At 40.1% G+C, this 453,509-nt stretch overlaps 1 protein-coding gene and 1 non-coding gene across 2 annotated transcripts; one reads left to right on the top strand and one right to left on the bottom strand.

The window, feature by feature from the left end:
- Positions 1–55,261: 55,261 nt before the first annotated feature.
- Positions 55,262–281,751, bottom strand: CACHD1 (cache domain containing 1). The gene is made up of 27 exons (XM_012442790.3): positions 281,506–281,751; positions 200,063–200,125; positions 167,430–167,578; positions 144,805–144,911; positions 118,481–118,607; positions 115,160–115,304; positions 113,659–113,875; positions 106,651–106,800; positions 101,336–101,569; positions 96,739–96,888; positions 94,881–95,004; positions 93,965–94,082; positions 89,881–90,049; positions 84,838–84,980; positions 83,990–84,171; positions 82,491–82,601; positions 76,817–76,939; positions 75,282–75,381; positions 75,075–75,191; positions 72,573–72,733; positions 72,151–72,237; positions 71,158–71,274; positions 69,852–70,003; positions 68,408–68,569; positions 66,828–66,905; positions 66,067–66,168; positions 55,262–56,982 (listed from the first exon to the last, which is right to left on the bottom strand). The coding sequence occupies exons 1-27, from the start codon at positions 281,749–281,751 to the stop codon at positions 56,744–56,746; spliced, it is 3,873 nt and encodes a 1,290-aa protein (XP_012298213.2). The 3' UTR covers positions 55,262–56,743.
- An 85,373-nt stretch (positions 281,752–367,124) lies between these two features.
- Positions 367,125–367,185, top strand: LOC135273496 (U7 small nuclear RNA). Its single transcript, XR_010341286.1, has one exon. It is a non-coding gene; the product is annotated as a U7 small nuclear RNA (small nuclear RNA).
- Positions 367,186–453,509: the final 86,324 nt, after the last annotated feature.

Here is a 453,509-nt window from a genome sequence, read left to right as displayed (position 1 = left end):
ACCTGTGCAGGCGCGGACGGGCGGGCGAGCTCCCCCTCTCTGCGAGGCCTTCGCGAACGCCCAGGGTCAAGCTCTGGGGGATGCGGCCCCTTCGCTGGGGGACTCAGCCCCAGGCGTCTGTCCCCGCGTGGCCCCCCACGTGACGCCGCAGCTCTCCCCCTGCTCCCCTCGAAACTCCCGCGCTGGGGCGGCTCGGGGACTGCGGGCGCGAACTCGGGCTTCCCACACCCGGGGTGGGGCTGGAGGGGAGGCAGGAGGGTGCCTCCCCGCAGCCGGGCAGGCTCCCGACCGTAACCCTTCTGCTGCGCTCAAGATGAGCATATTTGGCAAACTTTGAGTTTACAGTGAAATTTTCTGGGGAGTAAAAAGAGGGACATTGTAGGGGAAATTTTATGTATTTGGTGAAACCTGCTCGTAATGTGTTTTTCTAGCTGTGTATGAGAAAGCCTGTGCCCTTCACCCGTCCCTCTGTCCCTGCCATGCAATTCCTAAAATGTAAAACCTGGGTAGTTGCGTCTAGCAACAAAGAAAGTTATGCTAAAAAAAAGACTAGAATGGAAAAGGAGCTGTGGCAGAGGGGCTGGAGAATACGCTGTTAGGAACATTATTTTAATTGAAACTTGGAACGGAGAGTTACAGTGTAGAACTATACTTAGTCAAACGGATGTCATCAGATCAAAAAATGGAGCAGCCTTTGGCACCAGCTCAAATGACCATCAGCGAAGGGGATCATGCATCTTAATTGTGTAGCATGCAAGTACACTAGCAAAAAACAAAAACAAAACTGTAAGACTAATTTAAAAAACAAGATTTTTTAAAGAAGATTTAAAATATATATACTACAAGTTAAGTTCTTACTATGCGTTTCCCCCAACCACACATTTCTAAATGCTTTAGATATACGTATTTATTTACTCTTCATGATAATTCAGTTACATAGGTTTTGTTTTCCTTACTTTACAAGTGAGGAAATGGGATCTGGTCTGATTAATTCCGAAGTTCAATGTTCTGAATAACATAAAATAATTCACCTGCAATCCGTCCACCCAAAAATAATGGCTGCTAATGTTCCTGAATGTTTTCTCTGCTAATACTTGTATCATTAAAATGATATTCTGCAGTACACCCATGTTTATACCATCACTATTCCTAATAACCACAGGGTGGAAACAACCCAAATGTCCATTTTATTGATGAACAGATAAGCAAATTGTGCTATAAATATATGCAATGAAATATTTTTAGCCATAAAAAGGAATTAAGGACACTTACAAGGTGGACAAACCTCCAAAGCATTAAATGAAAGAAGCCAGAGATAAAAGGTCATATATTGTATGATTCCATGCATATAGAATATCAGAATGGGTAGATCCATAGAGCAGAACACAGGTAGATGATTACCAGGGGCTGGTGGAGGAGGTAATGGGAAGCAGCTGCTTAATGGGTGCAAATATCCTTATTGAATGATGAAAATCTAGTTTTGGAACTAGACAGAGGTGGCAGTAGTCCAATAATGTGAATGTACTAAATAGTCACTGAACTGTTAACTTTTAAATGATTAATTTTATTTTTAGTCTATTACTGCATAAAATGTTTTTGAATAATATTCTGTAGTTTACAGCTCTGTTTCCTGCTTTTTACAGTATGTCTTCTGAATCCCTTTCTATGCCAATACACTTGAATACCATGGTTTTTATGGCTGCATATTATTCTATTGAATTAGAAAATTAGAAAATTCGCTTATCTCCTAGCATTAGACATTTTTATCTATTGTAAACAGCACTGAATTTAATAACCCTCTATACATATTTGAAGATTGTTATTTTTCCATAGAATGAAGAACTAGAAGCAAAATTTCTGTATCAAAGAGTAAGCATATTTAAAGATTTTTGATACGTATTTCCAAACTACCTCAGTTTTCCCTATCACAAGAATTGTATGAGAGCACTTCTCTGCTTGCATCCACGATATTCTAATATCAAAGGAATATATCATTTTGCTTTAAAATTATATTCCTTTGATTTTAAAAGGTATACATTTTAAACTCCAATAAAACCATATGTGGTAGAGTTGAGAGACTTTGAAAAGTACCTTCTTTGAAGTGAAGAAGAAGCATGAATAGCCTTAGCATAGGCTGTAACCTTGCATCATTCATTATGTTTCAGAACATATACTTATCCAAATGAATACCACCTCCTTAACAAACATTTATTAAATGTCTCTTTTGTGCTAGATTATATAAAAGCACTAAGAATACAGATAGTAAAATAATGCTCCTGTACAATAGGGGCTCAGTCTCATTGAGAGAAAATTATGCAATGATTATAATTAAATATAATAAATATGCAAACAGATAGTGATCTGAATCTAACTTTAGTGATTGCTTTTGCTCAAAACATTTTCCAAAGTGCCTTTTTTATTTTATTTTATTTTTCCTGAGATGGAGTCTTGCTCTGTCATCCAGGCTGGAGTGCAGTGGTATGATCTCGGCTCACTGCAACCTCCACCTCCTGGGTTCAAGCTATTCTCCTGCCTCAGCCTCCTGAGTAGCTGGGACTACAGATGCATGCCACCACACGCAGCTAATTTTTTGTATTTTTAATAGACATGGGGTTTCACCGTGTTAGCCAGAATGGTCTCTATCTCCTGACCTCATGATCCTCCTGCCTCGGCCTCCCAATGTGCTGGAATTACAGGTGTGAGCCACCATGTCCAGCCCCAAAGTGCTTTCTTGGTATTGACTTTATAATCTATGGCAAATTCGTCTGCTAGTTTTTGTGGTAGAAATACTCACCTCTTAGAGATGGGTTTAATTTTTGGAAATAATTAAATGTTATTTGAGGTTAAGTCTGGTGAATGAATCAGGTGTTGATTATGTTTTGGGGGTTATAATAATGTAATTACAACTTTGGCCCCAATGGGGACATGATTACAATATTATCAAGTTATTAAACCAATTTTATTAAGTGACTACTTGGAATTGATCCCACTCCTTGTGCAATATGGCTATGTTGTGTAGGGTAGTGACTTTCAACCTTTTTTGACCCAGTCTAGTGAGAAATATCTGCCACAGTGTGAAATGTATTTTGTCACAATTCAGTAAACACACACATAATCGAAATGAAGATTTCACAAAACATCATACCCCTACATCATGTAGCACATTCTAGTATTTCCTATTCTATTCTACCCCATTTTTAAATTGCTTGGATGACACAGTTGATTTTGTATGTCACTAATGAGTCCTTACTCACATTTTGATAAACACTGCCCTAGATTTTGAGTAAGAAGTATCTTGTTACATTTGCTCAACTGTTTTCAAGGAATTAGAGGAAATGACAGAATCTACTAGTTAAAAATAATTTTAAACAATTAATTGTTATTGCCACATAAAATAAATGGATGGAAACTGCAAAGACTTTGGAATGCTACTGGAATTCCAAAGAGTTCCTCTCATTCCAGGTTTAGCCTGACTTTAAATAGCTACTTCCATGACATACTAAAGGAACACTCTAATCTGAACTTGAAGTGGAGTACAATTATCAAGCTGCGATGTATTTACCAATACCCACAGGTAATTATCATGATCTATATAATGACTGCATTCTTAAAATATGAGCCCTATGCTAGCTTTGGCCTTTTAAAAAAATATTGGTGGGAATTTTTGTGTATTTTTAAAGATTTGCAATTGGGGAAAATGCTAGAAATGTTTACTAAGTCTCAGTTTAATAATAATAATACCTTCTTGTATCAAACTATCTTATGCTTATATGTTAGGATAATGTGATGAAAATAAGTTAAGTATGTGAAAAAACATTGTAAACTGTAAATAATGCACATTATTCATTTAGCAGTATTTATTGAATGTCTATAATGTACTAGACACTGTACAACACCACACCAGATTTGATTGATTTTTATTCACAAATGGACTGTTCCCTGGGGAAAGTAATTGCAATTCAATAATTGTAAATTCCATGTCACAAATGCTGTGAGTAAAGTACTCTTCATAGCACCGAGAGGCATTCAATTTTGACTTAGAGGAAGCCATCCCTAGGTCTTAAGGACAAGTAGGAATTTTCTAGATGAAATGGGGCAAGTACTGCAACTGAAGTTGCAGGTGATGCTGCAACTGAAAGAGGTAGCCATTTAGGAAGTAATGTTTCCAGACTTGATTAAGGCATCTGAGCTTCAAATACTTCAGGGCATATAGATTTAAAAGACCCAAAAGATTAGCCAGGCATGGTGGCCCATATGTATAGTCCCAGCTACTAAGAAGGCTGAGGCAGGAGGATTGAGCCTGGGAGGTTGATGCTGCAGTAAGCCATGATCACACCACTGCATTCCAGCCTGGGTGACAGAATGAGATGACCCTGTCTCACCAAATTATATTAAAATATAATTCTGACAATCAAGACAATGAATTTATTGGGTCTTATGTTAGGGAGACCAGTTAGAAATCTTTTAAAACACATTGAAAACACTTGAGGGCTTATACTGGCATAGAATAATAAGAGTAACAACAAAAATCTAAGCTTTTATTCATTCCCTTTTTCTTTATATTATTTCATTTAAAACCTGTGATGTGATTTCATAACCAACCTGTGATGTCGCTAGTATGTACCTATTTACCAATGAGGAATCAAAGGCGGAGAAGGTCAGGAGCCTTGTTCAAAGTCACACAGCAGACAGGAGCCCTAGGGTTCCAATGGAAATCCATCTGCTTTTGGAGCCCAGGTATGTAACATTGTGTAACTGTAGCTAGAGGAGGAGCTGGATCTGAGACTTTTCTGAGAGAAACACAGAAAGCAAAGAAACAGCAGACTGTGGTGGCAAGAGAGCAGGATCTAGAGTCAAACCACCTGAATCCCATTTTGTGTAACTAGAACAACCATTAGGTTGATGCACAAGTGATTGTGGTTTTTACCATTACTTTAAACGGCAAAAAACACAATCACTTGTGCACTAACCTAGTATTTAAAGCATGAAAGACTATTTTAAATATGCTGAGCCTTAGACTCTTTATCTCTTTGAAACAAAGATGATTACAAAACCTATAAGGCTAATCATTAAAGGCTGTTATGAAAATTAGATGAGGTACTATCTATTTATTTATTTTTGAGACAGAGTCTCACTTTGTCACTCAGGCTGGAGTGCATTAGCACTATCACAGCTCACTGCATCCTTGACCTCCTGGGCTCAAGCGATCCTCCTGCTTCAGCCCCCCAAGTAGCTGGGACTGCACACATGTGCCACTATGCCCAGCTGATTTTTTGTAGAGATGGGGTTTCACCATGTTACCTAGGCTGGCCTCAAACTCCTGAGCTCAAGCCATCTGCCTGCCTCAGTCTCCCAAAGTGCTAGGATTACAGGTGTGATCCACCACTCCCAGCCAAGATGAGGTACTGTATATAAAGGGATAGCAGAGTGCTTAGCTCAAGGGCTACACAAAAGACAGTCATGTTGAAGTATTAATAATTATAATAAATATTTTTAAAAACCTTAGGCCAGGCACAGTGGCTCATGCCTGTAATCCCAGCACTTTGGAATGCCAAGGTGGAAGGATTGCTTGAGGCCAGGTGTTTGAGACCAGCCTAGGCAACAAAGGGAGACTCTATCTCTACAAAAATTTTTTTTAAAATAAAACTCTTGGTGACGTATTGGATGTCAGCAAATAAAATGATATATTATGCTTTCTTATATAAAAGATTGCACAGGTGGTGATGCTGCAACTGAAAGAGGTAGCCATTTAGGAAGTAATGTTTCCAGACTTGATTAAGGCATCTGAGCTTCAAATACTGCAGGGCATATAGATTTAAAAGACCCAAAAGATTAGCCAGGCATGGTGGCCCATATGTGTAGTCCCAGCTACTAAGGAGGCTGAGGCAGGAGGACTGAGCCTGGGAGGTTGATGCTGCAGTAAGCCATGATCACACCACTGCATTCCAGCCTGGGTGACAGAATGAGATGACCCTGTCTCACCAAAACAACAAAATAAAACACAAAACCACAGACCCAGAAGATAGTTTAGAAACTGTAGGAGAACTTGGTAGTTTAAAAATGAGGCTGGAAGACAAAGTCCTTTAGATTGAAAGATAAGTCCAGGAAATAGGACTATAGGGACCAAGTTACAGGACAAAAGGGAAAGAAAGTGGAAAATATTTGGCACTTCTGTTAAGATTCTGCTTGTACTATTTATGTGCCCAGCCCACAAAATGAGAGCCAGGTAAAAACGAAAAATATGTCAGGCAAAACTAGCTGGGTTACGTTAGGTATTGTTCCCTGTATTCCTGTCTCCTCTTACCTTAGTGGTGTTCAGCTCCTAATCCTTGGCCCCAGCTTTCCACGATAGCTTCTGACACATCACCTCCTTGGCTTCTGTGTCTTCACAGTATTTACCTTGAATGTCTTTGACTTCCTTCTTGGATCACAAGCAGAACCAACTTACCACTCACTGCTTTCTGCTACTGACCTTGCATTCCGTGTCATACCTACTATTTTAAAATCCCAAAATTAAAGGGGAAAAAAGGAAATGAACAAAGAAAGAGTGGCTTCAAGAAGCCAAGGAAGCAAAAGGTTTCAAGGAGAGTGGTTAATACATCCATGCAGCAGAGAGGACAAATAGAATGAGGACTATAAAGGGGATGCAGTCATGCATATCTTCATGAGGGAGATATGTTCTTTGAAATGCATCATCAGGCAATTTCATTGCTGTGCAGACACCACAAAATGTACTTAAACAAACCTAGATGGTGCAGCCTACTCCACACCTAAGTACATGGCATGGCCTATTGCTCCTAAGCTACAAACTTGTACAGCATGTTACCGTACTGAATACTGTAAGCTATTATAACACAATGGTAAGTATTTGTGCATCTAAACACAGGGAAAAAAAGCAAGTATATGATATAAAGGATAAGAAAATGGTACCCCTGTATAGGATACTTGCCATGAATGGAACTTGCGAGACTGGAAGCTCTGGGTGAGTGAGTGGAGGGAGGTGAGTGAATGGGAAGACCTCGTATGTGACTGTACACATACACATGTAGACTTTATAACTACTGTACACCTGGGCTATGCTAAATTTATTTTTTTAAAATTTTATTTCTTTGATAATAAACAGCTTACTGTAACTATTTTACTTTATAAACTTTAAAAATTTTTAATTTTTACTCTTTTGTAGCTTAAAACACAAACACATTATACGGCTGTACAAAAATATTATTTCTTTATATCCTTATTCTTAAACTGTTTTCTATTTAAAATTTATTTATTTATTCTACTTCTCAAGTGTTTTTTAAAACACAAACACACACAACAGCCTAGGCCTCCTCAGGAGCAGGATCATGAGCATTGCTGTCTTCTGCCTCCACATCTTGTCCCATTGGAAGATCTTCAGGGCAATAACACGTGTAGAGTTTTCATCTCCTGCGACAGCAATGCCTTCTTCTGGAATGCCTCCTGAAGGACCTGCCTGGGGCTTTTCTTGAGGAGTATGTTTATTTACAACAGCATCACCACAAACACATATGTAAGGCATTGTGTTATGACTGTATGATGGCTAGGACAGCACTAGTGGTAGGAATTTTTCAGCTCCATTATAATCTTACGGGACCACCATCCTACACGTGGTTTATTGTTGACTGAAACATCATTAGGCAGCGCATGACTATAACTGGATTTGGCAGTTAGGAAGCTCCTGATGCCTTTGAATGAGAGCAACATCAACAAACAGGCCTGTTTCTAGAAAAGGAGAAAGTAGGAGAGAGCGACCTATTAAAAATAATAGTGGAATAAACTTTAAACCTTCTAATTTTCTCCAGAAGCAGAAGGAATCATCCTCTGATAGTGGGAGATTTTAGCAGGAAATTAAAATTTGTAGTCTTCATAGGTGATTTACATATGTTTAATTCTCACAACTACTGTTTGGAGTGGGTGTTATTATCCCCACATTATAAATAAGGCACCTGACATAATCAAGTTAAGAAAACTGCCTAAAGTCATACAACAAGTATGAGGCAAATTTAGTACTCAAATCCAGGTCTGTCCCCACATTCTCCACTTTTCTTAAAGCATTCAGATTTAAAGCCACCAAGGGGAATGTGAAAGCACAGATGTGATTACAGTAGTAGTAGTAGTAGTATAAACATTTTTACTTATATATAAGTATATAGTAGTAGTAACAGTGATGAGGAAGATGTATCGGTGGTACTGATGATAACAGAGGAATTAAATTTCTGCTGCTCAAAATTTAACTGCAATCATGGCCTCATATCTAACTTTATACCATAAAACACAGTGCCTCTGAGTACTTATAATGATCCTACTTAATACAAATGACTTTTCTTAGTTTAAATTTAGCCACAGAGTGTCACTCAAGACTATTCTTTTGTCATAATCTAAACATACCTTAAAAATATTTTAAGCCTTAACTCTGATATAGATTTATTTTTATTTGTACAGTTATGGAAGGTATTATGAAAATTATAAATATGCAAACCACAAACATTTCCTTTGAATCTTGAATTGTATTAAGTGACACAAAAAGAATTGTACTTTTGGACATTAAAGTTTAAATTCCTTTGGCACTTGCTTTCTGAATTGTGGAAGTCTAAGAGAGTAGTACACTTGTCTATCAGAAATGTAATTTATAAAACTGGCAGAATGGTAGCTATAAAATTATAGAAAAAGCCATGGAGTAGGCAGCATAAATGTTTGAAAGGTAATAAAGTATAACACAGCTATCAATCAGGGAAAAAAGTCTTTTTAAATTATAAAAATTTTGTATAGAATGGAGGGACTTACCATTTAAGCATGTGACATTAAAACTCATTTTGTTGAAACTCTTTTAAAATAACATATATTAAGATGTACATATTTATCTTCTAAAATACATGATATTCAACTTGAATTGCCCTTTAGTGATGATTCCAATAATAGAGAGTGATTATCCTCTGGGTATATTGAGGATTATCGGATGATCTCCCCTAATATTAAATGGCTCCATAAAGCTATGCCTTCTTTATTCTTGTGTCTGCTTTTTAGAGATTTTTTTTGTCTCCTTCCTTATCAACGCACATTTCTCATGGCTGTCCATGTACTCACATGAATTCATTCATGCCTGTTGTAACATTAAGCCTGTCCATACACTCATACACTAAAACCATCCACTGCACCCATGCACATGTAAATAAAGGTATAATTTGCACATGCCCTTGCTTATTACGTACAATGCTCCTTTGCAGGCTCCCATTCCATTTTCCACCTGGCCTCCTGGTCTTGGCTTCATGTCTTAATGCTCCTGCCACTTAAACTCCTGATTGTGTAGGTGTACCCTTCAAGAGCATGCTGTCTGAGTGTAGTTGGCCAGCAGCCTCCAGGTAGTGGCTACCCCTCCAGAGCTGCAGCATTCATACTCAGGCCTCCCTCCCTGTCCCCCACACTGCTCCCAGACAATGCCTGGGTAGAGTGGGGTACTATTGTTGAACCATTTCAGCCTGACACAAGCTTCTTCTAATGGACCATCTTTGCTAGAGGCCTTCCCAATCACCTAGTCAAGACTTCTCAGAGCTCCAGTGCAGCCTGGAGCTCTTCCTACCCCATTTTTTCTCCTTCCCTCTTTTCTTTCACAAGTGTCACACCTGCTTTGTGGTTTGAAATCTCTTCCCACCTACTCCTGCTCCTCTACCCTTAATTTTTCACAGATGTTTTCACCAAAACATTGTTTTCACATATTATTTTGGCTTGGTGTCTGCTAGAGGCTGTGAATTGACACACTTGGAAAAAAATGGCCTGAAAAAGTAGGCAGTAAAATTAGAGTTGGGGACTGCTCACTCATGTCTGGCTGGCAAGGAGGATCTGATCCCGAGTGGAATGTGAGAAATGAATACTGCTTGGGAATGCATCCTGGTGGAGGGGAACAGCTTTGCTAATGTAAATATTTAGGCACTTGGGAGATATAGGAAGAGTGATGTTTATAAGGATAGTGCTACTGACTGGTTATTTCAAAGTTCTATGGATTCCTGCAGAGGGATGAGAAACTGAGAAATAATAAAACAAAAAATGGCAAAGTATGAGAGACAGAGAGGTTGTTTAACCTGGAGCACTTTCTTGGGTCAAGGAGTTTAACATCATTGCAAGGAAAACCTCATCTCTACCCCCAAAGATGGGGCAAACTCACTGCATAATATCTCTCAGAAGCCTAGAGACAGTGATGGCCTACTCTGAGTGAACTGGAAATACTGGAGTTGTCACGGCAAATGGTAGAGGAAGAAAAATATAAAGGTTGCTGGAAGTGGATTCATAATGAAAGGCCAGAAAGCCACAGCATTGCACATTACGTTCCACAGCAAGGCTCAGAGAACACGTTATTCTCCAAGGCCATCAGGAATGCATTGGTGAGAGGGGCATTAGCATCAGTAAGAAGTTTAGTGGTGGCTGTCCTTGTGGGCCAGAGCTGAAGCTGACACAGAGTTGGGTTCATTAATAGCAATAGGGACAATAGCAAGAAGGTAGAGGTCAGGTAACAATGCTGAACTGCCAGAAGTCAGAGGGCTGCCATGACTGTAACTGCCAGCAATATTGGAATAGCTGTCAAGGGGCATGACCCACAAGAAGTTGTGGAAATGACTTACAGAATCTGGTGTCTCCAGGGGAAAAACAGAAGGGCAGCCAAAGAGATTGCCATTTGCCATCTATCATCAGAAACAGGCAAGAACAGAGATGCAGCAGGACAAAGGTGGTTGTGCCAATAAAATTCATAATTCACTCTTCAGTTCCTGCATCTGAGATGATTTTCAGACCCATAATGCAGTGATGGAGAGATGGCTGCTCCTAAGGAACCACTATGCAACACGTAAGTATAAACTGTAATGATTTCCACAGTCCTGCCCCAAAGGGACCTGTGCCCATTTACTTATGTGACTGTGCACTGGGAAAAGAAGAATAAACACATACAGAGGGCTTTGGACACACTGCCTGAGCTGACATTGATACTTGAAGACTTAAAGTGTCATCATGGGCCCCTATGGGGCTTACCATGTAGATCCTTAGCTAGTGGGGTAAGAACCATCATACCGTGGAAGACCAAGAGGAAGCCTCTAAAACAACTACTTTCCTGAGCCAAGATAGTGAATCAAAAATAATGTTGCATCCCAGAAATGATGACAGACATTAGTGCCACTGTGATAAATAACTTTATGTGTCAACTTGGCTGGGCCACAGTGCACAGATATTTGGTCAGATATTATTCCGGATGTTTTTGTGAGAATGTTCTTAGGTGAGATTTATATTTAAATCAGTGGACAATAAGTAAAACACATTGCCATCCATAATGTGAGTGGGCTTCATACAATCGGTTAAAGGCCCTAATGGAAGAAAAAACTGATCCCTTCAGAGCAAGAGCAAATTCTGACAACAGACTTTGTTCAGACTTCATCTGCAACATCTTCTCTTCCTAGCTTGCCAGCAGACTGCCTTCAGACTTGAACTGGGACTCTTTCCTGGATCTCCAGCCTGCCAGCCTCCCTCATCAGATTTTGGGTTTATCAAGCTTCTACAATCATATGGGTCAATTCCTTTAAACCTCTCTTTCTCTCTCTCTCTCTCTCTCTCCTCTCTCTCTCTCTTTCTCTCTCTCTCTTCCTCTCCACACATACACACACATACATCCTTTATTGGTTTTGTTGCTCTGGAGAACCCCGACTAATCCAACCACCATTAAATATTTAAAGGATGGGGTGGTCCCAATCATATCTCCATTAACTTCATTGAAATCTCCAATCTGACATCTATAGAAACCACATGGATTCTGGAGAATGACTATAGATTTCCACATGTTCAACCAAGTAGTAGCTCCAATCATAGTTGCTGTGTGACACATGATATTGATGGTAAATCTGTCAGGCCTCAGTTTTAGAGTGTGCTGCCACTGATTTGGCAATTGTATTTTTATCTATTCCAATCAGAAAAGAGGATCCAAAACAGTTCACACTGGCATGAAGTGGACAACAAGATTAATATACAGTTTTGCCCCCCGGACTATGTTCATGTTGCCCTCTGTCATCATCTAGTTTAAACAGTCTGTAGCATCACATTGATCCAATATATCCGTGATATAATGCTGATCTGGCAGGACTAGCAAGAAGTGTCTTGTATGCTGGAGGCCTTGGAAAGGTACATGAGCTCTAGAAGGCAGGAGATAAGACCGCTATAGAACCAGGGACCTGCCACTTCAGTAAAGTTTTTAAGAGTTCAGTGACCAGGGCCAGGCCCAGGACTTCTCCTCCAAAGTAAAAGACAAGTTGCTGCATCTTATGTCTCCTACTAAGAATAAGGAAACACAACACTTGTTGGACTTCTCTGGGTTCTGGAAGCAACCCTGTCCACACTTAATATTGGAACTAATACAGCTGCAGCCTGTAAACTGGGTGATATGGAAGGCAGCCAGCTTTGGGTAGAAGTTGGAGCAAAAAAGAGCTCTGAAGGCTCAGGCTGCAGTTCAAGCACTCCTACCACTGGAAGATGAGAAACGAGGAAGTCTGCCACAGAAGCATGTGGATAGACATAGGGAGTTGACATAAAGTGAGAAGATTATTTTGTGTTACATGTTAATGCCCCTAGAGAGCATCCATCTTGGAAAAGGCACTGAAAAACCAAACAGTCAAAATGACTCGGCCAGTTGACGTGAGCTAGCCATCATCGATGGCCATTCCAGAATTGCAGCAATGAGCATATGAATTGAATAGCTGTGGTAGCAAAGATGGACCCTGTAAACAAATCCTTCTTTACTTACGCTAGTCTAACTACTTCTGCCTCAGGATATGCAATCTATCAGCAACATAAACCAACACGAAAGCTGATATTGCACTATTCCTCAAGAAGAACCATAGCTATTTGGTGCTATGGAGCTCTTCTGTCCTAGAAAAGTCAGTAGTTCATGCTCAGAGTGATATACACTAGATCTGGGTTTGCCTTTTCTGCCTGAAGAGCCGCAGCCAGCATTACTATCCAATGGTGTATAGAATACATGATTCACAGGCACAGAATTCCACACAACATGACATTTGACCAGGGAAGCCGCTTTAAAGTGAAGAAGGTGCAAGTGTAAGCTCTTGTCCATGGAATCCACTGATCCTTCACCATCCCAAAGTAGCCAGCCGGATCAAGTGTTGGAAGAGTCCACTGAAGCCCAGCTGAAGGATAGTGCTATGGTTTGGATGTGGTTTGTCCCCATCAAAACCCACGTTGAAATTGGATCTCTAATGTGGCAGAGGTGGGGCCTCGTGGAAGGCATTTGGGTCATAGGGGCAGATAGCTTGTGAATAGATTAATGCCCTCCCTTAAAGGTGAGTGAGTTCTTGCTCTTGAGGGAATGGATTAGTTCCTGAGAGGGGGTTGTTAAAGGGGTCTTTCTTCCTTGGTTTCTGTCTCCTGCTTCCTCTCTTACCATGTGTTCTCTCTGAACATGCCCGCTCCCCTTCCATTTTCTGCCATGAGTTGCAGCAATCTGAGGCCCTCACCAGATGCAGCTGCCCAGTCTTCAACCTCCCAGCACCAGAACTATGAGTCAAATAAACCTCTTTTCTTTAAAAATTACCTAGGCTCAAGTATTCTGTTATAGCAACCCAAAACAGACTAAGACAGGTGGGGTGACATAATTCAGGGTGCAGTATTTGCATTAAATCAGAGACCTCCATCTGACACTGAGTCTCCAAGTGAAAGAATACATAAGTATAGGAACCGGAGAGTAGAAGCAGCTGTGACCCACTTATCATCACTCTCAATGACCTACTGAAGAACATTTTGCTTCCTGTCCCCACAACTCTGAGCTCAGAGGGAGTGAGGTTGTCATCCCCAAAGAAGCACACTCTTGCCAGTGGGATGGGACAGGTCCCACTTAGCCACAACTATGGCTGCTCCCAGAGAATTTTGGACTCTTTGTGTCCAGAGACAAGCAGGAAAGAGAAGAGACAATCTTCGTGAGGGTAATAGACTCGGGAGGCAGGAGGAAGTAGGGCTGCGTTTCCACAATACAATCTGCTTGGGCACCTCTTGGTGCTGCATTGCCCAGCTATAATTATGAATAGACACATGAACGGACATATTAGCCTGAGAAGGTGTGATGACCAAGGAATCAGATCCTTCAGGCATGGGAGTTTGGGTCATACCACCAGGTAAGCCACCAGGAAAGGCAGAGGTGATTGAGAGTGAGAGGGATTTAGAAAGAACAGTGGAGGAGGGAGACAATGAATACCAGTTACGGCTCTGAGATCAGCTGCAGCTTCTAGGGGTGTCGTTTGTGTTGCTAACCTCCCTGTTAGAACTTTCCTCTCAGGAAAAAGGCTCAAAGGAACCGTGGAGGACTGCCCTATGAACATGTGTGGGAACATGTATCTGTGTACATGTTAAGTCGTAGCAGCCATGTGGTATGTCAACAAGATGTCCCTTCCAAAAACCTGCTGTGAGGAACACAGCTGGCTGACGACATCTAACTGCTGCATGTTCTCACCTGGCACAGCATTTGTGCTAAAGCCACGCTGTCCCCAGCCTGCTCCTGGCTAATGACAGAGAACAGTGAGGACACTAGCACTGGGCCATTGCTCTCCAGTGCATGACTGCTATAATGAACGTTCCATGCTAGGGCATACTTGCTATTGGCCTGGTTACACTGCAGTCCAGAGATCTTTCCACAAGATCCTCCTTCCTTTCTTCTCTCTTTGCACAAGAGTCAAACTTGTATTTTGTGATACCTCCCCTACTCTTGCTCCCTCTCCCCTTTATTCTTCACAGACATTTCCCTCAAAAAATCTCCTACCCATCTCATTCTTTCTTGGTGTCTTGCTCCTTGGAGGACTTGAACCAAGACAAATTATCTTTTGATATTGAGAATCTCCTGCAAACTTTGATATATGTCTCAGTTCTTTTGTACTGCTATACTAAAATACCAGAGCCTGGGTAATTTATAAAAGACAGAAATTTATTGCTTACAGCTCTGGAGGCTGAGAAACCCAAGATCAAGGTGCTGCAAATTGTGTCTGGTGAGGACTGCTCTGTTTCTAAGATAGCACCTTCTTGCTGTGTCCTCACATGGCAGAAGGTAGAAGGGCAACAAAGGGCTAGCTAGTTCCCTCAAGCCCTTTTATGAGGGTACTAATCCCTTCGTGAGGGCACAGCCTTCATAACTTAATCACCTCCTAAAGGCTCATCTCTCTCTCTCTCTCTCTTTTTTTTTTTTTGAGATGGAGTTTTGCTCTTGTTGCCCAGGCTGGAGTGCAATGGCGCAATTCTCAGCTCACCACAATCTCTGCCTCCCATGTTTAAGTGATTCTCCTGCCTCAGCCTCCCTAGTAGCTGGGATGACAGGTGCACGCCACCACACCCAGCTAATTTTGTATTTTTTTTTTTTTTTTTTTTAGTAGAGACGGGGTTTCACCGTGTTGGTCAGGCTGGTCTTGAACTACCGACCTCAGGTGACCCGCCCGCCTCAGCAAGGGCTCATCTCTTGATACTATTGCATTGGGTCTCAGATTCCAATATTTGAATTTGGTGAGAACAAAACATTCAAAACATAGCAATATGTGTTAATTCTTGCTTTATTCTTCTGCCATCTTAGATAAATCCACTTCAGTTTTCCCCCTTTAGTTTCACCCCTTGAGTCCTCCACCCCTGGCACATTTCCAGGCTGTTTTTGTGAATCTATACTGGAATCTGGCATTCAGGCATACTTTTAAAGACCATATCCAATTAGATCAGCCCTGACAACAGTCTTATAGTTAATTTGTAATGAGATTACCATCCTTGGACCATTATTGCTTTTGAAATTAAGCTAACAGGTGCATAACATCATCAATGCATACATTATCTGATATCACTTAGCAGGCAGTTTTAAAAAACATATTCAACTCTTTTCACAGATTCTACATTCACACATCCCCTCTGAGCCAACTGAGGTGTGGGTTTTCAAGTTAATTTTCCCCACACCTTTCCAAATATATTGCTGGATCTAAATTCCTAGGATTCTCTAGTTAAAGCATGAATTTATTGTAGAATCATTAACATTTGAGCTGCCCACTCAAAAGGAGTGTTCCTACAATTGCCTCTATTTTCAGCTAATTTTATATTTCTCCATTTTGCTGTATCCCAGTTCTCTTGCCAGCTCTTCCGTTTCATTTTTTTGTTGTAATATTCCATTACTCCTTCTGCTTTTGCACTCAATTGTCCATTTACGGGCAGCATTTTGCTTTTATTCACCAAGTAAAAGAAACCCAACCTTTGAAGTCGTAATGTTCCAGAATAGTTTTCACATGAGTACAGATCTTTTTCTTAATATACTTTTCAGCTGGTGAATTCTTTCCTAACACAGAAAAAGATTCCCAGATAGGGTATAACAAAGAAAATCTCGGTAAACTAGGTTAGTGCTAATTCCATGTATACAGTTGAAAGTTTCCAGGTGCCTATGATTATAGAACCTATCTTTGATGCAACTGCACATTGATGCAATTGTATTTTACCTACAAAATGTTCATTCACAAAGCTCACCCAGGTTTCCACTGAATTGATTCTAACATAGTATATGCATATTTATAATTGCCTCAAAATAACCATCTTAGAGAATCATATCCCTGAAGGAGTTTCAGTTCCACTGTTTTCTCCCGTTTTCAGGCAGAATTGTACAGACACAAACCAGGTGGAACAAAATCTTCCCCAGAAAAATTAATCAATAATCTCACCCTAGAGTATAGACCGAAATTTCTTCTTTGATTATAAAAATTTCTCTGTTGTAGCTCAAATCCGTTTTTATTATGTCTGATGTAGAAATTTAAAATTCTTTTTTTGAGACTGAGTCTCACTTTGTAGCACAGGCTGGAGGGCAGTGGTGCAATCTTGGCTCACTGCAACCTCCGCCTCCTGAGTTCAAGTGATTCTCCCGCCTCAGCATCCCAAATAGCTGGGATTACAGCCACGCGCCACCACACCCAGATAATTTTTGTACTTTTTTAGTAGAGTTGGGGTTTCACCATGTTGGCCAGGCTGGTCTCGAACTCCTGACTTAAGGTAATCCGCCTGCCTTGGCCTCCCGAAGTGCTGGGATTACAGATGTGAGCCACCGTGCCCTACTAAAATTCTTTTTATGGATATTTTTACACAATGGGCAAATATATTCCCCCAAGTTGTAACTATTTATTTCATATACAATTTTGTGTAAACTACCATTTTTCCAAAATACAACTCATTCATTCATTCAATACATATTTATTAACCTCAAACCATCCTTTTAACAATTTTACACAAAATTATTCAAAAACTATACAACTTCTATCTTTTGAAAATTATAATGAACTCATAGCTTCTTTAACAAACTGAATATTGCTTGAGCCCAGGAGTTTGAGACCCACCTGGGCGACACAGCAAGATCCTGTCTCTATAAAAAATAAAAACAAAAACAGACTGAATATTTTCCAATTATTGTGATCATTTTTAATGCCAGCTTTGTCACCTTTTGCCCAGTGACTATTCTCTCTAGGCTGTATTGTCTTATTTTTAACACTTAATTAGGCATTTCCAAAAACATCTTTAGTGTCTGACAGCAATAAGATGTATTAGGCTCTTCTTGCTTTGTCCTCACCTAAGACCTGGTACCATATACCTTACAAGGAGCCTTAGTTCTTTACTGAAGAATTTTTTTAAGAAAAGAACTATGGGGACTAGGGGTTCAGTTTTCCTCATGACTATTGGAATTAATTTGAACTGACATCTAAGGGTAAGTCAAAGCCAGTTGAAGTACAAGAGCAAGAGTGTTTTAGGCAGAGTGGAGATAAACTAAGACAAGAACATAAACAAGCAGTAAAGTAACGCACACTAACTAATTTAGAAGCAGATGTAAAAGGACTAGGGAAGTACATCAAAGCAACGTCATACCTAGTCTGGAAACTGAGGAGTGTTGGTCAGGAAAGGCTCTCTAAACAAAGTGACTATTGGCTTAGGTAGTAGGTATTTCTGGTGCTCACCAATACCCAGTTCTCTTTCCCTTCCTGAACATATGGAAAGCTACACTTCCTGGCTCCTTTGTAATTAATTAGGCCATGTAGCTAGCTAGCTAATAAAATGTAAGCAGAAGTGATGTGTGTCACTTCCTGGCTGAGGCAGTGAAAGACCCTCTGTGGTTCTCCAATCCCTCACTCTTCCCATGACAAAGTGGCCAGCAACATTCCAGATGACAGACCTCTGACATGTAGGTCCTTGAATGACCAGAGGAAGCAGAGTACCTTGCTGTCAACCTACAACAGCCTTAGTATGAGTGGGAAATAATCTTTTATGTGCTGAGCTTCTGAAATCTGTAGATTGTTGATTGCTGTAGCAAATCCAGTCTATTATGACTAATGCAACCTCATATCTTCTTTATACCTTGGGTAAGCTTACCCTCTCTTGGGTTGGTATGGTAGGAGAGCAACCAGGCATCAAGTTACCAATTTGTAGCCCAACCTAATGACAAAAGCAAACAGGAAAGTTAGATTTTTCTGTCTCCTAATCCAAGGCTCCTTCCAGGAAGTGATGTGGCCAGGCAAAACAGACTTAAAATATCTGATCTGGGCCAGGTGTGATGGCTCATGCCTGTAATGTCAACACTTTGGAAGGCCAAAGTGGGAAGATTACTTGAGGCCACGAGTTCAAGACCAGCCTGGGCAACGTAGCAAGACCCTGTCTCTGCAAAAATACATTAGCCGGGTGTGATGGCACACACCTTTAGTTTCAGCTACTCAGGATGCTAAGGAGGGAGAATGACTTGAGCCCAGGAGCTTGAAGCTGCACCACTAGTGTGATTGCACCACTAGACTTCAGCCTGGGTGACAGAATGAGACCCTGTCTCAAAACAAAACAAAACCACAAACAAACAAAAAAACCCTCCATCTAGTGTGTTTACACTAGTTGTGATCAAATCTGTGGGAGCTATAACAGGTCTTGAATCCCTAGAAAATTCTGGAGATCATTCCTTCCCTTATGATAGTTGGCTTCACTTGCATGTGGCTCTTCTCCCTGTGTCATTATTCCCATGCAGGGAAGGGGATGTGAGCCTGTAGCAGAGGTAGCTGGGAATGTTGCTGGCACAATGGAGTCTTAGCAAGACCCTTGTTCTAGTTGTCAAATTCCCAAAGGCTTAGTTTATCTCAATTATGTGGTTGTAAAATGTAAACAATTTATATCTATTTATCTTGCCTATGTCTTTATTAGTCGAAACACATTCTTCTAAACTCACTAACTTAATACAGGTATTGCTGTTAATGTAACACAGACACACACATCATACACAGAAAAGTTCCAAGTATATTTAACTACATAATTACAGATTTTAAAATCCTTTGTTGACCCGTTACGGATCATTTTGCTCATTCAATATTTACCTTCTGCTCATTTTGCTGAACACAGGGTCTTTAAATAAATAAATAAATAAATAAAAATAAACCCCATGAGGACAAGGACTCTGTTTTGTGCTCTGCACCTATCCCCAAAGCTTAACACAGGACCTGGCACACAGTGGGCATGAAATACATATTCAATGAATGAAGGGCTCATTTTATAAGGATCACTGGTAGTTGCAATGAAAAGTATACATTGGAATTCAGTGGGACTAGAAGCAGAGTCCAGATGGAGAGCACTGCAGTTCTTCAAATGAGAGATGAAGATGACTCAGGCCAATGCAGTCACAGTGGGGATGTGGAGAAATGGACAGATTTGAGACATACTTAGAAGGGAGGGTAGTTAGGACTTGGTGATTGATTGAATATTAGGAGCCATGCAGGGGCAAAAAGTTAACATTTCCACCTTGGGTGATGGAAGGAGAAAGGGAACCCTGAGGGGGAACAGGTTTAGGAGACCACAGGTACATGATAATGAGTTCAGTTGGTATGAATTCCCATGAGCTATCCAATATCAATACCCTGTAGGCAAATGTATATCAGTTCAGTAACTCAGAATGCAGAACAGTGGACTGTGCCTGAAAAACAGGTTTGGGAAGGCATAGCCACAGAAATTTGCAGTCATGTAAATATATGAAAGTGGCCTGTGAGATGAGAGCCTAGGATAAAACCCTGAGGATTATCTACATTTAAGTTTCTGTTTTGTTTTTTTTTTCCCAAAGGAATTAGAGCTTGTTTATTGAATTTGTTGTATTTGGTAGGGTACACTTAGAAAATAGCTTTCTTTTTCTCCCATCATTGCATTAAAACCATTATACGTGGGACAATATCTTGAGCACAATGCATGAATTTTTGTTAATGTATTGGTATGCAAATAGTCCTATTTTCATACACTAAAACATTCAGATCAATCTAAGTTAAAACTTCCATCTCACATCCAGTCCAAACTTTCTTCCTTCCTCCCGCTTGAGCCTGATCAGGGATCCCAATCACGGAGTGGAAAGGGTTATGTTCTGTTCTTTCACTTTCTTTGGTCCGCATTTTCCCCCATTCCTCTCTTGCCCTTGGTTCCCTCCAGGTTAAGATAGGAAGGTGTGATATGGGAAAACGTGGAAAACACATGTCTTTTGCAGTTGGCTGTCAGATGCCCTCTGCCATGACCAATAATAAGATGACCTTCCTTGTGTGGGGGAGCTTGTGATCTCTCTAAGGATGCTTATTACTCATCTTCCCCTGCCCTCCAACTTTTGGGGACGTCTACTTTTCCTTGACTCAAACAATTCATTACCCAACTGGTTTCTTAACATTACCCACAATCTCCACCTTTTTATTTTTCTAGCTGGGGTCTGCTTCTTGGGTAGGATCCTTGCAAGATTACGCTGCCTTCCTTTATTAGTCAGGATAGGCTAGGTTATGCCACTTGCTCCTAAATTTCAGCAGATACTCACTCTCATTCATTCTACCTGACCATTTCAGGTTAGCAGTGAGGTTCTGCTTATTGTAGTCGTTTGTGGACCCAGGATGACAGAGAATGCCTCTTGACTCATGCTTCTATGATAACCATAGCAGGTGGAAAAAAACCACAGTGAATGCTACCCTGAGTCTTCAAGCTCCTACCCAGAAGTGATACCTCTCTTTCTGCCCACATTTCATGAGCTAAAGCTGGTCACATATACAAGACTAACTTGAAAGAGGGTAAGAAAGTACAATCCACAGGCCCAGATAGAGAGAAGTATTAGAATATTTTTTTTTTTTTTTTTTTTTTTTTTTTTGAGACGGAGTTTCGCTCTTGTTACCCATGCTGGAGTGCAATGGCGCGATCTCGGCTCACCGCAACCTCCGCCTCCCGGGTTCAGGCAATTCTCCTGCCTCAGCCTCCTGAGTAGCTGGGATTACAGGCACGCACCACCGTGCCCAGCTAATTTTTTGTATTTTAGTAGAGACGGGGTTTCACCATGTTGACCAAGATGGTCTCGATCTCTTGACCTCGTGATCCGCCCGCCTCGGCCTCCCAAAGTGCTGGGATTACAGGCGTGAGCCACCGCGCCCGGCCTAGAATATTTTTAAACGACCCTGATGACTACTGTATCTCCACATGGTCCAGGTGGAGCCTGGGAATTCTAAACCCTGGGAATATAGGCTGCTCCCATCGTCTCTCCCATCTTCCTGCTCACTCCACTGACAGAGCCTTTTCAGCCAGCTTCTGTCTTTATCACACAGACTCTTAAACTCTTTGAAGGCCATGCCAGGGTCTCCAAAATTTTATATTTGGCTCTAATAAGAGCCTGACGGTGGGCCAAGGAGTTTTTGCATTTCAGTGATCATCTAACTAAAAGGAAGAGGCCATTCATTTGTGGAAAAACAGCAACCCTAAACTTCTCTGAGCCTTCACTTTCTGCCTCTCTCATTTAGCTTCAAGTGGAGTAGCACACTCCTTACCTCCTCTGTGTGATCAGAAATAAGCCACAGCACTCCACACTTGGCCAGCAGCTCTCTTTCAAGAACTCTTCCAGTGAATTCCTAAGTGAGCAAAGACACACAGGACAAGATCTGTCCACTCTTAGGAAGTTATGCTTCTCTTTTGAAGAAGAAAGGAGTACATGTCATTTGTTTTCAGCTTAAATTTGAGACATCAGGGTGAGTTTCATTTAGCATTTTGTTATATCTCCAAACGGACTGACGATGAACTACCAAAGAAAATCAGGAGGGCATAGATTCTTGGGAGCCAAGGAGAGAGTTTCCAAAAGAAAGAAGGATTCCAACAGTTTGAAATCTGTTGAGAGGCCAAGAAAAATAACAGAAAAGTGTTCACTGGATCCGAGGGAAAATGTGATGACCTTGCCAAAGATGGTTTTAGTAGAACGGTGGGGAGTGAGTTATGTAACTGTGAGAGGGAGTGAGAGGGAGGTGAGGGGGTCCAGACAGCCATCACTGCAAGCACACATCAAGCAGTGTGGCTGTGATGGCGAGAGGTAAGGTGGGGCTCAAGGGGAACATGGGAGTGGGAGGAAGGTTTATTTTTTACAGTGAAAGACTTGATCATGTTTAAGTACTAATAAAAAAGGAACTAGCTGAGAATGAGAGTTTAAATGGATGATAAAATGGTTTTCAGCAGTAATTTTTCCAGCTCCAAAAGAAAACAAACTCACATAACTATGTTACAATTCAATGCAGAGCTGCTTGTAGGCTGTGGGATGCTAGTCCAGGTGTACAGGGGTAGGGGGGATGAGAAGAAGAACAGGAATATTGTCTCAGTGTGAAGAATAATGGTGCTTGGACAGCTGTGTTTTTTCATTCAACAAAGTAGATATGTTCATAGGGCTCTAAAATTTTATAAGCATTTTTGCATTCTCAAATGAATACTACTCTCGTCTTGGTGGTGAACAAGAGGCTTAACTTGCTCTCCTGGTGCTATTTATACAGCTAATTAAACTGAATTTTATGTATTTCATTGCTTATAATAGGAAAAACCCTAAAGGTACCAGTTAGCGTTTACAAGGAACTAATCTGCTAAGTGCTTTTTGTCTCCCAACTCCCACTCAAGTACTTTGCTGCAGCCACAACCATCACTCCCCTCTGGATATGTAAACCTTTGATTTATTTAATTTGGGGTGATTCTTTTTTAAAAAACAACCTCCTGTGGTATGTGTAAAAAAGATGTGTTTCCTCACCTTCATTTCAAACTTGTTTCCAAGTTTAGTTACATGGATTGCTAAATTTGATCTGGAAATGTTAGACATAATTTCAACGCAGGTCAGTATTTCTGTCTCTTTCTCTGACACGGCTCCTCACTGAGCATCCCACCCAACCATCTAGTACTGTGTCTAGAAACAGTAAGAGTTCATTCAGTATCAGATGAAAGAACAAATGAAAAGATGGATGAAATAATGTATGAAAGATAAGGAATACTGAATGTATGAAAAGTAACATGTATGTCTGTCTCCATTCCAGCCTCCTTGTACAAATGCCTTACTGAGCAATCAAGTCTGGAAAGCTCAAGGCTGCATGTTTCAGACTATCTTACATCTCATTTTCCATATGTAGCTTCACTTCTACCACGGAGATGTATTACACAAAAACTGGAAGATGAAAGTGGCTCTTGTAAACTGGAGAGCGTATGTCTGCCAATTTTCCCCAGAGGCCATTTTTTTTTCTGCAGCAGTGGTAGCCAATGTTCTAGTATCTGCTCCTTACCCTTGCAGGTATTTGGAGGCTGATGATGTGCCTTGAAATCCTAAGAAAAAGATTGTTTTAGAAACAATAAGCCTGAGGCTGTGTGGTAGTAGAATCAGCTGTCATGGCTGTAGCTTCCCAGTCTTAGCAGAGGCAGCCCTCAATGGGTCAGTTCTGCAGTGTTGTTCTGAGAGCTGTTTGTGGAAGCTCAACCTAGATGTCCCTCTTCCAGTCCTTCCAGTGCTTGAATAAGCAAAAAAGTCATTAGTGCTCTTGATCAAATATATTTCTGGTTTTCTATTGTCCAGGCAAAGAGTAGGATTGCTCCATCGGCCCCCTTGGAATTGATTTTGGCTATATGACTTGCTTGAGCCAATGAAATAAGAACAAAAGTGTGCCTTCTGGATGCAAGCTTCAAGAAACAGTGCACAATTCATCATCTCTCTCTTTCTACTATGGGTAACAGCAATTTACCAGAACTTGGTTGCTCCTTTAATTGGGAAGGAGGACGGTACAAATTGAAATCACCAATCAACCCACAATGTTCACAGATACGTGTGAGAAATAAAACTATTTCTTCTATAGAATGAGATTTGGAAGCTGTTGGTTGCCTCGGTACGCCCAGGTCATGCTGTTAATCCAGTAAGTCATTCCTTTCTTCTTAAACTATCCGGAGTGAATTTTGTTGTCTACAATTGAGCCCTAAGTGATTATTTTCAGGAATGTGACACTGACATACAGTTTAAAAACTAAACATGGTTAAATTTATAGGATCATACCCATCTTCTGCTTTTCAAATTTTTCCCATCATGCATGGAGCCTAGCAGCAGAGCTACTATATTGCACACTTCCAAGGGACACCATTGACATTGCAATGGTGCCCTGAGAATGCTACCTTGTGAATGGCATGCCTGGATTTTGACAATGCCACGGCCCAGCCAAGTAGGGAGTTAGAGGCATAGCATGAAAATTATCTTATCTGGTTTGTCTTATAACAAGGAAATTAGAAAGTAAGCAGAACCAGTAACTATAACATAAAGTTTTACTAACTTATTAACTAAGTTAATCTAGTTATAATGAAAATAAGACCCTGAGATGGAGGGCTGATTATTTGGAACCACAAAGGTTTTTATTAAAATGATCACTAAAAAAAAAAAAAGCTCAATTCAATTCTAATGTTTTCTTCTGAGGTTTTAAACCCCAAATTCCATAATCACCCTGTGGAAGAGAGTTTGGACTTAAAGAGTCAGACCTGGGTATAAGAATTGACTCTTGCCCTTGACTACTTGTAATACTTAACCTTTTTCATCCTGTTTCTTCATCTGTTAAATGGGTATAACACCAATCATATAAGATCATTGTAAGGATTAAGTGACAAAATGTATGTTAGATTCTTGCTACAAATAATGTGCTAAATATATGTAAACTGTCTACATTATGTCTTTATTTTCTTCCGTGTGGAGCTGAAAATCATGATTCTGTAATGAGAATAGAAGAACAGCCCTGGCAACATAGCAAGACCTTGCCTTTACACAATTTTATTTCAAAATTAGCTGGGTGTGCTGGCACATGCTTATAGTCCCAGCTACTTAGAAGGCTGACGTGGGAAGATTGCTTGAGCCTGGGAGGTTGAGGCTGCAGTAAGCTGTGGTCAAACCATTGCATTCCAATCTCTGATCATGCCATTGCACTCCAATCCGGGTGACAGAGTTGAGAACTTATATCATGATTGTGGGGGGTGATAACTGACTCACTCACCTACCTAACAGATCGCTTTATGCAAAGGGGATGAAGATTTCTGTTGGCAATGTGTTCATTTCCAGGCTTGACTTTCCCATGTCAAAGCAATGCACTTCAAATAAACTCGGCAAATCTTTATGTGCTGGGCATTAAGGGGGATAAAATGTATGTAAGACAATCTATCTCAAATTGCTTACCATCTTAGCCGTGGCTAGGGACTAAGAATCTATGATAGGACTATATGAAAGTCTTCAAACCTTGGCTCTTATACATGATTACACAAAATCAGCTTGGTGTACTTTTAGAAATCTAGATCCCTAGGCCCCACTGTAGCCAATTGAATGAGAATATTTGAGAATGTTCCCCAGTACTCTGCATTTTAAAAAAGCTCTCTAGGTAATTCTTACCTAGCTAATTCAGCCCCAGTTTAAATACTTTCCTTATATAAATATCTTCAACATTAGTGATTATTGAAAACAATAAATATGATACTAATGTTATGATTTTTCTTAATAGTAATTATACACTACTTATACCTGAGGAGCTCAGATATAGCAGCACTATTTTGACAATTCCTGTGTACACTTATAGTGCCCTTCTGCAGAAGGAATAGCACTTCTTATTCCTCTGATAAATATGACAATAGGCTAGGCGTGGTGGCTCACACCTGTAATCCCAGCACCTTGGAAGGCAAAGGCAGGTGGATCATCTGAGGTCAGGAGTTCAAGACCAGTCTGGCCAACATGGTGAAAAACACACACACACACACACACACACACACACACAATTAGGTAGCTGTGGTGGTGCGCACCTGTAATTCCAATTCCAACTACTTGGGAGGCTGAGGCAGGAGAATCGCTTGAATCTAGGAGGCAGAGGTTGCAGTGAGCCGAGACAGCACCACTGCACTCCAGCCTGGGCAACAAGAACAGGACTCAAGCAATAACTAGCTCTGTGATATCCAGATATTTCACATGGGCCAGGTATTGAGGTAATGGAGTTTTTCACTTTGAACCTGCTCTTGTTGAATTCAGAATTTCAGAGGTCACAAAGAAAGGTAGACACATCAACTGCTGTCTCAGTTAGATTCACCCCAACCAAAGAAGTTTGAATCACAAAGTTATAATTAGACCTGAGGTTCTTGACGATTACAGTGATATGCATTCACAACGAATCCATTGCATCTTAGCTATCACTTGAAGCATGTATAACTTCCTCACCCACCAGGAACTTAGGTTATTTTTCTCTAAAATCCTTTCCTTTTAGCAGTGAATGAAATGCTCTAAGGATGCACTCTATTTAATAGGCACGACAGCTGCCAAACAGACCTTCTGGCAAACTTATTTAAATTTTTAATCATCATGGAAGATGAACACAGAAGGAAAGAACTATATAAAATCTCTCACTAGTGTGGCAATAAAAATATCCAAACAGCACTGGAAAGACCAATTTAACCTATTTCCATTTTTTAGAAATAAGTTCTGCGGAGCACATTATACCACTTATTTCTCATAGCCAAAAAAATACTTCCAAGTCGTATATATTCAATTAGTTACTCTATAATATATATTCCATTTAGTATTATTATTAATATCAGGATTGGGATTTCCTTAAAAATGTATTTTCCCATTAATATGAAAATGATCTAAGCAAGAATTTTATTTGGAAAGTAATTTATTGACAGAAGCATATGAATATTTTCCAGGTGAATGCTGGGTAAGATAGTCTTTTTCTTTCTACCAATGAGAAAAAACTAAAGAAATGTTAAAATATTGAAATAAATCTTTACTAACTTGAGCTTTTAAAATTTCATGAATGGGAAATACTCTGAATAATCATTTAAGTCATCGGGGATGACGCCAAAAGAAGGCCATTTGCACCTTCAGCAAATACTGGTCATGATTTCCAGCATCTAGAGTCATATCAAGACTTTATTCCCTGAATGCCCCTGCTTCCAAGGGGTGTCGAGAGTAATGGGGAACATTACAGACTAGTTCCAGTCTCTCTGGGTTGATATATGGACTTTGCCTCTCCGAGGCTGTGTGACGTTGGACATAAACCTTAACCTTTCTGTGTCTCAGCTTCCTCCCCTATAATGAGGCAAATGATGGCACTCATCTCAGAGGGTTATTGCGAGAATTAAATGATATTCTTCCATGTGATGCCCTTAGAACAGTGTCTGGCACAGTGAGCACTCAATTAACTGTAGCTGTTACCATTTCTTTCCTAGTTTACTAGAGGAAGAACCGGGGTCAACGCTGAGTTGATGGGCTGCTAAAAGGCCCATAGAAAATGCACCCTATGGTAATGGGGCAATTCGACAGTAAATATTTACTATAAGCTGGTACTGTTCTAGGTACCTGGAATACAGCAGTGAACAAAAATAAAAATACAAATCTCTGCCCTCATGCTGCATGGGCAAGTGGAAAACAAATAATAAACATAAATAAGTTATAGAGTATGTTAGAAGATGATAACTGATTGGCTTTAAAAAGAGCAGGATATTGGCTTTAAAAAGAGAATTATGTGGTCAGGTGGAGGGTACAGGTTGCACCGAGGTGACATTTGAGCAATGACATGAAAGAGATAAGAGGAGTTGACCTTGCAGGCTAGAGGAAAGTGTTCTGCAGAGGTACCAGCAATCCTCTCCATTTGCAGTCATTCTCAACCCAGCTCATGACTTTAAATATCTATATGATGACAACTCCTAAATTTATATTACCAACATGGACCTTTCTCTCCTCTGCAGATTTCTATATTTAATTGTCTCTTCATCATGGTCATTTTCATCTTTGTTGATGGCAACTTCCTCCTTCCAGTTAGTTGTTCAGCCAGAACCTTGGCATTATTCTTGACTCTTTCACATTTTGCATCCAATGTGCCACAAAATTCTGTTGACTCAACCTTCAAAATTATCTAAATTCTGCTCACTTCTTGCCCTCTTCACTGCTACCATTCCAGTTTGAGAGCTCATCACCTCTTGCCTGGATTAGTTCAGTAGTTGTCTCAAAGGGCTTTCTTCCACCCTTGTACTCTATTTTACACTCTCAACATAGGATCCAAAATTGTCCTTCAAAAACCTCACTAAGATTAGGTCATTTCTCTGCTCAAAACCCTCCAATGAGTCTCCATCTCACTCACAGTGAAAACCAACATGCTTAAAATGAAACAAAAGGCCCAGCACAAACTTTCCTTCCCTCAAAACCAGTCTTACCTCTCTAACCTTGTCACTTTGCTAATCTGGTCAGCCCTCTCCACCTCCTTCACCTTGTTTGAGCCACAGTTTTCTAGCTCAATCACACACAATCACATCTTAGGGCCTTTTAAAAATTATTATCTTTTTATTTTTATTTATTTATTTATTTTTTGAGATGGAGTCTCACTCTGTTGCCCAGGCTGGAGTGCAGTGGCAAGATCTCAGATCACCACAACTTCCACCTCCCGGGTTCTATCGATTCTCCTGCTTCAGCCTCCTGAGTAGCTAGGATTAGAATTCACTGCGGTTTTATATTTGTATACTTTATGGGTTTTTGTTCCACCTATCTGCTTTCTTCCCCACTAGAATATAAGCTCCATAATATAAGCTTTGTTTTGTTCACTATTGCATCCAAGTACCTAGTTCAGTCCCTGGCACATAGCATGCTCAATAAATACATATTGAATGAATGAGTGCCACTCTTTCTTATGCATGGCATTTCTATAAGTACCTTTTTGCAGTTTTGTATTTAAAATCATTTTAGTAGTGTATTTACTAATATTTCTCTTGTTAGTGTTTATCCTGATAACATTTTTTCAATTATGATTATTCTATGAGAACATACGAGTTAGGTACTGCTTTAAAATGTATCCAGGATTTTGTTTTCATTCAGATATGGCAAGGCCAACAGATCAGGAGATGACTGCTGTTGAAAAGATAGTTTGTTATTCATAGTTCCCAAGAGGAGGGAGCATGCCATGCTATGCTAGGCCACATGGGAAAGTGCCAGGGTGGTCAGGAGGCAGGAGGCAGGGGAAAACATGGCACCAGCCTTTATTGTGGTTTTTGCAGGGAAAAAGGCAAGGAAGGGTACGTAAATTTAGGATTGGCCAGTTTGAATATTGTGGTAGGCTCTGGGCTATAGGGAGAGGTCCTTAGTTGTCCTATACCCGGCACTGATGTAATTTAGGTTAGAGGGCTAGGTGAACTCAGGATTGGTTGGGTTGCATATCAAAGGCATGCTCACAGGTAGGTTGTTGGCAGACTCTGGGAATTAGTTAACTTTGGGTGGAGCAGTACTTCACCAGGTCCCTTAAACTTGAGTTACAGTTTAAAACAGTTTAAAACTGTAACTCAGGAAACTCTGTTTCATTCAGGTCTTCTGATATGCTCTCCCCTGGCTTGGAACAGCTTTCCTTTCCTTTTTGGTATGATCATATTCATCCTTCTGATCCTAACCTGAAGGACGTTTATCAGGAAGGCCATGTGAGAGCAGAGCTTGCCCCTTTTGTTCTTTGTTATATTTCCAGTACTCAGTACTGCACTGGATATGTGGCGAAGGCTTAACGAATATCTTCATGATTCTAAAGAGAAATTTAACACAAATGTCAACTTTCAGCCTATAAAGACTGTGAATGAAAATTACACATCTATTTACCAAAGAGTTAAAACTGTGCACTTAAAATATTTGGATAGCTGTGATTCACACTCTTTCTGTTTTCTTGCTGTTGGTCCTATCAACTTCTCCCTTCAGAGTTATATGATTGTATAAGCCATAGGTGTGATAGAAGAGTTTTAAATTAGCCACAGAACCCATCAATTAACAGCCTGACATTGCAGTTTGAAGGTAGTCCATTATGCAATGTCCAGAGCCTTTTAAAACTCTTAATTAAATTTAGTAGGTCAGACAACTTCTTAAAGACTTCACACTGTTACAACATTCAGTCATGCTGTTAATGCAAGTGGTTTCTCAACTTTAAAACATATGTTCCCATTTCCAAAGCAAGATTTTGGAGTTGTTGGAAACTTGAGAAATTTGATTAGGTTTCATCATTTTAAAAACACTCAAAATGCTTACAAGTCACCCTATTTATGTAGCATTCATATTTTTTCCCATTGCCTTGGGAGAAAAGATTCAATTGATGTCCTCTGCACATTATCTTTCTAACTCACCATAATGTTTAACATAGAGATTGGTCTGGCAGCAAGGTGCACATTATGGCTGCTCTTGAAGGGATGAGCAAAGGAATAATAAATTATAGAAAGTATCGTTTGATTACCTTTCTATATCACTTTGCATTATTTTTCTTTAATGAGAAACTTTCCATGTTTTCCAAATGAAGACTTTTTGCTCCTAAGCAATTAAGGAGAGGTTTTCAGCTACACCTAACCTTTAATTACAAGTGAATTTGAGCATCAACCATATTACAGTGGAGTTAAATCAAAGATAACATTTCCCAGGCCACCTACATTGAGTGCTTTTCCTATAAGAGGGAACAGAGAGGGGCTCAGATATGTCCTTTTCATTAACCCTGATGTACTCTTACTAATTATTAAATAGGAATGCAGGGCAAGGGGGTAAAGGCACAGCAATACATCATTCATTCTTCCAGGCCATCAGTCAGCAGGCTTGTAACGGCATCAGCTCTATGCTTGAAATTGGGCTAGGTGACGGAAACCTGAGTTGAGAAAGGCAGTCATTGTCCTCATGGGTTAGTATTATTTGAAGCTCCTTTAGTGAGTGTGGCTTCTCTCCTTATGCTCCCAAAGATACTGCATTAATAGACTTCTTGATTTCAAGGAAAAAAAAGCTAAAATGATTCAGATTAAGTGAGAAAAGGAAAAATCTTATAAGGCATGTGAATATCTCACGGAATGTAAAGCCTCAGGAAGGATAAAAAGTGGGGTCACATCTGTCATGAAAATCTGGCAGCTCCTTGCTGCTATCTCTCCTCTGTGTTTCTCTCTATATATTGGTAACATTCTTTTTTTTTTCCTGAAAACTAGTTTTCTCTGCTAATTAGTCCATAAAGCAGAAAAAATGGTCACCCTCCGCTTCTCAAGTTTGTATCTCTTCCATTCAAAGGAACACTTGGTTTGGTAATTATTTTAATCTCCAAATTTTCAGAATATGTAATCTGATTGGCTTAGCTTTGGTCAGATGCCCACCTATGGACCAACTGGCTATAGCCAAGGGTGTAGCGTCATTTTTTACACTCATGGATCCTGGAGTTACCTCTGTGAACTTGTGGATTTAGGGTAGGAGTTTGGGGAACTTTACAGTAAAATTGTCTGTCTGGCTAACCACAATGTGTCCAAAATAACATCGTAAAATAACTTTTTTTTTGTTTACTAAAGAAATCATAATCATTGTTACAAGTTTGGAAAACAAAGACGTATAGAGGAAATTTTAAATATCTGTAACATTCATAACATTCAAAAAGCCACTGTTACCATTTGCATTTTACTTTTTTTACCTATGCAAATTGGTCTGTCTATATATTTTTAAATCTCGTTTTAAACATACAATTTTTTATCCTTTCAAAATTTACATTTTGTACATTTCCCCATGTAGTTATATATTCTTTAAAAACAATTTAAGTGGTTGCAAGGTATTCAATTGCATAATAATTTGTTTAATCAATTCTCCATGATTTTCTCATTTCCGAATTTTTACTATTGAAAACATTGAGATAATTTGATAGTGTATTAGTCCATTTTCAGACTGCTATAAAGCAATACCCAAGACTGGGTAATTTATAAGGAAAAGAGGTTTAATTGGCTCACAGTTCTGCAGGATCTGCAGGAAAAATAGCTGGGGAGGCCTCAAGAAACTTACAATCATGGCAAAGGCAAAGGGGAAGCAGGTACGTCTTACGTGGCTGGAGCAGGAGGAAGCAAGAAAGGGGGAGGTACTACACACTTTCAAACAACCAGATCTTGTGAGAACTCACTCACTATCACGAGAACAGCAAGAGGAAATCTTCCTCATGATCCTATCACTTCCCACCAGGTCCCTCCTCCAACACTGGAGATTATGACTTGACATGAGATGTGGAGGCAAGGGGCACACATCCAAACCATATCAGATAGTAAATATCCTTGTAAATAAATCTTGATGTACTTCTATAGGTATTACTTTTAGTCAATAAAAAGAGGACGAAAACCTAAGATATCAGTGGTATCTGTAGTTTCAGGGCATTATAGTAAGAGCTTAATTGAACAGCTGTTCTTACCACCATTTATGAGCAGCATTCCTGATACAGACAAGTGGAATGTAGAATTTTAGAGCAATAATCACTGTCTACCCAACCATCTCCTCTTTTTCATCTTCTATTTGCAATCTGTCACTGGTAGACCATTACTCATTTTTTCTGGCCCTCCCGCCTTTTTGTGAGCCCCTCAAATATACCCCTACTTGTACACTTCCATCACACCTGCATGGGGCACCATTTTTCTGGTAACATATATGGCACTATGTTATAATTCTTTATGTGAATTTGCAAGTTCCTGGAGGGCAAGGGCTGTGTATCCTTGTTCTTTACATATTCAATATCTAGCACTGTGCTTAGTACAGCATACAGTATATGATTAATACATCAGTGGGTCAACAAATGAATGAATAAATAAGTAAGTAACTTGACTGATCAATTATTTAACTTCCCACTGAAGACAAACATTTTTACTGTAGGCTTTTCTTGAATAGCTCCAGAGTTCTAGCCTGTGGCGAAAATGATAGAGTTTATCCATGATATAGTCATTTTGTTTTCCAAATAAACACCAAATGCCTATTCCATTGTCTATTCCAGTCCAGGCACTTTGATAGTTCCTGGGGATTCATACTCTTCAGTGATTCTCACACATCTAGATTGCTGGGGGTCCAGGGGCCTTAACATTGACTCAATCCTGTATTAGTCAGGATTGTACAGAGAAACAGAACCAATAGAGTATCTTTATGTATTATAAGGAATCGGCTCACATGATCATGGAGGCTGACAAGTCCCAAAATCTACAGGGTGATTTGACAAGCTGGAGACCCAGAAGAGCCAATGGTCTAGTTTCAGTCTAAGTTCAAAGACCTGAGAACTAAGATAGATAATGGTATAGTTCCAATCCAGACGCCAGAAAGCTCAACACCCAGAAAGAGTCTATATTTCAGTTTGAGTCAGAAGGCAGGAAGCCAGTATCACATTCTGAAGGCTGTCAGGCAGGAAGAATTTTCTGTTACTCAAGAGAGGACCAGGCCTTTTGTTCTATTCGGTCTTTCAACGAATCGGCTGAGGCCTACTCACTTTATGGAGGGTTGTCTGTTTCACTCAGCCTCCTCATTTAAATATTAATCTCATTCAAAGCACCCTGATAGAAACATCCAGAATAATATTTGACTAAATATCTGGGTGTCTTGTGGCCCAGTCAAGTTGACACATAAAATTAATGATTGCACCTTCTAAACATGTTTTCTCTCCCACACAATGTTTAATATTATTCATATTCAGATGTAAATGTTTTCTTTTTCTTTAAAAAATTGATACCATCTATGGTGATGATAAGTTAAAATTAGCCGTCCTTGTTTAGATGAGGGAATTTATTAACCTCTCCAGGTTGTTAGACATTAATTCACTATTCAAACTGCTCCCTTGTGGTTAAGAATCAAGAAACCTGCATTTGAGTTCCAGCCCTTGCCATCATCTAGATTTGTGGCCTTGAGTAAAACCTTTAAGAATGTCAATTTCCTTATTTGTATGAATGCAGTGATTGGAGATAATCTTCAATTTCCTTGTAGCTCTAACATTCAGTCATGAAATTATCATTCTGTAAATCAGAGGAAGTAAAAAGAACCCACATATTGGGATGATGAGAAAGTTTTGGAAATAGTGATAGTCACTGCATAACATTTTGGATGTATTTAATGCCACTGAATCGCACAGTTAAAAATGGTTAAAATAGGAAAAGTTATGTTGTATATGTTTTATAGTAATAAAAACATTTTAAAAAGTACCTACATAGGCTGGGTGCAGTGGTTTATACCTGTAATCCCAGCACTTTGGGAGGCCAAGGTGAGTGGATCACTTGAGGCCAGGAATTGGAGATGAGCCCGGCCAGCATGGCAAAACCCCATCTCTACTAAAAATACAAAAAATTAGCTGGGCATGGCGGCATGAACCTGTAATCCCAACTGCTTGGGAGGCTGAGGCAGGAGAATTGCTTGAACCCAGGAAACAAAAGGTTTCAGTGAGCTGAGATTGCACCATTGCACTTCAGCCTGGGTGACAGAGTGTAATTCTGTCTCAAAAAAAAAAAAAGAAAGAAAGTACCTGCCTAGATTCAAACATTGTCCTCCAACATTCAGGATCAGCTATTTAATCCATTAATGAATGAGGCTTATGGGACAGTGAGAAATGGAGAAAATAGCCCACAGTGCAGGTTATATGGATGGCTCTGGTTCAAAGGTACTCTGCCCCCATGGCCTCCCTCATACCCTTCTTGTCTGGATACGATTTCACTGTCTGCCCCAGCCTCCCCAGTGGCAAAGACTGCTTGAGTGTCCAGACTGTCCATGCCATCCATCTCTAACCCCAAAAAGGAAACTAGCAATTTCTAACTATTCTGTCAATCTGGATCAAATTGTAAAAGTATTCTATTTTCTCTTTGTCTTTTCTTCCAGCTGAGAAAGGTTAGAGTTCTTAATAAATGAAGTTAACTAAGAAGTGTTTGCAAAAAGCAAAAACAGTCTAAATTTAATTTTGCTTCATATTACTACTGCTATGACTGTTGGTCTAAGCAATATTTATTGATTGCTATTTAATGCCAGGTAATGTTCTTAATTTATGGATCCATTTAATCCTCATAACACCTCCCAAGTATTTTATATTTGAAACCTTATGACAAACTTGGGTGGAAGTTCTTATCCTTTGTTAGGAATTCTAGTCATCAGCTTAGGAGGAAAGGTATCTACCCTTCCCCTCTCCCCACCACCAGCATAGATGCTATCTCCTGAAATTCCACATTTGCATCCCAGTTCCTACAAAATATAAAAAGAGGACTCAATAAAAAGGCTATTGCACTTTGGAGGCCAACAGAGAACTGCAGCTCTGAGGCTGCCTCTTTTTCTCCTGCACATATATGCCCATCTGCTTTGTTTCTCTGCCCTTTCCAACTTTTCCATAATTAAAAGGCTGAATGGTATCCCTTTCCTATTAATCTATTCTGCTTCCCTTCTCTGTAAACCGATTCCTGACATACGCTGATCAGTTAGCACAGTAAGTGACTCACAATTCCTCTCCTGTGTCCCCTTGGTGGGGCTGGCCATTCACCACTCACAACTCATTCTCCACAAACAAAACCCCTGCCAACTGCTCATGTTTGACAGATTTAACATATTCCTCTCCTCAAACCCTGTTCCTGTGTGTGGCCATAGCTGCCCGACCATCCTCATATGGAGTCTTGGGTAACTGGTAATCAACAATAGGATGGCAGAGATGGGAATTACGGGATGACCATATTTGGTGAAGAACTGGTAGTTTAATTTCAGGTAAAATGGATTTTTTGTTTTGTTTTGACGGAGTCTCACTCTGTCACCAGGCTGGAGTGCAGTGGCACGATCTTGGCTCACTGCAATCTCCACTTCCCATGTTCAAGTGATTCTCCTGCCTCAGTCCCCTGAATAGCTGGGATTACAGGTGTACATCACCACACCCAGCTAATTTTTTGTATTATTAGTAGAGACAGGGTTTCACCATGTTGGCCAGGATGCTCTTGATCTCCTGACCTCGTGATCCGCCCGCCTCGGCCTCCCAAAGTGCTGGGGTTACAGGCTTGAGCCACCGGCCAGTAAAATGGATTTTTAAAACATTGTATCAAGATATACACAACACTAGACACTCAATTTTGTTAATTTTATTTTTTGAGGATGAATGTACATCCATCAAAATGCACCAATCACAACTATACAATTTTAACAAATGGATTCACTCAGATGACCTACATCTTTTCATAACCTCAGTGTCCTTCACCAGTCAGCCCCGCACCCTCAGAAGAAACCACAGCTTGGATTTTTTTTTTCACTATAGATTAATTTTACCTATAATTATTTCTATTATCTAAATATATTTCTTGAATTTCATGTCAAAGGATCTATCCCAAATGCATTCTTTGTGTTCTTCTGCTTAGTATAACATCCATAAGACTCAGTCGTGATGTTGTGTATATATCATGTTCATGCCTATTTATTGCTGAGTAGTATCTTATTTTTATATATTTAATTTTGAATTTCAAATTAATACAAATATACGTTTACATTTTATCTTGCAAAAATGTGAAACATGAGGGATCAGAAGTCTAATATCTTTTGCCCACTGCTGCCCCTTCTTATCCCTACCCAGAGATAATTACTGGGGTCTGCTTGTGCAGAGCCTAATAATTTTTTTCTTTCTATGTATTCACAAACATGTATCTGTTCTTTTAGAAAACATGTAATTTTACTGTGTTTTTTTAGACGGCGGACATCACAATGTGTGTGTATATACATATACATATACATATACATATACATATACATATATCTGCAATTTGCTTTTTTTTTTTTTTCTGAGACAGGGTCTTACTCTGTTGTCCAGGCTGGAGTGCAGTGGCACAATCTTGGCTCACTGCCATCTCTGCCTCCTGGGCTCAAGCAATCCTCCCATAATTACTGGGGTCTGCTTGTGCAGAGCCTAATAATTTTTTTCTTTCTATGTATTCACAAACATGTATCTGTTCTTTTAGAAAACATGTAATTTTACTGTGTTTTTTTAGACGGCGGACATCACAATGTGTGTGTATATACATATACATATACATATACATATACATATATCTGCAATTAGCTTTTTTTTTTTTCTGAGACAGGGTCTTACTCTGTTGTCCAGGCTGGAGTGCAGTGGCACAATCTTGGCTCACTGCCATCTCTGCCTCCTGGGCTCAAGCAATCCTCCCATCTCAGCCTCCTGAGTAGCTGGGACTACAGGCACATACTACCACACCTGGCTTTTATTTTTTTTTTTTGGTAGAGACAATCCCACTATGTTGTTCAGGCAGGTCTCCCATTCCTGGGCTCAAAAAGTCTGCCTGCCTTGGTTTCCCAAAGTGCTGGGATACAGGCATGAGTCACTGTGCCTGGCCCCATGTGTTTTTGCAGTATAGCTGTGGAGAAGCAGAATTTCTGAGTCAGAGAGTTGTGTACATTTAAATTTCAATAGATTTGTCAAAGTATCTACATAAATGTATATACTCCCACTAATCCTTAGAGTGTTATAAAACTTTGAAATTTTGGCTTATCTATGGTTGAAAAAATCTTACCCCATTTTAATTTGTATTTCGCTAATTCTAAAAAGGTTGAATTTTTATTCTTATGATTACTAGCTATTTGTGTTTTCACTGAAGAGAAACTCTCAGTTCAGTGTTTCTATTGGGTCATTTATCTTTTACTTGCTAGGTTTATAGGAGTTAGTTTTGTTATAAAACTAACTCCTATAGTATAGGGCGCTGCCACATATTTCAACCTTTATGTAGATACTTTGGCAAATCTATTGAAATTTAAATGTACATCACTCTCTGACTCAGAAATTCTGCTTCTCCACACCTGTACTACAATATACATTAGTATTCTAAGTGCCAAACCTTTCTTCTATTTTTTGCAATTTTTAAAACAACCCCATTTTTGGTGGGAAAGGCTATTTTTGTGGTACAAAACTTTTAAATTACCCCAATCTTTGGGGTATGAGTTTTCCATTTTCAGGCTTTGTTTAAGAAGGTCTTCACTTTAAGGTCATAAGCATAGGGTTTTATTTCCTTCTGATATTTTTATAGCTGTAGGTTGATTTTGATGTGCTCATGGGACATTTGGATAAATAAAGCAACCCAAATCTCTTCCAGTCTTTTAGCAAGTAAACATATTCCTACAACTTCAGGTATCTTGAATTTTCAGTTGTGTCTTTCACCCTATATCCAGTTTGGCAGTAAGAGGGGTTTCAGTGGGGAGGCCAAATAAACAATATAAAATTATCCTATTTTAGGGTCTTGTGTTCCTCTTTAAAATCTACTGTAACAATAGCCAAGATTTGGATGCAACCTAAATGTCCATCATCAACAGATTAATAGATAAAGAAAATGTGGTACATATACACAGTGGAGTACTATTCAGATATAAAAAAGAAGGATATCCTGTCATTTGCAACAGCATGGATGGAACTGGAGGTCATCACATTAAATGAAATAAGCCAGGCACAGAAAGACAAACATCACATGTTCCCACTTATCTGTGGGAGCTAAAATTTAAAACAATTGAACTTATGGAGATAGAGAGTAGAAGGATGGTTACCAGATGCTGGAAAGGGTAGTTAGGGTGAGGTGGGGAGGGAGGGAGCATAGTTATTAGGTACAGATGATAGAATAAATAAGACCTAGTATTTGTTGGCACAACTGGGTGACTACAGTAAAAAATAATTTAGTTGTTCATTTAAAAATAACTAAAAGACTATAATTGGATTGCTTGAAACAGAAAGGATAAATGATTGAGGTGATGCATACCCTATTTACCTTGATGTGATTATTATGTATTGCATGCTCGTATCAAAACATCTCATGTAACTCATAAGTATATATGTCATGTATCCACAAACATTAAAAATTAAATACAGTTTAAATTCTGTTCAGACAAAAAAACCGTATTCACTCAGTAAATATCTTTTTACATGCCTGCTTGAGATAGGCATCAGATGTAGCATGAAGCCCGATTCCCCCTGACCAGGCAGTGCTTACAGGCTGGCGAGAAGGCAGAAATAAAACCAGTAACAGTACGTGTGATGAGAGCCAAGAAGGAGACATCTAGCTTAGGGTGCTGCCACATATCCAGATGTCCACTGAGGTCACGCTGTCCTTGGAGACTTAAATAAAATTAGCTTGGACCTTTCATCCCATGTCTTGCAGGAAGTCCAATAACCTTTTCAAGATTCCCGTGAATTCCTTAGGGCTTTGCTATCCTTGGCTCTCAGCTTTTGTCCCACTCAATTCTGTTCACTTGTCTCCCATCCCTGCAGCTGTTCTCTTCTCTCTGCTCTGCCCTGGCCCATTTAAACTTGGTTCATTCTCCTTGATTTCCCCTCAAGTCACTTACTCAGGGCATGTGTTTATGAAACTTCAGTGAAACTTTGAGGAGCTTTACACTCAACACTCCTTCAGCCCTCTTCCACTGGTACCTGTCACGGTGTTCACTGGTCACCTTTCTCGATGGATGCCAGAGTCTTTGTGCTTGGGGTCCTGTTTCTGCCTCAAGACTTTCCATGTATCTCCCAGCTTCTTGATTCAGAAGCTCAGTTTACCCCAGTTTATGATGCAGACCCATGTCACGTAATAAAAAGGCTCCTCCGGCCGGATGCAGTGGCTCATACCTATAATTCCAGCACTTTGGGAGGTTAAGGTGGGTGGATCACTTGAGGTCAGGAGTTCGAGACCAAACTGGCCGACATGGCAAAAACCCGTCTCTACTAAAAGTGTAAAAATTAGCCAGGCGTGGTGGCACTTGCCTGTAATGCCAGCTACTTGGGAGGCAGAGGCAGGAGAATTGCTTGAACCTGGGCGGCGGAGGTTGCAGTGAGCCGAGATCACGCCACTGCACTCCAGCCTAGGCCACAAAGTGAGACTCTGTCTCAAAAAAAAAGAAGTGCCTCCTCCTTTAGTAGCACAGAAAAAATTGGCAGGTGAGTCAGAGTTTCAGCCTTTTTTTGTTTCCCTCTATAAGTGGAATGGGCCAGTATACAGATGGATTTTCCCTTTGATAAGAACTATGCTATCCTCTCTTGTTAGCAGGGAGGAGCAACCGAACTCAGTTTTGCGTTTAAGTAACTTATTTTGCACGCTAGTGGAGTGTGGGTAGTCACTGAGAAAGTAGCATGGAAGCAGAGATCTGAGGAGTGGTTGTTATCCAGGTGAGAGATGGGGTTGGGAGAGAGGAGCTTGGAGAGGAAGCCTGTAATTCCAGCTATTTGTGGGGTGGCTGAGAGATAAGAATCGCTTGAACCCAGGAGACGGAGGTTGCAGTGAGCCAAGATTGCACCACTGCACTCCTGCCTGGGTGATGGAGCAAGACTCTGCCAAAAAAGAAAGAAAAGAAAGAAGGAAAGAAAAAGAAAGAAAGAAAAAAAGAAAGAACTAATGAATGAACAGGGAGGCTGCTGCTGCAGTGTCCAGGTGAACAGCAACAGCAGCTGGGAGTAGGGAAGGGGCAATGGGATCTCTGAGGCTGTAATTGCTGGGGAGATACTCATGGGAGAACCACACAGACAACTGCAAAAGGGGTCAGGATTTTAGGAAACAGAGCGGGGCAGAGGTAGGGGTGCAGACCTGGGAGGAGGAAGCTACAGCTTCCAGGGGAAGTCATGGCCCAGGATGAACTCAGCAGGGGGAGCACATGCAGCAATGTGGCCACGGGAGGAGGCCGTTCATGAGTTCTTGAGCGAACACTACAATTTTAAAGTATGAGCCCAGAAAGACAGAGAAACATGAACACTAATGTGAGGGGAAAGCAAAGCTAAGGAAGTTTTGTATTTTTAGGCTAGAGGATAATTGAACGTGGATTAGGATCAAAAAGTAAGAACCATCGGTGGGAAAGTGGAGCTGAGGCTATGCGTTTTTGATGCAAGTAGATCAAAAGTGTACAGGCTGGCCTTGCAAGGGAGCAGGAACATTCCTTCCTCTAAGAGAGAACAGAGAGACAGGATGATGTCTGAGAGCAATTTTTATGTGGGAGGGATAAAAGTTATGAGATTTTTACTCAAATGTGAGGGTAGAACCCAAGGGCAGCTTTGGAGAAACTGTGGCAGGAAAGAGTATAGGGGCAAAGGATGTGGACATGTTTGGGAAGGTTTTTGTTTTGTTTTGTTTTGTTTTTTTTGAGACAGAGTCCCACTCATGTTGCCCAGGCTGGAGTGCAATGGGGTGATCTCAGCTCACTGCAACCTCTGCCTCCTGGGTTCTAGTGATTCTCCTGCCTCAGCCTCCCGAGTAGTTGGGATTACAGGTGCCTGCCAGCATGCCTGGCTAATTTTTGTAGTTTTAGTAGGGACGGGGTTTTGCCATGTTGGCCAGGCTGGTCTTGAACGCCTGACCTCAGGTGATCCACCTGCCTCGGCCTCCCAAAGTGCTGGGATTACAGGCATGCGCCACTGTGCCCTACCACGGGAAGGGATTTTAGAAGGAAGTGTAGGTAAGTAAACTGAGTCTGGATAAAGGATTGCCAAGGATCCCTGAAAGTCAAGAACATACCTTTGGACGGGAGCCAAGCATCTCATTATGTATTTTTTTCCCCCCAAAAGTACCGGGCCTAAGAACTAAGACAGTAATCCTGGTGGGTATAGTGTTACATAAAATACTTTAATCAAGCTGCACTGAAATAGAATGGGAATGGTGTGAAAGAAATACAAGAAGTATTATAAGAAATAGGATTTGAAAATCTAAAATATATAAGCTCCCTTTGCAAAAGAAATGTTATTTAAAACTATTTTGAATAGATAACTATACAAATAAATTAGCCATTAGGAATTATTTTTGCATTTAGGAGTGTATCTATGTCATATAAATTATTATAATAAAATATAGGCCACTTTTGAAAGGCCCATCTACCAAAACTATGTTTTAGGAAGTTGTTGAGGGTTTTCATACCAGAGATATCATTAAAAAAACTCAAACCTACAACATTATGTAAACTGTTAGTTTAATCTACTAAAAATTTTTTGTACTGATTAAGCATATGCTTTGAAGAAATTGGTTTCATTCACCGCTTTAAATATTATATATATTATTATAACTTGCAACTAATTATGACTGCAGTTGACACTCTAGAAATTTAATTATGTAAGTCCAGGGTGTGGTGCCATGAGCGCTACAAAGAGGAATAAGAAATAGTCCCTGCCCTGAGAAAGCTGATGTCTAGTTGAGGCTATAAGAGTTCACACGAAAAAGGAGGGCCGAGTGTGCTGGCTCATGCCTGAAATCTCAGAACTTTGGTTAAGAGTTTGAGACCAGCCTGGCCAACATAGCGAAACCCTGTCTCTGTTGAAGACACAAAAATTAGCCAAGTGTGGTAACTCGTGCCTGTGGTACCAGGTACTTGGGGGGGCTGGGGCATGAGAATTCCTTGAACCCGGGAGGCGGAGGTTGCAGTGAGCCGAGATGGTGCCACTGTACTACAGCCTGGGTGACAGAGCAAGACTCAGTCTCAAAAAAAAACCCAAACAAATTAAAAAAAAAACCAAAAACCCAGTTCATATGAAAAGGCAGCTAACATCCAAGCAAGACGAACTAGAAGCTCATGACTGGTGGAGAAGTAACAGCTTTGGAAGATTCAAAGGGTCAGAGCTCCCTTTAAAAATCAGATATAGGGTTGGGTAAGTGGGGTAGTTAAGAAACTTGACCATGGACTAAAGCGTAATTGAATTGAAACTTGCTGGGGTGAAGAGAGTGGTTATTTTTCTTAAGAGCAGAAGAGAACGCACAAGAAGATCAAAACACATAAAGACACATACCACATCAAGAAAGTCAGAAGGTGTCTGGTCAGTAGACCGGCTGGCTGGAGAATAGCAGAGATGTGCCAGGGGTAGTAGGATGAGGCTTTGAATTTAAGCAGGGTATGAACTGTGGAGCATTCCATTAGGAGAATTAGGTAGAGAAAGAGGCTAGACTGACAGCTCTTCTACAGTATGGACTAATCAGAGCTAAAGTATATTGAATGAACTAGCACACAGAAAGACCTGATCACATGCCTATTACAAAGCAAGAGTTCAATGAGCGACATCAGCATTACTGTTACTGGGCTGAGGTGTGCAGAATGAACTTGACACCTCTAGCACTTTATGCCAAACATCAAACATTGACTCTTCATCCCTTATCCTCCTCACCAAACCGTTTCTGCTCGTGTCCTTCAGCACAGCAAGTGATGTAATTGTTAAGCCAGGAACCCTTTTCTCACCGCTCTCTATATCCAGCCTATAACCAACCAGGCCCTATTCTTTCTGCTTGCAAAATATATTTTTCACCATTCCATTTTCCTTTGTCTTCACTGTCATCATCCTGCATTTACTTAGACTTCTGCAATGGTTTCTTGTCCACATTTCCATTTTTGCTACCCTACAATGTATTTTCAATTCAGAATGGTGTTTAAGAAAATATAGACAGCCGGGCATGGTGGTATGCAACTGTAGTCCCAGCTACTCAGGATTGCTTGAGCCCAAGAATTTGAGGCTGTAGTGTGCTATGATAGCACCTGTGAGTAGCCACTGCCTTCCAGCTTGGGCAACATACTGAGACCCCATTTCTAAATATATGTATTTAGAAACCTCACCCTCCCCTCCCTTATTAAAAGACTCTGCTAGCTTCCCATTTACTTCACCGTTTTTCTTGACATGGCTTGACTTTATTTTCCTGCCTTTTCATTCTCACTGCATTTTGCTTTCCCTTTGTTGACCAGTGTGCTAGACCTCATACTTTCCTAGTTCAGGCCCACTGATATTCTATTTCATCTGCCTGAAATATCTGCCTGCCCACTGTACCCTTGACTATCTGGATCTTTCTCATTCTTCAGGTGGCAGCTTCAACATCACCTTCTCAGAGGCTTCCCACGAGCATCAAATCTAAAGCAGGTTCCATCCCTCCCAACTCCCATTGTGGGCTAATTCACTCATTACTCTTCCAATGCCCTCACAGCAAATAGCCCTATGCAAACATGTACTTATATTTTTGTATTTGCTTGTTTAATACCTATACTGGATGATTTCAAGTAGATGTATTAAAAAGCCAATTCAACTGGTCTTAAACAATAGGACATTTTATTATCTCCCATTAGTGGAAATCCAGAGGTAGGATGGGATTCAGAGCTGGCTGAGTCAGCAGTTTAAGATATCCTATTCTTGCCAGGCACGATGGCCTACGCCTGTAATCCTAGCACTTTGGGAGGCTGAAGCGGATGGATCACCTGAGGTCGGGAGTTTGAGATCAGCTTGACCAACACAGAGAAACCCTATCTCTACTAAAAATACAAAATTAGCTGGATGTGGTTGCGCATGCCTGTAATCCCAGCTACTCTGGAGGTTGAGGCAGGAGAATCGCTTGAACCCGGGAGGTGGAGGTTGCAGTGACCTGAGATCGCGCCACTGCACTCCAGCCTGGGCAACAAGAGTGAAACGCCATCTCAAAAAAAAAAAAAAAAAAAAGTCCTATTCTTTCATTCTCTGCATTCTACTGTCCACAGCATCAGTGTCACCCTGAAGCTGCTGACACTGGTGAAAGATGGCAACAAGCTGGGATGGATGCTACCTGCTGGCTTCTTCATGTTTACTGGGAAACAGTTTTTCCTTGCAACCAAAGTCCTTTCAGTCAGATTGAACCAAATTAGGTCACATGTTCCCCCTAACTATCATCAGGAACAAACAATGCTTTATGCTGTTTGCAGTGTCTTAGTTTCTGACCAAATAAGTAGGATGGATTTATTATTCTTGTTACAGGACTAAGAAATCCAACCCTACGACTGAAGTCAAGGGAACTGAATCACTATTATACCATGGAGGTGTTATGGGATAAACAATCCTGGGAGTCCAATACTGCGGAGTCAACCCTGTTATCCACTTACATCTCCACATTCAGTATGGAAAGAGATCATGCCTGTTTCATTCATTACTATATACTCAATTTCAGACCTTCTTGTTTTTAATTCGGTGCTCTACCACTCCAAGCAATGAAAAGAAAGCATGTGTAGCTTAAAAAAGAGATGGAAGGCAACAAATAGTACTGAAAAAAGGGGCTGAGGTCAAAACTTTGGAGAATCCCTGTATTTAGGGCACACATTCTCAATGGAGGAGACGCTGCCCATGAAGGAGTGCAAACGAATTGTTGCAGAAGGAAAACAGAGATGACAATGATTTGTAGCTCTCCAAAGTGCAATCCAATCCAACAAAACCTTATCCTCTAGTATTTAATTTCCCTTGTTAGGGAGACTTTAAATTAAATTAAATTAAAATCTCTTCCTCAAGGACAAAGAGCAATAATTAATAAAAAATGAGAAACACTGAATTAAGGGACAAGAGAAGGAAGGGGCCCCAATGAGCAATTTAGGGCTGATGAGGGAGAATGGAGGAAAACCAGAAAAATATCAATCTCAATGTGTGTGTGTACTTAACTATTAAAAAAAATCTAATTATAGTTACTAAGTAATAGATACGGAAATATATCCTTCAACTTAAATTTTTTTTTTAACTAAAACATTAGAAAAAAATTTCTGAATATGGCATTCTATCTGAACCAGGAAAATCACTACTCCTCTCTTCTGAAACAGATCAAAAGGAACATAGATGAAACCTGGCTAGTATGGCTTTTTTTTTCCTTTTTTTCAGAAAGGGTCTCACTCTGTTGCCTAGGCTGGAGTGCAGTGGTGTGATCTCAGCTCACTGCAGCCTGGACCTCCTGGACTGGACTCAAGCAATCCTCCCTCCAGAGTAGCTGGGACTACAGGTATGTGCCATGATGCTTGGCTAATTTTTGTATTTTTAGTAGATACCAGGTTTCACCATGCTGGCCAGGCTGGTCTCAAACTCCTGACCTCAAGTGATCGACCCACCTCAGCCTCCCAAAATGCTGAGATTACAGGTGTGAGACATGGCACCTGGACCTGGCTGGCATGTTTTAAGACTATAATTATTCTGCCAGATATACATTTAAAAAATTGTAATTGTGGCCGGTGACACAGTGGCTCATGCTGGTAATCTCAGCACTTTGGGAGGCCAAGGCAGGCGGATCACAAGGTCAGGAGATTGAGACCACCCTGGCCAACATGGTGAAATCTTCTCTACTAAAAATACAAAATTGGCTGGGCGTAGTGGCATGGGCATGTAGTCTCAGCTACTCAGGAGTCTGAGACAGGAGAATTGCTTGAACCTGGGTGGGGCGGAGGCTGCAGTGAGCCGAGATTGAGCCATTGCACTCCAGCCTGGGTGACAAAGCAAGACTCTGTCTCAAAAAAAAGTAATTATTAGGGCAGTCTATTGCCATGGGAAAATGAACTGAAGTGGTATTTCAGGGCTTCTTTCCATATACCAGTCACTCTGATAGGCAAAGCAAGCTTATATTGCCTAAGTTTTTGAAATGTGTTATCAATGAGGTTTTGTTGCATATTCAAATTAAATTAAGTGGAGGAAAAAACATACCCTACAGTGTAGTTTACAAAATTTCTAAAATAAACCCATCTGAAAAGCAGATGAACCATATACCATGAGGACTACCATGAGCCTGAGCCCTTTTTTCCTTGGGCCACAATAGGGCATTTTTTTTTTTCCTAGCTGTATAAAGTGACCTGGAATCCCCTTAGCTTTGATACTTATCAACATTAATAAGGAATGTTGGTTACTGGCAGCAGGAGGCTTTGGTGAATGAAAAGATATTGGTAGGACCTCCTTCAGGATCTCAGGGAAGACCCATGTTTAAGAAACACTGGTAACCGGCCAAAGGTCTCCAAAAACATACTTTTCCTTTTAAACAATGACAACAAATGTTTAAATGACATTATATGTAATCCTTTGAGAAGATAAAAGATAATCATAGAAGATTAAAATTTCAAAATCAAATATATATGTCATGTTTTAAAGGATCTTTAAAACTCAGTTATGTTTTGGTTTAGTTATAAATGTTCAGTTACTTTCCCCTCAAGTTCAGAATAGGAAAAGCTCTTATCACAAAAGACACAAAATGGGCCGGACAGGGTGGCTCACATCTGTAATCTTGGAAGGCCAAGGCAGGTGCATCACTTGAGGTCAGGAGTTTGAGACTAGCCTGGCCAACATTAAAAATACAAAAATTAGGGGGTGGTTCCAAGATGGCTGAGTAGGAGCAGCTCTGGATTGCAGCTCCCAGTGAGAGTGCGGAGGGTGAGTGGTCGCCGCATTTCCAGATGGATTTTTATTGCCCACAGACCAGGAGATTCCCGGGTGAAGGAGTGCCATGGGTCTCCCACGTGGTTGTTTCGGCGGGTGCGGTGGGTCTCCGCACAAAACTCACATGGGTCCAGGCGCCATTTCAGCTGGCAACTGCAGCACCTGGGAGACAGAGTAGCCCGTTCAACTGATAAAAAGGGGACTGAAACAGGGAGCCAGGCCAGGAGATTCCTGGGTGAAGAAGCGCCACGAGGCTGCAGTGCAGCTGTTTCAGCCGGTGCAGCAGGTCTCCACACAAAATCTCACACAAATCTGGGAGCCTTCTCAACAGGCGACTTGAATGCTTGGGAGACATTGCCTATTCAACTGATAAAAAGGGGACTGAAACAGGGAGCCAGGCCAGGAGATTCCTGGGTGAAGAAGCGCCACGAGCCTGCAGTGCAGCTGTTTCAGCCGGTGCAGCAGGTCTCCACACAAAATCTCACACAAATCTGGGAGCCTTCTCAACAGGTGACTTGAATGCTTGGGAGACATTGCCTATTCAACTGATAAAAAGGGGACTGAAACAGGGAGCCAGGCCAGGAGATTCCTGGGTGAAGAAGCGCCACGAGGCTGCAGTGCAGCTGTTTCAGCCGGTGCAGCAGGTCTCCACACAAAATCTCACACAAATCCGGGAGCCTTCTCAACAGGCGACTTGAATGCTTGGGAGACATTGCCTATTCAACTGATAAAAAGGGGACTGAAACAGGGAGCCAGGCCAGGAGATTCCCAGGCGGAAAAGTGCCACGAGTCTTCAGTACAGCTGTTTCAGCTGGCGCAGCGGGTCTCCACACAAAAACTTACATAAATCTGGGCACCTTTTCAACAGGCGACTGAAACGCTTGGGAGACAGAGTCACCCGTTCAACTGATAAAAAGGGGACAGAAACAGGGAGCCAGGCCAGGAGATTCCTGGGTGGAAAAGTGCCACGAGTCTCCAGCATGGGTGTTTCAGCCGGTGCAGCAGGCCTCCGCACAAGTCACACAAATCCAGGCGCCATTTCAACCGGTGACTAGAACGCCTGGAAGACAGAGTTGCCCATTCATCTGAAAAAAAAGGGGTCTGAGGCAGGGAGCCAGGTGATCAGTCTTGGCCAGTCCCCCTCCGACAAAACCAGCAATTGGAAAAGCTCTGGATTGAGAGTTCCACAGCAAGCACAGCTGAACCCGGGATGGTCCAGTTCTATGGGAGAGGGCCATCTGCCATTACCGAGGCAGTCTACCACTACCAAGGCAGTCCATCACTACCAAGGTAGTCCGCCATTGCCAAAGGTGGCCCACCATTACCGAGGCAGTCCAACACTACTAAGGTAGTCTGCCATTGCTGAGGCGGTCTGCCATTGCTGAGGCAGCCTACCACTGCCAAGGCAGTCCTCCATTACAGAGACAGTCTGCCATTACAGAGGCAGGCCCTGCCATTGCCGAGGCAGTTCTAACTATACCCCTATCGACAGGACTGCAGGGAAGTTCACATGGCAGCTGGGCGGAGCCAATGGCAGCTCAGCAACACCTCTGTTGGCAGACCGTGACTAGGCTGCCTCCTCGCTGGGCAGGGCATTCCTGAAAAAAGGCAGCAGCATGACAGAAACTTATAAATAAAGCCCTACCTTCCTGGGACAGAGCACCTGGGGGTAAAAAAAAAAGGTGGCTATGAGTTCTGCTGCAACAGACTTAAATTTACCTGCCCAGCAGCTCTGAATGGAACAATGGCGCTCACAGCTCAGCACTTGAGCTCCTATAAAGGACAGACTGTCTCCTCAAGCAGCTCCCCGACCCTCGTATATCCAAAGAGTCACCTCATAAAGGAGAGCTCAGACTGACATCTGGTGGGTATCCTTCTGAAACAAAGATAGCAGCAAAAGAAACTGGCAGCAACACTTACTGTTCTGAAGCTGCTGCAGGTCATCCCCAGGTAAGCAGGGTGTGGAGTGGACCTCCAGCAGTCCTACAGCAGAGGGGCCAGACTGTTAGAAGGAAAACTAAGAAACAGAAATGAGTAACTTTATCACCAACAAACAGGATGTCCACTCAGAGACCCAATCAGAAAGTCACCAACTACAAAGACCACAGGTAAATAAATCCACAAAGATGGGAAGAAACCAGCACAAAAAGGATGAAAACACCCAAAACCAGAACACCTCTCCTCCTCCAGGGATCACAACTCCTCACCAGCAAGGGAACAAGGCTAGATGGAGAATGAATCTGATGATTGACAGAAACAGGCTTCCGAAGATGGGAAATAAGAAACTTCTCTGAGCTAAAAGAACATGTTCTAACCCAATGCAAAGAAAGTAATAACCTTGAAAAAAGATTTGACAAAATGCTAACAAGAATAAACAGCTTAGAGAGAAATATAAATGAATCGATGGAGCTGAAAAACAAAACATGAGAACTTTGCAAAGCATACACAAGCTTCAATAGCCGAATTGACCAAGCAGAAGAAAGGATGTGAAAGTTGAAGATCAACTCAATGAAATAAAATGAAAAGGCAAGATTAGAGAATAAAGAGTAAAAAGATATGAACAAAGCCTTCAAGAAAAATGGGATTATGTGAAAAGACCTAATCTATGTTTGATAGGTGTACCTGAATGTGATGGAGAGAATGAATCCAAGCTGGAAAACACTCTTCAAGATATTATCCAGGAAAACTTCCCCAACCTAGCAAGGCAGGCCAATATTCAAGTCCAGGAAATACAGAGAACACCACAAAGATATTCCTCAAGAAGAGCAACCCCAAGGCACATAATCATCAGATTCACCAGGGTTGAAATGAAGAAGAAAATACTAAGGGCAGTCAGAGAGAAAGGTTGAGTTACCCACAAAGGGAAGCCCATCAGACTCACAGTGGATCTCTCAGCAGAAACCCTACAAGCCAGAAGACAGTGGGGGCCAATATTCAACATCCTTAAAGAAAAGGACTTTCAACCTGGAATTTCATATCCAGCCAAACTAAGCTTCATAAGTGAAGGTGAAATAAAATCCTTTACGAACAAGCAATTACTCAGAGATTTCATCACCACCAGGCCTGCTTTACAGGAGCTCCTGAAAGAAGCACTAAACATAGAAAGGAACAACCAGTACCAGCCACGCCAAAAACATACCAAATGGTAAAGAGCATCAACACAATGAAGAAACTGCATCAACTAACGGGTAAAACAACCAGCTAGCATCAAAATGGCAGGATCAAATTCACACATAACAATATTAACCCTAAATGTAAATGGGCTAAATGCCCCAATCAAAAGACACAGACTGGCAATTAGATAAAAAGTCAAAACCCATCTGTGTGCGGTATCCAGGAAACCCATCTCACATGCAAGGATACACATAGGCTCAAAATAAATGGATGGAGGAAGATTTACCAAGCAAATGGAGAGCAAAAAAAAGCAGGAGTTGCAATCCTAGTCTCTGATAAAATAGACTTTAAACCAACAAAGATCAAAAGAGACAAAGAAGGACATTACATAATGGTAAAAGGATCAATGCCACAAGAAGAGCTAACAATCCTAAGTATATATGCACCCAATACAGGAGCACCCAGATACATAAAGCAAGTTCTTAATGACTTACAAAGACACTTAGACTCCCACACAATAATAGTGGGAGACTTTAACACTCCACTGTCAATATTAGACAGATCAACGAGACAGAAAATTAACAAGGATATCCAGGACTTGAACTCAGACCTGGACCAAGCAAACCTAATAGACATTTAGAAAACTCTCTGCCCCAAATCCACAGAATATACATTCTTCTCAGCATCACATTACACCTACTCTAAAATTGACCACATAATTGGAAGTAAATCACTCCTCAGCAAATGCAAAAGAACGGAAATCATAACAAACAGTCTCTCAGACCACAGTGCAATCTAATTAGAACTCAGAATTCAGAAACTAACTCAGAACCGCAGAGCTTCATGGAAACCGAACAACTGGCTCTTGAATGTTGACTGGATAAATAATGAAATGAAGGCAGAAATACAGATGTTCTTCAAAACCAACGAGAACGAAGACACCACATACCAGAATCTCTGGGACACATTTAAAGCAGTGTCTAGAGGAAAATATATAGCTATAAATGCCCACATGAGAAGCAAGGAAAGATCTAAAATCGACACCCTATCATGAAAATTGAAAGAGCTAGAGGAGCAAGATTAAAAAAACTCAAAACCTAGCAGAAGACAAGAAATAACTAAGATCAGAGCAGAACTGAAGGAGCTAGAGACACAAAAACTCTTCAAAAAATTAATAAATCCAGGAGCTGGTTTTTTGAAAACATCAACAAAATAGACCAGTAGTCAGATTAATAAAAAAGAAAAGAGAATAATCAAATAGATGCAATAAAAAATTGTAAAGGGGATATCACCACAGATTCCACAGAAATACAAACCACCATCAGAGATTACTACAAACAACTCTATGTACATAAACTAGTAAACCTGAAAGAAATGGATAAATTCCTGGACACTTGCATCCTCCCAAGCCTAAACCAGGAAGAAGTTGAAACCCTGAATGGATCAATAACAAGGGCTGAAGTTGAGGCAGCAATTAAGAGCCTACCAACCAAAAAAAGCCTAGGTGCAGATGGGTTCACAGCCGAATTCTACCAGACATAAAAAGAGGAGCTGGTACCACTCCTTCTGAAACTATTCCAAACAATCCAAAAAGAGAGAATCCTTCCCAAATCATTTTATGAGGCCAATATCATACTGATACCAAAACCCGGCAGAGACTCAACAAGAAAAGAAAACTTCAGGCCAATATCCATGATGAACATAGATGCAAAAATCTTCAATGAAATACTGGCAAACCGATCACAACAGAACATCAAAATGCTTATCCATCATGATCAAGTAGGCTTCATCCCAGAGATGCAAGACTGGTTCAACATACGGAAGTCTAAAAACGTAATTCACCACATAAATAGAACCATAGACCAAAACCACATGATTCTCTCAATAGATGCAGAGAAGGCCTTTGCCAAAATTCAACAGCCCTTTATGCTAAACACTCTCAATAAACTAGGTATCGACAGAAACTATCTCAAAATAATAAAAGGTATTTATGACAATCCCACAGCCATTATCATACTGAATGGGCAAAAACTGGAAGCATTCCGTTTGAAATCTGGCACTAGACAAGGATGCCCTCTTTCACCACTCCTATTCAATATAGTATTGGAAGTTCTAGCCAGAGAAGTCAGGCAAGAAAAAGAAATAAAGCATATTCAATTAGGAAAGTAGGAAGTCAAATTGTCTATTTGCAGACGACATGATTGTATATTTAGAAGACCCCATCGTCTCAGCCCAAAATCTCCTGAAACTGATAAGCAACTTCAACAAAGTCTCAGGATACAAAATCAATGTGCAAAAATCACAAGCATTCCTATACACCAATAACAGACTTAAAGTGAGCCAAATCAAGAAGGAACTGCCATTCACAATTGCTACAAAGAGAATACCTAAGAATACAACTAACAAAAAATGTAAAGGACCTCTTGAAGGACAACTACAAACCACTGCTCAAAGAAAGAAGAGAGGACACAAACAGATGGAGAAACATTCCATTTTCATGGTGAGGAAGAATCAATATTGTGAAAATGGCCATAGTGCCTAAAGTAATTTGTAGATTCAACACCATTCCCATCAAGCTACCAATGACCTTCTTCACAGAACTGGAAAAAACCACCTTAAACTTCACATAGAACCAAAAGAGAGCCCGCATAGCCAAGTCAATTCTAAGCAAAAAGAACAAAGCGGGAGGCATCACACTACCTAACTTCAAACTACACTACAAGGCTACAGTAATCAAAACAGCATGGTACTGGTACCAAAACAGAGATATAGACCAATGGAACAGAACAGAGGCCTTGGACGCAATGCCACACATCTACAAACATCTGATCTTTGACAAACCTGACAAAAACAAGTAATGGGGAAAGGATTCCCTGTTTAATAAATGGTGTTGGGAAAACTGGCTAGCCATGTGCAGAAAGCAGAAACTGGACTGCTTCCTGACACCTTACACTAAAATTAACTCCAGATGGATTAAAGACTTAAACATAAGACCTGACACCATAAAAACCCTAGAAGAAAATCTAGGCAAAACCATTCAGGACACAGGCATAGGCAAGGACTTCATGACTAAAACACCAAAAGCATTGGCAACAAAAGCCAAAATAGACAAATGGGACCTAATTAAACTTCAGAGTTTCTGCACAGCAAAAGAAACAATCATTAGAGTGAATCGGCATCCAACAGAATGGGAAAAAAATTTTGTAATCTACCCATCTGACAAAGGGTTAATATCCAGAATCTACAAAGAACTAAAATAGATTTACAAGAAAAAAACAAACAGGTCCATTCAAAAGTGGGCAAAGGATATGAACAGACACTTTACAACAGAAGACATATATGAGGCCAACAAACATAGGAAAAAATGCTCATCATCACTGGTCATTAGAGAAATGCAAATCAAAACTACATTGAGATACCATCTCATACCAGTTAGAATGGTGATCATTAAAAAATCTGGTGACAACAGATGCTGGAGAGGATGTGGAGAAATAGGAACACTTTTACACTGTTGGTGGGGGTGTAAATTAGTTCAACCATTGTGGAAGACAGTGTGGCAATTCCTCGAGGACCTAGAAATAGAAATTCCATTTGACCCAGCAATCCCATTACTGGGTATATATCCAAAGGATTATAAATCGTTCTATTTTAAGGGCACATGCACATGTATGTTCATTACTGTACTGTTTACAATAGCAAAGACCTGGAACCAACCCAAATGCCCATCGATGATAGACTGGACAAGGAAAATGTGGCACGTATACACCATGAAATACTATGCAGCCATCAAAAACGATGAGTTCGTGTCTTTTGTAGGGACATGGATGAACCTGGAAACCATCATTCTCAGCAAACTGACACAAGAACAGAAAATCAAATGCCGCATGTTCTCACTCATAGGTGGGAGTTGAACAATGAGAACACATGGACACAGGGAGGGGAGCATCACACACTGGGGTCTGTTGTGGGGGAAAAATAGGGAGGGACAGTGGGGGTTGGGGAGTTGGGGAGGGATAACATGGGGAGAAATGCCAGATGTAGGTGATGGGGTGGAAGGCAGCAAACCACATGGCTGTGTATGTACCTATGTAACAATCTTGAATGTTCTTCACATGTACCCCAAAACCTAAAAAGCAATTGTATATATATACATATAAACTAAAAAGAAAAAAAAATCACAAAAATTAGCCGAGTGTGGTGGCGAGTACCTATAATCCCAGCTACTCAGGAGGCTGAGGCAGGAGAATCACTTGAACCCAGGAGGCAGAGGTTGCAGTGAGCTGAGAGATCACACTGCTGCACTCCAGCTTGGGTGACAGAGCAAGACCCATCTCAAAAATGAAAACAAACAAAAAAAACCCTAAAAACAACAACAACAACAACAACAACAACAACAACAACAAAAGATACAAAATGCATTTCGTTATTGTGTTTGTATGTTGGTACCTATTTCCTATTTAAGCTCTAAGTTTTGTAATTCTTTTCTTGAAAACACCAAGTTTCCATTCCACTTCTCCCTCTTCAGTCAATTTCATAACACAGTTTCTCAATCTTAGCAAACAAACCAGTATCCCATGAAGAAGTTTAATTTTCTCAGAAGGCAGGAAACTCATTCAATCCTTCTAGCAGTTAGAGAAGAACCCCTTATTAGTGACATGAATTTAGATGCTCAGGAAGGGGGAGCTATGTTCTACACATATGTATTCCTTTATATTGTTAAGTTGTTTGCATGTTTGATCTAGATGGTCATGAAGCCCCCCGAAGCTGACTGCAGCATTGAAAGGAGGTCTACTTTCAGTTTGGCAACTGATCTGCTAGGTTACAAAGTGAAAGTAATTTGCCTTGAGGCACAAGGAGTGGTACTTAACAAATCACTGTAGCCACTAAAATGATCTGTTGCATACAGTTTATTTCATTAGATTGCAATTTTATACACAGTATGAAGGGGTTTCCTGATAGCACATATATAGTTTACTTTCTGTACTGCTGAAGAACCAATTGTTTTTTACATTGTATCATAATACCCTATTCATTAAAACATTATTCAGTGAATTTTTTCCAACTACATATAAACGGAGATTTACCACACACATTCTTTACCACGGTGCAAGAATGTCTTTATAACATATTTGAATCACAACATGTGAGTCTAAAATACATCACTGTAATTAAAACACTACTTTAAAATTACAATGCCCCATGTTATAGTAGCCAGATTTGATTAATTCCTGTATAAATCACAAAGCAGTTTGGTGGATAAAGTCTTGGATAACTGGTAGCAGCTTTTAACTGTGATATCAAAAAAATCTTTAATTAAGAACCAGACTTTCACAATTTAGAAAACTTCTTCCCTTATGTGTCAATATTCTCAGTCAAAATGGGACATTTAAAAATTTGTAGTCTCTAAAACAAGGAAAATAAATCCAACCCTCCCTTAGCTGAAAGGATGCGGTTGTAACATTAGGTTTCCTAGAAACCTAAGAATAGCATTGTACCAGGAGTGGAAACAAGTCATAAGAAACACATTTCTTTTAAAACCTCTTGGATTCCTGTGCCTCTCCCCATCTCTGTCAAACACAGAGAAAGAATACTGCATTACAAATAAAGATGTGTTTCCATGAAATGATGTAAACAAGTCAGAGAGAAAGATTTCTTCATTTTCCTATTTTGTGGAGTGGGGCAGTGGGATATCAGTTAAATAAGAAACAGAGCTCCTTAATCAAAGAACCACTTCATCACACACAAAACAGCTCGGGGTAACTGCTGAAAACTTCTCCTGTGTTTCCTTTCCTTTTCCCCAAAGTTTGAGAATGTTTGAAAGTTCAATAAATAGTAGAAAAATAATCCTTTACTTAGAAATTTTGAGATGCATCATTTAGAGCATAACATGAGTTCCATACAGCAATTGTGGTATCCAGGTACCGCTAAGAAACAAAGCGAAATCTTCAACGCACACATTTGTATCTGCGTGTGCCACATTCCAGTCTCTGGGTGAGCAGATTTTCCTCTCTTCCAGTTAAGGAGAGCTGAATGCTTCTGGCTCTTCGGAACATTCCTCTGGCTCAGCTTCACTTGCAGGGTTCGTCTGTGTTTGGAGGTTCACCTTCTGTTCCCTTCCATTAGCGTTATGGCAGGTTCGTTTATCAGGCTTATTTCCCCTCCATTTCAGAACCGGCCTCACGTCTTCACAAATGGGGTTTTGTTGTTGTTTCTCTCCTTTTTAACCATGTCAACAGGCAGGAAATGACTCAAACAACTCTGCACAAAGCACAAACACAAGGGAGGTCTCTTGCTGTGGGTTTTAAGCTGGCTTTTTCTTTCCAGAACATTCCATAGCTCCCAGATCTCGTCTTCGCGTAGAGGTGAGGAGATCGTTAGCATTCTGCATCAACAGTGTGTACTGTCACAGCCGCCTGTAAGTGGTGGCTATGATGAAGTGTGGGGTGGTGTGACCGGTAGTGGTGGAACTTGTGACTTAGGAGGGCAGCAGTCTGCGGGGGGGTATCCAGGTCTAAGTCCTCATCATGGTTTCCCACGTCGACCCCGGCTGACAAGGGGTCATTGTTGCATGGAGGATTTTCACTGTCCTCCTGTGGGCTCATGGTGCTGTAACCTAGAAAAAGAACAGAACAAACATGCAGCGGAGAGCCTCAAGACGCAGACAGAAGATTTCACTTACAATTTCTAGGGCACTGGTAGATATTCCTGTCTTTGCAATACATAGGTGCAAACATTGGCAGACTGTCAGTAGATGCTAAAGTAATTTTTTTTTTAAAGAGATTCAGTGATAACTCTTTTTTTTCCCTTTAAAACAGTGACACAATAAATACGTAATCAGACAGCTGAGAAAGTATGGCGGAGAAAAAAATAAACAAGAACCGTCACTCAAATCCCCAAAATGGCAACACAAAAATGAAAATCACCCTACATCCCATCATCCCTGGATAGCCACCACTGAGGACCTATCTGTCTACACTTCTACCTAAGATAAAGATGATCTTTTTTTATTAAAGAAATCTAAAAAATGGGCAGCTTCAAGAAGATCTGAACAGGACTCAGATCAGATGGGGCTGGTGGAGAAATCTGGGCTTCAAAATGCCTGAATGTGATGCTGTAATAGAACAAAAAGAACTATCACCATCACCTGTGCACTTGCTCAGTAGCAGGCACTTGTGTCAGGTAATTCTTGCACACCAATGATGATATATGTTAACATCCATTTTACGATTCAGGGAAATGAAGATCAGAGAGGTTAAGGAACTTGCCCAAAGTTCTAGTACCTAAAGAAACACTAACTCCACATATACCCACAGCAACTAGCTGTGGAATCAACTGTTCTCTGTGTTAGCTGGCTCACCGTATTTAAAGTTTAATTTCTTTTGGTATTCTAAGTAATACATGTTTCAAAGGCAAATGCCCTTGCTGATCAAAGGATTCCATTCCGAGATTCCTGGCATGTTTTTAAATATTGCAAAAATCTCCTTTAAACATTTTGAGAAGTGACAGCTCATTAATATTTCCACTGCATCTACAGTTAGCATCAATCAGCTCTTACTCGTGAGTAGTGCTAGTCACATTCATGGCTGCAAAACTGACGTTCTTGCATGCAGCCAAGCAGGAGTCATTTGTGGTTGAAACTGTATGCTCTGTGCAAAAATTCTGTCCTCAATGAAACATTATTCAAATGATAGCATTATTTAGCTGTCAGTCCAACTTAACAAATATTTACGGTGTACCTACAATGTACAAGTCACTGTGTGTTGGGCACTGGAAGACATACAAAGATGAAAGCCTGGTCCCTGCACAGGGAGCTCAAAAGCTAGTGTTTGAGAAGTGAAACAAATATAAGCATTGGTCATTCAATTATTCATTTATTGAAGGCCATTATGGGGCTGGAGTGGGAGACAAAGGAAAATGAATAAGAGACGTCATCTTTCCTTAATGACTTTATAGTCGAGTTTGAGACAGATGCTCCCAAAGCAAAGCTTCCTCGTCCACAGACAATGGTAAGGAACTTGCCCAGATAATGTTAAGTGCGATAACTGAGGTATAACTAAAATCTAGAAGAGGGAATATCTAACTCTGACTAGGGGAATAAGGAATCTTCAGAGAATGTATATTTTAGTTGGGCTTAAGTGGATGAGTAGGAATTTGGTAAGTGGCTATGAAGAAAGGAACAGGATAAGCACAGCCATAGAGGTGTGGATATAAAGGCCATCCCTGTTCCACATGGCTTGGATGAGTGCTAGCAGGTAGCTGGAGAGTAGGGCAGGTGGGAGGCAGAAAGTTAAGTCAGATCAGAAAGCCCATGCCAAAGAGTGGCAAACAGAGAGACCATACAAGATCTGGGCAGACCCAAAAATGGCATGATTGTTTGTTTAGAGGATGGAGGTTTGAGAGATGAAAGGAAAGACAGGGAGCAGTTAGGAGGTTATTTCAACAGCCCAGGTGAGGGATAGAGAATTAAAACTAAGGCAGTGGGATTGAACAGATTTAAAAGCTATCTCAGTGTCGGAGGCAAGAGAAGTTGGTAAGTCATTAGATGTGGGCGACTGTGGGAGTGGGGAGTGGTGAAAGGTGACTACAACTTCAAGTTATAATGATAAGAAAGGATAATTCACAGAGTGAGTCTCAGGAAAGAAGGCAAATTTTGTTTATGCACACCTTGATTTTGAGAGTCTGTGGGTCACTATGTGGAGATGTTGAGCCAGAATCACAGAAGTGTCATCTGCAAATTCAGGGCAGAAGAGGAAGTGTTCACTGACGTAAGTGTCCACCATGACTGGGTGCCTTCTTGGTGCCAGGTGCCAGTCTAGAGGCTGGACAGAAAAGGTTTAAGTTGAGGCCTCAGCTCCTGAGAGGCCCATGGGCAAGAAGGGAAAACACCCATGAGCTAAAACAGCACACAAAAGGAATTCCAAAACCAGTGAACTTGGTTTAGATCCTTGAGGAGGTGACAATTAGGCAGTTCTGATGAGAGAAAAGGGGCTCAGCAGGTAAAGACAGGGGTGTAAAGGCACTTCAAGCAGGGTGCAAGCACATGCAATGGCACAACAGCTGGAAGGGCTCTGGTGGCTTTTGGGAATGGCGAAAGCTGGGGGCGGTGGGAGATAGCACTGGTCAGACAGGCTAAGACCAGGTTAAGAAGGCTGGCTGAAGCTATGAGCTATGATCTAGTAGTGGACAGTGGGAGTGGGCAGGAGGCAAGGGAGAGGCTGGACAGATGGAAGGTAGGATCATAGGCTCAAAGGACACAGTGCTGGAGCATGGGCCTGGAGGAGATGGCAAGGACCTGAGGTAGGGCAGTCACAGTATGTAGACTGTTCAAGTGTAGAGTAGGCTGGATTTGGTGTCCAGATGGACTGGCCTGGTGAAGATGCCAGGGAGTTGACATCCTTGGAAAAGGTCGAGGTTTCCAGGTTCAGACGCTTGAGCAAACAGTGATGCCTTTACCCAGGATTGAAAGACCAGGAGCCAGAATCAGTTTCTCAGCTTTAGCAGTGCTAAGTCTGGAGTGTTAGATTGGATGCTAGGCTCCAAAACCTAAGTCACAAACTGCTGTGTATGTTGAAAACACCTTATGCTATACATGTAAAGGATTAAAGTAGAAAACATGATTTTAGCAAAATCTCAGTGATTATTCAAACGCTTCCTGGATAGCTTCCCGTCTCTGCTCATTTATAAGCACCCACACACGAACTGGTAATTCATGTTAGCATTCGAGGTGTTAGATTCATGGTGGCCCTTATGCTTGGCTCACCCTCCCACCTTCCCTCATTTTGTTATTATTCCTCATGTTTCAGTTGGAAAGTCTTCTCTGGGAAGCTTTCCCAACCTATTTCCCCCACCCACGTGCAGTCCCGCCAGCCCACATGGGGGCTGGTGCCCCTTCTGTGATTTTACATGCATTCTGCGCATATCTCTTAGATTTTGCCATATTATAATAAAAATATAAGGCTATCCATCTATTAGCAAATTCTTTCTTAAATAATGTTCTTGTTTATCTTTGTACCCCTAATATTTAACACAGTGACACACACAAAGCAGGCACTTAAAAACAACTGCTGTCCCCCCTCGTCCCCGCTGCCAACGTATACTATACTCCCAAGGCAATGACATCAATGAATTTTGTAGTTATCTGTGGCTTTGCCTGGTATGAAATTCACTAGTCTTATCTAATAATAAAGACATTCTACGATACACTGGGCTGTATCTAGGGGTTATGACAGAATCCACTGACATTCTAACCTGGCTGGTCACAGGTCCTAGGTTCATACCCAGGATGGTAGTGATGGTGCAGCTGTCTCCAAGGCAACTCAAAAGGGCACCTATCTCTTCATCTCAGGATGACACCCCCATCTCTTCTGCTACTGCTATCTATCTGCTAAGAACCTCAACAGAGGTGCTTTCAGAGTAAAAGTCTCATACTAGGGCCATTCCATTTAATTTCCTCACCGTGATACCATTGCTCAACCCTTCTGTAACTTCTTCTCATTTCAATAATTAATGGAAATCTGAAGGGGCCAGGGAAGAAGGGAACAGCAAGTTATGGAGAAGCAGGAGAAAGACAAACATTTTCTTATTCAACAAATTGTTTACTCAGTGCCAGGCAATTCTGTAGAGCACTGGGAAGGGTGATGAATTAAGACAGACATAGTCCCTGACTCATGAAGGAAGAAGCACTATACAAAACACAAAGGATATCTACAAACACTTTCAAGGAGAAACTTCCTTACTATCCAAAGGCTTATGCAGCAAAGTGTCTGCAAAGACAATCTCAAGTGAGAAATGAGCTTTAGAAAGGAGGTCAGGTGTCTTTAAAGAAGAGCCAAGATTAGGTTTTTGTTTTTTGCTTATATATTTGTCTGATGGTTGCTAAGAAACTTTGATTATAAAGGATGTGAGGTCCCTCTGGGGACTCACTCACCATCTCGTGGCCACAGTGAGTAACTGCAGGAGAATATTTGTGCACCTCTAGAAAATGGGCCTTATGTTCACCTACACAGTTTTTTGGCCAGATTTTTAAGGTTCAGCATTTGCTTTTTAAGTATTTTGGAATTTGCCACGAACTAGGGGGAAATCTTCCTCTACAAAGAAAAAAGTGTTGCCTAAAATACACTTACATAAAGTTTCTGATGAGATAGTAACCAAAATACAAGTTCACAAGGAACAAATAATATAATGGTGTTCTTTGACTTAAAAATAAGCCAATAGATAGATGATTAGACAGAACATGATATTTTTAAGAGAAACAGGCACAGCAGATAGATAATTAAAAACATACACAGGGAGTAATTGTGAGGGTAACACTGCTGAAAACCAATCATTCTAAGTGGTCTTAGCCTATTGACCAAAATGATTCTACTTCCAAAACACATTCTCAATTTGAGTAGTTTTTCTTAAGATACAACAATTAAAATTAGATTCTTTTGAAAAACAAAATTCTGCTGGCCACACAAAATATTTCTGAATAAAAATACACCCTAAAGTTTCTAAGTTTAGCTTGGTAACACTCAATTTTAATTCAATTCTAGGATCCCAACTCTGAACCATACCATGAGAGCCTAGGCCATTCGGCAGTCATGTATTTATATACTTAATTCTTTTGAGTTTCCTTTTGTGTAACACACTTGAGGATTCACACGGAAATATGCGTATCAGGGAGCACAGAATCATGGCACCACAATCCTACCATTCGAGGGCCAGTCAATACCACGTTCCTCCATGTTCATAATTTACTCGCAGATAAAAGTGAACTCTTGCCCCTTTCCTTCTTTGTTCCACTCTTTTAAAGGAAGCTGTCATATTCCACCTTTGATCAATCATATGAATACCTGCATTTATTTATAGCTTCCACCTAGACTGTAAATTCCTTCAGGACAGGGTGGGCACACAGGTAGGGAAGTCAACCCTGAGCACCGTGCCTATCATGTGTCATTGCATTTAATCCTCACTGCAACTTCACCCAGCAGGTTTTGTTTGTTTGTTTTTGCTTTTTTTTTTTGAAACAGCTCTGTCTCAAAGAGCTCTGGACTGGAGTGCAGTGGTGCAAACATGTCTCACTGCAACCTCGACCTCTGGGGCTCAAGTGATCTTCCCACCTCAGTCTCCTGAGTAGCTGGGACTACAGGCACGCACCACCATGCTGGGCTAATGTTTTTAGTTTGTAGAGACAGGGCCTCACCATATTGCCCAGACTGCAGTAAGAATTGTTAATCCTACCTTTAAGTATTAGGAAATTGAGGTCTAAGGTAGCTCACTAAGGTCTCAACAGCTTGTGGGGAAAAAAAGTGGAAGAAGTAGGCTTGAAAGTGAATTGGCTTGACCTTGTGTCCTAAGTTCTTCCCCTATACCAAGCTGTCTTGAGGAAACAACAACTTCCATCTGTAACGCCCTCCACAGTGTACTAGGGTATAGACATGCCTTGTTTAATGACAGAGATACATTCTGAGAAATTTAGGCAATTTCATCATTGCACAAATGTCAGAGTATACTTACACAAACCTGGATAGTATAGCCTACTACACACCTTGGCTATACAGTGTAACCTATTCTTCTGGGCTACAAACCTGTACTACATGTTACTGTACTGAATACTGCAGGCAACTGCAACACAATTGCACACAATACTGCAGGTAATACTATAGCTACTTATATATCTAAACACAGAAGAGGTACAAGAAAAATATGGTATAAAAGATTTTAAAAGATGGTACACCTGTATAGAGCACTTTTATAAATGGAGCTTGCAGGACTGGTAGTTGCTCTGTGTGAGCCAGCGAGTGGTCAGTGAATGTGAAGGCCTAGGGCATTAGTGTACACTACTGTAGACTTTAGAAACACTACACACTCTATTTATTAAACAGTTTTTTCTTCCTTCAATAATAAACATTTGTTTACTGTAATTTTTTTGCTTTATAAACTTTTAAACTTTTTGACTATTTTGTAATAACAGGTTAAAATACAGACACAAGGTACAGCTGTGCAAAAGTATTTTCTTTCGTTATATCCTTAGTCTATAAGCTTTTTTTCTACTTTAAAAATTTTTACATTTTACTTTTAAAACTTTTTGGTTAAAAACTAAGACACAGACAGGTGCAGTGGCTCATGCCTGTAATCCCAGCACTTTGGGAGGCTGAGATGGGTAGATCACCTGAGGTCAGGAGTTCGAGAGCAGCCTGGCCAATATGGTGAAATCCTGTCTCTACTAAAAATATAAAAATTAGCGGGGTGTGGTGGTGGGCACTTGTAATCCTAGCTACTCAGGAGGCTGAAGCAGGAGAATTGCTTGAACCTGGCAGGTGGAGGTTGCAGTGAGCCAAGATCATTTCATTGCACTCCAGCCTGGGGCGACATAGCAAGACTCTGTCTCCAAAAAAAACCAAAATCCACGAATATAACTAAATGACAGATAACACACCAAAAAAAAAAAATTTTTTACCACAAATGAGATCCTTAATATGTAAGAAATGATACAGTTTTGAAGTGCAGTGAGCCAAGATCACGCCTTTGCACTCCAGCCTGGGCGACAAGAGCAAGACTTCATCTCAAAAAAAAAATAATAAAGAAAGAAAAAGACAAAAAAAAAAAAACCAAAACTAACGCGCGCGCGCGCACACACACACACACACACACTACCCCCGGCCTACACAGGGTCAGGATCATTAAGATGTCACTAGGCAATAGCAATTTTTCAGCTCCATTATAATCTATGGGATCCCTGTAGTATATGTGAAGTGGTGTTATGCAGTGCATAGCTATGCATAGCAGATGCCACTACATTCACCAAATAGGAGAGCAGAGCATACGCAGACGAGCAAGAAGTGTGCTGACAATACAATTAGATTTCCTTCTTTAATGTATGTATATATCTTCGCCTCTAGGCATCACTGGGACATTAACTCAATGCCACCATTTTTAGTGACCCACGTACAGGTTCAAGGGGTGCCAACATGCACTTAAATTCTATTGATTTTATGATCCATTTGGAATATGGGGAGTGTCAATGCCTTCCCCCTCCTTTAGTGTTGTATTCTGTCTGCACGAGGAACTATTTTTCATTCCTTGGGGATAACAGGGATCCAATTACCATGAAAAATGAAAGGAACCAAGCCCTGAGCCAGATGCCTTGGTGTTCAGATGCTGACATCGAACCCCTCCTTTTATCTAAGCTGTTGCTTCATAGGCCATTTTACTAAGACAATGGGAGAGGATAGTAGAACATCATAAATATCACTCAGAATCCCAGTTTGGTATTGACGCAATTTCTACTGAGGGAGAAAGAGAAAAAGGATTCAGTATTTGAGAGAGAGGAAAAGGATTCAGTGTTTCTGTTGAATAAGAAATTATTTCTGTTGAACTTTAGTAGCCTCAAACCTGTTTTGTTATTCAAAGGAGAAGGCACAGAACTGCCTGGCAGCAGGAATTTATGCAGGTTCAAAGGTTTGTAGGGAAAAAAGCCCAAAGTCAAAGAAACTGAAAAATTTAAGTTCTGCTGTGGTTCTCCATAGAAACCCAAAGTTTGTATTTAGTTGGCGGGAATAATGTCATTCAAAGCCTGAATTAACAGTCCCCAATTTATAAAACAGAGCTTTAGCTGCTCTTGTTTGCCAAAGGGAGTTTCAGGACCTGGCTGTAGTGTAAAAGGTAACATGGATTGCTTTGAGGAATATCTATTTCTGCTTTTTTTTAGCATAGGTACAGGGAACATACTGTTTGAGGACTTTTATTCTGCCCCCTCCCCCACTCCAGGATAGGTGTGGAAACAGCTAAGTAAAGGCTTAAATAAATTATTTATGTATTAAAAAAAGGACCTGATTCTGGGAGGAAAATACAAATTTCTGGAAAATTAAACAGCTATCTTAAAAAAAATGAAAAGATTTTACAATGGCAGGAAAAACATCACCCATGCCTGTTATATTTTTGTGGAACTGTGGCAGTGATGCTTACAGACTGGGATACATCTGCTGCTCTTTGCAACAATGAGCAATATGGATGCTGAGAAGGAGAGAAGCCACGTGGGATGGCCGTCTTTGGCAGAGCACGTGGATTTTGTAAGTTGCCTAGCACTCGGCGCCTCTTCAGGATTCAGCCTTCCTGAGCATCTTATAGGCACTTATACCACCCCATGACTTTGTGCACACTGGTCCTTTGGCCTCTAATATTCTTTGCCCCTACCTTTTCTCTAATCACCCCTCAAGGCTCAGTGCAAATGTTGCTTCTTGCTTCTTTGGTGAAGCCTTCTCTGAGCTTCTCAGACCATGCCAGAGGTCAGGGCAAGAGAATGCTGGAGGACAGCACAGATTCTTGTCATGCCACAAGGGGACATGGCAGAAAAAGTCCTTAAAGATCCTGCTGTTTGCCAGCCAACACTGGAGAGCAGGACCTAAGAGGATGCTGATTTTATGGAAAAGCAAGTGGGGTGGCAAGCAGGCTCCATTTAAACAATATGAATCCTTCTGTATGGAGAAAAACTTGGAAGCAATCCGTGTGCCCAGAGGACTGCTGAGACATAAGCAAAACTGTCCTTGCACTCTTAGAAACCAGTGGCATGCTGGGGTGTGTGTCTTTTTGGAAAACCACGCCAAAATAATTTACTTAAGCATGGAACAAGAAGAGAGGGAGGTGGGTGTGAGCACCATCCCACAGGAGTACACAAGGTTTCTCAGGGCTTCAAATGCAGGAAGCTAGACCTTACCATGATCACTTTCTGTTCCGGATCGACCCCAGTAGCGACGCCTTCTTTCTGGACTGTGTGCATGTCGTTCGATGACCGCAGCTATAAATCGAGTGTTGCTGACTGTGGGAAGTCAAGGACAGTTAATGTCACTCTTATGCCAGTGTCTCCGTTGTTTCAGACACATTTGCTCTAAGAGGGCTCATTCACATCCTGGGAGAATTCTCCTTGGAAAGCCAGAATAAATAATTTTTTAACAATTCTGGGGACTGGGGTGCTGATTTTAGAACTGGTGCAGTAAGAGGTACTTAATTACGTATCTCCAAGATGCATCAGGAAGGTATGCTCTAATAGGTGAAGGCCAGGGTGTCTTAACACTAATGGAACTTTCTTTTGATAAAGAAAATGCTCTTTTTCCCTCCCTGAGTTATACATACTAGTTAAGGGAGTTTAAAAAAAAATGCATACCTGAAACTTCCTTTTCTAAATTACTACGGTTGGAAAACATGAGCATGAGAAAGAAAGTTAATGGTGAGCTGTTTTAGGCCAATACACTTAATGCAAAAAATAACAGCATAAATATTTCGAGATTCTCTAAAACAAAGCAAAGACCTACACACATTCCTAACAAAAAAAGATGGAAAAAAACAATTTAAAAAAACCCAGCCACTGTGCCAAAGCTTCTTAAATTTTAATACAAGCCAAAAGGATATAAGAAAGAATATTTATTCTGGATTAGCCTCCTGCTGACATGTTCTGCAGCAAGGCAGCTGAATACTCACTGATGCCTCTGTCTTCGTGGCTGTCGTCGTCTCTTTCATCTCTGTCATTCTCCAGGTTGGACATACGCACTGACATTTCTACCCATCATTAAAAAGAGAGAAACATGACTATTTAATCAAACAAAATCACCCACTTTAATACCCTGCCGAGCGCTCGTTTGATGGCTGGGTGACAGTATTCCATCAAGAATGAATCCCATCTTAGAAGGGAATGAACTGATGCCCCATTTTTTTTTAAAAGATGAGAGAGCAGGAATCCAAACAAGAACAAGTAATCAAGAGAGAAGATTTCTGAAAAAGGAAGAGAAAAGAAGTTGATGACTGAGGCCAAGAAATCTTTAATCCTCTACTAAAGTACTAAAACAGAAGGAAAGGGATAGAAAACATGACTGACTGGTGGTGAAATGGTGCAACAAAAGCCTCTAAAAGGCCAGGCATAAGCTAACACTAGATGACAGTCATCCTCAGTCTAGCTGAATCTCACCAAGGGGAAAGCACATGGTGATTATCCCTGTTACTAAATCAGGCAACATTACTCCATGATCCCCCTTCGGGCTTGCGGCCATAGTGAAATGTTTTAACATCAACCTGTCATTACAGCTGTTAGAGTGAGCTAAGTGGCCAGGAAGATGAGTTAACCTCATCTCCAAACAGGTCAGGTCAACACAACCCTGGGGGCTGGGGTTTTAGGATGATGGAGATGGCCATTAAATGGTTTTGTTCCCTGCAAACAGAGTATAGATACAGCACTTAAACAGAGTATAGATACTGCACATGGTATTGAGGCCATGATTATAGGTGAATCATTTTGTACTTGGCTTTGATGACTTCTCCTGGTTTTTTTTTTTTTTCAGATGGAGTCTCACTCTGTTGCTCAGCATGGAGTGCAGTGGTGTGATCTTGGCTCACTGCAGCCTCCACCTCCTGGGTTCAAGCTATTCTCCTGCCTCAGCCTTCCAAGTAGCTCAGAATACAGCTGTGTGCCAACACGCCTGGCTAATTTTTGTATTTTTAGTAGAGATGGGGTTTCACCATGTTGGCCAGGCTGGTCTTGAACTCCTGACCTCAAATGATCCACCCACCTCGGCCTCCCAAAGTGCTGGGATTACAGACAGGAGCCACTGTGCCCGGCTGACTTATCCTATTTTAAGAGATGCGATTATTCAAATGTTTGTTTATTCACACTACATAATGGCAGCTGCAATAGAACAGATTATATTCTTGCCATCAGTGATCTGGGGTATCTTTGATTTGCCTGTCTTTTTGAAATTACAAGGGCAGCACAAGTGATAAACAAAATTTCCCACTCAGCATCCCAGCTCCCCTGACGGACTTATTGCAGAGGCAGGCCACTGGAGGCTAATGCTGGTAAGGAGAAGATCCAGGGATTTTTCTGGGGATCAACATAGAGCTTGCAGGGTTTAGGCACTGAAGTAGAAAGCAGACTTTGGGGACTTCCAAAATAACTCCACAGAAGCTGAAAATGTAGCACTGTTCTGACAATTCCTCAGAGGCTGACACAACTGGCCACTGTCCTAGCCTGGCTGCTGCCTCTCCTGTGGGATTCATTTTGAACTCACCTTGGGCAGCAAGAGGAGACATATGCTGATGACTCCGGCGATGAATCTGGTGGCGGTAGGCGTACACTGCCAGGACCAAAACCATGATGCATCCCATGATCCCTCCAGCCACAGGACCCACAGGGGCGCTTTTAATCATGTTTAATGTGATCACCTCATCACCTTCAGTGAAATAGCAAGAAGATGTTCCTTGTTAAGATTTCCCAAGTGGGGAAGAAAGTGGGGGTGGTGAGATCGGAGGGAACAGAGTGGGAAGGGGGTTGGGGGAAGATAAACAGATGCTCAGTTAGGCTTTGAGTTCCTCAAAGACAAGGCATGGGAATGTGGGAGGAGAGGCTCTGTTTAATTCCTGGTTCTCCAGTATTGGTTGCTAGGCAGAGCAGGATCACAAATGGCAAGGACTGCCGCAAAGAGTGAGCAGACCAGAAGGACTGCTCACACAGGCAGCACCCAACACCAACAGAGTCCTAGCTCCCTGGGGTGTGAGTTACTCTTGGAAGAGAGGAAAAGTCACCTAGTACAGAGTAACCACTGAAATACAAGGCACCAAGTCCAATAAATATGTGCTAACCAGACCAAATTTCAAAGCTATGGGGTCCCTTTAAAAGGCCATTTGTGTTTTCCAGATAGGAAACTGCAGGTGGGCATATAAAGTCATTTCTTGGAGCCAAGTCACTTTCACTGTACCCTCACCTAGTTCAGTAGTAACATACAAGCTCGAAATCTCTCCTCACATATGAACTTTTCTTCTTCTAGGCAGGCTGATGGAAGTGATGTTAAAAATCAAGGTATTAACTAAGGATTTAAATATTTGACCCTACTGCCATCAAAGAATTAGGACTTGGTGCTAATTCTGCAAAGACACTAAAAAAAATCTCAGGTGAGTGATCTAATCTTGGCAGTATTTTTGAGGTCTTGGAGACTGATCCCAGGGGCTCTCCACCCTGTGGTGTCCCTATGCTTCATCCTAAGCTGTCCCAGCTGCACTGGGTAGCTCTGGCTTCTGTTGACTCCAAGGTACCAAATACTGATTTGTAGGCATAAGACTTCTACCTTGCAAAAGTTGTGAGTGAGGGTTTTAGCAGGAACTAGACATGCAGTGGTCACTCTGTACACGGCCCTGTGCTTCTGACAGCTGGCATGCATATCCAAACAGACTCCAGAGTTCGGCCATGCGGAAACCAGGCCTAATAGTTCTCAGAACAAGCTTTATGGGAATGAATTCCAGGCTTGCAAAATTTGGCAGGACAGATGGTCACTCATTCTCTCTGCACAGAATATTTAACCAGCTGTGAAGGTATTTATCTGCTTTGGTTTTGTAACTAAAGACTACCAGCAAATGAATCAGGGAAGTTGGGTAGAGGATTATTTTAAGATGTCCTAGTATATAGGCAGGAAATTGTATTTTCAAGAATCAAATTGTTGGGGCATCCAACGAACATACCTATTGCTCCCATGTCATCAACGTAGGGACTTTTGGCTCCCACAATCCCCCCAAAGCATTCTTTCTGGGGGGCACAGTAGGATTTGTCCAGGTGAGTCTTTCCATCACTGTCCACCATGCACCATTCACAATCCAGCACCCCAAAACAGTCCCTGCCAGAAAGACAATACTTAGCCTTCTACAGAGCACTGTGGGGCAGGGGATAGCACTTAAGCTTGGGCATCAGACCGTTCTCAGGATCTCCATTACTTACTAGTGCTGTGAATTTCTTGAGCTTTAGTTTCCTTTCCTTACAAAATGAGAACAGCAATAGACTGCCAGGGGATAACTGTTTTATGCCTCTTAACAACTTGGAAAGGAGAGAAATAAAACTGCTCTCTGTGAATTAAATTATGACATCCACACATCACGGATTAATGCAGGGCTATTCAAAATCATCTTAAAAGACCAAATAGAAATGACCCCAATGTTTGTCAGACTTTGGCCTAACATCCCTCAAGTGTGTGGTTATTCAGAAAAATAATTAGAAAGTCAAATACGTTTGGAAATACTTGGCCAGTTACCACAGATTTCCTCACTGCCAGTTTCTTGGAGCCTTTAGTATGTTACATGAATTGTGACTGTCTTAAGAGAATATATGCAGTGTCAGCATTTCCCAAACCTAATTGACTTGGGGCTACTGTATAACATTCCAATCAGTTTGATGCCACAATTCCTTTGCTAAAATACATACCCAAAATAGAGTAAGCTATTCCTTCTAAACGCTGTTTAATAAAATGGCAGCCTGCGGCTACAATGAACTTATCACCAATTTACCTTCACTTTGTCTACCACAGCCACTATTTACATAATGTCTAGTGCCAAATCCCCCTAATCCACCTGAGGAGTGGGGAAAGAGCAGGGAACATGTCGTTTTTAGTTCTCAAAACTCTCATGAAGCAGATGTGTTTCCTAAGAAAAGAAAATAAATGAGCTTCAAAATATCACACCTAGAGCCTTGACGACTGGGTTCTGCTTCTGGACCTCACAGGTTCTTCTTCCCTTGCCTTGCTGCTTTATGCCGTGGTCCCTCACACTTCTTTTATTTCAAGAAAAACTCCCACTCACAGATGGGGCTACTAACACATGGTACACACGCTAAATAGGAGTAATAAGTGGGAACAGGACAACATTGAATCTGGTGGATAAAAGGCTTATGTTTGAAATCAGTTTCAGATCTGAAAAACTGATATACATTTAAAACATGAAGAGTGGGAATAATAAATATTAGCTGGAAAAGCTTAATTCTTTACTAGGTTTTGCTTACCCGCTTTCCAGTCTCTGACTGCACCTGCTATTGACACACTGGTGAAGAGCATCTTGCAGGCCAGGGTCAATAGCTGTGTATGTCACCGGCTCCTGGTGCACCTCACAGCTCGGGTTTCTGTGCAGGAGACAAGTCTGGATGTTAAGACCATCACCACCACCCACATTGCAGACTCATGCTCCTGGTCCTTAATAGCAGTCAGACAGATTTGGGTTTGAATCCTGGCCTTGCCACTTAGTATAACCTTGGATTGATTACTTAACAACTCTGAGCTTCAATTTATTTATCTTTATGTACAAATAGCCTAGGCAATGTGATGAAACCTCGCCTCTACAAAAAGTACTATAACAACAAGAAATTTAGACAGGCTTGGGAATCACATGCCTGTAGTCCCAGCTACTAGGGAGGTGGAAAGGTGGGAGCATGGCTTAAGCCTTGGAGGCAGAGGATGCAGTGAGTCATGATCATGCCACTGTACTCCAGCCTGAGCAACAGAGCAAGACTCTATCTCAAGAAACAAACATACATACACAATACAAACACACATGACACTCTTAATTTCTAGAGAAGGGGTTTATCACAATTTATTTTTCTGGTGTTAAAACTTGTCGCTGATATAAATAAATAAAGCTGCATTATGTGTGAACACATAATATGTACGTGAAAACACTTGCATATTTATCACAGGGTTAATTAAAACACTAAGTGACTTAATGTGCATAAAGTACTGAACATACGGTAGACACTTAGTAAATGCTTGAAACGGTCTCACTTTTTTTGTATGTAGCACATACACTCTTAATACTTTTACAACATTTAAATTTAGATCTCGAAACAGACACCATTTTGTGGTACTACAGAGCTTGAATTCTGGCTCACTGAACAGTTCCATCATTAGACTGAATCATCTTTATACACCCTAACTCAAAACAAATCTGTAAGAGACCCACAGTAATATACATATATTATTATTATTAGTGTTAATTATCTTACCGATTCTCTGCATTGGTGAGGTTGCCAGTGCACTCATTGACCTCCAGAGGGCACTCACAAGGACATTCACATTCATTTTGTTCCATTCTGAAAGGCAAAAAGAAAGTTACTAGGCAGAAGGTCAATAGCAAACTGTATGTTGCACATGTACTAGAGAAGCAAAATAATGAAGCTCTGAGCTAGTTAAAAAGGATAGTAAAAAAGAAGTTACAGCCAAAGGTTAAATACATAATTGGCCTTAATCCATTGTTCTCTGGCCAAGGATGCTGCAAACAGCACAGCTCTAAATGCCTTTGTAACTGTGATTTTTCTTCAGGATGCACACCAGCACTTCCTGTTTATTTTGCACTTCAGAATGCCTGACATCAGTTGAAATATTAAACAGTGCGGTGAACATAGACTATGATCCATTGCATTTTTACCGGTGACAGTTGAGACAGAGCCGGTCCACCATGCTGCAGGCACAGAAGGCAAGGGAGTCACAGGTTTCATTGACAATGCCAACAAATGCGTTGGTTCCTGGGATCCTCGCTAGCCTGTATTTGGAACAGTGGCTGCCATGCACAAGGTTTGTCAAATCCCCCTACAGAACAATCAAGATATTAGAAACAACAGACAGCAATGCCAAGACTCAGCCCTACCTTGGTGAAAGCAACTCTTCAACTACCTGTGGAAAATAGCTTAATATAAAATGTTTCTAATTACAAAAGTCACTGTTAAAAAAATAGTCACTGTTTAAGATTTAGAAAAAATTACTCATAATCTTATCAGAGATAAATCCCATTGAACAGTTGTGCGTATATTATGTATTTTTATCTATGCTTACACAAATATAAATTTTATAGCTGTTTTTAGAATGTGTCTTTTCTGAACACAAACAATATATCAGGAAAACAAACACTTCAAGAAGCAATAAAAGATAATTTTCATGTAAGGAATAGTTTAAAATGTATTCACATGCAAATCTAATTAACCACAAATCATGCATTTCATTCTTTGGATGATGAATCTTTTTCCTTATAGAATAATAAAATTATTTAAAAATCAAACCTCTCTAAGAGGTAAGTTTCTGCTTCCAGAATATTTAAATAATCCAACTAAAGCAAGCATCTCTTTTCTTCATTCCATAACAAGAAAATGTCATAGCAAGTTTCTTGAATTGCCAATTTTATTTACTGTATTAGAAAATCAAAGATTCCAAAGTGGTATTGTAGAGTTGTGTGTAATCATTTTTCTGCATGTGTGTCAGATACACTAGGCAAATAATTTTACCCCAGGCTTGTTTCCATGCCATTCATCCTATATATATGCATGGTGGGGAGGAGCTTAGTTCTGAGAATCATAGCACTGAATGGGTTTTTAGAGGTCTACATGAATTTCTTACTGTCTGGAAGACATCCACTTCTGGAATGCAAGCAATAACACAGGCTTGGAGTCCTAATAGCGCCAATACCCAGGAATGCTCTAATTCCATTTGGGAATAACCTGGGCTGTTAAATTATTCAAATTAGCCTTTTGAACACTATCTACCTGAGTATCCCGGCTTTGTGTGCTGAAGACTCCAGAAACCATTGCATAAATGATAGAAGATATACAGAAGAAGTCAGACTTTCCTATGACACCTTTACTTGGCAGTCTCATTTGTCAATGATTCCTTTAAAGAGAGTGCTTTAAAATGGTATGGCGTCTGAACAGGGTAATAATGACTTCCTTTGCTTTGAACACACTATTCTATTAACATATTCATTTTTTAAACTCTTCTTTTCCACCAGATAATTGCTTTCTGCAACAGAGTTTTTGAGACTCAGTTTAGGATTTTTTTTCCATATTATATAATTTTCAATTTTTTTAAAAAAATTATACTTTAAGTTCTGAGGTACATGTACAGATCCTGCAGGATTGTTACATATGCCATGGTGGTTTGCTGCCTCCATCCACCATTCACTTACATGAGGTATTTCTCCTAATGTTAGCCCTCCCCAACCTCCCCGACCCCTGCTATTGCTTCCCTAGCCCTCCACCCAACAACAGACCCCAGAGTGTGATGTTTCCCTCCCTGTGTCCCTGTGTTCTCATTGTTCAACACCCACTTATGAGTAAGAACATGCAGTGTTTGGTTTTCTGTTCTTGTGTCAGTTTGCTGAGAATGATGGTTTCCAGATTCATCCATGTCCCTGCAAAGGACATGAACTCATCATTTTTTATGGCTGCATAATATTCTATGGTGTATATTGTGCCACATTTTCTTTCCCAGTACTTTTTAAAAATTACACACTTAATGACTGACATAAATGCCTATTCTAAATAAAAAACCTACTTCCTGTAAGTAGATTTTTGAATGTTCTATCATTCCCCATTTTTGCTTTCTCCCAACTAGGATTATTTATAAATTAATGAGAATAAGATCTTTAACTATAACCAGGTAAATTTGCAGCAACTCAAATTATACAGAGTACTCTAAGCTAAAAAAAAGACATTATGTTCAGATGATTTACATGAGAGTTCCCATCTCATAGGGCAAATGATCAAGAACTGACCTAACTTGGCCTTGGGAATTTAAGGAGCCTGAGTGATCTCTAGAAGACAGGAAGAGAGGAACACATGGTGCCACATATATTTACACAAGAGTGTGGGAACCAACTTCAGCAGATATTTCAAAGGGTTTAGATTGGGTAAGTCTTTAAACAAACAAAACCAAAACAAAATACCAACTGTGAGACCTTAAAACATTCACTTTTCGACTCTGAGCTTTGTATCTACTAATCACCAAACTGGAAACAAGAACGAAGGTCCTGTGTCTTCCCATCATTCTGTAATTCTAAGGCAATGAAACAGGTAAGGATAATATTTAGACATTAGCCATTATTCCAGTTCATGCTCCATAATGGGATGGAAAAATGAGAGTGTTAATCAGATCAACTTACCACAAGGCTGGTGTTGAATTTATAAAACCTCTGGACTGTTCTGTCACTGAAGCTATTGCACAGGTTTTTCTTTACAAAGTTGGGGTGGTTGAGGATATCATTTGCTACCAGGGGCTCCTACCAAGGCCAAAGAGAACAGAAGACATATGCCATGTAGTGAGCTGCAGGTGGTTGGAGAACTGAGCTGCTCAGCTTCATGACAAATACCTTGTGGGTGATGTGCTGCTGCTCCACAGGTGCATGTCCTTTGGGGTCGATGAGAGTTGGGTGTGCCACCAGATAACCCCTGTCCTCCATTATAAAGCACCTGTACCAAAACAAGTGATGCCCCTCATTCATATCAGCTATTTTTTGTTTTTTTAAACGTTTTCAGAGAGCATGTATCTTGCCAGCCCTAAAACAAACTGGATTTATCCCAGGTTCTCAGTAACTACTCATTGGAAAAATGAAGGGAAGCTTGCAGGCAGGTAGAGAGGTACATGATTTTTGAGGTTGTGGATCACCTAGGATACAGGTAAAGGTGAGAGTTACACCTGACTCTGTGGTCACCAGAATGTGCCCATAAAGAATGTGCCCACCCAGTCCAAGTAAGATGGACTCAGACCTTTCGCAAGGATGTATGAGTGGGAAGTTTGTTCTTTTTTCCAGGGAGGCAGATCCTGAAGGAAGTAGACTTAAGTACTTATACCAACAGATTTTAAGTAAACCATATAATTTCTTCTTCCAATGACAAATACACACAAAATAACAACATGCAGGGGATGTATAAAAATATATAGTAGTCCTTCTCCCTTGTCTGTGGAAGATATGTTCCAAGACCCCCAATGGATGCCTGAAAGTGCCGATAGTACTGAACCTTATAAATATGTTTTTTTTCCTATATATACTTACCTATGATAGTTTAATTTATAAACTAGGCCCAGTAAGAGATTAACAACATTAACTAATAATAAAATAGAACAATTATAACTAATAAAAGCTATGTGAATGCGGTCCTTCTCTCTCTATACTGTATTACGCTGTGGGTAACTGAACCTTCTCAAAGCGACACCAAAGATAAGAGGGGGACTACTATATTTGATAGAAACAATAAATGAAGCTAGAACTTCTTTAATCAAGACTACATTTTGCTTTATTTTACTTTACATTAGTGATATCAGTTTGCCAGGAATTCCGCATTTCCCCATCAGGACCAATGACACGAAGTGAACCATGAGATGGAACTAAGAAAGCTATTTTTAAAAGCGGCCTGCATTAAATCAAGGGAATGCCCTTGCTTTGATAAGACATGTTCTTTTGAAATTCAGAAGGCAGAGAGTTTTGGTTCCATGGTCTCTTTCTGAGGAAATGTAAAAGGAACAGTCTAAGCAGCTGAAAATGTCACAAAGACTTTGGTTTAATGACAAAGTGAACATCAAAAGTCCAACCCAAGAGTTCCCTCTGGTGTTTCTAGTACCAAAGATAGGGGAAGCCTCTAATTACTGACTTTCAGGGAAACAAGAGCTTTTGGTACATTCCATGCTGCAGTTATTTTTCTTGTTGTGTGTGGAGTCAGTCTGTCTAAATCCTAAAGAAAGTCTTAGAAAAATGAAAGAAGAGAAAAAGAACAAAAACCTTCTTAATAGGACACTCAGGCTATAAATGCAATTTCTAGTCTTGACCATTCAAATACAGATACCTGACATCTATTTTTAAATTTCTGCAGCAAGAAAAGAAATAGCATCCATCCCTAAAGGGCTTACCTTATTTTGTTGCCACCATCTTGGTTACACACTGGTAATAGGTCCATCAGAACTTTGTAGAAGTATCTGAGTGTGAAGTCAATGCCCATCACAGCCACAGTGTGCCCGGAAGATAGCTGTGTACTTTAGGTGAAAAAGATCAATGAGAACCATAGGCATGGCTTATTTAAAGATAAAAGCTATGTTCAATCGCAGGGACATTGTTTGGTATTAGAAATACCTTCCCACTCTTTCTCCCTACTTCTCCCACAATAAAAACGATCAACTAAGTGACTGATTTAACACAACATGGAAATTTTAAGAAAGAAAAAAATTTAAGACTGAATGCAGGACTGTCTAAATAAGACTGGCCCAAAACCTGCGCAGTTGTGAAATATGATGTTCAGAGAGTAGCTTGACTGACAAAAATATGGCTGCAGAGGCATCAGGTGGGAGGTTGGATGCATGACTACTACGGTTACTTCAACAGACCTCTAGATAAAGAACAATCCCCCTAAGCAACACCCTTATTATTTACTTCATTTTGTAGACAAGAAAACAGATCTCACAAAGGTTAACTGACTGGTGTAAAGTCTAAAAAACTGAGGAGGAACAACGTCTAGTCTAGTCTTCTTTCCACAACATTAAGGTTGACTCTGCTCAGAGCACAGCTCCTATTCTAGAATGAGACTCTCCTGGTCCATAGGCCAGTACTTGCTCCATTCCACCCTGCTACTCTCAACAGCCAAGGAAGAGAAAGTTGGGCAGTACAACACGGTGCTAACGTTTTTGGCTCTGGAATCAGCAGATCTGAAGTCAAACTTGACCATGTTGCTTATGGAATGCTGTTTAACCTTCCTAAGCTTCAGTTTTCTCATCTGAAAATGCAGTCAACAATAGTACCTACTTTATAAGGCTGTTATTGGGATTAAATGAGATGGTGTATTTACAGTGAATATCTAAAAAAAAGAATTTAAGGTAAAGAAAACTAAACAGTGAAGTTGAGCCCTCAGGCATGGGTTGACAATAAACTTATTACTCTTTCAGAGAAAATGCACTTCAAGACATTGCTAGGTGTGTCAGAAATGTGCACTTCTCACTTGGAACCTTGGCTCTTTTTAATCAATGCTCATGGGTAACTGGGAAGGCATGTGCTATTTGACCAATGAACTCCCATACTCTTGTGGCTGAGAATTTGCAGTTTACCCAACATAGGGACTTTCTAAGAGCCTTTCATTTCCCATCATCTACCTGCCTAATTTCTTTATTAAAAAAACTCAAAGAAAAATCACAAGAATCTTAATTATTTCTCACAGCAATCTTACATGGTATTATAATTTCCAGAAAACTGAAGCTTGGGGAAATTAGGTATTTGTCAAGGTCACATAGTGAATAACTAGTAGAAGCAGAAATTTATTTATTATTTTTGTAAGAGATGGGGTCTTGTTATGTTGCCCAGGCTAGATTCACGCTCCTGGGAGCTCAAGTGATCCTCCTGCCCCAGTCTCAAGTAGCTGAGACTATAGACACCCAACAATGGGCTGGTGGAATCAGGGATTTAAACTTAGTGTCTTCAACTCCAAAGCATATTCTCTTAACCATGAAGTTATACTGCCTTCGTAGATCTGCAGAGCATTCAAGAGTTTCCAAGCAACTTTACACGATTTAATTATCTGTGAAAAAGCCAGAATGGAATCACAGTTCCCATTTTATAAATAACAAGATTAGGCTTAGAATGGCAAAAACACAAAAGACAGATCAGATCACCTTTTATTTATGGTATAGAGAGACCAGTACCCACATCTAGCTCTTTCTACAATACTATAGCTACCTCAGGGAAAAATACCCCGTAGGTGTTTTGGTATAAGGCAATTTATTTCTAAACTTCCCTTGTATAACTGCTATCTGCTTCAAAATGATAAACATGCTCAAGCAACAGCATGTATATTGCCTATGTAAGTCTAGGATTCACATTTTCACCTGCATTTCAGATAGGTACACTGTTATCATAGCAACTCATAAAGAATGCCATTGGAAACAAAAAAAAAAAAAATCACCCCAAACCTACATTTCTAAGCACAACAGACCAGGTTGTTTACGATACTTCCGTGAGATTTTCATGGCCAAAGACACATCTAACCAGTCCTTTAATCAATGATTGTACTTCATCTCTAGCAGCATCACCATTCTCCAAAGAATGCAAACCCAGATTCTCAGGGTACTAAAAATGTGCATGAAAGAATCACAAGAGAGCTACTAGGAGTAACTGATAAGTGAGTGCTGAATTAGAAAATGCCTCTAATTCTCAGCCAAACCACTTCTGAAAACTGAGTGCATGGGACTGCTTCATGACAAGCTGAATATTAGCTTAAGCTTTCTCTTCTGACCTGTTAAAATACCAGAGGTTTAAAGCAAAAATAGCATGATAAAAATAACTGCCATCTATATGGGACTCAACCTTTGAAGTACAGTACTATGCACTTGACATGCATCATCTCTAATTCTCATCCTATCAGTTTAATGCAGGTATTACAGCCTCTGTTTCACATGACGTCAGAGAGGTCACAAAACGTTATTATAAAAGTGCTTAACATTTATTGAGCCCTTACCAGATACCAGGCACTGTTCTAAGAGATTGACATATATTATTTAATTTAATCCTTAAAAATAATCATTTGAGGTAGGCGCTAATATCTCACTTTCCTAAGTGGGGAATCAAAGGTAAAAAGGAATTTGTTTATAGTCATGCAAATAATAAATGGAAAATCTACTTTGTGGGAGTAGAACCACATGTTAGGAGGGATGAAGTTCTCAAGCTGGCACCGAAGGCCAAAATCACCAGTAATCATTTGAAAAAAATACCTTTGCAAAGCCTATCTATCCATACATCCATCAAAGCCACAGTTGCTCTGCTTGAGCACCATATGAAGTAGTTGACTTGCATTCTAAACTCTGTTGATTGAAAAATACTGACACAGAACAGAAAACCAAACACTGCATGTTCTCACTCATAAGTGGGTGTTGAACAATGAGAACACATGGACACAGGGAGGGGAACATCACACACCGGGGCCTGCTACTGGGTATAGAGGAGGGCTAACATTAAGAGAAACACCTAATGTAGATGATGGGGGTGATGGATGCAGCAAACCACCATGGCACGTGTATACCTATGTAACAAACTTGCACGTTCTGCACATGTACCCCAGAACTTAAAATATAATAATAATAATAAAAAAATTAAGAAAAAGAAAAATACACAGCTCCGAATAGTAAAATCACATTCTGGTAAGCAAAATATTCAAACGACCAGATGCATGGGATTGCATATTGTGCAGGGCAAGAGCAGACACTTATTCAGGGAATATACACTCATTGAGTGACTCAGGAGGCAGAATCTAGGATTTCAACTGCCATTTCTTGCTCTTGTTATATTCTAGCTAAACTTGTGTAGGTTCAACCCATGATGTAAAAGTAACCACATGAGGGATTTGAACCTGGGTTTTTCCTTTTTTATTGAGACAGAGTCTCACTCTATTGCCCAGGCTGGAGTGCAGTGGCACAATGTTGGCTCACTGCAACCTCTGCCTCCCAGGTTCAAGTGAGTCTAGTGCCTCAGCCTCTCAAGTAGCTGGGATTGCAGGCATGTGCCATCACATGGCTCATTTTTAATTTTTTTATTTTATTTTTGAGTAGAGACAGGCTTTTACCATGTCGGAGAGGCTAGTCTTAAACTCCTGACCTCAGGTGATCTGTCCACCTTGGCCTCCCAAAGTGCTGGGATTACAGGCGTGAGCCACTACACTCAGCTGAACCTGGGCTTTTCTAACTTGAAAATCCATCATATTTCCATCGTAATTCACTTGGACTGACACAATAAATATTTGTAAACAAACCAAATAAAAATTCTTCCACCCATTTGAATCCCAAGAAAAACATGTAAACATACATATACAAGCATAAACATCTGCCCCTACACTTCCCCTCCTGAACAAAAAAGAATACGTGTAGACAGAAAAGCGAATGGCTCTTGATAATAAGCTGCCAGGTGAGGAGAGCCACTTAGGTCACCTAAAGACTAAGACACACCTGGGTTTTGATTCCCTGCACTATAACAACATTTTCAAGAGCCCAGTTCTGGCAGTTCTGGCCCATTTCATTGTAAGCAAAGACCAAGGTGACTGCAGTCCCCTCAAAAGAAACAGCCTTTGTTTACTTTTCCTCAACTCATTAGAATATATGGGAGGGATGGTAAGTCACTTTATTTAGACATCAATAGGCATGTGCTTCACACATGGTCTGTTAATGAAAACACTGAAGGATCTGTTCTAAGTAACTGTTTACTTGTTTGCATGTGAAATATTATATGATGGGAGAAGCTGACAGAGTCAGACAGATACCATACCCTACAAAGGAGTCAACATTAGGCTGGCTGCAGGGCCCCGTTTCTCACAGAGACATAGGCCATGATATTGAAATTCCATACCTACGGCCTCCCAATTCTTGCTCCCAATGAACTTCCGTTAGAGGAATTCTACTGAATGTCAGTCATTTGACATATAATGAGCACCAGGAAAAAGCACAGACTTAAGCAAGAATATCTGTCTCCTATAAATGTTAAGGCATCATTACAGGTACCAGTCAAAATATGGTCTTTCTTGGTTGCTAGGAAAAAATAGCTATTTGTATAATGAAGGGATTAAAATAATGTGTGTGACTTGCTTCCCCACCCAACATTTTGCTGACATCTGTAGCTTAAACTGAAACCTTAAAAGCAGGAAATATAAAGCACTCTAAATACACGTACAGTGATATTGATATAGCATTCCAGGAAAATCAATTTTCAAAAAGTAATTTTTCAAGAGATAGTTTCAAGGACATATGTTCTTTTTTAAAAAAAGAAAACCAAATAAACAATTTATTTAATTCTAAAGAGTTAGACTCAACTACAAAAGGCAATAAATTTGATATCTTGGTACTTTTTCTTTCTCTCTCTTTTTTTGAGGGGTCGGGGGACAGGGTCTCACAATGTCACCCAGGCTAGAGTGCAGCCTTGAACTCCTGGGGCTCAAGCAAGCCTCCTGCCTCAGCCTCTGGAGTAACTAGGAATGCAAGTGTACACCAGCATGCCTGACTATTTTATTTTTTGTAGAGACAGGGTCTCACTATGTTGCCCAGGCTGGTCTGGAACTCCTGGTCTGAAGTGATCCACCCACCTCAGGCTCTCAAGGTGCTAGGATTACAAGTGTGAGCCAATGAACCCAGCCTGTTTTTCTTCATTAAAAATTCTCCTTTTCTTGGGAAACACTCTCTGGCAATCATAATTGCCAGGCTCCTATTGATACTTCTTTCATCAGTTTAAAGTGGATGTTTCTTCAAATGGCTCTTTAGACTCCAACATCTTTTTTCTTCTCCATAAAGGTCATCATGGCTGCCAAGAACAGGGCTAACAGCCTTTCACTGACTCAATTTACATGACTGCCTTGTGAGATAGATATCATTCCCATTTTATAGATGTCAGGAGAAAGCTAGGGAATTGAAGGTGACACAGAGAGAGATGTTCAAATCTCAGCCTGCTTCACTTCAAAGGTCATGCTTCTGCCTCTAAGCCTTGGTGCCAGTACTCTTCTATTCAGATTTCCAAAATATCCTTGATATATTTAAGAAATGGCTATAAAGTTAATTAAAGTATTACCTGGATGAATGAATTGTATGACTGATTGTCACGACATAACCAGCTCCTCCAACATCTAAGTAAGGACCAGTCAAAGAAATCAACCCTGGATTAGCAACTGCATGGAGATACCTAATAGGTAATTGAGACCAAAGAAAGTCATGTTATTTAGAGTACGCACCTCTATTCTGTAAATTTCAAAGAAAAGTGAGCTTATCACTCTAAAAATATTTATGATAAATTATGTTTGTGTTACACTGAAATGCAAAAGGATTCTCATCTTTTATATCTGACTGTAGCATCAATACAAGAAGCAAAAAAAAACTGATATTCCTTCTTACTTTAAAAAGAGACACTGCTCACGTCTGTAATCCCAGCACTTTGGGAGGCCGAGGTGGGTGGATCACGAGGTCAAGAGATCGAGACTATCCTGATCAACATGGTGAAACCCCATCTCTACTAAAAATACAAAAAATTAGCTGGGCATGGTGGTGCATGCCTGTAATCCCAGCTACTCAGGAGGCTGAGGCAAGAGAATTGCCTGAACCCAGGAGGCGCAGGTTGCGGTGAGGTGAGATCACGCCATTGCACTCCAGCCTGGGTAACAAGAGCGAAACTCCGTCTCAAAAAAAAAAAAAAAAAAAAAAAGAGACATTGAACTCAGTATATATGTGGGCATTTACTAAGATCTTAGTATAGTTTTTTTTTTTTTTTTTTTTTTTTAGACAGGGTCTCATTCTGTTGCCCAGGCTGGAGTGCAATGGCATGATCTTGGCACACTGAAATCTCAAACTCCTAGGCTTAAGCAATCCTCCCACCACAGCCTCCTGAGTAGCTGGGGCTACAGGTGTGTACCACCATGCCCAACTAATTTTTATATTTTTTTGAAGAGATGGGGTTTTGCTATGTTACCCAGGTTGGTCTCGAACTCCTAGGCTCGAGCAATCCACCTGCCTTGGCCTCCCAAAGTGCTAAGGTTACAGGTATAGATGTTTTAGAGACAAACTAGAATTTCTGTTCTTACATCCAATTGGCTCCCCTGCTATAGCATACCCTTAGCTTTTGCTTTTGAAAATTAAAGTCAAAATGAAGCCTAGAAGTAAAAGAATGTTTTTTAATTTATGTGTTCATTTTTCACAGGTCATACATAAGCTGTAACTTGATTCCATAATCATGTGTAGTAAAATGAAGTCTATCCACTAGGGACACATTTTGCGTAAGGTAGGAATCCAACAAACCACTAGGAATTAAAATGGCCAAGCATAAAGAATTTCAGGCTCAAAATTTCAAGGAAGAGATAAAAATACTGTAGATAGAAAAAAAAACCCCACACAGCTGTAAAAAAAACCCCACACAGCTGTTGTTAATGCTGCATTGAAAAAACTATTCAGAAACATTTTTCACCACCACGAAAGTATCTTCTTTAGTTTAATGGCCTGAAGTTGCTTTATTGTATGTATTTACCATGTCTCTCCAGGATTTGGGGGGAACCTTTGATAATGGAAGCCCCTAAAACTCACCATTGTCTCCTAGTAGGATCAAATGCTTTGTCCATGAGGGAACCAGGATAAATTCTGAGGACACCATTGGGCGTTGCTATGTAACGGCGGACAATGTAAGTGTTCAGGCTACTCATTTCCATTTGTGTCATCCATTCATCTGTGACGTGGCTGGTAGCCATTACTTCATTTCTGACAGAGAACTGGGAAACAAAGGAAGACATAGCAGGGATCCTTTAAAACTCATATGAAAAGAGAGTGGGCTGCTGGCAGGGCTTCCCAAAGCTCTGTTGCAAAGAAGCCAAGCCCAATTACTTTTTAAAAATCTTTTCACAGCAGATGGATGCAGCCAAACTTGGTGAAAACAAAAGCTTGCAAAAATACAGTCAGCAGATACATGATTACCCAATAGTTCACCCTAGCTAGGCTTTCTGAGTTTGCGAAGAAAAATCCTATAGCAAGTCATTAATATACACACAATATACATACCAACCCTAAAGCTTTGTTCTTTATACTTTCTATTTATATTTATCTCAAGAGACAGCAGAGGCACTTTACTTCTTCCCTCCGGGGTAAGACAGGGCTGGGAAAGTTTCACTAGTCTCTAAATCACATCCCCCCTAATATCACTGGAAACCACCGCTGCTTCTGAGGCCTGTAACAGATTCTCCATGTGGCCCACAGGGCTTCTTAATCCATCAGAAGGGTCACTGCTGACCAGCCTCCCCCTGGGCCACACACTCTGCAGTTCTCCAGCTGAGAGGCACAGATGCAGAGCTGGGATTCCTACTTCAAAGGTTCACTGCCAGCACCCCCTGCTGGGCCTGTGGAGAGGGACACTAGAAATGGGGCCCCACACCAGCACTTACTTTGAGGCCTGGGTTAGCAATGAGGCGGGTGTTGTCGCTGAGATAGGCGGTATAGTGCTCCACCATGCGCTTTGTCTCTGGCTGGCTAAGGTGCTCATAGGGGGAGGAAAAGCTGCCAGCAGACAGCATGACGGTTGGACTTTCTGAAAGAGAAGCAAACAAAGCAGGCCTGAGAATGCGGAGACTCCATGTCATTTCAAACAAAAGCATCACTCGGGCTCTGCCAATCTGTCAGCGATGGTGGCTTAATATCTTCCATCAGGAAACAAAGAGCCCAGCGCTGAGAGGAGCTAAAAAGGAAAAAGGCTACATTTTCTCCCTTCAGAGAGCTTACGGTCCTAAGAATGAACCGCTAAAGACATGCACCAATAAACACAAGTACTGGGAGTGAAGATTCTTCAAACTATCTGAGATCTACATATAATATCTTATGAGGAGTGAGGGGACAGCTTCTGACACGCATGAAGCCAGCCTGGATTAAATCTAGGCTTCACTATTTCCAGGCTGTGTGATGTTGGGCAGGTTGTGTTTCTCTCATTTGCATGGTGGGGAAGATAACAGCAGCAACCTTATAGAGATATAGTGAGAATTCAGTGAGTTAATATTTGTAAAGCAAATGAGTATTAACTATCATTATTCATAGTAGTAGCAATATTTAAGAAGGAAAGATGGAACAGTGAAATCAATGCAAAAATCAAATAAAAAATTATTCACTCAAACGGTGGCAGCAAAACTTGACATAAACAAAAGCTTCTAGAAATACAGTAGTTAATGTACACATTTTATTATTGGTCTGATCTAACAGGAAAACCTTAGTTCTCTATTTAAGATAAAAATCCTCACAATAAATCATAGTACAAAAGAAAAACATTAAATCTTTGTCTTTGAGATGTTCTATTGTTCAATCTTACCGTATTTTTAGAAGTTTTGGAAAGCATGATCATGTGTCCTATCTCATTTAAACACATAGGGCATTTTCTACTTCTTTTGTTAGTTCTCACACATCGTGTTTTGTCTCCTTATAGCCTAGTGATCTCTGATTGTGCTGAACATTGTACTTAAAAACTAACATGTAGAAATAGCTTGAGGCCCAAGAAGATGGGGGGATCTTTCTCCAGAGAGGATTGTTGCTTCATCCTGTCCGGTGCCACAATGTAAGATGTAGCAGGTGGGGTGCTGGAAACGGTTCCCAATTAGGAGGCAGGATACTGACCTAAGCACTGCGTGACTTCAACTAATCCATGACCATCCTCTTTCAAAGGCTAATGGCTGAAGTTCCCCAAACCACTCAGATGATAGGAATCCCAAGTGAAGGCTGGATTTAACTTCAGGCCTTCCCCTAAAGATGTAGTCTTTTAGAATCTCTGCTAAAAGCATGTATGTGTGTGGGGCTGAGAGTGAAAAGAGTAGTTTCATTTATTAGAGTCTCCATCTTTAGTGGACCCTGGATTTGATTTTTGTTTCTCTTTCTTGCCTGAAGTAGCTACTTAAAGCACTGTTTAATTTCACAGCTGTTTCTTCTGGATTGGGAGATATGTACATTGCAATAGTGGCTTTGAGTGTTGGCTCTCTTCTCTGGGTTCTTACTTTCTCTGAGATTTTTGCCCAGTAATTCCTCTCTATCATGTTAGCTCTGATGCTTTCCAGGATTTTAATTCAGGATTATGTTTCCATCCAGGAATTTTATTAAATAGTTGACCTCAGTAGGTTGGGTTAGAATCACCTAGTCTGCTATTCCCGGAAAACATTAAATAATGTTATGTTTCATTTAATTCCGATGATATCTTCATGGGCTACCTTTGAAGATTATTATTATATTAATTAACCAAAGCAAAGACAATCAGAGGCTGGAAAAGGTTAGGGTGCTTAGCAGCATGCTGTGGATTCATGCATATATTCTTGTGCAGCCCCTCCATGCAAGGATGTGCCAGAAAGAGAGGGTAGTTCCTGAACTCAAAGAAGTTAGGATCCAATTGGAGTGACAGGTGATAAGGAAAATAGAGAAAAATAACAACGTTAGAATAACACAATAATATAAGAAGTGTCAAAGGCATACATCCTCTTCAGAGACAAGAGAGTCGCCATGGGGCTGGAGAAAAGAGAAGGAGAGATGGCTTGGGGAGCGCGTCTCTTTTGTAGTGACAGAGACTGGCATTTTAGAAAAGGCTAGAGCAGTAAGATGGGTTGAGCACAAAGAGAGAGAAAGAATCAAGATACAGGACCCAAAGCTTTGTGTCTAGGAGGTAGACATGCTTATTTATACACACATATACATATTTGATTGCTTTAGATGATGTACTCTTAAAAATTACTCTTTGTCTCTCTGTACCAAGAAAGATGATGTGCTTCCATCAGCTCACTTGAACACAGGTGACATACATTTAAGATCTGGCCTTTAAACCCCCACATCAATGAAATTAAATGGAAACCACTTCTTTGCCATTGCTTCCCATATTTCCCACTCTCTTTTTATTGTATTTTAATTATCTTTGTTCATTTTCATTGCCAACTGATCCTAACTAAGATGCCCTTGATTACCTCTTCCCCTTGTCCTTGGGCCTTACCATCCAGGTAAGGAAGGGTGGCAAGAGCTCTCAGTGAAAGTCAGAGACTGGCTTATGGTCTGTTTGTTAATTGTATATAAAATAATTAAGTTCAGAGGCCAGGTGCATGGCTCACACCTATAATCCCAGGACTTTGGGAAACCGAGGCAGGAGGATCACCTGAGGTCGGGAGTTTGAGACCAGCCTGACCAATATGGAAAACCCTGTCTCTACTAAAAATAAAAAGTTAGCTGAGTATGGTGGCACATGCCTGTAATCCCAGCTACTTGGGAGGGTGAGACAGGAGAATCACTTGAACCCTGGAGGCGGAGGTTGTGGTGAGCTGAGATCGGGCCATTGCACTCAGGCCTGGGCAACAAGAGCAAAACTCTCTCAAAAAATAAATAAATAAATAAAAATTAAGTTCATAAACTACATTATCTGAATAATCTCTATGAGGCAGTGCTTGCTGTCCAACTGAAATGCAGTGCAATCCACAGATGTAATTTAAAATTTTCCAGTAGCCCAATTAAGAAAAGCAAAAAGTGGCCGGGCATGGTGGTGCTTATGATCCCAGCACTTTGGGAGGCCAAGGTGGGAGAATCACCTGAGGTCAGGAGTTTGAGACCAGCCTGGCCAACATGGTGAATCCCCATCTCTACCAAAAATACAAAAGTTAGCCAGGCGTGGTGGCACACACCTGTAATCCCAGCTTCTCGGAGTCTGAGGCAGGAGAATCACTTGAACCCAGGAGACAGAGGTTGCAGTGAGCCAATATCATATCACTGTACTCCAGCCTGGGTGACAACAGCCAAACTCTGTGTCAAAAAAAAAAAAAAAAAAAAAAAAAAAAGGGCAAAGCAAAAAGTAGGCTAAGTTAATTTTAATAATATGCTTATGGAATCCAGTATATCCACAATAGCATTATAATTTTAACATGTCATCAATATAAAAATTAAATATGAACTTCACAATTACCAAACATCTAAATTTGGACTAGTCATATTTAAAGTGCCCAATAGCTACATGTGGCTAGTGGCTGCCATACTGGAAACTGTAGCTATAGGAGATTATGCAAAGGAAATAAAAAATCTAGGCTTGAGCTTCTTTTTCATCAAGAAAAGGATTGTACTTTATTTTCTCAAATTTCAAAACAGTAACCTAATTTTCACCAGCAGTTGTATTTAGCTTGCTCACACAGAACTTAAAAGAGACATGTATACATTAGCGTTTCAGTGCAGCATTTTTTAAAAATATGAAATTTTTAACATACTTTTTTTGTATAAAAACAAAACCCCAAAGCCCATATATCAAAACAAAGAAATATAAAATTCTGCCTTCTTGGATCACTGGCTCTATCCAGATTGTCAACACTGCTGGGAGGAGTCCCAGAAGAGACCACTTAGTCCAGCCTGCTCTTCTCATCTCACGTCCAGGCAGAACTCTCTAGGATGGAATTTAAGGGAGGAACCCAATCTCCAGTGCTCTCATTTGGAATTAGAGACTGCAGACTTCTAGCCTTGATTCTATTCCCATCTGTTCCCCTTCTCAGTTTGCCAGTTGTGTGATAATTCTTAGTTATTCACTGTTTTGAACCCTAAGTCTGCTCAACAGTGAAAAAGTGAATACCCATTTTAGTGTACTGAGAGTAGTCTGTGGTATAGTGACAACAAAGACCACAAATGTCTAGTATGCGTCTGGCACATGGCAGACCAGAGGTGCATGAGTCAAATCGCAGCTTTGCTACATTTTATGTGATCTGGGGGAAAATTATTTATCTCTGGTAAACTCAAATTGATCACATGCCAACTCAGGTGAAAAATATAAAACATATGGTCCATAATAAATGTGAATTCCTTGTTGCTTCCTTTGAATTATATTCATATTCCTAAGCCCTTCAGAAGATAGGGATCTGTGGTAGATTTCCGTTCATAATGCTACATAGATTCCTTTGGAGGCATTTTACTGTTACTCTACCCCACCACACCTCAATATGCGCATGCTTATATATTTACCTTTAATGGTGCTGTATCTGTGCCTCCTTCTGTATGGACTTTGGGCTACTGAAAACTCTGTGCCTAGCATTAGAAGAAAGCTGAAAGTGACTAAGGAATGTGAAAGCTGAGTTCTCTTCATCGAGTCTGGGCAAACACTATTGGTGTAATTTATACTCCAGAGCCCCCCTAGAAGACCAGGCTGAAGTTAGAACTTCACTCAATATAAAACTTGTCTTTTTTACCTTCCTTGTCCTGTTTCCCTCACTTCCTCGATGGTTTCTCCAAGCCCATCCTGTATAAATAACCAGCACACAAACCTTTGTCTCAACGTCTACTGTGATTCTTGGCTAGGCTTCCAATCATTTTCACATTTGTATCCCCAAAGCAGCTGACTTTGAGGGCATTCAGTATCTTTTTTGTGGGTGTGGGGTGGATGGGATTCAAAAGGATATTTACAGTGAGCTGCTAAGAGTAAGAACGTGAAGGAGGTGTAAGGGCTTTACCTAGGGTTGCCAGCTGTTTGAAGTGGAGGCAAGCACTGGGCTGGCCCAGGAGATCCAGCCGGTGGTACAGCAGCTTGCTGCTGGGAACAGTGTTGAGGTTCTTCAGTTGTTTCACAGGTACTTCCGGTTGTATCACCACAATACACAGAATAAAGGAAGTGTCTTGTACCTGTAAAAATCAATAAAGAATTTCTAACATAGAAAATGAGGGTTCCATGGAGACAGGGACTTTGCATACATTATTTTCTGCTGCCTCTATATCTTCTATCCTTACATGGAAACTGTTCATTAACTAAATGGTAAATGAATGAAGACATGCGGATAGGGTGATAGAAGGTATCTAATTTTGTATTTTCTGTTTTCTCTTCTTGTTGAGGGGACTTATGTAACAGAAAATCATGGGGCTAATGAAAGGATAGGAAAGGAGTCCCTTTGAAACTGTGACCCTAGCCTTTTTGTGCTAATGTGGGTTAATGAGCACAGGCTAGACCAGGACATAATAATACAATACTTATTTCTATTTGGATTTGAAATGCCCTTAAAAATACATAATTGGTTTTGGAATAAGTGTTCTGAGAATTGCCTATTTTTCAAGCCATTAGTGAATTTTCACTTTAAAAGAAAGGACTGAGGAGCAGCCAGTATAGAATCTAGTTTATTCATTCTATTCCAACTAACACTTTCTTTTGTCCTAGATGGAAAAGACCAACATCACTACTTACACTCATGAAAAACACAAATCCTATGGCACTCCTGCAGAGTATGCCTGATTTGTCATTTCAGACCATCCTAGGCAAGTGTGCCACAGCTTAAGTCTAATTTATTAAGCTCATATGTAGAAACAGTAGTATTTTCAGATTCACTTTGTACCTAGAAATGGATGCTTCAACAAAATTTAGTAGGGACAATGACCACCGCAGAATCAAAAGTCAATCGTCAATCTACCTAGGTCTAGCTGCTTAAGAAAGACTTAAAAATAAAAAAAATAAAAAAAAAAAGCCAAATTCCTCTATTATAATCCTATTATATTAGAAGAAAGACAGAACTTATTTAAAGATGGTTTACAAATAAATGAAGAGGGTGATGACTACCGAAATCAGAACTAAAGAACAGTGCCTTATAAAGCGGCTCATGTGATTCACTTAGTGAAGTAAAAGTACAAGTTAGATGAAGGAGAAAACTGTAACTACGCAGGTTAGAGTTAAGTGAAATTTAGGATTTGTGAGGATGGTTGCAGAAGCAATTTGCATCTTCCTGGAATTGCTTTCAAGTACTGCTGGCAAGGATATTCAATTAGATTAACAAATGTAATCCTCCTCCTCCATTCCCCAAATTATAAATTGACAAGGTGCTCTGAAGTGGCATTTACTATTTTCTCTCTTCTCAATCTCACAGTTATCTTTTAAGTTTGTTTTCCTTTGTTGTTTGTTTCAAGGAACCAAAAGACAAACAAAACCCTACCAGAATGACTAGAATATGATTTTATAATTGGGTCTATTCTGTAAGAGAAATATAAAGTTACCCTAAGCTTCTAAAAGTAGCACTTCATAAATAGTTCTTAGGAAAGCAGATTTCAATATAGGTCTTTCTATCATGTTCTTAGCTGAAAAAAATAGTCTCTGCATTAAAAGGAACTACATTTCTAGAAGGGCTATCTATGGCTTGGGAGTGGGTTTTTTTTTCACTGATTATAACATGGGATCCATGTTTTGAAGTGAAGCAGGCCCGTGTAACATGGGAACATGTGAATACCTTCTAGTAGTCAACACTTCTTTCTGTCATAGCAAGTAGCCTCCCAAAATGCTAAAAAATGCACTTGGGTTACACAGTGACAAAGTAATCTCTTAATGCGCTAACATAATCTCTCAAGTTATATTTAAATTGATTCAGTGAAATAATCCCTCAATATCTGCTATATCTATGGATGCTAAGCAGTTTAGCCAATTATTCTCAGGATAAGCTAACTCTATTTGGATTATATTAGGAGAAACCATTTTATTTTTTAGGACAAGATGAGTATCTACCTTCCTCCCCAACAAAGTAACTCAAGAGACCTTAAAAATATTTACCCTTATTACTAGTTAACCAGCCTAGCCTTTTTTTTTAAATTCCCCAGTCTCATTATTTATTACGTACTTAAGTTTTCACTTATAGTGATCTGCTCAACAATTTTAGAACTCTGAGAAAGCTAACACTGCTACCTGAAGTGACTACATGATTACTACATCCAATTTGCCTACAGAGAATAGCAGAATTTAGTAGCATCATTGAAAAAAACATGCTAACATTGGAGCTCTTTACTGTAACAAGAAAGTCACACAAATGTCTACCTTTCCTCCTTTCCCTTTTAATGCCAACAACCATGCAGATAGATACTTTCCCAGGATGTAATTGAGTTGATTTCAATTAGGATATGCTGGAGGTAAACAATCTAATTTCAAATACAAAAGTTTGTTTTCTAATTGAGAATTTTGGTGGCTGGCTCACCCTTTCTGATATGAAAATTCAGTAATTTATCTTTAAAAATGAAATAAATATAAGGGCAGATGGTGCTATCATTCTAAAAAAAATTCTGAAAATGAGTTGGCTAAGAGAATTTCAAAATAGGCTTTGACCTTCCTCAAATCTGTATTACCAAACAATAAACTACCAGTAGAATTAGGCTTGTAAACTAAGTTTCTCAAATAGTTTCATTTATTATTTTGTTTGCTTCATTTGTATTTTAGTAACTGCTATTGCCATAATGATACTTTAAGAACCAAACAAGAAGGTTGGAAGAGACTCCTGCCTAAAGGCATTCTGGCTACTCCCAATTCCTCTTTCCTGATCCAACTGATACAGGCACAGACACTAAATCGAGTTGCTGTTTGACTGTCTGCATCTGCCACTAGGCTGGATACTCTATGAAGGCAGAGAGAGTATCAATCTTCTTTATCCTTCTTAGTACACAGAAAATGTTCAATAAGTAGTTTGTAAACGGATGATTAAATGGATCTATTTGGAGTGAACAGATTAAACATCAGATTTTTCCATCTAAGAAAAATCTCATGTATGACTGTATTTTATGTTCAGTGATTAAAATTTGATAATAAAAATAAAAGTCTACTCTCCTTTTGGTCATGTATAGTATTTGGGGTCCTTCAGTAGCATTGCTATGCTATGCTGGGAAGGAAGAGGAGAGAAAAGAAACACAGGTAATGTGAACAGTGTGTGTTAGATCCTCTTTCTCTAGGATTCTTTGAAGCCTGGTGTCTGAATGAATCTGGTAAGAGAAAGCAGAAATGAGTGCCACAAGTTATGATCGAACTATCCATCTGCTTGTGTTGAACATGAATAATCCAATTTCTAATCCAAAATTGTCTTTTCCTTAGAGAATATTGGAGGGTATTTATGCTTTCATGTCTCCTTTTAAATTCCCAACCTCTACAATCTGAGTTGAACTGAAAAAAACCAACTGGATGTAATCTAAATGTGCATTAATAGGGTAGTGTTTAAAGAAATTTGGGTCATCTATACAATGCAATACTATATAGCCATTAAAGGCACGTGTGAATGTATAGACACACACAAATATATATACGCCTGTCTGTATATACACATTTTCTGGAAATTGATCTAAGTGACTACTTATGGGGAATGGGAAGTCAAAGGAAGGAAGGAAGTGGATAGTTTTGGTGCTATCACGGCTCACTGCAGCTTCAACCTCTCAGGCTTAAGCAATCCTCTTACCTCCTGAGTAGCTGGGAATACCAGCATGTGCCACTGGCTAATTTTTACATTTTTTATAGAGATGAGATTTTTTTGTCATGTTGTCCAGGCTGGGGATAGTTTACTTTCTACTTTATGTCCCTTTATATGGTTTGACAAATTCGTCATGAACAATGACCAGTTTTATAAACAAAAAAGGAAAAATAATTATACACATCCGTGGAATGTCTTCTTTCCGCAATCACTTTAAAAACTGATTAGACACATTATGACACATTTTCAGACTCAAGTGCCACCCTCTGCCCGAGAATTCCCACATGAAGAAGAGCACTGTACCCTGCAGCTCTTCAAGCAAAAACAACTTCCTCTCACTCACCATCTTCCAGGCATAGCTAACATTGTAGGCTTCCTTTCCAGTTTCTCTCAGCTTGTTTATGTGCCAAGACAGGGATGAGTTCACAGGGACTGCGATAATCTGGCTGCCCAGAGGGAGGCTGTGTTGGCAAATAGAATTAAATATTTCAGGCAAAAGATAAAATTAAGCACTTAATTAAAGGCAAGGAAGAAGCTGTGAGTCAATGGCCACCTCCTGATTTTGAATAGCAATGAAACTCATCAGTTTTGAAAGAGATAATATGAGATTTTCAATTCCATAAAAGCATTATGTCAGCTCTGCATTAAAAACATTCCTTACTCTCCATTCCTGCTCCCAAACTCTAATTCTTTCCAGAGACTAACTTGTCTCAAATCACTCAGTCATTAATTTTCAACCAATGAGCACAAAAACCCATTCCTCTACAGGTTACCATCTGCCAAAATAATGTATCACAGTTGGAAAAAATCCAATCTGTTTTTTATTTTAAGAAAAAACAATGTATAAGATTGTGCTGTCAACTTGGAATGGACACTACTTTGCCAGGCTATGCTTTTGGCAAGTGCAATAAAGCTGGTCCTCAACTTAGCCTTTTATTTTGCCAACATTTTTCAATTTGGTATCATTGGAACTTTTTTTTGAAAATGAGATGAAATATATCTGATTTTACAGTGAAAGTCAATGTGAACATAGAATTTGACTTACAAGACATTATTCTCAAATAATAGCTCCAAGAGACCTTATCTGTGATACAAAGTAAGCAAAATCATGGGTGCTATTCTTATGAAAACATTACTGAGAATACTTTCGATAACATTAAAATAATTTGTTTTATATTCTAGAGTAAATACTCATATGTAGCCTTGATGGGTCCCATTCTCAGAGAAAAACAATCCTATGACCCTCACCTTTTCCTTACCTTAGGATATTTTGCCGAACTAATTCAAATTTTGGAATATTTTCATAATGTATGATGTCGGTATGAAGTGGGGCCTCTGATAATAAATATGGCCTGGTAAGAGATGGGTGCATAAGTGTATATCCTGCAATAAGAAAACAAAATGCATGCTAATAAGAAACATGTTGTAGGAAGTTCTGAATCACTGTTTTGAAATATGGGGTACTCTGGGCTGGCTGCCCAATACTCAACTTCTCATTGTGCAACTCACCAGTCCAATAAAAACTGAACCTGTTTTATATGTGCTTACATAAAACTCTCGAAGCGTGGAAAGATGTCTTAAATTATCAAACATCTGTTTAATCAAGAATATTTTGGAGGTATTCATTGTTTTTTGTCTCATAAAACATTCTAATCTACCACATAAATCTTAATGCCAGTAAATCTAAGATAACAATTTAGTTAAAAAAAAAAAGATCCAAAGGATAACATTTTTTTTAAAACTTTTTTTACCTTCAGGGGTACATGTGCAGGTTTGTTATATAGGTAAACTTGTGTCATGGGGGTTTGTCGTACAGATTATTTTGTTACCCAGGTACTAGGCATAGTACCCAATAGTTATTTATTTTTGCTTCTTTCCCTCCTCCCACTTTCCACCCTTAGGTAGGCCTCAGTGCCTGTTGTCCTCCTCTTTGTGTCCATGTTTCTCATCATTTAGCTCCCACTTATAAGAGAGAACACGCAGTATTTGGTTCTCTGTTCCTGAGTTAGTTTGCTAAGGATAATGACCTCTAGCCTTATCCATGTTCCTGCAAAGGATATGATCTCATTCTTTTTTTTTCTTTTGAGATGAAGTCTCGTTGTTGTCACCAGGCTGGAGTGAAATGGTACAATCTCGGCTGACTGCAAACTTTGTCTCCCGAGTTCCAGCAATTCTGCTGCCTCAGCCTCCTGAGAAGCTGAGATTACTGGTGCCTACCACCAAGCCTGGCTAATTTTTATACTCTTACTAGACACAGGGTTTCACCATATTGGCCAGGCTTATCTCGAACTCCTGACCTCAGGTGATCCACCCACCTCAGCCTTCCAAAGTGCTGAGATTACGGGCATAAGCCACTACGCCCAACCAATCTTATTCTTTTTATATAGCTGCATAGTATTCCATATGTACCACATTTTCTTTATCCAGTCTACCACTGAGGGGCATTTAGGATGATTTCATGTCTTGGCTATTGTGAATAACACTGCAATGAACATACACGTGTCTTTATGATAGAATGATTTATATTTCTTTGGGTATACACATATCCAGTAATGGGACTGCTGGGTCGAATGGTAATTCTATTTTCATCTCTTTGAGGAATCATCACACTACTTTCCACAATGGCTGACCTAATTTACAACAACAGTGTTCAAGTGTCCCCTTTCCTTTGCAACCTCACCAACATTTGTTATTTTTTGACTTTTTAATAATAGCCATTCCGACAGGTGTAGGATGATATCTCATTGTGGTTTTGATTTGCATTTCTCTAATGATCAGGGATATTCAGATTTTTTTCATATTCTTGTTGGCTACATTATATCTTCTTTTGAAAAGTATCTGTTCGTGTCAAAGGATGACATTCTATGTGTCATTCAATCCTTGAGTCTAATTTCCTGACGTTATAAATAACTGTTTCCTACTCCTCAAAGAACATAGAAACACATGTGTAATTTGGAGATTTACTCTGCCATCTTTATGGTGTTCTACTACAAATGAGCAATCTTAGTCACAATGCTTTTCTTTATACTATCATTTCCCTATTTTGTTTGCAGAACATCTATACCTTTCTTTAGGTTTCTAAAAAAGCATTCTCAGGATGAACATTTAGCAGATTACCTTTGTCATCTATGAGAAAAGTATAAGAAGCCAAAGAGTCTTGGTAATATGTCACGTCTTCAAGAATGTAAGCCAGATTCACATCCACACCTACAATTCCCAGAAGCAGGTTTCCAAAATAACAGGGTTTACTCACAGTCATGATTAAACCTATGGGTTAAAAACAAAATAAATCTAAACAATAGCAGAGAAGCAACTGGACAAAGACTGGAACTGTGCTCCGGTGAATCATGAAGGCTTCTATCAGCTGTCTCAGTTTTGTTTGGAAAAGTTTCCCATGTGATCCAGTAATCAAGCACTGCCTTTGCAGACAGCCTAATAAATGAGTTTGAGTGGGAGGGAAAGAGCGTCCTTTGGCAGCTCACATATCGAGCAGTTAATTTAAGTGAAGGCAATTTCTACGTTTTCCACTACTTTTTCACCTAAAAAGACAAGACAAGACAATCAGTGCAAAATAGCAGCACTAAATACATTTTTCTATTTCCTCAAGTGGGTAGATTCAGGTGAACTTGAAAGATCAATGGGCAATGAATCTAAAAACTGTAGTTATAGTCCAGCTGTACCCCTTTTGTATCGTACAGGTGACAGCAGACATAATTTCTCTGAGCCTTGGTTCACACATCTGTTTTTTTTTTTTAATTTTAATATTTTGAGATGGGGTCTCACTCTGTCACCCATGTTGGAATGCAGTGGTACAATCATAGCTTACAGTGGTCGAAACGGCCTGGGCTCAAGCAATCCTCCCTCCTGAGCTTCCTAAGTAGCTGGGATTATGTGAATGAGCCACTGTGCCTGGCTCAAACACCTGTTTAAAGGACACAGCATTGACTGCTTTACTGAGGAAATGTCAGATCAAAAGAGACTGTGGATAAAGGAATGCTTAAAAGGTATTATTACTATACCCCATTAATGCATCCTTTAAAAAAATGTGAAGACAAGGGGAAAAAACTTAGAAAGGTACAGTATCTGAACATACGAAACTTCCAGTAGCTGAAGGAGAAATTAAGTTTCAAAGGAATGTATTTCCAGTCATTCAGGCCAGAAGTTCCTACATTTTTTTTTTTTTTTGAGACGGAGTTTCGCTCTTGTTACCCAGGCTGGAGTGCAATGGCGCGATCTCGGCTCACCGCAACCTCCGCCTCCTGGGTTCAGGCATTTCTCCTGCCTCAGCCTCCTGAGTAGCTGGGATTACAGGCATGCGCCACCATGCCCAGCAAATTTTTGTATTTTCAGTAGAGACGGGGTTTTGCCATGTTGACCAGGATGATCTCGATCTCTTGACCTCGTGATCCACCCGCCTCGGCCTCCCAAAGTGCTGGGATTATAGGCGTGAGCCACCGCGCCCGGCCCCTACATTTTTATGTAAGGGGTCAAACAGGAAATATTTCAGGCTTTGTGGGCTACATAGTCTCTAGTGCATATATATTTTTAATAACCTTTTCAAAACACAAAGAACATGTTTAGATAACCAGACTGTTAAAAATAACAACAATAGGATAACTAGGGAAAGGGCAAAGGACACGGGAGGAAAATGCAGAAAGAGAGAGCACAGATGATGGGTCAATGCATGACCCCAAGATCGAGACACCTGGTTTCTCCTCCTGGCTTCCCTGCTGGGTTTGGTAAGTTGTGCCATGCCTTGGAATGAGTCTCTCCATGCATCAGAAGAGGAGGTGAGATAAAATGATCTTTATGATCCCCAACAATTTTACAATCTTATGGCTCTAAAGAAAACTCTAAACAAAAAGATGGATTGTTTATCTTTACCTTGATTTTGTGTTTTCCTGTGCTTGATGTCATGTTCATGTTTGTCAGCCTATCAGAAAGCCATTCTTCTAGAAACACCCAGTAAAGAGATTTAACACTCCTGAAGACTTCTACAAAGAATAAGCTTCTACACAGAGAATAGCATATGATGTCCACTTGAGGTATTATGGAGTTGCTATGGTTGCATAGGCCAACTAAATGCATCACTTGATAAAAAAAAAAAAAGTGGCCACATCACTGAAAAAAGCTTCTGAAAAGTCATGCAACGGGTCTCTATTATAGTTTCAAAGACATTTTTAAGCAGTTCACATTTAGAATGCTATCTATCTGTTTTAAAATGTTTAAAAATAACAGGTATTTAAGAAGGTTTTAGAAATGCATTTTGGAGAAGGTTTTTGCTCAGGTCTCCCAGGATAAATAGGTGGTAAGCAGCAGGAACAGGCTGTGAGGACTAGCATGAAGACAGAGGTCACCATCTGCCCATCACAGTCCCCTGAGCTTTAGTCTAGGATTAAAGCCATTTTCATAGATCAGTAAAGTACAACAGAAATACTCTGTGCCTGGGATGCCTGCTCGCTTCAAATTTCTGTTCTCCTCTGGACAGGTTGAGAACAAAGTCTTAAAAAAGAAACACAATCTTACTTTTCAATTATCAACTGGGACAGAAGACTCTTGATCCCATTATGGCAAATAAAGTATGCTAAGCTCTTGTTATACTGACAAAATCCTCAATCACTTTCTCTACTTTAACCTAAGTCACATAGATTTACTTTTTAAAAAGAACTATGTTCAGTAACTGATATTTTAATCTGTGTAGGTTTTGAATTAGAGCCACGTAAACATGGGTTTCCTTAGACTCAAGCCTCATGTCATGGAGTCAGAGGATGTGTCACTCAGTAATTCTAGGAACTGAAAACACAAAGATGAAAAGACAGACATACTCTAGCAGAGGAATTCAATAGATCTGCAAACCAATCACTGAAATCCACTGCACAGGATTCATAACACAGGTCCCAAGGAATAAAATGTGGATGATATCAGGCAGCAGGTGGTCAAAGTTCTGCATGTGATTTGGTTTAAAGCATTCAGTGTAGCTCTCTGGATTTAGGAGGGAGTCCTACCCTACCTGATACCACTATTGCTAACAGAATTTGGCTATATAATCTTCTGAGTTTGTGAAAACCTGGATTTCTACATCTTCCTTTGTCCCTTTCACAAAGCATTAACAGGAATTACTGATTTATCTTTCTCTTATCAGATTTACAAGCTTACTGAAGGTGGGAGGTGAGCCTCACTCATCACTGCCTGGCAAAATGCTTGGCTGGCACTCAGTAATGTAGGCTACATGCATCAAAGGTAGCTTGCATTCAAGACTTCATATTTTCACTAAAAAGGGAAATAGCCTTATCTAAAAGTGGGAGTTTCTATTCTATATACATCTGTAGGCTCTGCCAGTATAATCGTAGGGATTTAAAAAAAAGTGAGTCTGGGCATGGTGGCCCACATCTGTAATCCCAGCACTTTAGGAGGCCAAGTGGAAAAATTGCTTAAGGCCAGGAGGTTGAGGCTGCAGTGAGCTATGATCACACCACTGCACTCCAGCCTGCGTGAGAGAGAGAGGCCTGGTCTCTTTAAAAATAAAAATAAAAACTGAGGTATACTGGCAGTTGGCTTATTTCTTCCTTATAGAAAGATAATATTCACCTAGTTTCTAGAAAACACCTTCTCTAGAGGCTTGTTACATTTTACACGTTTTTTTTTTAAATCCATATTTATGAGGGTTCCTAGATAACAAAACATAAAAATAATATCTCAAATGGCAATGGTGTGTGTCTGGCTAGTAATTAGCTACTTCTTCAATCTTCTTCTCTGTCAAGAAAGCAGAGAGAAGAGGATATACAGAAAACGGTAAGTAAAAACATAGAGGAGAAAAAGAAAAAGACTGCGCTTTTACAGAAAATATACTGTTAGCCAGGCATTGTTATAGGTGTTTTATTATTACTGCATTTAATCTTCGCCACTGCCTTGAGGGAAATGTTGTATTTTTTGTTATATTTTCCAGATTATATTTTATAGGCCAGGAAATTGAATCCTGAGAAGGTTCAGTACTTTACTCAACATCCTGTTACGGGTAACTTAGGGATGAGAATGATGACGCCGCTGATGTTCGTAATAGTAACAGTGGTAACAACAAAGGTAAAATACATTTAATACATAAAATGAAAACAGTTATTATAACTCAATGGTATGACGGTCATGAATTACTGTTATTTATAATAGCTAAGTAATCCTAGATTAACTAGATAATGACAGGTCATATACGTTATCTAGTTAATCCTAATAATCTGAAAGATTTACTATCCCATTTTATAGGTGACCACGTGGAGAATGAATACCATTAAATAACTTACCAAGGACAACAACTCAAGTGGAAGAACAGAATTTGAAAGCCCATCTGATGCCAGGCCCGTGCTTGTGTGACGATGGCACACTGACTTGTCTCTGAGGCTGAATCCTCAGCACTTCTGAGCTTAATTTCCCATGTGCCATGATACAAAGCTAACCTTTAGTCCTAATTCATGAACTTTTGGATATTCAGGAATCCTCACAAAGCCTCCCCAGAGGATACATCCATTATGTCTACTGTGGCCAGGGTAATAAGGAAGAACCTGGGCTGGGGATTCTGCTGTATAATACAGAGCTATAGGAGAGATGGCGGGGCGGGGGTGGGGGGATGCTAAAAAACCCTATGATCCTGAAGAAGAAGTACCCATTTCTATCTGTCCAATTCTTTTCCCCTTCCTTTAACAGGAAGTTTATTCAAACTCACCATCTCCCATCTCATCAGAGAAGGGGAGGCTGAAGACGGCTTCGTCAATCATCCGGTTGGGAAGGTTTGTATAGAACCTGCCCACTGTGGTCTCCAGGTTGCTCAACTGGTTCAGCACCATCATGCTGCCCTTAATCACAGGCAAGGTCGTCCGGTCTGGCACACCGTACTTCCCTGAGTTCTGTTCAGCTAGATCCCTCAGAAAAGCCAGCTCTTTCAAACCAGTCACCCCATCTAAAATGGAAAGCCAAGAGAAGACCATGGAAAGCAAAATGATAAAAATATCCATACATCTTGCCATTTAGATCAAATGCAGGTATGGACGAGGTCTTGTAACACCAGAGGGGTTTTTGCAGAGACGGTGTGGACTCTGGACACAAATACCAGTTCTTGCTGAGGAAACAAAGCCTGAGGCATGGTCTTTCCTGAAATAGTCAAAAGGGGAAAGGGATTCTTCACAGGGCAATGATGAAAAACACATGCATAAATAAAGGAGTCACATTCAGTAAGAATGTATTCTCCCCAAAAAGTTTAATTATAAAATGAAAATTCATTTTCTGCATTTAATATTTAAAAGCAAAAGTAATAATTCACAAGTCTGCATTTAATTTAATGTAGTAGATGAAACTGTAAGAGTTTTAAAGGATAGAGGTTTATCCTTTCATTCCTGACCTCTTCGCCTATAAAGCCACTTGCCAAAGTCTCATGCAACTAAATGAAAGAATTATGGATTGCATTTACTGATGCCTCCAAATCCTGTTTCTTTAAGCTCATTTTAATTACAAGCATTTTCATGCTTGATATTGTTAGGATAACACTGAATTTGATTTATTTAATATATATATTTTTTACATTTAGAGGGTTTTGAAAACTTTGTACAAGATTTAGGCATACTGGGACATATTGTTCTACAATATCTGTAATCAAGAGCATAAAAATAAATTTAATAAACTTTTTTTTTAGTTTGTTATTGTTGGAACATAGTCAAAAGGATAAGAAACTGCATATGGGCACCATTGTAAATGAATTCAAAATGACTTCAGTCACACTGAGACTCTACCATTGCATTTTAAAAAGGTTTTGTCTCACGTTCTTGAAGATTTCAATAGCAAACCATGAACTATTCAGTCATTAAAAAGAATCTGAAGCTTTCATGGTTCATCTACCACATATGTCTTTAACATTTCTACATAGAGAGTGTACATATTTCTAGCACTGGAAGTCCACTTCTAAAGTCACGGCAGAATAAAATAAATATTAATTTATTCTTCCCGCCCTCACCTTTTTTTTTTGGAGACAGAGTTTCCCTTTGTTACCCAGCTGGAGTGCAGTGGACAATCTTGGCTCACTGCAACCTCCGCCTCCCGGGTTCAAGCAATTCTCATGTCTCAGCCTCCCAAGTAGCTGGGATCACACCCATATACCACCATGCCCGGCTATTTTTGTATTTTTGGTAAAGATGGGGTTTCACCATGTTGGCCAGGTTGGTCTCAAACTACTGGCTTTAAATGATCTGCCCGCCTTGGCCTCCCAAACTGCTGGGATTACAGGCGCAAGTCACCATGCTTGGCTTATGATTTTTTTCTTAAAAGAAACACATTATATTTAAATAAACTTGACTTTTGCTCCAATCATGCAATGCTAAAGGAAAGGAAAAAATACCTGGGCTAAATTAAGTCAGAATCAGATATTGTTCCCTTTGCATAGCACAGAGCTGAGATGGGGGATGAGGGGTACACTCCAGAGTAAAAGATAACACCAAAGATATGATTAATCCCTGACCTTATATCCTTGAGAAGCTCACAGAAGTAAAACAATAAAAGAATAAAACTCGAGCAATAAATAAATTTCCTTTCTTTGTCATGTATTGCTTGACTCTCTCAAAATGTAAAATATAAGTGACAAACAGGAATATCTACTAGGCAAAGAAGAGTTGTGTGGGATGGAAGGTTATGAAGGATTGAGTATGATGTGTTACTCCATCATGAGACATTATGCAGGGGTGGCAGGAAGGTCAGCAGGGTAGCAGATTGGTAAGTATGCTGGGCTGCCTATTATAAACATGGTCATGCTAGAAACTACATTTCCCAGGATCCTCTTTTCCAGCATGCTATTAGGTTAAATGTGCAAAAAGTGAAGGGCTATATTGTGAGATTTGCATGGCAAAGTAAGAAATGGTGAGAGAGAGAAACTGAGGGGCCAGAATGTTTTAGTTTGTCCTACATTCTCTATGTTCAGTTCAACAGCCTTCCATGGACTTCTACACCAAGTCTCCTACGTGGTCTTCCATGTTCCTAGCTTCCAGACCTCCCAGCAGGCCCCAACTTGGTTACTAAACTTTCTGAGATGTCCATCTCGGTTTTTCTCCCACAATTTTCTCCCAGTTTCTCCCACAATTGTGTGCATTCTAATTCTGACAATAAATTCTTTTTTAAATTTAATTTTTAGGGATACATAGTAGGTGTATATATTTACGGTGTACATGCAATGTTTTGATACAGGTGTGCAATGTGTAATAATCACAGCAGAGTAATTGAGGTATTCATCACTTCAATCATTTATCATTTCTTTGTACTATTAGGAACATCAAACTTCCATTGTATTAGTTATTTTAAAATGTATAATAAATTATTGTTGACTATAGTCACCCTGTTATATTATCAAATACTAGATCTTACTCATTCTATCTAACTATATTTTTGTACCCATTAACCATTCCTAATTCTTCCACTTCTCTGGTGCCCTTCCCAGTCTCTGGTAGCCATCAGTCTACTCTCTATCTCCAGGAGTTCAAGTGTTTTATTTATTTATTTATCTATTTATTTATTTATTTATTTATTTATGGAGAGAGAGTCTCACTTTATTGCCCAGGCTGGAGTGCGGTGGTGCCATCTTGGCTCACTGCAACCTCTGCCTCCCATGTTCACACAATTCTTGCGCCTCAGCCTCCTGAGTAGCTGGGAATACAGGCATGTGCCACCACACTCAGCTAATTTCTGTATTTTAGGAGAGATGGGGTTTCACCATGTTGGCCAGGCTGGTCTTGAACTCCTGACCTGGGGTGATCCACCTGCCTCAGCCTCCCAAAGTGCTGGGATTACAGGCATGAGCCACTGCGCTTGGCTCAAGTGTTTTAATTTTTAGCTGACAATAAATTCTTTATTCCAAGATTCTCTTAGCCATTCTGCTTTCCTATTTGTAAGTAAGGTAAATGTGTCTACACTAGTGAAGCACACTTAGAAATAGCATTCTGAGAAAGAGAGAAAATCAGCAGTGAGAATGTGTGGCTGGCTATATTAAAGGAAGAAAGAGAAGAGAAAAGGATGATGAGATGGAAGTGACTAGAGATTGTAAAGTATGTAATTACTGGAACACAGAAAGTGTGTAAGAGACTCTGGTTGAAGAATTTAAGACCAGTGAAGGAATGGGTAACAGCAAGGAAGTAAGGAAGCATCTGCCTGGACAGACCTTCAAATCTAATGGAAAAGAAGTGATCCCTTCCTTTTGGGTCTCCTTACTCCTCCACTATTGCATTTCATTCATCCACCATGTCTACCTATCTTCCTCACTGGGTCATAAACACCTTGCAGACAGAAACTTTGTATAATACAGAAACCTCAGTACCCTATGTTGTACATGGTAGGTGGTCAGTAAATTTTATTTTCCTCCCTTCCTCCTTTTCTCCCTCCCATCCTACCTCTCATGAATGAAAGGAGCCAATACAAAGGAGAAAAGAACAACAGGCGATCAGAGATGACACTGATGGGTATGTGCCCAGGCATCCTCACCCACCCCAGCTGCGTTCAGTCCTGTGGTAGGCACTCAGAATGCAAAGAAAACTAAGATGTAGTTCATGCCTGAGAAGCTCACGTTCTTGTGGAAAGTGGAGGGAGAAGAAAGAGAGGACAGTATGTGAGCACCTTACTACAGTATAATGGGAGACATGCTTATCAGAATTCGGTACAAGGTGCCAGGAGACAGAGAGGACTGAACAGAGATCCGGCCCTGGTTGGCAGAGCTCTACCTCTGAGACAGGAAACCATATGAGCTTTCATACACTCCTTCAACGGGCTTTGAGGACCCGTTCTTTACCAGGTACTACGTTAAGAACTTTAAACACAATCATATTTTGCTTATTTATTATAACAACCCTATGCAGTAGATTTTACTTTTTCTTTTCATAGATAAAACTCCAGCCTAAAGAGATTAAGTAACTTATCACAAGCCACATGACTAGTAAATGTGGACAGCAGCCAACGACCACTAGACATCGGAGCCTGTGTTTCACCCTGGCCAAAATGTAGACTCCTGAACCCCTTCTAAGAGGGTCTGAATAAGAATCTGAGAGCAATGCCTAGAAATCTGCATTTTAAAGCCATTCCACAAGTAATCCTTAGCACATCAGAATATGAGAACCACTGACCTAAAACCACATGGTTTTGCATGGAAATTTCACAGTTGACAAGAGAAACAACAGACAGTAGGTGGGAAAGGCTGCTCCATCAAGACATGGCCTCTTAAACACAAGAGAGGATGGCCACTTTGAATACTGAGGGCAAGGGGCCTGATGATGTCATGAGAGAAAAGCAACGTATTAATAGCCGGAGAGATATGATACGGCATAGAGGCTAGAAAACTGTGCTGCACTCAGACTAGAGGACAGGTTGAATAGCAGAAGGGAAAAGATGAAGAAGTAGCTTGAATTTGCCAATTTACTAAACCCTTTTACATTCTGTCATTCAACAGCGGCACAATCCATTTTAATGAGTGTTTACTGTACATTAAGGCTAATCCTCAGAACAACACTGCAAAGTTGATAATGCTTATCTCCATTTCACAGCTAAGGAAGCAGAGGTGGAGAAGGTGGCAGAAGAGGCTTCAGGTGGTGATTCTGCAGGAAAATGTAATATTCACAGATTGGTTGTACAGAAGAATCTAGGTCAGTGCTTTGCTTCTTGCAGCTTAAACCAATGAGATAAGTTAAAACCTTAGATAATCCTAGAACATGAAGGAGAACTGAAAAAAGAAAGGTGTGTGTGTGGGGCGTGGGGCAGGGTGCTGTATAAAATCCTCTGCAAGACCACATAAGTGGAGAAGAGGTTTGGAAAGAAGCAGTTAGCTGGAGAGATGAAGAGAAAGGAACCTTCTAACATGCCCTGAATACCAGTATCAGGTAGGGAAACAGCTGCCTGGTTGCCTTTTCCCATAGCCTTCATCCAAGCACACTGTTACGATTCTTTCTCTTCTTCTTTTTAAAGCAGCATACACTTAGAGGGATCTTTGATCTGAAAGGAAAATCTCGAAACACTACCTACCGTTCATGAGGGCATAGGTGAGAATCATTACGGAGTTGTTTAGAAAACTATTTTCTTCATTGATGACTCGGAGAGTTGCCTTTTTATCTTCTTCTGAAGAGTCCTTTGATGTAATGCCAGCTGACAGGTAAATGATGACCATGTCTGTATCTAAACAAAAACACATCAACTGAATGCTCTGTTTGGAATATGGCTAAAGGCAGCAGTTTAGTTTCCTGTCCATTTCCTTGGACTTCCCCACCTCGAGTACCCACCTAGCTCACTGTTTCTAGTCCCTCCCATTTGATGTTGTGGCTTTCATCCTCCTGCTTCTGACTTTCTTCCATCCCACCCTTTCTGGACAATGAAATCTCATTCATGCAGCATCAGATAAAGAGATGGTCCTAATATATTTACCAGATAAAAGGAGGTGATTTCCTTTAGGCACCCATGGTTATAGTAATTTAAGCCAATCCAAATGGAAATCTCTCCTGCCTTCTGAAACAGATGATGCAGAACGTGACTTATCCTTTCCTCCGTGATGCAGGATCACCATCATGAATGCTTGTTTCTTGAGGACTAGGCTTTAAAACGATGATGCTTTCAGGGCTCTTCTGGCATATAATATTATTTGTTCCTATACTAAATATCTCTAGGAAATTTTCATTTAAAAATCTCATCAGTAGAGCAGTAAAATATGGACTTAGAAGCCAGTTGCCTGTGTTCAAAGCCCAGGTCTGCTACTTATAAGCTGTGTCTGGGTAATTGAGGCAAATTTCTCAACCTCTCTACACCTAATTTTCTTTGTCTACAAAATGGGAGTAATGACAGGGCTGACTTAATAGTGTTGCTGTGAAGAATAACTGGTTATTTTAAGTAAAGACTATCAGCAAAAAGGTGATGACAAAAAGAGGGTAAAAGAGAAAAAAGAAACTAAAACACACACACACACACAATGAAAACAAAAACTGTGCCTTTGGATTGAAGTAGCACCCTTGAGTTAGAATCAAAATTATTCTCCAAATAGGGCTGAGAGGTAGAAAAACTGAGAGTTAATTTTGGCCCAGTAGAACTTCTGTCAAGTGGACTGACTGAAAAAAATAAAAGGTGAAGAATTTCCTACAATTAGAGATAAATAAGCAGAGGCTGAATTACCACAATAAAAAGAGGGGAGTCAGAGCTGGAGTTTTACATCCTCTTTCAATTCTTTGGTTTAACACACATATATATAGGGTGTGCGTGTGTGTATGTGTGTGTGTGTGTGTGTGTGTATTTTAAGACTGAGTCTTGCTCTGTCACCCAGGCTGGAGTGCAGTGGTGCAATCTCAGCTTACTGCAACCTCCCCCTCCAGGGTTAAAGCAATTCTCATGCCTCAGACTACCAAGTAGCTGGGACTACAGGCACACACCACCATGCCCAGCTAATTTTTTGTATTTTTAGTAGAGATGGAGTTTCACCGTTGCTCAGGCTGGTCTTGAACTCCTGACCTCAAGTGATCTACCCACCTTGTCCTCAAGGTATCCTACATATTTTTAGGACATCCTACATATTTGTCTTTTTACTGAGAAATAAATATTTATATAATATGTTATACACTTATTCTTTCAGGTTTCTGTTACTGTTTTTTAGATGAAGTTGCTCTGTAGTGACTGTGGCAGGCAACCTCGAACTTGGTCCCTTAGTGATTCCATCTCCTGATATTCATGCATCTCCTGGGGTAGGTGCCTCCCTTGAGTGTGGCTTGATTTAGTGACTCACTTATAATGACTAGAATGCAGCAGAGGTGATGGGACATCAAGACCAAGACTGGGTTACAAAAAGCTTGTGGCTTCTGCAGGGGGTGGGCTTTCTCACTCTGAAGAAAGCCAGCTGGCAGGTTTTAAACAGTTCCATGGAGAGGCATGGAACAGAGGCCCTCAGAACTGAATATCCTGACAGCAAAAGTGTGAATGAGATTGGAATTAGCTATTTCCCTAGTTGAACTTTGAGATGACAGCAGCTCATCAATAGGTTGACTACAATCTCAAGAAACTCGTTGGGTCAGAGGCACCCAGCTACTCTGTGCCTAGATTCCTGATGTACAGAAACTATGAGACAATAAATATGTATTAAGCCACAGAGTGTTGGCATAATTTGTTACAGAGCAATAGATAATGAATACATTATCTATTGCTTGATAGATAGTGTATCTATCTATCTTAACAAATTATCCTAATGGTGAAGACACAAAGCTTGAATTTCCTTCAGTTTATAAATTTCCATTTTAGATTTAAGTATTCTTTATTATACAGAACTGAACAGTTAACTTATATTGTATGAATGCCATCAATAACTGAACTCAGTTTAACAAAATTTGACTCTTAAGAAATAAGTGCATTCAAAGTTCCTCTTATTTACTCCTAATACTTAATACTAATTTTGATACTTGAACATTCTCTAGTGAACATTAACTACACATTTAAATTTTACTATTATCAGGGATTAGGAAGTGAATGCTGATGCAAAAAGAAAATCCACACGTTTTAGGAGTATTTCTATCGTAAATTAGATGTCAACAAACCAGATGTCAATGTTTTTTCAAAGTTGTATATACAGTTTGGTAAATTATTTTATAAGGACCCTAAACAGCTCATTTAAACTTCAGACTGAAAAATACAAAAACTGCTTGAGTCCCTAGTTGGGGGGAATATAGATATAGATATTGATATTGATATTGATATTGATATTGATATAGATAGATACAGCATGAGGATGATCTATGATATGAGGCAAACCATCTCCTCATGGCAAAAGTACATGTGTGATAAATTCCTGGACACACTTAGGCTGACCTAAAAGAGGACCCTAGTCTCTAAGTTTTCTCACTTAGCCTTATGATTCTGCATAAAATACACTGTCATTTAGACCTGTTTTTAGGGCAAAGGTCCATGTTTGGAAAGCCAGAAGGCTTGCAGCCCTTGACCTCCTTCGGTAGCCAAGCACATTTTCTTTCCATTCCAACATAAAATGTACACTCTGTAATTATCCTTCCTGGCTCTGCCCAGCCCCTGACTCCATTCCCACCTTATCCTCAAGAAAATTGAGTTATTTTTCATTCTTATCATATCTGTCGAATTTGGTTTGATTTGTTTTTTAATGCATTGAATATTCCCTTTCTAGTCACCCTGTTAGAGCAATTTTAGGGGCGAGTAATTATAGGGTCTTGGGGTAGAACACAGATGCAGCATGTAACTGGAAGAAAATATAATAGCTCTCCATTTGGTGAGTCTCTCTATACCTGGCATGTCTTGGGGTCAATATCAAAAAGGGAATAGCAACTCAAATTTGGGCTTTGCCCATACCATTAGATGTCCACTCTTAACCATCTTTAGTTGAAGTTCATTATGATCCTCAATTAATCAGCTCCATAACAAATTCAAAACAAACTACTCCAAAATGTTAATGCTGTCAGTTAAAGATCTACCACAAGACTGAAGAAAGGGTCAGCATTGGACAAATTTTTTAGACCTTCTGATTGGTACAAGGCAAATTAGTATCAAGCAACAATGATTTATAACATGTAGCTTCTTTTTATATGGCTACCAACGTGGGCATATACTTTACTTTCATGTGCAGACTAATCCTTACAACAATTGTCAAGAGTAGGTCTTATTTATTTGAATAACCTTGTACATGGCACCTAAAACAGCACCAGATACACAGTAGGCATTATAGAATTATCTGTAGAGTGAAGATAAATAGTGACGTATAGAGTTTACACCAGAATAAACTTCTAGGAAGTGTATACAGACCACTCGATATACACTGCTGCCTAGGCCTTGGCCATCTTTGGGCTTGAGGTCAACTTAGGACATCTTGGGTATCTGATCTAGTTTAGTTGGAGCTAGAAGTCTTATAGGAAACTGAATGTCATAATAATCACAGTGAATATGCATTGGATATTTATGATGGAATCCTAGATATTAGCACCCCTCCATTTACAGATAAAGAATCCAGGTCTGGAGAAATAAAACACTATAGACAAATTCACAAGATTAGAAAAATTTCAGAGTAGAACACTGGTTGAAATCCATAACCCACATACTTAACTCCTGTGCTACATTGCCTGAGAGTACCCAGGGACCATTCCTTAACAAACTGGACAATGCTCATTCCTAAAGCCTTTCTTTATTCAAACTAATCTAGGTTATTTTTTCTCTAAAATGTCAGTAAAAGCTATAACCTAGAGGCCAGTGAGCTAAGTAAGCCTTAGAAACACCTTCCTTGGCTTAAAAAGGGCTCCTCTAAGTATTTAGAAAACTGTGTCTTCAAAATTTGTCCAAGTCTTTAACGGTCAATCTTCTTGCCATGTTTTTGTTTGCCAGTATTTAGAAAAACAAACACAGAAACATCCAGAGGAGAAATGCTTCCCATTAAACCAGCCTTCTGCTAATGTGCAATGCAGGAATGTCTGTGAGAAGAGATTTAATGAGGTCTCTATTCACAGTTTTAAAACTGGAACAAATGTCAACATTTGAAAATCAAGGGACTTCATATAAAAATCCAGATTTCTGGCTTCTCTTGAAACAGAAGATCTGGCAGCACTGGGCAGACATTCCTGTTAAATGGACTGAACAGAGGAGCAGCTGCCCTCTGGATGGTGCATGTGTCTGTGTGATCATATTCTCCAACTCATCCTCATTACCTTCCCCCAGCTCACTTGACTCCCATTCACTGCCTGGCCACTGTGGGCATCTGAGTTTGCAACTGCTAGTCTAACATTTCTCTCCATCATTTGCAAAGTATAATAATCAAAATTAGACTTTAAAGAAGGTTTGATGACAGAAGAATCCAGTAGAAAGAAAACTTCTAGTGAGGAATGCTGACAGGTGGGTGGCATTGACAAACAGGCCAATCTGCCTTGAGTACTTAAGATCAGTCTTGTTGATTGACCTAACTGAACCAAGAGCAACTTTACACTCAGCCACCCCATAACATTGGCCTGTGGATAGCTAATGCTTGCCAAAGTTGGTAGGCCAAATTCTAAGATAATCTAAATAAGCAACATTCTGTATACGTTGAATGTGGGCATAACCTGTAACTTGCTTCTAACAAGAGGAATATGGCAAGTAATGAGCCATTACTCCTGTGATTATACTAAGTATCCTTGCAAAGATAGATGGAAGCTTGCTGAGGCCCCTGATAAATTCACTTTGAGTCAATCACAAGGGAGAGTAACCTGATTAAATCAAAAGGGAAAGTCGGGCTGATCTAATCAGATGAGCTTGTTAAAAGAGGGCCCAAGCCTTCTCTGATACCATGGATTTGAAGAGATGCTCTTCTATTGGCCTTGAAGAAGTAAATGAAATGAGTTTTACAGTTGCAAGGAAATGAACTCTGCCAACAAACATGTGAGCTCAGAAGAGGACTCTGAATGAACCTTAAGACTCTGAATGAACTGTAGTCCTGCTGACACTTTGATGGCAGCGTTGTGAGACCCTAAACAGAAGACTCAGCTAAGCTGCACCTGGACTCCTGACCCACAAATCTATGAGATAACAAATGAATATTGTGTTAAACTGCTAAGTTTGTGGTAATTTGTTATGCTGAAACAAAAAACTAACATACCAAGTACCATCAGTAGTTATAGTAGCTTCCTTCTTTTGAGGATCCTTTGTGTGCTAGGAACTATGCTTTGCATTAACCAGTGCGTAGTTTAAATAGATATAATGAAGGGCTTGGAGATGTATTTTTAAAATTTATCTCAATAAGATACATTAATGTTTTGAAACAAAGAAAAAAACTACACACAGATTTTTGAATATAAAAGGGAAAATGAAATAGAGTCCTTTCATTAGTTTCAAAGCATGAGCCCCATTTCAAATATCATTTCCTTTTCTTTAGCATGCATTCTAATTCCAGATTTTCTTTAGTACATAAAAATTAAATTAGAGGCTGGGTGTGGTGGCTCATGCCTGTAATCTCGGCACTTTGAGATGCTGAGGCAGGCAGATCACAAAGTGAGGAGTTCGAGATCAGCCTGGTCAACATGGTGAAACCCTGTTTCTACTAAAAATACAAAAATTAGCCAGGCATGGTGGCACACACTTGTAATCCCAGCTACTCAGGAGGCTGAGGCAGGAGAATTGCTTGAACCTGGGAGGCAGAGGTTGCAGTGAGCGGAGATCGCACCATTGTACTTCAGCCTGAGTGACAGAGCGAGACTCCGTCTCAAAAAAAAAAAAAAACAGAAACAAAATTAAATTAGAGTGTGTTTGTACATTTGAAGGGCTATGCTCATCTAAACGACAGCTGGTTAGAAGGAAGGATCCAGGCAAGAATTCCTGCTGTCTCTTCTTGTCCACATGTGCACAAGCAGACTTCCACTCCAAGTCAAAGAGGAAGCAAAACTGACAATTAGCATTAGAAAGGATGTGGAGATTCCCTTGGGAAATAAGTGGGAACATGATCTAAATAAAGGAGCAGGAAGGAGGCTCTGAGAGTCAAGAAATTGTACAGACCAACCATCTTTGATTTGAAAAGATGAGAAAAATTCAGTAATATCCTAGTATGAGATGATCATGAAGACAACACGTGATAATTTTATCCCAAATCAATTTTTTAAAAAAAATCCTTTTATGCTGGGCGCAGTGGTTCATGCTTGTAATTCCAGCACTTCGGGAAGCCAAGGCAGGTGGATTGCTCGAGCTCAGAAGTTTGAGATCAGACAGGTCTCAGCCAATGAAACCCTGTCTTTACCAAAAATACAAAAGTTAGCTGGGCATGGTGGCATATGCCTGTGGTCCCAGCTACTTGGGAGGCTGAGGTGGGAAGATCGCTGGAGCCCAGGAAGTTAAGGCTACAGTGAGCTGAGCCATGATCAAACCACTGCATTCCAGCCTGGATGACAGAGCAAACCCCTGTCTCAAGGTAAATAAATAAATAAATAAATAAAATCTCTAAACATCATTGTTTGATCAATTTAGAATATATTCTTATTGCCACCTTCATCTGGTATGCTTTTAAGTCCTCTGAGAGCATGCACTCACTTGCTTGAAACTTTGTGTTATTGTTTGTGCTTCGAATCAGCTGAAATGCCTTTTGGAATCCCACTGCATGCTGGGTAGGACTGTCTGAAGACTTCACGCTGCTAACAAAGGTAGACATTTTCCTTTTTGTCTCACTGGTGGCTGGAGACAAGAAGGTCTTATAGCACTGGTCTAGTGAGCAAGTCCGGACGGTATCTGCCACAGTTAACACAGAAATCTGGAGGAAAGAAAAAATAAAAAGACAAACTTGTTATCCTACCATTTAAAGGTTTATTTATTTATGTAACAGAAGAGCCCAAGGAGTGAGAAGGCCTACAGAACAGATTTTGAGCATTTCAAAATAAATGCCTGGAGCCATCAATCTATCAAATTTGAAAAGGATCTGTAAGGATTGGTAAAGTGGGGAAATCTCTAGAGTTTGCTTTTTGTCCCAAGATGAAGTAGTAGTATTATGTTCGCATGTAACATTAAACACAAACACACACACACACACACACACACACAATTTTATGCAGAGAAAAGTCATAGCAAGAATGAACTATCCTGGTTTTCAAACTGGAGGTGAAAGTGAGGGTAAGAGGGAGGTGTGTGTGTTTTAAGCCACTAGGTTAGTGAGCAAAACCTCTAGAGTTGGCAGTGTCAAAATGATGAAGCAGAAAATGTCCACAGGCAATAGATTATCATTAGCTGTACCCACACCTCTCTCTCTGAGGTGTCCCAGAGATTAGTAAGCCACTAGCAGCATTCCCTTCTCCCTGACTTCCCATCAATCCTGAGATAAAGTTCAGTTATTCACCAGCATCCAAATCCCCCACCCCTCTCCTCCTCAGCGTAACTTCCAGTGTGCAAGTCATGGCTAATTAGAATCCTTACCATGAGCCATAAAGAAGTATAAGACTAAACTTGGTGGTAGTTACAAAAGAGATTTTTGGATTGGTGGCTGGTTCCTCAAATATTAGAATAAAAACTAAACTATTCTTTTCCCAAAGTCCTTTTAAAGATGGATTAAAAAAATATACAGATGGTCCCTGATATACAATGGCTTGACTTTACGTTGGTATGAAAGCGACAGGCAGGCAGTGAAGGTGTACTATCTTTTCCCAGGCTCTTGATACTCTCTCATGGTGCTGGGCAGTGGTAGCAAGCCGCAGCTCCCAGTCAGCCATGCAATCACAAAGGAAAACCACTGATACAGTATTCTGCAGTATACTGTATTCAATAAATCATATGAGATAGTTAATACTTTATTATGTTATAAAATAGGCTTTGTGTTAGATGATTTACCATAACTGAGGGCTAATCTATGTTTTCTGACCATGTTTAAGGTAGGCTAGTCCAAACTGTGATGTAGCTCAGGTGTATTAATGCATTTTCAACTTATGATGGATTGATGAGGATGAAACCGCATTGTAAGTCAAGGAGGATCTGTATATCACAAAACAATAAAGTACTTTAAAAGAGGCATTGAAGGAGAACCCCATGACACAGGGTTCACGGTCACCTTGTCATGTTCATCGATGGCGCTGAGGATGACCTGAGCCGCGTCCTTGGCAATCTGAAGCTGGGTGTCTGTGACTGAAGCCCCGTGGTCCAGAATCACTACTATGTGTTTTGACTGCGGCCGGACTGTAGAGACGTAGATGGGTCTGGAGGGAGGAGAAGCTCTCTGAGGTCAGTCTTGGTTTAGGTAAAGGGCCTCAACTTAACACAGCTCTTAACACTACAGTGCATGGGCATGTTGGTCTCTGTGTTCTCCCAAGGATGGCACAGAGATGGAGAGATCCACATGGAAGGAAAAATCATACTGGTGCATTGAAAATAATACCTAAGACAACAAAGTGTGTCTGTAGAACAGGGATGGGTAATTTATGCCTTTAAAGATCAAAGCAGATAAGAGAAGTTTTTCAGCAGCAAACCCTTTTGGAGGTTGGCTTTTTCAGCACCACTAACATCCTGCTTTTCTTTCTCTCTTGTTTTTTTCCAGAGAAAAGCAGGAGTTTGTGATCTTTAATCCAATGCTTTCTGCACAACTCAAAACTTCTAGTAGTTAAAATCTACATGTATATTATGCACAGCCTCTGTTTGGTATTGCCCAGTGTACCTGTTTTGCTAAAGGATGTGGAAGTAGCAGCCTCTTGGGCTGAGAGACCAGCCAAGGAGAAAAAGTTCCCCTCACCAGGGTTGATTCTCCTCTGCAGATTTGCAGAGTGGGGCTTGGCTAGAAGTGAGGCAGCCTATAAACCGTAAGCATGCTGAGCAGCTTTGAATGGCAAGTTTGGTTTCTCTCTTCTCATACAAAGGCTCCTGCTAAGAGGCCCCTTTCCTTTCTGGACTGAAACAATTCACATAGGTCAGCCACCAAAAGGCCCCTTATCTGAGTATTTAAAACCATGCCATCAAAATTTGTCCAAGTCTGTGATAGCCACTCTTCTTGCCAGGTTTTTGTTTGCCCACATTAAAAAAAGGGGGGGTGGGGGCAGACACAAAGGAGGAATGCCTCCTATCAAAGCAGCCTTCTGCTAATGTGCGGTGCAGGAAGGTTTGTGAGAAGAGGTTTAATGAGGTCTCTATTCACAGTTTTAAAGCTGGAACAAATTAGACAGAGTTTAAGAAAGCAAATCAGCCTCAAGAGAATTCTCTCTTTTTACTGACACCCCTAAAACACTAGATTTTCCTGTGAAATGTTAGATGCCAGCTGAATCACAAAAGCCTGGGCACAAATTAAGAAATGGAGGCAAAGTCCCAAAAAACCTCAAAATCTGGCCAAATTTACACTAGTTGTTCTCAAGCCCAAAGTCCTGCAGCAATTACTAAAGTACCACTATATTTTCACTAGTCAATACCACTGAGCCACTAGGGAAATGGGATAAAAAGAATCCAGGAGAGGTGGCTACAGAAATGAAACAGAAAACAGAAAAGAAGGAAAATCTGATCATCTCAACACTGACAAGTAGGTCAACTATTTAACTTCTAAGATCCTCTAAGCTAGGTGGATGGATTTTCTTTAAAATGACACACTTTCTTTGTTCAAATTCAATTCACATAAATGAAACTTGGGATATGTGCTGGCATTGTCACATTAAGTTGTTAAACGCTGCTTTAGTGGGATATATAAATAGTAACGTTAAATGTACAAACTGGGGGGCAGTCCTCATCATGACTGGTATCCACCAGTTCCTTTCTTGTGTTGCTATGTCCTGAAATCCACTCCATACTTCCAATGGATGTAGAGAACTTACAAAGGTATAAGAAGAAAGCAGTTAGGACAAGATATGAAAATAGCAATCTATGAGGAGAGAAATGTGGATTATTTAGCCAAGGGAAAAGAGGTTCAAGGGCTAATTAGTGCAGATTTAAGGTAGAGATACGTGAAAATTTTCCAAATTGCCTTGTGTAGGGTGATGCTGATTTTTGACAAGGTTTTGCTTTCTCTTTTAAATTTTCTTTCACCAGTGCTTCATTAAAATCAGCATGTCATCTAGCCTATCTCTTCTTAGAAGCAAATGAGAATTAGATAGTTCATGGTAGCCTTTGTGTTTGTGAGAATCCATGGTCATGACTTCCGGTCTGGTCTCCAAGACACCCAAGTTTTCATCAGAATATGTGGGGAGGGGAAGGAAGAAACCAAATACACAATAAAAATATCTTAGGATGGCCGGGCACAGTGGCTCATGCCTGTAATCCCAGCACTTTCGGGAGGCTGAGGCAGGCGGATCACCTGAGGTCAGAAGTTTGAGACCAGCCTGGCCAACATGGCAAAACCCCATCTCTACTAAAAGTACAAAAATTAGCTGGGCGTGGTGGCGCGCCTGTAATCCCAGCTACTCAGGAGGCTGAGACAGGAGAATCGCTTGAACCTGGGAGGTGGAGGTTGCTGTGAGCCAAGATCACCCCATTGCACTCCAGCCTGGGCAAAAAGAGCAAAAAACTCTGTCTCAGGGAAAAGAGAGAGAGAGAGGCAGAGAGAGAGAGAGAGACAGTGTGTGTGTGTGTGTGTGTGTGTGTGTGTGTGTGTGTGTGTGTGTATGTATCTCTTAGAAAAAGCACAGGTGAAGTATCTTCCTTGGGGAAAAATTCTAGATACAATTTAAAGTAAAGATGAAGTTAAAGTAATTGTGTAGACTCCAGAAAACGGTATGAAAAGTGGGCACCCTGCACTAGAGGTCCAGATGTTCTGGCATCGAACATCTGACACCGCAAACAGGAGACCGTCGGGATTAAATGGGAAAGTGTATTTGCTTTGGGGGTTCTATAATAAATGAGTCTTGTCATACAAAGTATCTCACCATTATTGCCCTTCTGGCTACATGGTAGAACCTCAAGTCATGTCTGTGTGTGAGAAAAGCAGAATGTTAGGGATCTTTAATCCAATGCTTTCTGCACACCTCAAAACTTCTAGTAGTTAAAAGCTGCATGTAAATTTCATCCAGTATGGCCAAGCATGTCACCATGGAAAGGGGAGTTGAGTATCACAAACTCTACTCTGAGATATGTTCTATGGCTGCACTATAGAGAAGATACCATCACTTACATTTCAAAAAAGAAATCTGAAACTCTAAACATTCCAGGTGCTTCACACAATCTGACTTCACTAGTAAAGTGAAATTTTTTATATGGCACATTAGATAGCTATAGAAAAGCTCTGGGTTTTATAATTTACCCTTCCCTGGCATTTCATAATGGTGAATTCACTTCAGAACAATTGCAGATTTCTGAATCCACAGCTTAGAGGCAGAGCCATAAGCAGAAATGAGAAGTTTTATCTTTCATGTAGATCACTCTGAAGCAATAATTAAAAACTTTAGCATGCAAGTCAACATACCTACTACGGTGTTCATAGCTGCCCTTACACCGGAACTTGTGTGCTGGGAAAACAGTGAAAATTCCTTCTTCTGAACTGAAATATTGCCACTTAATTCCAGGGTTGGATTTCAGGTTGTCTGCAAGAACTAAAGGGGTGAGGAAAATGAAATATAACCGCCAAATCCACAGGTGCATGCAGGCACCCCTCCTCAGGCATCTGTTCTGCATAAACTGCTTGTAGTATGAAGAAATCCCACTAGATACAGGGTTATAAATTTCCTATGAAGCATTTTCTTTCTGCCCCTTAAAAACTACCTCAAGAACAGAAAACATGTTTCAGCTAAGTGAAGTTATTACTCTTAATATTGTAACGTGACATTATATGTCTTGGATTATTTTTCCAGTGCAAATGATTCATTTGCATTAGTCTCTGCCCACACTGAGCTGGTCCCTGTTGGGCTAGCACACACTAGCTGGCTTGGGGTACAGTCTCTAACTGTGGAAAACAATGATGTTAATAGGCCTCATCGCCAGAGGGACTAGCCCTGTGACCTTAACCTTGCCTTTACTTCGCAATGAAGGAAACAGCATACACAGCACTTAAAAAGACAGGCCATAATCATTTGGTAAAGCTGTTACTTATGGAATGATTTCTCTGTGCCAGGTGCTGGGATACAAGCTTCCTTATGTTACCTCATGTCATCCATAAAGCAACCCCAAGATGTAGGTGGTACTGTTATCACTACCTTGGAGTTGAGAAAATATGCTTAAGTGATTTGTCAAAGACCTCATCAGTAAATGGCCAAGTTGGGATTCAAACGTGGCTGTCCTGACTCCTGTGTTCCTTACATCATGCTGTACTGCCTTCCTTCCTATCTACACAGCAACCCTACCACTGACCTGTCTGCCATTCCCTCAGCCCAAGTGCCAGCTGCCTTGTTGTGTGCAATCCTATCCCGCAACCTCCATGAAGTCTTTCTTACCCTCTCCTGCAATCAGAATTCCCTCTCTTTTCTGAGTCCTTAGAATCTTTTGCTCTGCTCCATTCTGACTCAACTATTTATTACACACTTACTATGCGCTGGTCACTGCTTTACATTTGGCAAGATATACAAAGAGGAGCAAAAAACAAGCCTTATTGTAATAACTGATACACAAGCAGAGTTATACAGATGGAAATGGAACAAAAAGAAATTCAGTGGAGGGAAGATTCTGAGCAAAAGTAAAAAGGAAGGAATGCATGAGGTGTATTTGACCAGAAAATATATTAAGCTTTAAACACCCATGTGATCAAATAAGGACCTGTTTGTATGACTTTCGGGGCTGAGACATGACTCTAACAACAATGACGGATCTTTACCTCTATTGTAGACAAAGAGCTTTCACACAGGATATTTAAGTTTCACCAAATAATACATGATATGTAGTCTTATCTTCATATGGCAAATGAGGAAACTTAAGCTCAAATAAATTAAATGGCCCCTTATAACATTGCCATGTTTTATTTTCTTCATAGCACTTATCCCCATCTGAAATATTATTTGCTTAATACCAGTTCATCCTTCTCTTCTCCCTCCCCAGCCCCAGTTAAATGTTAAGGTCCATGCAATGAAGAACTTGGCCTTGTCCCCCATATAGGCTAGAACAATGCATGCACAGTGAGTGTAAGTAGTTCCTACACAAATGAATATCCACAGCTAGCAGGTGATAAGATCATGTCTTGACCATAGCTCTTCTGACTCTGTGTTTCTCACCAAATCCTTTGGCTTCAAATAAAAGTGAGTGGACTAATTACAGTATTATGTTTTTATACCATACGTAGCACCAGGAATTACATTCTGAAGTGGGAGCTGCAAAGATTTGCACGATATTGTGGGGGTGATGGTTCCCTGGGAACTCAGGAGCAACAGTCATGTGCCTGCCTCCCCTCCTCTAGAGCAACATGAACTCCAACAAGGTAAGACAATGGTCTACTCTGTCTCCTTGACACTAAGGACAGTGGCTGTCCTGTCCTGGAGGTTTGTTATATTAGCAGGACTGAATTCCTATTCTATCTCTGTATTTCTAAATTTTTTTTGAGACAGGGTCTCACTCTGTCACCCAGACAGGAATGTAGTGGTGCAATTACAGCTCACTGCAGCCTTGATCTCCTGGGCTCAAGCGATCCTCTTGCCTCAGCCTCCTGAGTAGCTAAGACTATAGGTGGGTACCACCACACTCAGCTAATTTTTTTATGTTTGTAGAGATAGGGTGTCACTATGTTGCTCAGGCTGGCCTCAAACTCTTGGCCTTCCAAAGTATGAGGATTACAGGCATGAGCCACCGTGCCCAGCCCTGAGACAGACAGGCCTTGCTTCTAGTCTCCACTGTCTCTAGTTCACTTCATTTACATCCACTATTATCCTGATGTCTGCTTGGCTTTGACCAACTTTTCATGATTTGTTCTTCTCCTACCATGGGCAGGGAACTGCTTTTTGGGATGGGAGTAAGGAGAGGGAAAATATTAAATCCTTACCTACAAAAGAAAGACTAATTGAGGGAGATTGGAAATACACACTAAACCTTTAATTAATCATTATCATAGTGTCTGATTAAGAGCTTGGGTGAGGTACAGAGAATGGCTATGGAAATCCAAAGATAGGAAAGATCTACCTGTTGTCATTGAGATGGTGTTGGGAACAAGTGCTGAGTGAGTGTCTATGACCCTCTAGGCATTATGCTAGATGCCTTCTACACAGTATGGTGGACTTTTGCCATTTGGGCATGTGCATTGGGAACATACCTACCTCTCAAGATGACCAATGTGCAAGAGGAGGGGAGTAGAGCTTTATAGCAGGGTTACTACAGAGTGAGTTCAGTTAGCAAGAGAGGAAGCCAGAGGCCAAGTTCCTCTCAATGATTTGTTGAAAGACAATGTACATATAAGTATACAGCACTTGCTGTTGCCATCTACATATGATGTAGAGCACAGAGTGACAATATATTCAACTCCTTTCCTTTTCTCCATCCAAGTGAGGTTCACCATTTTTAATGTTTTATTTACTTTGCAGAGGTCTTTCTGCCATTAGCAATGTTTTCTGAGGACTATTTCTTTGAGCCATGGCAAATATTTTGATTGCTTTCCAAAAATTAACACATGTGACAGCCATGAAAATATGTGGTTGGTGTTAAAATGCCAGTTTCATCTTTATTTCCTGCATGTACATACTCAGGTATGACTTTAGTGCTGGCTCCACCTATCACTGGAACAGTTTCAAAGCATGAGGCAAGATAAAGACATTGGTCAATAAACCTCATTTTAGGCTAATTGTTAACAATGACTTACACAGAAGAAAACGCTGGGACAACATGTGACTGGACCATAAAAGTGCCCCATGGTGCTGCCTCTATCAACCTGCCCACTACCTGAAACATATGCCCAGAACCAAAAAGAGTTATACCTATATGGGGTCTGATGAAACAAAATGGAGACTCGACTCTAGCAAACATCTACCAGGCATTTGCATGTGCCAGCTTTGTGCTTATGCTCCCACATATACCATTTAAATATCACCTCAGCAAACCAGTCTTTTAACATGCACTAAGTTTTCAGGTGTTTCAATTAGAATGGAGTGAATTCCATAGGCACTTAGGAACACTTTTTTAAAATTAATTTTTAAATTTTATACATTTAGAGGGTACAAATGCAGTTTTGTTATGTGGATATATTATGTAGTGATGAAGTCTGAGCTTTTAGTGTAACCATTACACAAATAGTATACATTGTACCCATTAGGTAATTTCCTTTTCTTTCCTTTTTTCTGAGACTGAGTACCACTCTATCACCCAGGCAGGAGTGCAGTGGCATGATCTCGGCTCACTACAACCTCTGCCTCCTGGGTTCAAGCGATTCTCCCACCTCAGCTTCCCAAGTAGCTGGGATTACAGGCATCTGCCACCATATCCATCTAATTTTTGTATTTTTAGTAGGGACGGGGTTTCACCATGTTGGCCAGGCTGGTCTTGAACTCCCAACCTCAAGTGATCTGGCTGCCTCAGCTACTCAAAGTGCTGGTATTACAGGCGTGAGCCACCACACCTGTCCTCACTAGGTCGTTTCTCATCCCTCGCCCGCCTCCCACCCTCTCACCTTTCCAAGTCTCCAATGTCTATCATTTCACTCTCTCTCTCCAAATCCACATATTATTTGGCTCCCACTTATACGTGACAACATTTAGTATTCAACTTTCTGCAGGAACACTTTAGAATTCTGACTCATCCCCTATCCCTAACTGCTTTAAATGATCAGATCTCTGTATAGAAACTTTCCTTCAGTCTGGCACAGTGATCAGCCAACTTCTGTAATGGGCCAGATAGTAAATATTTCTGGCTTTGCAGACCATAAGGTCTTTGTCATAATGACCCAAATCTGTCCTTGAGAGGGCAGACATAGACGTTTGTAAATGAATGAATGGGCTGTGTGCCAATACAAGTTTATTTACAAAAATCATTGGCAAGCTAGATTTGGTCAGCAGTCCTCCAACAAAGCTATGTAAAGCACACTACACATAGGACTTAAAGTATTTCCAAAGCCTTAGAATTTTAGCTGTTACATCCCTTTCCCTTCCTAGATCCCTCATGCATACCAAGGGGCTGTAACACATTTTATCCTCACAAAAGTCCTAGGAGTAAAAATTATTATCTCCAAGTGACAGCTGAGGAAACAGGCTTGGGGAGCTTGTTTTTGACATGCCTGAGGTTTCACAGTGGGCAAGAAGGGGCCATGAGAGTCAAGGCAGTCTGTGACCACAATGCCTGTCTTCTTGTCTCTCTGCCAGGAAACTTGCCCTTTGTGAGACATCTGGCTGACATGAGTGTGTGTAAACATGGAAGAGGCTTTTTCTCCACCTAGTCTCCTGGGGTCTGAAGTTTTAACCTTGATCTCACATTAGCACTGTTCTCCAGACAGTCCTGCCAACCCCTTAATAAAAAGGCAAACATTGCCTTTGGAAGTAAAGGAAAGCTCAATGACCTCATTTAAAAGTAACATCTGTAACAATAAACAGGCTACAGTGAAACTATTAAAAGGGGAGCCAATGGGAGCAAGAATGTTTTAAAAATAAATCAGAACTCATATAGTGCATGATACATTCAGTCTCACCACAAAAGATCATTCTGGTTCATTATAATCATTCCAACACTATAGCACAGTTTCAGGCAAGGTTTCTCCAATTCGCCTGCTGAGGACTCCTTTGGCATCTGATTAAATTACCTCCATTATTTGGTACTAGCAGAAGATGATGGATATGATGGTAATGAGACCCCTGGGGCCCAGAAGTAATCTATCAATGTGCTGTGCATCCCAGGCGGCCCCTCTCTGACCTAGATGTGGAGGTGAATGAGAGCCTTATTATCCACACAGGCAACCCAGAAGGGGCTTCCCCCATTCCTATGAGTCAGTTAGGTGTCTAGCCACTGGATAACTCAGGCTGGTGTCCAACCACAGGGTCCTGCACACTCACTCTTTCCTCAAAAATGTTGGAAGTGGTCCAGGAAAAAAGCTGGGCAGACGCCCAACCCGTTGAGCGGTGATGCACAGCATTAGGCTTTAGGCGATTAATGGGCAGGGTCTGTATCTGTCTAAATTGCTCTATACACCTACCTCAGACAGACACATGTGCAGGAGGCAATAAATGGTTTTTTCCTAAGTGAAGTTTATCCCCAAGTTAGAAGTTACTGCACTCACTTAAGTCTTCCTCCGGTGTTTACCTCTTCCTACCTTCTACTCTGCATTATCATTGTTATAGGTACATTCCAGCTCCTCCATTCCTAGATTCCAAGATCCTTGAGGGCAAGATCTATACCTGACTCATCTCTGTATCCTAAAGCAGAGACTCCCAGTTCTTTTCACATTGAGGCACATATTCTTTGAGAACTGCAGGATTGATATCTGTAGCACACAGGCTGGGATGATCTATACTTTTGTGTGTTAAGTTCTAAAATCTTACTTTCTTTTAATGCCAATTATTATTAATTATTATTATTATTTTTGAGACGGAGTCTTGCTCTGTTGCCCATGCTGGAGTGCAGTGGTGCCATCTTGGCTCACTGCAACCACCGCCTCCCAGGTTCAAGTGATTCTCCTACCTCAGCCTTCTGAGTAGCTGGGAGTACAGGGGCTGGTTACCACGCTCAGCTCATTTTTGTATTATTAGTAGAGATGGGGTTTTACCATGTTGGCCAGGCTGGTCTCAAACTCCTAACCTCAGGTCATCTGCCCACCTCAGCCTCCCAAAGTGCTAGGATTACAGGCATGAGCCACCAAACCCAGCCTAATACCAAACTTAATAAAAAAAATAAATTAAATATTATGACTACATCAATATAGAAGCAATGATAATTTTAAATAGGTCTTAAAATGCTAGACACTCCCTTCTCCAAACACCACTGCCTTGTTTAAGAAAGTCTGCCAATGCAACCAGCATAGAAATAGTTAGGTAAATGGAGAGATAAAAAGTCTTCTTATGGGAGTTCATGGGTCTATACATGTCAAAATGTACTAACTGCACATGTTAAACATGTGAAGTGTACTGGATGTCAATTATACATCAATAAAAGTATTTTGATAATGAAACAGTGAAAATGTATTGAGCATCATACAAAACAGTTTCATATATGGTGTACTACTTTTTATAATTACTCTATGGGATTGTTATTACATTCCCATCTTATAGATGCAGAACTAACATGCTCAAGGCTGCAAGAACACAGCATGATTTGATTGATTTAGGTATGCCTGCCTCTAACACTACATATAGTACTGCCGTGTGTTAAGAAATACATGCTGGATGAATCAGCAATCAACAGATAAAAAACTTACTGAGTATTCCTGAGAGGCAGAATAAATGTATAAACATGCAGGTATTTTTCAATCAAAATAACAGATTTGTTTGTTTGTAAAAATATAATGTAAATAAGTACAATTAAGGGAATGTATAACAAAACAAAATAATTTTATAATTGGAATAAAACTGAAGGCGAAACTGACCACTAAACTGCTGAACGGCTAAAACTGGCCAACACCAGCTGGGTAGTTCAGGCTGGCTTGCCTGGAAAATCGCACAGACACAAGCTACTGCTTAATAGGCAGAACTGGTAGTAATTACAGCATATGTGACTCTGAGCCACCTTAAACACTAAACAGCATACGTTAGATAAGAGATGGGGTTTTTATGTAACTGAGATAGTAGTTGCGCTCTTAATTATTTTGAGGTGCTCAACGGGTTAGAGACATGTGCATTAGGTGGATTTTATTTTTCACTGTCAACTTGAGCAAGTATAAGAAAGCCATTTGGAAATGGCCTGGTGCTATTTTGCATTTTCTATTTAATTCCGGTTGGTACTTATCAACTAGAAAAAAGACCCTGGTAAATCAGAATGGACTGGGAATGAAAAGCCACAGGTTCAAGTCCCATCTCTTAAGACTGGCAAGCTGTCTGGCCTTAAATTTACTCTCTATCTAGCATCCAAAGGCTTCTTTCTAAAATGTAAATCGAATCCCCTATTGCTTTACTTAAAACCTTTCAAAGGTTCCCTACTGTACTATACTTAGCATTAAATTCAAACTCTACAAGGCCCTGCATGACCTGGCTTCTTCCTATTCTCCAACCTCACCTCTTCCCCCTTCAACTCACTACACTGTACATCAAGAGCCAATTCTTTCAGTTCCACAAATGTGCTCTTGGTACAAGATGATCCTTAGGCCCGGAAAAATTCTTTCTTCACTTCTCATATAGCTCTTTTTTATCCTTCCGGTTTTGCCTGAAATTCCACTTTCTCAGAGATCCTTCCCTGACCACTCTCAATTCTTATCCTCTCTTATAGTACCCAGTATTTTTCTTCATAGCAAAAACTGGTAATGTCCTGTGTATTCTTTATGTAGCTATGTGTTAGTATCTCTTACATAGAGGAGCTGTAAGCTCCACGGGGAAGGAAGTACACAGATTTACAACTAAAGAGGAAGAATAAACTTCCAACTGGGTTTGATCAAGTTTATACAAAAAAAGGGGAAAAAGGGAGCATCCTCACTCCTACTGACTTAGATGATATAAGTCAGCACTATGAGACAATTATCAGTGGCCCAAGACTATATATATATATGGAATGTCCAAGTGGTACCAGAGAAAGGCTATTTAAATGAACATATGGAGAAAACTTAACATTAGTCTTTTAAAAACATGAAGCCATCACAGGTAGCTCATTGTGATCACTGATGAGCAAGGGCAAGAGGAAACATTTTCTTATTTCAAGTATTCTCATTACAAGCATTTTAAGTATTTGCGATTTCAAGTATTAATTATCAGAGCAACCATAAAATCTTTTGCTGTAAAGCCCTTACAAGCAGGAATGATGCCTAATAATTTAAGATTATTTGGATAGAGTCCAGCAGACTATCAGTGGGCCAGTGGAAGGTGAATTTGGCCCTAAAAATTTTGCTTTCAAATTTTGCTGCAGACTGGGTAGTGGGAATCTTTCTATTTGCCTGTTAGTTCACAACAATCCTCCTCCAACCAACTCTATGTCACAGGATCTTAATAGTTTCTGTTCCATAAATGCTTTGGTAGTCTAGAGAAGACAGAATCTCTGTAAAACATACAAATAAAACATTTAAGATTAAAAAGGAAGCCTATTATAAAAAATAGTTTCCAAAGTATTACAAATTTAAGTTTATGATAATATATGTGTTTCTTTACTAATGCATTAAGAAAGATTAATGCATTAAGAAAGAAAGATTATGGTAGGTCTCATACCTTCCGTAAGTTGGAAATCATGATGATCATACACGATATTTCAAGACATAGTCAACAACTGTTATGTGAGATGAAAATCACCATGACTTCTTTGATGACAAAAATCACTGGTATGAAAAGTACACTATGGATTGTTACCTTAATTTATGATTGAATTAAGGATTAATTAAAATAAAGTTCTAATTTATTTAACATCGGAATGCATGATTCTCTTAATTCTATCTGTGAACTCTTTAGGAGGGGATGAGGTCTGTCTCTAAGGGACAAGGCACTCTTGTTGATTTTGATATTCATATGAATTAGAAATCTGCTTACAAAGGAGGTTTCACTGTAAGGGCACTTCTGTGGTGATCACTCTTACTAAGTTGATTTCTAAACAGCTACATGTAGGTGGGGCAGGAAGATATCTCTATACTCATTGTTTCCAAAGTCAATACGGTCTCTATTTTTATTAAGTTCACAGCAGCTCAGAAAAAATCAAACTGCTTTAAAAAATTAAAAGGTTTAAGGCCTATGATGGCTGGATGAAAAAACTGCTAAGATATGGTGCTGCCAGCCCACTTCTCTTTCTCTAAATCTTTACCAACTAAAAATTCCCAGGGTGCCAAGTAGATGATAACAAGTAAACAGGGAGATGGGATTTAGATAAAAATCACAATAACAGATCAGGCATCATTCTAGGTATTTTGCTTATATATTTTTGAAGTCTCGTTAACAATTTATTTTATAAAGTCAATATATTTATAAAGTCAATATAAATTATTTTATAAAGTGAATATAAGACAGATGAAGCAACTTATCTATGTCCATACAGTTATCATAAATTTTATAAAGTCAATATTTTATAAAATCAATATAAATTATTTATAAAGTCAATATAAGACAGGTGAAGCAACTTATCTATGTCCATACAGTTATCATAACTAGAGGAGGCAAACTCTGACCAATAGATCTAGTAAGTCATCTTGCTTTTTCCCCCTCCTTCTTGCCTTATGAAATATTTTATTGAGTCCTTATTATGTGTAAGGCACAGTGTAGGGATCATGCCCTCTGCTTTTGGGTCTAGAACACTTTCTACTAAGCCAAGGGAAGATTCATGGCATGCAGCAGTGAGAACACAGATGAGGGTACTTGAGAGAGAGGTGCTCTTAGATCTGACCTCCAGTGCTTACCACCATTCCAAGATGCTCTTGCCCAGAGTATCCCAACAGGTAAGGCTCTCAAATATAGGCTCTATTTGATACCCACACTATAAAATACTAACAAAGTAATATAAAATAGAAACTGGTCTTCTGACAAGCTCTGTTCCCTCTATCATCCTCTGTGTAAGGACTTCAACAAGCTGACTATTTCTTAGTTACTATGCTAATTCTAAGCAAAACCCCATAATTTTGTAATAACCACTGGCTTATTTTTCTTCAGCCACAGCACACAAACTGTTGTCAGATAAGCCCCTGAAAAAATATGCCTTCCTCCTTTCAAGCATTCTTACTTTCCATTTGTTGAGTCTTGAGACCCTCCAGCATACAGTATACTAAACTCTCCATGAATAATTCTAACAGATGGGCCCCAGATACCCTGACCCCCAGACACTTTCCTTCCATCATCTAACTGGTTCTTATGTCATCAGCCTCTGCAGTCAAAAACAAAACCAACCATGTCCCCCAAACTCCTTGCCTGTTCTCTTTAACGCTTAAACCACCTCATCTAGGGGAAAAAGATGAAATTTTGTTGGGTTGTGACTTTTGTTTTTCTCAACAATATTGTCCACCAGAGGTAGGGACACACAGAACATGCTCGTAATGGAAAGCTTATTGCCTCCCACCTCAAGGAATTCTGGGCTTCTTCATGCCCAGCCCAACACCACTCAGAATAACACACCAAGCTGTCGACCTTCTGCAGCTTGCCAAATAGAAAATGCAATAGCTATCCTAAATACACAGAGGCACAGACACACGAAAATACACATACTTCTTCAACAGAACAAAATTGACTTAGCACCTCTTAGTAATGTTCTGTGCAATAGCAAATATTTTGGAGGAGAAGAAAATAAATTAACATTCTGAGGATTCCAAACAAAATCTCCGGCATCATACCTTATCCCACCTTCCTAGTTCACATCTCTTACTCACATCTTGAGTACTGTTTGGCCATATACGATTCTGGAGGGGCCATATATTTCAGGGACCACTGGATACGCTTTATGCTGCTCCAGAAGTGGTAAGCATATTGAGCACTTGACCATGTACCAGGAAAGGCTTTATATCTGCATTGCCTCAGTTAATTACTACAACAACAACCCTATGAGGTAGGTTTTATTTATTATTCAGGAAACCAAGGCATAGATGGGTTAATTTTCCAAGTATTTAATAACTAGGATAAGCCAGAATGTGTACGTTGACCAAAGAGATGTAATTATTATAATTTTCTTCTTTCTTTTTTTTTCTTCTCTCTCTCTCTATCTGTCTCTCTCTCTTTCTTCAAGTTTCACTCCTGTTGCCCAAGCTGGAACGCAGTAGCACGATCTCAGCTCACTACAACCTCCACCTCCTGGGTTCAAGCGATTCTCCTGCCTCAGCCTCCTGAATGGCTGGGATTACAGGTGCGTGCCACTATGCCTGGCTAATTTTTTGTAATTTCAGTAGAAATGGGGTTTCACCATGTTGGCCAGGCTGGTCTCAAACTCCTGACCTCAGGTGATCTGCCTGCCTTTGGCCTTCCAAAGTGCTGGGATTACAGGCATGAACCACCATGCTCAACCATTATTACCATTTTCTAAGCTAAGGATATTCTGGTTCAGAAAGAGAAGAGTGACTTAAACCCTAAGCCCCGAAAGGGACCTAGACCATGTTGCTCATCTGCCACCACACTGATGATGCTAGTTAAGGCCCATTGCAAAAGTTAAACTAATGACGGTTGGCCAAGCCTGCTCCTGGGGGCAACTCAATGATCCTTTCCTATCTCCTTATTATTATTTTAGTCTAAGACTAAGGAGCAGGCATCCTCAAATCCCTGATTCTGTTCTGAGTTCACAGCTCTTTGTGTCCATTCTAGGTTAATTATATAATACAAAAATAACCAGTCCATTCTGTCCTTGATTCACTTGAGACAGCCTGCTCACGGGCTCAGGGAATCTAGAATGAACTTCTGTGATAATCCAAAACAGTGGGGCTTCTTCCTAACATTCCCAGAGGACCCAAAGGTCCAGGTGATCTTCAAATGTTTATAAAAGAAAAAACAGAAAATTAACAAAACTGTAGTTCTCAAGCCTAGATCATCACAATTTTTGGAACCCACAGATTACCAAGCCAACATTCTGATTCATTGTATCTGGGTGGTGGCTGAAGAATAGTTTTGATGGTTTGTTTGTTTGTTTGTTTGTTTGTTTTTTTGCAAAGTACCCCAGGTAACTCAGTTTGGCTTGGGGCAACTAATCCAAGACCTTAAACTCAATTCTCCCATCTGTTTGCTTAGCTTCTTTCTCTGTCTTTGGCATATAAATGTTTTCAAGTTTCTCTAACTTAAAAAAAATTAGCAATAACAATGAAAAACATTCCTAGATCCTGTGTTATCAGTAATCTTTCCCCTTGTCTCTGCTACGCAACTAAGAAGAGTGGTCTACACGGATTCTCTACTTCTTGCTGTCACACACAACCTGCAGCTAGCCATTCTGTTTTTGCCAGGGCCCCTTTCCACTGCCTTCCTTGCACTCTTGGATGACCTTAATAGTCTGGTCCCAGGTACTCCTTCTTCCGGGCTAACCATATTTCCTTCTATTTTCCATAAAGCTCTTTTGCCTCCCCTATAGATCAGTTAACGTCTCCTCTAAAAAATGAAGATTATAACTGCTCTTGGTATCTATAGTAAGAATAAAATGAAAGCATAACATGGTTTATGAGATACTAAGAAGCAATGGACTGATTGTCTTGAATACATTGAGTGTTTGGACTCATCACAGACAGTTTCATGTGACTCTAGAATACCATTATTCATCTGTATAGTCTGTGTGACTCCATATCATGGGACATTTATGTGTGCTGATTTGCTACTTAGCTAGGGAAACCACTGCCAACTTACAGAAAACCACGATCACAATCCTTTTTTCACTGAAGTCCTTCAAACATCTTGGTTATTCTGTTATACAGAAGAGAAGACAAAACCACAACAACCCTAGTGCCTTTCATTCTTTCTTTCAATAAGAATTTACTGTGTACCTGCTATGGACAAGGCACTGGACTGGGCACTTGGCATACAATAAATAAATAAAAAGAAGCACAAGGTCAAGTAGGTATCTAATTTAAAAAATCAAAAATCTTCAGTAAGAATGTGCCACAGAGTAAAGTCGTGAAGAGTCGGAGCTGAGCCAACACAATCCTGGAGGGCCACCCCAGCTTCCAAGCAGTTCTGGGGTTGGCAGAGGCCTTCCTTGAGACTGTGTAGAAGCCCTGCTCTCTCCCACTCTCAATTCTGCTTTCCTTCCTTTCCCCATAGGCTGCCAAGGTCCATGTCACGGTCTGCTTCCTAAGAAAGCCAAGCTGCTACAACAAACGAGAAATTCTTATCTAGAAGGGTCAGGGAAGGTGACAAGGAAGTTGGGTCCTGAGGAATAAGCAATGTTTTACATGTCAGAGATGGCTGGCAGTGTGCTGTAGGATGAAACAACAATGTGATCAAAAGTATGGAGCAGGGATGGAGATGGGTGATTCTGAAGAAATGAAAGGGATTTCCTGAGGCTAGAGCCCAGAGGACTTAAGGAAAGGGAGCAGAAGATGGGGTTGCAGGGTCTCCAACTTGAGCTTAGATGTAAAGGAGAGCCATCAGAGGCTTCTGGGAAATGCAGTTACAGAGGAGATTTTTCAAAATACTCAGTGTGTGTTCAGGATGTATGGAAAAAGAGGGAAGAGAAGCAGGAAAACCTTTTGGGAGGCTTCTACATTAATTATTCTTCTAGAAAAGAAATGAGGATCTAAATTTACCACAGTAGCAGGGGAAAAAGAAAGGGGATTCAAGACTCATTGTTAGACTACAGAATCTGAGCCGAATTTCCTCTTCGATGAATAGAGGACAATGAGACCTATGTCACAAGTCGGTGTACCGAACAAGTGCCACTCATAGGCAGATGCCTAGCCGGTGTCTAGACCAAACAAGAGCAATACACAGGCAAATGCACAAGCCTAACGAGAAGACCAGTGCATAAGCAGGTGCCCAGCAGGGTGTCTAGATCAAACAGGAGCAAGCCATAGGCAAATGTAAAGCAGGGTATCTAGACCACAAGAACAACCCATAGGCAGATATCCAGCAGGGTGTCTAGAATAAACAAGAACAACTCATAGGCAGATGTCCAGCAAGGTGTACAGAACAAAGAGCAACTTATGGGCAAATGTCCAGCAAGGTATTTAGACCACAACAAGAACAACCCATAGGCAGGTGTCCAGCCAGGTGTCTAGACCACAACAAGAAAAGCAACACACAGGCAGTTGTCCAGCCAGGTGTCTACACCAAACAAGAAGAACAATGCATAGGCAGACACCCACTCAGGTGTCTAGACCAAATAAGAAGAGTAACACACAGGCAGATGCTCAGCCAGGTGTGCAGAACAAACAAGAAAAGCCCATAAGCAAATGCCCAGTCAGCAGGCATCTAGACCAAACAAGAGCATCCCACAGGCAGGTGTCCAGCCAGGTGTCTAGACCAAACGAGAGAAACACACAGGGAGATGCCCAACCAGGTGTCTAGACCAAGCAAGAAAAGCAATCCATAGGCAGTGCCCAGCAGGGTATCTAGACCAAGGGAGAAGAGCAACTCACTGGCAGATGCCCAGCCAGGTGTCTAGACAAAACAAGAACAACCCACAGGCAGATGTTTAGCCAGGTGTGATGTCCATGGCTAAAACTGGGAGTTTAGCACAGGGAGATGCCCATCCAGGGGTCTAGTACTTAGTCAACACTTGACAAATATTCACTCATTTATTCACACTCTCACTTGGACAATGATGCGAGTTAGGTCAAAATGAATAAAACCTAGAGAAGTACTGAGTGGAAAATGCTGAGGAAAAAATTCTCAGTGAAACCAGAATGAAGGCAATACTGACTAGGACAGGGAACCCAGACTGTGGAGCAAACTCAGAGGAAAGTTTGTTCTGTGGTACCTACAGGACAATCACAGAGATATGTGTGTCCTGAAGTTGGTTATTCAATAAATAAACTCAGAAATAGATCAGGTCTGGAGCTAGAGATTGTGAATTCACCAGCGTCTGGCAGGAGCTGGGAAGCTGGCTAAACTTAGAACATTCAGGAAGATAACGATTAGTGAGGTGAGGATGGTAAGAGAGGATATGTGGGGACATCTACTCTGAGCAACAGAATAAACAAAAACGACCCCAGAAGAAAAATAATAAGGATTAAGCAAAGACATAAGAGGATAAATAGCAGAAAATAATTTTATAGAAACCAAAGGACAAGAGAGTTTCAAAAAAGAGGCTTACATGTCAACTACTACAAAATAGTCAAGTAACATTGTAGAGGAGTTACTTGAAATCCTTCTATGGAGCAATGGTATCCTGCATTTTAAACACATAGCCATACCTTGGAGATATTGCAGCTCATTTCTAGAACGCTGCAACAAAGTAAGTAAGGCAATAAAGTGAGTCACAAGAAGTTTTTGGTTTCCCAGTGCATATAAAAGTTATTTTTACACTATACTATAGTCTGTTAAGTATGCAATAGCCTGATGTCTTAAAAATATTGTCATATCTTAATTACAAAATATTTTATTGCTAAAAAATGCTAATGATAATTTAAGCCTTCAGCAAACTATAGTCTTTTTGCTGGTGGACGGTCTTGCCTTGATGTTGGTGGCTGCCAACTGATCAGAATGGTGGTAGCTGAAGGTTGGGGTAGCTGTGGGAATTTCTTAAAATAAAACAACAATAAAGTTTGCTATATAGATTGACTTCCTTTTACAAAAGATTTCTCTGTAGCATGTGATGTTATATGACAGCATTTTACCTATAGTAGAACTCCTTTAAAAAACTGGAGCCAATCCTCTCAAACCCTGTTGCTGTTTCGACTAAATTCATGCAACGTTCTAAATCCCTTTTTGTTATTTCAACAATGTTCACAGCATCTTCACTAGTACATTCCATCTCTAGAAATTATTTTCTTTACTCATCCGTAACAGGCAACCCCTCATCTGTCTAAGTTTTATAATGAGATTGTACCAATTGAGACACATCTTTAGGCTCTTCTTCTAATTCTAGTTTTCCTGATATTTATACCACATTTGCAGTGACTTCTTCCACTGAAATCTTGCTCCCTCAAAGTCATCCATGAAGGTTAGAATCAACTTCTGCCAAACTCCTTTTAATGTTGATATTTTGACCTTCCATGAATCCCAAATGTTCCTAATGGCATCTAGAAAGGTGAATCATTTCTAGAAGGTTTTAATTTATTTTGCCCTGATCCATCAGAGGAATCACTATCTATGATAGCTATAGCCTTATGAAATGTATTTCTTAAATAATTATAACTGAAAGTAAAAATTACTCCTTGATCCATAGGCTGCAGAATGGACGTTGTGCTAGCAGGCATGAGAACAACATTAATCTCCTTGTACATCTCCATCAGAGCTCTTAGGTGACCAGGTGCATTGTCGATGGGTAGTAAAATTTAGAAAGAAATATTTTTTTTTTTTTTTTAGCAGCGGGGCTCCGCAGTAGGCTTAAAATATTCAGTAACACATGCTGTAAACAGATGCCTCTAGGCTTTTTGAAAAAAGGCAGATAATTAATTCTAAGCAGAAAGCCAAACAAACAAATGCATATAACTCATTTTCCCTGAAAACATCTGAGTACTGTTCTATATACTACTACCTAGACTTATCCTTTAATGACCTAGGTATTTTCCTTACATACACATTATAAAACTTAGCAACTAGCAGGTAAGTGACCACCAACCTTGATTCAAATCAATTGACATTATATAAGCACCTATACAGTGAAGACAGAAAGAGATGTAACCATGAGGATATAAAAATAGATAAATGCTTCTGTGATCTCATAGTATGACAGAGAAGGCAAATGCATATAAAAATGGTATTGATATATGGACTTTTATGAAAAAAACTTCTATTATAGAGATGCTTTGTATTAAGATAATAACTTGCATTTGATTTATACTTTTATGGTTCATGACATGGTTTGACTCTCTGTCCCCACCCAAACCTCATCTTGAATTATAATCTTCACGTGTTAAGGAGAAGCCTGTCGTGAGGTAATTGGATCATGGGACAGTTTCCCCCATGGTATTCTCATGATAGTAAGATCTCACTAAATCTGATGCATTAAAAGTATTTGGGGGCCGGGCACAGTGGCTAACGCCTGTAATCCCAGCACTTTGGGAGGCCGAGGCGGGCGGATCACGAGTTCAAGAGATTGAGACCATCCTGGTCAACATGGTGAAACTCCGTCTCTACTAAAAATACAAAAAATTAGCTGGGCACAGTGGTGTGTGCCTGTAATCCCAGCTACTCAGGAGGCTGAGGCAGGAGAATTGCCTGAACCCGGGAGGCGGAGGTTGCGGTGAGCTGAGATCACGCCATTGCACTCCAACCTGGGTAATAAGAGTGAAACTGTGTCTCAAAAAAAAAAAAAAAAAAGTATTTGGCAGTTTCCCCCACTGCCACCTCCTGCTGCCATGTAAGCCATGGCTTGCTTGCCCTTTGCCTTCCAACATGATTACAAGTTTCATGAGGCCTCCACAGCCACGTGGAACTGTGAGTTAATTAAGCCTCTTTTCTTCACAAATTCCCCAGTCTCAGGTAGTATCCTTATAGCAGTGTAATAACAAACTAATACAGAAAACGGGCGCTGAGGTAGTCAGGCATTGCTATAAAGATACCTGAGAATGTGGAAGTGACTTTGGGACTGGGTAACCAGCAGAGGTTGGAACAGTTTGAAAGACTCTGAAGAAAACAGGAAGATGAGGGAAAGTCTGGAACTTCCTAGAGACTTGTTGAATGGCTTGAACCAAAATGCTGACAGTAATATGGACAATGAGGTCCAGGCTGAGGTGGTCTCACATGTGGATGAGGAACTTATTGGAAACTGGAGCAAAGGCCACTCTTGCCATGCTTTAACAAAGAGATTAGCACCATTTTGCTTCTGCCCTAGCAATCTGTGGAACTTTCAACTTGAGAGAGATGATTTAGGGTATCTGGCAGAAGAAATTTTTAAGCAACAATGCATTCAAGAGTTGACCTGGCTGTTTCTAAAATTGTATGTTTATATGTGTGAACAAAGAGATTATCTGAAACTGGAATTTACATTTAAAAGGGAAGCAGAGCATAAAAGTCTGGAAAATGTGCAGCCTGACCATGTGGTTGAAAAGAAAAATCCATTTCCTGGGGAGAAATTTAAGGCAGCTGCAGAAATTTGCCTAAGTAACAAGGAACTGAATGTTAATAGCCAAGACAATGAGGAAAATGTCTCCAGGGCATGTTAGAGACCTTCAGAGCAGCTCCTCCCATCACAGGCCCAGAGGCCTAGGAGGAATAAATGGTTTCTTGGGCCAGGCCCAGGGCCCCACTGCTCTCTGCAGCCTCAAGATGTGGTGCCCTGTGTCCCAGTCACTCAAGTTCCAGCCATCGCTAAAAGGGGCCAAGGTGCAGCTCAGGCCATTGCTTCAGAGGGTGCAAGCCCCAAGCCTTGGTAGGTTCCATGTGGTGTTGGGTCTGTGGGTGTGCAGGCAACAAGAGCTGAGGTTTGGGAGCCTCTGCCTAGATTTCAGAGAATGTATGGAAACACCTGGATGTCAAGGCAGAAGTATGCTGTCGGGGTAGGGCCCTCATGAAGAACCTCTGCTAGGGCAGTGTGGAAGGAATATGTAGGGTGGGAGCCCTCACACAGAGTCCCCACTGGGTCACTGCCTAGTGGAGTAGTGAGAAGAGGGCCACCATCCTCGAGACCCCAGAATGGTAGATCCACTGATAGCTTACACCATGTACTTGGAAAAGCCACACTCAAGGCTAGCCTGTGAAAGCAGCCAGGAGGCGGGCTTATCCAACAAAGCCACAGGAGTGAAGCTGCCCAAGGTCACAGGAGCCCACCACTTGTATCAGCATGCCCTGGATTTCAGACATGGAGTCAAAGGAGATCATTTTGGAACTTTAAAGTTTAATGATTGTCCTGTTGGATTTTGGACTTCCATGGGGCCTGTAGCCTCTCTGTTTTGGCCAATTTCTCCCATTTGTAAGAGGTCTATTTAACCAATGCCTGTATCCCCATTGTATCTAGGAAGTAACTAACTTGCTTTTGATTTTACAGGCTTGTAGATGGAAGGGACTTGCTTTGTCTCAGATGAGACTTTGGACTTGGACTTTTGAGTTAATCCTGGAATGAGTTAATCCTTGGAATAAGACTTTGGAATTCATCTTGAACTGTAGTTCCGATAATCCCCATGTGGCATGGGAGGGACCAAGTAGGAAGTAACTGAATCATGATGGTGGTTACTTTCATGCTGCTCTTGTGATAGTGAGTGAGTTCTCAGGAGATTTGACTGTTTTATAAGGGGCTTTTCCTTTCTGCTTCACTCTGCACTTCTCCTTGCTGCTGCCATGTGAATAAGGACTTGTTTGCTTCTCCTTTCACCATGGTTGTAAGTTTCCTGAGGCCTCCCCAGCCATGCTGAACTGTGAGTCAATTAAATCTCTTTCCCTTATAAATTACCTAGTCTCGGGTATATCTTTATTAGCAGCGCTGCTCACTCGGCTTCAGGGAGACAGCCCTCTTGGTCCTCTTTCTGTCCTGCTCGGCTCCCTTTCCTGCTTCCTCATAGTTCCACAATACGTCTAAATGTGGGAGTTTAAATAAACAAATTAAGGTCTATACAATCTATTTTTCAGAACATTGTGGTATATCTATGAATAAGATTTTACTGCATAAAATCTGGCCTTCCAACTCCTTTGAGCAAATCTCAGCAGTTCAAGTCCTTATTTTTTCTGACTCCTCCCGTCCGTTCTCCAGAGCTTGAACCCTCTAGGATCAGCCTTTCATTCTATGCTACTATTCCACCAAACAACACTTGACAAGCTCACCCATAGCCTCTTTGTTGCTAAATCATATAGCTGGTCTTTCTAGACCCTCAGCATACAGGGACTAGGTGACAAAGTTGATTTCTCCCTCTTTCTTGAAACACGTTCTTCACTTGGCTCAGGGAGGCAGCCCTCTTGGTTCTCTTTCTACCTGCCTGACTGCCCTTCTCAGCTCCCTCTCCTGCTTCCTCATATTTTCACAGTATGTCTAAATGTGGGAGCTTAAATAAACAAATTAAGGTCTATACAATCTATTTTTTCAGAACATTGTGGTAAGTCTATGCAATAAGATTTTACCACATAAAATCTTATTTTATGGAAAAAAATGTTCAGGATATATTTGCTAAGTTAAAAAAAGGCTATATCATTATGATATGTAGTATAAGAGTGTGCATGTGTGTGTATATATATATGCCAGTATATGGCTAACAAAATCTTCTGAAGTCAGTGTAATAGGGTTATGAGAAACTATAAGAAAGACCAAACTTTGATATAGCTTGCAGTACAGGATAGAGTTTGAAGGGGAAATCAGGTAAACAAAGGGACCTTGTTTGTTTAGTTCCTTAATTCTGTGAGTGCATATACATAAGTATACACACATATACATTAAATATAAACTGAATCCTATAAGCTCAAGAAACTAGATTTCTCAGTGACTAAACAGTTTTTACATGTTATATAAATAATCACATCTTTCATGACACTAATGCAATCATGAAGCTGGAGCAACTGGGCATAAAAAGGAATGAGAAATTTCTAGCTTGGTTGATTTTTCTTCTTTATTTTAGGTAGAACATGGCTTCTTTATTGCATTGTTACCAGGAAAATTTTTCTAATGCATATTTAATAGGTAATTTCTTGGTATTTTAAAGAGAAAAACCTATAATACATAGCTACTCATTATCATTCATAGGAGGAAATGAAGCCACCAAAATCAGCTGAATAGTCTACAGCCTCTAAGGCCCACCTGTTCATCCTATCCTATAGCATTTACTTCTGTAATGTGACTCATAAATGCCCCTTACACCCCGTGAATTCCGTTTCTCAATGAAGACTGCAACGTTACTAAGATGGAAGTTTGCAACTTCAAATGCTCTTTAAAATCAAACGCAATAAAGTCCAGACGCTTTTTCTTTCAGTGAGAAAGACTAACTCCTACTTCACTTTCACCTCAATTGCATAACTCAAGAGAGCAAGAGGCAACTTCTCTTGGACTCTTCAAATAAACTCTCTTTAGGGATCAGGCCATGCACAAGAAAATAGCTCAGCAGGAATTTAAAAGAAATAAAAGAGGGAGAGAGTGAGAAAGTAGGGATAAAAGCAGGAAAGAACCTGAGCAAAACATTACCAGAACCATAATATAACACACACACTGTCAAACTTTAGTTATTTGAATAGACTCAGGGACAAGGAGTCAATTTAGAAAGTAGGAATCTGGCAGGGGTGGTTTTAAGACGAATACACATGTGTGTTGGATGAATGGACACATGACCTAGTTTTGGATAAATGAAGCTAAGAATGGTTTATAATTTATGTGAGTCTGCTTCCAGCTAGCCTGAGAGGCAATCTGAAACTGTGTTATCAGTTAGGGGCCCATTGATGAATTATACACAGTCTGAAAGAGCCTAAGGCTGGACATCTTACAGATGTAAATATCAGACATGTGATAACCTATGAAGTACATTAATTTTGCTCTGAAAAGGGGCATGAGCTGTACAGGAGGAAAAAGGGGAACTTTTCACCATATCCCACTCCTCTCATATTACAAATAACTGCTCAAGTATGTGGACCTTGGGATGTAGCCACTGCCTAGTAGAATGTCACAAAACTTCAAAAGCAAAAGCCAGTTTTAAAATACCTGAATATTGCCAAAATCTGCGTGTAAATCTAGCTGTGTCACCTGTGCCGAGAACAACTCTTGTTATGTATTAGGTTATACTTGAGACATCCTTATAGAAACATAAAAATTCAAGATCTGGTCTTTATATTCTATTAACCTCTGCCCTCTCCACACTCTTCTTCCCCACCCTCTAAGTTTTCAAACTATCTGAACTCTCTTCTTTAACAAACAAACACTGAAATACATCAGCATTTTGTTGGGATTATTTGTGGCATTGAGTTTCACTCTAAACCTCAGTAATCGGAGGTAATCTTAGTACCACTAATAGGTCTTAAATGCTTATTCCCTGGTCCTCACTCTCAGCTGATGATCTTGCTTTCTAATTCTCTGAAAAAACAGAATCACGAAGAAGGGAGTGTCCCCAAGTTCACATCCATCATCAAATGAGCATCTCCATCCATGTACCCTTCCTTTCCTCTTCTTGCTATGAATGAACTCTCCATGCTTCTAGGTCCTCTGCTAGTGATACACCATCTCCTACCTAATCAAGGAAAAAGCTCTAGCAATCTTCTCCCCTTGCTCCTATGTCAGTCTCTACTGGATTGACCTTTGGCACATAAACTGGGTATAATTTCTCTCAATTAAAAAATATCTTCTTGATCTCATCTGGCCTTCCAGCTTTCCTTGAGCAAATCTCAGGAGTTCAAGTCCTTATTTTCTCCTCCATTCTCCAGAGCTTGAACCCTCTAGGAAGGAAGGAGAATAGTAGAGAACAGTAGCATCACTCTATGCTACTATTCTACCAAACAACCCTTGATAATCTCACCCATAGCCTCTACATTGCTAAATCGTATGGCAGGTTTTCTAGACCCTCAGCATACAGGGATTAGGTGACGAAGTTGATTTCTCCCTCTTTCTTGCAACACTTGGCTTCAGGGAGACAGCCTTCCTGATCCTCTTTCTACCCGCCTGACTGCCCTTCTCAGCTCCCTTCCCTGTTTCCTCTTCATCTCAGTGTCACCTCAGCAATAAAGCACCCCAAGACTCAGTCCCTGGAGCCCTTTTCTTTTCTACCCATGGTCACTTGCTACAAGATCTAAATGAGCCTCATAATTTTGGTACTACCTATACACGATGACCCTCTAGCCTTGGCCATTCCCTGGACTGCAGACTTGTACATCCAACTGCTTATGAGGCCCTTCTACTTAGATATCTAATGAGCATCTCAAATGTAACTTTTAAAAACTTGTCTCCCACACAAACCTGCTCTTCTCCCGGCATTCCCCATCACAGTAAATGACAACTCTGTAAGTTCAAGGATCTTAGAAGTCCTTCTGGCCTCCTCTCTTACTCTCACACACCCAGTTCCCCATCCTGCCCCACCATACAATGAACCAGAAAATCCTACTGATTCTACCTTCAAAACATATTTAGAATTCAACCGCTTCTCACCACCTCCACTGTCACTGCCTTATTAACGCTATCATCTGCTGCCTGGATTTTGGAGTAACTTTCTAAATTGTCTTCCTCTACTTCCACCTTTGCCTTGTCCACTCTAGTCTCGGCTCAGTGGCCAGTAAACCTTTTAACCTAAGTCAAATCATGTCACTTTCTTGTGTAACTCTCCCACCATGTGATGGCTTTCTATCTCATTCATCCTTATAATGGCCAATAAAATAAGGCTCTTGGCGAACTGGCCCCCAACTGCTTCTCTGGCCTAATCTACTCCCCACTCTTTCACACCACCACAGTTACAGTGGTCTTCTTGCAGTTTCCAAGCACACCAGTCACCCAATTGAAGGCCTTTGTCCAGGATATGCTGCCTCCAGATAAACTCATAGTTTACAATCCCACTTATTCAGATCTTACCCAGGAGCCCTTAGATGAAATAGTAAGTCATCTCCTCTTTCCCCCACCAGCCAACAGTATTCCCTATGTCTCATCTCTGCTTTACTTTTCCTTGATAGCATCGATCATCTTCTAACATGTCACTTGTTTCTATGTCTCTCAGCCCCTGGCTCCCAGATTATAAGCTCTGTGTGTGTGTGTGTGTGTGTGTGTGTGTTTGTGTGTGTTTTACAGCTCCTGACCTATAACAAAAAAAAAAAAGCATTTACTATGCAGAAGGCATTTAATAGTATTTGTCAAATGACTTCTAGTTGTACTTACTCCTTCCGCTTCATACGTAGGAGGCCATTCTTCCAGGTTATGGCCATATACTAGAGATTCTACCAGATTCCCTTGTGTGAACTCCCCCAATGGCTTTCTGACTCATTCAGAGCAAAAGCTAAAGAATGGCCTCTTCCATAACCTGGAAGAATGGGCTGTGCATTCACTAAGAAAAAGTAACACTACTTCTAACAATGAAGCTAGATATCAACAATATGCTCATTATCAGAGATAATAAATAGATGAAAAATAAGGCAATGAGGATGAGGCCCTGGCTGCCACAGCTTCCAGATGCTTTAAGGTCTGGCCCACTGAGGTGATTGGTTCTCACAGGGGACCATCTTTCTGGACCCCAAGTGAGCACACCCCACCCTCATTCTGTCCTTTCTTATTGTCCCAGTCATACAGCCACGAGGGTAATAGAACTTCTAGAACCTCAACACCAGACTTAGGATCTATTATTGGAAATGTGTTAAGGAAGGTACTGTCTACTAGAAAGGAGTGAAAATGCATTTGAAAGTAGTCCATAATTCCTTCTTGTTTTATTTTTTCCCTGATTATAAAAACAACAAATGCTTAATTCAAAATCAAGAAAATTAGTAAGGAAGTAAAAATATCCCACCGTTTCATCATTAAAAGATAACAACATTCATGTGTGATCCATCTAGATCTTATATAAATACACACTAATTTTTAAATATGAATCCTCATATAAGTGCACATGAATTCTTAAATCTCTGCCAGGCGCCATGGCTCATGCTTGTAATCCCAGCACTTTGGGAGGCCAAGTTGGGTGGGATCATCTAACGTCAGGAGTTTGAGACTAGCCTGGCCAACATGGCGAAACCCTATCCCTACTAAAAATACAAAAATTAGCCAGGTAGGTGGTGGGTGCCTATAATCCCAGCTACTCAGGAGGTTGAGGCAGGAGAATGGCTTGAACCTAGGAAGCAGAGATTGCAGTGAGCCGAGACTGCACCACTGCACTCCAGCCTGGGTGACAGAACAGGACTCTGTCTCCAGACAAAAAAAAAAAATACCATGAATTACCATGAGTTGTAAAAAATTTAACTACATGCAATGTTGGATTATAGTATGTATTTCTGGACTGCTCACATCTGATCCTATTCAGAGATTGTTATTTCAACCTCAAGTTCTCAGACCCAGCAACATCTCTCATGTACCTGGGAATGTTTTAGGGAAAAAACTAAATTTGGAAACCTGGAGACTCGAGTTCCAGCTTTGCATCCTGTGCCAGTTGTGGAATCCTCCCCATTAATTTATCTGCCCATTCCATGCTCTTGTCTGCCTTCTTTTGTTATTTTTGTAATGAAAACTATTCTTATTTAGCTTCTCTTCTAGTAGTAAACCTCACCTGCTACAGAGGCTTCCAGATTATCTGACCAGTGAAAAAAGATATGCCTAGCAGATTTAGGTTGGATCATTTATCTAGCAGCTATAGTTTTATTATGACTAAGAAACATAAAACTTACAGCTTATTCTTTTTAGACCTAATAGAAAACATAATTTGTGTAGACAATACCCAAAGACTACATACAGTATCTGCCCCAAACTGAGACCGACTGGGGCCCTAAAGGTAAATATTCTGGTCCTCTGACTTCCTTTTGGGTTTTATATGTCTACAAGAGACCTGGAATTTGGGAAGTATGCTTCTTTACGTTTAAGGATGCTTTGTTTTTCCAGCAATAAGGAAAGTCTTAGGAGGTTCCTATGCTTTAGATTGTTTTTCTTGGTAAAATCTGAGGATTGGAGATGCTATTATTGCTAAAGTTCCTTCCAGCTCTTAAACAATGAAGCCTCTAGGTACTGAGGTGTATCAATCAACAAGAGTACATAGGAGAAAAAGAAAGAGAAATATGGAGTGGAACTCTAGGGCAAGAAAGTGGAAATACCGTATCACTTTGGAGCTACCAGTATCTATATAAATACAAGTACCCAGTAGTTCTTACCACGGCCTACAGCTGAGTTGCAATGAGAGTAGGAAGAAAGTTCAATCTTGGTATATAGTATTATGGCCCTAAGTTTATTAGTAGAAAAGCTCTCACAGCATTAAAAAAATCCCAAAACAGATTAAAAATTGTAAATAGGGGATGCAAAGAAAATCCAATACCTCCTATTGCAAAGATAACTGAGTCTGTAAAATAACCTTTAAAATAACAGATGTAAAACTCATGATAAATGAGGTAATAGACTGAAAAGCCTAGAAAGGTAATTGGTACATGCCATATATAGCTATCTAGTAGAAGCTTAAGATGTAAGCTTGATTTTTTTTCTTCCTCTCCCTCTTTTAAGGGTTAACTTTCCAGCAAGAAATAGCCAATTTTAAGTATATAATACTTCTCTTCAAAAACGAAAGAAAAATTTGAAGCAATACATTTATTCAACTTGAATGTGGTAGAATACAATTTATCTTTATAAAACCAACAGATTACTGACCTGAATTTAAGTCTCGTCCTGGATTGAAGGCCCGGCTGTTAACAGTAGTAGAAAGTCGATCACAACTAATTGTTCTAGACACATTGGTATTAAAGTTCCCATCAAATCTGAAACAATAGAAGAGAATTAGCAATACTCATTCAGTCCAGAGAAACCAACCAACAAAAATAATGGTTTACACTGTGTACAGAATAGGTCAGCCCATAAACAGTACAATTGTGATTTAGATTTAAATACTCAAAAAAATCATTTCTGAACTGTATGTGTGTGAGGGTGTGGGGGGAACACCTGTATCCAGAAGGTTTTAGAAATCAAATTCAGTTCTAAGATAAAAACAAACAACCATTCTTCAAATCAACTTTTCTCCAATGAACTTAAGTCAGTACTATTGATAAAATCATATAGAAAATAGATGACAAAATCCAAAGCAGAGCTTCAAAAAAAAAAAAAAAAATCAGACGGGAGCTCTGATGTAAACAGAATTCTTTAAATTATTCTATTTGAAAACCAATGTCCAAGTACAAAAATAGACAGTGGTGAAGGACAAGGAATGGGTGTGGAGTAGGAATGATCTAGTTTTGAAACCCTGCTCTGTCACTATCAGAAAGATTATTCAATTTTTCTGGACCTCAGTTTTCTTATCTGGAAAAAAATGATAAAACTTATTTTTCAAAGCCATCAAAAAATTAAAAGTAATGTATGGAAGTTCCTCTTATAGTACATGACACATAGCTTGTACCTGCTAGGTGGTCATACAAATAAGGCAAAAGTCTTTTGATTGCCAGTGGTAGTGTAATGCTAGTACTACAATGCTATTATTCTAGCTAGTTGCTGATCAATATTAGTGGAATCAATGATCCATTGCTACAGCAAACAACAATCTGAAAGAATGTAATAGGAAAACATACCAGTTTATTTACATATAGTCACTAAGGGTATTTTTAAGTGAATTTCATCCAGAAGTAACAAAGCAAAGGATCTTGAACTTCTAAGTAAACTATTTAGGATTTCAGATCCTGAGGGGACTCAAAGTTTCTAAGAGATCCCCACATAAATGCAACTTGAAATGAGAGTTTTAAAAATTTGTATTTAAAATGTAAACTTCAGGAGCCACTAATGAAACTCCACAAACCCAGATAGAGAAGCTCTAGGTTAGGAGAAACATTCCTAAAAAGCAATATCCATTTGACAATTGGCATGAACTTTAATTATCTCTTGATCACATCTCATAACACATAAGAACTATTACATGGAACTGATTGTACAAGCAAGGGGACTGGGTTTTCACATGGTATATTGGTGTCAGTAGCAAGAACTAAAAACAGTTATTTCATATCATCTCAAAGAAGGAGATAAGTGAATTTTAAGAGTTCGTTAGTCCAGGCTGTAACCTAGTGCAGAGTTACACTGACAATGTCAACTGAGCCTCAAAGGGCACAGTTGCTTCACCAATGTGGCTGCCCTTCCTTGAACCTGCTCCAGTTTGTCTAGATGAGAAGACTGCTGCCTCAGAAGCCACAGATGGAGGGAAGAGAAGAGATTAATACAGCAGCAGCTGCTGTGTCCATGCTAGCAAGGCACTAACACTATAACATCACTTCTCTCTATGCTATAGCTAGCTACACTAAGTCTATTGCCTCCCAGATGTTTTTATAAAAGGACAGATAATAGTTTAGGCTTTGTGGGCCATAAAGACTGTTGCAACTGCTCTGCCATTGTAGTGTGAAAGGAGCTATTGAAAATACATAAAAGATTGAATATGGCTGTGTTCCAATAAGACTTAATTTTCAAAAACAGGTGGTATTCCAGACCTGTTTCACCATTCCTGGTCTAGACCAGAAGTCCAAAAGAAGTCTCTGGGATGATGAAAATGTATTATTTTTGCACTGCCCAACATGGTAGACACGTGGCTACTGAGCATTTGAAATGTGGCTAACATAACAGAGTCACTAAATTTTCTATTTTATTTCATCTTAATTTGTAAATAGTCACTGAAGAGTGGATACCATATTGGACAATGGAAGGCTAGAAGGTTCTCCTGATTATTTGCCTAGTAATCCTTCAGGTCTCTGTTCACATATCCCTTCCTCAGAAAGGCCTTTCCTGATTGTGACGACTTTCCAAGTCCATGTCAAATGCCTCCATATTCTGTCCAGGCATGTGCCTTAATTTTGAATTTATAGTTCTATTCATATGTTTTATGGATCAGGTTCCATAAATAGACAAGAGTGCCATGAAGGTAGGACAATGTCTTATTGATTTTTTTCACCATTGCATACATTGCTTAGCATTGTTCTGATCATAAGTAAGTGCTCATATTAACTGGTCTTTCATGACCATCCACGCCATCCAGGGTGCTTAATCCTGTTCTGGGCTCCCCTGAAGGCTCCAAGAAATCTTAGCAAGTGAGGACTATGACTCAGTTGAATGGTTCCTATACTGAAAGTCTAGCTACTTCAGAACCACCTAGGATGCATGTTGGAATGCAGATTCCTGGGATACACTGTTAGAGACTCTGATTTAGTGAGCCTGGGGTAAGGCCAAGGAATTTGACTTTCATGGAGGAATGAAAAGTGCCCTCCAATCGTGCTATGCAGATTCTTTTAGAAATAAAGCAGAGGAATGGCTTTCTGCATGAGCACAGGTACTTCCCTGTGTCTTCAAAGAGACTGAAGACACAGGATCTTCTGATTCGATTTAGATCAAGAGAATACAGTAGTTCTGAGGCATGTCTGCAGCTCACATCTGGAATTTGCTGTCCAAGTTTTGAACCCTTTCTCCTATCCATTTTACAGTTGAGAAAAATGACACCAAAGATCACGTAGCAAGTTGGGGACTTAAGAGAGACTTGAACCCATCACTCATTTCCTTTCCAGAGACAAACCATATACCATTCTGCATAAATGATACATAAAGAAGACTTGCTGAAATGGACAACTCAAGACAGTTACTGACAAATCCTCCCAGGAAATGTGTAAACCTGGAGAGAGCCCTTGTCTGCCTGGATGAAATCTCCATAGACAGCACCTTGCTTTCAGCCTCACCCCTTGAGAGGGCTGAAGTCCAGTGCTGAGGATACATAGATTTTCTGGACCTTTTTGAAATGCAAGCTGGCTCGTGGGACCAGGGACATCAGGGAAGTATTATTATAAGTTGTTTTAATTCCTTTGCTGAAAAGATCATCTCCAAGAGCATTAAAGAAAACATTTTTATAATAGCAAAAATGACAGTGACTCATTAACGAAAATAGGTGGTTGACAAACATTTGTGGTCATAAAATAGTTTCACGATGTGGTACTTATCATCAATAATCCACCTGACCTTCTCTTCCCACCATCTCCTATCCTACACTTCTAACCTAACTTGCCCCTCCCTATGTGCTTTTCCTGTTTGACCCCAATTGTGATGCTCTCCAGTGTTCATTCCACCCACTCTTCAAAGCCCAGCTCAACTCTTCTTCCTCTTCCAAATTTTTCCCTAGTACTGGCCTATGATGAGTCCTTCTTCCTCCAAGCTGACTAGTGCCATTCTGATTCTTAACTATATGTCTGTGTCTTCTTCCTATTTCTCTTGTTTTGAAATCAAACAACATCATATCATAGTCCTATCTGTTAGATACAGATTTTTTTAAAGAAGATTCTGCTTATACCAATAAAACACTAACCAATTGTCTTAGTCAATTTGGACTATAAACTAGGTGGTTCACGAACAACAGAAATTCATTTCTCACAGGTTTGGAGTGAGAAATGAAGTATGTCTGCAGCTCACTTCTGGACTTTGCTGTCCAAGTTATGAACCCTTTCTCCTACCCATTTCACAGTTGAGAAAAATGACACCAAAGATCACGTAGCAAGTCAGGGACCTAAGAGAGACTTGAACTCATCACTCAACTCCTTTCCACAGACAAACCACATGGGAAGTCTATGATTAAGGTACTGGCAGATTTAGTGTCTGGTGAGGGGCCACTTTGTGGTTCATAGATGTGGCCTTTTCACTGTGTCCTCAGTGACAGGGGCAAGGTAGTTCTCTGGGACCTCTTTTGTAAGGGCACTAATGCCATCCATGGGGGCTCTGCCTTCATGATAAAATCATTTCCCAAAGACCCCTCCTCCTAATATGATCATGTTAGTGATTAGTTTCTAACATACACATTTGGGAGACAGAAGACAAACATTCAGACCATATCATCAATAAAATGTAAAAATGAGATTTATTATAAACAATGAACAAATTATCTTACTCATTTTGCCTTCCCCTTATACCAAATAAATGTGTATTACATGGGGGTGAAATGCAAAAGATTTTATCTTGGAACCCCTATTTGACTAAACCCTATCACGTAGCTCTTGAATTCTCAATTCTCTCTAAAACCTTTTATGCACATGAGAAATTTTAGCTTCCCCTAATGGGACTGTAGCTTACTAGAGGATTTATACTTCTCTCTCACGTCTAGCACAATTGCTGGAAGGTGGGGCATTCCATAAATTCTTACTGGTTGACTGAGTAATGAGAAAGGGCAGAGAGTTAAGTCACCAGAAAGCTCTCGGTATTTTATTTTATAATATTCGTTGAACATCTACTATATTTCACAAGAGTCTCAACTGCCTTGAGTTCTCTGACATGTGCTGAATTTCAGCTGTGCAGCATTCACTCGCCAGTCAAGTTAGTATGAAAAGCCTAGAAATCACCCGCACTCTGCTGCTTTTCTTACTACCATTGATGTGCCAATCAGATAAGGAAGGAGGTGTCAATAGGGGCTGAAGAGATACAGGACTGGTGGCCTGGCTAGGTTAGCAGAAGTAACTACTGGAAGCAAAAGTGAAGAGTGCTTATCTTTCTACCCTTCACTTACACACTAACGCCTGCTGCTTTTTCTGGACTCTGGACTCCACACGCAGGAGTAAAACATGCTCAGCCATCCTCGTTACATTAGCTACCTCTGGTCTCCAGAGGGAGAGTCACCTTGCCAAAGACAGAAATGCATTTTATGCCCATGTGCCTTTGAGAAAAGTGACTTATAAAAAGAAGCCCATGTGCCTTTGAGAAAAGTGACTTATAAAAAGAAACAGGCTATTTGCCCTGATTTGAAGAAAGTGAGAAATATAAAGCTCATACTTAAGACACTTTATAAAAACATGTCAGTTATTCTTAGGGGTTACCTAAAACATTTTTCATTAAGGAGTACATGAGCTGCCAGTCACATTATAATTCCTGGTTTATGGAAAGGCCAAGAACTAGTAAAATCATAGATTTTCATATAAAATGAGTGGGCAATTCAACTTAAGAGATTTGGTTTGCTTCATTCCTCATGCTTATGCTTTTTACAAGTTAGCAATGACAATAGAAAAATCTGATCTAAAACTCCTTTAGACCCTGACTATAAAAAAGGAGATATTGGATTATAACTGCATTCTATACTCATTTTCATAAGATAAAACCAGTGCCTGAAATTCAGTTTCAAGAGAAATAACTCCATCTCTCCTACCCTGGTAAGTTAGAAAAAAAAAAAAAAAGAAAAAAACTTCCTTCTGGATTTACTTTCATGAACAACTGATCGAAACTGCATCCCGAGGGAGAAAACAGAACTGTGACTCCCACTTTGATCTCTTCCCCATGGAGAAATTCACTCCCTGCTTGGCTTGCAAGATGTTCATTTGATTGACGTTTGCTCTGATGTGCAAACTGCTTTGAACTTCAGACATTTAATTCCCATCAGGCTGCAGTCATTTTTATTCTCCTTCAACAGGATTTACAAGCAGGAGATCAGCAAATGTAGAAGATAAAATAAATTTGCAGAAGCTTTGAATCTTACATCAAAACAGTATTCAAGTGAGTTCCAATTGGATTTCATTCAGCCTCGATTCACAGTGTAAATCAACTTTTCAGTGGAGTCCCAGTTTAGAAAGATATAAAGGACCTCCACAACCCCTGACACACATACACACCGGTTGGGTTTACGTCCTTTCTTGGTCTTTGTTTAAATTTCCTAGGGAAGGTGATTTGCCAGGCAAATCACTCAGAAACCTGGGTTTTTCTCAATATTTCCAGAGAAGTCTGCCTGATTTATCACATAGCACACAAAAGTTACACCCACAGTGTCAGTTCCAAGGGCAGTGGTGAAATGTGAAGCTGTTCATGGAAACATTTTTAAGGTAATGATTAAAAAGCAAATCCCTGTGGAAATGGATCATCGAGTCCACACACAAAGCCAATGTAATGATAGCTAATAGGGTAGGGAATATTCTTTACTTGTTTGCTTGTTTTTAATCACTGCTAAAATGCTGACATAAATGCAAAAGGTTAAAAAAATATCCTTTCTTCTGAAAGCAAAACTTGGTATCAGATCAGAAGTGGGTATGGAAGAAATGCTGAGAGGCTTCCGATGGAGTTCACAGCACAAGCAGGCCTGTGCTGCGAGTGCCAATGAATTACCAAGCTTTGTTTTCAGAACAGCACACGTTTTCCTGGAAAACAAAGGCTGCAAAAACCCTTCACCAGGAGCTGCAGGAGCTGCTGAAGGAAGGTTCTGGATACTGAGAAACACCCAGGCCTTCTAGGCCCCTGGGCCCTAGTAACAGCCTAACAGTGTCTATTTACTGTGATATGACATGGAGACATATCTCTTCACCTCTATTCAACCAGGTTCCTGCTCATTCTTTCTGGGAAGCATCTGCTCTCCAAATATTTGAGCAACACCAGTTGAAAAGAATTAAACAAGAAACTCCTTATCTTCCACTTAACCACCCAAGAGAATAAAGTTAAACAAAGAAAGAGCTAAGATAAAAATCAAACATCTGCACTGGCAAATATTTAAACTCTGTTTGAATGGTAGAGGAAAGGGGCAAGAGCAGGATCACTTCAAAAAGGAACTATCACATTTGTGAAGTAAATAATACTCAACCCCCCCTTGACAGAGTTTACTTATTCAAACACCTAAATAAATGGGCAAACCAAAAACCTGTCAAATAACATGTAATCATGTTTCGAGAAATGGTTTTTCCTTCTATCTCTGCAGAGATTGGAGTGATAAGTCACATTCTTTTTTTCTTATCAGTAATAAGGATTAAACCTTCAGGGTTCAGCAACTCCGCCAGATTGGAAACAAGGGCTGGTTTCAAATGCCCTTGGAAGGTAAGGCTTTCAGAGCAATAAAGCATCTCCCTCTTTATTAAGTTGAAGTATCACACAGACCAACCTTATTTCTTTTTCACCATTTCCGCACCACTACAGATTATGTAGAGGAGGCCCTGCTGTGACCTTGTGTCTCACTTCCATATTCAAACAGATGGCATTATCATTCAATTCACTTTCTCATAAAAGCTTGGAATATTGCACAGGTGATATCTAGGGGAAACTGGAAGTGGACACACAACCACATTAAACATTTATCCTTATCTTCCTCATCACCGGGTTAGATTAGGAGGGCACAAGAAAGACAGGTATCTGGAAAATCAAAGAAAGAACAGGCCAGGGAGAGCAGCCTTAGTGGGGTCTGTAGGCTGCCCCGTGCCATCCCATAACACCCCTGTCCATCCTGCCACTTGACCTCTAATAGGGATTTGACACACTTTACGGTCATTTATTTATATACCCTTCCCCCTCACTTGGTAAGACACAAGGGAGGGCTCTTTTCTTATGTGTCTTTATACCCAAGGCCTAGCTCAGAGTCTCCTTGTGAAGAGCAAAAGTTTAGTAAATGTCTGCCAGATAAATACACATAGAAAGCCCAAGAGGCTGAGATTTCCCAGGACTAGAGACCAGAGACTGTAAATTGGGTGTGTTCTCTCCCCTCACACACACTGAGTATTTACTACACAGCAGACAACTGTGAGTGGTATGACACACGAAAGAGAAGCATTACGAAGAGTTAGCAGATGACCTTGGAGATTGAGGAGGGAAGAGTCCTTTCCACACATCTCCCTGTTCTGTTAAAGAAACAGAAAAATACAAGATGCTGAACACTTACAGCCAATTCCACAAAAGGAATACTAACCCAATATTAACAAGTTAATAAAGCTAGAGTGTAAAGACAGATGTCTACATCATCATACCAGATAAGTCAAGTCCCCAGAAAGAGATTATAGATAGATTTTTAAACGTGGGCCTTCTTTGAAATTGCTTTGGTATTTTTCACAATAAAAATGCACAAAATGGTTCTGGTTTTCAGCTAAGATAGGTTCTATTTCTTAAAGCTGGTATAGTCTGCTAGCCCGTTTTCTACAGAGATCAGATTTTTAAAAGAAAGAAAAATCACAAAACCATCTCTATTTAAAATCCATAAAAGGCAGCTGGTAAAATTCAATAGCGTAAGCAGTGAGGCAAGTTTCCCATTCTTTCTTCAATGAAGGTCACATAAAAAAATGCAGGAAGCTAGATTCTCAGCAGACCCAAATGCAGGTGCTTTCTGCTATAAGGGTACTCATCAAGACTCCTAAAGATACAGACATCTATCTATACACACACACACGCACACACTCAAGCACACACAGGGAAATGACACATAAGGAAACGACACAAACAGCTGCAGGTCAGCCAATCTAGAAACTTTGGAGGGTCATCTAGTAGCCTTAAGTAGAATTCTAAGAAGGAACACATAGTTTAGCATTTTATGTGGCAGACGAGCCATTCTAATTTTACTACTGGTCAAAGTACCATTAAAAGAAAACAGCATTTGGAATCAGGAAACCGAAATTCCAGTCCTGTCACAACCTTTCTTTCTTTCTTTTTTTTTTGAGATGGAGTTTCACTCTTGTTGCCCAGGCTGAAGTACAATGGCATGATCTCAGCTCACGGCAGCCTCCGCGTCCTGGGTTCAAGCGATTCTCTCACCTCAGTCTCCCAAAGTGCTGGGATTACTCTGCCATAAACTTTCTAAGCCTATTTCCTAACCTGTAAAAGTGGAGATGAGGGAGGCGGGCAGAGACAGTTTCTACCCTTCCAGGTTGGTCAGAGGAACATATGAAGAATGCAATGTAAGTAACATAATGTTTACAGAAGAACAGGCCTAAAAAAGTATTTCACTAAAGTATAAACATACGTAACTTTTTTATATAAGTTAAATAATGTAACTAGGTTTTCATAAATACAAAGCTTTCTGCAATATCTTTGTTAAATGTTGAGCACCAATATCCAGAAAGACTATCTGTAACATTTAGTCAGCCTGCAGGTAATAATAATTTTTAAAGGCACTGGAAATGGAAGTGTGAGATAAGGCAGTGAAAATGACTTGAAAGACTAAGACTTGCCATACAACACTTCATGAGCATAAACACAAAACACATCGTCATGGAGAAATAATATGACTTGTAATAACTTTGAACTCAGTTGTTCAGGACCAAGCTTTTCACATTATTTGACCTTGTGACACAGAGATAACAAAGGAACAAAAGTTATATGCACATAGCTAAGTCACAATGTTTTATTTCTTATAAAAACGTAGTAATAAGAAATAAGATGTATATAAAGTGAAATGTTTGATAACATATTTTTCATGTGCACTACCTTAAAATTGGGTTAGAAAAAAATAGGAGTTGCCAACTTATGGGTCAGCTGTTACATCTTGAAACATCATTCTTTAAGAAACTGTACATTAACACAACATTAAAAGTAGATATCTCAAATTCTCTCTCATCTGAACTGCCATGCACATGATGGGGGTAAAAGTATCTGCGGGATGAAAATAAAATGGTGCTGCAGGTAAATCTCAGCTGCTTAGGAAACACCCGCCTAAGAATGATCTATCTGCAACTCCAAATTAGCATGATTATACTGGATCCATCATTTTCCTCCTAAAAATCTTCTTTTGCTCCTATTTTCACCCTTTAGTTAATAGATTCCCATCTTCTAAAATGCTCAATTTAAAATTTGGAGCCATCTTTTATAATCTTCCTCCTTACCAAACCTCTCCAAGAAAACCTAGTTGCCAGATTCCACATATTGTACATCCCTATTTTGACACTCCATATAATGCACCAGCCCCTGGACATCTTTGCTTTTGTACATTTGCCTCTTAAGGTATCATTACTTTTCTATGTGATTATCTAACTGGCCCAACTTGACAAGCAACTTGCCTTTCTACCGTAATTTATTTTTCACTTGCCAACTAATTTGCCCAAGCCGTTCCTTGCTTTAAAACTACTGCTTACCATTCCTATACACCAATAACAGACTTAAAGAGAGCCAAATCAAGAACGAACTGCCATTCACAATTGCTACAAAGAGAATGAAATACCTAGGAATACAACTAACAAGGAACGTCAAGGACCTCTTCAAGGAGAACTACAAACCACTGCTCAATGAAATAAGAGAGGACACAAACAGATGGAGAAACATTCCATGTTCATGGTTAGGAAGAATCAATATCGTGAAAATGGCCATACTGCCCAAAGTAATTTACAGATTCAAGGCTATCCCCATCAAGCTACCAATGACCTTCTTCACAGAACTGGAAAAAACCACCTTAAACTTCATATGGAACCAAAAGAGAGCCTGCATAGCCAAGTCAATTCTAAGCAAAAAGAGCAAAGCAGGAGGCATCACACTACTGGACTTCAAACTATATTACAAGGCTACAGTAATCAAAAACAGCATGGTACTGGTACCAAAACAGAGATATAGACCAATGGAACAGAACAGAGGCCTTGCAGGCAACACAACATATATACAACCATCTGATCTTTGACAAACCTGACAAAAACAAGCAATGAGAAAAGGATTCCCTGTTTAATAAATGGTGTTGGGAAAACTGGCTAGCCATGTGCAGAAAGCAGAAACTGGACCCCTTCCTGACACCTTACACTAAAATTAACTCCAGATGGATTAAAGACTTAAACATAAGACCTAACACCATAAAAACCATAGAAGAAAATCTAGGCAAAACCATTCAGGATATAGGCGTAGGCAAGGACTTCATGACCAAAACACCAAAAGCATTGGCAACAAAAGCCAAAATAGACAAATGGGACCTAATCAAACTCCACAGCTTCTGCATGGCAAAAGAAACAGTCATTAGAGTGAATTGGCAACCAACAGAATGGGAAAAAATTTTTGCAGTCTACCCATCTGACAAAGGGCTGATATCCAGAATCTACAAAGAACTAAAACAGATTTACAAGAACAAAACAAACAAGCCCATTCAAAAGTGGGCGAAGGATATGAACAGATACTTTACAAAAGAAGACATACGTGAGGCCAACAAACATATGAAAAAATGCTCATCATCACTGGTCATTAGAGAAATGCAAATCAAAACTACATTGAGAGATCATCTCACACCAGTTAGAATGGTAATCATTAAAAAATCTGGAGACAACAGATGCTAGAGAGGATGTGGAGAAATAGGAACACTTTTACACTGTTGGTGGGAATGTAAATTAGTTCAACCATTGTGGAAGACAGTGTGGTGATTCCTCAAGGACCTAGAAATAGAAATTCCATTTGACCCAGCAATCCCATTACTGGGTATATAGCCAAAAGATTATAAATCGTTCTACTATAAGGACACATGCACAAGAATGTTCACTGCAGCACAGTTTACAATAGCAAAGACCTGGAACCAACCCAAATGCCCATCGATGATAGACAGGACAGTGAAAATGTGGCACATTTACAACACAGAATATTATGCAGCCATCAAAAATGATGAGTTTGTGTCTTTTGTAGGGACATGGATGAAGCTGGAAACCATCATTCTCAGCAAACTGACACAAGAACAGAAAATCAAACACTGCATGTTCTCACTCATAGGCGGGTGTTGAACAATGAGAACACATCGATACAGGGAGGGGAGCATCACACACTGGGGTCTGTTGGGGGGAAATAGGGGAGGGACAGTGGGGGGTGGGGAGTTGGGGAGAGATAGCATGGGGAGAAATGCCCGATATAGGTGAAGGGGAAGAAGGCAGCAAATCACACTGCCATGTGTGTACCTATGCAACAATCTTGCATGTTCTTCACATGTACCCCAAAACCTAAAATGCAATTAAAAAAAAAAACTACTGCTTACCAAGAGAAATTTGTGTAGCTGACCTAGTGTTTCAAGCCCACCATGGTGTTTCTCTCATCCATTGTGCCAGCTGGGTCTTCCACCTCCCCATCCTCAATTGCTGTATGGATACTTGCTGTTTTCTCGTCTGAAACATTCTTCCCCTAGATCTATCTGTGGAAGTTCCACTCTTCAAGGCCTTGACTACCACGTTTTCACCAAGTTTGAGCATTCAGAGGCCTTTGTTCATAATCTCTTCCTCCTCTAAAAGAAAGTCTTTGGATTTCTTTCATGACATTTGCCACAGACTGCCTTAGCTTACTCTACATGTGTCCTGTGAGCTCCTGAAGGTACATACTGTGTTTTTCATCTTTGTCCATCAGAGAGTATCTAGTACAATGTCTTATATATTAACTGCCTTGAACATGGTACAGACAAGTTGAGTTGAAAAGATATACATGTATGTGTTTGGGAATGTGTATTTTTTAAATTCATCATGCATAAAACAAAATTATTAAGCATAACTGATAAAACTAAATCAATATCAAACAAGTTTCACATCAGAGATTGTAGTAACACTGTTCAGATGAAAACAATGACTATTATGAATAGGCAAAAGAGTCTTTAATAACATTGTTTAATTCTTGCCCAGGAGAGAAGTAGCTTGTTAATTCTGATGGCATCGTAATGACCGAGACTCAAAAACTAAAGACAAAATCAGTTTTGGTACTATAAACTAACTCCTTTGGCAAATATTTATCAGCGACCTGTTTAAACAAGGTATTGGATACAGTTGAATCTGACAGGGTCCCTGAACCAAAGTAACTAAGAAAGATGAGAGAGTACATAAAGAACAAATATGCCTTAGCACCTGATACCGTCACTCTCAGTTACCCAAAATCAACTTCAGCCACCTAGGATTCCTCCCTCTTCCAAAACTCAAGAAGTAGGAGCCAACATCCAAGTCCGCGCCTCCTCTTGCTTTTTGCCTACATAAATGAAATCAGATAGGTCTTCTAGTTGTTACATGATTAAGAAGTGAAATTCCCTTGAAGTTCAGGCCTCATCGTTTTACTCCCTTTCTCAAGAATCTTAAATTAATTCCCTCATTCAAGCAGCCAATTTGTATTGAGTATCTACTATGTGTTGGACTGCAGATACAGAAGCAAGAGAAAGATAAGACATTGTTCTTTACTTCACTTATGGAGCCTAAACTGCACTGAATAAAGTTTAAATTCTCCAGTCCAGCATTTGAGGATCCCTATGATCTAATATTAATCCAACTTCTTAGCTGCCTCTTCCATCGCTTGCTCCATATGTGAGTCCCTCTTCAGTGCCCCTGGTCATTTCTAGGAATGGGGTTTAATTCATATTGAGCTTCCTCTCCTGGAAAGCTCTCCCTCCATATCTCCATATATTCAAATCCTCTTCCTGTTTAAATACCCAGCTGAAATGCTTCTTCCATAAACCATTCTATTCTACAAACCTTTATTTTTTCAAATGAATGGATGAATGCGTGATTTAACCTCTGTAAGTCTTGCTGCATATCATCTTTTATCCCCCCACAAGGTCACTTTCAAAAAGATAAAAACAAACTATCTCATGAAATCCAGAACTGATTAATTTGAGCAGTAGGAAAAGTTACCTATAATGGCAAATGGCTCCAGTTTAAAACACACACACACACACACACACACACACACACATATCTTCTAAGAATTTTGAGGCAAATTAAATTAGTCTTCAAAGTTGGAAGAATCTCTGAAATATAGCTCAAACTGCTAATTCTACAGTTGAGAAAACTGAGGACCAAAGACGTTAAGTGAACGTCCCAAGATTACATGGCAAAATGGCAGAGTGGAGGCCCATGCACTCTTTGTACTATGTGACTCAGGTATAATTTACATTACAACTGAACTTACTGCTTATGATACTTCTTTTGCACCATGGTAGAGACTGAGCTGCAAATAAAATAAAAAGACTTACCTCTTCTTAGAAATGAAAGAAGCTAATGTTTGAGTTCAGTTTAAAAACAAATAATCCTGGCTAACATGGTGAAACCTGTCTCTACTAAAAATGCAAAAAACTAGCTGGGCGTGGTGGCACGTGCCTGTAGTGCCAGCCACTCGGCAGGCTGAGGCAGGAGAATCGCTTGAACCTGGGAGGTGAAGGTTGCAGTGACCTGAGATCATGCCACTGTACTCTAGCCTGGGTAACAGAGCGAGACTCTGTCTCAAAAAACAAACAAAAAACAAAACAAAATCAAAAAACACACAAAAAACACTTCACTTGAAGCTAAGTCCCATAAGAATAGAAATTGTATCCTTTAAATCTACTATAAATTCCTAAAGAGCTAAGTACAGGAATTTCAACATTATGGGTCAGCATGTTAATCACCAAAATTAAAAACAACTCTCTGAGTAAGTTACCTCTGGCTCATATGATCTCAATAATACTTAAAGAACTTGAAATCCTATTATAGAAATGTATACAACATCTAAATCATGCCACAAAATACACAACCAATTTACAGGGAAGAATTACTCAAATGCTGAGATTCCTTTCTAGGCAGCTCAGTTACATGAGCATTAACTGTTTTAAGAGAAGCAGTGCAGGAGAATACAGTAGAAAGTTTTAGAAGTGAGAGTTTAGCCTTCTCCAGTCTAAATCTGAAGTTTAACAAAAACTTAATTTTAATGATAGGTTTGGCAGTACAATTTTGTATTCATTCTAAAGATAAAAGGGATAAAAGGACAGGAGGATAACTTTATATCAACTTGGCTAGGATATGTTACCCAGACAGGTTTGGCCAAACACTATTTTAAATGTTTCCGTGAAGAAAATGTTTTAGATGAGATTAACATTTAAATAGTGGGTTATGTGTAAAGTCAATTATTCTCCATAACGTCAGTAGGCCTCATTAATTGAAGGACTTAGTAGACAGACAGTCCTTAAGCAAGAAGAAATTTCTCTAGCAGACTGCCTTTGAACTCGAACTGCAACTCTTCTTTGGGTCTCCAGTTTGTCAGCCTACCATGTATTTTGGACTTGTACCTCCACAATCCTAAATTCTAACAATAAATATCCATCTCTCTGTATGTACACACACACACACCCCACCCTATTGGTTCTATTTCTCTGGAGACCCATCTAACACCAGGGTTATAGCAGCTGGTGCTATTCATGAGAATTACTACCATCAGGAGCCTGTGTTCTTGCATCCGAACCTATGCTAGTTGCTTTGTCTGCAGCACAACACCCTTAAGAGGCTGAATAAGATGGGACTCCTGAAATCATATAATTCAAGTGGGTGTCAGCTGGAAATGCACTAAATTCATGTTCTTAGAAGATGAGACAAGTCCTATCTGCCTTCCACGGTGACTATATCAATCTCAGTGAAAGCCCCAACTCAAAGACCTCCCTGTAAAATAGCAGGAATCCAATTTGACAATGGTTCCAAGAGTTTCTTCATTTTTGGAATCAGTGACGCTTTTTAAGTCTCCCCTGATGGGTATGAGAGAATTATCTATTCAGTTGAAGTCTTCCAGCTCCGGGTGGCTGGTTTCAGAGAATCTTGGAGAGAAGTTGCTTACTTACTCTAGCTCCATCAGCGCATCATTTGCTCATCAATCCAGACATAGATGACTTAGTGCCAGTTCTTACCATAATTATTCAATTAACTAAACAAGGATAACAGCACTGAACCCCAATTAGACATATAAAAAAAAATCTAAGTTCATCATTCCAGTATTTCCTCCCTAGCTTATCCTCCCCTTTGCCCCTTTCTTTTTAAATAAAGACACCAAAAATTTAAAAAATAAGAATACCAACAGGTAGTAACATCTATAGAAGAAATTGGGGAAATAAATAATCAATTAAGTGATGTGGAAAATAAAATTATTGATTTGTTTATATAAAAGCCAAGGATCAGTAGGGCCTGCTGAATAACCAATAGCTTTACAAGCACACATCAGAACCTCATGTCTGTGGCAAGCTGGGTTTCAGGGATAGCGATTCTTAGTGTTATGCTTAAAGGAGTTATATTCTTTTTTTTTTTTTGAGACGGTGTTTCGCTCTTGTTACCCAGGCTGGAGTGCAATGGCACGATCTCGGCTCACCGCAACCTCCGCCTCCTGGGTTCACGCAATTCTCCTGCCTCAGCCTCCTGAGTAGCTGGGATTACAGGCACGCACCACCATGCCCAGCTAATTTTTTGTATTTTTAGTAGAGACGGAGTTTCACCATGTTGACCAGGATGGTCTTGATCTCTTGACCTCGTGATCCACCTGCCTCGGCCTCCCAAAGTGCTGGGATTACAGGCGTAAGCCACCGCATCCAGCAAGGAGTTATATTCTTTAAAACTTGAGAGAATGAGTATGGACATTAAGTTGGCATAGCACGGAATACACATGAATAAGACATTTTTCTCAAGTCAAATCTATTCACATTGTGTGGTCTTTTAAGATCAGGAATTGCAAATTCACATGCTAAGGTGGGCCAAGCAGGTGATAAAAATCAGGAAAATGGGTTGGATGTAACACATCAGATCAGGAACTCCTGGCAACTGTGGTAACAGGAGACTGCATCCCCTGCTTGAAAGGGGAGCTGCTCTTCATGAAAGCAGACTGTTCACAAGTAGCAGTGTGGATCCAGTATTGCCAAATCTTCTGATTTTCAAGAGAAGACAGATATTTGGGTTTTTAAATTGCTAATCTTTCAAAGTTTAAATGTTGGCAACAGATTTAAAAACTTACAAATTTAAAAACCTTTAAAACACCTGAGGGCCGAAAAAATTCACCTGCAGGCCAGATATAGTCTATGGGTATAACTTTGCATTTGTTCACTCCTTGTGGGAGAGCCCAGGATCTCCTGAGTCCCTAGCAACTAACCTAAAGGAACACAAAGGGAGCTGCCAATTAAATTATATGAATAAATGAGTCCACTCTCAAAACTGTTTTTTAAGTGATACCATTGAAAATGAGTTTGTTTTTGATTAAACTTAGGCTATTTTTTTCCATAGTGAAGAATGCGAATTCTTCAGATCATTCCTTCAACAACAAACCTTGACAGCATACCTAATCACTATGCAGGGTCTTGTGCAGAATAATTAACTTCTAAGGTTCCTGTGCAAGAATGTTAAGAGTTGACTGGTCTGAGAAGGAAAGTATCAAACCCAACTGAAAAATTAATTTTCTGCCACTTTACAGGTTCTCTCAGTTGTCATCATGCTATAGCCTTCAGGGTGTATTGAGCAGAATGCTCTATAATAGAGTTCTTTAAAGCTCCTTTCTCTTCAGAACTGGGCATTTTATTTTTTAAAAATATGTACTTTTAAGCACTAATGAAGAAAACCAAATATGGATTATAAATCATTAACAATGAAAAGTTACGCCTGAGACAAAAAGTAAAAATTAGCCATTAGTTAAAATTACTTATAAAAATATTGTCTAGTTCTAACTAATATTTAATATATTTGGAAAAGAAGCAAGGTCACTAGGCCACAGGCAGTTAAAACATTAGTAACAAACAGCCATCATACCACTGGGTCAGTGCTGAGTTAAAAAAAGAAAATAAAGTTCGTAAGGCCCAGATGACTTAAGAATGAACAAGATACAGAACTAAGACTGGAGGTCTCTTACTTGAGGTCCAATTGCTTGTATTTATTATAAAGATAGTATGAATACATATACATACGGCCAGATATACAGTCCACACGCATAAACAGTTTTAAAGAGGTTGCTTCATACAACTATACTATCTTACAGTTTGGAAGGACTTTAGCAATAATCTTGAGCCCATTTTTCATGAACTTTAGTCACTACTACCTCTCTATCACTTCCAAACACTTGGTCACATTCACTTAATGTTTTTATTTAAAATAATTCAATTTTTATTAGCTACATTTATTTGAAAAAGAAATGTTATTACCATTAGATATTCAATATTCACTGTTGACATAGTGAATATTGAAATAAATACATAATCAAATAAAAAAAAGTCTAAGTACAACCTAAAAACATCTCCCCTATAACAACCATGTGAGGTAGGTACTCTCATTATTCTCATTTCACTGATGAGGAAACTGAGGCTCAGAATAAGTGACTTCCAAAGGTCCACATATGAATACATGAGATTCAAAACCAAATCTCCCCAGTATTAAAAGTTTTTAATCACATCCTTAAACTGCTCCAAAAGACTAGATTTTCCTTTCCTCATGTAACTCCAACATGAAGCCGCTGAGATTCAAATGGAGACTTTTTGGAAGGACTGGAATATAGGAAAGTGTTGGCTGGGTGCAGTGGCTCACGCCTGTAATCTCAACACTTTGGGATGCCAAGGTGGGTGGATCACCTGAGGTCAGGAGTTTGAGACCAGCCTGGCCAACATGGTGAAACCCCATCTCTACTGAAAACACAAAAATTGGCTGGGCATGGTGGTGCAGCCCTGTAATCCCAGCTACTTGGGAGACTGAGGCAAGAGAAGCACTTGAGCCTGGGAGGTGGAGGTTGCAGGTTGCAGGGAACTGAGATGGCACCATTGCACTCTGGCCTGGGTGACAGAGTGAGACTCTATCTCCAAAAAAAAAAAAAAGAAAAGAGAAGAAAGAAAGAAGGAAGGAAAGAAGGAAGGAAGGAAAGAAAGAAAAAAGAAAAAGAAAAGGAAGGGGTGAATAACTGAAATGTGTTCAGCAGGCACCCCAGCCATTAGAATATGCAGATAAAGCACTTTCTGAGGGACTAGAACAGAAGCGGCTAGCTGAGGATTCATACTCTGGTTCACTCCAACATCATTTCCATTTTTAAATTTTCACTAACAAACTGAGGGGCTCCTGTGATTTTAGAAAATGCTTGTGTTCAGCCAATGTCTAGAAAAAAGCATCAGCTCAGAGTTCACTCCCAAAATTCCTCCACACATTTCCCTGAAAGTGGGCTCCATTCAAAGCCAAGTAGATGTAGTATTATAGAAGGTAGTCCTCACAGGCTGCTTCCTATTGCAAAAGATCTCTGTTGTTAGATATCTTTTAAATTTGTCGAAAGAGGTTCCACACCTGTATTGCTTATCTGTACATTCTCTGATTGTTTGGCTTTACCTTCAGAACTGCCTTGGTTTTCCAAGATCCACCCCAAGTAGTTCTGGGCTCATTGCCACCTCTGAAGGAGAAACATTCTCTCCTACTAATCTGCTTACTAGATAAGGTACAGTTAAGGTCTCATGGATGTTCAACTAAACTAAATGAGAAGTTCCTAAGGGGCAGAAACTACAGTTTATGTTTGGTTGTATTAACAAAAAGGTTGACCACTGGGTTTTGCCAAGTTAAATGGCTTCTGTCCCAGACCTGAAGCCTTATCTCAATATATTCAAAATGGAAATCACTGTCTTTACTCCCAAACTTAATGCACACATGTGTGTTCTTGGCTTTTTGGCTAATATCAAGTATAACGTATGCATGTGTGTGTGTATGTATGTATGTATGTATGACCATTCTCACAATTCAGCTTCAATATGACTGCCTCTTACCATCTCATATATATGCATGTGATACAATTTTCATAACTAATCTTCTATTGTTAGAAATTTAGAGTATTTATAATTTTCTCTATTATAAATGGTTCTATATTTTTCTTTACATGTTTATATATTTTTTATGATGTTCTTCCTAATGGACAGATCAAAAGGCATATTTCTAAAGTTTGTAAAAGCATTTCTGATCCAACCTATCTGGTATAGTTCTCTGCTTTGAGGAACCACAATACCTCTCTGCTATGTCACATTTTGCCCTATTAATTATGCTCAATATTTGCCACTCCACCACCCAATAACTTACACATTTCTAGAGAGTAGACACACTCTTATACATTCCTATATTTAAATCAATTCAGATTCCAACAAATAGTATAAAAATTAAATACAATGTCCAGGTGCTGGGCTAAAAAAGGATGAGCTGTAATTCCTGCCCAGAACAGAAGGGGAGGCCGACTCACAACAAGGTCTGATACAGGAAGTTCTATACTATATAGAGCTGTATGGAAATTACTATGGGGACAAAGATTCCAGGAACAAAAGACAATAAGGAAAGAAAAGGCAATTGGAGGCTATGGAGAAAGGGCAAATGTTGAGTTGCTCCTTGAAACATTCATAGAAATTTACCAGGTGGGCCAAGTGATTGGGTAGATTCACCAATAGCAGCCAGCCAATTCAAGTTTCGGGTTTTTTCCCCTATAGAGCACTAGTTCTACCTAGGAATTTATGAAGATCCCCAATCTGCTAAGGCAGGGTTTTTCAACCTTGGCACTACTGACATTTCGGACAAAGTAATTCTTTGTCTTGGGGAGCGGTCCTGTATGTTATAGGATGTTTTGCAGTATCCCCGGACTCTTCTCACTAGATGCCAGGAGCAACCGTTTCCTCCAGCCTTTAAGTTGTGACAGATGAAAATGTGTCTGGACATTGCCACATGTCTTTCCCTAGGAGAAAAATGCATAAATCTAGCTCTAAGAACTTCTCCTTGCCTTACTATCTTTTCTCCCTGTCCTGAAAATGATTTCTTCTTGAGGCCCAAAACCCAACTGGACCCTCATCTTATTTTTAGATAGTGATAAGCTTGTCAAAACATTAAGTTACAGGTGCCCCACTATAAAACATAATCTTTGATTATATTTCATATGGTTTGGTTGTGTCCCCCACCTAAATCTCATCTTGAATTGTAGCTCCTATAATCCCCATGTGTCATGGGAGGGACCCAGTGGGAGGTAATTGAATCACGGGGATGGGTTTTCCTGTGCTGTTCTCATGATAGAAAATATGTTTCATGAGATCTGATGGTTTTATAAAGGGCAGTACACCTGCACATGCTCTTTCCTGTCACCATGTAAGATGTGTCTTTGCTCATCCTTCACCTCCCCCATGATTGTGAGACCTCCCCAGCCATGTGGAACTGTGAGTCCATTAAATCTGTTTTTCTTTATAAATTACCTAGTCTCAAGTATGCCTTTATTAGCAGTGTGAGAAGGAACTAATATCTAACAAACAAAAATTGAAATGTTCACTCTGATATGAAGGTATACAAATATTTAATATTATAGCTAATACTGTTTAGAACATTTCAGTTTACAAAATATTTTCACATTTGACTTTACTGAATGTTTACAACATCCTGGAATATTAGTTATTGTTCCCATTCCAGAAATAAAGACAGGGTTGCTCAAAGACATCAAATATCCAAAGACCATGTGGGTACTGAGTATCTAACAGTCTCATTCCAAACTATGTATGCTTTCCATTTAGCTTACAGAACAATTAGTATGAGTTTCTTCAGGCCATAGACAGTGTAAGCCAAACAAGGTCTCATCTTAACATCATATAAATAGAGAAATAAAATGACTTGAAGATGCCCTGCTACCTACAAGCCCAGCAAGAAACCATAAGTAAAAACTTGCTTAGGCCGGGCGCGGTGGCTCACGCCTGTAATCCCAGCACTTTGGGAGGCCGAGGTGGGTGGATCACGAGGTCAAGAGATCGAGACCATCCTGGTCAACATGGTGAAACCCCGTCTCTACTAAAAATACAAAAAATTAGCTGGGCATGGTGGCGTGTGCCTGTAATCCCAGCTACTCGGGAGGCTGAGGCAGGAGAATTGCCTGAACCCAGGAGGCGGAGGTTGCGGTGAGCCGAGATCGCGCCATTGCACTCCAGCCTGGGTAAGAAGAGCGAAACTCTGTCTCAAAAAAAAAAAAACAAAAAAAAAAAACTTGCTTATGGAAACAAAGCATCATTTAACCACAGAAAAATGTTATATCCATTCTTTGCCTAGCCACAAGAGTACTTGTTATGCAAAAAAAGAAATAATACTAATTAACATTTACACTCATATTTTAAAACATATTAACATCTTTTATTTATTCTAAGTAGCACTAGAAAGTTAGTATAAGATTATTTTCCACATTGGTAGAAAACTGAGCATAAAAATAAACATTAAGTAACTTGATGAAGGACACACAGCTAATTCAAGCCCAAGTCAAACTTAAAACTACGCTCTTTGCACCTCTAGGTAAGTGTTCCTTCCACTACAATTTTCAGCATCCCATAGCCCTATATGCCTCCAGATATAAATATCACTACGTCAATAAATAAAAATATCCTCAACCATGCAGATACAAATCTTTTCAATACAATCTGAAACCACATTTGCCATAGGAGTTTTAAAGATAGTATCTACTAAGGTAGTGGGATTTTTTTTGGTTACTCTTTTAAAGACAAAAGGCACTCCCTTAAATTAAGCAAGTGACATGGCTTAATAGTTGACTCAGGACAAAGCATTTCCAATTTTCAATTTTCTACGTTTAGATTCTGTACTCAAATATTAATAGTTGATACTATTTATTTCAACCTGAATTTCAACCTGAATTTCATCAGCACCAAAAGGTGAGTAGGGAGGGTTTAGGAATTTCCTGGCTAGAGAACACTGAATCACATTTCTTTAAAAATTACTTGTCTAAAGATAAAGGGCTTATCTTAACAAATGGGAAATGACTTGAGTTACACAATTTGCAATAAACAAACACAGGTATTTTTAAAATGAAATGAAAAGTAAAAGCAATTCCGTTTCTGGTTTATACAACAACAAAAAGTTTTAAAGTCTTACTCCATCATGGAAGGTGGGATAGTACAGCAGTCTTGAATTGCAGTTAGGGGAGAGGTCAGGTGAGCTGTGTAGGATGCTTCTACAACTTGCTTGTTTCGATTGACCACATCCAAGTAACGGTTGAACTTCTCTCGGATTTTTTTGGCTAGCTGTGGGATGACAGTGAGCAAAATAAATTGAAAGTTCAAGACAATAACCCATTGTATTTTTTTCCTAATAAACTAATTAATAAAATGTGTCACAACCTGCATATATTAAAATTCAAATAAAACAACACACACCCACGTTATATTCCACTGTGTGGGTTGAGATAAAAATTGCACAATGCCTAGAAGTCACAGAAGGATACTCAGACAACGGTAAAATTGTATCTTCTTATAACAGATGATAGCATATTAAATAGAACAATACCTATCCATAAAATACCTTGCTGGAAAAAGGAAAACAAAGACTGTTGACGTTATTATTGTCAGTGTGACTGTGGGCATTGCATGTTACAGAGCAGTAACAACTCGGACAAAAGAGAAGAGACATTATCTGTTACTTGTGGTTCTGGAGTCACCGTTTTTCAAGGGGGTAATACAAGAAAGAAAGAAAAAAACATTCAGTACCTCCTACTACACAGCCCCAGGGGACACCATTCTCAGTCTTCCATGTGAATGGCAATTCCCTGGAGTTGTACAATCCATATAAAATGAAATGTACAGTTAGAAATATACTTGTGTTTGGTTTGTTACACCTTTAAGATGGACAAATGTCTTTTTTAACTGCTGTAAACAGAACACTTCATCATGATTTACTTCCATGTGGGAATAATAAAAGCAAATTGGTGAGCATACTGCTTTTTCCTCCATTGTTCCCATCAAATACCACGGCTTCATCATAGATCTCCAAGGAAAACCGTGTTGTTTTTTTCCTCCCCTTAAACAAAATGTTACCCAAATGAAATGACTGATAGAATTATAGCTAATTGGTTTTGTAGTGCTATTCATTATCAACTCACTGGAGGAAAACTAATCATCTCCTTTGGGTCATGTGTCTCACACAATCCAATAGCTTCCAGGCTGAGAGCATGGAGTCAAATCTAAATATCTTCATTTGTTATATTCAAGCCAATTTTAAATGTTGATTTTGTTTCAGGGATATTCTATAGCTTTCAGGGCCTCAATTAAATAACTGAGGGTCTCAGCCTTGCTAGAAATTACATAAACTATAAAGTTTAGAAAAACTTCCAGACATAACAAAGGGATATGAGTATAATGTTTAATTGGATAACGGGTTGTCCAAGTTCATTTTATTATTTTCAAAGGAGGAGTTGTGTGTCTTGAAAATTTATAAGACAACTCACAATGCTTCCTGACCTAGACTTCGTACTATTAAAATAAAGTAGGTTTTCCTCATTGAGGTCATTGCATTAAAACATATAAACCCAGATTAATTTAGACGACTGGTGGCTTTGCCACTCTCAGGGGACATTTGGAGAAAATTTTGATTGTTACAACTTGGTGTAGAATGCTACAAAGTAGATAATAGGTAGAGGCCAGGGATTCTCCTAAACATCCTGCAATGCACAGGACAGCATCCCGAAACCAAGAATTATCTGGCTCAAATGTCACCAATGGCCCAGATGAGAAACCTCAAAATCTCGATTGATTGCTTTTTTTAACAGGTGCTGGAAAAAAATTTTTTAAACAAAAAATTCACATTTTATTAAGGATATTAATATAACCCTTTCAGGGCCTCTAAAAATCTTTAACAATATCCTCTGATTGCAGTCAAATAATTATTAACCAGACGTTTTATTTAAGGGCTATTTTTGGGTATGAATTCTGACCAATTTATTTTTTCTTTTCAACTTTTATTTTAGGTTCAGGGGGTACATAAGCACGTTTTTTACATGGATAAATTGTGTGTTACTAGGGTTTGGTGTACAAATGATTCTGTCATGCAGCAAAACTTGTTCTTCTATTTGAATTCTCCACCCATCCAAAATGATACCTTAACAGGGGGAAAAAAATCTAGTACATTTCAACAATTGCAAATTTTTTCATTCTTTGTTTTTCCTTCCCCAAAGTAATATAAAACAGGACATCCCATGTGGCCCAAATATGAAGAGAGGACTATTCACTCATTATCAGAAGTGTTAACGTGGTTTTTAAACAGCAGCTTAACACACATTACATTTAATGCTGTTATCTTTTTTAACATTTGGCTATTTCATGAGACTACATGCACTGTAAGGACATAAAGTCTCGTAAGATAGGCAGATGTTAAAAGACGACATACGATATATGTTTTTGTTCACCATAGTATCTTCAGGCTCCAGCACATTGCCTGGCATTGCAGGCATAGAACAATATTTAATGAAGTGATAAAGATTTTTAACATTCACTCCTGAGAGTCATCAACCCTATCTTCTGTTCTAATAACAAACTCTTTTAAAACATATTTATTTTTAAAATATACAACCATATGTATTTCTGGAAGTTCCATCAGGAAACAAGTTATAGCTTTTCTTTGTAGATCTTGACTTCTGATAAAGTAAATATCATTAATTTCCCACCTAGGAGTATTAAGAGTGTATAGTCCTTTATTGCCCTTGGAAATAAATTTTGTGTAACATAATGAAGATATAATTAAAAGAACTAAATTTTGAAATATCTTCACAAATTCACTTTAAAATAAAAACAAAATTTGTAATCATATATCCTCTTTCATACACACTCTTTTTTTTTTTTTTTTTTTTTTTTTTTTTTTGAGACAGAGTTTCGCTCTTGATACCCAGGCTGGAGTGCAATGGCGCGATCTCGGCTCACCGCAACCTCCGCCTCCTGGGTTCAGGCAATTCTCCTGCCTCAGCCTCCTGAGTAGCTGGGATTACAGGCACGCGCCACCATGCCCAGCTAATTTTTTTTGTATTAGTAGAGACGGGGTTTCACCATGTTGACCAGGATGGTCTCGATCTCCTGACCTCGTGATCCACCCGCCTCGGCCTCCCCACACTCTTAATATTTAACTGCACTTGAGAAATGCCCAAGGGTTTCTTCTACACATTTGGAGGATTCTAACTTTAAAGAGTCAGATTTAGCTAACTTCAGATATTATAATCTGGTCCACTGCCTGTTTCTATATAGGCCATGAGCTAACAATGATTCTTACACTTCTAAATTTTTTTTAAGAAGAATATTTTTAATATTTAATAAGAAATTCTAATTTTACTGTTAATATTTATTGGAACACAGTCATTTGTTTACATATTGTTTGTGGCTGCTTTCATTTTACAATGGCAGGTTGAGTAGCTGGAAGAGTCTGTATGGCCTGCTTTGCTATAGGTAGAAGTCAGGGGCCCTAATTTATCCCCAAATGAAACCATAATCCCAGTGTGGTGCCATAATCCCAGTGTGGTAGTTTTACTGAAATTTGCTGCAAATTCTTTAATAGGTCTTTCCCTTTGGCAGGTGGGGTCTATATTTCCCCCCATCACCACTGCTTAAATCTAGGTAGGCTTATGATGGCTTGCTTCTACTAGTGGAGTACAGAGAAAGTGATACTACGTGACTTCTAAAGCTAGTCATAAAAGGACATGCTTCTCTCTTGGAATGCTTACTCTAGGTAGCTCTCAGCTATGAAGCTGTAAGAAGTCCAAGACACATGGAGAGGGCATAGTCAGTGCTTAGTTGGCAGCTCCTTAGCTTAGCATGTCTTTCAAGTCATCCCAGCCCAAGTTTGTGGCATGAACCAAAAAACTTCCAGATAATTTCAGCCCCCCACAGTAGCCCCTTGATGAAGTCATGGACATCATGAAGCAGAGATAAGCCATCTTTACTGTGCCTTGTCAAAACCCTGACCCACAGAATTTGTAAGCATGCTTGTTTATGCCACTAAGTGTTGGGTGGTTTGGGGTGTTGTCTGCAACAACAGGAAACTGGAAAACGCAGGATCGGCTGAATTCCATCCTAGGATATGCGTATTGAAGCTAAGTGAAACAAAGCTCCTAAATGTAGGCACTGCATCTAAATTATCAAGATTGTACCCTGTAGGTTTCAAACCTGTTGCAAGAGATTTCAGCATTCTTCAGAAAATTTTAACAGTTACCAGGACCTTACAGTGTGGGTCTCCTTATTTTATATCAATGAATTAAGTGACGAGCCCAAAGCCACAAAATAAGGGAAAGAGCCATTCACTTACACAAATTCAAAATCCATGTGCTCACTCACTGGCTGTGGTGCCTCAGACAAACCAAACCTAAAAGAAGTTGCAATGGTGGCTTGAAATATTAAAATACGACAAATCACACAGGCTGAGAATTCCTGTTAACGTAATCAGACAAGGCAAAAAGCAGAGTGTTAAAAGGTCCTCAGCTCTGGGCTGGCTGTGGAACTGAATTCTCCTTCGGGTTGCAGGGTGACCGGTTGATGGGAGAGGGGCCCTGGTAGAGGTGTGTTTTACTGGGGATTGGGGTAGACTGTCTACCTTTGCCTTCCTGGTTAGGGTGGCCCTTTAGCTGCATTCTTCATCAGTAAAGACAGTAAGCACCAAGAATTCAAAATCCAGATACATATGGTACTTAACAAAAAGTGTCAAATGCATGTTCTGTCTACTTGGATTCACAGCTGCCAGTCAGAAATTCCCCTATCTTTCATGTAGTGACACCCTATCTTGCCTTACTAAGAAAAGTAAAAATGCCAACATCTGCTGAGTGCCAACTACGTACAAGTCACAATTTTATGCATCTCACATGCATACATCAACTTAGTCCTTTGAAGGATCCTATTAGGTGCACACTTCCATTTTCCAGAAGTAGACACTAAGGAGTAAGTAATTTGCTCAAAGTTACAAAGCTAGTAAGTGGCATGGCTGGAATTCAAACTCTTATTCTGACTTCAGAGCTCAAGCCCTCAACCTTTATGCAACATTGCTTCTCTTTGCAATATAGAGATCAACCCTCTCCCCACATTTCTTTTCAAATCAGTTTTAACAAATGCTGTGAAATGCTTGACAGGATACCATAAGCTATGCACAGTCTCATTACTTTATAATAAAAATTAGATTTTTTAAAATTAATATGATTTCTAATAACATTCTTCAAAATTCCTATGAAAATCAAGTACTTGGAAGAAGTTGCGAATTGTTAAATTTTACCACCAATATAAAAAAGGGCCAGGCACATTGGCTCACGCCTGTAATCCCAACACTTTGGGAGGCTGAGGCAGGGGATCACTTAAGCCCAGGAGTTGGAGACCAGCCTGGGTAACATAGTGGGACACTTCCTCTTAAAAAAAAAAATACAAAAAATTAGCCAGGAATATTGGTGTGACCCTGTAGTTCCAGCTATCCAGGGGGCTGAGGTGAGAGGATCATCTGAGCCTGGGAGGTTGAGGCTGCAGTGAGCCATGATTGTGCCACTGCACTCCACCCTGTGATACCCTGTCCCCACCTTCCGAGAAAGGGAGTGGGGAGGATATGACCACATTTATTATAAAGAATACCTCCTACCAAAAAAAACCCCACCAAACCGATGCCTACCTAATATTACCTGAGTACTGTGGAATAAATTACATTCAACTATTTTAAATTGTTCAAATTATCCAAGGGGGTTTAGTTGCTTTGTTAGTAACCTGGCAAGAGAACAGAGTGATTGTATTGTTCCTTTTCTTCAGAATTCAGTATTTTCCTAAAGAATTTCACCTTACTTATCTACCATCATAGGATAGTAAAAGAACATTGTGATTCCCAGTTTATAAGTGAAGAAACTGAGGCATCCGGAGCTTAAATGTCTCTTGACTACCAGGGGGTGCTCTTGCCTCCCTCCACCTCACTGCCTGACATGAGCTCCCTGTGTCCTTCTGACGAGGAATGTGATAGTGACACACTATAGAAACCCCATCTCATGCTCCACTATTGCAATTTTTTTTTCCTCCCTCTAAAAACAATCTCTTTTAGCATGCCAACCAAACCCAGGTTACTTGGCAAGCATAACGAAATCTCAGAGTAAAGATAGCCCACAGAGAGGTTAATCCTGAATGTATCCAATAAACTGAAGAGGACCGACTGACCAATGTAGAACCTTCCAAGACACCAGACAGATTCTGGGTCTGTATCCTGCCATGATCCCTGCAGACAGAAGAAAACAAAGACATTCTCAACAGAAAGCTACAGGTGGACCCACAATCCTCCTCAGTGTAATTAAAAACATTTTTCTTTCCACAGCTCAGCTTTCATCTTTTATCCTTCTTTATCCTTTCCCCTTCATCCCCTAAGGGGTTCCTGAATGCTGATGAGACAACAGGACTAAAACCATCTTGTCATCTTTTGGGTCAATTCTCAGGCTAGCCAACATCCAGCCATGGGTCAAATGATCAGTAGGTAACGCGCGGTCCCCATGGGAACGGATTCTAATTTGTCATCATCTCCAGTGACAACGTTTCATCACAACATCAATGAATTTCTTTCTTGCTGAATTTCTTTTCCCTTAATTTTCCCATAGACATTTCTGTCATTTGCATACATCCCCAGAGCCCTTTTTTAAAAGCTCTTTTTACCTTAGCTTTACACTTCAGAAGATTGGGGGTGGGGTGGGCACATGGTTAGGAAAAGGTAAAAGAAAACAAAACCGCAAAGGCATACTGCTCACTTTATTTATGTCTGCTTCCTAAAAGGAAGGGCCGGAAGGAGTTTTGAATATTAGGGAAAGCTTTATTTAAAATACATAACAATGAAGCTGACAGGCACAGACAGGAAATGTACCCTAGGGACTGAAGATTCATAGCAAAATTCCTATTGAATGTAGAAGAGTTTAACATTGGATATTCAAAAACCTTTGTGCCATGATAAGAATTTAATAGTTGATCCTTCTTTCCTTCAACTCTAGCCTTATTACTCAAGAATAAACCTTGCACTTTGTTTGCTAGTAAGTTTCAGGGTTTAGATATTTGAATGTATGTGACATAAAAATAATTTTAAGCAGGGCCGGGTGCGGTGGCTCACGCCTGTAATCCCAGCAGTTTGGGAGGCCGAGGCGGGTGGATCATGAGGTCAAGAGATCGAGGCCATCCTGGTCAACAAGGTGAAACCCATCTCTACTAAAAATACAAAAATTAGCTGGGCATGGTGGTGCGCGCCTGTAATCCCAGCTACTCAGGAGGCTGAGGCAGGAGAATTGCCTGAACCCAGGAGGCGGAGGTTGCGGTGAGCCGAGATCGCGCCATTGCACTCCAGCCTGGGTAACAAGAGCGAAACTCTGTCTCAAAAAAAAAATAATAATAAATAAAAATAAATAAATAAAAATAATTTTAAGCACAAATATTTAACGACTCTGAACATAACACCACTACATTCCAAAGTTCTTCATAGAAAATATTCTCATTGTTTCATGTTGCACCTCATATACAGGATATAAGAAATGCTCCAAATCTCTGCTATTCTGTCTATTAGTAATAGTCGTAATGGTTCAGACAGACAGAGCTCTCTCACTTATTAGCTGGGAATTTGGCAAATTCCTTAACTTCCCTTAGCATCAGTTCCTCACGAGTAAAACAGAAATAATATACCTTAAAGCACTTATTGTGATGTTCAAATGAAACACAGTGAATGTACTAAGACTAGGACAAATACAAGGGATTATTTTGACTGTCACAGTGGACAGTCTCTGGCCTACAAATGTAGTCATAACTGGGGAAATACTGTGGGGGCTAAATTTTCTAACAACGGAGCTGGAAATAAAGGGATAAATCTATAAGTAATAAGCTGAATGTTAACTAACCATTTTATTCATTTAATTCATCCACATGGTTAATTCTAAATGGGAAATCCAGCACAAGGTCTTGTGGGGGAAAACATTTTTTCTTAGATTAAAAGCAAAATGGCACAGAGGGCTGGAGTCCAAGAGCAGTTTCAGTTAAATTCAGCTCTGTCATTTACTAGCTAAAGGAGACAAGGCAAATTATTTCTCTAAGCCTCAACTTAATCATCTCTAAATTGAATTAATAATAAATAGCTGCTTTGTGATGTTGTTTGCAAACTAAGTGGGATAAAGTTTGTAAAGTATTTAGCAGAGTGTCTAATATATTATAAGTGCCAAATAAACAGTAGTGGCTGTTTATTATTATTGTAGTGGTTATTATTGTTTGAGGAACTTAACAACTGGCTAGGTACTCAGAATGGAGAATCCAAAGAACATTCTCTGTACTTGGATAAGGTGAGTAGTCAACACAGTCAGGGTGGATGTGTCAGCAGTAGGTATGACCTTACTACAGCTGTCAGTGACTCTTGTAAAGCACTGGGCCATACAGGATAGGTAATGACAGTCTTGGGCAGCTCAGACTTTTTCTGGGATCTTCTTTTAAGAATCTAATAATGACTTTACTCTTGTGTTGTTGTATTTTACCATTTTCAAAGCATTTTTACCTGAATTGTCTTATTTGTGCCTTATAACAACCCTGGGAACTAGGCAGAGCAGATAGTCTCTCTGTCCCAGTTTTACAATCAAGGAAATCGAGGCTCAGTGGTTTGCCCAAGCTCATGCTGGGTAAAGGTAGAAAACAAAAAGACCATTTCTTCTAATCCCTAGCTCAATTCTTTCTCCTAACAACCTCCCTCAAATTGAAGAAAAATGTGAACTCTCCCAGATCAAATTATCTAAATTCTACTAATTCCTTCTGGTTCCAGCCCAATTTCAACCTCTTTGAAGCCTTCTCAGTCCTTCTTTTCCAAAATTTCCTAGGACTCACCATTTGTTCCACTCACTTTCTGCTTCACACTGTTCTTGTTTTTTCCTCATTTGAAGACCCCGTTTTTCCCAACAAACCAATTAACAAGACAATAATTAGAACTAATTGATTACTGACTATGTTTAGGGCACTGTGTGACATGTGACTTTACCTGATGCCTTTTAATCTTCACAGCAGCCCTTGGTAATCACCCTATGCTATTTTTAACAGATGATTCCAATGGATTAACTTGCCCAAGGTCACCCAGCTAATAAACAGAATAATTAGATCAAATTCATCCTCTTGAACCACTGCACTATGCATTTTTATTTGTTGCTTAGCATGTAGACGAGACTTAAAGATGTTAATGCCACATGCCCCCACACAATATACCATTATTGGCATATTGGAAAAATCTTCCTCTGAATCTAGACAAAGGCAGATAATCTATGACTATATCTGGTTCAAGCCAATCAGAAACTTCAGGCCTGTCTAGTTCCCTATCTTGACCTGCTTCCTAGGTAATATCAGCTGCTCTAAAGCAAGTCTTGCTGTCTTAGCTCCAGTTACTCTACAAATATGATAGAGTCGCTTAAACAACAAATATTTATTTCTCATAGTTTTGTAAAGTGGGAAGTCCAAGATTAAGATGCCAGCAGACTCAGTATGTGGTGAGGGCCCTCCTTCCTAGCTTGCAGATAGTGACCTTCTTGTATCCATACACGGCAAACAGAGTGTCTGTCTCTTCTTTTTTTTTTTTTTTTTTTTGAGACGGGGTCTCACTCTGTTGCCAGGCTGGAGTGCGGTGGCACAATCTTGGCTCACTTCAACCTCTGCCTCCCAAGTTCAAGCCATTCCCCTGCCTCAGCCTCCCAAGTAGCTGGAACTACAAGCACATACCACCATGCCCGGCTAGTTTTTTTGTATTTTAGTAGAGACAGGATTTCACCACCTGGCCAGAATGGCCAGGATTTCACCATGTTGGCCAGAAGGGTTTCGATCTCCTGACCTTGTGATCCACCCCCTCAGCCTCCCAAAGTGGTGGGATCACAGGCGTGAGCCACCGCGCCCAGCCTCTTCCTCTTCTTATACAGAGTACTCTGGTGTTTCTGTCTCTTCTTACAAAAGCTTAAATCCCATCATGGAGGCTATACCCTGATCACCTCATCTAACCCAAAAAACCTCCCAAAGGCCCCACCTCCAAATACCTAGGTACTTGGAAAATCCAAAGAACATTCTCTGTACTTGGATAAGGGTGAGTAGTCAACACAGTCAGGGTGGATGTGTCAGCAGTAGGTTATGACCTTACTACAGCTGTCAGTGACTCTTCTAAAGCACTGGGTCATACAGGATAGGTAATTACAGTCTTGGGCAGCTCACTGGGGGTTAGGACTTCAGCATATGAATTTGGGGAAGACACAAACATTCAGTCCATACTTGCCTCCAAAAGAGCACCTGTTTAGAAAGGTATACTGATGGACATTGGCCACTGTCATGATAAGACTGCTCATCACCACTAGTTTGGGCCTCATAAAATTACTCAGTAGGACAGAGCTTGGACATGTCAGGCAATGATGCAGGACAAGAAAGATGAAGACCTGGAGATGCAATAGGGTCAGTCTGAATTTCCACTGGCCCACAGAGACTTCAGGGTAGTCTGACAGATGTGAGAGAATAGCCCATCCAACAGAGAAGCAGGGCAGCTGCTGACAGACGATCTGCAGGTGGACCAGAAGATTTATGTGCAAGGCTGTCTGGGCTCCGGGGTCACATACCCTGATCCTGTGAGAAATGGGGCCTCTGTGCTGAGCTGGGAGGAGTACAATGGAAAAAACAGAAGGCAAGTGCTGACATGCCAGAGAACTCAGGGAGGCTGAGCCCTGGGAAACAGTTGAGACCAGCAGCTTTTTTCATCCAAAATCAAAGTTTGCTTTAAAGGTTATAATGGGGTTGGTTTGGGTAGCAGTTTGTGTTGGGAATTCCAGGAGAGTCACTGCAGTACACACCCAAGCCTCCCAAAAGCCAAGGTTATCAACTCAAGGGCTCAATGGACTCTTGCCCCATTTTTCACCTCACTCTACCCTTAACAACCAGATCATAACAAAAGAAACAAAAGGAAATGCAGGCTTCAGCCGTCTTCTCCTCACTTCACTCTGTAACAGGAGCCCCTGAGATTCTTTTTACATCTGAAATAAGCCCAGGCCTGGAAAGTTTACCATCTATTCCTTCACAAGGAAAAAGAAGTTCAACCTATTCTTGACCTTAGAAAAATAATCGAGAAGCTGAGAATTGGGAAGAGGAGATAGCAGGAGCCACAGAATAATCACTAACATTTTATGTCACAACTTTTGACCTAACTTTGTGTATAATATTAATTACAAGGAAAGGGGAAAAATACTATGAGTTCGTAAACTTGGGGATTCTCTGGTGGCCTGTGAAAGACACCCTCAACTGTGGAAAAGAAAAATAAACCCGGTCTCTTACCACATTAAACTCTTACTTGGAGAACAAATATCTGTGCATAACTTAACAAACTCTAAGTGTAACATAGACGCATTTCAAATAAAAGGGAGGCCACCAGAGAATGGAGATGGATAGGTGGGAAGGGCTCTGGGAGCCTGAAATTTCAGAGCCTAGACTCCTCTTCTCCAGACCCAATGCAAATAGTATCTTGCCACAAACCAACCTTGTGACCTGGGCCAGAGCCTGGCACACGATGCAGACACTCAGGAAAACATTTCCTGCATAAATGAAGGACGAAACCTGACCTAGCCTCCAGTGAGAGGATAACCGACCACAGCATTTTAGGGTTCCTCAAGGGCCCCTTTGAGAGTATGTCGATCAAACACTTGCCAGCAGCAAGTGTCAATTAGCTCAGCAATGGAGTGGAAAGACGACACTGGCAAGGAAACAAGGATCTTTTACCACTAAGCACTTCCTTACCCTCACACTGGCCAAGTACTTACTAAATCCAAGTCCTGGGATGACAATCTTGAGACACAATGACCTTCTCTAAAATTTTTAAAAATCTAGATGTTTCTATTTCCCCATTTTAAAATAATATTAGTTTGCCTTTCCAATGAAATATAGTATTGTGCCATTTCAGGATTTCATTGATACTATGAGCTCAATTACAGTAATTGCAAGGTCTCTCCCTCCTAGTGCCCCATTAAAAAAGATGATTTCAAGACAGAGCCTCATGAGTAGTGCAGTTCTATATTTGGAGTAATAAATTTGCACAAAGTAGATTCTCTTTAAAACTAAGGAGAGAAAAATAGTATAAAAGGAAGCATCTTATGAATGTTTGGCTTCTTCAACTGTTAAAGACTGGCCTTGAGTATCCATATTACCTGGGTCTTGAGTATGACGTGGCATTAGGAGGCAGGAGCACTTTCTCTCCTGGTCTTTACCTTTGAACAAGGAAGACAGTTGTAATATGCTAATATCACCCAATAGAGAAAAGGCCTTTCTAGGCTTCAGTTTCAAGAAACTTTAGCAGTGGCAAAGCAACTCCCAAGATGTTGGGGCCTTTACCATGCAGGCATATAGCTACAAGTGCTGATCCAGAAGTACAAGTTTTTTTAAAAAATATCATTAGGGGGGCCGGGTGCGGTGGCTCAAGCCTGTAATCCCAGCACTTTGGGAGGCCGAGGCGGGTGGATCACGAGGTCAAGAGATCGAGACCATCTTGGTCAACATGGTGAAACCCCGTCTCTACTAATACAAAAAAAAAATTAGCTGGGCACGGTGGCGCGTGCCTGTAATCCCAGCTACTCAGGAGGCTGAGGCAGGAGAATTGCCTGAACCCAGGAGGCGGAGGTTGCGGTGAGCCGAGATCGCGCCATTGCGCTCCAGCCTGGGTATCAAGAGCGAAACTCCGTCTCAAAAAAAAAAAAAAAAATCATTAGGAAAAAACTGTTTCAAGCCAACAACAACAGCACCATCACCCCCACCTCTCCCACAACTTAGATGAGGTGCAAATGTTGGGGGTTGCTGGGGAGTAAGTTGCCTGCTATTAAGACTTGCTAGAAACAACAAAATGTTTCCCGTATGGGTGCCCTGCCAGAGGAATGAGGATATTTGCCCGAACCACAACAATTTTATTATATCCTTCTCTGAACTATTCTGTGTGTTCTCCTGCCAAGCTGCATCTAATATCACTCTCTAAGTCACAGTTGGATTTAGGAAGGTCTTCTCATCCCCGATCTGATGACAGGGCGAACTGCAAACAGAAGAATTGGGGCATGCCTGCTCTTAGGATTCACTGCTAACACCTTTCTTTAGAGGTTGGTGCCATGGTAGGCCTGACATGTGTGTCAGCAGATGTGACAGTGACACTTCCTGATGATGCTGCAGCATGTAAAAGGACTAAACTAATGGCTGCTAAAGTAACACCCAGTGTGAATGCCCATGAACAGCTATTCCAACACGATCCCTACCTGCCCAGTCTTTTAATATCAAAATAAAGCTCTAGTTCTTGGAAGGTTTCCAATTTTACCATGCCACATGTTATTTCAGGGGTCCAGATTTTCAAAGCATTTACCCAATTCAGGGGATCCTGATAAGAGCAGCAATTAATTCCTTCACATCATTACCAAAGTATTTCCTATTGCACCATGGGATATGTTAGGGACGGGTGGTCCCTGTTCTTAAGTTGCTCGCCAGGTTTTAAAATATGTTCTCAGATGAGTTTTTGTTTACTCATTCTGCCAGCACAGATAATTTGAGGTTATTTTATTTTTTGGTGGGAGCAGTGGTTTTAGGTGGAGGATGGAGTCAGGTAGGGCTAGGGTAGGGAGACAGTTAGAGAAGTCTTGGCTACTACCTTACCAGCATTTCCAAATACTATTCAAACTTGAGATATTGGAAATGCATGTAAAATGGGCTTACTTGTTTCCATTTTTAGTGGAATGTTCATTTCTCATGATACAGGTTTCCTGGCCTTTAGAATGAGGACTTGGACTCAGCCTATTCCCTTTTAGTTAAATGAAGTTTGTCTATTTGAGTAAAAAGCCCAGACCCATATTTTTTTCAAGAGTCTGCTTCACTAAAAGAAGGCATCTGCACACACATGGACTCCAGAGCTATGTGAAAAAATGACTTTTATGAAACTAAACTAATGGCTGCTTACATAATACCCAGTGTGTTACCTACAGCTGGAACATGGAATGAGGCACACCAGAGTGGGAGTTACATGTCTCTTTCTGCCCTGCCTCAAGGCCTCACTCGCTCCTCTCCAGCTGGGCCTGTCTGCAACACCCACTCCCCCTAAAGAACCAGTACCAGCCCCTTCATTTGTTTCCTTAGAGTGGGAACACAAATTCATGAGAATCAAGGAAATGAGGAAATGGCCTGATCTGTGGTTTTGCTCAAACACCACCACCACCAAAAAAAACATGCAACCAGAATTTCCAAGACTTAAATGTTTGTGTGGTAGTGGCAGTGATGGTGAGAGATTTAAAGATTCTGTTTTCTATAGATGGTATAGGTGTATATTTTTACATTTGTTTATTTGCGTGTTTTTATAAATGTACTTTTATATTTATATTTCTTTTTTTACAAATATAAAAATACTGGGCATACAAAGAGTAAATATGTGCCTGGAGTACAATTAGTAACTGTAAACAATAGATGTATACTGCTTTTTTGTGTACATAGATAATACATTACCTAAATGTGTGTATACACAGGGTGTGTGCATGGCTGTATGTAAGCAGGATTATCTCAGCTTACCTCAACACCAGGCACATACATTGACTAATGTACTATACATACCCCTGAAGTCAACAGGTCTATATTTAGGACAGAAATTTAAGCTTTCATGCATGCATTCACATATATTTTAACTTGCAAATATATATATATGTGTGTGTGAATATAGAACAGAGGTTACACGTATGTTTTCCTTAAAATAGAAACAAGATGGCTCCAAATCTCAAATGGGTGGGGATATGGGGAGCTGTCAGGTGGCTTCCTCTCTCTGTACCCACCTCGTTCTTTCCTAGCTGAACAATACTCCAAGCATCCTAACTATTGTCCAGGCTTCGTAAGGGAAGAGAGATCCGGAAGTTCTGAGAGGCATCTAAGGGTTGCTATATCCTCCAGGGAAACCGTACTAACAGAAGCTTACCAATCATAGTTCTACACTAAGAATGCCAATTAGTTATCAGCTTCTCGTGAGTGACAGAAAGGAAGCTCGTGATGTTGCACTTTCACAGACCCACGTACTGGTCTAACAGCTGCAGTTTTTCACTCACTTAATTAGCTAAAAGTTCTTATTTAGGAGGTACTTACTTTAAAACAAAACAAAACCCCTATAGCCCAACAGAAATTCCACAAGGATACAAATTATAACCAACTGTCTTAAGATTATGTTAATAATGGAATAATGATGATTGGGAAGAAAGACAAAAGAGTCATCAAGGACTTCACTTATTTTTATGTCTTGTTTATGTTCCTGCAGGATGATCCATTAGTAATATAATGCGCTTCCTCCTAAGGCTCCAGTTACATCCTTGTGATTTATGAGAGCTAAAAGCTTGTTGCTAACAGCACAGAAGGCACCCTCCACCATTGTTTTACTCCTGACAACTGAGGATTTAAACTTGATCTTTTCCTCATTTAGCAGCTAACTTTTCATCACAGTACTTACAATGTTTACATGTATGATTTATCTTATATCAGTTGATAGAAGACTCTCAAGAAAAAATAAACCACATTTATTTTAAAAATTGAAAATGTACAGGCGAATCTGCAGTAGAAAAAGTATGAAAAGCGACACAGCATATGTTTTTAGAACATGGTTAAGAACATGGGTTTTAGAGCTGGACCATTCTGGCTAAAAATCCCAATCTTATCACCTAATTCAACCATGATTTTAGGATGTCTCTGAGTCTCAATTTCCTCAAAATGGGGAAAAGAACTGTATTTGTATCAAAGGGTTGTGTCACAAATTTAATGAGATAACTTATGTGGGCAGTATTTGTTAAATAAATACAAACTATCAGGTTGAATAAATAAAATCTTTTCCAAAATGCAACACAATTTACATCTGTACTAATTCTTGCACCCATTTGGCATTTGTTAGGATTCTAGAGAAAGACACATAATTTGAACAGATCTGAAGGTAATGCCACACTAGATGAGATCCACAGTCCACCAGGGAGTCACCCTCAAGAGACTAGCAAGAAATATCAAATGCATGAACAAATGGCTCTTGCAATTTAACAATGTCCTTGGGATAAGCTCTTTGTTTCTCTTCCTACAATGCCAAGTATATAATAACTCAACAAATGTGTGCTGAGTTCATCACCTGCCTACCACTTACTAGAGGTATGCTCAGAATTTCTCCCTCAAAGAGATCATAATCTAGTTTATCCACTCATTCCCCAATATCTACAAAGCACTACAGTGTGAATTATTCTGTTGTGGTCCCTGTACTCAGGAGTTTAACTTCCACAAGAAACTTAGTTTTGGCTTTTAGAGGAGGCAACACATACCATTTACTCTCTGCAATAAACATATACATACCTTAATAATATTTAACTCAAGCTAAAAGCTCTCATACATATATGTGAACATATTAGCTTTTAGTTCTAATATTTATTTTTTTCTTGCCTCTTCCAAACTTTAAAGAGCATCCCCAATCACAATATTGTTGTATATTTTAAAAAGAAATTTAAATTCAGTTTTGCATAATTTTTGCTGTAGTATGATTGTTTATAAATCTTTCCTTTAAAAGAAAAAAAGCAATAGACCTTTTTAAAAAAAAAAAAAAAAAAAAGCCTCATTCTAAGCCTCAATATACCAAACAAATAAGAGGAATTGCTGGGGGAAAAGGAAAGACTATTTTTTTTTTTTTTTTTAAAAAGCCTCATACTAAGCTTCAATGTACCAAACAAATAAGACAAATTCTTAGGAGAAGAAGTGAGGAGGACAGAACCTAGCCCCTTCTATTCTGTGGTAAGATAGGCAGTACCTCCCCCATACCTTGGGGAAAAAAAAAAAAATTGAAAACATATAGTGGAGCACTGAATCTAAATACACTTGAATCTAAAATCAATTTTCTAACCCCCTACTTGGGTGACCTTGGAAAGGGAATTTCTTTGTGCATAATTTTCCTTGTTAGTAAATATGGAAGAGTTATTTTTGAGGATTATTAATTCATGCAGCAAATTTTTACTGAACACCTACCATATACTACATGGACATAGTTTTAATAGTGCAGTGGGGCACATCAGGAAATGAAATAGACAAAAATCCATGCCCTCATGGAGCATTCTATTAGGGAAAGATACACAGTTAAAAACATAAATACATATCTATGTCCTGTATGATAAACTGTAAGGAGATAAAACAAGAGAAGGGGGTAAGAAGTAAAGAGAGATTCAATTAATACAATTTATAAATGTGTGGTCAAGGAACCTGAGAGGTATCATTTCAACCAAGAATAAAAGGATGTAAGGGAACCAGCCAAAGTGATTATGTGAGAAAAGATTTAATCATAGTGCTTAATTAATCATATGTTCAATAAATATTGCTGATTATTACACAGCCAGTACAATATAAACAAAGAAAACAGTAAAGTTAGATTAAACATCCTGTTACTGCCACATTCATTTCTGAGGTCTTGGACCATTTATAGTTATTACCTCTCTGAAATAGTTTATTCCTATGGAAAATAGGATAATAATACCTGTTCTTCTTTTGCATTAAGAGGATAAAATGAGAAAATGTGTGTAGAAGCACAAAGAAAATCAATAAAGAAACATAAATATTAGAACAATCAGGTCTCCTCTAAGGCTCTCTTTTGGAAATGACAGACAACCATCTTATCTTATTCACAAGGAATACAATGATTTGATAAGCGGCTCAGGAAGAGGGTTTCTAAGATAATAAAAACTAGCTTTTCTGTAGAGTCAGACCAAAAACAGTAAGAGCTAAGACAGACATAGATTGATTTCCAATCAAGGAAAAATAAACACTAAATCTGGTAAACTTGCCAGGGCTCTGGCTGGACAGAACAGCTCCCTGTTTACCCTGGTCCTTGCTTGATTCACTGTAAATTCCCCAACTGGGTGGCATCAATACCTCTCAAGCTTTCTTTTGCCTTCTTACAGATTTAGTGCCTTCCACCGGCTCATTCAATAAACATTTAGCAAGCACAATCAACACAGAGCCAAGTGTGGATCTGGGTAAAAGGGTGAACTAAACCAAGACCCAACCTGAACAAATTCCCTGGGGACAGATGAGGGAAAAGTTGAGGACAAAGAAAGAATGGAATTCATCCACCACACCTTCCAGATTCCTGTAGCCTGGACAAGTCTGAGCCTTTAACATACTTTGGTAGGTAAAATTGTAAACAAAATGAGAGCCCTCAGGCTACCACCACACTAGATTATACTTGGCAAGGCAATCCCAAATCCAGATCCTGGAAATATGAATATTGAGGTGCCAGAATATCTCCAGTCATTACTCCAACTATGTATTAAATGCCTGCCTCGTGCTCCACTCTTCTGCACCTGCTCTTCCTTGTCTAACCACTGTCCCTTTTCTTCTTGTGGCCCAGTACACAATTCAAGAACACAATCAAACTTTCCTACAGTGGAAGTGTTTGAGAGTAGAAATACAGGAGTAATACAAATGCAAAGCTAATAAAATGTCCAGTCTCACACTTCTCAGTTAGTTTGGGTTCTACTTAAAGCCTCCACTAGCCCCTTCCAGGGCCTTTCTGTGAATATTCTCTCTTGAAAATTCCCCTTTTAAAGTTTATAGATTTTTTCCTTCTAGGCCTTACCCAAGAGGATTAAATAACAAATCAAGAATAGCAATCTTCTCTGTAGCACACTGCAGGGGAGAGGAAAATGGCATCCCTCTACCCTTCTAGGTTCCTTGGCTGGGTTACAAATTAAACTGACATAAGACAGAAGAAAGACTTATGTAAATATTTAATTACATAAGTATGCACAGGAGTCTCACAAAATAGAAGCCTCAAAGAAGGTCAGATGATTGATACTGATACAGCATCCCAAGTTACAGAAAGGTATGGGGGCTTGGGGCTTCTGGGGGAGGGGGTGGTGACACAAGTTATGGGAGGGCGAGGGGAGGAAATGTATGGGGGATAAAGGTTGCCTTGTTATACAGATAAAAAGTCGGTAATAAAAGTTATTTCTGAGCAGCCCTCAGTAGAGGTAATAGTCTGTCTGGGCATAAGGTCAACCTCTCGCCTCCCCTCCTGTGTTCTGAGTTAATCTTCCCTGGTTGATAAAAATTCCCAAGGAGGGGATTCATGACAATTGAGTTCCTTTCGGAGGATCTGTCTTTAGACAGATAAGAGAAGCTCAGAGAAAAGGCTCTGCACGCAAGGGGTACTCAGAAAAAGCCTCTCCTTGCACCTGCTGTTCCCCAAGTGCTCTCAGTTCAAAGTAATATTCTGGGATGACATTTTATAAACTCTTTCAGTATCCTTATATTGACATTATAGCACCCTTTTGTATTCTAGAAGCAGAACACAAAATACTGAATGCCTGCTACAGAGTAGGCAACCACATAAGCTTTGAAACAACCTTGTATCTACATTTTATAGATAAAATTTATGTAGACACTGAAAGGCTAAATACCAGTTAAAAATTGAACAGTAAATGACAGAGTCTTGCTTGGACCTTGAGTTTTCCATCTCAAAGACGAGGCTCTTTAATTCTGTATCCCATGCTACCCTTACTGGGGCTGTCCAAAAAGAGTAGAGAAAAGTTTCCTAACCTCTTTGGCCTTGTCTCCTATCTGAGGTCCTCTCAGCTCTAAAATTCTAAAACATCACATTAGTTAGGATTGATGATTCACATTGGGGAACATAAAGTGCTGTCTCTTTGAGGTTCACCCTCAATTCAAAATTTTCTTAAAGAAAGAGCTATTCTGTGTTTGTAGGCCACATGTAAATTGTTCTGCTACAGGGCATCTTTATTCTCTTATGAATAAAAGGATACAATTTTGTGCAAGATCTACATCTAGATGTAGACCTTGCTTTCAGATGAATTCTAGTTTGTTGCTTTGACCTTGTCCGAATCCTTCATGTCTAGAGCCTTGAGTTTATACTTGAGTAAAATAATTATTTGGAGTATTAATACGTGCTAAGTACAATTTTCTTATAAAACCAAACTGCTTCTCCTTGACTATGTCCCAGCAGATATTTGGAAAAATAAAACATTACATTTTAAACCTTTCTGGTAAAATACTGATTATCAAATAACAATTCAGAAAAATAATCTAAAAAACTGTCTGTCAGAATATATTTTAAATGCTAGAGTATGGGGGTGGGGGGCAGAAAAATTCTTAAATCCCTGAACACTATGTGTGCAGGGCAAACTCTATCTAAAGATAAACTGAGATGAGATTTGAGCAGTTGTCTAAAATATAGATGAGTAGTTTGAGTCCAGTCAAGTTAATTGCCTGCTAAAACAAACAAATACTCCTCACAGGAATATAACAGAATCTAGATTTTTCCATAATACCAAGATATAACCAAAAATTTTTGACATATGAAGCAAAAAGCAGTGTGACCAGTTCTCAAGAGAAAACACAGTTAACAGAGATCAACCTCAAAGCATTTTTAGATGTTATAATGAGCAGCCAAAATTTTAAAGCCGCTATTATAAATATTCTCAAGAATGCAAACATAATATGCTTGAAAAAAACAAGAAATTTCAGTAAATAGATTAAAAAGAAACAAATGGAAATTCTCTGTAGCTGCAAAAATACAATATCTGAAAATTAAAAATATATCTGAAGTAGCAGAATGAAGATAAGAAGAATAAACTACCTTTATATAATATGAAGATCCAAGAGAAAAAAATTAAAAAAGAAAAGAGAAGGAAAAGGCATTGTCTTGGGATTTGTAGTAAGACATCAAAAGATCTAGCATACCTATTAATCAGAGACCTAGAAGGAGAGCAAAGAATGAGATAGAAAATATATTTGAAAAAATAATGGTCCCAAAGTCCCCAAATTTGATGAAAGACACAAATTTACAGATTCAAAAAGCTCAACAAACACCAAGCAGAATAAATATTAAAACTGTTATGTCTAAGGACGCATAATCATAGTCAAATTGCAAAAAACCAGGAAGCAGAGAAAGAAAAATCTTGAGAGCAGCCAGAATAATTAAATGAATAGACAAACAAACAAAAAACACTGTATATGGGGTAACAAAAACTTTCACTGATTTACTGTCAGAAACTATGGAGTCCAACAGAGAGTGGAACATTTTTAAAGTTCAAAAAAACAAACTGTCAATTCACAATTCTATCTAAAGCAAAAACATCTTTTAAGAAAATGGGCAAAATAGAAACTTTTTGTTTTGTTTTGAGACAGGGTCTTGCTCTGTTACCCAGGCTGAAGTGCAGTGGCACCATCACAGCTCACTATAGCCTCAACTTCCTTGGTTCAACTAATCCTCCCACTTCAGCCTCCTGAGTAGCTGAGACTACAGGCAAGTGCCACCATCCCTAGATAGTTAAAAGTTTTTTTTTTTTTTTTTTGTAGAGATGGGGGTCTCCCTATGTTGCCTGGGCTAGTCTTGAACTCCTGGGCTCAAGCAATCCTCCCACCTCAGCTTCTCAAAGTGCTGGGATTACAGGTGTAAGCCATAGCACGTATCTGAGAAACATTTTCTGTGTACACAAAATAATGAAAAACTAAGATAATTGGTCACTAGAGCATCTTCACTACAAGAAATACTAAAGGAAATTCAGATTCAATATCAGTTGTTATCTTATGTGAGAATATACAATATTTTTTAAATTTTAATTTCATTAAATATGGCAATTTAGAGCAAAAGCTATAACATTTTCTTGTGCAGTTTGTAATATATGCTGATGTAACAGATATAATAACTAGCATAAAGGATAGTGTTAGGGAAATGAACCTGTAAGTTGCAAGGGTTTTAGATTTTGTGTGAAGTTGATAGAATGTTAATAGATAAAATTCAAAAGTGGGTTGGGAAAGAGAAGCTAATTTAAAAAAAAAAAAAGAAAAAAGTAAAATAAATGTTAATTTATTAAATATTGCCAATAAAAAAATCAGAAATTTTCAGAATAGATTTTTAAAAAGCAAGTCTCAATTACATGCTATCTATAATTGAAAGTAAATGCTTCTGAAAAGGTGCACCACGTAAACACTAAGTATATAAAGGATAGAAGTGCTATATCAATATCAAGTAAAACAGACTTCAAGGAGAGAATAATATTACTGGAGAATAACATTTCATAATGTTCTAATTCACAACTCATCAGGAAGACATGATCATCTTAAATGTGTATATAAGAACATATCAGGCAAAAATGGACAGAATTAAAGAAAAAAATACAATTCCACCATTATACTTGAATATTTTAACATCCCTTTCAACAAATGATAGAAAATAAAAATCAAACAAAATAAAAATCAGCCAAAACACAAATGATTTGAACAACACTATCAACCACCTTAATACATAAAGAACACCTAAAAACTGCAGAACACATGTTCTTTTCAAGTTCACTTGGTATATCCACCGAGATTGATCCATATGTGGAGCCATAATACCCAGGTCTCAGTTAATTAAAAAGGACTGAAATCAAACAGAGTATGTCATCTGATTACAATGGAATTAAATTAGAAATCAATAACAATAAGATATCTAAAGACTCCAAATGTTTTCAAAATTGAATAACATACTTAAAAGCATGGGTCAAAAATTTAAAAATCGCAAGAGAAATCAGAAAATATTTAAAACTGAATGATGATAGAACTACACCATATGTCTGTGCATGTCCTTTGCCTACTTTTTAATGAGGTTGTTTGTTTTTCTCTTGTAAATTTGTTTAAGTTCCTTATAGATGCTGGATGCTACACCTCTGTCACATGTATAGTTTGCAAAAAATTTTCTTCCATTTTGTAAGTTGTTTGTTTACTCTGTTGGTAGCTTCTTTTGCTGTGCAGAGGCGCTTAAGTTCAATTAGATCCCATTTGTCAATTTTTGCTTTTATTGAAATTGCTCTTGGTGTCTTTGTCGTGAAATCTTTGCCTGTTCCAATGTTCAGGATGGTTATTGGCTAGCTTGTCTTCCAGGGTTTTCATAGCCAAACTAGTTTTATCAAGTCAGTACCCTAAATCCAAAAAGTGACAAGTGATATGGGAAAAAAGGAAACATGTAATAAGGAAAAGGAAAATCAAGAGCACGGAAGCAGCGTGGGCTGCAGCTTTGAATATGGTGCTCACCTCATTGAGAAGGTGACATGAGACAACAGACTTGAAGGAGGTGAGGACCCATAGGGATCTTTGTCTGAACAGCACCTTTGTGTAAAGGAATGTGCCTAGAAAGGCAAGGAGGGAAGCATGCTGTTCCGAAGACCCACGTTAGGAAGATCTATCAAGGAAGATGAAAAGGATCAACTGTTCAATACTAATGTTAGTTAAGTAAATGAGGAATTAGCAAAGTAGCGGTCCTTGGTAACCTTAAAGAGAGCAGTTTTGTGCGACTTGCAGGACTGAAGTAGGCTTAAAAGAAAATGGCAGAACTGGATCTAATGAGTGTGGACACCTCTTTTGATAGGCTGTGACTCAAAGGGAAAGAAAGAAATTAGACAGCAGTTGGAGAGGAAACTGGGGTCAAGAAAAGGGTCTTTTGTTTGTTTAATATAGATGAAATGTGTTTACATGGTGATGGGTGTGATCCAAAGGAGATTAAAAACCACAGAAGAGCAGGGAGGCCTACTAGAGGAATGCACTTGACCAAATGTCAGGTATATCTCCTATCTAAGCAGTTCTCTTGGTTCTCTCTGACCCATTTCAAAAGAATTCTGAAATCCTCTAAAACCATTGCTGCCATCGATTCAATAGTTTCTGTAACACTATGAAAATATGCTTAACATTTCATTGAGTAAATTATTAATAGAAATAATTAGTAGAGCATTTGAGAAAAAGTTAGGGCAAACTCTTGAAACAAGTCCAAGGTGGCTCTGATCCATTTAATGATCCAATGAAGCACCCCAAGAAGCTCCTTCTCCTTTTGTTTCTTCTTTATGTTTTATACACCATATTCTGCTACTTTCTGAGGCACTCGCTCAAAAATTTATTTTTCTTGATTCAGGTTCAACTTCATGTAACAAGCTTACATGCACACACAACTTAACTTCTTAAAGTATTCAAAGATGAAGTCTATGGGAGGTGTTCCACACCAGAATGTGTGCATGGAATTTTAATTTTTCCAAGACTGTTGCCATAGTTTCTTTGGCAACAAAACTACATATAGTGAACTAATTAAGGATTTAAAAAACATCGTTAGACAATTTAGACCCACACTCTGATGGTCAGTTTAAAAGAAATAATGAGTAAAAAGCAAGGGAAAGTGTATACCCTAGAGAGTATTGTGGTAAGAGTAAAAAAAAAAAAAAAAAATCACAAAATGTTTTTTATTAGTGTTAATTCCTTTGCTCCCCTAATCAGAAAATATTAACAACATGTTAGATTTTCTGCCAAGTTAGATACTATGCACAAGAAAGATCCAACTATCAACAAGATTTGATTAGTAAAGAAGGAGGGCAAGAACCCATGGGGATCTAGTTTTCATTAACTGAAAGGAGAAATGATGGATAGAAAACGCAAGCCAGAATTTTAGATAATACAAAATATACAAAACCAAACATAAAGAAACAGTTCCCTTTCACCTAAAGGTTGTGAGCTAAAACAGCACATAGGTCAATAATCTGCTTTGAATAATTAACCTATTTTTAGTTTATCAGACAAATCCTATAAGCAGTTACAATTGTTCTTATAACTATTAAGAAGCGGGGAAAGTGCTGAATGGCTGTTAGGAAGACTGAGTTCTCAAACAAGGTGGAAGCAGGAAATCTAGGAGGTAAGCCCATGTCACACCCTGCTTTCTCCCTGAGAATGTGGGCATAATCTGGAGACCTTGAGCTTCTACTTTGATGACAGCACAGAGCACCAGGGACAGGAGATAAACCTCAGAGTTTGGCCAAGATGGGAAACCAAGGAATCTAAATGGAGGGAGTGTTACCCAACCAGATTTCAAAACTTGTTATAAAACTAGTCACTAAGATAATGTGGTACTGGCACAAGGATAGATAAATAGACTAAGGGAACCAAATCAAATTCATACATACACAGGAACTCAACTAATGTCAGAAAACACACTGAAAACAAAGAAAGGACAGATTGTTCCATAGACAGAGATAGAACATTTGAAAGCATACATGGGGAAGAAAAGGAAATTGGATACCTACTTCATATCCAATACCAAAATCAATTCCAGGTGGATAAAAGTCTTAAATGAGACCAGGCACGGTGGCTCACGCCTGTAATCCTAGCACTTGGGGAGGCCGAGGCAGGCAGATCACCTGAGGTCAGGAGTTTGAGACCAGCCTAGTCAACATGGCGAAACCCCATCTCTACTAAAAATACAAAAATTAGCCACGCATGGTTGTGGGCACCTGTAGTTCCAGCTACTCAGGAGACTGAGAGAAGAAGAATCCTTCGAACCCAGGAGATGGAAGTTGCAGTGAGCCAAGATCGAACTACTGCACTCCAGCCTGGGTGACAGGGTGAGACTCCATCTCAAAAAAAAAAAAAAATTAAATGGGAGGGAGAAGTTTTAGAAGGCAATATAGGAGAATACCTTTATTCTCCTATATAAAAGGCCAATTTTTAAAAAAACTGAGTTAAAATTAAAACCTTAATTCTTTAAAAGATAAAACGAGACCCTGTGCAGTGGCTCATGCCTGTAATCTCAGTACTTTGGGAGGCCAAGAATGGTGGATTGCTTGAGCTCAGGAATTCAAGACCAGCCCAGGCAACATGGCAAAACCCTATGTCCACAAAAAAATACAAAAATTAGCTGGGTGTGGTGGTGTCTGCCTGTGGTCCCAGCTATTGGGAGGCAGAAGTGGGAGGATTGCTTGAGCCCCACAGGTGGAGGCTGCAGTGAGTCATGACTGTACCACTATACTCAAGCTGGGGAGACAGAGCGAAACCCTATCTCAAAATAAAACAAAACATAAAAACAATAAAATGAGATGAAAAGACAAGGCAAAAACTGAAAGGACTTATTTATGAATCATAAATCTGCACAGCAATCTAATATGGTAAGTACCAGCCACATGTACCTATTTTATTTAAAATTTAATTATCAGTAGCTCTAGACACATTTCAGGTACTCAGTAGTCATGTGTGGCTGGTAGCTACTCTACTGGCACTGATACGATACATCATCATCTCAGAAAGTTCTCTTTGGACAGCACTGATCTAGAACATATACAGCATTTTTAAACTTCTAAATTAAACAATGAAAAAAATGGACATGGAGCATTAATAGACATTTAACAGAACAAAAACATAAAAATGAACTATAAACATGCAAAAAGGTATTTCAACCTCATTAGTAATCAGAGTGAAGCAAATGAAACCTGGTACCATTTTGGACACCCCACATTTGGCAAAGGATTAAAAATCAGATAATATCAGATATTAAAGGAGATGCAGATAAGCAAGTGACCCATAACAACCAATTGGGGAGGCAGTTTGGCATTATCCAGCCATGTTGAACACTGACACCCAGCACTTCTACTCCTCCTGAGCTGAATACTCACCATTTAGGGCACTTGGAAATGTGTGTGGAGACACACACACAACACACAGTTCTACCATCACTCCAGCCATGTTGAACACTGACACCCAGCACTTCTACTCCTCCTGAGCTGAATACTCACCATTTAGGGCACTTGGAAATGTGTGTGGAGACACACACACAACACACAGTTCTACCATCACTAAGTTGGCAGGAGGCCAGGGATAATAAAATCCCTGCAATTAAAGGAATTATTCCATCTGTACTGTGTCCAGAGGTTATAAACAAAAATCAAAACATTAGAAAAAATAAAAAAGTAAGTCAGGTTTAGTGGAGCACATGTAGTCCCAACTATTTGGGAGGCTGAGGCAGGAGGATTGCTTGAGTTCAGGAGTTTGAGGCTGCAATGAGCAATGATCATGCCACTGCACTCCAGCCTGGGCAACAGAGTGAGAACCTGTCTCTTAAAAAACAAAACAACAACAAAATTAGAACCAGTCCAAACAACATCAGCTATAAAATGGACACATAAATTGCATATAAAGGAATACCATAGAATTGGAAATAAATGACCCTTAATTACAGATGTCAACATGGGTGCTTCTAAGGAATATGAAACTGACTGAAACTAGCAAGATACATGAATATAACATATCCTCAGAATGTATATAAAGAACAAAAACAGTCAAACTCAAAACTAATTTGGGGATAAGTACATATAAAACAAATAAAAGGAGAGAGATCCAAGATGGCTGATGATTAGCAGCTCGGACACATACCTCCCAGTGAAAGCGCAAAGAACGAGAGGACGCCACACTTTCAGACAAATATTAGTTGCTCACGGACCAGGAGATTCCCAGTGGAGGAGCTCCACGGGTCGCCAGGGCGACTCTTGTGGCCGGCGTGGCGGTTTTGCTGGTGCCTTAGCACGCCAGTTCTTGGTGCAGAGTCCGGAGATTCCCGGGCAGAAAAGCACCATCAATCTTAACACCGCTGTTTTGGCCGGCTCAGTGGATTGCTCAGATTTCGGCGCAGGGAATCAACAAGTTGGACGTCAGAGACCCAGTTAGAAAGTCGGTAATTATAAAGACGACAGACGGACAAATATATAATGAAGGGAAGAAACCAGCGTAAAAAGGTAGAGAATACTCAAAATCAGAATGCCTCTCCCTCTACAGGGGATTGCAATTCCTCATCAGTAACGGAACAAGGCTTAATAGATTACACGTGTGTTCCAATAACAGAAGCAGGTTTCAAAACGTGGGTGATAAGAAACTTCTGTGAATTAAAAGAACTTGTTCTAACCCAATGCAAAGAAACTAAGAACCTTGAAAAAAGGTTTGACGAAATGTTAACGAGAATGGACAATTTAGAGAAGAATATAAGTGAATTGATGGAGCTGAAAAACACAACACGAGAACTTCCCGAAGCATGCACAAGTTTAAACAGTCGAATTGATCAAGCAGAAGGAAGGATATCAGAAGTCGAGGACCAGCTCAGTGAAATGAAACGAGAAGACAAGAATGCAGAAAAAAGGATGAAAAGGAATGAGCAAAGTCTTCAGGAAATATGGGACTATGTGAAAAGACCTAATTTACGTTTGATAGGTGTACCTGAATGTGATGAAGAGAATGAATCCAAGTTGGAAAATACTCTTCAGGATATCATTCAGGAAAATTTTCCCAACCTGGCAAGGCAGGGTAATATTCAACTCCAGGTAATACAGAGAACACCACAAAGATATTCTTCAAGAAGACCAACCCCAAGGCACATAATCGCCAGATTTATTAGGGTTGAAATGAAGGAGAAAATACTAAGGGCAGCCAGAGAGAAAGGTCAGGTTACCCACAAAGGGAAACCTATCAGACTTACAGCAGATCTCTCAGCAGAAACCCTACAAGCCAGAAAAGAGTGGGGACCAATATTTAACATCCTTAAAGAAAAGAACTTTCAACCCAGAATTTCCTATCCAGCCAAACTAAGCTTTATGAGTGAAGGAAAAATTAAATCTTTTGCGAACAAACAAGTACTTAGAGAGTTCACCACCACCAGGCCTGCTTTACAAGAGCTTCTGAAAGAAGCACTATACATATAAAGGAACAACCAATATCAGCCTTTCCAAAAATACATCAAAAAGCAAAGAACTTTAACACAATAAAAAATTTACATCAACTAATGGGCAAAACAGCCAGTTAGCATCAAACGCTGGTATTAAACTTATATATATTTTAATTGGATAAAAAGCCAAAACCCATCGGTATGCTGCATCCAGGCCCATCTTACATGCAACAATACACAAAGACTCAGAGAGAAGGAGGAAGATTTACCAATCAAACAGAGAGTAAAAATATACTAATAAACAAAAAGCAGGAGATGCAATTCTCGCCTCTGATAAAGTAGACTTTAAAGCAACAAAGATCAAAAGAGGCGAGGAATGACATTACATAATGGCAAAAGGATCAATGCAACAAGAAGAGCTAACGATTCTATAGATCAATGAGATAGAAAATTAACAAGGATATTCAGAACTTGAACTCAGACCCGGAACAAGTAAACTTAATAAACATTTATAGAACTCTCCACTTCAAATACACAAAACATACATTACCACCTCACACCTATTCCAAAGGTGACTATATAATTGGAAGTAAATCACTCCTCAGTAATCGCATAGCATTTCATAGGTTTAAATTAAATATTGGTTGGCTGTTTGTTTGTTATCTTCTTCCCTTATTCCTTCCTGACTACATCATTAAGTATAATTATCAGTATAAAAGAGGTTTTCAATACCCATTACTAAATTGCATTCTAGCCTGGGCAAGAAAGCAATACTCCCATTCTCTCTCCCTCTTTTTTTACCTTCTCCCTCCTCCCCATTCTCTCTCTCTTTCTCTTCCTTTTTCCTCCTTCCTATTCTCTCTCTCTCTTTCTAAAAAAAAAAAAAAAAAAAAAAAAACAAATTAAAAAAAATTGCAAGGGAATTGCTAACAAAAAAATTAGGATAAAGCTACCTCTGAGAGGGAGGGAGGAAGATACTCTTTTTGGAATGTCATACAAGGGCCTTATGAGTTGGTAATACTCCATTTCTTTAGCCGGGTAGTAAGATGTTCATTTTAATATATTTCTTTATATGTGTGTTTTATACATGTCTCTGTATAGTTGATAAATTTCACGATTTTTAAAAAAGCCACCTTAATTATTACTAGCTGGAATCACTTCTGAACATTGCTAAGGTCATATAAGGGCCTTCTAAGTTTGGTAATGCTTCATTTCCTTAGCTGGGTAATAAGATGTTCATTTTAATATATTTCTTTATACATATGTTTTACACATATCTTTATATATTTGATAAATGTCACAATTTTTTTAAAAGCCAGCTTAATTACCTACTAGCTGGATCTGTGGTCTTTCCGAATTTTGCTAATAATAATACTACCACCTACCCCATGGAGTTGTTCTGAAGTTCAAAGGCAACAGAAGTGTGAGTAATTGTGATGGTAGATATTTTACAGAATAGAAAACAGACGAGGTAAGTATTTCCCTAAAGATTTCATTCTGGGTACTGTCCAGGACCACAGAGTCCAGAGTGTCTAAGCAGTTATTAAAGTCAAGAAGGTATTGAGGTCTCTGTGTTCTCACTGTAGAAATGAGAAAATCTCGTGTTCAGTTCAACCCATGGGAGAACCATCATAAAGAAGTGAAAGCAAATTTTTCAATGAATGTGTAAATATAAGCTTTTATTGTTATGTTGTAATAATGACCACAGCACTAAAAGGATCTGAAAATCATGTCACAGAAGAACTTACTTAAGACTTGTTTATACTAAAATTTAGGCTAAATGATAAAAATGACATAACCGTCCTCATTTTTGAGATAAACAAGAGACATAGATCTATTTCTTAAGGGTTCTTCCAGAGGGTGGACTGGAGAGACTGGAGGAATTTAAAAGTCAGTACCCTTCTGGTTCAATATAAAAAAGAACTTTTGACAATCAGTGAGATGACACACAGAATAGACTATATGATAATTCCCTTGCACTTGAATTATTCGGATAAAGACAGAGTTTAGCAGAGACTCCTGTATCTAATGAAAACATATATTTTTAAAATAAACTATGTTAAATTAAAAATACGGATCATAGGCTGGGCACAGTGGCCCATGTCAGTAATCCCAACATCTTGGGAGGCTACGACAGGAGGACTGCTTGAGCTCAGGAGTTTGACACCAGCCTGAGCAATGTGGCAAGACATCATCTTTACTAAAAACAGCAACAGCAGCAAATCAGCCAGGGACGTGGGCATGTGCCTGTAGTCCCAGCTACTTGAGAGGCTGAAATAGGAGGATTGCTTGATCAAGCCTGGAAGATGGAAGATGCAGGGAGCTATGATCACACCACTGCACTCCAGCATGGGCGACAGAGCAAGACCCTGTCTCAAAATAAAATAAAATAAAATAAAAATAATATAACTTTATGTCATATTTATTTCAAAAGCTAGCTGTCTTGCTTAATATCCATCAACTAGAAGTAACTTTTTTTACCTCTTGGAGTCCCAATTTCCTAATCTGTAATAAGAAACTTTTCTTTCGAGGTTATTTGGTAAAAATCAATATATATATGGAAGTTGCCTAGCACTGATATTCCATAAGTACTCAATCAGCAGCTATAATTTCTAAAATTATTATTAAAGGCTTCTAAACTTGTTACTAACTAGATAAATTTAAAATGACATCAGTGCAAGGAAAAAAAAAGCTTTCACATTTGAAAACAGCCTAAGTAAGAACTTCTATCTGTTACGTGAAGGAAAGAGACAAAACTGATATCCCTAGATCAGTTTCTTTAAAATGTTATCAAGCAGCCTCTGGTCTCCCAGAAAGTTTCCTTGAACATGCTGTGTTGAGAAATCTTCTCCCATAAAAAATTTTTTAAATTTCACGACCATAAAGAACTTTCTAGTTTGCTGAAATAAAAATAAGATAGGAATTATGAAGATAAGCTTAGCATAGCAAACCAAACCATATTTACTACAATAAATAAATCCTCAGGGCATCAGCTTTTAAAAATATCTAAAACTAAGAAAAAGAATATACATATATGTGACTACTTATATCCTCTATATTTAACCTGCAGAACCCAGTCTTTAAAAAGTCAATGTCTACAAACAGGAAATGCTGCACTTCAAGATTAAACCACAGTAAATTCTTATAAGTAAATAAGTATCCCGCAAACAACTTCACTATAATGACACTTGCACATCTTTTCTTCTTGTATAGTACTTTTGAAGTTCAGATCAAGTCACGCTCTTCTCCATGAACACAATAATGGTGGAATCTCAGAGAGTTTAAAGTGGTATGCAGTTTACTACAGTAATCTTTCTATTCTGTGGAAGCTCTCTGCTACATTCTGGTTTTTAGTTTAGTTCTGTTTTTTACTTGAGTTTCAAACCTAGCTTCAAATTACTAGTTGATGATCACATCCTGTAAAGAAGTTGGTGGATTCGCTGAAATTAAAACCAACTCGTATTTACCACTCTTCTTTTCAAGCACAGATCAATTATTTATAACCAGGTTCACCAACACTATGCTTTAGGAGGCAGTCCATTTGAAGTCAGCTATAAATAAAGTAAATAGACTCTGACCTCAAAACTTCTTGATTCCACAGAGAACTGAAAGAAGACAGGAGAAGAGAAGCAAAGGAAGAAAACAGAAAAAAAAAAGAGGAAAGAAAAAGAAAAGAACAAGAGAAGCCAACATCCAATGAACTGCTTCTATACCAGAATTTCCCATAGACAATTTTATTTCATTCCTGGTCAATTTGTCATCATTTAATTCTCACCACCCCATAAGGCAATATTTCTCTTATTTAAGACTGAGAAACTGAAATATAAATTCCTCTTATTTAAAGACTGAGAAACTGCAGCTCAAAAAGGCTAAATTGCTTACTGGGGCCACAAAGTAAGGAGGAAAACCTGAAATTGATATGGGGTCTGTCTGATTCCAAAGCCTGGGTACTTATTTTCCACATCAGATAATTTTCAATGTTTTTATATTTGACTCATTTAGGAATTTTTAAAACAAAAAGGAATTAAATAGCTCCAAATTATAGCATGGATAGCAGAAAACCATGCATATAACTTTTTAACCACCTCTAAGGATCCAAACTGTAAGGTTGTCACCATTACACATGCAATGCATGTGAAATTATATAGAGAGAAAGAACAGGAAACCTCAAGTGGAGACTGCTTGAAAAGAGTGATGAAGCGACATCTAAAAGCAAGACAAAGACAGGGAGTGTCATAACCTCTTACCTGCTGCACTTCACTTTCTCCATTTGAGATTTTCTCAGTGTAAACAAAAGAGTTGAATATCCGCTGTAATGAAAAGAAAACAAACATTAGATTTTCTAAGTAAATCATTTTCTATATGAGTATGTGAATAATTGTTTACAACAAATAGAATCCAGTAGAAAAAAAAATTTAATTAAAATGCAGTAATTTTACAGAGAGAAACCCAAGTATCAGCCAAAGTCAATCACATTTATGTAAGCAATACCCAGGCACCTCTGTAGTGAAATAAACCAGATGTTACACTATATTTTTCATTTTCAAAAAACATTTAATTATAGATTTCTGGAGTCCATGCCATTTTATCTGACTGGTATAATCTGACAAAGTTGTGTTCTCATTTAAATTCTGCATTCCCTGAATGCTGTAATTGTTTACAGACACTAACATCTAATGCAATAAAGCTCTTTAAAAGGGATTCTTTCCATATTCTCTCACGTCCCTGTTCAGCCAGTACCTACCCAATATTATCTATCACCTTGGTTACTCAAGCACCCCTCAGGAGAGTAACATAATAGGGTTTGCCAAATATGTGTGGACTTAAGAGAAGATCCAGTTCTTATATGCCAGGAAATATGACAGCCATGCCAAGACATTAGGCCAAACTACAGCACACAAGCACACACATTCTTCCACTGGATCCTCCCTAGCGGGTACCTATTCCTCCATACATTGCCTCTATTTAAAATGTCTCTGCAGACTTATGACTTTACCAAACTGCACTGTTACTGAGTAATCACAAAAGATTAACACACAACAAACTAAAAAATGAGAATCCAAGTTATGTATCTATTAAGAGGAGAAAAAAAAAGAGCAGCAGCTTCATCATTTATCTTCAAGCTTTTCTTTTCTTTTCTTTTCTTTTCTTTTTTTTTTTTTTGAGACAGAGTTTCACTCTTATTGCCCAGGCTGGAATGCAATGATGTGATCTTGGCTCATTGCAACGTCCGCCTCCAGGGTTCAAGTGATTCTCCTGCCTCAGCCTCCATAGTAGCTGAGATTACAGGCATGTGCCACCACGCCTGGCTAATTTGGTAATTTTAGTAGAGATAAAGTTTCTCTATGTTGATCAGGCTGGTATCAAACTCCCGGCTTCAGGTGATCCATTTGCCTCAGCCTTGCAAAGTGCTGGGATTACAGGTATGAGCCACCGCATCCGGCCTATCTTCAAACTTTAAAGACATCACTGAACTCTCCAGATGAGTAAGGAGTCAGACCTGGAGATATCAGCCAAAATTTCCTTCTTCCTTTCCATCCTACTGCCAAGGGTTTGTCTGCATCTGGAACAGCTTCCCAGACAGCCTAACACACCTGGCTGTGTGTTAGACAGCCTAACCCACCTAACATAACACATGGTTGTGGTAGAGAAGACAAGTGAAGCCAAGTTCATCATGTGCTGTACATCTAAACAGACCAAATGGTGGAAGATTAAGCTGTTGGGGATTAGAGGGAGGTTTTGGAGGGGCTGGGGGGTGAAGTGCCAGGTGGAGGGAAGCAAATAAACTTGAGAAGGACTGGGATGAAATTGCAGTCTGAAAAATTATAATTACAAATCATCATGGTGCCTCCTCCCATCATTCTCCAATGTGCCACTCATTCATTCAACAGATGTTTATTGTCATTTTCTCTTCTGAAAATGACTCTACTGATAGGAAAATTCACTACAGGTTTCTAGTAATGTTCATAACGATATTAACATTGGCTAATATTTACTGAATACTTACCACAGAGTGGACACTATTCTAAGCACATTAAATTTATTTAACTCTTATAAAACACCTTTGTGATAACACTATTTTCTCTATGTAGATGACGCTATTATCTCTATATAGATAACAGTATCATCTCTACATAGATGAGGAAACTGAAGCATATTTACTGAGGGCCTAGGCCAATGCAAATACTGTGCCTCACATGTATATTTTATTTAGTCTTCATCTCAAAATTACTGTAGCTTTAAAGATGAAAAACTAAGCATCTGGGAGATTAAATAACATACCCCCAAATGACTTAGCAAGGCTGGAATCTGAAACCAGGCAATGTGACTTCAGATCTGGTGCTCCTAACTCTATTGTCTTATAAGAATTTGCAACCAGGCACGGTGGCTCATGCCTGTAAAACCAGCACTTTGGGAGGCCCAGGTGGACAGATCACGCGGTCAGGAGTTCAAGACCAGCCTGGTCAACATGATGAAACACAATCTCTACTAAAAATACAACAATTAGCTGGACGTGGTGGTGGGCGCCTGTAATCCCAGCTACTCGGGAGACTGAGGCAGGAGAATTGCTTGAACCCAGGAGGTGGAGGTTGCAGTGAACCGAGGTCACACGACTCCAGCCTGGGCAACAGAGGGAGACTCTGTCTTTAAAAAAAAAAAAAAAAAAGAATTTGCTATATGGTTGCTTTACATATATTAAAATACACTCCAGTAAGGAGCTAACACCTTAACATAATGTAGATCAACAATCCCTGTGTAATTTCAAAATTCAAAAGGCTCTGAAAATCAAAAGTTTTACATAAAACATTTGTTAGCAAAATATGAAATAGCCTGAACTTATTTGGCAGTAAATCCTAATTTGAACTGATATGTATGTATAGTCCTTATTAAACCCCTTAGTGTGATATTCATACATTTTGATGCTAGATCTCACTACAGGTGTTTTACACTCAGGGGGCATTAGGATTCTAAATCCTGAAATACTCATTTTGCAAGCAGGATTAAGAACCTAGAGACCCCCATTCTTACAACTCCATGTTCCCAGATCTTTGGGGAACACCTTAGTTCACCATTATAATGCTCTTAGAGGCCTGGTCAATGTCATTACCACCCATGCCCCCAGAATATATTCTCTACTGTTATACAATTTGATTTTCAAAAACTGTTCGTAGTACCAATAATATATTTTTATTAAAAATAACATAAGTCATGTAGTGATTCCAGATCTTGATAAACACAGTCAATTTCTTATTTCCTTTCTGGTAGTGATATACCAATTGATACAGTATCTGTTCTATCTTGGCAGATGCTCCCACCAGAGCTGACTGAGGAAGGAGGCATGAACTACTCCTGATCCACCCTGCTCAAGCCAACACCCACAAAGGGCCAGATCAGATACTTCCTTCTCCTTTTTGTTAAAATAAAGGTGAATTCCTCAGAAGTAATAAGAAATATATGCCTGGAAGAGTTTGAGAGCCTGTGTTTCAGTCCCTATTTTACTCATTTATTATCTTAACAGGAGTGATTACTAATATTTTTATCTTAATAGATATTTTATGATATAAGCACTTTTATATTCTCTATATTTAATAAATGTGGGTGGGCAAAAGAAAATTTTAAAAGCAAAAAAGACGTTTTAAATATGAGCAGTGTTGATTCTGTAGACACCTATTTTTTATAACCCTGTATCTACCCCAGAAGTGAATGTGTTAAGTCAGAGTTTGGGGCTATCACTGATGCAAACTATTTATTTTGCCCTTTCTCCTTCCTCAAGTAGTTGGAGTATGGGATGGGGAAGAGCTTTAAGAACTTTAGTGAGATGCCATGGGAAGCCAGAATAACCTAGACAAATAACTCATGACTTAACCCATCAGCCACATCTGGTGCAAGGTTAAAAGTTCAGGCTTAGCCCAGGTGTGGTGGCTCACGCCCCTAATCCCAGCACTTTGGGAGGCCAAGGCAGGCGGATCACTCGAGGTTAGGAGTTCAAGACCAGCCTGGATAACATGGTAAAATCCTGTTTCTACTAAAAATACAAAAAATTAGCTGGATGCGGTGGCATGTGCCTAAAATTCCAGCTACTCTGGAGGCGGAGGCAGGAGAATCACTTGAACTCGGGAGGCGGAGGTTACAGTGAGCCAAGATCGCGCCATTGCACTCCAGCTTGGGCAACAAGAATGAAACTCTGTCTCAAAAAAAAAAAAAAAGAAGAAAAGTTCAGACTTACGTGTGTGCACAAGATCTCAAAGTACAGGGTGAATTTTCACTATGCTCTAGGTCAATGAACAATAATCGTCTTTCTTAACACACAGGGCCTGCTAAGTCCAGCTCCCAAAGTCTTAGTACTTTGATACTTTACAACTTCACATAAATTATTACATTTAATCTTCACAACAACTTTATATGAAGGCAGGGCAGGGGTCTGAAACCACATTTTACAGACTAAAAAACTATACCTCCAAAGGTACAAAATATATCATGGGTAAAAAGTCAAAGCATTGAGGCCTGAATATAGGTCTAGAGTTAAAAGCAGGCATTGTATTTAGCAAAGCTATTAAACAAATTCATTCATATCACCTTCTTCTTCTGTATGGTATAGGAATCCTAATACCTGCATGTAGGAAAAAAAAAATGAGCATATGGTGGGTGGGAGGTTCTATCCATTGTATTTTAAGTAAGATATATTGTCCAGGGTAATTAAAGAATCCCAGACAAAGGTTTTATTTTTTATTACTTTCTATTGCTACATAAAATTATAAAAGAAATAGAAGATGGGCTTTTGGGAACTTTTGTTTTTAATTTGAGAGCCAGGAATTCAAAATGATACACCTAGCAGATGTTTTTGTGACTTCAGGGTAAAGATTTTCCTGGTTAATAGAAGATTTGGAAAATGGAAATGGAAAGGAAAATTTTCCTAAAACATGAAAATGATAAGCCACTGGGCGCAGTGGCTCATGCCTGTAATCCCAGGACTTTGGGAGGCTGAGTCAAGTGGATCACTTGAGCTTAGAAGTTCAAGACCAGGCTGTCCAACATGGTGAAACACCGTCTATATGAAAAAACACAAAAATTAGCCAAATGTTATGGAACCCATGGATAGCCTCAGCTACTCAGGAGGCAGGGGTAGGAGAATCGCTTAAGCCCAGGAGGCAGAGGCTGCAGTGAGCCGAGATCGCACCATTGTACTCCAGCCTGGGTAAGAGTCAGCCTTTGCCTCAAAAAAAAAAAGAAAAGAAAAGAAAATGAAGAGCCATCATGACAGGTCTGATCCTTCAGTCCTTTTGGATGATTTACTAACAGTAACAGGGTTAGGGTATGGGTAGGCAGGGTGAACATTCTGCTTTATATTCCAAGTTGTCACTTTCGCTTATCCCAGCTCCCCGGAAGGCTAAAGGAATCCCAGAAATCTGAACTCTTAATGTGAACACAATTGGAAGGAAGCCAGAAGTTAACTCTCTTCACTTTGCAAATCCCTGTAAATGAAGCCAAAGATACTGCCTAGCCATTCCCATTACTTTCTTGTTCTTAAAATTCTTCATCAAATACTAAAACTAAAAATATGTTTTAGTATACAGTGAAAAGAATAAAATAGGTGAGGAGTTTTTAAATGTTATTTTAAATAGAAACATTTCACAGAATCTTCTTTGTTATATTTCTTTACATAATTAAAAGAAAACAAGAACAAAATGTCTTATTCGTATGTGCATGGTAACCGAGCACTCTGATTTAGAGACAAAACTGACCTTTCTCTCATTAATGCATGCACTTTGGAAAACTGGCAGTATCTTCTAAAGTTAATTATATGCATACTTATGACTCAGCAATTCCAATCCTAGATATACACCTTGCAGAAACATGGTTGTGTGTTCATCAAAAAGATTAAGTACAGTATAACAATGTTCACACAGCAAAACTACTCCTAATAGCCCCTACCTGGAATACTAAATGCCTATTAGCAATAGAAAATTCAATTGTGGTGATTTCGCATAACAGAATATTCAGTGATGAGAATGAAAGACACTTGCAACATGCATCAACATGATGTATCTTACAAATATGATACTGAGTGAAAGATGCCAGATACTAGCATACAAAGTGTATAATTCCATTTATATAAAGTTCAAAACCAGGCAAAACTAATCTATCCTGTGAAAGTCAGGATAGTGGTTATTCTTTGTGGAAGAATGAATAGAATAGGGCATAAAAGGGACTTCTGGGATGCTGAAATTTTCTGTTTCTTGATGTGGTTGCTGGTTACCGTATGTGTTCACTTTTGTGAGAATTTATCAAGATGTACACTTAAGATTGTGCATTCTTCTGTATGCTATACTTCAATAAATTTACTTAAAACATACATTCTAGGCAGTCTCTTTAAAATATACTCAAATGTTTTTGTATATTTTTAAAACTATGCATTTTACAAAAGGAAGGGCAAGACTCTATTAACTGGGCTATTATAAAAACTCAAAGAGAAATCTAAACCCCAATCCATAATCCAGATAAAACCGGGGCTATGTTAACTGAAGAGTCACCTAGCAATTCACAGATAAGGTCTCCTGTGCCTTCCCCGAGGCTACATCTTAATTGCTCCCTCACACTTTAAGTATATATAACATTGCTTAGTTCTCCAGCTTCCCATCTAACTGTACTGTACAAACCTGAATTTTCAGCAAGAAAAGGGGTACCTTTACAGAGTTTCCTCCAACCTCGATCTTCTAAATGTATGTCACATAATTAAATCAAATCTCTTTACATATTCCTTTCTTTAATTCTCTAAACACTGCCTTCCCCTTCCCTCCCCAAAAGAGCAGATTCAATACAAATGAAGTTAAAAATTAGACTCACATAATAACAACTGAATACAGTTCCCCCTACTTCTACTCCAAAAAAAAAAAAAAAAAAAGGACAAAAATCCTGGTGTGTGTGTGCATGCAGACGCGAGCATGCACATGCAGATGTGCGTGTGGGTATATGTGTATGGGTAGCCTGCTTTTCCCCACCTTATACTGGCTGCACCTTAGTTCTTCCCACTCTCCATCCACTGACCCACCCTCCCAACCCATCGTTTCCTCCCTTCCCAAATCTCCCAAATTAATTGAGCCTGCTTGACAGATGGCAACAGAATTCCATTTTGCTGTAACAAGGACAATTACAGGTGTGTTTAATAAGATGGTCAGTCCAGACAGTTGGCCCAACCTTCATGCCACCAACAACTCGGCCAAATTTTAACTAGATATTAAAATGAATGCTACAGCAGAATACCACAGTGAAGAAATAAATACCTTTGCAAGCCTAATGAGATTCTGTGGGTCTCCCTCCCTGATCTTTGCTAAGAAAATGTGGACTGAGTTTTTATTCAAAAGCTTATTCTCTTGCTATTTATGGGTCTCTGTGGCAAGCACACATATGGCTGACAGCTCAGTAATAGCTTCATTCAGCTCTGGATCTGTTCCTATGATTCCAGGCATTGTGGTTAAAGGGGAGGAAAATATAGATCACCACAGTTATCGCAAGAAGTTGGCCAACAGTAACCACTAAAGACAAAATGCTGTTATTTAAACAAAAAAAATTTTTTTTAAATCACCAGGTGTGGTGGCTCACGCCTATAATCCTAGCACTTTGGGAAGCTGAGGCTGGTGGATCACTTGAGGTCAGGAGTTCAAGACCAGCCTGGCCAACATGGTGAAATCCCATCTCTACTAAAAATAAAAATAAAGTAAAAATAAAGAAATCACTGAAAAAGGAATTAATGACAACTTAATTTAAGTGATTCAAGAAATAAAATGTGTATGACTGTATTCTTCCTTAAGTATGCCCCATGAATAATCCTTCACCAGGTTTGAAGGGACCCTCCTGTCCAGATTAGACATCATCTGATTTTTGCCAGACTATTTAACCTAATACTATTAAACACATGGAAGGCCCAAGAAAAATGGCTTTTTCTGATGAGGCCAATTATTCTGCATTCTGAGGTCAAAAATCTGTTGCTATAGATCTTGGTCATTTTAAAAATTATTGTTTCAGAGACAGGGTCTTACTGTGTTACCCAGGCTGGAGAGCAGTGGCATTATCCTAGCTCACTGAAGCTTTGAATTCCTGGGCTCAAGTGATCCTCCCACCTCAGCCTCCCAAGTAGCTAAGACTACAGCTGTCCATCACCACTGCTGGCTAATTTTTTTTTTTGAGACAGGATCTCACTATGTTGCTAAGATTGGTCTCAAACTTCTAGCCTCAAGCAATCTTCCACTTTGGCCTCCCAAAGTGCTGGGATTACAGGAATGAGCCACCATGCCTGGCCTTTGGTCAATTTTTAATCTCAGAACTTGTTCATTTTGGATACAGGTGGCTCAAGAAAATAGTTTGCCAAAAGTATTGAAAAGGTTACCACTATAAAGAAAAATAGAAAGTAACCTAAGTATCCAACAATAGGAAACCAATTAAAAGACTCTTCATCCAATCAAAAACATTGTGCAGCTATTAAGAGCATATCTATAAAAAATTTATTGTTAATATGTGTAAAGCAGCACTTAAAGATATAAATATTATTCTAATTGTGTGTGTGTGTGTGTATGTACTATGTATCAGAATGTTACCATGTATCCCACCAAGGGCCTGGAATGCACTCAGGTGCTTTGCAACACATTATCTCATTTAATATTTACAATAACCCTTTATAACTATGTCCTCATTTTGCAGATGAGGGAATTGAGGTTCTGAGTGATTAATCTCACAAAGCTGAGTATTAGTAAGTACATGGTCAAGTCTGAATACAAAGCTTGTCTTACTCCTAAGTTTATGTGTAATCCCTTATGCAAAGATCATCTTTAATAGAGAATAGAGTTTAACAGAGAAAACTTATGTAACATCTATAACTTGACCAAAATAGTAACAGGGCATGCCATAAATAATATATTTATAATATGTATATATTTTCCTTTCTTCCCCCACAAATCTTAAAATTGAACATATAACATAGAAAGACAAACATTTTTTAGAGTTGTCAAACTCAGAAAAGCAACATACATCGAAAGTTACAACTAGACTCTATACCACCTCAAGAGCTTTCTGAGGAGAAAATAAATTCAGGGGCTTATGTTTGATGCTCACTATAAAAACCATGTCTTGAACGGCACAGTGACTTGCGAGAAACCAGGCTATTCCAGTTTATATAACAAAGGGAAATGATTAGTTACTGAAAACTGTGGCAAAGGAAGAGGCTTACACTGGGAATTTAAAACAAAATGAATCAGTGACACAATAGATGACCTTGTGCAAATCAAACTGTACCCACAAGTACACATGTCCCAGTTCAACAGACTTCCTTATTTTGTTTTAATGTTGCTATAAATAATGATAATAGCTAATGCTTATATAGTTCTTACTATCTGTCAGGCATTAAGTACTTTACATAACTCACTTATCTCATAAATGAGAAGATGAATTCATATAGAGCGCACTAAAAATATTATAAATGTACTTCACACACCATTATGATAGTTATCTACTATGATTCTATTTTACTATAGTTAATCTTTTAAGAATATAATAACATTCTCTTAATGACAGTTATTCTATGATAGTTGGCGGTATGGGGGGAGCAAAAATACCTGTTTAAATATTTATCAACTCAACTCCCACCTCATTCTGTGTTCTTTTTTTTTTTCTTTTTTTTTTTTTTTTTTTTTTTTTTTTGAGGCGGAGTTTCGCTCTTGATACCCAGGCTGGAGTGCAATGGCGCGATCTCGGCTCACCGCAACCTCCGCCTCCTGGGTTCAGGCAATTCTCCCGCCTCAGCCTCCTGAGTAGCTGGGATTACAGGCACGCGCCACCATGCCCAGCTAATTTTTTGTATTAGTAGAGACGGGGTTTCACCATGTTGACCAGGATGGTCTCGATCTCTTGACCTCGTGATCCACCCGCCTCGGCCTCCCAAAGTGCTGGGATTACAGGCTTGAGCCACCGCGCCCGGCCGCTTTTTTTTCTTTTTTATCACCTAGGCAGATGGAGTGCAGTGGCATGATCACGGCTCACTGCAGCTTTGACCTCCTAGGCTCAAGTGATCCTCTTGCCTCAGCCTCCTGAGTAGCTGGAATTACAGGAGTGTGCCAGCATGCCTGGCTAATTTTTTTTTTTTTTTGTAGTGGCAGGATGTTGCCATGTTGTCTAGTTGGTCTTAAACGTCTGGGCTCAAGGGATCCACCCACCTCAGCCTCCTAAAGTGCTAAGATTGTAGGCATGAGCCACCACTCCCAGCCCCATACCTCATTCTTAACTTCCCACCAATAGCAATTTCTCCGTTTTCTGAAGTTCTACAGCAAAGATTGTCTATGCTACAATCAAAGTAATATGTCCATTATAGAACATTTGAAAATATATAAAGGAAAAAAATCTATATTTGTCTACTCAGTAAAAACCATTATTATTTACATTTTACTTTATTTCTAGGTCTTTAGAATTTCTAGGTCTTAACTTTACTGTAAATTCCTTGACAACTGGCCCATGCCATGATTCCTTAACACAGTGCATTGTACACAGAAAGCATAAAGTAAGCACTGTGTATCTACTAATCTAGGTATTAAATTATACAGATCATTATTTTATTTTGGTTGGGTACTCAACCAGCTGGCAAAAACAGGAAGATATGCTTTCTCCTTAGGCCAAAAAATGTTCCCCTTCTCTCAACAATCTATTAACAAGTCTCTCCTTCCATTTTTTCTTCCCTGTCCTCTTTCAGCTCTACGTATGTTTATGCGCATGCACACATGTGGGCATACACACACACACACACACACACACACACACTCACAGACACTTGGATACTTCAAGTTTGCCAAAGAACTCAAATTATGAATTCCTTAGTCTGGTGGCATTTAACTTTAACACCCTACAAGCCAACATGAGCTCTGAATAGTAAGAAAGCATGTGGGAGAGTCACAATTTACTGACAAGTGTCACCTTTACAAAGGGCTGCCTGTTTTGGTCCGCTCCAACCCTCAAAAGAAATTACAGGGGAAAAAGGAACAGCCTGTACTCTGATTTAGCAGGGAAAATCTAAAGCAATCATCTCAGCAAGAAGAGTTTCTAGTCTTGATCACTTGATTTCCTGTTGCAGCATTCAAAACCAGGAGAACGGGTGGGTAAACACGAACCTAGAAAACAAAGGCAGGCAAACCAAGACGGAAACGCTTCCCTAAATGCAATAAACGTTCTGAAGGGTTATTGGGTTTTTGTTGTTGTTTTGACTTTTAAAGAAGGTAAGAGGAAAAAAGTCAAATAAATCAGTTCCACATGTTGGAAAGAGTCCCCTGTTAGCCAGTATAAGTTGACTAAAAGTAACATTCATGACAATGCACATGGTAACCTCTCAGAAATGGAAAGCAGTTTGCCCAAACTCTTTGCAGATGGTGCCAAATTTCCACTCCCCTATTTTCACTCTCCTAATGCCAAATTCCTCCACCCCCTACCCCCTAGATCTCCATTAAGGCATTTTGAAAGGAAAAAAACAAGAGGTATTTAGTGGCTATACATGTATTCTTGGAGGGTGGCACTTTATATAAGCCTTCAATATTCAGTGTTCTGTGTGTACACGAACCCCACACAAATGCTTAGGTCTCTGGGAATCTATCCATTAAGGACAAGGGGAACTGGAAAAACTGAGATGCTTAATCTTCCAGACTTGAGTGACTGATGTTTAATTAGTGTCTCAGGCAATAAATCAAGTCCTTTCTAAAGGAGTCAGAAGCTATATAAAATATGGTCCCATACCCTTAAGAAACTCACCCTTTAGTTGAAAAGCGAAATTGGGAATAAAAAAAAAAAGAAGCAACAGTGAACAATGCAATACAGACTCTGGTATGAACTCAATATGCTTGGCACAGGCCCAAGGTGCTGTCAGAGTTCAGCAGGGGAGAAACTTGGACTTGCCTTTGAGGTAGGATTTAAATAGGAAAAGAGAAAGAAAGCTTGGGTGAGAGCATTTCAGAGTATTCACAAAGAGAGTCTGGCACTTTGTATACATTTATAAAGAAAATATTTATTAAGTCTCACATTGGCCCAGGTACTGTTCTAGACCCTAGAGATACAGGAGTGGGTGTAACAGAGAAAATTCCTTGCCGTTTGGATCCTACATTCTAGTCCCCCTGGCCTCAACTTACAGGGACTCACCACATACTGGCCTGCATACTTGGAAATGGGGTGTTCAAAGATAAGGACACCATTTCTTGCCTGATAAAGTTCACATTCTAGAGAAGCCCTGAAGCCAATGATTAGGATACAAAGTTACATGTGGTAACAGAAAGCCAAGCTTCACAAAGGGCACTTTTGGAAATAAAGCTGAACTAAATGGAATATATAGACTGTGGAGGGTTTTCAAGCTGGGGAGAGGAGTTGGCTTTCGTGCATGTGGTAGGCACTCAGTAAATATTTTTTTGAATGGGTAAATGCATAAATGTGTATTTGCCAAGAAATAAATAGCCGTTAAAAGGATTTTTAACTGGGGAGTGACATGATAAAATAGGTGCTTTAAGAATGTTTATATTCCACATGCTCAGGGCCAGGCAGCACTTTCCTAAACTGTTTCTAACTAAGTCTTTTCACAAAGAAAAAAATACGGTCCATTTAGAAATCCATTAGCATCCCAAGGGTCTGTGACAACTCTAAGAACCAAATGAACTGCATCATCTTCTCATATGATGCTTGAGAGGCTCTGATGTGGAGTTTCCCTTGTGTCTTATCTCCTCCAAAAGATTATAAAGTCCTCTGGGGGGTAGTTTCAGTCAGTCTTGCAATCCCTATAGCACTTGCACGGAGTAGTATTGTAGAATGAGACTGAGAAATACTTGTTCAAAAAATGATTTTAAAATAACTTAATGGAAAACAACTGTTGGGGTTTAAGACACAGTTGCAATGGTGCATTCTGAGATGAAGATACGTTTTCAACACTTAAAGGCGCTACTAACTGTGGGCCTGCTTTGGATGTTTTTCCCAAGAAATGTCTGTTTATATCACATCCAAAGAGACAATTTTCATAAATATGATTCTGGTATATTCCTTTATTCAAATAAATACTTTTTCAGTACAATCATTAAGTACAGAAACTATAAATCAAAACATCACAAAGCCTAAATAACTAATAATATGAAATTGCAGCTCTGAAGGAACTAGCTCTACAGTCTGATGAAGTCATTTAGCCTCCTCCCTGGGCTTAGTTCCCCTCACATCAAAAAAGAGGAAACTGGGTTAGATTCTATAAAATACCGTGAACCTAAAATTTCTACTCTACCTTTGTGCTAGAATTTTACTGACATGCCAATTGCTAGACTTTCAAAAAGCTACTAATGCTAACAGTCTTTCTGTCATATGGATGTCTCCAGAAAATTATATTTGCTGACTTAAATTGTTTAAAAATAATTATAAATATATCTCTGAAACTGCTGCAGGGGGAGTACCCAAATACTGATGCAATGAATTTTTTAAGATGAAAATGTAAATAGAATCAATCTTGAAAATGATAAGTTTAAATGTGGAAATTGAAGCCATGAGTCAAAGCAGTTAGCCTTTATGGAATAAATGTGATGCTAATGTGATTACATAAATGACTCCCAGGTCCTCCTGACTGTATCGGTTTTCAGGCTCTCACAGCCAGGGCGCCTGTCACACATATCGAATGCCATGGTAACAGCCCCTGCCTGTAAAGGCTGCAGAACCACATGCCATGACTCTCAACAGTAATTATTAACTAACATCTTGACTGAATGATGGCTTTCTGGACTCAGATGCACAATATAATTTTAATAAATAAATGCTGGGTAGAAATTTTCTTAAAATTTTTAGGGTTAAAAATAAAAGAAACATAAAATAGGAGTTAAAAAAAAAATCTTGCCACTTATCAGCAGGGTGGCCTTGGAGAGGTTAGATTTGCCTCCATTTCGTTATTCACAAAATGCAGTTGATAATAGCTACTTCACTGCTTTTTGTGAGGCTCAATACAAGTACAGCACTTATTTTTTGCATATAGTAAGAGCTCAATAAATAGTAACTTTTAAAAATCCTTCAAAAAGAACACGTATTCACAGAAATAATGTTTGGACTACCTAAATTTCATTCCCAATGATAGGAACTCCTTCAAATCAGCATCTCTGAAGCCTTCGGAAGTGACATGACTTTCACAAAGCTATACATTTTCAGGAAATGGCTGTGACATTAAAGACCCAGCTGTGACAATGGCAGCTCCCAGTGCCTTTATAAGCTCTGCTCCGAGTCTCAACAAACTGGTCTCGTTAAGTTCAAGTTGGGTTCTTGAGAAAGTGATCTTTTCCCCGTTTATAAGACCTGATGGGAACACCTGTCTGAGAAAGAGCCAAATCTCTAGTTTAGCCCAAGGCTTTGGACGCACATGCCAAGGAGGCCAAAGGAGTAAACTGAGGTTAAGAAATATGTTGTAGAGGTGCTGGCCCCTCCCAGTCTAGCACTGCTAAACAATTCCTTTTTTGGGGCAGGGCAGCATAAATACTGGGGGAGGGGAAAATACAATCATCAGCTATCCCTTAAACCGAATAGGAGGGCTGGTCTGAGATACCTTCCCAGGTCTAAGCAAGCAGAGTCAAAAAAGATTAAACCCATATTGGTGCTGTCACTGAATAGTTACTTTCACATCATACTGCAAACACAGTGACCCTCACAGAGGGCAAAACGACTCCTGCTCACCTAGAGAGGCAGTCTAGTGTGGGGACAAAGGTCTGGGCTTTGGATCTTTCAGACTTCAGCTTGTCAGATGTGTGTGATCTAGAACAAATGATCCAAACCTTTTGAGCCTGTTTCCTCATGGGAATTTCAGCAACATGCCTCCAACCCCACAGAGACAGAATAGATTTATCATAGCCACCTATTAGGTTTGCTCTTCGAATTAAATGGGATGACCAGCTAAGACAGCACCTGGCATACTGTTTTTGCCCAATTAAGTGTAGCGGTATTAAAACTGTTGTCATTCTCTCTGAATATCCAGCATCCAGTATTATCACCCATACATGTTCAGTAAATGTTTAATGTCTAACTAAAAGATTTGGTACAATTACTCATTTCACAGAAGAGGAAATCAAGCATCCATGAGGTATGTGGTAAGTGACCAACCAGAAGCAGGACCGAATACTTCTCCTAACTCTCAGCCTCCCACTATTACATTTTTTACCATGCTAATTCCTCTTGTAATTTTCAAAATCTGGCTGCATTGCATACCAATCTAAAACTAAATGATATTTATTTACCCATCCATGCCAGTTGGAACGGAAAGGGAAAATTTATTATTCCCAACTACTGAACAAGGACAAAACCAGAACATCAAATTATTCTCCCCACCGAGTAAATATTTAATTTGGCTTGAGTTCCTGGAAGGGAGCATGGTGGTAGTGGAAAGAGCATGGGTTCTGGAAGTAAGGAAGTTGGACTCTGGCTGCCGGCTCCACATTTACTCTAGAGTTGAAGGCATGTTGTTTAAATGCCCAGAGACTCCATTTTCCTATCTCCAAAAATGAATATAATAAATCTATGTTTGGGGAATGACTACTAAGGAAGGAATACAATGTTTCTTTTAGGAATGATGAAAAATGTTATAAATTAGATCCTGATCATTGCGTAACTAGAAACTTACTAAAAACCACTCAATTGTATACTTTAAATGTGAGGCTTTATGAAACATAAACTATCTCAATAATATCAACCTTATGGTCATAGTTTTGAGTACTTAGTTATTACCTATGTGAGGAATATGATGAGGATTACATCATAGGTGCTCAATAACAGTAATATAAATTGGATTTCTGCCACAAAGGTAGTGGTTATCAAACTTAAGGGTACAAAACACATCTTGGATTGCTTGTTATAAAAGGCAGCTTCCTTGGCCCCCCACTTCCACAGATGAGTCCAGAGGCCGAGAGGAAGCCAGGGGAGGTCAGCATGTGTAAGAATCATGGAGTTGGCTCTGAGGGAAGTGGCCTAGTAAACCAATTTAAAAGTCGTATACTAGGGGACCTTTCAAATGGAGACATTTCTACTGTCAATTTCTTGAAATGTCAGTAATGGTCTCCCTATATTGAATTTCTGTATAAATCCAGTTCCCAGGGCTGGGCGCAGTGGCTCACACCTGTTATCCCAGCACTTTGGGAGGCCGAGGCAGGTGGATCACGAGGTCAGGAGTTCAAGACCAGCCTGGACAACATGGCGAAACCCCGTCTCTACTAAAAATACAAAATTAGCTGGGCGTGTGGTGCATGCATGTAATCCCAGCTACTTGAAAGGCTGAGGCAGGAGAATCACTTGAACCCGTTAGGTGGAGGCTGCAGTGAGCCGAGATCACACCATTGCACTCCAGCCTGGGCAACAAGAGTGAAACTCCATCTCCAAAAAAAAAAAATCATTCAAATTCTCATCAAATATACTTAAAAGTAAGTTCTGGCTGAAAGAAGTTTCTTAACAAAAACGTAGGGAAGGAGAGAGGGAGAGAGAAGAAAGAAGAGAAGTATCTACTATTGCTAACCCACTTAGAGGGGGCAAAAGGGACATATTCCCAATCTTTAGGTACTAACAACCACTTTCTACTTGTGTCAACCAGTTCAAAATTAGAGATGAAATAAGCTTTAGTGGGTGTCCTGAGAGGGCAGGAGAAAGAGAAGGAAAGGGCACTTTGATTTGTAATGTCTCTGCCTTAACCAACCTGAAAAGTATCTACTGCTATCCCTGTTTTACAATGAGGAAACTTAAGGCTTGGCAGAACACTTGACAAAGCAACTTCCACCAAAGTCCCATATCCAATATGCAGCAGAGTGAAACTGCAATCTCACAACTCTAGGCTTCCCAAGGGCAAGCTGCAACCTCTGCCTCCTGGGTTGGAGCAATTCTCCTGCTTCAGCCTCCCGAGTAGCTGGGATTACAGATGTGCACCACCATGCCCTGCTAATTTTTGTATTTTTAGTAGAGACAGGATTTCGCCATGTTAGCCAGGCTGGTCTTGAACTTCTGACCTCAGGTGACCCACCCACCTTGGCCTTTCAAAGTGCTGAGATTACAGGGGTGAGCCACTGCACCCAGCCATCTTTTTCTTTCTATTGTGTTATTTTATCTCTGACTGTGTGTAAAATCTCATTAGGAGAGAAGATCAAAAGTGTAGATTTGGGGCTCTTGATGAATATGAATATGAAGGTCAGGTAAACAAACAAAAAGCCCTCCTGTTATCTCCCCCACTCTGCACATCAGGCCTTAATAGTATTCCCTGTTGAATGCTGAGCCTGAGGCTCCTGGTGACTTTATGTAATATTTAATGGAATGCCCCTTCCTCACACTTGCCACTACATATCCTGCAGTATCTGCTTGCACCTGCTCTTCTCCCTTGCCCTCTGAGCAATTCAAGGACAGGACTGTCTTAGTGCTGCATCCCCCAGAGCCTATCTTGGGGCTGGCCCATAGTCTGTGCTCAGTAACAGGAAACAGAGTTGGGCCATGATTGGCAAATGAGCATTTCTAGAACATTCAGCTAAAGAAAGCTGAAGCTAGGACAATGGAAGCTCATCACCTACTTCAGCTCCTGGAAGGACCAAGAGATCTAGATCCCAGATTCCAGCCCCCTACATCATGCACACCCTTTGAGCTTCTCCCCAGTCCTTGGCCCTTCTTTTCTTTCCCCATCCCCCGGCTGCAGGGCCTTGGCACTCCACATTTCTCTTTCTGAAACATATCTCCCTGGGATGGCCTTGCTCCCAGCCTACCTCCAGGCCTCTGCTCAAATGCCCCATTTTATGCAAAATAGCAACTCCAGTAGCTCATCCCATCCAAAACACCCTACTTGACTGCAGTCTCCACATACTGGTATGCATGCTGCCTGAGCACAAGGGCTTTTTGTTGTTGTTCCCAGTGTCCCCAGTGCCTAGAACCAGCCTGTAGTAGGATTCAATTAATTAATTCACAAGAAAGGCCCAAGTTGTACATCTCCTATGAATGAACCATAACCCACTGGAAATTCATAACAGAGACCCACTCAAAGAGGCTGTCTCTGCTACTTAGAATGCACTTTGCCTCTAATTTCCCTGATAAGTTTTATCCTTAAGACTCCCTTAATTTTCACCTCCTTGGAAAGTATTTTCTGATCTTTATGCATTGGGGGCCTCACACTATTCTAATACTTTACAAAATGCATTGCAATTATTTGTTTACATATCTAGTCCTCCCCACCCTTATCCCTATCCTGTAAGTTTCTAGAACACAGGAGCTCATTCTTACTTACCTTTCAATTCCCAGTACACAGTGGCTTGCTATATTTTAATATACGGCATAGTGCTACCTTCTAATATGTCCTGCAGAAGCTTCCAGTATTTAGGTAACAGTATGAGTCTGGCATTAAACAGATTTTCCCACCACAAAGTACAGTACCACCAACCAAACCCGTCAGTGAATAAACACACCCAGCCCGTGCTAGTGTAGCAAACGCTTCTCTATGTTTGAGCAACAAAGAGACGACAGGTGGTAACGTGCAAGTTAATAAGCTGAGAATCACTCTGAACACGTTTGTAGACATTGGTTCTGTCAGAGTTTATGGTCTTGTTGACCTTGTTTACTTTCCCAAAATAAGTTCTTAAAGATGGTCTTCTCCGTCATCGTTCTGGTCCTCCTTCTCCTCTCGCCCCTCCCCCTTCACCCCCCCCCACATTCATCTTAAGTCATTAACTAATGAAAAGCAAAGGTACAGTAGAAGACAGAGTTATTTGTCCTCAGATTAAACTCTTGACTTAAATTAGACATTTGCCAGGATTCCTCCCTTTTCAATCTCTTCAACCCTAATTAATAATCAAGGAACCTGGAAGAAGTCACAAACACTATGCAAATACAGGCAGGTGAAATCAGTTTGCTTAATGTCAGCACAGGAGAGGAGGACTGCATCCAACCACAATGAATGGGATTCTCTGAAACTGTCCGACTTAAGGACCACTAGATGTTTTCCATAAAGGGGGTTTTGGGCAGGCAGGAAATAAGGATGCTTTTCATTCTATCCACAATGCGTTAATTTCAAGTTTAAGGAATGAAGCCAGCAGAGAAGCATTCCATGTAATTAACAGACTTGTGCTGTATTATAGAACTGGCTGAATCTGATATAAAGTTCATTGCCAATAAGGTTTTCCTTGGATTTTTAAAAACAAATTCCTAGAGAGATTGAGGCTTAGGAAATAAATACTTGTTTTAATTCATTCTTCCTTCCAAAAACGGACAATGAAATGTTGATACACATCTGAGCTCATTCCTTTTAATTAACCATTCCAGAGAAGAGTCAGCTCATTAATAATGGCCAAAAAACAAAAACAAAACAACTCTTCACCATGACCAGGTAAATAAGGCTAAAGGTATGTTTCACTTTATATCTTTACTATTTTTGAACTTGATCCTCCAACTTTTTTTTCCCAGATGTATACACAAAGATTTCTAAGATATTATCAATGGCCTTAGTTCCTTCTCAACTATTATTTCTTAAAGGTATGTTCTCACTGACTATTTAAGAAGTTGCTACTCTTAAGTCTCTAGGAAGGAATGATGGGAATAAGGTGATAGAAGCAACCTCTACTGTTGAGGTTAGGATTTGCAAAAGTTAAATGGCCCCAGGTAGTGCTAAACTTTTCAAGCACCACACCAGGAATCAGCACCGAAGCAGGTGCCCAGTGTTCTTCCTGTTAAGCTATGGAGCAAAATCCTAAACATAATTTTCTGATTTAAAGGCAGGGTTCTGTGTTATTAAATCCTGACCATGAAGGACGCCTTACTCTTTTATTGCCAGGCGCTGTGCTACTTCAGTAGACACCAAATGAGCCTCACTATAGAATCATCAGTGTTAGCTATGAAGGCATCTTTTGTTTTGTTCTAGTCAGTAAATCTTTACCAAATGTAAACAACTATAAGGATGAAAAAGTAGATTTAGCCAAAATCATAGAAGACCTAGAGGCAAGACTTAACATTTGGAAATAAATAAGGACCCTCAAAAGTAACATTATAGAGCAGGGGAATGAATTGATCTGATACGGGCCTGTAGAACAGTTCTTGGCAGGCAAACCTATTCAAAAATGAAAACATAACATAGGTTAGAATATGAATACTAAGACCAAAGGCTGTAGTGGATTCAAATCCCAGCTCTGCTGATTACTAGCTGAGTGGCCAAGGGCACATTACCTAAGCCCTAAGTTTCTTCCCTCCCACTTCATAGGACTGTTGTATCACCTAAAGATAATTCATTTATCACAGTAACACAGTAGTCATCATATGGTAAGTGTTCAATAAGTAACAACTTTTATCGTTGCTATTGTAATAAACCAAACCAGAACTGGAAAACTAGACTAAGGTGATGGTTCTAGTACCAAAAGAAGGAAAATGGATACAAGAGGCATTTTTGAGCTCTCAGTTGTGAATTGGTTGTGGAGTTTTGAGAATAAATGGAGTATTGAGAATAAAAATGCCAGAAAGGTTGAAAGCTGGGTAATTACAGGACCAGTAATGATAGGTTCCATTTTGAGTGTGTTGGTTTTTACCTAGTCAAAATGAAAGAAACAAGATAAAGAAATAAGCAATAATTTTCTACGGTTATTGCAAAGGCAGAAAAAAATTAAAAGTATTGTTACTGAAGGTTATCCCATCTTTTTCAAACAGGGTACAGACATCAAGCCACTTCTCTTAGAAAAGGAATTTCAAGAAAAATTCATGGAATTTAATTAAAAACATTTTTTGAAACATGTAACTTACACATTTTTATAAAAACAAACATCAGACTATATACTGACGAATTCAAATCCCATTTCTCCAAATCATAACAGATACTTAAAACAGTATGCAACTAGAATAGAAGATAACCCAATGAAAGGTAGGAAAGCATAATAAGAAAATATAGGTATAAATTTTTAAAATGTCAGATGTCAGCATTGTAAAACAAATTCAAAAGTCTTGCATTTAATTCCAATGCCATTAAATTGGGGAATACCATCAATTATTAGGATATTTTTTAAACAGAAAAAAAATGTGATTACATATAACATCAACAAAGTTATTCTTAATATTAATGCTAATGCTTCTTTTCAGAGATCCCACCCCCTCAAAAAATGTTTATAATACTCTAAATCTCATAAGTCTATAAAAGTAAACCAATACTTTGATAGCAAAGTAACAAACCTAGGAAAACTTCTTTCCAACAAAAACACTTTCTCTGGTCATTTGATTTTACTCTTAACATTAAACAAATAATAAAAAGAGGGTAGAGTGATTAACCTCCAAAGACAAAACTAATAATTTATTCAAAGTAAATCTCTGCTGTGATATTATTCAGAAGGATCCTATTTATATTAATTTTGTTATTTAGGATGTCCCCACGCTGATGAAATATATAATGTCATCTTCATTAAAGATAAGAATCCCTAGGCAGACACTCACACTTGAAATGAGGTTGGGGGAATCTCAATTTTTTATGCCACTGCAAGGTTTTCTAAAACTCATTCATATTTAATTTTTAAGGATGCTTTGCAGCACATTAAATATTTAACAGTCAGAGGGTTTTCAAACCAGAATGCTAAATGTCAACCTATTCCTCCAAAATACTTCTTATTTCATTTGCAGTAAATTAGCTAGCTGGACCTCCTTTCAGAAACAGTAAAGAAAAAGGTCTTCAAACTTAACTCATATGAAGATGTTGAGATAATAATATGCATCTCCATAATTAGACCATGTAAGAGATTTGATTCTAAATACCAGGCTTATTAAGAATGGTAGAATTCTCAAGTAGTGCTGCTCACATTATAAATGGAGACAATCTTTCAGAAACTCATCCCCCTCTCCTTTCCAGAATTCATTCTGCATCGTGCAACATACATTAACATGAAGAATATATGTGAGAAGTCAACATTAGCAGGAGCAGAAACAGTGAGATTCCACAAGCACTGCGCCAGTTAGCAATACAAAATGACAACTGGGAAATACAGCTCACGGTTGGACCCTAAATAAGAAGGGGACTTAGAAAACTCATTTTGATTTTTGTACAAAGCAAGTACTCTGAGATCACACTACTGGCCATCAGATCAATATCAGTACTTGCTGACACCCACTACAAAAAATAAAATACAATCTTTTTATAGATTTGTATATTGAGTGCAATATTATGTATGTTAGTAACATCTGCTTTACTTTTAAACAGAGAGAAAGGAAATCGGTTTTAAACTATAGTCATTAGGAAAACAGATGAAGTTATAAACAAAAGGAAGAATATAAAATCTTCAAGAATTTGTGAGACACTGGCCTGCCTCAGGTCAAAATTCACCTCCTCCAGACCCTAAAAATGCAGCAAAATGCCATCACACAAAATGATTCACAACAAGACCACAGGAGAGCGTGTCCACACTGTTACTACACAAAATACATATCACAAGACTCCCCGAAGAAAGGCCTACTGTCTCACCTAAAGTTGGGAGGATGAAATACAGATGTGCTGTGAGAGATAGCATCAAAAAGAATGTGGTGGCTTCACAATGTTTCAGGACTGAAATGCAAACAGCACTCTTCAGAAATGCCAGCAAGAAGTCACATGGGCTGCATCGAATGATTTGGGGTGTCCTTGATGGATCCCAGCTTCAAGGCAGGCAGCACCCCATTTCTTGAAAGAAAAGGGATCTGCATCTGTCCCTGTGCCACTCCACAGTCCTGCACTTGCACTCAACCACTTTATGCCATTATAAGAATCAAGTTAGTTATTTTCCTGGCCAATTTTACCAAAGATGCCCTTAAAAAGCAACGCTGTCTTTAACTTCCTATGTTGTTCTTTCTTTCTACCCAAGAGAAAAAATCAGGTAGGATCTACTGACTCCAAACTGCTCACTACAGAGCAAATGAATACTAAGCATCTGGAACTATTCCACCAAGGAAATCTTTCATGGCCCTCTGGCTAGACGGCTCACATGGTTTTCCTTTCCCTGGAGGAATAAATGGTTTTTTCGAAAGAACTGCAGTAATAAATTGAGGCCTATATTCTACCACCCAGCGACAAAAACCCAAACCAGAGGTGGGCGGGGTAGAGGAAAGAAGGAAAGGAAGATGGAAGAAAGGACCCCAGCAAGAGCTGGGACTCTCATACAGCAGGGTGCCAGATGCCTAGAAGGAAAAGAACAGGTTTCTGACTTACAAGGAAAATAAATAAATAAATCTGTAGAGCTTTTTGCATTAGAGGAATGGGAAATTGCTTCACTTCATCAATTTTGAAATTTTAACTTAATTGCTTCTTTCCCTGACGTGCTCTCCTCACCCCTCTCTCCCCAAGTCTTTTTAAACTTGAGAGGTTAAAAGAAACCCTGTTACAGAGCAATTAGCCCTCTCAGGACTTTTCAGATTCCAAAACAAGTCATAGCAGGCTGGAACCTCTTCTTCTGGGAATAACGTTGTTACTCTTATTAACTATTTTTGTTTTTCTCTGTCTCAAAAGGCTTTAAAAAAAAAAAGGCACTTGCAGTCCTAGTGGCCCCATAGATTTGGGTAGACATGAATCATTTTTTAGACAGTTTTCACTATTAAAAGATGAATGAAAAAGAAAGGGCCACAGAGAAGAGAACCCATTTATAACTTAGAATCTTGCTTGCACCTTAACTGTGGCTCAGGAATCCACATCTCATAGAAAACCTTTAAAGAAGACAGTTCATATGGTCATATTTGATGGTGAACACTGTTACAATTATGCCTACTTTACCAACCAACACACAGGCTCTGAGGGGCTGTGGCTTGTCCAAAACGGGTTGAGATAAAACTCACCATCATCTGACCCTAAATCCCAGGAAGTTGACACCATTCATAAATCAAAGAAAGCAATACTGGCATAGATTTTTATTTGGCCCTAATAGTAGCACTTAATACAGATTCATTTTTTTCCAGGTCCTGGATCATCTGTCCATTTAAAAGCAATAATAATTTTTAAAGTAAGCACACACCCAGAACAAAAACAGAAAAACTGTTGCTTGCATTCCTAAGAATTTCATAACCACATGAAAATTGTGTATGCAGTGTATTCATCCTCACCTATAGTTTTCTGAGAGAGCAATAAAGTTAGCAGTCATCAGTGCCTAGAAGGGCTCTCCTTCCTCCATTCTCCCTTCTATATAGAGGTTTCACCACATAGCTTCACAGGCAGGCTGAAAAATGCAATGTTGCCATTACCTAAAGTGTTCATAGAGAAATCTAACTAGTTAAGGCCATTGCACATGCGGAATCAATTAGGTGGAGATGACCTTTATATTTAGGAGAATACTAAAATGCTGCCCAGTCACCTTAAGGTCTGACCTACATCTAAAACTGAACATCAGCAATAATTCTAAAGATTTATGCCCTGCAGGTTACTGTATTTGATCACCAGTCATAATACAGTGTGGTAGGAAAGAAGCCAGGATAAGAAGTTAAGTGTGCTGCCTTGAGAACCAGCATGTCAAAATTGGATAAGATTTTTCAGAGCATTGAATATGAACCACTCATCTTACCAGGGAAGAAAAGAATGTCTGATAGGTTAGTTATCAAATCTTGGATAAATATCAAGTTGACATTCTTTGACTATGTATTAATCATTGAGAAATTCTTTTGCAATTTCTGTCATTTTAAACCCTTGGAGGATCACATTTTTATTCCCTGTCTCTGATCTTGAGTACTAATTTCTCAATGTCATTCTTAGCAAGATACCTAATACCAAACATTTCTTGTCAAGATTTCTAGGAGCTTCAGAAGAATTATAATATAAAGCAGAATATAAACAATATTATAATATATATTAGAAGCAAAGAGAAATGAGTGGAAAAATCTTCAGAGAGACAGTATTATAGGAAGTACTATTTTGGGGTGTGGAGGTACAGAGAAATAGTTAAGGCTCTTCAGACACACCAAGTTCAAATCCTGGCTCTCTACTCACTAGCAATGCAACTTGGGCAAGTGACTTGGCCACTCTTAGTTTCCTCATCTGAAAAATGGAAATGAGTCTCTCATCCATGGGAGTGCTATACTAAGGGAGGAAAAAAAGCAATACTTGGAAAGCAGTAGGGAACGGGCCAGGAATATAATGAGCACAATAAAGCTATCATCATCATCGTCGTCATCTTCATCATCATCATGTCTCTTTGCTTCCAGAGTTATTTTTGTAACTTAAAACATGTCAAGGATACATTTGCTTTTTCTAATTCTGCCACTCAATTATTCTTGCAATCAAAAAGTCATCTCTGGAACCATCCTTTTCTAGAACTTCTCTTCAGATTTTGGCGATGAACTACTTTTTTCATTACCCTCACAAATTTAGTGAGTTGGATAGGCAAATATGGTGTACCTGAAAGTACTTTTTATACAGTTAAGTGCCAGATATTACATTATTCCTATACCCCTGGCTAGGAAAACTGAGGCATGGAACAGGCCACTAATGAGGGTAATGTCACACCGTCGAGTTAAAAACCCAGTAAATGGTGCTATTTGATCCTGAACTGTGTTTTCACAAAAGCTGACATGGAGCCATCACACTACAATGGACTCATTTCCGGGAAAAGATAAAAAATCTTCCTATATACAAATTATTCACACAGTAATCAATATTCATTCACATACTTGCTTGTCATTATTTAAAATATTAAAATAATCCAGAGGTGCTCAAAGCTGCTCCTCCTTTTATCTAAAGCAGCACAAATAGTTACATTGAAAGCACATAAAAACAAAAACAAAAGAGTCAGCAAAACCTTTACAAGCCTTTTCAGAGCCTGGCACCATTTACATCACAAAGTTTAACCATTACGAGAAGTTAGAATGCTCACGTGCTCACGTTTCATTATACTAGCAGAACCAAGACTAAAGCATAGAATAATTTCCAGATGGTGTCTTTTTTTGCACAGATTTTTCAATTTAACATTGTTCTGAAAGCTTTAGTCATCTGAATACAGAGCTATAACAATTCTATGCAAGAATCTTGTTCTTGGATAAATAAAAACTTATATACTCCATTTACCGAGGTCTATAGCCATAAGAAAAAGGAAGCAGGAAAGAATAAAGCATGTAAAAGTCTCTTCTACAAACAGCACACTCAATCATTGGAAAAGAATACTGTTTGACCCCAAGTGAGTAGATTCTCCACAGAATCTATTCCTGACTTTTGCTAGTTATCAAATTTATACATATTTAAATGTACTTTTTTTTCCTCTAACATAGATCATAGGAAACAAATAAATTAACATTTTATACATAAACTTACATTTTAAAAAGTACAAAGATTTATAGAATCATAGGTTTAGGAAAAAGCTTCAGGAAAACAGACTTACATAACCCTGCAACCAAGGGCACTGCCGATTAACATCAATAACACATGAAGCCAAAATGGCACTGTGAGCTACAGGTTTATTCTATTAGGACTCTAGCAAGCCTCAGATGGGGCCGGCCTCTTAGAAGTGTTTGTTCCAGGAACTGTTTGTTCATAGGTCTGTTAAAGTGCTCCTCCAGACCTAGGTAGCACAAGCATCCAAACTGAGAAAGACCCCCTTTTACATAAAGCAAAACCGGCTCCAAATGGAGATGCCACTCAAATGCCTCAACGCTATATTAAAAACAATCCCCTAGAAAACTTTTTTTTAAATTATGAAAAACCTATAAAAGAAGACAAAACAGGATAATAAACCTCCACATACCCATTACCTAGTTTCAGTCATTTCCAACTCATAGTCTTGTTCATCCATATGCCCACTTTCCCCAACCTAGATTATTTCTGAATAAAATATAAGATAGCATATTTTGTCATCCACAATTAGTCTGCATAAAACTCTAAAAGATAAGGACTCATATTAAAATAAAAGTAATAATACCATTATCACACGAATAGCAATTCCAGAATATCATCAAATATCCAGTCAGGTTCAAATTCTGCTCTACTGGGGAAGATGGAGGCAGCAGTAAACAGAAGGGAAGGCCATCATGGCTACTTATGCTTTTGTTTTAAAACTGTGCCAGCACTTATGACACAGTATGGTCTAGCTCCCTGGACTCAAATCATTCCAAACTTTACTGAGGATCCTTTCTTTCTCTTGCAGCCCAGATGCAATATTCTTTCACATGGAAGGGATACCACACCAGAATAAAATACAGGAAGCCATTTCTCTCACTGGGATTTTCCTAATTAGGATTTTCCTAATTTCATAGTTAGGAGGAAACTATTAAATGAATACACATCTACTGAATTTGGCCTATACCTCAAGGACTTTTTTTTAAGTTTCTTTTGAAAAAAATTCAGACTTACAAGTTGCAAAATAAATAAAGTGAGTTCCTTGTATCCTTCAACCACCTTCCCACAATGATAACATCTTACATAACAGAAATTTAAGAACTTGCTCCAGCCAGGGCTCACATCTGTAATCCCAACACTTTGGAAGTCTGAGGTGGGTGGATCACTTGAGGTAGGAGTTCAAGACCAGCCTGGCTAACATGGTGAACTCCCATCTCTACTAAAAATACAAAATTCAGCTGGTCATGGTTGCATGTGCCTGTAATCCCAGCTATTCAGGAGGCTGAGGCAGGAGAATCACTTGAACCCGGGAGGCAGAGGTTGCAGTGAGCTGAGATCGTGCCACGGCACTCCAGCCTAGGTGACACAGCAAGCTCCGTCTCAAAAAAAAAAAAAAGGGCCGGGCATGGTGGCTCACACCTGTAATCCAAGCACTTTGAAGGCCAAGGCGGATGGATCACCTGAGGTTGGGAGTTCAAGACCAGCCTGACCAACATGGTGAAACCTCATTTAAAAAAAAAAAAAAAAGTGGGGGTTGGGGAGAGAAGAAAAGAACTTGTTTCAACCCACACATCTACAGCCAACTGATTTGAGAAAGGGTGTCAAGACCATTCAACGAGCAAAGAAGAGTCTTCTCAAAAGATAGTGCTGGGACAATTGGATATCCACAGGTCAAATAATAAAGTTGGACCCTTATACCATATGTAAAAATTAATTCAAAATGGATAAGAAAATCTAAATGTAAGAACTAAATCTATAAAACAAATCATAGGGACAAATCTTTGTTACCTTGGATTTGGCCAATGATTCTTAAATATGACACAAATAACATGAGAAACAAAAGAAAAATAAATTAAACTTCATTGAAATTAAAAACTTCTGTGCATCAAAGGACGCCATCAAGAAAGTAAAAAGATGGCCCATAGAATGGGAGAAAATATCTGCAAATCATATATCTGATAAGAGACTTGTATCTAGAATATATAAAGCATCTTTACAACTCAAGAAGATAATTTAAAAATAGGCAAAGAATCTGAATAGACATTTTTCCAGGGAAGATACACAAATGATTAAACAGTTACCATATCAACCAGCAATACTACTTAAAAATATATACCCAAGAGAAATGAAAATGTATACCTATATCAAAACTCTACACAAACACTTATAGCAGCATTATTCATAGTAGCCAAAAGGTGGAAACAACCCAATGTCCATCAGCTGAAGAGTAAACAAAATACATTATATCTATACAATGGAACATTATTGAATATCATTGTCATGAATGGGAATTAAGTAATGGTATGTGCCACAGCGTAGAAAAAGCTTAAAGATATTAAATTAAGTGAAAGAAGTCGGTAAAAAAGACCACATATTATATATGTTATATGGCACAGCGACTTTCAGAAAGAGATTATCCAGTGGGCCTAAACTAATTATATGAACCTTTTAAAAGCAGAGTTTTCTTTGGCTAGGGCCAGAGGAGATCAGAGACACATTCTAGCTGGCCCATAAGCAAACACCACACATGTTGTGAGCCATCTATGGTAGCCACGGGGCAAGAAACAAAATAACCTCTATGAACTCAGAGCAACCCCCAGATGACAGGAAGAAGGGAAATAGAGACCTCTGCCCTATGACAACAAGGACATGAATTCTACTTACAACCAGTGAGCTTGAAAGAAGACTCCAAGCCCATATGGGAACTGAAGCACCAACTGCCATCTTGATTTCAGTCCAGTGAGACCCCGAGCAGAGACTCTAGCCCAGAGTTCTACCCTAAAGAAACTGGGATAGAATAAATCTGTGGTGTTTTAAGCCACTGAGTTTGTGGTGTTTGTTATCCAGCAATAGGACTAATAGGAAAGCCCCACCTGTAGAGATAAACCTAGGCTTAGATAAGGGTTCCCTATTGCATGTCTTTCTTAGCCTCAGTTTTCTCATCACTGAAATGGAGCCAAGTTTCTGCTTCACACAGTTCATGAGAGGAGGAGTAGGGACAATGTGCAGAAAGTACTGAACACATGCTAAGTGCTCAGTAAATGGTAACTAATATGCTTCCCCACCCAGTGACAGGAGATGGTTCTGAGTATGTGGAAGTTAATCAATGCTTTTTGAGCAAAAGAATCCTTACAAATCATTTCAAAGTCTACTCCTACAGTGTGACATTAGTAACAGTGGTTTCCACAATGGGGTTCCAAAGGCAATGTTAGGATGCCTAATTAACCTAGTAAGAATTCAGTATGGGTAATGAGACAGTGTGTGTGAGTTAATTAGGTTAAACTACAATTCAAATGTGGTTGGCACTATATTCAGGAAGGCACTCCAGGGGTAGGCAGGTCGTGTTCTAAGCATGAAGCCCATACTCCAGAAAGACACACTGCAATATTTCCATTATCCATGCTCATCAACACCACACCCTTTGCCAATTAGCCAAGTGAATGTCAGAGGTAGATTTGTGTAGGTGTGTGAGATGAATGGCTTCTTCACTAGCAATATAAATGTGAGAAATGGGCCATCCCTGGTAAACTTAAACATTTATTCAAATTGTGAGAATTGGCCAAAATATTTTAGATATTTAGATATTTAGATATTTAGATAACCCTTGTTATCAATAAGGGCATAGCCTTTATAGGCTTGCCCCCTAAATGGACAGCACAGTTGAAGGATTTCCAGTTGCTTGATGCTGATTATTAAAAATAACAGAACTCTCCTCTGGAATGTTGTAATGTCTACAAGTAATGCTTTCAGGCAAAGTGGTGATCAGAACAACTAAAAGAAGAGAGCTGGGACTTAATATTAAGTATACAGAGTAATACTGCAGAAATATTTCGTGCCTACTGGCTGATACATGGCTGTTAATCAACATCTGTATGTGCAGCAGAATGTCTCAGGCTTGCTTTAGCTACAACTAAGTGGCAAGGTTGTAGGATGGTAGCAAAACCTCTCACCTCAAATAATTTGGCAGCTATCAAAATCCATGAGAAAAAAAAACACTAGTGTGCATAACCAAACTGGCTTAGGTCAGCTTATGACAGGTGGTAATGCCTGATAGTTGTTTGCAATATTTTATTTTTTAAAAGAAAAAAAGTCAAAATGTGCTCTTCATAAGACTAACTAAAACATCAAGTTTTTTGGTTTGAGCCAGGAATTACGCCAGCTTAGTATCTCTGGTTAACTCTGGTGAACTTGAACTGCTCAGAGGATTTGATTGATAGTTAATGGGCAGTCACTGGTAATGCTTTTGTTGTCATTGTTGTTGTTGTTTTGCTGGGAGGAAAAAAGTTAATTCAGTCTTACCAGATAGTTTGGTAGGTATTTTTTACATTATTAGAATAAAATACTCCTGAGTTCTCTATTACTAAGTCAGTCAATATTTTTACTTTAGAGATAAGGAAACTGAGGCCTGGGGCAGATCAATAATTTTTCTATGGTACTCCTTTCAGAAATCAGACCTCCTTAGGGTATCTGTTGTGCCTCTCCCTTGCAGCAGTCCTGGGTTGTGCCTCAATCAAAAAACTCCATTGCCTCAACCTGCTGGGTCCAAGCCAGATCATTCAGCATCTGGAATTTTCCCATATTTTCATTGCTGAAGGCAAAAAGTTTATCAGTCAGGCTCAACAAGCTATTAGTGTCTTGCAGAGATTTTTGAGCAAATTCTTCCTTGAAGTCTTTGTTATCAAACGGGTAACAAGGGGTTAATGAGATTAAAAACAAAGCCCAGTTCCTGCTAATGAGTAACCCCTCATTGTAAAGCTTTCACTCAATTAAGTGGTACCTATCTCTAAAATTACCTTAAATAATTAACATAATGAGGAAAGGAAATGCAGGGTATTGTGAGAGACACAAAGATACGGGTAGAACCACTAGGGTTGGAAGGCACAGGCTAAGGGAACTGACTAGGCCCTTATCTATGGTGTTCTAGAACACAATAGGTTGTAAATAGCCTGAAAGAAAGATGAAAGTTCCAACTCTCAGGAAATAAGGCAGCAGGAAAATACCCACACTAGGCATGTTGATGTTATCCAGAAAAAGTTAAAGAATGACTGTCCCGTCCTCTTTCCCTTCTGAAACAATAACTTCATCAGAAAAGTGATTCCCATCATTTGGGTTACAAAACTAGCCATTTGTATACCTTAACTTGGTGATATCTGTATACCTTACTTTGTTCCTATCCCATGAAGCACAAAGAAACTCCGGCTTAGACATGGCACAATCACACAGCTACTCTGACAGACCTGGGCATGGACCTTGATCCTCTGACTCTACCAAGCCATGTGATTCTGTGTTAAATTTTGCATCTTAGACCTGCTCCCATTTTCTCCAGCATTCCCTGATACTGCCATATTGCTGTGCATGCATTAAAAAAGTGGATTTCAAATTAACTTGATTGAGTATAATAGGACATAAATGAAATAGTGGAAGACCATCTTGAATGTTGAAAGCCAGGGCTTAAAATCTACATGATAGGTTGACAGGTGCAGCAAACTACCATGGCACATGTATACCTATGTAACAAACCTGCATATTCTGCACATGTATTACACAATTTAAAAAGAAGAAGAAGAAGAAGTCATTGATTTTCATTGGAGAAGTAGCACAAAAATGTTTTCCATCCCCATGTGTGCTGAGAGTATGTCTGCTGCTATTATCTTAGAGGAAAGAAGACAAGCACAGATCATGAGCTGACAAATTACTACACTTAAGCTCTTCCCCCTGCTCCATAATGGATCCCTCTCACTGTAAGGAGATACAAACATTTAGAAAACACTAAACCAAACCAACACCTCCCAGGATCCTCTACAAAGGTTTCCTGGTTCAGAAAGAGAAGCCTGGAAGAGATCAAGTCATGTTCAAAGAGGATCACAAGTTGTGCTACCACAGGATTCTACTTTCCTTCCCTCTTAAGATCTAATCATTTCCTTTGTTTCCCAAGGAATACAACCATTATAGCCACAGGACTACCACGTTCAATCAATGACATAGACTAGGAAGGGCAGCTACCCTGGGGTGGTGGAATACACTTTTCAAGTGTAAAAGGTTAAGCTAATAGGAGAAAGAAGAGTAATCGGGTGAAGGTGCTACACTGTCCAGGTCCCTCCTCCTGAGGAGAAAGAAGCTCATGGTGATGATGACCACAATTTTTTTTTTTTTTTTTTTTTTTTTTTTTTGAGACGGAGTTTCGCTCGTTACCCAGGCTGGAGTGCAATGGCGCGATCTCGGCTCACCGCAACCTCCGCCTCCCGGGTTCAGGCAATTCTCCTGCCTCAGCCTCCTGAGTAGCTGGGATTACAGGCATGCGCCACCATGCCCAGCTAATTTTTTGTATTAGTAGAGACGGGGTTTCACCATGTTGACCAGGATGGTCTCGATCTCTTGACCTAGTGATCCACCCGCCTCGGCCTCCCAAAGTGCTGGGATTACAGGCTTGAGCCACCGCGCCCGGCCGACCACAATTTTAATTTAAAGTCAATCACATTATTCCTCAGCTCAAGGTTCCCCACAGCTTCCCCTACCCTTACAGTGGCCTTTAAAGCCATAGTGATGCTCTTACTGTCTTCCTGCCCCACTGGCCTCCTTGCTATTTGTCCCACTGGGCCAAGCTCTGCCCAGAGAATCCACATGGCAAACTCCTTTGTCTCCCTTGAGTTCTTGCTCAAGTATCATTTCTCAGTGAGGCCTTCAGTGACTATTTTATTTCATTGCAACCCCATAGCTCCCTGCTAACTCTCCCCCTTCCCACTCTCACTTGATTCTCCTTACTCTCCTTTACTTCTTTTTTATTAAATAGTACTAGCCATTCTCCAACATATGATATCATTTATTTCCCAGTATTCATGACTTCTATGGTCTAGCTCTCCCCAGTGGAATGCAACCTCCATGAAGAAATGGATTTTTGTCTGCTTTGATCACTGATGAATTAGCAGAACCAAAAACTAACTAGCACATAGTATATACTGAAAAAACATTTGCAGATCACTTATTGGCCTTTTGGCTAGGATCAAATGTAATAAATATTTGTTGAATAAATGAGATGTCACCTATTTACTAACAATAACAGCAGCTAGCATTCAGTACCTACTATATCTCAGATATATAACAAATACTTTACCTGCTTCATATCATGTGATTCTCACAATCCCATGAAATAGGTACTAATAGCATCCCTAATTTACATGACAAAACTGGGGCTTAAATGACTTGCACAAGATCACATTGCTAGTAAGCGGAGAAGCCAGAATGAAAACCCAAGTCTGTTTGACTCCAGTTAACTTCAGTGCTAAATTTCCCACTCCAGCTCTGCTAGGCAAGTTTTGCAATATTGTTTACTAGGAGGAACAGTTTAAGATACAAGAAAGGATTGCTCCAGTAAATTCAGAGACAAGTCTCCAGAAAAAAAAAAACTTCCCTAGAAATGTTTCTATATTACAAAATATGCTTCTATCATATAGTAGAAAGAACAATAATCAGAGGATTAAAAACCTGGGTTCAGATTCAGACTCCTTAACCAGCTCTGAGATTAATGTGTGGGTAATAAGCTAAACCAAGGGATAATGATGCCTATTGTGAAAGACTGTTTTAAGGATTAAATGACATAATGTTCATAATGGTGTCTGACTCATTATCTAGTCATTCCTTCTTTCCAATGTGACAGCCTCACTGACAGAATCTCATAAACGAATAAACATTTACTAAGCACCTACTGTGTGCCAGGTGCTACGTCAGGTGTTTTATTTATGAACACCATAAGCTGGTCTGTTACACAGTAAGACAGGTTCCAAGTCTAGAGATGAGGCAGTTCAGCAAAACAGCTGTTCTAGAACCACATAAGAAATGCTATTGCAAGTTATGTACTGAACATCATAGGACGCAATGCTAACATTAAATGCTAAAATTGCTTGCTTTGGCTAAAATGAGAATGGAGAGATAGAGATAAGTGATTGCAGAATCACCAGGAAAACAGAAAATGTTAAAAGGACAGGTATATTTAGAATTGGGACTACATTGCTGAAGAAGAACCCATGTCACATTGTCCTAAACTGAAAACTAATTTGAAAATGTTCCATGTCAGTCTAGTTTACATGCTACTTATCAAGAAAAAGACTACTTGAATAAACAAGTATTTTTTCAGATATGTGCAATCTACATATGAAAATCCTATTAAAAATCTCTTCTACCACTGATTTTCCAAACAATGAAGCATATCCCAAATTCCACAAATGAAAGTATCTGATAATCTCAAATTGTATACATGCTTTAAGTTTAGGAAGCAGAGCTAGGCAAAATAAGGAGTCAAGTCAATGCTCTTCCTAATTTTTAAAATTAATACCAAGAGTTTAATCCATGAAGCCCAGCCACCTTTCTATAATCATACAAATATTAGCATGTTAGTTTAATTTCTGCACACCACTTCAGACCATCTGCATCCCCAAATAGTGTTAGATAACAGGCCTTTCTTCATACATTAATTTTACATTACCCTCTCTCCCAGGCAGCTAGGGAGCTAACAAGCAGTCCCTGTGGCTCAATCTGAACAGAATTGGCATGCATTCAGGCAGCACAACTACAGCTGTTGCATAATAGCATTTCTCATGTGAGGAAGCCATATCAACACAAATACTAATAGTCAAAATGATTTAAGAAGGGAAAAAAATGCTTTGAGATATTTTGAATTTACAAGGATAGGAACTCATTTTCATTATTAATTGCATACGCTTATAATCTAAAGATCCTAAACAAATGTCACACAAATCATATTGGAAACACATCTGGGTTGAGGAGGCTCTTAGGGTAATTTAAATTCAGTCTCTCGCACAAAGTAGTAGGGTTTGTATCATTTCTTGTCTGTTTTTGTTACAATCAGAACATAACTTCCATAGCTCCCCAATTCTGTTTTCCAAATAAAATGTCAAAGAAATTATTTTTTGTAAGTATCTGGTTCAATTAAAATGAGTCGAAATTGTTAAATAGTTACCATTAATGGGGATTCAGGATTTGCTGGAAGGAAAGTCTAAGAATTTTTTTTTTTTTTTTTTTTTGAGGCGGAGTTTCGCTCTTGTTACCCAGGCTGGAGTGCAATGGCGCGATCTCGGCTCACCGCAACCTCCGCCTCCTGGGTTCACGCAATTCTCCTGCCTCAGCCTCCTGAGTAGCTGGGATTACAGGCACGCGCCACCATGCCCAGCTAATTTTTTTGTATTTTTAGTAGAGACGGGGTTTCACCATGTTGACCAGGATGGTCTCGATCTCTTGACCTCGTGATCCACCCGCCTCGGCCTCCCAAAGTGCTGGGATTACAGGCGTGAGCCACCGCGCCCGGCTGGAAAGTCTAAGAATTAATATCATTTGGATTAATCTAGATGCAAAATTTTTATTTTCTATGCCATAAGCATATACATTTATTTGTGTATTTTCCTCCTAAATCATCCAATACTGTATATAATATGACCAAAATCACATGGATGGCAACATACCAATGAAGAGATCTGGAGATTACACATAGTCAAGATGTCTCCATTATGACCAAGGAAGCAAATATGAGCTCTGGAACCTAGAAACTACTCAACTTTGCTTCTTTCTCAGCATATTATAGAATAGGTTATTTCATTGTAATTACTAAGAACAAATTTGGATTCCGGAAGAACAAATCAGGCCAAATTATGCCACTCACTTTAATATACAGGTAGAAACTGTATGGATCAATACATATGTTGATTTCGCCAAGGCATCTGACAAAGTATTGCATGTTCCATTCTTGAGAACAAGAAGGTACACTGAGCTAGACTCTCACACTTAGAACTTTGACACCATCATAAAAAGCTAAACTATTGCTAGAGACCTAAAAGAATATAAATAGGAGTTATCACATAGCTTTGCTGCTGTGGTAAATACCAATGATCCTATGGTCAACTATGTATCTAGCTCAGCTGCCTATGACTACATTCCTCCCTCACTGCCCAGTTCAGTTTTTCAAAATCTGCAAGTGAAACCTAGGAATTCCTTCCTTACAATGTTAAAGCTAAAAGACTTTTATATCAAGCTACAAAAAAGGAAACTCACAGTCAATCTGGCAAGAGTCCTTTTTAGCTAGATAGCCATATGGACACCTCTTGAAAAAAGCCATATGGTTAGACTTGTTATTTTTGGCCTCTTTACCTTTAACTCTTTTTTTGTATATAGAGGCCTCCAGTTACTACCAGCAAGTGATAAATCACTCTGAATTTCCAAGGCCACAGAAAGCATTCACTGGCAACCATTCCAGGTTTCACTTTTAGCTGAAGACTCTGGAGAATTCTTAACTGAGGGATGTTCACAGTTTCCAAAAACGTCATTTTATTTAGAGCAACACTTCAGATCTAAACTTTATCTTGATAGCTAAGGTTCAAACAGAGAAAGTAACACATGGATGGAAATGAATAGTATAAAGTATGAAGGAACATACCAATTTAACTTTTCCTCCAACTGTTTTTTAAGAGAAGGGATAACAGAAATGTCCCTCCTAAAAAGATTATCTGAAACAGAAGCTGCAAACTGGCAACCTAATTTAACCTGTATAGGTGTTTTGTTTAACTCACACATGTTGTTGTTTTAGATTGAGCTAATGTTTGAAATTTCACGTCTTATAAGAATCTGGATTTCCAACATCTTTTGAAAAACTAGAAGATCTAGCATCCCTAGACTAAAATTCCTGCTGCCAACAAGTGGCTTCCACTGAACAGCAACCGTTACCTTTAGGCAGCTCCTACCATCTCCAGTTCTGTCATAGGCATTCAAGGCCTACTTCACACATTTCCATTTCCTGACTGCCAGTCCATTAAAAGACTAGAAATTAAGCACTCTTTCCTTTAAGTCCTTTCATCTCTACCGTTCCTGGCAAGACGCAACTCAAATGTCAAATGCCTTGTCTTTGAAATACCTCCTGAATCTTAGAGATTTATCAAATTCTACCTTGTTTCACTTCCCCCCACCATAGCTGCTGGGAAGCAAGGATACCCTTACACATAGTTACTGCCCCCTTTTCTCCATGGCACTCAGCACAATAGAAATGGAAAACAGAAAAACAGAACATGTTAAAGGTGGAAATGTGTGCCTCTGTTTAGCATGAACTTGTGTAAGAATGTCCCGAGGTCAGAGATCAACATTCACTAATATAAACTGTATCTTATCGTTTGTAAAATACATAGTATGGCCTGATCATGAAAGAGTCCAGAAGTCACTTAAATGGTGGCAGAAAAAATGTAACCATGTATCAAGTTTATCACATGTATATACTGAAAAACAAAGTTCTACTCCCCCAAAAGACTTTGTATCAGCTATTTAAAACAAATACATGAAGTGACACCAAATTCCACATGCTGATGAGCAGAGACTACAAATAACTGAAATAACAGTTTGAAATGAAAATTCCGCTTTAGGAGACAGAAGAGAGGAAGGTACAGCAACTTGAAGAGTGGAAATGTTGAATTTAGCCCAAAATTGGCAGGGATGTGTGTGCCCCCAGCCACACCTGCAGACTGTTAGTTTGTCTTAGTTACTCCAGTTGACCTGTAGTAGCCACTATCCATTCAAAATAGAGGAGGAACAGCAGGAAGTGTTAAAAGGGGAAGAGCAGAAGCTGAATCATTTGGCCTTGAACCCCAGGGGGCTTCTGCTGCTTCTCTATTCATTCATTCATTCATTCATTCATTCATTTGCCCTTGAACCCCAGGGGGCTTCTACTTCTCCATTTATTTATTTGTTTGTTCGTTTATTTGAGACAGAATCTCACTCTGTCGCCCAGGCTAGAGTACAGTGGTGTGATCTCAGCTCACTGCAATCTCTGCCTCCTGGGTTAAAGTCATTCTTCTGCCTCAGCCTCCCAAGTAGCTGGAATTACAGGTGCACACTACCATGACCAGCTAATATTTCTATTTTTTGTAGAGACAGGGTTTCACCATGTTGGCAGGGTTGGTCTCGAACTCCTGACCTCAAGTAATCCGCCTGCCTTGGCCTCCCAAAATGCTGGGATTAAAGGCTTGAGCTGCTGTGCCCGGCTCTGCTTGCTTTTTCTGTGACCATCAGGCAGCTTTCTCAATTTCTAAGATCTAGAAAGTGAGAATAATAATTTCTACCTCATAGAGTTATTTTAAAAAATAACAATCAGTAACTTTATATATAAAATCTTATTAAAAAGTCTTACTATACATGCCAATGACTATGCCAAATGCTTTATCTCATCTGACCCTCATATCAACACTGTGAGGTGGCCACCATGTTCGGATGAGGAAACCTCGGCTTAGCTGTAAGGCCACAGCTGATAAGCTGAGAAAGCCCATTTCAAGTTCAAATAAAGGCAATTTGATTCTAGAGCTGGGGTTCATAACCACTTTGCTGCCTAACTTTCCCAATTCAAAGTGCTAATTATTGCTTTGTAAACTTGGAGCCAAAGGAAAACCTGGAGTTCACAAGGAATAATTTCCTCAAGGCCAGCGCTAAACACGGTTGGAACAGACTGTCTTCTGCAGTAAGACACTCCCCATCATTGTAGCGGGAAGTAGCTGGGTGACCACTTTGGAGATGTTGGAGGGAGAGATCAGCTGGAGAGGGCGTTGAGCTCTACTTCTCTAAGGTCCATTCCAATCTTGCAATTTTATGATTCTTTGAACTCTTAATTTTCTAATAACCTCTCTCTGGAACCTGATGGTTGTTTATTTTACTAAGCAGTTTCTACTCTTTTCTCTGGTCTTTCTTCCACTTCTTTATTTTCTCATGATCCTAGCAAGCTATAAGGGAAAGAACAAATGCTTTGATATATAAAAGCACTGGATGTGAATGTTCGCTCTCCCTTACAATAGTTAATTGATACTTGACAAGGTACTAAGACTTCCTCTTATGAGGATTCCTCATCTTTAAAATAAGAGGAAGTAACATCAAATGAGAAAAAAACAGATTAAAGTACAGTGCCTGCTCTATAGCGGAAGTACAATTAGTGTCCTTCATTTGCAAACCTATTACATCACACTCTCACTATCTGCTTTAATGTCCTATAGTACCTGTAGAGATCTCAGGCACACTAAAAATAAGCACAGTCCAAAATATCTATCATCTAAAAGGCATTTTACCGGCTACATGGATATAGGCAAAAGGAAAGTGGATTCTCCACTACAAGGACCAAAACCATTACCAAATCCAGTGGCTTTTCTTTGACACTCGAAATCCCAATGTACCCACGGCCATATTATTCCCATTGATATTTCCCTTATTACAACCTCCAGCAATAACAATTATACATGCACTGAACTTCCAAGGACCTACAGCACTCCAATAGGCAACATCTTATTTAAATCATACCACAATCTCGCAAGAGATTTACAGGAGCACTTGGCATTATCTGCATGTATCTTAATCTTTGTCCCAGTGAGCCAATCTCTGGCAATTTCTGGTTTTAGCAATTTAAAAATTGTACAAACATGGATAATGACCACCAGAAAAACAAAATAACAAGACAGAAATTAACTTAATCAGAAAAAGAAAGATTTATTAGAAAGACATTAGAAACACCAACAAGTGGCAGCAACTTAGTGGTTACATAATTGAGACCATCACCCAGGATATCAAGCCACCTAAACAGCTTTGTTGAAAGGTCACTGTGACTACCTGGCTGTTCGGTCACTGGACTCCCTTTTTTCTCCATAACCTTCAAGTTATTAACTGTCTCATTTCTATTGCTGCCTAAATGCCCAAAGTCCCAGGTAACAGTCTTCAATGGCCTCGTGTAGGTAACACACATACTGCCCCGGCTGCCAAGGAGCAGGAGAGAGGATCACTTGCCTTCCCCGTAACTCCGACTGGCTCCTAGAGCCAAAAGGGTGCAAAGATTCAAGTTGGCTGAAACAGCAGTAAGTGTCCAAAACTTCACTGAATCTTCATCTTAATGCTGCTGGAGCAATTCTACTTTACCTCCTTATCCCTTTTTTGTGACAAGAGAAGATACTGATTTGCTCAGGTTCTCGCAGCTGGTCACGTAGCAGCACTGAGAATCCACCCGAGGCTCCTGGTTCTTGACTGCCATTAAGATTTTCCTTAAAAAGCAGTTTTAACTAGCACTTTAAGCCACCCTAAATATAGGTTTTATATGAACGTTGTAATCTCTCTTCACTATTCTATCATAAATGTGAAATGTATGTATGTGGGGCATGTTCTATCTGAGTGGCCAGTTTTTCAGCATTGAAAAAATATGTAATCCTGACAGGTATTATTTCTTCCTAATCCTAAACCGAAAAATCTTAACAGGAGTTGTGCAAGACAAAATACATCTAAGAATATATACAAAATTTTATAAAATACATAAAATATATAAAATACAGTATTTTTATATTATCTCTGTTATGTCTTAGATAAATCTCTCCTATTGTTGATAAACTGAGAAGGTATGCAAATGTCACAATATTAAAATAGATATCTATATTAGGCTTTGAAAAAATGTCATAAAATCCACCTCACAGCCTTAATTTTACATTTATATATAATGTTGTAGTGTTTTCCCACTATCCTTGGAGATTTAACAAAACTTCTTTAAAAGGCACCCTAGGGCTGATTTCATAGTCAGAGAAAAATAAAGACTTATAAAATTACTGAATAACTTGAGTGTTTTACCCTAAGATCCTTTTCCTTCCTACCTATTTTATTAAGCCAAGAAAGACAAATGAACTAAAGCTGTTCATCTGTAGTTGATTCAAATACACCTTTTTAATAACAAGTGGCTGAAGCCAAAGAAAGGATTAAAGATGGTGTTCTTTCATCAATTCCTTATTATGGCCTGGGATTTACTTTGCAATTAGTCCCTCCTGGGCAGAGCTGAGGCCCAGTGAACTTGTTATTACCAAGTCTGGAAATCTCTAAAAAATGAAAACTCCACACTTACTACAAGGGGCGGGTACCACAGGCATGAAAGGCTCCAAGGTGGAGGGAGTTATAGGGCCTTTTGCTAATGACAGTTCAAAGAGATGAGCAGCCCCAACCCTCAGAAATAAAAGCAGAGAGCATTTTTCATCCATACTCATAGTTAGGAACAAGGAAACAGAAAAAGTATGAACTTCATTAAATTTTCAGTCCTGTTGCCCTATTGCTTTTTCTTTTATAATTAGCAATAAAAGCCTTAAAAGCGGGGGTGGCGGGGGGAGACCTTTTTCCTTTGTGCTTGTCTTGTGGGCAGCAAAGATGAGGGGAGCAATAGCCAATCATAGAAAGAGAAGAATCCTGGAGGTGGGGAGTGGCAGGCGACACCAAAGGAAAGGAAATGCCTGGGAGCCCTGGGCCTTTTTCAAGGATAAAAAGATGAACTAGGGAGGCAACTTATCCAGGCTGCAGAAGTTGTCTTGGGCTTAAGAGTAATAAACAGCTTGTGACAGTAAACTACTGTCAGACCTGGGAGTGTCTTAGAAGACTGAGTATGGTTCTCTAAATGTGGTACATCTCTATCTTACTTAGCCCTCTCACTCTCAGGCTTAGTGAGAGAAAAACTTAAGGACTTGGGAGGAATATATCTAAGTAAGAGTAGCAGGTGTTTAATGTCAATCACTGAAAGAAGTTTTCCAGGACAGACCCAATTCATATGTGCTTAGCCTGGCAGGTCCATTTCATGTAAGGTAGGCATGATTATCCCCATTTCACACATGAGGAAATTGAGGTTTGGACAGATTCATTTGCTAATCCAAGGTTCCCCCCATCACAAAAAAGACTATATGCTTCCACAGCCCCTGCTACATCCAGTGCTATTTCTTCCACCAGAAGCTCTCACCCACATTCACACCAGCATTTGTGTAGCGCTTTACACTTAATACAAGAATACCTCTTCAGGCATTCTTATATAATTCCTATAAAAACACATTAGGAAGGTGATACAGTTTGGATTTGTGTCCCCACCAAACCTCATGTAAAACTGCAAATCCCAATGTTGGAGGATGGGCCGGGTGGGAGGTGACTGGATCATGGGGGTGGATTTCCCCTTGGCTGCTCTCATGATAATGACTGAGTTCTCACGAAATCTGGATGTTTACGTGTGTAGCACTTCCACCTTCTCTATTTTCTCCTCCTGCTCTGGCCATGTGAAGATGTGCCTGCTTTGCCCTTCACCTTTCACCATGGTTTTAAGTTTCCTGAGGCCTCCCCAGCCATGTTTTCTGTACAGCCTATGAAACCCTGAGCCAACTAAACCTCTTTTCTTTATAAATTACCCAGTCTCAGGTATTTCTTTACAGCAGTGTGAGAATGGACTAATACAGAAAGAGATGAGATACATTCATTTTCCTATCTTAAAGATTAAAGATGAGGACATGGAGGCCCCAACTTTAAATTATTTGCCCAGGCAACATACTGGTAGTTTGAACTCAAGTCTTCTGACTCCTAAAGGTATATTTTTCCCGCTAAATATCACATTTTTGACATATCAAAAAGGAGCTATTTTCTCTCTGGAGCTGAATTTCCATTCTCACTCTCAGCTCCTGAAAGCTTGTTCTTACTTCTTCCTGGCTCATCTTCCTAATTCAACCTGAGTTTCCACATTCTCTGTCTTCTGGGCTGTCTGTGGTTTCCTACTCCAATTCTCCCATTTTCCTGCCCCTGCTTCTTCCCTGGAGACTTTAGAGCCCATGCACCATGTCTACCTATGCAAGATGTTCTTTTTCCACCCCAGAGAGTAAAGTAACAACAACCACCAAAGTAAAAACATCACCTTTCATCTGAACATTAACCAGGCAGCCCATTAGGTTCAACTCAATTGGCATATGCTGTGGTCTCAACTGTGGCCTCAAACTCAAGGGCAAAGCAAAGATGGGTAAGGCAGTCCTTGGCTCCAAGGAATGTATGACATAGTGGGGCAGGTGGAAGTGGATACAACTACCTATAATGCAAGACTCCAGTAAGTAGTACCACAGAGGCACAAGAGTAGAGCAAAAGGAACCATTTCTAGCTGGGAGAAATGAAGGCTCCATGGAGGTAGTTGTGATCCTCAAGTCAGTGTCCTGGTCCTATCCTAACACATCAAGAACAACCTTCAAAGAATGATTGTGTGAAATACATAATAATTTACAAGTCATGAGCTCCAAGGCCTTTGTCCCTGGGACATCAAAATATTCACATCTCACAAGAGATGGTAGAGTTTACTATTAATCTCATTTTATAGATGAGTAAGTTGAAACCCTTACCTAACAACAGTCATAAAAAGAACTGAAAAGCAAATTCAGCTCCTATCTACCAAAGATCTGCAATCACTTTACAACCATAGGTTCCTAATTGCTCCAAAAACATGCTCTAATGGGAGAGCTACTTGAACAAAGAACAGGCAATTTGATGTATTTATTCAGAAAAATGCAAGTGAAAATACTAAACAGCTTTGACTCTATTTAAAACAATTTTCTAGGCACTCTTTGAACATCTCTAAACAATCACAGCGAGTACTGAACAAGAACAAAACCATGACACAAGATACAACAGATACTTAGCATAAAAGTCACCTCTGAATCTTTCTTGACACATCCACCCCACTCCAAGAAGAAAAACACACACTTTCTCTCAGTGTATCCAATACAACCTTCCTGATTTTGACTCCTGGCTCTGCTGTCATAAGCATGTGGCTCTAAGTCATTTCACCTTTGTCTCTCCATAATCCTCCTCTGCATTAAAATGACAGTACTTCCTCATTGGTGGTTGGGAAGATGAAGCAAAGTAATACACATAAACTGTTTAGAATACTGCCAGACACAGAGCATTCAATAGGTTGTCATTGAGTGTGATTGTGAGGATCACACAAGATAATGCAGGTTAAGAGTAGCACTTAGCAAGTGCTCAATAATGGTTCTATCACCTGTCTGCCTCCCTGAAGAACTCTAGCCTCTCTGAATTTTTTATTTCTTGAGCCCAGCAAAACGCCAAACAACAACGCCGGTGCTTATTAAAAGTTCAATGAATGAGTGGCAGGTGGCAGTCCAGTCTGACATATGAAGCCCATCGGCGGCTCCTGTTCGGCCTTGCACGCACCTGGCACTTAAGGAAGAGTGTGTGAGGTGACAAAATAATGAAGGACTGCAATGACTGGGCAGTGCCTCAACTCACCACCGGGCTTTGCGTGGGGCTACCATTTCAACCTTGGTTGAAAAGAACAAAATACAGGCCAAGGCAGGCAGGTAGAAGTGGAAGGGATGTGGAGGTTGCGCCCGGGGGGTTGCAGGGCAAAAGGAGCTGAAAGGGCAAGACCGGTGTTGGCTTGGAAGACAAAGGGCAGAGCCGCGAGGGGAGAGGGGAGCTGGCAGCCAGGGACGAAGGGGGACCCGGCGGGGTGGGGCGAGACGCGAGGCAGGGGAACAAAGAGCTGCCTAGCGGCTGCAGGGTCCAGGCAGCCAGGAGTGTCAGGGAGAAGGCAGGCGGGAGAGAGAGGGCGCAGGGAAGGCGGGGTGGGGCGTGGCCAAGAGGGGAGGGTCGGCGGGGTTCCCGGGGAAGGGTGGGCGTGGATGGGATGCACCCAGGGAAGAGGAGGGGGCAGCGGGGGTCGGGGTGCGCCCAGGGAGGGGGAGGGGTGGCGGGGTGGGGCGCGGCCCAGGGGTGAGGTCCTGTCTGGCTACAGGAATTTTATGCACCTTGATTTTATGCACCTTATCAGGCTCCTGAGCTGAGTGCCTACTCGGCCGCTCTCTGAAGCCCGGGAAAGCCCGCAGCCTTCAAAGGTGCAGCAGGAGGAATCTACCCTCCTCTCCAGACCTCGCAACATAGTCACAGTTTGCGAGATGAGCAATAAAGCAGCCCCCTGAGAGTAATGCCTGTGGCTCCTGGGGCTAAGCAGGTTCCAGTCCAGGGGCTCCCCAGTAGCTCTTTACTGTCCTCTGGTATTTTGTCCATTTCCATCTGCACTGGGGATGGTAACCTTAGGAAAAGAAAAGCAGTTCCTGCATGGTCATCCAGAACTTTAAGTTGGGTGGTGTAATACAAAGTTACCTGTAGTTTCACACCAAGTGAGATGCCAGTTTAGAAGAGATCTGAACGACATCCAGAAAAGAAATGTCCTTCTGGGTGAGGGAAAAAAAATTTCTTTCCAGAAAAAAAAAATAGAAGTCTTGGTCTCAAAGACTGCTGTTTGAGACCAACAGTATCCTAAAATTTCAATTCATGGAAATGAAACTATAAAAAACTATCACCATTTCTTGAACAGCCACTGTGTGTTCCTGGTGTACATCCTCCCAACTTGTCTTCACAAGCCATTCAAACATCTGATCGGTGTCTCAATCAGATAGGCAGAGCACTACACTGTGGGCTATGTAAAAGGGTTGGAGGGAGGTCCCAGGCCTCACAGAACTTGCAGTCCACCCCAAAGTAGGTATAATTTGCAAAAGAGGAGATTTATAACAGGTTCGTTGCCCATGAGTATGCCCAGGTCAGTATATCTTTCCACTATACCACCCTGCTCCTTAAATATAGAATTTCAGTCTTAACATCTGTTTCTACTCCCTTGCATAGCAAAGCAAAATGAAACCAAGCAGAGGTACTTATATACAAAATGAAAGAATTAAACCCAACAGGTAAATCCAACTAATGGAAAACTGACGACAGAATTCTGGTATACCCAAAAGAAAAAGGTTGAGAACTGCTAGAAAATTCATTAAGTCAAAGACTATGTTCCTCAAGAAACAGTTCTAATGTATACCATTAAGTTCCAGTGGTGAAATGTTGTGTCACATTTACATTAAAGAGGTGTTTTCTCTTTTTAAGACATTTTCAGCGGCTTGGGTGCAGTGGCTCATGCCTGTAATCCCAGCACTTTGGGAAGACAAAGCAGGTGGGATGGTTTGAGCTCAGTGGTTTGAGATCATCTTGGACAACATGGCAAAACCCCATGTCTACAAAAAATACAAAAATTAGCAAGGCAGTGGTAGTATGCGCCTGTTGTCCTAGCTACTTGGGAGCCTGAGGTAGGAGGATCGCTGGAGCCCAGGAAGTGGGGGTTACAGTGAGCCACAATTGCACCACTGCACTCCAGCCTTTGTGACAGAGTGAGACCCTCTCTCAAAAAAAATAAAATAAAAATATTTTCACCTCTTCATGTGCATCTCAATTGTGCCCATCAGGATTATCTTTATGTTAGAAGAGGTCAGCGCTTGTCCTACATTTCCAAAGTAGGCAGAGGGACAGAGCTATTATATAAGGACAATTCCCAACCTCTTCATTTACAAAAGAAAGGGGAACAGCATCACAGGTCACTATGCTGATAACTGGCAAGGCCTAGAATTAGAGCCCAAACCAATGATGTCCCCAGTAGTATACAGGAAGTTGTACCCATTAGTCTAAGAAACCCCTGGCTTATTCACATTTAATTATCTAAAAAAGCTCTACAAAATATAGACAATTGGAACCTACATTTATGTATGTATGGGGGGACTCATCAGTTAAAAACACTTCTAACTGAATACCTGAAATTGTTTAACACGAGTTAAACAAAACTTTTTCATCCTTCTAACAAAATTCATTAGGTCTACCCAACATGCCACACAGAGACACATTTGAATATGTTGACTGAAAAAGTAATCTAGCAAGTACTCTCTTATTCACATGTAATAATTCATCTTAAAAATATGAAATTGGGCCAGGCATGGTGACTCATACCTGTAATCCCAGCACTCTGGGAGGCCAAGGTGGACGGATCACCTGAGGACGGGAGTTTGAGACCAGCCTGACCAACACGAAGAAACTCCATTTCTACTAAAAATACAAAATAAGCCGGGTGTGGTGGCGCATGCCTGTAATCACAACTATCAGGAAGCTGAGGCAGGAGAATCGCTTGAACCCAGGAGGCGGATGTTGTGGTGAGCTGAGATCATGCCACTGTGCTCCAGCCTGGGCAACAAGAGCGAAACTCCGTCTCAAAAAATAATAATAATAAAATAAAATAAAAAATAAACTCTGTGTGTGTGTGTGTGTGTGTGTGTGTGTGTGTGTGTGTGTGTGTGTATGAAATCATACTTTGTATGAACAAAGTATCACTTAGTATCTTGGCTCTGTAAATTTTTAGAATTTTTGTTTGTTTGCTTGTTTTGTTTTTCCACGTAAATACATTCTGTATTTTCTCTAAAGTAAACCAGTGCTTTGGCAGATTTTAGATTTTTCCCCTTAACTAAAGGCATTATTCAATTTCAATGTCCTTGGAGTGTTTTATCTGGGGATTAGACAACTGTACGAAAACACAGCTGTTCCAGTTTTTTTCTCCTTTATTTTTCACATTAAAAAACTCCCACTATCAGCCAGTCCAATTAGTTACTCACTATCAAAAGCCGGCTTTGGTCTTTCATCTTCTGGAAAACTGGATCCAAGTGACAGGGTGTCATGGAAACTGTATCTTGGGTCATTTCCTGTTTCAATTGTTTAACCACAAAAAAAAGTTCAGCTCTATCAGATGGAAATTAATGAATACTTGCTGTTGCCTTTTGAAGAGCATGCAACTAAATAAAAAAAGTAATTATCCTTTTTGACCAAGTTTTTCCAGCAATACCAGGGAATACAGGGAGATCAATGCATCCAAAATGGGAAAAGAAAAATACTTTGATTGATGCAATGAACCAAAGCCTTTTTCCGTTCAGTTTCCATAATTCAGTGGTCAGTTTTTGTTTTGTTTTGTCGTTTTTTTTTTTTTTTGAGACGGAGTCTCACCCTATCGCCAGGCTGGAGTGCAGTGGCGCGATCCCGACTCACTGCAATTTCCGTTTTCCGGTTTCAAGCAATTCTCCTGTCTCAGCCTCCCGAGTAGCGGGGACTACAAGCATGCACCACCATGTCTGGCTAATTTTTTGTATTTTTAGTAGAGACGGGGTTTCACCATGTTGGCCAGGATATTCTCGATCTCTTGACCTCGTGATCTGCCCACCTAGGCCTCCCAAAGTGCTGGGATTACAGGAGTGAGCCACCGCACGCGGCCCAGTGGTCAGTTTTAAGACTGCCAGTTGGGTTTGGGAAATGTGACTACACCTTAGGTGGTTTTAATTGCAGTTAATTTTATTCATAGTCTTCTACTTAGCACAAATTTTCCACCTCTCCTTACCTACTTCACCTAAATTTTGACATTAACTAGACAGAGCTGCTGTTTTCCTTTTTAACCTGAAATTCCCCAGCATAAGAGAATGTGCAATAGAAACAAAAATTATAATCCAAAAAGATTTTATGTTGTACCTATTCTCTGAACAACACACATGCGTGCACACACACATGTGCACGCACACACATACACAAACAGAGGAAAAAGTAGAGCTTAAAGCCTATAAGCAATACCTGGCAGGCACATGTGTTTTTTAGGAAACGAAGTCCTGGCTGGAATTCAGTAATAATGAGCCCCTTAGTGATCTAATGTACACCAGTGTACATTATGGATAGAAACGGAGTGCCAGACAGGACAATGGGGAACTCAACCAGTGTTTAATACATTTCAGCTCTGTCTAAATAACTGTTGGCAAAAAATGTGGAAGCAATACAACAAATCAATTTTAGGGCTCCAGAGGATTTGCTCAAATAAGACAGCTATGAAGTGTACATTACAGGATAAGTTCACAGCTCCACTGTGGGAAAGGCATCTACTTTCAATGTTTTCTGTCCTATTTAAGTTGTTATATGTCTTCTCCAGTCAAAACAAGGAAAAATCTCTGTTGCTTCTTTTTCTTAGCCTTTAAAAAAAAAGAAGAAGAAGAAAGTGAAGGGGGGAAAAAAAGGATACCTTTTAGTAATGACACCTGAGTTCTAGACCTTTTATCTATCATTTAGTTACTCTGTTTATTTAAGGGGTGCCAGCAAAGACGCATCTAGGCCAAGCTTAAATCTACACTTAAGCCCCTAAAAGGGATCGACTGTGTTTTATTCAAAGTGAGATGGAGTTGATGATTTTCAAGGGGAAGTCACTTCCATTTCTTTTTCATCAGCCTTGGAAGAAAGTGGAATATTCATCCTTCTACACCTTGCAGGGAGAAAGCCCCTAATTTGGGAGAAAGGTACTGGTAGATAATATTTCAAGGTGTTTGTATTACACTTACTATAGTTCGGTATTTTTGTGCACAAAAACATCAGAAGTAGAAGTCATTTCACCAGAAGCAGTTTTTGCTAGAAGTAGAAGTCATTTCTAGAAACTGTTCAGATAGTATTTTCTTACAGAAAAAGTAGTTAAACTATGAAATTAACTGCTGAAGGCATCAACACAAAAAGGCATAAATCAGTTCAAAGAGGTGAACCTAGACTAAAATAAATCCAAGAATACAGCTGCCAATCTGACTGGAAGGCCTCTGGTCATGATGAGTGAAGTTGGTTTTATCCCAAGAGAAACAATACATAAAATAAAGATAGAGTTGGTAGAGGGAGAGGTTGTGAACTCTAAGAGAGGCAAGAAATAGTCAGTGCATCAAGACTTATTATTCTGGCTATAACTATTTTTCTTTTCACTTCTTTTCTAGAGAATATAATGATAGTTCACTGCACTTTCCTCTTAATTTGTTCTTTACTTATTAAAATGCAGGAGGAGGGAATACAGAATCTTCATTTGCAAGAAGTAGCTTAATTATATAAGAATTGTAATAAACTCTTACTATCTGCATAGCAATAGGTTAAAATAGGTTAATTTTATCTCTTTCTTTTTTTTTTCCTTGAGACAGTCTCACTCTGTCACCGAGCTGGAGGGCAATGGTGCATTCTCGGCTCACTGCAACCTGTGCCTCCCAGGTTCAAGCAATCCTCTTACCTCAGCCTCCCAAGTAGCTGCGATTACAGGCACCTGCCACGACACCGAGCTAATTTTTTTGTATTTTTAGTAGAGATGGGGTTTTGCAATGCTGGACAAGCTGGTCTCTAACTCCTGACCTTGGGTGATCCATCTGCCTCGGCCTCTCAAAGTGGTGGGATTACAGGCGTAAGCCACTGCACCCAGCCTCTCTTTTTTTTAAGAGACAAGGTCTTGCTATGTTGCCCAAACTGGTCTCAAACTCCTGGCTTTAAGGGATCCTCCTGCCTCAACTTCTCAAAGTCATGGGATTTTGAGCCACTGAGCCTTGCCACAGGAAGTTAATTCTTATAATTTGTGCATGAACTTCAATACTGGATTTTATGAAAGTTCTATTCTGGGTTTCATTTGTTTTGTTTGCATGCCCAATCAAAGATACTATTTAGAACATAGATATTTATTAGGCACATAACATATGTTGAAGACACAAGGCCAAATACTACTGGCCAAAGAAAACCATACCATTGTGAAACAGATACGTGTATGCTGCCTACTGGAATTCTCAAGTTCTCTTCCATAGACTCCAGCTCCCTTGCAGGTAGATGGAGTCATGTGACCAGTCATGGCCAATGGGCTGATCAGAAGTAACCTGTGTCATTACCCAGACACAGCCTACAGGAATGAGGGTGATCTCTCCATGCCTCTCTTGCCCTCTTGAGGCAAAGCTGGAAGTCACAGTTTGAGATGTTAACATCTCAAGACAGAAGAGGGCCACATCAATCCTTAAAAGACATATTAACTAAACAAGAAAGATGTGTAGAATCACTGAGGTAAGGATTCGTTTGTTACTGCAGCCTATCCTCAGCCAGGAGTTCTTAGCTTCTATGTCACACAGCTCAGGGACAGGGCAGTGAAGTATAACAATCTCTCAGAATCAGATGTTTAAATGCATAAAACACAAAGGATTGTAAAGAACACCCACTATAATTTTTTAAAACTACAACATAGTAATGTGTTTCTTTATTAATATATTAATCAACAACATCTCTAACGATGGGTCTAACAAATACTGTAATTTCAAAGTAGTGAAGATTATGCCATTTCAAGTTATCTGTAGAAATCTACAATTAGATATGAAACACTTGTTTCTGTGATAAAGTTCCATGTACTGTTAATACTGTTAGGATCTGTTGTCTACAATGTAATGGAAAGAAATGATTAATTTTAGTTAGAGGTTTGTGTTGTTATTTTTTTCCTCATCAAGTTCATGGATTCCTTGAATTCTATGGAGCCCAGAGTAAGAACCTCTGAGTTTTACCATCTCCTAATACAATCATACTCTAACTTCTCAGGCAAAAGTTCAACTGAGCTCCCGAGGGTTGCGTGTTCTGCAGTGTATGTGACGGACTCCTTTCTGGCCTGTCTTCTGTCATTGAGTTTCAGTCACTGATTTTGTGTACCTGCAAAGACTTGAACATGATTGCAATTATCTAAGGAAGAGTATTGTTCCAGTTGCTATAATCCAATTTTATGGAGGCTTACGTGCCTTTAAGGCAATGGTCAAGAAAACGGATAAGAATCAGCCCATAAGGGGCTAGTCAAGTCCTCTGACATGATAAACATCATCCAGTCTGGGAAAACCAACCAACAGTTGTACAAAAAGCAGCTGGTAAAACACTGTGCTGTGTCCAGAAGTTTGTTGTAACTTCAAGAAACATCACGACACTCGGAGATTGCTGATACAGGATGCTGGAGTCACCGTATCAGAATGCTGTCCAGTCCGCAGCTGGTCAGCACTACTTCAGGAATGTATACTCCAAACTAACTGGGAAATCAGTTCTATTTAATAAGACCAGGAAGGTTGGCTACAACGAGACTAAAATTATACTTTTTTAGATGTTCCTCCATTCTACAAGTTGCAAAGAGAGAAATGATCAATGTACTTTAAGCACACCATTATTGCACTTTCTTTCTGGTATTTCCCCAGGGAAACAGTCAAATCAGCCTAGCAAGTTAGTCAATACTTTACTCAAGAACAGGAGACGTAGTAAACAACTGAGTTGTAGATGTCAGTCCTGATAAAGAGACAAGAGATCAGAAGTATAAAGACTCTGGATACAAGACTTGAAAAGCAAGAAGTTGGGGCCTGAGACTCAATCTTGTTTCACATTTCAAATACTGAGAGATGCTATAGTGTGGTGGAAGTGCCACTAGATCAAATGTCATGAAATTGAGTTTTTCATCTAGGCCCCATCACCAGTTACTTCAGCAAACATGGGCAAGAAGCCACAATGCTCTGAGCTTCAGATTCTCCTTCTATAAGGAAATTAGCCTTTAAGGTGCCTCCCCACACAAAAGAAAAGATTCAGTAAACTTTAGAAATCTCAGAAATACAATAATACAAGGAATATAATCAAATACAGTTTTGAACTAAATGTTTTAGGAAACAGAGTATTTCAGTTTCAAATCGTGAAAAAATAAAGAGGAGAAATAAGTAGTTCTAACATGCTGAACCACAGTGCTATATTTGGTACTGTACATACGTGATTTTACAAGTCACATGAGTTAGCATCTATATGCTGTTGTGAATCCCCATGCCTTCTCTCTGTTAGCTCTCTGAGCTTTGCCGAACCTCTTTAATTGTCTGTTAACTCCATGAGGGTATGCCACACTTGTTTTGTTTTGTTTTTGAGGTGCGATCTCAGCTCACTGCAACCTCTGCCTCCTGTGTTCAAGTCATTCTCCTGTCTCAGCCTCCTGAGTAGCCGGGATTACAGGCATCCGCCACCAGGCCCAGCTAATTTTTGTATTTTTAGTAGAGACAGAGTTTCTCCACATTAGCCAGGCTGGTCTCAAACTCCTGACCTCAGCACTCACCTCCCAAAGTGCTGGGATTACAGGCATGAGTCACCACGCCCAGCCTACCACAATATTTTGCTTAGGGGTATATTGCCCTAGTATTAGAAGACTCTGGGAAGGTATTCTGGAGAAAGGAGGAATGCTGGATGGCCTGTCAAAGGGCTTCAGATCTAGTCTATGCTCACTCTTGGTCCCTGATAAACTCCCTCTGCCCCTTTTTGATATGCTGATGTGTCCTGATGTTATTTTGATTATATTCCCCCCAGAGGCTGACTCATTCACCAGGAGCAGGACTTCCAAAGAGAATCAGGAGAACAAGTCAGGATTTAATGCCTGCTGATTCCCAGCTGTCTCCCAGGTATATTTTTTTCCTAAACTAGATGGCTCCAAATAGCCTCAGTTCTCATAACCATCACATTAATTTCAACATGCCTTGAAATCTTATTCTTCCTGGTTAAGGGGCTCCTCCATCCTTCCCTACTTTCCTTGTCAACCATTGCTGGCTATAATTAATTGAAAGTGAAATCTCAAAACTAGGAAGGACTCTCTTGATTTCCCCCAGCCCAAAAGCACAGTAAGCAGATACAGGGCCTGTGTCCTTTTCTTTATCTACCCTAAAACCTCCCAAGGCATGACGGAAGCGTAGAATAGGGACTAAAAAAACGTTAGCTAAGTGAGTAGATAATCAAAGGATGACCACTGTGAACCAGAGCCCTGCAGTAACCTTGGCAGAAAGAAAAAAGCTCTGCCTTCATTTTAGTGTTAGAGGCACCATAAAATTACAGACTATGTCTCTTTCTCACTCTCTCTTTACTGCAAAGCTAATAATCAGTAGCCAGTGGGCTAATTCCTCAGCGTTTTTTGAAGAAAAAGTAAACAGGATTTTTTTTTTTAAAGAACCAAATTCCCACCCTGCTTTGAAACATAAATCTGAAGACCCCGTGGGTTAAAAATGACAGCTAGACTCCTTTAATCTTGAAAATGCTCTCTCCATGGAAACCTTAAGGACAGGAAACCACTTAGGCAAAGCTCTTTTTTTTTTTTTTTAGGTAACTTCTAAGGAAAATCTAGGTTTTGAGGAAATTGACCTTCCATGAACGACTGTCCTATAGGAAGGCAGTCCATGTCATGTGACTTCATTGACCCATAAATCGACCTATGAATAAAGCTTTCCAGGTTTGGCTCAGCTGGAAGAGACTTTGACTTACTTCACCTCTCTAATGGATTCTTATTCTCAATTCCCAGTCCACTGTCTCTACTATTAAGTTTCATGTTAGGTAGAACACACTATAGTCCACTCTAGCTTCACCCAAAGTCTGTGAAGTTTGCAAGCTATAAGTTTCAAGTAGAACAAGAACCTCAAGTGGGATGCCATTGGCTATAAGACTGGAAAAATTTGAGTCAGTAAATAATGCTAGAAAATTAGACTGGGAAGGTTATTTAGTAGATTATAGGAGGAAACTAGCACAGAGAGGTTAAGTGATTAGCTCAAGGCTTCATCATATATATGGCCAGCTGTAGAAAAATTTTTCCTACCTCAAACATTACTAGATTTTTCTTGATACTCTAGCATGTTCTCCTCTTAAATATTCTAAGTTGGCTAAACTTAAATACTACTACTACTACTAATATAAGCTAAAAAGCAATCAAAATATCTTCAGTAAGACTGAGGGCGATTTTTCACACTGTGACATCCTTTATAGAACCTTGAGCCTACCACCAGAAGTGAAATACACCACAAATTTCAAAGGATAGGCCTGAATGTATTCAAACAAGCACTGAACATACATCAAGTCACTTTCACTACCACCCATGTTCTAGGATGCATTGTCTGGGACATGGGCCAGGTTGGCAAAAAAAAACATTATAAAATTCAAAGGTATTAAGTGCCCTCTTGCCTTTGGCAGTACATTCAAAGCTAGTCAAATATATTATAATAAAACTGAAATATAGCTACTAAGGTACCAGCCAACAAAGGAGAAAAGTCCATACATGTTTTTTTTTTCTTTTAATGGATTAGATATTCCAACTTTTGCTCTATTTCCTTGTGAAAGACAAGCCTGGGAAGAAAGGGGAAAAGAAGGAGACACAGCCATAGCTTGGGGAAAAAGAAGAAAAAAAGTAGGCATAGATGAAGAAATTTGAGGACTTTGGTGCTAGGGTCCTTTGAAAACTCATTATAACAACTCAGGTTCAAAAAGGATAAAAAAAAAAAACCAGGTAATTCTGTTAGCTCAGAGCCAAATAAAAAGGGCACTGTATTGCCTCTCTTTCTGTCCATGTGAATCTATCATTCCATCTCTCTCCCTATCAACAACTGAGGGCAAAGTCCCTCCACCAATTTCAATCCAGGCAGACAGACCAAGTACATTAGAAACACACCCATTTGTGTGGTCATTCACACTTCGAAGAAAAGGAAGAACTTATGTCTTTCAAGTACATATGAAGAGATGGTAGCCATTTTATTTCAACAGAGACGGTCAAAAAGAAATAAATTAAGATTACATAGGAGAGCTTTTCCTAACACACGAGGAAGGAATTCCAGAATATAGATAGCATAGACACTGTATCCTGTAATAAACTTAGTTAAAGCTGGAATTTGGCATTCTATCTTCAGGTTTCTTTCTTTTTCTCTTTTTCTTCCTCTAATAATGATGACAATAATATTTTATATTTGCATTCATTTCCAGTTTTCAAATTACCTCTACATACATTCATATATTCCATTCTCTCTAAGCAGGGAGGAGAGGTTGGTTTCCAATACATGCATACTTGGAACAGAGGCATGATCTAAACAAATGTGTTTTCAACCACTGGATCTGTAAAGTATTTCCTGTTGACTGAGCTGTAACTAATACCAACCAGTTCCTCTCACAACCCATGCCCATATTCTCCAGAGCTCCCTACACAAAGAAACAAGATTTATGCAGACAGCAAATATTATGGGGCTCACTAAATGCTGAATCAATTAATGTAATAATCCTAAGTGCTCAGGCAGAAGCTGTCATGGGTTTGAATCCTTTATCTACCACTTTGTGGTTTTCACATCTTAGATAAGTCATTTCTCCTTCTGAAGTCTGTAGCTATCTGCATTAGAAATAGAACTCTAACCCTTAGCATAATGCCTGGCACATAAAAAGCACTCAAGAAAGTGAGCACTATTGTGCTAAGTCCTACTTCCCAGTAAAATGTGGTCCTTAGGTGATTGTTTCCCCCTTTCCTAGCAATTTAAGCAATAAAGAATTCCACTAGCCTTGTGGTTTTACTAGTAGGTAATAGGTAGCAAATAAAAACATGGATAAATTCTAGATTGGAGCTTCCAAATCAAACTAAAGAAAGAGAAATGTAAATTCTTAGTCTAACAAAGCTTTGGGACATTGTTGGGGAGATCAAGAATTGCTATCCTATATAAATAAATCCCATCTGTGACAACTGCTGGAGATACATCACTAATACAGCTTGACCTGTCCACATTTACCAATTCAGAGATTCCTTTCAAATTACGAGAAAACGGGGAGGGAAGATAGTTAGGAAAGATGAGAAAATTTCACATATCTTACCAGGAAAAGCCAGAGCCACAGTCCCACTTTACAAGCCCCTACCTGGTCTAAAAGAAAAGTTATCTAAAGCATTAACTAAGAGGGTAAGAAGCTACCATTGTTGTGGGCTTAAAGTGATCCACTTTCACTAGGGCTCAGAGTAGTGGGGCCTCATTGCAAATGCAAAGTCCCCAGCTGGGGGTAAGAAGAAGAGAAAATGTTAAGATGCTCAGCTCTGCAGTGCCAATACTGTGGTCTCCACATTCCAACACTGGTCACCTCCTCCCTCCCTTGCCCCACCGCTCCCTCCCATTATTCTGGAGCAGGTCCTTCCCAGCTCTGCCATTCGGTGTCACAGACTTGGGAAGCGCCCCAGGAACTGCTGAGATGGAGAAATACACAAAGGCTCCCTTCCACAAAGCATTCTTTCACAGAGGCAGCCGTGTCTATTAAATAGGTCCCCTTAATGTGCATACACTTCTATAAGGAGATTATGAGAACCACGAGCTCACTAAATCAGCCCCACAAAACGTGTGTAAATCCACTGCAGGGAGGAGAAAAGGTGTGTGTGGAAGGGAGGAGGGAGAATTTAAAATTAGTAGCAGGGGGCCTCCCCTCTTCTTGGTAATTCCCTGGGGAAAAGAAGATGCAGACAAAACTGTCCAATGGGGCTGCCACAACCCCTGGGTTGAGCCATTTGGTATCTGCACAATTCCTTTCCTCTACTTGCATTCTCACGTTGTCCAGCTATGGGCCATAACCCTTGCAAAAATATTCCTTCCTCTAAGTCATAAGAACAGAGACATAACAATTCGCTGTGTGGTAATATGCATTTCTACACTGTCTCCCAAATCTTCAGAAATAGGAAGCACAAAATGTAACAAGTAGTTTTCCAATAAAATGTGTGATGCATTTTCTCAAAATAGGTAAGTGAGGTGCTCAACTATATATTTATTAAGCCCCTCATGGGTCATCACACTGGCTTCATGAATGATTCAGCTTTTCACCTCATTATTTCTTCATGATCACCTCCTCCTAGAGAAGAATTAAAGTTACACAAAGAGCAAGTTTACCCATAGTAATAAATGGAATTTCCTTTTATTTACCTGGTTATACATAAAACAAAAAATCTTTCACTCAAAAAGTATTTCCAAACACTTGTAAGATGTGCAAATGATTTCCCAATTCACAAAGGGATTTTAGAGACATTTTGTTTAATGTAGCGAAAGCTCTGTGACACAGATATTATTAACCCTCATGTTACAAGTCAGGAAAGAGACCAGAGAGATTAAGTGGATCCCCAAGTCTTTCCTTCCAAATTCATTCATTCATTCCTTCAGCACTTACTGAGGGCCTAGTCTTGTCCTGGGCACTACTGAAGGTATTGAGGATTCAGAGAAAGCCGATGTATTTTCTACTGCTAAGTATCTCACAAGGGCAATCCAAGCTTAGGTATAAGAAAACAGGCATCTTTCTAGAGAAGGCTATGTCAGAGAGAATTTTTCAGGATAAATTTCCTGTTCTCTTCACATCAACATGCCCTCTATGACTCACCAGTATTAAACTAGGTTAAGAAAAAATAGACCTCATAATCACCTTTGTGCCAGAAGACAAATAACTGGACAGGACACCCAGGCAGTCCCAGTGGCAGTGCTGACTTTTATGCTGACGTTAACTCTAACGATAAGTGGAGTAACAGCACAGTGCTGCTGGGCACCTGGAGCTTATTGTTTCCATGTGGCATATGATGAAGTGTCAGAACAGGGAGGAGTATGTCTCCAAGAAGGAATGTGATGTGCAGGAAAACTTATCCTGTGAGATTGGCCTGGAGAGATCTGAAGTCAGGAGCCATTTGGTCTTGTCCAGTGGCATTAATGTACCCACGGACAAAGGCCAAAGGGGACATGGAGGCCAGAGCTACTGGTCAAAGGCTTGTTTTAAGAAAACAATAGGGGGACCCAGCTCCAGGCTATCAGAATAAAAGCCATCCTTCTCGATATTTTTCTCAAGTTATACAACTGCCCTTATTCTTCAAGCAATAAAGAATTCCACTAGCCTTTCACTAACCTATAGTGGGGCTGGGGGCTAGGAGAGGGATAGCATTAGGAGGAATACCTAATGTAGATGATGGGTTGATGGGTGCAGCAAACCACCATGGCACATGTAGGCGTATGTAACAAACCTGCACATTCTGCACATGTACCCTAGAACTTAAAGTACAATAATAATAATAAAGAAAGAAAACAGTCTGGAAAAATACTCCCGAATGTTGAAAGTGATTAACTCTAGGTGGATGGTATCACTGGGATGATTCTTTTTTCTTTTAATTTTAATTTTAATTTAATTTAATTTTTTTCTGTGGACAGTGGAAGAGGAGGAAGAAGAAGAGGGAAGGGAAGGAGGGAGAGGAAAAGAGGAGGATGGAAGGGAGGAGAGGAGGAGGAGGAGGAGGAAAAAGAGGGGCCAAGTAGAGGAGAAGGGAGGGGGAGGAGGAGAAAAGGAGGAGGGGTAAAAAGGAGGGAAAGGGAGGAGGGACATGAAAAGAGGAGGAAGAGGGAAGAGAAAGAAAAGGGAGGGGGAGAGGACAGGGGGAGGAGGAGAAGAGGAGAAGGGAGTAATGAGGAAGAGGGAGATGAGGAGGAGGAAGAAGGAAGAACACTGGGATGATTCTAAGAATAAAAACAGTGAATACATGTTGAGCATATGTATGCCAGGAAAATTCTTGTACTTTTGCTCACATTATCCATTGAATCCTTATTCTCCAGGGTATGGAAATATTTCTTGGAACTGATAAATAAAAAAGAATATTATTTATTTTTAAATATGCTATTAAAATTAACATAATATTGAGGTGAACTAAATTCACAAGTCAATTTATTACAGAATAAACCATTACAAAAATGACTATAATAGTTGCTAAACATTTGTTGTGTACCAAGAAGTGTACTAGGTGTTATACAATTAACTTATTAAATTCCACAATTCATTGAGGTAAAAAAAAATCTCCAAAATATAGATTGTTTAAACTGCAGGTATAGAATAGCTTCTTAACTGTCTTCTTTTTCCCAAATGAATAATGCTAACATAAATTTTTTTCTCCATCTTTTATTCCAATTTTTTTTTTAAAGCTTCCATCTTTTAAAATTCATACTGAAATACTGAGGGAAGTTCCAGTTTCCAATCATTTTTGTCAAGAAAGAAAACTAGTGAAAGATACTTTCAGGAAATCAAGTACAGTATATGATTTCAAACCAGCAAAGTTAGTATCTAACTGTTAATTTTTATTAATTAAAAAAAAAAGGCTGGGTGCCGTGGCTCACACTTGTAATCCCAGTACTCTGGGAGGCTGAGGTGGGAGCACTGCTTGAGGCCAGGAGTCTGAGACCAGCCTTGGCAAGACAGTAAGACCCTGGCTCTACAAAAAACAAAATTTTTAATTAGCTGGATGTGGTGGCGTATGCTTGTAGTCCCAGCTACTCAGGAGGCTGAGGCAGGAGGATCGCTTATGTGTGGGAGGTCAAGGCTGCGGTGAGCTAAGATCATGCCACTGCACTCCAGCCTGGGCAACAGAGGGTGATATGATTGGACTCTGTGTCCCCACCCAAATCTCAAATCAAATTGTAATTCCCATGTGTCAGGGGAGGGTCCTGGAGGGAGGTGACTGAATCATGATGTGGGTGGGTTTCCCCCATGCTGTTCTTGTGATAATGAGTGAGTTCTTGGGTTCTCACAAGATCTGATGGTATAAAAGTATGGCACTTCCTCTTTGCTCTCTTTCTCCTGCCGCCATGTAAGACATGCCTTGCTTCCCCTTTTCCTTCCACCATGATTGTAAGTTTCCTGAGGCCTCCCCAGCGATGCAGAACTGTGAGTCAATTAAACCTGTTTTCTTTATAAATTATGCAGTCTCAGGTAATTCTTTATAGCAGTGTGAAAACAGACTAATACAGAGGGAGACCATTTATTTAAAAAAAAAAAAAAGGGAGGGGATGGTGAGAGGAAACAGTCCTTGAAGAAAGGTACTTCTTTTCTCAGTGCTTTGGGTTAGCTACTATACAGAGGGACCTTGGTATTAATGGACTGAACATTTATAGTTTGGACCATTTGAGAGCAATCCCTGTCCAAATTTAAGCAGGGTAACAAATGTTAGACATTATTAATATTACAGTCACATAATATTGGACTCTTGATTTTAAGACAGGTTATTTATTTTTTAAAAGTTACTTAAGCAAAGACTTCTAGATTTTTATCTTTTAATTTTTACACGAGAATCCTCTAGGATGGGGGGTTTACTGAAAATTAAAGGGCAAGAGTTTTCAGTCCATGTTTGGAGAGAGAAAATATTGCTCAGCACCTATGTTCCCACCAGCATTTGCTGACTTCCCTGAGAATGAAATGTTATAACTGAAAAAGCATGATGCGAGGTATTTTTATATAAATTCTTGCTTTTGGTCTTCACTACAACCCTTTGAGGTAGGGTAAAATCCCTATTTTACAGATCAAGAAATTGAGGCTTGCTAAAGCCAAGTCACTCTGCCTTTGCACAACTCCTTTGTAATTGTTCTTAAAAGGCAAGGTATTTTTAAAACTCACTGAAGGGAGAACATGATGTTAGCAAAGCGTTGCACCACCCGCAAAGTACATTCTCTCCCCTCAGATGTCTGAAGGGCACACACATCTTCTGAGAAGACAGAAACTCATCAGCTTGAGGAGAAATTGCCAAGTTTAAAGTGAGGCTTGTTAGAAAAGGAGCTATCACAAATTATTAATTTAGCTTTCTCTCCCAGCAAGTGTTTGATGTAAATGGCAAGGGTTCGAAGGTCAAAGAGGAAGAAGTATGTGCTTTAATTTCTCCCCCCTAGAGGTGCATGACTGTTTTCTATTAACAAAAACCCTGTAGCCAACAAATCCTGGGCTTGGATCAAACAGCCCTCCATCTTTTAAGTTATAACATCACAAGGAGACATTTCAAGAGGAAACCATGCCCAGTCAGACCTGCATTACCAGAGAGAGGGCTGCTTCTGCCCTTTGGAAATTTGAAAAATATCTTCCTTTTTGCTGAAACTGCTTAGTGACAGACAAAAATGTCCCCAAATAGTTATTCCTGATCGGTGGACAGGGGCAACATTGAAAGTGGGCAGGGGCTGAGGTAGGGCTATTTGTACCTTTGGCTAAGGGAATTAGGTATCTTTGTATCACTCCCTTTGGCAAAGGCAATTAGGAATAGACATTCTGACATACTGGGGTATGTATGAGTTAGGTGGTTATAGCCAATATTTAACCTGTGCTTAGCATGGTATGCAGTATATAGTAAATGCTCAATAAATAGGAACTAATAATATTATAACATGCTAGGCATGGTAGCTCATGCCTGTAATCCCAGCACTTTGGGAGGCCGAGGCAAGTGGATCACCTGAGGTCAGGAGTTTGAGACCAGCCTACCAATATGGAGAAACCCTGTCTCTACTAAAAATACAAAAAAATTAGCTGGATGTGGTGGCATGTGCCTGTAATCCCAGCTACTCGGGAGGCTGAGGCAGGAGAATCACTTAAACTTGGGAGGCGGAGGTTGCGGTGAGCAGAGAGCATGCCATCACACTGCAGCCTGGGCAACAAGAGCGAAAATTCGTCTCAAAAAATAAATAAATGAAAATAAAACATATTATAACACTTCCCCTTTACCTTATCCTTAATAACAGGAGATCTATCCTCCTCATCTATCATCCCCACACACCCAGGACTCTTCCTGGCTGCTCAAATCTAGAAGTGAGGAGTAGAATATAAAATTCTGAAGACTTAGCATTATGTATCCTCACATGAAGAAAAAGCAAATAATTCCTGAGACCTCTGGCATCAGGCATTGTGCTAGATATTCTTACAAACCTCACCTCGTTTAACTCTACAATAAAAGTAGAAATAGCCCTGATTTTTACAGTAAGACACATGAGGTTCAGAAGGATAGTACGAAAGCTTGGATTAAAATCCCAGTTCTCCTAAACAGGCTTTTGTGAGTTGTCTGAGAACCAGGTCTGCTTTTATAACTCCTCTAGGTGAATGTTGTTCCAGACAACAGACTCTGAAATGAGCTTTGAAAGCCAGACTCTGTGTAAACTGGGGATTGCTGGAACTGTCCATATCTCTCACCTTGTTTGGGGAGGGTCTCTACACTACTTAAAAATGGCTTTTAGTTTGAAAGACTCACTCCTCCTTCAAAAAAGAACATCCACAAAGCCTATAAAGGTAAGCATTCCTGGCAGGGCAGTCCTGGGAGACTGGAAAATGGAAAAAGTCTCAGGGCAACTAGCAGCTCAGTTATAAAAAGGAAATAAAAAACCAAGTTGAAGGTTTATAGAAAACACACAGAGGAAGAGGGAAGCATAGTAATTGTTTACAGGCCACTCGTGGGCTGTCTAAAGACAACTAAAATGCCATAAATAAGAAATACAGCTTGGAACAGACTAGCATAAAAAGAGTTAATCCCTCAAACACAGTCCTCCAGGGCACATGACCCATGGACATCCATTAAGCAAAAATCTCCACCATTGCTTATGAACAATTTCCCATGATTTCCTGGAGCTAACTCTCATTCCCTGCTGTTCCCAGCCTGCTTACTAACTAATCCCCCAGTAGAATGTTCACTTCAGGAAAGCAGGGCTGTATGTGGTTGTCATTTCTATCCTAGATATCTACAGAGTACCTGGCTAGTAATAGACTTTAAATATATGTTAAATGAAGAATTATTTAATTTCTTATTTATTTACTTTTTCTGGTTAAATTGTTTCAATATGAGAATCATTTCTAATGTTTTAAAGGTGTTCTACAGTGATGTGAATGATTTGAGGAAAAAGACATTTATAAAATTCTAATGTGATTATAAAAGTAAGAATAGCTCAGTATTTATCTATACAATTTTGATCTCAGTCTTGTAACTAAGAGAACCAATGTATAAAAGTCAAATTCTAACGAAATGGAAGATACCTGAATTCACTGGAAAAGGCATACAGCTTGGCAGATTGTATGCACAACGTGTATTGAAAGAAAGAATAATGAAGGAACATGTTATTATGTTAGTAGACCTCCCACCTCTTCATTCAACATCAGACATTTTGGGAAAGAGTACCACAATACTCTTACTTCAATCATTTATGAGCAAAAACACTAAATGAAAATTCAACAAGAAATGTACCATGTTACATGCAAGTCCTATAGAATCTTGATTTGCATCAAATAGTGGACAAATTTTTATGAGGAAGATAAGCTCAAAAAGGATGTTTTTCATACTTTACCTCCTTAATAATATGTTACTACATCATAATGAGATTCTCTGTACAATGAATTCTCTATAATTGTTCAGAACTAATTGTTTTGGGAACTACAAACCTCTCAAAAATCATTTATAAAAATCATGTATTTATGTTACTTTGTAAATACATTGACTATTATTTAGTTTCACTAACTAGATGAAATGATTGCAGGCTGTTTAAAAACCACATCCAAAAGTACCAATTCTCTGTGTAACTTTTCTCAATATCGTCATAGAACAGACAGAGCCAACCAGAAATCAGAGATGGACAAACAGATTGGTCAAAGAACTGAAACTTACAAAACATAAATCATAAAAGCATCTACTACCAGCTACTTAAAAACCCAATTCTATTTATAAAGCCTATCATATTGTTAAGCTGTATCTGTAATAATATGTTTATAAAATGTAAACCCCACCAGCATGGGCAATTCCAAACCACACACATCACTATCACCTCACAAAAAGTTGAAATTATATTCAAATATATAAAGTTATAAAGTATTAGAATTGTCTTCTAAACTAATTGATTTGGATTCTTCTATTAACCAAATTAATTAAGCAGTCCCAGGCACTATTATTGATGTAACACCACCATGGACTTCCTATGTTCATGTTTGTCTTGAGATTAGGTATAGCAGGTGCTAAGTAGATAATCAGTCACGTTTTGTTTTTTTTTTTAAGGGGAAGCAGCATAATGAAGACACGAGCCAAAATGATCAAAATCGTTTTCTGGCCGGGCGCGGTGGCTCAAGCCTGTAATCCCAGCAGTTTGGGAGGCCGAGGCGGGTGGATCACGAGGTCAAGAGATCAAGACCATCCTGGTCAACATGGTGAAACCCCGTCTCTACTAAAAATACAAAAATTAGCTGGGCACGGTGGCGCGTGCCTGTAATCCCAGCTACTCAGGAGGCTGAGGCAGGAGAATTGCCTGAACCCAGGAGGCGGAGGTTGCGGTGAGCCGAGATCGCGCCATTGCACTCCAGCCTGGGTAACAAGAGCGAAACTCCGTCTTAAAAAAAAAAAAAAAAAAAAAAAAAATCGTTTTCTGTATTCTATTGCCAGTGGAATGGTAACAGTGATAATTGTAGTAAATATTGGTGTCACCTCTCTGCTCTCCAAATCACTGGATTGCGTAGGTTATAAAATGTGAGTAGAATCAACCTAGCTCTAGGAGCTCTAGGCTCTAGTATTAGGTCCTGATTGGCATAAACTAATGCAATCCCATTCTTTTGTATTCCATTAAGGTCCAATCAGAGAAGCCCAAGGCATCCTTCAAAGCCTGGGGGAGAAAGTGTGCTGAAGAGTGTGCTGTACCTCTGGGAAGCCTCGCATCACTGCGCTCATTTTACTACAGGCAAAACCAGCCTGAGGATAAACTGACAGCCAGGGGGTGATAGAGCCAAGACAGTGAGAGAAGGAAATGGAACCAGCCAGAGGGATCCTTCTAAGCAAAAGCCAACTCCCTTGCTCTTGTGCATAAAACCCTCCAATGGCTTCCCATTTCAGCCAGAACAAAATCCAAACTTGTCCTCCACAGTGATCCTACCCTCGCTCATCTTCCTTTATTCCCACCTTTCTTCAGTGCCTTCTTTCAGCCCTTCACACACACTGATCTCCTTCTCTCCGCAAGTCTCAGTATGCTTTATTCCTTCCTCCAGGTCCTCCCAGGCTGCTACCAATCATCATTCAAGAATGTAAGCTCCTCAAAGACAGGGGATTCTGTTCTATTCATCAGTGTATCCCCAGCTCCCAAAGCTGTGCTGGTGCATAACAGAACTTCAACCTATATAGTTTCTTTCAGATTGACTAACTGTAACTAAGCCCAAGATTCTACGCAGGCCACATTGACCCAAAATCTTAAACAATGTTTTGTTTTTAGCTGAAAACAAGATCTGCAAAACCCACAACTCTCTTGAAGATCTTTATGTATCCTGGATTACACTTCAATATTTCTAATCCTGGATGTCATTATTATTTAATATTTTAATAAAAGCAAATTTCCTGTGAGAACAGTGTCACTTGAAGGAAAATCAGTTTGTAGTAGCAAAATTTGGCCCTCATCAGGAAGATAAAAAGCACATCCAAATACATATGTTTGTGTGTGCGTGCGCGCTCTCAAAACTTGACAATAAATGAATATATGGAAACTTTTTTGGGTTATGGAAATGTTATAAAACCACATAGTGGTGCTCATTGCTTAATGCTACAAATTTAATAAAAATCATTAAATTATTTAAAAATCAATAATAAAGAAACAGCCCAATTTAAAATTAGCAAAGATTTTGATATTTCACCCAAAAGAAGATATACTAATGGCAAACAGGCACATGAAAAAATGCTCAACATCATTGTTCATTAGAGAACTATTCACTAAAACCACAATGAGATACTACTTCACACATTTTACAGTGACTAATATTAAAATGACAGACTCTACCAAGTTGTGGTGAGGCTGTGGAGCAACCATGACTTTCATACATAGCTGGTGGGAATACAAAGTAATATAGCCCTTTTAGAAAATAGACTGGCAGTTTCTTATAAAGTTTAACACACACTTAACATATGGTACAGTAATCCCACCCCTAGAAATATGAAAACTTACATTCAACTCAAAACTTGTGCCTGAATGTTTAATAGCAAATTTGAAACATCCCAGCCTGGGCAACATGGTGAAATCCTATCTCTACAAAAATACAAAAATTAGCCGAGCATGATGGTGCATGCCTGTGGTCCCAACTACTCAAGGGGCTAAGATGGGAGGATCACTTGAGCCCAGGAAGTGGAGGCTGCAGTGAGCTGTGATTGCACCACTGCACTCCAGCCTGGGTGACAGAGTAAGACCCTGTCTCAAAACAAAAACAAAAAACTACCAAAACTCAAATGTTCTTTAGTTGGAGAATGGATAAATAAACTGTGGCACATCTATACAACAGAATGGTACTAAGTAATTAAAGGCAATTAACTATTGATACATACAACATGGATGAATCTCTAATGCATTGTGTTAAATGAGAGATGCCAGGCTCAAAACGCACACCATAATGTTTTCATTTATCCTCTTCTGGAAAAGGCAAAGCTACAGATATGGAGAATATATTGATGATTTCCAGGAGCTTCAGGTGGGGGAAGGACTGACTATAAAGGAGCAGCATCAGATGATTTTAGGGGATGATGATCCTGTTGTATATCTTGATTGCGGTGATGGTTACACGACTGCATTTTCAAAATTCATGAAACTTCAACAAAAAGTGTGTATTTTCACTCCCATTAGGATAGCTATTGTAAAATAAACACACCAAACAAAAAACAAGTATTGGTAAGGTGGGAAAGAAATTAGAATCCTTGTGCATTGCTAGTGGGAAAGCAAAATGGTACAGCCACTATGGAAAACAGTTTAGCAGTTTCGCAAACAATTAAACGGCAACCATATGATCTAGCAATTTCACTTCTGGGCATATACTCAAAAGAACTGAAAGCAGAGACTCAAACAGTTATTTGTACACTCATGCTTGTAGTAGCATTATTCACTGTAGCCAAAAGGTGGAAGCAAGCCAAGTGTCCACTGATGGATGAACGGATAAACAAAATGTGGCATATACAACACACGATGGAGTATTATTCAGCCTTAGAAAGAAATGAAATTCTGACACATGCTACACACGGATGAACCTTGAAGACATTATGCCAAGTGAAATAAGTCAGTCGCAAAAGAACAAATATTGTTTAATTCCACTTTTATAAGGCACCTAGAGTAGCCAAATTCAGAGAGAGAGCAGAACGGTGGTTACCAGGAACTAGAGAGAGGAAGGAATGGGGCATTACTGTTCAATGGTACAGAGTTTGGGAAGATGAAAAAGTTCTGGAGATGGATGGTGATGATGGTTGCACAACAATATGAAAGTATTTAACGCCACAGAACTGTACACTTTTGGCCACCCCTAAAAGAGTTACTGGGAAATACACCAGAATTGACGAGGAATAAGAATCCAAATTCCTCACTTTGCATCACCCTTCTGCTGGTATGCTGTCAGCCACCTGGCTTTCTTTCAGTTCTTAAACTATACCAATGTCCTGTCTCTCAAGACCTCTACAAAGCCTCTTCCTTCTGTTGGAATGCTAGACCCCCTAAACCTCCCCCCTGGTTGGCTCCTCCTCCTTCTGCTATGTCCCCGCCCAACCTCGCCCCTGATTGGCTCCTCCTACTGCTAGGTCCCTAGCCCCTCCCCTGATTGGCTCCTTTCCATCACTGCTTCAGATTCCCTTTTAGAGTTGTCAATCCTGCTCGCCCTTGTCCAATAATGATTTATTGAGTAATTCTAAGTGCCAAGCACCATTCTACAGGAATATAGCATTGAACAATACAATGTTTACCTGTGAGAGGTTAGGGGGTATGATAAATACGAAAAGAAACAGGGTAGGAAACAATGAGGAAGGGCAAGTGAGGGTGCTATTTCAAAGAGGGTCGGCAAGGATACTTCTTGCTGTTCCGCAGCAAGTTCAAAGGTTCTGGGTCAGGAATGTGCTTGGAGTGCTGAAAGAACAGCGTATGCAAAGGGAAGGGGAGGTAAAAGGTAAGTTTACAAAGGTAGCAGGAGCCAGATCACATCCAGCTGTGAAGACCACCAGTAATTCAGGGTTTTACTAAGTCAGATGAGAACCTTTAGAGAGTTTTAAGCATAGATATGACATATCTGACTTACATTTCTAAAAGATCTTCTTTTTTGGGTGAGGGGAAGAGGGGTAGAGACAGGGTCTCACCATGTCGCCCATGCTGGTCTTGAACTCCTGGCCTCAAGGAATCCTGCCACCTCGGCCTCCCAAAGTGCTGGGATTATCAAAGTGAGCCACCACACCCAGCCCAGACTGCCCTTGGTACTCTCTCTCTCTCTTTTTTTTTTTTGAGATGGAGTTTTGCTCTTGTTGCCCAGGCTGGAGTGCAATGGCTCAATCTCAGCTCACAGCAACCTCCACCTCCCAGGTTCAAGCAATTCTCCTCCCTCAGCCTCCCCAGTAGCTGGGATTACAGGCATGCGCCACCACGCCTGGATAATTTTGTAATTTTAGTAGAGACAGGGTTTCTCCATGTTGGTCAGGCTGGTCTCGAATTTCCGACCTCAGGTGATCCACCTGCCTCGGCCTCCCAAAGTGCTGGGATTACAGGCCTAAGCCACCGCGCCGAGCTCCCTTGGTACTCTTTCTAAAGGCCCCATGTTTCCTTCATAACATTACTCAAAATGTACAATGTATATTTATGTATAAGATTATTTGTTTAATGTCAATTTCCTCTAGCAAGCTGCATATTCCATAAGAGTAGGAACCATGTCTCTCTCTTTGTAAAAACATGAACACAAATCCAAGCATACCTGACCTGTGTTCAATAAAGAATTGTGAAATGAATTAACTAATGAAATCTAACCTCTAGGATAAAATAGCTCCAAGTATATAGTTTGCAAGTACACATACATTTTTGTACTTTTTACATTCCTAAATGTAGCCCTACTTTCTCTAGGTGAATAAATGAAACATTAGAACCAACTAATACTTACAGTCCTAATGTGCTTACAGTCCTAATGTTCTTGATACTGTAGCAGACACTTCTACTCACTTGAAACATTCTTCTTAATCTTTAGTAGCAGATAAAGACCCAAGACATTTCATAGTAATTCTAAAGTAATGAAACGGACACATTAAACATAGTTGTAAAAGCTACATTTGTAACAGTAACTACTAAAAAGTTACAAAGTCTACCATTTAAAGGCTGCTGGGTAATGTCTGTGGGCTAGACATTTTTTGAGTCCTCATCATGTGACACAGACAGTGGTAACCATACCAGGACTACATCAATGAGTAAGTCTGTGCTCTTCCCTGCAAGAGCTCATGCTCTAATAAGTAATCTCCAGGATGTTTTACTGCTTGTAACTCTTGCCTACACTTGTTATCTGAATATGTGTAAATAAAGTATTTGTCTCTTTTACGGTCATCTGAAATTATACTATCTCAAGTTGAAAACACTCCTAACAAATCTGTTTGGTTCATAATTAGCACACAGGCTAATCCTTCTGAAGACTACATAAGTGGCAAATTTTCCCTTTTCACAAATGGTTCAGTGAAGCCAATTCTGGATCAAATAGCCAAGACTGCAACAAACAAACCAACCCAATCTATACCCTCCAGGTTTTCCCCCAAAACCACTCAGGGCAGCAACAACTCTGTGACTAACAGTCCCCTAGAAAGGAACAGAACAAGAGGCAAAAAGCACCGACTCTCTCCTGCAGTGGCCAAGGGCAGCTCTCGTTCAGGCACCACCAAACAGAATGTGGAAACCAACTCATTTCAGCACGTCCTGTCTTTGGGCTGTCATGAGAATACAGGCTTTAGAGAGAGCCAATCAATTAAAGTGGATTGTGTTAGGACAAAGCAGGTCAGTATTATCCTGGCAGAGGCACATGGAGTAATCTAAATGGGGGGAAAAAAATCCCATAAAATGAGTTGGCAAATGATAGAGAATGGACAAGAAACCCAGTAGGTCTTTCTACACTTCCAATCCCTAAGAAATGAATGCAATGAGCCCAGAAAAACTCTTAAAATATTTAAACACACAGACATATGCTACCAGTAATATGGCCATGAAAATATCCTGAAACCATTTATAAATACTATATATTTATATCAGAGATAATGATATACTTCCAATTTTCTTCTTCAAATATCTTTTCATGGTAATACATAGCATAGTAATTGCCAAGGGTTCATGGCTTCTCTGTAATATTTTTCTTCCCTGTATAGAATCCTCACCTTATTTTCAAGTGATATGGAAATAAAACTATTTTAAGCTGATTAATTATTTTATAAACAGAGTCAAGGCAGACTGATGAATCTATATTTCAGCATATTTATAGATCATTAATTTCTAGCCATTTGTTTTTTGAATTAAGAATTTTTTAAAAAGAAAGAAAGAAAAGTTGGCCACCATATACTACATTCAGTTTGTGTTTTTCCTTAACGTGCGCCTTATCAGCTCTGCCACAGCTGAAGTGATTCCAAATTGCTTTATGACACACTTGGATTTTCTCTCGCTAATAATTCCTCCTTCCTGCCCATGACTGGCAGGCTTCTTCCACACTGCAGTAATGTGGGACAGCTAATTATCTGCCAATCCACCTTGCTATTCCATACTTGGCGACTTTTATCTGCACAGGACAGCTGCACTCTCCGCGTTTGAAGTAAAATGTCAGTCTCTGCTAATGCAACAAGACTTACATCACTAATGATGTCTCCACACTTTGAAGAAACAACTCAAAGCCTAATTAAACATTCAGATTCATTTTCACTGGCTTGCTGATTTTCACTGTCCTTCCACCAGGGCCTTGAATAGCTTTAAAAATACTCCATGCAAAAATAAAATAAAATAAAAATCCAAGGGGAAGCAAGAAAAAAAAAGTGCTGCCGTCTTGGGCTTTGAATGCATCTTTATCATAACTGTTATGGTTGGAAGAGAACCAACACATTATCATGTACAAGATAAGAATTTACTCCCCTGGCTTCCAACTCTACAATTACAATAAAGCATACTATTTCCAGAGAAATATGGACCATAAGCTACTTTTTATACTCCCCACTCTAGTATTTAGGTGTTGAAACTTTTCAAACTGCAATTAACTCAGAAATCACTTGACCATGTAAATCTGAAGTAGAGAAAACCTACCTTTGAACTCAGAAAAAAAAGAGGGCAAGGCAAAGAAACATTTAAATGACATTTAGTTTGTTTCATGATTAAATTAAATGAACGAATCCTCCAAAGTAGTAATACTATTGTAATTTTCACCAAAAAAAAAAAAAAAAAAAAAAGGGAGAAGAGAGAGAAAGAAACAACTTCATATCCCTAATGACTAGGGATCTAGTCATATCACCTCCAAATACAAGGAACTTACTTAGGCACACAGTCGTTCCCAAAAGCAGCTAGTTACCAACTCACATTGAGAAGCCACTGCCAGCCACATTGAAATAGAGGGAAGAACCTATTTAAGAAGTAGGCATGCAGGCCAGGCACGGTGTCTCATGCCTATAATCCCAGCACTTTGGGAGGCCAAGACAGGTGGATCACGAGGTCAGTAGGTCATAAAATCCAATTTCAAAATAGAACTTTACCTGAAAATTGCAGGTGGAATTTTCTTCTGTGGCTTTTACATAAACAAACAGGATTTTGTTTTGTTTTGTTCCTTTTTTTTTTCTTCTGAGATGGAGTCTTGCTCTGTTGCCAGGCTGGAGTGCAGTGGCGCCACCTCAGCTCACTGCAACCTCCGCCTCCCGGTTCAAGTGATTCCCCTGCCTCAGCCTCCTGAGTAGCTGGGACTACAGGCATGCACCACCATGCCTAGCTAATTTTTTGTATTTCAGTAGAGATGGGGTTTCACCATGTTGCCCAGGATGGTTTTGATCTCCTGACCTCATGATCCACCAGTCTCGGCCTCCCGAAGTGTTGGGATTACAGGCGTGAGCCACCATGCTCGGCCCAAATTTTCTTTTCTAAAGAAGAATGTATACTACTATGTCAACTTTCCTTCTCCATTCTAAGAGAAAAATGAGGTACCTACAGTATAGTATCATGAAAAGGGTCAAAAAAACGAGTCTAAGACCAAAACATGAGTTCTACATCTATCACTTACTACTGGTATGATCTCCAGAGAGCCACTTCCTTGGTGGGCCTCAGTTTCTGTAAAATGAACATTTGTAAAACAAGCAGGGCAGACCTGACTATCTCTCTGGTCCATCCCAGTTCTCATAGCAGCCAGTGATCTGTAGATCTGAGAGGTCAGGGAGAAATGGCACGTCGAGGCAGGCCTGCTAAGCCTGGATCTGTACAACTCCTGAGGAGGGACCACACTGGGTGGCCAGCCTGTCTTTGGACTGGAAGCAGGGAGACCACCTACAGGCTCAAACTGGACTTAGGGAGGCAGAATCCAGAAATGTAGCAGGCCTTGGCAACCGGTGACTGCTGAACAGTGTCTGAGTCTGAAATCACTTTAGCTGCATTTTCTAGGTTCTAAGCTTTCTTCAGATTTTTGTTTCTTCTCCTCAGAGCACATCACCTCCAAATACAAGGAACTTAGGCACACGCAGCAGCTGGTTCCCAACTCAAACATTGGGAAGCCACTGCCAGCCACATCGAAATAGAGGGAAGAACCTATTTAAGTAGGTATGCAGGCCGGGCACGGTGGCTCATGCCTGTAATCCCAGCACTTTGGGAGGCCAAGGCAGGTGGATCACAAGGTCAGAAGATTGAGATCAGCCTGGCCAAGACGGTAAAAGCCCATCTCTACTAAAAATACAAAAATTAGCCGGGTGTGGTGGTAGGTGCCACTGAATCCCAGCTGCTCGGGAGGCTGAGGCAGGAAAATCACTTGAACCCAGGAGGCAAAGGTTGCAGTGAGCCAAGATCACACCACTGCACTCTAGCCTGGGTGACAGAGCAAGACTCCGTCTCAAAAAAAAAAAAGTAGACATGCAAAGAGAGAAAAATGGCATACTGGCCACATGCTTTAAGCCCTAATCCAGTCCTGCCCAAAGATCTACCCCAGACAGTTCAATTGCATAGGGCAGTAGCTTCCTTTCTTGCCAGTGTGAGTTAAGCATTCTGCTGCCCACCATGTAACAAGTCTTGTGACATCAAGGATCCAAGATATACTCCCCAGCTTGACCTGTGCTTACTTCTCCCACCTCTATTTATGCCCTTTCTTCCCTCTATCTCTCTAAACTCCAAAACCATCTTTCCACTCATCAAAGGTGCTATGCTTTTCCTCAAAAAAGGAGCCTTCTGGGAAGTCCACTCTTTGACTAGCAACTGCTGCCTGCCAGAATCCCTCTGTGCCCATAAATAGGTTAACATCCCTGACACTTTCTCCAAGCGTCCCGAACCGCTTCTCATAACATTCACTACATCAGAAATTAACTGATGGGTACCTCAAACCTAACATAGTGCCTGGCACCAAGTAAACATTCATCTGTGTTGAAGTCATTATGATGACAAGGAGCTCATCTCTCAAACAATCCATTTTAGAACTCTTCTATCAGAAAATTCTCCTTTGTATCACAAAGAAATTGGCTTCCTCATAACCTGCACACAAGCACTGTGCTTTCTGGAACACACTGAATAATTCTAACTCAGACACTGCAAACTGGTAGCCTCTGGCCCTACCCAGCCTGAAGACATGTTTGGTTTGGCCCACATAGTGTTTGTTGTTTTTTTTCTAAACTGAATTAGTTGCCAAATTTTTCAGAATAAAGATGTTTTATTGAAAAAACAGATACCCAGCTTCTCCTAAGAAACAAAGTCATGTGACAACATTGGACCCACATGGCTACTAGGCAACAGTAGCTGAGTGGTCCTGTCCTCCTTCAGCCTTGGCACATGCCCTGCAGCTTGCAACATCCAACACCACTCCCTGCTTACCTACACCTGGTCCACTTCATTCATTTTGTCTAACTGACCCCTAGAAACATGAATTAGATATAGCAACCCCCCAACTCATAGGTTGTACTCTAGATCCCATATTTTAGCATTTCTTTCTATATTGTCTTGAGCTATCCAAGTTGGTTTAGCCTCTCTGGATAAGACAGAGCTCTGGGGTTTCAGGGGGAGGCACTGAATGTCCTATATTACGCTCAGCCTCCCTGCAATAAGGCACCCAGTGAATATTTGCTGACAGACTGATCAGAAGACGTTATGTGTTAGTCCAGCTCTTCCTCTTCAATCCTCCCCTCTTCTCTCCCACTTACAGCTTATCTTGCTTAGTCCTTTTCTGACTCTTGTCTCTTCTGCAAGGGGGAAAGAACAGGGATAATCAGTAGATATGGTTCATGTTGCAGCAGTCCGATGTGGGTGCCTAGACTATATGCCAGCCTTTAAGAAAACAAGGACTCTCCCAGCCTTGTAGGGAAAGCCAGGCATGAAATCGAGGGCCAGACAGCACAAGTAGGGACAGACCCAGAGGAGCTTCCCCAAAGAAGCTCGACATTACATCTAGCAGGTTGGGGAATTTGCTGGCCAAAGGTATTAGCTAATTGGCAGAGGTCTAGGAGACTCAGCAAGGGTTTTATTCAGGCACATCATCATTGTTAAAAAATGTGGCCTAAACAACCTCCAAAATATTTATATTTATTTGTCAATTGTAAATTTTATATGCTAGTGTACCAATATATTATATATATCATAAAACATTACAAACATAGAAATTAATGAAGGATACAATAAAAATGTCATGATGAGATTATTTGATGCCTGGAATTTGCTTCAAAATAATCTGGGGGGAAGAGCGTGTGGAGGCAGAGGTAGAGATGAAACCAGCCTGACCATCAGTTAATAACTGTCTAAGCTGGGTGAGAGGTATGTGGATATTTTATTTACCTTTGTATATTTTTAAATCTTTGTAGTTTAAAAGTAAAGAAATACTTAAAGAAAATGCCAGGTCTAGCATTTTCTTCAGAAAGCCCCAAGCGTGGTTTTGTACCACATCCAAAGGTATGGTTCACAGAAACATACCTTGAAAACCTGGGGACAGAGGATTGACCATATTGAAATCTGCAGGTCTACAAATTAGATTTCAGTTTCATTCAGGCTCAGGAGCTACATGTTTATTACCTTCCAGGTTCTGTGCCCTTGCACTAAATGGACTGCTCTCATAGGTTGTCTTGTTGTTGCTGTTGTTGTTTTGAGATGGAGTTTCGCTCTTGTTGCCCAAGATGGAGTGCAGCGGTGCAATCTCGGCTCACTGTAACCTCTGCCTCCCGAGTTCAAGTGATTCTCCTGCCTCAGCCTCCCGAGTAGCTGGGATTACAGGCATGTACCACCACGCCCAGCTAATTTTGTATGTTTAGTAGAGACGGGGTTTCTCCATGTTGTCAGGCTGGGCTCAAACTCCTGAGCTCAGGTGATCCATCCTCCTCGGCCTCCCAAAGTGCTGGGATTAGAGGCATAAGCCACCACGCCCGGCCTGCTCTCATATTTATATTTCTGTTTATTGACTGTTCCTACCTTAGGCCCTGAGCTAGACACTTGGTTATCCTTTAAAATATATTTCCCCCCATTAGCTATATGAAATACAAAGACACTGAAGTCAGAGTGATTTAATAACATGCCAGAAGTTACACAGTTAATAACTGGCTGAGTCAAAATTCTTGTCCCTGTTGTCCCTTCATATTTTGAATTTCAATAAATTCTTACTCCAAAGTCCAAGCAGATCCAAAATAAATCCCACTCCCCCTAATACCAAAATTCCAGTTCTGCAAGGTTCCTGCCTGCTCATCCACTTAAGCTCAAGGAAGGAACTCCTCAAGCAGCAACCAGAAATAGCACCAACAAGTTACAAAGTGTAAAACCATCTCCTCTCCCTCCCCCAAGTCCTTCCAGACTCAAGTACTATTGGCAGGAAAAACATAATAAGCACAAGGAATAAGGCCAGCTAAGATAGGCATTAGTGAAAAGGAAGTCGAGGAAGTGCTAAGAACAACAGAGACAGTTTATCAGAAGTCATTTAACATGCTTTTTCTTGGGTTCATTCCTAACAAGTTCAACTCAGAGTCATCCATCTGTCAGTGGTCAGTTTTCTTCTACTCCAAATATCCATTTTCAAAAGAAGGCACAGCAGTTTTTCCACTAAGGTTTATACAGTACACAAGGCATAGAATCAAATCACATTATTTGCAAATACAGGTGATTTTTCCTTTAAAACCATTCTATATTGCATAATTACACATTCAAATCATTCTAAACCAGTCCTGTCCTGATATGATGCATGTGATTTAGAGGAAATTACACATCTTACCAAACATGACTGCAAATCAGCTTGCAGTTATAATAGAGCCAGCAAGATATTTATGTCCAATAACCACAGAAGCTCTAGGATAATGGCCAAAGAAATGAGACATGAGAGCACAGGAGTCAGAGTCCTGTTCAGGTGTTCACGATACACCAATTACCTTGTCCAGTGCCACCAAAGGAATCAGAAACATCTGATGAACTACTGATTTGGCTACGCTTCATGTTTGAAGCTGCGGTGCTGCTGCTGCTGCTGCTGCTGCTTTCAGGACTGGCCTCTGTGTGTGGACATTTCACTGAAAAGGATGATGGGGAAGAAGCTAACTTCCTTGACTTCACCAGAGGAGCTTGGGCAAGGATCTTCTACGCTTCCATAATATCTTGTTTCTCTCTGTGCCACTGCACTAACCCACTGCAGTGTAACACCTCTATGCCTCTCGCTAACCACCTGTATCATAATGTCTCTTTTTGCATCTATTTCCATCAGTAGTTGAGAGAGTAAAGGCATGGGCCAGGCTTTGGTCACCTTTGATTGCCAGTTTAATCTAACCCAAGACCCTTCATAGAGCAGAAGCTCCCCAAAAGTTTGTTGGATATATGGGAAAATGAATAATGCAGGACAGACAGGGTGGCTCACACCTGTAATTCCAGAACTTTGGGAAGCCAAGGTGGGAGGATCACTTGAGGCCAGAAGTTCAAGACTAGCCTGGCCAACAGTAAGACTTCATCTTTACAAAAAATAACAAAATTAGCAGGGTGTGGTGGTATGTACGTGTAGTCTCAGCTACTCAAGAGGACTGCTTGAGCCCAGGATTTTGAGGTTACAGTGAACTATGATCACATCACTGTACTCCAGCCTGGGAGTACAGTGATCATCTTAAGAGCAAAGACCCTGTCTCTTAAAAAAGAAAAAAAAAATCGAATAATGAATTAGTGCATTGCTGTTTTACTGCATACAAAGAAGGCTTGCTCTTTACTGCCAGCTGTAGCCACTATTTAGGACAATGCTTTATATCTTGGAACTTCTGCTCTAGCTGAGTCCTTCAGTTCCAGAATATACTCTGTTCTAGCTGCTGCATTTTCTTCAATTGGAGTTGAAGCTCCAGTTCTTGCTGCTGGTATTTCTTCTGCCCTGACTGGAAGAAACCCTGCTCCTCCCTCCCTCCCAGGCCCCATCCAGCAGCTGTCTGACCAACCTGCTGGTCTGTCTGCCAAGTTCATGGTAAGTGTGCCCAGCCCAGCAGAGTTGTGTTTGAGCTAACATCAAGGCAGGCATACTGGCCATGTGCCAGGCCCTTGCTGTTAGGAAGACTGTATTGTCATATAATGTTAAATGGGCCTTATAAGTGCCTGGCGAAATGGCTCCCAGAGCCAGATATGCCTTCTAACAAGCAGGCATTGTTACTTAACTGGTTTACCTGTGCAATCTTATCTCCTCCTCTAGAACATAAACTCCTTAAGGAGCTATGCTGGAAAACGTCCTTGTAAAATCCCCTGAATACCCAGTATAGAGCTCCATGCTCAGTAACCTTTCAATAATTATTTCTCCATTTGAGAACAACCGCATCCATCAGCATTTCTCAGCCCCAGCTTAACATTAACAGGTGCCTTTACCTGCACTATTTCCTTTAAGTCCACAGAGTAAATCTCAAGGCAGAACCACCATCCTCAATTTTACAGATAAAATCACCCAACTTGCAAGTGGCAGAGCTGGAATCCAGGTCTCTACCTACCCAACATGGGGTTCTGGCTCTTTCCACTCCACGATGCTGCTTGATAAAAACTTGTTGCATGAATAAATAGGCAAAAACAAGTCTCCCTAGACACGGCCACGTACTGCTCCCAGACCTCAACAACACCATGGCTCCTCTGCACCAGACCCATGGGGAGATGTTGATTAGGTTTTTGACTTCTATCCATGATGTATCATGTCTGCTGCCAAGGGAACAGTATTCAGTGACAGCTTTCCCAAAGCACTGGCAAAATTGGTTGGCACAACTTATTTAAAGTTTTTTTCTTTTTTTAATTTTGTGCATTATTAAAGAAGAACAACAAAAATCATGAGTAGGCAGCCCCCATTGGAGAATTTTCCAAGAAAATCTTCAAGATGGACGCTTTTCAAACTGTCTTCTCTAACAGCAAGTGCAAAAACTACATCATGGGAAACTACAGAGATGAAAGAAGGCTAGCTTTCCTTTTTTGTAAAATTACCCCCTTGCCTCTTGAAATGCTGCAAAACAACAGGCCTGGTTTGAGGGTTACTTTGTAATTTCTCAAATTAAAATTGTCTTTGGAGAAATTCAGCAGAAGCATATACAAGTCCAAACATTGACTTTTTACCTATAAAGAGATCTATAGAAGGTTTCTCATAAAGTGAGATGCTGTCCTGAAAGGCCTGTACTATGCTCAAAATACCAAGGTCAAATGAAAGGAGTCAATCCCTTAAGCAAGGGAAGACATTCTTTTCCAAAGAGACACAATGGTCCCCCTCTCCACCCCCACCCCGGCCATCTTCGTAGGAAGTCCCACCTTAAAGCCTATATATGAGGCTTACCTCTGAAAAACAGATTAGCTCCACATCTATAAAATCCAACATGCCGCAGGGAGGGCTATATAACCTACACTTTAGGTAACTAAACCCACATAATTTCAGACCCACTGAACAAATCCCAGAGGTTTACAGAGGAGAATGTGGGGCTCAAAATCTTCGTTCTAGGGCCAGAAATCTAACCAGCATTGATTTTTTTTTTTAACCAGTCTAACTAAATTAAAAAGATACACTTTCTGCAATTTTCCCAGATAGAAAGAAGTGGCAGATCAATGTACAGCTCAAGAAGTGGAATTTAAATACAGTATGTGTGTCTCCTTTCAAAAAAGGAGAGAAGCCACTTCACATTTTGCCAGACAAAACCCTGTCCACAGGAGGTCTGTTTCCACAATGAGGTTGCAAAGGTGTTAGAAAGAGGCCAGTTGGGAGGAGATAAAGGGCCATTTGGGCATAAACCCCCCACAGATCAGACCTTTTTTTCAGAAGTGTCTCTTTTTCAACAGGGAAGTCTTTTAAAACTACATTTGCTTAGGATCCTTACCTGAATGACAATGTGTTGGGATCCAATTTCACCTTTTGTCAAGGACTGGGTGAGAAACATTAAACGGCTGTCAGCATCTTAGAAAAAGCAAGTCCTTAGATTACACAGAAAAAGCGAGGGTGGGATGGGGTGGGGGAATCCTAAGATTTCTGGTCCAGCCCTAGTGATGGAGTGAAGGTAGCAAATGCCTACAAATCCTACAAGCAGAGTCCACAACTCCAATATATTCAGTTTCCTTTATTAAAAGAGGTGCCTCAGTGCAAAAATACAATTCTGTTTGTGCTCTGAATGGAAACATTCACCACTATTTTTTTTAATTCTAGTTTTCTATCTTTTCTAAATGTCACGTCACTCCTAGGAACTCAGCAATAATCAGAAATCCGAAAATGCATATGGAAAAAATTACAACTGAATCTGAACCCGAAAGATTGGCACAGTTGATGAATCTTAAAAGCTTATCTATTATTATGCAAATCAAGAAAACCCAACTCCCTTGCACTTCAGGGCCGGGTGTCTGCAAATAAATGCAAAATTACCTTTCAAAACCTATCCACTCCTCAATCTCAAGTCACCCTAAAAAAAAAAATCCCAATGGTCTTAAAAGGTCTGTGGAACTTGCCTTAGGAAAACTGTAACCTCTTGGGAGGAGGCTGGGGTGAAGTGGGAAGAAGAAGGAAGAAGAAAAGAAGAAGGAGAACAAGAAGAAAGTAGATGAAGAGGAAGAAGAAGGAAGAAAGAAGAAAGAGAAGGTGAAGAGAAGAGGAGGAGGAGGATGGAGAAGGAAGAAAGAAGAAAGAAGAGAAGAGGAGGAGGAGGAAGCAGAGGAGGAATAAGCAGAAGAAGAAAGGAAGTAAGAAACCTAAATCCCAAAAGCGACTCAAAACACCTCTCCCGGTGGGAGGTGGAAGAAGTGGTCACAGTAGGATGGAAATCAGAAACCTATTCCAAGAACGCATTCTTGCAAACTTCGATCTTTAGAAGACCACATTCATCACCATGATTGTTAGAATGTATAAGAGAATGGTGTTTGTTTACCTAAAAATGTTATAGCAAAGGTTTCAGGCTGGGAATGTCATCTCAACCTCTCCTAATCTAGTGGACCTTTACAGCCAAGTGGATTAAAGTAACAGCGGGACAGAATCTCCAGATGGTTGTGTTTGGCAATTTTTACTACTGTTGGTCGTGAGTAACATCATCAGGATTCCTTACTAGCGGCGGGCAGTTTTTCCGTCAGTCCCCTTTCCTCTCCCGAGGAGTACGGACATGATAAACAACCGAGAGAAATGGGAATCTTACTCACTTTGCTTCTTCTTTCCTCACACCAAAAAGGTACACACGAAACAAAAATCATACAGCAGACAGCACGCAAACGACAGCAGAAAACGCGGAATGCAACAAAAAGAGTCCTGAAGCAGGATTAGAGTCGGGAGTCTACTCGCAATCTACCAGGCCAGCCCCTCCCCCATGCTCCCGGGCGGGGAAGGGAGCGCGGAGCCCTCTCTGAGGGCAGCTCTCCGCCGGGACCTAGGTGTCCCTGGAGCAGCTGCATACGTCGTGGCGCCTTCCCTCCCGGCGCCCATCGGTGCGCCTCGGTCGGGGAGACGCGAGGACGCGGTCAAAGGGGTAGGGGTGGGGACTTCGGAAAATCGTCCGAGCCAGGCGGGGCTGGCTGCCCTGGGATGGGGACACAAAGAGGGAAGGGGAGTTTGTAGGGGTGGCAGGGTGAAAACAAGCCTACAAGGGAAATATGTGCAAATTAGAGAAAAGGTGCGAGGAAACCAGAGAATCCTGGACAAGACGAAGGAGCCGGTGCTCGGAAGAGACGGGGCTGTGCGGGGTCAAGTGGGTTCAGTGCAGAGGGCAGGAGATTCTGCAGAGGAGAAAGGGAGGGGTAGACGAGTGCCTGGAAGAAGAGTTGGTGTATTGTCGGGGGTCTGTGCAGAGGACAGCGGGGTCCGACGGGAAGCGGGCCTCCGTGCATGCAAGGAGCCGATACACACAGTCCAGGGGACTTGTACCGCGGAGTGGGATGGGGCTTTGCGCAAAGGAGAAAGGCGGGATGCCTGCCCAGCTCGGGGGCCACTTACCTGCATGGTGACGACCCCCAGCTCCTCGGTCGCCAACCTCCGCATCTGGCTGGCCAGCACTTGCGCCTCGTTCAGGATGGAGAAGTCGGCTTCGGCCCCGGCGCCCAGGAGCCAGCACGCGACCAAGCAGAGCAGCCTGAGGGGCGGCCGCCGCGCCCGGGCCCCGGCGCTGCCAGACAAGCCGGGACCACGGCGGGCCAGGGCGGCCGCCCCGGCCGTCTCCTCTTTCTCCTGCTGGCGGACCATGCTGCCTCCCCCCACTCCCCGCCGACGGGCGACGGGCTTCGGGCGCGGGGAAGCGGGGAGGGGGCCGTGGGAGGTGCCCCCAGGGCCCGCTCGGCGCACCCCGAAAAACTTTCTTCCTCTCCAGCAGGCTCAGCTCCGCGCCGCGGTGGCGGCGGCTCCCAAACTTAGGGGGCGCCCGGCTACAGCGCGGGAGCGCGGGCGGCCACCATCGCGGAGCTCCGCGGCGGGCGGGGGAGGAAACGACCGCCCGAGCGGTCCCGGGAGCCCGGCGCCCACTCAGCCCCCGCGGCGCAGAGGGCGTCTCGGAGAGCCCGGGCACCCGCAGGCCGGAGTGCGCGGGCCGCGAGGCTGACAGTCGGAGTCGGAGCCCGAGCCGAGCCGCGCAGCTCTCGCTTCCTGCGAGTCCCGGCGCAGCGAGCAGGCGGCGGCGAGGGCGGGCGGCGGCCCCCGGGGGAAGAGGAGCGGCGGCCGGGCTGCAAGGCTGGGGCAGCCACCCGAGCGGAGCGCGCAGGGAAAGGGGAGGCTTCACAAACCCACACAACTGAAAGAAAGAAAGCAAGCGGCGGGGAAAGGGAGGCGTCTGGTGCCACCACGCTGCGCTCCGGCTCCGTGCACTTCCCGGCTCGGCCGCCGCGGCGGCTGCGGTGATTTATGGAACCAGCGAGAGAGGCGGGGAAATTCCCCCTGTTGCCCCTCCTCTCTCCCTGGCTCCCGCCTCAGACCTGCCCCCCCGGGACGCTGGGGGCCGAGGACCAGCCTCTCTCTGCTTGGGGACCTGGAGACCGCCGACCTTCTCTTGGCGGGAGACGGAGACCCGCGCCAGCACTCCCCGCCTCCGCCCGCGCCAGGGAGCCCGGGTTCCCACCCGGCCCAGGTTCCACCCATCGACAGTCCCTTTAAGTTCTAAGACGCTGGCTGGCTGCCTGGCAGCGGTTGGGGAAGAAGAGGACTGCCATGTGTGGGTCCATTCCCTCTCCTCGATGTTATCCATCACGATGGCTAGCCCGCGTTCCACCCGGAGAAGTCTGTTGCAACCAGCCACCTTGTGCCTGGCCCTGGGCTCGGGGGTGTGCACAGTATCCTTTAATCTCCGCGACATGCCATATGAGGTACGTAGCTTTATCCCAATTTTTTTTTTAGGTAACAAAGACAGAGGCTTAGAGAGGTGGAATAAATTGCCGAAGGTCACCCAGGGGATAAGAAACAAATCCAGAATTTAAGCTTATGTCTTACTCCAAGGCTCGTGCTCCTAAACACGACAGAGTTCTGTCTCTTTGGAAATGAACCATATGATCCCATCAAAAGCAAGAAAAAAGGAAAAGAACGACTGAACCAGAGTCCACCGCGCACACACCTGTTCTCCCAAGCATGGAGAGGCAAGGTTAACTTCCTGTTTGTCCCCGACTCCTGGCTCAGGCTCGCTGAGAAATCACCTGTTGGAAGCACCTGGAACAAGTCAACTGGGTGTGTGTGTGAAGAACCGCCACTCTCCCTTCCAAGCCCTGTGAGGTTGCTGCTTGCAGTTTCCTGGAGAACAGAGCCAACACTGGAAGGTTAAAGGACTAGTCCAGGGCTACCTAGCAGAGGTGGTAGCACGACTAGAAGCTGGATTTAGTCTCTCTTCATTTTACAGCAAAACCTTCTGTTTTACGTCTTTGACTGTATTGTATTAAAAACTCATCTTGTAAACTCTCCCTGGCCTGTTTTTACCTCATTGTGATCACTTCTCTATTCTCAATTCCCCAATCAGTTTTGTCCTTGCAATATTATGTTGTCATTTTGTAATTTTTTTTTTTTTTTTTTTTTTTTTTTTTTTGAGACGGAGTCTTGCTCTGTCTCCCAGGCTGAAGTGCAGTGGAGCCATCTCGGCTCACTGCAACCTCTACCTCCCCAGTTCAAGAGATTCTACTGCCTCAGCCACCTGAGTAGCTGGGATTACAGGCATGCGTCACCATGCTCTGCTAATTTTTCTATTTTTTGTAGAGACAGGGTTTCACCAGGTTGGCCAGGCTGGTCTTGAACTCCTGACCTCAGGTGATCCACCTGCCTCAGCCTCCCAAAATGCTGGGATTACAGGAGTGAACCACCGAGCCTGGCCTGTGATGTTTGTTTTACATACTGAGGCCAGCATGCTGAGCATGGAGACTATCCCTTCACCTCCACATCATCCACACAAGCACATAATAGTACTGGAAAAATGATTCTTGAGTTAATAATAGAATAAAAACTTACCTGTGTGTCTTCTATTCCTTGAGATGAGCTGACATTTGTTAGAAAGATGATCCTTTAACTCCTGTTATTTTTTAAATTGTTGTATCTTTGACATGATACTCAGCAAGACAATACATTAGTCTATGTGACAAGTGGAAGAGTAAAGAACAAAAATAATAATGACAGCTAGCATTATTAATTTTTTTGTATTAGATTCTCCAAGGTTACCATCACCAAGGTGTCACACATCTCTAAACTCCCTTCTGAAATGCCTTCACAGTAGGTATTTATTGCCCATCTTTTTCATGTTGGTATTTCTTGAGGTCCTATTTCTTGGGATTCTAATACAATGTCACCATTTTTTCACTCTAAGGTTCTTTTTGAGGACTCTCAACCACACCTATGCTTTCAGTTATTACCAAAACAACCAGAGTTTGGCATACTTCTAAATAAAGCTCAACCTGGATCTTCATTTTTCTAGCTATTTCCTGGCTTCTTACTAGATATAACTGAATGAAAACTCATTACGCTTTCTTCCGTGTTCCACCTAAATCCATATCTGGCTGCAAATCTAGATGGATGTCACCAACTCTGCAAGCTAGGTACCCACTCTCCATCCACCTCAGCTCCCAGCATAACTCCCATATCCATCCCCTGCTCTCCATCTGCAGCCCACTGACGTCAGTTCCTTATCGCAGCTTGCCTGTATTATCACCAGTCTCCTCATGGGTCTCCATGCAGTCTCTCTGTTCGCCCTCATTCTGTTCTCCACATAAAAGTCAAAATCAACTCTCTAAAAGTCAAATCTCAACTTGTCATTCACTAATCTAAACATTTCTGATGCCCCATCACAGAGAAGTAAACTTAACAAAGAAGGCCCTTTGTGGTCTGGCCTTTTGGCTCTTCTGGCTTTATTGTAGCCATTGTGCCCCTCAGTTGCCTCACCGCCCTCAGAAAACACCTTTCTGGAAGCCTCAAAAGTCTCCTCCTTCTCTCCACTTTTTAGGTCCCCTATTCAGCTGAGATGTCATTTCTATGACACCTACCCCCACAGAGTTTACTGCTCCTCCTTTGGTGCTCCAAATCTCTTGATTCTTCTCTCAGCACTTAATGTCCCCCAGCACTTAACAAGCAGCATTGTGATTGTCCACTTGAAAGCCTTGATTTCTCCATCCTGTTTCACAAAGTGTGATCCACCAAACACAGTAGCCTTAGGACACTCTTAATAAACTGCAAATCCTGTGCTCTATTCCAGGTCTACTAAAGCAGACTCTGGTGGTAGGGTTGGGTCCTGGAATATGCATTTTATAGGCAGCCTTCCCCCACCCCACATTAGTCTTATGAACCACTGCTAGACTGCAAGCAAGCTCCCCAGGATGGTAACTCATGCATCCTGGAGCTCTATTTAGCCCAGTGTTTATAGCAGGAGGTTCTCAGTACCCAGAAAGGAACATGTGGCTATTCCTACATTGCCAGTAGAGAAAAGCCTCAAAAAAAAAGTTATTTGACCAAGTTAATACAACTTTTACATGGTGATGTCAGTATGCAAACCTGGGTCTTCAAATACCAAACCAAAAGCTCTGAGTTACTAGCCTGATGTCAGGGAGAAATTTACCCACATGTATACTGGTACATGATAGGCCAATAAAAGCTTGTTGTGTGATAAGCTGCTAATCCTTAACGTTCCTCATCCATATAAGTGAAATTGTCCTAGCCATCAACCTCTGCTAAGTAATAGTTGATTATTTCCCCAGGGGGCAACTGATGGGGCCAGGGTAGCTATGTGACATCAAGGTAACCAATCTATAGCACCTAAGGCATGGCAGAAATATTAACTGGGACAAGTCTTCATTCTCAAAAATTTTAGTTAGGAAATGTTGAGGAAAAAGCAGTTAGAAGTGACAGTTAAAACTACAAGGACATGAGAGGGGGCCATAGGCACCATGAATCTCATAATGTATACAGGAGGAAATAGATAGTCATATATATATACACACACACACACAAACACATATATACACAGATGTACATACACGGCTATATATTCCCTGATACACATACATATATGTATGTATACATCTCTGTATACATGTATATGTACTCGGATATATAGAATAAATATAGATATTAGATGGCCATGTATGTATATGTATACGCATATATATGTGTATATGCATATGTGTGTATATATTTGTATACATACACAGGCATACATAGTCATATAGCAAAGTTGAGAGTGTGAATCTTGGATAAAACCTGGGTTTGGATCCCAAGGACAATACTTCTTTAGCTGTTATCTCTGTAAGACTTAACTTCTCAGCCTCAGTTGCTTCATCTGTGCAATGTAAATAATGCTACCTAACATTTTTGTGAAAAGGCACATAAAACACTTTGCAACTGGTACATAGACACACCCAATAAATAGTGGTGTGACTCTGCAAGCTGAAGCTGTGAAGGAGCAAACCCCAGGAACGAGCTAAGAAAGCCAATCAGAGACGGGAGAGTGGAGTATATAGAACCTATGGCCTGTAACAGAGACTGTCTCCAAGAGCCATAACTGACTTGATCTCACAACTTTCTCATTCCAAATCCAGTCTACGTGTTCTATTAATAATAGACCCTTTCTTCTGTCTTTTGTCTTGATGTAACTCTATAGATAAGTTCAATCATCTCTTCTATACAGAGAGGACACTATTGACTGTGCAGCTGTTTGAACTACAAAATAATGAAAAGACTGGTAAGTGGGTCACAACTGTCCCAAGAAGACCATAGATCACTGTGAAACTTGCCTGATAATTTTATCTTCTCCCCAGAATACTTCTCTACCCCTTGCTTATGACTGCTTTGGACACTTGTTCATTATCTGCTTCCTCTCCAGAAGCTCCAGCACTTAGCATTGCAATTGTCCATTTGCAAGTCTGTTTTCTCCATCTTAATGTTTCTCACGGCGTGTTCTATCAAACACCTGCAGAGGAATGACCTATTAGGAACTGTGTCTGCTTTATTCACTGCCACAGTGTCTAGCACAGTTCTAGACCCAGAGTAGAAACCTGAGGATTGTTGACCCAAATAATTGGGGGGGGGGGGGGCGGAAATTAGGAAAATCCATGAATCATTAACTCTGATGCAATGAGCTGCAATAACAATTTTGCTCCTTGACTGCTAAAGAATAACCAAGAGTTGACCGGGCGTGGTGGCTCATGCCTGTAATCCCAGCACTTTGGGAGGCTGAGGCGGGTGGATCATGAGGTCAGGAGATCAAGACCATCCTGGCCAACATAGTGAAACCCCGTCTCTACTAAAAATACAAAAATTAGCTGGGTGTGGTGGCTGGCCCATTTCTGTAATCCCAGCTACTCAGGAGGCCAAGGCAGGAGAATCGCTTGAACCAGGGAGTCAGAGGTTGCAGTGAGCTGAGATTGCACCACTGCACCCCAGCCTGGTGACAGAGTGAGACTCCATCTCAGAAAAAAAAAAAAAAAAAACAATAACCAAGAGTCTTTATCAAACTGGTTGCTCTTCCATATTTGGGAGAGTATAAAGCTACTTCAGTGATAGACCACCTCATGGTACCCATTGTCCAAGATCTTCATCACAGAAAAACTCCATGTCAGATTGTTTTGAGGAACTCTTGGTCAGATTTCGAGAAGTTCCCAAGCTACCATGATTCCCTTTACATGCTGGTGGACATAAGACCCAAGTTAACAACAAATTCTCAGCCTAATGCTACAGGCAGGTATCCCATTCAAAACAGTAACTGGGCCGGGCACGGTGGCTCATGCTTGCAATCCCAGCACTTTTGGAGGCTGAGGCAGGCAGATCACTTGGGGTCAGGAGTTCAAGACCAGCCTGGCCAACATGGTGAAGCCCAATCTCTACTAAAAATACAAAAATTAGCTGGGTGTAATGGCAAGTGCCTATAATCCCAGCTACTCGAGAGACTGAGGTGGGAGAATCGCTTGAACCTGGGGGCAGAGGTTGCAGTGAGCCGAGATCATGTCACTGCACTCCAACCTGGGCAACAGAGTGAGACTCTGTCTCAAAAAATATATAAACACATAAAAATAAATAAACAAAACAATAACTGGCTGCAAACTATATTTAACCTGTGAACTCAGGGAGCTCAGGAGAATAGAACTGGTAACCAACTCCAAGGACAGAAATTAGCACTCTCTTGTTAATTTCTACCAGACTACAAATCTCAGCCAGCGTAACTTACAGTTATCATTATTATTTTTCAATTTTAAATTTAAAACCTGCCTCTTTTGAGGCATGGTCTCCTTCTGTCACCTGGGCTGGTGTGCAGTGGTACATTCATGGCTCACTGCAGCCTTGAATTCCCTGGCTCAAATGATCCTCCCACCTCAGCTTCCCGAAGTGCTGGGGTTACAAGCATGAGCCATCATGCCTGGGGACTTATTGTTAAATAAATGGAAATGGCTAATGGTCTAGATTGAATCATAGAACACAGATTCTCTCTGTTTTTCACATTCCTCCTGGTGATTTAAAAAATCTTCAGATCTCCTATTTCCCTTCAAATTGGGAGCTAGTAAAGTTTGAATAACAGTAATAGATACAAGTTACTAAGACCCTTCTAGTTCAGCTGCTGTATATTACACACAACATATTATTCCTTTTTTTTTTTCCTTGAGATGGAGTCTTGCTCTGTCAGCCAGGCTGGAGTGCAATGGTGGGATTTTGGCTCACTGCAACCACTGCTTCCCAGGTTCAAGCAATTCTCCTGCCTCATAGCTAGGACCACAGGCATGCCACCATGCCTGGTTAATTTTTGTATTTTCAGTAGAGACAGGGTTTCACCATGTTGGCCAGGCTAGTCTCAAACTCCTGACCTCAGGTGATCCACCTGCCTCAGCCTCCCAAAGTGCTGGGATTATAGGTATGAGCCACCACGCTTGGCCTCATTTCTTAATCTCTTAGTATGTTTCCTATGTTCTATCATTTAAGCATCAAAATAGGGAAGACAAGATCATTGCAATATTATACACAGGGAAACTGAGGCTCAGAAACAGCAGAGCTGGGGTCTGTTTGACTCCTAACTCAATTATTTTGCAACTCTTATCATGTGCCTCTCTCTGAATAAAAAAAAAGAAAAGAAATTATATTAATTGGCAACCCATGAATTGCTGCCCAAGAAACATCCTTATTTCCAAAGCAGCAACTATTTTTTCCTGTTAATTTCAACAAACATTTATTGAGCATTTGCTATATGCCAATGATTTTGCTGGGTGCTAGAAATATAAAGATGAATATGATTGGCTGTCCTTAAGAACTTTATAGCTATTGGAAAGGACAGAGAATCAAGACAGAGAATATCACGTACAACAAATGCCTCACGGCCTTTCCACTTGCTGTTTCCTATTTCTTGAATGCTCTTCCTTCAAATATCTGCCTTCACTCTCAGGAACTGCAAAAGGTCTGAGGCTTTACCATATTTGCAAGCCAGCAAGTCAACCTGCCACAGCCTCATGATGCTAGCAGAAGACATGAGACTCCTGAGTTAGAGACAAAGGGTTTTATTGCTCAAAGCAATAGTGGTAGCCAGAGTGTCAGCATTTGTGCCAGTCCTCCAAGACCCAATTTCCACAGGGCAATATGAAAAGGGCCAGGTGACCACCTGCATACAACAGGTAGCATTGAAAGAGAGAAACCCCAGGCTTAGATAACCCAAATCTTTTATGATGAAATGCAAAGAAAACTGCCCTTTGCCCCAGAAGGAGATATGTTTAATATATTGAACAGAAAGCACATTTTCCCTTTGTTCTAAAAAGAGACATTATCTCTACCTGCCAAGGCTGTTCAGTAAACAAGTCTTTGAAAATATAGTCCAGAACAAAAGAGCAGTTAACATCTTGCTCACAAGGCATGCAAAAATGCAAGAAATCCATGGAAAATTGTGGCACTCACTCACTGGCTAGGGAGACAAGACTTAAAAATATACAAAGTGAATTAGCAATAAGAGATTTAAACCACTTATTGAGGCTATAATACAAGAGATGGAACAAAGCAAATAAATTGCACAGGCAGGCCAGGTGTGGTGACTCATGCTTGTGATCCCAGCACTTTGGAAGGCCAAGGCAAGAGGATCCCTGGAGCCCAGGAGTTCAAGACCAGCCTGGGCAACATAGCAAGATCTTATCTTTACAAAAAATAAACAGAATTAGTCAGGTGTGGTAGCGCATGCCTTGTAGTCCCAGAAACTCTGGAGGCTGAGGTAAGTATTGCTTGAACCTCAGAGGTTGAGGCTGCAGTGCACTGAGATTGTACCACTACACTCCAGCCTGGGTGACAGAGCAACACCCTGTCTCAAAAAACTGAACAAAACAAAACACAGACAACAATGATTATATATGGAAATAATATTAATAGCTAATATTAATAGTTATCTATAGGTTGCAGTGAGCCAAGATCACGCCACTGCACTCCACCTTTCTGAGTGCTTACTAGGTTCTAGGCATGATGCTGTATGTTTTAAATGAAATGAACTCATTTGATCCTTAAAATTCTGAGTCATAATAATAATAGCTAACACATATTGTGCTCTCACTAGTTACCGGGGACTATATATATTAAATGTTTTAAACGACTTATTTTATTTTATTTTTGCAGAGAACATATTAAGTAGATATAATCATCCCCACTTTACAGATAAGGAAACTGAGGTTTAACGAGATTGAGTTTTTTACCCAAGGTTTCAGAAGTAATATGTGTTGGTGTCATTATTTAAATCCAGGTTATCATTCTTAATTACAATGCTATCCTGACTCATTATAACAGTTTAGGTATTATAATCAAATCCATTTTGCAAAGGTGGAAACTATTGCTCGGAAAAGTTGGGCTATCAAAACATGCCTGTATAAAAGCCAAAATAGAAGAATGTAACCACAAAGTGTTCTGAAGGATCAGAAACACTAATGGTATACATGTTATATTTTATAAATGTCATCCAACTGACTTGACCTTGAATTAGTACATATATATCTTAGTGGTTAATGGGGCAAAACAGATTCAGATTTTATTTTTGTTATTTTATTTTGAGACAGGGTCTCGCTCTATCGCCCAGGCTGGAGTGAAGAGGCGTGATCCTGGCTCACTGCAACCTCCTCCCCCTGGGTTCAAGTAATTCCTTGCCTCAGCCTCCCAAGTAGCTGAGATTATAGGTGCCTGCCACCATGCCTGGATAATTCTTGTATTTTTTGTAGAGATGGGGTTTTGCCACATTGGCCAGGCTGGTCTTGAACTCCTAACCTCAGATGATCCACCCACCTCAGCCTCCCAAAGTGCTAGGATTACAGGCATGAGCCACTGTACCCGGCCTCAGATTTTAAAATTATTTATCATTCAGTCACACCAGAGACTTGGCTACATGCTAGAAAGCAGAGATGTAGCAGGCACATTCCCTTTCCTTTGGTGCTTACAGCTTGGTGGCAAGGACAGATACTGAACTAGTAATTGCAAGAACAAGTAACTGCAAGTGAGGAATTTTGTAAAAGGTAAACACTGTGCTAGGCATTTTCAGGTCAGTGTTCCTGTTGTACTGATGTCCCCACAACAGTGAAGAATTCCAGAATTCTTACTGCAATGGATGTGTGTACTGAGTATTGCAACTTTACTCTACAGTCCCAGGGGCCAAGAACCCTTAAGAGCCCAAGCAAGCCTTTGCTAGTGCGGTACTAAAAACATGCAACGGAAATCTCCAAAACAAGTCCAGAAGACCTCTCATTCCACCTGCCATCTCCAGTTTTCCCTGGCCCATTTCAGTTCACTCTTGACCCCAGAGTCTCTCCTTCAGTGCCCTTGGGTTTGATGAGACATGTGGGACCCACTACTTCAGTGTCATCTCTGATACATTTAGATTAGTCACTCTCAGGCATGAGGCATATTAACATTGGTATTCTTCCCCTCAGCTCACAGCACTGACGGGCAGACCTACTTCCTGCCTGACCACCTTCAGAGGTGGGGACACACAAGGGCAACTTGAGCACGTCAAGGTTGAAATAAAAAAGTCATTCTTACAATAGACACTAAGGGCTACTAGAGGAGGGAGCAAAGGGGCCCTGTGAGCTGTAAAGCAACATACTGGGGGCTGGGCGTGGTGGCTCAGGCCTGTAATCCCAGCACTTTGGGAGTCTGAGGCAGGTGGACCATGAGATTGAGACCGTCCTGGTTGGCATGGTGAAACCCTGTCTCTACTAAAAACACAAAAATTAGCTGGGTGTGGTGGTGCCCACCTGTAGTCTCCGCCACTTAGGAGGCTGAGGCAGGAGAATCACTTGAAACCGGGAGGCAGAGGTTGCAGTGAGCCAAGATCGCGCCACTGCACTCCAGCATGGGTGACAGAGCAAGACGCCATCTCAAAAAAAAAAAAAAGAAAAGAAAAAGGAAAGAAAGAAAAACTACCTACTGAGTACTATGCTCGCTACCTGGGTCATGGGATCATCCATACTCCAGCATCACACAACATACCCTTATAACAAACCTGCACATGTAATCCCCTAAGTCTAAAATAAAAGTTGAGATTATTTTTTAAAAATCAACCATGAATGCTGTTTTCTTGAACCTGATTAACTCATTTCATTTTGCTTGTATTTATTTATCAATGATCCCACATAATCTTTAGGAGAAAATGGAAATTCTTAAGCACACAAGGATTTGCATGATCTGGATCTACAGGCATCTCTCTGTTTTCCCCAACACCCTCCTCCAACATGCACCTACATCCTGTGCACCAGCCAAAATGAGCTACTAGAATCTCTGACTATGACCCCCTGGTGCTACACTTCCCTGCCTTGGCTTTCCCTGGAATGTCTTTTCCTACCTTGCTACCTAGTTGAGGCATTCTTAATTTTGAAGATTCAGTTGGAATTACCTCCCTCTAGGGAACTTTTCTTGACCACTCTGCCCTCTACTCCAGGTGGAGGTAGAAGCCTCTTCCTGATGCTCCCATGATGCCCCCTGTGCCAGTCATCACCTTTATCTGCCTGCACTGCAGTTGGTAGCTCTTGATTGTCTTTCTCAGAGGGCAGACATTCCCTTTAGTGGAAAAGCAATTTGTATTTAGTCTTTTAATATTTTACTTCTCATTGACATATGGCATATAGTAGGAACTTTATAAGCATTTACTGAATTGATGAATACATGAATGAATAAAAATGAATACGTGAATGGATGAATTAATGAATGAATTCATGAATGAATACATTTGGGAGACTATTAAATGTTTGCAGAAATATCACTTTAAATACTGTCTGGGACCAGACAGGTAAAACAAATGCATTCACTGGCCATGTGGAACATGTGTCCTGCCCAAAGTAACCTCTGGTTTAGGCATATGATATTCCTTGGAGATGAAGAAGAAACTTAGACAAGCCATCTACTTTCTATGATTGCCAGTAAGTGTGGCTTGTCTTTTTTTCATATATCCAAATAAGGATGTTTCACAACTTTCCATGAAAACACTATGCCAATATGATTAATATTAAAATGTCAAATTTACCTTCATCCTTCCTGTGGAGTTTTCTACCCAGTTTCTCTGCCCATCACCATCAGAGCACAAACACCATTATTCGCATGTTCTGTTTACCACTTAGCACATGGCGGGTGTTTAATTAGTGTTACAAGAGTAATCATAACATACAGAAGGTGGAAGAAAAAGTTACGTATTTTTAATAAAAGAGTGTGATAATAATTGTATTTTTGAAAATGCACTCAGCTTAAATGTGATTTCTTATTTATATTACCTTTGTCTTTTCCATGTCACATCAGCAACAGGGAAAAAAAATAAGTTTATGTCATAGTCAAAAAGGTATTTTTTCACAATGCTACTTTGGTCATTCATTCATTCAGCCAGCAAATAACCTAGGGCCCACTGTATGCCAAATACTGCAGTTATCATTACTCCAAACTTGATTGAACCCTGAAAGATGCACTCAGTGCCCCTCAACTTTCTCCCTCAAAAGTTGCAGCATGTTTTGCTGTTGTCCACTGTTCCTTACTGCTGGCTGGCATCCCATTCCTGGCCCAGGTCTTGTCTGCTGCTATGGAGCAGAGGTGATTAGCATATATTCAACAACTGCTTCGGCATCAGAATGGACATTGGCTGGACACAGCATGCCTTCCCACTGCTACCCTCCCACATGCCCTGCCTCTGGGCTCCGGTGCTGACATCTACACCCAGCGTCACTGAGCACTCACATAGGTACCACGTGTCTGCTCCACTCTCATCCCCATTGAGTCCTTCCAAAAACTTGGAAGACACAATTATTATCCCCATTTTAGAGATCAGAAGGATAAAGGGCCAAGTAGGATTCACACACAGACTATGTGGATTCAGGCACCAAACTTGTCATCACTGTGTTAAACTGGCAAAAGTCACCCCCTGAGTGGGATGGCTTTCTGTCAATAATAACCATCAATAGTAACAATAACAACAGACAGTGATAACAATGCCTGCGGATGTGGCTGAGACTCCTTCTTACCGTTGAATATGAAAACTCTCTTTCTTTTTGTGAGATGCAGTCTCGGTCTGTCACCCAGGCTGGAGTGTAGTGGTGCTATCTCAGCTAACTGCAACCTCCGACTCCCTGGTTCAAGCGATTCACCTGCCTCAGCCTCCCAAGTAGCTGGAATTACAGGCACACACAACCACACCCAGCTAATTTTTGTATTTTTAGGAGAGACGGAGTTTCACCATGTTGGCCAGGGTGGTCTCGATCTCCTAACCTTGTGATCTGCCCTCCTGGGCCTCCCAAAGTGCTGGGATTACAGGTATGAACCACCGCGACCGACCACTCTCTTTTTATTATACTGATAAAATCCTTAATTTTTAGTCAGACAAATGGCTCCCTGTCATAAAGGGTATATTTCCCAGCTCTTCTTACAAGTTCACACAGTCACGTGCCTAAGTTCTGGTCAGTGGGTTGAAGCAGAAGTGGAGTCATTTCCAGGAACTTTCTAACAGTGGCTTTGAACTCTTTGGACAGCATTTCAACCATAGGAAATACATTTATATTACATATTTATCACTTATATACTCATACATTTCTGAAACAAAAGTTTTACATAGAAATATCTTTACTCAGTGGTGTACTCTGATACTTTCTATTCTATTCCATTTCATTTATTAAAGTTACCCATCATGTTGACTTGTCAACCCACTGGTAAGTCATGACCCACAGTTTTAAAACCACAGCCCTACCAGACAAAGTCTATGTGCTCCTCTCTCTCTCTCTTTTTTTTTCTTTGTCCATTTTACCATCTGCCTCCTGAAACACAGATGCCCCATTTGGGACCATGAGCTCAAGGCCACACATAAAGGAGTATCAAGATGGAAGATGCCTGGGGTTTTGAGGGATAAAGTACCATAACAGACCTAAATCACCTACCTGGGCTTTTACAGACGAGAAATGTGAGCTTCTTCCTTATTTAAGGCACAGTTATTTGAATTTTCTGTCCCTCATGGACAAAACTAACTCTATCTGATTGTGTAAATGAATTGTGTGTTCGTTTTGAGATTCATTTCTCTCTATTCTCCTGCTTTGCCTTCTTTTGAGACGGAGTCTCACTCTGTTGTCCAGGCTGGAGTGCAATGGGCCAGTCTCGGCTCACCGCAACCTCTGTCTCTCAGGTTGAAGTGATTCTCCTGCCTCAGCCTCCTGAGTAGCTGGGATTACAGGCATGTGCCACCACTCCAGGCTAATTTTTGTATTTTTAGTAGAGACAGGGTTTTACCATGTTGATCAGGCTGGTCTCGAATTCCTGACCTCGTGATCCACCCGTCTCAGCCTCCCAAAGTGCTGGGATTACAGGCATAAGTCACCATGCCCGGCCCCTGCTTTGCCTTCTATTGCAAAGTGGCTGAGTCCTGGGTTCAGATAGTGGCTTGTGGTGGTGGGAGACAGGAGGGCAGAGGGAAAAGAAACCCAGGTGTTTTTCCCTCTCCTTTCTGCCTTAGGTGTGGGTGTCTTCCCAGCAATAGCCACATCTCCTCCATGGTCCCAGTTCCCGCTGGACATGGTTTCATCTTTTTTTGGGTTACCTCAGCTCTTAGTCTCTGTAACACCATTCCCTTCCTTTATCTCTGCAGCATAGAAACAGCAGTGGCTTCCTGCAATGGCTGGTCTCTGGATTTGCTCACAGTACCTCTTTGCTTTCAGTTCTCCCACCCCCTATTTAACAAATTGCCTGCATTAAATTTCCTCTGGTCTAAATACTTGGAAATAGTTGAAGTTTTCCTGACCAGGCCCTGACTCTCAGTAATATATTACACACAGCACGTTAGGTGAAATTTCTCATTTCTGTCTCACCTGGCAAGGTAGGCACTATTCTCCTCCCCACTCCCTCCTTACAAAGGATGAAACTGAGTTCCAGAAAAGTGATATGGCCTGCCGAGGTCATGTGGTAAGTGGAGGAATGTCCATCTCCAAAGTCACTGCCTACGTATCCAACTTTCAAAGAGCTTGACCCTCTTTAGAATTTTTCGAGCTTTAGAAAAGTAAACATTGTATCATGTTAGTTTGCAAAGGCCTAAATATAAAAGCTATTCATAGGACATCACTCCATGTCACCCAAATAGGTGGTCTCTATCCTCCAAATACCTTCCCCAAGCAGGCTGATGTCCTTTAACTTCTCTCTGCCTTAGAAAAGTTTCCAGCCTTCCTCAAGGTCCCTCTCCAATCTTGGTTAGGAGAGGGCTTTATGTTCCTTCACATCAAAGTCTTAATTATTATTCAAGGACTGCATTTACTCATTCATAAAATGTTTATTGAGTGCTTAGTATGTGCCTGAGGGCTAAGGTCTGGGCAAAGCAAACATGAATGAGACCCAGTTCTTATACTCAAAGAGCTCATTGTCTAGGAGAGGAGACAGGAATATACAATAATAGAAGCATACATATAAGAAATAATTTAGTGGCTGGGCACAGTGGCTCATGCCTGTAATCCCACCACTTTGGGAGGCTGAGGTGGGTGGATCATGAGGTCAGGGCTTCAAGACCAGCCCGACCAACATGGTGTAACCCTGTCTGTACTACAAATACAACCAATTAGCCAGGCATGGTGGCAAGCACCTGTTATTCCAGATACTCAGGAGACTGAGGCATGAGAATTGCTTGAATCCGGAAGGCAGAGGTTGCAGTGAGCTGAGACTGCATCACTGTACTCCAGCCTGGGCAACAGAGTGAGACTCCATCCACCCCACCCAAAAAGGAAATAATTTGGTGAAATCTATCACAATAACAGCATAATGAAGAAGTGAATCTTGAGCTGGTTCTTGAAGACTAAGGAGTTTGGGAGGTGAAGGGGATTCAAAGAACATTTCAGGCTGAAGGAAGCAATCTATGCAAAGGTGCAAAGTCATGAAACATTTCATTTGTATCAAATGGGGGTCTGTAGCTTATACCTCATTATGAACTTCAGTACTTTTGTATTGACCCAATGTGTATATATACATATATTTATCTATATATTTTCTTCCACAGATGCACACATATTTAACTATATACATATATTTTATGTCAACATTAATTATGCTATATGTTTGCATATAAATATACACAGACATACATATTATATGCATACTATGTATGTAAATAGACATGTATGTCTTCTTTGTTTTTCCCCCTTTTGCCATTATATTAACTGAACTAATGAAATTAAAGAATAAAGACAAACAGAAAAATTAATGCACATCATCAAAGTAAGAAAATCTAATTGCTTTACTTATATCTGTTACTGCATTTACCACACTAACAAATATCTAAGGAAGAGTGACTGAAATATAAACCATAGACACAGAGCTTTGTACAAGGATATTCCTTCATAGGGAAAAGTCTAAATTGACCTTGACAGTTGAAGTTCCTTTCTGGCATACTAGTGAAGAATGTGTCCTGTACTTGTTAACATTTCAGCTGAAAGTAAGATGTGAATAAATAAGGAATATTTTCCATTAAGGGTAGAGTCAGTTCAAGTCTATGTGTTTGCAAAATGACAGTCTGTCCAAAATTCTTTTTGCTCACAGTAGCACAACTCAGAAAGAAAAAAAGAATCAACTCAATATAATGCTGCCAAGAATGCTCTGTGGAGGCCTTTTGCTAGCTTACTGATTCCCACCCACTCCTGATGTTAGCCTAGCCTTCCACACTGGTGCTAATTCAGGCTTCCCTGCTGCCTTCTGTATAGCTCAGCTCTCCAACCAGCTGAGCTGGCCTCTGGACAGATGATAGCATCTGCAGTATGGCAGTAGCTTGTGTGTTATTTTATTTTTTATATATTGTCTTATCTCTCCAATTAGTTTGCAAAATTTCTAAGAACGAGCAGTCTCTAATATACTCAGTTATTTTGAAACAATTACGGTGTTTTCTAAAAATACTTTCCAGTGGGTTCTGCTCCTTGGTTTTCTTTCTTTCTTTCTTTTTTTTTTTTTAGACAGAGTTTCACTCTTGTTGCCCAGGCTAGAGTGCAATGGCACTATCTTGGCTTGTTGCAACCTCTGCCTCCCTGGTTCAAGCGATCTCCTGTCTTAACCTTCCTAGTAGCTAGTATTACAGGCACCCATTACCACGCCTGGCTAATTTTTTGTATTTTTAGTAGAGATGGGGTTTTACCATGTTGGCCAGGCTGGTCTCGAACTCTTGACCTCAACTGATCCAACTGCCTTGGCCTCCCAAAGTGCTGGGATTACAGGCAAGACCCACCACTCCTGACTGGTTTTCCAGTTTTCTTTTGCCATTCTGGTGTCAGGAAAATGAACAGATAAATTACCTTGTGGAGGAGGAGAATATGATGTAGGGGAAAGTCCTTTCAGATGGGAGGAAAATAAAAAGATAATTCTTTGACCCCAAAAGTAGGGCTTTGGAGGAGAGGAGAGAAGGTAAGGAAAGGAGATGAGACACATGTGCCTGGCTGTCTTCTATGACCTAAAACCCCAGAGGGTGAGGGTGGAGCGTCACTGGAACATAAGAAGATAAGTTTGAGGAGACACACAGCTGTGAGACTTGTCCTTGCTTCTCTGGGAAGTAGCTCTACCTTGATGACAGCACTACCAAGCTGTAAGGCAGAGATGACAGAGAGGCATAGCAAGGTGGGAGACGAGTGATCTCCCTTGCTTCATTAAGAAGCCTTGGTTGGCAAGGAGAGAATTCCTAGGCTTCCTGTGGACCCAGAAAAGGCTGTGGGAGAAAGCAGGAAGGAGGTCCACCATCTCCCCACAATCTTGTTGGATGGACCTGCACTAGGAATCAGAAGCTCCCTGGTTCTGCCTCTGTGGAATTCCTAATGCCTAAAGGATGGGAAGAAAGTCCCAAGAGGGTACTTGAAAATGTGTCATCTGATAGAGCTGGAAGCAAGAGGCCACCAGCATCAGAGATATGAACACATGAAGACACCAGCAGCTAGAGCTATCACGGAATAGGCCAGATGTTTCTTCAGCTGAAAACTGTAGCAGTGGGTGCAGGCCAGATGCCAGGGACGAGAGCAGAACAGTTGCACCATGTCAGAGGCTATCAAAGACCCAGGGGACAGGATGGGGACCAAGCACCCTTCTAGGCAAGTTATCCTTCAACCAGGTAACCCTGGAAGAAGAGGTTAAAAAAGAATACCCCTGAGTGGTGAATATTTACCTGGAAAAGAGTAGATTTAAACTAAAGAGACTAATTTAATGGAAAAATATACTGTTGATGTATGTATTTAAGTAAAATTTTCCTTTTGCCTTGTGGGATTAAGGCTACTGAATAACTTTAAATTCATCAGAGTTAATTTAAAAGTTTCAAGCCTCTCCTATACTCTGAGTTTTGTGCAACAAAGTGTTTAACTTGGCTATGTTTACTAGCAGGGTGTGGCTCAGAGAACCTTACCTGTAGTAGGCATGCAATAAGATTTTAGTAAATGACTGGGATGGATAGATAGGAATCCACAATTCACTTTTCCCTAGCAATTGCTAGATAATCAAATTTACTATCCACAGCAAATGGAAGTCTCTGCGGTTTTCTAATTAGTCAAATCGTAATGTTTGAAGATAACAAATTATTGCTTAAATGTATACTTGGACCTACAAATATACAAATACTACATCACTTACACATGGACTCCATTTTGAAGATCTGCTTTTCTTATTGCATTTGTCAAACACTCCCAGTTACTTCCTAAAAAGATTTGGAACAGAGGGAGAAAAACTGTTTTTGCACCCTTAATGTGTTCTTAAGACATTGACTCTGCAACCATCTGTCTGTCATCAGTTGATCATCTTTATCTACCAAGCATTCACTTATCTACACCAACAAGTCTTAAATGTTAAGGTTAATTTTCACCATAGTAATCAGTTGTGACAAAATTATCATTGTATGCATGGCATTTTACAGTTCACAGAACTCTTCTTACATTTTATCTCTTCTAATTTTAACAACTCCAAATCTCCCCTTAACCCACTCTTAACCAAGCCTTTGTAGTTACTATTCCACTGATAATGCCCTTGTCAAGGTGATTAGTGACCTCTATCTTGCAATATCCAGTGGCGAATGTTCAGCCCTTATCTTATAGACCTGTTGATACCACTCAAAACACTTTCTGAGAGCATTTTCTTCACTTTGTTTGGGATCATCTACTGCTTTTATTTGGTGGCTCTGCCTCTTCTCTTATTCAGTGTCCTCTAGTTTTTCTTCTCTTCTTGACCTTGAAACATTGAAGGGCCCCAGGTCTCAGTCCTTGGACTTCTCTACTTTCTAGGGTATCTTATTTCACATGATACCTTTACATATTATACCATAGGTCCTAACTTCACTTCTCTAGTTCCAGCCTTCTCAGTCTCGAATATCCAAGTCTACTTGGCATTTCTACTTGGATATTCAACAGGCATCTCAAACCTCTTAGGTCCACCTTAGCCAGCCCTTCCAAATGTGTGTTTTCCTGACTGCTACCTGTCTTACTAAGTTTGGCCTAATGACTATCTTGACTCTGCTTCTCTGATATGCCTTGACTTGGGCTTAACTACTTATTCTGACGGTAGCCTGAAATTGACCTTCACTTGGTGGTCTTATCCTTGCTTCATGCTGCTCTCACTTGCAGTTTTGCTTTGCCTGTTGTTTTCCAGGTTCTGCTCTGTATAGGCTTCTTTTTCCTGGCAAGCCCTGCTTAGCTGCAGCTTTTCCAAACCACCCCAGCTCTTTGCCCTAGATCCAAGGCTCTGGTTGCCAATGACCCTGCTGTTACTACTTGGCAACTTAATTTTAATGAAAACCTGGTGCCATTCAACTTCGGTTCCTTTATACTTGAATGAAAGTTGTTAATCACATGATGTATAGAGTATGCCTTACAGGAGCGTCCTCAGAGAAGGTGTATCAAATGTTTAATCGCATATTGCCTACTCTTGTTTTTGCCTTTAGATGATTATAATCCAGAATTGGCTAAAAGTTTAGCCCTATTATCACCTTTGGTTGATGGGTGTTAGCTATCTGGAGTTCATTTTGGGAAGGCTTTTGAGTCATTAAACTCCCCAGGAAAGAATGCTATGATCAATTGGTAATGTTCATCATCCATGTTGTATGAGGAAATCTTGTTTTATGTATTTCTCATCCATGTGTACTTTAAGATATCACTTGCTTGCCCAAACTCTTTCTGTTCTTGTATCAATAGAAATAATTTAAGATAATAATTCATTAATAATTCTGAACACTATTGTTTCTATTAAGTAATAATAGTTCATTGATAATTGATTAACTTGGTAGTAGCAATAGTACTAAGTATAATAATTTTTCTTAAAAAATAGAGACAGGGCCAGGCGCAGTGGCTGATGCTTGTAATCTCAGCACTTTGGGAGGCTGAGACGGGCGGATTACAAGGTCAGGAGATCAAGACCATCCTGGTTAACAGGGTAAAAACCCATATCTACTAAAAATACAAAAAATTAGCCAGGCGTGGCCAAGCATGGTAGCTCATACCTGTAATCCCAGCACTTTGGGAAGCCGAGGCAGGTGAATCACAAGGTCAGGAGTTTGAGACAAGCCTGACCAATGTGGTGAAACCCTGTCTATTCTAAAAATACAAAAATTAGCCAGGTGTGGTGGTACGCCTGTGCCTATAGTCCCAGCTACTCAGGAGGCTGAGGCAGGTGAATCGCTTGAACCCAGGAGGTGGAGGTTGCAGTGAGCCGAGATCGCGCCACTGCACTCCAGCCTGGGAGAGAGAGTGAAACTCCACCTAAAAAAAAAAACAAAAAAATAGAAAGGATCTTACTATGTTGCCCAGGCTGGAGTGCAGTGGCTATTCACAGGCATGATCATAGCTTACTGCAATCTCAAACGCCTGGCTTCAAGAGATCTTCCCACCTCGGCCTCCTGAGTAGCAGTAACTATAGCATGTGCCACCGTGCCAAGCTCTAATAATTGATACAATTTCTATAATACTTCACTGTTTGCCAAACAATACACCAAGAATTTTGCATATAATTCATTTAATCTTTACAGTTACCCCTGATGATTACTATTATCTCCTTTTACATGTAAGGAGACAGGGACAGAGATATGAAGCAATGGGCACAAGTTCTTTTAGCTGGCAAATTACAGAATTTGAACCAATAATTGTCTGGCTCTAGAGCCATGTTCTTAAAGACTCTGCTAAATTGTCAATATGACACTGGTTTTAAAAATTTTAAGAATCTGATATATAACGTACATAAAATGCCCAAATCTTAAGTGTACAACCCAATGATTTTTTTAAAGAAAGAGGGCCTTGCTCTGCTGCTCAGGCCAGAGTGCAGTGGCACAATTATGGTTCACTGGAGCCTCGAACTCCTGGGCTCAAGTGATCCTCCCACCTCAGCATCCCAAGTAGCTGGGACTACAGGCCTACAGGCATGTGCCACTATGCTTAGTTGATTTTTGTATTTTTTTGTAGAGATGGGGTTTTGCTATATTGCTCAGGCTAGTCTTGAACTCCGAGTCTCAATTACAGGCATGAGCCACCACACCCAGCCCCAGCTCAATGAATTTTTACAAACACTGACATTCATTTAGCTACCACTCATTTCAATATCTAGAACATTTCCAGAAAGCTCCTTCATCCTTCTTCCCAGTTGCTATTCATCCTTAGTAATAGCAATTATGATTTTTATCACCATGAATTAATTCTACCTGCTTTTGAACTTTACATGAATGGAATTGTGCTGTCTGTAGCCTTTTGTTTCTGATTTCAGTTGTTAATCCTTATATCCATGAGATTCATGTGACAGACAGGTCCTCTGGTAGTTCCCAATGATGCCCACCTAGACCCTGTGCCAAAGTGATTTCCAAGTGGCAGAGATCATCTGGGCTGGCACCATCAGAGGAGTGGCATGGGAGCTCAGCCTTAAGTGCTGAGAAAGGTTTGGAGGGGCGAAGCAAGGCAGAACAACTGATTTGGGCAGGGGAGCACCGCTGGCTAAAGCAGAACATAGCTACATTTATGACTCAGGTGTGAAAAGCAGCTTAGAAGTCTGGAGATACATTCACTTGGCCCAAGAGGCATGACTAATGATACACCAAAGGAGGCAGGTGTACTTAGTATTCCATAAAATGTCCTTCTCCTCCAGCTATTTCAGTGATTCCAGTTTCCAGCTTTCAGAAACCAGCATTTTCTCATCACTTCTTATTTGCGGGATCATAGGGTGCTTTTTTTGGCCAACATTTTAGTTGCATTTATCTTCTCCTTATCTTTACACTTCAGAAGACAATGTTTTCTAAGAAACATTATTCTGGTATCCACTAAGAAATATTCTGGTCACATCCAGCTAAGAGGTAAGCAGATATTCTCACATGCATATCTCTGCCCATTTCGTTTCCCTTGCACTCTTAGCCTCCTGCCTTCACAAATTTCCTCCCAGATTTCTTTTTGATAGACATGCGCAATTGTCAACAAAGGTTGTATTAAAAATGGATTTCTGTATTTACCAGGAGTACCTTGGGACTGGGGAGAAGCATCAAAAGTGTTTTCAACACAATCTGCACGGAGATAACTATGATGCACACCAAGCTTGTTAGAAATCTGAAAGCAAAACAAATCAGAACAAAGGACCTTTCCAACAGAAAGACGGACTTATACTCACAAAAAAAACCTATTTTGAAAAATGTTACATTGGGAAATAAAATATCCAAGAAATATTCTTGCATGCACTAACAGTTTAATCAATTACAGTCTCTTTTATCCTAGTCTTAATATTCACAGAGTGCTTAAATCAGGTCAGAGGGAGAACTGCATGGAGGTGGCCAGTTCTACATTTCTGGAGAAAGAATATTTTAGAAAAACATTAAGAATAAGTTAGAAAGAATAAAGTTAACTTTTCTGGGCTTGGATATGATGTGCCAAACCATGCTGTCAGCATTTTTGCAGAGGTTTTGGACCCTGATCTTTCTTCCTTTTTTCTTTTTTTTTAAAGCTCAGGTAGAACTCAGCATTGGGGCCTGACCTTGTTCTCAGCATTTTTACAGAGGTTTGGGGTCCTGGCCTTTCTTTTTAATTCTTTTTTTTCAAAGCCTAGGTGGAACCTAGCCCTGGGGCCTGAGCTTCCTGTGGGCTGTAGGCATCTGCTACCTCCCTTGTGTATCTTTACCTGAAGGCTAGTATGAGGTACACACTGATGCCTCTCCACACCTATCTCCTTCTTGTTCTCTTGCCCTACCCCCTTCATCACACCTTCCCAGCCTCTTGACAATAGGACCTTGGATCTTAAGCTCCTTCCCCTACAGTCTGCCTCATGCAGACTCCCTTTGCTAATCCTTCTTCCCTCCCCTGCTCTGCTCTGACTTCACTTACTCCATGTCAGCCTCTTAGAATAAATGTGTGTATCTGATGGACTCTGTGTGCCTTACCAGCCCTTGCTTCAGGCCAGGACTTCTGTAGGTGAGGTATGAGTTTAAGAGCTTTGCAACATGTGGACAGGCAGATTGCCTTCAAAACTCATTTCCATTGCACATGTTTGATAATTAGTTTGAGAAGTAAAAGAAAAAAATAGGAAGAAAAGAAACAGATCGCCTGAGCAGGCGGGTGACTTTCATCTTGGGGTGCTATAGCCCCAGGGTAATTGTCAGCCATCCATTGTCTTTATGTCACCCCCGTTCCCAACTTCCCAGCTACCCTAGGATCAGGACCACGTGGGCAGACTCTCAGGCTCTTCGCCTTACTTTTTAGAATGGGATGAAAAAATATTCCTTGTTTCAGCAACTGGCACCCATTTTCTTGTGAATTGCTATAAAAGTCTGCAATGTCCGAAGTTCTTGGTGTGATTGGGGTTTTGGTAGCCATCATGGAAGGAGCAGCATTTTAAGCCCTGGATGCCATGTTATGAGATAGATAAAATTGACTAGGAGACGTAGGAATCTGTGGCCAAGAGTATTCAAGAGAACATCAGCTCCCCTAGGAGTTCAGAGACTACTGGAAGAGGATTTTGGATTTCCTTGATCAGCAGAATGGGTGTGTGAATCACTCTTACCTTGATCTCGAGGGACCAGGAGAACTTAACTGGCATCAAGGTTACATGCTTCTACCAAAATGGTAGGAAATCACTGAAGTGCTTTTGAGCCTTTCATCTCTCTTATTCTTGTATTTAATAAGTTTCTAGATCCTCTTGTCTCTTTATACTCAGTGCTCTCATTACCCATCTTTTTATCTGCATCTGTACTTCCCTCACTAGGATGAAATCTTTTATTTCTTTCTACTCATTTGCAATAGTTCCTTAGCTGATTTCCCTGAATTGGATCTCCCAGTCCCTTTCCTTTCTCCTTTCCATCCCGCACATGACTGCTAGGCAGTTTATTACTGTCTGTTTCCAAAGAGTTTGAGGTGATGTGTCTATAGAAAATGAAATCTACAGTCTTCCAAGGTCTTTATTTAAAATGCTTCAATGTTAACTTTGAAACCCGCAGCAGACTATATACCAGAAGTTCATTCTTAAATTTTTATATAATAATACTAATAGCTAACATTTACTTAGGTTTATCTTGGATTAGACATTGAAGGGATAACTTGTTTAATCCTTACAACTCTCTTTTGAGGCGGGGGATGATGAAGGTGGGCAATGACACTGAGCATCCATTTCTACCACCTGTTAAGCCTTAACATTGTATTAGGCTGGCGCAAAAGTAATTGCAGTTTTTGCAATTGCTTTTAATGACAAAATGGCAATTATGTTTGCACCAACGTAATAGAAAGACACGAAGTCACCAAACTGCATTTCCGAGTTTCTCTTCAGCTAAGGTTCTGGATGAGAATTTGTTTTTTTTCAATGAGATACACATGGGAGAGATCTGGAAAGTAGAAGTGAGGTGGAGCATCTAATGCTGCTTTTGGCTGTTTTCTACTGACCAGTGGGTTTGTAGAGACATGGTGTTTTCCAGGAGCAGAATTCCAGTCTCCAATTTTCAGCTTTTGGTGCTGGAGGCAACAGCAATTTTGCTAATCTGTCTTACTAATTTCCTAGATTGTAGCCTGGTGGTGTATTTTTAATTCCATTGTTCTAGTAGGGGCCACCCGAGTACCCACCTTTCTAACTATGACATTTGGGTGGTGATGTTAAAAAGTTGCTTCTGGTGGGTCAAGCCTGTAATCCCAGCACTTTGGGAGGCTTAGGCGGGCGGATCAAGAGGTCAAGAGATTGAGACCATCCTGGCCAACATGGTGAAACCCCATCTCTACTAAAAATACAAAAAAATTAGCTGGGCGTGATGGCACGTGCCTGCAGTCCCAGCTACCCGGGAGGCTGAGGCAGGAGAATTGCTTGAACCCGGAAGGCGGAGGCTGCAGTGAGCTGAGATCGCGCCACTGCACTCCAGCCTGTGCCTGGCGACAGAGCGAGACTCTGTCTCAAAAAAAATAAAAAAAAAAAAGTTGCTTCTGGAGTCCAAGCCTATAGCTTTTTCCTCCATTCCTTCCAACAATTTTTATGAGCACCTAACTCCTTGCACTAAATTCTATTATCCTTAAAATTCATCTAGTGGTTGAAATTTCCTGCAGGAGACACTGAGTGATCTAGGTAGGCACAATCACTATTATTTTACAGATGAAATGAAGGCAGAGAGAGGTTAAGTAACTTTCCCAAGGTCCCAGAGCAAATATAAATCATGGAGCTAAGTTTTAAATCTGGTTCTACAGCTTATGATTATAATTTCTACCTTACACTTCCTCTTGATACATTTAAATAATATGTGTATAGACAATGGGAGGGATGGAGTGTAGCAATTAGGAGTGAAGACTTTGAACTTGAAGAGGACGTGGGTTCAAATGCCTTCTCTGTTCAGTTCCTAGTTCTCTACTATTTGACCAATCAACTTCTCTGTGCCTCAGGACCTTCATCTATAAAATAGGGGTACTGAAATTAACTTTAGACAGTAATTGTGATGATTAGTTGAGAGAATACATGTAGAGCACTTAGTATATAGTACCCATACTCAATACACAGCAGCCACATATCCAAAAAGAGAAGTGGAGAGTACCTTTTCTTTCCTTCCTTCCTTCTTTTTTTTAATTTTTTTGAGACATAGTGACACAGTCTTTGTCACTCAGGCTGGAGTGCAGTGGTGCAATTTCAGCTCACTGAAACCTTCACCTCCAGGGTTCAAGCGATTCTCCTACCTCAGCCTCCTGAGTAGCTGGGACTACAGGTGTGTGCCACCATGCCCTGCTAATTTTTTTGTATTTTTAGTAGAGATGAGGTTTCACTGTGTTAGACAGGATGGTCTCGATCTCCTGACCTCATGATCCACCTGCCTTGGCCTCCCAAAGTGCTGAGATTATAGGTGTGAGTCACTGCACGCAATCTTTTTTTTTTTTTTTTTTTAATAGTTATGGGAGGCAGCCAAGAAGGGGCTGTTACAGTTAGGGCTGAGGACTGGTGAGCATGCCCAGGACTGAGGAAGTGTCTTAGGAGGCAGCTGGTGGGGTAGGGGCTAGGGAGATGGCCAAGGAGACAACTAGTGTTATAGAGAGATTGGTTCTGTACAGTGGGATTGAGCCAATAAGTATATTGAAGATAATGGGAGCCATGTGTCTCGTTGTTGGTGAAGAGGGAAGACTATGAAGAGGGGGAAGGCTCGAATAATTCTTGCAGGGGATTAGACTTGCAGTGTTGGTAAGAACTCGTAAAAGGTAATGAATATAGATATTGTGTGTGTGTCGGGGGGGATTCACATGTATATACAGTGGTCCCCCTCATCCAGGGGTTTGCTGTCTGTGATTTCAGTTACAATCAATAGGCCAAAAATATATATTTTTTCAATTTTTAAAATATTTTAAATTTTTTGAGAGAGGGTCTTGCTCTGTCACCAAAACTGGAGTGCAATGGTGCAATCTGCACTCACAGCAACCTCCACACCCTATGCTCAAACGATCTTCCTGCCTCAGCCTCCCAAGTAGCTGGGACTGCAGGCATGTGCCACCATGTCTGGCTAATTATTGTATCTTTTGTAGAGACAAAGTTTTGCCATGTTGCCCAGGCTGGCCTCACCCTTTTGGACTCTAGCTCAGGCTGATCTCATACTCCTAGGCCTAAGTGATCCTTCTGCCTTAGCCCCTCAAAGCTCTAGGATTATAGGCATGAGCCACTGCACAGGGCCTCCTTCCTATTTTTAAAAAATGAGTTGGAATCTAAGTTCTCTATAAATCCTACCCTGACCACCCAGTGAAAATGAGCTCTTCCTCCTCTAACATTGCTTGTATAATTTGGCAATTAAAAAATTCCAATGCAATAAATATTTATTGAGTGTTTATCATGTGAAAATAACCATATAAGGTCCTGTATGGAACTCCAAAATAAATAAAACACTTTTTCCCTAAGTAGAGTATAAATGACTACTCAAAATTATAATCACATGCAGAACATGTTATGTACCATAAGGCAGGGTAGAGAGAGCTGGGGGGTTTGGAGGAGCAAAAGGGAGAGGTAAAGAGCTGGTATTTGTTGAGTCAATATTACACATTCGACCAATAGTGCTGCATGCTATCTATTGTCACTTAATCCTCACAACAACTCCTTTTAAAGGGGTGGAAGGTGGGGTTAAGGAAAGTAAAAAAAAATAAGTTTGCATAGCTGGTTAAGCAATAATGAAAAGTCAGAATTCAGATCCAGTTCTGGCTTTAAAGAACTCTTATCTAGTTAATGATTTCAGAAAGGTTTTATAAAGAAGCAGGGTTTTGAGATGAGCTATCTCTTATCTAGTTAGTGATTTAAGAAAGGTTTTATAAAGAAGCAGGCATTTAAGATGAGGCTTGAGTCATGGGTAGGGTTAGATACATTGGAGGGAGAGAGGGATGTATAGTCCTCCAGTCTTAAAATTCATGTGCAAAGTACAGAGGTAAGAAAGAACAGAATCAGTTCAGGTAGCAGTGAATAGCCAAGTTAGACAGGTTCATAATGTGTGTGTTTAATGAGTTAACGATTTAGTAATAACTATCTTTTATTGTGTCAGACCCCATTTTACACACTTTTATGTATACTGTCTCATTTAATACTCATGGCAATGCTATGAGGTAATATATCAGTTAACTTTTATTACATAAAACACCACCTTAAAACATAGTGGCTTAAATTAGCTCAGAATCTGGGGGCTTGGCTGAACTGAGAGGAGCTTTGGCTGGTCTGGCCTGAGCTCACTCCTGCAGCTGCAGTCAGCTTGGTTGACTGGAGAGAATGGTCTAAGATGGCCTCAGTTACATTTCTAGTGATGGGGAGCTGGAGAGAAAACATAGCTCCTCCACATGGCTACTCCAGAGGGCTAACTCGAGTTCATTCACAGGGTGGTCTCAGGTTTTCAAGCGGGTAGGAGAAGAATTTCCTAGGCTTCTTGAGGCCTAAGCTCATAAATTGCAGAAGTTCACTTCTACATATACTGACCAAAGTAAGTCACAAACTCAGCCTAAATTCAAGGGGGGGGGAAATCACAGTCCAACTTTGGGTGGGCAGGGGCTGCGAAGGGGGTTGTAGTTATCTATAGCCTACCACAAATGGTTATTATTATCACCCCCATTATAACAAAATATTTTAAAAAGAGGCTTGAAGAAATTAAGCAATTTTCCTAAGGTTGCATAATTAGGAAGTGGCAAAATCAGGATTTGAACCCCGGCCTTAGTGTGGAACCCAGGCTGAAAAGGTATGTACCAGTTGTATGATGCAGAGCCTAGCGTGACTGGCAAGGTGATGGTTTGTCATGGAACTCAGAAAGATAACAGATTGGTGTTGATGGGTTTTGAATATAAAAGTGAAAAAAAATCTATGCTTTGGGAAGATTTCTCTGGAAAGGATAGACGTGAAGGAAGGGCTAGAGGGAGTGATGACAGCACAGGAGCTCATGTAATGGCCAAAGTAGAGAAAAAAAGTGTGTCAGCAGTAGAGTGACTACTATTTGAATGGTAAAGATGAGAATAAATGTATCACCTCTTGGGAAAGAGGGAATGAATTCAAGAGCCATTGTGGAGTTACAATTTATAGGACTTGGCAATTGATTAGGCATGATTAATTGAGGAAAAAGAGTAGAGAGGAAAATGAGCCTCCAAGGTTATAATCTTAAATGCCAGAGAAAAAGCAACGTTCTTTGAGTAAAAGAAGTCAGAAGAAAGAGTTGGGCTGGGGATTAGTGAAGAATCCATGGGTTTGGGACTTGTTCAAAGTGTCAGCAGAATAACCACATGGAAGTGCTTAGCAGGAAACTGGAAAGAAGGATCATAGCTGGGGAGAAAGACCAGTTCTGCAGGGCAGTGTTAGATATCATCTCCAAAGAGGTGAGATTAGAAGCTGTAGAAAAGGCCAGGCATGGTGGCTCACAGCTGTAATACCAGGTCTTTGGGAGGCTGAGGTGGGTTGATTGTCTGAGGTAAGGAGTTTGAGACCAGCCTGGCCAATATGGTAAAACCCCATCTCTACTAAAAATACAAAAATTAGCCAGGTGTGGTGGCTCACACCTGTAATCCCAGCTACTTGGGAGGCCGAGGCAGGAGAATTGCTTGAACCCAAGAGGCGGAGGTCGCAGTGAGCCAAGATTTCACCACTGCCCTCCAGTCTGGGTGACAGAGTGAGACTCTGTCCCCCTACCAACAACAAAAAGAAGCTATAGGAATAGATGAGTTTGTCATAGGAAGAGATGGCCAATAGGAAAGTAGGCTGGGTAAAAGGATTTTGGTGTCATCTGCTTTCAGAGACTATCCAGAGAAAAGAAAAACAGATATGCAGAGAAAAAATGGTCAAAGAGGTAAGTGGGGACAGAAGTCAAGGATAAAGAGAGTGGCAAAATGTCAAGGAAAGAGAATTCCAAGACGGATGAGCTGATCTGCATATAAATGCTACAAAAATCTGACTGATTGTATTACTGGGCAAGTGGTTTATATGGTAATGATCAGACTTGGAGGTGTGGTAGATTAGAAAAGTTATTGGTGATTGGATCTAAGGCAGAAATTTGTAATATTTTTGGGGTTGGAGATCCCTCTGAAAATCTGATGAAAGCTACGTACCTTTCCCCCAGGGAAATGAACATCCATGAAATACTTTTCATACAATTTCAGGAGATTCATAAAGTCAGTGGGCTGCAATGAGAAGAAATAGACTTCAGATTTTGAACACTATATCTCAGGATAAACAGTCTTATTCACATTAGATGGAGCAGAATACTAACTGACTAATTTGTGGAAATACGGGAGCTAAACCTAGTGCCTAACACCTCCTATGTGTATGCATTCCCAAGTCCAAACAGGGCACAAGTGAAGAAAGAGAAAGGGAGGGAAGGAAAAAGAAAGGGTTAGGGGCATGGAGGAGGTGAACACAGACACAGAGAAAGACAGAATGGTTTAACAAGTTAAAACAAGAATAATAATTATCATAGTTACAATTTATTAAGGCTGTATTGTGTATCGGGTATTTTATATATAATATTTTGTTTAATACTCACGCAAATCCTCTAAGAAATTATTACTCCAGATGAAAAACTGGGATTCAGAACAGTTCATGACGAACTCAACAGGGTCTATGGCTGAACTGGGATTCAGTGTGACTCCAAACCCATGTCTTTCCAAAGAGGCCATACTACCTCCCACGAACACAAGTCAAACAAACAAACAGAAACTTTCGGCTGAAATGGTAGCAATAGACAATTGTTTTAGGTGTAATCTAAGATCAGAATACCAAAGGAAAACAAGAGCCATGAAAATATAAGAACCATATAAGAACCTCGGTGGATGGTAAGAAGTCACCCAGTAAACTTTACCCTTTATTCTTGATGGAAACTTTCAAAAAGTTTGGTTTGGAAAGTTTACTAGAGAGATTTTGCAATTGCTATAACAAACAGCTCCCAAATGTAGTGGCTTAACACAGATTTATTTCTTGTTCACATCACATTTGGCATGGTATGTGTGTGGTATGGGGGGAAGGGGACTGGGCAGGGCCCTGTTCCACATAGTCATTCAAGGGGCCACTTTCTTAGAGGCTCTGAGTCCTCTGCTGGATCACATGTACCCAGCCAGCAGGCACGTCAAGACAGAGAACGCAGATTGCACTCACACTGTCCACATTCCATTGACTGGGGTGGGTCACATGGCTCTATCCAGATGCAAGGGGACTGGGAAAGGTAATTAAGTTGTGTATCAAGAAAGAGAACACTGTTTGATGTAGAAAATCTCTGCCATTGAGCTTCTTTTTATACCTTTTACATGATAACATATTTAAAACGGAGGCCTACATTTACAGTTTATGTGGGCCTGTCAGTTATTTCCCCAGGAATAAACATAATAACAAATTCTGTAACTAGGGGCTATGGTCTGAAAGTTTGTGTCCTCTCACCCCCCGCCATCTGCCCCGGACCCCGGATTCAGAGGTTGAAACCTAATCACCGATTTGGTGGTGTTAGGAGGTAGGGTCTTTGGGAGGTGATTAGGCCGTGAGGGTGGAGTCCTCATGAATAGGATTAATGCCTTAGTAAAGGGATTGAGGGAATCTGGCTCTTTTCTCCCTTTCACATTGTGAGCATGCAGCGTGAATATGCCATTGTGAAGAACAAGCCCTCACCAGACACCGCATCTGCCAGCATCTGGATCTTGGACTTCCAGCCTCCAGAACTTCAAGAAATAAATTTCTGCTGTTTATAAGCCAACCTGTCTATGGTATTTTGCTACAGCAGTCTGAATGGACTGAAACACTAGTCCTACTCAACATACTACCAGACACTGATAATAACTTTGAGAAGAAAAAGAAGTTAAAATGTAGAAGACAAGAAAACAAATGTCCACAGATGACATATTTTAAAATTCCTTAGAATTTCAACAAAATTATAGTAAAGTATAAACATTTCAACCATACCTCATCATATATGTAAGGGATAAACCACACACCTGTGTCAGATGCAGATCATGTGCATCTTCTCAGATACCCTGACCTGCTTCCTTCTTTCTAACGATGCTGTCTGCCTCCAAGCCTGTGCCAGCCTCACTGCCTTTGCTGAGCTCCTGAAGCTTGCTCGAGTCAAACTGAAGCCCCTGACTTCATGGCCCACACACTCTCCATGATGAATTACTGCCTTTAGTCACCAGTCTCAGGCTTGGATATCATGATACTCTGTCGTAGGCATTTTAACTCCTGGCTTCTGCTGGAGGGCTGCATGACCTGACCTAGAAGTGCAAGAGAGTACCTATCCTGTGGGTTGAACCTCAACCAATAGGAAATAGGAGGATCAAGAGAGCTGCACAAATAAATGTTTCCACCAATCCCTGTTTTTTTCCTGTGGACTGTATGGAAGTGTGGTTCCTCCTTGCAGCCCTACTGGAGAGATGTTGTGTACTGAACAACACACTTTGCAGCTCACTGCCAAGTGGCTCATCACATTGCTTTGCCTCTTTTCTTACTTCAGTCGCCCTTTAATTCTTTATTTACCTCACCACCCTGAGCTTGCGCCCCCACATAAAGTTTTGGCATTTTCTCTCTGCCTAAGGCTCTGCTTCCTAAAGGATCCAGTCAAAGCCTACATTCACTCACAAATAAATTACACTGCTATACGCTAGTAACATACATTTATAAATTAGGATGAATAAAAAGAATGAATCAATTTCTTTCAGAATAATAAATAATTAAATATTTATTTGGCTCAGGTAGACTTAATTAAAAGAAGTGATGAAGACATTTTGGCAGAAATAAGGGAAGAAATAATAAATAGATATATGTATTATGGCTCTTATTTGATACCTTGGGAAAATGAAATATTGTTATGATAAAAATGATGTCTAAGTTAATGTGTATTTAATCTGAAACCACTCCCTATGAGACACTTCATATAACAAGACAAAGTGAGTATGAAAATTCCATTGGAAAACTAAAAAGTCATGAATATATATTTATTTAAATGATGAGAAACTCTATGAGAATAAAAACACCTTTTTCAGGATGATGATAGAATGATTTTTGGTGCTTTACCATTTGTAAAGTATTTTCACATATTTTCTCACTTATTCATCACAATAACACTATTAGATTGATCAGAAAAGGATTAGCGTTATCTGCACTCTAGAGATTATTTACTTTTTGGATTTAGTTATAGATGGCCTTTTTCCAAAAAAAGGCTCAAGGTACATCATCTTACAGTTGAGAATTTTGAAGAGTGGAGAGCTCTCATTTCCAGGGCTAGAAAGGGGGTGTCAGTGCTTACATTAAAACATTTTTTTTCTCTTGAATTTTTATTTTAAGTTCTGGGGTATACATACAGGATGTGCAGGTTTGTTACATTGGTAAATGTGCACCATGGGGCTTTGCTGTACCTGTCAACCCATCACCTAGGTATTAAGCCCAGCATCCCTGAGTTATTCTTCCTGATCCTCTCCCTCCCCCGCTGCCCCACTGCCAGGCCCCAGTATGTGTTGTTTACCCTCAATGTGTCCATGTGTTCTCATTGTTCAGACCCATGCTTTCCCCCCATTATGCTTTATATGCTTCTGTTATAAAACAACCATGAATTAAAGCACGTGGCTTCAGTTTAAAAGCAAAATAAAAATCTTAATAGAATAGAATCTAGAAACAAATTTAAGCTGCTAAAAGAATTTAGCATAGTTATTTTCATAATCATATGTGTTCATGTCTTGTAAAATTATTTTCAAATTAATTTTGGGAGTGAGAAGGATAGGAACATAGAATTTGAAAAATGAATGAAGTAAATGAATTAATATATTCCAAACTTGGAGCACTATAATATTTGGGACAGGATACTTTTAAGATATTTTTGGGATAATCAACTATACTGAGGTATTGAGAATGCACTCACAGTCACTCATATTTCACACTCAGTATTGCAGAAACTTTCAGATACTTCAAAGTATTAGTCTGGTTCATAGCAGGCATTCAACAAATATTTATTGTTTGAATGAGCACTGTCTTCATCTGTTTAGCGTTGATATAAAGAAATACCTGAGGACTAGGTAATTTATATTATTTTAAAAACAAGATTTATTTGACTCATGGTTCTACAGACTATACGAGAAATAGGAAACCAGCATCTGCTTCTGGTGAGGCCCTCAGGCTGCTTCCATGCAAGGTGGAAGGCAAAGGGGAGCTGGTGTGTGCAGAGATAATGTAGCAAGAGAGGAAGCAAGGGTGGAGGCAGGTGGTGTAGGCACTTTTTAACAGCCAGCTTTCATGGGAACAAATAGAGTGAGAACTCATTCATTACCATGAGAAAGGCAGAAAGTCACTCATTCAGAGGGATCTGCCCCCATGACCCAAACACCTCCCATTTGGGCTCAACTTCAACATTGGGAATCAAATTGCAACATGAGTTTTGTGGGGACAGACATCCAAACTATAGCAAGCACCTACAAAAACTAGTAGAAGGAAAGGAAGCTTCATATCAACCCCAGATGTGGAAGAGAAATTCATGGAGGTTACCAGAGACAAGACAGATTCTAACAGGTACACATTTAAAACATTAGCAAAGTGTCTTCGGCTTTCAGTTCATCTCCCCTCACTAAATCCTCATCAGTGACTGGAGGATTGCTAATCTGATTGCTTAGATACCAGGACAGGGACCGAGCTGTGTTTACCAGTGGGTGAGGTTTCCTCATATGGCTGCAGCCATACTTCCAGCACCTGCTTCCAGCCTTCTTTTTCTATATTCTTTTTTATGTTGGTTGTATAGTCGAATGGTATGCCTTTGCTGGACACACCAGGTACTACTCCAGCTTGCTACATTCACATGGTAAGCTTTTACTCAGAGGCTGTTCCCTCATTTTCAGTACACTGTGGCATACCTTGGCCCTTAGTGTCAAACCCAGCCATTTCCTTCCTCCGTTTCCTGCTTCTAGGACTGTATGAAGGTCACAGATTATTTTGCGATTTTTTGAAGAGTCTTTGCTTCATCTGTTCTTCCTCTCTTCTCCAAGGTAGAAGCTGGTGATCTGCTCTGACTCAAGGCTGTGCACATGCTTATTCACAAATGGGCATATGAAGAGAGGAGGAAGATGGGCCCTCCTCATAGATGCGGCCTCAGCAGCCACATCTGTACCATCCATGCTCTCTGGCAACAGGCATTTCCTCTGGCCAAAGGGGTGGACACCAAATTATGCTTGAACAATTATTGTGCATGGGCACTGTTCTAAGTGATGTATATAAATTAACTCATTTAATCTTCATAATAACCCTATGAGATAACTACTCCTCCAGATGAGAGCACTTTAGCATAGAGAGGGTATCTTTCCCGATGTCACCTTACTAGTAAGTGAATAAACACTCTGCGGTCTAAACCAGGCAGCTTGGTTCTCATCTCCTCCTGGCCTCAGTGATTCAAGCTGGACCATTCAGATTCCTTTCCTGGGACTTTTCTAATTTGTGTCAGGGCAGGTAATATTGTCGGGTCCCCAAGATGGTAGAATGTGAATCTAGAGCCATCTGCAGCCATGGTCCCCCATATTCTGCCACAGGAGAGAAGAAAGTTGACAATTAGAGAAAAGCAGAATTGCCTGACAGCTTCCTAGAGGCATGGAGACACGGCTTCCAGTCACCTTCCACCATTCTCAGGCTCAAGAATACATAAAGTACAGCAATTCAGTTTTCTGGATTACGGTTTTTCAAATTGTGTTTCTGACATTAACAGTCAACGGGTTCTGATGACTATTAGAAAAATTGAAGTCCAGATTGACCAGCTCATGTGGCAAAGTAAGCATGGTAATTCAAATAGGGAGTATGGTGAGCTCACTAGTCCCTTTTAGACAAATTGCTTAAGATAAGGTTAATTAATCATAAGGTCACAGAAATTAATTTAACAGGTGGCCCATTAAAGTCTTGATCTGCATAACCCAAAACCCTCCAGGCCGGTTAAACAGAGGCTTCACATAAGTCATCACATTATCAGGTTACAACCTCTCACCCATTTCCAGACCTGAGTGAGCTTCCAGATCCAGAGCTCCTTGAATGAAGAGAAGACAGAGTACCCCTAAGTAAGAACCCTGCTGAGTCTACTGTGAATCTCCCTTTTCCTTTTCTGCAAAAGGACTTGTGGTCCATGTGACTCCGCATTCAGGAAGAAGAAACACCTAAATTTGGGGAGAGGGCACTGTAGGAAGCCACACTGGTTTGAATTCATCTTGTAAAAGGTCCAATGCAACCCTGAATCCATTTCTATAGTTATTTTTCTGGTCCTTGATCTCAAGTGAATATCCTAGGCAATTGAACTTCACATAGAATCCGTAATCTGTGAAATAATAGCAATCATGGGTCAAAGGAATTCCTTCTCTGTAGCAAAGTTGCAACCCAAAGCAATATGCATCCCATGAGGAGTACAAAGGACAGCAACATATGAAAATAAAAAATTAGCCCTCTGTCACTGGACTGAAAGTTGATTACACATTTTTAACTTATCCATAATCACATACTCATTTTATTTTTCTACCTAGATCCTGGGTTTTGGATCCTCTTTAATTTCTCTTCACTCATTTTTGATGTTGTTTTAGTGTGTTACCTATTTGTGATATATTTGCTTATGGATAGTTTTAAGATGTCTTATTCTTTTAAACTACATTTAAAACCCTAAACATACAGGTGAGTCATGATTGTGCCACTGCACTTCAGCCAGAGCAACAGAAAGAGACCCTGTTTCAAAACAAAACAGAACAAAACAAAAGAAAGTGAGGACGATCCAAGATGGCCAAATAGGAACAGCTCTGGAGTGCAGTTCTCAGCAAGAATGCAGAGAGTGAGTGATCACTGCATTTCCAAACGAATTTTTACTGCCCACAGACCAGGAGGTTCCCAGGTGGAAAAGTGCCACGAGTCTCCAGCACAGCTGTTTCAGCTGATGCAGCGGGTCTCCACAGAAAAACTCACACAAATCTGGGCACTGTTTCAGCTGGCACCTGAAATGCCTGGGAGAGAGAGTCGCCCATTCAACTGAAATAGAGGGGGCTGAAACAGGGAGCTAGGTGATCTGGCTCAGCGGGTCCCACCCCCATAAAGACCAGCAATCTTAAACGCTCTGGACTGAGAGTTTCAGAGCAAGCACAGCTGGACCAGGGACAGTCCAGCTCTGTGGGGGGAAGGGTGTCTGCAATTACCAAGGCAGCCCACCACTACCGAGGCAGTCTGCGATTACAGAGACAGTCTGCCATTACTGAGGCAATTCTAACTATACCTCTACAAACAAAACCTCAAGGAAGTTCACACAGCAGCTGGGTAGAGCCCATAGCAGCTCAGCAATGCCTTTGCTGGCAGACTGTGATTAGGCTACCTCCTCACTGAGCAAGGCATCTCTGAAAAAAGGCAGCAGCACGTCAGGAACTTATAAATAAAGCCCCACCTTCCCAGGACAGAGCACCTGGGGAAAAAAGGAGGCTACGAACTCCGCTGCAGCAGACTTAAATGTACCTGCCCTGCAGCTCTGAACGGAACAATGGAACTCACAACTCAGCACATGAACTCCTTTAAGGGACAGATTGTCTCCTCAAGCAGCTCCCCAACCCCTGTATATCCAAAGAGAAACCTCATAAAGGAGAGCTCAGGCTGACAACTGGTGGGTATACTTCTGGGACAAAGATAACAGAAGAAGAAACTGGAAGCAACCCTTACTGTTCTGAAGCTGCTGCAGGTGATCCCCAGGCAAGCAGGGTCTGGAGTGGACCTCCAGCAGTCCTAAAGCAGAGGAGCCTAACTGTTAGAAAGAAAACTAAAAAACAGGAAGAAATAACTTCATCATCAACAAACAGGATGTCCACTCAGAGACCCCATCTGAAAGTCACCAACTACAAAGACCACAGATAGATAAATTCACAAACATGGGAAGAAACCAGCACAAAAAAAGGATGAAAACACCCAAAACCAGAACACCTCTCCTCCTCCAAGGGATCACAACTCCTCACCAGCAAGGGAACAAGGCTGGATGAAGAATGAGTCTGATGAATTGACAGGAACAGGCTTCAGAAAGTGGGCAATAACAAACTTCTCTGAGCTAAAAGAACATGTACTAACCCAATGCAAAGAAACTAAGAACCTTGAAAAATGGTTTGATGAAATGCTAATGAGAATAAATAGCTTAGAAAATAATATAAATGAATTGATGGAGCTGAAAAACAATATGAGAACTTCGCAAAGCATACACAAGATTCAACAGCCGAATCGACCAAGCAGAAGAAAGGATATCAGAGATTGAAGATCAACTCAGTGAAATAAAACGAGAAGGCAAGATTAGAGAAAAAAAAGAGTGAAAAGAAATGAATAAAGCCTTCAAGAAATATGGGATTATGTGAAAAGACCTAATCTACATTTGATAGGTGTTCCTGAATGTGACAAAGAGAATGAATCCAAGCTGGAAAACACTCTTTAGGATATTATCCAGGAGAACTTCTACAACCTAGAAAGCCAGGCCAATATTCAAGTCCAGTAAATATAGAGAACACCACAAAAATATTCCTCAAGAAGAGCAACCCCAAGGCACATCATCATCAGATTCACTAGGGTTGAAATGAAGGAGAAAATTCTAAGGGCAACCAGAGAGAAAGTCAGGTTACCCACAAAGGGAAGTCCATCAGACTCACAGTGGATCTCTCAGCAGAAACCCTACAAGCCAGAAGAGAGTAGGGACCAATATTCAACATTCTTAAAGAAAAGAACTTTCAACCTAGAATTTCATATCCAGCCAAACTAAGTTTCATAAACGAAGGAAAAATAAAATCCTTTACAAACAAGCAATTACTCAGAGATTTCATCACCACCAGGCCTGCTTTACAAGAGCTCCCGAAAGAAGCACAAAACATAGAAAGGAATAACCAGCAGCAGCCACTCCAAAAGTACACCAAATAGTAAAGAGCATTTACAAAATGAAGAAACTATGTCAACTAATGGGCAAAACAACCAGCTAGCATCAAAATGACAGGATCAAATTCACACATAACAATATTAACCTTAAACATAAATGGGCTAAATGCCCCAATCAAAAGATACAGACTGGCAAATTGGATAAAAAGCCAGAACCCATCGGTGTGCTGTATCCAAGAAACCCATCTCACATGCAATGATACACAAAGGCTCAAAATAAAGGGATAGAGGAAGATTTACCAAGCAAATAGAGAGCAAAAAAAAGCAGGAGTTGCAATCCTAGCCTCTGATAAAATAGACTTTAAACCAACAAAGATCAAAAGAGACAAAGAAGGACATTACATAATGGTAAAAGGATCAATGCAACAAGAAGAGCTAACAATCCTAAATACATATGCACCCAATACAGAAGCACCCAGGTACATAAAGCAAGTTCTTAATGATCTACAAAGAGACTTAGACTCCCACACAATAATAGTGGGAGACTTTTTTTTTTTTTTGAGATGGAGTTTCGCTCTTGATACCCAGGCTGGAGTGCAATGGCATGATCTCGGCTCACTGCAACCTCCGTCTCCTGGGTTCAGGCAATTCTCCTGCCTCAGCCTCCTGAGTAGCTGGGATTACAGGCATGCGCTACCATGCCCAGCTAATTTTTTTTTGTATTTTTAGTAGAGACAGGGTTTCACTATGTTGACCAGGATGATCTCGATCTCTTGACCTCATGATCCACCTGCCTCGGCCTCCCAAAGTGCTGGGATTACAGGCGTGAGCCACCACGCCCGGTGATAGTGGGAGAGTTTAACACTCCGCTGTCAATATCAGACAGATCAATGAGACAGAAAATTGACAAAGATATTCAGGACTTGAACTCAGATCTGGACCAAGCAAAACTAATAGACATTTACAGAACTCTCCACCCCTAATCCACAGAATATACATTCTTCTCAGGACCACATCACACCTACTCTAAAACTGACCACATAATTGGAATTAAATCACATCTCAGCAAATGCAAAAGAATGGAAATCACAACAAACAGTCTCTCAGACCATAGTGCAATCAAATTAGAACTCAGCATTAAGAAACTAACTCAGAACTGCACACCTTCACAGAAAATGAACAAATGGCTCTTGAATGTTGACTGGATAAACAATGAAATGAAAGCAGAAATAAAAATGTTCTTTGAAACCAACGAGAATTAAGACACAATGTACCAGAATCTCTGGGACACATTTAAAGCAGTGTCTAGAGGGAAATTTATAGCAATAAATACCCATATGAGAAACAAGGAAAGATCTAAAATAGACACTCTATCGTCAAAATTGAAAGAGCTAGAGGAGCAAGATCAAAAAAACTCAAAACTTAGCAGAAGAAAAGAAATAACTAAGATCAGAGCAGAACTGAAGGAGACAGAGACACAAAAAGCCCTTCAAAAAATTAATAAATCTAGGAACTGGTTTTTTGAAAAGATCCACAAAACAGACAGACCACTAGCTAGATTAATAAAAAAGAAAAGAAAGAACAATTAAATAGATGCAATAAAAAATGACGAAGAGGATATCACCACCGATTCCATGGAAATACATACTACCATCAGAGATTACCACAAACAACTCTATGCACATAAACCAGTAAATTTGGAAGAAATGGATAAAATCCTGGACACTTGCACCCTCCCAAGCCTAAACCAGGAAGAAGTTGAAACCCTGAATAGACCAATAACAAGGTCTGAAGTCGAGGCAGCAATTAATAGCCTACCAACCAAAAAAAGTCCAGTTCCAGATGGGTTCACAGCCAAATTCTACCAGATATACAAAGAGGAGCTGGTACCACTCCTTCTGAAACTATTCCAAATAATCCAAAAAGAGAGAATCCTTCCCAAATCATTTTATGAGACCAACATCATCCTGATACCAAAACCTGACAGAAACTCAACAAGAAAAGAAAACTTCAGGCCAATATCCATGAGAACAGAGATGCAAAAATCTTCAATAAAATACTGGCAAACCGATTGCAACAGCGCATCAAAAAGCTTATCCACCATGATCAAGTAGGCTTCATCCCGGGGATGCAAGGCTGGTTCAACATACGCAAGTCTATAAATGTAATTCACCACATAAACAGAACCAAAGACAGAAACCACGATTATCTCAATAGATGCAGAGAAGGCCTTTGACAAAATTCAACAGCCCTTTATGCTAAAAACTCTCAATAAACTAGGTATTGATGGAAAGTATCTCAAAATATTAAAAGCTATTTATGACAAACCCACAGCCAATATCATACTGAATGGGCAAAAACTGGAAGCATTCTCTTTGAAATCTGGCACTAGACAAGGACTCCCTCTCTCACCACTCCTATTCAATATAGTATTTGAAGTTCTAGTCAGAGCAATCAGGCAAGAATAAGAAATAAAGTGTATTCAATTAGGAAAGAAGGAAGTCAAATTTTCTCTATTTGCAGATGACATGATTGTAAATTTAGAAGACCCCATCATCTCATCCCCAAATCTCCTGAAACTGATAAGCAACTTCAGCAAAGTCTCAGGATACAAAATCAACGTGCAAAAATCACAAGCATTCCTGTACAGCAATAACAGACTTAAAGAGAGCCAAATCAAGAACGAACTGCCATTCACAATTGCTACAAAGAGAATAAAACACCTAGGAATACAACTAACAAAGGATGTAAAGACCTCTTCAAGGAGAACTACAAACCAATGCTTAAGGAAATAAGATAGGACACAAACAGATGAAGAAACATTCCATGCTCATGGTTAGGAAGAATCAATATTGTGAAAATGGCCATATTGCCCAAATAATTTATAGATTTAACATTATCCCCAACAAGCTACCTACGACCTTCTTCACAGAACTGGAAAAAACCACCTTAAACTTCATATGGAACCAAAAGAGAGCTCACATAGCCAAGTCAATTCTAAGCAAAAAGAACAAAGCGGGAGGCATCACACTACCTGACTTCAAACTACACTACAAGGCTACAGCAATCAAAACAGCATGGTACTGATACCAAAACAGAGATATAGACCAATGGAACAGAACAGAGGCCTCAGAGGCAACACCACACATCTACAACCATCCAATCTTTGACAAACCTCACAAAAACAAGCAATGGGGAAAGGATTCCCTGTTTAATAAATGGTGTTGGGAAAACTGGCTAGCCATGTGCAGAAAGCAGAAACTGGATGCCTTCCTGACACCTTACACTAAAATTAACTCCAGATGGATTAAAGACATAAACATAAGACCTAACACCATAAAAACTGTAGAAGAAAACCTAGGCAAAATCATTCAGGACACAGGCATAGGCAAGGACTTCATGACTAAAACACCAAAAGCATTGGCAACAAAAGCCAAAATAGGCAAACAGGATCTAATTAAACTCCAGAGCTGCTGCACAGCAAAAGAAACAATCATTAGAGTGAACTGGCAACAAAAAGAATGGGAAAAAATTTTTGCAATCTACCCATCTGACAAAGGGCTAATATCCAGAATCTACAAAGAAGTAAAACAGATTTACAGGAAAAAAGCAAACAAACCCATTCAAAAGTGGGCAAAGGATATGAACAGACACTTTACAAAAGAAGACATATAAGAGGCCAACAAACGTATGAAAAAATGCTCATCATCACTGGTCATTAGAGAAATGCAAATCAAAACTACATTGAGATGCCATCTCACACCAGTTAAAATGGTGATTATTAAAAAATCTGGAGACAACAGATGCTGGAGAGGATGTGGAGAAATAGGAACAATTTTTTTTTTTTTTTTTTTTTTTTTTTTTGAGGCGGCGTTTCGCTCTCATTACCCAGGCTGGAGTGCAATGGCACGATCTCGGCTCACCGCAACCTCCGCCTCCTGGGCTCAGGCAATTCTCCTGCCTCAGCCTCCTGGGTAGCTGGGATTACAGGCACGCACCACCATGCCCAGCTAATTTTTTGTATTAGTAGAGACGGGGTTTCACCATGTTGACCAGGATGGTCTCGATCTCTTGACCTAGTGATCCACCCGCCTCGGCCTCCCAAAGTGCTGGGATTACAGGCTTGAGCCACCGCGCCCGGCCCCGAAATAGGAACAATTTTACACCGTTGGTGGGAGTGTAAATTAGTTCAACCATTATGGAAGACAGTGTGGCGATTCCTCAAGGACCTAGATATAGAAATTCCATTTGACCCAGCAATCCCATTACTGGGTATATATCCAAAGGATTATAAATCATTCTATTATAAGGACACATGCACACGAATGTTCATTGCGGCACTGTTTACAATAGCAAAGACTTGAAACCAACCCAAATGCCCATCGATGATAGACTGGACAGGGAAAATGTGGCACATATACACCATGGAATACTATGCAGCCATAAAAAATGATGAGTTCGTGTCCTTTGTAGGGACATGGATGAACCTGGAAACTGTCAGCAAACTGACAGAAGAACAGAAAATCAAACACCGCATGTTCTCACTCACAGGTGGGTGTGGAACAATGAGAACACAAGGACACAGGGAGGGGAGCATCACACACTGGGGTCTGTTGAGGGGACTCGTGTGGGACAGTGGGGGGTAGGGAGTTGGGGAGGGATAACATGGGGAGAGATGCGAGATACAGGTGATGGGGAGGAAGGCAGCAAATCATACTGCCATGTGTATACCTATGCAACAATCCTGCATGTTCTGCACATGTACCCCAAAATCTAAAGTGCAATAAAATACATATATATTTAAAAAACAAAGCAAAACTAAACTAAACTAAACATACATGTTAAAATCTTCTTACTCCAACATATAAAGAGAGGCTGGGCAGATAGAAAATGCCATCTTCCCTAAGAGAAATTGACTGTCCTGAGTGTTTATTACATGAGTCAAAAGGGACCACGACAGCAGGCCCATGGGACTAAGGTGCCACATGATTTTTGTCCTCAGTTGGTGCCAGTGAATCTCTTTGTGCAAGTCATTTTCATCCTGCAGACTGTTTTAGAAGTGAAGTTTTGAAGTAAGGACTTAACAAAGAATGTAAAGAGAGAGGACGAATCTCAACTATCTCAGATATTAAAAAATTTCACTTATTACCTTACATTTCTCTCCTGAATAGAAAGACTGTGTTTTTAAAACCTTTAGATGTCATTTTTTCCCAAATGAAATTGTGAGTTTTACAAAATTTTAACTGAAATTTCAATCGTACACTTTAAGAACTTAACAAAATAATTCGAGAATTTGTCTGGAGAAAGGAAAGAATAAGAATAACTAGTTATTCACATAGATGACTATTAAGTGAGAAATTGCCTACTAATAGTTAAAATGAAATAATTAAAGCAGTGTAGTACTGATTTAAGAATGAGAGAAAGTCAGCCAGGCGTGGTGGCTCACGCCTATAATCCCAGAACTTCAGGAGGCCAAGGCAGGTGAATCACCTGAGGTCAGGAGTTCAAGAGCAGCCCAGCCAACATGGAAAAACTCCATCTCTACTAAAAAATACAAAAATTAGTCGGGTGTGGTGGTGGGTGCCTATAATCCCAGCTACTCAGGGGGCCGAGGCAGGAGAATCACTGAACTCTGGAGGTGGAGGTTGCCGTGAGCCAAGATTGTGCCATTGCACTCCAGGCTGGGTTCCAGGCTGGGTGACAGAGCCAGACTCTGTTTCAAAGAGAAAAAAAAAAAAAAAAAAAGAGAGAGAGAGAGAGAGAGAGAAAGTCGAATAAATATGTAGTCCAGAACCTCACACTGGTATATATAAAAACTTAATATGGAAATACAAGAAGAGTGAAGAATTTAGTAAAGGGTATTATAGAAATTAGCCAGTCTGGGGCCTGGTGCTTTTTCATTATGAACTATACTTCTCAGCCACTGCTTTTTCCAGGTGAAGTCATATGACTAGTCCCTGTAAATGGAATGAAAGTGGGAAGTGATGTGTTTCCCTTTCAGAGTAAGGCTTTTCAGAATCAGACTGGGTCTTTTTCACATTCTTTCTTCCTCTTCCACCTTCTGGATGCAGTTAACTATGATGTCCTAGGAAACATCTATGACTTAGCAGCAATTATCTGGCATTTTCAGCTTTTACAGAGTGAGGTGGTCCCTTTTTCTTAATCAAGATTTGTAAAATAAGAAATTCTCCAAATAGACAAAGTTTTAGGAAATGGATATAAAACAAATGATGAGTGCTACTAGAAGAGAATATTAAGACTATATTCAGAAAAGCAAGGAAGAGGAAGGCATGGGATATTGGAAACTAAATCCATATCAGTTAGGTTTAGGTTTGTTGCATGTAATAGAGGAAGGCATGGGATATTGGAAACTAAATCCATATCAGTTAGGTTTAGGTTTGTTGCATGTAATAGACAGAAAAAGTAACAGTTATTTAGACAAGATAGAAATCTGTTGCTTTTCCACATAAAATAAAGGCAGTGGAGGAAGTGGGGGTTATGGTGGGAGGAGCTGATAACAGCTTCTTCCTCTTTGCCATGGGCTTCACTGTATAAATAGGAGAGGATGAGAGCCCAGAGGTAACAGAATAGCTTCAGGTTATCGAAATAACAATGTTAAGGAAACTCTTATCTCAGTCATGCATAAATATGCAGTGATATGGCAGAAGACACCAGAGCAGATGCAGAGAGCCATTTTGTGACTGGATTGGGTTATTTAATAATATTACCTTACTGTGGAGGAAGGGTTTGAGACAGTTTCTTAGCTTTTTAATTGTTGTTTCTTTCTATTTCTTTAATTGTTGTGGTCTTTGTAAGAGTGTAGAAGCATTCCTTCTTTGATAATGTTAAATTTGTAAGTTTCAGGTGACATGTGATACCTTTTTTAAGATTTTTCTCAAGGTTTTGAAAAGCTATTAGCCAGGATCATGGTGTAATAAGACATAATGTTTTTCCTTTAAAAAAATTTAAGTGCATGTGTAGAATTAAGAAGCTTACATTTATGATTTAATAAAATAATTCTAAAGGAAAAAAAAATAAATTTAGAGGCAGGCAGAGTAGGACTGATTTGATGTCTATACACTGTCATCTTGGATCTACGTACTTATATTTCTATTCTACCATCCTAACATTTTGCTCTCATACTCAGGGTCACATCATGATTCAGGATGGATAGTGGAATGCCGGTGTCATAGCTATAGGCTTGAACAAGGAGCAAATGCAGAAGTCAAATAGAGAAAGTTTTAAGAAATGGGTATACAACAAGAAATTAGTCCTACTACAAGAGAGTATTACGACTATACTCAGTGAAGCAAGGAAGAGGAAGGCGTGGGATACTGGAAATTGTGAATGTGATTGAAAGAACAGGACAACTTGAGAATCTTATAAATTATATATACATATATATACATAATACTTCCCACTCCACTTCTCACTTCCCACTCACATTCCATTTACAGGGACCAGTCATGTGGCTTCACCTGGAATATAATATTTCATTCATATATATAGATGAATGAGAAAAAAAGGGTGATGATCAGAAACTCAAGGAAAAACAATGTACAATAAAATTATGTTGAAATATGAAGCAAAAATAAAATAATATTGTAATAAACCAAAGTTCATTGAATACTTTTAGTAAAACAAATTCTCTTTTAAGTGGCCAGAGGGTCAGATAGTGACCAAGTAAAGAAAAAGATGTAATCTTAGCACATTTCTTGAACCAATGTGAAAAAAATATTTACATAGGTGTAAATATTAACATTGCATATATTAGTTTTTAACCTTAAGAGTCAGCCTTCAGACAAGACATGGGTCAGTTGTAGATGCAAAACAGAATAAATATTAATATTATAGTGTAAAAGTGTAACTGACAGAAGGCAGGTTAAGTCAGGGAGGAATGTGAAGAAAAGGATAGAATTCATTTCTCATCTTACATAGAGTCAAGTCAGGATACTGATTGATGTTGATAGAAAAGTAGAATTTTAAATATTTAAAGTTATACAAATAATCAATAAAATAAACATGATATATTAAGAGGAGAAGGGATACAGAATAAAATATCTCGTGTTCCTGGAAACTGAGTCTTTTATTTTTTTTTTTGAGATAGAGTCTTGCTCCATCGTCCAGGCTGGAGTGCTGTGGTGCTATCTTGGCTCACTGCAACTTCTGCCTCCCGAGTTCAAGCTATTTTCCTGCCTTAACCTCCCAAGCAGCTGGGACTACAGGTGCGCACGCCACCACATCCAGCTTATTTTTGCATTTTTAGTAGAAACGGGGTTTTGCCATATTGGCCAGGCTGGTCTTGAACTCCCGACCTTGTGATCCACCTGCTTTGGCCACCCAAAGTTCTGGGATTACAGGCGTGAGCCACTGCACCCAGCCGAAACTGAGTCTTTAACGGTAATGAATGTAATGAGGTTTACATTTTCCCTAAGAAAAATGTTTTAGTTGAAAATTAAGTATCATAAGTTCCAGGAATGATATATCAGGGAAGTAAAGACAGAAGTTTGGTAAAAGTATATATTGATTCAAAAGAATTTATTTGTATTACAAATGGAGATATTTTATTAATTGTATTTATTTTTTAATGGTTTGAATGTAATTAACATTACTACTACTTAAAGATTGGACCTCTATTTATGTGCTTTTTTAAAGAAATATGAATTTGGGCATGGTAGCACACGCCTAGCTACTTGAGCGGTTCGGGCAGGAGAATAGTTTGAGCCCAGGAGTTGAAGGCTATAGTGCTCTATGATCACTATGTTGCCCAGGCTGGAGTGCCTGGGCAACACAGTAAGACCCTGTCTCAAAAACAAAAACAAAAACAAAAACAAAACCCAGAAAGAAACATGACTTAGAATTTTTAGCTATTAGTTTGCTTGCTGCCTGAGAATTTTGATAGTTCCATCCTCTTGGGAGCTGTTTCCAGAAAGATTAAAATAATGACTTCTATGTATATAAATTTGCGAAGAGCAAGACAGAATGTCAAAGTAATTTTGCCAATCTTAGAGCAACTCTCAAATCTAAGATGATTGTTTTCATAAAGAGGCTTTGCAGTATAAATATTTGAAGATCTCAGTGTGGACTTCGTGGATTTCTGGGGTGTGGAATTCCCCCGAACCACCTTATCATCTGTCTTCCTTTCTTGTGTTTCTCCTTCAGCCTCACCTTGACCAACATAAAAGGCAGACTTAGAGAGAAAAGTAAGTCATTAAAAGATAGGGTTGTTGGCGCTGGTAGAAAAGGTAAAGCATTGACCCTGATGGACAGAATACCCTCTTTTTTGGAATACAAATTGGTGAGTGGGGCAAGTGGTGGAAGTTGAGTTACCTTTAGGCTGATGATAAGACTCTGGATTTTTTATATATCCTCTGATGGAGAAATTCTTGTACTTTCCTGAATAGGTGCCAGCAAGGACTCTACTCAGAACTGCTGAAAAATAGAAAGAGTGGTATTAAGACTAATCGAAAAAGTGCAGAGAATCCTTGATTCACTAAAAACTACTGTTATAAAGATCCTATTACTGTAATTTGAAAATGTTTAAGGTATCCAAGTTATATGAAAACAAACCAGGGTACACATTATATGAATAGTAAATCCATATTCAGATGAAAAGTCACCGGAAAGAATAGACCAATATGTAAATAATTGGTCTGTTTTCAAGATAATACATATAAAAACACCATAGAACTGCCAAGTAGTAGGCGGTCAATCAATATTGCTTGAATTTCCATCTCACTTTTACTGAATCCCTCATAAGGAAATAATCTAAAAGAAGGGCAATTTGTATAAAGGTATATTCAACAAGCCCCTAAATAAACGAAAAATTGGAAATGAAGAAAATGTTGAAAAATTGGAATGTGATAAGTAAACAATTTGGAAGCAATCTAGCTGGTGTTTGGTCTCCAGGCTGGTAACAGTGTAGCCTTTCACAGTTAATAAAAGATTTTCTGTCTTCCAACAAAGTTTGACAATAGACAGTCATTAAACATGATGACACATAGATATGTACATATAGTAGGAAAAGAAAAGTATGTACACAATGATTACAAATATGAATCAATCTATATGTGTATCTAGATTAAAGCTAATCAATAATTTACATGAGATAGAGTTTAACTATTAAATGAATTCTACCCGTCCCTTGCAATCTGTGAAAACGTCTACATGTATAAATTTCAAAATGTGCCATGAAAGCAACATTTACTGAAGCCATTCCAAATAAAGTTTACTGAAAGATTACTGAGTCAATTCCCATTGTTGAACACTTTGTAACTATTAGCTAGTTAAGGATATTTGAAAGAAAAAAAATTTTTCTTTTGCACTGGAGTCTTGGAGAGATCTTCAGAATCCCCAGAATTCCCTATCACATGGTTTAGATCTTCACGAAGTTCTGAAATAAGCACTGGAATTTTTTACTAGATTCAGTATTTTTAAAAATTCCATTATGCAGGGTTTTATTATAAAAACCCTGGGCTATATAATTCTGAGCTATCATGATGTTTCAGTAAATTGTATCTGGATACGCTGGTCTGTAGCAAACATTTAGATAATATTTTCTCTTAAATGCATCACACTTTAAATAAAGTTCATCCTGTAAATTCAGAAAATATGCTCTGTGTGATGGTTTCCATTTGAAAACAAACAATTAACATTCTATGTCTTGAGAACAAAACTGAGTTAACATTTTTTATTATGAGTCAAAGAAAAGTTGTAAATAATTTTTCTTAGTAATTGGTTATACAGATTATCTCAAGTTGGAAGGATTTTATTTTTTTCTACAAATGTGTATATTAACTTTTCAGCAAAAAAAAAAACACCATAAATATTTTAAAACTCAACCATTAGTATCTCTGTATTTTCTTCTAACCTCATAAAAAGGCTTTTATGCATTTTATAACATTGTAATCAGTAAATGCATTTTACTTTGTGTACTGTTTTTTCCACTTAATATTATTTCAGATATATGTTTTCATATATCAAGATTTGCCATACTTGTTTTAAAACTGTAAGGCCGGTGCCTCCTTGGGAGCCGAATGGACATGCCCTTCTCTCTCCGTGCCTAAAAACTACGTCATCATACTGAGCACATTGCTCAGCATTTGCCCTCTCCACGCAGGCTCCCCTTGCCCATTTCTGCATTCCAATCTCAGCCCTGCACCCACCATAAATTTTGAAAAGGCCCGCCAAGAACCTGCCCTATGGTAGCTCCTCCGTACATCCTCGGCCAGCCCCTCGTCCGTGCTCACTCCCTTCATACCCAATGGAAATGCCCCCGCTTTGTTCACCTCGCCCGTCCCTAGTCTTTTAATACCCAATAGAACTACCTTGTCTTTGTTTCCCCTGTAGTCAATCAGCCACTTCTACTCCCTATAAAACCCCACACCCCAAGAAGAGAAGCGCGACTTCTCTGGCCCCTTCCTGGACCATAGAACCTCGCCCGGGAGCCGAATAAATTGGCTTTTAATTTCCTCACTCAGGTCTCTGTTTCCTCATTGAACTCGGCGAAAAGTCTAACAAAAACAACACTTCTTTTTTTTTTTTTTGAGATAGTCATCTAGGCTGGAGTGCAGTGGCATGATCATGGCTCACTGTAGCCTCTCTCTCTCAAGCTCAAGAAATCCTCCAGCCTCAGATTCCTGAGTAGCTGGGACTACCAGACATGTGCCACCATGCCTGGCTAATTAAAAAAATTTTTATAAAGATGGAGATTCCCTATGTTTGTCAGGTGGATACTGAACTCCTGTGCTCAAGAGATCCTCTTGCCTTGGCCTCCCAAAGTGCTGGGACTACAGGCATGAGCCACTGTACCCGGCCAAAATCGACAAGAACGCCCTCACCAGATGCAAGCCCCTTGACCTTGAACTTCCTAGCTTTTAGAAAGATAAGAAATAAATTTCTTTTCTTCATAAATTATCCAGTTTGTGGTATTCTGTTACAGCAATGCAAAACACACTAAGACTATAAATAAAATAGACTCTGTTAACAAATACCTGTTTCTTATTCAACATTTGTGTTAAATATGTAGCAGGAAACGATTCTAATATCTCCATTCTCATCCCTGCAGGGAAGAAAAGAAGTCTTTTAAAAAGGGACTCTAACAATACATGCCTTAAAGTTATAAGAGGAGAAGCAATCAGCATTAGCAGAGAATTTTCTTGTCTTGTAGATATTCTCACTGAACAACGTGAAGATCTATCACCATCCTCCAGGACAGAGTCAAGAATGTATGGTCACTGCCGTGGTGACAAGAGGAGGCAGCAAGCAATATGGTGCTTGGAATTTGAGAGGAAGATAGAAGGTTAGAAAAGGAAGAACAAGGGAAAGAGCTTCCCTCTTTCTTACCGCATGTGTTCTGACTTGTTGACATGGCATAAAAGAACAACTTTCCTGTGATAGCTCTCTAGTATTCTGGGACTAACCATGAGTCCTGAAGTAATGTAGCATGGGCACTGGAGTTAGAAAGACCCGGATTTGAAATCCACCAGTGGTACTTACCAGCTGTATGTAAGTACTTACCATGTCGTTCTCTGAACCTCAGTTTATTCACTTGTAAAATAAAGGTAAAAATCACCACCAGTGAGGTTTACGGGAGGATAAAATGAAATAATACTTAGAGGCACAAGCCTCAGTGCTTGACACACCAAAAGTTCAGTGAATTAATAAACATTCTCTAGTTTCTTCTCCTGGAACTCTTATTAGGCATGTGTTGGATTTCCTCTTTCTGTCCTGCGTGTATTTTACTATCTATTTATCTCTGTCTGCTGCATTATGGGAGATTTGCTCAGACCTCTCTTGCAATTTTCCCATTTTCTCTACAACTGTGATTTTGTTGCTGTTAGCTCATTTTCAGCTCTTCTTTTTTTCTTGTTGTGAATCCACTGTTATTTTCTTCCATGTAGACTCTGTAAGTTTAAATGATCCTGGGCCAACTTTCTTGTTAATCTCTCTATATTTCTAACGTCTATAATTTCTTCCCTACACACAAGAACTTGGAATTAGTTTCCTTGGAGATGATTTCTTAAAAGTGGAAGCATTTCTGTGTATCCAAGACTCTAGAATGGCAACAAGTATTTTTGATACTTTCCCTAGGTCTGTGAGCAGAATTTTTGTTTGTCCCCTTTTCAAAACAGAGGAAGCTCTTTGAGGTCCTGCATTGTGTTAGGCACGCTAACTCCAGAACTCCAGCTCAGAGCAGCATCTACTATCCTCATCTGGACATGAGAACTCCAGGTCCCAGCCCTTAGGGATTTTATCTGTTAGCATTTTCATTAGAAAAGGTGGGCATATGAATTACTTCATCCTTTTTTCTCATTTGTCATTAACATGTTGAGGTTTTTATTCATTCCTATTTTTTGCTACAACAAACAATTACTCACATTACTTTTTCATATTTAATATCTTTAAAAATTATTATTTTGCTTATTCCATAAATATTTGTTGAAGACCTACATTGTGACAGGCCCTATGCCAGAGGCTTACAGCAGTGGACACAACAGATGAGTTACAGCTTTACCAGTTGGCGAAGACAGTTTTTAAATAAAAAGTTACGTAACTAGATATAATTGTAAATCGTGCTTAGAGAGTTATGTGTGAGAATTAAAAGGGAGATTCTCTTATAAGTTCCCAGGCCCAGAATTCTGGTTCCAATCTTTCTTGCTTAGAAAATTTAGTTTCAAAAAGGCCAGTGCACAGACTGGCATTCTTCAATAAAAACGTAATAGTGTTCCAGGAGGTAACAGACACCCATTATCCACATAGCTTTTTAATCTTTTCTATATTAATTCTTCTATTTATAGCTGCTCAGTATGTACAATGCAGCTGCCTGTGTATTGCTCCTACTTGTAAACAACACAACAAAGTCTCACTTTAATTAAAATTCCATAAATTGGGTGAAAACTCCCAGATCCTTTCCCTTTTATTCTCCTATCAATAGGATTAGAATATTTCTCCATCCAACTTTACCTTCAGATGCTTATCACAGGCATTCTCAGAACCACTAGCTAATGAGAGGTATCAGCAAGTCAGGGGGAGGGAGAAAAAGGCTTATTTTCCAATTATGAATGTACCTATTCATTAACACTGACTCGAACATTCATTTTAGATTCAGGTTGTCATGGATTTGCATTTAAACAATAGCGGCATGTGGATCTTTGCCATCTTTCCTCAATCTTGCATAGAGATGCCACTTAAAAAATAGCAGAAAGGGGAGCTGAAAAGGAATGAAATATCCATGCCCTAAGTCAAAATTATATAAGCTTGCTGAAGAACCCTAATTCTTTCTACCCACTATTGCACAATCTCAAAATAGTTAAAATAATGGCTTATTCTACAAACTTTAAATCAGACACTAAGAAATTCAAAGTACAGAGGTACTTTTTGAATCAGAAATACAAAGTATCTTATCCAAGGTTGCAACTTGCCTAAAGTCCTGGAAAATTTAATGGCAGTATTAAAGCATCAAGTTATGATAGTTTAAATAATAACTCTATTATTATTCTCCAACATTTATAAATATACTCAATCTTTTTATAAGATCACACCTCCTTAATAATGCACCACCAAAAACATAGTAAATTTTTAATGGAAAAAAATAAGATTAATTACTCATTTATGTCATCGTTCAAGTGTCTATCTCAAATGAACTTTTTCTTAACCTAAATTTGTTTTGGACTTAAGGGAATAATCCACACCCCTATTTTTCATACACCAATGACTTATATATCAACGTCAGAAATTTAGTCTGTTTTCCAGCATCAATTATATTTTATTTTCTTCATATTTTTGTTTTAATTGACTCACTTTATTTTAACTTAAGCAATAATATGACTGACATCAAGAAGCTGGTTTGATAGCTGTATTATTTTCAAATAAACATAAGCCCAGAGTCTAGAATTTGTCATTGTTGTCAGCTGGAGTGCTAGTTCAAGGCAAGCTGCAACTTTTGTTGCATTTAAGCTACTGAGAAGTGACATTTTCTGGTTGTTTATTACAAAATAACCTAACCTATCCTGACTAACGATTTATTACTGTTTATATTAATAGGATAGTTATATACTGCATTCAAATCCTCCAAAATCTTTGGAGGTGCAAATGCACAGAGTGAGAAATCAAGAAGCCTAGCAGAAAGCAGCAGCCAGGAGGCAGAGGTTAGCATTAATAGCTGCACGGCGCTGGGGGAAAGAATTGAAGTTTTGGATCTGCCAAGTTATAAAGGTCTGGTAAACATCTTAGACTTTCCACTAAAACCTCAGAAAAGCCACACCTTATGAGTAAGTCCAGGACTATGGACTCCACTCTAGAATTTAAAGTAACATGTAAATAAATCCACCATAACAAAACCTAAAACAAGCCTACATTTAAGATTAAAGTAATCCAGCTGGGCGCGGTGGCTCACACCTGTAATCCCAGCAATTTGGGAGGATGAAGCTGGTGGATCGCCTGAGGTCAGAAGTTTGAGACCAGCCTGATCAACATGGTGAAACCCTGTCTCCACTAAAAATACAAAAATTAGCCAGGTATGGTAGTGGGCGCCTGTAGTCCCAGCTACTCGGGAGGCTGAGACAGGAGAATTGCTTGCACTCAGGAGGTGGAGGTTGCAGAGAGCGCCACTGTACTTCAGCATGGGCAACAGAGTGCGACTTCATCTCAGAAAAAAAAAAAATAATAATAATGTAAACCATCAGTAACTTAACTGCTGGCAAGTACAAACTCAACATTCTTTAGAGTAAGAATACAGAATCTCCACATGTATCATTCCCAAATATCTAGGATAAAATAAAATATTACTAAACATTTAAATAAGCAAGAAAAAATATGAAATATCAATTGAACACAAAACAAGAGAAGACGACCCACAGATGACTCAGATATTAAGACTAGGACAATTATTTTAAAACAGGTATTTTAAATATGTTAAAGGTTTTAAAAGAAAAGATAGGCAGAATGGGTAAACAGAGAATCCCAAAAGAGAAATGGAAATCATAAGAGAACCAAGTTGAAATTCTAGAACTGAAAATACAATATCAGAAAAGAAAAAAAATTATTCAATGGAAATTAGAGTTGATTAGACACTTTGAAAGAAAGTATCAGTCAACTTGAAGACAAGTCAATAGAAATCACTCACACTGAAGAACAGAGAATAAAATATAGAAAATATTAACCAAACTGCAGTGACCTGTGGGACAATAGCAAGCTGACTGAAATATGTGTGATTGGAATACGAGGAGGAAAAGAGAGAGGGAGAGATAAGAAAGAGAGAGAGAGAGACAGCATGAAGTAGAATATTTTTTAAAGAAATAGGATTTTTAAATTCCCTAATATAGTGGAAATATACCAAGATCCAATTGCTCAGAGGCTCCTAGAAAGATAAGTTAAAAGAACACCACATGTAGGTAAATCATAGTTCAATTGTGAAAACATAAAGTTAAAGGGAGCAATTTTTAAATGGCCAGAGAAATACACATATTATATAAAGAGTAATATATGATTTTTCATCAGAAAAATAAAGTTAAAACACAATAGAATATCTTTAAAGTATAAAGATTTTTTTTTTTTTTTCAGAGAAAAGAGTGCCAAGGTGATTTATTTTCTTCATACATTTACTAAAAGAAATGATAACGGAAGTTCTTGAGGTCAAAAGAAAATGATAACAGGTGAAAATGTGGATTTATATAAAGGATTAGAGAGCACCACAAGTGGTAAATATGTGGATACATATAGATTACATTTTTTTTTCTTTTGAGGCAGGATCTTGCTCTGTCACACAGGCTGGAGTGCAGTGGCATGATCATGGCTCACTGCAGCCTCAACCTCTTGGGCTCAAGTCATTCTCCTACTTCAGCTTCCTGAATAGCTGGGACCACAGGCAGATGCCCCCACACATGGCTAACATATGTTTTTCTTTTGGTAGACATGGGGTCTTTAGATTTTGCCCCAACTGGTCTTGAGTTCTGAGTTCAAGTGATTCTCCTGTCTTGGCTTTCCAAAGTGTTGGGATTACAAGCATGAACCACTGCACCTGGCCCAGATGACATTTTTTCTCTTAATTTCCTTAAGAATAATTACATTTTAAAGCCAAAATAATACAACGTATTGTGAAATTTAATAATAGTAAAATATGTAACAATAACAGCACAAAGAAGAGAGGGAAGTGAACAAGTTTATACTTTTCTTTTCTTTTCTTTTTTTTTTTTTTTTTTTTGAGACAGAGTCTTGCTCTGTCAGCCAGGCTGGGGCATGCGGTGGTGTGATCTCAGCTCACTGTAACCTGCGCCTCCTGGGTTCAAACAATCCTCCCATCTCAGCCTCCAGAGTAGCTAGGATTATAGGCATGCACCACCATGCCAGCTAATTTCTTTGGTATTTTTAGTAGAAACAGAATTTAACCAGGAATGGTGGTGAGCAACTGTAATCACAGCTATTTGGGAGGCTGAGGCAGGAGAATTGCTTGAACCCAGGAGGCAGAGGTTGCAGTGAGCCAAGATTGTACCATTGCACTCCAGCCTGGCTGACAGGGTGAGACTCTGTCTCAAAAAAAAAAAAAAAAAATTAAAACAAAATACTAAAAGATATTCAATGAAGCAGAAGACAATAGAAAAGGAGGGGAAAATAATTAAAATATATGGGACGACTGGGGGAAAAAAAATAGCAAGATTTAAGCCCAAACATATCAACAGAAATGAACAAACACCCAATTTTAAAACAGAGATTGTCGGGCCAGGTGCGGTGGCTCACGCCTGTAATCCCAGCACTTTGGGAGGCCGAGGCGGGTGGATCACGAGGTCAAGAGATCGAGACCATCCTGGTCAACAAGGTGAAACCCCGTCTCTACTAAAAATACAAAAAATTAGCTGGGCATGGTGGCGTGTGCCTGTAATCCCAGCTACTCAGGAGGCTGAGGCAGGAGAATTACCTGAACTCAGGAGGCGGAGGTTGCGGTGAGCCGAGATCGCGCCATTGCACTCCAGCCTGGGTAACAAGAGCGAAACTCCGTCTCAAAAAACAAAACAAAACAAAACAAAAAAACAGAGATTGTCAAGCTAGATAAAAAACAGAGGGCCCAATTTAATGTTGTTTATAAGAGATACATTTGAAATATAAAGACACCAATAATCTGAAAGTAAGAGAATGAAGAAGTTATACCATGAAAATGCCAAATCCAAGAAAGCTGGTGCAACTATGCTAACATAAGAAAAAGTAGACTTCTAAATAAGGAATACTGGCAGAGATAAAGAGAAATAATTTATAATGACATATAGGTCAATTCAAGACATAACAATCCTTAATATGTGTGCAGCTTAGAGTTTAAAACTACATGAAGCAAAATAGCCAAAATATAAAGAAAAATAGACAAAATTACAATCGTAGCTGGAGATTTGAATACCCCCTTCTCAGTAATTCATAAAACAAGTAATTTTTTAAAAACCAATAATGGTAATACAACCAAAATTACTTAACAGACATTTATAGGGCAACATATACAGCTTCAGTAGTATGTATATTCTTTACAAATGTACTTGAAACACTGACCAAGGCAGATAATATTCTCTCCCTAAAAAAATTCAATAGATTCCAAATGTTAGTTATCATACAGAGTATGTTGTTTGACCATAACGGAATTAAATTTGAAATCAGTAACAAAAATATTAGAACATTCCTAAATATTTAGAAATAGGCAGAACATCTCTAATTAAATCAGTAAAAGAAGTCACAAAGAAAATAGAAATTATCTAGAATTAAATGATAATAAGAACATGACAAAATGTGTAGGATACAGATAAAGCAGTGATCAGAAAAACAATTTATAGCTTTAAATATGTGTATTAGAAAAACAGATTTAAAAGCAACGATTAAGATTTTAATGTAAGATGTCAAAAAAGAACATCAAATTAAACACAAATTACATAGAAGAAAGAAATAGTATAAAGTAGAAATAAAATAGTAAACAGACAAGCATGCAGAAAATTAACAAAGTCAATAGAATTTTGAAAGAATGAACAAAATAAGCCACATCAATTCTACTGAGAAGAAAAAAAGATACAAATTACCAGAGTAAGAAATGGAAAAAGAAACACCACTTCAGATCCTATAGACATTAAAATAATATAATAAAAGAATACCATGAACATATTTTATACCAATAAATTTGACAACTTTTAAAGAAATAAACAATTTTTTTTGAAAGTCACCAATTACCAATACTTACATAAGAAGAAATAGAAAATCTGAAGGGTCCTGTATTTATTTATTGAATATGTCATTAAAAAGCCTTCCTATAGAGAAAATCTTGGTCCAGATGGCTGTACTGGTAAACTCAACCAGGCATTTAAGGAATAAATAATACCAATTTTACACAGGTTATTTCCAAAAATAGAGGTTGATGGAACTTTTCCAATTCATTTTATGGGGCCAATAAATACTGATACCAAAACCTGACAAACACAATAGATGCAAAAATCCTTAGCAAAATATTAGCAAGTTCAATCTTACAATATATAGAAAGAGTATTACATAATTATCAAGGGGGTTAATTCCAAAAATGTAAGATTGGTTTAATACTTAAAAACCAATCAATGTAATTCGCCACATTACTTAAATAAAAGAGAAAAATGATATCATCATTTCAGTAGATGCAGAAAAAGCATCTGAAAAAATTCACCACCTTTTTTTTGATAACAGAGTCTCAGCAAAGTAGGACTAGAAGAGAACTTCCTCAGTCTAATAATGTGTATCCAAAAAAAGCTATGGCTAATATTATACTTACTGAAATACTGAATCCTTTCCCTGTATGTCTGGGAAAGGCTGTATGTTCTCATTATTAAAAGAGATTATAAGGGTTAGGTGTGGTGGCTCTCACGTATAATCCCAGTACTTTAGGAAGCTAAGGTAGGGGGATAGCTTGAGGCCAGGACTTCAAGGCTGTAGTGAGCTGTTTTCACCAATGTACTCTGTCCTGGGTGACAGAGTGAGATCCTGTCTCTAAAAATAAATAAATAAATAAATAAATAAATAAATAAATAAATAAATAAGTGAATAAATAAATAAAATAGATTGTAGATTTAAATGTAAATGTTAAAACTACAAAGCTTGTGAAAGAAAATATAGAATATCTATATACAATTTGAGTAGCCAAAATTTCTTAGACATGGCCTCAAGAAAAATTTAAAAAGTGAAAACATACGTTATATTTTGAGATAAAATATATACATTACCTGCAAATCACTACTGAAAAGACAAAAAAAAAAAAAAAAATTAAATAGGGAAAAACCTGAACAGTCACTGACTAAAAAAAGATATGTATAGATGATGAATACGTAAAGAAAAAGATGCTTTACGCCATCAGTCATCAGGTAAATGCAAATAAAAACCACAATTAGAAACTACTTCACATCCACTAGACTGTAAAGCCTAAGAGACTGATAGCAACAAGTGTTGGCAAGGATTTTTCTTTTCTTTTCTTTTCTTTTCTTTCTTTTTTTTTTTTTTTTTGAGACGGAGTTTCGCTCTTGTTACCCAGGTTGGAGTGCAATGGCACAATCTCGGCTCACCGCAACCTCCGCCTCCTGGGTTCAGGCAATTCTCCCGCCTCAGCCTCCTGAGTAGCTGGGATTATAGGCACACGCCACCATGCCCAGCTAATTTTTTGTATTTTTAGTAGAGACGGGGTTTCACCATGTTGACCAGGATGGTCTCGATCTCTTGACCTCGTGATCCACTCGCCTCGGCCTCCCAAAGTGCTGGGATTACAGGCGTGAGCCACCGCGCCCGGCCTTCTTTTTTTTTTTTTTTTTTGAGACAGAGTTAGCTGTTGTTGCCCAGGCTGGAATGCAATGGCACAATCTTGGCTCACTGCAACCTCCGCCTCCCGGGTTGAAGCAATTTTCCTATCTCAGCCTCCCCAGTAGCTGGGATTACAGGTGCGTGCCACCATGCCTGGCCAATTTTATATTTTTAGTAGAGATGGGATTTCTCCATGTTGGTCAGGCTGGTCTCAAACTCCCTCCCTCAGGTGATCTGCCCACCTTGGCCTCCTAACTTGCTGGGATTACAGGCATGAGCCACAGTGCTCGGCATAGCAGGGATGTTTTTATGGGTTGAATTGTGTTCCACCAAAAAAGATATGTTGAAGTCCTAATCCCCAGAACGTCAGGATGTGACTTTATTTGAAAATAGGGTCATTGCAGATGCAATTAGATTATGTTATACTGGCATATGGTGGGTCCCTAATTCAGTAAGATTGGTATGGTTATAAGAAGGTGATCATTGATGACAGACACTCAAGGAGAACCGTCATATGAATTTGGAGGTAGAGATTGGAGTGATGCATCTATAGCATCTGGGGTTACCAGAAGCTGAAAAGGGCAAGGAAGAATCCTTCCCTGGAGGCTTCAGAGGGAGCATGGCATTGCCACCACCTTGATTTTGGACTTCTAACCTCAAGAAATGTGAAATAATAAAATTCTTCCTATGGTAGCCCAAGGAAACGAATACAGGTATGAAATAACTGAAGCTCTCCTCTATTGCTGCTGATATTTTAAAATAAGTATTTCTTGTTAAGTTAAATATACACTTACTAGATGATGCAGCAATTCTGCTCAGGTATTTATTCAAGGAGTATGAGAACACTTGCCCACAAGAAGACTTGTATAAGAATGCTCATAGCAACTTCAGTCATAATAATTACAAACTGGAGATAAGCAAAATGTCTTCCCAACAGGACACTGGATAGAAAATAATATTGTATTCATAATATTGAATTCTACTCAGGAAAAGAATGAACTATTCATAAACGCAACATATATATGAATCTCAAAAACATTATGTTGAGTAAACAAAGCCAGACACAATAGTGAACATATTGTGTAATTCCGTTTAACTATTAGGGCAAGCAAAACTATCCTATTATAATAGAAATCAGAATAGTGGTCTCTTCTGTTAGCTTCCCTCTGTTTTACCTAACGAGGAGCTTGAGGAAACGTTTTGAGATGATGGAAATATTCTTTATCATGAATGGGATGTTGGTTGTGTGGATGTATACATTTGTCAAAACAGCTCTACACTTAAGATCTTGGCATTTACTATATACATATTATTTCTCTAGAAGTTTTTTTTTAGAAACCTCTCAATAAAAAAAATAAAAGCAAAGTTTGGCTTTCACCTCTGAGTAGAATAGAGAGGTAAGATGCTGGACATAACTTCTCTTGAGGACAACTAAAAAAGGCAGATAAAATACCCAAGCCATCTATTTAAAGCATCAGAGAGCTGTGGAAGCAATGCAGACTAGAGGGAACAAGACGCCGAAGGATGACAACCATGGAGGGCTGTGCTGAGGAACTGCAGATGCTTTCTCTTTGAGAGATTTTGCCAGATCTTTGTCAAGGAAGATCTCTTTTGCCCAGAGAGAAGTGCGTTCCTACGACAAGTAAAACAGTCAAGTCTTTGGAAGTTTCCTAGAGTTAGAGAGACAAAATTGTAAACTTGAGTCTCAACCCCACTGCCAGTTTTCCTTTCCAGATTTGGCAAATCCCATAAGGTGGGAGGGTGAAGGGCTAAGATAAAAACTTCCCATTTTCAACTAGGAAACTCTATTGTTTGGTCCTCAACTGCCTTTCCTTGGTATTTTTCATGGTATTTCATATCCTCTAGATGTGAGTCAATAGGAGCATCTCACTTTTCCTTTCCTGCATTTTTGCTTCCGTTAAATGGCTTTAAAGGTAAGCACCTTGCTGTCAGCAGAGTGAAGAGATGGATGTATTGGGAGCAAGCTGCAGTCCCACAAATAAAAATGGAAGATGGGAGATGTGGATTCCACAAAATGAAAGTGATCTGGAATCTTTTCAAAAAGAGTTGTGCTGAAGAGCTTCAACTGATGGCTTCTTTGCTTAGATAGACTTTTCATTGCTTTTTTCAAATATTAAATGCAAAACCAATTCAAATGCCATTGTTTGAATGACTTTGGGAACTTTTCTATTATTTTGAACCTCAGTGTGCTCCTTTAACAAATGGAGATCAAATACACCTGCAAAATTGTGGCAAAGATTAAAAATGACAATATAAATGAGAATATCATATAATCTACCTAGCACATAATTGTTCTTAAAAAATATTCTTCACACAGGTCAATATACAATAAATGATATTTCTATATGCTGACAAATAAGAGAGAATCGAAGTTGAAGAACAATCCCAGACTAGGCATGGTGGCTCATGCTTATAATCCCAGCACTTTGGGAGGCCAAGGCAGGAGAATTGCATGTGGTCAGGAGGTTGAGACCAGTCTGTACAACATAGTAAGACTTTATTTCTATTAAAAACATTGATAAAAATAAATTTAAAAAATAAATAAACTAAGCGTTTAAACAATACCATTTATAATAGCATAAAAACACAAACTGGGTCAAGTGTAGTGACACATGCCTGTAATCTCAGTGTTTTGGGAGACCAAAGTGAAAGGATGACTTGAGATCAGGAGCTTGAAAGTAGCCTGGGCAACATGGTGAGACCCCTGTATCTACAAAAAATAAAAAAACTAGCCAGATGTGGTGGTGCACCATTGTGGTCCTAGCTACTCAGGAGGCTGAGGTGGGAATATCACTTGAGCCCAGGAGGTTGAGGCGTCAATGAGCTATGATCATGCCACTGCACTCCCGCCTGGGTGACATGGTAAGACCCTGTTTCAAAACAAAAAAACAAACAAACAAAAAACCTCCCACAAACTGCATGAGGAAACAGCTACCAAAAATTGTGCAAGTGCTCTAGACTAAAAACTAGAAAACACAACTGAAGATAAGTAAAAACTAAATAAATGGAGGGATATACCATGTTTATGGATTGGAAAGCTATTTTAAAGATATCAATTTTCCCCAAAACTAAAGTATAAATTTGAAATAATTTTAATTGAAATCCTAGAATTTGTTTTGCAGAAAGTACAAGCTGTTTTTAAATCATATGTGCAAATGTAGAGTTCAGAATTTCTAAGGATACTTGAAAAAGAATTTCATTACCAAATATCAATGTTTATTAGAAAACTAGAATAAATAATTTTAATAGCTTGATATTGATGTAAGAATAAATCACCAACTAATAGAACAGAATAGAGAGAATCCAGAAACAGACCACACATGTATGTTACCTAGCTTATAATAATGGCAATGCTCTAGGGGGAGAGTAGTCTTTTACATAAATAGTGTTGGATAAATTGAATATATCTGTATTTAACATAATACAATGGGCTATGTTAAAATTAATAACACCTATTCATCAATCTAGGCAATTCAGATTGAGAGAAGATATTTATAGTACATCTATCTCACGAAGGGCTCATATTAATATTTGTAATGAATACCTACAAAGTAATAGGAAAAAGAGAGAGAATCCATTTAGAAAAAAAAGGAAAAAACTTGAACAATCATCTCACAAAGAGAGATAGAAAAATGGCCACTAGGCCTATGAAAAAGTGTTCAGCTTCATTAGTCTTCAGGAAAAAGCAAATTAAAACCATCATGAGATACCACTGGACCTATCTGTATGCCTGAGATAAAAAGGGAAGAAAATGCCAGGTGTTGATGAGGTTATGGAGCAGCATACTTGTATATACTACTGGGGAAAGTAAAAAAGGATATAGCCATTTTAGTGCTATTTACTCATGCCAAACATATACAAAGTCTCTGGACCAGCGATTTTACTTCTGGGTATATACCCAGAAATACATATGTTCACCAAAAGACATTCATAGAATATTCATAATAGCTCAAACTGGGAATACCCAATTGTTCATCTGCAGAAGCATGGAGAAACAAAGCATGGTTTATTCATACAAAGGGATTCTATACAGCAATGCAAATAAAAGAGAGGTAATAACACAGCAATGTGGATGAATCTCACAAACACAAACTGAGAAAAAGAAGGCACAGAAGACCACACGGAATACTCATAGTGCATGATTCTGTTTATATACAGCATACAAAAGAGCCAAAACTAATCTATGCTGTTAGAAGTTAGGCTAGTGGTTGTCCTGCAGGAGAAGCAGTGACTGAAAGGGAGCTCAAAAGGATTTTCTGGGATGTTGTGGCTTGATGTGGGTGTTGGCTACATGGGTGTGTTCAACTTGTGAAAGTTCATCAAGCTGTACACCTATGATAGATGTACTTCCCATCCCTTCCTTTTCTTCACTGATGTCCTCAGCTAGAAGAACTATAGCTGATTTTGTGGTATGAATTGTCACTAGACAGATGCAATCAGAGAGCAACATTTCTCTTTCTGTTTCCTGCTCCTTAGTTTAAACTCACCCCAACAAGACTTTGGGTATGTCCCATGGCTTTTTCAGTCATGCTTAGATAATAGTCCCTTTGTTTTGGCATACAAAGACCACTCTAGCCTAATAATTATGTAACTTTAGCCTGGTCCAGGGTAACAATTAAAGTATCAAATTCTTGTCCAACATGAAGCTTTTCCCTTGTCCCAGTTGGGGCCTAGTCCAGGCTTGGAAGCCCACAGAGGAGATGCTGCACATTCGGCTTCTTTGCCATTTCCCAGCACTGCCTTCTGCCCACTTGCTGGCTGCTTGCCCTTAGAGTCAGGCCGAGGCAGAGAGGATACAGGAAATGGTGCCATTTTTATAAGGCTGGAGTAGCTGGCATGTGCTGTTGCTTTGCCCAGACATTGGCTACCGTGAAGTACTTTTATGGGTTTTCTGGAGAGCATCCCGTGAAGGCTTCTCATGGCAGCCCCTCCATGCACACAAGGCTTGTCCTCTAGCAGATTGCTTTATGATATGCTCCCAGGCCTGGGTTTCCAAACACATCCTACACAGACCCTCCCAGTTGATGTTCCTTCTCCTGCTGGGCACCGCTCTTCAGCACAACTCTTTTTGAAAAGATTCCAGATCACTTTCATTTTGTGGAATCCACATCTCCCATCTTCCATTTTTATTTGTGGGACTGCAGCTTGCTCCCAATACATCCATCTCTTCACTCTGCTGACAGCAAGGTGCTTACCTTTAAATAGCCAGATGAGGTTAATACATGAGTTTTCCAGTTCCTCAAACTTCTAAGTGCCTATAGAGCCTCCTCACGAGGCTTCAGGTGAAGGAAATCAACCTCTTTCCTTCTCCTTACAGTATTTGCAAGAAGGAGATGCATGGCATACCAACTATTCTCTCCAAAGAAATCCTCCCTCACTGGCCTTTTCTATGTCAACTCTTCCATGCTCTCAGGTTGGGTCCCTTAGCATGCCCTATGTAAATGGGCTGGTGCCTTGCTCTGGGACAGTGGCATCACCCTCAGGTACTTGGCTTCTATCTGGTTTTCAGAGTAAGACAGCAAAGTACCATTCAACATTCTCTTACATAATTAATGTCTTTCCTCTGCTCATCTCTCTTAGTTTGACCCTGTTGGCTTTTGTCACTTTTAACCTTATGTTCCAGTTATTGATGAACATATCTATTTTCCCCCACTAGACTATAGGTTTCTGGAGAATAGGGTTCAAGTCTAATTTAACTTTGTATCTCTCATAGAACCAGGTGGAGTGCTGGTATAGACTTGAGGCTTAATCCATATCAAGAGAATGAACAGATAAATAATTAAAACTGCTTCGGTAGGATTTATCACTTTGGGCTCAGCCCTCCTTTTTTTAAATACCCCAGGGTTTCCTGATTCCTTAGTCCATGTTGAAAACTCATTCATTCTTTTGTTGTTTACTCAACAAATATTTTTTGATAATTATTATATGATAAATACTGGCTAAGTAACTGGAAATAAAACAGATATGCCCTCTACCCTTTGGAGTTTAGAACTGAAGCTTCATAGTGTGAATTTGACATTGAGAGATGAGTAAGCTTTGGCTAGCGAGAAGGAAGAAGAAGAGTCAATCCATGAAGGGTAGCAGCTGGCAACTGCTCTTGACTCAGAGATGAGGAGGATGTATGGATACACCCAGGGGAAGAGAGAGCCAGTGTGTATAGATCAGCCAAGCTATAACAGAACAGTTTAGAACAGACTATGGTCCTGGCTTGAAGATGCATGTTCTTGTGGAGGATGGAGTGAGTCTAAGGAACAAACACAGGCTTAGGTGGACAAGAAACAGCTGTCTCTGAGGTGTGTATGGAACTTGGCTTCCTTCAGGCTGGGGAATTCATATTCCTTAAAAATATGATCTACAACATACTCTAAGTTCTTTGTAGACACATTCATCCAGGTTGATGAAAATAAGCAATGAGTAATCTTTCTGATGCCTATGTGTGATAGTACCTATCTTAATCGATAAATAACCTTGACCATTTTATAAGACATTTCAGTGTTCTTGTCTCATGATGTCACTAAATGAAGGTCTTATTATCTCCCTTCAACCCTCCCCACATACATACACATGCTCACACACACAGACATGCACACACTTACATACACACATGCACGTGCACACACATGCTCACCCCAAGAAGGTGAAGTTATTTGGCTGTTCTGAAGTAAGGTATTTACTTACCTTTCATTAAACTGATTGACAAAGAATTTAAAAAGTGACCTTGGAGAAAGAATATGGGTTATCCCAACTGAACCTTCAACAAAATCATGCCGAATTTGCCTTAGGGAACAAAGGAGTTCTGCAAAATAGGCTAAGTCAGGCACATTTTCTCAGCATCAGAATACCATGCACAATCATCTCAGCAGCAAAACTCAAAGTCACATGAAGAACCCTGTGTGTGTAGTCCAGAATATTAACAATACATTTTAATTTGAAGCCACTTCTGCCTGCAGGGCTCTGGGCACTTTAACAGAAAAATAACTAAAAACAAAAGAAGATCAAATAAAATGACAGGCTGACCATAATCTCTCGTCTACAAGCAGAGAGCTGCCATGACTCTTAATTACATGTAAATAAGCAAGGTTTACGGAGTGTTGTGTAGCAGATAAAAATATTAAAAATATAGAAAGAATAAGTTTTTACTAACTCCATTGTTTGTTAGTGAAAATGACTCCAGGAAACCCACTGACTAATGTAGTATAACCTGCAAACCATAGGGAACTCAAAAGAACCCAAACAATAACATTGAGGCTTAGCACTCATGCTGCACTCCTTCTGTGGCTGGGCTGACCTTTTATGTGGCAAGAGAAGTCCTTCCAATATTTTGTGGTCCTGGCAGGCTCTAGTAGTCAATGTTACAATATAGCTGTGGGCAAAGCCACAGGTGAAGGTCAAGGACCGGGCTAGGACAAGCATCTACGGAGAGGCTGGAAAGTATGCATGGGGAGAAGGAAGCAAGAAGGCAGATGAGGGCAGCTGGAAAGGAATGGGAGTGTAATGTTTGGAGCAGGAAGCAGAGTTCTTCCAAAACACGATGCAGGATTGAAGTCTTACAGCCAGAAAGAAAATAGTTTCTTGGAAATAATGGCATCCACCAAAAGGCCAAGGCAGAGAACCCAATGGAGATAGTAAGTCATGAAGTTTGAAGCCAAGGGGGCAAGTGAAGCCATGAGGAGTAGATTCCAGGAATAGGGCTGGGTTGGAGCTGTCTTGGGAAGCCCAGTGGAGGAACAGGGAGGGAGGTCTGTGCTTGCTCATTGCGGTCAGATGAAACACTTTGTGACACGGAACATCTCTTTCAGATGGGGACGGAGACATTTCAGCTGACAAATGAGAAATCAACACCAGATGGCTCCAAAAGACATGCTTCTCACAGCTTGCTGTTTTTTTTCTACCTTAAGAGGAAGAAAGTTGAGCAATAAGGCAACGTCAACCCTCTAAACAAGGTTTCAAGTCTGTTTCATGAGCACGTCTTGTAATATGTTCAACAACAAGTATTCTGTGGTAAAAGTCATTTTAAAAAATGCAACATACACATCTCTTTCTTTGTAGTTTGAAATGCACATTCGTGTATCAAAGGTTCTGAGAAGTCCTGCAGTAAAGAGACCTATTTAACTTGGTTAACCTTGTTTGATGCAGTGTTTCTTAAAATTGCTTGACCACAGAACATTCTCCTTCCCTAACACCTGTTAATTTCCTGAGGCATCCTTATTCTGAGCAGCGCACTTTGAGAAATGTTTTTCTAGAACTTGCATTCTTTTTTTTCGAAAACTTTTGGTCCTATGGACTCATATAAAGGCAAACCTCATCTTGATCTAACTCCAGGGAAATCACAGAAAACACTTGCTTTTGTGGTATAAACGAATTAACTGCAGGCACTCACATGAGACTTCCAGAGAAAGCCCTTGTTACTTATTTATTTAAAATAACCATTTAAAAAAAGGATTTGAAATGGTGTGTGTGTGTGTGTGGCAAGTTGTCACCTGAGTCTGAAGAGTGGTGGTCAGCATGATCATTCAGTTACACTGATTTATGTTTCAGAAGCAGTAATGCCATGAGCGGTCATGATAAACCAGGCAGTGGATGCCACATACTTGGAGGATGAGCTACATCATTCTGCAAATCTGGCCATTAATCACAGGGTGAGGTGGCAATGTGGTGGCTGCTTATACAAAGTAAATAGAACTTATGATTGCAAATTCATCAAACTCAGCATCTGAAAATGGTTATAAAACTTCTGGAGTCTGGCCATCCCTGCCTTGCAAATAACTGGCACACAGGTTTGCAATTGCTGTGACAGTAGGGAACTAGCAGTTCCTAAGGCTTTTTGTGTGCTGGGAATCGGCCTCAACACACAATTTTTAAGTAAAGAAAAGCAGTCAATATGGGATCTTGGGCAAGGCTTCATGTAGCTTGGCATATGCAATACTCTTCTACAGACTTTTCAATAGCAGCATTCTGTGTTTGAAGCAAATTAGTCAGGTTGCTATTGAGGGCCACATGCCTCCTCCATCTTCTGCCTCCACAGAGAGAAGCTCTACCTAGTGAACAAAGGGTATTTATATGACCCACCGCTTGTTCAGAATGAGGGTCCCAGCCTTTGTGTGGAGGACTGAGGAACTGATGATGTGTGTGTCTTTTCCAGAGTGGACCAGGGTGACCTGAGGACAGCTCGTGAGCTGGCTCAAGCATAAACTTTGGCCCTGTGACAGAACAATGCCTGGTTACTTATAACTTCCTTTCTGGAGACTTTACTTCCAATTATATTTAGATAGAAGTGTTTTTTTTTGTTTTTGTTTTTTTGTTTTTGTAATGTGACTGAAGGTTATAAAGGGGACAGACAGTCTTTCAGCATAAAAAGGAGGTTAGCTATGCTAGCAAGAGGTTAGCCTCAGGATAAGAGGCCTTTACAGATTTTTTTTGAAAAGATATTTCAAGTATGACCAGGTCATTATGAAGAATACTTTCCTTCCATTTCTTCCAGATCCCCTCTGGTCCTGACCTTCATTTTTCTATATTAATCAGAAGCTCCTGAAAAAGGAGATGACTCAAAGGCTGAACCCCAGAGGAGGCAGAGTTTTGGTGGAAAGGGGCAGGAATTAAAAGGACTGAGAAACTATGGAAGGTCTAAAGTAGAGAGGCCAAGGGATAGGGTGGAGGGAGAAGGCCCCATGCTGACTGAAGGGTGGCCATGTGCTGTGATCTAAGAACACAGATGTGATCAAGCAGCTCAAAGACATGGGGCAAAGTGGTTTCCTGGTGTTGAAACTGCTTGAGAAAGTGTTGAAAGGTAAATTGAGATCCGTGGTAGTGAAACAGTCAAGGCAAGAAACCCTAACCGCCAAGGAGAACCTGGTACTGCAGGGAGGTGGCATGGGGCAGGTAGGGTCCTCTCTTATGTTTCCAAGTGACACTTAGCTGCTGAGAGAGGGCCTGTGTGTATAACCCTGCTCTAAGCACTAGATCCCCACCATCACTGAACATGGCCTCTGCTCTCCTACACTGGGAAGATTCAAGTACCTAAAAGGTAGAATGGAAGATGGTAAAGGAAACAGTAGTTATGGAAAGGGAGGTGGAAGTGGAAGAATTTGAGTCACTGGGATGGGCATGAACATTGACTATGGGTGGAGGGTGAAACTGACTATCTACACACTTGCAAAGCTCAGCATTGGTGTTAGCATCTCGATGGACATTTTGTTGTGCTGCAATGAGGTTGATATTAAAGATTGGAAAGACGTTTAAACACATACACACACACACATGCGCACACACGCGCACGCACACACACACTCTCTCTCTATAAAGGCACAGCTCTTTGGGGGTCATGGAACTTTTGCTTCTGCAATAACAAAGCAGTGGACATTTTGTCATACCTTTTTGCTTTCCAGTGTCTGAACCACCTTCCTATGATTGGGAGTTTCTCACATACTCCCAACTGTAATGTGCTATAGAAATGAAAACAGACATTTTCTTTTCCAGCCTCCATTGTAGCTAGGGAATGGGTCACATAGCCTAGGCTCTGCCAAACAGATTTTGAATGCAAAGCTGCTGATGTGAAGAAGCAGGGTCTACCCAGAATCCATGCAGGTGACAGCAGGGGCAGTGGAGCAGTGGGGATGGAGATAGTTGTGGGGCGGTGAGGACAGGGTGCAGGGAAATTAGTGTGGGCACTGGAGGCTCTGGGGGAGGTAGTGATGATGGTGGCTGCCTTGATGGTGGAGGCAATTATGCAATAGGGATTGCTTTCTAGAGGCAGCAGGGACTAGTTTTAGTGGCAGCTCTAGTGCCCGATGTCTAGTGATACTGTCAGTGCCACCTGTGGCATTGGGTGCCCAAAGGTAGAAACAGTTTTGCCTTGTGATTTTGGGCATTGTAACTGGTTCTGTAGCCTTCAAACCTGGATCTCTTGTCTTTCTGAAGACGTTGCAAACTACTCAATATCCTTTTCTGCTTAAATCAGCACAAGTAAATGTTTCTTCCAACTAACAGTCCTGACTGGCAGAGCAAAGTCTTTAAAAAATGGGTGTAATTCCACATATTATTCTTGTGTATGAAGAATTGTTTGTTCACTAAGCCACCAATGTCACAGAGTTGGTTTTCATTCATTCAACATATACTTATCAGATGTGGAATCTAAAAAATTGTTGAATATTTAGTAAGAGAGTAGAATGGTGGTTACCATGGGATGGAGAAAAAGGAGAGATGTTAGTCAAAGGGTACAAACTTTCAATTATAATATGAATACGTTCTGGAGACTAATATATAGCCATGGTGATTATAGTTAGTAATAATGTATACTTGATATTTGTTGAGAGAATAGATCTCAAGTGTTCTCACCACACATGAAAAAAGGTAACTATAAGAGATGATGGATATGTTAATTAACCTGACTGTGGCAATCATTTCATGATGTAGATGTATATCAAAACATCAATGTTCAAACCTCATATATATAGTCTTTATTTGTCAATTATATCTCAATAAAGACGGAAAACAAAAACAAAGACCAAATATATATTGTGCATCTACTTTGTGGCAGACACCGAACATAATATGACATTGCACCAGATACTGGCTATAGCAGTGACCAGACACTGTCCTTGCCACCATGGAGCTTACAGTTTAGCAGAACACACAGAAAGTACATAACTAGTGAAAAGTGTAATGACCAAGTTCTATACAATGGTAAATATGGTTATGTGCTATGGGAAGGTTAACAAATAGGGAAGCATAACCTAGTTTTAGGTACCAAGAAAAGCTGACCGTGAGACACGAATGATTTATAGGAGTTAGCAAGGTAAGGGGAAACAGAAAGAGGAAAAGCATTTAAGATGAAGGAGCAATATCTCTGAAGGTCCAGAAATAAGAGACACAGTGGGGATTTCAAGAATCTGAAGGTAATCTTATATGGAAGAGAGAAAGAGAAATGTAGGGAGAATTGAGAGAAGAGGTAGGAGGAGTAAGTGAAGCCAGAAGTTGCCGATTTGAAGCAATTACTAGAAATGAACTCCTATTAATAGCTTTCCAATGATTTATCAAAAGTCTCACGTTGTTTTGGAGTTATAATTGGCATTTTATTTCATTATGAATGTTTAAGTTCTATGTTTTCTTTAGTACCAAAGGTATGTTCAAACTTGCAAGTGAAATTATGTGATGTCCAGAAAAAGACACCTGCTTTTGAATAGACACAGCCCTGCATTAAGGTACAGGGCTCAGTCTTCTACTGAGGTCTCTGATATGACCAACAGCCTATACAACTCTCTGTGGTGACTCCGTTGGGGGAATTTTATCGATATTTTTTGTTTTGTGTACTAATGAAACAAAGACCCTAGACATTGATTCCTAATGGTGTGAATCACTTTCTTCCTAAGCAGCCTGTGACAGAGTCTCCAGTGATCCCCAGTTCCTGATATTTATGCCCTTGTGCAGTCCCCTCTTGCACTGACTAGGTTTGACTTTGTAATCAGTAGAATATTCCAGGAAAAATGGACTTCTAAGGTTAGACCATAAAAGATACTGCAGATTCTTTCTTGGCCTCCTGGATCATTTGCTCTGGGGGAAGCAAGTTGCTACATCATGAGGCCTCTTAAGCAGCCCTAAGAAGAGTGCCTACCAACAACCCTGTCAGTGAGCCATCTAGAGGCAGACTCTTCAGTCCCAGGATCTTGCCTACAACCTTATGAGAGACCTAAGACAGAACCATCGATCTAAATTGCTCTCAAAGGCCTGACCCACAGAAACTGCGTGAAATAACAAATACCTTTTATTTTTTTAAGCTGCAAAGTTTTGCAGTCATTTATTATACAGTAATAGATAAATAATTTAAAATATTTGGTCTACCTCCTATTTTACCTTTAGTAAAGATCTGAGATATATACAATATATGCAAGCTTTGTGTTAGTGGTACTGTGAGAGCAACTGAGTTAGATCCAGTGTGGAGTGATATCGGCTAGTGAGAGAATAAACAAAGCTTCTAATTGAGAACGTCAGTAGTTAATAGTGGAAAAGGAGTCTGTAGCACATATTGACAGGGAAGTCATGAACCCCTTGAAAAAATAAAGGCTACAGAGAACTCTCCCTGCTATATAGAATGAAGACCTCAGCATCTTTTTCTTGAAACATTTTTCTTCACTTTTATTTTATTTTATTCTTCCCAAGATTTACTAAATAGTCTGGTATACAGTTGGTGTTCAATGGTTATCTTTAAATTTTTTATTTTGATTTTAAAGAAATATAAATCATTCTATTACAAAAATACATGCATGTATATGTTCATTGCAGCACTACTCATAATAGCAAAGACATGGAATCAACCCAAATGTCCATCAATGATAGAGTGGATAAAGAAAATGTGGCACATATACACCATGGAGTACTATGCAGACTTCAGCATTTTTTAAAAGATTTTTTAGAGTGCTGAATTTATTCTTTTTCATAAAAGAGAGTATATCAGTTATCTATTGCTACGGAAGAAACAACTCCAAAGCTTAGTAACTTAAAAACAATTTATTATGTCTCATAAGTCTGTGATTGACTAGAATATTCTACTTGTTCTGCTTGGGCTCACTCATGCAGATATAGACAACTCAGCTGGGGTGAGTTGGTCTCACTCAAATGTCTAGGGCCTCATCTAGGATGGTTGGAATGGTGGGGGGTGGCTGGAACTTGACTTCATGTTGTCTTTTATCTGGGACTTCTTTGCATCATAGTTGTTTCAGGATTTCAAGAGGGTGAGCATGGAAGTCTCAATATATTGTTTCTATTGAGTTCTATTTGTCGGTATCAGGCCACAAGCCCAGCCAAGATACAAGGAGTGAGAGAGATAGACTCCACTTCTTGATGAGATGTGCAAAGAATTTCTGGTCAATTTTAGTCTAGTACAGTGCTAATGATCACTTTTTAAAAATTCAAGCAATACAGAGGAGTAAAAGAGGAAAGCCATAAATCACCCTGAATTTCATCATCCAAAAATAAGTATTGTTAACATTTGATGAATGTCGTTAGTTAAGATATATCTATATGCATATGTGTAAAAAGATGGATGGATGGAATGACGGATGGAGAAATGGTTAGACAGCTAGAAAGCAATAACCTTTAAGAGGGGAGAGTCATTTACTTTCTTATGTACATGTCAGTTTTAGCCAAGATGGATTGACTACTTGCTAAGAAAAAGATGCGGAAATCAGCTCTCTTATAATTCTTCTGACCCTTACTCCCCATCTGTAGATTTATTTTAACCTAGTCAGAGTTTACAAATTTACTTGTTTTGTAGTCATACCCCTTCTCATTGTTTAAACATAATTTTTCATTTAAATGATTACAATGATCATAGGTGCTTCTTTTATTGTGGCTCCTGGAGTTTGGTGGATTTTTGAGAAATGTGCTGTATCCCTTAAGTACTTCCGAGCTTTAGAACATGGAAGTAGTTCTATTTTGCCCTTATCCTTGAATCATTTGGCTGGTTATAATATTTTTTCTTCTCACAGAACATTAGAGACATTGTTCCATTGTCTTCTAGCATTCAATGTTGCTAGCAATAAAGTAGGATGATTAGGGATGATAATAGCCTGATTTTTTTTTCTCATTTGTACCCTCCACACTTGGGCATGGTGGAGATTGGGGAGATGTACAAATTCACAGGGAGTTCAAGAATTTTTATGATTTCACCTGGAAGTGTGTTTAAATAAATTGTTCTGTATCAGTTTTTTTAGGGATTCAAAAGAACTGAATGTAATTTTTCCTATATTTCAGGAAACATGTATTGCATTATATCCCTGTCTCTTTTTAATGTTTTGATAGGTTCTATTATCATTACCTCAATAATGCTCACGTCGGATCTTCATTATCTTTCATATCTATCATTTTCTTTTAGTTACCTTAATCTCTTTGTCTTGTTCTTTTGCATTCATGTTGACTGTGTAAAGTGTTTTTATATTATATTAATTCTCTTTTTAGTCTTTTGCTGGGCTTCTAAGGGTATGATTTGGTTTCTTAATCTGTTTACTTAGCTTTGCATTTTCTTCATTTTTATTGTGTATCATATTGTAGCTGAACTCTTCTTTTGTTAAACTCATAGTCTTATTAAATGCTTTGCCGACATAAAGCACTATGGGATGTTTATTCACACTGTTTGCTATATTTTCTCAGGAATGCTACATCTATGTTTTTCTCTTATGCATTATATAGTCTTTTATTCTCTCTTTCTTTCGTTTTTTAGATGATGCCATATATTTACATACTTAGCATGCTCTTTCTTTCTATTTGTACTTTGTCACTCTTCCCATCTTCTTTGGCACCAGTTTCTTTCATTCCTCTCAGCCATAGTATGAGGACCAGGCTTTGCTTTCTATCCACTTTGCTGAGGTCCAAAGACTCAGGAATCCAGGAGTACTGGATTTTGGTAGGAATTGGCTATTGCCATTCTGAGGGACCTAAGCTCTCTTTTTTTCTGGAATCCTATTAATTCTTCTTTAGTAGGGTCTCTTCATCCTGCTAGAGATGTAACCCATTCCAGTGTTCTTTTGAACAATTCTCCAAAAAACAGCACAATCCCTAACAAATAAAATCCTGGTGGCCTTCCCCAACCCATTAATGTCCTAAACTCATGACAAAATAGTGAAAATAGAATAATATAAACCCTCTCTTTGGGAAGGAAAATATGAAATTAGAAATAGAAGTTCTCTCTTCAAGAGTGATAATAGCCTGATTTTTTTTGTACTTGTAGAATCAAGAGTCTACAATGAAGAATTCTCTTTAAGACTAAAGTCAGCTTTGAGAGAGAATTCTGTAGCAAATTGTTTATATAAAATGTCTTTGTTTATAAAGGTACTGTGCTATAAATGGCCTTTTCTGTGCATATAAGAAAGCTGAAGATTCTAGGATGTTTAATATCCAGGTTTTGAAACAAAATAACTCACATGTTACCTTGTCAGGTTGAGGCAAAGCTCTACAGTAACATGAAAATTAATGTTTTTTAATCACATGTATGTTTTTAATCACAAGTAACAAAGATTTTCTATTGATTTTCTTGATATTTAATGTATAATGATAAAGATTTTTTATCAAGTTATTTTTCTAGAGATCTCATTACTCATCTAATACATAAATCCTTAGCCTCAATGTTTAAATAGACTTCAAGATTTTGAGAAATCTTTTATATAGTTGCTCAAAGTCATAAAGTATGGCTGGTGAAAAAGGTAATGATAGTTCACAAAATATACGTATTATTAATTATTTCAGATGTAAATAAATTTGCAATGAATTCATTATGCTTTATTTCCCTCAATCTTTTGTCATAGCTGTCCAGGTCTTGTTTTCAAACACTAAAATTATCTCAGAATATTTTCTTGTGTTGAAACATTAATTTACTCAGCTGATTCTCTTGGAGTAGTGGTTTATAACAAACTTGTTAAAAATGCTTTTGACAGTTTCAAAAACTAACCCCAACATGAATCCAAGTTGGATCAAAACAGACAGCATGTTTGAAGAGAGAAAAAATGTCACATAAAAGATAACTTTGATTCCTCTATAATTAAATAGTGCTATGGATTGAATTAAACACACACTATCCTAGGCTGAAGTTGAACTGATTTCTTTTGCTTCAAAATCAGCCAGAACCCACAAAAGAAATGAATAAATGGTGTTGGTAAAGAAATAGTTAATTCTGTGTCAGCAAATAGGCTGGCCTATGCTTGAGATTTATTGAGCCATGTGAAGTTTGTTCCTCTGTCATAAAATGTGTGTGTGTGTGTGTGTGTGTGTGTGTATGTTTGTATTCTACTAGAAGTGAAATTTTAATCAGATTAAACTGTCTGAATAGGTAGTCAGTGTGTGAATTGCCTGTGCCATCTTTTCTTATGCTAATGAAGATTTGGTGTCAGTCACCCTAAGCTTGTGTTCCTGGTAGGCATTTATGAGTAGTGTGACCTTGGACAAGTTATTGAACCTCTTTTGAGCCTTGGTATCCTCAATTACAAATGTATGGTAGTGAGAAATAAAAGAGTTAATATGTATAATAAAAATTCTAGGCAGTTTGTAACAGACAGCCAATTCACGAGTGAACTCTCCTTCACAATTGCTACAGAGAGAATAAAATACCTAGGAATACAACTTACAAGGGATGTGAAGGACCCTTTGAAGGAGAACTATAAGCCATTGCTCAGGAAATAAGAGAGGATACAAACAAATGAAAAACATTCCATCCTAATGGATAGGAAGAATCAATATTGTGAAAATGGCCATACTGTCCAAAGTAATTTATAGGTTCAATGCTATCCCCATCAAGCTACCATTGACTTTCTTCACAGAATTAGAAAAAACTACCTTAAATTTCATATGGAGCCTGTATAGCCAAGACATTCCTAAGCAAAAAGAACAAAGCTGGAGGCATTATGCTACCTGACTTCAAACTATACTACAAGGCTACAGTAACCAAACAGCATGGTACTGGTACCAAAACAGATACATAGACCAATGGAACAGAACAGAGGCCTTAGAAATAACACCATACATCTACAACTATCTGATCTTTGATAATGGGAAAAGGATTCCCCATTGCTTGTTTAATAAATGCTGTTGGGAAAACTGGCTAGCCATATGCAGAAAACTGAAACTGGACCCCTTCCTTACACATTATACAAAAATTAACTTGAGATGGATTAAAGACTTAAACATAGCCCTAAAAACATAAAAACCCTAGAAGAAAACCTAGGCAATACCATTCAGAAGGTATGCATTGGCAAGGACTCCATGACTAAAACACCAAAAGAAATGGCAGCAACAGCCAAAATAGACAAATGGGATCTAATTAAACTAAAGAGCTTCTGCACAGCAAAAGAAATAATCGTCAGAGTGAACAGGAAACCTACAGAATGGGAGAAAATTTTCGCAATCTGTCCATCTGACAAAGGGCTGATATCCAGAATCTACAAAGAACTTAAACAAATTTACAAAAAACCCCCAAACAACCCCTTCGAAAAGTGGGCAAAGGATATGAATAGAGACTTCTCAGAAGAAGACATTTATGTGGCCAATAAACATATGAAAAAAAGCTCATCATCACTTGTCATTAGAAAAATGCAAACCAAAACCACAGTGAGATGCCATCTCACACCAGTTAGAATGGTGATCGTTAAAAAGTCAGGAAACAACAGATGTTGGAGAGGATGTGGAGAAATAAGAATGCTTTCACACCGTTGGTGGAAGTATAAATTAGTTCAACCCACTTTTACACTGTTGGTGGGAGTGTAAATTAGTTCAACCATCGTGGAAGACAGTGTGGCAATTCCTCAAAGACCTAGAAATAGAAATTCCATTTGACCCAGCAATCCCATTACTGGGTATATATTCAAAGGATTATAAATCGTTCTACTATAAGGACACATGCACACAAATGTTCATTGCAGCACAGTTTACAATAGCAAAGACCTGGAACTAACCCAAATGCCCATCGATGATAGACTGGACAGGGAAAATGTGGCACATATACACCATGGAATATTATGCAGCCATCAAAAATGATGAGTTCGTGTCCTTTGTTGGGACATGGATGAACCTGGAAACTATCATTCTCAGCAAACTGACACAACAACACAAAATCAAACACCGCATGTTCTCACTCATAGGCGGGTGTTGAACAATGAGAACACATGGACACAGGGAGGGGAGCACTACACACTGGGGTCTGTTGGGGGGAAATAGGGGAGGGACAGCAGGGGGTGGGAAGTTGGGGAGAGATAGCATGGGGAGAAATGCCAGATATAGGTGAAGGGGAGGAAGGCAGCAAATCACACTGCCACGTATGTACCTATGCAACAATCTTGCATGTTCTTCACATGTACCCCAAAACCTAAAATGCAATAAAAAAAGAAAATAAAATAAACAGTATAAATATTAAAAATAAAATAAATTTAATTAAAAAATAAATAAATTAGTTCGACCATTGTGGAAGATAGTGTGGTGATTCCTCAAGGATCTAGAACTAGAAATACCATTTGACCCAGCAATCCCATTACTGGGTATATACCCAAAGGATTATAAATCATTCTAGTATAAAGACACATGCACATGCATGTTTATGGCAGCACTATTCACAATAGCAGAGACTTGGAACCAATCTGAATGTTCATATAAAGGAAATGTGGCATATATACACCATGGAATACCATGCAGCCATAAAAAAGGATGAGTTCATGTCCTTTGCAGGGACATGAATGAAGCTGGAAACCATTGTTCTCAGCAAACTAACACAGGAACAGAAAACCAAACACCGCATGTTCTCTCTCATAAGTGGGAGTTGAACAATGAGAACACATGGACACAGGGAGGGGAACATCACACACTGGGGTCTGTTGGGTGGTGGGAGGCTAGGGGAGGGATAGCATTAGGAGAAATACCTAATGTAGATGACGGGTTTATTGGTGCAGCAAACCACCATGGGACATATATGCCTATGTAACAAACCTGCATGTTCTACACATGTATCCCAGAACTTAAAATATAATTAAAAAAAAATGCCAGGCAGTTTGTGCTATATATGATTGCTACTACTACTACTACTGAGTTTCTAGCATATTTTGAAGACACAGGTGATGACTAGAAGTTGGTGAGGCTCAGGGGTCTGCACATTTAAAGAAGACATGGACTCTGCCTCAATGAGCTTACTTACTATCTGAAAGGTGAGAGAGCAATGGTGACTAGCAGCTAAGAGAACACGTGACAATCACCTGTGAATACGGCAAACTTGTTTACCCAAGCCAATGGCCTTTACCCATGGTTAAAGGATCTGCTTGAAATAATAACTATTCTCTCTTCCATGAATAATTTACATAGTGATAAAAGACTACTAAATGTGACAAAATTAGAAGAAGGTGAACACAAAGAGCAAATATTGAGGACGTAGCAGTGTGGTGGAAAAAGCCACGATAGTTGACATTAAACGGATGAACATTGACTTTGTTCTTTGCAGAGTATATTTGTGAGACTTTGGGTAAATGAAATTTTCTTTGGACTTCAGCTTTCTAAAATAATGGTAACGGGAGGTAAGGGGGAAGTGGGGATGGTTAATGGGTACAAACAAATAGAAAGAATGAATAAGACCTCGTATTTGGTAGCACAACAGGGTGACTATAGTCATAATAATTCGATTATACATTTAAAAATAAAATCACATAGTTGGATTATTTGTAACACAATGGACAAATGCTTAAGGGGGTGGATATCCCATTTTCCGTGATGTGATTATTATGCACTGCATGCCTGTATCAAAATATCTCATGTGCCCCCCACAAATATATACACCTACTATGCACCCACAAAAATTACAAATTAAAAATTTAGAAAAACAATAAAAATTTTCAAATAAATTGATAACAGAAAGTTTTTACAGAGTGCTTCCTATGTGCCAAGCATCATGAGAACCCTCAAGCTGCCTTATTAGATAGGTATTATTATTTTCCCTATTTTACATCTGAGAAAATGGAGACTCAGGGAGGTTAAGTAACTTGCCTAAAATCATGCAGCCAGCAAATATTTCTGCTGTTATTTTCATGCAAGCAGCATGACTCCCAAATATGTGTTCATAATCCAAGTAACATAAACTTGAAGATTTCTTTTCTTTAAACTGTCATGTTCTGAATGCAGTGAAAATACAATTGGCTCAATGATTTTAATAACAAGAATGGTTTTAGAAATTTTGTTGACTTAAACAAAAATGAGTCTAAACAGTGGAATATTCAAACCAGAGTCTTTTCTCCTGGTTTCTGTCCCCTCTGAACTTGGAACCATACTGCTGTCAGGATGGGATCTCAGCATGGGTAACTTTGCCTTCAGATACTTTAAACAATGATTTTTGCTAATTATGTTCATCTGGATTCTCCTAGGCACTAAATTCCTCCCATAGGAAAAGTTTACTTTCTTCTTAAGATTATTGAATTACTCACTAGTTCCCTGGCACAAAAATTTATGCAGTGATACCCAGGTGACTTTCACAGTCATGTCTTGTTGTTATTTAGACCATCATTAATAGAATTTTTCTTCCTAGAGAGTATTTTAATAATCCTTATAAAAGTCCCATTGAATAGATATTATTAATATTGTCTCTATTTTCAACTGAGCCCCAGGGAGGCTGATTAACAAAGACGACTGAGGTTACAGCTGCTCCCTAAGGAAATTTGCATTTCTGGAAAATAGTTAAGAGTTGCCTCTAGACTTTCAGTCATGCCAACTGCTTTATCTAACCTCCTTCTACTATGACCCCTCTCCACTGCTGTCTGTATTAAGGACATAGGAAGTGCAGGTTTATCTGTGACGTTCTATTTGATAGCTTTTCCAGAAATATGCAGGAAGTAGATAGGTGATGTAAACTCTCACATACACCTGCATGCACATGCAAGAACAAAAGGACCACTGAGTGAGGGAGTGGGGAAAGAGAGTTAAGAATTTAATGAGAAAAAATATACTTCAAACTCTTTGACATCTTATAGACAAAATAGGCAGTTGATTAAAATAACATTCATTTCAACCAACTTATCTGGACATTTTGTAGACAGCTGAAGTCTCATGAAAACATAAAATGACTTTGCTGCACCTTTAAAAGTCTCTATCAAACTTCCTTCAGGCTCTAGGCTCAGGATAGTGATTGGAATAACTGGTTTTGAATGGAGCTCCTGCTGAACAAATGAATGGTGGGAGCTGGAAAGTTACTGCAGGACAACCAGCTCCTTCTGCAAAACCACACAGCAATGCACAAAGCCATAATGGCAAAAATTGCGTACATCTGAGAAGAAGGTATAAACTAGCATGTTATGGGGAAATAAAGGAGGCTTGGGAGAGGGAGAAGGGTTGGAGATTAAAAGAACTCCAGGGATGGAGGCAGAACCCTAAAAGAAACCAAAGAAAAAATAAAAGCAAATGCTAAACAGCTCCCCTTACAAATGACTTTCATATGCATGGTAAGAAGTGAACTAAAAGAAAACAAAACCAAGAGATATAATAGACACATTATGTAACAAGGATTACTAAGGAGGGGCTAAAACCAGAAACAGACTTGGAATAATTTGGATATGGAAAGTTTATGCAAGAGCTAGACACAACAGGCTAGGAGGAATTATGCCAACATGGGTCAAGGCGGATATTGTGTCTGAAGGGAGAAAGAATGTCACATAATAAATAAGTTGGCAATGGGACAAAATATGTTTGGATGGATATAAAAGATAAAAGGAACATAAGACTAATAGGAAATTATTATAGACCATCTGGGTCAGATAAAAAGGCAGTTCAGAATGTTTATGCAGATAAGGATGCCCAAGAAAAATACAGTATGGTCTGGGATAGTGATATTTCTATTCTATTACAGCAAAGTGATATACTGGTTACATTTCTGGAGAAGACAATGGAATCAATTACAGTCCAGTTTCGCAAATCTTTTGGAGACCAGAAACCTAGAAAATGGCTAACAGAGAAGGCTCCAGAACGGTTCAGGGCAGGCTGTCACCAGTCAGACATCTCTTCCTTTGAAACATTCAGTTGCGCCTGAGAAGACTTGATGATCTCACTCTTCCTGTCACACTACCACCCTGGTGACCTGCTGCAATGTGACGGTCTCTATTGACCCCACCCTCATCATCTCACAGACTTCTTCCTGCTCCAGCCCCTCTCGCTCCTACTCCCTTCTTCAAGTCTAGCTCTTGAATTCATGCAGTGTGGTGCCCTCATAAAAACATAATTGGCCTATCCCAACAACCTCTGGCCATTTGCCTGGTCACAGGGCTTTGGCCTGGAGGTTGTAGCCAGGCAGCCTTGGAAAATGGGAACCAAAAAGAGACAACAGCTGAGATTTTGGCCCACTCTCCCCTGGACCCTTGAACTGCAGTAACAATGACAGCAGCGGCAAGCAAATTGTATTGTTTTTGTGTGCAGTGACAACCTTATTGACTTCCAGACAACGTGGCCATAATTTTGAGAACTTTTAACAGCAGGGCTGCTAGAGGCATACCTTGGAGATACTTCCAGTTCGGTTTCAGAACACTGCAGGAAAGTGAATATTGCAATAAAGTGAGTCACAAGAATTTTTGGTTTCCCAGTGCATATAAAAGTTATGTTTACATAATACTGTAGTATATTAAGTGGGAAATAGCATTATGTCTAAAAAATATCTATATACTTTAATTTTAAAATACTTTATTGCTAAAAAATGCTACTGACCATCTGAGCCTTCAGTGAGTTCTGGCAGAGGGTCTTGCGTTGATGTTGATGGCTGTTGAATAATCAGGGTTGTGGTGGCTGAAGGTTGGAGTAACTGTGACAATTTATTAAAATAATACAGTAAGTCTGGATGTGGTGGCTCACGCCTGTAATCCCAGAACTTTAGGAGGCCAAGGTGGGTGGATCACAAGGGCAGGAGTTCGAGACCAGCCTGATCAACATGGTGAAACCCCGTCTCTACTAAAAACACAAAAATTAGCCGGGCGTGGTGGCACGCGCCTGTAATCCCAGTTACTCAGGAGGCTGTGGCAAGAGAATCACTTGAACCCAGGTGGTGGAGGTTGCAGTGAGCCAAGACTGTGCCACTGTACTCCAGCCTGGGCAACAGAGCAAGACTCTGTTTCAAAAAAATAAATACAGCAATTCAGTTTGCTGCATCAAATGACTTTTTCTTTCATGAAAGATTTTTCTGTAACATGTGATGCTGTTTGATAGCATTTTACCCTTAGTGTAACTTCTTTCAAAATTGGAGTCAGTCCTCTTAAACCCTAATGCTGCTTTATCAACTAAGTTTATGTAATATTCGAAATTCCTTGTTGTCATTTCACCAATGTTTATAGCATCTTCACCAGGAGTAGATTCCATCTCAAGAAACCACTTTCTTTGCTCATCCATAAGGAGCAACTCCTCATCTGTTCAAATTTTTTTTTTTTTTTTTTTTTTTTTTGAGACAGAGTCTCACTCTGTCGCCTAGGCTGGAGTGCAGTGGCATGATCTCAGCTCACTGCAACCTCCGCCTCCTGGGCTCAAGCGATTCTCCTGCCTCAGCCTTCTGAGTAGCTGGAATTACAGGTGCCTGCCACCACACTTAGCTAATTTTTTTGTTTTTGTTTTTATTTTTGTATTTTTAGTAGAGACGGGGTTTCACCATGTTGGCCAGGCTGGTCTCAAATTCCTGACCTCAGGTGATATGCCCACCTTGGCCTCCCAAAGTCCTGGGATTACAGGCATGAGCAAGTTTTATCATGAGATTGCAACAGTTCAGTCCAATCTTCAAACTCCACTTATAATTCTACTTCTTTTGCTATGGTCACCACATCTACAATTACTTCCTCCACTGAAGTCTTGAGCCTCTCAAAGTTCATCCGTGAGGGTTGGAATCAGCTTCTTCCAAACTCCTGCTAATGTTCACATTTTGACCTCCTCCCATAAATCCTGCATGTTCTTAATGGCATCAAGAATGGTGAATCCCCAGGAAATACTATACAGCCCTAAAAAAGAACAGGGTCATGCTCTTTGCAGGGACATGGATGGAGTTGGAAGCCATTATCTTTAGCAAACTAACATAGGAACAGAAAACCAAACACTGCATGTTCTAACTAATAAATGGGAGCTGAATGATGAGAACACATGGTGGGTACAACACACACTGGGACCCAGTGGGGTGGGGGAGGGAGAACATCAGGAGGAATAGCTAATGGATGCTGGGCTTAATACCTAGGTGATGGAATGATCTGTGTAGCAAACCACCATGGCACATGTTTACCTATATAACAAATCTGCACATCCTGCTCATTACCCCTGAACTTAACATAAAAGTTGAAGATAAAAAAAAAAAGAAGTAAGGAACTCCCATAGCCGGCTAGATCCAGACCAAATGTGCCAGGGGCAGCTCCACAGAGATGGGCATGTGCATTAGAGAGAAAAAGTATTCTGAACATGACCCCCATGGTAATTAGCTATTTAAGGTTCATGCATATGGACTATATATCATGCATGTATTTAAAATACGGCATGGAGGCAATGCACAAGTGCACAAGGGCCAAAGTAATGAAGCAACCCATTTATCAATCAAAAGGCAGACACTGGCTAGAGATTAGGCAGCTAGGGAAGAGAAGAGAAAAAAACATGTAAAAAGACCCAAGCTACACCAGACTGGAGCTGATCTCATTTCAGGTCTGTTCACAGTCCACTCTCCCCTTTGAGAGTGTAATACTGTATGTAATAAACTTTTGCTGCTTTGGAAAAAAAAAAGAATGGCAAATCCTTTGGTTTTAACTTACTTTGTCCAAGTCCATCAGAGGAATCACCACAACAGCTACAACCTTATGAAGTGAATTTCTTAAATAATAAGACTTGCAAGTAAAAAGTACTTCTTGGTCTATGGGCTGCAGAATGCATGTTGTGTTAGTGGGCATAAAAACATTAGGCTAGGCACAGTGGCTCATGCCTGTAATCTCAGCACTTTGGAAGGCTGAGGCAGGTGGATCACCTGAGGTCAGGAGTTTGACCAGGTTTTAGCCAACATGGCAAAACACTGTCTCTACTAAAAACACAAAAATTAGCCAGGTGTGGTAGCATGCACCTGAAATCCCAGCTACTTGGGAAGCTGAGGCAAGAGGATTGGTTGCACCTGGAGGTGGAGGTTGCAGTGAGCTGAGATTGCACAACTACATTCCTGCCTGGGTAACAGAGTGAGACTCTGTCTCCAAAAATACAAAAACGGCATTAATCTTCTTGTATCTCTCCATCAGAACTCTTGCCTGACTAGGTGCATTGCCAATGGTCAGTAATATTTTGAAATAAATCTTTTCTCCTTTTAGCTGTAGGTCTCAACAGTGGGCTTAAAATATGCATTAAACCATACCACAAACAAATGTGCTGTCATCCAGGCTTTGCTGTTCCATTTCTGGAGCACAGGCGCAGTAGATTTCACATAATTCTGAAAGGCGCTAGGATTTTCAGAATGGCAAATGAGTATTGATTTCAATTTAAAGTCATCAGCTGCATTAGCCTCTAACAAGAGAGTCAGCCTGTCCTTTGAAGCTGTGAAGCCAGGCATGGACTTTTCCTCTTTAGCTATGAAAATACTAGATGGCATCTTTCAATAGAAGACTGCTTTACCTACGTTGAAAATCTGTTGTTAGTATTATAGCTCTTTTAAATTTGTCTAGCAGGTTTTCTGGTGTTCACCCAAAAACCTCCATGGGGTGGGGGCGGAGAGGAAAATCTGTTTAGTGTAGCCACCTTCATCAATGACCTTAGCTAGATCTTCCAGATAACTTGTTGCAGTTTTTACAATAGCACTTGCGACTTCACCTTCTCTGTTATGGAGGTGGCGTCTTTCCTCTAACCTCATGAACCAACCTCTGCTAGCTTCAAACTTCTTCTGCAGCTTCCTGGCCTCTCTCAGCCTTCATAGAAGTGAAGAGAGTTAGGCCTTTGCTCTGGATTATGCTTTGGCTTAAGGGAATGTTGTGGCTGGTTTGATCTTCTATGCAGACCATGCAAACTTTCTCTATATCAGCAATTATGCTGTTTCTCTTTTATATCATTAATGTGTTCACTGGAGTAGCACTTTCAGTTTCCTTCAAGATCGTTTTCTTTGCATTCAAAACTTGGCTGCAAGGTGCAAGAAGTCTAGCTTTCAGGCTGTCTCAGCTTTTGACATGCCTTTTCGACAAAGCTCCAGTTTTTGATTTAAAATGAGAGATGAGGCCAGGCACGGTGGTTCATGCCTATAATCCCAGCACTTTAGGAGGCCAAAGCAAGTGGATCAATTGAGGTCAGGAGTTTGAGACCAGCCTGGCCAACATGGTGAAATCGTCCCTACTACAAATACAAAAATTAACCAAGCGTGGTGGCCAGTGCCAGCTACTCAGGAGGCTGAGGCAGGAGAATTGCTTGAACTGGGGAGGCGGAGTTTGCAGTAAACTGAGGTCATGCCACTGTACTCCAGCTTGGGTGTCAGAGTGAGACTCTGTCTCCAAAAAATAAATAAATAAATAAATAAATAAAATGAGAGATATGTGACTCTTTCACTTGAATGCTTAGAGGCCATTGTAGGTTATTAATTGGCCTAATTTCAATATTGTTGTGTCTTAGGTAATAGAGAAGCCTGAGGAAAGGAGGAAAGAGCGGGAAGTCAGTCGGCGGATAAGTCAGAACCCACAAGGCATTTGATCAGTTGAGTTTACCATCTTACATGGGTGTGGTCCATGCTGGCCCAAACAATTACAACAGAAACATCAGAGATCACTGATCACAGATCACTATAACAGATATAATAATAATGTGTAAGTTTGAAATATTGTAAGAATTGCCAAAATAGGACACACAGACATGAAGTCAGCATGTGTTGTTGGAAAAATGGTGCCAACAGGCCCGCTCAACACAGCATTGCCACAAACCTTTATTTGTTTTTGTTTTTTTTTTTCTGTTTTGTTTTTTTGAGACAGAGTTTTGCTCTTATTGCTCAGGCTGTAGTGCAATGGCACGATCTCAGCTCACCGTAACCTCCACCTCCCGGGTTTAAGTGATTCACAAGTAGCTGAGATTACAGGTGTGCTCCACACACCTGGCTATTTTTTTTTTGTATTTTTAGTAGAAACAGGGTTTCTCCATGTTATTCAGGCTGGTCTTGAACACCCGACCTCAGGTGATCCACCTGCTTTGGTCTCCCAAAGTGCTGGGATTGCAGGCATGAACCACCGTGCCAGGCTCTTTACAAACCTTTAATTTGTAAAGAAATGTAGTATCTGTGAAGTGCAATACAAAGAAGTGCAATAAAGCAGAGCACAATTAATATGGTGTGCCTGTGGATTCTCACTTCATTTTACCTTCTCATCTGGGTTCAGAGCCCTCTTCTCCCAGTGCATGTATCATTGCTGTGTTATAGATGAATAGGGCTGCATCCCACTCTGGATTTCAACTCCCCGACGATCGGGATTGAGTTGCTTGTAGCCCTCTTGCCAGAGATTAGCATCCTGTCTAGTAATTATGCATGTTCAGTTGTGATATAGAATGAATAGAATAATTAGGGAGTAACTGGAAGGAATCAAGTTTTAAATATAAGATCTCTGTTATACTGGCAATAAGGGAGATAATTTGCCAAAAAGGCTGGTGGAGTGGGAGTGGATGGGGAGGGATGGTACCTATCTGGTATCCTTCAATTCAATCTGGAATTCCCTCCTTGGTCTACATGAAGACCAGCCTCAAGCATGCTGTTCTGATCCAAGAGTTAAAATATAGCCTATGAAGATTTGAAAGATAAATGATTCCAGTATGGATGCCCCTTGTGTATTTTTCTCATCACTTCTATGAGAATGTCAAGTTACTTGGGAATCAACTCCTCTGGGGCCCCTATTCAAAACTATTTTGCTAATGGTTTTGAATAGCATCCTGTAGAATATTTATGTCTTAAAAAAAAAAGAAAAATAGAGTGAACCAGCCTGGGCAACATGGCAAAACTCCTTCTCTACAAAAAATACAAAAACTAGGTGGGCATGGTGGTGCATATCTGTAGTCCCAGCCACTCAGGGGGCTGAGGTGAGAGGATTGCTTGAGCCCAGATGTTTGAGGTTGCAGTGAAACTGCACTCCAGTCTGGACTACAGAGCCAGATCCTTTCTCAAAAATAAACTTCATATGGAACCAAAAGAGAGTCCGCATAGCCAAGTCAATTCTAAGCAAAAAGAACAAAGTGGGAGGCATCACACTACCGGACTTCAAACTATACTACAAGGCTACAGTAATCAAAACAGCATGGTACTAGTACCAAAACAGAGATATAGACCAATGGAACAGAACAGAGGCCTCAGAGGCAACGCCACACATCTACAACCATCTGATCTTTGACAAACCTGACAAAAACAAGCAATGGGGAAAGGATTCCCTGTTTAATAAATGGTGTTGGGAAAACTGGCTAGCCATGTGCAGAAAGCAGAAACTGGACCCCTTCCTGACACCCTACACTAAAATTAACTACAGATGGATTAAAGACATAAACATAAGACCTAACACCATAAAAATTCTAGAAGAAAACCTAGGCAAAACCATTCAGGACATAGGCATAGGCAAGGACTTCATGACCAAAACACCGAAAGCGTTGGCAACAAAAGCCAAAATAGACAAATGGGACCTAATCAAACTCCACAGCTTCTGCACGGCAAAAGAAACAGTCATTAGAGTGAATTGGCAACCAACAGAATGGGAAAAAATTTTTGCAATTTACCCATCTGACAAATGGCTAATATCCAGAATCTACAAAGAACTAAAACAGATTTACAAGAAAAAACAAATAAGCCCATTCAAAAGTGGGTGAAGGATATGAACAGACACTTTACAAAAGAAGACATACATGAGGCCAACAAACATGAAAAAATGCTCATCATCACTGGTCATTAGAGAAATGCAAATCAAAACTACATTGAGATACCATCTCACACCAGTTAGAATGGCGATCATTAAAAAATTGGGAGACAACAGATGCTGGAGAGGATGTGGAGAAATAGGAACACTTTTACACTATTGGTGGGAGTGTAAATTAGTTCAACCATTGTGGAAGACAGTGTGGTGATTCCTCAAGGACCTAGATATAGAAATTCCATTTGACCCAGCAATCCCATTACTGGGTATATATCCAAAGGATTATAAATCATTCTACTATAAGGACACATGCACACGAATGTTCATTGCAGCACTGTTTACAATAGCAAAGACCTGGAACCAACCCAAATGCCCATCGATGATAGACTGGACAGGGAAAATGTGGCACATATGCACCATGGAATACTATGCAGCCATAAAAAACGGTGAGTTCGAGTCCTTTGTAGGGACATGGATGAACCTGGAAACCATCATTCTCAGCAAACTGACACAAGAACAGAAAATCAAACACCGCATGTTCTCACTCATAGGTGGGTGTCGAACAATGAGAACACATGGACACAGGGAGGGGAGCATCACACAGTGGGGTCTGTCGGGAGGAAACAGGGGAGGTACAATGGGGGGTGGGGAGGTAGGGAGAGATAGCATGGGGAGAAATGCCAGATATAGGTGATGGGAAGGAAGACAGCGAATCACACTGCCATGTGTGTACCTATGCAACAATCTTGCATGTTCTTCACATGTACTCCAAAACCTAAAATGCAATAAAAAAAATACTTAGAATAGAATGAATGTATTGCAATGATCTCAGCCTCATTAATAACATGTTCTAGTTTAGTAGTTTCCAAACGGCTATACTAGAATCATCTAGTGAATTAAAAAAAACAAAAAACAAAACACAGATTCCTGGTTCCAACCCTGGTCTTATAAAGTCAAGCTTTCTCTGTTGTATGAAGGAATCTACATTTAAAATCATTGGGTGTTTCCAAAGCATATTTTGATTTAGGAACTACCTCTTTGATCAAATTAATTTCTTAAACAAATAAAGGGACACTTACTTGGTTTGTGAATGTCCCCAGGAAACTTCTGTACCATTTTTAGAGACAACAAATATCACAGATGACAGGTAGAGTTAGTAACTAATTAGTAACTACAGCTCTTTTAAATGATAATTTTTTCTCTTATGTGGGCAATTACCAAATACAATTCATTACTCTTTAGCTGCATCTCCATTTATCCTGTATGATGATAATGATCTATTAGTCTGTCTTTCAATAGTGCTTATTAGTGGGTAGGCTATATATAGGTCAGCGTCCTGAACAAATTACCCTCAGAAGCAATTGTCAGTTCTTTATGTTCTTGCTTAAGGAATTGTTGGATATGACTGGATGGTGATTGAGGGAAGTGAAATAGAGGGGACGAAGGAGCTTTCTCAAGATTCCAGGAAATTCATAAAGGAGGAGAATATGGACTGTTTTGAAGTTGGTTCTAACAAATCATTTGCCTGCAGTTGAAAGGCCTTTGCTATATTTTTGTGAGTAAATAACTGTGATTCGGAAAGGGAGACAGTAAAAAAGACTTTAAACAAGTTTTCTGTTTCTTCTGGGAGATGTTATGCAGCCATAATTTAAGGTAAAACAGTGTGCAATAGCAGTAGTAAAATCAAAAGTGTTCTAAAAAGTGAAATTAGCTTTGAACTATGCTAAAAAGACTAATAACGTGTTATCAGAGAGTAAATGCATTATAAAATTATAGTAAATGTTTATGGTATCGGTATGAAAATTAGATGGATAGAACAGAAAGAAAGAGTCCATAAAGACCCTATTCTACACAATCATTTAATAATAAAAGAGAGAAATTTAATCAGTGGTGAAAGGACAGTTTATTCAACAAATAGTTATTAAAACATCACAAAGCAGATTTAGATAGAAATGAGTTAGATTTTTCTGTCATATCATCACTAAGATCTAATTATTAAAAATGGTAATACTCAATGTTAGCAAGATTATAGTGAGATAAATACTCTCTTATTTGGGGATACAAATTAGTCTAATGTCTCTGGAAAGCATTTTGTAATATGAATTAATAGATTTTAAAATATTCACAATCTTTTGATTTAATAGTTTCACTTACACACGTACATGTATGTATATGTATACACATACACATGTGTATGTCTATCTACATACGTGCATATGTACATATATATATACACACATATCCCTAAGATTGTGGAGTTTCAGTTAAAATTTATTTATAAAATGGTCACTACAGTGTTATAATGGTAATGAAATTAGAAAATTAGTGGTTGATTAGGAGAATAATTAAGTAAATCGTATTATTTTAATTCAGGGGAATCAAATATATCTGTTAAAATATATCTGTCAGCAGTGTCTTTATTGATATGTTCATTAGTGTAAATTAGTTCAATGTTCAATGAAAAAGGTAGAATACTATTACCTGAATATTTATAACACATAGAAAACCAACCAGCTGAAAATATATATTCCAAAATGTTCATCTTGTTATTTTGGAATTATGGGATTATGGGTGTGCTCCCCCCTCTTTCCAAATTTTCTGCAATCTACATTTTAGCATAGTTTCTTGACATTGACAGGATACATATCTGAAACAGTTGCTAATCTTCCATATGGAAATATTTTCACTTTCTCAGACTTTAGTTCTCTTTACTGCCATCATCAGCCCTATCAGTTGGCTTTCTTCTCACACAGAATATTTTTGTTACATTCTTAGAGTTACTGTATACTTGGTAATGAGAAGAGAACAACAGAGCCACATTGAGCTCGGCTTCTGGTCTGGTGGTCCGCTGGCAGTAATAGCAATAGAGAGCAAATACTTGCCTTTCTAAAAGTCCCCTTCCAAGACACTCAATTAATAACAGTAATAATAAAGAATTATTTGATATGGACAACTGACATTCTCTTCTCTTATTAAGAGTGAATACATGTTTCTTAAAAAAATATTGCTTTTTTTTTTTTTTTTATCAAAGTTAACCTAATGTTGGCCAAGCAAGATCTACAAATCACATTGTATCCTCTAAGCCTCTCCTATAGAGAAATGTGGGAGCCACTCCTCTGCCAGCCTCACTCATCAATAAACCATTTTGGTTTTGCACCATCTCCAACATACTCATGATCAAAATTATCAAATACCAGGTCATAGAACTCGGGTTTTTTTCTTGAGTAATTAAACTGAGGAACAATAAGTTATTATGCCAAAGTCTATGTTAAAATTCAAGGGTAAGGGAGAATAACGGAAAGAGAGAAAGAAGAAATTAATTTGATGTGGGGTGGTGCAAGTACGATTGCCATTAAGTATTCACAGTTGCAAATATAATTTTCTTTATTTCTCTATGACTAAAAGTAGCTATATCCTCAGTCTTCCACAGCCTCAGCCCCACAAATTCTTAATCTGATAACAAAACTTTTAAAATCATCAAGGGTGGATGAGTTTTCTATTACTATATAAAAAATTACCACTGCAGAAAAACCAGAACTCATATGCACATTGGTGGGAATACAAAATGGTGCAGTTACTATGGAAAACAGTATGAAGTTTTCTCAAAAAAAGAAAATTGAAAATAGAACTACCATGTGATCCAGTAATCCCACTCTAGGCATTTATTTGAAGGAACTTCAATCAGGATCTTGAAGAGATACCCATGTTCATTGAAACACTATTCACAATAGCCAAGAAGGAGAAACAACCTAAAAGTCCATTGACATCTGAATGCATAAAGAATATGTGATATAAGCCAGGTACGGTGGCTCACGCCTGTAATCCCAGCACTTCAGGAGGTTGAGGTAGGGGGATCGCCTGTAATCCCAGCACTTCAGGAGGCTGAGGTGGGAGTTCAAGACCAGCCTGACCAACATGGAGAAATCCTGTCTCTACTAAAAATACAAAATGAACCAGGTGTGGTGGCACATGTCTGTAATCCCAGTGATTTCGGAGGCTGAGGCAGAAGAATTGCTTGAGCCCGGGAGGTGAAGTTTGCAGTGAGCCGAGATTGCGTCATTGCACTCCAGCCTGGACAACAAGTATGAAACTCATCTCAAAAACAAAAACAAAAGAATATATGATATATATATGCAAGAGAATATTACTTGACCTTAAGTAGGAAGAATATCATGCAACGTGCAACAACATGGATGAGCCTTGAGAACGTTTTGCTGAGTGAAATAAGCCAGTCACAGAAAGACAAATATTGCATGATTCTACTTATATGAGGTATCTAAAGTAGCTAAACTCATAGAAGCAGAGTAGAATGATGGTTCCAGGGGCCGAGGGAGGGCAAAATGGGGAGTTTCAGTTTAATGAGTATGAAGTCTCAGTTACATAAGATGAATGTGTTCTAGTGATCTGCTGTACAATATGGTGCCTATACTTACAATACTGTATTATATTAAAAACATGTTAAGACAATAGGTCTTGTGTTAATTGCTCTAATCACAATAAAATAAAAATTTTAAAATTATCACAAATGTAACAGTTTAAAATACCACACATTTATTATCTCATGGTCTGGGGCAGGAATGTGAGCATGGTTGAGCTGGGTTCTCAGCAAGGCTGCAGGATTGCTGAGTGTGTTGGCAAGTGCTGGGCTCATCCAGAGGCTCATCTGACATTGAATCTACTGCTGGTGAATTCATTTTCATGTAGTTGTAAGACAGAGCCCTGGCTTCTTGCTGCCTGTCACTCTCAGCTCCTAGGGATCACCTGAAGTTCCTTGCCATTTTCATAAGCTCCCTCCATAAGCTGTCTTACAACACAGCATCTTACTTCTTCAAAGCCAGGAAGTGAAAAAGAGTGAAATTATTAGCAAGATGGGGTCTTACGTAAGTAGCAGAATCACAGGAGTGCCATCCTATTGCCTTGACATATTTTACTGGTTAGAAGCAAGTCGCAGGTCCCACCCACACTCAAGGTGAGGGGATTATACAAAGGCACAAATACCAGGAGGTGGGGATTATGGGGGCTATGTTAAGCCTGTTCAACATACAAGGTAACTCGGTCATGCATTTCAACCAATCTATCTGTTAACTTTTCAGCCAAATTCTGATTTCCTTTCTATTCTCACATCGTTTTACATAAACAATGTTATAAATTAGATTGTGCCCCTCCAAAAATCATACGTTGAAGTCCTAATACCCAATACCTCAGAATGTGACCTTATTTGGATCTAGATTCTTTATTTATTTATTTTTATTTATTGTTTGTAAAGACAGGCCCTCACTCTGTTGCCCAGGCTGGAGTGCAGTGGTATAATCACGGCTCACTGCAGCCTCGAACTTCTGGGCTCAAGTGATCCTCACACCTCAGGCTCCCAAGTGCTAGGACTACAGATGTGAGCTATCACACCCTGCCAATCTGTTTAATTTTTGTAGAGACGGGGGTTTTGCAATGTTGCTCATGCTGGTCTCAAACTCCTGCCTTTGGGGATCTTTCTGCCTCAGCCTCCCAAAGCACTGGGATTACAGGTGTGAGCCACTGCACAGGGCCGAGATAGATTCTTTATAGAGGTAATCAAGTTAAAATGAGGCCCCTGGGGTGAGCCCTGTACAATATGATTGATGTCATTATAAAAAGGGGAAATTTGGTGACAGATATGCACACAAGAGAATACCATGCTAAAATGAAGGCAGAGGTAATGCTTCTGTAAGACAAGGAGAACCAAAGATTGCAGCAAATCACCAGAAGCTAGGGCAGAGGCATGCAAACAGATTTTCCCTTATGGCTTTCAGAAGATACCAACCCTACAGGCATGCTGATCCCAGCCTTCTGACTTCCAGATCCATGAGACAATACAATTATCTTGTCTAAGTCACCAGGTTTTGATGCTTTGTTCAGGCAGCCCTAGCAAAGAAATACACCCAGTACTGGGAGAGGAACACCTGGGGCCATGTGACATCCCTGGATTCCCCTGAGGCCTAGGTTTCCTATATACTTTTTGGATATTTTCTTCTTTATTGCTATTGTTGGCAATGTATGAAGTCCCATCATGTTCCTTGAACTTGCATGATATGCACATGATACATTGATTAGGTCTCCGTGTGATGTTCCTGAAGCTTCTTTCATCCTCTAGTCCTCTCTGCTTCTTGGAGCATGGAAATATTTGGCTACTAGCCTGTGCCACTCAGGAGTACCCAGGAATTTCTGGGAGTGCCCGGGTTCATTTTTTACCCATTGCTGCTCTGCTGTGTCGGTGCCATCCTGATTAAAGAGTTTCTCCAAAGCTTGAATCTCCTTAGAGAGGTGAGGCGCAAGCATGTTGTTCTGAGATCTCCCCAAACTTATCTGTGATTGGTGACATGGTTCCTCCAGGACTGATCTCAAAGGGGATAAGGGACCAGGATTCTGCTCTCACCTCTAAGCTCACTTTCTCCCCTTTTCTTCTATATCTCAGTTGACCCCAACATTCCAAGCCCAGAAAGTATTCTTGTATTCTGTCTGTGATCTTATGTCTCCATGCAATCTTCCTATCTGTTGGTTTATGGTATAGATTACATCATATGAATCTTTCAAGGTGTTACTTTTGATATTGCAGAACTTAAAGCCAAGATTTTGGGTCTTACTCTTTGTTCTTGCTGAAACAATAAGCTTAGTCTAAAGGTGAAATTTTAATAGTGTAAGTTCTGGAGGGTAAAAAGAAATTACTAAGAGGAAAACACCATGAGTCAATATTTCAAAATATCATTTAGTACACATAGTAGTTGGCAATGACTTATTGAAAAAGTGCTAATTCAGTTGACTGTTAGAAGCATGGGTAGGATTTCAGCACATCTAAAAATAATCCACCCATCTCCCAATCACAGTCACATTCTTCTTATTCAAACTTATGTTTTTCATAGTATTTTTTACTGTCTGGTATTACTTTTTTATTGTATATTTCTCCTGCTAGGGTATAAGCTCCATGAGGGCAACAGCTCTCTCTTTTTCAATGCTGTGTTCCCAGTGCCTAGAATGGTGCCTGCCATACAGTAAATGCTCTATAAATGGATACTGAATGAATTAACATATAATAAAAGGTAAAATATATTCCAAAGGCAAGAAACATTGTAAATCAAGATATAAAATAGAAAAGTGGCTTAGAAAGAACTGTAATCAACATACTTCCTCTCTCTGTGTTAAACAAAACATGAACCATGAATGTATACTATCCTTCTTTTACCTTAAAAAATACTAAGATCTAGCAAAATAACTTGGCAACTTTCTCGAGGAAATATTTGCTTCTGGAATATAACACTGTTAACGAACTTTAAATTAGGTAACATACTTTATGTCACCGTGCCCACCAATCCAAACTCTGATGTCATAAACTCTGCTCAATCCCAAGTTCCTTATCTTACAAGACCTTTCCAAAAATCATCTAGCCTAAGCCTTAGAAACCTGTCATTGCTCTTTCTCTGACTTCCTCTCATAGATGTTACAAAGACTCTATCATGGCAATATTCTTTCTTCCTGTGGTAAATCTAAAAGCTTAGTTTTTTTGGATCAAAGTTGTTTCTGATTTTTTTTTTTTTTGAAAAGTGACATATGATTTAGGTGAAACAGAAGCAAGTAGAGTATGACTGGAGCATATGATATGTGGGTCAGTGTAAGAGGTAGTGTTTGATTTTAATGGTATGAAGGAGATAAGACTAGAAAGGTAGGTTGGAGTTAATCAGGATCCAGGTCAAAAGAAAAACAAATATTTCTAGATATTTTAAATAGAAGGAATTTAATACAAGGAACTAGTGACATGGGTAATGGAATGAAGGAGAAAAAGAGAGAGAGAAAGATTTAGAATAAAAGGGGGTGGAGTGGTTACTAAACAATAGTTTAGTAACTGCATGAAGCAACAATTCTTAGGTCTGGGAGACAAAAGCATGAATATGGTGTTACCGACGTCCAGATGTGCAGAGAAGAGCTGTTTGGCTGTGCTAGAATTCATGGCTGATGCCACTACTGTGGAGATAATGTGGGTTGCGGAAGGATAGAGCCACTTGCAGAGGAGGTCTAGAAGAAAATAGGGAGGAGGAAGAGTGGATTCTCCATCTTTTTATTTTCTATGTCCTGCCAATGTCCTCGACTGACAGAAAACAACAACAACAACAACAACAACAACGACAGCCAGTTGTCAAGGTATTCTGGGAAAATCAATATGTGGACCCTCAGGTTTATAATTATAGAGCAAAAGAGAGAAAAGTTGGTGTGGCCTGAAATATTATAGGTCCAAATTGAGAAATGTCAGTAAGGTATTTGGACTTTTAGAGAGGTTGTAAAAACCTGTGATAAGTTTAATTATATGAATAAAGTCTTAGGAAAGAAGTGGACTAACTTTCTCAGTCTCACATTGAGGTCCCCAGTCCCATCCCACCAAGCCCACCAAGCTACTACGGTATTTCCTTTTTATCTACTCATGTGTATAAGAGTACAAGCTTTTCCCTACCCACTCCTTTAACTTCTTCCAGGGTCAGAGAAGAAATTTAAGGACTAGGGTAGACATTTTATAATGGTACCATTCATCATTAGTGAATGTGAAGAATATTTGTAATGGAATCCAGAACAGAAAGAGGGGAAAATGCATCATTTTTAGCATAATAATGGCCAGAGTTAATATTTCACAAGAAATAAAATAATACAAAATCAACATACAAAAATCAGTAGCATTGCTATATGCTAACAGTAAACAATCTGAAAAAGAAATCAAAAAAGTAATCCTATTTACAATAGCCACAAGTAAAATTAAATGCCCAATAATCAACTTAACCAAAGAAGTGAAAGATCTCTCTATGATGAAAACTATAAAACACCAATGAAAGAAATTGAAGAGGACACCAAAAACTGGAAAGATATTCCATGTTCACGGACTGGAAGAGTCAATATTACTAAAACGTCCATACTACCCAATCTACAGATTCAATGTAAACCAATGACATTCTTCACAGAGAAAAAAACAATCCTATGATTTATTTAAAAACCACAAAAGACCTAAAATAACCAAAGTTATCCTAAGAAAAAAGAACAAAACTGCAATACCTAACTTCAAATTATGCTACAGAGCTATAGGAAACAAAACAGCATGGTATTGGCATAAAAACAGACACATAGACCAATGGAATAGAATAGAGAACCCAGAAACAAATTCATACACCTACAATAAACTCATTTTCAACAAGGTGCCAAAAACATACCCTGGAGAAAAGATAGTCTCTTCAATAAATGGTGCTGGGAAAACTGGATATCCACATGCTGAAGAATGAAACTAGATTCCTATCTTTTGCCATATACAAACATCAAATTAAAATGGATTAAAGACTTAAATCTAAGGTCTGAAACTATGACAAGAAAACATCAGGGAAAATCTCTAAGACATTGGGTCTGGGCAAAGATTTCTTGAGCAATATCCCACAAGCACAGGCAACCAAAGCAAACATGGACAAATGAGATGACATCAAGTTAAAAAGCTCCTGCATGGCAAAGGAAACAATCAGCAAAGTCAAGAGACAACCCACAGAAAGGGAGAAAATATTTGCAAATGACCCATCTGACAAGGGATTAATAACCAGAATATATAAGGAGTTCAAAGAACTCTATAGAAAAAAAATCTAATTATCCAATTAAAGAATGGGCAAAATATTTGAATAGACATTTGTCAAAAGAAGATATAAAAATGGCAAACAGGCATATGAAAAGGTGCTCAACATCATTGATAATCAAAGAGATGCAAATCAAGACAACAATGATGTATCATCCCACCCCAGTTAAGAAACAGGCAATAACATGTTGGCGAGGATGTGGAGAAAAGGAAAGCTTCCTACACTGTTGGTGGGAATGTAAATTAATATAACCACTATGGAGAACAGTTTGGAATTTCCTCAAAAAAACTAAAACTAGAGCAACCACAGGATCCGGCAATCCCACTGCTGAGTATATTCCCGAAAGAGAGGAAATTAGTATATCAAAGAGATACCTGCACTGTTTGCGGCACCACTGTTCACAATAGCCAAGATTTGGAAGCAACCTCAGTGTCCATCAACAGATGAATGGATAAAGAAAATGTGGTACATATATACAATGGAATACTGTTAATCCATAAAAAGAATGAGATCCTGCCATCTGCAACAACATAGATGAAATTGGAGATCATTATGTTAAGTGAAATAAGCCAGGCACAGGCAGACAAACGTTTCATGTTCTCACTTCTTTGTGGGATCTAAAAATCAAAATAATTGAACTCACGGACATAGAAAGTAGAAGGATGATTACCAGAGGCTGGGAAGGGTAGTGAGGGGGTAGGGATATAGGGAATTGGGGATGGTTAATGGGTACAAAAAAAAAAAGAAAGAATGAATAAGACCTACTATTTGACAGCACAACAGGGTGACTATAATCAATAATAACTGAATTGGCATATTTTTAAATAACTAAAAGAGTATAATTGGGTGGTTTGTAACACAAAGGATTAAATGCTTGAGGGGATGGATACCCCATTCTCCATTATGTAATTATTACATACTGCATGCCTGTATCAAAACATCTCATGTACCCCATAAATATATATACCTACTATGTACCCACAAAAATTAAAAATTAAAAAAAAGAAATCAGATTAAGTTGTTTTTTTTTTTTTTTTTTTGAAAGAGTCTCACTCTGTCACCCAGGCTGGAGTACAGTGGTATGATCCTAGTCTTTAACACCTGGCTTCAAATGATCCTTCAGTCTCAGCCTCCTGAGTAGCTGGAACCACAGATATGCATCACCTCACCTGGCTAACTTAAACGATTTTTTTGTTTGCAAAGATGGGGTCTTGTTTTGTTGCCCAGGCTGGTTTTAAACTTCTGACTTCAAGCAATCCTCCCTCCTTAGCCTCCCAAAGTGCTGGGATTACAGACGTGAGACACTGCCCCAACATCCTTGATGTTAGTAATATGAATTTCCATGGTTAGATGGCATCACTTCACAAAATAGAGGAGTATTTGTTGTTGCACATTGTGTTGGTTTTAGCTATTTTGGGAGAAAAACAGTTCCAGCCTAGTGAAAGTCCCATTATTCCTATGGCTCACACTTGGAATATATTTGTTAGCTTTGTTTCGAATGTTGTTGGCAAAGTTCTGGGATTAGTTGAATCTCTTTTCCCTTGTCCCTGGAAGAGCAGGAAGTTATCACAATGCATCGTCTTTTTGCCCTTCTTTTGGTCTTCACCTATGTTTTTATATGTTGGTTGTCATAGAAATGTGCTGTCTTCCATAAATTGGTTATCTTAGACTTATCTGGAAGGTCACAATTCTGTAACAGAACCAAGACCCTGGGCCTAAATATGAAAGTAGAAAGTAGACATAATCATATCCTCTCTATTCTAGGTCTCATTACAACATGTCTTCAAATCACTTCACTGTGAATAGCACTGGGCGCAAAATGCTTCTCTTTTAACACCAGGTTCCTCTTCCAACCACCAAAGGAAGAGAGGGTTTCAAGTCATCTTACCACATATATTTTTATATATTAGAAAGGTTACAGAAAGAAAGAAAATATTTGTTAATCACAGATTTAATGAGGGTTAATATCTGGAATATGTAAAGAGCTCCTACAATTACAAAAACTTCAAATAAGCTGATTTTAAAATGACCAAAAGTCTGAAAAGACATGTCTCCAAAGATGACATACAAATAGCTAGTAAACACATGAAAAGATGCTCATCATTACTAATCATCAGAGATCCATTCTGCTTTCAGGTTAAATTGAAAACTGTGGAGGGACCAGCTATTTTCCACAAGCTCAAGGTGACCCCTGTCATGTGGTTTCAAGTGGTTCTGTACCGGCGAAATAATTAGGAGACCCTTTTCCTGAAGGTAGTTTTTTGGGCCCAAACCAATACGTCTAGAAAACATTCCTAAAATTTTAAATCAATTTTGCTGAGGCAATTTTCATTCTTTTAATTTTTATTCTTTTATTAATATTCTCAAATTTTCAAACCAGATGAGACCTCTGAGCTATCCTAGATCAAACATTAAAAACATTTTTGGCCTATGAATCCCATCTTGGTTAGCTGTCATCACTGAATTAGTTAGCAATACTTAATTGCTTGCCTTTGCCTCCCACCTGAATTAGTTGCCAGCATTTGGAAAGCATGGGATTTTTGCTACAGACAAATATTCCAAAATCTGCATTTCTGGCTATTTTTGAAAAATTAGGCCTGTCAAGGCAAAAATTGATCAGAAGTCATTTGGTGACAAACTCTTTCGGATAATTCATGCATTCCTCAGTTGGCAATGCTTCCCACCCTGATCATTGTGCTTATTTATGAGACCAGAAAAGCCTCTGGAAAGACTAGAGCACATTCCTGGGAGGCCATTTACAGCATCACATTGTGGAGAGTGCTTAAATAGAAGCTTGCTTATAATTCCAGCCTTGGTGGATTTAACACCAGAGTTGTGGGACAGATTACTTTTCTACGTCAGGTTTGAATTGATGAGCAATATACCACCAATTCAGTGAGAATTCGACCATGAAGATCAAGACTAGGTATAATTTTGGAACAAAATAATTGTATCAGCCGGTCTCAGATTTGTTATTAAAAAACAAATATATACATGAAACATACAGCCAGAAAACTCAGCAGGGTCAAATAAATAGCTTCAGCAACCTCAAAGAAGGTTATTTTCTAGGTAAACAATAATACTCTAGGACATTTATTCAGTATTTACCATGTGTGAGGCACTACTCTAAGAAATTTATGTGAATTTTCATATTATAAATATACATAGAACCTAATGAGGCACACACCATTATTGCTCTTATTTTATAAATGAAGAAGCTCAGGCTCAGAGAGGTTAAGTAACTTGACCAAGGTCACATGGCTACTAAGTGGTGGAGTTACAAGTTTTAGTATAGATTAGCTGAACTGCAGAGGCCACTGCCACCCTCTACACCATTCTCTGCAAACTTATAACTTATTTTGCAGCTCTACAGCCTGGCATCGTTTCTGAAATTATTTGGTGCTCCTAAATTCCCCAATGCACTGCTGACATTAGCTCTGAGAATAAAAACAACTAGAACATGAATAATATGTGACTGATGTTCAATTCAGTGCTCAGTGAATATTAAGAATGTAGTGATCAGCACCAATCCCTGAGACAAAAAACATTAGCATGGCAACACTGTGGAGCAGAGAACTTGGGTACTGTAAGCAATCTCTGCTCTGCACTTCCTAGCTGCATGTCCTTAGGCAAGTCAGGCTCAGTTTCCACTTCTGCAAAACAGATAATCATATCTTACCTCCCAAATCATTGTCAGGAATAAATGAGTGAACATCTACATATGCCTGGTAGGCAATGGGCAGTCCAAAAATGCTAGTGGCAACCTCCTGCACTACCCTCCAGCCAGTTTAAAATGGTAATTTTGTTGCTAACAAAGATATTTGGTGGCATGGATGTGGTTTCTGCTTGGATAACTGCCTGATGGCTCTCTGGAAGCAGTCGTTACCAAGTCTCAACCTGTTTCACATGAGTGTTTAAGGATGCTTTCTTTGGCTCCTACCAGTTTCTTCAGGTGCATTTCCAGTGGGTGGCAAGTAATAATCCGTAATCCCTCTATTTGAGGGGCAACGCCTTGTCAAGGTGCATTGGACTTGACATGTGGGAACATGGAGAGAGATTAGAGTCACTGAACTGTCTGTAAAACTATTCTATCACTTCCCTCCCTAAAGAATAGGATCTTGTCTGTTTTTGGGTTGAATTTTGTTTTGTTCATCTGCATTGGGAAAATTCACGATGTACATCCCTCAGTGCACTTAGGTCTCAGGGTACCTGGAGATTAAGCATGGAGTTTTTCTCAAGGATATTATTTTGCCTGTAATTGTTTTTTAATTTTCCTGAAGTCCCAGCTTTGCAATTTTCTGTTTTTTCTTCTCTCACAAGCAATGATCAAGCTTAAAGTGAAGAGTAATCGAACTCTTCATTTGTTCCGAATCTACTTTCCACTGAGTCTCATAATATTATACTCGCAGAGTTAGAGAGGACCTTGTCCAAACATCTTATTTTACTGAGAGAGACACAAAGATCCAGAGGTTGACTGATTTGTCTTGTTTTTGTTTGTGTTCTTGAGACGAAGTCTCATTCTGTTGCCCAGGATGGAGTGTGATGGTGCCATCTCGGCTCACTGCAACCTCTGCCTCCTGGGTTCAAGCAATTCTCCTGCCTCAACCTCCCAAGTAGCTGGGATAACAGGCGCCTGCCACCATGTCCGGTTAACTTTTGTATTATCAGTAGAGACGGTGTTTCACCATGTTGGCCAGGATGGTCTTGATCTCTTGACCTTGTGATCTGCCTGCCTTGGCCTCCCAAAGTCCTGGGATTACAGGTGCGAGCCACCATGATTCGTCTTTTATCACTCCGCTAACCTGATGGAGTCCACACTAGGACCTGGTCTGTTGGCCTCCGGTCTGGTGCTCTTTCCACGTCACACCTTACAAATAAAAACTGTATCGATTAGGCTCTGCTAATGAGGAGGCTTCTAAACTAGCATTTTGCTTCTGAGAGGGAAAGTAAATGGTTGACTTCTCACTAGCTCCACCCATTACCACCTCCATTTCCAGCCAGGCTGCCATCATCTTCTGACTGGCCTTCCTGCATCCAACCTTGCCTTTCCACCTCATCTCTTCTCCACACAGCAGCCAGAGGGCCACATTAAAACATCAGTTAGATCATGGCATTGCTCAGTTTAAAACCCTGCAGTGACTCCCTATTTGATTAAGAGTAAAAGCCAAAATTTTTACAATGACTGATAGTACTCCACACGTTTTCCTCCTAAACCCTTACATACATTTTGTTCCAAATATGATGGCCTCCTTGCCACTCCCTGGACAACATGCTCCCAGTCTCATGGTCTGTGCACTAGCTGTTCCCTCTGAAACTCCCATATTTGTATTGGCTTACCCCATCACCTCCTACACACTTTGCTCAGATGTCAACTCTGTGGGGCCTACACTAACTACCCAATTTAAAGTTGCAAACCCTTCTCCAGTGCTACCCTGCTTTATTTTTCTCCATGGTACTAAATGCCACCTAAATTTACATGCTCAGGCTTCCATAACAAAATACCACAGACCAGATGGCTTAAACAACAGACATTTATCTTGTCACAGTTCTGGAGGCTAGAAGTCCATGATCAGCATGCCAACAAATTTCATTTCTGGTGAGGCCTTTCTTCCTGGCTGGTAGATGACTGCCTTCTCACTGTGTCCTCAGGTGGGGCCTTTCCCCATGAGATAAGAGAGAGTGAGCAAACTTTCTGGTGTCTCCTATGAGAACACATATTCTATCAGATCAGAGACCCACCATTATGACCTCATTTCACCTTAATGACCTCCTTAGCAGCCCTATCCAAAGAGAGCCACTCTGGGGATCAGGGCTTCAACATATGAATTTTGAGGGGGCACATTCATTTCATTACACCAGCTGACATTTTGTATTAATTACCTTTTCTTGTTTATCATCTGTATTCTCTCACCAGAATGGGAACGGCAAATTTTTTCCGTTCTATGTACTGCCTACTGTAGTGCCTTGCACATAATAGGTACTAAATAAATATTTGTGAAGGAATGAATGAAATACCCTTACATGGTGGGCAGCCTCTAAAATGGTTCCAAATGTTTTCTGGTCTCTGGTATTTGGACCCTTGTGTAATCTCCTCCCTCCAAGTATGGGTTGGTCTTAGTGACTTACTCGTGGTTCATACAAAGTGAAAAAAGTGATGGGATGTTATAAAGATTGGGTTATTGCACAAGGACTCTGACTTCCATATCTTTGCTCTTTCTTGCTCTCTCACTTGCTCCCTCTGATGGGAAGCCAGCTACCATGTTGTGAGCTGCCCCTTGGAAAGACCTGCATGGCAAGGAACTGAGAGAAGCCTCTAAAGAGCTTAATCTTGCTAACATCTGAGTGAGTTTGAAATAGGATCTCCTCTCAGTCAAACTTTCAGATGAGACCACAGCCCCAGTTGATGTAAGTTGATTTAAGCTTTGTGAGAGTCCTTGAGGCACAGGCACTCAGCTAAGCCAGGCCCAAATTCCTGATCCAGAGAAACTATGAGATAATAAGTATTTGCTATTTTATGCTATAACATTTTGGGGTAAATATTTTACATAGCAGTGTATAACAAATAAATACACCTAATTATGAAGGAACAATATCATGAGGAGCAAAAATGTGAATGCTTAACCTTAGAAAGATCATTTGAAATTGGACTGTTCTTAAAATTTGGGGACATTCAATTGTTACAGACCAATACTATGGCAATTCAAGTACTTTATTTATCTAAGACTACAGAGTAGCAGTCAGCAAACTATAGCCCACGGGCCAGCTGTCTGTTTCTGCAACTATGGATTTAGATTGGAACATAGACCCACCCATTCATTCACATACTGTCTATGGCTGCTTTGCAAAATTGAGTAGTGGCCATAGAGGCTATCTGGCCAGCAAGCCTAAAGTTTTACTATCTGTCTCTTTAAGAAAAAGTTTGCTGACCCCAGTTCTAGAGGCAAAAACTAATACCATCACTCTTCGTGCTGTCTGAGGAGCCCACCCTTTGCTTTCTCTCCACAAATCTTCCTTAAAAGCCCAGTAAGTGGGTCCAATAACTCCCATATACCCATCCAAGCGAGATTGCCAAGTGGTTTAGGACAGTGGCCTTAAAATATTTTTGACCATGATCCACAGTAAGAAATCAATGTTATCTCACTACTAAGTACACCATACACCTATATGTAATGAAAACAAATGTATCACAAACCAGTACTTACTCTTTATGTAGGATGTCCTCTGTTGTTTTCTATTTTTTCCATGTTATTAAAAAATGTTGGCATCTCACAGAAAATTGATATCTCAAATAGGACTACTGCATGGTTATGCTGGTCAGGGCCAAGGCGTGGTATCAGGCAGACCTGACTTCTAGTCTCAGCTCTGATTCTTGGAGCTGTGCAATCTTGGGCTAGGCCCCTAACCTCTCTGAGCCTCAGCGTTTGATTGGAAAATGGCAGTAATACTCATCCATAGTAAGGATGTGTTGTGAGGATGAACATGAGAGTGTGCATGTAAACTGCTTATGTGCTCAGCACACGGTAATACTTCCATAAAAATAACAAAAGTAACAGGTGCTCTTGTCCCAAGTGCATATTAAATTAATTTCTGGTCCTTCCAAGCTGGGTGAAAGAAAGAGACATCCCCCAAAGAACCACAGAGGACTGAGAAAGTCGATGGAGTCACTGTTTCTTTTTTGAGATTAAGATATGTTAGCAAAGCAAAATCTATGTATCAACTGGCATGGAATGTCTGCGGGCCTGTAAACAGGGGCCCTGTGCCAAATAGGTTTAAGGAGGCTCCCTTCCTTTTATTCAATTCATAGCCATTACATTTGCCAATTCTTGAATTCCGAGGGAAGGTGAGAGTTTAACTCTCAAAAGTTAACCATACTTAGACTATCCCAGATGGAAACAACATTTCTCCACACCCACAGTCACAGTCTTTAGGGGAAGGAAAATTTGGTCTTACTGTCTAGAGTCTTTCACATTTTTCTCCACAGTTGCTCCTAATCCTCTCAAGGCCTCCGACTGCTGCTCATGTTTGCACCCTAAAGTCTATTTCTGTTCAGTGGAGAACAGTTTCATGGCACTTTGTAGGGGGCAGGTGAAACTGGATAAAATGAACCATGCCAAAATCTGCCTTTGTCCCATTGCCATCTTTCCCCCGGCCCTTTAAAAGCGCCCAAAGGCAAGGTTTCAAGTCCCTGGGGGTTCTCCGAGAGAGCTTTGCTGCCCACCAATCTTCACTCTGAATTACGGGGACCATAAACCCCACCTAGAGCTCAAAGGGAAAGACGAGAAAATCCGCTTTAGTGCCCATGCTGCCAAACCCACTTCACACGCTCCCGTCATGACCAAACATCTTCTCTGGGGACTTTTGGAGCTGATACAATAACAGCCATGGGATCTCTGCTTTCTCAGAAATGACTTCACAACCAGCCAGACCCCTCATCGTGGCGACTTCTTATCCCTATGTCCAGTCAAAGTCCCACCACAACGAATCATTTCATTATCTCCAGCTCTAGTACAGAGAATGAGAGGTTTTTAGATTCTAAAGAACTTCCAAAGCCCTGGTTGTGGGAACCTGAACAAGTAGCAAGGCAGTTGAGTGGCCCTGTTGTGGACTGCTGTTTGTATATAGGGACATCTTCCTTCCTTTCCCGATACCTGATGGGACAGCTTCAAAGACTCCACAATTGGCTGAGCGCAGTGGCTCGTGCCTGTAATCTCAACATTTTGGGAGGCTGTGGCGTGCAGATTCCTTGAGCCCAGGAATTCGAGACGAGTCTGAGCAACATAGGAAGACCTCATTTCTACAGAAAATTAAAAAATTAGCCAGGCATGGTGGCCTGTGCCTATAGTCCCACCTACTCGGGAGGCTGAGGTGGGAGGATCACTTGATCCTGAAAGATCAAGTGAGCAGTGATGTGCCACTGCACTCCAGCCTGGGTGACAGAGTGAGTCCCTGTCTCAAAAACAAGCAAGCAAACAAACAAAAACAAACAAAACCCTCCACAATTATAAGGCTGAGGGAAGGATCTCCATTTCCTTCTCTAACTCCTGCTTCCCCCTGGGAAAGGAGGAGGAACAGTAATGTTCTGCCATCTGTCCCTGGCTGCTGCTTTGAGTTTCTTGATGCCATGGACACTTGCCTGTCTTTCCAAGTATAAATGATCCATATTGTACAGATTCCTGTATACCCTTGCTGAATTCTGGGTCACTATCAGTTGACACAAGGCTTATAAGAGAGAATGGATTTTTGGATCATACAGAATTAGGGTTCCTGTCCCAGCTCTGCATGTCTCTAAATGACTTTGGGCAAATCACTTTACCTTTATGGGCCTCAATGTTCTCATAATGTAAAATGATTAGATTAGCCTAGGTTGGGCCTCACTGGCAACTCCAATTACATGGTATTAGCTGCTGGGGGCATCAGGTAGAAAAGATCTATTGGGCCACATTTTGGCTCAATAATTGATTAGTGATGTCTGCCAAGGTAGGGGTGAGGAGCTACATCACCCATCACATTTTTGCCATCCCTAAGTGAAATGCTCTATTAATTATTCCTAAGTTTCTTTGATTCTATAGTGTTATATGACTGCTGCTAAGATCTATCTCAACTTAATCTCACTGTTTTAAGTATGTGTTTGCCCTTGTGCCAATGGGAATGAAGAGAAGGAATAGAAGAAAGTGATCCTCCAAACTGGTACTGTCCTTTGGGTAATGAAGATCCAGAAATCTGGTGTCCACTGCTTCTCTGAGAATCATAGCATTTTAATTTATTGCAGAAACTGGAGACAAATTCTTTTGTGAAGTAGGACCCTTGTTTTTCTTGTCCTTAATAAGGAAAATAAATGCTTATCTCCTTTTTATCACATCTTTCTATAGGCCTTTACAGACAAAATTCTAATTTAAAAAATGACTTTCAAATATGATTAAATAAAACATTTAATTAAAAAACAATGTAAAGATTCTCATTCTGAAATTTAAGACAACAGGAAAACTAAAGTTAAAGAAAGCAATAAAATATATTTAGGTGCCTTTTTGAAAGAATAAAAGTAATTCTGGGGATCTAATTTGTTGCATAGTGACTATATCGTACAATACTGTACTGTAAACTTGAAATTTGCTAAGAGTAAATCTTAAGTGTTCTTTCCACACACAGACACACACGCGCACACATGCATATAATTAGGTGAGGTGATAGATGTGTTAACTAGCTTGATTGTGGCAATCATTTCATTTCACAGTGTATACATATATCAATCAACACTTTCAATGCATACAATATTTATTTGTTGATTATATCCCAAAAATGCTGGAACAAAATAATTATAGTAAAGACTGTGGAAACTTCCCAGTTTCATGACATGTGTGTCTGAGATGAGTGCTTGAGAGGACTTAACCCTTAAATACAAACACGGATTGGGCATCTCTAATCCGAAAATCCAAGATCCAAAATCCAAAATGCCCTCACATCCAACACTTTCTGAATGTTGACATCACTCCACTTGTGAACGATTTCACACCTGAACTCCCTATTTTCCCTCACTGAAAAATGACCCCACAAGGCAGTAATGTTCTCCAGGTTTGTAAGATAGGCTCAGAGACTAGAGCAGGATTAGCTTTATGGGCCTGGAAGATAGGTGCTTTCCCTGATCAATCTCACCTTCACACAATTCATTGGCTGTCTCTATTGACATCTTCAGCCCCGATCTCTCTCTCAGCTCTAGGACCTGAAATCCATTGCAGAATGACTGCATGGCTAACTTATGAAACTGGCACCTGCCAGAAATTAGGGGTGCCAAGATAAATAAGATAGGGTCTGCAATGGACATATAACTAGACAATGAAACTGGTTGGTATGAGAGAAATACACAAGATAGTGGGGAGCACAGAGGAATGGCACCCCTTAGAATTCAATAACTTCAAATATGTCTTACATTAATTATGTCTTCACCTGAACCCATACCTCAAGAAACTAAAAGCAGATGACATGTGAACTATGGGGGCCTGACCTGAGTTCCTTCAAGGCAACCCTTAACTGTAAAGTCCCTGCTGACCTCTTTGAATGAAGGCCAGGTGAAAAAGAAAAGCCTTAGAATGAAATCTAGAAAAACTGTAATTTTAGTTCTGATTCTGCCTCTGATTGTATAGCCTTAGGCAAGTCACTTTGCTTCTTCATGCTTCTGTGAAACGAGCACTTAGAAGGAAAAAAGGGAGGGGTGTTGGCACCAGTGACAGAACAAAAGAGTCTCAGAGGCAGACATGGGCAGTACCCAAGCACTATTCAGACAGGGAAGCTTTGCCAAAGGACAGTAGTTCAAAATTCAGGTTTTTTAATTAAAATCACTGGGCAGATTTTAAAGATAAACCTGTGCCCAGGCTGAAATCCAGAACAATCAAATCAAAGTCTTTGAGAGCTGAGAAACACTGCTTTAGCCTGAAGTCAATGAACACTGAATGCCTCACTTTTGATTTCATGCTCACCAAGCTATCTTCTGTGATGAGTATTTGGCTTCCCAGACAGATTTGTTTAACAGGGATAAACATGTGTGGCTGAAAATGACTTTGAATACTCTTGGTCCCTGTGACATTTCTAAATCACACTAAGTTCATGAACTGGCATTCTCTTTTCCCTATTCCCATTCCATGAGCAGAGTTAATGTGAGTCAGCTCCTGAGAGCTGGACCCACTGTCAGTGTGGGGACACATCGGGTATGGAAGCTGGAAAGGCTTGGGCCAGAAGCTGGCCCTTAGAGATCTCACCAAGCTAATGAATACCAAACAGCCAGGCCTCTCAAGAGGTGGGCTGCTACTGTTCCCACGAGAAAAGCATGACTGCCCATGGATTGCTTTGTGCATGAGCAGAGCTACTGAGTGTGCCTTACCCTCCCACACCTTAAGGCAGGATTATATTTCTATTCCTCTTGCTCCTTATGTAAATAATTTTTTTTAAAATGAAGGCTTGGACCACTTAATCTAGATTAGTGTGAAAGTAATTGTGGTTTTTGTCATAATATATATAATAAATAATATTATATAATTATATAATATTTGTTATATATTATATAATTATGCAATATTATCTATTATCTAATATATAATAATATAAGGTTCTTCTCCTGCAGTTATCATCTACAATTGGTTTCAGTATTTCTAAAGAGGATTCTCCTGCACTTCTGTAATGAGTTTGATTTTTTCCAGAATTTTCCCAAGTCGTTTCACAGTGTTCTCTAATGAACAGTCTTTTTTAAAAGAAATTAAACATGCTATTTTGTACTCAAACTGGCCACCCACTGTCCTACTGAGTCAAAATGTATTCATGAAATGCAGTTGTGTTTTGTAGAGGTATAATTCACATAATTCTCAAGGATAGATGTATCTGGGGAAATTGTGTCCCAAATAAAATTCAAATTTCTCAGTCTTCTCAGAATTTATTATTGTCCAAGAGTGGCCACAGCCTGAGCAGGTTTTTTCTTCCAGATAATATGGTGATTTTTTTTAAGTTGTAGTAAAATGTGCATAAACATTAATCATACCACTGTAAACATTTTTAAGTGTAGTGGGTAACAGCATTAAGTACATTCACAATGTTGTGTAATCATCACCACCATTCATCTTTAGAACTTCATCTTCACAAACTGAAACTCTCTACCCGTTAAATAACAACTTCTCATTCTCCTCTCCACTAAGCCCTTGGCAACCATCACTCTGCTTTCTGTCTCTATGAATTTGACTACTCCAGGTACCACATTTAAGGGGAATCATAGAATATTGGTCATTTTGTGACTGGCTTATTTGTCTTCAAGTTTCATCTGTGTTATACTATGTGTCAGAATTCCCTCCCTCCCTCCCTCCCTTCTTTCCTTCCTTCCTCCCCCTCTCCTTTCCTTCTTCTCTTTCTCTCTTTTCCCTCCTTCCCTCCTTCCTTCCTTCCTTCTTTCCTTCCTTCCCTCCCTCTCCCTCCTTCCCTCCTTCCTTCTTTCCTTCCTTCCCTCTTTCCCTTCTTTCTTTCTTTTCTCTTTTATTTATTTATTTAAATTGCATTTTAGGTTTTGGGGTACATGTGAAGAACATGCAAGATTGTTGCATAGGTACACACATGGCAGTGTAATGTGCTTTTCTTTTCTTTCTGTACCCAGGCTGGAGTGAAGTGGCACGATCATGGCTTACTGCAGTCTTGACCTCCTGGGCTCAAGCAATCCTTCTATTTCAGCCTTCCAAGTAGCTGGGACTACAGGCACAAGCTACCATGCCCAGCTAATTTTTAATTTTTTTGTAGAGACAGGGTCTCATTTTGTTGCCCAGTCTGTAAATTTTCTTCTTTATTTAAGACTGGAGAATATTCTGTTGTGTGTATATATCACATTTTGTTTATTAATTCATCTGTAGATTGACATTTGGATTTTTCTACCATTTGGCTGTTGTGAATATTGCTGCTATGAACGTTTGTATACAAACATTAGGTTGAGCCTTGATTTCAATGCTTTTGATATATACCCAGAAGTGGAGTTGCTGGATTATATGGTAATTCTATGTTTAAATTTTTTTAGGAACTGCCATACTGTCTTTCACAGTGACTTTACCATTTTACATTTTCACCCGCAATGCACAAGGGTTCCATTTTATCCACATCCTTGCCAACACTTGTTATTTTCTGTTTTCTGACAATAATCATTCTAATGGGTGTGAAGTGGTGTCTCATTGTGGTTTTGATTTGCATTTCCTTTATGATTAGAAATGTCGAGCATCTTCTTATGCGCTGATTAGCCATTTGTATATCTTCTTTGGAGAAATGTCTATTCAAATATTTGCTCATTTTTTGAACTGGGTTGTGTGTTTGTTGTCATTGAGTTGTAGGAGTTATTTATATATCCTGAATATTAATCCCTTATCAGATATGTGATTTGTAAATATTTTCTCCCATTCTGGTGGATTACCTTTTTACTTTGTGGATGGTATTTTTTGATTTTGATAAAATCAAAAGTTTTTAATTTTGATAAAATCCAATTTATCTACCTTTTCTTTTGTTGCTTGTACTTTGGTTTCATATCCACGAAATCATTGCTAAATCCAATACAATGAAGGTTTTACCCTATGTTTTTCTCCTAAGAATTTTATAGCTTTAGGTCTTATGTTTAGGTTTTTGATCCATTTTGAGTTAATTTTATATATGGCAGAAAGTAAGAGTCCAACTTTATTCTTTTGCATGTGGATATACAAGTTTCCCAACGCCATTTGTTGGAAAGACTGTCCTTTCCCTATTGAATGGTCTTGACCCCCTTGTTGAAAATCATTTGACCTTAAGTGGGAGAATTTATTTCTGGGCTATTTCATTGCTCTATATGTCTGTCTTTATGCCAGTACCACACCGTTTTGATTATTGTAGCACTGCAGAAAGTTTTGAAATCAGGAAATGTGAGATCAATATTCTTCTTTTTCAACATTTGGCTATATGGGGTCCCATGAGATGCCATATGAATTTTAGGATGGGTTTTTCTATTTTCACAAAAACATCATTGAAATTTTAATAGGATTGCATTGGATCTGTAGATCATTTGTGTGGTAGTAATATCTTAACACTAGTAAGTTTTCTAGTCTATGAATGTGGGCTGTCTTTCCATGTATTGGTCTTCTTTCATTTCTTTTAGCAAAATTTTGTAGTTTTGAGTGGATAAGTCTTTAGCTTCCTTGACAGTTTGTTTCTAAGTATTTTATTCTTTTTAATGCTATTGTACATATAATTAATTTCCTTTTTTTGTTGCCTATCTTTGGTGTATAGAAATGCAACAGATGTTTGTGAGTTAATTTTTTATTGTACAACTTTGCTGAATTTATTCATTGTAACAGTTTATATTATGTGCAAACAATAAAGGCAAAGGTATGTCATTTTTCTTTTCTTTTTTTTTTGCATACAGGGTGTCACTATGTCACTCAGTTGGAGTGCAGTGGTGTCATCACAGCTCACTGCAGCCTCAAATTCCTTGGCTCAAGTGATCCTCCTACTTCAGCCTCCCACATAACCGGGATTACAGGCATGTACCACCATGCCTGGCTAATTTTTAATTTTTTTTGTAGAGATGGGGTCTCACTATGTTGCCCAGCCTGGTCTTGAACTTCAGGCCTCAAATGATCCTTCTTCTTCAACCTCCCAAAGAGTTAGAATTATAGGCATGAACCACCGTGTCTAGCCATTATTTTCTTTTCTTTTAACTGAGGACACACTATCAAACGGAAATGATTGATCCCTTTTTCTTTTCCTTCTTCTTTTTTTTTTTTTTGAGATGGAGTTTCACTCTTGTTGCCCAGGCTGGAGTGCAATGGCATAATTTCAGCTCATTGCAACCTCTGTCTCCCAGGTTCAAGTGATTCTCCTGCTTCATCTTCCTGAGTAGCTGGGATTACAGGCCCTACTATCATGCCTGGCTAACTTTTGTATTTTTAGTAGAGATGGGGTTTCATCATGTTAGCTAGGCTGGTCTCGAACTCCTGACCTCAGATGATCTGCTCACCTCAGCCTCCCAAAGGGGATTACAGGCGTGAGCCACTACGCCCCGGCCACCTTCTTTTTTATAAACGATTAGTTGTGAAAGTGCTAACCTTTAATGAGTCCCTACCACGAGCCAAATTTAAAGCTAAGAATTTTCACCATGACCCTGTGAGGAGGGTACTGTTATACTCACATTATAAATAAGAAAACCGTATACTCAGAGGTGAAACTGCTCCTAAAAGACCATTTAAAATATAGGTCATCTGTTTGGGTTAGGCCAAGGGAGCAGTCCCAAAGTTAAAACAGAAGAGGGCAGCTACCACGATACAAGCCAGGGAAATTGGGAGGAGAAATACTCTAAGCCAGGAAAGAGGTGGGAATTCTTGTACCAAATGTGAGATACTTGTTCCCAGGAAATTCAGTGGCTTAAGATTAGAATGGTCTTGATACAAAACATGAAAGCAGCTGTCAGGCAATATTTGGTGTCCCTGATAATGGAGAATAAGATTATCACTGACCTTGGCCAGGTTTCTAGAAGGTTCTCTGATTGCAAGCTTTTATTTGAAATTGATTACAGACAGTGTCCATGACTGTTAGCTGGTCCTATCCTGGAAGCTAGTCTTTAATCCTTCTAGAGGGGAGTGAGATGGCACAAATTTTTCATGTCTGAATATCTTAGTGGTTCCCCCATACAAGTTCTTCTGTTATTAAGATGCCAAACCCTTGGGGATGCCTGATTAGTTTTGCAGAGGGAGGAATCCGCTGTTATGACCTTTTCATGCCTTATATTTAACATGCCGTCTTGTAGCACAAGCTCTCCTGCCACGTATTACGGATCACATGAGTTATGAGTTCCCAGCTGAAAATCGGAGTATGTAACTGCTTCATGGTCCATTTCCAACCTGCAGGTTCAATCTCCAAGGAGGCAACTGAAAAACATCCCTTATGGATTTCAACATAATACCATGCTGATTTTTTTTGCCTTTTAGAGCTGACAGCAACTAAAGATTACATCTAAACCTCAAAGGAAGTGTGCAGCAAGAAACAGGCAGACAGTTTCCACAGCAGGCTTCTGGCAGGACTTAGAACTTCTGATTTGTTTTCATGATGATGGTGATGAAGTAGGAGGAGAGGAGGGACAGAAGTCATTAAATACGTATTCAAAAGAAATCTCGAGAATGATACTACACCTAGGTAACTTTAAACCTGACTTATGTCTATCACTCCATTCTGAGGCAACATTGTTCCCCATATTATAAATAATACCAGTGAAACGCTAATGAATCCTGGAGTGCCCACTCACCTGGCAAAAAGGTGTCAGTTTGGTTTGGTTTCATCAGCATAATATTATAAAAACTGCAAAATGATCAACTCTCATGACACTTTTTCTGTCCCTGCTGATGAGAAATGGGTTTCTGTTGGCAGGCGCTGACTATATATATACACATATATATGTGTATATATATATATATATATATGTATATAAATATATATATTTTTTGAAACGGAGTTTTGCTCTTGTTGCTCAGCTGGAGTGCAAAGGCAGGATCTCTGCTCACCACAACGTCTGCCTCCTGGTTCAAGCGATTCTGCTGTCTCAGCCTCCTGAGTAGCTGGGATTACAGTCATGTGCCACTGCACCTGGCTAATTTCTGTATTTTTTAGTAGAGACGGGGTTTCTCCATGTTGGTCAGGCTGGTCTCGAACTCCCAACCTTAGGTGATCCACCCTCCTCAGCCTCCCAAAGTGCTGGGATTACAGGTGTGAGCCACTGCACCCAGCCCACGCTGACTATATTTTAATGAGTAAGTACTGATAGATGGACTGATTAGTTCTGAATTTCAGATTCTGTAACATAGCATCTACTGCTATCAAATGACAGCTACTCGTGTACGTGTGATGTGTCTTCCCTGGAAGGTTGCAAGTTTCTTGAGTTTTGGACTCTTTTTGCTTTTACTTTTATATAGCAGGGTCTTGTATATAATAGGTACTAAACAAACTCATATTTGTTCAACAGGCTTTTTTTTTTGAGACCCACTAGTATACCAGATACTAGCACCGAGATGAAAAAGACAAACCTTTATCCTGAGAAACTCTGAGTTGGTGGAGAGACAAGCCTCTATTATAGACCAGTGAAACCATAGTTTCAGTCATAAATGCTAAAATAGAGAGCTAGGGCTGATGATTGCCGGTAGAATGCAAGATCAGTTTACATTTCATTATGTTTGGAGGTGGGGGTGGCAAGTGAAGTTCAGCTTTGTGTTTTCCCACAGGCAAACCAAGTCAGAAACCTTACCGTGTTCTCACTCCCCCTGAAATACTTCCAGGAAGAAAGGCCAAAGGAACAGCATTACCCTCTACCAGCCCCTAACAGGTGGTGGGAAACACCCAGGGGAAGGCCTCTCCTGAGCCCCCACATCTTCCCACACCTGGCTGGAGGGCTGTCAAGAGACCCCCGACCCTGGGAGGGGGGACTGCTTTGAAAAGTTTTGCTCTCAGCACCTCTGCCAGCTTAGCAGCAGGAGGAAGAAGTTCAAAAGCAGAAAGCAGAAAGGGGCTAAATAGATGTGGCTCCTAATGGCCTAGAGGGAGTAAAGGAGGAAGGGAAGGAAGGGAAGGAAGGGAAGGAAGGGAAGGAACGGAAGGAACGGAAGGAAGGGAAGGAACGGAAGGAAGGAAGGCAACGTTCTCTGCTAAGAATTTCCAGCTCTGTTACTTTAACGCCTCACCAACGCTGTGAGGTACCTACTATTATTGCCCACTTTTCAGAGCCAAATTTGTTAATTCATATATCGTTATGGAGTGTCTCCTCTGCGAGGCACTGTTGGACGCCCTAAGACCCTGTTGAGGCCCTGGTGGGGAAACGGAACACTGGGGAAGCAGCAGCAGCAGCATGGGATCCCATCCTCCTTGGGCTTGGCTTGGGGACTGCCAGGCGTGGGGAAGGCCCCCTTCCCTCGCATCTACAAGGCGACTTGCAAGGGTGCGCAAGGGGCGGCACAGGCTCCCGGGAGGAAAGAATTTTTCTCTTTCCTGTGAAATCGCACTGATTGCAGCCCCCAAGCAGATTTACAACCTACTGGGGATTGGCTCTTGAATATCCATGGAAAGGCATATGAAAAGGGACAGGAAGTTGAACAGATTAGATGAGACTTTATGATTTCATTTTCATTTCAAAGCCTTGTTAGCAGTGGGAAGGTGGCCCAGCAGCCCCCAGGAATGCTCCCTCCTCCTCCTCCAGCCCGGAGGAAGAGAGAGCAATCTTGAGGCTGGGGAGAAGGCTGGAACTGGAGAGGGCCGGGAGAGGTTGCTATAGGGGTTTCTTTTGGGAATTGAATTTTAAAGGACAAAACAAAAATATATTCAACAGATCTTTTCAGAACCAGTGGTGTACTGTATTTGGTACTAGGAATGGCTAGGAATTAGGATAGAGAAGGTGATTACAAAGGAATCTGTAAGAAATTAGAACTGTGGATGCCAATGTCAGTGGTTAAGCCTGGTCTCCAGTGGGAGACATCTGGCTGTGAGTCCCAGCTCTGACACTTACTAGAAAAGCCTGGGTGAATCGTCTCACTTTTCTGAACCTGTTTCCCAGGAAAATGGGAATAATAATACCGATCACAGGAGATGTTGTATGTATTGATTGTAAATGCCTCCTAAGCAGTCTTTCTTGCTCAGCATTCTCTGAAACTTAAATTCAATCATCATATTCATGCTTAAAAACCCTAACCATCCCCCATTATACTTGAAATAAACAAATGTTCAAAAGTCTAATAAGCCCTGGGTACTTCCAGTGAGTACAGACCACGCCCATCCTCAATACACTTCCCACCTTGCCCTCTCTTTTTCTTCCTAAAATTATGACCACTTGTCCTTATACAGGTCTTTGTTTTCTTCTTTACTGTTTGCCTCCCTTATAAAAAAGCCATCTCTAGGAGAGCAGGGATTGCTTTTAATTTTGTTTATTCCACTGTATACTCACGTAACAATGGAATTTACATGCTTAATACATATGTTTGGAATGAATGAGTGAATGAATGATGGAAGAGTGAAAAGTATCTGGTACATAGTAGACAGTTAATAAATGGCTGCTCTTTTTATTCCTTTCATTTGTAGTAGGGAGAAGATTTTATAACTTTGGAGCGAGAGACTCCCTATACATGAAATAATTGGAGTGCCGAGTAGTTTTACGGTTTAAAAAGTGACTTTGCAAGTAGCGTGTCACTGCCATACTCATGACAATTCTTATGACAATCTTAAGAAGTAGGCAGGCCAGGTATCATAACTCACATTTTGCCAACAAGAAAAAGTGAACTTGAATGAAGGAAAATGCTCAGCTTCAAAGACCCGCAGCCAGAAAAGTCAAATCCAAGTGCAGAAGTGCTGTGTTCCTAATTTTAGGATCAGGTCTGGCACAAGGTGGATAGGAACTGTTTTCGTTATGTGCTGGGACACTGAGAGCGCTAGGAAGCATCTCTGCCCCAGGGTGCACGTGCGCGCGCACACACACATACATATACACCACACATACCACACCATGTACACACCACACACATACCACACACACCACACATACACACACACACCCCACACATACATACCACATACATCATACCACACAAACACCACACACACCCCACATATACACCACACATACCACACCATGTACACACCACACACATACTACACACCACACATACATACCATATACATCATACCAAACACCACACACACCCCACATTTACACCATGCACACCACATACACACCACACACCACACATACACACACACCACATACACATAACACACATATACACCACACACACTATACTATACACATACACATCACACATACACACACCTACTGCTCATACACACCACATACACCACACATACCACATCGTACACACCACCCACACACACATACCACACACACCACACACATACACACCACAGACACAGTACACATACACACGCCACACTTACCATACACATGCAAGACACACATCACACATCACACATACCACACATGCACACATAATACACGCATGCATACACAACCAACATACCACACACACCACACATGCACACAGCACATATATGCACACACGCGCGCGCACACACACACACACACACGACCAGCACAGCCAGGGCCATGCCCTGTGTTTCCTACAGGCCCCCTCCCTGTGGGGCACTTTCTATATCACCAGCCCCAGACAAGAGCTTCTCTGGGAAAATAGGTCACCTGCTTCTCCCTGTGTGCAGGAAGGTGTGAGCTGCACTTGCCGATGGCCTGGGGGCTGCTGCAGAGCAGAGGGAGGCCTGGCCACCAACCATTTCGACGGTCTTTCATCTCAGAACCAAAAATGCTTTGGTTCAGAGCCAGGAACAGAAGCCTTCACATTTCATCTTTCTCTCCCTGTCGCTGTCACCCCACACTACTCCCTTTCCTTTTTTATTTATTAAAGGTTTTCCTGACAAGTAGATGGAGCACCACAGCCTTCAAAGTTCCTGTCTCATCTCCAGGGCCTCATTTTCTCCCTTCCTGATGAAATGACTGCATCTCATAAGTCACTGCTGCGTGTGCAGAGGTGAAGTGAAGAGGACCACTTCTACACCCGCAGCACCCTGCTGAACACGCCCACACCCACACCTGGACTCACACCCCTACAAACCAGACATACGCACACTCCATACGCACTGGACTGCAGGGCCTCCCGGGTCCAGAATTCAGTGAAACAAAATGCACCGAGATACCTGTCCTGGCTCTGGTATTGCCCCACAGGACTGCAGAGCAGCCCTCATCACAGGTGTTTTGCCCAGGACCAGCTTCTCCTTGATGTACTGAACCTGCCTTCCTGATTCTCCTGGCTTCATATTTGGCCTTTGGATACTTGATTTGGGTTCTGCCTTGGCTTGTGTGTTAGCTTGAGTTTCCCCAGAAGCAGCACTTGAGCCAGTAGTTTAATTGGGAGGTGTAAGGGACCTTTTTAAGAGAATCACCAAGGGAAAGGAAGGCAGGCAACGCTATGTGCCTTGTGAAGTCAGTTACCCCAGGGGGCAACTAGAGTGGCACTCTATGAGGGAGCTCTGGGAAACAGAACAAACCACAAGCCTTGGAGCCAGGGAGCCAGGGACCCAGGGAGTTGGAGTATTTATATACCAATTCCGAATGGTCTTCGGTTAAGGGCTATTTCCAGGAGCTTGGAGTCCCCAGAGCAGCCTTTCATGGTTCTGAAAGCAAAGCCCTTGGACACAGGGATGCAGATGCTAGCAAGCTGGAAATGGTTAGAAAGATCTGGGCCACACACTGACAGTGTCCACCATAGGTTGCCAAGCTTGGCCCCTTCCTCAGCCTTCCGTACCCATCCCACGGTGGGCCTATCATATGCCTTCCCTGGGATTTTGGAACTTGGAAATAAAGAGGCTGAACAAATGTCACTTCCAGACTTCCTCCCGCTGCTTGAATAAATCCAGACTAGTAGAGGAGAAAATGAGGCAGACACGCCAAGGGAAATGCAGTTGAGTGGAGGAAAGAATTCTGTAGGGTTTCAGTCCATGGTTTCGGTTGCCTTGAGGGCCAGCTAAGCCCCTTCCTGAGCCTTGAACAAGGTCTCCATTCCTCCTTAAGCTAGCTCGAGTTGAGTTGTGCTCACTTGAACCCAGATGAGCTCTGACTAATGCACCACTGGATGGTCTTGAGTTGCTTTGCCCCCACAGCTATCCATAAAGAATACTAATAAAAGTAATGATAATGATAATCTTTGCATTGCTGCTTTGTGTCTGGTGTTTTCCAAATACTTTGCTCTAAAGGGGGAAGTGATTACTTTATGAAAGAATCTGCCCATGATCCTGGATGTTCCTTCTTTGCTTTCTAATGACCCTTATCTAGGCTCTAACTCTCTCCACTGGGCTTTGCATTTCATCTATCCAGTTCCTACCCGAGCACTGGGTCTTTGTCAGGTACTAGCTCCTTAAGATAGGTTTCTTCCCTCAGGCAGTGTCAGACCACAGGGTAGGCTACCCTCCCAGTATGTATCTTCATTTGAAAAACAACCTCCATGGCGGGGCATGGTGGGTCCCTCCTGTAATCTCAGCACTTTGGGAGTCAGAGGCGGGTGGATTGCTTGAGCTCAGGAGTTTGAGACCAGCCTGTGCAACATGGTGAAATCCCATCTCTACCAAAAAATAAAAAAAGTTAGCTGAGTGTGGTGGTGCACACCTGTGGTCCTAGCTACTCGGGAGGCTGAGGTGGAAGGATCAGTTAAGCCTGAGAGGTGGAGGTTACAGTGAGCCGAGATTGCACCACCATACTCCATCCAACCTGGGTGACAAAGTGAGACTTTGTCTCAAAAAAAGAAAAAGATCCATAGTTTTTCTAAAATTATTATTTTTTTTTGGCAAAGAGAAAAAACCCTCCGTTCAAAAGTCAGATTTTTTCCACACATGCAAATAGGAATCTACTGGCTCATGTAATGAAAATTTCAAGGTTAATAAGCTTCAGATGTAGTTGGATCTGGGCATGCAAGCAATGCCATTGTAACTTAGTGTTTTTATGTGTCCCAGATCATTTTCCCTAGTGCTGGCTTCATTCTCAAATGAGCTCTATCTACAGGGTCATCTCGTGCTTCATCCCTAGCAGTTTAGGTTGACAGCCTGTCACAGAACTCCTAAGGCTGATGTTTATTAGCTTTCACTGGCCATCATGGGTCTTGTGCCAACCTCTTGACTTTTCTCTGTGGCCATAGGCATGTGGTACTCCTATACATCATGTCAGGGTAATGTGCTGGCCTCTGATTTCTGGGAGAAGAGTTAAGTCTACCTGATCCATGTGGCCTGGGGTTGAAGAGTGGGTCTCTAAAGGAAAATGGGAAGAGACATGGCTGCTCACACCTGTAATCCCATCACTTTGGGAGACTAAGGTGGGAGGATCACTTGAGCCCAGGAGTTTGAGACAAGCCTGGGCAACATGGCGAGAACCCATCTCCACGAAAGATAATTTTAAAAAAGGAAAATAGGGATGCTGTTTCCAGAGAAGTGGAATTAGTTACAGGGTCCACAGAGACCTTAAGCCCCTGTTCCCGGGGCTCAGCATCTGGTTGAGAGAACACGTTAGTGTGCTGGAGTGCCAGGCAAAGTGTCTTCAGCTAATTGATAATGTATGTCTAATCTTTTTTCTGTTCTGGAAGAAAGGGATGTAGAGAGCAAGATGACAGAGGGGCCATAAGATGTAGCCAGGGTTTCCTGACATCAGGGAAAAGGAGGGATAAAAAAGGAAGCTAAGAATGCTCAGGACATGCTTCGAGATGTGAACCATTCTGTCTAAGCTGGCCATGTTTTCATTGAATGCACCGGGTGATATGAATGGTCTCAGCAGTGTCTTAGTCACAACTCCCAATGCTGTGATTCACTCAGCATGATTTTCTCAAGATAAGATGTGTGTGTGTGTGTGTGTGTGTGTAAATGCTGGCATTATGTAAAGGAGTTTTTCTCCTGGGGCTTTTTAACTGGGAGATTGCTCTGCAAACCCATTTGACAAAATCGCATGGGATGAACAAGCTACCTTGACTCTGAGAGCTAAGAAGGGGTCGGGGTGGGAGTTGTTATTCTGGGAAGTACTACATTAACACGTTCTGGCCGCCAGGAGACTTGAAGGCATTGGACAGCCCTCATCTTCATGCATTTTCCAGGGCTCAAAACTTTGATGTGGATTCTGCTTATTTGCCCCCAAAGTACTGATTCTATTGTGTTAACATTTTCTTTAATTTAATCAAAGTGTGGATTTTCTGAGGCGGGGGACTAGCTGAGACCTTCACCAAGTCACAGTCCATTGATTCCTACAGTAGTCACCATGCAGATATTGGGAGGCACTGTCTGTCTGAAGCCAGAAGATGAGGGGTCATGGTCCACAAAAGAATGACTTTTTAAATCCTTGTCATAATTCTGCACGCTGAGGTCCCATTAGTACCACTATTTTACAAAGAAGGAAACAAAGGCACATGTAAGTTACTTTCCTTACATGACAGAGCTAGTAAAGTGGCAGAGCCAGGATTTGAAGCCAGCCTGGATGCCCCCAAAGGCTATGTTCTCAACTGCTAATCCCTCCTCCAGAATCAGCCTCAGCTGACATTACCTTGTAAGGGGTAAGAAGCATAGCTACTCCTACCTGTCATCAAAGTACAGAAATTTCTGATGTAGAAATTATTATCCAGTCTTACTACTTGAATCCCTCCAGTGATGGAGGGCTCACTACCTCTCAAAGGAAACATTTAGACTGTTGGTGAACTGTAATGATTAAATAGCTTTTTATTATTTCTTAATGAGTTCAAACCACCCTCATGGTAGTTTCTAGCCTTGATAGTAGTGATAGTGGCCCTGTACTGAGCTAGTATTATATGCCTGGCTCTGTGCTAAGCATTATCTAATTACCTTGTTTAATCATCACAACAAATTTATCTTATCTACAAATATAGGGAAGAGACTCAGAGAGGTGAAGTAATTTGGTGACATGGAGAAGATCAGGATTAGAATCCTAGTCTGTCTGAATCCAGGGGCAGAATCTTTGCCTTTGGAACAATTCATTTCTTTGCCTTTCAGCTTTGTTTACTGAGACACTGCTGTGGGGGAGGCCTTGTGCCAGCTTTGGGGGCTCCTGCAAAGATGTACATAAGGCAGTAAGTGCTTGCCAGGAGCTTCCCCCTCTGAAAAGAGACACAGATGAGTATAGTGGCCCAGCTGGCTCCAGCTCCACAGAGAGTGAGCCTTTGGCTGGAGGTCAGATGGAGGGGAGCCTGAAAAGACATTGTCAGCTGACCACTTCCTTTATGGGTCTCGTGGACTGACCATAGACATAAGATCATATTTCCTACTGCTTCCTCCAAGGTGTTTTTTTTGTTTGTTTGTTATATCGGAGTGCTAACTTTTAGAAGAAGAAACTCTCCACCTAGCATTGCTTCTGGCCTCAGTGTTGAACCTGAGAAAGGAATGAAAGCACAAGCTGAAGCAAGCAGTGGGAGGGCTGGTGGTAACTGCCTGGGGCTCTGGAGAAAGCTGCCAGGAGCTTACAGTTGAAGATAGTTATCGCTACTTCTCTATAATCCAATACTGTGTTCTCCAAACAGAAAGCCTGTGAAACCTTTCCTAATGCCCTCAAGCAGGGTTAGTCACTTAGCATTCTGTACACACCCCTGCTATCTGACTCACTTAAGCAGCATTGTATTATAATTGTGTTTACATACTGTTCTTCTCTAGAATGCCAGCTCTCAGGACTGCAGGTCTTATATTATAAATCTCTCCCACATCTAAAACAACACGTGGGAAATGGCTTACAAGAGCATTTATCACATAATATTTATTATGCATTTCACTTATTTGTTTATTGTCTTGCCCTAACTAAAAATGCATGCTCTGAGTGCAGAGATGTTATCTGTTTTATACACAAATGTATCCTTAGCACCTAGGACAGTGCCCAGCATAGTGTAGGTGGCTCAGTAAATGTTTGTTAGATGAATGACCATCCCTGAGATTGGAGGAGGGGTGAGGAGAGAACCAGGTGTCAGAAAGTGGGGTGGTTAACCAAGAGGGTGTGCAATGCCGGTTAGGGAATCGCAGGTGTTCTCTATAATGGTGGGTTAGCATGTGAATTACCCTCATTCTCATTTTCATTTTGAAAGTAGCAACTGTTAACAGTGGCCCCAGTTGTTAAATGATAATCCATTATTTCGATGAGCCAATGATTTAAAAAACATACCATAAAAGCAATATTGAAAAATTTCAAATACCACCTATTTAAAAACAGCTTCAATAAATATGTTAATTGGATTTCAAAAGAGATTTTTCCTGATTTCTTGGAGTTTCATTAAAGGACTAAAGGCTAAGAACACTCTCACATCCTGTGCCTAGTGTTGCTAGAATACCTGTGCCTGACTTGTGAAGATTTTCTCATGGCACCAGCTCATAACCACCTCTAGACTTTAGAAGAGCAGGTTAAAGAGGTCATCTGGAAGGACTGTTTTGGAGACAGTCTTAGGTATGCTGACTTTTGCCTTTCCTATCTGTGGTACTTTTCCCTTATATTGGACCATGTGAAGAGAGAGTTTCTAGAGAATCCTTCAGACAACTTGATGTGAGTTCCCTGGAATTTGCAGGACCAAGCAACTCTCAAGGGAGAAATATAAAGGCTGCTATATGTGGCAAATGAAATACAGAAAGACCTATACTGATATACTGATAGCTGTACTTCTAGCTATGGAAAGCCAAAGGGTACAGTTCTTATAAACTAGATAAAGGTTTTATAAAAGGACTATTCTGGGATTATTTTGAAAGGAAACTGGTGGGTGTGGTGACTCATGCCTGTAATCCCAGAAATTTGGGAGGCTGAGGTAGATGGATCACTTGAGGTCGGGAGTTTGAGAACAACCTGGTCAACATGTTGAAACCCCATCTCTACTAAAAATATAGAAAAATTAGCTGGACATTGTTATATGTAAATTATTGGTGACACAAAAGAAGTAGCACTCCAATATAAATTCTCTCAGCAAGGTAATTTACCTCTATAGAAGAGTATGTCTCACAGATGGAGCAATGGCGAGTGCACTCCTGGACAACGGAGGGGAAGGGGTTCTTATTCCTAACACAGGAAGCTCCTACTGCCATGTTGTTCGCTTATTGGCTAGGGTTGGACTTCACAGTCTAAACTAATTCTGATTGGCTATTTTAAAGAGAACAGGGGTATGAGCCTGAGTGGCAGGGTGGGTAGTTTGGCAGGAAGGACAGTTATGAAACAGGTCAGAGCAGGTGACCAGGGGAATAGATGTGAACTACTGATTAGAACTGGTGGGAAAGCTGTTTACCGAAACTATAGAGGCAAGGGGGCACAGAGAACTAGGAAGCTAAACTTCAGAATAAAGAATTAAAGAATAAGAGAGCTGAACATACTGACATACTGATTCTTTGAAGAGAAACTTGGAGTTCACTATATCTAACAATCTCTCATCTTGAATTTTTACAGTTTTTTTTTTCTCTTCAAACTTCCTTAACATGTCTTAGCTTGGTTGTTCTGCTATCCCTTTGACAGCCTCCCTGGTATAATGAATAAACTGCTGCTGATCATAATAGATGTAATTTATTTAATTTACATTTTTATTAATTGCCACTTACAAAAATGTTGACTTAAATCCTGCAGCTATTTTATCTCAGGCTTTAAATTTATTTGGTAACTCCAATAGTGTTTATATAAACATGGGGGTTAAAGACCCCATGTGAGGCACTTCTTTTTTACGATTTTTCTTTTTCTTTTTTATTGTGTTGATGGAATGCTAGGGTGAAAGGGATGGCCAATTGGTCTAGAGCATGAGTGCTGCTCTAATTAATTGGCAGAGTATCCAGCAATAGTCCCCTGCAATACCACTACACAGCTGCTTGGGATGAACAAGCGCAGACTGATTGGTAAGCTCTTGAAAAGGCTTGGTTTTACTGTACCCTGTTAAGTCTTCAAGGATTGCCGACTTTTCCCCCAGCTGTGAAAGGCATGAGGTGAAGTTAGCTTCAGGGGCCAGAGGCCGGATAACCCTCGGGGGCTGACCTGTGGGGCTCCTAACCTGAGGGAACAGCCATGAAAGGTCTTGCATGACTCATTGCCTCAGGCTGTGGGGTTCTGGAAGAGAGCTACTATACAGCTCATGTCAGGCCCATGAGAGGACCACCCATGTGGAAAGGGGATAATCTGGGTCTCTGCCCTCCACACAAGTGTAACAGTTGCTCTTGTTTAGTGTGTGAACAGAATATCTAATCCATTCCAGCCAAGCATTTGTATCCTGATACCCTGTTTCGATTGCTGTAGTTTGTTTTAAATTTTTAACCCCTACAAACTTAGGAGAGGAAGAAGGGTGTGCAGGAGGTGAGGAGGCAGTGAAGCTCATTTCCAAGGATCCTATGGGGTCCTTCCCTGAGACTTCTGCTCCTATACCATAGAAATGGCTTAATGAGGGGGAAGAACTCTGGGAAGCAGAGATGGTAATCTATACTATATTACACTGGTTTAGCTGACAATGGGGAGGGGTAACTCCTTTAATAAAATGAATATATTGTTTTAGGAAACTGTAAGTACTAGTTGGGGTGGTCCATCCTTGCTCTTCAGTATTTTACAGAGCATTGGATCAACTTTGGCAGAGAAGCTCTGTTTTAGGAGGACAAGATTTCCAGTTTATACTGGAATCTTTGTCAAACTCTTTTCAAACTAACTTATTCCAGTTACCATATATATATTTTTTTTATTGCATTTTAGGGTTTGGGGTACAACCATATATTTTTTTTTTTTTAGTCTGAGGAGAGTTAGGAAGGCTAAAGATACTTTTCTGAAGTGGAGAGTTGCCTCTGACTTGGCAAGTTCCATAGGGTATAATAAGGCAAGCATCAAATGTAATAGTTTGAGGCAAAATTGACTTTGTTACATTAATAACTAGTTGGTCAGCAATAGATCAAGGGAAGAAGAAGGAGTAATAGAATAGATGAAAGAGAGTTAGATTTTTCTTAGCTTTAGCTTGGTAGGGTTTTCCCCTGGAGCTATGGCCCATTACTCTGGAGGGGTCGGTGCTTTCTTGACTGGGGTTTGATGGGTCCATCCTTTTTCTGCTGTCTGTGCTGCTGTTTCAGTAGTTAGGAACACTAGGTAAGGTCCTTCCCAGGCTGGTTTGAGCTTTTCCTTCTCTCCAACTTTTGACAAGGATGTGGTCCCCAGGCTAATGCTGGTGTGCTGAAAACTCTAGGGGTGGCACCTGTGCTAAAAGACCTTTAGTTCTGAGGGAAGGGAAAGTGGAAGATAAACCAAACATATAATTTCTGAGAAACTGATATATTGTTTCATATGTAGAGAGATCAGTAGCAGAATGTAGATAAGGCAATCCATAAAGTATCTCATAATGGGATAGGCCTATGTCTTTTTAGGGAGCACTTCCTACTCTTAACAGGGTAATAGGCCTTCCTACTTTCCCTGATGAAGGTGGGTGCCAGAGAGTATGATATTTCCATGTTATATCCAGTATCTGGGCTAATTTCTTATGACATATGCAGTAAAATGAGTCCTATTATCTGAATCAATGTTTTCTCTATTAATTTAAATGGATATAATATTTTCAACTAATGCCTTGACTACATTATTAGCAGTTGTACTTGAAAAGGAAATCGTTTCTACCTAATGAGTAAGGTGATCTACTATTACTAATAAATACTTTAGATGACCAGTTGGAGGCATCTCTGTGTAATCAATCTGGATACTTTGGAATGGCCTTAAGCCTGGATTCATTCCCTCAAGGGGTAATTTTTTAATAGTTTGTTTATTAGTTTTCTTATATGCTAAGCAACTGTCTGTAACCTGTTTCGCCAGGGTATGCACACATAAACTCTGAGGACTGTGTCACACATGGCTTGGGACCCCACCTTGATGCAGTTGGAACCAGATTTCCCTCATAAGGAGTTGGAATAATATTTCTCTCTGGTCTGGCAATATCCATTTTCCTTTTGAATTCTCTTTAGCACCTACTTTTATTAGCTTTTAGACCAAAAAAAGCCAAACACCATTTTACATTTGACAATGCATCCTGTATGATTTTATACCAGATAAGCTAAATTTCACCTTTATATTAGTGTGCTATTAATGTTAAACTTAATTTTAATAAAACCTTGTAGACATAATTATTCAATTTTAATGTCTGCCCATAAGGTAAGATTTTTACGGACTCTTTTTAACACTGTATACATTTTGTTAAAGAGAAGGTAACTGCTTTAAAAACAAATAAAATCACTGTTGTGCTTTTATTTTAATGTCCAATTCATAGAAAATCTGGATGATACCCTTTTAACTTTAGCTAATATGTTTACACACAGAATTTTCTTTTAATTTTTTTATTGTAGGTAAAAATCCACATTCTTATGCCTCCTTATAATCCTTTTACCAAAAGTGTATTTTACTTTCCTTACACATCTTGCCCATAAACTGTTTCTTCAATCATTTTACATTCAGGAGGTCTAATTACTTTTAAATTATACAACATGTCTTGTATAAATTTCCTTTTATAACATTTTTCATGACTTTCCCTTTTATAACATTTTCACTTTCACAGACAATCTTTGACATGCCTCAACTTTCTGACTTGTTGTAAACATCCCTGTCTTTAAACAGTCAGTTAATTTATTTTAGGACAAGAATTTACCATATAAGATTCTTTTTACATAAATTCTCCTTTTTTTTTTTTTTTTGGTCAACAATGATAACTGTTCTTTTCCAAAGCAAACTTCCTTCATGTCTGTGGACTAGACTGCCTAACGCCACAAGATTAGAAGTTAGGATAATACGTATTACACTGTTAACTTTTAGCAAACTTTATTTTTGTTGAAAATCTCTTAAGTTTGGGATTTTAATTATCCTTTGCTATTAATAAGACCTCATTCAGTCCAAAAATTTTTTCCTAAAGGTATAAGCCACTTTAAAGGCATACTTAGAATTGGTATAGATGGAGATGACAGTATCCAACTAATTCTAAAATTTTCTAAGTTCTTGTTTAGTTGCCAGCAGAGGCAAGAATATGATGCCTTTAATCCATTCAAGCTCAATTTTTTGTTTACATTTGCTAATTAAATAACTTGTTCTAATACTTGATTAAATAAATTTGCAGACTCCGTAAACCCTTGGGGTAAGACTGAACATTGGTATTGCTATTTTCAACTAGAGTGAGGGTCTTCTCACTCAAAGGCAAATAGGTCCTGGCTGTCCTCTGCCAACGGACAAGTCCAAAAGGCATCTTTTAAATCTATTACAGTAAACTACTGGTGATTGTGATAGTATAAAGATTGGGAACAAGAGGGTGGGTAGTTTGGACTATTTGATTAATAGCTTCAAGGTCTTGCACTAACCAGTATGACCCGTCTGGCTTCTTTACAGGCAGTATAGGAGAGTTACAGGGAGACATACAAGGTTTAAGAAGCCCATCGTGAAGAAGACCTTCAATTATTAATTACAGGTTTTAAATTTACCCTGGCTTTTTAAGGAATAGGGTACATTGCTTTCTCCTTACTACTTCTGTTTCTCCCTTTCTCTCTCTCACTCTTTGACTCTCTCTCTCTCTCTGACTTCCTCTGTTCCCTCTGTCAGTCTTTCTGTCTCCTCTAAGATTTTTTTCTCTCTTAGAAGCTCTTTTATGGGTTTATCTTTCTAGTTCTTTATTTTTTGTAATTTCTTGTTAATATTTGGCCAATTGTTAATGACAAAATGAAGTTTTAACATTCCCTGCCCAAAAGGATCCTTGTGACCTAGACCAGCATATTTTCCTGCATATTTTCTCAGTGGGCTGCATTATTGTTGTCCCACTGGGGGTCTTGGGCAGAAAAATTTTGGTCCACTGTAGGAATGTTTTGGCCAGAGGGGGTGTTCACTTCCCTAGGCTCCAATAGCAGCTCTACGGATCATGCCTCTTTCTTCCCCTGAGAAGAGGGGAAAGAAAAGTTCTGAATATCTTCTTTATATTGCTCTGTCTTGCATTGAAGTCCTTTTAGGGAAGGGTACTCAGGCTGATAGTGAGTGGGCTTTTGGGATGATTCCCAAGAGACAGGGTTACAAGGAGGGGGACAACAGGGATAGGAGAAGGGTCTGGGACAGCAGCTGCTTTTTCTTGTTTTTGGTCCTTTTGTTATTCTTCTAATATTTTAACACTAGGCCTAGGGGATATTAGGGGGAATATTATTGTTGCTGGCTTTATCCTTATTATCCCTTACCTCACTTTGGGTACTTCTCATTTTTTGGGTAAGGCTCAATTTCCCTTAATGAAAATTACCAAAAATGTCTTCCCTTTTGGGGTGAGGCTGAATTTCTCTTAGTGAAAATGTCTTGCCTCTTTTAACCCCCACAGACACCCTGACCAAGGATACTTCATTGCCCCCCACCTCCCCATGGCTTCTCTTACCTTAATCTGTCCTGACCACCAAAGAAATACTTTGCCAGCTCCTGGGCATTTCCTTTCTTGGTCTGTGCACAGATTTGCATGGTCGCCATTGTATGTAAGAATCCTTTACCCCAGGTCACTGGTCAGTTTCTTTCTGTGTTGCTGAGGGTCCAAGTTTATTCCTTACACCACGTAGGTCCTAATTCCTCACTCCTGAGACCACCACAATGAGGCAGTGGGGGTGCCCTTCCTCAGGAGAGAGAACCAGAGACCGCCCCCAGAGGGGAATGGGTCCCCATATGGGCCACCAATTGTTATACGTAAATTTTCAGTGCTGCAAAAGAAGTAGCACTCCAATATAAATTTTCTCAGCAAGGCAATTTACTTCCATAAAAGGGTGTGTCTCACAGATGGAGCAATGGTGAGTGCACTCCTAGACAAGGGAAGGGAAGGGGTTCTTATTTCTGATGCAGGTAGCCACTACTGCTGTGTCATTCCCCTAATGGCTAGGGTTGGACTGCACAGTCTAAACTAATTCCGATCGGCTATTTTAAAGAGAATAGAAGTACAAGCTGGAGTGGCAAGGTGGGTAGTTTGGTGGGAAGGATGGTTATGAAACAGGTCAGATCAGGTGACCAGGGGGTAACTAAGGTCACAGCAGGTGACCAGGGGTGACTCAGGTCAAAGCAGGTAACCAGGGGAACAGATGTGAACTACTGATTAGAACTGGCAGGAAAGTTGTTTACCAAAACTAGACTCAAGGGGGTGCAGAGAACCAGGAAGTTAAACTTTAAAATGGAGAATTAAAGAATAAGAGAGCTGAACATACTGACATACTGATTCTTTGAAGAGAAATTTGGAGTTCACTATATCTAACAGCATGGTGGCACACACCTATAGTCCCAGCTACTTGGGAGACTGAGTCAGGAGAATCGCTTGAACCTGGGAGGCAGAGGTTGCGTGAGCCAAGATCACACCACTGCACACCACCCAGTGGTCAGTTGGAGAAGGCAGTGCTTGTTTTTAGAAAGGATGCCTCCAGCAGGTAATCTCCAAGGGACCCATCAAAGTGCCTTACAGAAGAAAGAGCCAGCAATGATGCCTCTGCCACATTGGGAAAGTCCAAAGCCAGAGCACAGCTGTATCAGCCAAGTAAGACAGTTCTTATCCCTTCCTTCTTCTTCCTTCCTTCTTATGATCACAGGGCCCAGAGCAGTAACCAAGTTGGGTGGTGGGGAGGCGAGAAGTAGAGCAAGGAAAGAGGAAAGACACAGTCATGTACCCTTCTCTTGTCATTGTCCAGATCTAGGGCAGGGGAAAAGATTCACACTGGCTGAGTTTGAAGTTTGATTACATACTGGACTAGATTGGCCTGGACTTTATGTCATCTCAGAAAGACTGAAGAAACTATGAAATATGACTTTGACTTCATCCATCTTCTTGACTTATGGTCCTATTAGACTAGGGGTGCTTCACAGATACCTGGAACACTCTACCGCCTCATCAGAATGATCAAGCCCTACTCATCCTTCAAGATGCAGCTCAAGGGACATTTCTTCTGCCACAGCTTCCTTTGTTCCCTCACAAAAACATATTTCATGTGTTTCAATTGCATTCTTGCTTATCTGGTAGAAAAGGCTAGTTGCCCACAACATCTCTTTTCTCCTTCTCTAACAATGGAGTGGAGCCTGGACCCGTGGTACATGACCTGCAGCCAGAAACTGTACTGCCCAGCCCACTTTGCAGTTAGGTGTATTCATGTAACTAAGTTCATGTCAATATCATGTCAATGATATGCTTACTTCCATTTCTGGGCCTTTAAATGTTTTGCTCATGTTCCTTCGTAAACTTCTCCCTTCCTGCAAGTGGGAGCACAGATGTGTTGCCACCCACCTTCAATCATGCAGATGAAGGCAATACCGTGTGGGCTGGTAGAATAAAGAATGGAAGGAAACTGGGCCCCTGAATGACAGTGTGGGGCAGAAACTGCCGCACTCTGGATTTGCTACATGAGAGAGAAATACACTTCTTTGTTCCTTAAGCCACTGTGTTATTGGCTCTCTTTGTTTGAGATATTTAGACTTTTATCATAACCAATTCATCTTATGGTTCTAGACTGTCCTGTAGCTATCTCTTTGCCTGTGTGTTTTTCCCAAAATTGCTATTTTGTGGGCCAAAAATGACAAAATATTGGCGATTTCATATGATTCAAGTGAAGAACATTTCTAAAGCTCTATGACAATTCTATTGCTGCAAAGGAGCAACCATTAGGAGAGCAGCTGTGACTTTAATGGCCAGAATTGGGGGCCAGAAGGGGCTGCCCACCCACATAAGCACCTATGAAGAAACGCACAACTTAGAAGGCTTTTAGGTGCAAGGAAGAGGAAATCTAATTCAAACCAATGTAACATTAAGTGATGTTTGTAGGCACATGAAATCAAAAGTCCTGAAGTAGGGAAGGCTTTAGGTATAGCTTGTCCAGGAATTCAGTTTTATTTCCCAGCCATTCTCTCCATACTGGCCTCCTCTGTGAGAATGCCTCATGCTAACTGGCTTCCTTCAAGGTATGAAGTTGGCTGTCAGCATCTCTTGGGGCAACACGTTTGCCTGTCCAGTGAGGGGGAGGGATACTCTCACAAACATTCAAAGAAAACCCCCAAGCATCTCTCTGTTTGGGCCAAGCAAGGTCACATGTCCATTCCTGAACCACAGTGGCAAAGGGCAATGAGATGGCCCTGAGGGCTTGGAGCCCTGGAATCAATGGGGTCAAGTCCATCCAAATAGCATGACAGTAACACCACAGGGACATGTGGAGAATGGATGCTGTGGAAATACCCACCAGTCTAGCGTACGAGGGGACTGAATTAAACTGTTTTCCAAAGTGGGTCCCTTCTGATCTGGTAATATCAAGGAAGGATCTCTGGGGTCAAGTTTTGAAATCACTTGCCACTGGAGGTGCCTGTTGAGAAACAGCAAATGCATTTCCCTGTGGCATGCTTCTAAGGACACACAATTTGACAGCATCATAAGAAAGACTCTTTCCTCTCAAACTGCACCAGAAGTCAGGCAGTTTTTCCCCTGAAAACTTGCAGAGTGAAAAATGAAGGACCTCATTTAAAGAATAAAGGATTTCTTATGGTCCACGCAGATGGCCAACTTTAACCTGGTACTGCTGGCCAGGGCATGTGATCTTGGTCCTGGAACTCTGTCACACAGCTGCCGAGGTGGCAGCAAGGAAGATTCCAGCTTGAACTCATTTCCTGACATTTTCTTTGGCACAGAATAAAGAGAGTCATCTTTTCAACTTGGGGTAAGAATCCATCTCATATAATTACATTAAGATGGGCCCTCAAATGCTGTCCTCCCAACATCTCTCTGAAATGCATTACAGATATGGGATTAGAGGAAAGCTGAGAGCTGTCTGCAAAGAGCTTGTAAAAAGTTTCCGTTGTTATAAATGCAGAAAGGAAATATGCTAGACGTTAGCTTTATGCTGAAATCTAGCTCTTCTAAGAATGGCCTCCTTATAAAGAACTCTCATTCATCACGGATCACAATTTTATACTCCTGGATCCTCTGGGAAGTTACTGCTGAACCCAATAATCATATCTTAGGTTGATGACCCTCCCTGAAAAATGATACGCTCTAGGACCCATTACCAAATTACCCATTTGGTAATCTGACATCACCAAAGTGATCATACATCCAGGTTTCCCTAGGACAGATTGTCCCTGTATTCTAGTTTAGCATTTATCGCAGACAAAAGCATTCTGATTTAGATGATAAATTATTTGGTCATCCCAGCTGTTACTCACTTGACTGCTGCTGCAAAGCACACTGGAAGGTGGAAACAGATAGGGCCAAACTTAATATGTCACTGCAATTTCTAATGGTCACTGTGCCAGGTCCTGCATTAAGAGCTCCCTGTGCTTTATCTCATTTAATCCTCGCAACAATCCTTCGAGAGTCACACTACTATTATGTCTGTTTTACAAATGTGAAAACAAATTTGCCCAGGAAAATTTGCCCACCTATTAAGTGGAAGAGATGGAATTTAAACTTGGTCTCCAGAGCTAGAGATTTTAATCATTATTCAAGTTGAGTATATCTTATCCAAAATGCTTGAGAGTAGAAATGTTTTAGAGTTTGGAATACCTATGATATGTATTTACTGGTTGAGCATCCCAAATCTAAAAATCTGAAATCCAGCATGATCTAAAATCTGAAACTTTTGAATGCCAACATGATGCTCAAAGGAAATGCTCACTGGAGCATTTTGGGTTTTGGATTGTCAGATCTGGGATGCTTAATCTGCATCATATTGATGGTGAGGGCACCAGCCGGAAAGCATAGCTGCTCTTCTGCTAGATGAGGTCCAGGGGCCAAATAGCAAAGCACAGCAACTCTGGTATCAGTGAAGATGCTTTTATCTCTGGGCAGAAGAAAATCCAACTAAAAATGGCTTAAGCAATATTAGCTCACCAACGAGAAGCCCCAGGGCAAGGAAGCTTTAGGGTTGGATGATCAAGAGACTCGGTGACCTTAGCATGGCCCCAGATCCTTTTGTCTCTGCCTCTGGGAAGAGTTTTCTTCCGTTACTTGTCTTGGATGCCCATTGTATTAAGGAATCAGAGGGGTCTCATGATTGGTGATTAGTAGTATCTTGGTTAGAGCAGCCCATGGCCCATGGCTGGAGAGTTTAATATATAACAGGAGGTGACAAGAGATCAGAGTTTCAGCAAATGGTTTAAGAGCCAGTACAGGACTTCTGTTCTATGAGGCAGCTGGAATACAAACCACAAATTCCAGAGAAAAGGCACAGTTCATTGGGAGTGGAAGGTAAGGGGAGGGCAAGTTTGCAACTCAACAGCTTTGTTCAGAACACTCTAGAAAATAATTTATCAGTTCTAAACTTAATATTCTGCAAGGAACAAGGCTGAACGTTTCCTCTGTAGTCAGTGGAAACTGCATGAGTTTCCTCCTCCCGTCTCTTAGTGCCCTGAGAAGCTACCTTCCACAGGTGCCTTGGGAAAGTAGTTTCTAAACTGTGGACCATGGAACCCCTGGAATTTGTGGGAATATCTCCAAGACCAATAGTTGTAAATGGGAAGAGAAATGGGCAGGCCACAAGCCTTCATCACCTTGACCCCAGGAAGTTCCACTATCCTCTGTTTTGATCAGTGCCTAGAAGAGAGTCTGGCACAAAACAGGCACTCAATAAATGAATTAATGTTTTAGCTATTTCAGTTCTTCATAAGTTTTCATTTGATTAAAGGATTTCACCATTAAAAATGTATGAAAGTTATTGCATTAGAACATTCTTAGAAGAAGATATCCATCCACATGAGGACAACTAGAGCAAAGACTCATTTGAAGGTCTCCTCAACTGGGGTCAAAAATCATCTTGGTCTCTTGATTAAGAAAAAGAATCATCAGAGAAGTTTACATGTTTTAATCCCCTCACATGCCTGCACCAGACCATGATCACAGAGAAGAGTGTTTGTGAGAGTGACTGATTAGGATTCTTGAGGAATTTTTTTCTTTCATTTTTGGAGAACATATTCCTTTGACTCTTATATGGTAATATACCTTATTTCCATGAAGGATAAGAAAAAAGATAACATTCATAACTACTGTGAGCCAGGTATTTACACAAATTACGTTGTATTATTTTTACTAGAATCTTCTCAGGTAGATATTATCTTTTTTTTTTTTTTTTTTTGAGACAGAGTCTCATTCTGTTGCCCAGGCTGGAGTGCAGTGGCACCATCTCAGCTCACTACAACCTCCACTTCCCAGGTTCAAGCAATTCTCCTGCCTCAGCTTCCCGAATAGCTGAGATTACAGGCACCTGCCACCACACCCAGCTAATTTTTGTATTTTCAGTAGAGATGGGGTTTTGCCATGTTGGCCATACTGGTCTTGAACTCCTAACCTCAAGTGATTCGCCCACCTTGGCCTCCCAAAGTGCTGAGATTACAGGTGTGAGCCACTGTGCCTGGCCCTGTTTTTTTCTTTAAATGAGGCAATCGAGGCACAGACACAGAAAGATAAAGTAACTTGCCCAGGATCACACAGAGAGGTAGACCCAGTACTTGCACTTATGTCCGCCTGACACTAACAGATACGCTCTTTGCATCCTGGCTTTTATTGCAGCAGCAAGAATGATTTTTGGTATTTATGAGAGTCAACTCATTTCTAAGGACTGCAGAGAACTGAGAACTATTACTAAAGCTGGGCACAGAATCCCTTGCACTAGTACTCTTTCATTAAATAGGCTGGATACTTACATGCTTAAAGCGGTTAAAGGTGAAGCAGGCCTGGAGATGCAAATAGGGAGTGCTCATTTCTGGCCACACCTATCATTGTCAATTTTGTGGCAGTGCACCTGGATCGGCACCCATTAGAAAAAAATCAGAGTTGGGAGGCAGGAAAACACATGGAACAGAAAGATGAGAGCTTAGAGAAGCAGGGCACTCTCTTTGTCAGGCAGAACCAGGCAGCAGGGGGAAATGCTGGCCTTGAAGCAGGCGGGGAGAGGGTTGTTCCTCTGCCCTCATAGATTCTTGGATTTTCCTGTTAGTTTAACTCCTGGGGACAGATGGGGTGGAGCAAATAAGGGCTTTGGAGCCAGCTGAACTCGGTTGAAATCCTGGCTTCACCTCAATCATGAATTGGCCTTAGGCAAATTACTTACTCTGTCCCAACCTCAGTTTTATCTTTTATAATATGAAGATAGTAATGTTTCCTCTTACAGTTATTGTAAAGATCAGTAACATAATAAATTAGGATGCATGGCATAAAATAGATATTCTGTGGTTTCCTTATTCTTTCTTTTCATATTCTGTTCCCCCATCCCCACTTTAAATACTGACCAGAAGGCTGCTTCTAGCGCTGTAATTTCAGGGTTTGTTTCTAGAAAGCTGACTGAGAGGGACCTTTCTGATAGCCTGCAGGAGTGTGTTCAATCTTAAAAATGGGAAGGAAGATGATGGGCATTTGAGTCAGCAAAAATCCAGCCAAAGTGGCAGACAATCAGCCTTAGAACTCTGTCTTCATCTGTTTTGCATTGCTGTAAAAGAATACCCAAGACGGAGTGATTTACAAAGAAAAGGGGTTTATTTAGCTCATGGTTCTTCAGGCTGAGAACTTCAAGGGCATGGCCCTGGCTTCTGGTGAGGACTTTCATGCTGTCTTATGACATGGTAAAGAAGGTCAAAAGTGGCGGTGGACACATGGAAAGTGGGGAAAGCAGAAGGGCTTTATAAACTAGCTTTATAACAATCACTCTTGCGGGAACTAATCCACAAAAGCAGAACTCACTCACTACCACGAGAACAGCACTACGCCATTCATGAGGGATCTGCCCTCACACCCCAAACACATCCCATTAGGCTCCACCTCCCAACCTTGCCACACAGGGATCAAATTTCAACATGAGTTCTGGTGAGGACAACCAAGCCATATCCAAACCATAGCATTCCACCTCTGGTCCCCCAAAAGTCATGTCCTACTCACATGCAGCACCACATTCATTCCATCCCAACAGTCCCCAAAGTCTTAACTTGTTCCAGCATCATCTTAGAAGTCCAAAGTCCAATGTCTCATCTGAGACTCAAGGAAAGTTCCTTTCCAGTTATGGTCCTCTAAAACCAAACCCAAATTATTTATTCTCACAAAACAATGGTTGTACAGGCATTGGGTAAACATTCTCATTCCCAAAGGGAGAAATCAGCCAAAAGAAAGTGGTAACAGACTCCATGCAAGGCTGAAATTCAGGAGGGCAGATATTAAATCTTGAAGCTCCAAAGTAATCTTGTACTCCATGTGCTGCTCCCTGGGTACACTGGGATGGCAGTTGGGCCCCACAGGCCTCGGGCAGCCCTACCCCTATGGCTTTGCTGAGTGCAGCCCATGTGGTTGCTCACAGGGAATGGCGTTCAGTGCCTGTAGCTTTCCAGGTGGGCTTTGTATCCTACCGGTGACCCCATAGTTCTAGGAGCCTGGTGGCAGTCCGATTTCCATGGCTCCACTAGGCATTGTTCTAGTGGGGACTCTCTGCAGCAACTCTGAGCCTGCATGTCTGCTAGGCAGTGTTCTAGTGGGGGCTCTTCGTGGTGGCTCTGTCCCTGCAACAGTTCTCTGCCCAGGCCCCTTTTGAATCCTTTGGAATCTGGGTGGAGGCTGCCAAGCCTCCACAGCTCTCACTTTTTGCAAACATGTAGAATTAATATCATGTAGATACTGCCAAGGTTTACAATTTTACTTTCTGGAGCTGCAGCACTAGCCACAAACCATAGCAAACTCCCTTAAACCAAAAAAGGAATGGTGATGGGAGTGGGGCTGGGGGAGGTCTAAATGACTGGTGGAAGAATTGAACACATGACAGTAAGAACACACATTCATCTGGCTGTCAACCACATGCTGCCAGGACTCTGCCCTCCATAGTCTCCAGTTTTCTGCAGATTGGGTTAATCAGCTTTTCCTACAGATTAGCGTTTTTTGCTTAATGGAAACTCTGGCTACCAAAGTTTCCAAATTTCACACTTCTTTCTACCACCAGAAAAAGACTGAACCACCTTCTCTCATTTGTATTTTATATATATATATGTATATTCCAAAGGACAACTTTATTTTTAAAAAAAGAAAAAAAAAAAAAAAAAAAAACCAGAGGGCTCAGCTTGAGTAATTTGCTTAACCATGGTGCACCTAGCTATGACCTGAAAGGGAGTTTGCAAGAATATGGTGACACCTACTCAAAATGGGTAGATGGTATTGGAATAGGAGGATTTGCTAGAATAAAAGGAATTCTGCTCCTAAAATGAAAGAAAAAGTACTAGGCAGATAATGTAATAGAAGTCTCCTACAAAACATGGAAATCCCACAAATGTATGCTAGGTTGATCACACTCAAGCTAGAATTTCTTAAACCAGGAAATGATCACATTCTACAGGTGAGATGTCCTATTTAAATATTCTTGGGCTATTTTATAGATGCTCTAGTTGAATATTCTTGAGCCGTATTCTTGGGCTATTTAAATTCCTGGGGTGCAAGTTTCCAGGGACACATGTTATTTCTGTGGGGAATGTTATCTGAGTAATGAGTGAACTAAATATGTCCATGACAACATGCTTTGTGAGTCACATAGTTTTTCCTTACCATGACAATGGATTAGAGGGGCAAGCTGACCCAAGGCTGGGAAACCACTGTCTGGTCAGTGGCCTGTGATCAATCATTCATCTATACATTGATTCAACAAATACCTATTAAGTGACAGACACTATCCTAGGCACTAGCATATAGTGTTCCTGCCTTTATAAACCTTACATTCAAATGGGAAGACAGATAATAAATGAACAAATGTTATATGTCATAAAGAACATAAACCAGAGTAAGAGAATAGAGTGACTCATATAGACTGATCCTGAAAGATAAGATGGGTGATCAGATTTTTGAAAGTGGCCTTGGGAGGCTGACTTGGTGAGCTGTGAAACCTTAGGTAGCCTTGAGATATGAAGCCCTCATATTGGGTCAAGTGTGGCATAAGTAGGCAGGAGAAATTTCTCCAGGGAAGGATGTAGAGAAAAAGTAGAAATGAGAAGCACAAGCCATTCCCAGAGTTGGAAGGAGAAGCCTCAATTCAGCCTCAGTTGAAGCCTAGATTCTCTCATCACTTGGGTCCAAATCCCAGGAGGGGCAGCTTAGATGTTCCCCAGAAGTAGTGCTGTGCTGGCACAGCTGGCACTGGCTCAAGAGCTGATTGTGAGCACCTCTTCTCAAGTCTGCATTCAGGGACATGATGGTGGTAGCTTGAAATTGGCCATGGTAGGAGGATTTACACTATGGAAATTGGCAAATGCTACAGCAGTGGCCTTCATAGCTGCACTGCCAACCCCTAGTATAGAGTCCACCACACAGTTAGCTTGGCAAATATTCATACACAGAATGTAGATGTTTAGTTACTGAATGATTGAATTAGTATCTATAGATTACCAGTGGTTAACACCACAGGCTGTACCAGGAATTGTGTTAAGTACTTTATATACAGTCTCTCATTTAATCCTACTACAACTCCGTGAGATACAACTATCAGCCTCATTTTATAGATAAGGAAACAGAGGCACACAGAGGTCAAATGAGTTTCCCAGAGCCACATAACTGGTAAGCAGCAGCAGGTCAGGGATGAATGAGTGGAGCAAAGAGTAGCTTGCATGCAATCAAGAGGTGGTGACAAGGAGAGCTAACTGCTCCACTATGTGACTTCCCTTTCCAGGAAGAAGGAAGATTACAGGGCTGGTGATGAGGGACCAGTCAACTGGCTGGATTCCACCCTGGGCCCAGGTGGCAAATGCTGAGGAAAAGGGCCACAGGGAAGCATGTGGCTGCAGTTCTGGGTGTGTGTATGGTTCCAGCTGGATCTGAGCTTCCCTAAATTGGCAACCCTGGTGTGAGGCTGCTGGCATCCCTCAGTAAGGAGCTGGACTTGAGATTGCCAGGTGTCCGTGGTGTCTAGAGCCCAGCTATGTGGATTGAGCTCTCACTGGTCATAAGGAGTTGTTTTTATTTGAATGCAGCTCCAGCTGCCAGAGGCATTTCCTGGGGCTGGCCTGAGGACTGGCGAAGGCTTGAATGTAGCCAGACTTGAAAGCTGAGCAAACCTCAAAACCTGTAGCTGGTAACCTTCTGGAAATGGAAGCTTCCAGGGTTCTGGCAGCAAGAAGGCCATTTGGCTGGATCTGGCATGGGGCTGTAGCCCAGCAGAAGTCAGGAATGGAGAGCACTCACCTCCGTAACAGTCAGAAATGGAAAGCTCTTCTTCAATAACCTAGGGTGCTCCAGCCCTGGCAGGTGACCACACACTTGTCTTTTTTTGTTGTTTTTGCTTGTCTGTTTTTAGCTCAATGAGAAGGCAAACTGAGCCCGACAAGACTAGCAGTGCCCCATGGGGTCAGGCTGCTGTGTGTGGACACCTGCCTATATGGGGCCATGTGAGGTAGACAGAATGGCGTCGTTCTGAGCTGATTGCAAGCACCTCTTCTCAAGTCTGCATTCAGGGATGGTGGTAGTTTGAAATTGGTCATGGTGGGAGGATTTGTACTATGGAAATTGGCATACTACTGGATTATGGCATCAGGGAGACCTGAGTTCAAATCTTGCTGGCTGTGTTGTTTCAGAGCCAGAAAGTAACCCTCTAAGCCTCATACTTATCTCACCAGGTGATTGTGAGAATACATGTGATATGATAGTCAATCATAACCACATCAGCATTATTTATAACAAATCAATTTCCATCACAGGTCATGACATGGCCACTGATTTAGGGGATCATGGGGTCCCGTTTGTACATGTGTATGTAACTAGAAAGCTAGCATATGATAGCATCTCAGAGGTTGCAAGACCCAATTTTCTCATTTTACAGAGGAGGAAATTGAGGCCCAGAGAGACTATAAGGCTTATTAAGTCAGGGCTGGAGCTGGAATCCAATGTCCCTAAGCTTTCTCTCTCATCCAGGCTGTCATTCTCAGTCAGTAGTAAGGCTTTAGCTGGGACTGAGCATTTACAGGCTTTTGAAAGAATTCATAGTCTGGTTCTGTAGTCGGGGGTCTGGTGACCAAGACACTCCCAGACAGGGAGCTTTCGATTCCTCAACATTCCTGGTGTGGAGCTGCAGCCTGATAAATGTTCATTCAATTGATCGGTAACTCAGGATGCCAAGAAGATGTGAGGGTGTCAGCGCTAGATACAGCAGTGCCTTGAACCCAGCCTTCCCTCTTTCTTTTTCTTGGACATACCCTTCTGAGGGAAGTCAGCTGCTGGATATATGTGCAGGACATACAAGCACTCCTGCACGAGTGTTTCAAGGGAAGGCAGCATGGAGAAGTAGAAATGGCCCTGACCTGGGCCCAGAGATCTAAGCCCAAATAGTGGCTCTGCTACAGCCTAGCTGGTTGACATTAACTGTCATTCACTTTCTCTGAGCATCAGTTTTCTAATCTGCAAAGGGAACAATAAGCCCTGGCTTTGCTTATTTTTGCAGGGAAGCTGTCAGGATTAAATGAGTTTCCCTTAGGCCGGGCGCGGTGGCTCCACCTGTCATCCCAGCACTTTGGAAGGCCAAGGCGGGTGGATCACTTACGCTCAGGAGTTTGAGACCAGACTGGGCAACATGGGGAAACCTTGTTTCTACAAAATACAAAAATCGGCCAGGGTTGATGGTATGTAGTGTAATCCCAGCTACTCGGGAGGCTGAGGTATGAAGATTACTTGAGCCCGGGAGGTGGAGGTTGCAGTGAGCTGAGATGGCGTCACTGCACTCCAGCCTGGGCAACAGAGCCAGACCTTGTCTCAAAAAGAAAAATGAAAACCACAAACGAGGTTCCCTCATTTTCTCCAATATAACCAGCATGATTGGCAGCAAGTGTGTAGTGGAGACAAGCCTAGAATCTGGAGCCAGACTGCCTGGGTTCAAATTCAGATCTCAGGCTTACCTACTAGCTGCATGACCTACCTCACTTTGCTGATATGTAAGATGGGATGATATTATTTACCTCATAAAGATATGTCCATCTGGAACCCATGAATGTGACCTTATTTGGAAAACAAGCCTTTACAGATGTAACTAATTTAAAGATCTTGAGATGAAATCATTATGAATTACCTGAGTAAGCCCTAAATTCAATGACAAATGTCCTTATAAAAGACAGAAGACACAGACACACAGAAGCGGCCACGTGAAGACAGAGGCAGAGAATGGCGTTAAGCTGTCACAAGCCAAGAATCACTTGAAGCCACAAGAAGCTGAAAGAGGTGAGGAAGGAGTCCCCCTCTAGAGCCTCTGAAAAGATTGCAGCTCTGTCAACAGCTTGATTTAGGACTTCTGGCCTCCAGAATGTGAGAGAATAATTTCTGTTGCTTTAAGCCACTCGCTTTGTGTGATTTGTCAGCGTGGCCCAGGAAGTTAATACCTGGTGTCCACCCACGCTGAAAATAGGCCGTCAGCTTTCTGTATCCAGTTGCACAGACATTTATTAAAATCTGTTCTCCCACTTGCTGGTGCTGGGGAGGTACTGAAAAAGGATAAAACACGCCTTGTTAATCACAAAATGCTCTACATAGAAATGTCTATTACTAGCGGTTATAATGACTGGTTTTAAAGAATCTGACTCTTAAAGTTGGGCTGGGATTTTGAAAGTTGTCAGAGTTTAATCTTGAATTTCCCAAATTCAGTTTGTAATAATATCAAAGTTTTAATTAAGGTTTTTTTGTGCTAAGCATCTGGTCTTTCTGCTTTACATGTGTTATTTCATGTGACCTCATAACAACCAAGAGGTCCATGCAACTAAGATCCCTGTTATAGGGTAGAGGAATTTTGAGTGCAGAGAAGTCACATAACTTACCCTTAATTCTACAGTGATGAAGTGCAGGAACCAGGCATCAAACCTGGGCGCCCTCACTAACTACTTGGTCATATGACCACACTGCCTTGCCAGTCACTTAGCAAGTGCTGAGTTAGGTGCTGGGCCATGGGAATAAATACAATATAGGCCCTGTCGATGGGACAGAGGGAGAGATGAAATACGCAAAGAAAATATAAAATGATTAACCAAATTCTACATGGATCGAAGGTTGGAAACAAGTCTAGATATTGGTTGGAGACTGATGTGTGCAGGCATTAATGCCAGATGAAGGAGGTTATTTTGCAGGCAGGAGAGGGCCACAGAAAGCTTGTAGGCAGGGCTCTGCAGAAAGGGCATCCTGGTGGCAGGGTGTCCGATGGCCGGGACTTCAAGGATAGCTGGGGGTAGGGAATGCAGAATCTTCTTTGACTCCATCTGACTTGGTTTCTGAGGATGCTCAGGGGTTAACAACTGTTTGGCTATTGCATCCCTAGCTTGGTCCCCTCACACTTTTTCTTTTTTTTTTTCCAGGATGGAGTCTCACTCTGTCATTCTGCAGTGGCGGTATCTTGGCTCACTGCAACCTCTGCCTCCCAGGTTTAAGCAATTCTTGTGCCTCAGCCTTTTGAGTAGGCAGAATTACAGGTGCCCACTACCATGCTCAGCTAATTTTTGTATTTTTAGTAGAGACAGCGTTCCACCATGTTGGCCAGGCTGGTCTTGAACTCCTGACCTCGGGTGATCCACCCCCATCGGCCTCCCAAACACTTTCTTCATTCTGACCATCTGGAATCCACTGTACTTTCTTTCTGGGCTCCTCTCAGTCTCTCAGCAAGTTCCTAATGAGTCAGCCTTTCCGTCAGCTGATCCCTGAACGCAATTCTTTCCTAACTGACCAGGTCTCTCAACTGGCCTTCTCTTTTATAACTCCGTTTACAATATCTTCAACCTGGACCAAATTAGCATTCTTTGCAGGCCCAAATTTCCTATTCTCTTCTTTGCTCTTCCTATTCCTGGAACCCACTCTCAGCTGCAGTGCAGCTGCACTTAAGCAGTCATGAAATGATTCGTTGATCTTAATTGCCACCCCTGATGTCCCTGCCAGACACCACAGAGGATGGGCGGATGTGTCTGTCTCCTGCACTTGACAAGGACCTTATCTTCTTTTTGTGTCAGCCCAGTGCCTAACTTTTAGAAGATGCTGTATACTTGCTGAATGAATAAATGAATGAAGAAATAATTTCTGCCTTCAACAGGCTTACCATCTAGTTGGGAAGATAGATACAGCGTGTCTTTCTCATTGGACATCACTCGGGGATAAAAAATTCTAGATAAGTGAATTTCCCAGTTAAATGAAATGTATTCTTTTAAATATCTAATTACATTTCTTAGACATTTTAGATGAGAAAATTAACTTTTTTTTCATTTCTTCTTATATCAGTTAGGACTCTTTACGCTGCCAGTAGTAGAAAACTTAACTGAAACTGGCTTTAATAATAAGAGAATTTTCCTATCTGAAAGCAGTGGGTTCACACTTACAGGTGTGGCTTGTTTCAGAGCCCAGACAATGTGATCAGGATGTAGTTTTTTTTTTTTTTTTCCCCGTCTTCATCTCTGGTCTTTCCTTCCTCAATCTTTGCTTCATTCTCAGACAGGATTCCCTTTGAAGTACAAAATGGTGTCAGCAGCTCCCAGGGCTACCTCTTCCTTATTCATATTAGCAGGAAGAGAAGACTCCGATAGCTTTCATAAAAGAAGGAGGCTCGTCTTTACCTGCAGACTCAGAAAATGTCCCTGATTGGTTTACATACCCATCTCTGAACCGATCGGTAGTAAGGAAATTGGAATACTTTGTTTTCTTTGGGCCAATCAAACCCACTCCCGGGGGTGGCATCAATCACACTCAGTCATCAGGGCTGACATGGGAAGGCTGAAGAGAAAAGGGGAAATGGACGCTGAAGAGCCACCAACCAATATCTACTACCTCCTTTTCTTCCTTCCTGTCTTTCTTTATCATCTTCTCTCCCTCCCCTCTCTATGACAAGTTGTGTGCTAGGAGCAGAAGCTATAAAATGAGAATATATTCCCTGCCCCTGAGGCCCTCCTGGGCCAGTCAAGGGATGACATGTGAGAACAGTAATTATAGCAACGGTTAAATACTAATAATTGAGAATGAGGACACAGCAAAGAGGTGGACAGTATTATTGGCCTGAGGAGGACAAAGAGGGCTTTCCAAAACTGTTAGAACTTGAGCTGATTTTGTAGATTGTCTAAGAGATCACCAAATAGTCAAGAGCAGACACAGCATTCCTTTCAGAGGGAACAGAAAATCCCAATGCAAGTAGATGTGGAAGATGGAGGTGAATTCTCTTGGAGTTCACCTCTTGGCTGTAAGAAAGGTGTTAAGGCCTGGAGAGACAGAGGGGAGCTAACACAGACTGGGTGTTCATCAGCCACGCTACCAGGGATGGTAAACACCACCTTCTTTAGTTCCTACACTGACCTGATGTGTTCTGTGATGGATAAACTGCTGTTAATTCCTACAATGACCTGATGTGTTCTGTCATGGATTAGCCACTTTACAGCGGTCACTCCTCTTTTTTTTTTCCAAGATGAAGTTGTTTCTCTCTTGCTGCCCTGGCTGGAGTGCAGTAGCGGGATCTTGGCTCACCGCTACCTCTGCCTGCCAGGTTCAAATGATTCTCCTGCCTCAGCCTTCTAAGTAGCTGGGATTTCAGGCATGTGCTACCATGCCCAGCTAATTTTGTATTTTTAGTAGAGATATTGGTCAGTCTGGTCTCAAACTCCCGACCTCAGGTGATCCACCCGCCTCTGCCTCCCAAAGTGTTGGGATTACAGGCGTGAGCCACCACGCCCAGCTGTCATTCCTCTTTAGTCCACCTGGCATCGTTCTCCACTCTCCATGCTCCCATCCCTAAGGATAGAAAAGATAAAAGGGGCAGAAACAGATTTTTTTTTAGGGGAAAAGCAACGAAAACAGAAGAAATATCATTCCTGGACAGGCTGTTCTCCGTGAGAAGACGTGACTTTTCAGGTACTAGTCAGGTGGGAGTGGCTGTGGTGAGGATAAAGGGGATGCCAGTATAACCAGCTGGAACGGGGAAAGCTGCCTCTTGTTAACTGAAGGTTTTCTTGGGGTGGAAGGGTAAGTGGCTCCCAAGAATGGAGTGATAGAGCAGAGGACAGGGCAAGAGATTGAACGCATTTCTGTGAATTGAATTTTTGGACCCTGTATTCATTATCTATTGGTATGTACCTAAAAATTGCAAAACTTGGCTAAAACAATGTAAATATTGATCTCACACAGTTTCAGTGGGTCAGGGGTTTGGTAGTAGCTTAGCTGGGAGGTTCTGGCTCAGAGTCCATCATGCAGTGAGGCGTTGGCCAGGCTTGACTAGGCTGAGAAGAGCCACTTTCATGGTGGCCTACCCACATGGCTGTGGGCAAGAGGCCTCAGTTCCTCACCACATGGACCTCTGTACTGAGCATCCTCATGGCATGGTAATGGGCACCCCCACCCCCGATTGAATAATCCAGGAAATAGCAAGATGGATGCAGCAATGCAAAAGTCACACACAGTCATTTCAGCAATAACCAACTAGTTATACAAGTCCGCCCTCTGGTGTTGCGGGGAAGGGACCTATACAAGGGCATGAATACCAGGAAGTGAGAATCACTGGGGGCCTTCCTGGAGACCAACCATCACAGAAATCCTTAAATGTTTGAGGGAGACCCGAAGAAAGAATTCAAACTTTTCACTCCAGGCCACATTCATTAAATGCTTTGCTGCTCAGAAACCGAACAATTTTGACTTCTGTCTTTATGTACTCATTTTGGTGCCTTTAAAACCTATTTTACAGATGGAAAATATTACTCTATGTCAATAACTATTAAGGAGAGGCTGATCTTGATCCACTCAAATCGGAAACCCACATAGCTTCCACAGGGTGAGACTGAAGGTAGGAAAACATATTAAGAGGCCCTGCAGTGACAGTCTGTAGTTAAACAGTAAGTGGATTGCAGAACCCAGTTATTTCTTCCCCGATAGTCCAAACTCATTCTATTGTTCTGGACAATAGAATTTCTAAATTTCTCTTTCTCTTACTGTTTGTATTCATTTATTCAATGAACAGTTTAGAAGCATGAAAACATACCTTCTTCAAGGAAAAGGATTGTTTCTTATTAGTGTTGCTATTCCAACATCAAAAACCTCTTGAACATATTAGGTAATAAATATATCTCATTTTTTATTGTTTTAATTTCATTGTCAATGATTCATTACCTCGGACAATGTTTCGGTCAGAGTTGTCAGGAAAATGGAAGCTACTACAGGCATTTCATGTTGGAAGTGAATTTAGTATGAAGAGATAGAGGCTTACACAATCATCGGAAGGGCTGGGGAGCAATGATTGGGAAGACTGCTGCTCACTACCAAGGAGTCTGTTTATCAGGAATCCTGGTAAAGCCACCACCAGGATCTAGGCTACCCGCAGCATCCAGCGATGGTTCTCAGGATGGTACCTACTAGAAACCCCACAGCTGCCTCTAGAAAATGATGTCTTCCTCTTATTCGTCTTCCAGATTTCATGTGAATCTCTCTCATTGGCAGAGCCCCTACTGGCAGGGGACTCTGGGAAGTGTGATTTCTAGGTTTTCAGTGTCTGTGGTACAAAAGACAGTGATAGGGAGTATACTGACCGACAGAAGACATTATCTGGTATGGGCGATCAACGCTTTCAGATTCTTACGGCTAACCTTAAAGGGAACTTGCATTTGTTAATTATGACACACTATTCTTTGGAGGGTTAACAATTCAAGTGACAGAGAGCTAAGGTATTCAAAAGAATTATTAGTCTTGTCTTTAATAATATTAACTATTAACAGTAATTATTATTCCTAGTGACAACAACAGCGTGTCAATCAGTATGATCAGGAGTGTTAGAATTCTGAAAACCTAGGAGTGAATGTCTGATCCATGACTTTGGGGAAGTTATTTAACCTCTTGACCAGGATGAAGATTTCTCATCAGGATGAAGATAATAGAATCTTCCTCATAGCCTTGTGGTGAGGATTAAATTAAGTAAAACCTATAAAATACCCAGGAAATACTTAAGAAGTGAGGGCTCTTTTTATTCAATACAAATTGCAGAATACTCCAACATACATGATAGCATGTGACTAGCCCAGTTGGGAGAGGAAAAAAGATGAGGAAGAGAAGAGTAGGACACATGAATTCAAGGAAGGGTCTAGAAGGTCAGAGGGAAAGCTGAGATGCAGGACCCCAGGTGAAGGGCCATGGCAGGGGTGGCCTGGCAGGCCCCAGGAGAACACTAGGCTTGCAGGTGGCATAACCATCGTCTTGTCAACAGCCCCTCTCCTTTGTCTCTGTTTAAATTGGAGGACAGGAAATAAAAACTCGTGCTGAGTCTATAAAGGCTCTGAATGCTAACATCTGAACCATGACCAAAGATTTAGATACTTTTTTTTTTTTTTTTTGCCAAATATTAAAACAATAATGTAAACACTGACGCTTTTCTCGGGCCCCAGCTCCAGCCCCAGAGGCTTCTGTGGCTCCATTTATAACTAACAGATGAAGAGCAGAGACTGTTGGCTTTGCTAGGCCCATTAACTTGGTCTAATTATTGAGAAACGTTTTTTCCCGGTGATTAAACACAGATGAAATATTTCAACTGACTTTATGATTTTTTTCCCTTACTATTTCTGCAGGAGACGTTCTCATGCACTTCTCTGTTCCTGTCCTTTATGTCGGGAACAGACACTCCATGCACATCTTGGGCAGTCTTGAAGAAGCACCAAGCTGTCCCAAGGAGAGCAGGACTGCTGAGAGGGCTATAACCTGGTCTTCAACACTCCCAAAGCCACCAGTTTGGGTGTCCTTAGTTTTTGACATGGGAACCGATATTTCTCAATCTTTTATAAAAGTGAGTCAAAGCATTTGTAGATATAAGTTTTGGAATTTTTATTAATTTGTAACACATTCTAACTTAATGTGTTTGTTATACACATTTGGATTTAAGTCAATTTCCCAAGAACTCCTTTGCAACTAGGCTGCAACCCCTGATCCCAAATAGAAATTGAGGAGCTGGTGATGTTCATCACAGCTCTGCCTGTTGTTAACTGTGTAGTTATCTATATCACTTCTGTAAGCCTCAGTTTCTTCTTCGTGAGCATGGAATCGCCTCCCCTATTTCCCGGAGTTGTTATGGATATTAAATAGGTAACATATAAAACACACGGCATTTGACAAATAGAAAATGCTTAGTAAATAATTATCATCATAGCTAACCAGCATTAGTCCCAGCATCATACAATTAGTGAAAGGTGGAATCAAAATTTGATCATATACATCAACCTAAGACTTTTCTGAACAGCAAAGGGAACAATCAACAAAACGAAAAGCAAACTATGGAATGGGAGAAAATGTTTGCAAACCGTAAATCTGATTAAGGGTTAATGTCCAAAATATATTAGGTACTCATATAACTCAATAGCAAAAAAAAAAAAAAAAAAAAAAAATTTTAATGGGAGAAGAACCTAGACAGACATTTTTCCAAAAAGGATATACAAATGACCTACAGATATATGAAACATGGTCAACATCATTAATCCTTGGGTAAATGCAAATAAAAACCACAATGAGATACCACCTAATACCTGTTAGGATGGCTGTTTTCAAAAGTCAAAAGGTAGCAAGGGCTGACAAGGATGTAGAGAAAAAGGAAACATTTATACACCTTTGGTGACTATGTAGATTGACATAGCCATTATGGAAAACAGTATAGAAGTTCCGCAAAAAGTAAAAAGTAGAATTGCCATGAGATGGATCCAGCAATCTCATTTCTGTGTATATATCCAAACAAAATAATATCACGAGAGAGATCCAAGATGGCTGATCACTAGCAGCTTGGGCTCATAGTTCCCATTGAAAGCGCAGAGAACGAGAGGACGCCACACTTTCAGATGAATATTTGTTGCTCACGGACTAGGAGATTCCCAGCAGAGGAGCCCCACGGGTCGCCAGGGCGACTCTTGTGGCTGGCACGGCGGTTTTGCTGGTGCCTTAGTGCGCCAGTTTTTGGTGCAGAGTCCGGAGGTTCCCGGGCAGAAAAGCACCATCAATCTTAACACCGCTGTTTTGGCCGGCGCCGTGGTTTGCTCAGATTTCGGCGCTGGGAATCAACAAGTTGGACATCTGCTCAGAGACCTAGTTAGAAAGTCGGTAATTACAAAGACAACGGATGGATAAATATATAATGAAGGGAAGAAATCAGCATAAAAAGGCAGAGAATACTCAAAATCAGAATGCCTCTCCCTCTACAGGGGATCGCAATTCCTCATCAGTAACGGAACAAGGCTTAATAGATTACGAGTGTGTTCCAATAACAGAAGCAGGTTTCAAAACGTGGGTGATAAGAAACTTCTGTGAATTAAAAGAACTTGTTCTAACCCAATGCAAAGAAACTAAGAACCTTGAAAAAAGGTTTGATGAAATGTTAACAAGAATGGACAATTTAGAGAGGAATATAAGTGAATTGATGGAGCTGAAAAACACAACACGAGAACTTCGCGAAGCATGCACAAGTTTAAACAGTCGAATTGATCAAGTAGAAGAAAGGATATCAGAAGTCGAGAACCAGCTCAGTGAAATGAAATGAGAAGACAAGAATGGAGAAAAAAGGATGAAAAGGAATGAGCAAAGTCTCCAGGAAATATGGGACTATGTGAAAAGACCTAATTTACATTTGATAGGTGTACCTGAATGTGATGAAGAGAATGAATCCAAGTTGGAAAATACTCTTCAGGGTATCATTCAGGAAAATTTTCCCAACCTGGCAGGGCAGGGTAATATTCAACTCCAGGTAATACAGAGAACACCACAAAGATATTCTTCAAGAAGACCAACCCCAAGGCACATAATTGCCAGATTTATTAGGGTTGAAATGAAGGAGAAAATACTAAGGGCAGAGAGAAAGGTCTGGTTACCCATAAAGGGAAACCTATCAGACTTACAGCAGATCTCTCAGCAGAAACCCTACAAGCCAGAAAAGAGTGGGGACCAATATTTAACATCCTTAAAGAAAAGAACTTTCAACCCAGAATTTCCTATCCAGCCAAACTAAGCTTTATAATCAAAGGAAAAATTAAATCCTTTGTGAACAAACAAGTACTCAGAGAGTTCACCACCACCAGGCCTGCTTTACAAGAGCTTCTGAAAGAAGCACTATACATATAAAGGAACAACCAATATCAGCCTTTCCAAAAATATATCAAAAAGAAAAGAACATTAACACAATGAAAAATTTACACTAACTAATGGGCAAAACAGCCAGCTAGCATCAAATGCCAGTATTAAAGTTATATATATTCTAATCGGATAAAAAGCCAAAACCCATTGGTATGCTGCATCCAGACCCATCTCACATGCAACGATACACAAAGACTCAAAACAAAGAGAAGGAGGAAGATTTATCAACCAATCAGAGAGTAAAAATAAACAAATAAATAAAAAGCAGGAGATGCAATTCTCGCCTCTGATAAAGTAGTCTTTAAAACAACAAAGAGCAAAAGAGGCAAAGAAGGACATTACATAATGGCAAAAGGATCAATGTAACAAGAAGAGCTAATGATTTTATAGATCAATGAGAGAGAAAATTAACAAGGACATCCAGGACTTGAACTCAGACCCGGAACAAGTAAACTTAATATACATTTATAGAACTCTCCACTTACATACATTACCACCTCACACCTATTCCATAAGTGACTACATAATTGGAAGTAAATCACTCCTCAGTAATCGCATAGCATTTCATAGGTTTAAATGAAATATTGGTTGGCTGTTCATTTGTTATTTTCTTCCCTTATTCCTTCCTGTTTACATCAAGTATACTTATTGGTATAAAAGAGGTTTTCAATACCCATTACTAAACTGCATTCTAGCCTGGGCAAGAAAGCAATACTCCCATTCTCTCTCTCTTTTTCTCTTCCTTTTTCCTATTCTTCTTTATTCTTTTTCTTTCTTTCTTTAAAAAAAAGAAAAAAATAAAAATAAAAATAATATCACTACCCCAAGGAGATATCTGCATTCCCATGTTTATTGCAGTATTATTCACAATAGTCAAGATATGAAGACAACCTAGGTGTTCATTGGTGGATGAGTAAAGAAGATGTGATACAGATCATGGAATATTTTTCAGTCTTAAAAATATCTTCATTTGCAACAACATGGATAAACCTGGAGAACATTATGATAAGCGAAATAAGCCAGATGCAGAAAGACAAACACCTTATAATCTCACAAATGCAGAATCTAAAAACATTGAACTCACAGACGCAGCAAATAGAAGGGTGGTTACTAGGAGTCAGAGGGTGTGGAAAATAGGGAGATGTTGGTCAACATATAAAAACTTTCAGTTATAACATGAATAAGTTCTGGAGACCTAATATCCAACATGATGACTATGGTTAATAATAAGGTATTGTATACTCAAAATTTGCTAAGGGAATAGATCTTAAGAATTCTCACCATGCACACACAGAAATAATAACTCTGTAAGGTGATGGATATGTTAATTACCCTGATTGTGGCAATGATTTTACAATGTATACCTGTATCAAAACATCACATTGTGTACCTTAAATATATACCCTTTTTTTTTCTTTTTGAGATGGAACCTGCTCTGTTTCATAGGCTGGAGTGCAGTGGCATGATCTTGGCTCACTGCAACCTCCACCTCCTGGGTTCAAGCGATTTTTGTGCCTCAGCTTCTCAAGTAGCTGGGATCATAGACGTGAGCCACCACGCCCAGCCTACAATTTTTATTTGTCAATTATACCTCAATAAATCTGGAAAAACAATACAAATGATATACATACATACATGCATAATATACAGTTGGGGAAAGAGATCCATGTAGGAAAATAGATATTACTATGTTAAAAATGGTTGATTGATGGTGGGATAATAACAATTTTGTTTGATGGATTTTCAAATCTTCTATAATGTAAATAAAATAGTTATAAATAAGAAAGAAGAAAAAAAAATTGATCCTAGACAAGACTAAAAAACCCTCTGCCCTTTCCACATATAATTCTGCCTTCCAGATGAGTGAAAGATTCAAGACTTGTTTCTTTGCTTTACATACTTGCCAGCCAGAAAAAGAACAAAGACTCAGTTATTTTTATCCAACAGGTGAGGTGGGAAGATAAATCAGACCCCAAAGAGCAACGAAAGGAAGCGTGTGATAAGAGTCTAAATAAGAGGAAAAGGAAGTACCAGGGTAGCACAGAGATGAGGGGAGGCTTCAATTAGGTTTAACTTGAGAGTTGATAAGCAGACAGGAGGGACGGGGGCTTCTTGTTTGCGCTTATTCCCTTAATTGATGGATATCCTGGAGCCAAATCTTTCTCTTGAACTAGGGGTGCAGATGTAGGTTGAAGTCCTGGCTTTGCACTTACTGGGTATATGAATTTGGGTCATCACGTCACCTCAATCTGGGTGTTGGTATCCAGTTTAATAAAAAGAGGGAGTTAGACTCCATAAGCTCCTCTCAACTCCAGCTTGTCTTGGGAGAATGTAGCGCTGTTTTCATGGTCCCATGACATTTTGTAGGGTTATCTTGTTTTACTTTGGGTTTGCTGACTTTAAGAGAAACCCACTCAAAATCAGTTTAGAGGACAGGTGCAGTGGCTCATGCCTACAATCCCAGCACTTTGGACAGCTGAGGTGGGAGAATCACTTGAGCCCAGGAGTTCAAGACCAGCCCTGGCAACATAGCAAGATCCTCTCTCTACAAAAAATAAAAAAATAGCCAGGTGTGGTAGCATACGCCTGTGGTCTCAGCTACTCTGGAGGCTGAGGTGGGAGAATCACTTGAGCCTAGGAGGTCGAGGGTGCAGTGAGCAGTGATCACACCACTGCATTCCAGTCTGGGTGACAGAGTGAGACTGTCTCAAAAAAAAAAAAAAAAAAAATCCATTTAGAGAGGTGAGGGGAAGGATGTATTACAAGACTCTAGGAATACATACCTCACTTTTACCCAAGAACAGAAAAGCATTCTGGCTTCATACCTGGAAAAGCCCAAAGAGATTGTCTCAATCAATCAATCAATCTCTCTCTCTCTCTCTCTCTCTCTGACTGGCTCTATCGTTGCTTTTTCTTGCTACATGTCTGCTTGCTTCTCATTTATCTTTGCAAACAAGATATCTCTGCTTACTCATTAGTATACAAAGCCTCAAAATATGCAGTGCCTCCAAACCTCCACCAAAAAACAACTCTGCCTTGGTTTCCATAACTTCACAGGTGCATCTCCTACCGCTCACTAACTCAATGTGTGCCCCAATTCCACAGTCTTGGGAGGGAAATATGATTGGCCTGGCTGTGGCCAGGGGAAGCTCCTTGGTCTGACCATCCGTGAGTAATGATACTACAGTGGAGCCAGTCCCTGTCCTTTGGCAGCGTGTGGTAGGGGCAGGATGGAAAAACCATTCTGGTACTCATCCTTTCCTGCCATTGTATCAACTTCAGTTCCATCTCTCCCACACCAGACTGAGTTCCTCCTCCACCTTTGCATCTCCTGTGCCCAGTGGAGGGTCTCAGAAATCACAGTACTTGTGGAACTGATTCAATAAAAACAACATTGAATGTCCACATAGGGCTTTACAGTTTACGTTGCAGTTTTCCTATGCATGATCTCATTGGACTATCACAGAACTGTGAGAAGTAGGTATTACTATTACTCCCAGTTTACAGCTGAGGAAAATAAAGCTAGCCTGAAGTCACATTGCCATTAAGTGGTGGAATCAGGACTCAACTCTCAATATCATGGCTTGAAATCCCAACATCCAACTAGATGGTGCTAAGGATTCTCTGGTCCTAATATTAACCAATGCAGACATATTGATAACATTGTCTTTAAAAAACAAAAAATTCCACATTCCCATGTTCCTTGGAAATTATTTCCATCTCCCAGTGTTAGCTTTGTTTCATTATATGGCCAATAAGATGTTGCACTTTTAGAAAGCATACCACATCGGGTCTCCTTTTATCTGTCAAAGATATATTTCACTTGAAAGTAGGAAGAATGGAGATGAATTAAGAGCCTCACAATAAAAAAGAGGAAGGCTCATGAAGAGCAGTCTAGCTAGACTTTAACGAGAAGCATCAGACCCCGCTATTGAGGCCATCTGGGGTGGGGGTTGGGAATCTGATTGAGGTTTCCAGTATAACTGTAGTCACAGGCAGCCCCGGGCACCTGTGCAAGAAGCCCTCTGCTATTGAAATGTCAGGAATGCCTTTTATTTCTTTTACTGGCATAGACCATGTCTTGGCTGATTTGGTAAATCCTGACCAAGGCTCTCAGCTTTCATCTCTGGGATACTGCTGCCTGGAGAACTGAATTCTTTCAGAGGTACCTCCTTTCAAGAGCAATAATAAACATATTATTATTTCTTGATTACCTGCAATGTGTCAGGCAGGTGGTAAATAATTTATATAATATTCATTTAATTTTCCTCACAACCCCATGAGACAGAGTAACATAGTCCCCACTTTATAGTCCCCATTCAAGGTGACTGAGATCTACAAAAATAGAACAAGATCCTACAGCTGATAAGTGGCAGAACTGTCATTTTGTCAGTTAACCCGGATTTGGTTGGCCCCAAAATGAATGCTCTTAACTATTAGGTTCTGGGTCTCCTAAGCCTGGAGTGGACACGTGGAGCAGAAGCTAGCTATGAACCCAATTTTACCTGTTCTAAAACCTGTGCCTCAAAGAGAACACTCTGCTTTTACATGCTTTATAAATTTAGGTTCTATATAACACTGGGTTTTTTTTTAAAGCTTCAAAGCAAAAAATATAATAATTGTTGTATTAAGCTGTTCTCGCATTGCTATAAAGAAGTACCCGAGGCTGGGTAATTTATAAAGAAAAGAGATTTAATTGGCTTATGGTTTTCAGGCTGTACAGGAAGCACGGCTCTGGCATCTGCTTCTGGTGTGGCCCTTAGAAGCCTACAATCATGGTGGAAGGCAAAGCGGGTACAGACATGTCACATGGAGCGAGTGGGAGTGAGGAGGGGGAGGTACCATGTACTTTCAAACAACCAGATCTCAGGTGAACACAGAGTGAGAACTCACTCGTCACCCAGGGGATGGCACCAAGCCATTCATGAGGAATCTGCCCCTATAATCTGAACACTTCTCACCAGACTCCACCTCCAACACCAGCGGTTACAATTCAGCATGAGATTAGGAGGGACAAATATCCAAACCATAGCGGTTGTGATAATAACTTTGAAATGCACTCCGCTCCATTGTCATTCAGAATTTCTTCCAGTTGTGTCTCACCACCACAACCACTATTTCCCCTTCCTCCCAGGCATTCAACTAGACCACCTGTCCCCACCCTCCATGTGCTTATGAGTGGCCATGTGACTGAGCGCTGGCAGGTGGCCTCTCTGAGTTGTTCTCTCTGAGGCAGGGAGAATGATGTGTGCCACATGACACCCAGTCCTTCACTTTCTTTCTTCCCTGTCTGGTGGCTGGGTGTCTGCCCCCAGGTGGAGCTCAGAAGTCACATGTTGACACGGCAGAGCCTCCATCAGTCTGGGTCCCTGAAAGATTGTGTGAGGCAGAACGCCCATCCTCATGCCCTCTACCAATTAAACTTTGCTTGAGTCAATGAAATTTCCTAGTTAATCCACAGCATACTCTCCCACTCCTGCTGGAACTTGTTTATAAATGAAAACCAGAGGACCAGGACTTGCTTCACAACAAGGCTAACACCATAATATTCTGACGCCTGGCCCATGACCTCATTTACCTATATGCAGTGATTAGGAACCTTTGACTGCCATGATCCCAACTCTGTTATCACCCTAATCATTTGTTTTCTACTTACAGTGAAATTGATAACTGTGAAGCATTCTCTCCGCTCTTACTTGGAAGAAAGCTTAAGTTGATTTAGCCATTTTCTTCCTGCCTTTTGGCCACATGGTTCTCCCTCTTTTGTTTATGTCTAATTCTTCCATCATCAGAGTAAGAGTGTGGCAGGGAGGACGCCATGATTTTAAAGATTTCCCAGAGAACTTTAAGATTCACTAGTCTACATCTTTCATTTTACTGATGACAAAACAGAGGCCAAGGAAGACAGTCACTTGCTTATGGACAAACAATAGTTAGTGACAGAAGTGGTCAGGGCTAGGGTAGGGTGAGCAAGGCACCCAGGATGCACAGTTCAGGGAGGCGCTCACTCTCAGCTGCGAACCCTGGGTTCCTGACCGAGAGCCCTCTGTGATGTTCTTTTCTATAAGAAATAGCCACGTTTGCAGCTGAGTAGAGTCCTCAGATTGCTTCTCACTCCTAAAATCTCAGGAGCCAAAAAAACTCCTCTTTATTTTGAATTGTCACTGTCTGTTTTGGTTCATGCTAATATAACTCCCTAGGAAACTTCGTACCAGAGTATGGCACACTCCATTAGACAAAAACTACACTCAACGTCCTTTGCAAGGCAGACCTTTCTTTCTTGACTTACTCATAGGCATTTTGAGATTAGGCTTCTGGGGCACTGTACCCTGAAGACCTGAACAGAACAAACCTGGTGTGGCTGAGTAAGAGAGAACTGCCTGGCTTTGAGGTGGAACATCCGTCTGTTCCTGCCCTTGACTTGGAACTTATGCTACCAGCTCTCCTTGATCTCAGGCCTTCAAATTTGGAGTGGAACTTAAAACATTGGCTCTCTTGGTTTTCAGGTCTCGGGACTCAGATTGTAACTATACCATTAGCTCTCCTGGTTCTCCAGCCTGCCAACTGTAGGTCTTGGGACTTCTCAGCCTCCATAGTTATGTGAGCCAGTTCCTTATAATAAAGCTGTTTCCATATATACATATGTATTTTTATGTTATATGTTTCATAGCATATAAAACATATGGACTTGGTCAGTGCGTGCACATTTCTACATGTTTGAGTGTGCATATGCATATTCCTATATATTCTTTTGGTCTGTTCCCTGGAGAACACTGACTAATACATCCAGTATTCCTGGAGCTGTGGGATGGGTCCAGGGAATCATAATGCTTGACATTGAACAAGTGATTACACCCCAGGCACTGTTCTAAGTGCTTTACTTCTATTAACTGATTTAATTACGAGAACAATCCTACAACGTAGGCATTCTTATTGTAGCTAGGTAAAAAAGATGAATTGGAGATACAGAGTGGGTAAGTAACTTGCCCAAGGACAGGCAGCCACCAATGACAGGTCTGGGTTTTCACCCAGGTGGTCTGACTATGGAACTTGTGATGTAACCACTACGCTTTACTGACTTCTAAAAAGGAAAGGATGTGGTTGGGGAATGAGCAAGACAGGGAGGAGCTAACAGATGATGCAAGATCTTTAGGGCCCAGATCATAATAAATTTTGTGAGTGTCTTCAAAGTTCACATAACCTTTTTAAGTGCTTCTTTCAAACAGAGACTCTCAGGATCTATGTATGTACACATTTTACCCCTCTCCCCTGGCCCAGTTGGTTGAACTGGATCCAACTTGGGCCACTAGTCATCTTGTAGGAATTTGGAATTAGGACTGAGAAGTTCTGGATTGGTCTGGACAGGACTGTTGTAACTAAAGGCAGTACATTTAGGAATGGGGGGAGCCACGTTCTGTCCACCTGTGGCCTTGAGACACGTGGCCTTGACAGAAAAAGAACTAAGTGCAGGGGAGAGCATGGAAGATTGACGATGAGGCTCCTTCTGTTCTAGGTCCCAGCAGATCCCTGCATTCCAGCCTTCAGGTCTGTGAGTGTCTCCCAATCCCCCCATTTCCTTCTTATATTAGAGTCCATTGATATGCGGCACTTGCTCCAAACTCCTAGGGATTTTGAGCACCCAGAGCATGAGCTTAAACTGTATTTGAAGGTGACAGGGGCTCTCAGAATGATTTAAAAACAGGAAAGAAAAAGAGGGAACAAATTTCTTTTGTCTGTACCAAAGGGTAGAGATTACAGGGAGGCCAATCTGGGCTTAGAAAAATGAACTTCCTAAATGAACACTGCCTAAAACCAGAACAACTTGATCCCTAAATTGTAAGATTCCCTGGCACTTGCTTGGTGTAAGCCCAGAATAATCAACCACATGATAGAGGAAATTCAAGCTTCAGGAGGAGCAGAAGTGACCCGGGATGATTTCTGGTGTGGCTTCCACCCTGAGGTTTTTTGATCCTGTGACTCTGGACTGGAGCCTGGACAGTTTTCCGCTGGGTCTTTGTTTCTGGTGAGGAAGGCATGCCTGGTTTAGAACACACGGTTGTACCAGCTGCCTATGCACGGGAGCTGATGTGAGAGGGCTCTGGCTGCACGGGCCCAGCACTGGCAGTGTGGCCTTTCTTGTCTCAATAAACAGTTTCTTTTTCCCACCTGCCATGACGAGCCGCCCAGTTCCTTGGACATGTTAATGAGCTTCTCTCTGGTCGCAACCAGAGACACAGCTCCTCTGGCCCTGAAAGGGCAGTTAAGTCCCAGTAGTGTCTGAGAGCCCAATGGCTGGCTTCTGGGACTCCACACACCCTTGTCTTTACCTTCTCCTTCTCTCCATCCCCACAAATATCACAGCTGTCTCAGGTTCTAAAAACAATAATGATGTCTTAGTAGAGAAATTCTGAAAAGTCTAAAGAAAATAGAAATGACTCAAAATCCTACCACTCAGAAATAGCTACTACACACTTTTTTGGTGAACCCAAAGCCCCCTCTCTCACACGCATCTCTCATGTAATGATCTCATCCTTGGAGCTGTTGTGTAACCTGCTTTTTCACTTAATCACCTCTCCCAGACATGTTTTTATATGTCGATAAACACAGACAGCCCTGATGCTCCTCATTTCCCCTCTTCTCGCTTCCTGATGGTTTTCCTGCTTCATGTGGATTGCCTTTCCAGTCCAGCTAGCCAAGCTGGTTTCCTTCCTTGAGACATCAATAATTGAACAAAAGCCTCCACAGACTCAGGGCTGGGCACCAAGGCAGCCGCCCACTGCCCAGAGGCTGCTCGGCCAGTCTCCACCACAACCTTCCTGCTGAGGCTTTGCAGAGACCAGCTGTCAGAAAATCACATTGAAAGAAAGTGACATCGGAAATTTCTTTTGGCTCCTTGGCTGCCTTGTCTTGTTCCTTCTTTATGGAATTCTTGGTTTGTCTCTAATTATCTAGCACCCAGAGCTTCAGAGCAAAGCTATGCTTCCAACCACTTGTCAAGGGAGTTTAGGATCTTTGGCACAAAAGACACCATAGAAAAGGGATGTATGTGGCTTTGGACCCATAGACACTTGCCAGATGAGAGCTGTGGCTTCTCAGCATGAGGAAGGATGTCTGATGCACAGGGGAGATGCCTGATGGGGGTCTCCCCACTTGAATGTTTGTCCTAATGGCGACCTGACTCCCTCATCAGTGGCTTGTCCCAAAACAACAATCGGTGTTTCCAAACCCATGCTTCATCTTTGGAATTTTGTTCTTCCTCTAGTTGGAGGGAATAAAAATAGCATATGATTTCTTAACCTTGACACTACTGACATTTGGACTGCATAGTTCTTTATTGTGAGGGGCTATTGTGTGCATTGCATGACACTTAGAAGCATCCTGGTGTCTATCCACTAGATGCTGTTAGTATGTCCCTCAGTGTGACAACCAAAAATATCTCCAGACATTTCCCAAATGCACCTGGCAAGCAATGTCACTCCCGATTGAGACCCACTGGGGTAGAGGTTAACAGGGTGAGCATTGCAGCCAGACTAGTCTGAGTTCAAGTACTGGCACTAACCCTTGCTTAACTGTGTGACTTTGGCAAAGTTATTTGAACATTTTTGGTCCTCAACTTCCTCATCTTTACAATGGAGAAAGTACTTATATCTACCACACGGTGTTGATGAGAGGATTAAATATTATGAGGGAAGTACATTGGTTACAAGAGGCTCAAGGAATTATCCTATTTTGTTTTCACAGTAATTGTTTGAGGTGGTTAATATCCATATCCCCATTCTTCAGAAGAGAAAATTGAGACTTAGGGACATTGGATGACTTTCATAATTAGTAAGTGGCCTATGGTGTTAATTTCTAGAGCAAAGGAACCTCCCAACCACACCTGGAATAGGTTACTGACATGCTGAGATACTGGTTTTCTAAACTTAGAGGTAGCTGGCAGAGCCTAGCGTGCCAGATTCATGGACTAGTTATCTCACTTTACCAGTGTCCTTCATAGATGTCATCATTTTCTCTGTGTGCCAGGTTGCACATGAAAGCCTTTTGTACTCCAAGGCATTGTGCAAATGCAAGCTGTCATTATGGTACAGACCTGTCCCTCCAAGAATATAAGTACACAGGGACAGGTGTCTTTACTCTGTAAAAGTTGGACCTTATTGACCTTGAAAATTCTTTTTACTGCTTAGGATTTTATGGATACGACATCTTACAAGTGAAGATGCTGAGAACCAGTGATGATGATGGGGAAAGGGAAAAAAGGCTGAGAGTAGCCAGACCTGAAGAGTTGGGAAGGGGCTAAGACCCCAAGACAAATAATCAGGGCTTCAACAGATGTTCTGATGGGAGGCTGCTTCCTCTCTGAGGATAGGTCTCTCTTCTGCTCCATCCCAAACTTCCAGAATCAAGACTCAATTTTGGCCAGGTGCAGTTGCTCACGCCTACAATCCCAGAACTTTGGGAGGTCAAGACAGGAGGATCACCTGAGGTCAGGAGCTCAAGACCAGCCTGGCCAACATGCTGAAACCCTGTCTCTACCAAAAATACAGAATTAGCCAGATATGGTGGTGCATGCCTGTAGTCCCAGCTACTTAGGAGGCTGAGGCAGGAGAATCGCTAGAACCCTGGAGGCCAAGGTTGCAGGGAGCTGAGATAGTGCCACTGTCCTCCAGCCTGGGTGACAGAACAGGATCTGTCTCAAAAAAAAAAAAAAAAAAAAAAGACTCAAGAGACTCAATTATGGGTGAATAGAGAAACGAATAGATAAGTGTTATTTTGTTAACATAGCAAAATGTTAATAATGGCATCTAAGTGACGAGTGTACGGGTGTTAATTGTAACATCATTTTACTTTATGTTTGAATTTTTTATATTAATAATAACAAATATTTAGTCTCTGGTAGAATGAAATATAAAGTAAGCAAAAGAAAATATCCAGAGGCCAGAGACCCTGTCTGAGGGTACGTACAGGCATCAAGACCTTCTCTTCTTACTCTAAACCGATGAAAACCTCAGCTGGGCAAGTGCTGCTGGGCTGTGGCTGCCCCTACTGCAGTGCCACGTCTGTGGTCCTGGGGCACAGGAGTGGCATGACAAGAGGCAGAGGGGGGGACAAAGTGAAGACACACTGGGTCATGCTCCCAGATGCTACAATTTGATTCCTGTGCTGTCTCATTTCTCCTTGCCCCTGTCTGCCTTCCCTATGTGCAGAAGCCTCTGGAAGAGCTGGCCTGCCCTGGACATGGGCCCCTGCTCTGGGCCTGTCTTGCCGACACCCATTTCAGCTCTGATCTCAATATCTGGTCCTCAGAAGCCCTATCCTGGCCTCTGATGCTGACAGTGACTTCTCAGAATAGCCCTGCTTTACTAGTCTATTACAGTTCCTGCTGGGTTTACCGATACTCCCTCTTCAGATGTATTTACAATTTTACTAGAAATCTAGCAGATAACATTTCTTTCCTTTTCAATTTTAATCCTGAAAATATGTTTAAAAGTTTTTTAATGTTTTTTGTAAAACACAAAACATTTCCCTCAATCCCTTCATCCTAACCCTCTGTTTTTCTGTCTGAAGTAGTTACTGGTTGAGGTCACTGTCTTTGGACACGCACGGGTTGGAATCCCAGCTCTGACACTTGCTAGCTATGTGAGTGTGGGCCAGTTCCACAATCTCTCTGTGCTTCATTTTCCTAATCTATAAGGTGACAATTCCTGCTTAATGTTATTTTGAAAATGAGAAAATAATATGGCTCTTCGTGATGTCTAGCACAAAGTCTATTCTCAATTAATGGAAGCTGTTATTATCATCACCGTTATTACATTTCCCTATTATCCTTCAGTCGTTGTTTATAGACATCCAAATTTCTATATAATTGAAAGAATGGTTTACTTACATTAGAATTCTTTTTCTTTTTTTAAGATGGAGTCTCATTGTGTCACCCAGGCTGGAGTGCAGTGGCGTGATCTTGACTCACTGCAGCTTCCACCTCCCAGGCCCAAGCGATTCTCCTGCCTCAGCCTCCTGAGTAGCTGGAATTACAGGTGCATACTATCAAACCGGCTAATGTTTGTATTTTTAGTAGAGATGGGGTTTTGCCATGTTGGCCAGGCTGGTTTCGAACTCTTGGTCTCAAATGATCTGCCCACCTTGGCCTTCCAAAGTGCTGGGATTACAGGCATGAGCCACTGTGCCCAGCCCATATAGAATGTTTGACACTGGGAGGCACTGGCTGTCTGACGGCTAAGTGCTAGGGTAGCATTACCAATCTCTCAGGAACTTATTTATATGAGTCAAGCTCATAGAAGGCTGAAATATAAACCCAAATGTCAATTTGTTGGTTTACTGAGAGAAATATATCTGTCTCTATTGTACAATAAAGAGAGAGAAAGAGAGAAATATAGATCAAAGAGTCTAAGGTCTAAGATCTCTTAGCCATTTTCCAAGAGAAGGGCTTTCCTGATTTATGTGTATAGAGATGGGTTGGTTTAACATAAGGCTGGATGGTTGATTTGCAGTTTAAGAGAAAAAAATGTTTTTTTCCTACAACAATTGTGCTAGGAGATTAATGAACAATAAGATGCTTATCAGCTTTTGTAGTCATTCCATGTTTTGTAGTTGGAAGTTACTTTCCTGTGAGATTAAACAGGAAGTCTGAAATAAAGATTCTTAAAATAATTTTTTGAAATCTTTAATATCATTAGAATCATTTTCTTTTTTTTTTTTTTTGAAACAGGTTCTCACCCTGTTGCCCAGGCTGGAATGCAGTGGTGTGATCATGACTCTGCTGCCTCAGCCTCCTGAGCTCAGGGGATCCTCTTGCCTCAGCCTCCAGAATAGCTGGGACCACAGTTGTGTGCTACCACACTCAACTAATTTTTAAAATTTTTGTAGAGATGGGGCCTCGCCATTTTGCCTGGTCTTCAACTACTGGATCAAGCGATCTTCCCGCCTTGGCCTCTCAAAGTGCTGAGATTACAGGCATGAGCCACTGCAATTGGCTCTAGAAGCTTCTCGATACTTCTCAATAACACAATATTTTAAAAAGTTGTATTTATTTAAATGTATTATTCTAAATCTATCATTTACTATGAGGGTAGTATAGGCACATGATTAAAAAATTGAAAGTATAAATGGCATAGCAATGATAGGTCTCTTTTCTACCTGTGTCCCACAGTCATCCACAAACAGGCTATATTACAGTTAAACACATCCTCTTGCCCACCTGTCTAGACTCTGGGTCCTTGTGCTTCTGAGGACACCGAAATGTAAATGTCTTCCAGCTGCCTTTCCTTATCTCACTGAGAAGGGGGCTGACTAGCTCAGTACTCTGAATTGTCACAGTACCTGTGTCAACAAGATGATTTCCTCTCAAGCCTTCCAATTAAATGCCATTGTGCCTTATGGCCTATATTTTCATTTAATTTTAGTGAAGCCTGAAAGAAACATTTTAAGTTTATAATATCTGTTTCCACACGCTGGTATCAGACACAACATGCGACTTTCATTTTGAAGTGAGCAAAGAGAGGAATCAGCTTCCATTTTATTGGTGCTAGGTCAAGTTCCTCATACAGAAGGTGTATTGATTAAAATATGCTGATTTTGCTGGGCACGGTCGTAGCACTTTGGGAGGCTGAGGTCAGGAGTTCGAGACCAGCCTGGCCAACATGGCAAAACCCCATCTCTACTAAAAATACAAAAACGTTAGCCAGGCACATTGGCGGGCACCTGTAATCCCAGCTACTCAGGAGGCTGAGGCAGTAGAATCATTTGAACCCTGGGGGCGGAGGTTGCAGTGATTGCACCACTGCACTCCAGCCTTGGTGACGAGTGAGACCCTATCTCAAAAAAAAAAAAATTGCTGATTTTATACTCTGTTTCTTAGAGAGAAATCTTATCTATTCTTTTTTATTAAGGGTACAACCTAGTTAATTCCAAGTACTTCTTACGCTATTATTTTTTATTTTGAACATATTATGAATATTTCTTCAAGTATATTTTTAATGCTGGGATGTCATAAACTCTGGTCTATTGTAGGGGAGACCATCTGAGACAAGACAGAAGTGGCAGGTTGTGTTTTCCAAAGACGGCCACCACATTGTCTCCCTTCCCACATGCTGCTTTACAATGTGACCTTGCCATGCCCCCGCATCAAGAGGTAGAGCCTTTCACTTAGAATCTGAGCTGGCCTATGAGTCAGTTACTAGTAACTAGTAGAATGCAGCAGAAATGGTACTGTGTAATTTCCAAGGCTAAGTCAAAACACATCCTTTATCTTCCCCCTGGCTTTCTTGGGCCTCTCCTTGAGTAAGCTCTGACAAGAGCCTTGAGATCTCTGTGCTGGAGAGGCCACATGTAGACACTACAGATGACAAGCAAAGATGTGTCTAGTCTTCTAGCCATCCCCACTATGGCACCAGGCATATTAATGAAACAGTCTCACACTTTTCAGACTAGCTCATCTGCCAGCTGAGTACTGTAGCCAGGGAGCAGAGAAGTGACCCAGTCATGCCCCACTGAAATTCTTTGCCCAGAGAATCCATAAGATGTAATAAAATGGATGTTTTAATCCTCTAAACTTTGAGTTTGTCTCACAGCAATAGTAACTGGAACAAGGAGCTTGGGGAACGTTACAATGTTAAGAAACATTCAGCTAATATAGTATCATCTGTATGTTGGGCACTATGCAAGATTCTGGGGATTACAGCAAACAGTCAGATGAGACCTGCATTCGCAAGGAGCTTCCAGATCACTTAATGCAAGACAACTTGCAGAAAAGCTAAATACAGTCAAATAATGTTATAGGTGCTGTGGTAGAACTATATATGAAATAATATTAGTGGACATAAAGTAGGAATGAGAAACGATTTAAGTCACTCAGTATTCTAGAAGTTTTGCTACCTACTCTTTTTTCTTTTCTTTTCTTTCCTTCTCTTCTCATCTCTTCGCTCCTCTCCTCTTCCTCTTCGCCTTTCCGTTTCCCTTTCCCTTTCCCTGACAAAGTCTTACTTTATTACCCAGGCCTGAGTTCAGTGGTGTGATCTCAGCTTACTGCAACCTCTGTCCCCCTGGTTCAAGTGATTCTTCTGCCTCAGCCTCTCGAGTAGCTGGGGTTACAGGTACCCACCACCATGTCTGGCTAATTTTTGTATTTTTAGTAGAGGTGGGTTTCACCAGGGTGGTCAGACTGGTCTTGAACTCTTGACCTCAAGTGTGATCCACCCACCTCAGCCTCCCAAAGTGCTGAGATTGCAGGCATGAGCCACCGCACCCGGCTGCTACCTACTGTTTCTTCTGGTCTTCAGCTTCTGGCAAGAAAATGTTGACTAGAGGTAGGAATAGAAGACTTCCCTGTCTCATTTCTAGTCTCAGAGTAAAAGCTTTAAATACAGTAGAGGGTGAGGTTTTTGTTTTTATTTTATAAATACCATATCAAAAGAAGGAAATTCCCTTCTATTTCTTAATATATTTAATCTTGAATGGGTAATTAATTTTGTCAAATGCCTTTTCTATATTTATATGCATGAATTACATTGATTTTCAATATTAAATCACCTTCACAATCCCAGAATAAATCTGATTTGGTAATTACATACTTTTAATATGTTGCTGGATTTGATCTGCCAACATTTTAAGATTTTTAATATTTATGTTTATGAGAGAGATTAGCCTGATTTTTCCTACCTTATAAGTAATGTTCTTGTAGTTTTTCATCTCAAGACTGTGTTGGCATCATAAGATGAGTTGGAAAGTATTCCTCTTTACTATTATTATATAGGAAACTTGGTGCAAAATGATATAATTTCTTCCTTTAATAATTGAAAAATTTACTAGTGAAGCCAGCTGGGCCTGGATATTTAATTGTCAGAGTGTTTCTAAGTAAAAAAATTAATTTCTTTATTAGGAATAGAACTATTCAGATTTTTTATTTCCTCTTGTGTCAGTTTGCTAGGCTGTGCTTTTCAGAAACTTTGGCCATTGTATTTAAAATTTCAAATGTGTTTGCATCAAGTACTTATAATATCATATTATCTTTTTAATGTCTACTGAATCTGTAATGATCCTCTTTTTATTTCAGATTTGGTAATTAGTCTTTTTCTTTTCTTGATTACATTGTTAAAGGTTTTTAAAGAATATTTAGTTTTCTTGATTTTCTCTATTTTGCATTTGTTTTCTATTTAATCTACTCTCTACTATTATTGTCTTCTATTTTCTTTAGGTTGACTGTGTTGTGTTTTTATATTCTTAAAGTTAAAAATTAGATTATTGATTTTCACCCTTTGTTTCTAATATTTGCATTTCAGGCTCTAATAATATCTCAATAATAGCTGCTATCTGGCTACAGAAATTATCTCAACCTGGCTATAGAAATTAGCCAGGCATGGTGGCACACTCCTGTAATCACAGCTACTCAGGAGACTGAGGTGGGAGGGTTACTTGAGCCCAGGAGGTAGAGGTTGCAGTGAGCTAAGATCGTACCGCTGCATCCCAGCCTGGGTGACAGAATGAGACACTGTCTCAGAAAATAATTTTAATTCAGTTTCTTTCTGGTTCAATCTTTGGAGGTTGTATGTTTCCTGAAACCTATCCATGTCCTAGTTTGTGCACATAGAGATGTTCATAGTAGTCTCTGAGGATCTACTATCTATGGTATCAGTTGTAATGTCACCTTTGCCATTTCTGATTGTACTTATTTGGATCTTAATCTTCTTGATTAATTTAGCTAGCAGTCTTTCAATCTTTATACTTTCAGATAACCAACTTTCTTTCTCAAAGGTTCTTTTTTTTGTCTCAATTTCATTTCATACTGCTCTGGTCTTAGTTATTCCTTTTCTTCTGCTAGGTTTGCATTTAGTTTGTTCTTGTTTTTCTAGTTCTTTTAGGTGCAACATTAGGTTGTTAATATGTGACCTTTCTATCTTTTTTATGTAGGCATCTAGTACCATAAACTTTCCTCGTAACCCTGCTGTTGCTATATCCCAAAGGTTTTGGTATGTTGTGTCTCTATTTTCATTTGCTTCAAAGAATCGTTTGATTTCTGCCTTAATTTCATTGTTTCCCTAGAAGTCATTCAGGAGCAAGTTGTTTAGTTTCCATGTATTTGTGTGGTTTTGAGAGTTCCTCTTGGCATTAACTTCTAATTTTATTCCACTGCAGTCCAAGAAGATGTTTCAGATGATTTCAATCTTATTGAATTTATTGAGATTTGCTTTATGGTGAAACATCTGGTCAATCTTAGAGAATGTTCTATGTGCAGATGAGAAGAATTTATATTCTTTGATCATTGGGTGGATAATTCTATAGATTTCTATTTCTTAGGTTTATTTGGTCAAATGCTGAATTCAAGTTCAGAGTTTGTTAGTTTTCTGCCTTGATGATCTGTCTAATGCTTTCAGTGGAATGTTAAAGTCCTCCACTATTATATGGCTCTCTTTTCTTAGGTCTAGTAGTATTTGTTTTATTCTGGCTGCTCTGATATTGGGTGCATACATATTTAGGATAGTTAAATCTCCTTGGGCCAGGCACAGTGGCTCACGTCTGTAATCCCAGCACTTTGGGTGGCTGATGCAGAAGGATAGCTTGAGCCCAGGAGCTTGAGACCAGCCTAGGCAATATAGTGAGACCTCATCTTTACAAATAATTTTTAAACATTTTCTGGGCATGTTGTTCTGTGCCTGTGGTCTCAGCTACTCAGGAGGCTTAGGTTGGAAGATCATTAGAGCCTGGGAAGTTAAGGCTGCAGTGAACTATGATTCTGCCACTGCACTCTAGCCTTGGCAACAGAGACTCCATTTCAAATAAAAAATATTTTTGTTGCATTGAACCCTTTATTATTATATAATGCCCTTCTTTTTTTTATTTTTTTTAACTATTGTTGGTTTAAAGTCCATTTTATCTGATGCAGGAATAGAAATTTTTGTTCTTTTTTGTTTTCTATTTGAATGATAAAACTTTCATCATCCCTTTACTTTGAGCCTATGGATGTAATTACATGTAAGATGAGTCTCTTAAAGACAGCAGAAGATTGCATCTTTTTTTTTTTTTTTTTTTTTTTGAGTTTGTCACTCTCTATCTTTTAAGTGGAGCATTTAGGGCATTTATGTTCTAGACTAATATTGATGTGTGAGGTTTTATTCCTGTCACAGTGTTGATAGCTAGTTGCTTTGTAGTCTTAATTGTGTAATTGCTTTATAGGGTCTGTGGGCTTTGTTCTTATGTGTGCTTTTATGGTAGCAAGCATTATTTATTTGTTTCCATGTTTAGAACTTCTTTGAGCATTTCATATAGGACTGATCTGGTAGTGACAAATTTTCTTAGTGTTTACTTGTCTGGAAAATACTTCATTTCTTCTTCATTTATGAATCTTAGTTTGGTGGGATATGAAATTCTTGGCTGGCATTTTTTTTAAAGAAGGCTAAAAATTTGCCCCCAGTCTCCTCTGGCTTGTAAGGTTTCTGCTGAGAAGTCTGCCATTAGTCTGATGGGACTTCGTTTTTATGTCATTTGGCCCTCTTCTCTAGCTGCCTTTAAGAGTTTTTCTTTTGCATCGACTTTGGATAGTCTGATGACTACATGCCTTGGGGATGGTCATCTTGAATAGTATTTCACAGAAGCTCTCTGAATTTCTTATATCCAAATGTTGATCTCTCTAGCAAGATTAGGGAAATTTTCCTGAATTATTTCCTCAAATATGTTCTCCAAATTGCTTTTTCTTTTCTCTCTAAGGAATACTATTAAGTTACAGGTTCAGTTACTTTATACAATCCCATATTTCTCAAAGGCTTTGTCTTTTTAAAAAATATACATTTTTTAATTTTTGTCTGAATGGGTTAATTTGAAAGACTTGTCTTCAAGTTTTGAAATTCTTTTTTCTGCTTGGTCTAGTCTATTGTCCTAGCTTCAAACTGTATTTTTGAAATTTCTATAATAACCTTTTCAATTACAGACTTTTTTTTCTTAATATAGCTATCTGGTCTTTCATAATTGGAATAATTTTTCTGGTTTCTTTGTATGGGTTTCAATTTTGTCTTGGATCTTGTTGAATTTCCTTGTAATCCATATTTTGAATTCTTTGTCTGTCATCTCAGACATTTCAGTCTGGTGAGGATTCATTGCTAGAGAGCTAGTGTGATGCTTTGGAGGTATTAAAACACTCTGGCTTTTTATACAGTGGAATTCTTGCACAGATTCCTTCTCACCTGAAGAAGCTGCCACTTCTTATCTTTGAATTTGCTATCATTTGGTTGGGATTTAAAATTTTTAAATTATTTCTTCCCTTCAGGGTATGGCTATGGTGTATGTTGTATATGATGTACGTTGTATAGTGTATGATTGTTTGCTTTGCTTCTGGTTGTTTTCAGGGATCCAAGCCTCTATATGTGGTCCTTTCTCAGATGCTCCTTATTGTAGCAATGTATTAGATGTAAGGGCTGACACACTATTTCCTGCAGGTTTGAGGA

Source organism: Aotus nancymaae, unplaced genomic scaffold (assembly GCF_030222135.1).
Source record: "Aotus nancymaae isolate 86718 unplaced genomic scaffold, 86718_ANA_hifiasm-v0.15.2.pri h1tg000007l, whole genome shotgun sequence".
NCBI classification, from domain to species: Eukaryota; Metazoa; Chordata; class Mammalia; order Primates; family Aotidae; genus Aotus; species Aotus nancymaae.
Note: the sequence above shows the minus strand (reverse complement) of the source record. Positions and strands in the feature narration are given on the sequence as shown.

What these genes read in the sequence shown, in the direction of transcription:
- CACHD1 (XM_012442790.3), bottom strand. Translation starts at nt 281,751, where the DNA reads ATGGTCCGCCAGCAGGAGAAAGAGGAGACGGCCGGGGCGGCCGCCCTG. An exon ending in ATCCCACCTTCCATGATGGA is followed by an intron (nt 144,912 to 167,429) that starts GTAAGACTTTAA and finishes CTATTGTTTCAG; the next exon opens with ATTTGATGGGAACTTTAATA. An exon ending in GTCTCCTCTTGCTGCCCAAG is followed by an intron (nt 66,906 to 68,407) that starts GTGAGTTCAAAA and finishes AATGATGGGTAG; the next exon opens with AAATGTCAGTGCGTATGTCC.